The 503,497-nt window shown below is 41.6% G+C and overlaps 9 protein-coding genes across 13 annotated transcripts; 6 read left to right on the forward strand and 3 right to left on the reverse strand.

Moving 5' to 3' along the window:
- The first annotated feature begins 3,425 nt into the window (after nt 1-3,425).
- On the forward strand, nt 3,426-10,645 carry LOC146611394 (leucine-rich repeat neuronal protein 1). Of its 2 annotated transcripts, XM_085344024.1 has the most exons (13): nt 3,441-3,529; nt 3,616-3,760; nt 4,684-4,785; nt 5,085-5,269; nt 5,783-6,025; nt 6,429-6,551; nt 6,681-6,803; nt 7,071-7,485; nt 8,662-8,791; nt 8,885-9,063; nt 9,673-9,831; nt 10,094-10,182; nt 10,267-10,645. In XM_085344024.1, exons 1-13 carry the CDS (start codon nt 3,441-3,443, stop codon nt 10,643-10,645), a joined length of 2,361 nt encoding a protein of 786 aa, XP_085200150.1. The 2 variants fall into 2 exon arrangements, with proteins under 2 accessions (XP_085200151.1, XP_085200150.1); XM_085344025.1 differs by having other exon boundaries at nt 3,426-3,522; nt 3,615-3,760; nt 10,094-10,645.
- A 10,712-nt stretch (nt 10,646-21,357) lies between these two features.
- otud5a (OTU deubiquitinase 5a) lies at nt 21,358-60,444 on the forward strand. Of its 2 annotated transcripts, none has more exons than XM_085344105.1 (9): nt 21,358-22,188; nt 28,918-29,011; nt 48,028-48,092; nt 48,180-48,336; nt 48,412-48,560; nt 50,079-50,264; nt 51,789-51,993; nt 52,135-52,206; nt 58,648-60,444. In XM_085344105.1, exons 1-9 carry the CDS (start codon nt 21,601-21,603, stop codon nt 58,779-58,781), a joined length of 1,650 nt encoding a protein of 549 aa, XP_085200231.1. In that variant the 5' UTR covers nt 21,358-21,600; the 3' UTR covers nt 58,782-60,444. The 2 variants fall into 2 exon arrangements, with proteins under 2 accessions (XP_085200231.1, XP_085200232.1); XM_085344106.1 differs by having other exon boundaries at nt 28,921-29,011.
- A 2,908-nt stretch (nt 60,445-63,352) lies between these two features.
- Nucleotides 63,353-66,507, forward strand: pim2 (Pim-2 proto-oncogene, serine/threonine kinase). Of its 2 annotated transcripts, XM_085344173.1 has the most exons (7): nt 63,353-63,643; nt 64,127-64,227; nt 64,340-64,390; nt 64,920-65,128; nt 65,228-65,397; nt 65,512-65,688; nt 65,809-66,507. In XM_085344173.1, the coding sequence occupies exons 1-7, from the start codon at nt 63,586-63,588 to the stop codon at nt 65,985-65,987; spliced, it is 945 nt and encodes a 314-aa protein (XP_085200299.1). In that variant the 5' UTR covers nt 63,353-63,585; the 3' UTR covers nt 65,988-66,507. The 2 variants fall into 2 exon arrangements, with proteins under 2 accessions (XP_085200299.1, XP_085200298.1); XM_085344172.1 differs by having other exon boundaries at nt 65,228-65,688.
- Nucleotides 66,508-69,666: 3,159 nt separating this feature from the next.
- Nucleotides 69,667-75,431, forward strand: slc35a2 (solute carrier family 35 member 2). Its single transcript, XM_085344289.1, has 6 exons — nt 69,667-70,008; nt 71,731-71,913; nt 72,590-72,741; nt 73,184-73,306; nt 73,641-74,224; nt 74,810-75,431. The coding sequence occupies exons 1-6, from the start codon at nt 69,945-69,947 to the stop codon at nt 74,856-74,858; spliced, it is 1,155 nt and encodes a 384-aa protein (XP_085200415.1). The 5' UTR covers nt 69,667-69,944; the 3' UTR covers nt 74,859-75,431.
- A 15,160-nt stretch (nt 75,432-90,591) lies between these two features.
- Nucleotides 90,592-135,167, forward strand: slc6a8 (solute carrier family 6 member 8). Its single transcript, XM_085343808.1, has 13 exons — nt 90,592-92,196; nt 107,288-107,419; nt 110,569-110,839; nt 111,541-111,673; nt 120,629-120,763; nt 121,244-121,347; nt 121,504-121,628; nt 124,824-124,936; nt 125,268-125,405; nt 125,622-125,724; nt 126,055-126,155; nt 126,519-126,689; nt 127,972-135,167. Exons 1-13 carry the CDS (start codon nt 91,839-91,841, stop codon nt 128,104-128,106), a joined length of 2,019 nt encoding a protein of 672 aa, XP_085199934.1. The 5' UTR covers nt 90,592-91,838; the 3' UTR covers nt 128,107-135,167.
- A 4,974-nt stretch (nt 135,168-140,141) lies between these two features.
- Nucleotides 140,142-166,674, reverse strand: bcap31 (B cell receptor associated protein 31). Its single transcript, XM_085344682.1, has 8 exons — nt 166,553-166,674; nt 162,967-163,066; nt 160,644-160,744; nt 159,597-159,741; nt 150,649-150,784; nt 141,738-141,864; nt 141,508-141,608; nt 140,142-141,027 (listed from the first exon to the last, which is right to left on the reverse strand). The coding sequence occupies exons 2-8, from the start codon at nt 163,056-163,058 to the stop codon at nt 141,001-141,003; spliced, it is 729 nt and encodes a 242-aa protein (XP_085200808.1). The 5' UTR covers nt 163,059-163,066; nt 166,553-166,674; the 3' UTR covers nt 140,142-141,000.
- Nucleotides 166,675-212,048: 45,374 nt separating this feature from the next.
- On the reverse strand, nt 212,049-347,809 carry plxna3 (plexin A3). Its single transcript, XM_085345340.1, has 38 exons — nt 347,578-347,809; nt 316,245-316,673; nt 315,951-316,141; nt 313,273-313,817; nt 312,935-313,099; nt 305,768-305,950; nt 268,357-268,497; nt 261,761-261,861; nt 256,652-256,775; nt 256,290-256,446; nt 255,762-255,861; nt 255,532-255,646; nt 243,253-243,453; nt 230,940-231,036; nt 229,018-229,208; nt 228,227-228,375; nt 228,031-228,151; nt 227,607-227,743; nt 227,340-227,510; nt 227,160-227,253; nt 226,801-226,920; nt 226,508-226,627; nt 226,283-226,426; nt 223,365-223,599; nt 223,144-223,286; nt 221,705-221,860; nt 221,460-221,560; nt 221,048-221,114; nt 220,615-220,761; nt 218,884-219,043; nt 217,493-217,596; nt 216,013-216,109; nt 214,489-214,566; nt 213,909-214,021; nt 213,451-213,620; nt 213,133-213,345; nt 212,475-212,625; nt 212,049-212,147 (listed from the first exon to the last, which is right to left on the reverse strand). Exons 2-38 carry the CDS (start codon nt 316,559-316,561, stop codon nt 212,052-212,054), a joined length of 5,715 nt encoding a protein of 1,904 aa, XP_085201466.1. The 5' UTR covers nt 316,562-316,673; nt 347,578-347,809; the 3' UTR covers nt 212,049-212,051.
- Nucleotides 347,810-372,701: 24,892 nt separating this feature from the next.
- ptpn18 (protein tyrosine phosphatase non-receptor type 18) lies at nt 372,702-409,009 on the reverse strand. Its single transcript, XM_085344581.1, has 17 exons — nt 408,902-409,009; nt 396,435-396,543; nt 395,928-396,004; nt 395,575-395,670; nt 394,211-394,249; nt 393,794-393,862; nt 393,564-393,626; nt 392,725-392,867; nt 392,280-392,346; nt 391,781-391,858; nt 389,811-389,900; nt 389,632-389,667; nt 386,866-386,903; nt 379,841-379,966; nt 379,078-379,262; nt 378,256-378,345; nt 372,702-372,975 (listed from the first exon to the last, which is right to left on the reverse strand). The coding sequence occupies exons 1-17, from the start codon at nt 408,971-408,973 to the stop codon at nt 372,902-372,904; spliced, it is 1,452 nt and encodes a 483-aa protein (XP_085200707.1). The 5' UTR covers nt 408,974-409,009; the 3' UTR covers nt 372,702-372,901.
- A 1,530-nt stretch (nt 409,010-410,539) lies between these two features.
- gripap1 (GRIP1 associated protein 1) lies at nt 410,540-453,258 on the forward strand. Of its 2 annotated transcripts, none has more exons than XM_085344274.1 (29): nt 410,540-410,630; nt 412,059-412,125; nt 413,481-413,542; nt 413,717-413,743; nt 414,456-414,563; nt 414,653-414,818; nt 416,011-416,177; nt 416,506-416,545; nt 418,298-418,464; nt 421,232-421,279; nt 421,415-421,446; nt 421,783-421,830; nt 421,981-422,080; nt 423,176-423,253; nt 424,008-424,100; nt 427,930-428,064; nt 428,188-428,283; nt 428,385-428,495; nt 428,757-428,858; nt 428,997-429,110; nt 429,350-429,427; nt 435,103-435,198; nt 437,530-437,586; nt 437,807-437,906; nt 441,680-441,810; nt 444,652-444,768; nt 445,198-445,291; nt 448,171-448,343; nt 452,032-453,258. In XM_085344274.1, exons 1-29 carry the CDS (start codon nt 410,583-410,585, stop codon nt 452,110-452,112), a joined length of 2,736 nt encoding a protein of 911 aa, XP_085200400.1. In that variant the 5' UTR covers nt 410,540-410,582; the 3' UTR covers nt 452,113-453,258. The 2 variants fall into 2 exon arrangements, with proteins under 2 accessions (XP_085200400.1, XP_085200401.1); XM_085344275.1 differs by having other exon boundaries at nt 418,394-418,464.
- Nucleotides 453,259-503,497: the final 50,239 nt, after the last annotated feature.

Below are 503,497 nucleotides of genomic sequence, written 5' to 3' on the forward strand. Positions count from 1 at the left end.
AAATTCATCAACAAACCTTTGAACTTAATGAGCGATATTTAATAATATGCTAACGAACTAGTGGCAAATCTGCCCCACCCCCCTGTGCACCTTTTGTCCCAGTAGCTCTGCTGTCTGACTCACTGCACATTATATCCTCACAAAAAGCTTATTAAAAGGCAGAAAGCCACAGACAATCATTACTGTTTGGAGTGTATTATTATGAACCAGCAGCGGACTGAAAACACGACTGACTTCCAAAGTCAGCATTTATTTGGGGTTTTATGAGAATTACTGCAAAAACAACCTGAAAGCTTAATACAGACATGAACTAACCACAGATGCTAGACTGCCCGGCTGTTATTAGAGAATCCTTTCCTTTTACTGATAATACTATTGCACATTAATTGGCTGGTATTCAGCCCAGGGCACATAGAGTGGCACAAAACTAAGATAAATTGCTAAATTAATTGTTTACACCAGCTTTTAGACTATGAAAGACAGTATCAAGAAAGAACATGGTATCAATAATATGACCAAAGAGAAATAAAATGGCATTTTCTTCTGTTTTCTCACAGGAAAGCTCATATTATCCATAAAATAATAGTGTCCTGCTAATTCATACTTATTGGTTAATCAAGAATTTTGAAAATGTTGGCACAATAACTTCAATTTATTCACAGAAGCACAATTAAATCAGTCCACAGCATGAAGGAAATTACCAGAAATAAATGTTTACCCTTCCCAAAATGTGTATTTTTGGTCTACAGCTCCATAGGACCCAAAGTTCTTTGATATAGTGAACTAACCAGAGCCCCTTGTAGTATTTCCCATGATGTTCAAGCTGATTTTCTGTGTTCATTCATCTCTCTGATGATTTTTTTTTTTTTTTTAAATGATGTGCATGCTGCCTCAGGGGAGGACAGCAGGTAGAGGCTTATTTTGTGTCCAACCTACCAGCCGTGCTTCATATCAGCCTGCCACAGAAACACACACACTGTTTGAAGCCACTGTTTTAAAGACTCGAGTTTTTCCTTTTTGTCCTGTTTGTTTTTAAGCAGACGCGACCACATTAGGAAAGGAGCGAAGAACTGGGGAGTATGAGCTGAACCTGAAAATAAGATGACTTCATAGAATGATTTCAGTACAACTGAATGATGGGCTGTATGTGAAAATTGAAGTAGCTTCCAGGTATGAAAACTGAGGCCTACATGGAAGTGTGATAATCGTGCGTTCTTTCTAAAAGCTAGCAGGCAGCTGAAAGTGTGTTCGGTATTATAGGACTCGATGGGAGGAAAAAATTGTAATTTTCAACTTTGTTTTATTTTAATGCCATTTTAACATCTTATTTTTAATTCAGTTTTGTTTTTGCTTTTTGAAAATGTTTTGTTTTAATTAGTTTCAGTATTAATTTTAGTCTTTTAATTATTATACGGTAGTATGGATGGCATATATAAGATGGAAGATTTAGGAAAATCAGGACAGCAATTACAGTAAAAACACAACTTCCTGATAGCCGTTGACTCAGTCTTGCAGTCTCAATAAACATGCCCATCATGGCCTCATCAGGCAAGTTGGAATACATTTTTTACCAAAGTAAGAAATGCTACAACTAAGGACATTTTCTCTGTATTTTTATTTTAGTGCAGTTTTCCAAGTTTACAAAATCATTCCAGTTGAGCAAATAAATAAATAACTAGAGAATTTAAGGTTTCATATATGATAAATACAAACATTAGTCTATGTTACACACATAAAGTGCATGTGATTATATTCAGTGTGGATTTGGGACACAGTGAGAACTAACTGGACCAATCAGGGGGCGGCACTGAGGTCAATCCCTCCCCTTTGTCCTGCTATGTCACTTCCTGGCTGGTTGCCATGGCACCAGAGGCAAGGTGTCCCCATTTCCTATCCCGCTGTGTGTGTGTGTGTGTGTGTGTGTGTGTGTGTGTGTGTGTGTGTGTGTGCAACATCAACAGCAGCACGGCTGTCTGGTTACATTAACAGAGGCTGTGTGTGTGTGTGTGTGTTCTTGTATAACTCATGTTGTGGGGACTCAACTTCTTCACATTGAGGACATTTTAATTTGAAGACCTGATTTTGGTTTCATTTTAAATTAGACCGATATATTGATGGCTCTTTTATCCTATTCTGTTCATCTCAGTGCAATGTCAGAGCTGCTACTTTGCATAAAAACACGCAAAAACAACCTCAGTGGTTTCTTTGCAAACAAATGTATAAAATATAATAGAGAAAAATAATGAAGACCAGAGCTGGAACTTGTGCAATAAAACTGTAGAGTAAAACAAAGAGTACTTTAAAGTTGTGGCCCCAGTGAATGAGCGTGAGAGAGTTTAATGTCCTCAGAAGTGTTGGAAACAGGAGCGAGTGTGTGTTTTGGGATTGGCTGGTCGGCTGCAGACACACTTTGATTTGATCCTGTGTGTCACCAGGCCGCTGCCCCCTCCTCTCCTCTGCGTTGTCAGATTAATTGCTGCTGTGTGTTGATGGATGCTGCAGCATGAGTTTGACACAGTTCCTGCTAATGAAATATTTATGTTTGTTTGCAAATGTGTGTCACAAGCTGTAAACAAAACACTGGCTTAGCCAACATGATGCCGCCGACTGGTTTATTCAAGCTTCAGTTTTAGCTGATGCTTGAATAAACCACGTTCCTATTTTTTAGGAACGTGGTAGGGTAGAGAGTTATCATCTGCCACTAGTAAGTTTGGTTTACTAGTGACAAATGTACCTGTGCATAAACTGTACAGATACATTTTAATAAATGCAACTACAAATCACTCAGAGACTGAGATTACCCATAATGCACCACTGAACGACACAGGAAATCATTCCTGTACAACTCCTCCATCTAAAGCGCAGTACACAGTGTAATAGCTTTACACCCTTTATATTTACACATCCTCTACAGAGAAAATAAGAAGGGCACCTCAGTTTCAACCATATATTTTTAATTTATTTATAATTTGTATATATTTGAGCTGTTTTGTTGTATTTTGTAACTTTGTAATATATTGTATTGTTTAATTTAGGTTACTCGGTTAATGTTCTCACTTTCTCTGTGACCACGTGCTTTCCTCAGGCATCAATAAAGGATTCAGATTTTCAAGTGGCCACTAAAGGAACTGCAGCGTTGTCACTTTAAAGTTTAGTTTTTCATGCTTGGTCTGTGACGGTTCCACATTTCTGCTGTTACAACATAATCAACCCAGGTGTTTTCACTTACTCAACTTCTTTAGAGACATTTAATTAAATTCTAAGCTAGGCTAACTAATGATTAACTGTATCTGCTAGCAGCAACTTCAACAGAGTAAATTCCTTTAAAAAAAAAAAAATTCTATCCTTTACTTTTTCAGTATTTGTGTAGATGAAACTCCGACCAGCCATCTGGAGGCACGTGTCATCGCTATTTATCCTGCGCCACAGCCCAGTGCATCATGGGATCTGAAGTTCTCTCCATTCTCCTCCTCTCCCTGGTTATAGCATCAGCGTGTGCTGAAATGAGCGGGACCAGCCAAGGTAAAGATTAGGATAAAGGATGCAAATGGACATTTAATGATCCGCAGATGTTGTTTAAAGAGAGCCCTGGTGCATGTGTGTGTTCCCTCCAGGTGGCGCTGTGCTGTGCCCTCTGCAGTGTGTATGTGAGACGCGACCGTGGTACACCCCACAGTCTGTGCATCACCAGGCCAGGACAGTCAACTGCAATGAACTCCATCTGCAGAGAGTACCAGCCAACATCTCTGCTGATACGCAGGTAACAGCCCTGCATGGATGGACCTCCATGCAGAGCCTAAAAATGAGCTTTTACAATACATTTCTTATTATGTATTATGTCTCTAGCTTGCCTTCAATTTAAAAGCCTGCTCATACAACAGTGTCATAAAAATGTAACAAAAAACAACTTTTAGGCTTAAGTGTGAAGCAGCTTGGTTCACTTATTGCTAAGAAATATTAATAACACACTCAGACTCCTTGAGTCATGGGCTAAACAATGTGAGAAGTGGCTGTCAGTCACGGGATGCAAACCCAAAGCAAACGTTGCTCTATCCTTTTTGTGCTCTATTCGGGACCATCATTTACCCAAAACAAAGCATGAGACTTTGAGCAAGTCAGACCATAAACTCATCAGGAACATTTTTACAGTGGTAATAGAGCAGGGGAGCAATAGGCTCATTTCCCAGACTTCTATCAATTTTTCAATGGCAACCAGAGGAACCCCACCCCCCACCCTCCTTGCTGGCTGTTAGCAGGTTTAATGCATTCATGCACTTGATTCACTTTTCTGGCCTACATACCTTTCAAATCCATCACTATATATAGTGTATGGTTGTGCTCTTTTGACCCTCAGGTGTGTCTGCAGGCACACAAGGATCAGACAACACCGAACTACTTACAAAGATGACAGAGATTTATTGTGAAATTTGATTGTTACATCTGCTCTAGTTCATGAACCCAAAGAACAAGGTAGCGTCTTTCTCAGTTCATGCCTGCAGAGAGCATCGCTTTGGGATTGAATCAAAAGGAGAGTATTTTCTGTTCTTGACTAATGAGACCCTGCATACATTAACATAAACTGGGGTTCTGACTCTGACCTGACTCTAATGAGCCAGTTGAAAGACTGACCAGTCATTATGTTGTTAATATATTCTGAATGTGATTTTTCATCATTCCTTTCAGGTGCTGCTGCTGCAGAGTAACAACATCTCCTCTATAACTACTGAACTGCAGAGTCTGACCAACCTGACAGAGCTCGACCTGTCTCAGAACCACTTCACACAGGTATGCGCTTCTCGATTCTCAATATTTATCCACAGTCTTGTTGAACAGCAGGATACAGATGTCAGTAACAGCTGGATGAAAGCTTTCAGCTGCTACATATTCACACGGGGTTCGGCGCAGTGGGTAGCTCTGCATGTTTGATTTGAGATCAAATCTTTACACCAGATGCCGGATTTTGCTTACAACTTGTAACTGAAGTGAAAAAAATGTGGTTTACATTTATCTCCATCCTGGTCCAACTTGATAATCCGCTCTAAGTCAGCTTCATACCGAAATACTGTCTCTTCTTGTCTGTTCAGGTGGGCTCCATGGGCCTGTCCTCTCTTGGCCGCCTGGTGACTCTGTACCTGGAGGAGAACCACATTGAGGAGCTGGAGGACTTCTGTCTGAGGAATCTCTCCAGTCTGGAAGAGCTCTACATCAACCATAACCACATCTCTTCCATCGGACCCAAAGCCTTTGCCGGCCTCACCAACTTGCTGCGGTAATCGCCACCACCACTTCTTCTATCAAACCTCATTCTGACTGTTAACTTATCCCAGAATCTTGCAGATGACCATCAGAACTGCATATGAGATGAATAGAACCTTAAAAAGACCACCAGAGCCAGCTAAAGCCAGTACACCTTTCTCAGTGAGGACTCAGGAGGTAGAACGTGGGGGTTTCTCTGAGAACAGAATCATAGCAGACAAAATCTGAAGGCTGGATCTAGGAGTCATCCATCTCTGATGTTAACTGTCGAAGATCTGGGCCCAGCAAATGTGAAGTTGGTCGTTGTTCATGTCAAATTCACTATACCGGTAGAAGTAAGATAAATAAGATTAAAGGCAATTTAAAAAAACACCAAAGACCAATATAATCAGATCTTGAAACTTCCTAAAGGTTCACTAGGTCACTCTCAGGGACTACATCCACCCCAAAACTTTCAAAAACCTGTCATGTTGCTACCATTCAGCTTCATCTGAATTAGTTCTCTATTCTCTGATGTTTCTCCTAGGCTCCACCTGAACTCCAACCATCTGGTGGCTATCGACAGTCGCTGGTTCGAGTCTCTGCCATCCCTGGAGATTCTGATGATTGGGGAAAACCCTATCCTGGGTCTTGAGGAGAAGAACTTCTTGCCTCTGTCTCGCCTCCACAGCCTGGTCCTGGCAGGAATGGGACTGGCCTCTGTTCCCTCTGCTGCTTTCTTGGGCCTTGACTACCTGGAGAGCCTCTCTTTCTACGACAACCGGCTCAGGTTCGTCAGCACAGGACCCCTAGTTTACTTTCTCTTAGCCTGTTAGACCTAGCTATAACCCTGTTATTAAGTAGACTTTCCTGTCTTAAATGCATAAAGGGCAAGAATAGAAGCAATGTGGTGACCAGAGAGCATCGAAAATGGCAACTTGTAGTTGTTGACAGATGAAATAGCCATTATCAAAGGAAAATGGTGATGTGATTGATACGAGTGGTAGTGAAGGATACTGTTGATGTAACAGGGTGGGGGGAAAGTTGTTTTAAAGGGTTCTCAGCAGTCAGAGCCTTGAATGTCCACTAATAACACACTTTTAGCTTCAAGGGGATGTACAATGATTAAATAAGGTCTCAGTTCCATAACCTTCTGCCACTGGAGCCATGGCTGAATTTCATTCTCATGGCAGGTCTGTTCCTCGCGATGCTCTGAGCGTGCTCCCAAACCTGAAGTTCCTAGACCTGAACAGGAACCCGATTGGTCGAGTCCAGCAGGGAGATTTCCAGAACCTTGAGCACCTGGAGGAACTCAGGTTGGCTGGAAAACACAAAGTAGAGATCACGTTGTTCCAAGCTGTTGGAGTTTTCTGGCTTTGTTTTTCACCTTAGGATGCTGCCACGGTTGCACGTTGTAGTAAATGCAGTGTTGTGTTTGGCTTCAGTCTGAACAACATGGAGGACCTGCTGATGGTGGAGCGAGCAGCTTTTCAAAACCTTCCAGAACTTGCCAAATTGGAGCTCTGCAACAACCCACGCCTCTCTTACATGGACCCACAGGCCTTCAGGTGAGTGTCTAACGGTCTCTGAGCCACCCCACACTGATGTTATGTTTTATTTTTACATACGTTATGTTTTTCATGAGTAAAAGTGATTTTTTTTTTGATTTTTTTTTTTTTAGATTTTGTACATTTGTAACTCCTTCAGCTGTTGTCTCCTCATCTTCTTCTTCACATTCTCCTAGTTCTTCATCTCTTCTTTCTTTTCTATCTGTCCATATTCTTCGTTTCTTTTTCCTCATTCAATGTCTTTTGTTTTCGGTCTTCTGCCCTCAGTAACCTGCCCTCCCTCCGGACTCTCCTCCTCCATAATAACCAGCTCAGCCTCCTCTCTGGAGACCTCCTCTCCTCCCTCCATTCTCTTGAGGAGGTTTCTCTTCACTCGAACCCTCTTCGGTGCGACTGCCTCTCCTCCTGGGGGCCTCACCTTGGCAACCAATCACACCTCAAGCTGCTGGATTCCTCCATCACCATCTGCTCCTCCCCGCCTCACCTGATCGGTCAGGAGCTGCAGGAGGTGGTGGCGGTTGGATGGGGCGGAGGAGGTACCAACAGCTGCCTGCCTCACATAACTCCTCACTCCTTCCCCCCGACCATAAATGTCAGCGCAGGGCAGCCAATTACGCTGGAGTGCTGGGCAGACGCCGACCCCGCCCCTCAGTTCTATTGGGTGACGCCAAATGGTGACAAGGTGGGCAGAAACTTTTGTGTGTGTCCAAGTCCCAGAGAGAAACACAAAGCTTTGAGCATTTTCACTTCATTGATTTCAGTTAATCAGTTATCACAACAGACAGTGATTATTACACGTTACTTCCTCTTCATGCTGGACGTGGTGAATAAACTCCCCAGTGTGTCGTTCCCTCTGCATCTCCACTGTTCTGTCTGTTCCACTGTATAATTAGCGATTAGCTAATAACAGAGCTACATTAATCAAGTGCAACATTAAATTGTACTAAATGACTCACTCCAGCAGACACAGCTTCAGCGTGAGAGCATGAGACACCCTGGAAATGGGTTTAAATCACCACAGCGACTCAATCTCCTGCCATGTACATTTACAGCTTTGACATCTGTGCCCTGATAGGTCGTGGGAGTCACTTACTGTCATCGTCCTGGGTCATTTGACCCGTTTTGAGTTTTCTTGTATGTTGATGTCATTTTTGTATTATGGTTTATTTTGTTAGTCTTGAGTTTATTCTTTATTGCCTAGGTTGTCCTGTTTAGCTCCTTGGTTATTAGGTTCCCCTGAGTCTTTGTCCTCTGTGTCCCTCTCTGTGTGTCTGGGTTTGTGTGTCTTTGTGTCTTGTTTCCCTTGTCTTCCATTTCACGTTCCCCCCTCTATCCTGTTTATCCCACATTTCCCCAGCCTGTCATGTCCCTCTTGTGCTCTCTTCATTCTCTTGGCTACTTGTTCCCCTCTCGCTCTCTGTGTTTTGCCCCCTTGACTGTTCCCGTGTTCCTCTACTCGTGTTTCATCCTGTCTCCCCGGTCCGTCATGTGTTCCATGTCCTATTGTCACAGTCTACGTCTGCTGTTGTGTGTACGTGTACCCCAGCTAAAATCTTTTCTTAACCCAAAACAAGTATCTTCACATGACATGAAGCAAAAATTTTGAGCAATGGCATCTGAAATAGAATTAAAGGTTTATTTAACCAAACAATTTATCATTAAGAAAAAAAAGCTCTGGCATAAACTGAACGTACATTTAATAAAAACTGAATGTGCCCATTCCTTAACTACCTGATGTATACCATATTTAACCTAAAAAAAACGAATTAGTCAAATAAATTCATGCAATGAGTGAGAACTAAAAAAGTGCATGATCCTGTGAAGAGACACCAAAGAGTGACATTATGAATCTGCTCAGGTGAGCTCAGAGGCAGTGGCTTCACCAATCATATCAGAGGAGGGGCGTGGCCTGAGCAGGAGGAAGAAGAAGCATCGGATGTCAGATCCTGGTGCGCTGGTGATCGAACACGCAGAGCCATCAGACGCAGGTCAGTCTGAGCTGCAGGCTCAAATCCAGTTCAGTTTAAAGTGGATTTTTAATTTGGACCTTCAGTGGCATAAAAGCTGCTCTTCTCTTACAGGTGTGTACACCTGTGTGGCTTGGAACATCGAAGGAGCAGACACCAAGAGTGTCTCGGTGTTCGTAGACTCTCAGGGATATGCCGGCTCTTGGTCTGGTGGGGGGAATGACCCCAGCAGAGAAAGGACCTGGTTGGGGAACTCATCCAGTGGTGCAGGGTCTCTGGTGGTGCTCGCTAAGGTACGTTTTGTCCTTCATGTGCTATACGAACAGGTGTAGGTGTTATTAGAAATATGCTGTGAGCTCTTAATATTTTTCCAGTTCTTGCACTAATTCATCTATATCTTCTGCATCTTCTCCTTCTTATTATTCTTGCCCTTTTCAAGTTCTTCATCTTCTTCTCTTTTGTTCTTCGTCTAGCGTGTGATTTTTATCCATATTTTCATGAAGTTCTTCTTCCTCTTCTTCATGTTTGCCATCGAGTAGTTACTCCTCTTTTGTTTCTTGTTATTCTTGTTCTTCTTCTAGCTATTTGTTCTTAAAGTTGTTCTTCTAGTTTAATTATTTGTCTAGTTTTACATCAAACTTACTACTTATTTTTTTTCTACTTCTGCCAGTTTGTTACGTTATTCTTCTTCAGGTCTTCTTCTGGTCCTTTCTTCTTCTATAATTTATTCTTTTTCTAGTTCTTCAGCTTCTACTTCATCTAGTTTTTCTTCTTTACTTCTTCTGGTTATATTTTATTCTTCTAGTGCCTCCTTCTATTCTTCTGCTATTAAACTATCTAATGCTCCAGACAGTTTGTCCTCCATGAATCTGGTGATTCACTGTTTCTTGTTTCATGTGCAGGTGGTTCACGCACAGTCTGTGGTGTTGGAGTGGAAGTTATATCCCAGCGGAGGAGCTTCAGCTGTGGGTTCAAACCATCATGACATCCCCGGCCCTCTTCCCCGGTGGACCAGTGCAACCGTGCACATTGACAACCCTCAGATCAGCTACACGGCCAAGGTGAACATATCACCCAATGACATTACTGCTGGAAGTCGTGAAGCCATCACAGGAGTTTGCATTTACAGATTATTTTGACTCAGCTTTAACTAAGTTTGACGCGTGGCGTGGGAAACACGAATAATATAAACTTGCTATCAATCGCTCAACCTGTTCGGGCTCTGTCATCAACACCCTATCTTATCACACTCGGTTTACACCCAGCAGGAGGCACTCGATGGGCTAATTACATTTTCCTCTCTGCCTCCCCCTCCCCCTCCAGGTTCCAGTCGACGTGCAGGAGTACAACCTGACTCATCTCCTTCCTGCCACAGAGTACCACGTCTGCCTCACTGTCTCCTCCTCTCCTCCTCACCCCACCTCTCCTTCTTCCTCTCCTAGAACCTCCCCTACCCCTCTGTCTCCATCCTCCTCCTCCTCCTCCCTCCCCTCTGGTCCTGTCCACACCTCCTGTCTGAACATCACCACTAAAGAGGCGGGTTTCTCAGTGGAGCTGGTGGCGTCGCGGCGCAGCAGCGTGGCACTGGCGGCCGTCATGGGCTCCATGTTCGCTTTGTCAATCATGGCGCTGCTGGTGGTGTACATGGGCCGGCGCGTGCAGCAGCACAAGTCCTGCGGCCACTCACTGAAGAAGTACATGCAGCACGCCACATCCATCCCTCTGAATGAGCTTTACCCGCCGCTCATCACGCTGTGGGAGAGCGAGACCGAGAAGGACAAAGACGACAAGGAGGAGGAAGACAGGGAGGGAGGAGCGAGGGGTGAGGAGGCAGGGGGGAGTCAGATCGACACCACAAAGACGTACATGTGGTAGCTGAAGGAGGGTGGAGGGGGAGGTTTGACAGACACTCGGGGGGGCAAGAGGACCACAGAAGTGAAGCTGTATGGATGAAAAGGGTCATGTGACTCAGCGAGGAGCCTGACAGTCAAAGAGATGACGGCGAGGTCAGGTGTGTGAACTGATTAAAGCAGCAGGACACCCATCTCAGCTTTCTTAAGGGACTTTTTTTCATGCTTCAGTCCATCTATTCCAAACCAGCTCACTCCCGCTAATCACCTCCCATCATCAGCCGTCAATCTGATCGATTTCCTTTCTTCCAGGTCACCACTTGCATTCCAGGTAGACTCAGCTGTGTAGGTGCCTTTAAAGTCAGTTCATTTATGCAGTTTAAATTGAGTTTTTCTCAAATCATCAAGCGACAAAAGCCAAGTTATGAAAAACTGCAGTTCCTCTAGTGGCCACTTGAGGCCGGCTCCACCGGTGAGTCCGTCCCCATAGACTCCCATGTTAAAATGTCTACTTTTAGAGCAGAAATAAACATGTTTTCTGCCTGCCACAAAAAACAGTTTTGACCTGTATGGATAGTTTCTCCCTTCAATGGAACCATACAGAGGTTCTTTTTTAAAAACTCCTTCATCTGGATGATTTCAAGGCCTTAAAATTAGGGTCATGACTGTTTTGTCAAGTGTCAGAAGCACAGAGCCTGGAGCCACTTGGTGTCTATTAATCTAAACACTTTCAAAACCAAAGGAAAAAAATGTGGAGTCCAATTTTAATCACAAATTTATTTTATGTGGGATAAAAAAATTTCTGTCTGCATTTTTTCTCTCAAATCTGCTTTTTAAATAATGATAAAAGTCATCCAGTGACGTTGACATGTGTAATGACCACTAGAACCAGTCAGGAGCCCAGCAACAGTTAACCGCAGTGGTTCAGCCCAGAGGTAATTAAATAAAGAGTTGACTTTTCGATTAAAGGAACGATCTGAATACCAGAACTAAAATAATATGAAATACTATCGAGTGCACTTCAGGCCGGCCGAATGATTAAATTTTTATATTTTATCGAGTTTGAAGAATCTTAGTATTACGCTGTTTTTAATATCAGCCAGGACTCGGAGAGAGCGGGGAGAAAAAACTCCTTTAAACAGGATCTGACAGGATTAGGGATGCACACTTCGACTGGCTGTGCGTGCTGGGATCTGTGCGAGGATGAAAGTGGACGTCTGGTTTGTGTTTCGTGGCTGAAGCATGAAAAGAGGATGAAAGTTTCAGTTTTGGGGGGTTTTCTTTTCTCAAAGCATCCTTCTTCTTCTGTCAAACCGGAGCAGCTGAACAGTCTGTGGGACAGATTTAACACAGACACATTAACAGGAAGTCGCTGGATTTGTTTCTCCTCAGATCGGCTTCTCAAACGGTGGGTCGGGGTCCTGTTGTTGGGCCGGCAGCTGGTTCAAACTGGGCATTTCTTCAGAGGAAAGCCCAGTGAGTCCGGATAGTTTCACCTCTGCCCCCTCCCTTCTTTCTCTCCCTGTCTCGTCTCTGTCAAGCACACTGACAGTAGCTCTACTGTTAAAAAAAACGGATTATTGTAATTTAGTTCATCTGATGAACACAAATGCAGCACTAACACTCAGCACAGTGTGCAAGATCTCACTTTAAATATCTTCAGAGACGGTTAAAGGTCCCGTATTCAGGTTCACACGTCAGCCTGATGAAAACGAGTCTGGTGCTGAACTTCACACAAACCTCTTTCACAGCAATGAAACAGATTTAGGGTTTTGTTAAAATTATCTCATTTGTAGCTTTCCGAGTGTGACAGCGATGCTCAGAAGTTCATCAGGGAGAAGAAAACGCTTTTAGAGACGCACTGATATATCCGTCTGTTATCGGCTCAGTTGACTGATGCTGGCAGATGAGATTTCTCAAAGACCAAAAACCTGTTGAGTCAGCTTATTTTAAACATTTCCTCAGAACTTCCCAACAGCAGCGTCCATGAAAGCTGTCAGAGCGTCGGTCACTGAACTCAGACACCTCGCACCCTGTTTCATGTTCTGTTTTGGTTTCATGCTAAAAAAGGTACAGGACGTAACTCTGTTGATGCTGGCTGCGTCTGCTGGTGTTGTGACCTCAGTGGGTGGCGATCTATCAGTGTTTGAATTAACAGCGGGTAATTAATGAACAGATTCTCTCGAATTCACTCCAAAAACACCTGAAAAGTCATACATTTTTAAAAACTTATTGAATAAACTAAATGAATAAAACCAAAAACAGGACAAAGAGATAAAGATGATAGGAAAACAACATTTGGAAGGTAAATACGCCAGCAAACCGAGTGCTGTGAACAACCTGCAATAGGTTTTCATACTAGAAATGACCCGACCTTAGATGACCTCTGACCGTGGTCCTGTGGAGGTTTTTGTACTCACTATTGTGGTTTGGACGAACAAACAAACCTTCAGACATGCCTTCGTGTGCTGTTTGCTCACCGCTCACAGCTTCACGTCGTGCAGCAGGTGAGAAATGGTTTGATTTGGGGCGGCTGGGGCTCAGGAGGTAGAGCGGGTCAGCTGCTAACTGGAAGGCTGGAGGTCCTTGAAGTATCCTTGGGCACAACAGTCGCCCTCAATACATCCATCAGAGTGTGAGTGTGTAACTGTTAGGTTATAGGCCTCTGGTGTGATTGAGGATAGTAGTAAGAAAGCACCATGAGCAATCAAATAGAGTATAAAATTCCAATAACCGGCTTTCCCGCCTCCTTTTAATTGAGTTCAGAGGCTTTTTTAAATGAATAAAACGAGGAAGTCAAGAGCAGGTTCACCTCCACACTCAACCTCTAAGATTACTCTAACGAAAGTAATCTACTTTAGTTACAGTATCTAAACTTGTTTCAGTGCATCAGCTTGTCTGCTATTTCTGTATTCAATGTTCAGCTAAAGGCACTCCCACTGAGTGTGGATCCTGAACCTGTGAGAGGAATTGTAACAGCAAAGATGGTGGAAGAAGTTTAAGTTATCTACTTTTCTAAAACCTTGTTTCCGTGTAAAGTCAGCCAACCTTTAAGTGTTATTCATCAGATTTTACTGGTGATTCTTTACATGCAGCTTTTATGCCACGGTGACCGTTAAAGATTGCGTTTCTTTAGATAATACTTCAGGAAAACTGCCCCAAAAGATGCCCGAGGTGTTTCTGGGTGGATGCTGAGTGGCAACATACTGCGTCTCAAACAGCTTCTTACATACTTCTAGTGCGATCTTGTCTGATATTGTTTATATAAATATAAACAATATTTATGTTTTCCAGCTGTACTTTTAGAACTTGATGTCCATCCTCTTTCAGGTCAGCTTCAAACCAAACACAAGACTCCACTTCCTGTCTGAATACAGGACCTTTAATCCTCCTGAAACCCGTCGCCGGACACACTCGTCTTCATCAGCAGCATGAATGCATAACCTTTATATATTTGACTGCATCGGGAGCAGCGCTCTGTGCACGAACACTAACGGTGACCGTGTTCTGCTGCTGTTTGTTCGCTAATGCAGAGCTGTAATCTCTTTTCTATCATGTGATGTCCTCTGGGTTTGTGGGTGACGCCGCACCGGGAGGCGGGTACTGCTGCATGCCTTTGCACTCGTGTTTAGGACTGTTTGTATAAAACCATGTCCGTGTGACAGCCTGCAAACTGCTGGAGGAGCGAGGATCCAGCGTTACGCTCCGACTCTGACCACAAACACTCTGCTTTCACCAAAAGTGACTGAAATGCAGACTTTGTGCTTAAATTCAAGAGCTTTCAGAACAAGATTACGTTCATTGTTTAGGAATTACAACCATTTTTTACACCATCCTCCAGAGGATCAAAAGTAATTTGACAAAGTAGCAATTTTTAATATAAGAATTCTTTTTCATATTTGAAAAATTAGGAAGTCTAGGAATAATGCTGTGTTTCCGTCCTTTGTTCCGTTCGTGAAGCCTTTGAATTAAAGCTGAAAGTTGCTCTTCAGTCACGTCCACTGTGGTGACGTCCAGAAACAGGAGAGGCAGATCTTGGGATTTTCTTCTCATAACTACAGGAGAGATTGTTTTGGGGGTTTTTAAGTCTCTGATCTCATAACTGTGAAGCAATAATGTAAAACTATCCAGAGGTAATTATGAGATCTTCTAATTCTAACATACAGAGCTTAATATTTCGTTTCAGTCATCTAGTTTGAGTAGCCAGACAAATAAATCAGGGGGCAGAAAATTGATCAATCGTTTTGATCGGCCAGTTTTTCTTTAATTTTTATTTCATTTTTTCCAACCTCGACGTTTCTTGTAAGAGTCAAAGTAGGATTAATATTTTTTAAGCGGTAACGAGAATTACAGAATTTCTTCAATCTGTCTCCAAGTTTGGTTTTCTTTGGTGAATGCAGAGTTTGCCTTCACTCAGATCAAATCAAATCACTTTTATTGTCACATCACATGTGCAGGCACACTGGCACAGCACATGCGAGTGAAATTCTTGTGTGCGAGCCCCACAAGCAACAGAGATGTGCAAACACAACAACACAAACGAGCAAAATACAAGAATGGCCAACCTGAAACTAATAAATATATGTACAAGATGTGAACACGATGGCTGTTTGTGCCATAAAAAATGAATTTAATAAATCCATAATCCCAAATAAACTTTGTAATAACTGATGGACCAAGACCAGACCTCAAAATTCAAGAAAGTTGAGCTGCTGTGATGGCCGCCATGTCACATGACCAGTGGATCACAGTTTGATTGGTTTGATTTCAGACAGAGCTGATTCCCTGATGTTCCCGATCTTTAAGATGACTTATGATGCTCAGATTTTGGGGTTTGATCTTCTCGAATACTCGAACAAATGTGATTTAAATTTGTAAACTTTTATTGAGAGTCAAAAAATCAATTCTCTCACTTTTACACCTGAAACAGCAGTGGGACAGGTTCACCTCGTGTGTTGATCCTCCTACAGATCCTCAGTTTGCAGGTTTTGTTGTTCAGACTTTCAGCCAAATATTCCCTCAGCTGTCTGTCAACCAAAACACTTCAGGAACAAACACCCAAAGGATGCTCTGGGCATTTCAAAGAGTATGAACTGTATATACAAACATCACATGCTGTTTTAAAGGTGTCTCTCTGGTTCTGCACTGTGATGATGTTCTGCTTTAAACTGAAGCCAGACTGAGATAAACTCTAAACTAAAATCTAAGATTTTAACCACAAACTCAACATTTCTGCACATTCCTGGTTTCAGATTTGTCTCCAACATGCAAAGTGATCGCTGAACATTTTTCTCTTTGACCTTCAAGCTTTTTTTCTTGGAAACTGCAAAATGCAAACCTCACTCAGTGAACCTCACTCTGAGTCTCTCAGACACAAATGTAATTTACTGCTGTTTTTTTTAACAATCTTTAAAACAGACGATTGAATCACCAAAATACCAACTGAAGCAAAAACGGCAGCCCAACACTGTGCACCACCGCCAAGGCTAAACATGCCCTCCTTTATCCATGATTTGAACCTCTGGATCCAGAAGGACATCTGGCTCTGGCTCTGGTTACTTTGTGAAATTTCCTTGAGAGCATCAAGCTGTTACCTCCCAAATTCTCCTTTGATGGATGATGTGAAATGTGCAGTTTTGTCCATTGTCCCAGTGGTAAAGAACGCCGAAAATTCCTGGCTCCGGATCTGGATCAACTCCAAAAGTTATCCAAAAGCTGAACTGTCAGTAAAGTTTAAATGCAGATCCATTGATTGTTTTTTTTAAGCAATCCAACAAACAAACAGACAAACCAGGCCAACTGTGTAACCTCCTTGATGTTTGAAACAGCAGAAACAAGAAGCAGCTCACAATAACCTTCTGTTCATATTTACAAAACCAAAATGTTTGTTTGTTTGTTTTGATTTTTGCATGCAGCTCAGGTCGCTCACCGCGAAGAAACAGGAGCTTGCTCCATTTGACGTCCCTGTTATGTTTTCCCATCAGAAGTAGGAATGTCAAAGATGTGTGTTTTCTTCATGAGCTAATCTCAGCTTCCTGACAAATGTTTTTCTATTTCTGTCAAACAACTCCTGGACTTTACTCTGTGATGGATTGGTCACCTGTCCAGGTGTACCCCACCTTCTGACCAGTGACAGCTGGGAAGGGCTCAACCCCCCTGTGACCCTGGATTAGATACATGGTTAAGTAAATGGATGGATTTGATGGGTCTTTCTACTTTTTTGTCTAAGCCCAGTTTAATGAAAATAAAATACACCTCGTGGCTGTTGCAGTTATTTTTTTAAATTCAGATGGTTAGTTATCTCCTAGTTTAACATCTCCTGGTCTCTGAATGCTTTCCTTTGTTAAACATGCGCATAAAATAAAGCCCAATAACTGTGGACATGTGGCTCCTGCTGGCTTTTGAAAATCAAAGAATCCGAATATGTTTTGGTTTTGTAAACGTGAACAGAAATCTGAACCTTTACACCTGATAGAGTTGTTGGGGGCGCCCTCTGGTGTCCATCACAGCAAACAACAAGCAGAACCAGCGACTCGTCACACAGCTGTTCTCATTAACCTCCACACTTATATCCAGGGTATTTTGTATAAAGTGCATCACTCTATATTTCAAGAATTGCTTATATTATTATTGTTATTGTTATTGTTATTATTTACTCAACACTGAGCACCAACTGTAACTAAAGATATGTGTGTGAGAGTGTGTGTGGGAGGGGAAATTATATAAATACACTTTGTCACCTCACAGCCTGCTGCCTCTTTATTGTTTATACACTTCATGATAACATTTAAGCATCTGTTTGATGAATGATCCTGGTTATGATACATACATAAACAGGAAGTGGTGTTAATTCTGCACAATTAAACAACTGAAGAAGAAGGATTCAAAGACCTCACATGTATTGTCATAGATTTTACATAGATTTTAAACATTTCCATTTGTCAAGTGTAAAATATTGATAGATGGAAATATTGACACCCAGAATGGCTAACCGAAGGCCGGACAGTCCTGATCATCAAGGACCCCCAGAAGGGACCGGTCTCCTCCAACTACCGACCAATAACCTGCCTCAGCACCACGTGGAAGCTCCTGTCAGGCATCATAGCGGCTAAGATGAACAGGCACATGGGTCAATACATGAGTGGGGCACAGAAAGGGATGGGCAAGAATACCCAAGGCGCAAAACACCAGCTACTGGTAGACCGAACAATCAGCCGAGACTGCAAGACCAGACTGACCAACCTGTGCACTGCCTGGATTGATTACAAGAAGGCCTATGACTCAATGCCCCACAGCTGGATACTGGAATGCCTAGAATTGTACAAGATCAATGGGACCCTAAGAGCCTTCATCAGGAACTCAATGGGGATGTCGCGTACAACACTAGAGGCCAACTCCAAGCCCATAACACAAGTCGCCATCAAGTGTGGGATCTACCAAGGAGATGCTCTGTCCCCACTGCTGTTCTGCATAGGCCTGAACCCCCTCAGTGAGATCATTGACAAGGCTGGCTACGGATACCGACTACGGAATGGAGCAGTTGTCAGCCACCTCCTGTACATGGATGACATCAAGCTGTATGCCAAGAGTGAACGAGACATCGATTCACTGATCCACACTACCAGGATATACAGCAATGACATTGGAATGTCGTTCGGGCTGGAGAAGTGTAGTCGGATGGTAACAAAGAGAGGGAAGGCACACTGAGGCTGTATGTAAGCGGAAAGAAGGACAGGCCCCTGCACGGTATGTACCACAGATAACAGAGGTGGCTGATATCCAGAAATCCTACCAGTGGCTGGACAAAGCTGGACTGAAAGAGCACAGAGGCACTAATCATGGCAGCACAAGAACAAGCTCTGAGCACAAGATCCATAGAGGCTGGGGTCTATCACACCAGGCAAGACCCCAGGTGCAGGCTGTGTAAAGATGCCCCTGAGACAATCCAGCACATAACAGCAGGGTGCAAGATGCTAGCAGGCAAGGCATACATGGAACGCCATAACCAAGTGGCCGGCATAGTGTACAGGAACATCTGTGCCGAGTATAACCTGGAAGTCCCGAGGTCAAAATGGGAGATGCCCCCAAGGGTGGTGGAGAATGACCGAGCTAAGATCCTGTGGGACTTCCAGATACAGACGGACAAAATGGTGGTGGCTAACCAACCGGACATAGTGGTGGTAGACAAACAGAAGAAGACGGCCGTAGTGATCGATGTAGCGGTTCCGAATGACAGCAACATCAGAAAGAAGGAACACGAGAAGCTGGAGAAATACCAAGGGCTCAGAGAAGAGCTCGAGAGGATGTGGAGGGTGAAGGTAACGGTGGTCCCCGTGGTAATCGGAGCACTAGGTGCGGTGACTCCCAAGCTAGGCGAGTGGCTCCAGCAGATCCCGGGAACAACATCGGGGATCTCTGTCCTAAGATACTGCGCATATATATATATATGTATATATGAGTGTGTGTGTGTGTGTGTGTGTGTGTGTGTGTGTGTGTATATATATATAACTTTTGAAATCATGAGCCAGCACCCCTCCTGGCCTTGAAAACAGCACAGGATAAATCCACTCAGTATCCACTAAAATAACCTGTGAGTTTTCACTCCTGACGTTTCTTTTGTTGCGTGAAATTTGTTTTGTTATTGCATATGTCTGTTTGGTTGCTTCCTGTCACTCTCAGCTCTTTGAGATAATGTCATCCTGAACTTGTTCTTAACTGGGTCACAGTCACAGCGGCAGCGCTGTTTCTCCTGACTGTAATAAGCACGTCGGCCACACGGTGGCGCCATCAGGGCTGCACATAAAGCTCTTTTTTAAATAAACAAAACAAAGCGATCAGGAGTAACTTCTGGTTCGTTTTGGTTTGTGAAGCTTCTCCCTCAGGATGCCGAGCTGAACGCAGCGGTCTATTTGTTCTCCATCACTAACTGATTCCTCTCCTCTGGTTGCTAGGCAACACCTACATGACCTGTTGTCAAACATCATTGTTCGGCTGTTTTCTTGCTTTTGTCTCAACCAGCAGTTGTTGCCGTGAATTATGTCGCTGTGTAAAGACAGATGGCCAGACTTTTCTATACATTTTATATAGAGAGAGATAGCTCTCTCTCGCTCTCTCTCTCTCTCTCTCTCTCTCTCTCTCTCTCTCTCTCTCTATATATATATATATATATATATATATATATATATATATATATATATATATATATATATATATATTTTTTTTTTTTTTTTTTTTTTTTTAGTCAGTCTGTTTTACTGCCTGACAGGAAGAAATTTGTGTTCTACTATTTTCAATAGGGTTAAGTTACGACAGCCAATGACGGCCTTTGAAAACAAAAATGCTGTAAAAGAAACAATCTAGGCAAACAACTCAGAAGGGTCGAAATTAAAGATTAAACTCATGAAATAAAAATGAGAAAAGCTGTATTTTATTGGATCAAGAACCAACTCACTTTACTTTTTTCATAAATGTACCAGTTTTCAGCAGTTTTCTTTTCTAAAGCTTAACTTCGTGCTCACATTCAAATTACATATGTCTTATCTAAACCTGGTAAAAGTCACATCATTTAATTCTGTTCTCTGAGGGAAAATATGCCTTTTTAAAGTACAAGGTATATGTATTAGTAAATATCTCTGCAACAGAATGGTGACCTCTACAGATGTACCCCACCTATCCCCCCACAACACTGGGATGAGCTCAGTGGATGGATGGTTAGATGAATAGGGTTTTCCTTGGTTCAGATATCAAATTGAAACATTTTAAGTCAGAGCCTGCCAGGCAGTTCATTGGGTTATCTCTGTGGAGTTTTAGATTATGATGTTATGCAATGTGAACTTGTGTTCCTATTTATCTGAAGACACTTCATATTTCTGCAATTGCATTTAGAGTAAAAATCAGGTGTCCATATAGAGAAAAGTTCAGAGAGAAAGTTCCTAATAATAAACTGCAGATCTGCAGGGCCCATCTTCTGTGTGAGAGCTTATGTAGCTCAGAAAGTCTCCAGCTAGCAAACTGACCTGAAATATTTGGTCGTGAATCCCATCCTAACCCTTTCAAAATTACACCTACACAGTTTTGTTCTGAGAAAAGTTCTCATATCACACAGCAAGAAAATGTCACATTTAGATGCGGAGAGTTCAGATTAAAGAGACACTGAGAAAAAAGGCAACTTATAACTGCAGGATGTTTTTTCTGCATTTACATTCAAAATATACTAATAATACATACTAAATAATAACACTGATTACATACTTTTTGCATACTTAACTGAAATGAATAAATTGTATAACGTAATGTAATTGTTACTTATAATATGTATGTAACTTTGTAATTTCAAAATGTTGTCACCTCTTGGCCAGGACTCCCTTGAAAAAGAGGTTTTTAATCTCAATGGGACTTTTCCTGGTTAAATAAAGGTTAATAATAATATTACTATAAATTGCAAAAAGTTATATGTAAAAGCAATTCTATATTTAATTTAATTTATTTTTTTAATTAAGCTCATTATTTTGTGTATGTATTTGTTTGTCATGTCAAATGTATTATTAGTAATAACTATATATTTCTGCTATTATTATTAGTAGTAGTAGTATACAAACAAAAGATTTTTTCTAATAAATAAAATATTTATTATAAAGTTTGGATTTTAAAATAAACACGGAATAAAAACAAAGGTCTGGTTGACGTCCTGCCGTAAACGTGCCGTGGCAGCCGTCCCGGACGTGACGTCATGTTGTGTTGATGTTGTGACCGGACGCGCTGTGGACGGAAGAGGGAGACGCGTTTTGTTTTTATTCAACTAAACCGTTGAAAAGGAGCAGAAACGTCGCTTTTGTGTCCATTTCGGGTCGATAAGAGCCTTAGCTCGGTGATTGGTGCCAAACGGCCGGGCCGGAGGGCGAGTAGACCGTCTTATTTGATCTAGAAAGGGAGGACTTGTCACCCTCTGACCCCCTCCCTGCTTCCTCCACACTCTCCACCATGACTATTCTCCCGAAGAAGAAGCCTAGCTCCGGGGTCGGCGTCTCGGACCACGCAGATGACAGCGATCGTCGGACCGGCTCCGACCCTCACCAACATCCTCACCCGCACTCAGGGCGAACTGGAACCCGACCGAGGGCTTCCCCTCCGCCTTGGTCCTACCAGCCCGCTCCACCCTCCGCCAGGGACGACAGGCGGAGCATTGAGGCGAGCTCCCGGCCGCAGCAGGCCTCTCCGCCGCCCGTCGGCTCCGTGTCCCCTGTGGGGCCGGGCGATGGTCGGGACAACAGCGGCGGAATGGTTGCCGGGTCCCGCGGAGAGCTCGTCGTGTCGTCCGGCGTCGTCGGATGCGGCGGAGGCATCGGCAGCTGCTGCTCCGGGCCCGGGCTGAGCAAGAGGCGGAGGCAGGCAGGCACCTGCTCCGGTGGGGTGGTGGGGGCGCTGGCCGGCGGAGGCCAGCCCGGGGTGACCGGACCGGGAGGTGTAGGGTCCAGCCAGGACACGGAGGAAGGAGCCGGAAACAACAGCGAGGACGAGTACGAGAACGCCGCCCGGCTTCAGTCCATGGACCCGGCTACTGTGGAGCAGGTAGGACGCTAACGCTAGCTAACATTAGCAACAAGGCTAACGGAGCTGCTAGTGCTCCTGCACAGGTGATTTCCGGCACTTTTACCAGAACTCAGGTACTTAAAGACCGAAAACAAAACGTATAAAATCAGCACAGGCCACTAGGAAGCAGAAAATAAGGATTTAAGTTAACTTTAAGAGGGAAGAAATTGCTGTTATTGTTCGGTTTTACGCTTAAGCCCAATGAGTCGTTTCCCTCCAGAGGCAGGCTGTGGGGACAATTGGTGGTGGTGGAGGGGGGAGGGGGCGTTCATTAAGTAACCTGCTAATCATGTCTGCTCACCTGAGGTCTTAAGAGAAACCCGTTTGGGGCAACCATAGCAACAGCACGGACGTTTGATCACCTGGCAGTTAAACATTTACCCCAAAACTAACCACAAACACACTCTAGGCACACATTTAAACACTGTTAAAGAGAGCTGCATTTGTCTCCACGGCCCATTCAGGTGAGGCTAAAATAAACAGCCAGATGTTCCCAGATTGGAAGGATAATAACTGCTACATACACGTTTTTGAATCGTAATATTACGCATATGAAATATAAACTAAGAATTAAAATATTTTCATGCCACTATTTCCAGGACACATTTTTGTCAGCTCTCTGTTGAATATAATAACACCAAACGCTTATTTTACCTATTGATTAATTTCAATTAAATGTTTTTCTTTGTTCAGAAGTCGCCCATGTTCAGGGTTTGTTTTTTTTCTTGGAGAATGTGATGAGGTTTTGTACAACTCTTTACCGAGATACTTGACTGCATGCTAGAAATTCTAAACACGTTTGTTGGACACTTGTACTATGAAACAAGTTCAGGGTACGGATATCCTCTCTGTATGTTCTGTAACCTTAACATGGATATTATCAATATACAAAAAAAACAACAAAAAGTCAGAAACACAGGCAGGTCTGCAGACAGCTGAACACCTGATTTTTACAAAGAATAGAAAACTGTGAACAATATGGTTAAACGGATAATACAGACTGGGAGTAACACAGCTGCTGCAGACAAAGCAGCAGATTGTTAGTATGAATGTGTGCGCACTTTGGCGTTTTTGTCAATAAGACTGGAAAAGACCTGCTATGGTAATAAAGTTAAAGTCTGTTTGAAGCCAGAGAAGAAAGCCGACTGTGTAACTAAACAGACTTCTCACAGCTCTGTCATTAAGACATGAGCGAATTTGACTGATTAGAATTTTTGTTCAGTTAAATCATTGTTTATATGTGTGTAAGAAAGTGTTATTCTTTCAGCTGCTGGTGGTGTTCAACAGTCTGAGAGTGAGTAAAGAATAAATGTAAAAATCCTGAGGTGGTTCATCCACTGACTCGGTCTCCATGTAGACTTGATAAAAGGTCTACAAGTACAAATAGGTTCTTTGTTTTAGGATTATACGTACAATCATAGAACAGTTAATTAAAAAAAAAAATGTAGTCAACCAGAGGCAAAAATCAAGTAATTATGTTGTGTCTTAAGAATCTGTATTTATTCCTGATGCTCATCAGGAAAACAAAGACTTTAAACACTCTTTCTGCAGTGCAGTGAGGTCAGCAGGATCTTCCAGGAATGGTGACGCTGTTTCCTGGAGAACTGATTCGTCACTAGGCGGTGATTTCATACCTCTTGCTCTCTTATCGTGAACATGGAGCAGGTTAGGTCTGCAGCCTAGTTGCCATGGCAATGGTAAACCTAAGCTTAAGATGTTAACTGCCTTTTTAACACTGAAAAGTCGGGATTAAACCAGAAGTTTTACTTGACTCAGTGTCGGGGATCCACAGAATGACAAACTGAGCCTGAACCGAAGCACTCTGCAGGGAGGCTTTTAATTTGAATCTCAAGCAGAATAGATGTTTGATATTTACGGATCAATAACGCGACTATATCAAGCAGAAATGAACTTTGAAGTGCTACTCAGTTTGATGTTGGAGGTGTTTTCTGATCCGGTCTTTAGTATTTTCTGGTGCAGGTTAAATAATTTTTTCTTTTGCTTTGATTTATATATGAAACTGTTGTTTTTTCCTTGTATTTTAAGTCGAGTTCATCTCTTTACAGCAGTTTGTTTTTTGCCCCTCATTAAATCCTCAAACTCGCTTCTTAGTTCAGATTGAGCCAGATAAAAAAATCTATTTGGAGGGAGTGATAAGGAACAGCCTATTATAAAATCATCCACATCTGATGGAAGTTCTCTATTTTGTGTGCTTGTTAGTTGTTTATGTGTTTGTTTTGGTGCAATAACTTTGTATATTTAAGGAAACCTTGCAAAATGTTACCTTCAAGATATGATAACAAGTTAGTGGCCTTCCAAGTACAGGGCACAAGTCAATTCACCTCATTTTGTTAGCGTTTTGTAGTCATTATACTTCATAACAGGAAATGCTGAAAAACACTTTAAAGTTTCATTTTAAAAAAACTGCAGCCAAATCAGTTTTGTTTCACAGTCTGCAGACAGAATGTCCTTTCATTTAGAAATTTAGATTGATTTTTCTGTAACCAGCTCTGAGCGTCAGCATCATGGGAAATGTCATAGTTTCAGTAGAAAAACGGCGCCAATTTCAAGTCAGTTTTTCACCAGAGAAAAACCTCAAGGGTCATATATCACAGTGGGACATGGATGGCTGCTTATAACAAATCATAGCACATGAAAGGTCTCTCTGTAACCTACATTTGCCAAACTCATTTTCCTAATATAGAAAAGTTACTGTACCAAAGAATTTGCTGATTACGAGGATGTCAGGTTGAATTAGGGATGGGAGTCGGTAACCAGTTGCGTAGAGAACCAGTTCCCAGTAGTCCAGTTCCTTGGGGCTGTTAGTCTGCTTGTCTGTCGATCACACTTATCGGTTCGTGCACTTGTGCTACGATCAGTTTGTGTGTCGGAGGAGGAAAATAGTGGTGCAGGATATGGTCATTAGTTTTATTTTTACTGCACAAAGAGTGAGTGCGGTGGTAAAGTGTAAACTGCAACGCTAACTAGCCAAGAACCCAGAGTGACTTAAAGCTGAGTGAACACTGACCCCAGCCCAGCAGACACACCCTGAACTTCAACAGGTAACAAACTGATGAGCAGTTTGCAGCCTCCGTTTGTACCTGTTCATGTCTCTACAGTAGATTCACCGTGGCGATCGCTTTAAAGTCTGTTTGTGCTGGTTTTCATCTTTGCTGTTGGCTTTGTTTTCTGCTATAAGAGGCTTTGTCTAATACTAAGAGACAGATTATACGTGTGTCCTCAATAGGATTTGTGTTGGTGTGTAGGTCTGCAGTTTCAACTGTTAAATGAGAAATTACCTCAGGCGGTGTGTTTTAGGTCATTTTACACAGTGACGTGAAAGTAATGTAAGAACTATATAATGAATTACTTTCTTCTGGGAGTAATTAAGTAATGTACTGCATTTTTACATGTTTAAGAAAAGTGTCCTGTGTAATGTGAGTAATAATTACTTTTTGAGTGATCATAACAAAGAGGGGAATTGCGTCCACACAGCATGCAAGTAATTTGTATGAATGTAATGTCTTTGATGTGCTGCTTGGTGATGGTGGTGACTCAAAGAGGAGCCAGTGAGAATCGACAAGTCATATCGATAATGATAAATAGAACAAATAATACTTTACAAAAAGTTAAAAATAGCCCAGACGAAAGAAGCTCGATCGAAGGAAACGTGTAAACAAAACCGGGCAGTTCAGCAAGTAAACCTCTGTGTAAAAATCTAAATAAAGTACATTAAAGTGCTGCAATGAAACACAGCAATAAAGTGGCGCTAGGGCTGTGCGATATGACCAAAATCTCATATCCCGATATAAGACATCTATCGTCCGATAACGATATAAATCCCAAAAATGTAACATTTTCTGTAAATTCTGTAAATCTCGGGCAGCTCGACTTGCGTGAAGTGTTTGCAGCTGCGTGTCATGTAGCTGGAGTCGAGTGTTTTAACCGATGCATGAAACTATACATTTTTAGACATAAGTTGTAACAGCCTCCGTTTTCTTTGTGGGTATTTATTACACGGCGTGCTGCGGGTAGGGCTGCACGATTTTGCATAAAATGAGAATCACGATTTTTTGGCTTAGAATTGAGATCACGATTCTCTCACCATTTTCTTTTCCAGTATAAATATTTATTGCACTTATTAACTGCACATCAACTTCGTAACAGTTGAGACTGAACATAAAAACAATAAATAAACATAAAAAAAAACAAATGTCTCACGTTTTGTTGTTGCTGCAAAATGTTGTACTGCTTGAAATTCCGTCTCCACCATTGCTCGACGCTGCGTGTATAGAGCAGGTAGTGCAACAATAGAAAAATAGTTGCGGGACGGCACTGTGTAGCGTTTGTCTAGGGTGTTGATCATTTTCCTAAATCCCTCGTTTTGCACAGTGTTGATGGAGCCATATCTTTGGTCAGGTGATAAGTGATAGCCTCCGTAATTTCTTTGTGCCTGCGGGAGGTCGACGGGTATAGGGAAGCGCTGTATAAGGTTCCCGTTATTGATGTTTGGGTGGTTGACCGGGACGGATTTTCTCCTGTCACTTTCTTGTCATCCCTGACGTGCTCTCTGTTGTTTTTTCCCTGCTAATTTTAGCATCACACGGCACAGCTTCTGTATCATGTGGTATAAGGCTCCGCCCTTGTCATTTGTTGAGCAGGAAGAGTGAGCGCTTGTTTTCATGCAGATTACGTCCCGGATCAAAATGCGGTACAATCGTCGTCGTCGTCTTTTTTTTTTTTTTGTTTTTTTAATCGTTGTCATTTGGAAATGAGATCGCACATAAGTATGAATCGAGATCGCGATTTTCTAACGATTAATCGTGCAGCCCTAGCTGCGGGGAAAAGCCTGTTCTAACGTTTGAGTCTAAGGTTTATTTTTTAGCATCTGGCGGCTCTTTTTGGCTTCTCATCCGTAAATAATGTGCATCTTTCACGTGATTCAGTTTATTTTGAAAAGTCTCAACAGGATCTTGAGCTTTATTGTGAAAGGTTTATGTGGGTGGTTTTACCGTCGTTATTGCTAAAGACAACACATAAAAACAGGCGCTTGTCCGTCCATAGTGTGGTTATATTAAATATAAGAGAAAGAGAGAACTTTAAGAAATTAATATAGCCACTACAGTGACCATCAAAACGTTTATTTTGCGTAAAATGAAACACAGACGTTTTTATATATATCGTTATATGGAACAGCCCTAAGTGGCCCTGTAGAGGCCAAAGCATAATAAAACAGAATTGTGCAATTTCTTTAATTCCTTGTGTCTCTTTCACATAACGTCTCTGGTTTGTTGTTGTTCTTCAGACGTGTTGTTGTATTAAAGTGAAAGCTGAGGCCGATGCCACGCCGCGGTCATGCTTTTTACATTCGTTCTGCTCCCAGCCTGCAGCTTTATTCTCAGAAATCGGAGCATTTTCTTTGCCTGAAGTGGTCCGACCGGCTCGCACAGCAGCGATCGAGCACTGACAGAAGGAATCCGTTCAGAACTCGTCTTGTGACATTTGTGTCCTGCTGTTAAACCCAGCCAGTTTTCAGTCCTGTTCACGAAGCCGTCGCTGACTCGCACTTTCGGTATCGGTGCTTTTTATAACCTGTTTGTGTTATGACAGATGTCCAGTGTTAAACATGTTATTGTTTTTTTTAGCCTTTCTTCATCTGACTTTAGTTCATGGTTTCACTTTTTGTTTGACTAATGAGCCAAGTGTGACTTTTTATTTAAAGAGGAGCCATTATGCTAATTTCCAGCTGTGTGTTTTTTATTCTTGGACTCTACTCTAGGGCCTGTGAGGGATGATTACACACACAGGTTGAGGCGAACAAACTTTCTTACCTCGGTTGACACAGATTTGTCTGTTTTCCTGCTTTTTTTGGACCTGTATTTAAGTTTGAGTTAATTAAACCCTGTTTAAATTAAAATTAGGATTATAAATTATATAAATGATCACAGTCATAGCGGAAGTCCAAAACATCTCTACATTTTAGAGTAGCTTTGCATGACTCACAGTTCAAAATAAGGCTTATGTGATTTATCCTGGTCCTCGGTGCAGCTCCTCAGCTCATCAACAAATACAGAATATAATGAACCTGTGAGACATTTTAGACACATAAACAATAAAAATGATAAATATGGTAAAACTGGGGTTAAAAGCACAGCTATGTTTGTGATTGTAAGTTTTATTTCTGTACTTTTAGACTGATCCTCAGAGAGGGAAATATCAGGGTATGTCGTGATTACAGAAGTGTAAAAGTGCACATGATAAGGAAATAAACTGTTTTTAGTTTTGATTATTTGCTGCTTCTTCTTTTTTTATAAATTAAAAAGCATCCTGTTCAGCAGTGTCTCAAAGAGGAGTAAGTAGGTATTTAGGGCTCCTGAGATCACCTGAACATCCGCAGTGTTAGAAACCAGTGTGTCTGCTCCACTGTTATTGATCAGCATTAGATAACTGATGATCAGGATGGGAGGAGCTGCTTTTCCCTGCAGAAGATCTCATTCATTTGTTATGTCCAGCCACTAACCCTGGAGGACTTGAGCACCATTTTCCTGCTTTAGCAACCAAACGGTGAATTTAATTATTCTAGAAAATAACACAGCAATGAATCAATAATGGAACTGAGCAAACTGTCCTCTAGGTCCTCACATATAATGCTGCTCAGGCCCAGTTCACTGACTCTGTCTGTGTGTGTGTGTGTGTGTGTGTGTTCAGCAGGAGCACTGGTTTGAAAAAGCTCTGAGGGAGAAGAAAGGATTTGTGATCAAGAAGATGAAGGAGGATGGCGCGTGTCTGTTCAGAGCTGTCGGTGAGTAATTAAAACACACACACACACACACACACACACACACACACACACACACACACACACACACACACACACACACACACACACACACACACACACAGCGTTCTGGTGTCTCCTGAGCTGGTTCCCTGCACTTCCTCTGGCTGACAGCAGATGGCAGTGTTGCAGTAGGTTTGCCCTGATGTGTTTACATTTTACATATAACACTATTTTCAGCTACGAAGCTGAAAAAGGTCTTTGCTGTGTGTTAATTCTCTTGTTTAAGCTAAATTAATTTCATATATTATGTTTTTTTATTTTACATTTTTACATTTTTTAAAAAGATTTCACCTCGATTAAAATGATTTAGCAGTGTGAGAAACAATCAGGACATAAGAAGCAGTCATTGGTGATTAGGTGCAGTAATCATAGTCTGATCTGATAAGTCAGGTAATTTCCCACAATCGTGTCACTTCCTCTCCATGAACAAAAGAGAATGCTGAGCAAGAAAAGAGGTCACACAGTGATCGTTATTTAATGAAAAGCTGTTTAGAAAACCCTGTGGTAATTACCAGGTAACTGTAGCGCTGTAGATAAGGTGGAGCCTTACCAACAGCTGCGAAGCATCAGGTTTTACACAGAGGTGTAGCCAGGGGTGAGAGTGTGATTTGAATAATAATTTCTATCGTAGGTATTACATGAGCCATCGTGGCTACTTCCCAGCCATTAGCCAGTGTTAAGGTGGAGTTTGGCAAGTGTTCCAAAAGAAAATCAATTTAAATTCAAGTTAATGACCCCAGCCAGTTTGTCCTGTTACTCAGCAGCCACATCGAAGCACATCTGGGCACTTTGCTTTGAAATGTCGTTTAAATTAACATTTGTTTCAATCAGCATGAAATAAAAAGTGCAGATACAGAATATCCAGTTAAGATCAGATTTTCAAAAATTATATTTTTGAAAGTGAGCTGACTCTGCCCAAAATAAAGGTTTTAAAAGCTTTTCTTACTGGCAGAGAACTGATTCACCTTCATGCTGTGATTTTTTTTTTTTCTTCCTCTCTGCTTGTGAAATGTAACCTGCTCCAGAGCAGGTTATGTCGGTAGCACACACTACCATCAAAACACACCAGCAGTCCTGCTCTGCAGTCCTGAGGTCATACTGACACAAGCCTGCTGCTGGGGCTGCTCTGTTCCAACAGGGGGTGCTCTGATGCTGACAGACTGTTCTTTTGTATGAGTGTGTGTGTGTTGGAAATGTGGGTCACACTGTGAAAGATGAAGGTTTCTGTGTGTGTGTTCCTGTAAGCCACACAGAGGTCCTTTCAGTCGAGTCCAGGTTGTCTTTCAGGTAGAGGCTATTGTGTAGCTGCAGTTATATCATCGCACTGACCCCGGCCCTGTGTGTGTGTATGTGTGCATGTGTGTGTGTTTGCGCTGCCTGTAAGTACCTGTAAACTCACACCTGTCTTCCTGCTGTTTGATAATAAACTCTGGTTGTTCCTGAGTTTCACCCTGTCAACCAGAATACACCGAGCCTTTATGCTAAAAACAAAACCCTCACATCAAAAATCACTCTTTTTCCTTTCGTTTTAAAATGATCATTTACATGCAGCACAGAGAAGCTGAAGTTGCTGTTTAGTTCATTAACTGTATATAAAGGATGGACGTAACCACAATGGGATCAGAGTGTTAGACGGAGTGTTGTTATGAAGCCTCGATGACTGATCTTTGTTGTCGCCGTCTTGGTGTTTTGTAACCAGAAGTGAAGAGACGCTCTGACTGTGATGAGTTGTTGGCTGGTGAGGACACTCAGGATAATCCTACCTGACTGTAATCGTCATCTTCTTTCAGCTGTTCCCTTTAGGGGTCGCCACAGTGGCTCGTCTCCCTATCTCACCCCGTCTCTACCATCCTCTGTCACACCAAGCCTCTGCGTGTTGTCCTTCACCACATCCACAAACCTGCTCTGAGGTCCTCCTCTTTCCCTCCTGCCTGGCATCATCACCACCCTTTGTCCAGTATATCCACCATCCCTCCCCCTAACTTACAAAATCAGCTTTGTTTTTTGAAATAAGATTTGAAACTAGCGATTGAGCCTGTGACATCAGCAGGAAAGTGTTTGCAGAGAGAAAAGGAGCCGGGGCCTGTGTTCAGAACTTCTGAACAACTGGTTTTTGCTTTGCAGCCCATAGGAGCCCTCTACTGGCCATTTAGAAGAAGGCGGGTTTAAGGCACGTGTTTTGAGCCATCTTTCTAACAACACAGAGGTTAGCACTGTTGCCTCACAGCAAGCAGGTCCTGGGTTTGAATCCACCATCCAGCCAAGGCCTTTCTGTGTGGTGGTAACATGTTCTCCTCTTCGGGTACTCTGGCTTTCTCTCAAAGTTCAAAGACATGCAGTTAGTGGGGTTGGGTTGTTTGGTGATTCTAAATTGGCTGTAGGTGTGAAAGTGTTCGTCTGTCTATGTTAGCCCTGCTGCCCTGGTGACCTGTGCATAGAGCTGGGCGATAGAACGATAACGATATGTATCGCGATATAACTTTTACTCGATAGAGAAATTAAGCTATCGCGATAGACCTCGCCGCTCTTGTCCTCTTAAAAAAAAAAAAAAAAAAGGTCAGCCAATCCAAATTAAGTAGCGCAGAGCCGAACCAATCACAGCCGCAGCGTCACGTCGCGTGACTTGTTACATACAGCACAAGTGCCAAGCCGCACGTGTGTTTGTTTGGGAAGCAGCCAGCAGGTAATGGAGCCAGCGCGTAATGGAGGAAATGAGTGTGCCGACTAGAAAAATCAACCGAGCGTGACCGAAGAGAAAACAGATGATGGTTCCAACGCCGGAGAGATTGTCGAACGGAAGAGCCATAGAAGTTCCGTAGTGTGAAGGTATTTCGGCTATTTCAAGTCTGACAAAAAACAGAGTAGCGTGCACTGTAAACTGTGCCGAAAGCAAGTCTGGAAATACAATAAACTGGTGCATGCGTCACACTGTGCGCCACGTTATTGTTTCGGTGAAATGAATTTCTACAATACTGTTAATTCTACTCTCTGCAGTGTTTAAATGCTTACATATACACACAGTTACTGTCCCTCCACACATACGACTCGGTTCTGCTTCTATGCCCCAGCTTTGTTTACTTTTTCCCACCGAGGCTTCTAGACTTCTGATTGGCCAACATTTCTGCATGGTTAGGAATCTAGCGCCACCTGCTGCTTTGGCATGTTCATAGCAGCGTTTTCCTTCATTTCTGCCTTTATGTGTGGACGGGATTATTTTTTAAAACGGAAACGGAAAATCTCCGTTTTCAAAAATACCCGTGTACGCGTGGACGTAGCCTCAGTCTCTGACTGGAAGCGCTAATTCGTCATTCGGCTTTTGTCAGACTAAAGTAACTGTTAAAACTGTTTGAAAAGCTCAGCTATACAACAAGGAGAGATTGAGAATTTCCTTTTAGTTCTCAGTTTATTTGATATTGACAAAAGTTAGTCAGTTTTGTCTGATCTTCTGTAAAACAAACTAAGATTTATTTTTAGAATTAATATTTTGTTTCTAAGTGGAATTGACAATTTAGTCTGTTTCATTTGTTCTATTTTGAAACTTAAACGCTTTAGCGGCTGCCTTTTGTGTAGTTTGCAATATTTGCCTTTATTTATCTGAAAAAGTCTCATGTTCCTTAAGTACATCTACCCTGTTGAACTTATTATGGGAAATAAATATTTAAATAAAAACAAGCTGCTGATTATTTCACATTTTACTTGTGAGCAACGGCACATTTAAATCTTACAAATATAGTTATTTGGCTTATATCGTGATAGATATCGTTATCGCCTGAAATGAAAAAAACATATCGTGATATGAAAAAATCTCATATCGCCCAGCTCTACCTGTGCAGGGTGTGCCCTACCTCGCACCCTGTGGCAGCTGGGATAGGCCCTGAATTAGACAAGCGCAGGAAAATAGATGGATCTTTCTAATAGCCAGCAGGGGTCGACTTTAGTAGTTTCTTGTCATTCTAGTAACTCCTTTAGAAAACAACATTTTTCTTGTAAAATAAAAAAATATTTCTTGGTTTCACACTCGGAGCCACCCTTCTCGTTTTGTGTCCACTTTCAAAACACCACAGTGGTGATAAGCTCAGCTCGAGGCTTGACTACCACTGATCTCACAGTGGCTCCGCCCATCTTTCAAACACGGTGGATGTTTTAGCTGCAGGTGCTGCAGTGGTTAATGGAGCCTGACCAAAGGGGGAATTTCAGAGCAGATTCTGATCATTTTTTTCTTTTATGGAACGTAACCAAATACAACCTGAATAGTTTTTACCGGACCCAGAAGGGTCGCAACCTCGGAACTGGAACTTGATTTCATATTCGTGTTACCTTCCTCTCCAAACTTATTCCCACATAGTGGGTCTACCTCCGAAAGGTGACTGACGACAGACATCAGCATCAGTGCTCAGACACACTGAAAACCTGCAACACATTCACAGAAAGTGAAGCTTATGTTGTTTCGTACTTCAGATAGGGGGGAAAAACCCCGATATAACCGATGTATGATGTCGGGCGAGCGCGACAGAGAGATGGTCGTGCGTATTTTTTTGTTTCTTTTTTTTAGGTTAACGATTGTGAGGCGATGGACGTGCACCTTAAAATGACACGTGCAATGAAAGAAAAAAAAAAGTGTCATGTTTCATTTTCTCTTAGTCCACTTGTGGCTCATCTCGCGTCTGGTTTCAGAGGCCGTTTCTTCTCTCTGATGCATTTCCCAGAAGTCACCTCCTCTGGTGCCTATACGTTTACTTGAATGTCTTCTTCGCTTGGTCTCTTGTTATTCTTACACTTACCCGAACCCCTCTGTCAGCGCGATCACAGCGTACAGAAAATCCAGTGATTAACAGACGAAGTATTTATTGTTATTTTTTGACCCATATTTGAGCCTAATATAATAAAGCAACTACAGATGGTCAAACATCTGGAAAACCAGATGTGCAAAGATTGCAATCTGTATCGCATTGGCTGTTATGTCAGGGAGGAGCCTCTGGAACAGCACACAGCTCATTGGTACGCTGCTGCTGGGTTTAGGATACCCGAGTTTATGGTCAGAATTGTGAGTGTTGGGATGTTTTCTGCGGTTAAGGTGAGCCAGCATCAAACAACAGAGGCCATTAAAAGACATATTTTACAGTCCACCCTTTGCCCTTAACATCCTCATTTCTTATTACTTGTTTATTTGTTTGTTTGTTTGTTTGTTTGTTTTATTGGGGGGGGGGGGGGTATTCCCCATGAAAACACGTTTTAAAATTTTTACTTTAATACTTGGAGCTGCAGTGATGGTCCAGCGTCAAACTCCTGCAGTTGGCCTGACCAGTCAAACGGTTATTTATTATCCTGTTTTTCTTTTAATGTAAAGAAATATAAGTAAACATTCACATTTAATCCATCTGCCAACAAAAGAGGTGATGAACACCCTGGGCAATATTTAAAAAATGATCCACATCCAGGGATTTTCCAGGCTCAAAGTTGCAACTACACATGAAAGCCATATAAATATGAGTTGCCCACATAATATAGGAAATGAGTCTTGGTGATTTTCCTTTGGTGGAAGGACAAAATCTTCCTTTAACATGCAGGAAAAACCCTGAAATCTGCTTATTAAATGTGTAATGGCACTACAAAAGCACAACACTGTCATATTTAGCGATATAATAATAACTACATATATTTATTTTACTCTTTGTGTTACATCCGTTTATATGCCTGTATAGTGATAATGGTCTTACCGCATACTTGACACCTCTGGAGTAAAACTCGCACTGTTCACGCACACACAAAAACAAAAACACACAGCTGATCTCACTTTGATGTGTTAAACCTGCTTTCACACCTTGAAGACCACTTTCTGTTTCGGGTGGGCAGGTGTGTTTTTGCGTGGGTGGGTGAGAGTTGTAGTTTCCCCCCTCGTTGCTGCAGGGGAAACGGCAGCATTTCGCATCAATGGCACCCAGCCCGAGGGGTTGTGACCGTGCCACGGGATGATTTACAGGAAAGACAATGTGGCAGAAAAAAAACAACAACGTTAATTTAGATCTTTCAGAGAGTTGTGATGCTTGAAGTGTTTGCATTTCAGGTGACTTTGCTTTCAAAATAAGATTTTAACATTTTAAAGATGGAGTTACCGCACACGGTTTCAGGTTAGATCAGTTTCCAATCTTTTATCATTGCAGGTTTGACTCCTCCTAATGTTCAAATGTCTCAGCGTTCCTACCAGATCCAGCAGGAAGAGACATTTTCTTCTTTGTCTCAGTAACTGCTTGTGATCCTTACATTAAAGTATTAAAAATACAGGAAAAGTAAAATGTTGATTTTAGTGCAACACTCATGTCAAAACTTTATGCAGTGATATAATTGTTTTGATATTTTCCCTGTATTTGAAGTCAGCGCTGAAATGAACCCGAGTGCTTAAAGTTACAGCACGATAAGATTAGATCAGTTTCTGACGTGTGCGACTCACTTGATAAAGTCGGCGTGTGATTTTGTCTCCCCGTCGCCTGTAAAGGTTTTTGAGTTCATTTTAGGTTCAGCGAACTCCTCGGTAACTTTTCATATCAAATACTCCACAAAAATCCTCGACTTTCACAGAAATGTCGAAAAAATGACATTTTTTTCATTCCTCTTTCTTTAATCATCTCATGACCCGTCACGTTTATGAGGTGACATTTAAAGTGTCCTGCCCCCCAGTAGTATTTCAGATGTGAATAAAATGAATAAAACCTTCAGTTGCAGCAGTCAAAGTGTCCCAGATATTTTCATTCACTTTATCTGCATGAAATTTCAAATATTTAATATTTTCTCCTCTTTTAAAACAAGCCCTGAAAAACAATCCCGATGGAAACAGATAGTTACAGGTGTTGCCATCCTGGTGAATGTCCTTCAGGGGAAAAGCCAAAACGTCTCTTGCGTTTCACCTCTGTGCATGCAGGAACGCCTGATGCTGATGAACGACCTGTAAACACAGTCGGGTGTGAGTTCACATTCCTGCTGGGTCATTAAAAATGGCAGACATGCAGGTATTTCTTTTATTGGCGGGATAGTTGCAAAGGAAAACTCCCACAGTTTGTTGTTACGGAGAAAAAGTTGCAAAGGTTTGGCACGTCTCTTGTCCCGACTCTGTTTGTTGTAGAAACAACGCTGAAGCTCTAACATTTCTCGCACGTGCGCGAATCGAATGCCAGCTCGGAAATTTGCCTTGACAGTTTGCTCTCTAACCTGCTGCTCAGCTCACAGTTTTCACTCCACAGGCTTTATTTTTCCACCAGATTGTTGGAAAATCTGTCTTCTTTCAAACAATCTTAGCGCCTCCTAACTGCCCACAGAGCTCCATTTTAGTAGATATTGGATTTAAGGTGGAAAGCAGAAACGATCGCTCTCTCAGTCCCGTGACCACGTTTAACACTCGGAGCACAAACAAAGCACAGATCTGTAGAGCAACGTCTTGTTTTCAAACCACATCGGTGCCAGATGCAGTTTTTCCCTAATTAATCGCCATGGAGACTGTAACTGACAGCACTCGTCAGTTGATGAGCTATGATTGATTTGGCTTCGATCGATCGCTTCTCTCACGCTTCTCTCATGATTGTGTGGAAATGCTAACAGTAGGTTCAGGAGTCGCACCAGTGATTTCTCCAGAAACCACATCAACAGCCAAACATCCCGAACAACACCGTGCACAAATGTTATGGATTTAACTTTCTTTGTCATGTGATAAAGAAAGAGTGCGTGTGCGTGTGTTCAGCCTGTTCAGGTGACTTTGTCTGGTTGTGTTTCTCAGTTGTTTGCTGCCTAACAACATCTGACACACACACACACAGAGGAACAGCTGATACCAACACACCTGACCTGACTGCATGCCAACAGCAGCTGCTGCTCAGCAACAAACAGCTGATCTCAAACAGTGTCACATTTATTTATTTATTATGTCGACTGAAAGTTAATGGCTTTAAAATCTGTACAGTACAGAAAAAAGCTGCCTCCAGCATGTGAGCTGGACCTGAACCATGCAGAGTAAAGTTCAGACGGCTGAGACACGGTGTGTGTTTCCACTGACGACACATTCCTGTGTGTGTGTGTGTGTGTGTGTGTGTGTGTGTGTGTGTGTGTGTGTGTGTGTGTGTGTGTGTGTGTTTGCTTTTTTTTTAAAATTTAGACCCACGTGTTTGTGGGGTTTTTTCTTTCTCCAAATATTAGGAAACGTCTCCCATGTCTGACGTTGTTGTGCAACGGCCGACTGGTCGCAGTCGTGCTCCCAGCATGCTCTGCAGCTGGTCGTGGTTAGTCACAGGAGTGGAAAGCAGAGTGTGACGAGCGTGTTTCATTGCTCAGCTCGCATGCGTCCAGTTTCACTTCATGTCGGTTCAGATCAGCCGACTGCGTTTAATAAAAAAAATAGTGAGTGTCATTGAATGCATCCACAGGTGGATTTCAGTTTTCAAAGCAGCAGCACCTCGTGACAGGCGGCTCATCCCAGCCTGTGCTGCAGCCGGGGCTGGTTTTACTGCATGTTTACTGCAGTTTCCTCGACGCTTTACTGTCAGCGATGAGATCAGGACAGAGTTAGGTTTATAACCCAGCAGGTTTGGCTTGTTAATCCAGGAGTCAGATCAGAATCACGAGGTGTTTGTTTGATTTTTAGCTTCAAAGTGTTGCTTTTCCACATCGACATGTCTGGCATAGATGTTAAACTCAAACAGAGCCATTTAAAAAATAAAAAAGCAAAGCTCAAGGTTGAATCCACTCTGTCATTTGAGTTACTTCAGGGTTAATGGTAATTAACAAGATTCCCAGCTCATCAGTAGCATTGACACGCAGACTGGGGGGACTGGGTGGTCTGATAGGATCCCAGCGTCTCCCAGCGATCAGAGACACTTTGGCTCCCAGGTCTCCGACAGTCTTTTCCAGCTGTGAGTCGCCACTCTCCTCCTTGACTCAGCACTTTGAGTCTCGACTCATTGTTTTGGCTCACACAGCTGTTTGTTGCTCACATGACGTGACAGTCATGTGTCCCAGCTGTCACAGCGTGTACCGTGAATGGAAAAAGTTCTGCTGCAGAAGTTGTCGACCTTTCAGCCAATCAGGTGACCGAGTCTGTGGGTTGAACTCAGAGACACTTTGGCACTTTTTAAAGTTTAGATGATTTGTACTGTGGTGAGCTCATCTGTTTATGTGGCTGTGTTTACGGTGAGCAGATCCCAACAAACAAATGCGGGACAAAACTGTTATCAGGGATTTTACACACAAACAAACACAGAAATGATGCAGGTTCACGTTATTTAGCACGTGAACAACAAATAGGCTGAATTTACATGTCCGAACGAGCTCTCGGGCACGTAAACGTCATTCAAAGTTTAAATCTTTTGTAAAGCTTTAAGACTTTTTTTTTTGTCTGAATTGGTGTTTTAAGTATCGTCTACACTTTTATTATAGTTCTGGTTTGATAACATTTTTGTTGAACTTTATTCTGGAAAAATCATTTTCCCCATGGTTTCATGCCTGCACCCTCTACATGCACGAGGTGTACTTCAAAGCGTGGCCATTTTTGTCCTCGTTCACTTGTTGTGATAGGACGTACATTTTTTTTTAATTCCCCAGAAGGGCAGCGTGTGCTCAGCATACGTCCCGTAAACAGATACATTAAAACACAGCTTATAAAGTTCTGTTGAAAATCGGGAGTGGTTCTCCTGCAGTTATTTGATTATAATAATAAACACCGTGCCCATTCTTCATTGTACAAACGTGACTCGTTACCTGCACACATCCCGTTAGCTCTTATTGATGCTGATCATTTAAATGGAATCATTGACACACTCGGAAATTTTCTGGTGGTGTTTACGGTTCTTTGTTCATTCCCTTGCAAAAGTTTACATGTGCTCTCTTTTTGAAGTGTCCTCTGTAGTTTCTCATAATGTTATAAAAGAGCGACGCATGAGTCACATCTTATGAGAATCACACGGTATTACTTCATGTCATTGTGCAAAATTAAACTGAATAATAACAGCGGGAAACATAAATGGAATTCTTTCACTGCAGCCAGCAGCAACTTCTGTTTTTTGGCCCTCTCCAAAGACGCAGATTCAGTCGCTGGTCGGTCCAGCTCGAGTCAGGATGCCTGAAAGTTGAACTTGAAGAGTTGAGATGTTTCTTTGCTGAAGCTGTGGAAGGATCGGGGCCCTAAACTCTCTCACCGTCTGAATGATGATGTTTGGGTTGTCGCAGCAGCTAGACTGGAAAGAGGTCAGAGGTCACCTCTTTCCAGAGGAAGTGTCTTCACGAAGAAACCTCACTGAGGGGCACAGGGAAACTCTGACGACCTCCTGCTGCCGATGAGTCACACAGTGTGTGTTAGAGAGAGAGAGGGACTTGTGTCAGAGTGACCTTTGACCTTGTGTTACTGTAAGAGCAATGTCTGAGTGTTTGTGTCCAGACAGTTTGTGTAAACATGGGAGTATGTGAGGTGGAATCTCCATAGTTTCTACATCTGTCTGTGTGTGTGTGTGTGTGTGTGCAGTCTTGAGTTCATACTGGACACCCGTCGTTTGTTCCAGTTTGTCTGGTAAACTCCAAACTTGAGTCCTGATTAGTTTTCACAGTCTGTGTCTTCATTGCCTGAATCTGGAGTTACCTGCAGCACTGACGGGAACCTGAGCTACAAATACAGAGATTGGCTGACTAAGTGATATATTTATTAATTTTAGTCAGTTTGTCTTAATAATAATAATGGAGTGGATTTATATAGCGCTTTTCAAGGCACCCAAAGCGCTTTACAATTGCACTATTCATTCACACACTGGTGGAGGCAGCTACGGTTGTAGCCACAGCTGCCCTGGGGCAGACTGACATAAGCGAGTCTGCCATATCGCGCCATCGGCCCCTCTGGCCATCACCAGTAGGCGGTAGGTGAAGTGTCTTGCCCAAGGACACAACGACCAGGACAGAGAGCCGGGGGATTGAACTGGCGACCTTCCGGTTACAGATGCGCTTCCCAACCCCCTGAGCCACGGTCTCAGGGGGTTCTGTGTTTCAGAAAATAAAGAAAATGTTAAAACATATTACAGTGTTTAAAAATTCAGATAAAATATGAAGAAAAAAATCTATATTCTGAGATATTAAAAAATACTAATAATTAAAAAGCTAATTTATAGTGTATATTCATATAAAATAATTTTATAGAATCATATTTAGTTGTTTAAAAGCAAATAATTAGCAAAAATACAATGTTTAAAAAAAAAAAAAAGTATCACAGCTGATGTTCATGGTTCAACTATGCTGTGATAATCCACATCTGTACTAGTACTCAGGTGCATTACCACAAAAAAGTTGCAACTACCCAACTCTTTCCTGCATACATGAATGTCCCAAAGAGCCAAACGAAAAACACTGGTGTTTAAAAAAAAAAAAGTTATTCGGAGTTTCATTAATTCAAAGTCTAACAGACATTTTTAATGGTCACATGGTCAAAATGTAACATTAACAGTGAACCAGGAAAAATTGCTGACTGCACCTAAAAATGTGGAAGAAGTCAGGTATCTTCAAAGTTTGCCCAGATGACCCCAACATAACGCTTAGCGACCAATATCAAAAATCTCAGTGAGTGTAGAAAATTACTTTCCCGTTGGTTTTCATCTGGAAATTTACCCTTCCAGCATCAGGCGACTCCATCTGGATTCGTTTCTCTGGGATTCTGACTGTTACGAGACTGAGAGTTATAAAAAGTTGTGGAAAGTTACAGAGATTGTATAACTGTGTGTGTGTGTTCAGGTGTGTCGGGCATCCTCAGGTGTTTACACCTGCCGTGGTTTCATGCGCACATTTTTTGTCATTGTGATTGAAATCATTGTTGTGTACCTGCAGTAGGGCGGAGCTGTTGTGTGTGGACAATGCGCCAGACGTCAAAACAATAAACATGGTTTGCATTTGTTCCTCAACAGCCATCTTATCTGTTTGACCGTGATGTTTGGCATCTTCCTGAAAGATCACTTACGGTTATCTTCTTCTTGGTCCTTGAAGAGTGTTGACAACAGACACAAGATGCAAATCTTTTTTTCTGCCCATCTATTGAAAAAAAAAAAGTGCAAAGTATTAACAAAAAACAAACTCTGAGCGGCTGTATCAGGAAAGAGAAGGAGGATACTTCCCCACCAAAGACTGTAGTTCCTACAATGGTCCAAAAGGAAGTTAACGTTACAGTATATCATTGACTGTTTCAAAAAGCTGTCTGTCTCCACCATTACATCCCCACTGCTCTCTGAACTTAGCATTTGGAAGCCTCTAGGATTTTTGGTCTCCATCGTGCTGAGATCAAGAAGTGACAAAAGGGTTATCCGCTAACCCGACACAAGTCGGTAAACGTCCAACGTTATACTTCATTGGAGAGGTTTTCACTCACGGTTGTCATAGTTTCACTTATTTATGTTTAGAGGCTCATCACTAGGGATGGGTATCGTTTAAGTTTTTTCCGATACCAGTGCCAAACCGGTACTTTTGAAACGGTGCCGGTGCTTAAAGAATGGAGCACAAAATTGGTCCAAAAACCTCTCATGTTCAGCTGTTTTTTTTTTTTGTAAAAAGATAACAATGTTAGCCTTTTCTGCAGCTATGGGGCATATATGGTATCACTCTTGGCTGGAAGCAGTGCTTAAACAATGGAAAAAACACAAACTTTATCCAAAACCTCTCATGTTTAGCTGTTTTCCACTTTTTCTTTGGTCATTTTAGCCTTTTTGGCCAGGGTGAAGGGAGTATCTGTCATTAAACAAGAAGACAGCCGCATGTAACTATGATGATGTTTGCTAGTTCACCTTACATGCATTAATGTAATAACGTGGTTAGCCTACTCAACGTAAATTACACACGAACAACATTAAGCTACTCACGCAGAGAAGAACGGCTGCTGCTGCATCATCATCCTCATCATTTCTGCTACACTGGCAGGGCTAGGGGCCAGGACTCTCCTCTTCGGGTTTTTGGGGGATGTTGCTAACTCCGGGTCCGATAACAGGCACCACACCCGCAGTAGATGTGCACGGTGTGAGGTCTCGCAGCAGGCTATCAAATACAGCGCATTTCTCAGCTTTTAAAAAAAACGCTATGCGTCGCCAGATGTTTCATTGGATTCGAGGTGTTACCTCCTTTGACAGTATCACAGTATCACCTTAAAGCACTTGTTGCTGCTGAGTTTGCATCTTTTGCTGTGAAGTACAGCCAGAGTTTTGACCGCTTCGCCTTGGACATTTTTAATCTGTAGCTCTGCTCTTAAAGAACGTACGTACCTGGCCCCGCCTACTATCCTCGGAAACGTAAAATGATTGGCTAGAATCTAAAGTGTATCACAGCTCAGGAAAAAAAAGCACCGAAATGTGTGCTGCTTTTCGGTCTGGTTACGACCGTTTATGTCAGAACCGGATACTGGTACCCATCCCTACTTATCACTGACTTAGGACCGGTCAGTGACCATCAGCCAGCCACTGCAGGATGGTTGCCAGGTGGTCAACTAACCATAGGAAAGACATTTTTCTGTAAAGGGAAAATGTGTTTTCTGTGGTTTCTGCAGGTTGAAATTGGTGCAAAGACATTGTTGCACCAATAACCTCCTTGCGATTGCTTTGGGGCTGCAGCAGGATGCTGTGATGCCCTGTGGTTTGTGTGGAAGAAGCTGACTTGTCCTCAAGCGCTTGCCAACTACTCGCTGAGTGGCAGTGAAACTGCAAAGAGTATGACACAAACCGAAAATGGAGAACGTTTCTCTCCAGAATAAAAGTTTAGCCTTACCACTGAAACCGCCGAGTTTCAAAAGACACAGCTTTTATTTTGAAATAGAGCATTCTTCATCTGTGCAGCATCCTGATAGAAAAGTGGAAAAGCTGCAGGAATGTTTCCTCAGTTTCACTCACAAAGTTCAGTCCGATTTTAAGGTTTCCATCTCAATTTCACTGACACAAGTCTAAAACCTGCTGCAGGATTTAAAAAGAACTCAAAGACCTGTACAGAGTGACTGTGTGCGTGTGCGTGTGTGTGTGTGTGCGTGTGTGTGTGCGTGTGTGTGTGCGTGTGTGTGTGCGTGTGTGTGTGTGTGTGTCATAAGTATAAAGCACCGCTGCTCAGGTCACGGTCACCTCAGCTCGACAAACAAGTCTTTTAAACTTGTCAAAGTGTCAGGTCGGCTGGAGCTGGTCACTCAAAACCGACCCAGAGTCAGTGCACAGACACACACAAATACAGACACACAAATACAGACACCTACACTGAGCTGTGAGGAAATTCCCTCTTAACTTTCCCCTTGAATTCTCTGCAATCTCCTTGTGAATCTCTGAGTTCATGTTGCATTATTTACGAGTAAATAAGTGACTCAGTGTCTAAAGAAACAACACAGTTAAACTTCTGCAGAATCAAAGAAAGGTCAGGCTGCAAGTGAAGAATGAAGGCGTTTTTGAAACATAGTAAGAAATACTTCAAAAATAGAAGAAAACTATAAAACAAATCGTATGAAGAATATGAAAACCAGTCAGACAATTATACCGGTAGATAAAAATGTGTCAGAATTTGACATTTTAATTGGATTCACAGCTCTGAGGGTTGAAACAGCTGGATAAACAGCTGCAGGGAGGCGGACGTTGTGGAGTGAGGTCGTGGAGCGCCAGCTCGCAAACACAAAAAAGTTTTTGGGGTCAGTTAACTGCAGCTGATCTGAACCACTCGTAAGTTTACCTTCAGGTTTTGAACATATTAAAGGACCTAACAAAGTCGCCGCACTTCTCTGTTTGAGGTCGCCTGATGTTATTAAAGCTGACCTCTGACTGGAAGTTGAGGTTCCTGCTTGACAGTGAGCTTAATTCTGCAGAAGGAGGAAGGACGTGAGGCCCAGCGGCCCACACGTCACGTCACTGTGGCGCCTCTGTGGTCCGCGGCCCGCTTTCGAATGTGTAAAACAGGGGCGGAGCTTCGGAGCTGATAAAGTTCTGCAGAAGAGATGGTGACGTCCCTCTGCTCTCTGATTGGTCAGCTGGAAGCTTGATTACCAAGATATGAATACTGCTACCAAGAATGTTGGTTCTGCTAATATTTTCAATGTCTGATATTTCTAATCAATAATAACTTGTTTTTATTGATCACTATGAACAAATACTAATAATAATGAGATCTAATCAGCAGCAAGAGGATCTACATTCCTTCTGTCCATGTTAGTGTCCAGCTGCTGGTAATTTAAAGCTTGCTTCTGAACTTCAGTACCCAGAAGCCTTTGCTGGTGTTGGCGGTCAGGGTGGAGTCAAACTGCGAGTTTCAGATAAAAACTTTATTGACAGCAGTGGTGTAACAAACAAGACGGACACGGTTCTGTGAGGGCCCACCTCTTTCTGAGAAAGCTGTCCAAGCTGACCAATCACAACGCTCGCTGTGGTTTATGTGTGCGTGTTTGTGTGTGGGTGTGAGTGTGTGTGCATGTGGTTTATTATTAATTCTGCAGAAGTCTATCTGTCGTGGTGTGTGTGGTATTTCTCAGCAACCAACTCAAATTCGCCCTTTTGTTTCCTTTTCCTCTGCATCTTGTCTCCGCTCATGTCTCCTACCTCATTTCCTTGTGTCCTGCCTCATCTCCTTGTCTCGCATCTCCTCTCCTAGCTTTGGTTTCCTCTTCTGTTTTGTTTTTCTGCCTTATTTCCTTGTGTCTTCTATCGTCTCCTGTTTGTCTCCTCCTATGTTTCCCTTCTCCTCTTGTTGCCTTCTCTTCTCCTTGTTGCATGTGTCCCTTCCTCTCCTGGTTTTCTGTCTTTTGTGCTTGTCTCCTGTCTGCTTTTCTTGCGTCATGCCTTTGTTCAACAAACTCTCAGATGCACCTGTTGCTGCTGAAAAACACTGAACCTGCACAAACCATCTCGCTGCCCAAGCCAAACTTGGCTTCCAAGGCTTCACGTAGGCAAAACGTGGTCCAAGGGTGGTTACTGACCCAGTGACCAACAGATCCTGGCGATCCTGCAGTGAAAGGGATGCAGTTTAATGCACCTTGATGCTTAGCAATAAAATAGTCTGAAGAAACGTGCAAAGATGGACGAAGACAACAGTGGTGTGAAAGTTCACGAGATCTTTTGCAAACTCTGCCAGTCAAAGTTGTGTCTTTTTGGATGAGCTGCAATGAAGAAAAGGTGTAATGATATCAAACATGTTTATTCTATCAAAAAAAGCCTGAAATTAGACAAACTGACGGAGTTTTTGGAGTTTGCACTGTCATTTGTACCAAACTGTCACAACTTTAGCAAAACTGAAGTTTTGCTAAATTTTATTGCAGCATTAAACACGTGTCTGCATCAATACAATCACATTAAAAGTCATTTAATCCCAGCATGAGTCAGTGTGGCTATCTGCAAAAAAAAAGAAGCTGCCCTTCTTTTACACCATTTTTCTGAGAACTTGTTGGTCAGTAAACTGTGGTTTTTGTGCATGTGTGACTAACCCGCGGGTTAACCTCGCTGTGCTCCAGATCCTGCACCGGGGTGCATGCCACTGCTCTGAGTGGGAGATTACTGGGAGATTCCCTCTTGAATGTTTCTGAGATCTATATATACAAACACACACACACACACCTGCTGCTGCTGCTCAGCCGTGTGTGTGTGTGTCAGATGTGTTATGAGTGTGTCACTTTGCAGTCATACCGCCATGTTTATGCACAAAAACACGAAGCAAACCGCTAGTGAGAAAAAGGAAGTCATCGGGGGGGTTCTGAGAATTACTGCGGTGACAGATCATGTGACTTTCTGTAAACTGAACCGAAATGGGGCTCATTTACATCCCACCGCCATCTCAGACAGGAAGTGTGTTTGTGTGACATTATTTTTGTTTGTTGACTTTTTTTCTGCTTCTCTATTTTTTTGACATGTAACACAAAAACTGGCTAATAAACAGTGAAAATAATCTACATGTGAAATCAAAGGGAAATGAGCGACAGATTGATCAATTAATATTGTTTTAATTTGTTTTTAGTGTTTTTAGGTTGTTGTTTTTTTAATCCAACACTTGGCTTTGAAGTCGGGCTTCACAGACTAACTATTATGCATCAGTTGTCAGCAGCATAAGTTTTGTCACATCCTTGCAGCACTGAAAGTGTTTTTTGCTTTTTTTTGACCAGTGCAGAAAGTGCATTGCTTCTGTGCTGCAAAGGGCCGTGCAGGCAGTGCAGGGGACACTAATGCTGCAATTATGGCTGCAACATTGGTCCTTTGCTTGCATGCACAGTTGTGCAACTATAATGGCGGGCGCTCAGGCCACCCTGGACTCGCCAGTCCTCCTTAGCTTTTTGTTCCCTTTCCACACAAAAGGTCAAATCAAAATTTTAAGGCACACATGTTGTCATATCTGCACAAAACAGTGTTTATGTCCTCCGATTACAAGCATTCCTGAATTATTATTATTATTATTATTATTTTGAATTGTCAGATGAAACCACTTTTGAGCGTGATGCCTGCAATTGTTCTACTTTGCAGTAATCCTCACTAGCTTATAAATTATAGATCAGTGCTCTTTTACAGCAGACAAGGGTTTTATCAGAAGGGATGTTTGGTTTCCAACTGTCTCTTAACTAACACCAAGATGGTGTCTTAAGTCTTTCCAGCCAATGACGCGCTCAGGCTCCTTACATCAATAGTATGAGGCTATAAAATGTAACTTTTACAGTAAATTGAAATGTCTTTTTCTGCAGCTAGAGTAGTAATGTTTGGTGAACACAAAAATCACAAAGCGCACCTGAACTTGGCTTCAAACGCACTATTTTGGAGCCACGTCCTACAGGATAGTTGTCATAATCTAGAGCGTGAGCTGAAAGAGGAGACAGAGTGATCATAGAGGCATTTTCAAAGTTTTCTGCTGCAGTCTCCGTCTCTGTGCAATTCAGGAATCTCTGACCTCCTGCAGTGATGTATTGACTAAATGCCGGTAACACTGACCTGCTCAAAGTTTAAAAAGAATCGAGAGCTGCACCACAAGCCAAAACCAAACCAGAACACAGCCGTTCTCATAGGTTGATATGACCTTTGTGCATCCACTGCCATTTGCAAAGTTGTCAACGTCAAGCAGAAACTTCCAGTAAAACTTTCCACACTGAAATATTAGGCGGCCCGAGAGGGATTCTTTAAAAACTTTGCGTACATGAATGCATGCAATCATGCATGCACATGAATTAAAACAGTTTTTTTTTTAAAAAGCTGCAGAGGCTGAGAATGAGGACTGAAAAGAAGAGACAAAGCTTTGCGTAGTCTTAAAAAGACAAAACAGGGTCCATACTCCAATTAACAGACTGCAACAGTGCATGATGCTCTCATTAAAACTAACCTCTCTCAGGATCGCCTAAACCAAGCTCACTGTTCTGAGTGAGTCCAGTGCTAACGAGTGACGTCAAAGGATCACAAAGTAACCTCACTAGCCTCAAGTGACTAGTGGAAAATTAAATCCGCTTCCTCGTGGAAATCACCTACAGTATTCCTGCACATCCTGAAAAAATCTTAAAAGTCTTTAGAATTCATCCAAATATCAGTTTTCTTAAATGCTGGAGCTGTCACAGCGACAGGTCTCTAGTGATTCACAGCAACAGGACAGTTAATTTTTTTTATTGGAGTAAAAATGTCTTCAGTCATTCAGAAGTCTTAAAAGTGCTGAATCCGTTGGTAGCCTGGATGCTCGTGTCGTTAGCATGTCTGCTGGCCGGCAGTGAGATGGAGAAAATCAGCCATCATTGTTAAACTGACCCTGCACATGTATGCAGGCATTTCAAACTGACTGAAATCAAGACAGAGAAATTAGTTTGCTGGTGGTGGATGCGAACAGCGACGCGCCCCTAATGTATTCGTATTTTTCAGTATTTTTGGTTGTTGTGAATTAGTTATTAGTTTAATTCTGAGTGGCATTGATAAAAACCTCTTAAATCTGTTTAATGTTCTGGCAAATTACCAGCATTTATACTGAATCCCAAATGAATTGACTCTTCCTGTGTGTCTGTGTCTCAGCTGATCAGGTGTATGGAGACCAGGACATGCATGAAGTGGTGCGGAAACACTGTATGGACTACCTGGTGAGTAGACGCGTCCTTTTTTCCTCCTCCTGTGTTACTCTTACAGTTCGAGTCTGTGTTTATAAAGTTTTTGCTTTTGGCGTTCAGATGAAGAACGCAGATTATTTCTCCAACTACGTGACAGAGGACTTCACCACATACATCAACAGGAAGAGGAAAAACAACTGCCATGGCAACCACATCGAGATGCAGGCCATGGCGGAGATGTACAACAGGCCAGTGGAGGTTTACCAGTACAGCACAGGTGAGTCGAGAAACAACCTTCATCGCCGTCAGCCAGTCACATCCATCTAACAACCTCCTCCTCCTCTTCCTCCAGAACCAATCAACACTTTCCACGGCATCCATCAGAACCACGACGAACCAATCAGAGTGAGCTACCACCGCAACATCCACTACAACTCCGTGGTTAATCCCAACAAGGCCACGATCGGGGTCGGACTGGGACTGCCCGCCTTCAAACCTGGGGTACAAAAACCAAACTCGCTTAGCACATCAGACTGACTTTAGTTATCCTAAAAGTTGGGAAATCCCAGTTCTGCAAAAACACAACAAGTAACACAATAAATAAGTAGTAAAGCTCAAGAAAGTAGAGCATGACAGATTGGTAAATCAAGCGAATCAAGCTTGATTTTATACACCTGTGGCCAATGACGTGTTTGAAACACCCGAGTTCAACGATTTGGATGGGAGAGCGAAGACTCCTGCCTAATCCACCTCCATACCATCAGAGATGCAGGCTTTGAACTGAGCTGCATGGTCTCTCGCCTCCATAGCAGGACAAAATTCAAGTTGTCTGACCACAGAACAGTTTTCCACTTTGTCTCAGTTCAATCTAAATGACCTTTGCCCCAGAAAAGATGGCGGCAGCATTTCTGGATCATGTTCACGTGTGGTTTCTTCTTTGCAGCTTTAACCTGCATTTGTTGTTTGAATGGCACAGAGAACAGGCTGTGTTCACAGACCGTGATTCCTGGAAGTGTTCCTGAGCCCATGCACGGATTTCCATGACAGAATCATGACTGTCTTAAATGCAGTGCCGCCTGACAGTCCAAAGATCACGGGCATCCAATATTGATTTTCAGCCTTGCTTTCTGCGCCAGAAATTTCTCAAGATGATGTACTTCAGCATGCAGAGTCCAGTTTTTTTGGAGACTGGTGAACCTCTGTCCATCTTTAGCTTTAAGAAACTCCGCCTCCCCAAGACGCGCCTTTTACACCCAATCGTGCTGCTTACCTGTTGCCAGTTAACTTAATTAGTTGCAAGCCTTTTCTCTCAGTTTAAACAGTTGACATGTTTTCTGTGTTGTATTGTGAATAATCGAAGGGTTTGCTGGTTCCAAATCATTGCATTCAGTTTTTGATTACACGGCGTCGGGGTTGTTGCGGTCTCACGCCGTCTGTTTAACGGGCCTGAGAACAACTTCTTGAAACATGCCGTTTATATGTACAGTAGAGGGGGCAGATCAAAGCCTACAAGTCTCAAACTTGGCAGGGTTTTTTGATGAAAACTTTCCTGTGAGTGCTGTTACGAAACATTCGTCTACAGCTCCAGCGCTTCAAGATTTGTGATGCAGAAACGTATTTTTATGTAGATGCATGCCTGTTTTCAGTTCAGCGACTCTTTGAAGGCGCCGTTTCCGTCTGTGACTCCATATCTCTGCTGCTGCGTGGTTTCAAAATGACAACAGAGATACGAGATGGTCTCAAATGGATGCTCAGCCCCCCTCTTTACACTTTATAAAGACGTACTGAGTTTTATCACCTTAGCTGAGATTGTCTGTGTTAACCATCCTGCAGGCAGAAGTAAAATTTATGAAGGACTTTAAGTTTGACACATTGTGCCTTGTTTTGTCTCCTTTTCCCAGTCACTAATAAAATCTGACCAAATCCAGGGTTAAAGAAAACCGCTGTTCTAGCTGATATTTAGCATTTTAGCTCAGGGAGTTGTGTGTGTATAATAAATATATTTCCTCCTCCTCGCAGTATGCGGACCAGTCTCTTATGAAGTCGGCCATCAAGACGTCAGAGGAGTCGTGGATCGAGCAGCAGATGCTGGAGGACAAAAAGAGGGCGACGGACTGGGAGGCCACCAACGAGGCCATTGAGGAGCAGGTGGCCCGGGAGTCTTACCTGCAGTGGCTGCGGGACCAGGAGAAACAGGCCAGACAGGTGGGACGGGGGAGCCGGGCCATGAATATTCACTGAAAATTATTTGACTCAGAACTGTGTGCTTTTATTTCACTTTCGAGAAAAACCTGTTGTTCTAGCAGCAGAATCCTTAAACCATCCGCCCTGTTTTCGTAACTGCTTATGTAATGTAGGAATGTGATGGATTTACTTTCATTTTTAATGCTTTCAGACAAACCATACAGACAGATATGAATCGTGCTTTCAGCTAAACACCAACTCAGTCGATGGTCATTTTAAACAGGACCCACAGTTGGACCTGGAACAAAAATCAGATTGCCATAGGTGACCCTAACCGTCACTCACTGTCGGGGTTAAAAGGTTTTGAACCTTTTCACTTTAATTTGTCGCCATCATTTAAAACCCCACAGAGCCAGCTGGCTAATTTGTGCTTTTCTTTGAAAGAAAATTATACAGCAGTTCATATCAGGCCACCAAAACCATTTATTTACCTCATTCAGCCGAACGACAGATGAGCTCGTGCCACAGCGAGGCGACAACACTTCGACCGTGCATCCGTAATTTACAAGAGTCGCTGTTCCTCCTGCAGTAGCAATCAGACCTGAATCAAACGTGCTCGTCCAAATGAACTATAAACTGTGACTTTTGATGGATTGTGAGCCACACAGTTGCTTTTGTCGACCATGTATGTCAGATACAAAGACAAGGATACCAACTACCCATACCCATCATTTCATTCACTCTCCCACACCCGGTGTTTAGTTTGCATGTTCTCCGTGTGCTTGTCCCGGTTTTCCAGCAGAGCATCGATTTCTCCCGTCATAAAAAAACATGCTTGTTAATGCTCCCTTTGTCGACCCACTCCTGCAGGAGCTTCCTGGTTAAACAAATATAACTGATGGTCAGGTGGAGGTGTTTTCCACAGAGTGAGACGCCTGTGAAGCAAATTGCCTCAAATCCCCTTAATAATGAGTAGGGTTTTTCCTTTTTTTTATAGTCGGTAGTTTCACTTTGGAATACCAATGAAGGTCCTTAAAAAAACCAAAAAACACCAATGTTCAGAGTTAAAATATGAAGAAGCTGCTCAGCACTGATTTGTTATATACAGCAACGACTGAATTAAGAAGATGTAAAATGAAAGATGCAAGCAGTATGCAGAAAAACTGCTGGATATTTAAATCTGGAAGATTTCTTGTAAACTGCAGGCTGACACAAACCTTCTTCCCTGTTTCTAACAGAGATATCTGCAGCATTCAGGGGAAGTTTAAAGAGGAGCCACAATATTCAATTAATATGCTATATTCTGATAGATTAACAGGATATACAGTAAATCAGCTGGTTATTTGTGGGCCTGTAAAACAGAAGAAATAGCCATTTATATTTGAACCTACTGACTCAGTGACTTAAAAAGCATCAGTTCTGTCTGCTTTAAACCGTCCTGTCAAATAAAGGCATGAAAAATAATGAAAAAAATGTCTTAAATTCAGTTTAAGTGGATGAAACTTTGCTGGTGTAACAAAAACCAAAACTTTTCTCTTTTTTCAGCCTCGTAAGGCCAGTGCCACCTGCAGCTCGGCAACAGCGGCTGCTTCCAGCGGGCTAGACGACTGGAGCGCTCGGTCACCACGGCAACGTGACTCAGACCCCTCCCACTCTGACCTCACAACTCCCCCATCAACCAACAACAAGCCCCCTTCCCCTGCAGGAGCTGCCCTCATCCTGAGCAAACCCCCCTCCCCCTGCGCCCCAGGTATAACACACACATATGTACCTTGGCTCTAAGTCTGCACACTAAAACGTACCAATCTGCTTTATGAGGACTTAATTGTGTCCACACAGTGTGAGCTAATGTTTTTTCCTGACGTACCTGTATGTATCTCGGCCTGTGCAGGTCCCAGTAATCAGAGTCGTCACCATTTGGAGTACAGAGCCATCATGCAGGAGATGTCACCTACAGCGTTTGGTAAGCGTCACACACACTCATTCACACCTTTGAGGACCTTATTTTTTATACTGTGTGTTCCTGTGACGTGAGTCTGTCACACGGCCCTTTACAGGTCCATTCCACAGAGAGGTTCAGACTCCACGTTCACACATGTAAAACTGTTTGTCATTTCTGAATGGCCCAATCAGACTGCAAAAGCTGCAGTTCCTCTAATGGCCACTTGAGGAAGTTCAATCAGTCCCCACAGACTTCCATATTAATATGTCTAACTTTACAGAAGAAATAAACATGTTTACAACCTCATACAAAACAAAGTTTTGGCTTCTATGTATAATTTCTTTCTCCATGGCAACAATAATTTTTATATAGAACTTCCTCCCACAATCATTTTGTTAAGGCTCGAAGGTTTGGGTCAACGCTGGTTGTGCTTTGCTAGCTGTCTGCTAGGCTTCACATCCACTAACTGAAGTTTGTGCTGTTGGCACCTCATGAAGCGTATTTACGGAAATTATCTGACAAATAATATTACTTTAGAAAGCTGTCTGATAAAGATGGACATGGCCACCGTGACATCACCCACTGATCTGCATTTTGAAGACTTAACATTAGCATGCTGGTGTTTTGGAGCCATAAGTTGGATTTGGATTGTAGGGTGGAATACTAATTTATCAGCAACTGTAGTCATCAAGTTGTCAGCCATCAGCACAGACCTCCTTACAGTAAGTCATAATATTTGTTTGATAACTTAATTTAAAACTGCTCCAAAAGTACAAACAGTAAAAAAAAAACAAAAAAAAAAAACACGTCCAGTTCAGATAGCCACTGGCTACAGTTCCCTGTGCCTGACAGTCATGTGTGGCCATGTATCTGTGACTCAGCATTTAAAGCAGGTCATCCACTAATAAGAAAGTCAGGGGTTCATTCCTCAGATCCTCCACTCTGCATGTCAAGTGTCTTTGAGCAAGATACCTTGATGCATGCATCGTAATGTTTAAATAAATCCGCTTCCTCATTTATGAGGCATAGAAAAGTGCTTGTATGAATGTGTGTATGACTGGGTGAATGATGCTTTGTGGTAGAGTAGAAAAGTGCTACTCAAGTAGCCGTCCATTTACCATTTACTCTTAACCATAGCTTCCATTCAAAGGAAGCATGTGCATTTTCTTTGCACATGTGTAGAACAAATCTGGGTCAAATGCTGACACCCAGTTAGCTTAGTAGCATTAGCGTGCTAAGTTCCACCCTCCAGTCTAAATATGGTCACTTCTGGTTAAAAAAACCCCATCAATGTCGAGGCTTCAGAATGCAGATTGTAGACACCAGTCGGGGGCACATTACAAATGGTGTGGTCCTAGTTTTGCAGAGATGTCCCTCCAAGGTGTAAGTTTCCTCCTGGTCCTCAGAAAGACGGCTATAACCGTACACTCGTGTAGCTGACAGTCACTTTGTTTACAGTCAGTCCTCAACAGGAAGCAGCTGAGCCGTGTGTGTGTGTGTGTGTGTGTGTGTGTGTGTGTGTGTGTGTGTGTGAGAGGTTATCTGAGGACGTACATGCTGTTGTTGCTATGAAAAAACACACAGTTTTGTTGTTGTTGCTGTATGTGTAACAGTGTTATCACGTTTAACGCACAAAGCTGAATTCTGGAGTGTTTATCAAAGTACAAGATGATATTTAACTCATCAGGATGTCTCTCTGTGTGTCTCATATCAAATTGGCAATTACATGCAGAAACACACTGCATGTAATTGCCAATTTGACCCCATTCAATTACAGATCGTCTCATTTATGGCAAGTTTTTAATGACGGCTTTGGTTATGCTTCAGTCTTATTTTACAGTATAATAATAGCTTAAGCAGGATAAAACGGATATGAACAAAACTGAACTTTGAGGGCGTTGTTTGAAAAAGGGTGGGAAATTGCAGCATTGTTATTTAAAAAGTCACCGTGTTGCAAAATGTTAAAAATTGCAATAATATCGTATCATGAGTGAGGTATTGTTATAATAACTGTGTCATGAGTATCTGAGTCTCCCCTGATCCTGCTTTGACTGTTAGTTAAACTAAAAAGACAACGACACGTTTCTGTCATCGCGGTGAAGTGGCGTCCACTCAGCGCTGCGAAATCTGTACGCCAGCAGTTTAAAACAAGAAGACCGTAAAGTAATATCAGGACCGCTTTGCTGAGTCATTCACTCCATCTACCTAACACACAGTTCAGCTGTTGGTGAGCCGTGATTTCAGATGTTAGTCACCGAGCCTTTGTAAAGTGGAACATACTGCATTCATGGTGCACACTACTTACAAGTGCAACACATTAACCTCATCTCCTGTCATATATGTACGGGCCACTGGTTCCTGTTTCTTTTAGTCGGGTCCCGATAGTTCCCAAAACCATGTTTGTGTCAACATGTATGTAGACACTGTTATTACTTATTTGAAGCGCTTTGGTTAGTGTCATGATGGTTTTTGGAGCCATGAGTGAAACATTTAGATGAGAGGGTGAAGTGTTATCAGCTAACTTGAACTTGCAAGCTGCAATTAAAGGACATAGATTCCTGCTAATTAATGTTATGTAACTGACTAATAACATAATAAAACTCCATTCGCCTAAAGTGAAGCACAGATGTCTTTGATGTTATGTTAGCACAGTTAACCACACCGCAGATGCGATTTTTTTTTTTTTATCAGTTAGTTTCATTAAAAATGCTCTCAAAGACACCAGCAACACAAATATGGTGACAGTTCAGTTATTTCAATTGGTGAAAGCAAACTTTAGCATTTAGGAAGGAGCATCTACTTCGCACCTAAAGTGGCCTCGCCCCTAATTCTAAAAGATGCATGAGTTTGGGGCAGAAGAGTTGTCAGACCTGGTGGCTGTGGCTGAGAGGGGGGTCACAGAGTTATCCACCTCCTGTAAGGCTCAGACACACAGGTGAGACAGAGTCCTCAGGCAGATCGTTCAATGAACGATGTCTTTTCAAAAACAAATCTCAGAGAAAGTCACCCTCTCACCTTGTATTGAACTTATGGTAATGTAATCAGTTAGCTTCAACTGGTGCCAATAAGTGCTGTCAAAAGCCAAAGAGGAAGAAAAGTTACAATTTCCTTCCAGAAGCAGTCAAAGTGGCAGAAACTTGAGTGGTTTTGTCTCTGGTTCTTGAATAAAACAAACTCCACCTGATAGCAGAGCAGCTATCAATGGGGAAAGATACACACTGTGCTAATATAAATTAAGTACATAAGAAATCCTGATATCGGGCTTGATTAAACTCGACCTATTCGCCTTTTACTAGAGTTGATCATTAGCTTATTTGTAAGTTCATCACAAGCTTCCAAACATGTGTTAATGAGTTTAAACTAAAGATGGGCAGACCGTGACCCTCCCAGAAGCAGCTCAACTGACAGAAACTTGAGTGGTGTCTTTGTTTGACCATTTTCTCCTCAGCTTTACATGATGAACAATGTAACTGAGAGCAGGGGAGATAAATGAATGCAAGTATTTCCCTGAGTAGTTCAGCTTTAAATATGCTTATTAGCATGTTCTGTTTATCAAAAGCTTCCTAACACATGTTAATGAGTTTAAACTAGATGGCCAGGCAGCGAGGGACCACTCCTAAAATTAGTTAATCAACACTTGAGAGTCATTGTCATCGTTTGATCAGTTTCTCCTTGAGAGTGTAACCAAGAGCAGAGGAGAGAAAGTTCGGACTCACTGCGCTGAAATAAAACTGCTGCATGTAAATTGGTGAAATTACATGAACAAATTTTGGTGTCTTGTGTTCATTTGAGACTCCGATCAACAGCAGGTTTCACTGACCACATGTTTACTGCCGCATGCTCATCTTTAATTGGCCAGATAAAATTCCCAAGCGATTAGTCATAAAAATAAAGTAAATCTTTGTTTTTGTGTAAAATCTCACTGCCCTCTGCTGTGCTTCTGTGTCACCTCCTCCAGGTTTCCTGACACGCTCACAGCTTTAGGAGCTTCGTTTTCAGTGGTTCAGAACTTGTTTGTTTTTTAAAGTTTAAAGTTTTGACACATCCCGGTGGAGCTAGATGGATAGCGGTGTGCATTATCGTTTGAAAGATATTTGTTTGTGTTTATGGCAAATGCCAGATTAATGCAACCGCAGCAAAAGAAGTCACAACTGCAAAGATAGAAATAACAAAGTGCTCTGTAACAGCAGCACTCAAATCGCCGCAAAGTACAAGCAACACATGCCTGGATTTGTCCAGCAGAGATGGACCAGATGGTCGTTCTGCAGGCGCGAGACGTCCCGATCGTAGTTGGTCGTATTCGCTTTTCCATCACCTCTCGGGACTTGCTGACTCTCGTTACTGTTGTTGGCTGTTGTTCCTGCAAACTCAGGGAGATATTTAAAACCTCATTACATTTGCTCTGATTATCAGAAAAGAAAAAGACAAAGTTGAAACCCTCTCTGCAGGAGTAGTTTTTCTACCAGCATCAAACTACTCAAAGTATAAGCATTATAATCATTTCCTGTAAATCTGTTTAACAACTATCACTCTCCCTGAATTTTCACAATAGACTGCAATACGTTCACCGTTCACAGCTGATAGACAGCCAGACCCCGGCTTGATTAACTGGGAACTATTCAGCTTTTGTCAGAGCTGATAACAAACTGTTTGTGCATCAAAAGCTTCCTGACACGTGATAATTAGCTTAACACCAAAAGATGGATAGACAGAGACTGAGCCCCACTCCCCAAAAATAAAGCAGAAACTCTGACTGGACGAGCTTTGTCTCCATCTGACCAGAAGCTACAGACACACTGTGAGACTAACACAACTTTAAATGAGGGCGAATGACACTTTCACTGTGTTGAGCTCAGTCATTTAGGTAAATAGCATTAAGTTGTTTTTAGTGTCCATATGTAGTCTTCAAACTGATTTCCTCATAAAAAACCACTGCAGGACGTCACATCTGAGGCCAGTGCTCAGTGCCCAGCTTATCCTTATAGTAACCGATACCATTCAGGGAATCGTGCTTCATTATTTTAGGCATTTTTGTTAATGTCACTGTTTGTTGCTCTGCATCACCTCCTCCTTTCTGACACTTTCACACCAAACCTGAGGGGATTTTTCATTTCTTTTGTGGCTCAGCAGCCACAGGTCTGTCACTTTAGGCGTTGATTAATTCAGCTGTTTGTTAATTGAGCTTTAATTCAATTTTGACAAACTTATGACGACCCGAGCTTCTTTGACCGTAACCTCATCTGCTTTTTTATTTTTTTATTTTTGAAAGAGCCTCTTGTCTTTTTTGACACGGTGCCCTGCTTTGTCCCTTTGGTTTTGAGGCTTGAACAGACCCGAGCACCCGAAACCTATTCAGGTGTCGTTGTCAATGTCTCTGGCTTTTTATTAACACCGTTCACGCTCAGCGGGTGTTTAAGATATGATTTTTCAAACTTATGATGTAGAGCAGCAGTCCCCAACCTCTTTTGCGCCACGGACCGGCCATTAAGGTGTCACGGATAAATACAACAAAATAAAATGATACGACCAAGACAAAAACGGTGGTATTCTGTAAATATATAATAAACGCGAATTCACTGTGTAAGTGTGTTTATTATTAGCAGCGTCCTCCTGAAATGCACCAACAACATTGAGAGTAACATCCTCCTCTCTGCCCCTTAATGCTCTCTGGTTGCTATGGTAACGCCTAAAAATGTCTTTCAAAATAAGACACAACTACAACACGGGAAAAGACCCAGAGAAACAGAGTTAACAACAAAAACACTGAAAACCATAAATTTCACACCCGAGCCACAACTCTCGTGGCCCGGTACCAAACAACGCATGGACTGGTACCGGTCTGTGGCCCGGGGTTTGGGGACCGCTGATGTAGAGGACAGCCCATGGGCTCACACTGCAGAGACGTTTGGTCAGTTTTCATCGCGTTCCTCCTGCCATGTCACCAAATGACACGATGAGCATTTCAACTTTTACTGAGAACATTTTGACCCCATACCAAGTCTAACATCGTGTATGGCTAAACATGAAAGCTTATTATAACACCTGGGAGAACAGCCACACTGTTAATTTTGCTGGAAATAATTTGGACTGTCTTTAACTCTCAACACTCCCTCTGTCTTTGTTTGCATTGGGACCTGAAGGAGCATCTGCACATGAAAAAGGCAAATGATGTCAGACTTAACGAGCAGATCATGTTGCAGATAATATCTGGGGTGTTCATATTAACTGTCACCATCATAAATTAAACCTTGCGCGCTAAAAGAACCCCAAAGTGCTTCAGAGTGCTGTGAGTACTGTCACAAACAAAAAAGTACTGTCCCTCAGCTGGCTTCCTGAAGCTAGCAAATGAAGTAAGGTTTGTTTCAGAGTGTGAGAGTTTTGATCTGAACTGCAGAGGTGGATGTGAGCAGAGCAGGTCTGTGTATTAAAAGTTCTCATATGTTTTGTGTGTTTGTGTTTCAGGCCTGACAGACTGGGAGGACGACGAGATCCTGGCGTCGGTGCTGGCGGTGTCTCAGCAGGAGTACCTGGACAAAATCAAGCACCAGAGCGCCGCCATGCATCGAGAGAGAGAGCCATCACCCGACAGCAGCTGATAACTGGCCCGATACGCACAAAACAAAACAAAAAAACGCGCACACACAACAACAATGACCCTTCAACCCCAGCATCCCAACCCCACCATTACTCTCCTGCCCCTCCCCCACTTCACCTCTGACCCACTGAAGGAGCTCCACCAGGGAAAAAATAAAACATCCAACAATGATGCACTTTTTTTTTTTTTTTGGTTCCTCATCGGCTCATATCTCTCTGTTTCCACTCCGTCGACTCTCTTCCCTGCTTCCCATCTCACTTCCTCTTCCTTGCCTCTTTTTTTTTTTTCTGTCTTTTCGTTTCCTGGTTACCACTCGGACGGAGCTCGGTCTTAACGCTGACTCGGCGTCAGCTGTAATTTGTACTTTTTGACATTTAAACATCGTTCTGGGCAGCTTTGAATTTTAATCCTCGTGTTTAGGGATGTACTGAAATATTGGCGGGAGATCTGCATCGCCTGCTGCCGACCTTACTGACTGCTGTTTGACGGCATTCAGCGACGACAGCGGCAGACGTTTGCGCATTTGTTTCACTTCAGTTTCGTCCAGGCTAAATGTATAAAAAGTAGTGATATGAAGAGCTGAAAGACTTTAAGTTTTGATTCAGTGAGTTTTTTGTTGTTTTTATACAATGAAGGTTCCTTTGCATAAATAAAATAAAATAATTAATAAAAAACTTAAATAAACAAACATTGGTATCAGTATCAGCTGTAGGACAAATTGTACTTGTAAACATTGGCCCAGAATTTTGCAATCGGTACATTTCTACTCTTTGAAATCAGGCCGTTAGCTCTGCAGCTAACATCATCATTGGTTTGAATGAAGAACGCTAATCAGAAGTGGGGGGAAAAAATGGCGGCCAGTTGGTTGTTTGTGCGTCAGGGTCCTGGAGGCTAACGCAATTACCTGAAGTCTTACACCACTAACAAGCTATATTTACAGTTAGCTTAATTAAAGAAGGTGTGTTTGTTAGCTTTTTTTCCCCTCCCCACTTATCGTAGCACACGTTATGCTAGTTAGAATTGTTTCTTTGGCCCTTTTGTTACTCATGCTGGTAGCCATTCTGCGTCAGGGAATGACTGCATTTTAAAACTTGATCATGCTAATCAGGATTGGAAATATTTAACAATGTTAAGGTTAAGTTAGCATGCTCGTCCGTGAGCAGGCTATCACTTGAAGTCTTACTGTTTTAAGGCTAGGTCATTAGCAGCGCTGCTAATAAACGGAGTCGCTGTTAGCTTAGCAATCAGTAGCAAAGTAGTAATTTTTCCTTCTGGCAGTTGTTTTGCGTGAAGATTGCTAGTCCCATAATCATTGTGTTTAGGCTAAGTTACCCAAAGTCTTTAGCGAGCAAGCTATCACACAAAAAAGTCTTATTATGTTTTAATGCTAGCTAAGCTTAGCTTGGCTGTAAAAAGCCAAACCAACCCTCCACCGCTACTGGCGGCCATTTTATGTCGACACATTTACTTTCTAAAACAGAAAAAGCGCCCCCAGCTTCACGGCCTGTAACATCCCCCCACAACCCATTCCTCTTTTTGTCTTTCTCCTCTTCCTCCTCTACCTTCATCATCATCATCGGACTTATTTAGCTGCATGTTTAATTGACCACGACCAATATCATCATAGAGAAAAGCGTAAAAAAACCAACAAAAAAAACAGAGAAAAATAGAGAGAATTGTCATACTTATCCTCTTAATGATTGATTACTGTTGTTATTATTAATAATATAAGTTTGTTTTATTTTATTTTCTCGTTTGGGATGAAAAAACTTTTTCTTGGAATAAAAAGAGGAAAATGTTTCTGAAAAAATGTGGTTTCTTTTTTCTTTTCCTTCTCCTTTTCACTAAAGTGTAGCCAAAGGCTACGTTCACACTGCAGGCGAAAGCGCATCAAATCTGACTTTTTTGACCCTATGCGACCCATATCCGATCATGGTGTGACAGTGTGAACGGCACAAATCCGATATTTTCAAATCCGATCTGGGTCACTTTCGTATGTGGTACTGAATCCGATACATATCTGATGTTTTAGAAAGCGACCGCTGTTTGAATAGTCATGTCGCATTAAATCCGTCTTTTACGTCACCGACACAAGACAGACACCAATTATCAGCGCCAGAGAAGCGCCCGAGAAGACATCGCGAACACTTCCTGGCCATCCAGTGAAAGTGTTGGGAAGACAACGTTGGAGAAATGCAAACATTTTCTTTGTACTGTATAATCTGCAGATTCTGACAGAAATTGCAACTATCCTTTGAAGCACCGCTCCTCTAAAACAGCAATAAGGATAACTATTAGGCCATATGTAAATAACGAAATAACTTTATAACTTAAAGCAAAAACGTAACGTCCGAAACAAGTCTTTATATTAAGGGCCATCAGTCACACAATGCTGTTTGGTCTGGGTCTAAACAGAGCGCGTTGTGTGTGACGTCTTCTTTTGCGCATGCGGGCCGGTTTGAGGGTTCACACTAGAGCGCGTTTGCTGTCACATTGTATTTGTAGTGTGAAGAAGCAGACAAAAAAATCAGTTTTGATCAAAAAATCGGAATAGAGCACTAAGACCTGCAGAGTGAACGTAGCCAAAGTGATGGAGGTCATTCTATTATACGTATAAAAACACCAGAACGAGAGACAGGGTAATATACCGAAAGAGTGGAAAGATATCACAAGTTTGAATCCAGATGAGAAGTTGTGGTTTAATGATTCTGCGATGGACCTAAATTTACTCTTTACCCTGTAAAGAAGACACTTTTTGACACAGGACTTGTATATCAACAAAGACGTGGTTTGATGAAGTTCTGGGTTTTTCCAATTGTAGCTGTATTAAGTCGTGTAGGTAGAGGTCACCCTCACTAACTTCTGACACAAACCCGGTCCTTTTGTTCTGGACTGAAATATGACAAGAAGCAGTCAGTTCAGAAAAGAGAAACAACAGTTAACCTTGTCTCACAAACACAAAGTTAAACCAACAAAAAGCCAACACTATATTAGTGTGATTAACTAATGCAGCTTTCTCTCTGACCTCTGTGTTCCTCTCTGATTTACAAATGAAACAATGAGTTCCAGTAAGAATATGAATCATTGATGTTTAAGAGCAGTTGCTTCTGTTTGCTTTTTAGCACTTCAGAAACATGAGAAAGTTTGGGGGGGGGGGTCAGTCAGCATTTTGAGAAATTAACTCGAAATTTTAAGTTATAGATGGCAAAAAATAAAAATCAGTGGCGGAAGCAAGCTGCCATGGACTGGTGTTAGAGCTCGGCCATCATGTAACTACAGTGCTGAGTACTCATCCTCTGATGAGGGCCACAAAGTATTACTAGTGAAACTGAGGTTTGTGAACAAATTCATCAGATCACGACTTGGATGAAATCTTTTTCTGCATTAGCAGTGGAGTAAAATCTGCTTTGTCCTTCTTACAGTCCTGTGATCCATTATGATCCATTTTCACCAGTTAGCCAGAGAATGAGACGGTACTCAAAGAAAGGTCAGATATGGAAGAACAGCAAAACTTTTTATTTGAGGCAAAGCTTTCAGTAGCTTTTATTAAATTTGACTGGTGGTTGTAAACATGCATGCTACTGCTTTAAAATTACTAACTTCTCAAAGCTTTCTGTGTTTACTTTTACCCCCCCCCCCCCCCCCCCCTTTACAGGTAATTGAACCAATAAAAAAAGTTGTTCTCTTTTAGTCCAAAGAAAACGGATTAAAACAATAAATCAGCTGTATTTACAGCACTTAGACAAACACACAGCACTTATAATAATAATAATAATAATAATAATAATAATAATGATAATAATGATAATAAACTTAAGCATAAGAGCATGAGCACTATCAGCAGCAAAGGTGTTTTAAGCTTTTAAAAGAGGCGCAGGCAGCGTTTTTTATTTAAATGTGACAGTTTGTATGTTCCTGTAAACGCCAAATTAATTTGTAAAAAGCCCTGCAGGATGGTTTAAAGTCTAAGAAAGGTTTTAGCTTCGTGCTGGGGGAAAGTTTAAAACTTTTTAAAAATCTGACGTCAGTTAAATGATGGGATTACTTGATTCTGTGGTAAGAAGCTCAGACTGAGCAGCTTCAATAGGTTCAGGGGCAGTCTGCGGTCCTCTCGGACGGATTCTTGGCACTCACTTGTCTTATTTTGACCTTCTCGTAATTATCGCTTTCACCGTTTAAAAATACCGCATTTATAATGAGGCGCGACCCCAGTCAGCAGGTAACAAAACTTCGTCACTTTGACAGAAGCTCAACAAAACGACTCTTTGAGGAACCGCTGGTTTCGGTGTGTGCGCGCGTGCGTGTCCCTGAGGGGAAACCGCCCCGCTCTTTCCCGTCAAGATATCAGCGCGCGCTTCCTCCGATAGTTCGTTGAAACAAATTCTACGAATTCTTCTCGCGGGATTTGAATATTCATGAAGGCGCGACTTGAATGTAGCCGGTTCAAAACATTGAGCACACGGCTCCGCTGATTGACACGGCTGATTGGACAGTGAGGGCGTAGTGGGCGGGGCTGCGTTAGATAGCTTTAAATAAGGAACAAAACACTGTAGTAGAGCAGCGAAGGCGGTCAACAGAGACGGAGCTGGTTACCAGGGTTTTGACTCTTCTGCGAACGCGTTTCCACCGCATTAACCAGGAGTAAATATATTTAAAGGACTTTTTCTTTGACTTTTCTGGGATTTTAAAAGCATAACGCTTTAATCGGTTAAAGACGGAAAATCATCATTAAAAATCTGAAGAGCTATTCCGCCCACAGAAGAATGGACTTTTATTAACTTCAACTAGACGGAACACTTTATAAAATGCTGGATAAGAGAGCCATGGAGTTCGACTTGGAGGAAGAAGTCCAAGGAAAGAACGGTGAGAACTACAAGAAAGGTTATATGTGTGATTAAACATGTCAAATAAGGACGTGTAAACTGGTTTAATTTGCCTCCAAAACGCAGTAGCTGCTTTTGCACGCTGCAGCCAGACTGCATGCAAAAAAACAGCGATTTTAACAGCCCGCTCAGGGGCTGTGAAACGTTTAAAAAACGCTGAAATTTAAAAAGGGAAACCGTTAAAGGTGGCGCCTTTAAAATATTATATATTAAGTCCCGCTGGATTTGTTGGAGTGCATTGGTCCGACATTATAAACGATTATTTCGGTTATTTTAGTTTAAGAAACTGGAATATCAGACAGATATCCGAGTTGTAAATTAAAAATAATTGTGCGCAGTGACGTTTTTTGTGTACAACGGTAGAAATCTTAAGGTATTTTGAGTTTCTGTTGTCTTGTTGGGGGATGTACGGTCTGTAAGTGTGAGCCATGCACTGATGTGACCCTTGTGTTTTGGCCCTCAGTGAAGGAGCCCTTCCTCAGTCAGTATCGCTGCGGTCCTCTCCTCGGCAGCGGAGGTTTCGGCTCCGTGTTTTCAGGCCAGAGGCTCTCCGATGGACTACAGGTAAATAATACCCGCCTGTGTTTGTTCATTATAAGAGATGCGCCTTTTCTCCGTTATTATTGCTCGAGAATTCGATTTTATTTAATATTTTACTCCTTTTTTGTCCATCCAGGTTGCCATTAAGCAAATTGCCGTTGACAGAGTTCAAAAGTGGACCAGACTGGTGAGTGATAATTTATTTTTAAACTAAATGTGTACCAAAACGCACGAGGTGTTTTGAGTGACGCCTGTAAACAAAGCTCAGATTGTTTAGCTCCGCCCTCTGCCGGTGGCTCAGGTGAACTGCAGCTGTGGGCGGTGGTTGGGAAATGTGTAACGTCACGGTTTGGTAAATGACACCTCAGGATTTCCCCACTATCACCACCACCTCTTTATTCATTATTATTCATTGCGAATTCATTTGGGTTTCCCCACCAAGGCAAAAAACACCTGAAGCCACCTGCAGGCGAGGATTCAGGGCACAAAAACACCAGGCTGGAGTTTCTGATTTTAAAACCCAAACGTGTGACTCAGAAAGTCCTGAAAACAGAGTCAGTTAATTTGCATACTAGTATCAGTCACTGTGATTTCCGCTATGACTCATTTAAAAACTAGAAATTAAAAAACAAAAACAAAAATTAGGACATGATCTACTTCTACTACTACAGATTATTTCTTTATAATTTATCAATCTTCCTCTTTCCTCCCCCCAGCCAGATGAGGTCAATCCTGTTCCGATGGAGATTGCTCTGCTGCAGCAGCTGTCAGAGGACGGGGGCCACCCTGGGGTCATCCGCATGCTGGACTGGTTCGAGGTGGAGGGGCGGGGCTTCCTGCTGGTGATGGAGAGGCCGCCGCACTGCCAGGATTTGTTCGACTTCATCACGGAGAGAGGAGCGCTGTCAGAAAGCCTCGCACTCAGGTTTGCGCTCCCGTCCGCCACCTTTGAATGATGCTACTGCGTTCTGCTGAGGTCACTGACATTTTCGCTAACGTCCTGGTTCTTTGTTTTTCCCGATAGGATTTTCCATCAGGTGGTCGAAGCGCTTCGATTCATTCACTCCCGCGGCGTCGTGCACCTGGACATCAAAGACGAGAACATAGTGATAGACACGAGAACGATGGATATCAAGATCATAGACTTCGGGTCGGGGGCGGTGCTTAAGGACACGCCGTACAGAGAGTTTCAAGGTACCCAGTCACTCTACACCCATAGCTTCTTCTCAACCTCCCCCTACAAAACCCCTCTCAGTGCCTCCAAGTTTCACGTTGTAACCCTCCTCGTCTCACTTCCTGCGTCCTTAGGAACTCGGGTCTACAGCCCCCCTGAGTGGATCGCATCGCAGTGCTACGAGGCCGTCCCCCTCACCGTCTGGTCTCTGGGGGTTCTGCTCTTTGACATGGTCTGCGGCGACATTCCCTTTGAGCACGACATGGAGATTTACAGAGCCTGCCCCAGTTTCACCAGGCGGGTGTCAAAAGGTGAGCATCAGGTTCTTCTCAACAGGAGTTTCCTCCTGACTGGGGTTCAGGGTCACATGACCCCCTCCTAAATATGTGGTCCAGTTTTTCACATCCTTTCTCTTTTGTTTTTTCCACCAGGATGCCAGTCTCTGATTCGCTGGTGTCTATCCTTCCAGCCGGAGGATCGTCCCACTCTGGAGGAGATTCTGTCGCATCCCTGGATGAAGGCAGGAAATGACAAAGAGGAAGAGGAGGAGGAAGAGGAGAGGGGAGGCCTGCGTGAGGAGCACGGCTCCCTTCCCTGTCAATCCCTTTGAAGTGTCAGGACTCTGGACTGTTAATGACTTTAGGATCGTCGATTGGGCGCGTTCCTGATCCGTTTCCTGTTTGTCACATTAAACCTGGCGGCACCTTCGTCTGGAAGTCATTTATCTCAGCTGGTTTGCCTATTTATTGATTATTTATTTTGGCCCAGGGTTTGTTCCAGCTGTTCCGGGACTGAAATTTAAAAGTTCGGACGGACAACCGGCTCCCCCTACAGGACGGAGGTCACATAAGTAATCACAACGGAGCTGCTGCTGTGATGGAAGTTGCTGATCTGCAGCTCTTCTGATAATCTTTCGGGTTGTTTGAATCGACTCTGAGGACGACAAACACTGACTTTATTTATTTTATTATTTTTATTTTATTTTTATGTGCCACAGAAGAAATTCGACACAAACACCTGCTGTTACTTTACACCGTGAAGCTGAGTTTTTTGAGGTGATACTGCTTCACTTTAATCTTAACACTGTTTTCAAAGGAAATTCAGCCTCTTTATTTTAATTTTTTAATTTTTTTTTTTAAGCTGAAACCTGCAAGCTGTGACTTTTTTTCAATCACGCTTCAGGTCACTGAGTCACTCTCAGTTTCAGCTTCGATTTATCAGTAAAATGAAAATTCTGTGTTTTTAATATGGAAAAAAGACTTTTTCATTTTCTGATGTGAAGGTGGGGATTTTTTTTTTTTTTCCCACGTCCTGTTTTTGTTGCGGATGTGCTGCCTCTGTAGATACTTATGTATTCGGTTTTTCTATGGTGAAAAGAAGAGAAAGTGAGTCATCGGGGTCACTTGGTTCAGTTTATTTACATTAAATAGAGAGTTTGGATCAAAAGCAAAACAAAACCGATCCAACGTTTGAATAAAAGATTCATTCATTTCATCATGTTGTTCTATTTTTTTGTCTTTATTTAATAATAATAATGGATTGCATTTATATAGCACTTTTCGAGACCCTCAAAGCGCTTTACAATTCCACTATTCAGTCACTCTCACATTCACACACTGGTGGAGGCAGCTACAGTTGTAGCCACAGCTGCCCTGGGGCAGACTGACAGAAGCGAGGCTGCCATATTGCGCCATCGGCCCCTCTGACCATGTGCTCAGAGCGAACCTGCTCTCACCTGTGAAGACAACGCAGTCCTAGAACTGGACCTCGTAGCTCTTATGTCAACTCCAAACAAGCTGCACGACGCTGGGCTGTGAGCACAGAGTCTGTGTCTGAGCAGTGCTTTTAATTTGCTTTTTCATGTAATAAGCTGCTGCACCAAAACTAAGCAGTTAAATGTCGTTGTTTATATTAAACACTCCTATTAGCTCAGGAGGACTGTGAGGTTATGTCACCTTAGTCTTGTGTCTAAGAGCAGAGATCAGTGTCTGTGAGTGCTGTGGGAGGTGAAGTGGTTTTCCTCGACCTGCCAAAGAAGCCCCGAGGTGAAGCTTCAGAAGAAACTGGTTTGAAACTTGAAGCGCTTGATTGGTGACTTGTTAAAACTGGAAATGCTGCCTCGCTGCACAACATGCAATCAAGAAGAGTTACTGAAATGCACATGAGGTGCTTTACTGCATTACTTTAAGTATGTACTGTACAACAATCCAGCAGGAAAAACTACTTTTACAAAGAGAAACATGAAATATAAAACAATGAATATAGGTATACGTCACAAATATGACATAAAAATGATAACAAGTATTTTTTTAGTCACTTAGTAACTGTAGTGACAGAAATGTCAACAAACTCAAGTGCAACTGTAAGAACCTTTGAGACAAAGTTGTTAATGATATAATTGTTGAATACAAATTTAAATTAATAAGAGGAAAATTCAAAATTTGGGATTTACTGAATTAAAACTGTGAGAGGGAAATTTTTAAATTATCAAATCAAAAACGTCCAAAATAAAATGAAATGATTAACATTAAAGATAAAACTTTACATTTTAATGTAGAAAATCAAATCCATGTAAATAAAAACAGTGCGTGATTACAATGAAATCAATTAAAATTGATTGATTGTAATTAAAAATCGAATAATTATGAGAAGCAATCATGGATATGTCAGCTGCACAATCTCCTGTTTCACCACAACCCAAAGATGCTGTGTTGGACTGAGATCTGCTGCCGGTGGAGGCTGTTTCGTTACAGTGAACTCATCGTCATGTTCAGATGATTTGAGCTTCATGACACAGTGTGTTATCCTGCCTGACGGACCAATCAGAGGACAGATACAGTGTGGTCACTACTCAGGCAGGCAAACAATGGTCAGCTGGGCCTACGTGACCAAAGAGTGCCAAGAAAATATCTCCCACACCATTACATCACCAGCAGCCTGATGCACTGATACAAAGCAAGATAGATGCTTTCATGCAGTTTAGGCCAAATTCTGACTCTTAACATCTAAACAATACAGCAACAATAGAGCTGCTGTAGCTCGTGCACTTCAAGGTTCACCGTGCTCTACCCTCACAGATGCTCTTCTGCATACCATGCTTGTAACAAGTAGTTATTTGAGCTACTTTTGCCTTCACCTCAAAGCAGTCTGGCCTTTCCCCTCTGACCTCTGACATCAACGAGTCGTTTCACCTGGATATTTTCTTTTCTATAAACCCTGGAGATGGGTGTGCGGTAAAATCTCAGCAGTAGCCCATCTGGCAACTATGCCACATTCAAAGTCAGTTGAATCACCAGTGTTACTCATTCTGATGCTCAGTTTGAAGGTACAGGAAGCAGATACAAAGAAAACATGAAGAATTAATCAAACATGATGTTTTTGTTGGAGTACCAGCAGAATAAAGAAGCAGAGAGGAAATTATTTGATTAACAAAATTTTCTCCCAAAGTCAAAAACCAACAGACTTAAAAATTCCTTTGTCCCACACGCCATCAGACTGTTTAACTCCTCACTGGAGGGGAGAGGGAGGAGAAACGGGACAAGGGAGGGCGGGAACAACTGAGTTGTAGGTGCTTTTCTACACTGTGCAATATTTGCAATATTTGTTTTTTGTTTTGTCTGTTTTTCTTATATTTGACTGTGCAATAATCACTGTGCAATATACTCACTCAAATGAGCAATCCTATTTATCCATATTGTATATTCTGTATCTATATATGTGTATATATGGTGTATTTATGCTTATATCCTTACTCTCATTCCCCTTAATGTATCTGTAACATGCAACTTCTTTCGGTGCTTTGCTACTGGAAACTGAATTTCCAGGAGGAACCCACCCGAATCGAATCGAATCGAATCGAATCTAACAGTTTAACTGTTTTTTGATTGATCAGGTTTCTTATTAAATAAATAAAGTCATTTTAGTTTTTATTTTAAAAATCATACAGTAAATTAAAATCCAAAACAGCAGACTGCAGTTCATAAAGGTAATCTTTACCCGTATGTGTGTTCGTTCATTGGATAAACGTCTCCTCCATGTTTGACCAGGAGGTGGCGCTGAACACTCAAACCATCTGACAGGCGAGGTCCCACCAGCAGCCAATAGGAATGCTCCCTGCTAAACCTGGAGGATTGTTCGTCTGTTGGTAGAGGAGGAGAGAAGGATGTCTCACTCTGACAGTTTCTCTGGAGCTCCTGGTGTCGGGCAGTTTGTGGTCCTCCCTTCCTGCGCCCCGTTTTCTCCCACAGCGTGAGACCTCCTGCTCGCCGCTCCTGTCTCTGCAGCTGTAGTCTCTTCAGTTCCTGGACACCTCACATATTACACGAAGTATTTTTCTCCTCCTGATGATCCCGGTGGGTCCTCCGGTTGTTCCTCCGCAGCCTCCTCTCTCCTCCAGCCCAGTATTTGTCGGACGGCCCCGGCGCTTTAGGCCGCGCAGTACGTCGCGGAACGGGAGCTCCGGTGGGGTCTAAACTGAGAGCGGGGCTAGCTGGTGGGCTAACGGAGTGTTAGCCGAGCAGGCAGCGGTGTAAGGGCTCGGTTCGCAGGGCAGCACAGGGAGCGCAGCATGGCCGTGGGGGACCTCAGCAAGACGGGAGAGGAGAAGACAGCGACCCGCGGTCAGAGTGAAGGTGAGCAGTCCTCGGAGGGAGAGCCGAGAGCTGGGATAACTTCACACGGCCCTCACGGCTCCGAGCCTGGGTCAGTGGGTGAATAAGACTCGGAGGGATGGAGAGTTTAAAACAATGAAATTGAACTTAACATAAATTAAATATAATAAAGTTTCTCGGTCTGTTTTAGCAGAGTGGTGGAAGCAAGCTAACTACCTGCTAAGCCAACCAGAGTAAACAGACTTAACGACGACTTGAAACTAGTTAACCAGAAAGATTAAACTGTGTGCTAGCTAGCTAATGCCGATAGTCAGGTGTTTATTAAATAAAACTTTAGGTGATTTTAAACGAGTGAAAAACAGCAGCCTCAGCAGGTAGCGGCTAACTCAGCAGCTAACTAGTCCGTGTCTGTTAATGGGCTCTTGCCTGGCTGCTAACGCTAACACACTGCCATGATCAAGGTGCAGTGTGAAGGTGTGTTAGTGAGCGACGGCTGGTGACGTGGACTTTGAGTCCAGCGGAGTTTGTGGTTTACACACACACACACACACACACACACGGCACACCTCTGCAGAGAACACACACTCCATTGTGCTCACCCCCCTCCCCCTTAGTGTGTGCGTGTGCGCGCGTGTGTGTGCGTGCATGGCCTCGCAGGCCGGGCCAGCCACGGAGACCTCAGAGCCAGGTGCACTCAGGTAGAAACTTCCAGACACACCCTTGGAATAGCAGAGAACCCGTTCTAGCTGATAAACGGCTCCGAATTGTTTAAAAATGTTGACAAACGTCACACCTTTGGCACACCTGAGTGGCTTCACATACATTAGGACAAGAAATAGACACAGCATGCAAACAGCCACCAGAAGAAGTTCCAAGGAGGAAAAACTGGTCTACTGTTCCATACTTCCACAACAGATGTATGTTCCCACTGGGCCCCTGTGGTTTTACCGGTCTGCATGAAGCTGACATATTCATTACTGCATACACAGAAAAGCAAACAGCTGTGTGATGCTCTTGTTGAGTCTATGCCATGAAGAATTAAGTCAGGTATGAATGTAAACAGGGGTATTAGCAACATGTGCTTAATAAAAAAAAACAAAACCTGTGCTCTTGGTAACGAAGCCTGCTGGGCGTGCAGACATGAGTGAAAGCTCACACTGTCGAGTCCTGCACCACCAACACCACCACTTTCCTTCAGTGTCCCTCAACAAGGTGAAGGTGATGCTGCCTTCCTCCTCGGCTGTTTCCCATGGCCATCTAACGGACCGCATTGGACCATTTGATGGGCCGGTTTTGGCCCCCATGCTGCATGTTTGACACCCCTACAGTACAGTGTTAAAGTTGCTTTCAGATGGAAGTAAAAGATAAGAAAGCTGCTCCTGAGAATCAAGTGAGTGTATTACTGATGGATTAAAAACTTTGCACTGAGGTTTAATTTTCCATTAATGGTAAGCCAATCAGTCAGCCGCATCGTGGCCTGTGGATGCTAAACATGCATCGTGTTAGGCCTGCAGCATATGTTGCCATGGTGATATACCACGCTTATTTTATTTAATGGTTTATTAGTTCATTTCATTTGTTCGGTCCACTCAAGTTCTGTTTGGTTTCTTTGTGGCCCACAAAATACCCCTGATGCAGTCACGTCATCCTAAAGCGGAGCACCTAGACTTTGCTGCTCTTTTGTAAAATCTCTTCCTCGTATGAAAACTGTGGTGAGCCTTATGGTGAGCTCTTGTCCTGTAGTTAACAGACGGTTGAAGTACATCAGCCTGGCTGTCCTCGTGGTCCAGAATGCATCGCTCATCCTCAGCATCCGGTACGTCCGCACGTTGCCAGGCGACCGCTTCTTCACCACGTCGGCCGTGGTGATGGCGGAGGTCCTGAAGGTCCTGACGTGTCTGGTCATCATCCTACTGCAGAAGAGACGTGAGTAAATCCTACTGAGCTGCTTTCTTGGCTGTGGAGTTAGAAGAGTTAGTTGTAGCCTCGCAGGCTTTTGTAGCTGTTCTTGTTTGAAAAAACTGCATCAATTGATTAACTGATCAAAAATACTTAAAAAGATATAATTGATTAATCATCTTAAGGAACTTAAGACATTTTATTCCTGAACTGTACATGCCGAGCTTCTCTTTGCAGTGTTTGATAGACAAAAGAATTAATTTATTTTAGGAGATGATATGAAAATGAGTTACTTGGTTAATTACAGGAATATTCTTTGCTTGTAGCAGTGAGGGACGGCTTTAAATTCAAATAGTGATTTGATTTGGGTGGAGTTAAAACAGCCCTGACCAACAAAGCAGCAGCTTCCTCCTGTTCTAATTATTCATGCTAAATAAATACTCCAAAAAACTAGTATTTCTATTTAAAAACTAACAAGGGCAATTATTTACATTTCATTATGTTTAACCCCAGTTTGGGTATAAGATGCAAAGCAGCCTCCTAACACTAGGGGGCAGCACCCCATCCCTCAATTTTGGGCTACTTACTCGAGCATGGCTTACTTTTTATTGCTGTGATCATAGACCTGAGCTGCTTTGGAGGCTACGATCAAAGATCAGCAGGCACAAAACCAGCCTTTAGCTCCGCCCCTTTCTCTCTGCAGTAAACGTGAAGGAGACGGTGTACTTCCTGATCGACGTCATCGTGGTTCAGTACAAAGACACTCTGAAGCTCGCCGTTCCTTCTCTCATCTACACTCTGCAGAACAACCTGCAGTACGTGGCCATCTCCAACCTGCCGGCCGCCACCTTCCAGGTCAGACCGCGTTCACAGAGAAGGCGCTCGAACCCGCCTCGTCTCTGCATGTCTGTTCTTATCGAAACAGCCGGGTGATTAACGGGTTTGTCGATTGACCGAAACATTTGGCATCTTTTTATAAACTGAAAGGTTTAATCAAACCAATAACGGTGTTCTGGATCTGTTCTGTCATTTGATTCTAGTAGGACATAATCAATATTTCAACAGGAATGAAACTTCTAATACTAATTTTATTTTATACTGTTCATATTTTTGGCATTTTTCAGATATTTTAGGAGCAATTTTCTTTACACGTTATTATCTTGAGCTGCCAAGTTCTTTAATAACTTGTAAAACTTTTAATGCACAGACTTACAGACACTGAGATTTAATAAATGCTTCAGATCTGTGTACATTCGATTAAACACAGTTAAATGGTGACTTCCTTTCCGTCCCTCAGGTGACCTACCAGCTGAAGATCCTCACCACGGCTCTGTTCAGCGTGCTCATGCTCAGGAAGTCTCTGTCCAGAGTTCAGTGGATTTCTCTGCTGCTGCTGTTTGCCGGCGTCGCCATCGTGCAGGTGAGCTACCGCCACCTGCCGTTCCCCAGAAGCCCTGAAATTTAAGTTAACAAATCAGGCGGCTGCTTTGTGTAGCCACAGTTCACAGAGAGGTTTAAGAGTAAGCGTCTCTGCGGTTTCTGTGGCTCCAACTTTTAATGCTGAAATGAGCTGCTGCGTTTGTGGCGTAGGTGAGGTGGCAGAGGGGGCAGAAAAATGCGGTGGGAGGTGAATAAACAGGGATGGGCGTAGTTAAGCTCTTCAGTCGTAATTGTGTGGGAACCTTTCAGGGACGATGTTCCCCGTAAACATGAAGCCCGGCTCGAACGCTGACGCATTGATCATCTCTCTGCAGGTGCAGCAGGAGGGCAACAAAGAGGCGTCGGTGAAGGACACCTCCACTCAGAACTACACCGTGGGCTTGGTTGCCGTGGTGATCAGCTGCTTGTCGTCGGGATTTGCCGGCGTATACTTTGAGAAGATCCTGAAGGGCAGCTCCGCCTCCGTGTGGGTGAGGAATGTGCAGCTGGGAATCTTCGGCATGGTGCTCGGCCTGCTGGGACTGTGGTGGAATGATGGCGCCGCCGTTGCCGAGCGTGGCTTCCTGTTTGGGTACACCAGCATGGTATGGTGCGTCATCTTCAACCAGGCGTTCGGTGGGCTGCTGGTGGCCCTGGTGGTGAAGTACGCCGACAACATCCTCAAGGGCTTCGCCACCTCCTTCTCCATCATCGTCTCCACGGTGACGTCCATCTACCTGTTCGGCTTCCATGTGGACGTACTCTTCACTGCAGGGGCGGGGCTTGTCATCGGTGCAGTCTACATGTACAGCCTCCCCAAAGCGCCTGCCGGCTCGGCGTCCGCAAGCTCCTCCTCCTCCTCATCTTCCACGTCCGAGAAGACGGACATAGACGCAGAGATGGAGGCGTTTCTGCCAAAGTCAGTGCTGGTGAAGTGATTCCTGTTTCTCTCTGCTCTCTCTCTTTCGGGCATCTCACTTCCTGTGTGCTCTTGGCGGGGTCAAAGGTCAAACTGGGCATCTATCAGAAAGAAAGAGGTTCATCTGCTGCTCACTCACCTGCTTCCTCACCCCTCTGATGGCCTCCCGAGTCATCCTCCTCCTGACGTCCTGCTCGCCTTTTCCACACCTCCTCCTGAGCTCAGCCTTCCCTCCTGGCCTCCTTCTTTCCTTCACCTCCTAACCTCCTCGCCTCATCTGGACTATAGGATACTGCGCTTTCTTCTCCCCCTTCCTTCTCCTTTCTCTGCACCCCTGAACAAAAAACACAGACCTCCTTGCTTCCTTTCTCCTCCTCCAGTAATTTAAAGGAGGAGAAGATGGCCTCCTCAGACCTAAAAACTAAACCACATGCATTGTGATGCAGAGGAGAGCTGCTCCCTCCTGTATCGTCCTCCTTTTTGGAGGATGAGAGGGTGAGGAAGGTTTGGGTTTTTACCCCTCTCTCCCTCTCTTCTATCCTGCTTTTTCCTCCTAATCACTAATCTCTCCTCTCTCCTCCTCAGAGCTCAGGGAGGCGTGTCTCCTCCCTCTGCTGTCCACATCACAACCTAACTGCTCAAAGCACAACGGCAGCAAGAGGAAGATGAGGAGGAGGATGAGGAAGGAGCCGCAGAGTGTCAGAAACCCTCACCACCCTCAGTCTGTTTTCTCCTCCGCGGCGTCTCGCCAGCTCTGCCTTAAAACTCTTTAGTAAATGAAAAGAGAATCGCCTTACGCTGAATATCGATCATATGTTGATTATTGTTGTTGCTGGTGGAGGACAACGGCAACCGTAGTCTGATGGAAAGTTTTCACTGTGCAGCCCCCGTACATTTAAAGTGTCCTGTTTAAATTCCACCTTAAAACAGGAAAAAGGGACGGTTTCTATGGGAGCCCGAAGTGTAACTTTGAATAAGTAATTTACATGTTTGTATACAAAATGTACAAAGTAGCTTGAAGTGATGTAAGAACTTTTAAAATTCAATACACATTTTTAACCTAAAGGAAGTTCAGTGAAAATCACAACAATTTAAAATAAAAACGCAGCATTTGTAAATAAAAGTCACAGAAATGGAAGCAGAATCGGAAAGTTAAAATTGAGAAAGATAAAGTGATAAAAGTGTCATTATGAAATGCAAGGAAGACAAAACTACAACATTTAATTAAATTCAATCAAAAGGTACATTAAAAATTCAACATTTTGAAAGTTGAAAGTTATTTAGTCTTATTTTATTTTTCTGCAATAATCAGAAATGAACTAAAGTCATTTATCTGGGCTGTAATGAGCTTTTGGCTCATTTGTAATCGTGTGTTGACTAAAAAAGCTAAATATGTGGAGAAATCATAGTAATGAAGACTAAAACCCTAAATAACTCTCTGCTTTTGTTAAAACCTGCTTCCTTTTTTGTCTTTAATTCCCAAATTGCACAAATTACCGCCCTTTCCTTTTCTCGGCTGCACAGTGAAAACCTCCGGGGTAAATCGTTGCTCCTCCGGGTGCGTCTCCGCTGAGGGACTGTTTGTGTTGGTGCCTTTTCTCCTCATCTGTACAGAAGCCATACGACTGTGTTGGTGTAAAGTTTGCGGTGTACAGTTACGGGACTGTCCGGGAGGCTTTGCTTTATCTGCAGCTCCCGTGTCGGCGGGGAATGTGCTCGTTGATTGGAGCACCTTTAAACTACGATCATAACGTGATGTTTGTTTGTTTTCGCCAAAATGTCCTGCCGCAGGCGTCTTGTTGAAGTAGGCGTCCTGCGGTGGCGTCCTGAATGTTTTTTCTGCTCCTGTTTGTCTCGATCATGTCGAGGCGGTTGTGGGTTTTTATCTTTGTGTGTGTGTCTGAGCTGCTTCTCGGTGTTTACGTCGTTCAGCTTTGGGAGGAGAGGTTGAGTCGTTTTGGTCTCCTGATCTCTGCAGCAGGTTAAGATTCTGTGATTACAGCAAGTTTTGTTTTTCCTCACATCCACCACCGTTGCCGTGTAGCAGTTTGCCTCTGTTGTTGTTCATTTAAATCCTGCCAGCACTTGACGTAACCCCGTCTCTTCACGCTGGCCTGTTTGAGCCCCCGATTGGACTGATCGGTCCGTTAACACTCTCCGTTATCAGCCAATTACATTAGCCATCAAAACATCTGTGTGGAGAAAAGAAAAAGCTCTAAATTAAGGAGCTGGAAGGAAAGCTAGCTGCTCCATCTTTAAAGTCTTTATACAGGCACAGCATTTACTGAACTACATTTCATTTAAAGCAGTTTACAGGTTATTATTGAAAATATAAATCTACTAATAAATTCTACTAAAATCTTGTTGATTAAGCAGCTTAGCATAAGTTTCCGTGTGAAGTGAGATGGTCTGCACTTCAGGTTCTTGTAACTGCAGCTCGTGACAAACTGCAAGAACTGTTACTGATGCTTATATGAAGCGCTATTCACTATAACTGTTTCAGGCTCCACAACACACTATACATGTATGCAGTGGGATGTGGTTATGGATGGAGATGATTGAAAGTTGCTGCTCTCATGAGTCGGCAGCGGAGTCATGTTAACACCACCCACCACCAGTTTGGGCTGCAGCAGCGCCCCATTGCTCTCTCTGTGCAGCAGGAAGTGGATACAAAGGGGAAAGAGAGACGGATGCTAGCATGCGTGGTTCTGTCACGCTCGGTTGTGTCAGAGTAAACACGTATAACCAAATGAGACGTTTGGCAGGCCTGTGGATGCTAACCTGCCTGAGGGGAAGGTGCACTCTGCACATTAATCTGGCTTCGTGTGTGTGGTGTTAAAGTGCCACACATTAACGTCTTGGATTTGTTGTGCGTTCCTCGCAGCAGATCTGTAAAAGCTTCTTACTTAAAAAGGTTTTTTTCCCCAGTGGAATATTTTTCTTGAAAATGTTGCCAGTTTACACTAAAGAAGTTACAGTTCTCCTCACATACAGTTAAACATAAACCACTGATGTGTAAAGATGACAAACTCGCAAATACAAGTTCACTAACTGAACCTCTGATGTTTTTATTGTGTCAGAAAAAAACCCTCAATTAAACCTAAAGTGGGATAAATGTAGCTCACAGTCTGTGAATATTAGGAGCTCGATCATTTCACGGGAAACTGACCTGAGGACGGAGAAACGCGGAGACACAAACACGAAGCCACATCTCCCAAAGCATAAAAATGAACTTTAATTATTTTTCCGATTTCTTCTCATGATGATTGAAGGCTCTTTTTCTGTTTCCAGTGTGAGATTATCAAAATCAAACTGTGAAGGGACAAAAAAACGTTTATTTTCAGTTTTTGTAAAACAAGCAAACAAAAAACCTCCAGCTGACACTTTCTCTCTGGAAGTCTGAAATTAATATCTATCATACATAATAATATATAAGCTGTTTTTATTTAATGTGGGAATCTTTGGGGTGGTGGTGAATGAAAGGAAGAGGAAACCCAGCAGGAAGCTTCAGATTTCAGCCAGAAGAAGCTTTTTGTTCTAAGCTCTTCTTAATGACATAAATTTCTAGTGAAAATGAGTCCTTTGAGTTCTGTGCGTCTAATAAAGGATCATTTCTGCACTTATTAAATGTTATGAATTGATCGTTGTAGATGATCATTTTAATCTCAAACTGACATTAAAATGTCTTTATGTAGATATCAGCTGATTTATATCAGAGGAATTATGATGGGATGTTTATTTTTCATTAAACATCACATCATAAACTTTACATCTTTTTTTTTTTTTCAATGTTTTCTTGTGAAAATATAAACTTGAATCCCAATTTTCTCTCTTGCAGTGGCTTTTTCCACCTTTTTAGAATAACAAGACAACATTGATTCTTCTTTATTCACTCGAGGTAGAAACAGTGATAAACATCTACTTCTGCTCTGTAAAATAATCCTGTCACATCTTACAGATTCACAGAAAAATAACTTGTTTGTTCCTCTTTACGTTTACTTTACCTTATTTTTTATCTACATTAAAAACTAAAATATTGCAAATTATATAAAATAAATTTTATATAGAAAATGATATTGACACAGGCTGATATCACTTTAATTACATGAAAATCCATATTCATTTTATTTGATTTTTTTCAGCACAGGCTGAAACGCAGATACTCCAAAGTCAGTTTCCAGGTTTTCTCTCCGCTGACGCTCTGCAGCGCCTCCTGCTGGCGGTTTTAAACCACATCCTCGGATCAGATCCTGCTGCGGTTGTTTCCCGAGGTTGGTTTGTCCTCGGTGGAGATCTGCCTGCAGGATCGGGTTTAGTTTCCTCTTCCTGTTGGTTTGAGTTTGTGTGAAATCTGTGTGAGCTGGTTTCATCTCTGATCTGTTTGCACTTGATTGTTGATTTGTATCAATGCCTCTGAATTTGTAAATACTTCCTTTGGTAAAAGTTTTATATAAATGAAGACATGGACTAAAAACTGTGCGGTTTGTCTTAATTTAAAGATCAGTGATAGTGAACGACACACAGTGTCTGCTCTCAGGTTCGAGAGAGACGATTTCTGACAGTATTCGGAAAACTTCGGGAAAAATCTGGGAAATTAGAAGATACAATCATGGAGGAAAAAAGTCTGGACTTCACAAGTCTTTGACCCTCTGTGGGAGTCGGCAGGTAAGGTGTGATATTCCAGCCTTTTATTCCAAATATGGAGACTTTAGTCTTCTTTCTCCCAGTTTTCTCCCAACAGTGCTCCCGATACTCCAGTTAGGAGAACGATTAGTGTTCGGTCTTCTGGAAATCCTCCTCTGTATAAAGTAACCCAGCTCTGTCAGAGAGAGAGAACAGAGCGCAGGGAAAATATGAGAGGCTGGTTTAAACCAACAACACTGTATTTAAACATAAATATTAATATAGAAATATTTGTGATAAGTTTTGAGTTGTTTTTTTAATTTATGAAAACCTGGTAAAATTGTGAAAAGAACATTTTAAATCTGTCTAATTTATTACTTTTGGATATTTTGAGGGTTTTTACAGCTTACATTTTTTTAAAAAACTGTTTATTTTTTATACATAATATAACGTTATAAAAGTTCTCAGAAGTGATCACTGTCTTTATGTGGACATGTGGGGGAATCGGTCCTCAGGTTTAGTTAGATCCACGAAACTTTAACAGGCTAAAGAATTTTGTTCGTCCTTCAGTAAAATGATTTTTTCCGGTAGCGCTAAAAACACCGACTGTAGGCAGATAAGTGACGGTTTTTTAAACGCTTATGGTTAAAGCCACCTGTAACAGTACTGTTGTGTAACTGTAACTTATTTTACCTGTAATTAGTTTTACGTACACTGACCCAGAGACTAAGTTACATGTAAAGAAAACTAACTCATTTGTAGTTGAAACGACTTTGAGATGGTCTGATCTTTCTGACATGGTGTGCGATCCCGCTGGAAGCAGCCATCTAAAGATGGAGCACTGTGGCCGTAAAGGGATGGAGATGGTCAGCAGCAGTGCTCGGGCAGACTGGGGGATGTTTGTGCGGGAAAATCCAGCAGATCATCAGATTCTTAGAAATACTCAGATCAGCTGGTCTGGCACAGAGTCACGTACTTCCCCTTTCTTCTTCACTCTGATGCTCAGTTTGAACTTGAGCGGGTCGTGTTGATCATGTTGATGTTCGACAGTTTGAAGCCCGAGTTCTTGGCTCATAGAGATTTCTTTTATATACTTTTATGTAATTACTAGAAACTTTGACCATATTTCATATGAATCTCCAAAAGTTGATTCTGTTCATCTGGACGTAGCGTCTGTGAGCTACGTCCAGATGAACAGAATCAACTTTTGGAGATTTACTTACCTGGATGATTGAGCATCCAGGCATCCAGGGATTTAATGTGAGCATTCAACAGAAAACAAGGTCAAACACGAGTCCTCATTGAGTAAAGCTTAAATACTGCAGTGCCCCTGTGATGTAATGAAAAGAAGATTTGAAACATTCAGCGTGTGTTGTAGCAGCCAGGGTGATGTCTTTATCTAACCACCACCTCCTCCTCCTCCTCCTCCTCCTCCTCCTCCTCCTCCTCTTCTTCTATCTGTTCTGTAGGTGTCCAGGTAAAGAGAAAGGATCCTGAGATGGACCCCTGCCACCACCTGCCTGCTGAGATCCACACATTTCCGAGTACCCCCACTTTCACTCAGAACCACAGCACTCCTCCTGCATCTGCTGCACTAAAGCTAAAGTACTGTAGTCACAAATATTCCTCTCATAGTTTTCAGCTGCTTCTCATAAAGAAAACACTCCAGTGTGCACCATTAGGTGATTATTTGCCTTTAACACAACAAGCACACTCCAACAGCCGATAATGAACAACACACCTGTGGGTTGTTACGCTGTGACACTCATCCATATTTTTTATTCAGCCTTTTAAAGATGTCAGGAGCCAAAGAATAAAACTGAGTTGATGGACTGAATCAAAATGAATTCATTTCAAAAGTAAAGGCAAAAAACAAACAAACCCAAAAACATTTCCTCCAGGAAAGAAAAATATAGAAAAACCTATTTAAAAAAAAATCTAAAGGGAACATTATGACACTAAATCAAAAATATTAAATACTAATACTAAATAAACACTAACACAATTTTTTTTTTTGTAAAGAAAAACCTTTATTTTTTAAATAAAGCGGTCTATGTCATTTCAAAATAAAATCATTTGTCATTAAATCTGACAAATTTTTATTTTTTGTATTTTATTAAGTCAATTTTTTTGTAGTATATAAATTTAATAAAGAATAAGTTTAATATTGGTGATTTCAAAACTGATGACTGAATATTTAGTTTATTTTAACTTGAAAAATCATCAAAGTTCTTTTAGAATAAAATATTATATAAAAAAACACAAAGATACAGGATATGAAGGAACAACATAAAACAAAATGTTATACTTGAATGACTGATTAGGGATTAATTCAGGCTTCGGGTACTGAGGGGAGCTGAATGGTTTGTAATGACCACGTTTGTTTGATCGTGACCAAAGGAATCGTTTTTTGGATGCGTTGGAAAGTTTCAGCTGATCGAAGCATAAGAACTAAAAACGTTTCCTGTACGCTCGGTTTGCACCGACTCGCAGTGATCGTCTGATAAAACAGGAAAGATGAGTTAAAAAAGCAGCTCATAGATGGAAGAGAAAACCATTTCTCTTAAATCAGATGCCAACATGAAACACTAAACACTCCTGGTAACCGCGAGAACGTCATCAACACGTCAAACGTCTTTTTGAAGTCGCTGATGTTCATGCACAGAGCGCCTCTCTGACTCCTTTTCATTGAATGTTGCTGAGGATTTCTACGAAAAGTGCCTTTAAGTGACCGTTTACAGCGTTTCCTCCTCAGCGTGCGACAGTATTTTATGCTTAACAACTGAAAGTTCGACATGTTGTAATCGTATTCGACTCTGTGCCTTAAAGATTTCTCTTTTTTCTGAGATGTTAAAGGAGACCTGTTCTGCTTTTTTCCTTATTTCATGTCATTTTAAATCCAAATGCCACATGCCGAAGTCCTCTACGCCGCAACACTTCGTTTTTTAACAGGAAGTGCACCTCACACATTCTTAGTCCTTCCTCTCAATAGGCTCCCTGACGTTGACCAATCAGGAGAAACCAAGCTTCTTGGGTTTTTCAAACACAAAATGAGCTGAGTGGGCAGTGTAATGCAAAGATGAATTATTTTATGTGAATCATGCAAAGCTACTCTGATAGAGTTCCAGAATAAAAGCTGGAAATAAGCTGAACAGGTCCTCTTAGAGAGAGATCTGAAACTCTTGAGGCCATTAGTTTGAATTCTGTGAAGTGTTTTCATACTAACTGATGTTTCCATTTTTTAAGATATGACAGAGAAATGTTTAAAAAAAAATCTTTGTGAAATTAAACTGATGAAAACGTTCAGTGCCTTTTCATTTCTTATTCAAGAAAAAATCGATGATGTGTTTTTAAAGGTCACAGTTTTATAGACAGGCCCAGTGTTTTTTTTAGAGGCTCAGAAATATTTGGGAAAGTCTCGAAGCCTCCACCCTGGAGATGCAGTGGTTTGATCAGATCGTGAGCCATGTCTCTTATTCTCCGTACTTTCCTTGTTTTCATTCATTTCATTCATCCACAGATTTTTTTCCAGAGCTGTGCCGACTCGTTAAAATGTTTTTCTGGGATGTTTGTTCTTGAGTGTAACGGTGGTTTGCACCGTTTCACAAACCCTCTGTATTTCCTGTATTCATGAAGGCATCTCAAAGATGCTCATCTTGATTGATTGATTTAAAGATCTGAGGCTGTGCACATTTACAGATTTACCAGCTAGTATATTTCTCTGTTTATGAGAAACAGAAACTTGAGCTTAACAAAACTTAATCAGCCCAGATTTGCTCATTATAGTGTAAATTTAGACTTCTTACTGCTGAAATGTAATAGCTGGAGTTTGACATGTAATTTGTCTCAGAGCCACCGAGGGGCGACAGAGGACGTTTTTTGAAAGGGAAGGAGGATGATGACCTTTGGAGATTCAGCTCCTCACTGCAACATGAATCCAGATTTTTATCACAAATGGAAACTTAAACAAATCGAACAGAGCCGCCTTCTCATCCGGACTGTGGCTGAATCTGTGGGAAGCGTTATAAAATCTGGGTATTAGGACAAGCCACAGTTTGTGTCCTGTGGTAGCCAAGACCTCCTGGGGGATCATATAAAGCAGTTAATTTAAATGTTTTACATAAAAACAGTTCCTGGTAAAAAGGGTATTTTTTAAGATCACAGCAAGTTGACTGACTTGATTGACAAAATATCCTGTGTCATTTTTATTCAAATATAACAAGAAAAAAATGTTGAAGCGATGCATATTTATCTTCAGACATCTTATGCTGTTCATCATCTGTTTTCAAATGAGGTCGTCGTTGTCAGAATGCTCTTCTCTTCGCTGGAACGAAGGAGCAGAACATCTCTAAGCCCAGATCTTGTCAAACATGAAGCAGATGCGCTGCAGCAGCAGAAGACCACACTGGGAGCTAAAAACTGGAAAAACATTTTCTGCTCCGAGGAGCCGATTTCTGCTCCAACATTTGGATGTTTGGACGAAAATTTGGTGTAAACAACATGAAACCATCGATCCTGCTTTGTAGCAACAGTTCAGACTCGTGGGGGTACTGTCTTGGCACACTTTGGGTCCCTAGTAACAGCTAAGCATCATTTAAACACCACAGCATGCCTGAGTCCTGTTCCTCACCATGTCCATCCCTTTATGACGGCAGGGTACTGTCCTCTGATGGCTGCAGGATGACGCTCACAAAAAAACTCACAAAACTCAGATTATCTCAAACCGTTTTCTTGAACGTGACGATGACTTCGCTCTACTCAAACGGTCACTAGATCTCAAATTTATATAATAATATTTACCTCAAAAGTTGATTCTGTTCATCTGGACGTAGCGTTTTCAAAACGCTACGTCCAGATGAACAGAATCAACTTTTGGGAATTTACTTACTTGGCTGTATCAAGACATCATAATATTTAATTATTAATGTTGTCAAATGCTTTTGTTACGTCCCTCTGCCGCCCCTAATCTCCTCAATGTTTTCAGCTGGTGCTAATTGGCCACACCTAGTCAGGCACACCTGAGGCAAGCTTCCAGAGAGCTCACTTGTCTTTGCCTTGGTGGCTCCAGTCATTTTAGCCAACCTGCTATTCCATTTTAAGAAAAAACCTCTTCCTACTAACACTCTGGTATTCATCTTTTTTTTTATTTATTTTTTTTATGTTGTGGCTTTTGAGCCGGGTTGTAACACTTTTAATGCAATTCAATTTTAATTATACAGCGCCAAATCACAATGACAGTGGCCTCAAGGCGCTTTATTTTGTAAGGTGGACACTACAATAATACATACAGAGAAAAACCCAACAATCATATGACCCCCTATGAGCAGCACTTTGGCAACAGTGGGAAGGAAAAACTCACTTTTAACAGGAAGAAACCTCCAGCAGAACCAGGCTCAGGGAGGGGCGGGGCCATCTGCTGCAACAGTTGGGGTGAGAGAAGGAAGACAGGATAAAGACATGCTGTGGAAGAGAGACAGAGATTAACAACAGATATGATTCAATGCAGAGAGGTCTGTTAATACATGTTGAGTGAGAAAGATGACTGAAGAAGAAAAACTCAATGCATCATGGGAATCCCCCGGCAGCCTACGTCTATTGTAGCATAACTAAGGGAGGATTCAGGGTCACCTGGTCCAGCCCTAACTATATGCTTTAGCAAAAAGGAAAGTTTGAAGCCTAATCTTGAAAGTAGAGATAGTGTCTGTCTCCCGAATCCAAACTGGAAGCTGGTTCCACAGAAGAGGGGCCTGAAAACTGAAGGCTCTCCCTCCCATTCTACTTTTAAATACTCTAGGAACAACAAGTAGGCCTGCAGAGCGAGAGCGAAGTGCTCTAATAGGGTGATATGGTACTACAAGGTCATTAAGATAAGATGGGGCCTGATTATTTAAGACCTTGTATGTGAGGAGCAGGATTTTGAATTCTGGATTTAACAGGAAGCCAATACAGGAGAAATCTGCTCTCTCTTTCTAGTCCCTGTCAGGACTCTTGCTGCAGCATTTTGGATTAGCTGAAGGCTTTTCAGGGAGTTTTTAGGACTTCCTGATAATAATGAATTACAGTCGTCCAGCCTGGAAGTAATAAATGCATGAACTAGTTTTTCAGCGTCACTCTGAGACAGGATATTTCTAACTTTAGAGATGTTGCACAAATGGAAGAAAGCAGTCTTACATATTTGTTTAATATGTGCATTGAAGGACATGTCCTGGTCAAAAATGACTCCAAGGTTCCTCACAGTGTTACTGGAGGCCAAGGTAATGCCATCCAGAGTAAGAATCTGGTTAGATACCATATTTCTAAGATTTTGATTACAAGTTGCAACACCTTCCCAGGAAAGCCTCTCCCACCTCCTTTGTTCTTTGAAACCACAGAAAAGTTACAGTTTATGTTTATCAGGATTGGTGATGAGCTGGGCCTCTTCCACGTGTGGAGGCGTATAGTTCCTGGCAAAGTTTAGTCAAATTCCCTTACATAATGCCAGAGTTACTAATGAGAAAATGTCACCCATCAGGGTTTCATTCAAGCATTGGGCTGTGTTGAAAATAAGAAGTGAGACAAAGAGAATGAGACAGCACTGAACTTAAACTACAAAGTCCTGACTACAAAAAGCTAATCTGAGGTCCTGGAAGAGACGACCAGTGGAAAAAGAATCCAAGGTGGTAATTTTTTATTTCAAAAAAGGAAGAAATCATGAATCAACCTGCTTTGGTGACATCAGATACACTGAAGAAGAGATGACAGTCTTGTAGGATGGACACAAACCGCTGCTCTTTGCTGCCCTCCTGGCTGATTGTTCTCTAGTTTTGCTTTTTATCAGCGTCCTTGTCACGACTGCAGGTGAAAAAGTGAAGATTATGGCACGAACAGGGTGATAATCTCATCTCTTCTCCTTTCATAGAGGATACTCCAGTCTGTCCTCCGCTAAAGGAGGAAATAAAAGATAATAAAAGAAATTTAATTTGTAGTTCTAAATAAACTCTAAATGCATTTAGGACGTTTTTTACTCACTTTAAGTCTCTTCCACGATGTTATTTCTCTCTCCAACAACGTAGGTTACAATTATATTAGCATGACCAATTATGCAAATTAGGCGATGACGTCATTTAGCGACTTTTATGACAGCCAATAGCAATTTTCCTTACTGAGGAGTTGGCAACACTGGTCGTTTCTATGGTATATCGTTTATATCGCTCTCCCCTACTTCAGGGTCGTGCCAGTTTGTTAGAATCCTTCCTCAGAAAAACTGACTGCTCGTGTCCAGTCTGTCACTTGCTGACGGTTCCTTTCTCCTCGGGTTTCAGAGTTCTTTCACAACACTGAATTTTTGTCACAGCTACTTCACAGAGTTTAAGTATTAGTCAGGGCCTTTCAGAGGCCAACAGGCTGAGGCTGTTTCTCTGAAACGCAAGTGTCCACAGAAAAACATCCTGGGTCAGAAGCTCCAACCTGCCTCTGGCAGTGATAGATGTTGTTACTGTTTTCATGACCACGGTGTACCCATCTTCTGATGGCTGCTTCCAGCAGGATATTTGCTCACCTTTGGCCTCCTGACAAGTGGTCACCACATGTTTTACCCTGAACGGCTTTACTCACTCTGGAGATTTGTTTCTCCGGCTGGAATTAAACCAGCAACCTTTCGCTTGCCAAGTGAATATGTAACCAGCTACACTGTGGCGCCTGCTTCAAGCAGGATCAGCTCAGATCAAACTGCTTTCTGGGTGTTCATTGCAGTCTTGTGAAAAGCTGTTAAAACCTTTTTTTTTTTCGTGGTTAAAATGGATTTTTAACTGTTTCTTTTATTGTCTTTTTATTTATTAGGCACCTGATTCTCTTACCTTTGGTACGTGCAGGAGCAGGAGATTCACACCAGAAATGTGCAGCTGATAAATCTGCAGCATCTGTGTGACGCTATCATGTCAATGTGGATCACAATCAATGTTTCCAGCACCTTGGAAAAAGTGGCTGGTGAGTGCATGTTACATTATACCCAGCTAGAAGTACACAACGTGTTAAAAAATAAAATAAAGTGTAACGCAGGCCCGCAGTGATCTTCTAGAAAAAGTTTTTATACGATTCCTACAGAAACTTTTCCTCTAAACAGAGCCGTTAGAGGTTCCTCAGAGAACCCTCTCTTAAGTTCAGAGCAGATATTTGATTAAACTCAGCTTCAAGTTGTTTCCTATAGCGTCTCCTCAGTATTTTAACCTCATCAATCAGTAAGTTACAGATGTCACAGTCATGCTCACGTAGCCTGAGGATAAACGGTGCTTTGAAATAAAAATTGCATCACGTTCAAGTTGAGGCCTCTCGCACCTCGTTTTTACCTGAAACTACAGCACAGTTGCGGTTAAAGGGACTTAATAAGAAGTTAGAAGCTTAGTGCTGAAGAACGAGACTGGGGTGACGATGGATCCTGTTAACTTGGATCTGCTGCAGAAACTGGATGGACTACAAATACTAATCGTAGGTCCTTCACCTCCTGTTCTTCTCGTGAACCACCAGTGGAAAATACGAGTCCATTTCACGTGTTTGTGAGAGGTGAAATGGACAGAGAAGCAACACCTTGTGGAATCTGTGCGAATGATTGTAGATGTGAAGAGAAAAGGGGGTCAAGCCGGTACCAGCAAGGTGTGCCTAATTAAGTGTCCAAGTATATCACATAGAACAGCCTGCCACTGAAGTTTCAAGTCAGAAGGTCGTGTCCTGAACAGCGTGATGGTCTCCTCTCATTTCCTCTCATGAAGGATGCTTCAGGGTCTTTCTCAGAAAACCCAGCTGTTGGTCTCCAGTCTGTCACTTTCTGACAGCTATGACGTCGTTCATTTCTCCTCAGGGTTTCACCAAGTTCTTTTACAACATCAGGTGTTTTTCACAGCAACCTCACACGGTTTCAAGTGTTAGTCAGAGCTGTTCAGACCACTAACAGGCGGCGCCGTTTCTCTGAATCACAAGCATCCACAGGAAAACATGCTGGAGCTGCTCAGAAGCTCCAAGTTCAGCTTCAGAGCTTCTCACTCTGAAGTAAAATGAGAAAGCACTTATTTATCACCTGTTCGTGGTGGAGCTAATATTTTCCATCCAGCGTTTTTTTTTCTTTTACATAAAACAAACGAATGAACAAACAATCCGCTCCTCTCGATCCGCACGCAGCAGTGCACATCCCAGTTCCCGTTTATTTCCTGAGATTTTCATCTCAGCTTGTACAGTTTTAATGAATGAAAAGTTGGTTGGGACCAAAGCTGTTACATTTTTAACTTTGAGTTGGGTTTAGTTGCAGTTACATTCCAGAGTGTTTCTTTTCTTTTCAGTTTACTTTTAGCGTTTTAGTATTTTTATTATTAGTGGCAGGGGCAGATGCAAGACGTTCAGGACAGATAAAGTACAAATATAACATTTGCAGCCTGGCAGTGTTGGAATGAAACATAATGTCCCGGAGGTGTTCTGTTAGATTTATGTCACGCAAGCGTGGGGGTGAGTCGGTGGTGTCAGTTCCTTCAAACTCCAGGAACTGCCTGCGCACTCCTGCCACATGATGAAATTTCTGAAGTGTTTCTTACAAGTTTACCCTTCCCTCTCCTCAGATGTATTTATTCACCTTCTGTGCCTCTAAACTTTTATTGGGGCTCTGCAGCCCCCTGGTGGTCTGTTGAGTTACTGCAGGAACACTACCTTTGAGACCCCTTCCAAAGGATCTACTGCCAGCATTACAATGCCAGATGCCACAGGACACCCCCAGAGGTCCTATGTCTGTGCCACACCATACCTGGAAAATGCCCCACACCTCCCCCACAGTGTAACTGAGCCACCAGATACCCTCACTGTAAAAGTCAGATCTGTCAAAGGGGCCCAGAGGCCAGTACATAGGAGTGGACCCAAGCAAAGACACCAAACAGAAACAGTGATTTACAAGTTTATAATAAACACAAAGATAGCAATGAAGGCACTCAAACAGAGGGCGAGTGTAGTTAGACTTGAGAGGAAGGAGTGAATACCAGGAGGTGAGAGGAATATTGATCTCGGGGGCTCACTGGTGGAGGTAGAGGTCATGAAGCCTTGGGGAGGAGAACTAAATGAGTGTCTGAAAGGTGAGTGGGTGAATGAGGTGCCAGCCTTATCTTCCTGATGATCCACAGGCGGGGGAAAATGGTATGTAGTTTTGAATCCGAGGATTAGACTGCAGAGACGTGAGGAGAATCTTGCCAATATGACCAGCGTCCAGGTAATTAAGCTGCAGGTGAGCAAAGCGGTGGTGCAAAGCATAAGCGAGAGCACAAGAAGCGCTGAGGCCTAGTTATCACCATGAGGGAGCTGACTGACTGGTGGAGAAATGATGGCAGTGCTGGTCTCCTAAAGTGCCTCAGTGATGTCAGGTGAGTAAGGTAAGGTGAGGAACTGAGAAGGCTGACACAGGTAAACACCGGCAGGCAGCGGAGAAACACCAGAAGCTCACTCGGATCCTAACAGGCTGAGGGTTTTCCGTTAAATTGTCACCTGTCCACATGTGAAAACGTGTGCTAAAAACAAGCCGACGCTCAAGCGTCAGGCTGTAAATCTGACACTGTCAAAGCTAAAATGCTAATGTTGAGGCTTCAAAATGCAGAGACAGCAATAGTGGCTACATCGATATTTAAGGTCGAGTCTGCAGATACAGATACTGTCCTGTGTGTCTCCACTCTCCCCCTCTGCACATGTCTGAACCATCTCAGCCTCAAGAACTTTGACTACAGATGCCACCACCTTACAGTCTCCTATCACTTTCAGACTGCACACTCTGCATAAGATATACTACACCTGGGTGCACCTTCTTCCTCTCTTATACCACTCATAGTCCTTAGATTTAGATCTCCTCCACCACCCTTTCTTCTCTCTCACTGCCTTCTAACATGACTTCCCCCTTTCCTCTTCCTTTGTTTTGGGCTAACAGTAGCACAGTTTTCCAATGAAAATGAATGCCTAATTCTAACCCTCCTAAACTTAACCTAATTGTAACCCTGACATTAAACCACTTTTTGAGCCTCAAAATGCATTTTATCCCCATAAATGACTGTTGGTCATCTACTAAAGGTTGGTCATCATGTCCTAACCAGTGAGAAACATTTGCTCAAAATAATTATTTTCTAAAAGCAGTTATCTTTTTAATATTAAAAACGTAGGTCACTAATTCAGTTTTCCATACTTGTGTTTATAGTGAGTGAATTATATTGATGGGGTGTGGTTCGGTCATGCAGGAGAACTTCAAGCCTTTGCACTAGTTTCTCCTCCCTGAAGCTTTTTCCAGCTGCAGGTTTGGTGCTGACAGCTTCAGGTTAAGCCACAGATCACTCAATCTTCACGAGAAATGTGGCGTCTGGGATGTGAATTAATCTGAGAGACTCCTCCAGGAACACGGTTACATGGTTAAAATGATGCGAGACACAGAGGGTAAATAGAAGAGGGAGAAAAAGCGACGGGGAAGGAAGAGAAGAGGTGAGAAAGATATGAAGGGAAGAAAGGAGTTAAAAAGAAGGAGAAGTGAAAGAGAGGGGGAGGATAAGAGGAAAGGAGGGAAGGAGGAAAGGAGAGAGGGCACAGGGGGAGAAGAGCGAGGGGACAAGGAGGAAAGTCAGAGAGAGAGGGAGGTAGAGATGGAGAGGGGAGGAATGGCAATCGGGGGGCGTGGTATTTGTCGTGACGTCACACAGAGCGGCAGCTTCTCCTTTTAAAGCCGCTGGTCCCTGACAGACTGACAGACTTTAAATACCGACTCCGCCGGGATCTCTGACAGCTCTGCGCAGCGGGACGCACTCTCCTCGGTCCGGACGCGCTCTTCCTCCTCGGATGGAGCTGCTGCTGCAATTCCTCCACAGTCTGCGTCGCCGCCGGGACTGAAGTCGTGAGCAGCTCCGGTTCTTTTTTCTTTTTTGATTATTTTTTAGGGGAATAATAGGACTGTTCTCGGTTCCGCCGTCCTCTCTGTCTTCCAGCAGGCCGCCGTCTCCTCCGTGACTCTCTGTTCCCATGCGATTCTTCAGACTCACATTCAAGTGTTTCGTGGATTGTTTTTGAGGTCGCTGTCCGATCGTCGGTGTAATTCCCTTTCTTTTATTTCTATTCTTATTTTATTTTTCAAATTAAACCCCTGTAATTCGAGAACCCCCCCCCCCCCCCCATTTTTTTAAACAATAGACTTTCTGGATTTGTGACCTCCTTTTTAAAAAAAATTAAAATAAAATAAAAACATTATTAAATCATCTGAAAAAGAGTTGGCGTCATAAATAAAAGACCACAGTCTGGATCCTCGGCGGCACAGAGGAAGAATCACGTTTCTTCTGGTTGTGAGTGAGGAAGAGTGAGAGGGGCCGAGGATAAAGGTCCTGACCCGCTGTCTCTGAGTGACTGTTGGTCTGTAACTGGCAGCTGGCTGGTTTAGTGGGAGTCTGAGAGGAGGTGAACACGAGGTGTGGAAAACTGAGACTGTGAGACTAAAAGGAGAAGAATAACTCAGTCTTTAAAGAGACAAAACCTTCAAAATAACAGCACGCTGAGGGGGACTGGTGTTTTACTGGTTTATGTGGTACCTGACTGGTTGCTTGGACTTGAGTTTTGGGGACTTCTAAAAATACAAAAAGCCAAATTAAAGGGAAAACACCACCCAGCCTTTGCTGACTGGTATCTGAGTGCTTTTTGGACTGAGAAACTGACTTTAAGGATTATAATCTGCAGGAATTAAAACACTCTAAAGTGGGAATCACAGCTGATTATTCCTTCTGGTATCTAACTGGTGTCTGGGTTTAGGAGTGATTTAAAAAGACTGAAATCTGAAGAAAATAAAGGGATTCTAAGTGGGAACCATTGCTGACTATTCCTACTGGTCTGACTGCTAGCCTGAGTGGGAACTGTGGGGAAACACCTGAACAGAAATAAGAGATATTGCAGACAAAACCTGCAGGAATTAAAGGGGATACAGAGGCTGAATATTTGGAGCACTTCCTGACTGGTTCCCATTCTGTGAATGATGGAGAAGCAGGCTCTTCCAGCCTCCTCCTGCTCTCTGGTTCTCCTGGAGGAGACCAAAAAGAGCCCCATAACTCTCTCTAATGGGGGCGGTGGCAGTGGTTATGCCCCTGCGGCCGCTAATGGCAGCCTCGTCCCGCTGACAGTGGCGGGGACAGGCGTCGCTGGTGGAGTGGTGGGCACTGCTTGTGTTGGACAGGACAAAAAAGGTGGTGTGGTCAACGGAGCGGGGCCTGGTTACCAGGAGCGGGAAACCTGGACGCGACAGATGGACTTCATCATGTCCTGCGTGGGCTTTGCTGTAGGACTCGGAAACGTGTGGCGGTTCCCCTACCTGTGCTACAAGAACGGAGGAGGTGAGATGCACCACACACACACACCTGTACGGGGCATGTGCACATCCTCACTTTACCTAATGGTTTCTGCAAGATTGCTGTGAGACAACCAGTGAGACAGACACTTTTTTACTGGTATCCACAAGCACAGATTCTTAGATTTGTGCTTGTGGATACAAACTGTCCAGTTTTCGTGCTCTTGGATGTGAACGGGAATGCTTATTTTAATTTTATAAGCAGATCTTTTCCACAGCTTCACGTTTGTGTACATGGGTGTGAAGATTTTCCACTTTTAAAAGTTCACATTCGAAGGCTGGACACCACCAGACATTTTTTAGGGATTAAAACACACATGCTGCATGTTTGAAGCTGTACAAAGAAGATAAATAATAGCTTAAGAGAAAAATGAAAGCTTTAAAGTCTTTTCACTTTAGAAATGAGGTGGGCCAGCATTATCCCACTCCCCAAAATGACTCCTCCTCTGTGTTTGTGCTGATGTCAGAGAACATCCAGAATTTTATCCTCCTCACAGGTCAGTGTAGGTTTCAGTTCACCTTCAGGTGAGTCCAGGACAGAACAGGAAGTTCAGTCTAACTGTGGCGTGGCGCTGGAGCTGAAAAACATCAAAAATAAACTTTTCCTTTCCGAACTTTTCCTTATGTCAGTCAAACCAGCTGTTTGAATCTCAGATTATTTTACTGAATAATTAAATTTGTAGCTGATGGGGGAGGAGCTAAAATACCAGGGGGCGTGGTTTGCTGTAGAGAGGCTTGGACTCAGTTTCTCAGTGACATAATTGGCTGCATGTGTTTGGATGGTGGCAGCGACATGTGTGTTATTGATCAGAGTGACAGCAGCAGGTTCAGCCGATCAGCTTCCAGCACAGTAACGTGTGTGTGTGTGTGTGTGTGTGTGTGTGTGTGTGTGTGTGTGTGTGTGTGTGTGTGTGTGTGTGTGTGTGTGTGTGTGTGTGTGTGTGTGTGTGTGTGTGTGTGTGTGTGAAAAGAACCACAGCAGGCATAGAGGGAGATACTGTTACTGCACGTGATGCCTTTTACCATATATAATACAACTGTGTGTGTGTGTGTGTGTGTGAGTGTCTCGAGTTAACTGACTTTTATTGAGCCTGATGCTCCTGCACGCTGCTGCAGGGTACATTGTAAACGTGAGGCTGGGCATGGACGCCTGCGTGCACGTTGTCACCTTCTCTCCAGTTTGAAGAGACTCAGTGAAATGTAGGAAAGCAAGACTTATATTCAAAGGAACTTTATTTCAAAAGAAAGGAATTAGCATCACAGGAGAAATGATTCAAAAACATGGATAAACCCAGGAATCTCCAAGCCTCACATCCAGTGGTGGTTACAGTTACACATCTGCACTGGTATTTAAATACCAGGACTGTCTGTCGATAATCTTAAAAGAAATCTAGTTGCTTTGAGCTCAGGCGCTTTAAAATTCAGCAAATCCTCAAATTTTAGACGCATTAATCAATAATCTAAACGTATATCAATAAAGTCACAAAAACGTTTGTAAAGCTTCGTTTTCTGTTTTGTTTGATCATAGATTTATAAATTGATTACAATTGATTACTTTATTTTTAAGTCACTCCAAACTGAATTCTTTTGGGCTCGTTGGACACTTACAGATGTGGTTTTAGGCGTTTTTCTCCCAGTTTAATTAAAAACTATTTAATTCAAATGAAGGTTTTTTGGGAGTAGAGGAGGTGTCAGCAGGTGGATTCATCACCTCTGTTTGTTCTGTCAAAGCTGAACTTTAGCAGCAGAGAAAGAAAGGAGAAAAAAGTTGGATCCTTTCACCTGCAAAGGTCTCGTTCACACAGTCGACCAGTCTGAGCTGGACGGAGAGGAGGAGAGACGGGAAAGGTCTGAATGTTCGCAGAGAGGAGGAGGAAGAGGAGGAGGTCAGGCTTAAATCACAGAGAGCGAAGAGAAGAAGTTCAGCTCTCACATTGCAGACCGTCGTCATGTGACTCTGTAAAGGTCACCTGCTTCACATCTGAAACCAAAGTTAAAGGATCATTCTGGCGCTTTTTCAGCCTTGTCAGCAGCCTCAGTTATTGCCTTCGTCTTTGAGAGACGACTGTGTGTTAACAACTGTTTAATGGAAACCACAGGGTTCAACAGAAGACTGTAAAAGCTGTGTAATGATTAAAAACACCAGGTAGAACATCTCAGAGCTGATTAGGTTAATTAGTAACATGATTGTTAATGAAAAAAAGCATTCCAGAGACACTCTAAGCAGGACCTGTTAGGTTTTTATTTCCAGCTCATTTTAACATTTTAACTGCTAGAGTAGCTTTGTGTGACTCACTGCTCAAAATCATCCTTCTTTGCCTTATACTGGTCCTTGTCACACTCCCTGGTTTAGCTCCTCTCCCTTTTAGGCTAACTTTCTTTCTTCTGACTTTTGCAATCAGGAAACGAGAGAAAATGGCAAACAATAGCTTAAAAAGGGAATGTGCGAGTCTAAGAAGACTGTCAAAAAGGCCACGAAACCAAATATTGTTCAGCAAGTCAGCAGAGAAAGATAAATTACATTCATTTGTCCTAAGAAAACACAAAAAGCCAAACCTGTCACCTCCATAGATGGTTTATTTTGTAGGATGCATTAAAATTTCAGATGACGTCTCCACATTTAGTTTGTTTGACTCTGTGTGTAAACCTGGTGACTTTGTGCACCTTCAGCTGATTATTGTAACTTGCATGCAAATCACAGTGTAGCATTTCATATCAGAACACGAGGTAAACGCACTGCACACACGCTCCATCGCGTTTGGTCTGAACGCATCATTCCTGTGTTTAGTCGCTGACTCTGATTTAAGATGTGCAATCAGCACTTTATGCACACGTTGCACCTCTGAGACGTCCCCATCAGGCGGACATGTGATCAGTGTTGAAGCCGAATCTTGAAAACTGTAAAGACCTGATTTTCCTAAAGGTTGTTTTCTCCACAAGAAGGGAGGGGCCATGCAATCACTTCTGTCTGCTCGTTTGTTCGTTCACAGTCTAACATCCACAGTTTTCAAGATATCACGGTTAAATTTTCTATGAGCTATCAATAACAGCTCGAGCAGATTTAATTTGGGTGTAAATAATGTTTTATGGATCATCTTCAAACTTCACAACAAGACCTCGGGAGGCGATTTTGCAAACATCCCACACTGCATGAACAGACAATAAAATGTCAAGTTTTTACAGTTTATAGAAGGATTTTAGCCAATTCTGCTTCAATCAAATAGGTAATAATAATAAAATAAAGTTTCATGGTTCACATGAATTAGGAAACAGCTTTAGTTTCTATTGGATCATCTCGACACTTTAAATCAATACATCAGCCATTGATCGGCATAAACGCTTTCTTTGATCGGATTATTTTGTTAATCCTTGTAGTGTCCTCGGGATTCCCATACACTTGTTTGCCATACACCTGGGGTCATTTTTGACCCGAGGACACACAAGGGTATACACCATTATAAGACACAAAAAGATTAACGTGCTACACTAGATTTCCATTTTACCGATGCCGACATCGGCCCTCGCCATTCACGCTCTCTTAGTGCTCTTGTGTCGTTTCTGTAAACCGGACGGTCTTGTAATGTTACTGCATATTCACGATCAATCAGCCGAATCGCTCATTGTTGTAACTTGTCTATGGGAAAATGCACACATGCAGTATTTTGTGTTAGTGCGTGACACTCCCTGCAAACATGTGCAGCTCTCCTTTTTTTGTTTAAAATATTTGTTGCTGTTTATTCCTCCTGTTAATCTTTAACAGTATCTGGTTAAATTATTCATTCAGCTTTACAGTCTGGTCTGTAGCTGTTTTATCAATTTTTCCGCTTTATTCTTTTAAAGCTGTTCTGAGGAAGAAGGTTAAATATTCATAACTGATCTCATCTCGATTTGCTGTTGCGTAGACTAAGCTGTAGACTAAGGCCAGGTTTTTGTAGCTACAGTATCCGGACGACCCATAAACGTGTCACATGCAGACAAACGCAAAGTTCCTGTTTCAAAAAGAGGTCGGCTAAAAAGACACTCGCTGATGTGCAGAACCTGCAGAATCGCTCATCCAGGAAGCTAACACACACGTTATGAATTAAATATTCCCAAATATCTTTGTGAGATACGTGTTTGAGTTTTACATCAGACAGACAAAATTTTATAAAACAATTGTTCGGCCAGCCTTTGGTTTTTTTTTTAAAAACACTGCTTCAAGATCTTGTTGTTGAGGGTTGAGGTTAGCTAGAGTTAGGTCAGTTTAAGATGACTGAAGGTGAAATGAGGTGAATCTTGGATGTTAAGAGGCTTGGCAAAGCATTAAATAGAATTTCTAGTACAGATAACGGTCACATGAGAAACTTTTAGCAAAAATGAGAAAACTCCTCATCCGAACGACCTCAAATATGGTAGTGAGCTCACCCTCGTCCCCAGAGAGAAACCTGCCTAGTTTAAAGTGGATCAGATGAACGGTCATCGAGTTAGACAAAAAGGGACAAATGGCAGTTTCCTCCATTATCAGTAAGGGAAAGTTTCTATATGTTAAATAAAAATGTTTTACAGGCTACTTTCTACTTTTATCTGAGTAAATGTTGTGTTTTACATCCTTCCTTTCACTCCTTTGTGTCCTTCCCTCATTCCCTCTGTCCTCTATCCTTTTCTGTCCTTTCTGTCTTCGTTGTCCAATAAATCCAAGTCACTTAGATTTATTATCCTGCAGAGCGTGTTCATGCTGCAGTCACCCTACCAAGGAGACAGACACACACACACACACACACACACACACACACACACACACACACACACACACACACTATCATTCTCTGCTTCAGTGATTATAAAATGACCTGCAGCTCAGTTTCATCTTCACAGATCAGTTCTGTCCTTCAGATCGCTCGTCCGTCTGTGTGCGCCTCTTCTGTCTTTGAGAGGACCGGCTGTAGTTTAAAATATTCTCAGCGAGGACATTTTGTCCAAGCTGTTGTTTGTGAACGTTTGTGTGCATGAGAAGTGGATCATTTCAAGGTTCAGTTTGGTGATGAATATTATGAATTCCCTTTCTCTAATTCTTTCTGTAGAATTGAAAGGGTTAAGAAGAGGGTACCGGGATCCTTGAGGGCATTCTCCGAGTGCCTAAAGACTTACCAAAGGTCAGTGAAAATGTGCCAAGGGTCCTTGAAGGTGTTCCAGGGTACCATTGGGATCTTTCAAAGAATGACTTCTAGCTTCCACAGATCATTGAGGAGGATGCTGCGGATGTTATACGAGACATTTCAGTGTTTTAATTTTAGAAGGACATTGAGTTGAAGGCAGAAGACCTGGAAAGGTCAGTGAAAATGTTGCAGGAGTTCTTGATGGTTTTCTAAGGGTGCTGTTGATTTGAGACTCCATAAGTCCTAGAAATTCTCCCAGGGTTCAACCAAAGGCCTCCAATGGTGCTGCTGTGGTTTTTGGTGGTCCTGGGAGCATTTGCAAGGTTGGTTGAGATTATACTAGAACCTAAGAAAGATTTTTCTGGAACATTTAGGTTTTCCAAGGGTCCTGCAAAATGCAATTATTTGCTAATCATTTAAACTCTGTATATCTGATAAATAAACAACATATCAAATGCTGGAAAAGACCCTGGAATAATAAACAAACTGCATAATTAAGCTTGTTCGGAAACAGGGAGGTCAGCTGTTTATTTGACCATTCTCCAGTTACTGCAGTATTGATCTGCTCTGTAGTCAAGCAGTCTGATTGATCTGATCAGAAGTGATTGTTCCTGCTCTGCTTCATGTCTCCATGGGAACGTTTTTTTTGGTGAGGTGTCAGGGTCGGAAGTCAACGTTGGATACAGATTTTGTGTGCGGGTGTGTTTCCCTGCCAAATGTGACATCATCATCCCTCTCACCACGTGGACCTGAGATTAACAGGAGTGGCCTGTAATCTTTTAATCCTGTTGACAGAGCTTGCTCCTCCTCCTCTCCTCTCCTCTCCTCTCCTGGATTCAGGAGACAGACACTATCTCTACTTTTAAGATTAGACTTCAAACTTTCCTTTTTGCTAAAGCATATAGTTAGGGCTGGACCAGGTGACCCTGAGTCCTCCCTTAGTTATGCTGCTATAGGTGTAGGCTGCTGGGGGATTCCCATGATGCACTGGGTGTTTCTTCTTCAGTCTCTGTGTGTTTATACATTTATACACCTCTCTGTATTTAATCAATAGTTATTATGAATAATCTCTGGCTCTCTTCCACAATGTGTCCTTTGTCTCACCCCCACGGCAGATGACCGCCCCTCCCTCGTTCTGCCGGAGGTTTCTTCCTGTTAAAAGGGAGTTCTTCCTTCCTACTGTCACTAAGTGCTTGCTCATAGGGTGTCATATGATTGTTGATGATTTCTCCGTGCTATTGTAGAGTCTTTACAACTAAGCTTGATTAAGCTTTATAAACAAAACTGTATTGAATAGAATAGTTAAAATGTTCATGTTCACTTTTGAAGTGGTTGCAGATGGAGGGACTTTTAGGATGATCTTCTTTGAAGTCCTGAAACGTGCAAGTCAGAGTTTCCTGAAAGAAGTAGTAATCCTGAACATCCTGAACATTTCTTCAGGATGTTCCAAAGGCTCAACGTGGTCTTGATGGTCCAGTACAGAAATTACTTCCATCAGTGATGAGGACTTTTTATAATTTTTTTTATGAAACTCATATAAACCTCGATTTAGACACAGAATTGTTTGGTGTTTGATTTCTACAATATTTTTCTTATTTTTTTACGGCCTTCAGCTGTTCGTTGAGTCATGTTATGGATCTTTCTCTCTGCTCAGTTAATGTGGGCGAGTCTAATTTCAGCCGAGCTGAGGTTAGAATTTGGCAGCTAGTGTTTGTGTGATGTCACTGAGGCTCCTGGCAAGTAGACAGGAACCTGTTATCTCACTGTGTGTGTAGTTTTATGCAATCAAAGTGACTGATGAGTCAATTAGCTGGAGGTTTGTATGTTTGATATCAGCTATAGAGAATTTTGAGCTAATTAATGATACTTGGACCAGGTACTACAAGGATAAAATCTATATTCCTATTTTAATGAACTGTTTCCATGTGAGCATGTATACTATATACTTTCACTAAGTCATGTGCAATTATTTAATAATAATCTATATCTTTCCCTCTTTTTGTATTAACTAGTTTAACCTCCAAACAAAATCTATAATAATAAGAAATGTCACAGTTGTGAAAGAAACCCAAAACATTTTTACCAGACGTGTTCAGGATGTTTCTATTGACAAACCAAACGTCGGCACTGATGTTTCACTGAAATGTTTCATGTATGTCAGAAATAAAAATATTTGATCAGTTGGTGTTTGCAGTTTGGAAAATCAGTTGAATTTAGGCTTATCTCTATTTGATTTTAGCCTGCTATAGTCACTCCCACTTCTCGTGTTACTGAGCCTTATTTAAGTAGCAAACATAATATCTGCACTCACACAATAATTGACCTTTTATCGGTGAGTTGGCAGATTGAATAACAGTTCATAAACCTGTAATGAGGCCGATTTGGATGATACTTAAGCTGCTTTCACACAGTTGCCCTTTCTCATACATGGCAGATAAGAGGAGATGGTCCACATCACTAATGGAAATGTTACAGTGAGCTGCTTGAGCAGACCAAGCTGAAGACGAGGCTGCCTCCTGGGCGCCTCCTGGGTGAGGTTTTCCGGGCATATCCCACCGAGAGGAGGCCCCCAGGCAGACCCAGGACACACCGGAGCGATTATATCTCTCGGCTGGCCTGGGAAACCCTGGACAAGCTGGATGGATGGAAGTTTAAATGTTTGTCTAAAAGGTCAACATAGCAGCAGACAACCACAGATTAAGAGTGTTGGAGTGTTTTTTCTCAGGTGTGTTAGTGAACAGTAGAGACACATAGACCTGCACAATTCATTCAGATACGAATTGGAAGTTATCAGGGCAATGACGAATCTCCTGCTCTGTCATTAGCCCTGTTATCAGTCTGTCAGTCCCTCAGCACGTCAGTGCTTAGCCCACTGATTTACCTCGGATTAACCAGCTTAGCTAGCTAACTGTAGCGCTGCAGCTTAGCGAGGTAACTGCAGCTGTGGCTCTATTTGTTTCTGACTTACTTTCAACTCTGAACTGACCACGTGTGGGACACGTTAGGTGACGCTACCACAGCACAGGGTGATATTATGCCCTTTTTCACGTTGGACCTTTTAACTGTCAGTCCTGTGGTTACTCATGTAATCATCCTGAAATCTTGGTAATTGATTGAACTGCAAACAACTGCACAAAAGCTAATATGTATTTTTTTAACACAACATGTGACTTTCATGCAACGAGCAATAAGCATTTATACAAACTTTACACATTTCTTTGATGTTTTCCCAACGACATAACATAATGTCTGCCTCTAACATTTTGGTAATGTGTTTCCATGTGTAGCTACAGTTTTGTGCATGTGTGTGTCTGCTGTGGGTTATCATCAGTTTGGCTAAATGTCAAGGTAAAATAAGATTCTAGAATTATATTCTAGATACAGAGAGGTCAAAGGCAAGATTGTACAATCTAATCAGTAGTCAAAAGCTGGACTCTTGAATCTTGTCATTAGCCAAAGATTAGACGACAGAATCTCATCAGTGGTAGAAGGCTGGACTGAAGAATCTCGTCAGTAGGACTCTTGAATCTTGTCAGATTGGTTAGTTTATGCACTGCTGGCGACTTCCACCATCTCTGATGCTATCAGTCTGAAAAATCGATTCTCACTGACCGGCGGTTCATTGTCAGCTAACTAAATGACCTGACAGACAAACTCGGCCCAGCTTACTTTGATCGGGATTTATCTGCGGCAGCTCTAACTCAATTTGAAAATCAGAATCTCCATAGAAGATGATTTAAAATCGAACTGTTGTTTTAGAATAACTTTACTTTCGCTAGCTGGATCTACTAAACCGACCGAGCTGCTCAATGCTGATAATTGTTCAAATAATACATTTAATTTTCTTCTAATGGTATTTTCTCAAAAAGCTTTTTCGCTTTGATCTGACTGCACATCTCCTGCAAACTGTATTCAGTCTTCCTTCAAAATAATTTTTTTTAATGCGTAATCTGAGTTTTGGCCAATAGAGTACAAACAATCTGTAAAAATGTTTTGGAGCCGTCAAACGCCTGGAACTTTAAAATTGAAATGAAGCATCTTATTATCACATTGCTTAATGCAAAGTTAAGTTGGTGTGTTTCAGTGCAGCTGACTGTGATGAGGCTATAGTACTCTGTAATCCCATTAACACTGAGTTACTGATGAGCTAACAGCATTACACCACTTAGCTCTGACCGTGTGTGTGGGGGGGAATTTTTAGCGAGCTGCTGGCATAGCCGACCCTCCCCCTTCCTCCATCCTCTCTCTCTCTGCAGTCATGACTCACTAGCAGCTTGTGTGTTTTCATGCTAAGCTAACCTTGGCTAACACAACAGAACAGTGTTTGACTATGAGCGGCAGCAGGCCTTCGCTAACCCACGTTGATTCACTCGGGCTTGCGTCATTCATCAGGTTGGCGTCATTCAACCTGTCGTGCGTCTCATACGTCATCAGCGGTGATGTGAGCTGCATGTGAAGCAGCCTCACTCTGAGAGCTGGTGGTGTGCACCTGTTTGTGTGTCATTGTGAGGACCAGTGGAGGTTTTAGATATTATGAGGACATTTGTGAAAAATGTGGACGGTTTTGGATAATGAAGATATTTGTCAGCACAGTGGACAGTTTTAGAAAGTGAGGGCATCTTTGGAAAAGGCCTTACATCAAAGGCCTTGTTGGATAGTGATAGATATTTTTTAATAGTGGGGATCAAGTTTAAGCTATTGTGAGCATTTTTTTTCCAATTATTGTGAGGACATTGGTGAAAATTGGACAAATCTTGTAGACATGTAGATTTAGATACTGCGAGGACATTTGTCAACATTGTGAACAGCTTTTAAAAGTACAGACATTTTTAGGGAATGATGGATACTGTGACTTTGTTTTCCGGAGGACATTTGTGTGGACATCTGTGGATATACAGTTTTAAATATGTAAGCTCAACATTTAGTTGAGCTGTTTGAGGGTTCAAACCTATTTTTAGGCTATAGATTAGAATACTAGCTATGGGTCCTCACAGTGATAGAATAACACATACAGTGGGGCAAAAAAGTATTTAGTCAGCCACCGATTGTGCAAGTTCCCCCACCTAAAATGATGACAGAGGTCAGTAATTTGCACCAGAGGTACACGTCAACTGTGAGAGACAGAATGTGAAAAAAAAAATCCATGAATTCACATGGTAGGATTTGTAAAGAATTTATTCGTAAATCAGGGTGGAAAATAAGTATTTGGTCAATAACAAAAATACAACTCAATACTTTGTAACATAACCTTTGTTGGCAATAACAGAGGTCAAACGTTTACTATAGGTCTTTACCAGGTTTGCACACACAGTAGCTGGTATTTTGGCCCATTCCTCCATGCAGATCTTCTCGAGAGCAGTGATGTTTTGGGGCTGTCGCCGAGCAACACGGACTTTCAACTCCCGCCACAGATTTTCTATGGGGTTGAGGTCTGGAGACTGGCTAGGCCACTCCAGGACTTTCAAATGCTTCTTACGGAGCCACTCCTTTGTTGCCCGGGCGGTGTGTTTTGGATCATTGTCATGTTGGAAGACCCAGCCTCGTTTCATCTTCAAAGTTCTCACTGATGGAAGGAGGTTTTGGCTCAAAATCTCACGATACATGGCCCCATTCATTCTGTCCTTAACACGGATCAGTCGTCCTGTCCCCTTGGCAGAAAAACAGCCCCATAGCATGATGTTTCCACCCCCATGCTTCACAGTAGGTATGGTGTTCTTGGGATGCAACTCAGTATTCTCCTTCCTCCAAACACGACGAGTTGAGTTTATACCAAAAAGTTCTACTTTGGTTTCATCTGACCACATGACATTCTCCCAATCCTCTGCTGTATCATCCATGTGCTCTCTGGCAAACTTCAGACGGGCCTGGACATGCACTGGCTTCAGCAGCGGAACACGTCTGGCACTGCGGGATTTGATTCCCTGCCGTTGTAGTGTGTTACTGATGGTGACCTTTGTTACTTTGGTCCCAGCTCTCTGCAGGTCATTCACCAGGTCCCCCCGTGTGGTTCTGGGATCTTTGCTCACCGTTCTCATGATCATTGTGACCCCACGGGATGAGATCTTGCGTGGAGCCCCAGATCGAGGGAGATTATCAGTGGTCTTGTATGTCTTCCATTTTCTGATGATTGCTCCCACAGTTGATTTTTTCACACCAAGCTGCTTGCCTATTGTAGATTCACTCTTCCCAGTCTGGTGCAGGTCTACAATACTTTTCCTGGTGTCCTTCGAAAGCTCTTTGGTCTTGGCCATGGCGGAGTTTGGAGTCTGACTGTTTGAGGCTGTGGACAGGTGTCTTTTATACAGATGATGAGTTCAAACAGGTGCCATTCATACAGGTAACGAGTGGGGGACAGAAAAGCTTCTTACAGAAGACGTTACAGGTCTGTGAGAGCCAGAGATTTTCCTTGTTTGAGGTGACCAAATACTTATTTTCCACCCTGATTTACGAATAAATTCTTTACAAATCCTACCATGTGGATTCATGGATTTTTTTTTTCACATTCTGTCTCTCACAGTTGAAGTGTACCTCTGGTGCAAATTACTGACCTCTGTCATCATTTTAAGTGGGGAACTTGCACAATCGGTGGCTGACTAAATACTTTTTTGCCCCACTGTATGTGTGTGTACGAAGCATACGGGCATTATTCTCTGAATGGACACAATGATTACAGCTTTTTAACGATCTAGAGCATTATTATTATTATTATTATTTAAAGATGACCTCAACTCAAATATTTGTTGTTTTAATGAGCAGGTATTCAATCAGGCTAAATCCACAATTGCATTTTTATGATTTTTCTTTTATAATGAAGGTTTTAATGTTGAAATATAATGACCTGAGGTGTGTTTATTCAGGCAGGGTTTTCTCATGTTTGTCTCACAGCTGTACAGGCAGGTTACATTTTAAGTGACATAACCTGGAATGATGTAACTGTAGCAGCTGAGCACGGTGCAGTCAGCCCAGGTTAATTCCTCACTACCTCACATTACCTGCTCCTGTTCTGGCTTATAGCAAGCTCTACCGTAAAAACCGAATCAGTGGCCGTGCTTTGCTTTAAAAGATGGCTGGTCTGGTTAAAAGACTTGCACACCCTGGACAGAACAGTTGATCAAGGTCGTACAGTTAGGTGGCACTTCAGATCTCTTCATAGAGAGACGGCAAACTGAAAGAGTTTACTATGAACTTGAATGTTCAATATTTACTAATATTTTTTGTTTTATGAAGACGATTGAAGGATTGATGGGTGGAGAATCTGAAATCAATATGTTTTTGTGCAAAACAGCTAGACAACGCGACTTGTTTATTTAACTTAAACAACAAAACTGTTAAAATCCAAGATTAAGGATTAAGATTTAATCTTCATGAAATTTAAAGAAGTCCAGTCATTTTCTTTCAAGCTCCTTAGACAACCATGACCCGGATGACTGAGAACCTTCACACACGTCTTTTTTTGTTTTTTCTTTTCCAGAATTCTAAAATTAAAGTCAGAATTCTGGGGAGAAAAAAAAAAAGACATGTCCACCTTTCCATTTCCAATGAGGATCAATGAGCTGAGGAAAATCTCGTGGACAGTCAGTGGTGCTGACAGTTTAAATGTCATTAAGTCAAATATTTGCAAAGGTTTGAGGGACAACATAAAACCTCATTATGTCTTGAAAAGAACCAGAGGCCAAAAACTGAAGGGTAGCATTAAGTTTTGGTCCCGTTGCTCTTGCACGACCTCTTTCTAGTTGGAAGTTTTGTGTTTTCTTTATTTTATTAAACAAATTAAGAACAACATTCAATCTGCTCTGATAAGGCTTCCCTCTAACGTTCCTGTAAATGAACACAACCCAGTGTTTTCTCCACACACTCTGTTCTCAGTCGCTGCTCTTCTTATCAGAAACTACTGCAGGCACATCAAGCCCAAACTTTGTTTTCATCTTAAATAATGGTCCAATTAGCAGTAAACAGACTACTGAAAGATGTAGTAAATCACATTAGGCTTATTCATTCAACGACTTTCACCAAGTGATTTCTCTGAAGGGAAAACTGCTATAAATAAATAATCAATAACCATAGCTTTCCCTCACTGCTCTTTACTGTGCATCTTTATTATTTCACTCTGCAAGTAAAGTCAAAGGAAGATCAATATTGAAATCTCCCACACTTCCATGCACGTTGATTACATCAGATGCAACATAACAGGTGTAGCTGGGGTGAAAGTGGGTTGCAAAGAAGCTTGCAGCTGTGCCTGATCTAGCTAAATCAGCTCAAGGTGCACGTGCTACTCGAGCTACCTTTGCACAGTACTAAAACCTCCACATAAAACTGATCTTGTGACTCGCAGGGAGTTTATTTTACCCTCCTCTTTGTTTAAAACTTTAACCACATGTATATTGAACACTGTTATGACAGGAAAAACATCTGAATAATGTTTAATGTTGTGGGTTCAATTTCATGTGAAAAATAATGGAAAAACTTAATGTTGTGGCTGCCATCAGAGTGCTGCTGTGGGAGAAAGCATCTACACTGGTTGTAAACATAATAAAGTACCACTGAGCTGTTCCCTTAACATTGCAGTTATGATATGATGATAGTGGCCACCCTTCTTTCTCCTTGTGTAAGAGCTGAGAGCGTAATGGCAGCCGCTGTTATGTAACTGCTGGCACACAGCACCCCCCTCTCTGCCCCCTGCTCTCTCTCTCACCCCGCCAGTGTCATGCCAGTTTGATTCCATTCATACCAGTTCCTGGTGGCAGTGTGACCCAGTTACCCCTTGCTGTTTGTGTATGTATATATATTTTTGTGTGTGTGTGTGTGTGGGTGTGTGTGTGTGTGTGTGTGGGTGTGTGGATCCACCATCACGCCAATTAAAATACCAAAGTCGGAGCGAGAGAGTGAAGAGGAAGCATAATTGTTCATTCATGTCTCTCGCTGCAGTTCAGAGTGAAGGAGAGGAAACTCATTCATTCACTGTTTCTTTAGATCCATCAATAATTCATCACTGCCAAAGCATTAAAATGTGATTCTAACATGTACGGTTCATGTTACACTTCATTCAGTCACATTAAAACATCATACAGGAGCCGATTTCTGCTCAAAAGAAAACAAATGAAAGATTTAGTCGTTAAAATGTTTGAGAAGCAAAATAATTTTGTTTGATTTTATGATTATAGACATGCAGCTGAGCCTAACATGCAGAAATGAAGATTTATTGATTGATTCAAAATAACTTTAAAGAAGATTATTGCCTTTTTTGTTAAAACATTAACATTTGGAGAATCTCAAGTAGAAACAAATTATTTATGACTGAATAGTCATAGTCTTTATTTTAGGTCAGAAACTTGTGAAATAATCAAACAAGATAGTTTATCTATCTCAACAGCTCTAAACACAAGTTACTCTAATTCGCTTTAGTTTTTTTATATCTCAGTTAAATAAAATCCAGTGCGACAAAATCAAAAGGTTAAATATGTTTAAAATTCCATAAAAGAAAGTCCAATTAAGCAGAAAGCAATAATTTAATAAAGCAACTCCAGAAATAAAAATATAGAAGGGAAAAGGTGATTATGACAAAACCGAACGGCTCTATGGAATAAAATGGCTCAATAAGGCAAACATCACAAAAGTCTTTGAGTTATTAAAAAAAATCATCCACTGTGCAGATGTAACGCAGGCTGAAACTGTGTGTGAGGCTGTAAACATGCTTCCACTGTGAGGGTTTCAAGAAGACTCGTACTGACCCATTCAGGTGGCTGTTAGAAGAACTGCAGGTTTTTGCTGAAATTTCATGAACAGGAAAACTGAAACTATATAATAAGCAGCGCATCTACATGCTGTGAGAAAACTCTTGATTTTGAAGAAGATTTTCTTGTGCAACAGTAACAGAACGGTTAGAGTTTTCAGATGTCTGAACGTCCCTGAACACGTCATCACCGATGACTCTGTCTCCCACAGGTGTTTTTCTGATCCCCTACCTGCTGATTGTGTTCGTTGGAGGAATCCCCATCTTCTTCCTAGAGATCTCTCTCGGTCAGTTCATGAAAGCGGGAAGCATCAACGTCTGGAACATCGCGCCGCTGTTTAAAGGTGCAGTACGCCACAAAGTGGGACTTTACATTTACCAAAACAAAACACTTTAGTAGGACTTTAACTACTTTTACATTTTTTTTTTTTTTTAAGTGAAATTTTATAATTCCACCTCTGCAGCGTAGCCTTTGGAATATTTGGCCCATTAATCTGATCATGGGAAGTTTTCTTGCTGTGTATCAATGTGTGTGTGTGTGTGTGTGTTTTTTGTTTTTTTTTATTACCATTATAAGATTTGATCAGATTATAAATTCCACTGCTAATCACTGCATTGTCATGCTTTTCAGTGAATAATAATGAGATATGCAGCTGCAGAAGCCTTAAAATCCAAACGAAGGAGATGAGTTGGACCTAAATTTACAGAAATGTTTGAAAACCAGAATGTCTGTCATAGATCAAAGGACAGAGCATAAATACAGTCATGGTTCGATTGTTCACAATCACAAGCATCTCATAAGTTTTCCTTCCCTGTTTTTAATTTCTGAAGATTTCGTTATTCCTAAAATCCCCCACTAGGGAAAAAAAAGTCCTGGGTGTGCCGCTGCAGACTCTGTTGGCTTCAAGTGCAAACCTGTCGTCAGGCTTTACAAACAGACCAAAGATATTTAAGAATTTTACATTCAAAGACTGAATAAAGGCACCGTGTCGTCAGATTTAGGTCAGTAGAAATGTTGTTGGCCGATCCTTATGAGCGGGTGAGTCTGACACGTCAGTCTGTGAGCGCACATTCAGCTTTCTGTGGAGGTTTATCTGCAGGTGGTAATCTGAGATCTGCTGTACGTGACTCCACATCCGTCTGGAAAACTGCACACACACACACACACACACACACACACACACAGACTGTGCATTTGTGAATGTGCTCGTTTCCTTTAACTAAACTTGACCTTCAACTTATCCTTAACCATAAACATCTCTTTACCATAAAATTTTATCATTTATCATGATGTCCTCATAATGTGACTATTTAACTATATTTATGGCCCCACAACACGAGTATTACACACACACACACACACACACACACACTCAGTAATAATGCACGTCTTGTACCACTTAATAACGCTTGCACACTGCATTTTTCAGAGGGCTGATCTTTACAGGGGACCACATGACTCTTCGGCTCTATCAGTAGCTAACTTTACTACACCGGCCTCCCTTTGACCTTTAGTGCAGTATTGACAGAGCTCCGCCTTCACATTCATTCAGTCTGATACAGTTACAGGGAGCAACACCAACAGTCAACACCAACAGCTCATTCATCTGTTCTGAGAGTCTCAGCAGGAATGGAGCTAAATATGGAGCAGCAGGAGGAGCATGAGGATGCATGTAGCAGAGCAAAGAACGAGCCAATCACAGGCAGATTTAGTTTTATATATTAGAAAATACAAGGATGGACCTTAAATAAAATAAAATAAATACATTCAAATAGTAGCAGACAGATGTCCAAACATGCATGGAAACACATGAAAAGTCAATATTTGATATAAACACGTTTATTCTGCAGCTCTGCCTGAAGCCCTTTTCTTCTAATTTCTTTATGTAGTCTTTATGAAGCGCCTTGAGGCGACTTATGTTGTGATTTGGCGCTATATAAATAAAATTGAATTGGATTAAATGAAAAGATGAGCAGTGTCTGATCTGCCTAAAGGTTGAGTACTTCAGCCTTTTATGTCTTTGTGAGTTCAAGAAGATTTGGAAACATTTCTCTCTACTTTCAAACCTGTCATTTTTTACATTAGCATTTGTTTTTCAATGTCCTCTATAATTTTCTGTAGATTAAATTTCTTTACTGTTAACCCAGGGGCGAGGGAACTCCAGGCCTCAAGTTCTGATGTCCTGCAGGGTTTAGATGTGTCCTTGATCCAACACAGCTGATTTAAATGGCTAAATGACCTCCTCAACATGTCTTGAAGTTCTCCAGAAGCCTGTAATGAACTAATCATTTGAATGAGGTGTGTTGACCCAGGGTGTTAGACCTGCAGGACACCAGCCCTTGAGGCCTGGAGTTCCCCACCTCTGGGTTAAGAGGCTATCATGGGATTAATTTTTGTATTTTTCCTCATATTTTCCTAAAAAACTGACTAATATCATGCTGTAAATTCGATTTCCCAAAATCATTCAGCACAGTTTGGCAGTAATTTTAGCAAAAATGGCAAAAACGTTGCTGTTGTTTGTATGTAGTCACTGAAAAATCCCGTGTGATCAGATTTTGTCCTCACACAGAAACTGTGGGTTTTTCAGGTTAGACCGTTACATGTGTGTTGGATGTGGTTCAGTTTATTGTTGGTCGTCAGAAAGAAAACACGTGGTGCTGGGATGTGGGCCACCTTCAGCTTGTGTTCAGTTTAATAGATAGAGTTCATTTAATTCACAGTGCAGTCTGGATTTTACTGACACGCATAAACTCAGAAATGTTTGTACAAACAGAAGCTTGAGTCTCTATGAAATAATTATTTATTGTGCAATGAAAGTCATCAAATGTACAAGAATAGAAACAAAAATGTTCTGTTGTGTGCTTCAGTCTTTGTATACTTTATGTATAGCAGCAGTCGGATGGTTTATACAGGCTGAAGACCAACAGTGTTTAACAGTGTGTCAGAATAGTCACACAAAAACTACAAAGTATAAAAGATAAGAGAATTTAATAAGCCAGTCCTGCGTCAGATTGGCGACTTGTCCAGTAGCCTGCCCCTCAGTCTGTGGTAGCTGGGCTAGCCTCCCACACGACCCTGATGAGGATAAGCAAAAGAGGATGGATGGATAGTTCAACATCATAACACATGTTTCAGTGAAGTGCATGCATGCAGTTGCAGGCTAGCTCTCAGTGCCCTGCAGTGTCAGAGAAGATTAGGAAAATATCTTTGTTGCATTTACAGAAGAAACAACCAAAACAGTTTTGTGAGGATCTGTTGCAAAATGACACATTTTCTTTGATTAACCAGGAGAAAGTATGAGTGAGCATCTTTATGCATCATACACCAGCAAGAAAAAAAGAAGAAGCTGTAAATGGTGACTAGACTTTAATGACCCCAGTCAGCACAAATAGAAACAAAGAGCTTTAATGAGCTTATGCTTTCATCTCTTTCTGTTAATAAACGTGTTGTTTTCCACCTGCTAAACTCTCCCTGTGCTCTCGTCCTCTGCAGGTCTGGGTTATGCCTCCATGGTGATTGTGTTTTTCTGTAACACCTACTACATCATGGTGCTGGCCTGGGGCTTCTACTACCTGATCAAGTCCTTCACCGCCACGCTCCCGTGGTCCTCCTGCAACAACGAGTGGAACACGCCCAGCTGTATCGAGATCTTCCATCACCAAGACTGCAAAAACGCCAGCTTTGCCAACATCACCATCGGCAGCAGCAACATGACCTGCGCCGACCTGGCCGACGCGCGATCGCCCATCATCGAGTTCTGGGAGTGAGTTTTAAATCTGAATGTTTCCAACTATTTCCTATTACTGAGGTTTGTTTTATATAAAATTCACAGAAGTATTTGTGACGTGTTATAATGGCTGAATGCAGCTGAGAGCCACAGACTAAGCAGGGAGGTAAGAATTAGAGATGGACTAACACATTGTTGGTGTGAATGTGATGACAGAAAATAACAGCAGACGTGTCCTGTAGTTATAGGTGAGAATGAGACGCTCACAGATGTGATGTGCAGCTTGTGAAGCTTGCAGCTCCTTTAATGGCCACTGGAGCTATTTTCAGCTCTTCGATCATGATGAAGGCTCACATGTGCTCCTGTTCGTGGTGAGGCTGTGTCGTCCTGGCACCTTATTAACACAACAGAGCAGCTAATGAGGTGAAGAGATGTTTGTCAGATGACTGAGCTCGTTAGATTTTCAGTTTCGAGTCAGTCAGCAGCGCGCCGGCTCTGAGGAACGAGGTGGCGATGATGTTAAAAGACTGTGAATGTTGTAGGAAGCGCTGCTGCTCTCAGCCAAATATAGAGTGCAGTGTGTGTGTGTGTGTGTGTGTGAGAAAATAGGCCCCCTTTAGTCTTTTTTTTTTTAACATCTGCACAGTGTTTTCCGCCAGCTGTCTTTTGCTCCCGTGGAAAGCACAGATCTGCTCTGTGACTCTGACGCTGGGCTCTTTGTGATCTTCTCTGCGCAGAAACAAAGTGTTGAACATCTCGTCTGGTCTGGACGAACCGGGGAAGATGAACTGGGAGCTCATTTTGTGTCTGATGGCTGTCTGGGTTCTGGTTTACTTCTGCGTCTGGAAGGGAGTCAAATCCACCGGGAAGGTAAAACGTTGTTTTTTAAATGGAGTCCCAACCTGTGTCTAGCACTTTGTCACCTTCCCTGTTATATAACATATTAATATCATTATTATTAACTGAGGATCAGATCAGAACATCTGCATGTGAATGAGTCTGTGTCCAGATTATTATAACGAACCAAAACCAATTAAAAATCATAACTAGATGTGAAAAAACCCCACATCCAGCCTAAAGAGGCTTTGGTGCATCTTCGATGTCTCACATCGATTGTTGTCTTGTCTGAATTGTTTAAATTCTGCACCCATCAAACACACCCTACAATACTTTTATATACCACCCAAAGAGACTAACACTAAACATGTTTGCTCAGCACAAAAGTGAACTGAAATGAGCAAACCCACTCTGGAAACTAACACAACTGACAATGAATCAAAGTCAAGACGTCAGAATAAAATCACAATAACAAATTTAAAAAACCCACAAAACTTAAACAACTCCGGTCGGTGTCCCAGGAAAAGTTTACACAGTTAAGAATAAACAGAAAAGTCCCACGAAGGACACACAAACTGAAACGTGTCGAACAAGTAAACGTTAAAAATGTGTTCCAGTTTAACCTTCGAGTGACCGAGTCAGCTTGTTGTGACATTTTTAATCATCAGAACGTTTCCTGCCGCCAAGCTGGTAAGTTGGACGATGAAATGAAACGGCTATGATAAACATAAAGTAGAAAGTGCTGCAGGAAGAAAGGGAACATGTTTAATGTCCTTTATGAACCCTTGCAGTCATTTTAGTCGCTATGGTGATTTGTTTGCTTCACGATCAGGAAATAGACTCGATCTTGAGTGCTTGAAGAGAAAGTAGCTGGACTCCTCTTTGGCTCGTGATGTTTGACTAACAGCTGATAGAGACTCCCAGTATTTATCCCTGTCACCGGGGAAAAGTGCTCAGACTCGCTGTAGATGGCTCATGGTTTGTTTAATAAGCCGCCATCTTTGCTCATCACTTGTCCTTCACAGTGGACATAGATGCCCCTCTTTACTCCTCAAACCATCTTCCCAGTTTTAAATTAAAACAATTTAGCATCTTCAAAAGAGTGTCCTCTCTCCTTAAAGGTCAGATTGAGTCATTCTCATAGATTATTTTTTTTTAAATTTGCAATAAAACTGAAGATACGGAGATCTTGTCTGAATTTAAAAAGCCACTGTTTGAATAATTCTTTACAAAAAGAAGTCGAACAGAGAAGACTTAGTGCTTCCTGTTGCCATCCATGTCCCCTAACTAAGACAATATGTGTGAAACTTTGTTCCCTGAAACTAACTGACCATCCTGAGTTAAAATGTCATTACCACATCACACTGTGACGAAGGTGGAAAAAAATACGGGACTGTTCCTTTAAAACTACAACCTTCAAACGACGTGTGTGTGTCATCGGATTGTGATGACGAGACTGTACACGGTGCCGTCAGATGGCAGGCTAAGAGTTGCTATGACTACCCTAGAGGTAGTGGTGGTGGGGAGGAGAGTGTGGGGGTGTGTGAGGTGGCGGCATGTGATTGGTTGTCTGGTAGGAGGGCAGCTGACTGCAGTGGGACGTGACTGAGAGCCACTCGGAGAGCGAATGACCCCCTTTCCTGTACTGTAGGAAAACTCCACTCGGGGACAAACGGGGACATAAAAAATCTGTCCTGGAATTCGACCCAGATCAGCAGCGCAGGAGCACCAAGCTCTCTCTGCATCACTGATAACCATACAGATGATTTAGCTATGAAATCACACAAACTTCATTTAAAAATTTTAAATGGTTCAAAAAACCCATTCTCACTAAAGTTCAACACACAGAACTCTGTAGTTATTCAGATAGTCAAAATGATCTAAACAATTAAAGATTTCATTTTCTTGTTTTATTTTCGCTTGGAAAAAAACAGAGTGTACTTTATGTAAACAAGGTCTGGTGGCCCTAAAATGTATAATGTAGGCTAGATTTTGTGTTAATGTGTTGGTCTTAAGTAAAACTAAGGTGTAACACTGAATTGATTGACAATTTATACTTTATATTTTAAAAAACACTCAAATGAAGTGGGGACATTTTTGACCCCTGAGGACCACAGGTGCAAGGAAATCGGGAGCACATTATGAGGGTTAAACAGCACCTTTAAAAAGAGAGTAAGGTGGGGCCTTTGCCTTTAAGGTCTGGACAAAAATAAAGACGAGACAGGAACAGAAAGAGAGAAGGACAAAGAAACTGTGCTGGAGTTGGTGAAGCCCCCAACCACGTAGAAAGTTTTCTACATGAGGGAAAACTACTAAACGTGCATAAACACCTAACAGTAACACAGCTCACTGTTACCAGTTAGAGGCCCAGAGGATCTTATTAGCCACGGCTGCGGGGGAACACCCTTCAGAGTGGCCACGCCCCTAATCCAATTATCCAGGTTAAGTTATTACAAATAAATGAACCTTTGAAAGAGTAGGCTGTAAACATGTTTATTTTTACTGTAAGGTTAGATATTTCAGCACTGCTGGAGTCTGCCTCAAGTGGCCATGAGAGGAACTGCATTTTTGGTGGCTTTGATTTTCTTTTGACCCTGGATCTGGTTGTTTGGTCAGCAGTAGGATGATGTGTCGTCTCTTTTGGTCGAGTGTACCAAATGATGAAGATGCCAGAAAGGAGGAAATCCAATATTAGGGCAAAGAGAAGAAAGAGTAGCTAGTTTGCTAGTGTCTCCTGAGGGAAATGTTACCCAGCCTTCTGGTTTGCACTGAGATTCATGACTGTGGTTTCCTAAAGATTACAGAGGACCTGTTATTCTATGACTGTGCACAATGTTTTGAACATGGGCAGAAATCCTTCTGAAAGACCTCTGGTGTATAAAAGTGCACTTCTCATAAAATAAAACTAAATGTAACATTGAGGCAAACAGCTGCCAAACAGAAGCAGCCTGACATCAGAGCCTCTGACGCTGGAAGCAGACAAACACAAATGAGCACAGAGGAGTGAGTCACGCCTGTTCGTGTGCCGACTTGGCAGGAATAATATTAAATGAGAATAGATGAGAATAAATATTTGAAAGCCTGAGTGCATGACTGCCATTTATCCCAAAACACCACCGCTGATGCACAGACAGAACTTTATGATACATACTCATAAAGTTTAGAAACAGAGCAGCCCTTTGAATGGCTGTTATCATTCCTGCATCACCAGCAGGCTGTCTCTTTCATAAACAAGGAGGCTAATGAGTTTTAATGACTTTAATTCATGGTGGACCTGATGGTAAACTAAACGGGAATAATGGGAATGAGAAATGAGTGTTTCTACTTTGAAAGATGAACAAATGTCTCTCCAGATAAGCAGGAAAGGTGACATAGATTCAGTGACTTTTACCCAGGTGGCATCTCAGCAATGACAACGTATTCCCAAGCACCAGCTTCAAGGTCATGATAGTGACGACTTCAAGTAGATTTTATATGCACTTGAGTACATAACCTCTTCAGATTCTCACCATTATCTGGACTGCTCTCCATTTATCATTAATTGGAAAGGATGATAGGACACTTTTTGAAGTACAAGCACAGGTACACAAAGTGTCTTCTCTCCATGGGACGGCAGATAAGAGGTATTCAAGGAGCTGATAACTTAGAGTACATAACAAATTCAATTCAATTCAATTTTATTTATATAGCGCCAAATCACAACATAAGTCGCCTCAAGGCGCTTCATAGATACAGAGAAAAACCCAACAATCATATGACCCCCTATGAGCAGCACTTTGGCGACAGTGGGAAGGAAAAACTCCCTTTTAACAGGAAGAAACCTCCGGCAGAACCAGGCTCAGGGAGGGGCGGGGCCATCTGCTGCGACCGGTTGGGGTGAGAGAAGGAAGACAGGATAAAGACACGCTGTGGAAGAGAGACAGAGATTAACAACAGATATGATTCAATGCAGAGAGGTCTGTTAACACATAGTGAGTGAGAAAGATGACTGGAAAGGAAAAACTCAATGCATCATGGGAATCCCCCAGCAGCCTACGTCTATTGCAGCATAACTAAGGGAGGATTCAGGGTCACCTGGTCCAGCCCTAACTATATGCTTTAGCAAAAAGGAAAGTTTGAAGCCTAATCTTAAAAGTAGAGATAGTGTCTGTCTCCTGAATCCAAACTGGAAGCTGGTTCCACAGAAGAGGGGCCTGAAAACTGAAGGCTCTGCCTCCCATTCTACTTTTAAATACTCTAGGAACAACAAGTAGGCCTGCAGAGCGAGAGCGAAGTGCTCTAATAGGGTGATATGGTACTACAAGGTCATTGAGATAAGATGGGGCCTGATTATTTAAGACCTTGTATGTGAGGAGCAGGATTTTGAATTCTGGATTTAACAGGGAGCCAATGAAGGGAATCTGCTCTCTCTTTCTAGTCCCTGTCAGGACTCTTGCTGCAGCATTTTGGATTAGCTGAAGGCTTTTCAGGGAGTTTTTTGGACATCCTGATAATAATGAATTACAGTCGTCCAGCCTGGAAGTAATAAATGCATGAACTAGTTTTTCAGCGTCACTCTGAGACAGGATATTTCTAACTTTAGAGATGTTGCGCAAATGGAAGAACGCAGTCTTACATATTTGTTTAATATGTGCGTTGAAGGACATGTCCTGGTCAAAAATGACTCCAAGGTTCCTCACAGTGTTACTGGAGGCCAAGGTAATGCCATCCAGAGTAAGAATCTGCTTAGATACCATATTTCTAGGCTTTTCAGGGCCGAGTACAATAACCTCAGTTTTATCTGAATTAAGAAGCAGAAAGTTAGCGGCCATCCAGGTCTTTATGTCTTTAAGACATTCCTGCAGTTTAACTCATTGGTGTGTGTTATCTGGCTTCATGGACAGACAGAGCTGGGTGTCATCTGCATAGCAGTGAAAATGTATGCTATGTCTTCTAATGATGCTGCCTAAGGGAAGCATGTATAATGTAAACAGAATTGGTCCTAGCAAACCATCCAAAATTTATTTTGAGCACCAAGGATCTGATTTTTAATGCACATAAGTTAAAGGAAGAACTTAAAGTCTTACAGAAGATATGCAAATGCTGTTTTTTGTTAATCTCTTACAGTAAAATTGTGAATCTCTTGATGTCTGATGTTAACAGGACAAATAACAGAAAAACCATCAGGATACAGGATGGGTTTAACTGGAACCCACAAATAGAACTTTTTCACCTTAAAAGGTTTTTAATATTTTCTTTGTATGTTTTAAAATAAAACTTCATGGTGTTAAAAAGTCTGAGATCAACACTGAAAACTCTGCTGTTTTCTATTTGTTTCGCTTTAATCCCAAAATATTTACTTCCTGCTGAAAACGCCAGCTGACCGTTAAGTCTTTGACAGATCTGGAAGAATTTCAGGATATCCCGCTGTTTGCTCCACCCCCTTTTTCCTTTAATGTCAGCAGTATTAGAGCTGCACGAACAGTACCAGCTCTAATCATGTTGTCCTTGCACGATCTGACAACAAAATAAAACTACTTCTGCAAGCGCAGGAAACCGCAGGCGATATTCTACAGCTGATTCACTTGGACTGTGTTGTGATTTAGAGGTAAAGTGTGTCTGATGTGCTAAAAACAGGAAGCTGGCATCTGATATGATCCATCTCCACCTCCTGGCTTCTCCGCTGTGTTTGTGCTGTTGGAGCCTTTTGAAGCATTTTTAATGGAATCATCTCTTGGCTGGCTGTGCAGCAAAAACATCTGTGCTTGCCGTTCAAATGCAGAATCCAGAACCAATGGGTGGTGTCACAGTGGCTATGCCCCCCCTTATACACAGTATCTGGCTCCAAGGAGCTTCTTGTGATGTCAGGAGTTTTTTAGAGTTCAGGTGTGCAGGAAAGCCCAAACGAGCCAGCAAGCTTTGGTTTTTACGCAGTTCTCCGAAGCTTTTAGTTGTGTTACAGCTCTGCTTTGGATCCAGGGTTTGAGAACTTTGTGCACCACCCTTTTACTAACTTTCAGTCCAACAACAAAAGTTCCTCTTTTCTCTGAATAACAGTCAGACTTGTGACACTTTCTCTTAGTTCTGCTTTAAACGCAGGGCACGGGTGTTATCTGAGCGCTGCTTCAGTGGAAGGGCTCAGACTTATTTCGTTGATTACCTGGAAACAGAGATCAGGACTTCTTTTGTTTCTGGATATTTTCATTTATTTCCGTGTTTACATAAAAATGTGACAGACCTTTTATGTGCTCGCAGACTTTTTGACCCAGAGAACAAAGGGAAGTGAATCATGCTCTTTGAAAACTAACCAGCTGCTGTTAGGTGGTGTTAAAAGCATGATTAATGGGAAGAACATCTAACAGTGTAGGAGTGTTTCTGAAAAGCTGGAACACAGTGTTGCTGTCGAGTTAAAGGTCGTCATAACAAGCAAACACACATCAGTTTTGTTATTACTCCATTTTGAAAAGGAAATCGCACTAAGCTGCTGCAAAACTAGAGCACGTAAACCGCATTAACCTCTGACACACATCTGTAAACACACACTCGCACACCCTCGACACACACGTTCCCAGGATCAGATAAATGGCTTTTTCTTCTCTTTTTTTTTCTTGTTTTCACTGCTTCAGTTTAGGGTGTTGCCAAAATGACCCAATCAAAAACAGCTTCACTTATCAGACTGAGCATGTGCAGTAGAAACCTCTGTGCTCACCTGAATAGAGACGAATCCAGCAGCTTGTTTCTGTGTTGCATTCATGAACCCCGTGTCCTCATATTATCTGGGTCAGCTGTGTCTTCACAGCAGTTTGATGAAGTGAATGTAGAAGATGTTCAGTGAAAGGGCTTTTAAGTCTGCAGGCTGGACTCTGCAGGAACTTCCTGTTGGTTTTTATTTAATTATAGATAGAAATGTTGTGCCGTGATCCGGGTCAGGTTGCAGAGATACCCAGACCTCCTCCAACTCTTTAGGGTGGGGTTCCCAAACTAGCAGCGGCTCTACTTTGAGCACCTCATGAATGAAAGATCATCCACACAGGATGAGAGTAGTAGTGACGTAGCAACCGTAGACCATGTGATGTGAGTAAAAATCTGAGGAAAGAAGAGCAGGCGGGTCCAAAGTTAACGTTTTCTCTATGTTGAGGTAGGCAGCTGCCAGCGAGACATGGTGATAGTGCTGATTCAGTTATGATGGGGGGTAAATACACTAAAGAGCTGCCTGCAGAACTAGAGCCTGGGATGTCTGCTAGCAAGGAGATACATGAAGAAGTAAGAGCGCTGATGCTTTCCAGAGGAAGCTGTTTTCACGCTTGTACTCTGAGTCTTATTGTTTGGTCACGCTGCAACCAGGCTGTGACAGTTCATTTCTTACACGGTGAAGAGAGGAAAGTTTGTTTTGGTCCCTTAAATGTGAAAAACACTCAAAACCAAATCCTAACATGTTAGTTTTGGGACACAGGTTCACACGGTGTGACCTAAACGTCGAGCTCCATTCATGGGGTAGTTTACACACATACGGTATCTCTTATGTAAGAGTCTGTGTGTGTTTGTGTTTTTAGTCTCATGGCAAGTCAAGCCGCGTTCGCAGGGCTCTCAGTACCACCAGAAACATTATCTGCTGTTTGTCTTCAGCAGGAGGCTGAAAGCTGAGCATCAGGTCAGAGCAGGGCGAGACAGCCTGAGACACACAGAGAGAAAAGAGAGAGAGACAGACAGCCAATCCAGTCACAAAGGCAAGATGTCTGCTCTTAAAGGAAACATTCGTTTGAATTAATTTTAAAAACCCACATTTAATTGGGCGTAATGTTCGACTTTTTCATTGTAGATATTAATCTTGTTTACAGTAAAGTAAACAGGCAGAGCAGACAGTAGAGACGAGTTCTGACATGATTACGTGCTTGACTGAAGTGTGACCTCGGAGTATTTGATAGTGAGAAATGCCCACAGTCACCTTCGGCCCCAGAAAATAAGATCGCAGTGGGATTAAAGCTGAAGTGGAGTCTTGGATGTGTGGAGCCACAAACAGACCCCTGGGTGATGGCGCGGTGGCTACATGCATGTTTTGTCTTTGTTACTATGAACATGTTTCTGTTACACCCTTGTCCTTACATCCAGAGATTTCTCTCTTTAGTGTCACGTGACTGTCGGATGAACAGGCTTCTTTAAAAGACCCAAAGTGAGACGACTCGTTAGCAAACCGGCCTACAGATCCTGGCATTAATCATGCTGCATATACAGAGATCTGTTGATTTATCAGTGCGATCAAATTTATATCAGTTTACATAAAAGTATCAGGATTAAAAGAACTCCCCGTGATGAACGAATGCAATGAAAATGAGAATAATATGCCAGAAATGGCTGAATAAGCAGAAGATCAAAAGGTCATGTGCGAGCTTTAAAAATATGAATCGCTTTGAGAAACGTTTCAAACAGACGACTGAAATGTTTTTTCTTATTCCTTAACACACTGAACCGAACGACCTGAGCTTCACACTGTGAGTGTGCGTCAACCTGAGAAGGTGCTCCGCTGTGATTGCACTGACACTCGACCCTAACTGGGACCCGGCGCTCTCCGTGGTGCTGAAATGCCACATTCCTCCGCGTGTGTGTTCTGTCTCAGCAGGTCTCAGATCAGGTTCATTTTGCTTTCCTCTCATTTGTTTTCGTTACCTGATTCTCATGGATTTTTTTTTTAATGGCAGAAACCCCCTGGAGATTTTTAGGTCAGGAAACAAAACCCCTTCTTCTTCATTCCCCCTATGTAACACAAATTCACTTACCTGATTTTGATTAGGTAAATGAATTTGTGTTACTCCAATTCTGCAAACATAAAACCGTCAAACGCACGAAAGTTCACTGTGCATTTATCTGCAGGTGAACAATGAGACAGTCTAACCTGCTTGTTTCACAGGCAGGTGATTAAAAACAGACAAAGAGTTTCTAGTTGAAGCTTTGACAGACTGATGGATTCAGTGAAAGAAGTGTGTGTTTTATGATAGTATGGTTGTGTTTCAGATTGTGTACTTCACGGCCACCTTTCCCTACGTGGTCCTCGTCATCCTGCTGGTCAGAGGGGTGACCCTGCCCGGAGCCTACGATGGCATCATGTACTACATCAAACCCAACTGGTCCAAACTGGAGGAGGCTCAGGTCAGTTCATCATCCTGAAATCTCACTTACAGGCAGACTTTGTCATTGCATGGGGCAGTTTGAATCACTGGGCCTCTCCTTCTGACATTAAAGGGTCTTCATTATAAAATTATGAATTTTAGTTTTTGTCATGTGCGTTCATGGTGAATACACCAGCAGGATTGTCTTTAGGTTGTTTAGGTAGAAGTTTTAAACCTAATGTAGGGAGTAGAAAACCGAGATATTTGTGTTAAAACATAAAAGTAACAAAGTGGCGTAAAAAAGAAATACTCAAAGTACAGATACCTGCAGTATTTGTACTTCGTTACTTCGCTCCTCTGTTGGGGTGGGTGAAGCACCTGAAAGTGCACGAGTGGGAGGTTTAAATCCAGTTTTAGGCTGTCGGGCTGGCTGTTGTTTTTTATGGCTTGAGCATCCAAGATGCTGCAGCGTTTGTCATTAAATGTTTGCATCAAACATCAAACCCATGTGACTCCACAGGTGTGGATAGATGCTGGCACTCAGATCTTCTTCTCCTACGCCATCGGCCTTGGTGCTCTGACCGCTTTAGGCAGCTACAACCGCTTTAACAATGACTGCTACAAGTACGACACACACACACACACACACACACACACACACACTTCACCAACTCCTTCAACCTCAGTCATCATATCTAAACCCTGTGAATCTTTAAATTTACTCCACCTTAAACCTGATCGTGACCTTAAACGCCTTGTTTCCTCTCCTCTTCCTCACAGAGATGCCTTCATCTTGGCGCTCATAAACAGCGGGACAAGTTTCTTCGCTGGCTTTGTGGTGTTTTCTATTCTTGGCTTCATGGCTGCGGAGCAGGGAGTCGACATATCGCAGGTTGCTGAATCAGGTATTTACTCACACCGGACCTGTTCTAATAATTTCCTCCAATGCACTTTTTTATTCTTGGGCTCTATTTTACACGATTCACAGTGTAAATGATTATTTTAATACGCTGCCCTTCAGTAGACCTTCAGTTCATCTGCTGTTTTAGCTCCTCCCTATAAACGCTCTCAAAAAGCTAACATCCATCTGATTGGCAAACTTCCAGAAGCCTACAGAGGGGCAGCACTGAGTACTGGTGTCCATGCTGCGCAGAAAGAAATAAGAGCAGGCTGAAACCTGAGCTTTGAGCTCATGGGGATTACTTTTACATAAGTGCACAGTGCTATTTGAACCATGTTCAATATAAACATAGAACATAGTGCATCAGAGAGCAACATGGGGTTAGTATCTTGCCCAAGGATATTTGGCACGTAGACTGGAGGAGCCGGGGATCGAACCACCAACCTTCCAGTGAGTAGGTGACCAGCTCTACCACCTGAGCTGCTGCCACCCCACTGTGCTTTGGTTTTCCAGCATAACGAGGGTAACTGTTATGCTGGAAGTCAGATTGTTAGTTGTAAAGACGGAGGATGAGCAGCATCTCTGTATCACTTCTCGGGAGGAGAAACGAGACCAAGAGAGTTTCACTGTAACGATGCATTAAAATACAAAAAAAATATCCAAATCTTTACTCTCTGTCTCACACTTTTGGATGTGCTATACATTCATATAGAAGCAGCGCTTGCATCCACTGTGGTGCATGTTCCAGCTTTGATAATCCTTGTTTTAAGAGCCAATCACAATCCAGATTCTAGGAAAAACAGGAAGGGGAAAAAGCGTCAGGTCACATGAGGTCAGCTGATAATTGTGTTGCCTCGACGATTTCAAATGGTGGTTATAAAAATAATGATTACAGAAGGATTCACTGCACTGTAATGAAGACCTGAATGAACCTGTGTGTGTGTGCGCGTGTGTGTGTGCGCGCGTGTCAGACTCCAGCCAGCAGTGTGTGTATTAATAGCTAAGCATCACGTGACGTGGCATCACAAACACACCGTTATATTTAGCTTGTCCACAGAAGGCTGCAGCTCTGAGCGGCTGTTCGGATCAAAGCTTTTCATTCAAACTTAATGAAGACTTTATGTAACCACAGAGCTAATGTTTACAGCCAGGTGAGAATAGTCACATGACAGTTCTTTGGCTATTTACACCTGGCCTCTTCAGCCCCCAGATAAAGAGCAACAGTCCTGGTGGAGGCGTGGTTGTGATAAATATACAGTTTATGATAAAGGGCCAAGAATTCTGAAAACTGCAATAACTCAAGAACAAAGCGACGAGGATTTTCAGTTTGATGCTGTTGATGTGTTCAAGAGGCTGAGCTGTAACACTGTTAAACTAAAACTGATCATTTTTCCGTCCATCCATCTGATGCCCAGATCTCCAGCTCTTCTGGAGGGATACTGAAGTGTTCCCGAGCCGTCTGATAGACACGGTGTCAGCCTATTTCAACTCTCCCACTTGGAGCAGTAACTCCACCCTTTTCTGACAATCATACTCTGAGACTTGGAGGTGCTCAATCTTTCAGTCCGCTTCATTTCTGTTGTTCAGATTTATGAGCAGTTGAGAATATTTAGGTTCATTTAAGGTTCAATAACATCAGCGTTGCTGACTCACTGATTTATGGTTGTTATCGACCCTCTTATTTATGACTTTGGTCAGGTGAAAGCAGCGTGATCGATATTATTATGGAGATTTTTAAAAATCTGGGCTGGTAATAATCAAAATGAGTTTTATTGTATTTCAATTTCTCATTCATAAATTTTCAAGCCTCAGAGGTTAAACCAACAACACTACAACAAAGCCTCGTCCAAGGTGTGGCATTAAAAGCATCTTATTTTATCTAGTTGCTCTAATGGTAAAGTACAAGTTAAGATTATATATACACTTTATCCCAAATTATCATGCACTGTTTATCAGAAAAACTGGGATGCCAAATCAGTCAACACACCCTGTAAGAAACTAGCTTCAATAAGCTATAATAGCTCAATAAAAGTAATATAATAACGTTTAATAAAAAGGCTCAATAAGGTGAAGCTTGTACAACAGAAAGGAGCTCGGTCATACAGAAATAAAACTGCTTTATAAGTAAAAGATTAAATAACATTCAGAAGAACAACATTCAAACCAATCAATCGAATAAAGTTATTCTTTAATGTAAAACAAACAAATAAACTAAAACAAAACAGAAGATGGATCGCTGTGTTCCTCTCATGTGTGACTATAATGAGATGTGCATTAATGAGTCACTAAAGTCTTCATCATGTTCTCATTTCATCTGCCTGAAAATATTTTCGTGTACCTCTCAGGAATGGTGTGTGTGCGCGTGTGTGTGTGTGTGTGTGTCTGTGTGTGAGGACAGGAATCTTTTTATTTAATCTTGCTGTAAAAAGAACAAAAGTAAATCCAATTTACTGAATCCAATCTGACACGTCTATACTGGTTTAAAGTATTAGCATCTGTGTGTGTGTGTGTGTGTGTGTGTGTGTGTGTGTGTGTGTGTGTGTGTGCAGTATTAACTGTCGGATTATTTAAGCGAGGCCTTTCACCTCGCATGCGACAGCTCTCCAGTGCATATTTCTGTGCTGCCTGATGAAACACGCCGTGATTTGTCCTGCTGTAAATATTTGTCCTGCACCTTTAATCTTTCTGCATATCAGCAAATTTATTTTGTGGTATTTGAAGCTGACCATAGCTGAGCAGATGAGACTTTTTCATAATCAGGACAAACAAGCATTTAAAGTAGAACAACCTACTTTCAAAGCTGGATGTTTTATGATGTTTCTGTTACAGCATGATGACGTCAGCCTGTTATTGCTTCATTGTGACATCGCAGAGTGTTGTGTTGAAAAAATAAAATGGGTGTTGTACAGGTCTCTCCGCGCCCTTTCATGTGATACATGGTCAAGTCAACCTTGATCGTGGATACTAACAATGACATCATGGTCAAACGCTTAGCCAACCAATTTCATATTTATGACTCTTTTCTTTTAATATTTATACTGTAGAGCCAGAAAATGAGCTGGTGGCGCTGCAGCTTTAAATTCTGCACACATTACATCTTCTGTGCACATGTTGGAAAAACATGCTGTATGAGCCAAACCTTGAGCCGCATGTTAAAATCCTGTGAAGTCTCTAATGCCTGTGCTTGTGTGTGTTTCAGGTCCAGGTCTGGCCTTCATTGCATATCCAAAGGCAGTCAGTCTGATGCCGGTGGCCCCGCTGTGGGCGGCGCTCTTCTTCTTCATGCTGCTGCTGCTCGGACTGGACAGTCAGGTGACCAACACACTCTGTATCATACCTTTAATCAGCTGCGCATTTTCTCAATAAGTTTGCAGGAGTAACATGGAAATATAAATATCTATAAATATGGGTGTCATGTGGTTATAAACTGAATTTATGATATTTCCCGCAGGATTTTGGTAAATGTTTAATAGATCAGTGGTCCTAATGCAGAGCCTTGGGGGACACCACAGAAGCAAATGATTGGAGAGAAATTTTAACTGGTTTTCAATATTTTACTTGTATTCAGCTTTATTCCTCCACTTCTGTTCAGCAAAGAGACACTGAAGACACTGTATGTCTTTCTCCATGTCTGTCCCTGCAGTTTGTCGGGGTGGAGGGTTTTGTTACCGGGATTCTGGATCTGTTTCCTGGAAAGCATTATCATCGCTACAAAAGGGAGATTGCTGTGGCGATATGCTGTTTACTCTGCTTCATTATTGACCTCTCCATGGTGACACAGGTTGGATGAACAAAGACTTTTCCCTCAAAAATTTAAATTTTTGATGATTTATACCATTTTTAAATAAACTGTCTTTTCTTACTAGCTCGTAGTAACAAAAATGAAAACGCATAACGTGTGAAGGAGCTTATGAGAGAACAAGAAACACTTCAGCTGATGAACTGGTTTACTAAATCGACACTGTTCACTGAGCCGTCTGTTCCTCTGTCTCTGCAGGGAGGGATGTACGTCTTCCAATTGTTTGACTACTATTCGGCCAGTGGGATGACTCTGTTGTGGCAAGCATTCTGGGAATGCATAGTAGTTGCCTGGGTCTACGGTATGTAATAAACACAAACACACAGTGTAGTGCTTCATAGCAACGTGATTGTAAATAGAGCCTTTGTGAAGTTTGTCAGTGAGGTAACCCATCTCAAAATAGGTCTGAAAATCATCTCAGATGATGTGATATTAGAGGTCACGGGTCAACGTGTTTTTTGTCACAAGCTAATATAAAATACAATATCACAGAATAATATGGCAACAAAAGACTATTAAGCTTTGTCATAGTGTGAATACAATCATGGAGAATTTCTAGTGTTTTATGACGTGAGTGGGGAAGAATCCTCAGCATCTTCCTGTCTTTGACTTGCTGATTAATGAACTGCAGGTGCTGACCGCTTCATGGATGATGTGGCTCGTATGATCGGCTACCGGCCTTTCCCCTGGATGAAGTGGTGCTGGTCTTTTATAACTCCATGTGTCTGCATAGTAAGACTGAACAACACTATCCCATCCAGAAATAGAAACCCACAACCACACACACCAGTTTTCCTCCAGGCTATCAGGCACTAATACCAGTTTATTAAGAGCTGAGCGCATACGTACATTTTTGATTATTGTAGAGGAACAAATTCAGAAAAGATTTATATTGATTATACACTTATATTTACCTTTTGCTGTCTCTTGAGCATACAGCAGAATCATATTAAAACTAACAGGCATAGACCAACATTATTCATCAGTTCTGCTGTGACAACATAATGAAATCTCACAGTATCAACACCACAAATCATGTAAATGATGCCAAATATGTGCCAATCTTCCTCTTTAATCTCCCCTTTCTTCCCGTAGGGTATCTTTCTGTTCCACCTGGTGAACTATAAGCCCCTGACCTACAACAATGTGTACGTGTACCCATGGTGGGGCGAGGTGATCGGCTGGTGTCTGGCTCTGTCCTCCATGCTGTGCATTCCTGTCAGCCTTCTCTACAAACTCTTTAGAGCCAAGGGAACCTTCAAAGAGGTAAGCGCCAGCTCACCCTGGACGTGCACGCTGAAACAAAGGGTTATGAATGTATTTAAAAAGCATAGGTACAGACTTACCTCACATGCAGACTTTAAATTGACCTAAAACTGATGTAGTTACTATCAGATAACAAAATTAGCCGAGACCACAAAAAGTTTTACATTTAGATTTTATAAGGTAAAAATGTAAAAGGCAAACCTCAGTCTACCTGAAATTTGGTTTAAAATAAGGTTTTATGTAACTGTAATGTATGTCCCAGCGCTCGTAGCTCGGTATGAAGAGCAGAACATGTGACTTAAACTAATGCAAACACTCCTATTGAGTGACAGCAGAGGTCATTTCTAAGATATCACATCACGCTGCCCAACTTTATATAGAGTCGTTGTTGTAACATAAGCACACGTGGTGACACATGTTACCCTTCAAATTCTGGGAAATATACCTTAAATGAATAATAAAACACATGCAACATTACAGATGAATTAATTAAACTTTTCTTCTCTGAACGTTCTGGTTTCTAAGCTTGTTGAACCAACTTTGGCTAAGAATTTTTATTTTACAGTTAATCACCTGCTACAGTTTTGCAGAACAATTAACTTTAACGCAGCTGTATTAAATACAAATAAGTCAATAAACATGCATCATGCATCATGATAAGCTCAAGGATCTGGAAGTGACAGGTTAAGTTCGATGGAGAGGGGAGAGCGAGTACAGTTGGACTGGTGCTGTTGTAGAAAGTCTGGAAACATCGAGCTTTCTAGCTAGCACCTACACCTCTGCTGAAATGGGTTAACTTGACTTATGAGTGTAACAGAGGGGCACATAGAAGGTTAGGTGGTGGATTGGTTGGAGAAAATCACCAAACTACCGGTTGCTCCCCTGAGGTGCTGGCTGCCACTAGTTCTCCTTGACAGATAAGTTGTCATCTTCCATGCTAATTTTAGGTGACCATGGCCATCAGCTAGTGATCAAAGCAATCACAAGGATGTTTTAGGAACAGTATTGTCTTTGAGACCTAGTGACAGACTGCAACCTCTTGCAACCAGTTGGAGGATAGCAAGACATATTTTTGTGACCGAGGCCTCACTAAGGAAATTTTGTTGGGTATACGTCTAGAAACACAAAAAGTATTTGCTTTGAAATGGAGATAATTTAGTTTGCACAGTCCAGGTCAGCATGTCTAACTTCTAAACAGGAAAAGCTTTAATCAAACCAAGCGATTCCTCCAGATCACATGACTTGCAATCTGTGTGACCACGTGTTTGTTGATGTCTTGCAGCGTTGGGCCCACCTGACCACTCCGGTGTGGGGAGCCCATCACTTGGAGTACATGGCCCCGGATATCAAGTCCTTGAGCTCCATGTCGCCTGGCATCGATGACAACAAAGTCATCATCTTCGAGAGTGTCATGTAGGCAGGACTCCATCCCCGTCCATCCATCCACCTCCGACCAGACAACCGACAGCACCACACTCGACCTTCAGCTTTACCTCCAACCCATACAGAGGCCTCAGAAAGGACTCGAAGTGATTGATTAGATTTGTGGACTGATTGATTGCCTTTGCCCTTCGATTAATTGATTGATGGGTCTCCTTGGACCTATTGATCAGTTGGTCTCTTCATGTCACCAAAATAACCAACGCTAAAGATTTTTTTTTTAATACCTAGAAAAGAACAAAACAGAAGAGGAGTGACACAGCTCCTTCAGAAAGCTTCATAATTCCAACAACCACGAACAACCGGGAAAAAGAAATACTCTGCATGAATGTGGATAAAATGCTAAATAAGGGTAATCTAAAGTTTTCACTAAAGGCAGAATCATTTTGTGTTCTCTAAAAATACAAAACAAAAGAGTGTCTGCTGTCGAGGTCGAAGTCAGAGGTCAGTTTTCCTCCATCACCGATGATCGGTAGTATCAATGCTCTTCTCTCTGGGTGGGTGGGATGAAACGTTAACTAATAAACTGCCATTACATACAATCATCTCATTAAATGTTAAAGGGACTTGTGCTCACTGATTTTTATTTTAAAAAATGGCGGTTTATTCACACAGACAGAGTTGTAGACAGACAGACTGACTGACCCCCAGAAAATTAACAGAGGTCATTTGCTTTGCAACAGGATTTAATAAATGACAGGAAATAGTCTGAGACGCAGTCCCGTCATCAAACATAAAAATGGAAGAAAAGATCAACCGAGAACCAGAACTATCGGGTTGAACGATCTCCGGGACTGGAGAGTAAAAAGTTCAACCTCCTGTTATCAAGCAAACCAGCGGTCCAGGAAGCCAGACTGTGCTCGGAGTCCTGAAAACACCCTCAGACACCCTTTGAGCACTTTGATTGTTGAGGCCCAAATCCTAAAACTCAAACTGATGCCCTGATTCCTTTTGAACGTTTCAATATATCGGTGCAGCTCTGCTGAAGCTAAATACTACAAATCACCAGCTTTTTACTACTGATCCCAGAACAGTCCTGGCTCCTGAGCAGTGTCGTGCTTCTCTGACCGCTGACCTCTGATCTGCAACAACAGATCTGATCTCAGAGGGAAATGTCCAGAGAGACTTCAGTCAGAGTTATAACAAGGGCTTTAAATTGAATCCAATCAAAAACAATTAATAAGATCAGTAAAATCTCCTCAGAGCTTTTAACCCCAACCAGATGCAAACACACAGATGCCGTCAGCTGTTGAAACTGATTTGAAACTAGACTGAAATCTCACTGGATCTGACCTTTAACCCTTCCCTGTCATGTGTCTGACCTCCCTGTGAGGAGGTTCAGGCCTGTGTGCGAATCAGGTCAGAGGTCGGGCTTCGTTCAGTGTCCCCCAGGTTGACTGAAGTGCCAAATGGGGCGCTTCCCGCCCTGCAGGGCTGATCCTAGACCAGGACTCCAGGCTGCCAAAATCAACCTGTTAGCTCTTCTCTCTGCCTCGTCTCTGTCTCATCGATGCTGCAGTCCTCCATCCAAACCTCACTTCTTCCTACTGAACCACTGATGGTGGCACCTTCCATCTCACATTCTCAGTTTCATACGCCTAAACTTTTCCTGTGTGATCAGAGTTCATATCATTCTAGCCATTTGTTTTAAGGGCCTCCCTTTGGGTGTAGCTCCTCACAAAAAGCAACGCTGCCTCTGTATGTGGTTAACCTCGTCTCCGCACAGTAATGGAAATTAGACATTCACACTCTAGTGACTGCTCTGTACGTAAAACCACCAAGAGGTCCAATATTAGAATCTATCACAAAACATTTAACAGGTTTCTAAGATTCCTCAAGAAAAAGAAATATCGATGTGAGATTGGTTTGAATAAAATACTTTCTGAATTGAAATAAGAAAACTAGCATCAATAAAATGGTAATATAAGTACATCGGTGCTCTTCCTTACACAATGCATCGACTGAGTAACACTAACTCACATTCATGAAGTTAGACTGCAAAATAAACTAAAACAAGAAATCACTCACACACTGTCAGTCGTAGACAAATTTATGTAACTGTACACAATTAAATATTATTTGTGTAAAATTAACAGCAGAAAATGACAGTAAGGGGTCATTTGTATTGCTTAAACTGATAAATATGATTTAGCTGGGTGCTACACCTTTTTTTTTTTTTTTTTAACTGAAAAATAGCACGGGGCTAATTTCTAGTGTTAATGATTTTATAACGTTGGAAATGTGTGAACCCTGTGCAAATCGTCTGCACAAAAAAGCCCCACACAGATGAGCAGACACTAAAGTACTGACACACTTCAAACAGTGTTTAAATTTAAGAAAAATTGCTGAAGTGAAATATGAACCTCAAAATTAGCTACAAAAACTATCAACAGGACTTCCACTGATTTGCTTAGTGGACCCAAAATGCACCTTTAGTCTGGAGACCAGAAAAAGACCTGATTTGACTTTAAAACCGAGTCCGTGTTCACCTGCCGTCCGGTCAGCTGGTGGAGAGATGAGAGCCGGAGGACTCAGTGTGGTGCCAAGCATTGCCTTACATTGTTGTCTTAACTCTAGAGCCTGAACGGTTGACTAGCCAAACCCAGAGCCCTACAGGACGTCCTGTGTATGGCTCTGGTTTATATCAAACCAATCAGCAGTCTGCGGGGGCGTGTCTATAACTCTGTCTCCTAGTAACCCCTCACCATCCACCCATCATGGGGAACTATAACAATTAGAATGTCAAATATGCGAAAATTACCTACATTTGCACATTACTGTAAAAAAAATAAATAAAAAAAATAAAGAAATAATGTTGCTAGCACTTTAAAAAAAAGAATCGTGTTAGAAATCGCGTTTTGTTTTACATATTGTAAGATGAATCAGAGATTTATTTTATGGAGGCTTTTATTTTGCTGATACATACAATATGACAAATATATATATATTGAATATCTTTGTGTGTTATCTATATTTGATGCAGTATATAATTGCGATGATGATGATGATGATTTCTGGCTGATTGTTCACGTTTAGCTGGCAAGCACAAGCAAAGCGGTACCTCGAGCTTCAGGCTACCTCACTCCTCATTCAGAGACTTTCAAAGCAAATTTCTTTTGGCTTTTTATGCAAAGTTTTGTCAGCAGTACCGGCTGGTAGCAGGAGGGGATTGTGGGAACCTTTACAGTTCTCCGACACCAATGAAAACAAAAAGTCATGCTTTAAAACAACTTAAACTGGGGATTTTTATGTTGAATTTTTTTTTAAATTTAATGTTGCTGATACACACTGATACTGCGAGGCCTTTGACCAGGTGTATGACTAGCTGACGTGAACAACCAGCGTAGGGCGGGGCTATTATTCCGGCGGGCTTGCTGCGATGCAGTGATATGAAGACTGTCGAGGTTTCATGTGGATCTGAGCAAACTTCAAAAGGGAATTGTTGGGTTCTCTCTTTTACTGACTTCTAATGTTCAAAGTGCTCAAGTGTTTGAAGAGTTTTAGGTTTAGATGATTTTTATTCTTTGGGTTTTAAATCAATATCAGTGTTCTCCCAACGACCCCCCCACGGCTCTCACGTCATTACTTGAGTTTGATAGAAAAGTATGACAAACAATCCTTTAAAGTAAATTTGCTGATAATTGCTGTAACTGCCATTTGAAGTAATTAGGAAGCTCCTGCCACTCACTGTCTCAGTATAGTGAGGTGGTCAGGCCTGGAGTGACAATGCCAACATGCGTGCAGCTGAAAAGATAAACAAAACAAACACTAAGATACTCCACCGGTTAGTTTAAGACCTTAATTACAGCCAGATACCCAAGAACGTGAAGAACAGCATTAGCAGAATCAGCAAAACAGACACAAATCTGGTTTCTGTATTTAATCTCTGGCTTAAAGCCCTGTTCAGTCAGAACGGATGGAGGTTTTTAATCCAGTCAAATAAACGAGTCGGATGAAATGGTTGAGTTCAAAAACCTGCATCCTTTACAACAATGATAACAGTCGCCCTCTATCATGTTTGGTTTATGCAAAGTAAGAAGTCAACATAGCATAATGGACACAAACAAGACAAACTCAGTCATTTTCAGACCAAATGGAAACCTAATTATGAAGACCAACCAAAGGGACTTAAAAACAGTATTTGGGCTGTAAAGTCAAACATCATCTGCATAAAAAAAATGCTTCAAAAACACAATTCTTTGGATTTGGTATGACTTCTACTATTCAATTATATCAATACCTCTGATGTAAATCTATATTAAAAGTTTGATGTTTTAAGAAAAAGCCCATAGTTAGCCTGAGAATCTTCCCGTTTTCTTCAGAGTCAGTGACCTGAAAATAATTGTGCTTCTCGCTGAGAAAAACGTGAACAAATCAAAAATAAGGGAACAAAAAATAATGTATAAGAGAAAAATAAAGAAGGGTTTTAAATTAGAGAAAGAAGAGGAATCCTGCTCATGAGGAGCTTGTTGTGGTTGGAACTTTTACAGTTACTACCCAAATACACAAAAGACTCTCTTACAATTCTCAAAGAGAAAACCACCTTAAATGGGGTTTAAGGGAAAGAGTGCAGAGCTCAGATGAGCCAGTTCCCAGAATGTTTAGGATTCATCTGTCGATCAAACTTTTCATATTTAAATGAGAATCTAAAGCGAGGATGCCTTTTGTGCAGCGTTCTGCTGCAGTGTGCTGGGACGTCTTCTAGGAGCCAAAACAAAAGTCATCAGCTCAAAAATACTTCAATACAAACCCTTCTTTCAGTTATTGTACACAACTAATTCAAGAATGGATCAAAGACAAAAAGTTTCTAATTTTTTAAAATGTACAGATGACTCACTAAGTTATCAGTGACTAATGTCACTGATAACTATTTCATTAGTAAAACTAAGCTTGCAGCAATAACCAATCAAACTCACAGTTTAATGTTCAATGTTTGATTTTTTTAAAAGTTGTATTGTAGTGTTCTCGTCTTGTTTCCGGACTGGAGCCTGGGTGGGTCAGAGTGTGAAAAAACAAAAAGAATCTACAGCCATTTAAGAAAATGAACATGTATGTTACAAAATCAATGTTGTTTCATGTCAGTTTGTGTGCTCTTCTGCCAAAACACATGTTGTGACAGAGTCATTAATCCAAAACTGTGACTGGAAACGGCCAGGCTGGATGCTGTAAAAAACACCTGCACAGGTGCAGGGAGGTGGCTCTTTTTAGTTTTCCTCACTCAGGCTGAAGTGAGTGATGTCACAGGTGATGGTGTGAACTGAACATGCTATGCAAACGGTTGTGCTTCAGCCTGCGTGTTTCTGGACGAACAATCAGACATTCAGACAACAAAAATGACCCAATCTGGATTCTCACAGTGAGAAATGTTCTGGTCTCATCTGGACTGAAGCCACACTTTACTATTTTTTTAAATAAACAGTAACTGATGTAACTGACCTTTTACATATCAAACTTTTTAATGCCTGCCTGTTATTTTCATTTTCAGACAAGTATTTAAAAATAAAAAACAAACAAACAAAAACTGATTTTTAAAGAGTAAGAACTAAAATAAAGTAAAAATAAGTCAAACATCGATGTGTTGTACTCAGAATGTGAAAATCTTTAGCAAATTACTTTTATGCAGCATTTTGAAATGCACATCCAGAATGTATCCATAGTTAAATTTTTTGAGATCTTTTTTTGTGCCGAAATTTTTAATGCTAATTTGCAGTTGTAAAAATTAAATCAGAAACGTAGCATTAAGGACGACAGAAATCACACCTGAAACTTGGTGATGGAACAACTAGCAGAGCAGAAAAGGCTCTTATGTTCAGTTTTTAAGTTTTATATTTTAATTCAATAAAGTTAAAACTTTTAAAATCTTATGAAAGAGAACAGAACGGATGCTTTTTTTACATTTAAATTTTATCCCTGAACTTGTCCATGTTGCTCTGACTGTCCGATTGTTCACTTCAGGTTTTTGATAAATGATACTTCGCTCAGCTGGTTTCCTTCAGTGGAGAGCGTTTATTTCCCAGAATCCTCCTGCTGTTCTCAGACCCATATAAAGTAGATAACACTCACAGCAGAGATGTTAGCAGAATGTTTAGCGGTTATTTTACAGCCGATAAGTTGCCAAAATATTTAACATCCAAATAAACCAGAACTACGGAAGCCTAAAAGGGAACACGCAAAGAAACGAGATGATGCATTAAGGTTTCGTTTCTTGACGGAACAGGAAGGTTTTCTGGGAAAAGCAAATAACTGGTGCTGTGGAAAAACAACCAAAAATATCACCGTGTGAAATATTTTTTTGGGAAGCTAACCTCAGGTGGGATTTTTGCAGCAGTGGAACCAGCAGGAGGCGCTCTCCTCCCCTGGGAAATGTCATCAAGTTTGGGCTGGAAACAGAGACAGAGACCCCTGACAATTAAAACCTGCTGAAATCAATTAAGGGTTCAATAAAAACACTGACGTGTACACAAGATCAAGCTAAAATTGGAAGTCAAGTGAGTGAAATGACTGTCACAGTAGCTTCCACTGAAGGCAAAGTACAAAACCAAACAACCATCCAATCACAGTCAGGCAAAAGTACCGTAGCTAAACATCATCTCATTAACTGAACCCATTCACTGTAACATAACAGATTCTGAGTGAACGTGTACACGCAACAGACAGGAAAGACTTCAGCCAGCAGGTCCTGCCTCTGTCCCAGCTCAGACACAGCTACATGGTGCCCTCAGTGTTGTAACTGTGTCTTTGTGATTTGTGTAAACCACAGTCCTCCATACATAACTGTAGAGCAGACTCTTGATTAAGTAGCTTAACGAAGTAACTAGTAGTCGTGCTAATGATAATAACGTAACTCGGGGGCTTCATGTTAACGAGTCACCAGCCAAAAATTTTGCAGAGTCAATGTTAAAGAGTTAACTTTGAGCCCTGTCGGTGTCACCTGTGTTTCATCGACCTTTGACCCCTGCGAGGGTCTCCATGCTGCCAGCTGCTGTGATCACTGTGCTCATTCACCACCCAGTAAACTAACAGCAATAAAACTAATGTCACAACAAACAGCTGATCTATCTGTGTGGTTATTGGAGTATATAAGGTCCACTGAAGGAGAGTTATTAACTGGTTACATCCCACTGGTTTAACGTTCACATTAATAAAACTTCACTTCTTTTATTCACACTTTATTATTTTGTCAATCACAGAGTCAGATTTTCAGGAACCTAAAGCAAAAAACAGACTGATTCAGTCAATGGACGTCTCTCTGTGACCAAGAGGAGAACATTTCATTTGTTTACATAAAGACAAACAAAAGTTAATGATAGAGTTCCACAAGGTTCTTTGCTGGGGCCAATACTTTTTCACCATCACACTTCCCTCACACAACACTGCTCTACAGCCAGAATGCTTCTGCCCCTTATGTAGTCAAACATTGGTGACTGTGGCACTGAAACTGATGCTTTAATCTATTAGTTGGCTCCAGTTTTAATGGGATGCTGCTATTTCAGTGCTGAAAGTGAAAGTTTTTAACTTAAAGTGGGAAAATGTCTTCATATACATCATAACGCCTGAATTTTAGAAAAGATTAGATGCTAATTTTAGATGGCCAGTGTTGAAAACACGCAGTTCTTTGAATCTTTGGGCTGAAGGAGGGACAATACTCGGTGTATAAATGCTCAATCAACAATCATTTATTTCCATACAATTCAACAGTCAGAGCATTACAACGTCCGGACGGGAGAGATGCTACCAGAGGGTCAGGCACATGTCTCAAAATGGTGACGGGTTGCTCAGCTTTTTATAGTCTCTAGTGGCCCCCAGCTAGTCGTAAAAGCCAAAACATCACATTTTTTCTCTGTTACAGCGCCTAAGTTATGACCTCGGCAGTTGTTTCTCTGCTTTCTGTAAGGTGGGGGTGTGGAATGTGGTCTATCTATCTCCCCTGTCTTTAGACACAGAGTCTCCTGCTTACAACCTTCTCTTCATGATTCAACAATTAAGCATGTCAAGAAAACAGTGTAACACATTCCCAGCAGATCAAGGATGCACCTTTATCTAATGAACTAATATGTGAATATGTTCTGTTAACTCAAAAGTATAATGAGAACTAAACTACATACAGATCACACACTCTATTTTAAAGGGTATAATATGATCTACAACAATATCATAATTCAACTATTTTGATTACATCTATAAGGTAACATATAATAACAGAATAATATCACAATGTAAACATGTTATTTTCATCTCTAAATTTATATATTTTAAAATAAGAGTCTGTCTCTATTAACTCCAATGGAGGCAGCTTCAAGTGGTAACTAGAGGAACTTCAGCTTTGAGTACTTGTATGCTAGCTTAATCTTTCAGCCCTGCAGGTTGTTGCTTATACACTGAAGCCACTCTCGTGCACTGAAATGTCCTTGGCTTTATCCATGAGCACACAATTTAAAAAACAGTTAATAACTAGACAGTATTTCAGTGCGTCACATTTGGTTTACACTAAACTTCATTACCTGTGTGCTGCTCCAGGTGAACAAAACAGGAGGCAGAGGGCGGAGCTGGACCAAACCATCTGCTGTCACCACATGGAGGAGGGGAGATATGGTTTTATGTCAGGGGTGAGGGAACTCCAGGCCTCAAGGGCCGGTGCCCTGCAGGTTTTAGATGTGTCCTTGATCCAACACAGCTGATTTAAAGGCTAAATTACCTCCTCGACAGGTCTTGAAGGTCTTGGGTGTACGTACGCTTGCCTCAATGATCCATTAAAATCAATCATGGTCTACTTCTAATGACTTCACTGATTTGGAGATGTTTTTTTGTGTGTAATTATTTTATTTAAGCTTATTGAAGCTGATTGCTTCAGTAAATTGCAGCCAAACTGTGTCATCCATTTACTCTCACAAGGGACACGGCGTTAAACTGGTTCGACTTGGGGGTGAAAAACACCACTCAGACAAATTTTGATCTATTTTCCTTTTGTTATCCAAATTTATTCCAGATCATCACAGAGCTCTTCTTACTCAGATATTGTGCGCCACATCTGTAATTCAATCTGCCAACAGAGTGCAACTGGTGACCTGTGTGAATATAAAATGACACTTTGCATCTGTTGAGCTTCAAGTGTCAAATCAAATATCTGAAAACGCTTTTAGAAGCTCAGCCTGGCTGTAACTGATCTCTCTCACTCACACACACACTCACACACACACACACACACACACACACACGTGTCGAGCAGCTGCTAAATATACCTTTAAGTCGGTGTGCCCTCCACTCAATAATGTGTTGATCCTGGAGACCAGCATAGAAAAAAAGGACTAAATGTTTTATTCAGTTCAGTTAGTGTCTGAGGTCATAAACTGCGCTTCATTCAAAGTTTTAAGAATTTTCCTGGACCGACTGAACTTCAGTTCTTGAATTCTAACAGTTGTCAAACAGGGCTGTCAGCTGTCTGCCAACCGGACTTTTGCACTGCTGATGGTCTCAACCTCATTAAGAAGGCAAGAAATACCACAAATGAGGCACAAAGCACAGATGTGAAGTGAAACCATCTCAGGTGACTTCATCATGAAGCTGACTGAGAGACGTTCAAGGGTTTGCAGCGCTGGTAACAAAACAAAGGGCGGCTACTTTCAGGAATCTATAATATAAAACATATTAAGACTTATTTAGGATTTATTTTGTTTGCTCCGTACTTTTGCATGTGTTCGTTCAGTTTTGATGCCTTCAGGAAGAATGTACAATTTAAATATTCATGAAAATAAAAGTTTGTGTCCAAACTTTTGGTAGTATATTTGTTTGTATTAGGGTCCTGGTACTCAGGTTTCACCTCTCAGTCCAAAATACACACTTATTAGGTTCATTTAGGTTCTCGAACTTTTTCACAGAGACCCCACAACGTTTCTCAGTCCATTACAAAAAAAAAGGTTTCAAGTAGACACCGAGCGGTTAAGAAGACGGATGGATGGTCAGAGGCTCGGCCCAAAAAGTCCAGTATTCCACTCGTATTTAACAGATCACCGTATGGCCATCTGTCAGTTATTGTGTCAGTGTTATGAGGCAAAATCCTGTGTGTCTGAGGAGAAGCCCAAATCTTTGAGGACATTTGTTCACATTAAGTTTCTTAACTCTACTTTCAACCACAACTGCGTGCCAAGTCCTGTACGCTGAACCTAATTCTATCCCATCAAACCTAAACCCTGAAACAGACACAAACTTTTAAGAAAATGTTTTTACTCCGATCAGTTTTTCACTTAGTCTTTGGTTTAGACTTATGGCAGAATATCCTTATAGCTGTCCTCGTTTCCAAACTGTAACTTTATGACTGTGATCAGTCTTGTTGTCCTCCTGTGGTCATGTGATGTGTTTAAGAAACATCTAAGAAAAGTAAAGCAGGCTACAGTCCATGTTAAAGGAGATTCAATCAGATGATATTTAACGAAACACACCAGATCTTCAACCAGCAGGACATCAGATTTTCTTTCAAATCCTCTGCTGTACTGCATGCACTGTGGCCATGAAAGCAGCAGGTCTGTTGATCATTATAAATATTCACTGAGGCCTGAACGGCTCAAACACAGTCTGAACTTCCAGGAAGCAGCTGACAAGAAATACTGGATAATCTATGGAGAAAGATGAGCCAGCGGGACGGTGGGAAGGCTCGGCCGTGCGGCTCAAACCAGTTTCTAATGCCAAACGCCCATTTAGACCAACAGCTGCCTTTTTAAGTGTGAAGAGGAGGTGAAGATGCGACACCAAGTTTAGCCACGAGAAAGAAAAAGAATCGACACAAAGTTTGATCTGAATATAATCGTCCTGATGAAGGGCTGTCGGAGTTTCTGTCAGTTTATTGAAGGTTGTGACTGAAACAGAACAAACACATGCAGCAGATCTTAAACCACTGATTGAGGTGGTAACGCTTCAACTTACAGGGTCTGCTTCCAGATCACTTCCAGGAAACATTCCTCAAATTTTATTTGCTTCTGAAAAACCTCCGACTCCTTTAGAATCAGAATGAGAAAGTTTTGACGTTTTCCATTTTACTAAGATCCTGAATTTGATTTTTTCCATTGGGAGAAACAATTTATTCTATTTTTTACAGGAAAGATAGAGTGAAACGTTTCACTGCATCAAAAAACCCACGAGTGATTCTATGTTAATGATATTAAAGTATACGGCCATAAAGTTCAAATTCTTCTTCAAATGGAGGAAAAAAAAAAAAAAAAAAGTTAGCCTCACTCATAAAATAGACGACAGAAGCTTTCATAAGAAATTAAAGAACATTTTGTTCATTGTGGGTTTAACAGAAGAAAAAAAAAATTACTGTAAAAAGAAAAACTCCAGATAAATTGTAGGTGATTAAATAAAACACTTTCATCCATCACCACGAACAGTTTGTTTTACATATTAATATTTAGGGGATCGCTCCTTAACCCATGTCAACAGAGCGGTCACAATATGGTTGAATTCAAACAGCAGCCTTTGAGATTTGGAGACTAAACGCACTTTAATTGCGGTTAAAGGAGAAAAGGCTTCAAAATAGTCCAAGTGGAAATGTGGCAAAATGAGATGAAAGAACAAAATAATGCATTAAAATATCAAAAATGTGATTTTAAAAAGTGCCATTAATTGCAGAATAAACCTCATGAGAATTAAAACGCAAAAACAAAACCCGAGTAAAGTCGTGAAGTGACGCTCGTACATGAGAACGATCAGAAATCGACCCACAGCCAAACGGTAAACTGAGGTGAAAGCTGCGTCCACTTTCCCCCAACAAAAGCCAAGAAACCAGAAGTTCCACATAAACAAGAAAAATGATGATTAAACCTTTTCAGAAAAAAACCTGCTCGTGTTTTTAAAGAGGGATAAGGTGGCGACTCTGATCCATCCTCAAAGATAAACGCACTTTTTCCTTCAAGCAAAGAAAAAAAAAATGGTTTCATGATCAGCTGATCATCAGCCCTCCTATCACTAATTTCCTTTTTTTAAGCCTATAAAAACCTGACATATCAAACCCTTTTGCACCACACGGGGTCTTACTGTTGTTGAAATCATCCATGTTTATTGTGACACGTCATTAAAGACACAACAAAAATCTGATCACACCACACAAGCAGAACAGACACGGGTGCCTTTTCTTTTCTTAACATTTTGTAATGAATAACCGAAAGTGGAGCATCAAACAGCTCCAAAATTTAAAGTGTGTGTTCAGCACACGGCTAACAGTGACGAAGAGTTCAGGCAGAGTTCAGGCAAACCAGAAGAAGAAACCAGGGGAGACGCCGGAGTCTTGTTTTGCTCGTAATAAGTGATCTTTGCTGCAGTTCCAAACATTCATATTCACAAGAGTCTCGATGGAAATTACAGTTTAAGAAAGAAGGAAATCTGACGGCACAGACATCCTTTGGACTTTTTTAAGCATGTTTTAAACCAGAATGTGCAGAGAGGACTAAATGCTTTTATTTTGGAATGAAGATGATCTTTTCCTGCAGGGAACAGGATTCATTGTTTGGATTTACTTTGCTCCAAAAATGTTAATCAGGGAATGTCCTCAGAAGAAAACAGTTTATGGAAAGTGAAGGAAAAGGTCAGCTGTTTAAAGGACAACAGAACCCCAAAGCTGGCCTTTAAACAGCAAAGTGGACAGAAGAGAGAAAAACAGAAACACTTCAGAGGTGTAAACAGTGACACAGGAAGTCTGACAGTAAACCGACATTCTTATGTTGGAGCTCAGACAGTCTGATTAACCAATCGCAGCCATCGGTGATGTCAGCTGGCCCAAAAGTCGGTGACATCACATCGCGGAGGTGGAAGCAGAGGCAGCAGACAGTTTACTGAGGACGGTGATGAAGATGAAAGAAGCCGGGAACCGTCGATGTCCTCCTCAGTCTGATTTCTTGTCGCTCTTCGCCTGCGGATAAAATACATAAAAACAGCTGATCGCCATGACAACATGCAGCCAAACCATGTCATGAGCTGCTGTAACTGTAACTGATCTCACACACACGCTAAATATCGCTGTGCCCTCCGCTCAGTGTATCCTGGATAATCCTCGTTTTCAGACCAACGTTAAAGAAAAGAGGACTAAGTATTTTATTTATGGCCTCCAGTGAGTGACTGAGCTCATCAACTCATCAGTAAATGTTTACAGAGGTCAGCGCGAAGGGCCATCTCTCCCATTAACCTCTACAGGACCAGAAACCTCTCTTTTGCAACCTCAGGTATCGCCCCCTGGTGGATAATAGAAGTGAATGCATGTTTAAGCAATGACTCTAAACGAGGGCCGTCAGGGGGCTCTGTGCCTTGGTTCCTGCGTGCTTTTGCCTCTTTTTTAAATTCTTGTTTTGGAGATTTTAGTGTGTGTGTGTGTGTGTGTGTGTGTGTGTGTTACCAGGAGTTTGCTGTGCTCTTCCAGCAGTCTGTCGTACTCCACCGTCAGGTTCGCGGACTGTTTCTTCATGGCACGAACGTCGTTGTCCGACTTCTGCAGAGCTGTGAAACAAACAGATTTCTCATTTTCACTCAGATCTCATCTTCTCTGTCTCAGTCTTCCTCCTTTAACTTCTTCTCCTCCTCATCTCTTGTGGATTTTACCTACTGACTGCGTTTCCTCCACCTTACCTTTCTTGGTGGCTTCCAGCTCCTCCTTCAGGCTCTTCACCTCCTCCTTCAGAGTCTTGTTCTCCTCCTGTGGTCCTGGTCCTTTCTTCCCAGCCTCCGGCAGCTCAAGACCAGCCTCACGCAGTTTCTAGAAAAACAAACAATATTTTTTAAAAAAGGAGCCCTTTAACATCTGCCAGATGTTTGCCATTTAAATTCTGGTGCAGATCTGAAAGTCTCCAGAGAGCTGAAAGAAGCCTAATGCATATTTGAAATCTTTCCGTTTGACACAGATAACTCCAAACTTTTGACCCAGTTTGAGTCCAGAGAACCGTTACAGCAACACACCGGCTGTGCACCACTGCTTTATACCACAACTGTGCTCATTGGTCCATACCTGACCTTTTCATTCATCAGGAGCTCGGTCATGGCTGAAGGTTTTGGCAGTGACACATATTTTGTGTTTCCTACTTCGCAGCCTGCATTTAAGGGCTGACCACAGATTCTTGACCACTTTAAAAACTTCTGAAATGCTGACTAACGGAGATTTTGGGAGAACAAGTGAATTTGGAGTTCGTTAGAAAGTGGCGCTTGACTCTTATGAGCCAGACGTTGACTTAATTTAACACTGCCAACAAAAAACAAAACAAATAACAGCAGCTGAAATCTTAACGACCCGTCTGCAGCAAACTGCATTTCCTCCAAACTAGGGGTGGGCGGTATAAACCATATATGGTAGAAACGATATAAATTTGGCCAACGGTAGAGATTTTGACTATACCGCTCTACCATGAGTTGATGGTGTCATCAAGCTGCGGCGGATAAAAACAACATCATCTGCAAATCATGCCGGCGACAGTAATAGCAAAGAGGCAAAGCAGTTCTGGAATACGGGGAAAGCAAAAACTGCGCTTCCTCCACATCCGTACCATTGATTCATTAATGCTGAATTTTCTCGCAGCTGCTCTATTCCCATGTTGTTGCAGTATATGAATGACTAACCTCGTATTGTGGATGAATAATCTCAGTTGTTCTCCTGACTGAAGTTTGGTCCGTGTACAGCATCCTGCTATGCGATTGCATTTGTCCTTGACCACCAGAGACCCTCACGTTAACTTTTATCGCGTGGGAAAAAGTTAGCGTTCATCCTTCAGCTTCACTGTGCTAATGTTATGCTAACGTAGCTGTGTTGCTAGCAATCACGTAGCACATCATTATATACCAGCTAGTACAACTTCAGTAACCCTGCAAACGTCACTGCCGTTTAGTTTTCTGTCTTCATTTATGTTGGAAGTGACAGCAGAGCTGTACGTTTTAATTTTTTTCAGAAATCTCTCAGTCAGAACATGCTATGTCATGTTTAGGTGGAAACTAGCGAGCTAACTTCCTGCTAACTTCTAACTCTGTTAAATTTAATAAATTCTGTTTTCACGGATGCCTGGGTGTTAAACTTCATAGTTACACCTGGTAAAACAGCAACACTGATCATTTTATTAAAGATGAAAGAATTTAGACCGTTTTTAACTCTCAGTGATGCCGCAGAGTTCGTTTGACTTTGGGACCTGAAGCGGACGGAGTTTTGGATTACTCCACAAGCCTCCTGACTATGGTAGCCGTAACGCTCCGGCAATCCATCAAGCGGTGCGCCTTCATAGCTTACCAAAGTTGTACTAAATATTTTTTGATAGATTTCTGTGCACCGTGTACTACATAAAATCGGTTCGAGGTCAGTAAGCACAACCAGATTCCTACATAAGGCACACTGTCGATTTTTGAGAAAATTAAAGGATTTTAAGTGTGCCTTGTAGTGTGGAAAATACGTTATACAGAAGAAAAGAATATATTGCGATATATATCGTTACTGCACATGCTTCAAATTATACCGTGATATGGATTTTAGGCCATATCGCCCAGCCCTACTCCAAACTACTCAAGAACAATAATTCATGCAGGGTGACGTGAGGAAAATCAGCGTTCGTGCTCGTTTAAACATTTTCAAATTTGATTCACGCTGCATTATGAAACCATCACTGTGTGTGTGTGTGACCAAAGTGGTGGTGACATCTTCAGTTTCCATTTCTGCTGAGGAAGGAACTGGAGTCATGAGGATTACTGGATTTATTTCATTTCATAATTCATTCGATCAGTTTTGTAATTTCTTTTTTTTTTTTTTTTTTAAAAGCAGACTGTGGAAAATCTTCCTGTGACTCGCTGTAAGCTGGAAACAGACAGAACCTAATTGAGAAATATTCAGAGCATCAATAAGTTTGTCAGACCGACGCATTGGCGTGTTCGCTCAGTGTGACGGAGTTAAACAGCTGCTGAGCTTTAGTCCTTTAACTGACGAGGCCATAAACCCTGGTTTCACTGCTCTGAACTGAACCCGATGGCACGATGTCATCAGACCGACCCACCAAAGATCACAGAGCAGCGAGCGGTCGAGTCACAAACCATAAATTTACAGTAAAAGTGAAACACGAGCAGCTTTTTTAAAATGTAGAAACAGATGTAAAAATAAAAAGGCAAGCATTATAGGAGGTTAACAAGGTTATTACAGTGAACTAAACTAGCTGTGACAAAACATTTTAGTTTTAAAAATACACTTTTGAAAAAATTCCAACTGTATCATTATTATTGTTATTATTATAATTATTGTAGGGTCTTGACCTTACAGTATAAAGCGCTTTGAGACAACTGATTTGATGCTATTATAAATCTAATTGAACTGATTTATTTTGTGCCCTTCAATTAAATTAATTTCCTCTCTTGTAATTTTGCTAGTAAGTATTTTTGAGTCATTGACATGACACAGCTTGAGTAAGTTTAGGGTCAAACAGTGCTGTATCTGTCCAGCAGAGCTTTATGTCACAACACCACTGTAAGGAAATACAGTGTTTTCCAGAAGTCTTGAGCCACCTCCCCATTTCTTTATAATCTGCTTCAAAGGAGACAGACGATCTTGTAATATTTTAAAGTGCTATTAGGCAAAGCTCTCCTGGCTTTCTCAAGACCTTTCACATTATGGTCTCAGGAAATTGGCTTTTTTCATTCATTTGTGTCCTTACAATGAATAAATAAATATCAATGTGAAAACCGTAAAAAAGTAGAGGACAAAATAAGAAGCGACAAACCTAAAAGACACTGAACTATACAGAGCAGATGGAGAGGAGCTGGAAGTCTTAAAGAAACAGAAAAAAACCTCCTCATCTGAAACTGTCTCAGTAGATGGACGCTTTCAGGAAGCTGTTCTTAGGAAAGGGGAAACCAGGAGAGAAGGGAGAGGTACTCCAAATTACACAAGCACTGAACTGAGAGTCAGCAAAAACACATCTTATGGAGTAAGGAGTCACATTTTACATTTTTGCTCATCAATATGTACAGAGGAGAGGGGTGCAACAGTGAGCGTCTGCAAGTCTCTGAATGGCAAATCTTCATTTTTCAGCCTCACAACGATCCCAAACAAAGCACAGGGATATTAAAAAAAACACACAACACCATCAGGCAGGGACTGGCCTCCCCAGAGCCTGAACTTCAACATTATTGAAGCAGTGTGGGATCACTCTGACAGCGAACACAGCAGCAGGCACCAGCGCCCAAAGAAGCGCTTTGAATGTTTTTCGGGGCGGCTGTGACACGTCGACAGCTACATGTATTGGCAGCTAATCAGCTTGTTGCTTATTCTTTCACTCACTGCCTGTGGGAACAGCCCTTTCTCTCCTGTATTCGGGTACAGCACATTAACATTGAGGCTGCTGGCAGGAGTGTGCTACAGCCCTCCTCTGTGTCTCTGTGCCAGGCTTTGCCCTCATAGATTATCTCTACAAGAATGTGACCTCCTGCAGCTCCTCTCAGCTCAGGACTCCCTCTAAAAAATTCTGTCAGTGGGAAAGGATAAAAGCTTTTAATCTGCTGCTACAAACAAAAGCAGGAATGCAACGCTCTGAGGACTTTTGGCAATTTCTTCCTCTCGTGTTTGATAAACACCGACCTTGAACTCTTTGCTGAGTTAATTCTTTGTCTACACCAAACCAAAGACAAAATAACTCAAAATAGGTTTCTTTTTTTAAAGAAAATCCTGCCTGCTTCGTGGACCCACAGGGAAAAAAAAGATCTTACAGAGCAAATAAATGATCTCAGATCTGCAATTTCGACATTAGTTAGTAGTTAGAAGTCCCTCTGCGTAATTACATGGAGCAGAGCAGGTGCCCAGGATCATCTTACTGGCCTTTACAGTAACACACACACACACACACACACACACACACACACACACACACACACACACACACACACACTCTTGTTTTGATATCTTAGTGAGGACATCTCATTGATTCTTTCCTTAGTCGCTTACCCTAACCACCAACCTAAACCTAACCCTTAGCCTGACCTACCTAACCATAACCTAATTGTAACCCTGTCACTAAAGCCACATTGAGTTTCAAAAATGCCGGGCACTTTTGTCCTCATAAGTGAACGTTGGTCCCCACAAGTAACGCAACATTACAGTTTTCAGTCCTCACAAAGACATCTAAACAGGCACACACACACACCTCCCTCAGTGTAAACTGTGACCTGTGTAACTGTGTTTGCAGTAAAGTGACTCCACCCTGACAAATCAGTGAGTGCTGCACGACCACTTGCGTCTTCCTGTAACTCCACGTGTACGTTTGACCTTTGGGGCTGCGCGCACACACACACACACACACACACACACACGCGCGCGCTGGGTCTTAATAGAAGACTCCTTGGAGCAAAACATCCTAACAAAAAAAAGAAAAAAAAGAAGAAAAAAAAGACGACCACAGCTCGTTATGAAATCTGAGAATCTCCTGTGGCCTACTCAAACCTGTGAACACATGAGCATAACATCAAGTTTTTACTTATTAGTGTTGTCACCGATTCATTTAAACTTTTTTGTATTACTGACTCTTAGATGAGTTTAAGATTTTAAAAAAAAGGCCAGAATCAAAGTATAACATATCATTTTTAAATATCACTGCTGTCTTATTGTTTTTAACATTATAAATGACTTCCCTAAGCCCATTACAACAGTACACTTTGGAAATGAAAATGAGATGAATTAGTTTTCACTCCGACGAGCATCTGACACTTTCTGATCACAGTCACTGAGAAAGAAGGCATAAAAGACAAAAGACGGGACCACTTCCACATCAACACTCTGACTGCAATTAGCAGAAGGGAGGCTTACAGCTGCTTGTGTCAATCACAGCAGTTTCACCACTTCCAACATGACGGTTTATTTAAAACAAACAAACAAACAGACAGAGTTATGAAAGAAGAAACCTGTCCCCTTTGGCCAAAACTGCGTCTGCAGCACTTCTCTGTTTCTGCTGTAAAGCTGGACACTTTAATATAGGGCTGTATGGGGAGGACTGACTTACTTCTACAGCCTGCCTCGAGTGGTTATTTACGGAACTGCAGTCATTGCCATAAAGAACATTTATGCTCAATGAGGGCAATTCTCAGCCCACGTCATATATTTAAAAACTCAATAATTTACATTGGAATACTTTTTAAAAAAAATCTTAAAATATGCATTTTCTCTTATTTTACTATTACCTATTGCACAGCTGCCAGAAAGCTGAACTTTGCCTCTCTGGTTGATGAGATCAATCAGCGTGTTGTTGGGAAACATTCAAGGGAGTTTATAAAATCCTTGTTGAGTCACTGAGAAAAATCCCCGCTGCCGCCAAATATTCCTGAAATGTCGAACGTGTAAACACATTCATGGAAACCAAACCCAGAGATGAAGTGGAGTTTGATGAAATAACGTCAGGACCCTTTACCACAGTTTACACACTGCCAAAGTTTCAACCTCGGGAACGTTGCTTTGGATGGACAGTTTGTCCGTTCCTCACCTTGGGACACGGTCAATGAAACAATGTCAAACATGGATTGTGTGTGTGTGTGTGTGTGTGCGCGCGCGGGGGGGAATACGAAGCACAACACAGTATAAGCGCGAACAGCACCTGATAAACTCTTATTATCAATCATTGAGGTTTCTGCCAGAAAACCTATTAGAACCGGCTACTGTGATAGCGAACCAGGATGGGATTCAATTTAATAATGCACAAAGTGAGCTAGCACCCCTATCTGTCCAGAACTAACAAACTCCTGTCTAAACCTAACCCTGCACCACTCCACTATTTCAAAACTCAGATTTAGTCTTTCAAAGACTTTTCAAGAATTAAAACGATGTGAATATACCACTTTAACCAGACAGCTGGTTTACCCTTTGCTTTAAATGCTTAACAGCTACAACTTTAACTTGGTTACATCTTATTAAACTAACACGAGTCAAATTCAATGTTAGTGATTAACATTTTTTGTTATTAGTCAGCTCTACTGTGTATCATCATGACTCAAGCAGGACACTCAGTGAGCGGCACATTTCTCTTTAACAAACAACATCTACAGCGTCTGTGCTGCAGACCTACTACATGCTAGTTAATCTGCAAGTGAAGCTGCAGTGAGCAGCTAACTCAGGGGTGGGGGAAGTCCAGGCCTCAAGGTTTTAGATCTCACCCCAGGTCAACACACCAGAATCAAATGATTAGTTCATTACCAGGCTTCTGGAGAACTTCAAGACATGTTGAGGAGGTCATTTAGCCATTTAAATCAGCTGTGTTGGATCAAGGACACATCTAAAACCTGCAGGACATCAGAACTTGAGGCCTGGAGTCCCCGCACCCCTGCACTAACTGAACAGTAGAAGGGACCACAGTTACTGTTAGCTGAGCACCCTCTAGTGTTCCTGTCTTGTAACTACATCTCAAACTAAACGTGTGATCAAAAATAAACATCTGATAGAAAAGAGACACTGCAAAAATGCTAAAAACATTTTCAGAGTCAACATTTCTGTCTTAGCAGCAGTTTTAGCAAAGACTTCGATAACCTCAGCTGTTCTGGGGTCGGGGCACAGAGCCTTCCAGCTTGTCCTGGGCCACCTCCGGCTGAACACGCCTAAAATGCCTCACTTAGTAGGCATCCTTGTCAGGTGACCAAGGAGCAGCAGATCTACTCTGAGCTCTTTACACTTTCTCTAGAGAGGAAACTGAAAGCCAGCAGCTGATGTTTTACTGAGAGAACCTGTATCCCGGGGCGATCGTGGCTCAAGAGTTGGGAGTTCGCCTTGTAATGTTACATCCACTGAGGTTGTGGCCCGAGAGGCCTAAGGACACACTAGCAGGAAATAAATCCCATAATGCCTGCAGGGATACGTGTTGCCTTATTGTGAAGCAGGAAGGAGAAAACAAAAAATTCAGGGCTCATTTCTGAGATTTACAGCACAAAATCTGCCATGTTGGTGCAGAAAAGCAAAGAGATTTGGTGCCTTGTACAAATCGGCGTGGTGACTCAAACTGAACTCTGAATGTGCTGAATCAATTTCCAGATGAAGGATGACGCTTCCAGTCATGAGCATGTGGTGTTTGCATCAAACAGGAGTGCAACTAGAGAAATCAGCACAAAGAGGATGCACTAGAGCAAGAACACATTGAAACTAACATGCAGGATAAAATTTAACTGTCAGGGCTGGGATGGAAAATGGAAAAGCAGCTGAGATAAGCCAAACTGCAGCTTCTCAGCCGTATAAAACAATAACTGGCTCACAAGACAAAGTTTAAACTCCAAAGAAGAGAAGCAAACAGTCTCCTGCACAAAAATGCTCCACCGCAACCACTTCAAGAAACCCAGGAGTCATTTTTATTAAGTTATGGCTCCTGTGGGGTCTGCCTCTCAATCACACAGACCTAAAAATACTGCCTTTTCCCGTCTCTGAGCGGCACCCAAAATTTTTTAATTGTTGTAGTTGCTTTTAGAGTATCTTGCTCTATAAAATGTGCCTGGCATGCTGTGTCTGTTCTTCCAAAACTCAGGACTGAAACTTGGGAATCCGCTTCTTCCAGTCTGGAGTTTCTGCAGAACAGTGAAGCTGGATGGAGTTTTATTATGAAAGACATCTCTTCCAGAAACAGCCAATCCTCAACCACAGAACAGAACCATTTTTACCAAATATCACCATGACGGCAGTGTAGGGATGGGTACCGGTATCCGGTGCCATGATGGCACCGGGTCTGACATAAACGGTAGTAACCAGACCGAAAAGCAGCGCACATTTCGGTGCTTTTTTTCCCTGAGCTGTGATACACTTTAGATTCTAGCCAATCATTTTACGTTTCCGAGGATAGTAGGCGGGCCCAGGTACGTACGTTCTTTTAGAGCAGAGCTACAGATTAAAAACGCCCAAGGCGAAGCAGTCAAAATTCTGGCTGTACTTTATAGCAAAAGATGCAAACTCAGCAGCAACAAGTGCTTTAAGCTGATACTGTGATACTGTCAAAGGAGGTAACACCTCGAATCTGATGAAACACCTGGCGACGGTGTAATTTACGTTGAGTAGGCTAACCACGTTATTACATTAATGCATGTAAGGTGAACTAGCAAACATCATCATAGCTACATGCGGCTGTCTTCTTGTTTGATGGCAGATGCTCCCTTCACCCTGGCCAAAAAGGCTAAAATGACCAAAGAAAAAGTGGAAAACAGTTAAACATGAGAGGTTTTGGACAAAGTTTGTGTTTTTTCCATTGTTTAAGCACTGCTTCCAGCCAAGAGTGATACCATATATGCCCCATAGCTGCAGAAAAGGCTAACATTGTTATCTTTTTACAAAAAAACCAGCTGAACATGAGAGGTTTTTGGACCAATTTTGTGTTCTCCATTCTTTAAGTACCGGTTTGAGCACAGTTTAAGCACCGGCACCGTTTCAAAAGTACCGGTTTGGCACCGGTATCGGATAAAACCTAAACGATACCCATCCCTACGGCAGTGTGACCCATGACCTCTGACGACTGGTTTTCTACCAGCAGAACTTGAAAAGCTCAAAACTCTGTGTGCGTGTTTTTTTCACCTCTTGCAACATCTCGTTGTCCTCCATGTATTTCTTGGCGGCATTGCTGGCGCCCTCCGCCTGCTTCTTGAAGGCTTCGTTGGAGGCCATGAGTGAAGCCTGCTGGGAGAGCAGAGTGGCCAGGCGACGCAGCAACCTGCAACAGACAAAACATCAGTATGTGATCACACTAAACAGACTGCTTATCAGCCTCCTTTAATTTGATAAACGTTTCAGCATCACCTGAAACTCATCAGTAAACATCCTGGAGAGTGGGCAGTACCCACAGGAGAACCATTAAATATCTTCCAAATGAACGAGCTTTGAATTTTGTGAATTCCAGCCATCGAGTATCCAAAACTAGTGATCTGTTTTACAAAACATCTACCACAAGATATTCCTGGTAAAGAGGGGCAGCAGATTCCAGGGGTTCATTTATATTTTCCACAGAAAAATTACATAAATGCTGAATTACTTAAAAACAGAGTTGCCTAGTATATCTGCAGGTATCTTTTAAAGAGGAATAGTAAACCATGCATGAGATCATCTGACCGCAGCTTCTGAACAGAAGCAACAACGCAGTAAAGAGATTTTGAAATCATCAGATCAGGATCACCATGTTCCCAGTAAAGAGGTCCGGGATTATGACATCACAAAGTCAGGAATCGCTTCACGCATGGATACATGTATAGTAACACACTGTGACCCCTGACATTTCCCCGCGTGCTGTGTGAGGCGTTCGTGCTGTGTGTGGCGTCGACAGGCGGTGATGTAATTGTAGCTCACTGTGGGTGGAGGGCGGGCGGGTACACTGAATATCTGCCCCCATTCATGTAAGTTGTGGGAGAGAATCACTGAGCTGCAGCTTTGGATTAAAGGAGTAGTCCAGAGTTTATTCTGAGCGGGCTGGAAAGTTTCAGAGCACTTCTGCCAACATAGTTATCAGACAGAAAAATAAAATGAAAGTATGAACCGTGCGTTTCCTCTCAGCTCACATCAGACTCCAGACTCTGAGACTTTTGATGTGAAAAGATCCCCACCTGCTCCATCTTTGGTTGTGGACAAAATGACACGTATTGAGATGCTTTTAGTGCACATACAGTAGGTTAACAAGCAGACAGTTTAGCATTTGATTTTAATTGAAATAGTATTTTCTACTTTTGCTTTTAATTCATTTTTTTTTAAGTCTTCACAACAGTTTGCCTAGTTTCAGTGTTTTTGTTATGAATAACCTATTTGAATGAAACATTAAACACAGGAATGTAAAATCAGGCTTCTCCTGCAGAGATGAGTAACAGGACGCTGAAATTTGAAGCTGACTTCACTCTGTAAAAAACCTGCAGATGTGAAGCTTGCTGGGGGTAAATTTACCACCTCGGTGAGCAGTTACCTCGTGGCTGCTGGTTCCCCATCATGTGAGGCTGAAGCCATGTGCCAGTTGTAAATATCTCATTGGTGATGCATTCAGGAACATTCTGACAAACAGCAGAAACCAGCAGGTTCTGTCTGTGCAGTTTGACTCACACTCAACCTGCAGCTATTTTCAGGGTGTAAAACTTCCCCAGCAACACACAGCGCTGACAAAATGTCAAATACACACTGACCAGTTTCTGTGAGCTGCAAAAGTGACCCAATACACATTCACTCTGATCGATTATGCCCAAAAAACAGTCTCACTATTATTTAGGGCTGCCACAAACGATTATTTTGATAGTCGACTAGTCACTGATTATTTTTGCGATTAGTTGACTAATCAGATCATCATCCATTGTACGTAAAACTACAGCTTATTGCACCAGCAGCATCTGCTCTTATATAACTATCATTAGCTTACAGCTTTAAGCTTTTAAGGTGCTAACTAAAAATAAAGACAAGATGATAGTTTATTAAATTTTAATGAAATTTGCAGATTGTTTCGGTGAAGTTTAATAAACTCCTTGCTATCTAAAATATAACAGGACAACGGAGTATATTCTCCAGCATCTCACACTTCTGATAATCAGCTGTCTGCTTGAGGTTTATTCAGCTGTGTAAAAACTATAACTTTAATCTCAGCCAAACCGATTTACTCAGGAACAAATAAAATACTAAAAAAAAAAAAAAAAAGCCAAACAACAACATTTTTAATTTATCTAAGTGACTCATATATTTAACCTGAGTAGCGAAAGACAGCGGTGGGTTTGAAAACAATTTGCCGGGAGTCCGGTGTTCTCACCGCGCTAGTGACCTAGCCCCCGGCTCGCTATCGAGCTAGTGGGTAACAGACGTCTCCGAAAACGTCGGAGCGCTTTTGAAAATATGTGGTGTCCTGATAAACTGAGCCGATATTTGAGGTTTACACAGCTACATTCTCGGCTGAAAATATGTTGAACGTTTATTTTGTGACCCAGAAAGAATAATAAGAGTAATATTAAAACTAACTAGCTGCCGCCATTGTTGGAAACTAAGCTGGGCCGCGCTATGAATTCTGGGACACAGCTGCTTCTTCTTCTTCGGGGTTTAACGGCAGCTGGCATCCTTGTACATGCAGTGCTGCCATCTTCTGTTTCAGTCCGTTATTACACTCTTAAATCCTGCTACTTATTCCTGCGTCTTTTGTGATCTTACAAAGCTTCAAACGACGCGTCGACTATTAAATCAGTCGTCGACGATTTTGATAGTCGATGTAATCGTGACTAGTCGACAAATCGTGGCAGCCCTAGTGCTAACTAAAAATAAAGACAAGATGGTAGTAGGGCTGGGCCATATTATACCGTTCACGGTAATACCGGTATAATGTTAGGCAACGATAGGAAAATGAAATATCGCGATAGAATATGAGTAAAACGCGCATGCGCAGTGCCTTTGTTTTCATACGCACATGGCTGATTGTTGAGTGAAACAGATGAACCAGAATTGGTTTGTAAAAATGGTGCAACTTCAGTGATGTGGAACTGGTTTGGTGTTTGTCCTTCAGATACACGTCGTTATTGTCGGACTAAGATGCTCTTAAATCTGGGAGTAATCTGGGTCCTAAACTCCGTATCGTTCAGGTCAAACAACACTGCAGCATCACTGAGAGTTAAAAACTGTCTAAATTCTTTCATCTTTAATAAAACGATCAGCATTGCTGCTTTACCAGGTGTAACTATGAAGTTTAACTTCCAGGCATCCATGAAAACAAAATTTATTACATTTAACGGAGTTAGAAGTTAGCAGGAAGCTAGCGGAAGTTAGCTCGCTAGTTTCGCTAGTTACCTTAGCATGATATAGCATGTTCTGACTGAGAGATTTCTGAAAAAAATCAAACGTACAGCTCTGCTATCACTTCCAACATAAATGAAGACAGGAAACTAAACAGCAATGACGTTTGTAAGGTTACTGAAGTTGGGCTAGCTGGTATATAATGATGTGCTATGTGATCGCTAGCGACACAGCTATGTTAGCATAACATAAACAGTGAAGCTGGAGGACGAACACTAACACTTTTCCACTTATAAAAGTTAACGTTAAGGTTCCTGATAGTTGGAGACAAATTCAGTCGCATGGCAGGATGCTGTAAACGGACCAAACTTCAGTCAGGAGAACAACTGAGATAATCCATCCACAATACAAGGTTAGTCATTAATATACTGCAACAACATGGGAATAGAGCAGCTGCCAGAAAATTCAACATTAATGAATCAATGGTACAGAAGTGGAGGAAGCAAGAAGAATGAGTTGAATAAAGTTTGATTTATCTGACTGCTTTGTTTCGCTTAATGTGCCTTATAATCCCGTGCACCTTATGGTCCGAAAAATGCGTACTGCACACTGCAGTTTAATGTTGCAAAGCACCTCTTTTTAACTTCAGTGGATATTATACATGGTTATGCTCAGGATATGTCAGCCCATTTCTACTGGAAATGCCTTTTGGTTAAACTTTCAGCAAGGAATTTGCATTTGCACTGTTACATTTTTATAAAGCTTTAATGTACATAAAAACCAGCTTCTTGTTTAAGTGAAAATAAATGAAAGGTTGTCTTTTTGCGCTAGTAATGTTGTGGAGTTGTATTTTGTCTCGCATCAATTATATCGTCAGTTATATGTCAGTGCGCCCCAGGGTGGCTGTGGCTACAATGTAGCTTGCCATCACCAGTGTGTGAATGTGTGTGAGAATGGGTGGATGACTGGATATGTAAAGCGCTTTGGGGTCCTTAGGGACTAGTAAAGCGCTATATAAATACAGGCCATTTACCATTTATATCGTTATCGCAAATTTTCAAATATATATCGTGATAAATATTTTTGGCCATATCGCCCTGCTCTAGATGGTAGTTTATTAAATTTTAATTAAATGTGCAGATTGTTTCGGTGGAGTTTAATAAACTCAGCCGATTTACTCAGGAACAAATAAAATACTGAAAAAAACCAAACAATAACACTTTTAAGTTATCTAAGTGACTTATATATATTTAACCTGAGTAGCGAAAGACGGCGGTGGGTTTGAAAATGATTTGCCGGGAGTCCGGTGTTCTCACGGCTCTAGTGAGCCTAGCCCCCGGCTAGCTATCGAGCTAGTGGGTAACAGACGTCTCCGAAAACGTCGGAGCGCTTTTGAAAATATGTGTTGTCTTGATAAACTGAGCAGATATTTGAGGTTTACACAGCTACATTCTCGCCTGAAAACACGTTAAACGTTTATTTTGTGACCCAGAAAGAATAATAAGAGTAACATTAAAACTAACTGGCTGCCGCCATTGTTGGAAACTGAGCTGGGCTGCGCTATGAATTCTGGGACAGAGCTACTTCTTCTTCTTCGGGGTTTAACGGCAGCTGGCATCCTTGTACATGCAGTGCTGCCATCTTCTGTTTCAGTCCGTTATTACACTCTTAAATCCTGCTACTTATTCCTGGGTCTTTTGGGATCTTACCAAACTTCAAACGACACATCAACTATTAAATCAGTCAGACGATTTTGATAATCACGACTAGTCGACTAATCGTGGCAGCCCTACTATTATTATTATTGTGCTAACTTTTGTAATTTCAGTTATTAATCTAACACACTGGGGCTTAATGATCTTTTAAATCCGCAGTATTTACAACAAGAATTTTCTTGACTTTTCAACAGAATTCAAATGAAATACAATTAACTGGGGACAGAACAGCTGAAGAGGAGCTGGAGAGGTCATCTGGTAGAGAATTACACTCAAAACTAGCAGGTGATTTAAACCACAAAGGCTGTCTCTGCAAGGGCAACAGTTGGTTTCTGACAGATTCATAGAGGAGATCTGAAAAGTAGCCAAATGGAGACCAACAGCCTGATCACATGGTGCTGAAAGGGGACCAAGGTGAGAGACTCAGCGGGACACATTCACTTAGACCAAAGAGTCTTTGTTTTGCTCAAGATTAATCACACTGGGTGACTCTGGGCATTTATGGTGAGGCAAATATGCACTACTGTAACAACGAGAGAAAACAAAATTTGCCTGAAAAGCCACACCTAGAAGTATGTTCTCCTTATTGATCTGTGCTGCTGTGTTAGCATAAGTAAGGCTGAAAAATATGTTAACTGTTAATAACACCACAGCTCAGCGGATGGTGCAGAGTATTGTAAAGGTATTCGAACACGCAGGATGATACATTACTTCTTAAGTAGTTAATAAGCAATGTTTTACTTCTGCAAAGGCACCAAGTGATTGTTTTAGCAACATCACTGTTCATGGTTTAAAATTCCCTCACTGCTTTTTCCCCAGCCTTGAATGTTTACTATAACAACACGGAAAATGTCGAAAAAACAGTGCATTAGTCAGGAACAGCGGTGGATTATTCCACACATGTCGCTGGATGCCATATTTGTTGCAGCAGGAGGGTGTGTGTGTATAGCTAGGTTTAAGTTTGGTGTCTTTAGCGGTTTAATAGATACATCAGGTTGTAAGTCTGATTTATCTTCTGCAACACCACAGCAGCCTGTTTGGATCGGTGTGTAAACTGCTTCAAGGTGACCAAAAGTGGAGTAGTTTACACGAGGAATAAAAGAGATTTCTCCATCTCAAGTGTCTCTAGGAGGAGCGACTGTCTGTTCCAAATACGGCTGTCAGTTACTTCACAGGCCTGAAATAATCTGACCAGGCAGCTGCCAGAGCTTCAGCCTTTCCACAGTCTTCTTCTTGGCTCAGGCTGGAAATTCTTGAGCTGGAGTTCCCAATCACAGCGGCCTGGCAGCGGAGGGCACGGTCTAATCTTCCTCCTGGCATCTGCTTTACAGCAGCTGTCGCATCACATGCTACGCTGCCACAGTGAGTCACAGAGCAGCAGCTGCTGCACACCAAAAAGTACCCCAGAAGAGCAGCAACAAGAAAGACGTGCTGCTGCCCCCTGCAGGCGACCAGGGGGCACAGAACAACTCTGCAATCAAAACTTCACCAAACTGATCTGTCCTGATTTATTGTCACTTAGACCCACCAGCTGTAGGTCAACCAAGATCCGTCAGGGTCACATGACCACTGACTGCTCAACTAAATATTTAGAAAGATTCAAAATAAAATCTCACACAACACTCACGAGAAGCCAGCTGACTGTAGCAGCAGCAACTCAAACTGAACCGTCAGCAAATAATTGTTATCAATAAAATACGCATGCAAATGTCATAAATTTCACCAACTGCTGCGTCGTAAGTAAGACCCTCTAAGGTTCAAGTAAAGCTGCAAAACTAATATAAATCTCTCAAATTATCTACAGGGTGTTGATTTGAGAGCTTGCTGTATTTTACCCTCCCGTAAAAAGACGTAGTCTTAGTGTAAGATCAGTGCATTCAGATCAGGCTTTTTATGCATTCAAATACTGTGAAAACTCAGGATTCAGACAGGCTGGTCTCCAAGTCACACTTTGTTTTGCAACTTTCTGATGAACACAGGAGACAAATTTCAGGTATTGACAATAACTGTGATACATACAAAAAGTAAATACTACTTCCAGCTGTTCCTTTTAGGGGTCACAGCAGATCATACACCTCCCTCCTCACCCTGTCCCAAATAAGACACGATATCAGAAATGATCTAAGACAATGGATCTGAGGATTTCACCTCAGGAATGAAGGAATGGGTAATTTCAGTTTTTCCTGCTGTAAAAAGGGAAATCTATTTATAGATTTCGCCATCCTCACATACTGACTTCTTAAGTCAGTATGTGAGGATGGCGAATGAAACAAGCCTTCTTCTTTGATGGACTTCACTGGTAACTTTATGGATTTTCAACCCAACAACAAGCCGTCAGACCAGTAACAACATGCCATGTTGCTGAAGTCTGAGGTTAGTTGTACTCAGTCACGTCTGACTCTGAGTGGGTCAGCCAATCAGGCTGCTTCGCACCTGTGAGGTCTCTGTCCAATCTGGATGGGGATTTACACTGTACAGTGGAAACACACACTGACAGACACACACACGGTCAGCTGCTCATTCTTTCCGCCCGACTTTAAATTCCTCTGAGTTTAGATCAGTCGGCCTGTTGGGTCTATTCTGGTGCGACTGAGTATCCCACTGCAAGCTCGCTTTAGGACAGAAGTTCAGAGAGAAGTTCAGCTGCACGCTGGTCCTAACTCCCATATGTGGTCGTCTCCTCACTCCTCAGTGCACCGACGACCCTTTCGCTCTGTTTGCATGCTCCTGTGGAGGCTTCGACTGATTCAGCACTCCCAAGCAATCAGCCTTAATTAAGGGAAAGTCGGCTATAAAGTCGTCCCAACAATGATGAAGGCTTACTAATAACACTCTTACAGTGCAGCATCCACTCTGTGTCAAAAATGGAGGAAACTCAACAAGAGTCTGAGGAATCTTCATGGCATTAAATCTCTTAATTTGCAGTTCTTTTCGGAGTTTGTGGTGAATGATTTCACCGCTCACATAGCTGGAAACAATTTTACACTTCAGCTCCTGATTTTAATTGTGTTGAAACTGTTAGATTTAGGCATTAAAAACCACTAGTTTCACCCCCATGCGACACTTAATTGGATAAATGGTTAACAGGATGGCGAAGGGGTGTAGAAAAAGTTACTGGTTTCACTGCTCTGGTTTCTTTTACAGCAGGATGACAGACTTTGGTGGAGAATGTGGACAACATACGTGCTACAGACACCAAAACTATTACTGCTGAATTACAACAGAGTCAAAGTCTGTAACACAAAAAGTGGACACGTGTCCAACAACACAAACAGACTTCTGTATTGTGACAATTTTAGCACAGGATCAGGCAGCTCTTTGCCTCTTTTAAAACTTAGTACGCTTATTTGCATTGTTTGTTTTATTTTGGATCTATTTTTGAAATATGTTTTAATTTAATTAATACTTTTTTAATGATCTAACAAAAAACAAGGAATAAGAAGACCGTGTCTTTAATTTTAAAAATTGCCGCAGTTCAGAAATGTTGCACCTTCTTTAACCCTGAGCACAGCTGATCTTTTGTGATCTCTGAGTCTAAGCAGAGCTCGGCCTGGTTACTACCTGGATGGGACACTGCCTAGGAACTAGTTTACAGCACCTTATCTTACCCTTCCCTTTATAAAGAGACTCTTAAGTGGAAGTGGGAGGGCAAAGAAGATGAAACCACCTTTTTTGTGATTGAAATGGAAAAAAACTAAACAAAAAACCCACCGGAAAACCCACAGAGCTCAGATCTGTAACGACAGCCCATGGAGGAGAGTCGGTCTGGCTATAATGACACACAAACAGAATTTAGACTCCATGAGGTCGAGTAGTCCAGATGCACGAGGCAGCATCATGTATCGTTCCCATCCTGATCCAGAAAGTTCGATCAGATATTAGTGGCGATGTGCCGATCTATGAAGCCGATCTAGTTCGACCGTTTAGGTCGTTCTCTGAGCAACTATCCGATTGCTAGCACAAAAGCTAACAGCTGTATCCTTGGTTTAAAGTCTTTCCAGTGAAGTGAGGCTACTGTGGCTGATCCTAAAACTTAAACAGCTTGAGGTGAGGGGTGTGTGTGTGTCTTACAGGCAGAGCAGCAGGGCGAAGCCAGCAATGTACTCGTTCCTCTGTGCTCTGAACAGCTTCATGTGGATGTGCTCGATGGCTGTCGGGTGGTTTGCCAGATCCACCTTCTCCGTCACACTGTACTTCCTCACCTCACGGAAAGCATCTGTACAGGAAACACACGGAAACGTCACCTTTCTGCATCTTTAATTCACAGTAAACTTATTTTGTAGCTGCACTGTAGCTCTGCTGCTTCCCTGCTGGCTGAGGTACAAAGTCGGTGCTTACTGGGAGCAAACACTGTCCTACCACACACGCACACAACAGAACTGATTTCTGGCACAGGTACTGAACTGTTAATGGTTGATGTTTTTAAAATCCGAACTTAAACAACTGCTTAAAATAATTATTATTAGTAGAAAACCTCTTGCTCTAAGTAAACTCTCTGTGAGGCCGTTGGCAGGAAAAACCTGGTTTATGTTAGAAGCTAGTTCAAATCACGATGTGTGGTAAACCTGGGCGGATAAATGTGGCTACTGAGCAGAGAAGTACTGGATATACTGTCACAATACAACATGTAATTACAGTTGTACTTCCTAAACAACATTTAAGCATATGAAAAAATAAAGCTGTCTTTCTGCACAACCAAATGAGTAGCTTCTATGTTTAGATGGAAACATCTCGAATCCCTGTGATCTGCGATCCCTGTGATCCAACTACGACAGATGTTATGTATCTGGGAAAATTTTGCAGTTACTTTGATGCTTTACAAAATCACAGACTGATGCCGAACTTTAATTTAGTTTTAAATGTTATAAAAGCCACACATTATTTCTGCCTAACACTCCTTTGATAAAGAGTTTGGCAACATTTCATCAGCTGGACTCTGAACACGCTGTTATTACAAAGTAAGGAACTGATGGTGCCGTTGTTTACCCGTGCTTCATCAAACTTGATTGAAATGGAGCTACAGCAGCGTCCTCCACAGACTGGAAGAATGCAGAATATCGACTACACTTTGGCTAAAGGCCACCTCCCAACCAATCAACAAAAGCACTGCAGACGTACCGATGAGCAGAAAGACGAGGATGGCGATGGCCACCATGAAGGCGGTGTTTCCATAGAGAGTGATGGCCTTTATGATGCGAGATTTGAAAATGCTGTTCCACCTAAAAAAACAACAACCAGGAGAATAAAACACAAATCAGTCGGCAACTTCAAGAAGTTCACTTTTACACATTTTTACATTATAGAGACATTAGAGTCACTTTTCTTTTCTTTGTTTATTTTTTAACTCTTTGTTTGGAGTAATCTGAATGAGTTTTTTGTTATTTTATGAAGCCATTATTTAATTTTTAAATGTTCTGTTGGACACTACTGGTTCTGCAGGACAGGAACTGAACTTCTGGGATAATTAAAATCCATCTTATCGCATCTTTTGGGAGCCAAAAGTGATCCTAGCACGCTTGAAGTGATGGAAAAAAAAAGGAAGAGAGCAGAAGAGAAAGGATGGACGAATGAATGGTGATCTTAATGTTTTACAACACAGCAACTAAGCCTGGAGCTCTAGCCCCCTCTAGGGGCCAAACAAAAACAGACATGAGCTCAACTGTGCAGTGACCTCTGCAGGAAGCTGGTTATTAAGAATATAGTTAGTACAGTTTTATATTTATTTTTATTTAGTTTATATTATATAGAATTTTTTTTTAAATTTGCTTTAGTTTGAGCCATTTTCTAGAGTCAGTTCTTAGTACTTTTAGAACTTTTAACAGTTTCAGTTTTGGGGTTTTTTTTCCATATGAGGGAGTGGGATACACCAAAGTTTCAGTCTGAATAACCACGTTGCTATTATATAAAATTGCACATTTTCATTTTACACAGTTTAAGTACAATTTCATTTTGTTTTATTTTTATTTTTGTTGTCTAAAAAACAAACAAAAAACATGTCGACACCTTGTTTTATTAAATTGTAATTATGGTTAGCAACAAAACTGTAAAGTAAGTTGAGTTGTTGTTTTCCTGCTTCCATCTGTGGAGTCATGAATCAAGAACAATGATATTGCGGTGTGAAACTGACTAAAAGGGACAACAATATTACTTATCCTTGTTGTTTCTGGGTTAATGTACCATCCAACAAACGCAACTGTTGCTCAAAGCCTACATAGGCAGAGGTCATGTTATTGCATTTATCCATGTTAGGTTACACCATTGCTACAAACAGTCAATCAGATAAAAATGATAAACTTTCTTTCACATATGAAAATAACAAAACAAAGGCTATTTTTAATTCTTGATATCTAGTCAGATAAAATAATTTAAAAACTCCTCTATGAGGTCTAGCACTAAAACTTCTCTACTTTTATTGACTTTTTTCTTTGTTGGATTTCAGCTCGTATCAGCGCTGTGCCGTGTGTGCAGAGTTAATCAGAGCTCATCATTCGGCAGTCAGGAGGTCTTTTAATGTGATCACAGTCACACAGAGCTGCTCTGTTTGAGGACAAACTGAACTCTGCTGCTTCCATCAGCGAGCTTCACGCTTCTCCAGCTAAAAATTAACGGCCAAAGCTTCCTCTCATGGAGCCAACAGCACACGGACACAATGTTGTAAATGCTTTGCATTGGCTGCTTTAAACCCAGATGGGCCAAGATTTATCTCGCCGTCTGTTTGTCGTGTGACAGTATCGAAAATCCATGATTGGGGAAGTTTTCAGCAAGGCAGAGAAAACATTCAATATCCAGAATTGTCTAATTGTCTGTAATTTTTCCCATGAAAGACACATCCATCAGCAGGGTTGTTAAAATGTCTGATTTCTATAGAGGTACTTTCTTGTGATTGTGATACTTTGTTTTGTTTTCAAGGTGTACTAAACTACAAAAGGATCGGTGTAGGGATGCATGCATCAAAACTGGTCCCCTACCAGCCCAAAAGCTCGGCAACAATGAGCCGACATTACTGGTTGTGTCATGTGCATCTGTGAAATCACCACAGCCTTATCACCTTTCCCTCTCTGTAAAGTGGCACTCTGAGCTCCAGCTGATACATCAACTCAAACGACGGCAAGCATAAACTCGGTGGAACAAAAAAGTGTCAACAGTTTGGAGATATTCCACACTGGTGCGCCAACACCTTGTTTGTATGTTTGCAAATGTTTTTATTGACTAAACTGCGGTCAAACCCAGCTGACTGACAGCTTAGACGATAATCTCTCTCATTTAAAAGTGAAATGGATTGAAAGTCATTTCTTTCCAGCTGCTAGTTTACTACAAACTACTGACCTTTCCAGGCAGTAGTTTGTACTGGCAGATATCTTAAGCCAAGGTAACGCTATCAGATTTGAGCTGGAAAAAGCCTGATGCCAAGACAGGTGTGTGTGAGTCAGGTGTTACCCACCTCTTGGGTGAGATGAAGGGAATGCAGAGCAGCAGAACTAAGAAGACCTCAGCGTAGAGGAAGGTGGCCACCGCAGTCCACTGCAGACTCATCCTGACTTCTGAACAGGAAACACAGCAGGTTCACATGTCAAAAACACCATCACATGGCACTTGATCATGACATCTACAGTTAATCGTTCTCAATAAGCAGAAGAACAGAATAACTACTTTATTGCCATTCACAACGTACAGCAGTTAGTGCACATTAGAACAAACTGTATGACTTTAATCCACCCAGTTATCAGACACTTTCATCCATCAGTGCTCTGGCTGCCTCTGGCTGATGTGCTGCTCTGATGTTTAACATATTCATTTCATCAGATTGAGAATTAACGTGATAACATACCAGTCACACAAACTACCCAACTGACCGAGGCAGGAACAGTGTGCTCTGTCACGTAAAACTCAGACCCTAACAAAACTTTAAATCCAACAGTTAAACTGAAAGTGGCAGTTTCACAGCACCTCTGCTTAGCACCTATTGCATTTTAGCTCCTCCTGGTTTGCAGCAGTACCGGCGAAAAGTGTGAAGCCAACCGTCTTTCTTTATAATTTACTAGGAAAATTGGAAATACTATAGATACAAAACACATGCAAACATAAGTATATTAAGGCAAAAAAAACATTTGTATTAGCTTGAAAGTCAATATTTGCTGTAACTGCCTTTATTATTGAACACAGCCTAAACTCTAGTCAGCTTTCTTGTCATTCAGGTCTTCAGGAATGACTCAAGGAAATTCAAAGCTCTGTTCTGGATGTTAGCTGGTTTCTGGGAACAAACTTCCAGAAAGCCTCAGATCAGCTGAAACACTCAGTTTATTTAAATCCCGGTTGAAGACTCACCTGTTCTCAGCTGCATTTGAATAAAGCACCAAATCCACAGTGTTTTACTTTTAAGCTTAAATTTCAAAACTTACATTTAACTACTGATTTTATCTACTGTTCCTTCCTTTTTTTTTCTCCATTTTAAATCATGCTTTTTATTTGTTTCTGTTTTTTAATGTCTCTGTAAAGCACTTTGAATCACCTTGCTGTTGAATTGCGCTATATAAATAAACTTGCCTTGCCGTTTGTTCCACGCTCTATAAAGATGATCTCAGACTTCAATAATGTTAAAGTTTGCTTTCCAGGGAGGCCAATCAGAATCCAAATCCCTTTATTGTCATTAAACATCAGACATTCAACAAATACAGAAGCAACTTCCTGTGAGCAGCATTTAGAATAGATCCATCCATCGCAAACACACAGAGACAGACAACCACTCGCACTCACATTCACACCTGTGAGTCAATCATTAAATTCAGAACAAATAACAATAGAAACAAATATAAAAATACAAACAACATAAATGCAAAACGTTTATACAGATGTGCAAGGGTGCTAATATGCATGTTGTTGTGTGTATGCGTTGTATGCATGAGAGAGGTGTGTGTTTTGAGGTGGGGCATGTGTGTATCTGTGCTCAGTATGAGTCTGGATAGACCTGTAGCCTCACCCTGAGGGCGGCAGGCCAAACAGGTGAGACCCAGGAATGGGTGGAGTCTCTTGTGATTGCCTGTGTAGATGTCAGTAACTGACATCTATTTTATTTTTACTTTTAGATGCATTTTATTGTATTGATGGTGTGTTTGAGATCTTTGTCTTACTGAAAAATGAATCCAGTGGTGAACCACACACTGCTGGCTGAAACGCTCCAAACTATGACAGTCTCCACTGTGTCTAACGGCTGGCTGTAGACACTCACTGTTGTACTGCTCTCCCAACCTCCAGACAAAAAAAAAAATTCATATCTGGATCCATTGCTCCATAGGAGTTCTTGTGTAATCTGCCTCTGACCTTTCTCCCAGTTTCCCTTCCTGAAGAATGGCTTCTTGACAACCAGCCTTTCATTGAGACCATTTCTGAATTCACCTGGTAGACATACCGGTAGCTTTTTAGGCACGACACTTTGCCCAGTTTCCTCACATTTTTTTAAGGACACACTGCACCTTGTCATTTGATTTTTGGGGTTTCCTCTGTTTTCTTGTATTATTGTAGGGTCTGTATTTTACAATATAAAGCACCTTAAGGCAACAGTTTTTGTTATTTGGCACTATATAAATAAAATAAAACTGAACTGTCAGCCACGTGTAGCCACAACACTGGCTCATCCCTTGAATTAGGTGCCTTTTTATAATGAATAGTTCACAGGTTAGAAAGCCAAAATAAAATTATTTGAAAATGGAGCATGGACTGGACTGAAAATGAGTGAAAAGGCAGAACAAACATCCAAAGAAAAACATTTGAAAGATTGGAAAACTATTACTTTAACACCACTTTGAAAAAGTCTGACTCTTTGGAAACTAAAGAAAAAGAAGCGAGGAGTGGCTCAAGACTTTCACATAGTTCGGCATGAAATTTAAAAAAAGAAAAAATGTAAATGGGTAACTGTCATGTTGCTGATGTTGTGGAAGCCAGATTTTCACAGATCATACTTTATAAAAAAATGTTACAACCCCATGAAAGTGGATTTTCAGTGTATGGCTTCTTTCAGCTAAGCTTAATGACATTTTTCTAAAAATGCACTCCTAATCCTGTTTTAAGATTAAATCTAATAAACTCATTTACTTCTTCCACAAAACTGAAAAGCAACACAGCCCACTTTAGAGCAACCCGATGGGTGGAGGCCGGAGGCTTCTCCTTATTCTGAGATTGACGTCTTTGTAGACGATCCCTGACAACAATAAGTGAAAAAGACAAAAGCTAAAACAAAATCTGAATAAAGCATTTGAGTGTTTTCTTTGGCTGTGTGCAGTGTGAGCACTCGTGAGGGGTTTGCTTTGCTTCAGATATGGCAGCTCAGAACAGCTGTGTCATTGCGGCTCCGCAAAAACTGCAGAAACACAGCGCAGCATCACGCCTCCTTACACATTAAAACACTGATAACGCCCCTCATCGATCCCACAACACTGTGCTCCCTGTTACAGCTCACTTCAGCCAACAAACCAACCCACAAAGATTCACTGGCAGTACATTTTACCAGCTGCGACACTCTCAGCTGTCTGACCTAAAAACTTTACTCTCCTACCAGCACTCATTTCACATCTTCCCAATTTGCAGACTCTCCAGTGAGCAGATAAATTTGCAGGTCTGTGTATCTGCTGGAACTAAAGTCCATAAAATGAACTATGTGCTGGGAAGTAATTAAATTTGTTTTGTTTTTTTACATTAGCGAACTAGCATGCTAGCTAGTTTCCCCTTACTAGTTGGGTAATTCTAAAAGAAAACGTAACTAGTAAGGGGAAACTAGCTAGCATGCTAGCTAGTTTCCCCTTACTAGTTACTTTTAGAATTACCCAGGTTATTACTGAAGGTTCAGTCTATTTTCTGGAAAACCGAGCATTCTGTTTCAAATTCACATCTATTCCAAGCGCTTGTTTCCAAAAACAAGTCACTTATTTCGCGCCACTCGCTGAAGCTAACTGTTGGTTGCTGCTAGGAGCAGTTAGCCTCGGTAAGCTGGAAAGAATCGGGGTGCTGATTGTTAGTGAACAGGTGGGACTCACCTTAACAAGCACCGCACACAGGCTAGGAGATGCGTCCGCACTGCACTTCCAGGAGCTTCAATTCTCCACTGACTCTGCTGTTAGCTGCTAGTTTAGCCTCCTGCTGTAAACACTTCCGGGTATTTTAGTGCCAGCTCATCTTGAAATATGATTGGACACGGAGCCGGAAGAGCGGAGGCACGTGACCTATCGTTGCGTCACTTTATTGTTCTATAGTAATCATTGAATGAATTTATAATTATTATCTTTTTGTACCTCACGTGATATTACATCTTTTGTTGAATGAAAAATACCATGCGATAATTCCAGTTAATTCCTTTAGTAGCTTACATTGCTTTTTAACGTGATAATTAATTGCATTTCAATTAATTTGAATGTTTTTTAAATTCACCAATTATTGTGTAAATTGTTATTTTATTGTTTGGTACACATGACCCTCATAACAACATATTGTTGGAGGTGTATGCACATAAGCCACGAATTAATGAAATACTACGATCTGCGTGTAGTCTCTGCACATGAGATTTTAATCTCTGAAAAAAAATTAACTTAAATTTAGACCACCATGTTTTGTAGCATGTTACATTTTATTTGTATCAGATACGATATACATATAAAATATGTAGTATACAGATTAAACGCTCATTTAATTAGTAGTTCCTTAGTCTATCCAACAGAGGGAGACACTGTCCATTAAAATCAGGCCTGTTTCAAAACAAGGACAAGAGCCTGCTCTGTTGTTCTATTTCCACAGGTAATTATTTACATGTGGAACTTGTATTTAAAAAAACATTTATTTAAATAATATAAATGCAAACAACTATGTCTGAAGTATATCAGATTCACATTAGTTGTTTTTTTTTTTTTTCATTGGCCTGTGACTGGATAAAGACCTGCATGAACCGAGGGTCCCATGGCAAAAATGTTTTCTCATAATCCTTACTGATCTTTAGTCAGCTGACTTAAAAAAAATTACAGCTGACTTAAATTACAGCTAAAAAAAACTAAAAATAGGATGGAATAATTTGGAAATCATTAAAAGACAATATTACACCTTTGAAAATACTGGACTTTATTGTTTTGTTTTGGGGTTTTTGTTTTTATTCTAACATGATCTTTAGGTCATCACAATGGTTTAAATGGTTGGGATATTACAGCTGCTTAACATTTTGTCATATTTCATAATGCAAAGAAAAGCATCTGGACTTCTTTAAGTTACTTGAAGACGTTTCACCTCTCATCCGAGAAGCTTCTTCAGTTCTAAGGTCAAATGGTGGAGAGTCCCAGATATAAACCTAGTGGGAAGAAGCTTCTCGGATGAGAGGTGAAACGTCTTCAAGTAACTTAAAGAAGTCCAGACGCTTTTCTTTGCAAGCTCCTTTGACCACGATGACCTGGATGACTGAGAACCTTCACAGACATATTTCATAATGTAATAAATGTCTTCATTGTGTCTGGAGGACAGTTGGGCCAGTTTGGAACACGCATTTTGGTTTTTTGTTATTTTACTAACATTCAGCATTAATGGTGCCTTTACAGAGGTGCATATTACCCATACCAAAGGAAAAAATGGACTCTAATAACCTATGTGGTCCCTCTCCTCTTTAACCTGGAGGACGCTGTATCCGTGATTATCAAAAGGATTTTAAAATATTGATTAGTCAGACCACAGGCCATGTTTTTAACTTCAGTCAATTAAAAGATCAGTCCCAGAAAAGGAAGGAATTTTTCTTAATTTTGTTTATATATTCGATTTTTTTCACCTTTGCACTTCAGAGGGTCATTAATATGGCCCAAAAAATCACCGGACATCCTCTTCCATCTTTGAAGGACCTGTAGAACACTCGCTGTCTCAAGAGGGCACGCAGCTTTGTATGGGACTGTACACACCCAGGACACTAAGTTAAGTTACGGTGTCATGTTGTGTTGTATGTATTGCCGACGTGGGACAGTTTTCCAATTTCATTGTACCATTGTACTATGTATGACTGTGCAATGACAATAAAGAGTTATCTTATCTTGTCTTAACAAATAATAAATAAAATAAAAAAACAACAGCATATAAACCTTGCTAGACATTTTTTGTACATGTTTCTGCATATGCTGCACTAAGATTTGACGTAATTATGTAGTTTTTGTAATTTTTTCTAGTGGATGTGTGACTTGTTTGAGCAGCTTTGTCTTTGCCAGGTCCACATTATAAATGAAGATGTGCTCAATTCACTAATTAAATAATGATTACATTGACTTGCTGCGCCCTCTTGTGGTACACATTGGTATTGCATAAAAGCTAGCATGGGCCTGTTTTTAATTCATATTCAGATCTTTTGGGACATGAAATGATATTAACTGGTTGTTACATTCTGTTGATGTTTGAAATTATTATTTATTTTTAAACAGGAATTTACAAAAAGTACCTCTGCTGCTGTACCAGCCAGTAGCTGTTGAGGGCAGCAGAGTGCGTGCGCGCGCACACACACACACACACACACACACACACACACACACACACACACACACACATACACGATCTCAGACTCCATAAAAACAGAAAAACAAGACCACATGCACACACACTCACTCTGCTTCATAAAAATGTCAGCGCTCATAAAGACTGTTTATCTCCCTCTCTGTCTGTTTTTAGAATTTTCCACCACTCTCTCTTCTTCTTCTTCTCGCTCTGGTTTTCTTCCCCCTCCCTACTTCTACTCCTCACCCCAGCTCAGACATCCTAAATCACACATTAAACTCTTTAAAAGGTTTCCTCCAGTTGTCGGGTGGAGTAGAAACACACAGAGGCAGCAGCATGCTTCATTGGATGATGGCTTTTTCTAAACAGCCAATTGAAACCCGACTGAAAGTGCAGTATCGTAAAAGTGGCTAAAGCGAGCGGATGAGCGATGGACAGATTTATAAGTCATTATAGTGAACACACACACAAAGGTTTGTGCTTATATCTTTGTGAGGACCTTTGCTGAACTCATGCACCATAGGAGTGGGGGGTATTGATCATTCAGCCATCCATATCAGCCCCCTTTTACCCCTTTATAGTGAATTTTAGCAGTTTATGTTGTAACTGTGGTGTTAATCAATGAATATTATTAAAATATGGGATCTAATGGTTGTATTGATGTAAAGCAATTTGAAATGCTCCAAAATGGCACCATATTATGTAAAAATGTAAAGGGCATAACTTTTAGATAGAGGTAAGAGTCTTGTCCTGTTTTGAACACGAAATGGAAAAATGAAAGATGGCTTCTTCTTCTTCTTCTTCTTCTTCTTCTTCTTCTTCTTCTTCTTCTTTAATTTAAAGGTTATTAGCCTGTTTAGCATGTTGCTAAAGCAAAAGCAAAGCCTAACCTTAAACCCTGTTAGGGTTGTTACCAGGTGAACTGCACAAACTATAAATTGCAATAAAGTCTCCGGCCTGATGATGGAGATCGCTGAGAGGGCCAGTCTCCGCATGGTGCTGTGCAATTCATTGATACACATCTGCCGATCATCTGCAGCACTAGTCGTCTCCAGCTTTACCTGATCATACAGCCGTCTCAGCGGTTACATCAGGCTCACTTAGTTCTTCCTCTTGGTCTAGTTTCTTGGTATTCAGCTTGTCTCCTTTTCCAAGAAGCTATTGGTGTGCTCTCTCACAGCTCAGTTGGACTGTCTCAGCACCTGTTTGGAATTAATTGGACTTTCATTCAAAACCAGATCACTTACCTGCTTCCTGCTCACTCACCTGTTAAATTTGCAGCCCTCCCTTCTCCACTTCTGAGAGGAGCCCTGAAATGATCTTTACAGCAAAATCTCTATGTTGTTAATAAACCTTTTAGCTCTTCCTGTGGTCTGTGTCTGCACTCGGGTCCAACCGTGGCTGCAGGAGCTGAACAGGTACTTTGGTATTTAAGTCCTGTCATCTCAGTCACACTATAGCAACAACCTATCCAAACTGTTAACCCTGCATCACCGCTGACATGATTTACTGTTTCAGATACTAATGTTGTCTAAACTTTAACAGATTTAGGACCTTGCTACTTATATATTTTACAGAACAACACAAACACTTGTGAAAAGCTATGTTTTTTGCAGACTGTAGGGGAGCTTACACCATTTTTTCTCTTTGTGACTCTCAGCATGATGCATGAAATGGAAACAATATTAAGAAAGCAGTTGAAGATAATCTGGAACAATGCTTATATGAAAAAAAGCAGAGTGAGGTTCAGCTGAAGGGACCGAGATGTGTCCAGTTTCAGATGAGCTGAAGCCTTCAGCCTGCAGGGGGCGCTGGCAGCACTTCCCACGATGCTGGATCGTGTTTGATAAACTGACACCAGCAGACGTGAAGCAGACTCTGATCCTCTGAGGTCTTTCAGGCTTCGGCCTCCGTCTCGACACACATCACGTCTAACTGCTGTGCATGCTTCATCGTATTCGCCATCTCATTGTTGGTTCTGTCTTTAAGTCTTCGTGCGTTCTGACAGAAATATTCTTCAGACTCATCGATCGGCCGCAACATGAAACCAGAGACGGCTGAAGTCTCCAGAGAGAGAGAGTGTTATCAGCACTGTGCAGCCCCCCTGATCCTGGCAGAGCTGAGTCGGTTCATACAGGGGGTAATGTGTCCTTCTGCTGTGTGCATGTGTGTGTGCATGAGAGAGAGAGAGAGAGAGAGTGAGAGTCATGCTGCATGGATAAAACGATTAGTGAAATATAGGCAAGAGGAGGAAGAAAAAATGGACTCTGGACAGGAGAGAAGGATGAAGGAAAAGGAAAGTAGCAAATAAGACGAGAGGGCGTGAAAGGATGAAAGGAGGAGAAGATATTCTAGAAAATGATCAGAAAGATAAAGATGGAGATAATGATGTAACCACACATGATGGCCCCACTGGTTTCTGGGCTCCACATTTTGAAGCCTCAACATTCGCCTTCTGGCCTCAGCCATGTTGGTCTGTTGGAGCCAGAGCAAAGTCCTGCTGGAAGCAAGTCTCACAGCTAGGCAGCCATCTTGGAACAAATCCAGGCATTTATTTGGAAGCCCATAGTGAAATGAGAGGGACAAAGAAATAACTTTATTTTCAGAGGCCAGTGCTTCAAAAAATATAAAAGTTTCGCCCCAAATTATGATTTAAACACAACTTTACAACTCCAATAACGGCTCGGTCCACAGTGCTGACACGACCGGTACCTCTGCTCATCTTTGCTATCAGAGCACTGAACAGACTCCATGATCATTCATGTTACGGACACAGTGAGCCAAGTTTCAGATGCTCTTTAGGCGTTTTTAGATTCTCAGAAATCCCCCTCAGATTTCTCTGTAATGGTTTATATTGTGTTTGGTTGGACTGACAGGTAAAACATACAAACATCCTGATTGTCATGATTGCCCTTTTTTAAATAATCCCAGGAAGCAGACTCAGACAGTGAAAAGCAGGTTTACAGTGTTTACATGAGTGAAGTAAATAACAGGGACTGGAGCAGGCAGGAACAAAAGACAGCACCGCAGGTCTGAGAGGGTCTGTGGAGGGAGAGGAAGGGAGTCAGTACAGGTAAGTGGAGAAGTATGAATGGCTGCTTTGATTAGTGTGTTTGTTAGCCTTACTTTGCAGAGATACGATAATAGGGGTATTTGCAAAAAGGCTGACAGAGTCTTCTGGTGCGGGTGGTGGACAGTGGGTGGACAGGTGAGTCTCCAGTGACAGGAAAGTTTTCCACAGGGATACAACGAAACTGCTGACAGAATCTGCGACTGAGATAGAACAGGTAAGAGTGAGTCTTTGGGTACGAAGCTCTGCAGAGGAGGCGACAAGCAACTTTGGGGAAACGAGGATGAAGAACGGAGCCAAATTGCCCATGGTGGAAATAATGATCAGGTGGAGATCCATCACCAGAGCTGGCTCCTAAATACACAGCCACACAATTGGAAACAACTTGCAGGTGTGTGGGGGGTGAACGCAGAGCTGACCCACTCAAAGCTGGTGCCAGACATGAAAGTGCCCAGAGCTACACAGAGAGAGAAACAACAGCCTACCTCCCCAAGACCATGGCTCAATGTGTGGCACAGCAGCTACCACACATTTTTATTTCTTTATTTTGCAGAAGCATTTTTACACATGGGCACAACAGCCTGCTCAGACTGCAACTAGCTTTCAGCAAAAAGATTCCAGATTTTTGTTTAATCAGATAATATATCATACAACCTCATATATGTCCTCTGCTTATAGAATTCAGCCCTGCTTTGCACATAGGAGCAAGAAAAAACACCAAGAATATTTGGCCTACAGCCATATGCAAATCAAATACATAAATAAGTAAATAGTTTGGCTCTGCTACGGAGAGCAGCTTCCATAAACTAAACTGTATAGATATCTGCCAATCAGGGCTGAGCAACAGACTAATAAAATACAAGACTTTTATCACCAAAACTGAAGCACAGACTTCTCGAACCCTACATCAAGTCACATAATTTGTCAGATAATTTGATAAAAAAAATTCTCCAAAAGGGAGAAACAGCACAAAGAGGAAAGGTTCAGTGACTGAAGTCAGTGGAGGTGAAGCAGTGTAGGTACACCCGTCAACGACGCCAGAAACATTAAGCCTTAAAAAAACTCAGATACTTATTAAAGGAAATCCCTGCAAATCTGTTAGTAGTAAGAGACCAAAAGTGATTTCTACAGCAGGTAGTTTCATGGCTGATTCACTTTCCAGAGAGCCTCTAGTGGCCATTAGAGGAGCTGCAGGTTTTTGGCATTGAGGCTTTGGCTTCATTTTTCAGTCGTTTGCTTACCACAAACTCGCAAAACAAAATATAATTCAACATGCCACAAAAGCACGAAACAACCACAAACAGCACGTCAGGAACGGTTAGCTCTCCCTGTGTGAATCCTGCTGCTCTGCAGAAGGATTACGGGGAAATAAGCCATCGCTATTAGAAAGAGTTACTGTACATGTGGAGATGCAGACCAACTGCTGACAGGAAGACAAGAGAAGCAGGTGGGTTTCATCAGGGAAAACATGTCAGTCCAAACCAGCATCTCCCAAATAATTTTGTGATCATTTTCTGAAAGCCTGATGGTTTGTTACTTTCAGTACTCTGAGATGAGATAAAGGAAATGGAGACGCACAGAAATGAGGGGTATAAAAATACAGAAGACGAAAGAAGCCAACGCAGAGCGAGGAGAGAGAGAGAGAATATGGCGATGTGAACGGAGCGAGAAGCAGATTAAGGATCCCGCAGAAAAGGAATAAATGATGAAAACTGGAAATAAAGGAAGATGGAGAAGAGCGGAGAAGACAGGGATTAGTAACAGCGAGGGATTACAGGATGAAGAAAAGTCTTTGATGGTCTCGGTTATGAATGAGATGCTGTGAGTCACAGATTAACTCCTTATGTTCCAGATTAACAGGAGAAGACGGATGATTATACTGCTGTGACAGGTGAAGGAACAGCACTGACTGGCTGAGTATGACCTTTGACCCTTACGTGTAATATATTCCTTTATATGCAAAATGTTTTACAATTCTCATTCCTGGTTTTCGTGTACAGGACTTTGGCTTATGGATAATGGATCATGGATCTTATAACCAGACTGGAGACCTCACGGAGAATCCTGCCGTTGTCCTGCTGGCTTCATAAAAAAGCAAAATTACCGTATTTTCACGACCATAAGGCGCACTGTGCTAAAAGGCGCAGTCTCAGTTATGTGTGCCATTACTGTATTTAACACACACATAAGGCGCACTGGATCATAGGGCGCATATAAGTACCGTATGCGTATTTAAAAATAAAGCGGGAGCAAACCTGAGTTCGGTACCTTACTCACATTTCTATTACCGGTAATCGTCATCATCAACAACACACAAGCATACAAGTGTGCATATTTAAAAATAAAGCAGGAGCAAAACTGAGTTTGGTACTCACATTTGTATCATCAATCAAACCCATGGAAGTCCTCATCCTCTGTGTCTGAATTGAACAGCTGCGCTAAATCTCCATCAAACATGCCAGGTTCACTTTCTTCACTGTCAGAGTCACTTTCCGTGCCGTGCGGCTCCTCGGAAATGATGCCGGCTTTTGCGAAAGCTCGAACAACAGTGCCAGCAGACATGTTAGCCCAAGCATCTACAATCCATTGGCAAATTGTGGCGTAACTCGCCCGGCGCTGCCTTCCACTCTTGGTGAAACTGTGGTCTCCATCGGTCATCCATCGCTCCCAGGCCGCTCGCAGCCTTACTTTGAACGGGCGGTTCACACCGATGTCCAGCGGTTGGAGTTCCTTCGTCAGGCCTCCCGGAATGACAGCAAGCTCACAGTTCATTTGTTTCACTAGTTTTTTCACATCGGCTGTGAGATGGGCACGCATAGAGTCACAGATTAAGAGTGATGGTGATGCGTGGAAAAAACCACCTGGTCTCCTTACATACACCTCCCTCAGCCACTCTTTCATCATTTCCTCATCCATCCAGCCCTTTTCATTTGCCTTAATGATGATTCCTGCTGGAAACTTCTCTTTAGGCAAAGTCTTTCGCTTAAAAATCACCATAGGCGGCAGTTTCTGTCCATTAGCATGGCAGCCAAGCACAACAGTAAAAGAAGACTTTTCATACCCCGTTGTGCGTATCGCTACCGTGCTGGTCCCCTTCTTCTCCACAGTGTGACTCACCGGGATGTCAAAAGTGAGCGGGACCTCGTCCATGTTAGTGATGTGGCTGGGCTGGATGTTTTTGTCGCCGATGTGTTTGCTGCAGTAGGAGCGGAAGATGGCCAGCTTTTCCTTATAATCTGCTGGAAGTTGCTGCGCTACCGTAGTCCCGGTCCTGATGGAAAAATGGCACAGTTTCATAAAAAGTGAAAGTGAAACTGCTTTTAGCCGAATGGTGACCGTCGAAACGCTTCTCCCGCTCGTTCTTTGCTCGATGATCCACCGCTCGAGTCTTTCCTCCAACTCCGCCACACTTCACCCTTTAGCGTTCTCACGTTGTTCTCTACTACGTCCTCATTACAACACACAGGGCGCACTGCGCTATAGGGCGCGCCGTACTTTTTGAAGAAAATCTAAGACTTTTAAGTGCGCCTTATGGTCGTGAAAATACGGTAGGTAAAATTCTAATGTCCAAATGTTACACTTTTATTTATAAATTAAAAGAGCTCTTTGTGATAAAAGTAACTTATACGGTGTACTACATACATGAATGCGATTAGGTGGAAGGGCGAAGCCCGTTACAGCCACTGTATTCAAGATGGCGGCTCAGCATGGCGACTTCCACAAACTGGTGCCAAGGCCTAAGTTTATAAGAACATATCAGTTTTTTTGGAAGATGTAACTACACTCTAATCAATGTACATTAATGAGAGCAACATTTTTTTTCTATATAATAACTGACGGTACCTTTGAGGGTTTTAAAGACTTTTCTTGGTACATTTTGTTTAATCTTCCCGACATTGTTAGAAATCATTTTGTGAACTTTTCATCAAATGCCAGATAATCTTTGTTTTCAAGCTATAAGAAGGAAAAAGGCAAACCCGAGCATCCTTCTGGTGCTCAGGTGTTAATGCCTTTCATTTATATTTCAAAAGAAGAAGCGGTCACGAGACAGCTGGCCATATAAGAACACTTTAGACTGAGTTCCTTCTGCTGTAAATGTGAAGATTTAATATGATGGCCAGACTTCATTCATTAAATATGACACGTAGCATCATGTGACCAGCTCAGAACCTATCATAAATGATGCAAAAGCTTCCCGGCTGTTGCCAGGTGGTTTAACCTCTGCGGCTCATTAGGACTATTTGCAGCCTCTCTGGGATTTCACAATAAAAGTCACAATACGTCAGACACAGAGAAGGGTGTTCACTTATAACACAGCAAAATAAAATAAATAAAAAATATTAAAAAAAACAAAACAATAAATGACCTCAACATCACTAGAGACATCTGAGAAATATCACTCCCGGCTGTTATGGATGACTTCACTCACATTATTAGCTTCCATAACGGAATTAAATTGGGTCTGTGGTTAACTGACGCTCTGTTCAGCCATTCGCTGTAAACCCGATTAGACTCAAGTCTGTTTTTGATTTACAGGAGCAAAATCTGACAGGAAAGATTCTTTGTAAGCTGACAGGTGGCTCCGGGGCAACACAAAGAGCCAAATGATCTTGTTTTCCTGTGAACTAGCTGCTCCTGTCCGGAGCCTCAACAAGCCCCGAGTGACCAGGCCCCATCGTATCTTAAAGACCTCACAGTATAATCACAACACAGCACTTCCCACTCAGGCTGCAGGCTCACTTGTGCTTCCTAGAGTTTCTAAAAGTACAGTGTGGGCCATTTATATGGATACACCGTAATAACATGGGAATGGTTGGTGATATTAAAGTCCTGTTTGTGGCACATTAGTATATGTGAGGGGGCAAACTCCTCAAGATGGGTGGTGACCATGGTGGCCATTTAGAAGTCGGCCATCTTGGATATAACTTTTGTTTTTTCAATAGGAAGAGGGCCATGTGACACATCACACTTATTGATAATGTCACAAGAAAAACAATGGTGTGCTTGGTTTCAACGTAACTTTATTCTTTCATGAGTTATTTACAAGTTTCTGACCACTTATAAAATGTGTTCAATGTGCTGCCCATTGTGTTGGATTGTCAATGCAACCCTCTTCTCCCACTCTTCACACACTGATAGCAACACCGCAGGAGAAATGCCAGCACAGGCATCCAGTATCCGTAGTTTCAGGTGCTGCACATCTCGGATCTTCACACCATAGACAATTGCCTTCAGATGACCCTTAAGATAAAAGTCTAAGGGGGTCAGATCGGGAGACCTTGGGGGCCATTCAACTGGCCCACGACGACCAATCCACTTTCCAGGAAACTGTTCATCTAGGAATGCTCGGACCTGGCACCCATAATGTGGTGGTGCACCATCTTGCTGGAAAAACTCAGGGAACGTGCCAGCTTCAGTGCACAAAGACGGAAACACATCATCATGTAGCAATTTCAAATATCCAGTGGCCTTGAGGTTTCCATTGATGAAGAATGGACCCACTATCGTTGTGCCCCATATACCACACCAAACCATCACTTTTGTTGTTCCAACAGCCTTGGAGGGATCCATCCAATGTGGGTTAGTTTCAGACCAATAGCGGTGGTTTTGTTTGTTAACTTCACCATTCACATAAAAGTTTGCCTCATCACTGAACAAAATCTTCTGCATGAACTGAGGGTCCTGTTCCAACTTTTGTTTTGCCCATTCTGCAAATTCTGTGCGCCGATCTGGGTCATCCTCGTTGAGATGCTGCAGTAGCTGGAGTTTGTAAGGGTGCCATTTGTGATTAGCTAATATCCGCCAAAGGGATGTTCGACTAATGCCACTCTCCAGTGACATGCGGCGAGTGCTACGCTGTGGGCTCTTGCTGAATGAAGCTAGGACAGCCACTGATGTTTCTTCATTAGTGACAGTTTTCTTGCGTCCACATTTTGGCAAATCCAACACTGAACCAGTTTCACGAAACTTAGCAAGCAGTTTGCTGACTGTAGCATGGGAGGTGGGTGGTCTCGTAGGGTGTCTTGCATTGAAATCTGCTGCAATGACCCGGTTACTGCGTTCACCAGATATCAACACAATTTCGATCCGCTCCTCACGTGTTAACCTCTTCGACATGTCAATGGCTGTGAACAAAGAGAAACTTGTAAATAACTCATTAAAGAATAAAGTTACGTTGAAACCAAACACACCATTGTTTTTCTTGTGACATTACCAATAAGTTTGATGTGTCACATGGCCCTCTTCCTATTGAAAAAACAAAAGTTGTATCCAAGATGGCCGACTTCTAAATGGCCACCATGGTCACCACCCATCTTGAGGAGTTTGCCCCCTCACATATACTAATGTGCCACAAACAGGACTTTAATATCACCAACCATTCCCATGTTATTACGGTGTATCCATATAAATGGTCCACCCTGTAGAATGGGAGGCAGAGCCTTCAGCTATTGGGCCCCTCTTCTCTGGAACCAGCCCCCAGTTTGATTGATTTCAGTCTCTTTATGCCCCATCTTTTCATCTCGTCTCTTTCCCCTCACCCCCCAGCTGGATGAGTTCAGAGCCCGGGTCTCCCAAAACGCCTCTTCCTCTTCAAAGAGCGTTCTTTCTCCTCAGCTCTCCCAAGCACTGCTCATATGGGAACATTTGATCATTGGAGTTCTCTCTGTAATAATTTCGGATCTTTACCTCACAATAAAACTGGCTCGAGAGTGTATTCTCTTTAGTTGGCGTGATATAAATAAATTCTGAGACGTCCATTGACTGTGTATCATCACTGGTCACGTTAAGCAGTCAGAAAAGGGCAAAATGACGTTCAGGCTATTGGGAGATTTTCCCCGATGGGACCAAACCATTGGGATATGGCCACAAACCAGTCACAACATGTGACTGCAAATACTCACTTAGCAGTCGAGAAACTGTGAGGAGTGTGATACAAAGTGAAAAGGAAGACTGTTCTCCTTCAAAATAAAAGTTTTAGCTTTTGAAACACGTTGGTTTTGGCAAAAAAAAAACGACAGGCAACAACCTCCAGCAATCAACTGGAATCTACGTTTTACCTTAGCAACCGGAGGTTGTCAGAGGGTTGCCGACTAGTCTCTAGGTCTGTGTGACTAAGCGTCATAAATAGAAACAGAGAGTTGTACCCACAGGAATATATCCGGTGCACTTGTGACGTGTTCCAGAGTTGACTGCACCCACTCAATATGCACGCCTGCATTTCCAGCACATGCTTCACAGCACGTTTCAGAAGCAGCTCTGCACTCCTTGTTCCTTAAAATAGTGGTGGGATTATGTTTTGCATAAGCTGTGCAGAAGCAGCCGAGGAACCCAGAAAGTCAGACACAGGAACAAAACACAGACTCCAGCAAATCTTCAAAATAAAAGCCCACATACAGTTAATGCTTTGAGAATTATGCTACCATGTCTTTGATGAAGCTTTTAGGGGAACCCTACGCAGACACACAGAGAACGTGAAGGTAACGATATCGAACCCTCGAACCTCTTACTGTACGGCAACAGTGCTGAGGAAGAAGCTCGTGTTTGAATGACTCATATTCAGTTAACTAAAACCGAATGAGAAATGGCATCAACATTCCCTGTGAAAGCTTCAGGATCACAGAACTGAACAACAAACACAATAATCCTCAGAGATGTTTTTAAATTTCACGAAAGCAGCGTTTCAGGTTAGAGTCCTCAGATGTGTCTGATGGAGGCGAGACGGCAGGAACTCTTCGAGTGGAAGAGATGGCATCTATTAAAGATGAGAGAGCTGAGTGGACACGCACACACCCTGTAATAGAATATTCTATGTTGGCACAGTGACTGCCGCCATCAGTAATATCTACTGTATGACCTCACCACCACCATGATGTCACCTCTCAAGCTCAGACACAACATGAGCTCAGTCATACGTGTCCAGATTTGACTGAAGCATCAGAGGGTTCAGTGTTGGTGACACCTGCTGGTACACACAGATTTAGAAAGATTCTTCTTTTTTAAAACAAGGACGGCTGAATATATTTCAGGTTGTGGCCACATCCATTGGCAGGTATCCCGTCACAGGCAGCTGTAGCTGGTAAAGCTGTCCAACATGTTTATGGTGCCTTTTGGAGCATTTTTAATGGAATTATCTCATTAATATTAAAGCTCGTTAGGTACAGGAAGGTTGTGCTTCAGTTTTGGTGAGTGGAAGAATGTGCAAGTAGAACAATTTTTGAATAATCTGGAATCTTCTTCCCCACCAGTAAGACATTGCTAATACGTTGGCTTTTAACTGAGAGGTTTTGGACAGAATGGAGTCATACACTGGAGGAGCTCAAACCAACCAATCAAATCAGCTTCATATTTCTTACTACAGAGATGACCACCGACCTGAAAACATCCTGGTTTAATTTGTATAGCATACTTACAAAAAGTACCTTCATAACATGTTTGTGGCGTTTTTTTCATTGTTGTTTTTATGGTGGGTGATTTTTTTTAAAGTCACGCATCTGGAGATATCTGGACATGCAGACACAGGCAGCTGGTGTTTTTTGCACAATTAAATTAAATTAATTGACAAATAAAATGATTTACTGTGTGGTTTGATTGCCTAAGACGTCCATGTTTCAGTTTTGGTGAGTGAAATTAATGTTTTTATTAGTCTGCTATTAGCATCGTATATTAGCAGGTCTGCCCTTTTTACCCCTGCATTTTAAGGCTTGCTACGATTTTGTGGCTAGTGTCACATTACTTAGTCCTTGGTGCAGTCATGGCTCAGTGATAACTCTGAAGTCTGAATTATGACGTAAAATGAAACACACAGTTGAAGACCCTGGAGTAACCAACTCTACAAAATACTCGGATTCGCTTTTTTCTCCTTATATTCTCATTGGATTTCCATTAGAGTAGCTTTTCATGATTTGCAGATGTTGGGCCTTGGTGCAGCGCCTCAGTCTGAAAAAACAATTTTAGTTCCTCCCCTTTTAAGCCAGTTTTCTTTTGATTGGCTGCTGCTTGCAAACAAAGACGTCTGCGCTCACAGCTACAGCTGTGTGCCTGAGATGATCTTATTATTGCCACTGCAACTTTGTTCATGTTTCATATTAATATCCAGCACTGCAACAGTTTATATTTGACAGAAAATAAAGCAAAAACAAACAACGATACCAATTTTGCAGCAGCATATAAACAGCTGTGACTGTGCACTTTTTTGACAGGTCTGGTTTCACTTTGAGAACATTTTAGACATGTTCTTGAATCACTTCTGTGTGCTCCTAAAAATATATATCTATTGTGACGTTCTTTGGTTGGTGCCCAGTTTGGCTCTGAACACGGGATTTGTGTATAGAAAAAAGAAAAAAAAAGCGGACTTAAAAAAAATGATGGCTGGGGAAAAACCTGGTGTAAAACGGGTCCTTACAAAAACCAACAAACACCGTGGAAGCAGCCAGCACCAGAGAAGCACAGTGGAACAGTTTTGTCTGCTGGTGTTTGAACACAGCTTCATCAGCAGAATGTTTAGCTCTCTGTCTGTAGTCCAGTGGGCCTGTTGCCATGAAATTAATGAGACTTCATGGGCAGCAGTCCCAGAGTCAAAGCACATGTACACACAAACCCATCCTCCACATGTGGTTGCTCTCATTGTGTGGCTGTGTTGTATTGTTGTATTGTTGCTGTCTGTGCTGATAAAACTACAGCTCACTGATGCTGAAAACAGCATACTGCCACTGTGAAGATATCTGGGGTCCAGGCTTCAGTGTGACGGGGCAGAATGCTAAAGTAAAGCGCTATCCAAACTTAGCCATGTTGTCCTGTCCAGACCCTGTAGACACTGTCTGTTTTATATCTGTTTACACTAATGTTCTCTCACTTTGTAGAAACTTTAAAAACAACTAACTTTTCCTACTAATTTGCTGTCTCTTTGTGGAAGGTTTGTGTATTTGTAGTAATTTTTCTCTCTTTATGGCACATTTTTTAAACCTTTTTATTCTAATTTTGTGTCCCTTTCTTTTCAGGAACTTAAAAAAAAACATTTTCTGAGTAATTTTGTGTCTGTTTTTGACTTGTTGGAGTAATTTTGGCCATCCATTTTCTTCCACTTATCCTTGTCAGGGTCACAGGGACTGGAGCCCATCCCTGCTACCGCAGAGAGGCCCGGTGCACCCTGGACAGGTCACCAATCTGACGCAGGGCTTATCAGTTAACCTAACCCCACTAACACTAATGTGTTTGGACTGTGGGAGGAAGCCAGAGTACCCGGAGAGAACCCAGGAAACAGGGGAGAACATGCAAACTGTGTTTTTGGAGGAATTTTGAATCTCTTTATAGAAACCTTTTTCCATTTTGCAGTAATTTTATGTCTCCTTGTAGCATCTTTTAGTCTTTTTTGGAGTAATTTTATGTATTTTCATAGAAACTTTTTGTTCTTTTTGTATTTCTCTGTGGCAAACATTTATCTTTCAAATTAATATAATCTTTGTAGTATTTTTGTGTCTCTTGGGAGTAAGTTTCCCTTTTCAATTTGCATATTAATGATCAAGAACCTGACCTCCCAGCCCATTGTTCATTCAGTGGTGCTAGTGTCAGTTATTGTGCAAATGTACTGTTTATAAGGTTGGGAAACCTGCAGTCAGCTGAGACTGAAGAAGTCACTTGGACGAGTGATGAAATGTTCCTCCCACTGAAAACGTCCAGATGAACAGAATCAACCTTCTGGGATTTCCTGGATGATTGAGCATGCATCAAGACTTTCCCTCTTCAAAGCAACATTTTCACTTGTTTCCATTTTAGTAATTTTGCATTTTGAACTAACTGTTTATAATTTTGTGGTATTTGTGCAGCTATTTTTCCAGTGATTTCTCTGTTTCATGGGTATTTATGGTCACATTTAGCATTAGTGTTTGTTTTTGCAGCATAGCTCATAAATTCCTATCCAGTGTTAAACTAAAACTAGAAACAGATACCGAATGCCCCCAGACTCCTGGACCAGTGTCTACTAAAGCCTTTTAGCAGTCCTTTCATGTCTCCATTAAACAAAGTGAACCTCTCCTGGAAAAGAGACATTAACCTGTCCTCAACAGTTAATATCTACACATAATTTATATAACAAAGCGTGTGTTATATGCACACACACACAGTCGTGCTGACTCAGCCTCATTATCATTTTTGTCCCATGTGGTTGCCGTGGCGACTGCATCATGTGGTCAGGAAAGTTGAAGCAGATCAATTAAATCCTCATCTGCTCTGCTTAACTGATTGATTAGTAGCTCTAATGGACGCCATCTTTAACGAGCCATTAGCTAATTGGCTGGAGCTTTAAAGACCGGACTCTGTGTGTGTGTGTGTGTGTGTGTGTGTGTGTGTGTGTGTGTGTGTGTGTGTGTGTTTCTTTTACTCCCTTTATTACAGATATCAATAATAATAAGTCAATTGATTAGTAGAAAGTGGAAAATGAAAGGAGATAGAGAGGGTGAAGAGTTGAGCAGATAGAAGGTACTTCATTTCCCATCATACACCTGTCAGACATAATGAATAGGACCTTTTTAAAACTTGTTTAGATATTTATGCTGTTTATTAGGTATGGATTTGTGAAAGGTCATTAATACTAAAAGAATCCAGGATTATAATAGCTAGGTTCTGGATTAATCCTGCTTTGACATCCTGGGTTTGGGTATTAAGAGTATTCAGACTTTGAGTGATTTATCTTTCAAGTAGTTCAAGACTAGAGAACTATTAGAGTCCTGGGGACGAAGATAATCCTGGATCAGAGCGATTATGCTGTAAGTTTGTTCTATGTTTCAGCATTTTAATTCAGCAGGCGTTCTGGATTAGAGCAAATCCTTTATTAGAGAATTTAGTTCTTGGATTTAGCACTTAGGCTGTGAATTAGTCCTGGATTACAGTATTCAGGCAGTAAGTAAGATGGCAGTTTAAACACACTGAACATAAGCTGATTTACAGTACTACAAAAATATATATGAGTATATATTTAAAATAGATTATTACTGGATCAGAGTATTTATATTATATAATAATCATGTATTGTAACATTTCAGATAAAAATGACTCCTGAGTTAAGGCCTTTACACATCAGATGTGCAAATATTTCATGCATTAAAAATATTTTTCGGACCAAGCTATTCTTAATACACCTGTCCTCACAACCGTGTAATTTCATTGGATGAATTTGTGGTATTTACTTTTTTAAAAACCAAGCTCAATTTTTCTGAACCAAAAAATCAGATCTGACCAATCAGATCACTGCATTTGGCAACAGGCACACTCGTTACACAAATCGCGTACAGGTACCAAATACTTAATGATATGCAAATAGTAAAATAATACTATTTTACCTCAGACACTCAGCTAGAGGCTGCCGTGGGTCAGTCAGCAGTCTGAAATGGTTTCTCTGCCTTCTCACGTGTGGGCCCTACTCTGCCAACAAGAGCCCAAACTGCCCCACTGACATCCTGAAAGATCTACAAAAGCAGCTGTTTAAACTCGTGGATCAAACCATGAAATTCTCCCTGCTGCTGCCGTCTCCTGGGAATTGTTTGGAAACATCCGGACCAGCTCGCTATGGCCTGATGGCAACTTTTTTTTTGAGTATTTTTGAAGATTGATTTTCCACAAAAATGCGTTGGATGTGCATGCCAGTAACATGGCAAGCTTGACTTTGAATTCTATTATTGCAGAAATATTTAAGTAGTTCTGGATTTAGCTGTAAAACTAACCATTTAAACCCTGATTAAATCCTGGTTAGTCTATCCTTAAATGAAATCTAGATCAGAGAATGCACCCCTGTTTTAGCTCTAGAGCACAGATTAAGACGGATTTATTATTTCTTAAACAACATGTTAGCGCTGACATCATGAAGCTAAGTGATCAAACTCTGTCTGCCCAGGGATTAGTCTGTAACTAAACAATATTCACTGGTGGACTCAGGCTTCCTCAGGGAGGTGTGCATATTTTGGTCTGGCTTTGTCTCTGGAGAGCAGACACTTTTGATTCGCTGCTCCATGGCAACTGTTGCCAGTTCCTATTAGAGACATCAACTGTAAATAAACTGGGCCAGTGGGACATGCCTATCACCTGGAAACAGGCTAAATTAAATATGCACTCCAAAGGCGTTTCAGAGGAATTGATAATTCTGGTTAGTGTCTAATGTCTGGATGACTATGACTATGACTTATTCATTATTTGAGTTCTTTAGGGATGTGTGGATTCCGACCTAAAAAAATCAGTGATGAACAACACATCTCGATTTGGTCTATTCTCTGGAGAGGGCATATTATTAGTTTTTGAGAAGCTCAGAGAGTAGTCCAGTCCACGTGGGATTCGTCTGCGTCTGTTACATTCAAACAAAAATCAAAAACTGTAAATAAGAAAGTAATAAAGTCATTAAATGATGAGGATAATAATTAAAAATTACATTCTTCTGCAGTGAACGGCTTCCCACAGTTTTTTTTGGTTGAATCTCTGAAGGGAGGTGGTTAATTTTCTCCTGAGGGATTGTGGGTATTTTCATCTCAACAACAAACACTCAGAGCCTCATTAACGTCAGCTCAGGGGGAGAGAAGGTTCAGTGCAGTATAATCCCTGGCCAACTCTCTTTCCTGTTGTATGGACGTCAGATCAGCTCATCCAAAGTGAGTAAACATCAACAGTTACCTTTAAAACGTGCAGACGATGCAAAGAGTGTAACCATGCATCCAAATTCAGATATGAGTCACAACGTGACTGGAAGAAGGTATAAGTGGGAGCAAACTTTTCATGTGTGATCTAAATTTGAACTGTGCACAGGTGTGTACAATTGCACCTCTTTAATGTGTTGATGCCAAATTTTGTGCGGTGGTCATGGGTACTCTCAGTTCATCGACGTGTGAACTAATGTCAGGGATGTGTTTCAGTTTGACCTACAAAGATTGAGGTGTCTTTCCCAACATGTAAATGTTCAGTACCAAGTATTACGGTGCTTCAAGACAGGAAATAGCAACGTGGCAACCAGAGACCATAAAGGGTTGATGACCCTTTGTGACTTCAAGCAGCTGTCATTGAAATAACTTGAACGGAGTGACTCCCAAGTTAAACTTCTCTTAACTTTAAGCCAAGTCATTGAAGCAACTACCAATGAGAGTGAGTTGACTGACATATGGTATGCATGGTAAAACTAATGTGGCAACCTGGTTGCAATTAGGAAAAATTGGATAAAATACAAAGATCACATTTTTAAAGCTTTATTTTCTGCAGAAGCCTCCCTGCTTTCTCTGGATGAAATATGCACTTCTGGTTAATACTTCTGGTTAATACTTCTCAATTCCTAATGAAATCACAAATTCATGCTTGACATGGAATAAATGTCACAACTCCTGTTCATGGACTTGAATAAATAGATTTTTTGTTACTATTTTATAAGAACGGTTTGAATTCATAGTAATTTTCATTTTTTCCTGATCCTGTGTTTTGGTTCTATTTAGGTTTTTATCATTTAAGTTCCTGCACTTTATATTTTGGATTCCTGTTTTGTTTTCTTCTATTTCTGCACAAGTTGTTCGAGGTGTTTCTTCCATAGCGGCCTCAGTTAGATTTGTTTGGTAGGACATAGCGTGCTCTGAAACCTGCTTTAGCAGTATCTTTAGCGTTACCTTAACTTGGCTGACTAATCAGACTGATGGTAGGACAGTTTTCCAGAGGTGTAAGTTACGTTTCTTGGGTAGAATAATGATTAGGGATTGTGTCCATGGTGTTAGTTATTCTCTAATCTCCTCCTTTATTTATTAATCCTGCGGGTATATTTTCCACTCCTACTGATTTCCCCAAGCGATTTAACTGCTTCCTCTACGTCCTCACCAAGGATGGAGAGATTATTCTAGTCTGTTACTGGGGGGGCAATCAGTACCTCTGATAATACCCTGATTGGTAACAGTAAATTCAATACCAAGAGTACTGTTACTAACACAGTATTATTATACAACACTTACACTGATGTCATATCATATCATATCTTGAGATGACTCAACGGGCCTGTCACTATTGTTATAAAATTGGTTTCTAAGCCAAATGTTAGGTAGTTATCGGTCTGGGAACCTGTTGGCAAGTTGCTTATCTTCTTGGACTGATATTTCGGGGCATGTGGGGTAGCCAGGGCAGACCTCCTGTTCCCCGTACCAGTCATTGTCCACAGCATTTCTTTTATTCTGTCTTCCTTCTCTCACCCCAACTGGTTGCAGCAGATGGCCCCGCCCCTCCCTGAGCCTGGTTCTGACGAAGGTTTCTTCCCGTTAAAAGGGAGTTTTCCTTCCCACTGTCGCCAAAGTGCTTGTTCATAGGGGGTCATATGATTGTTGGGTTTTTCTTTGTATGTATTATTGTAGGGTCTAATTTACAATATAAAGCGCCTTGAGACGACTGTTGTTGTGATTTGGCGCTGTGTAAATACATTTGAATTGAAATGCAAATGTAGATATATTTTAAAAAGCTTATCAGACATCTATCAATAATTGATTCGTAATAATCAGCGCCTTTAACATTACATTATGCCTAAGAATATTACTCTGAGACTCTTCACAAGGACTGTTTACCTGCATTTAAACAAGGAGTGCTCAGATGTGATTGGTCAATAGAATTCACACTAGACACCAGAAACTTTCTGCTACCGAAAATCTTGTCGTGCAGATTCTGAATATTTATGTGCAGATGTCTGTTTATAGTGATAAGGAAGGGACTGACAGAAAAACAGAGAGATTTATTTAAATCTTGTACTGCCTATACATTCTCCTCCAAATCCAAGGAACAATAGAAGTAACCGAGAAAGAAGAGTCTTAAGAAGTTTCCTAATCAGACACAAAGTTTGAAACCAGAAGTTTTATCAGCAGGAAAACACACAGACCCAAAACACACAGCAAAGAAACGTAGATATCAGAATTCAATAGAGACAGAGAGAGAGAGCGTTATCTGTCTGAAGACTCTGTGTGTGTTTTTCTTCCGTCCCTCTAAAATGTGTTGTTAATGGGCCATCATTTATTAATAATTCACACAGACCACTCCCTTCACTCTGACTGGGCCCGTCGCTTTCAGAGGTTCTCATGGGTCCAAACATTGCAGATGGACTCACTTTGCAAACCGACTTATTTTGCAGTTTTGGTCCAGAAGTATTTGAATATTTTGACTGATATCGATCATAATGAACTCAGACCCACTCAGATTGAATGTGCAGGAATACACACAAACACACACACACACACAAAAGTCAGAGCCGGTCAGAAAGTGCATCAGTTTTGGTCAGCACATTTTGCACCTCAACATAAAGCAATGGCTTTTAGATCAATTTACTGTTAGCACTAAACACTGACTTTATATATTATAAGGGAAGTTTCTTAAACCTGAATTTATTATTATTATTACAACAAGGCGGCTCTTCTGACTGCAAGAAGAAATCAATCAGATAGACATAAAGGTTGTCCAAATACTGAAGAACTTCATGATTCGTGGGAGGTTTTTGTGCGATGGCTCAGATTGAATAGGACTCTAAAGCGCTCTAGCTTAAACAGTATAGTTCTATTTTTAGATTTTTAAATGTCTCGATAGCGTCTGTGCAGTGTTGTTAAGGATTAAAAACTTCTTTATGTGTTTGTTACCTCTGGCTGGACTGGACTTTGAGTCCTTATTATCATTATTGTTCTTAAAGGTTTCCCTAAAGACTTCAGCTGATCATATTTCTCCCATATCACCTTCTCTAACTGGCATCCTGTTAAATTAAGAACTGAATTTTAAAAATCCTCTTTTTTACATACAAGGTTTTTAATTAAACTGTCCCCATTATACTTTAAAGACCTCACAGTGTTAACCCATATCTATTTCATATGAAACCCTTGGCTCTCAGACTGCAGGTTTACTTGTTGTCTCTAGAGTATTTAAAAGTAGAATGGGAGGCAGAGCCTTCAGCTTTCAAACTGGGAACCAGCTCCCAGTTTGAATTCAGGATACAGACACTATCTCTACTTTTAAGGTTAGGCTTAAAACTTACTTTTTGATAAAGTGTATAGTTAATGCTGGATCAGGTGATGGTGACTCATCCTATAATATGATGCTATTGGCTCAGACTGCTGGGAGTCTGCTGTCTGTATCGTCCTGTTCTGTCTAGTGTTGCGCTGTCTTGTCTTGTTTTGTGCAATGTTTACAAATTGCACTTCACGTAGTCGTGTGTTCGTCTGTTATATGTGATACGTAGCACCAGGGCCTCGGAGGAACGTTGTCTCCTGTTCCACTGCAGATGGCTGAAATGATGATAAATGCCACCTGACCTGACTTGAGGTTTTTCATTCCTTCAGCTCTTTTCACTCTCGATCTCTTTACATGGTGCTCCTGCAAATCATCAGCATTTACTGCATTTTCTGCTGTTTGTTGATCATGGTCTCTTCAAGCTCCCCCTTTTTTCTCTCTTCCGTCTCCTCCTCCAACTGGTCGCAGCAGATGGCTACCCCTCCCGAGCCACGTTCTGTTGGAGATCTCCCCACGGGTGCCAAGTGCTGCTCATCTGATTGTTAGGGTCTATGGTTTTATACTACAATGTCATGTGCCTTGACAACATAAGACAGCCTGAACAGAAATAAATTAAATTACACTGCATGTTCTCAAATATCGTATTGAGCTATAAAAAAAGGAAGGTGATGTTTTTTGATTATAAAAAATGAGCAAACTAATGCCTCGTCAGTCGATTAGCAATAAAGTGAATGTTTATTCCAACAAGATGTGGTCAAAAGGTTTAACCCCCTCGGTGTACATACTTGGAATTTCTGAGATTAGCCTAAATAAATCCATATTGACGTGACCTGACTTTAATCTCTGTTCGCTGTCAGTTTGCAGCAGCTGTTCAATGTTTTTATGCTTTGAGTCATTGATTATATTGATGTCTGGTAGTGAAGGGACCCTGCTCCAGTGAAAGGCCTGAATGACTCCTGTGACCTGGATCGGCCATTAGAGATACCATGTGCGCATGAGTGTGGGAAACAAACATCTTAGATGTGAGAAATCAATGTATTGATTTGGTGATGACCGTGTGATTCTTGTATTTAAGTTGTGAGTTGGCCAAATGAGAATCAGCTGAGGTAATACTGTTGCACCATTGTGTCGAGGATGCCCCGCAGCACGTCAAATAAAGCTGTAAACACGACACATGACCCTAATGTTAGTCTGTATCAGACTTGTACAAAGGTCAGCAGATTATGTTTACTTTTATAAGGAAAAGCTTGTAAAAGTCCTTCAGAGAATAACCAGCAAAGGTCCCTCTCTCCACGCTGCATGAATATTAACTGGATCTGAATCATCACACAAGGGCTTAAATGCTTGAGAGAATACGCAGCCCTCAAACATAAGAGGAGAGCTTAGTTTACATCATTTTAAAAAGGCTGTTTTCTTTCTTTTGTCATTTTTACACAATCTACAAACTAATGCCAGTTTTTGAAAAAAAAAAACATGAACACAACTGGGTGACAATAAAATGCTAAAACTTTAGGCTATGAACAAATAAAAGTACTTCACAGTACTCCGGTGTCACTATCAATAACCCACTGTGTGCTGTGATGAGAAAGACTATAGTCTTCCAGGAAACAAGTTTTCTGGGACACATAAAAAAATATATATTTGGCATTTAACTGCATTTTTCATATTGTTACATTAAAGCTTGTTTTAACCACATGTCTTGTTCCAGGCATCAAACCAAAGCCCCATTTAAAAAACTAAACCCTGCTGAATTCAAGCTCAAAAATTCTAATTTTAGGACTTGATCCTGCATATTTTTTTTTTAAGTTTTACGGTGACGGTTAAATTGTCTTTGCTAAAGTGACACAAAACATGCCAACAGGCTGCGAACACTACTCAGGGTCTCTTGACTGTTAACCCTGAGACGTATGCTGCCATCTCTCCCTGCACTTCATGGACAACCATTGAACCTGTCAGTGGTCAATATACTGGTGGCCTGAGTCTCAGAACACCGACACTAAAGCACACCTCACGTGCAATGAAGAGCTGCAGCAGACAAAGCAGTATTATATGTATTTGGATACGAACGCACTGCCCTTTCAAAATATGAGGCTGGTAATGCTGTGTCCTTTGAATTATTTTGCCAACCAGATCAACAGAGCGTAATCTCCCCCTGGACCATCTTCAGGCCAACAGCGATTCATCTAAATATTGATGTTCAGGAAACCATTAAGAAAAACCCCTAAAAAGCTCGGCTTAGCAGTGAGCTATCCAGAAATAGAGCTAATGAAAATCTGTGGAGTGTGACAGAGACAATTGTGATTAGTGTTTTGGCCGTTTTTGGAGAGTAATCACAACAAACAGATAAAGCGGATGTCAGGCAGTCAGATCAGGTTGAAAAGGGTTCTCACTTCTACATAAACTTACTGAAATATGCACAATTTTAGTGATTTCAATTGCTAAAATCTTCTTTGAGCCCTTTTTCAAACACAAACTAGTTACACTCATATATTATACAGCTTCTTAAGTCAGTTTTGACCTTACATACAGTTACTTTTGCATGCTTATGAAAAGTTGACCTGCTTGCTGCTGGAAGAAGAAAGTAGAGGAGGAGGAGGAGGAGGTGCAAACAGGAGGAGAAAAAACAGCCCGAAGAGTTTCAGCTCAGCTCATAAAGTTCATCATCAGGTTGGAAAATAAGAATCGAGCCACAAGCAACAATTCCTGCTGATACCGTTAAATCCGTTTCTAAATGTTGGACCTAATTAAAGCTGCTGGGGGAGAAAATCTTCAGTGTAATTAACAGAAACAGATCTGACCTGCTGACATCAGACACACTCATGATGAAACAATTATGTTATGAAGATTCTCAGCAGAGGACGGCGCTGTGACTTCAGTCGTTAAGAGTTAATGAGCCACTGTGATTGTTAACTTTAACATGATCTGTGAGATCAAACAGAGCACATGAACCAGGAATTTCCCTCAACTGTGAGAGACAGACGAACCAATGACGCTCGTTAGGTTCTGACAAAGATGCAGACAATACAGCCTGGATGGGAAATTATCAGGTTTATGAAAACTCTCGCATTTATTAGAGTTATCCAATCATAGAAATATTCATTCATTCATTCAAGATCTTCCCACAACAATTACTTTGTCTTGAGATATTTCATGGGTGCCCTGGAGTGTGTCTGCTGCCAGTGTTGGGTAAGTTACTTTAAAATAGTAACTTAGTTACATTACTAGTTACTTCTATCAAAAGTAACTCAGTTACTTCAAGTTACTCATTACTTTCAAAGTAACTAGTTACTAGGCAAAGTAACTTTGGTTTTACTCAGAATTCTCTTGTTAATGTGTTGCTCTGTAACTGGATACTCAGCCAGACTGCCAGTCTTCTTGCTTACTTGCCACAACTGCACTGTGCCACCTACCAATAGAAAGGAAAAGATAATTTGCATATTTCCACGAGAGAAATCCCACGCCTGGACCGTCGTTGACCGCCGCCATGATTCTAGCCTACGTCACAGCGTCATGTGCGCTTTTACATCCAACACAAAAACTGCAGTCGTGGTGCTTTCATTGTACTCAGAACTCAGAAATTCTGCCTTCTGAATAGGAAGATGTGGGTAACACCAGACTGCAGATGAGCTGCATACAGGGCTGGACTGGGACAAAAAATCATCCCGGGCATTTTGACTGACCGGCCACCATTATAGGAAAAATCATAAAGCCTTTGAATGAAAACAAACACTGTTGTGACAGTGATGTTCACTGTTCTGATGGTATATATGCATCAATCTATCTATCTATCGTTTGTTGTAAGATTCAGATAATTATTTATTAAAAGCGAGACATTTTAAATGAGAATAAGAAAGAAAAGTATGTCTTTGTGCCCCCCTTTCCCTGTTAATGCCCCACCTGCCCCCCTGGCAACACTTTGCTAGAGCCGCCCCTGCACAGTTACCAGCTGTCAGCTACTTAGAAAAGGATCCTGGTGTTATTTGTCTCTCAGAAACAGTTCAGAACTTCCCTTCAACTCATTCATGTCACCTAAAAGGTAAACCTGTTTCTCCATCACAGCTCTGATGATTCAGTAAGGACATCTCCTGGTTTCATCTTCATGTTTCCCTCTCACCACATATCCAAACCAACATCATGACCAGCAGCTTTACAGCTGTGGCTCCAGCAAACATCAGCTGATACTAGAAATTAATATTAAATAAATTCTAACAACAGCTGATCAAGCTTAAACGTGCTGCTGCTGTTTAGCGCGACATCCACTGGTTTCCTCTTTCTGGCACAAAGTGGGCGATAAACAAACAAGAGAGAAAAGCCGATCAGCTGATCATTGATCAGTTTCATGATTGAAGTAGAAACAGGAGAGAGAGGGGAGACAATGAGAGGAGAAGAGGCAGCTGCAGCGTAAAGACGCAGAATAAATCCAGCTTTGTGTCTTTTTCATTCTAGCTGAAGTCACAAACTGTGTTCCTTTTCACCTCAATACGAAACGAAAATATTACGAAACGAGACTGCAGGTCATAACTTCTTACCTGAAGTTCAGTTCACCTGACACTCGGACCGGCGGCCGCTTCGGGTCTCTCCTCCTCCTGCCTCCCCTTTCCCTCATCCACCTGCTGGCCTCCACCACTTGCTAATGTTACTGAATCTGTAGAAGCTCAGCGATAGCCACCACACGAAGTAACGAATAACGAGCCTATCTAAATCCCAGTAACGACTAACGCGTTCCTGATTTTGGCATAATAACTAGTTACCGTGCTCGTTACCACAATAATAACGTAGTTACTGTAACGCGTTACTTAATGACACATTAGTCCCAACAATGTCTGCTGCACATGACACACTGTAAAGAATAATATAGCCTGCTGGCTTTGCTAGCTGGTGGTACTACTGCAGCTAATGCTAAACTGAGTTCATATGAAGACTTGGGTGGAGATTATGTAAGACCAACTCAGTTGCTGGTCTCCTGCCCTGCCTTGTTGCTACTAGTGTACTGTCCGTCTTTCAAAGGGGTCCTGTCGCCTTGGTCGCTTCTCGATTCCCAAGCCTCCTAAGGCAGCGGTCCCCAACCTCTTTTGCACCATGGACCGGTTTAATGTCAGACAATATTTTCACGGACCGGCCTTTAAGGTGTTGCAGATAAGTATAACAAAATAAAATGACACGTAAATATAATAATAAATGCAAAATCACTGTTTAATTGTCTAACTTTATTAGCAGCATCCTCCTGAAATGCGCGAACAACATTGAGAGTAACATCCTCCTCTCTGCTCCTTAATGCTCTCTGGTTGCTATGGTAACGTGTAAACATTTCTTTCAAAATAAGACACAAAACTACAACACCGGAAAAGAGTTAACGATAAAACCCCTGAAAACCATAAACTTCACACCCAAGCCTCAACTCTCGAGGCCCGGTACCAAACGACTCACGGACCAGTACCAGTCCGTGGCCCGGGGGTTGGGGACCGCTGCCCTAAGGTGTCACCAGCCACCAGGCAGGGTTCCAACTAGTGGCAGCTGCCAGTCTGTTTTGGGGACTGGAGCCTAAACCATCTACAATAAGGCGAAAGGCGGGGTACACCCTGGGCAGGTCGCCAGCCTGGCACAGGTCTAACACAGAGAGACAATAATTTATGCTAACATTCACACTTACGAAGATTTTATAATTGTACAGTGGGAGGAAGCCAGAGTACCTGGAGTGAACCGAAGCAGGCACAGGGGAAAACACAGAAAGTTCCCAGACAAATGGTGGATATGAACCCAGCTAACCAACGAAGCTAGCCACTGCTCCACTGTGCTGTATACAGCACCTGGTATTCCCAGATGGTCTCCATTCAAGTAATAACCAGGCGAGATCAGGCGTGGAGATGGTATGGTCATAAGCTCCAATTCAATTTCATTTAATTATCTGTTATTTATATAGCACTAAATCATAACAACTGTCACCTCAAGGTGATTATTTCTTGTTGAGCCTGACACTGTTAACAGTTTTGCTTCCAATTAGGAATGTGTGCAACTGTTTGACGAGATACGTAGATGCAGATATGTGTGTTTTGTCTTCCTCTCTTCACCCCAAACGGTCATGGCAGATGTCTGCTGGTCCCTGAGCCTCATTCTGCCAGGGGGTTCTTTCTGTTAAAAGGGCGTTTTTCCTTCCCACTGTCGCCAAGTGCTTGCTAATAGGGGGTTGTTTGATTGTTGGGGTTTTCTCTATATTATTGTAGGGTCTTTACCTTAAAAAATAAAGTGCTTTGAGGCAACTGTTGTTGGGATTTGGTGCAATATAAAAATTAATTGGAATTCAACTGAATTAAAAATACACACAACATAGTTTTTGGCTAATACTTAACTTATATGTGATTGTTTTCTGTTTTGTCGAATAGTCAGCTGGTAAATTAGTTCTAAGAAACATCTCTCCTTCCAGTACGTGACATTCACTGCTCCAGTTTAGTTTCCTTTCTTTTCAGGCACTTTAAAAAAATCTTTTGGAAGTAATTTTATGTCTGTTTTTGACTTATTTGAGTAATTTTGGCCATCTAGCCACCCATTCTCTTCTGTTTATCCTTGTCGGGGGAGCGGGGGGCTACAGCCTATCACAGCTATCATCACCAAGTGGTGAAATCAAACACAGGACCTTCTGGCTTTGAGGCAACAGCTAATCACCACACCACCGTGCTACCCTAGTAATAAGCAATTACACGAGATTGAGATTACACATGCATCAGATAAAAAAAAACCCCCAAAAAACATTTTAAAAACCATGCTGTTATTTCATTAGGTTTTTCAGTTTTTTGCAGCTAATAATTTAAGAAAATTTTCAACACAATTATGAATGATGTCTCTCAATCCCACCTGGAGCACCTTCACCTCCCAGTCTGTAAACAGTTTGGTCATTCTAAGTATCAGAAAGGAGGAATATCAACGCTGAGTGTGGGTGCAGTTTCACACTCAGACCCGCCCCTTTCTTATTGTGCCCATTTTCAAAACACATTGATGGCGATGGCGAAAACATGCATCTTAAGGCTTCAAAAAAGGATTTCACAAACCAATATGTAATGTGATGATAGCTATGTTCGTCTTTAGTTAGGTGAACACCAATGATCAGATGGTACTGTAATGTCCGAGTAAGCGCTTCACTTTAAATGGAAGAACTTCCTTTCAAACATTTGGCAGAATGAGTCCACTTTCTTACTGTTAAATGGTTTGTGGATTGTGCATTATGAATGTAAGCTTGGTGATTTTAGCCTGTTTGAAATAAACTTTGAGCTGCTTCACGTTAAACATGAACATCCGCAGTAGTGGATCAGACATCTTACCCAGCACTGCATACAACAAGCACAATCCGTGTGGTCCTTCTGTGGAAAGAAACGAATATTGGAATGTTACACAGACGGGAAGAAATAAAAAATAAATACAACAATTTAATCACACGATATATCAGGGAAAAAAGCTGCACAATACAACTTTTTGATCTAAACGTCTGCGGACTCCCACAAACATCAGCAGAAAAAGAAAACACACTGACGGAAGAAATGATTACTTAGACCACCAATGGGGTGTGTGTGTGTGTGTGTGTGTGTGTGTGTGTGTGTGTGTGTGTGTGTGTGTGTGTGTGTGTGCAAGGCTTGGAGCAGCAGAAGAAGAGGGGAAACTCATGACTCAGCACGTTTTTTTACCATTTATGATTAACGGTTAATTTGGGAGAGTGGCTCCCTGTGGGTGTGTGTGTGCTTGTGCAACTATCTTTCTGAGGACCAATGGGAGTTTACGACATTGTGGGGACATATGTGGTTACAGGAGACGTCTGTAAACGAGAGGACATTTTTAAAAAGGGGAACATTTGTTTAAAAAAAGAAAAAGTAAGGACAGTTTTCAAAGTTAACAGACTTGAACGTGAGTTGTTTTGTGTGTGTGTGTGTTTAAGATGTGGTTAGGAAAAAGTTGACATGCATGGATATTGTCAGACAACAGTTTTTAATGTAAAGACACTTTTATTTTGGAATACCAGGGGACCCAAGAATGCATTATGTCAACAAGGGTTCTCACAAAGACATATGCACCAACGTGTGTGTGTGTGTGTGTGTGTGTGTGTGTGTGTGTGTGTGTGTGTGTGTGTGTGTGTGAGACACCTGTAGATGCTGACTGAGCAGCTGCTTAACTGGCAGCACAATCTGACTCAGGGCTTTACAAACACACACACACACACACACACTGAGCTTTAATCAAATCAAAGCTTTATTGAAGCTCATTTGTTTCTCCACTGCAGCTTGTCATGATAACAAGCCTGAAGTCTTGACAGAGGCTGACATTTGGCCCCGCCTACCTGGTATGAAAACACTGGAGCGATCAGTCTCACAGTCACTGGCAGAGGCAAGTGATTGATGTAAGTTTGCAGTTTACAAAAAGACTTAATTGTAAAAATCAGGGTCAAAGGAGGGGCTATGTGCTTACCTGCTGCTCTCTGGCAGGTAGCTCCATGCCCTCCTGGGTTTTAAATGCACCTTAGAACACACATGCATCAACACTACAATGAGCGGGTGGAGGGAGGTTTGGAGTCTTCACACCCCCCCGTTCTCTGTTGCCTGGTGGGGCAGAGAGGCTGGGAGGAGGAGTTGGCTGTCCAATTGGGGTCTGGAATGTGGGGCCTCCCTGCTGCTGCGGAGTCGGGGCAGTCTGCTTCACTCCACCCCAGGGAAGAGGGTAACACTACCTGGGTCTGGGTGCAGTTTCCCCCTCCAGGAGCAAGGGTACCTAGACCTGGGGTTTAGAGTACACTTGGGGAGTGTGATCGTGTGTACAGCGTCTCTTTATGTCTGTCTCCACGTTGGTTGAGTGTTGAATAATTGCATATGAGAGCATGAGGGTGGGAATGGATGTTTGTATCTGTGTGTGCCTGTATGTCTGTGTCTATATGTCAGGTCGGGTATCAGACGCCACCTCTCTGGGGACATCTCAGGCCCTCCAAGGTATGGAGGCCTATCTCCCCCTACCACCACTTCCCTTGCCAGTGGCGAACTCCCTCAGACATCGGTGCGTTGGTGGTTCTTTGTGTCCGGGGATGGGCGTCCAGGTACACACCGGCTCACTCCTTGGTGACTGCTTATCGGGGCCTGGAGCCTGGGGCTCGCTCGGGCCCCTTCGGAGGTGGGGTGCCCTCGGCCTCTCGGCCTGGGGCTCGGTCACTCTGGCACAGCTGGCTGCCGGCGGAGCTCACGGGCACTGCAACCCCCCTGGCTTCTGCTCCGCGGCTGCTGAGTGAGCCCTCATCTGGGACTCTCCTCAGCTCTTCCTGGGATAGTGGAGCGGCTGCCCCTCTGTTGGTCTTCCTTGGTCTCTTGTGTTCTGGGGGCCTCTGGATGTCTGGAGTCTTGATCTCCTCCATACCTGCTTCATGCCCAGGAGGACGGGGCTGTGGCCCCCCCACACCCTCTAGCAGATCATTACATGAAGGAACCTTTTAAATACAAGCGCGTCCATGCTCACAGGTGTACACACGGGTGATCACACCCTCAAACTACACCTCAAAGCACATGTCGATCCTACATGATGCACAATAATATTCAGTATTTAGTATTTACTGTTATATTCCCATAGATCATCGCGATCTATGGGAAGCAGGTTTACAAAGTTAAATTTAATCCTCTCAGGCTCAAATTAAAGTTTTTGTTGCTAATGCACAACCAAGTCCTGCAGTGGTACTTCTGAGTAAAAAAAAAACCTCATAAAATATGTATGTGGGGTAATCAGGTTGTTAGTTTTTAACTGTTGCAAATCGGCAACGCCTGCCTTGAGAGGGTTAAGAGATTTAAGACTTTTTTGACCCCATATACTGTCATGGCCTAAGATTTTGGCAGTGGCACAATTGTATGGCCTTCTGCTTGTCCACCCACTACAAAAAAACCCTTAAAAAAAGCAACTAAAACAAATATTAGAAATAATAATAATAATCTTGTTACTGAGTGTAGATTTATGGGGACAAAAGTAGTGAGTTTTATTTATCTGTCAACAAGTACAGAGTATTTCTTTTAAAGCAAGTATTTCCTGTTTTCATATAAAAAAAACCTGTCCACATGACAGTGGAAAAGCAAATGAGATTATCAGGGATTAACAGATGGGATTATGACCCTAACCCTCACCGTGTACAACGTCTATAAAGGTCAAAACACAGAAAAAGTTACGTTTCCAAAATTAGAAGTGCATGTATCAGCAGGACCTAAAATGAACTCCAAGAATAAATAAAATAAATATGAATAAAGTGTTGAACTGGAATCACTGCATGCACAGTTTGTCCAGACTTGAAATAATCAGGATACATTTCTGAAAATTAAAACCCGGTATGGGATGAAATGTCTTTCATTCATGAAAATAATCCATATCTATGCAAAGTTTATAGAGTAATTTCAAATACATTAAGTCTGGAACTTAACACTGCATTTACAGAACTTTATCTCTCTCTGTCTATATCTATATATCTATATATAACATTAAATATATATTCTCAGTCTGATGTTTCCTTTGCATGTACACAGGGGATGCAGTCATGCATAATGCAAAAGGTTAAAAGCTATTTCATCATTGCAGAATTGAATCCATCTTTCACTTAGTGTCATTTGGTCATGCGAGCCATCTTCAATATTTAATCTAAAGTAAGTTCAAGATGCAGCAGCACAACATGCTTTCACCCAAATAGATGAGGAAAGAAATTGTGTAGGACATTAGTGATAGTCCAGATCTGTGAATAGTTCTTCATCTTTACTTGTCAAAATAAAAGGACCGTTTACTTTTATGACTGCCTTTTTTTCTGCGTTCCTACCATTGCTTTCGGCGATCAGTTGAAGTGTGTTACTTCTCTCTACAAATCTGCAGACAGCAAAGAAGGCCACCCTCGGTCCATTTACAGAGATAGACAGCAGGCTTTTGGTCAAAAGACCATAATTGATGTTGCTTTTCTTCATAGTTTACACTGCAGTCTGTTTAAGGTTTCAGCACTAAAAGTCACTTGGTGAAAGGGATACTGTAGGGGGCAAAATTAAGGGATAAAAATAACCAGAGGCAGAGGCAAGGCTATGTAGACCACAGGGAAATCCCCTTATTGCCTCCAGCAAATCTGACCCTGGACATAATGGAGACTTTAAAGGAATATAATAGCTGGCCACGAAAACATAAGCGTTACCAATTCAGTTCCTAACAAAGTGTAAAATGTACTTGCTATCACAGCCCTCCAACCCCCAGTTGTATTTTGTTGAACAAATTCATGAAATCATAACAGAGTTGGATCTTTAAATGAGTGGTTATTTTATCCTCTTAGACTGAGTCCAAATGTACTTTTGTGTCAGTGTGAAGTAGTCACACTCGAACATCAAGGAAGGTGGTAGGGAAGCAGACTATGCAGACATTTTGGGTTTCCAAGGTGAGCAATTTATTTGCAGTGAACTTAATTTAATGTATAACTTAACAAAACTTTCCCCAAATCAATTCATTTAACAAAACTCAACATAACATGGCTCTGGTGACACAGCTCACCTCTCCTCTCTCCTGCATCTGGTAGAGACTGGCTTTAAATAGGGCCATCAATTTCCCTCCAATTGCCCAGCCAGTACCACTCACTCAACTGAGGGATCTAAAACTCTACTCAGGTTATCTAAAAACACAAAACCTCTACACACTTCTAATATGCACATTTACACAACTAAATGGCAGTATTAACAAAAGGAAAAACATTCAACAAATCCCTTTAAACATTAACACAAACAAAAGGAAGCATCTCTCTGGAAAAAGAAACCCCTCCACATGGTTTGACCTGATGATGTCATGTGTGACATGATCAGGACTTTAAAATGAGGAAATGCCAAGCGGGCGTTTCCCCACACTCATGATGACTGAAAAGACAAACAGAGTAAGTATGAACAAATGACTTAATCTGTAACATAATAAAGTATAAAGAAACATAACTTAGTATTTGTCTTAATTTGCAGAATGTTTGATTTGCCGGCAACAAAACGCTTACACAAACAAACCCGGGATAGTGAGTGAAGCAATGTTACTTGACAAATAGCAAATCATAGCAAATACATAGAAACAGAATAATGTGTACAATGTGCAAAAAAAAGGTAAACACATATGGGACAAATGGAGAGAATTACAACTGCTTCTCCACTTTGTCACAGTCAGAAGTTAAACATTTTCTCATTCCTGGAGAGGGAATGGGTATTCATGAGAACGTGAGGGGCAGCAACCCTGAGAGATAAAGTCCTCGGGCCACGTTCATGAGACGAAGCATCAAAAGTTAATGGCCCTCAGTGCTTTCTCAAGGAACTTCTGTGATAACTTCAAAGTCCCTTAACAAACAGAATTCAGGGCTTTTTAAGATTTTTCAGGTACATTCTGACTCCCTGATTTGCTTGTTCACGTCACTTCTTAAATGGAGACTACTTAATGTTTAAATACCTTTGTCCTCTTATAACAAATACTTTTATATACCAAGGAAATGAGAGTTTAGACTCTGTTTTATGGTGCAGGAAAGAATCCAGTTAGGAACATCCATCCAAAGCTTACCCAAAGTTGGTTCTGGCAAAGCAGGGCATCCTTTTCTCCAGCATTGTTTTCCAGTTCCTCCTGTTGGAATCCAGATGCCACAAGTCAAATTATATCAGTCAATCAACTAAGCTTTTGTATATACTACTAAGTGTTTCTGCAACTTTAATTTCTTCTGAGGTGCTCCCTCAGAGATAAGATATATATTCTTGGCAGGGACTCCTGCATCTACCAAAGGGTTTCCTCTGAGTTGGGAAAACCTCCAAGGGGAAGTGCTCAGGAGGCATCCTGATTAGATGCCTGAACCACCTCATCTGGCTTCTTTCGACACCAAGGAGCAGCAACCGCACTCCGAATTCCCCCTGGATGTCTGAGCTCCTCAGCCTATCTGTTTGACCCAAGCCACCCTATGGAGGAAACTAATTTTGGGTACTTGTATCTGCGAGCTTTGTCGGTCACTTCCCAGAGCTCCTGGGCACAACTAAATGAAATTAAAAGCTTGCTTTCTGGCTCAGCTCTCTCTTCACTACTGCTGGGGAATATGTTTGATCAACGAGGGCTCTCGTAAAGATAAATCTCTTTTTGCTCTTCAACAAACAACAATAATCAATAACCAAGCTGTAATTTCTTCTCCTTGATTCTGTTTGTTTCTCAAAGCTGACCTTTTCAAATCTCATGAAATCACTGGACAAAGCTGTCAGCTCTCTTTCCGTCCCTCCATCTCTCTCATTCCCTCTCTCGGCCTCGGGCGGATTTTAATCAAGAGTGTTTCCTGATAATGAAAACCTGCGATAACGACTCTTTTCTTGCTGCTGCTGATAAGCACCGCAAAGCCTGGATCATTGTTCTCCATTAATTAGCCTGTACCCTTGCCAGTATTTGATGGGTTGACGCCGACACAGCGGGAGAGTGACCCTGGAGTCATCTCACAAATGAGCAGAAAATTGTCTGATGTGTGAGGAACTGGCACCGACACAAATGTGACTGTACCTTCACAGAAACTGAACGCCGTTTCTGTCACTACTTTATGGATTTGGACGTTGTTTTTGATGTTTCCACACTATATACACTCCGTCCCCCCGAGCAGAACCAGAAGAAACACCAAACTTCAGTTCAACTTTTCCATTACACTTTAGTGAAATCACACAAATATACAAACTCAGCAGAAGGCAATGGCAATGATATAAAAACTGACACAGGCTATTACATGAAGATTCATCATCATCGTCATCATTACATTTTAATTCAGCAAAAATGACAAATAAAAACAAGGCAATGGCAAATGGTCTCAAAAAATGGGCCCTGAATACATCCTGGAAAGCGCTGCATCAAGGCAACATGTATTTCTGCGTTTTTAGTTTTCAAACAGAACAAAAACTGTTTTTCCAGGCAGAGAGATGAACGGCAGCGCTGCAGAGCTGCTGGCGGCAGATCAGGAGGCTTCGATGGTGGGTTTCGTAGTTTCACACATTCTTTGTGTTGCATATGAAAAGAAGGTCAGCTGGTTATGAGAAAATGTAAAGACCTGCTGAAGAGATATGTTTATAGTATTTTGTGTGTTTTGTTACATTTGGTTTCATATCTTCTATTTTTCTGTTTTTATTCATTTATTCTGAAAATTGCATTGCAGGATTTTATCCCTGCATTTGAAATAATTCATCTCCTCACTTCAGTCAAGCTACAACCGAGACTGTGTGTGGATACTTTCAATACCATTTTCTTTGTGTTTGATGGGAAAACATTTCTAAAGGAAACTGGTCTGGAATGATTGTACAGAAGGTTTGTTGAGGCTGGAAATAATATAAACAGGTGATAAATGCTGATAAGGCAACATGATAAATCCTTTTGTTTGTTCTTTTAATTTTCACAACAAAGACGACATCAAACTATCCTTCTTACTACATTTTTTAGATTTCTCGCACTACAACTTGGATTTTGCTTTAAGCCACCTCCAAGCAGAAGCCCTCACTGGGTTTCATGAGCTCTACAGTTACTGACTGGGCAGTTATTTGGGTAATTTAGAAATGGAGACATTTTTAATGCGCTTAACATCGTGACAGGATTAAACCCAAACCATGATCCTATTCTAAACCTAACCACACAGTGGACCAAAACAGGAACTTCAAGCTATAAAAAACAGCAAACTAAGTGAGAAGATATTGCAATCGCAATTTCATTGGACAAATACGTTTCCCTCAGCACACGACTGACACGGCGTTTAGTTGTACAGTAAAGTTTTAGGTGCCTCAATTAGCAGTTAATCTGAATGTTGTAAACATGTAAGAAATTAGCAGAAAAGTTCAGGATTGCTTGAAAGTTGTGACAGTTTGTGAAAATCTAAAAACATAACACATAAATACTGAAAGAAGCCTATCATTGGTTTTTGTGACAGGTTATTTCCAGCCAAAACTGAAAAAAATGAGTATAATGGTGGAGGACAAAAAGTATTAATTTGTTTGTGGCAGATGGTTAAAAGGGAATGTTTTTATTTTGTAAAAGTAAAATGTTTAAATCTTACATTTATGTGTAATTACTAATGAAATAATGTGATTTTTGGACTGTCGCGCATGGTCACCTGTTTTTTTAGGTTATATATTTATTATATATCTAAAAAAGAGCTATACATGACATCTACAGTCATGCTGACAGCCATGCCCTGTACAATAAACATCTTGCATTTTTGATTATATCTTTTTATAATTATCATGAGACAGCTGCTATTGAACTTCAAAAATTGCAGCTCTACCAAATTTTAGTCATAATAATATGTGGCATCCGGCCGTGATTCATAAACTAGATTCACCGTCAGCTTCCTAATAAATAATGACAGGGATTTATCAAAGTTTGCTTGGTGAAGCCTCATGATCCAACGCTCGCAGCACCCCAAACACCGCCTGAATGAACAATCAGATCCTGAACTAAGACACAAGATCCAGTGTGAGCGGCGCTTCTCGACTGGTGGTTCAGGGACCCAGACGAGGACTTTTGGACTGTGTGTTTAAAATCCAGGACTATATTCTGAAAGTGCTTATAGATAAAATTTATTTGAATGCTGTGGATCCTGATGGCACAGCAACCAAGAAGCCTCCGCTCAGAATATTAATAATAATTATAACTGTAGTAATAATAATCATATTATGGTACAATAAAGACATCTGACCCCCCCGTTTGAGCTCAGAGGGGAGTCCAGTGATTCGCTGTTGCTATGGTACAATGAAGCCCGCTGGGATCCGCTGTTGGCTCAACTCGTCTGTCAGTCACCCAACTGTCTGTCTGGAGTCTGCAGGGGTGGGAGGGGCCTAATGAGGTGGGGTCAGCCAGCTCCCATTGATTTCCAATGGGAGGTCAGTGCAAGTTTTCTGTAGGGAAACTCTCTGACCTACTTCTGCTGCTGATTACTGAACCTCCCGCAGATTATTAATGGCAGTTATACCATTGAGTTTAATCTACCATTAGTATAAAATGGATTTTTTTCCCACAGGAATTCAATGAAAGCTTTACAATGTGACTTGCATCTTAAGATACCATTAATGATAAATTGTTGGTTAAGAGATTTCCCAGAAAGTTAAGAATTATGGTCAGATTCATCTAAATGATAAACAATACATAATATGAAAGTGGATTTGTTCTCCGTGGTCACCTGATTGTTTCCAAAGAATCTGATAAATATGTCGAACTCTTCATTGGGTATTGATTCCATTACAGATGGACGATAAACTCTTCATTAGGTTTGAAGGGGACATTTTTGTAGTTTCTAGCACTGATTTCAAATCCAATTCTTCGAAATAACACAATGGATGGAAATATAACAGAAAAATAGAAAAATCCATTTTTTAACCAATGGGGGATTAGTGTACAGTAAGAATACGATGAATGGAGCAACTAGTTTCAAATAAGAGATTCCTAAGAAAAAATACAAAATGATAAACATTAAATCAACTTGTTTATTTTCTGTCAAAAATAAGAACAACGCCATTATACTAAATGTATTTTTGTCAATTGATCTTCAGTGGGAGAGCTCCATTTCCCTGCTGATGTCTTTCCCCAACCCCTTCTTTGCTTTTAAAACTCCTTAAGAACATCGTCTGGTAAGGAGTCGAACGATTCAACAACTCGTCAGACGGTTCGCCATGTGAGTGAAGTGAGTCTGATGGGCGATTCTGATCAATAAAATTGATCAGTCTCTCTGCCTCCTTCTTGGTTAATAACTCCAGGCTGAGAGGAAACAGACAGACGGATGGATTTGATGAATTGACTATGTGCACGATGGGAAATGACCGACTGAACCAGAACGATTTGTCACATTTCTCAATGTTTTTCGACACGTCCTGTTTCTGACTGCTCTTAAACTGGACATAAATGCAGGAAACAAGTAATGAGTTAAAAAATTAAAATGGCAAGAATGAATATGAAGTGTGACCAACAGTTCTGGCTGTTTCCCAGGCTGCACATGGACTGTTTTATGACCTGTTAAAGTGTGTGTGTGTGTGTGTATATATGTGTGTGTGTGTGCGCAATTAACGTCTGATGCTGTTGGGCTCTTCCTTCTGCTTTAACGCTGTACAAACTAATAAAACTGTCTACATCCTCCAACAATAAATATAACCCATTGTAAAAAATAAATTAAAACAAAAATAATAAATATCTCACCACTGGAGAATGTTAAAAACGCTGAGTTGTGTGTGTGTGTGTGTGTGGATGGATGCACGTAAAACAGGGTGTAAATCAATCTGTTTTTTGTTTTGTTGTCACAGGAATTTAACTTCGCTCTCCTTCAGTCTCTGTTGCCTCCTCCCAGGTGCACGTGTGTGTTCAGAGGATGGACATGATGTTAAAATGTACACACACACATTCTTGCTACCACAGTGGAAACCCACCCAAGCATCGTTTTATCCCAGCTGAATTTAAACTTGATTGTAAAGGTTTTCTTTTCCTATTCACTTTATTTGCTAGTATTCGTTGTATCGAAGTCTGTTGGCGGCTGACATCAGATGGAACCTCTCAGGAGTTTGTGAGATGCGTTCAGTGCTGCACCAGGAAAGAGTGTCACTACATCTGACGAGCCCGAGCTTCATGGACGAAATGCTTCCATTACCATTCGTTGGTTTGCCCAACTAAAAGCAGGATTCAGGTATCAAAGAAAAGTGGAATATTGGCCTTGGTGCAAATGGAACATCTGGAAATAAAATCATGAGCTCAGTCTCATGGCAATTCATGAATGCATGATGTAAAATAAATCTGTTATTTTCGTTGCCACAATTTAAGGCTACCAATAGGAATTTTTAATCATAGCAACTCAGCTTAATATCTGCAATTAGCATGAGGATTGTTTTTTCTGGACAAACAACAAAGAAATACAAATTGGCGAACTACTCAACCACAAGAAAACTCCTTCTAGAAGCAAGTTGTGACAGCCATCTTGGAAACTCCTATAGGCAATTATGTTGAAGCCCCTAAATTAAACGTGGAGACAGTCCCACCATTAATTCCTATGACAGCATAAAAACTACATGCAGGGAACCACAACTTAAATCTGTAAAAACTGCTTTAAGTAGATCCAGCCTTTCTGCTACAGTAAGTAGTTATCATAGTTATCATAGTGTGGCTGTTGATAGGCTCATTGATCCGAAAGTGCCAATCAACAGCTGATCTTTTCAGGACTTTTTGCAGGAGATTTCTTGTAATGTCTCTGCCACAAACCAGTCCTTGCCCAGACGAAAATGCAACATGTAATTAGCGTGCTACAAACTGCCAGCTCTTGACATGCTAGCTAGCCAATCGCTCATTTGTTTATCCACGTGTAAGTATGATCAGCAGAGGGGGGCTGAGCTGCTGAGATGATGGTCTGGTCAGTTCTGGTAATTTGAGGGTATCTCATTAAACAGCATAAAACTAAAAAGCTATAATTTTAAAGTCACATCTTGTGCTGTTTAATGTTCATGCTAACATAAAAAAGCTACATTGGCACCAATGCTAAAAACAGATTCATGTTATGCAACTATTGCCATGACACTAGGAGTGCAGGTATAACAGAAACAGTCTTTAGTATTTGCCCCTGCACACCTTTAGTCATTCCTGCCCCTAAAACTTTTACCTTCCATCCTCTGATTTCTCTCTATAATGAACTTTACGTTCGCACGAGTAACTGAAATGAGCATGGAGCGTTTTTGCCTCCTCTTCTTCTCAGAGACCTTTCCTTCCCCAGTCGGTTTGATGGATGACGTTGCCTCCATCTTTTTTCGGCCTGATCAGTATTCTCCCTCTCTCCTCCCTCTCAGTATTCCGGCAGCATCTCCCTCCATCCTTCCTCCTCACACTTTAGCATGCAAAAAGAGAATCTGACCTCCCGCTTTCATCCTCAACCTCCCGTGTTACTCTAACATTTATTTCTCATATTTACATTTGAAGGAATTCAGGTTTTCTTTTTCACCTTTTGGCACAAAAATACCCCTTCTCTCTGCAGTTCAACAGTAATTTCTCCTCTTCCTCACTTTTCAGCATGCAGAGGGAGTTTACTCCTGCCCTACAGTTTATATGCATCGCCCAGCACCTTTTTTTTTCAGTATTCGCTGGTTTTCTTCTCTCCTCCACCTCATCGCATCAACAGAAAGGTGAAGCCTGATCAAAAACGATGCGCTGAATTATATCCGATTTATCTATTCTTGATGACTTTGAGTTTAAAGGGCGAGCTGAGATTTTCATTATTTTTTTTACAAAAAGACTGGAGATCTGATTTGAGATTTCAAATGCATCAAAGATACAGATCAGGTGATTTAAACGGTGCAACTACAAAGAAAAAGATTTTTAATTGAGCTGCAGATACGATCAGTGATTTAATGGCTGAGTTTCCACTGCAGCAGCAGCAGGAAAACACACACACACACACACACACATACAGGTTGGTGAACAGTGGTATTGGTATGGTAGTGGCTTCCCTCCCTGTTCTACAATTAATCATCTTAAAGGCAGTCTTTTATCAGGACCCTTTCCTCCTTTTCCTCAATCCTCCCTCCCTCACTCAGGTCCTTTTGGCCCCAAAGATTCAAACGACAGTGAAACATCAGCAAGAAAGAAAAAACAAAAGGTGCTTGGTTGCTCTATGGCATTGCAGAGAGCCAAAAGACAGATGCTTCATGGTGGAAGAACATTTTCACGCAAAAAAACTGGCTTTAAGTTTTAACAACCCCGTTGAGTTTTTTTCACAGCTTGGTAAAACCATTGATGTTTCGGGTTTTCTGTGGTTTGCATATAGGACTAACCTGCAGGTTACTAACCTGGACACCATCTTACGCTAAAGATATGCTTTCTGGGTTATTTCTCATTCTCAATTTAAATCTACAAACACCATGTGTGTGTACAACTTTTTTTTACCTATTAGTTTTCCTCTTGTGTATAAAAATGGTCTACACTTTACGGTCTACATTCAGTCAAACCTCTCATCAAACATTTTTTTTATACATTAACATTAATGACATTTTCTGGCAATCAGCTGTAAGTTGGCAGAAATATGCAAGAACTTTTCTGGTTTTTGAACTATATTTAAACACACCAAAAAAGTTGAGGACCTAAAATCTTGTTCCTGTTAGAAGCTTAAACGTGAAAGGCCCTGAAGCAGTTTGCATCTTATTTAAAAGGGGAAAGCAAAAAAATACATACCAGTCTTCCACTGGCACACATTTACACAACATTAGTTTTGACTGACCAGTTCTGGTGCAAGTTGTTTGCTGGATGTCATATAGTTCGACAGAACTAGAAGATTAAAATCTGCCTCAAATCATTGTTGAGTAGAGGTTAGTTTGTGTTTTTAGTTTTCAAAAGGCCAAATACCTATGCAATCAAACTACATCCCAAACTGACCTTTGGGCAATATTTACAAGCCAGTTTCATGATGTGAAAATGTTCTACCACACAGGTGGGACTGGGAGGTTGAAGGGTGCATTGTTGCCATGTTGGAAAGGCCGACGTTCACACAGAGAATAAGAGCTTTTCACACAGAGCTTTTCTGAGTTGCAGTAGTTCCAAACTTCTTCATGAGCATAATTTTTACTTGTAAGGTTTTAGAACTTAGGTGTGTGAAAGCCCTGGATGAGGCAACAAAAGCTCAGACTCCATCTGAAGCGCTGCCTATAACGCTACCCAAACCTTCAGGACAAACCTCCATCCAATGCCGCTCTGGAAATCTGTTCAAACAAACAACCAGTTTGGCAAATAAAAGCACCAAAAAGTTCAGTTTGTTTCCTCATCTTCCACATACAGAGCTTCTAACACAACAGACTCCAGTTGAATCCAGTTTGGTTGGGTCTGGGCCTGATCCGATGGTGAGGGGACGGTCTTGGTTTGGCTTGAACCGTCGCTCTGCCTCCTGGCTCTTGCTCTTCCTCCAGATTCTGATGTAGCATAACGTTCAGTATACAAGTTCAGCTCTTTAAAATCCATACCGTCAAATCCACAAAGTTCTTATTACATGTTAACATTTCAATATTTTTTTCCTTTCTTTTGTATTCTTTTTTTATACTTTGTCATCATTATTATCTTTCTTTTTTTTGTTGTTTACAATTATGGCCACAAGTCTTAAGAGTTCTTGAGTCCGGTCCGGCTAAAATTCTATTCCGGGTTGTTTTCAGTCCGGATTTGGTCCAAGTCCGGTCCAGTTCTGATGTGATCCGGTCCGGTCTTTACATGGCACTGGGCTTGTAGCTCTGCACAGTATTTCCCCCTGGGCATGTTTAGCATGGTGCTGTAAAGCATGGCTGTATATGTATGTGCAAGGTCTGTCGATAAAGCGCTGCACCAATAAACGTCAAAGTTTGTATCCAGGACCCCAGCGTCTAGGTTCTTGTGGGCCTGAAAAATGCCTGTTACTCCACTTTTGGAGATTTTTTCTGTTGAAAAATTCTACAGTCAACCTACTTATTTACAGACCTTGCCTGTGTGCCTGTGCTGGAATGTATTCAAAACGTAATGCTATATTCGTTTATATTCACTTCTAGTAAATTATTCACAATTCTGGCGAATTCCACAGTCTTGATTGGTCGGGCAGTACATTACTAAAGAGTCTTCTTGGCCAGTAGGATGGCCAGAGGCCAGCATGACTGACCAATGATGGAGGGTAGAGGGTCGAGGACGAGCAGGAATCAAAGGTGGGGAGAAAGAGCGAAGAAGGAAAGAAAAGGAAGGTAGAGAAGGAGTAGGACGAGGAAAATTAGGAGGTAAACTTCTGATGGACTGTGAAGAAAAGAGGGAGGACGGGAAACGGTTATGGACACAGGTACTGGTCTGTCAGTAGGCATCGGGCTCAGTGTGCTGTGGTATAGAGTGATTGTCCAGAGAATCGAGTGGTTATTTAAACAGCAACTTAGAAACATTTAGATCCTGACGAGGCTTGGCCGAACAAGTCCAAGGTCAAGTTATATCATCTCCCTTCAGAGTCCTTATTACTCTATGTCCAAATCCTCTTAGCATCCAGTGATTTCAAGTTAAGGTCAAGCCATCGGTTTATTGGACATTTAGTTTATTTGCTTTCGTCTTCTTCATTAAAGCTTAAAACAACCAACTGAATCCAAAAAAGTCCACGGTAGGGTCAGATATTCCAAATCGGTGACTTGACTTTGTCGCTTCCAGCCTCAAGTTCTGACCTGACTTCCTTACAGTGGATTCTTCCAGACAATGCTAAGGGTATGGTTGAGGATAAGTGGTCCAAAGTTACGACATCAGTAAAGAGGCTTTGAACCTCTGTGGTAGGCCTTGACTTAGCCCTGGACTTGTTCAGATTATGATGAGGCTCTTAAAGTTCAATCCAGCCTGTTGTGTTTTTCCTGTGACTGTCTGACCATAGGCGTAGTTTCTTGATCCTTCAGACAGAACAAGCTTTTCAAAGTGTAGTCTGTAGCTTTCATGGAAACTTGATCCGACCTTTCAACCAAGCACCTGTTAAGTTCCGAAGCAAGCTGAAGTCAGGTCACTTTGTTCTCACGTCACATCCACTGTTCGGAGAAACGTGACACAGTCTTTAGCCCACAGCTACATCCCCTTTGTTTGATCCCTGCTTGCAGTAAAATCAAATCCAAACCGACAGATGCATCTAGAAGGGTTATTTTTTGCCCCCAAATGACTCAAAGTTCCATAGTAAATGTATCCGCATCGGTTTGGAAATCAATTTTCCACCCCAAAAATCCACCAAATGGAGGTAGTTGGGGTCCCACCCAGCCAGTCGATCTTCAAGTCAATCAATCCATCAACTGACAAATAAATTACTGATAGATTGATTGCTAATGCAACTGGAGCTGCGGCTGTCAGTTCGGTCCAACATGGAGCAGTTCGGCTGACTGTTTAAACAGTTCAGAAAAACCAAATGCCCTCATTTCCCCCTCCCCCATTCATCTTCCCACGCCCCCCCCCCCCCCCCAATCCATCAATCCATCAGTCCATTCATCCTTCCCCTTCTCTCAGCTGCTTCCAGACATCAGATTGATGGCTTGCTCCAGTTTGTGCCTCAGTTTGTGTTTGCGACAGTACCCATCCCGGTCCAGTGCTGTTAGGATCTGCACATGCGGGAAAAACAGAAGAAATGATATCAGCTAAGGGTATTGCTTCATGTCCCTGATATAAACAAACTTGTTCGTGCATCAGTGAAAATGTTATTTTGATAGAGGTGCTACGAGTGGTTCAGAGGATGTGGGAAAGGATCGTCTTGCTCAAGGTCAGGGTTGGATGACTAGCTGATTTATTATTTTACTGCCATGTAAGGTAAGTTGATGAGGCAAGTCTTAAGGGGAACCAAAGAACTGGAAGGTCGTGTTAGTTGCTTTTACAACATCAGTCATGTAGCGAATGCCAATGTCAAACCTCAAAGTTACTAACTCACTCACCTCTTCCTTGTACTTGTTGATGTAGAAGTAGAGCTCGCTGAGTGCACTCAGTGTGTTGAACTCATTTCCGTGGAGTCGGGACTGCTCCACCAGGTATGCGTCCATGTCCTGATCGCTGATGCTAGGCATCTTGGCTATATCCCTGTAATACCTGAAGGACACAGACAAAGTTAGCTGTGGTGACTAACTTCAGACTTTAACTGCATCAGCAAGTTAATGTGTAGCTTTTGGGTTAATTTACCAGGATAATTACCCAAGTCGCCAGCTCTAATGGTGTAATATTTTTACATTTTGCATGAGCAGGCCTTATTAATCATCAGCACTAATTAATGTGATTATGACCCCATACTATTATTCTAATAAGGCAAGAGTCTCAGTCTCTGCAAGCCTTTCTTCTTTCTTTCTTTCTACAGTTCTGCTCTTCAGAATGTAAATTAAGCTGTAGTAGCTACTTTAAACATATTAATTCTGACAGGTTATATTGATCAGTCACTTTCTTGTCATAGGGCATCAGCTAATATTAGCAGGTTAGTTAACTGGTTATTTACACCTAAACCCAGCTCACTCATTTATTTTTCTTAAATATATAAATTAATTAACATGTTAGATACTTGCTTTACACAGGATGTATTAGTTAATAAGTTAGCGTGCTATCTACCTTTCCACCCAGCTCTTGTAGTTGGGGATGTCCTTCGCGTAGAGCAGTTTGTTGGATGGAGAGTCTTTGCCGAGCCGATGTTCAGACGTCGAGCAGGAATCCATGAAGGTCTGAGCGACGACTGACAAGCAAGCGTCGGTGATGCTGCTCTTGTGGATGTCGAACACAAACTGAGGATTCTTAATAACATTCACCCAGAACCTGAGAGGAAGGCTGCAAGAACAGAGAAAAGAGATGTTTTTAAAAAAACATTTAAACAGCTGTGACTTTACCTTATAATTTTTTTAAAATCCACATTCTTGAGCAACTTTCTCTCACCAGTTGCTCTTCCAGGTGTGTCGGACGTCTGGGTCAGTTATCTGTCGTTTGTCGGCCTGCTCGTCTAAGAAGTCGAACATGTATTTTATGGCCAATGGGAGTGCAGAGCCACGATGGGCGGTGCTAAACACAGTCTCAAACAGGTCATCCACAAACTTCTGCAGCGTCCCCTGTTGGTGCGAGGACCAAAACAAAGGTTTAAATATTTAAAAATTAGATAATAGAAAAAAAAAGATCATTAACCAGAAACATTGGACAAATTCAGAAGGTTAAAATTAACATTTTACCTATTTTAATTAAACTAGATTATAATATACAAAATGTACATCTTCTGAAACTACAGTCTCTGCGTACAATGAAGATGATTATTACAGCCATACTTTAAGGCATTACTGTAACTTTAATCTTAAGCCCCACACTGACATCTGTGAAGGCTTGTGCTGTTTTGTTTGAGGTACCTTGGTTGCTAGAAGTCTGGTCAGGTAGATTTCAGAAACCATCTTGCTGCCACGGTCTCCTTCTCTCTGGTCGCTGTGCTCATGATTTTTCACCAGGTGCCACAGTTTAGTTCCTGGAAAGACACAAAGGCTCGATTACCAATCCCAGTTTTCCAGAAGCCACAGAAGTCTCAGTTTTACTCCTTTCTTTGGTTTATTATCAATTTATTTGAAGCAATTACCTGCAAATTTGCCAAAAACTGGCATCACTCTGTAGGTACCCTGTGTCAAACTTTATTTCAGGTGTTATTCATTAACTATAGAACTCCAATATTATCATTTTTGGTATCTAGATAATATAATTTCCTTTTTCTTGGCAGAGTTTTTGTCTGAGATAGACAAAACGTCCAAGTATATCAAAGATCATGACTGTGCTGTCACAGAAGTTAAATGTAATGCTGTCTCAACACAAGCAATGAATCCTGTTCATCTTTCACAGCATCTTTGAAACAAACTTAAAGGTCTAACACATGAAAACACCACAGATGTATCCTAATGTAAAGAAAGTTACTATATCTGAGTATATCTGCTGCCATATTACCAGTTTCCTGGTCTGGGGTGATCATTGGAGCTCTGGATCTCAGGCTGTCGGGACTGCTGGATGTTCTCAGTAAAGACTCTGATGGCACAAACAGAGAGAAAGATGTTCCTGATTAGTCATCTGGTTAGAAAAGAAGAGGCTGAACACTGATTTTGTGAGTCAATACTGTGCTTTAATGGTGAGAACTGAACAACAACATCTGGCCTGGATATAAACTAAACTTTCACTGTTTTCCACACAGCTGCTATAGCTATAAAGGTAAACAGTCATTGTGCATAACTTCCAACAAACCACATCTGTATAACTTGTAACGCCCTCAAAAATACATCTGTGTAAAATTTATTTTCACCAACGGAATGTAAACGCTGTAATCTCGCAAGTGTTATGGATTAAATCAATCTCAGATTATTATTATTTCTGACTGCTGTGTTCCCCATTAATTCGTCTGTAGCGTCTCAGTGAGTTGTGCTAACTTTTACTTTCCACCTCCAAAGTTATTGTGACTCTCAGACGTGTTAAATACATTTATTTCCTCTTCACGTTAACTAGCTGTGGGCAGACACTGAAGGTAGCAAGCTGAGAAGACATGAGAACAAAAAATTCTTTTTGATGAGTGAATATCGTGTTAGATTTTCTCTGTCACTTCACTGTCGGTCCAATCCTCTGTGTTTGCTTCCAGTTTTGGAGCCAACTGTTTCCTAAAAACATGTTTGAAGATGGTGATTGATGGTGTTGCCACACTGTCTAAATCAATCACCGTATACTCATATCAAAAGACTAAAGACTAAAAACGCCGTTCTTCTAACTTTAATAGTTGCTAGTTCCTGCTGTGCTCAAACACAAAAGAGAGAGACTTCCTGTAGAGGTTGGGTTGTCCGTACAGGTTACCAGTAATCCAGATCATGGTACGAGTTTAAAAACCAGAAGAAGGAGGAACCATAAAGCATTCTTTAAGTTTGTGAAGACGTTTCAAACCCTCATTACTTTGATTTATAAGCAAATTGAATGGATGCACTGAGCTGCTTTTAGAGCCAGCAGTCCACCACAGTGTTAATACTGTGGCGGATTCAGTCCAAGCGGGCGATGCCATTGGCAGTCATGATAACCTTGAAACTTGAAGGACTCCAGGCTACCTCAGGTTTGTTAAAAACAGATATGCTGGCATTTCTGCAGCGTGTACAGGCAGTACAGCAAATGTTAAATTGCAGTTAAAAAAATGTTTGGACTGTTGCTAAATTAAACTTTCCTCCATTTCTTGAAATATGTGCAATGTGGTAGAGAATGAAAAGTTTGCATGACCTATGAGGAGGTAATAGAAACGGGAAATACAGTCAGGTGAAATAAACCAGAATGATGCATTTGATATATGAAAAGTCTGGAAACCATTAACCCTGCCAATAAAACACGATGCAGAACTGGCCAGCAAGAAAACCTAATAACTGTGTGTGTGTGTGTGTGTGTGTGTGTGTGTGTGTGTGTGTGTGTGTGTGTGTGTGTGTGTGTGTGAGCGAGCGCGCTCAGTACCGTATCTGCTCAGCGATCTGGTGAAGGTGAAGGAGTTGGCGATGTTGTAGGCAGAAACCTGCTTCTGGACGAGCGCCACCACGGAGCCGTCTGTTACCTAGCAATGCACAGTGAAACATCAGTTAGTCAGCCAATCGCTCCATCAATCAGCTGACTAATTATCCGTTCAGCCAGTCGATTCTTATCCCGTCCACAATCTTGACAAAATCCACACGTGCCGCTGCAGGAGCTGATGAAGAACACGAACTTGCTCGGAGCTCAAACAGAGAGCGAGGGTGCACAGGCCGCTGAGATTTTAATAAATCGGCAAGAGGAAATGTTTTCAATCTGCAGCTGCACAGTCATTTTACGAGTGCCATTTAAGTATTATGAAGTGGACTGACTGTATACTTACATTAGACCATTCTTTCATTCTATTACATCTTCAACAGTCTTCTTAATCCTCAAAATGATCTTATACTGTATGTATATTAGATTACATTATGTTACACTATATCACAATACTTCATGCAATAGAATTTTATGTTTCCTTATACTATATAGTATGTTCCATTACATTATGTTAAATATAAGAGTTTTCCTGGATAATGTTACGTAAATCAAAGCTTTGGTGCTGTCTGGGTTCAAAGGTTTGGCTTGTGGTTGTCAGTAGTTTCAAACTGTCTAATTTTCAATTCTTTCTTGTATTTGTGAAAGAAAACTGAGAAGATTTATTGACTTCTTCAAGTAAAACATCTGTTCTTTTCACCAAACAACATGTTCGGCTGGTTTCTGTAACAAAGCAATGTTTCCCATTAGTGTGCAAAAGTCAGGAATTCCACTAAGCTATTAATGAAAGACTTATATGTAATCTTACATAAGGTCTTCAGTTATTAACACAATGGTGCTAAAATCAGGGGTGGAAATATGAACACTACCTTCCTTTTTACTGTATAGTGGAGACATAACCCGACCTGCTGCTGGTAGAAATGTAACTGCACTTTTAAAGCTCTCGACAATTGTGATTGGTCTGTTAAGCACCATTGATTCCAGCTGTGATGTTCAGGATACTTTTTGCTGGAGTGTTTGGGAAAAACGTGTGAATACCACTCTCCTAACATTTTATTTGTCTCCATCGTGCACACAAGTGACTGGCGTCAGCAGCATCACCCACTTGTGCAGGTTACGGTGTAGGCTGTACAGAAATCCAAATCAGCCGACAGACCGAGGACAGAAACACAGACTAAATACATACAAGGAGTGAAGGGAAGAGGGGAATTAAAGCACTGTGGGACAAGAACAAAGAAAGGAATAAAAAATAGGGAAAATAATAATAAATGGTATTTATGTTAACTAGACAAGATAAACAGTTAAAAGTTTCTTTACTGAAAATGTTTCAAATGTGGAGAAAATATTATATTCTTACTAAAAGGTTTCATGTGGATGAAACTGCTAACAAACAAACTTTCAGGTGATCTCTGCAGTAAATGCACGTCTGTACCTGGTAGTGCGCCAGCGTGTTGAGTCTCTTCCAGTCGCTCTCTATCTTAGTTGTCACGTCTTCGTCCTGCAGGATGATCCTTGTGAGCCGACCCTGACGCCACTCTGACATCACGAGCACAGACAAAGGATCAGAGAACTGTCCACCCAACCCCGAACTGCAGTCATGTTTTAAATGAACTGGGCTTAAGTTTGACGACTCTCTGCTGGAGTATGTAACTGATTTATTTTTACTGACATTTTATTATTTACTGAAATTCTGATGAATGGGGACCTATTCTCCTCATTTTGTCATTCATACATGTATTCACCTAATTTAATACAATTATTAGATACACAAGTATATTTTGCAGGTGTCGTGTGTCTCAGAAGATGCATTTACCAAGAACTCACATGCGTAGTGACTGTTTACTCGGTGGTACAGGGTTTTTTATTTTTCCCCCACTAGGGATAAATTAGCATCCCCCGACTGGTTTGTAAGCAGTGCTGTCTCTAGGTAAAACCAGCCACAGTGGTTGTGGTTTCTAGCAACTGCTGCAGGCAACTTGTATAAAATTATCGCTCAACTACTTGCTGAGATGCAGAAAAACTGTGAAAGGTGCAATACAAACTGGAACTGAAGTAAAAGTAGTGCTGTGTAACTGTAACAGTCCATTTTAAAAGATGGAACTTTTACTTTGAAGGCTAACGCTTCCTCTTTCTGGTTTGCATTGCGGTTGCCACCAGTTTTGCCTGTTTAGTACCAGCAACTCCAACCGCTTGCCAACCAGTTAAGGAAACATTTTTATCTAGCCACAGTGGTTGCCAGGGAGTTGCCAACTGGTCTTTAGTCCTGGGGACTAACTAGCAGCTGGCGGGTTGTTGGGGACATTAAACCCCATCATGCTGAAGACGGGACCTGAGTGGTGATGGTGACGTTAAACTCACTGAGTAACAGTAGCGTCTTACATATAGCAATTGCAATTATGTCTCAAAAACTAGAAAAACAACATTGACTTGTAGATGTTATGCTGTTAAACAAGAAAATATTTTCTGAGCTAATCCAAAGTTTATGTAAAAATCACATCACAGCCACAGAGATGTCATCCATTGGTTAGCAAAGTCCTGTCATAAGTTATAAACCAGTGAACGTACCCGACTGTAGCCACCTTTGTGACTCCGGTAACGACCATTATTACCAAAATAATCTCATGTTCTATTTAATTAGGCTTTGAAACAGCACGGAGGCCATACACTGAGTGACAACTTTGAAACAGCAATACTTCTATCTGCATCCAGTGGAGTCGCCCCCTGCAGGCTATTAGAAAGAATGCACTTTGCAGATGAAAAGCTGCATCCATGTTTTATACTGTCTGCGCCTTTTCTTGAAGTAGGATATCTGTCAGTAGTTACCCAAGTCCATGTCGTCGGCCTGAGGTCTCTGCGAGTATGGGATTCCTTTGTAAACAGCGTCCAGCAGTTTGTCTTTGACCTGAGTGACTGTGTCGCAGTTCAGCACCTTCACTGGCACCTCAGTCCCAACTTCACCCTCAGGGGGGATGCACATCAGCGTCTGAGACGGCGAGAGAGAAAGCAGAGACTCATCTGTCTGCACCAAACTTTATTAAGCTGCTGCTTGTGTGTTTACCACAGTGTTGTCACAGCGAGGAAAACGTCACTGGCTGCTAAATTGGATATTTTTAACCACACACACACACACACACACACACACACACACACACACACACACACAGTCTTTTCGAGGACCCTCACTGACTTAACATGCCCCCCCCCCCCCCCCCCCACACACACACACACGCCCTTTACATAATTTATAATAATCCCCAGCTGGTGTGTCAAACACTGAACTTTCATTCGCCGCAGACCCCCGACAGAAAACAACGCCGAGTGGTCGTAAACATCCTGCTTCTGTGCTTCAATGATGCTTGTTGCTATGGATACAGTGAACGCAACAAAATCCACTTTGTGGTGAGTTAAAGGACTCATCTGTAACACGTTATAAGGGAGCCTGCAATTTACAGGGTGAGTTTATTGTATGAATCAGGTACCAATAAAACACTGCTGGTTCCTGCTGCAAAATTATGGGGAACAAGTCAGTAGCCAGCTGTGTATTTCAAATAAAATAAGAAACATATTGTACTCATACACTCACACACTACTCAGCTATATCGTATAGCACGCAATTAAAGAGTAACACAGACTGTTCTGGAAAGCACTGCCTCATTTAGTGATATAAATGTTTGTTTTGAGGTTATCAATTACAAAAATTGCATTTGTTTTCTATGAAATTGATTTTTATTAACAGATTAAGTCTAAATTAGTTAAATTAACACAAATGATTGACCTTGGGTAAACGTGGAGGGAACAAACAAGCAAGACAGCCGACAGACTGAGAGCTCTGGCTTAAACGTGCTGCTATAGCATAAACTTATACTGCATATTTCAACACTGCTATTCACTGAAAAACCCCCGACATGGCGTGCTGTCATTTAAAACCTTTCTGTTGGGCAATGATACAGAAGGTGCCTGTCAATAAAACAAAGATTTAATGGAGGTAACATCACATTAGAGCTTCACTTCATTATTCAAGGCATCTAAATTAATGAATTCATTTAAAAAAATCATAAATATCTACAGAAGATTTTTTAACAAATTTAATTATTTCCATTTGTCATTGCATATTTTTAATAGATGGCTTTTTTGGGAAGTTAGTTTAGGTCAAGTCAAAAATCAATTACCCAGTTTGTTTCCAGTATAATGTGTTATTATGGACACGCTGTTATGTTTAGCATTTAGCCGTCAATGGGCCACGAGGACTTGGGTTACTGCAGTGAAGATGATGTATGATTGAAGCTTACATGTCCTTAGCCGCAAATCTTTAAACTGGAAAGTGAATAAATATGTAGCGTTTTTTGTCTTTTTTAAACGGCCGTGTGCTTTATTTCATCAAATTTCTCTAGGAATGACTTGACAAAGCTAAGGCTGGAAATGTGGTTTATAACTAATAAACAAAACTACCAAAATATGGTGAAACCAGCAGTCTATTCTCACCGCAGCTGCACTCAGTCACAGCTCAAACTGCTGTATTTAATTTTGGTTGGTGTGGGTGCGCGTGTGCGTTACCAGCTGTTTGTAGTCGATCTGCTGTCGGATGAGTTTGTCTTCACTGAGAGAATAACGAGCTTCTCCGGTGATGGCGTCAATCGGTCCCTTCTCCATCTGCTGCTTTATGGCACAATACAGCATGAAGAGAGGCTCGCCCGCACACTCCTGAAGGACAGGAAGAGGGGAGGGAATGAAGGGAAGGAGGGGAGATTTTTTTTAAAAGGAGGAAAGAAGAGAAGGAGGAAAGCCAGGTTTATTACTACAGTTTAATCCTCAAAACTCATCAGGGGGATTTAAGCCAATCCCCTTCATTCCCTATGAATAAATTAGCTGCAGCTCTGATCTGATTGGTCACGCTCAGAGTTGAGAGGCAGACTTTAATGAGGTCAATTAGGGGGAGCAGGAGGAAAGGTAGGAAGGAAGGAAGGAAAAAGCAGAGAGGATGGTGTACCTTGAGGAATCGATGGAGGAGGAAAGTGAACCAGTTCGTCAGCATCTTCTCAGCAACAGACTCGGTCCTAAACACATATATACAGGTCAGAGGTCATTAGTGAAAACATTAACTCCTGCTCTTTCCTGATTGGTCACATCAAATTGGACAGGAAGAGCCTAATGAGATCAGTTAGAGAGCAGGAGGCAGGGATTTGGGGGTTGAAGGAGGAAAGACAGGGCTGCTACACCGGCTTCATAAACAAGGACTTTTATTCTGAAGTAGCTCTTAGACATGGGATGCGACACATTCAGTGCAGGCTGTTAATCAGCCAGACGTGGATTCATTCAGCAGATCAGCTTTAATATTCCAGGTGTGACCACCCACTCACACTGAAAACAGTCAAACTTAAAGTGAACAGCAGGGAACGCACCTCCTCAGCAGCAGTTTGGGATGGTTTCTGTTCTCCAGGTTTTTCTCAATCAGGTCGGCCAGCAGCTGTTTTAACACCACTGTAGCATATTCCATCCGACCCTGAAGAGGCAAAGACAAAGACTTAAACCGCTCAGCAATTATTTACATTTTTTTTAACTCATAATAGGTTTACAAGCCTCTACTGCTATCACTACAGGTGTAGTAACCAGCATAATTAGCAGGCTGTAGCACTGTGACAGATACCTGCAGAGCAGCCATGAGCAGGGAGGCCACGTTCCCCCTGTCTCTCATGGAGAACGACCTCTGAGCCTCCAGCGTGTGGATGAAGGTCAGCAGGAACATCTTGTTGTTCAGCAGCTGGCTGAAGAGACGCAGAGCTTTCTCCACATTGGCTGGAGACTAAACAGATGCATGTGCACTTAGTTATTTAAACACAAACAGAGAGTCGCTCACCAAGAGGTCAGGTCAGAGGTTAAAGATAACATCAGTAAACCAAATAAACATCAACAAATCCACAGTGATATAAATATAAATTCATTATTTAGTTGATAAATCTAAATAAACTAGAAAAATCCTAAACAACCCCCCAAAACCTAAGACCTAAACATGTGGAAATAAATCAGAACAAGGCAAGTTAACCAAGCTAGGACTGAAAAAAGACTAAATTTGTACAAGTGGTTATTAATCTGAAAAACCATCAGAAATTTAAATGGATTTAATAAATAAGCCCGGAGGATGAAAGAAGGAAAGAGCAATAAACTCAACCAGATGACAAAAGCAGAATAAACCTGAATAAACATGAACAAACCTGACAGATGTGGAATAAATCTAAGTAACCCTGAACAAATATAATAAATGTAAGTAACCCTGAACAAATATAATAAATGTAAGTAACCCTGAACAAATATAATAAATGTAAGTAACCCTGAACAAATATAATAAATCTAAGTAACCCTGAACAAATATAATAAATGTAAGTAACCCTGAACAAATATAATAAATGTAAGTAACCCTGAACAAATATAATAAATGTAAGTAACCCTGAACAAATATAATAAATGTAAGTAACCCTGAACAAATATAATAAATCTAAGTAACCCTGAACAAATATAATAAATGTAAGTAACCCTGAACAAAGAACCAAACTGAAATAGGAAAAAATGTGAAAAAATAAAAAATAAAAGATGAACAAATCTGTACAACAGACAATAAACCTAAAGATATGAATGAGAATAACCTTCAATAAAACTGACAAAGTTCAAAAACAAAACCTGAAAACAGAACTAAACAAATTTCAATAAACCTAAAGGGGAAATAAATATGAATAAACATAAAATGTTTGAATAAACCTGGTTAAACTAAATAAAATTAGAATAAATATAAATAAAAGATCACAAATATAAATTTTTAAGCCTGAAAGAAGGAGATTGTCTTTTTTAAAAATAGAAATAAATAGGAATAAACCTAAAAAAACCCAAAACAGTAATAATCTACAGAACTAATTTAAATATAAATCCATAATCAGGGAAGAAAAACTAATCTCTGGAAATTATAGTTCACCAAGTTTAGGAAATTCTTTCCACCTGTGGGCTGATTTGCTGCCACACCCTGTTATTATGATCAGGGAAAAATTGTGGATCCAGAGACTCAAAGATCCGAACATCCTGCCGTATTGTACATACGTCAAGCTCTTTGAGGACGGGGTGTTCTTCTATCCCAGGGAACATGACCCTCATGGTGTATGTCCGATATTCCAAGAAGGGAATCTTCACTCCATCCATGTCATTGGTAAGTTCTTGGATGTCTGTCTGCAGCTCCGCAAAGGCTGCGAGAGGAAGAAGAACATTAAAACAAATCACCACAGAAGGAAGGACTGGAGGTAAGGAAGGAAGGCAGAACACACCCTCTTTGCACTCTAGCGCCACCCGGCTCTCCAGGTTGTCCATCTGCAGCTGGAGGCGTTTGAGCGTGCGGTCGGCATCACGGGTCTTCCTCTTGTAAGCGATCAACACTGCGATGATCGCGATGAGCAGCACGCCTCCGCCTGCTCCGATCCCAATGATGGCAGGCAGCGTCAAGGCACTGTCGGAGTAGATATGGAGCATGCCCGGGGAGTACTCCAGACCACCCACCAAGATCTACAGAAGACAGAACAAAAACGTGTTTATGACACGGTTACCTCCCAACATCAAAGTTTTTTTCCCTTTTGATCAATTTCACAACTTTTTTATCTACTTTTGATTATCTCACAGTTGTCATACCTTATTTCAAAGTGCCATAAAGACACATATTGTCATGAAAGCTTCATGAAATGGACTCTGTGATCAAAAAGTCACATATTTTTCTTATATTAGCCTATTTTAACTGTTAAATCCAGAGTTACATTTAAAACCCTTTAGCTGTCAAAGTCCTGGATGATCATCATGTCTTAAAGACCTCATGATATCATACTATTATACTAGAGCACTTCTCTCTCAAACTGTAGGATTGCTCGAGATATTTAGAGTTTCCAAAAGTCGAATGGGAGACACAGTCGTCTGCTATCAGGCCTCTCTCCTGTGAAACAGCTCCCAATTTGGGTCCAGGAGACAGGCACATCTTATATCTTATATTTTATTCCAGTTATGATCCCATAACTGTGACGCTAATGTGCTTGTTTATACCCGTCCGATAGTTGTGATTCACTAATATTCAGTTTATAATATAAAGCTGTTGTGAACTGGCACAATATGAATAAAACTGTATGGAATTATCTGAATTGAGGCATTTTGCTGCTTTAAGTACAATTCCTCCCTTAAATTACTCTGTTAAATCCTTCATAACTAACACAGTTTAGCTTTGGTTAAAGAAAAACTGTAAAGTTTTAAATGCTGCCATCCACTGTGCAGATGTTACACAGTAACTTTGGTAATGATACTTTGTTGCAGGAGAATACAGATTTTCAGTCTTTTAAAGAGACAAAATTGTAACAAATTATACAGTTAATGTATAAACACACACACACAGATAGATCTTCATGTTATACGTGTTTCATTATCTTTGTTGTCTCTTGTATTAATGTTTCATTAAAGTGTTTCCTCTTTACAGCCTTTTAATATCGATTCTACAACAGATGAAGGTACTATGAACAAACTGATAAATAAATGATAAAGAAGATATGAACAGACGCCGGAGGGGAGGGAGGCATTCTGAAATGATAATCGATACTTTTAATAATATATCAATAGTTTGTCTCGTAGGAGGTTCTGTTCATTGATACCAACTTCACTTTGAAGAGCTCTGTGTGTGTGTGTGTGTGTTTGTATACATGGTGTTGTGAGGACATGAATGTATGTACAAAACCACTACGTGGGGACAAAAAAGTCCCCATAAGGTAAATCATATAAGTGATAAGAGTTTATTCATTTCTTCCACAGGCTGAGCTGTGTGTATCTCATTCATGTGTAAAGAAATGATTATTTCTTATTATTAATTCAATTTTTTTTCTTATATATCTGAAAATGTTCTTGCTTTTGTTTGTTTCGTATTTGTCGGTTATGTATGGTTAAGCTTGGGCTAAATTTAGTCTTCAGGAAATGAGTGTAAGGCAGTGCAATGTCCTCTGAAGTCCAGGAAACATTACTCTGTGTGCGTGTGTGTGTCACTCTATGATATGTGATATTGAACCAATTACCCATGACTCCCTGCGGCTGCACTTAATGACTTTCACCTTTATAAAGACCCCCTCCTTTTCCTCCTTATCCTCCTACTCCTCCTCTTCCTGTCTCTGTTCTCCCTTCAAAAAGTAGTTCACGGCCAGGATACTCAAGTCCATGTAAACACAGTCAGTGTCTATGACTTAGACAAAGTCACATCAAAGCTATTTTAGGCTTGTTTTTCATGTGATACTTTAGTGAATCCTGGTAGATGGAGGAGAAAAGCCAAATCCACTTACAGGTATTCAAAAAACCTTAAAAATATGAGTGAGACCTATTATTCTCATATCCAGCTTTATAATTCCACTGTACTAAAGTAGCTTTCTATTATTCACAGTTCAAAATAATCCTTATTTTTCACATACTGAGTTCACCTACTAGCTAAAACAAGCCATTTTAGGTGTCTTTCATTTCTCCCTGTAAGCCAGCTTTCTTCTCATTGGCTGCCCCTCGTAAACAAAGACATAAACAATAAATAGGTGGCGTTTCTGTGGAGAAATAAGCACATTAGACATGAACTCTTAAAAGGTCTGGAAAAAGCTGACAGAAAGCTTTTCGGAAGCTCAGTCAGGAAATAAATTCAGCATAAAAAAAACCTTACATACACCAACACAAAATATTTATTTGTAATAAGTTGATCTATTGATTTCCTGCTTCATGGTTGGTTCATTTTCTGTTATATAAAGTTGATGTTTGCAGAGGTTTTTACCTGTTTTTGTCCCTTTTATTGGCTCTATGGTCATTTTTTGAATCCTTTTTGGTGTCTTTGATTTGCTCTTTGTGGTCATTGTGGTTGTTTTTTGTTTTGGCCATTTTTTAAATCTCTGTGTAGTCTGAAGCATCCTTATAATGTTTTTTTCCTTTTTCAGGTCTTTTTTGTATCTTTGTTGTCTGTTTTTTCTGGTTTCAGCGACTGTTTTGTCTCATTTTTGTATGTTATGGTCTCTTGTCTCTCTTTTCTTGCTTTGTAGTTGTGTGTTTCCTCTTTGTATTTTACAGTTTTGTTCACTTTAAAAACAAAATGTAACAAACTTCCCTTTCCTGTGTCCTGTAACCTTTCTTGATTATTTCTTGCTGTTTTCTATGAATCACTGGTTAAGGTAAGAATGAAGAGGAGATTACTCACCACGACTCTCTTTTCTCCGGTGATATCCGGTGAATCACAAAGCAGCTGGTTCTCTGACACGGTTAGGAGGCAGGGTGACTCTCCAATCAGGACTGTGTAGTTCAGGCGGTTGTTACCAGGGGCAGGAGGGATCAAATTTTTACCCTGAAACACACAGACAAGTTTAGCTGGATCATTCACACATATACGTTGAATATGGATTGCATCAAGTTTGAGAACTCAAACCTTGAGGATGATGGGTGACCCTGGTTTCACCTCGAGGATCCCAGAGTTCCCCAAGGAGTCAAAGGTTGGGTTCGGGTAGTGTGTAAAGGGGGTGGAGTTAAGCACCAGCAAAGAGGACACCTGCACAGGATGAAAATATTAATGTAATGTCAACATGTCATTTAGAGTAAAAATGCTCCACGTGTGTTTTTATCTCTGATCTGTGTGATTCAGGTTATTTTTTTCTTTTGTGCGTGTCATAAGCTTGTACTATGATAAAGTAGAAGGTGCTGCTTGCTGTGGGTGAGCGATACCTGATCGAAGATGAAGCCAAACTCATCGGGCCGTAGCGCCCCCTCTGGCGGGTCGGGTTTAGTGTAGACCAGACCAGGAGCCAAGCATGTCATTGTGCTGTCATTGACTACAGTGCAGTACTGGAGAGAAAACCATGAAGTCCGGTTAGGACGAAGAATGCAGGGTGACTGCAGAGTGCTGACGGCTAAGGTCGCAGCTGAAACTGGTTTAAAACAACATCTCACAAACAAACTTCATCTCCTCAAAACTCCAATAACCTTTATTGTATTTCAGAGCATAAAACCAATAAGTGCTGCGGTACAGTTTAAGGTCCCGATCCTGAACTTGGGAATAACTGAGGTCAGAGTTTTGTTCTTACATTGTTAGTTTCCACTCCTCCATATTTGGCTCTGACTTTGGGCTCCTGGATGGTGTGCAGGTTGGTTCCCGTCACAGTTATCAGCGTACTGCCACTGCGCAAATAACAGACGCACAGGTTACAGATCCATTATCGTGATTGATTATTTGATTAGTGATGAGGAGAATGTGGAGGATTTACTTGAGGATGGTCCAGTTTGGTTCAATGCTGGTGATGGTTGGGTCATCCGTGTATGTGTACTTGGTATCTGTGCTTGTAACCTCGGCCCTATCAATCTTCAGACGGATGGGGGCTTCGCCCGTGCCTGACGTGGAGCTGGGAGTTATGCAAACTATCTCCCGATCAGTTCGTCTGGTGGAGAAAGAGAGATATATCATTGCATCTGGTTATTATTTACCAACAGATATATTACTGGGTGCATGTCAGAGTCAAGAGATCCCAACTAACTTGACAAACAGACACTCCTCCTTGTTTATGTAGACAGTGACAGAGCTGCCGGCATTCAAGTGTCGACCCATCACCGTCAGTCTGGTTCCCCCAGAAACAGGTCCCTTCTCTGGATGGACACGGCTGAAAGTCGGGCTCTGGAGAATAAAACACAAAAGACAGCGGTGGTACATTAAAGAATAAAAAACATCAAGTATCATACAGGAGTTTTTCCACTGTATGATAATTTATAGTCCATTATAATTAACTCGGCTTCCTCCATGCACTGTTAAGACAAGGCAGACCTGAAGATTTAAATTTAAGAAAGTCTAAAATTCCACGAAATCTAATCCTGATAACTCAACCTTTCAGTTTCCATCACAAATAGTGCGAAATGGTGACTTTAGTGCACGTAAACACACCAACAGGATGCTGAAGCACTCACCACGAAGGCGTACGTGTCACTGGAGAAAGCTCGATATTCTTCGTTGCACAAGCCGATGCAGACCTCTACCCGACCGCCTGGAGAGTGAGGCAGAAGAGCCTCGGCCATGTCACAGACGATCCTGCAGACAGAGAGACGGTCAGACGCACTCACACACTCCAACGTGTCCTCATACCAACATGCTGACACCACTGACCTCTCTGCGCTGATGTATTGCGAGGGGATGGGGTTACAGCGGACTCCCGCCACCTGAACATGGGCGATCTCCTTCACCTGAAGACCCAGGTTCTCCCCCTCGATTGTCACCCGAGTCCCTCCTTCCCGGGGTCCTGTCACTGGACTGATCTGTGGGGGAGGGGCGCAGCTTAGAGATCACATGACATCTGTTTCTTGATTTACTGCAGCTGCCACTTACTGTCTGTCCATGTTTTCTTGTTGTCTCAATAAGTTATATTTAAATAGATTTCAAAACAGAGAAAGACACAAATGATAAAAATGTCTGTGCAGTGATTATCCTTTAATAAACAGCATAAACTTAAACAACACATCTACAGGTTTCTATGGGATGGTAGCGCACACCCTCAGGGTCTTTTTAAGGTCATTTTAGGGAGTTGTTTTAATTTTATGATCATTTGTGTTGCATTGTGTTACTTTCCTTGACATAAACAAGGAAGACAAAATATTGTGAACACATGACTTAATATCTTCTAAAACATGTTCGACTCAAAACATGCAAAAAGCCAACATTACTAGACTGTTTATGTATTAGTGTTCTGGTACTCGTTGGGACAAACAGCATTGTGTAGTATTGAGCAAAGGCCTTGTTCTACCACACAACTGTACGTAATGGCAGAAATGTAAAATCAGGCCAAAATGGGTAAATTAGTTTATTGTTGGTTGTTTGCGATCATTCGAAGAGGGCTTCCAGTACTGATTACAGTGAACTGACAACCCTGCAGCATGCAAGTCGCAGGTTTGATTCCCTACCTTGGTAATGCGTGGGTGGCTGCAGCGCAGGTTGTGTCGGGTGTAGTGCATCCAGTTCTGTTCGGGGGACGGGCAGTGCTGTCGGAGGAGGCACTTCCTGCTTTCGGTGCACCACCCGCACTCGAAGGCAGTTGGAGCTTTGAGGCACTGACCACAGCTGGAGCGCTGAGCCTCACACTTGTACAGCAACGCTGACAAACAGCACACGTTTGATCAGACAGCAGCCAAACACGGCGTATCACAGGTGGAAGAGTCGTATGTGCATTTTTGCTACTGTCAGCATGAAGATATCATGAGGTGATTTTTCACAAAGCAGAAAGTTTAAGAAAAATCTGTTGATTATTTTTGCCTTTTGCCATTTAGTCCCATAACTTTATCCAAGTCTCACAGTTTAATCAGTTCGTTGGGGATGTGGTGTGATCACAGTCACTGTGGTGGGCCCACCAAGGGGTTAACCCGTCCCACTGGAGGAATTTTCAAAGAAACTTGCAGATAAATAAAGCAGGCTTTTTGGGATTTTGTCACAATCATTAAGAAAAGACGGATTGATCCGAATGGTTTTCCAAACGTTTAACTTCATCCAAGCCAGAGGTCTAAATCATCTGCAGGTTTATGGGCTTTTAATGATTCAGGCAATAATCTATTCCAAACTGAAAGATGTTAGGCTGAGAAATAATGACAGGTTTTTTCCACAAAGTTACCAAACTAAGTGCACATACTCTCATAATACATTGTTTAAATGATACTTATTTTTCTTCCTCAGGCTGTTTATCATGTTTGGTAAAACTTTGCTTCATTAAATGTGAGAGTTGAGTGTGAAGTTTAAAAATAGCTTATAGCAACATTGTTTTACTGATTTGGTCCCCTTGAGATCAATTTGTTATATACGTAGCCCATGATATAAAATGAGTTTGACACCTGTGCTATAAATACTCAAACTCTGTCCCGACAATCAGCAGCAATCAGCTGCTCGACGCTGCTAAAATTACACGATGGCCCCAAAGCAAGAGAACACTGGAAGAAAATGAATGTTTGCAGGAACGGGCGAGTGGAAGTTCAGGTCTGCAAGTTCAGAGGAAACAACTTGTAGAAGTTTGACTGATGACCTTCAGGAAGCAAACTCTGGAGCGGTGTCGCTCTGTTCTGCTAAGCAGCTAACCCACATCGCTGCAAGCTTCATGGAAGAACAAATCTCTGTTCGACACAAATTTCAGTGCCAGATGTTTGCAATCAAACATCTAAAGGGCTTAAATGCGTGTTTGGAACAACTCCTAGAAGGCAAATAGAAATTTTTTGCTTCACAGAAGTATGAGCATCTCTCTAAGTGTTCAGCATGGCAGTGGATCGATCATGCTTTAGGCCTGTGCTGCAGACACTGTGAATGTTTCACTGGCAAAAGGAAGCATGGATTCAACCATGGAAGGACCAAATTCCAGAAGCAAATATTACAAAAAGCTATGAAGAAAAAAAATAATGAGATTTATAGGATGGAAATATTTCCAAATCAATGGGATACCTCAAGAGAGCCACAAAGCCCCTGCAAAGCCCCCGCTCACACCCAGCGTTAAATATCTCTAAGAGCATAGCAAATAGGAAGAATAACCCAAAATCCTGAGCTACAAAACACCTTGAAAACCTTTCATTTGTGTCAATATGGGCTTTAAATATTGAGCATTTAAACATTTTTTGTCCTTTCTGTTTTCATTTACGACAAACAGAAACGCACACTTTTGTAGCTCTGTATGTTTCATTTAAATAAACTTGATGTTTATATTTACTGATGGTGTCTCATTTGTTTCATATTCACCATACAAACTAAAACTTAAATTAGACTGATTATAAAGCAATCAAAGTTGATAAAAGCTAAGTCCTAATCGACTCACAGATTTCTGAAGACGAGCAGTTTGATTAGCAGGTTTTACCTTTCATAGACGCGGGCTTGTCGATGAAGAAATCTCCATCCCAGACAATGGAGAAATCCACCGGGAGATCACCAGCCTCGTCCCCTTCATACCAATACTGCAGAGACACAGAGGGGGAGTAATTTAAGTATGGCACGTTTTAATTGGGAAACGGAAAATTTGATTCTGTGTTAATTAACGGGAAGCAGCAGGAACAAATTTTAATTAAAGGAGGAGAAGAACAAATCAATGTAGAGAAGAGAGAAGAACAAAAAACAATGCAAATGATTGTATATGCAGATAAAATATACTGAAGCCAGCGTTCAATAACCACACTGGCAACTGTAATAATATGAGTACAGCTGATATTCACACAAGTGTCAGTGCAGTCAGTATTCCTGTCTTACTCCACCAGTCAGACAAACATCAAAACTACCCTCCTGCTCCAAATACAACTCTGAACCATCAAACCCTGAACTCCACAGACCTCCGGAGGCACCAAGGTTTTAGAGACTTTGCAGTAAGTCCTGGATGTTATCATGTGAGGCCACCATGGACTGGATGACTTTTCTTTTCCTCACCACATTTCACAGGAGTTCAGTCAGACTGAAAGGCTGAGGCAGCACCTTTAACTCCTTGTCATGTTCGCTGAGAGCCCCATCCTGCTGAAAGAGACCACTGCCATCAGGGAGTGCCAATGGAGGGTTGGCACATGTTAAACTGTCTGCAGACTTTTCAGGGTCTAAAAAAACCGTCCGGTGTGCCGGATTGAACCCTGGGTATACTAGTGACCAAAGCAATGCACAACAGGAAAATTGCTTTGCATGTAGACTTTAAAGAATTAAGTAATACAGTAATGGCAAATACCATACAGCAGACAGATATCAATCTTCAGGGATCTGAGCAGACATGTGCCTGAGACAGGATAGCCATTAGAGAAGATGAATGCAGGCCCTAAGTATTGCTTAACTGCAGTCATTGTTTAGGTAAGTGGTGCGCATCATAGCGACATCCATTTAAATAGCAGGAAGCCTTTTAAAAAAAAATCTTAAATGTGCTCTTAATTATGTCCGTGGTGCTGAGGTTGTGGCAGATTGCAAGTATGTAACAATATTACTGAAAATAACACATTTTGTAGGCGCTACAGCAGCATATGGTGAAAGTCCCACAGCTAATGTTTCTACAGCCGGCGTTACTTCAGGTAAGATCTGTACAGTTTCTCTTCAGAGAAATTGAGGACAGATGGTGCTGCTTTAAAGAAAAAGATGGAAAATGGACACACACACAGACACACACATACTGGATCGGTGTTGTCATGGCGGCTGCAGGTCTCTATGGTAACCAACAAAACACTGTCAAAGAAACAACATTATGGACTTAGAGCTGATAGGAACCTGATCTACCTGCCGGTCTCATCAGAGATAAACAGTGGGGTGTTAATGGAACAAAAATCTAAAAAATATAACCTCTGTGAGCGTGAGTGTGTGTGTGTGTGTGTTGAACAATACACTTCATCTCCCATGCTGCTGAGAAGACAGAGAGGCTGTGTCCTGAATATGTCAGCTCGACTCCAAAGGCACCAGATAATCTGACGTCACACAGCCACACACACAGCCGGTGAAACCGAAGTCGGGTTTTCAGAAAGATTGAAAATCAATGTGTCTTAATGACTCTGGTCTGCTGCTCATTTCATTAACTTACATCACACACACACACACACACACACACACACACACACACACACACACACACACACACACACAGATTAATTAAGATGTGGCAGCTCTATAATCTTACTTCAGCAAAAACATCTACTGTAAAAAATAACCTCCTGTATGACACTACAGGACAGAGTCTGCTGCACACACACACACACACACACAATTAACAAATTTCATTAAGTGAAAACGGGTTCAGGTCAATATTCCATCCTCAGCAAAAATACTTCACCATCCAACCACAGTTTTACGGCTTTTTACCTCTCTCTCTCACACACACACACACACACACACACACACACACACACACACACACACACACACACGCGCGCGCGCGGAAGCAGAGACAGGGCTGTAATTAATAAAGCACTGATATTAAAATGATCTTTTCTGCAGAGCTGCAAGAACGGCCTCATTGTTCATAAGTGCGAGCACTTTTGTGTCTTTGTGAGGCCTGAATTGAATTTCAGAGCTCGTGAGGACATTTTGTGGAAAGTAAAGTTCCATTTGGAAAGAGAAAATTATCAAAAGAAATTACCAAAAATTGAGGACATTTAGTTCACAATGAGGCCATTACAAGCGTCCCCTCAAAAAACTGGGGTTGTGGAGCATTTTCTGTAAAAAAAGAAGAATTTTGCTTTGTAAAACAGAAAATGGACATTTATTGAATGTTAGAAGCGCTTTTAAAACAAGTGCATTTCAGGAAATTGAAGATATTTGGACTAATACAGGAATTTTTTTAAAAAGAAAACCTTATTTTTGGAAAAGATACATTTTCAAAAAATGTTGGTATTTTCCTAAAATATCCTCATATCTAGTAGTTAGTGGGGTTAAGTTCATTGATGACTCTAAATTGCCCACAGGTGTGAATGTGGGTGTGATTGGTGGTACCCCGCCTCTCACCCTGTGAAAGCTGGGATAGGCTCCAGCCCCCCCGTGACCCTGAAAAGGATAAGTGGAAGAGATTGGATGGATGGATCCTCATATTTAGTGGGACATTAGAGAAAAGTGATAGTTTTCTGAAGGTGACGGCATTTTGGAATTGATCCTTTGTGTAAGACAATTTGGTTACACATTTTGCAAAAATTTAGAAAAGTGGGGATGTTTTTGAATGTATTTAGCTTTTAAAATGTGTCCTTTTTAGAGAAGTAGTAGATTTTTCTATCACATGGGCACGTTTTGGAAGTGGAGATATTTTGGGAAAGTGAATCAATGCTGAGCAAAGATTTTTTGGGGAAAATTTTGTTGGACATTTTATGCAAATGTAGAAATTTTGGAAAAGTGGCAGCTTTTAGTAAAGTTAGCATATTTTTCAAGAGTACATTTTTAGAAAATTAGCATTTCAGAATGTGTTGTTTTTACGAAAGTAGGACATTTTTGTTAAAATGTGGAAATTTAGGGGAAATATTTTGGAAAATTGAGTCTAAAAATACTTCAAAGGCACCAAAAGGAGGTTGTAAACATGTTTACTTCTGCTGTAAAAATGGGAATTTCAACCCAAGAGTCTGTGGGCACAGACTTGTGGAGCGAGTGGCCGTCAGAGGAACTGCAGTTTTTGTCTCATTGGCTTCATTTTTCAGCCTGGGAGGCTAGATTAGATTCAGCTTTAGATTGCAATGGTTAAGATAAGAAGCCCTTGAATACAGTGAGAGTCCTCGCAAAGACATAAGTACATTGAGTGTGTGTGTTAAAGTGATGACCACACAGCTGAAATATGTGAAATACCAAGACCAATTGAGAGACAGAGAGAGAGATGTGTGTGTCTAATGTGCTGATTTTCCATTAAAAGCAGCCAGCTGAGCCCAAGAGAGCAGCATCATAAGTCATTGTAACGCACACACACTCTCTCTCTCACACACAGAGGCAGGCAGGATAAGAAATGAAAGGAGAAAGTGCTGTTGAACACACACTGGCGCCACAGATGACAATCACAGGCGATGCTGGTGAACGCAGCTCTTATCTGCAGCTCGTACAGTGGCAGAGCTCCAACCTGTCACATCTGAAGCTCACAAACACTCCTGATCGCACACTCACGCCACAACTGAGCCTCCAAGATGAGGCACAAACACGACTACTCAAGCATCAATACCCAAGCACCAAAGTCACTACATTTTAAGCATAAAACATGAAAACCGTGTGCATTTAAGCCATTTGTTGCATCACTTTTTTAGCTGGGCATTCAACTGTAATGTGTTTGTGCACGTATGTGAGCCCCTGGGTATGAACATTTTTAAATAGCGTTATATTCACCAAGTATAGGCATAGAAAGAACAATGACCTGCCCTTTCAGGGCACACCTGTATTCATATCCATCCAAAAAAGCCTCTATGCCAATTTTATTTGGAGTCTGAAGTCAGATGAAGGCCCTTTCACTGCACATTTGTAACATCTGGACCTATAATTTGTTTTGCAAATGTGCCACCACTCCACTAACAAATATGCGTTTTGTAAGACACACACAGGCTAGTAGCTGCTCGTGTGTGTAGTTTAGCTTTCTTGGCACAATGCTAGCATAAGCTAACTTCTACCAAAAGATGAGGCTGAGGACTGGTGGCATATCCGGTCCAGCAGAAACCATAAGAGTGGTCGTCTTTTCTCTTCTCTTTAGGTGGTGGGGCGTCTGTACTTGTGGTTTCCTCCACACATGAAAGTGATCTGTTTCCCCCTCTCATTAGCTTCCTCACTGTTAAGCACAGTCTTTGATGTGTCACACTCCCATAATTTGAACCATCCAGCAGCTGGTTCGAGGCTCCCTTTGGCAAAAGGAATTTTCCAACCTTAATTTTTTAATTTACCTGGTGCGCTTCTGCAGGGCTGTTCTTTGTCACCAAAGACCAAGTAATTCTGCTCATAACTTTTATGGATATAGTTTCCAAGTGCAGCCAATGGGTAAAGGGTGTAAGCTTCATTGGCCACAGGATCACGTTTCTGCTCGTGTCTGATGGTGCGGTCGTGCTGGTTTCAACAAACAATGATCTGTGACTCACACTCGCTGTTTGGGATTAGAATTAGCAAGTCTGAGGTCATGGTTCTCAGTCAGACGAGGGCGGAGGGCGCACTCTGGGTTCGGAGTGAGTTGTTGCCCCAAGTGGAGAAGTTCTAAGTATTTCGGGAACTTTTTCGGGAACTTCACAAGTGAAGGAAGGAGAGAGCTGAAGATTGAAGGATGGACTGGTTCAGAGTATCGAGTGGAAACTTTCTGCTGTGGTAAAGGGAGGGCTGAGTGCAAAAGCAACGCTCAATTGATGAGTCTACCCTCAGCTATGGTCGTGAGTTGTGGGTAGTAACTAAAAGAAGGGAGACTGCGGCAGAAATGAGCTTCCTCTAAAGGGTGGCCAGACTCTCCTCCAGACATCCTCGTGCACTTCCTAGTTGAGGTCTTTCAGGCATTTCGTACCAGGAGAAGGCCCAGACACCCCAGCGGATGCTGGAGAGATTACATGTCTTGGTTGGGTTGGGAATGCCTCACTGACACTCCAGAAGAGCTCGAGAAGGCGGCCGGGGAGACGCAGGTCTGGGTGTCTCTGCTGAGATTGCTGCCCCACAACTGAAGTTACTGACTTGGCTTGAACAATATTCAAAACAAAGGCGTAATTGCAAAAAGCACCTTTACAGGTTAATGACTAGGCAAACACATAAGCGAAAACGATCCCCCCGGACTTCTGAGGAGTTTATTTGTAGAAAAATCTATAAATTTTTAAAAAGAAATGTAAAGTGTAGATATTGCAAGCAAAGCCTTTTCTATAGAGTTTTATTTCTTCAAATTCAAATGTTTAGGTTTAAATTTAATTTAGTGCTTGAACTTCCACAACCCTGAAACTGTAACAACTTCAGAGACTTTTAACCGTCATTCTCTTCTTTCCTATTCACTGTGCTGTCTGTACAGTTTATATAGCTGTTTGCAAAGAGGTATTATTTGTTGCTTGCTTGATAGTTTGTTTTCCCTGCTCTTTAAAAATATATAGTGATAGTACAGTAAGTCTGTACAGTACTGCAGGGCCTGAGCGTAACAATAAAGCCGACCCATGGCTGTGCTCTGTGTAACCTGCCTTCCCTCTTTGTCTTTTTAAAGCTTCTTACGTGTGTCTATTGGCTTTCTGGGAGCTGCTGAGCGCTCAGATGTGATTGTGTGATCTATGTTTTGTGTCACTTGGCTTGTTATTCAGAGTAATTCACTGGGAAACATTTCTCCCACCGGGACAATAAACTCGGGTCGATCTTAATTCTTGTTTCTTTTTACTTGTCAGTATTTCTCTTCCTGCTCCTGTCTGCTTTCTTAGTGTCTCTCCTCTGTCTCTCTCTCTCTCCTGCTGGGTCTTAATGTCACAGAGCTGGTGGACACACACAGAGTATGTGTGGCTCTGTTGTCCCCATGGTAACCCTTGTGGTCGCTAGGGATGCCACTATGGGGTCAGAGGTGCTTGGCAACAGCGGCATGAACGTGTGTGTGTGTGTGTTTCTCTTTAAGAGCTGCTCATGCAGTACGTTGAACTGCAGTTCCACTGGTGTCCACTGGGTTGTGTGATTAAATTTAGTGGACTTAAAGTGGACGGGAAACCTTATGATTCACAGTTTTTATACCTGTACAGGTAATCTTTATCACCACAGATTTGAATGGGAAATTTAAAACGAGGCTATTTGGTTTTTAAGTGAGACAAAGCTGGCAGTTTGGGCCTTAAATGAAACAGTCAGATTTCATTTAATCTGACTGTTACAAACTGAGTTTGTAGCTTCTGTATCAAAGGCTTTTCCAGAGGCCCTACACACTTTGATAAAGTGAACATTCACACTTTGGATAACTGAGCTGAAACGTAGTTAAAGGCTGTACAGAAAACATCAATCAATCTAAATGTTATATAAATCAGCCTATATCTTCCAAGTCGTCTGATATGCACCATTGAACAGCAGATAGCCTCTTTGCTTCTGGCCTTGCAGTGGCAGTGCAATAGTAATCTAGGGGCTAAAATTGTCCACACTGTGGATAAAGGCGTGCCTTTGCTGCAATGACTCAATTTATCTTTAAATTTTAACTTAAATGTAAACCATCTTTCTAAATCTCTGGTGCCAGTCTTGATTTCACACTGGTGTTAACAAGCTGAGTTGTATGGGCCAGGTGAAACTGCTCACAGAGATGTATGGTCTTGGTAGAAAATCTCCTTGCTGTTGCTTTGGTCAGCAGCAGACTGCCACAGTCCCCTATAGTTTGCAAACGCCAACTACTTGCTAAGCTTTCACTACAGCCTGGTGGTGAGTTAGCAGGGCAGCTGGGTGCCACAGTAATCCATGTAAATTATGGACAACTGCAGGAATCTGCTAATGTCCAAGGAGGTTGTGACACAGCACTCTGCTGGTGACCAATTTTACCCAGTCACAGCCATCAGCCTATAGCAACGATTTTCAAACCGCTTTGTGAATACAGTGGTCCCTTGTTTATCGCGGAAGTTACGTTCTATAAATAACCCACGATAGGTGAAATCTGCGAAGTAGCCTACTTTTACAATTATTATAGATGTTTTCAGGCTGTAAAACCCCTCACTACACACTTTATATACTTTTCTTAGACAGCCATCAACATTTTCACACTTTTCACTCTTGTTTAAACACTCAAAGTTCAAACCTTCGAAGAAAAATAAGTCCAGTATTATAGAATGAAACTAAAGGCACCCACAGTTACCTTTGACAGTGCAAAAAGTTTCGTCGACATTGTTGTGTTGGTTGGGGAGAAGACTTACAAACATACAGTACAGTGTACAGAAGACATGGCACCAGATTGATTGACAATGGTCTACAGCCAGGAGGTTTCTGACTGGCGAGTAGTAGTGATGTGTCGGTCGCGAACGAAAAGGCTCTTAGAGCCGCCTCTTTGAAGTAAACGACGCAAGCCGGCTCCTTATTGGGAGCCGTGGTTTTGTTTTGTTTTTCTCTCACCCTCTCTCTTGCACTTTTTTCCCACTTCACTCTGCATGCAAGTCTTGTGCTTTGCGCTGGGAAGAGGGGCGGTAGTTACACTTTGTTTTCATATTTTAATTTATATTTAATTGTGTTGTGGTTTGCAGTGTTTTGTGTTGTTTCACTTTAAATTTGTTTAAAAGGAAAAGGCTGAAAATTTAAATAGCTAAAAGTTGAAATGTAAATAGTTGGTTTTTGTATTATATGATTTATTTATTACATTTTATGTGGCGTGAATAAATAAAAGTATATTTATGGTGGCCTCTAGAGACAAAGCCCTTACAAACTCCGAAGCGCGTACAAACGCCGAAGCGCATACAAACGCCGAAGCACTTACAAACTCCGAAGCACTTACAAAACACAACAGAAGTGCTCCAGGATGCTGGGCGCAGTGTTGAGCTTTTGTCACCTCGTGGCTACACAAGCCAGCAAGTACCAACGACCGGATTTGGTGTGTGGTACTAACAGGTAAATTATTATTTTTTTAATTATTTGAATATATATATGAGTGCTTGTGTATAAATACACAAACAATACACATATGCTTTCAATTGTGCAATTTAAGTGATCTAGGTAGCGAGTAGTGACTGTTGCCGAATGTAGCTGGGTTTCATTGTATAACTTGAATAACTACGAAATAATTGTTCATCAAGTACTGACAGAAATATTCAGACGTTTTACTTTTTTAAAGTGATTTATTGTAATAACAACACAAAAATATCGGCAATCAAAACAGTCAAAGAACTCGTGCTGCAGAATCATATATACATTAATTTATCAGACCGTAATTGATTAATTAACATGGATTTTGCTTTAATGATGCAGTTAGAGATTGTTTTACTTTAATTCTACACTGATAGCGGAGTTTGATTTAACACAGTGATACAGCCAAAAATACCATGAGCTTTAAAATAAATGGTATGCTGTATAAAACAAAATATTTGTACTTAGTGGCCTGAGGTTGCAATCAAATTTCAGTGGGTTGGTGCCACCTCATGCCCACAGCATGGGCACACCCTTGGCCACATTATAACCCAGCATAAGGAAATCATTTTAGTTCTTAAGTAAAAGCGCTTCCTCCACCACATTCTGCTTTAATAATATTGGGGGTGAAAGGAATAGGACAGAGGAAGGAAAAGAAAAATGATAAAGGAAGGGAATGGGAAGAGAGATTGGAAAATTAATGGAAAGGTGCATGTAGAGTAGGAGGAACATAGCAGGAAGGAACGGGGGGAAAATGAGAAGAATTCCCTTTGGAATAACTGCGGGCGAAGATGGAGAGACAGATGAGGAGGTATGCTCTTAAAAAAATGAGATCATTTACCATCCACTGTCACTTCTCATCAAGCTTTCATCTATCAGACGTGCTTCCACATGTAAACTTTATCACATGATCGTACATCAAACCCAGACCGGCCGGGCTGAAGACAACCCGCCATCATTAAAACAAAAAATCCTGCGATAACACACGATGATTAAAGCTGAGGTTAGCCTGTTACCTTCAGTATATACAAAAATAAAGCAAAATGACTGACAAGGGAGTGTAATTATAGACTTCTATTAATTTATTTGAAGTGTTTTCTTTGCCTACTATCATTTATATGTCGACTATAAACTATTTTTGAAAATTACGACAGTATTTCCCCGGAGAAATTATAAAAAGGGAGAGAGATGGTAGTTCGATAATCTAGTACAGAAATATGTAAAGAAAATCTGAAATAAATATATCTAAACGGCAGCTACTCCACCGGCCACTGAAGAGCTAACGAACAGCCAAGATGGGAAAAGACTCGTTGACTCGTTTTTATAGTAAAGATCTGCGCAAGTCAGTGTTTTTACTGAGACAAGGTCTCCGTTTTACTTTTTAATTACTATTTGGTAAAACAGATTGGGCAGTCTTGTAAGAAAAGCCAGTAATATCTCAGAGAGGAGACAGCCTGTGCTTTGGGTCATTTATAACAGGCATGTCCTTAGGAAGGCTAATGACATACTGGACTGTCTGAATCATCCACTCCATGGGGAGTTTGAGCTATTGCCCGCAGGCCATCATGTAAAACACCACATGTCTCTTTTTTATTCTGAGGACTACTGATACACTTAACGGCAAGTTACACTCTGACCATATTTCTGCTGCTACTGTGGCGTGTGTGCACTTTCTTCGTGTTTATGCTAAATTTTAACAGTTTACATGAAACCCCTGGTGTTATATTACAAATAACCTTGAACATTAAAATGGAATTTATTTAGTGCTCTGGTGAGATGAGCAGAGAAAGCGATCATGTTGCCTGTGTGGAGGCTGAGTGTGTGTTACAAGGCTGGATGTGGAGCTTCATAAATCTTATTTTGGAGCGAATTCACCAAACCTTCTAACTGCCTTGTAATGGCTTTAACAGTTGACACTATATATCATATGAATGTTCCTTTGTTGATCAAAAGGAAAGTTTCATGTATGTAAGGGCCTGAAAATAACTGCCCTTGCTTCTAGGAGGACTTTTGTTTCCCCAAGATTGACCGCTGCAAGGGGCTGGGGGGCAAATGATCTTTGATGGCAGGATCAAAACCACACCCACCAAAAATCAAACAAACAAACAAAGAGGATGTACAAGTTAGAGTAACAATGTCACTGCATCTCTACTGCAATAGTAATCCTGTCTGAAAGCAGTCTTAGACCGTGCTTTTATTTTGAAGATTCAATAGTCTGCATGAAGAATGTTAGAATAGCAGGAATGTGTGTGTGTGTGTGTGTGTGTGTGTGTGTGTGTGTGTGTGTGTGTGTGTGTGTGTTTCTCTTGTTGTACTAAATGGCCAATTTCCACTGGGAATAGTAACTTAATTAAATACAGACAGAGAGATACACACACATACTGACCATCTGTATGTAAGTGTTGTGCTGTTGTCTGCCATAGTAGCGGTATGTTACTGCATAATAAGTGTGTGTGTGTGTGTGTGTGTGTGTGCGCGCGCGCGCGCGAGGTGTCTTTAGGGCGGCCTCACCGACAGGAAGACAGATGAAGGACAGGAAATGAGCGCGAGCAGACGGACAACAGTTGGTTTGTGTGTGTGTGTGTGTGTGTGTGTGAGTGTGTGTGAGAGAGAGAGAAAATGCAGGACATCGAAAGGCGAGTGTCATCTCACTAAAGGACAATAATCAATCTGTGGAGTCCGTGTGTTCTTGTATGTCTAGTTTTGTGAGGACAGATTAGATTTTATGTTGGGTCCGGGATATGGGAATAACTTCAGTGAGGGACCTCACAAAGATAGCCCTGCAAACGTATGTGAGTACATGTTTGTGTGCATGAACTAGAGTTAATGAACATTCCAGTGAGCGTTTTTAAGGTCCTTGAAATACTTGGCAAATGTAGAGTTTTTTGAAAGGTATTTCAGGGAAGCAGACATTTGTGAACGCTCCTTTTAAAAAAAAAAAAAAAAAAATGTGGGCATTTTAGAAAAATAGCAATACCTTGGAAAAGTGTAGAGCTATTGGGAAGTGTGGATGGTACTGGAAAAAATGGAAAAATGATAAAAAATGAACACTTTTAGGAAAATTGTTCAAATATTTTCAGAAAGTGGAGATTTGGGGAAACTTTGGACGTTTTGGTAACTTGGTGACTTTTTTGCGAACTGTGGATATTTCAGAAATGTCTGGATACTTCTTGGGAAAGAATCGGTATCTTTGAGGAAAATGTGGACATTTCAGGAAAGATTTAGAACATTCTCAGTTCTCTTAGATAAACTTTTGAAAAGCAAATAACAAAGCCAGAAAACTGTTGGAGGCACGTGTAGGCAATTATAGAAAATAAGGACATTTTTGGGGGCAGTCTGGAGCTTTATGGTAACATGGGGATATTGTAAAGTTTGGGGACTGTACGATTGTGTAGATATTATGGTAAACTTGGAACATATTTTGGGGTTTTTTCTGGGAAAAGGTGGACACTTATGAGAAGTGAAAACCTTTCAAGAAAATATGGGCATTGAAGGAAGTGTGTCACAAAGTGTGGATATGATTTTGGGGAATTTCAGGAAATTAGGAGCACTGTTAGGTTTACATAAAGTTTGTAAAAGAAAGGACTTTTTTTGGACAAAGTTGAAAGATTTCAGAAATAAATTTGTTTTGCTTTGGAAATTGAAAGGAGGAACATTTTGTGAGAAAATGTCCACTTTTTTAGCAAATGTGGATATTTTGGGAAAGTGAGGACATTTTCAAGAGGAAAGCATATTTTGGAGAAGCGGTGATTTTCTGGGAATGTGTTTTAGAAAGTCTGACTATCTGTGAAATGTGATTTTATCTATCTTCACAAATTTCGGGAGGTATTTACTGTTCAAGTCTTGGGATCTTATAACCAGATTAGGGTCAAGAGCTGGGGAAATATCATGACACTGATGGTCCTCACGCTGACAGAAAGACCAACCTGTGTGTGTGTGTGTGTTAATTCAATCCCGGTCAGACACATCAGACACACACACACACACAGACACACTAGACTGTGTGTGTGTGTGTGTGTGTGTGTGTGTGTGTGTGTGTGTGTGTGTTTGTGTTTGCTGATGCTGCAGATGTGTCAGAGTCACCTTCAGCTGAACACATGTTAGCTTGTTTTATATTCTCGTCTCTCTATCACTTGGCTGCATAATGAGGAGCAGTGCATGTTGGGTCATGTAGTGTATCTTACCGAGGTGTTCTGACACTGAATGCAGGAGGAGTTGAAGCGGACGGCGGGGATGCGCTGGACTTTTCCCTGGATGTTAAACACACACTCGTAGTTTTTCTGACCGGACTGAGGTTGGGGAAGGTTACGAGCTCTCAGCGTGATTGGACGAACCATCCCGGCTGGAACCAGGATGTCAGAGGTAGGGATTATCTGAGGACAACCCTGCAGAGAGGGGGAAAGGGGGAGGTGGGTTAGTACACAATCATTTATCATTTATGACAGGCGAATGGAAATCAGCCCAGTGTATGATGATATATGTCATTATTAGAGAGAACGGTTTCTATTTTATTCACCGTAAACTATTGATCAGAGTCAGCATATGTCACTGTTTACAGGTACAATAACATGTTGCATAGCTCACTTTAAATACACCTGTTTTTAAAGTTTCCTCACCTACTTTTTCACAAATGCTCATTTCTTTTCCAAAATGCCCTCACTTTTCACAAAAGTACACTTTCTAAAAATGTCCCGACTTTTGAAAAGTGCAAAATGTGTTCAAAATATTAATATAAAAAAAAAACATTTTCCAAAATGTCCCTGTTCTCATTTTACACACATGTTAACAAAATATCACTTTCTCTCTCTCTTTCAGAAAAAGCTTTTTTTTTTTTTTTTTGCAAAAGTCTCTAATGTCCATGAATGTCCCCATAATCCAAAAATGTCCATATTTATTCTTGCAGTTGTCTTGAAATTTGGACTCCCAAACACAGAAATACATCATCTTACACACACACACACACACACACACACACACACACACACACACACACACACACACACACACACAGCCGACAAAGGCAGATAGCTTATCTAACAATCTGTCATCACTGAGTGGGGACAGAGACACTGTAACAGTGAGTTTGTGTGTGAGGTCAGTAATGGACAGCTGGTGACAGATCCAAACTTCCTGTGGCTGCTTGAAACACACCCCCACACAGTGTACACACAAACACACCCACACACACACACACAGAGTCTCTCAGTGGGGTGAAAGCTTTATTAACGGCCGTCACTACGGTAATTAATTGTCTTGTGAATGACAGGAAGACCATTAGCTCCACAGGAAGTGGACCAAAGCGCAGCGGTCGCCAGCAGCTACCGTGGAGACCGTGTGTGTGTGTGTGTGTGTGTGTGTGTGTGTGTGTTTGGGATAAAGGCCAAGTGTGACTGTGAGTCTCTCAGCAAACCCTCGACATTTAACCAAGCACATCAGCCATCGGCTGCACTAGAAATACCCAAACGAGCACAACGGCCCAGACACACCATCACACCGACACATCAAACAAACTTTATTTATTAAGCAGATTTCATGTGGAAGACTTGATGTTTCCACAGATGTGATTATATGATCCATTCTGATGCTTAGATCAGTGATTTGTAGGTTTGGAATTAAACATTTCTAACCAGGAAACAACAGGAAACTCTAATCAAAGATTCCTCTTCCAGGAACACCTGTCCCTCTGATACACAGGATCTGTACCAGCAGAAGCAGAAAGGCTGCAACTTATGAGTGCTTGTGCTTTTCATCATGGTGAAATGTGGCCCTGGAGTCCACTGCTGTAGCACGAATTACAGCCGAGGCTATTCTGAATGCTCTGCCATATGTTTATATGTCTGTATGCAGATTTTCAATCATAAAACTTTAAAAGTGTGCAGCTGAGATTAAAATTAAGGCTCATGTTAAGGAAGCGTGTAGTCCAGCTTGTGAGTACTGAGTACTACTGAGTCCCAGATATACATGTAATGTTTTTGCAACCCGATATATGGGGTATTTATCGGGTGTATTACATTTGTTTTGGGGTTTTTTCCAGTGACGGTGTTTCTGTTATCAGTTTGTAAATTGGTCTCCAGTTTTTCTTATGATATTGCATTGACCAAATTCAGCTTGGATCCTTTTTACTGTCAGTGATTGATGAAAACTGTGAGGTGTAGAGTTTGACTGAAGTGGAGCGTGCTGCATAAGTCTGAGAGAAAGTTTGTTACTCTTACCTGGGCTTAGGTTACAATTCATCATAGTTACAGCTATACGATTTAAATGTTTCGAACGTTTTACTTTCATGGGATTAAAAATTGCCAAACACGCCATTTTGGAAAGAAAATGCTGGCACAGCTTTTCAACATTTCTATGACATTGTACAGACTGTTCCAGAGGAGGAACATATTAACATATTAAACATAAAAAAGGTATGTCCCAATTCGAAGGCCGCTCCAAATGCGTCCTCCTTTTCCCCAGATTTGAAGGATGGGTCGGGTGTATCCTTCGTGGCCCAACCTATCCCAGAATTCATAGCGCAGCCCAGCCAATTCCAGTTTCCAACAATGGCGGCAGCTACTTAGTTTTAATATTACTCTTATTACTCTGTCTGGGTCACAAATAAACGTTTAACATATTTTCAGGCTAGAATGTAGCTGTGTAAACTTCAAATATCTGCTCGGTTTATCAAGACATCACATATTTGTAAAAGTCCCATTTCTGTCTCGGTCTTCGAAGGACCCGGCCCACGTAGACGGCGAAGGCCGGGTCCTCCGAAGCATGCGGCCTATGAGTTGGGACATAGCTAATGTTTCAGTTAAGGTCACTGTGAATGATCCCAAAGCTCAAGTTGCAGAATGTTTTGCGTACTCTTGAGTCTATATGATGCCACAAAAAGGGGACATCCCCAATGTCGTCATCACATCTCTAACTGTGAGCGCTGAACCTCCACCTGCTGTTCCAACCTCCTGTTTGTGAGGAGCAGCCAGTTTAGAGAAAGTTGGCTTAAAGGGGGAGGAGCCAAAATGGCTCGTTACAGAAAGAGGACGAACTGAGGAGCCAGTATAAGAGCCGTAATGATAATTATGAATATTAATCATGCAAAGCGTCTCTAGCTATAGCCTTAGCAGACTGTATTTTTCCTCTTCAGAGGCTCATATGGATGCAGCGAAGGCTTCGAGGCAGAGCCGTCTTCTTGCATCTGTATTGCCTCAGCTGCAACAGCGCCAGCGTTGGGCCTGTCAGAGGCTGAGCTCATGAGCACCATGGTCCTTGATTAAACTAATGTCCACTTCACAGGACTCAGAGAATTTTGCTGCTTTCTATATTTCTCTGCACTGGAGATCAACAGGTGAGTCCCGTCTCACACATTCAAACCTCTTATCTTATTCTCCTTTTAGCATGTTTACACAGTGGGTGGGGTTTAGCTCAGGGTGAGGTTACACTTTGGGGGTAAAAGAAAACACAAAATCGCACAACTGAATCAATGGAACTAAATCCACACAGATCTCCTTCATTCATTCCAGTGCACGTTTTTGTTCCCCGTCTATGCACCGACTGTGACAACTCCAGAAACCGGCTCCTTGTTTCCTGCACAGCTTCGCCTTATCTCTACTCGTTTAGTATTGCAGTTATCGCACAAATACTCTCTTATTCTGCACTGAGTCTACAAAGGCGGCTCTTTTATTGCACTGAAGTGTGATTTGTAAGCTTACATGCTATATAAACACTGAGCTTATCATTAGCAGAGTCTGGAAAACAGAAAGGATTGGCTTTTGTGGCCTAGTGTTTTCAGCTATTATCATCAACATATCATCAGCTTTTAAATTATCTTAGCAAACTGTGTTTTCACTTATGTTCTGCAAACACACAGTGATCATTAGCAAAATGATTATTGGGTGTTTCAGTGGCTTTTAGAGCTTTTACTCTGAGAACAGCTGCCTGCTGCAGTTATAAAAACAGCCAGAGTCAAAACACTAACATTGTGGGGAGACAGAAAAACATGACCCGAGACTGAATCCAAGATCTGTGAAGTCCAAATCAGCTGCAGAACAAGCTGAGGATTCTCTGTGGGTTAATCGTTACTAGCGACACCTGAACACTGCCAAGACATACATCATTTAATCAAAACACTGACTTTAAGCACTTTAAGAGGAGACAGGTAGGAAAGCCCCTCTGATGAAAACGTGGACCACTAAATTCCACATGCAGAGATTAGCAGTTTTCACACGCGCACCTTAACATCTGTACACATTACTCAGTGGTGCTGCATTCAAGGTCCAAAGACAGCGCACTAAAATGTTCTTGTGGTTTAATAAAATGAATTTTAATGCAGAAAAGGTTCAAAATTTATCAGAATTAAAGGATGTTCACAGATTTTACTGGGCGTCACATCTGCTACCTCCTCCTTCTCTATTCAGTTAGCTCATGTAAACCCCACAGAGCGTTTCCAATAATGCAAATGAGCTGAAAGTGGACTACATCCCCCACGAGTCAAGGGTGGAAATCTGAAGTCTGTTTGAATTTCTAATAAAATTAAACCCTGCATCATCCACAAGGATTCAACAAAATATGAAAGGAGAAAATAATCTATGTATTTGTTCCCAGGTTTTTGTGTTATTGTGGAGTTCTAGTTTACATTTAGATTTTATTGTTATTCCCCTTCTGGTTTTAGTGTCATCAGTGTTTCCCTGACTTCGCCTCTGTCCTGTCTTAATCCGGTCTTTAAGTCTGACGTCATTCGCCGTTTCCAGGTCCAAACTGCGCTTCAGGTCCCAAAGTCAAACTAACACTGCAGCATCACTGAGAGTCACAAACTATCTAAATTCTGCATCCATCCATCCATCCATCTTCATCCGCTTTATCCGGGACCGGGTCGCGGGGGCAGCAGCCTAAGCAAAGAGGCCCAGACCTCCCTCTCCCCAGCCACCTCCTCCAGCTTATCCGGGGGAATACCAAGGCGTTCCCAGGCCAGCCGAGAGATATAATCTCTCCAGCGTGTCCTGGGTCTGCCCCGGGGCCTCCTCCCGGTGGGACATGCCTGGAACACCTCACCCAGGAGGCGCCCAGGGAGCATCCTTGTCAGATGCCCGAACCACCTCAACCGGCTCCTTTCGATGTGGAGCAGCAGCTGCTCTACTCTGAGCCCCTCCCGGATGGCCGAACTTCTCACCCTATCTCTAAGGGAGAGGCCAGCCACCCTTCGGAGGAAGCTCATTTCTGCCGCTTGTATCCGCGATCTCGTTCTTTCGGTCACTACCCACAGCTCGTGGCCATAGGTGAGGGTAGGGACGTAGATCGACCGGTAAATTGAGAACTTCGCTTTTACACTCAGCTCCCTCTTCACCACGACGGACCGGTGCAGCGTCCGCATTACTGGAGCTGCAGCCCCAATCCGTCTGTCGATCTCCGGCTCCCTTCTCCCATCACTCGCGAACAAGACCCCGAGATACTTGAACTCCTCCACTTGGGGCAGGAATCTAAATCCTATCTAAATTCTTTCATCATTAATAAAATGATCAGTGTTGCTGCTTTACCAGGTGTAACAATCAAGTAGCTTGCTAACCTAAATATGATATAGCATGTTCTGACTTAAAAATTCAAACGCACAGCTTTGCTATCACTTCCAACATAACTAAAGACAGAAAACTAAACATTAAAGCATTAAAACATGTTAAAAACACAACAGCTTTAACCTCCTAAGACCTGAACTCTTCCACGGCATGCATTTTTAATTTCTCTTTGATATTTGGGCTGATTGGGACCTGATTAATGTAAAAACAAAGAATTACCAGATTTTTTTTTTTTTAACCTAATTTTTGTTTCTAAGAAAAATGAGAGCCATAAATGAGGACATTCTTTTAAAATTTCGATAAAACAGTAGCAATATAATGTCCTCGTAAGTGGATATCAGGCCCTTGTAGAGCAAAATTGAGTATTTTGGTCTAAATAACCCAAAATGTGATGTCCACATATGTGGACGCCAGGTCCTAGGAGGTTAATAAACGCAGAGTCGTTTGCATCTGGAAGCAGAGTTCATACGTCATCACTTAACAACAGGATAATTTAATCATTTCTCGTCACCTTCTGTCTTTGTTCTCTGATCCTACAAATATTTATTTTATCTTCTCGTGTCTGAATTTCCTCATTTCTGATCGTCTGCCCCACCTTAGTCATCTCCACCTGTGTCTCATTGTGTTACAAGTTCTCTGGTTAACAGTATTGTTCTTCTCCTTTCATCACTCTTCTCTTCACCATCCACAGAACAATCCATTACAGTTCTATAATTCATATTTTAGTAATTAGCCAGAAAACGTTTTGCCCCGGAGAAACATGCATAGCAAAAAGGTGTTTTTCACTTAAAGCTGATAACTAAGCTGCTGTAACATTTACATGAGAAGCTGTTCCTCATTTAATAAGAGGAATAAAGTAAAATCAGGAAGAAACAGCAACAGAATGCAAAAACAATTTACTTACAGTCTGAAATATGAAATTGTTAATTAAAAGTCGTGTTGTTAGGTGAGTTCTGTGAAAAACAGATAAGTAGTTGTGTGGTTCAGCTGTGCACTTTCTTTATTCTCCTCTTTCTGCTGACAATCCTAAATTCTCAGCTGCGGATGAAGAACATCAGAGCTGCTTCTCTTCGTCCTTTTCCCTCCCTCGCTCCGTCTTCCTCTCACACAGATGAAAAAGAGACCTTTACTCTGCGAGACACTTTAACCTGCTTGAATAAAGGTTAAATAAAGAATAATGAAATTTCAGCCTCCTCCTTCTCCTTTTTCCTCTATTGCTCTTTTCTCCTCACGACTCCCTCATTTCCCCCCTCCCTCTCTCTCTTAGTTTGCCTAATTGCCTGGTAATTAACATTAATTGCCAGGATTGGACGTTTTCATGTCAATTAAGTGGCTATTCATCTTCTATTAACCAATTAGCCAATCAGAGGTTGTTTCTGTCACCCGGTAATGACACCGAGCACCAATCACGTCAACGAGACGCCCAAACAACTCGATCCCGGCTCGCTATCCTCTCCACTAACGAGATAACAAGCAGACTGAGAGCAGCTCGGCTCGTTAGCGACACGAGTGATCTGTTACTCAGTGGCAGGTGGAAACTGACTGCTGGATCCACATTACACAGCAAACTAACTGCTCTGTCTGCTGAAACACTCCACTCTTTACTTCCCTCTTTGTTTATTTAGCGCTTACTTGTGTGCAGCTTGAAACAATCATACCTTTTGATGTGACGGGTTTTTAACGGCGACATATTCTGCTCTCTTCCAGCTCCAGATTTTTATTCTGGGACACTGAAGTAGCTTTGTTCAAAAACAATCTTTCTTTTCTTCTTCTGGCTCTTTGCACAGCCTTAAACAGGCCATCCATCCATCGCCTCTTATCTAGGCCTGCGTCTTGGTGGCAGCAGTCTAAGCAGAAACAGTCACATATCCCCTTTTCTGGCCACCTTCACCAGCTCTTCCGAGGATACTCCGAGCTGTTCCCGAGCCAGCTGAGAACAATAATCACTCCAGCATGTTCTGGGTCTGCCCTCCTCCCAGTTTGACATGCACTAAGCACCTTACCTACGAGATGTGGCATCACATGCCAGAAACACCTTTGCCAGAGGATAAAGGACTTGCCCAGTGTCCCACAACTACTCCTGTATCCAATCGTCAGTTTGATCTCTTTCTTAAAAAAAGGACCACCACAGTCTGCTAATCCAACGGCATTGTCTCTGACTTTTAAGGAGGTCACTGTCATTACTGAAGCCATGACAGAGTGTGTGCCCTTCTCCTATGTGCTTATTTTCTTACTACTGCCTACTACTGATTAGACAACTTCTGGTCCCAGTACTTGCTCAGCGCTGCCTTTTCTTACTCTGTCTCACAGAAAAATCCCACCTTCTACCACTGGCAGCACTAATCTCAGAAAACACACATTCATTTCCTCATCTTTAGCTGTTAACATCTGGTCATCTCATAAAAATAAACCAGTGGTCCTTCACATCTTCTGTGTCCAAACTATTATCAACGATGAGATCTCCCTGAAGCAGTGTTTCCTAACCTTTTGGAGCTACGGCACATTAGAAAAATCACACGGCACACCACCAAACAAAAATCCCACAAAAAGCATATTGATAATCAGATATAGCAGAATTGCTCACTTTGTCCACAGTTTACCATGTTTGCTTTCTTCTGACCAGTACTCATGCCAGGGCTTTCATCTGGGTCGGGATTTTCTCCAGGACCAGGTCAGACTGACTATTTTTTCTTTTCAAATATTTATCTATTGCCATTATGCGCTGTGTTGTCAGATGACTATGTAATTTGTTCGTTTTCTGATTTACTGGAGGTTAGCAACCAATTTAACTGGAGCAGGAAGTTGTACTGCCCTCTAGTGGAAGAGAATGTAACTCTGCAAGTTACTCACGCAGTCGCTCAGACCAGCGGTTGATGATAAAAAACGATAAAAACCATAAATTTCGCACCCGAGCGTCAACTCTTGCGGCCTGGTACCAAACGACTTCGGTCCGTGGCCCGGGGGTGGGGACCGCTGCTTAGATTACCAATCAGGTGAAAGCAGATAATCTTCCACGGCACACCTGAACAGCGTGCCGTGGCACAGTGGTTGGGAAACCTAAAGCATATCCCTGCTTTATGTTGCTTCTGCACACGTATAATGTGTAAAATAAACTTCCTGTTATATTTAACAAGACCTTAAACTATGGAGTTGTTGATGTTACGACTAAGTTGTGTTTCTTTGAAGCAGGTGTCTGACTCATGCAGATGACACTGTGACTGTAGAGAAAATCCAAATATGTTGTTGGTTTTTGTTTTTAAATCAAAAACATTCTCCGTTTAATTTCACGCGTTGACTAATTGGGTCAAATCCCTTTAACTGATATCTGCAGCAGTTTTTGTTTTCTGAGATACTTTTTCTTTGAACTGTTTTGTCCAGTTTCTGCAAGTTCATTATTTTGTGAACACGTCTTGTGTTTCTTCTGGCTCAATAAAAATGTGTTCTTAAAAAAAGCTGAGAAAACAAGACGATAGAGAAAGCATGCAGTATGAACGTTGTGCTGCTTCCTGGTTTTGTTGACTTTTCCACATGCCTCACATGCTTGAAAAACTTCAGCACTTAGATCAGAAAATGGAGAAACATCCGAGTTTAAACAACATTCGGGCTTAGCTCGTCTGACTGAAAACACCTCTCAGGAGCTGACTCTTAAATCCCATCAGTCACAGAGTCCTTGAATGCATCAGCAAGGACAGACTTAAACATGGTGTGTGTGTATGTGTGTGTGTGCGCTTCCACCCTTCACTGTTGACCTGAAGCTTTACTGTTGTTTACTGAACCATGTAATGACAGAGGGAGCAGCTCTGACCTCCATCACTGCTCCATCCTGTAGAAGAAACTGTCTGATTTAGACACACTGTCAGCTAACAGGTCTCTATAAATACCCAGTACACCGAACTATAAATTAATGAAGAAATGGCTGAAGACTAATAGATACTAGAGGAATATATCTATTAACATTTGAAGATGACTAGGTGTGAGAAAACCTCTTTTTTGGTTCACTGAAAGAACAGATGGGAAATTCAGAGGTGCTGTGTTATTTGTTTAAGCAATGAAGCTCAACAAAAATGCACCAGCTCGTGTGAGTTTGAGCTATAACTCATTTTGAAGGTTATGGAGTCATCCGTCCTACAGCGGCAGGTTTACAAGCGTCAGTCAACTATAACCGACCAAATGATCTAATATTAGACCGACTTCATGAATCGATCATCTGTCCTTCAAGCCTGTCTGACCAGCTTCATCAGCCGCTACATGCCCCTCCCATCCCGCTACTCTCCATCAGTGCATGTTTCTCTGATTCTCCTTTCTTCGTAGCTCAAAAGATTAAAACAACTCAAGTCTAATTAACTGTTACTGTTTCAGCTGATCAAAAAAGGCCTTTCATCTTTAGCCTACTTAACCAATAAGTAGCTTACTTTAGTTTTTTTTAAATTATTTTAATGTGCAGACTAAACGAGGAAAAGGACTAACAGCACCTTTTAAACTCTTGGCAACTTTGCGAGATCAAATTGTTATCAAGATTTTCTTGCCTGACACAAAATATAAAGGTGGATTGTGTTTTTCCTGCTATTTAGTGATAATTTGTTCAGCTAAATGGACACACTTTTTTTTAAAGAAAAGGCACCCAGTCTAATTAACCAATTTTCTATGAAAAAATGAGGCAGATCCTCGTTCCAGTGAACTCTGGCAGCACTGCACCTCTGGCAAAATCCGTCAGAGAGCCAAGAATTAGAGCCGTCACAGACGACGAGCTCTGAAAGACAGAGTGGGAAAGTGTCAGAGAAAATGAGTCAGAGAGAAGAGTCTGACAGCAGCGAGCGAGAGTCCGCGACTCAGACAAGAAACACTATTGTGGGTTTCATGTGTTTCGTGTTTCACGTCTAGCAGAGAGAAGACTTCAGTGAGGATAACGTTCTTCCTCTAAAAGAAAAAAAGACACCTGCCGTGAGGGTGGCCAGCATGAAACAACGACTTCCACTGGGATGGTTTTATTTTTACTGTTAATTAAGGTCACAAAATGGTCACAATTAATCATTGCTGTTGTGCTATTAACCTCCTCACATCCACCCGGTCACCGGTGCCCACCTGAGAGCTAGGCAAGTGGAAATATCTCACTAATTACCTTTATTTAGGTCCAGTGTCTTCAAATGCAATGATGGAGCCAGAGGCTAACGAGAAAACAGGAACCCGAGATTTGAGGTCCAGTTGAAGAAGAACAGATCCTGTTATGAAGGATGTGTTTTTTTTGGTTATCTTGGTTGTGATACATTTGTTTGCAGTTTGGCCTTGGCTCACCATGGGCGGCAGGTTCAAATCCTGCTTTTTTCCCCATCTCTTGATCAATGAAACGTATATTAACTTTGACAAGTGGTTCTTGTGGTTCCTTGGGACTTGGGGGAGATGGACGTCTTCCATGTTGTGTCTTGGCCTCGTGAATTAAAGGCAAATGGGTCAATCAAAAAAACAAAAACCAACACATGGCCTGAAACTCTACACAGTGAGAGTTAGGCACAGAAATTGAGTGGTTAGAGTTCGAGTTAACCATTAGGATCACCATAAGATAAAGGGAACGTCCATTTGAAGCAGCAGAGGTTATGCTTATAGAGGACTTATAGCTCTGCAATAGTCCACACTGTAAGTATGTCGTAACTGGAAACCCATCTGAAACCTTACACCGCACATTATTCCATACTCTAAACCTCAAGTGCACCTACTACTGTATATATATTGTACTGACCCAGCCCACTTCTATGTGCACTTCTAATCGAACAGTAAAGTCATCCTGAAGAGCAAAAACTGCCACTGCCAACATGTTTTTGAAAAATCTCAGAACAGTCCTGCACTGGAGTAACTGGTGGCAATCGTGTCGGCTACTAGCATAAACATGAAGTCTTACATAAGGTTAACACAAAAGTATAAATAAAGTTTTAGAGGTTTGGGATGGAAAATTCTAGAAATTTGCCTATTACTCAAACTCCAGGCCTCGAGGGCCGGTGTCCTGCAGGTTTTAGATCTCACCCTGGGTCAGCACAGCTGAATCAAATGATTAGTTCATCACCAGCTTCTGGAGAACTTCAAGACATGTTGAGGAGGTCATTCAGCCATTTAAATCAGCTGTGTTGGATCAAGGACACATCTAAAACCTGCAGGACACCGGCCCTCGAGGCCTGGAGTCCGACGCCTGTATGATGTGTTCAATTATGAACAGGTTGGAAAAGAGGTCTCGTCTTACACATCGATAAGCATCTTTGATGACTTTTGAGACGACGGCCTCACTTCCTCCTACAGAGAAGCCATACTGACAGCAGAACTGAAGTTTGAGTTTGTTGTGACTTGCTCATAGTTATATGTTGTTTTGTGTCTTCTTACAGTTGTTTTATGTCTCTTTGTATTCATGCCAGATTGTTTGTAGGGCTTTCGCGCTTCATTGTATTTAATTTGGGTCTCTTTATGACAGCTTTCCATCTGTTCATAGCCATTCAGAAGCAGGTTTTTATTTATTTGCTGTTGCTTGTCTTTGTACATTGTTGTAGATTATTTATGTTCATTTTATTTAATTTTCAACATGTAAACGACTCAGGCCAACCATCCAATCTCCTTGTGATTGTTCAGATCTGGGCACAGTAGGCTTGTGTCATTGATCCTTGTCTTGGTATTTAGCACACAAAAAGGTCTTTAGAAACCTGGACCTTTTCTGTTCTAATAATCACAGTAATATTACGTCTACTTATCATCCTCTCTGCCTTATGTTAGTGTCGAAACATGCCAGGCAGCTATGTGAAGCATTGTGGGGACCCAAAGATGTTCCTTCACCTTCCTTCGAGGGACATAAAGTCCCATATGATGAATCACATTTTTGTGTGAGCGCTTGGTTATAAGTCCAGTTAAGTGATGAAAACAGGTCTGTGTGTGTGTTACCTCCATGTTGCTGACTCGTCCCTCCTGGAAGGAGCAGTCCTGCAGGTTGTTGGTGCAGATGTGACGATATTTACACCAATGACACGGAAACTCACTGCTGACACAGGAAGTGCACCTGAGAGAGGAAAGAGAGAAAAGTTCTGAGTGGTCGAGCACAACCAGCAAGAATTTATGAGTTCATTACCGAAGAGACACATGAGATAATTAGGTTAGAGGTGTTTAAGGCTTACGAGTTGAGCACAGAGCAGTTGTAGTAGATGAGGTTTGTGGTGATGAACTGGTGTCCAGTCTCTGTGGAGCGAAGGCTGAGCTGCACCACTCGTTTCGCTCCTGAAATTAACAGCATAATAACATCCTTCTTAATACTTAGTTCATAGTGATCAATATAATGGCGCGTTACACTGAAGCTGACATGATTACAAAACATTAGAATCGCACATTAAATGTGATAACCGAGAAAAACGAGAAGGCAAAAGAAACAAGTTCAGAATAAGCGGGTGTGTGTATACTTGTTTTTCTGCTGTTTGGGGACTTGCATTAGCACAATCTCAGAATGGGGACCTTTTGGGTCCCCAAAAGGCAAACTACTGAATTTTAGGGTTAGGCTGATGTTAGATTAAGGTAAGGTTAAGAGAAAAGTAGGGTTAGGTTAAAGTGAGGGTCAAGTTAAAGGTCAAATTTCCAGAACACGACAGGACAGTAAGGAAAGGTGATGTCCTCTGAATTCACTGAAGCATGAATTTGTGTGTGTTTCTTACCAAAGGAGTGTGTCTGTGCTGGAAGGTCCCTCAGTGATGGTGACATACACATCACCTGACCTTTGGCCCGCACCTCTCCGGGGGCATTACTCAGGTCCTCAAACACACAGGTAACCCCACCAGACAGCGCAGGGACGTTCTGCACCTGAATGGTTAACTGGACACCAACAGACACTCGATCACTAAAAGTAAAGTTCTTATTTACACTTCAGAAAGGTTTCTATTCACAGCTGTTGCATGAACAGGAGTTCAAACAGCTGGACTAAAGAATAAATCCACTGACTTTCAGGGAAAATCAGCAGATTGTAATGGGAATTCTGACAGAGAGTATTTTATGTAATTAAGAAAATAATGGTTCATACCTGCATTGCCGGGGAGGTGACTGACATGCTGCTCGGGGAAACAGAGATGTTGACGCACTGGTCCAGTTGTGTATTAAAGTGCTGAGGCTCCTCCCACTTGTCACATGCTTCCTGTCTGGAACACCTGCAGGAGAGTGAAAAGTAACCAAGGGATTAACATTGACGGAAGAAGCCACTTGGACGAGTGATGAAACGCAAATCAGCTTTTTGAGGTTAACATCTACTAAACATGTACATTATTTAGTGCTGTTGACTGACACAAGCGTATCTCTGAACCTCAGACTGGACCTTACAGCGGTTCGCTTTTTTGCAGCTTTCCATCAGCAATCATCTTCAGATCTTAATTCTTTAAATATACTTTCTTCTCATTCGCCCTTTCAGATCAAGTCCAGTTTGCAAATGTGTGTTTTTGAGGATCATGTAAATCATTTTGATTGTGCTAACTTATTGTCTGTCAGTTACTTTATAAAATTCACATTAGTAGCTCATAACTTCCTTTATTAAATTATCCATCCATCCATTTTCTTCCGCTTTATCTGGGGTCGGGTCGTCGCGGGGGCAGCAGCCGAAGCAGAGAAGCCCAGACCTCCCTCTCCCCAGCGACCTCCTCCAGCTTATCCGGGGGAACCCTAAGGCGTTCCCAGGCCAGCCGAGAGATATAATCTCTCCAGCGTGTCCTGGGTCTGCCCCGGGGCCTCCTCCCGGAGGGACATGACCAGAAAACAGCGCCCAGGAAGCATCCTTGTCAGATGCCCGAACCACCTCAGCTGGCTCCTTTCGATGTGGCGCAGCAGCGGCTCTACTCTGAGCCCCTCCCAGATGGCTGAACTTCTCACCCTATCTCTAAGGGAGAGGCCAGCCACCCTTCGGAGGAAACCCATTTCCGCCGCTTGTATCCGCGATCTCGTTCTTTCGGTCACTACCCACAGCTCGTGACCATAGTTGAAGGTAGGGACGTAGATCAACCGGTAAATTGAGAGCTTCGCTTTTACACTCAGCTCTCTCTTCACCACAACAGACAGCGTCCGCATCACTGCAGCAGCTGCACCAATCCGTCTGTCGATCTCCGGCTCCCTTCTCCCATCACTCGTGAACAAGACCCCGAGATACTTAAACTCCTCCACTTGGGGCAGGGTCTCGTCCCTGACCCGGAGTGGGCACTCCACCCTTTTCCGGCTGAGAACCATGGCCACAGATTTGGAGGTGCTGATTCTCATTCCCGCTGCTTCACACTCGGCTGCCAACCATTCCAAGGCAAGCTGGAGGCCCTCACCTGATGAAGGCAACAGGACCACAGAACCACAACAGAACGAGTCCGACTTATTGCCGGCTATGCGGACCAAGCTCTTGCAACGGTTGTATAAGGACCGAATGGCCCGTAGCAATGGGCCAAACACCCCGTACTCCCGGAGCACTCCCCACAGGACCCCTGAGGGACACGGTCGAATGCCTTCTCCAAGTCCACAAAACACATGTAGACTGGTTGGGCAAACTCCCATGCACCCTCGAGTATCCTCGAGAGGATAAAGAGCTGGTCCAGTGTTCCACGACCAGGATGAAAACCGCATTGTTCCTCCTGTATCAGAGGTTCGACTAGCGGACGAACTCTCTTCTCCAGCACCCTGGCATAGACTTTCCCAGGGAGGCTGAGGAGTGTGATCCCCCTGTAGTTGGAACACACCCTCCGGCCCCTTTCTTAAAGATGGGGACCACCACCCCGGTCTGCCAGTCCAGGGGTACTTTATTAAATTGACTACTTAAATTAAATTAAATTAAATTAAATACTTTATTAAATTAATTAATCTTTAATCTTTTAGCACTTTAACATCTTTTGTGTGTAAATGTGATGTAATTTATAAATAAAACTTCATGATTCTAAAAACATTTTACTTTGTCTTTAAACGCACAATTTTAAAACTTATTTAAATTTCATACAATGATTATTTACTTTAACTCTTCTAATTTTTTTATATCACATTTTTAGATATAAACTTCTTTATGACATTTATTTTTATTTTTATTTCTCTTTGTTGTTAATTTATTATTATTACATTTAGTTCACTCTCTATATTTTTAAAAGGGTTGTGACTATTAACCTAAAATCAGGTGACAGAGGAATACACTGGTGGACAACAGGATCTGTCAAACTAAAAAACATCTTTTCTATTTGTTGAATTTCACTAATAAAATTAAAGTGAGTGGTGAGTGACACTGGTGTCGTGGGATTTCAGGTGGAGTTGGAGCAGGAAACAGTCGGAGGTGAAGCTTGGTGTCTGCAGAGAGCAGCAGCTCCAACATATGCAGCGCCACACAGCATAGACAGCAGCCTGCAGTAATGATCTGTTTACTTCTAATTAACAACAGATGGACAGAATGAGTGAGGGAGCGTGAGGAGGAGAGGAGATGAAAAGCAGAGAGGACCACAAAGATTGTACATTTACAGTTAAAATCATCCGTTTGATGAACTGAATAAGTCACAGTTTGCTTTTCTGCTCTTTTCCTTTCACACTGCGAACCAGACACCAGACATCACTCTTTAAAGTAGTGGAGCCTGTACCTGGCCTTGGAGGCAAAACTCGGGGTAAAAAAGGTTCAAAAAGGAGACTTCCCATTGAGCTAGCTTATTAAAGTTGCTCAGATATTTTTTTTATCCACTCAGACCTTCTCTTGTCTGAACAGTCAGAGATTTTAGAAAGAAACTTAAAACTATAAAAGTGAGGGCGACATGTCTTCATGTCACACTGGGAGATGGGTTTACGCACAAAGATGTCCTGCTGCAACATATCTAGAAGCTTCAGCATAAAAACAAGCTGTGTTTTGTTCTCTGTAGTTCACTGCCAGTCAGAGGCTTTTACTTTGAAGGGGGAGCTAACTGATGACAATCCAATGAGGAACTTCCTCCACCTGCTTGGATGCTGAACATCAAACATCGTGATGAGGGAGACTGTGTGAACCATTTATAGAAGTATTAATGACGCCTCATGGGAGCGTGCGCACACACACACACACACACACACACACACACACACACACACACACACACACACACACTTTCTCTGTATTCTTATGTATTGCAGAGGAAGTGGTTACTGTAGTTGATTCACTGCCATTTGCTTTAACTTAATCAGTTACCAAAAAAAATCAATTAATAGTTTCAATTCTTTTAGAGCAAATAGAACAAAACAGCATAAAATGTTTGCGGACGCTGGCGTCACAAAAGAAAAAAACTGCTGCTTTTGAGTTTGGATGCAAAATTAATGTTTGAAGGTTTTTGGACCCAAAGAAATTGAGATATTCCAAGGATTTTGTAGAGCAAATAATTTTAAAAATAGCATTTTTTTTTCTTTTGCTTGCTTTAATAAAATAACTTAAAATGTCTAAAGAGTCAAGATCTTCATTTGACCTCATCAGCCACAACATTAAAACCTGTGCTGGTCTCATTAATGGCACTGAAAATAATTTCCTACCATTCAAAAGACTGACTTCACAGACATCTGAAGGTGTCCTGTGGTATCAGACACTAAGATCTTACATGCTTTGAGTCCTGGAAGTAGCAAAAGCATCTCTGTGGATTGTTTTTACACCACATCTCATAGATGTTTTGGCTAAGACCACCTAAAACTCTGCCATGTTCACCAAATAATTTCTGAGATATCTGTAGAGTGGTGGGTGCATCATGTCACTTAGATACTACTAAATATATTACTAAATACAGCTGCTGAAGATTGGGAGATCACACCATAAGATAAAAGGAAAAACAGTTATTGACTTGAAAAGTGAAAAGTACAATGCAAACGTTTTTCAGACCAAAACCCAGTTTGCACCGGTTTGGTGTGTTAGTAAATCTGACCCTTAGTGCTAAACAAGAGATTAAAACAATTACTTAAAGTTCATTCACAAAAACTAAAGCACCAACGTCTTTGATTGTCTGTACCATCGTATCAGCCACTTAGGCCTTTAAAAATGATCTAACATACAGTGAAGAGCTCTATTTTTGTGACTTACAGTCGTGGATGAGGTCTAGCACTGGCCTTCAGCTGTTTGTGTTGGTCACCTGTCTGTCAGTTATCCAGGTGAATGAGTGGAAAAAACATAAACTCTACACAAAGTCCTAAACTGTATTTTGTACCAGGCTCTAAATGTGCTTGTTAATGCTGTTGCAGCGGGACTAAACGCAGATTGACTCACTTTTGGAGACAGCCTCATGCAGCCACTTCAAGTTTTCGACACTTTGGCATTAGCTTAATTTCTCAGTTGGCCCTTGGGTCATACATGTCGAAAACACATCTATATGGATGCCAGGAAGCAATGTTTCATAGCATAACATTAAACTGAGCATCACATTCCTCTGCTGTCTTCACTTTTCACAACAATGAACATCTCATAGTTTGCCAACTTTAGTTGGCAAACGTTGGGAGGAAAAAAATTAAAACAGAAAGATCTCCAACATCTGCTGCAACCAGATGCTGGGGTGGGTGTAAAAGAGGAAAGCAGGAGACGGAGCACACACCTGGCTGTGCACAGAATCTCAAAGAAACTGTGATTCATGAGACCGGACAATCGGCTGTAGCCGCTTTAGGCCGTAGGCACGGGGTCATGACGGCTACTCAAGAGACCGTTCTGCAGGTATGCAACTCCAGATGCAGCAAGCTGTGAAGCATTGTATGTTCCGACACCTTTCATCAGACCAAGCACTAAACGGTTCACATTACAGTAACGTAATGAGCTTTCAGCCACCGTGACCTTGTCAATGGTTCACTGGTTCTCTTTCTTTGGACCTCTTTTGTAGGTACTAACTACTGCACCCCACGGACTGCGTTAAAGGCCTGCCATCTAAGCATCACAATTTAACCCTCGGCAAAGTAGCTCTGATCCTCACACAGCCATTTTTTCTGCATCCAACACACCAATTTCAAGAACTGATTGTTCACTTCCTGCATTATTTAAGTCTCACCCCTTCATAGGTGCTTGGAAGGAGACAATCAATGCTATTTACTTCTCTCAGTGCTTTTACCAGTGCACAGACTGTTACTGGGTGCATTTTAAAATGAGAGACGAAGCTGTTATTTTGTTTTAGCAGAAGAAGAGCAGGAGCAGTTCGTTCCTTACTTGTTGAAGAGGACACACCATCCACAGTGAGGGTCTCCTGATCCCAGACAGTCTGAGCAGCTGCTGTACTGCTCACAGCTCTCCACCGGCAGTCTGCTCACCTGAAACAAACATTCACACCAGACATGTGACCAAGTCCACCAGCAGTCGTGTTTAAAGCAGAAACATGGGCAGGTACCTGAGAATGAAAACTGGGTTGGTATTTGATATGAATTTGCTAAACTGTTCGATTAAGGCAGGTTTGCACTCAAGTATTTTTGATTTCAGCGTCAGAAAATGTTTCTGAACCTTCTGCTGACTGTTTGTTACTGACGTCAATGTGTAAAAACCGATTTGATATTGATTTAGGTGATTGTATGACTGCAACATGAGACATTACTGAAACTGTTCCTACATCACACATTTGTGTGTGTGAGTGTGTGAGTGAGTGTGACGGGTATTATCTCATTGTGGTTTAGTGGGTTTCTGCTAATATTAACAGCCAGAGAAAGCAGCACACTCTCTTGACTTTGTGAACTCTCTGTGTGTGAGCGTGTATTTATATCTATGTGGGGACCAAAAATTGGACTTTACTGTACTTTACTGGACATTTTGAGGCAAGCCAAGTGTGGACTCATTGTTGGCAAATGTGGGACATTATTATGAATCTGGGGAAAAATTTGTGGCAGTTTTTTGAGAGAAGGAAGCTTTTTGAAAAATGGGCATACATGGATGTAAATTTATTATATCTGAAGACTATAAGGACATTTTTGCAGAATGGGGACACTACTACAAAAAGTGTGAACAATTCAAAAAGTGAAGAGACTTTCTTTTAAAGTGGGGACCTTTTTCAAGTTCTTATCTTAAATGTGTAACGAGGGACAATTACGTCATCACGCTGTTCTTAGAAGTTGCTTCCTTGTCTTTAGATTAGATTTCTGTTAAGTGGGGACGTTTTCTGAAGGTGGGTTTTTTTTTGTTCATGTGTTTTTGAGGCTTGAATGTTCAACAATTTTATTTCCTGTGTGATTTGGTCTCAAACTGTATATCAGGTTTTTAGGCAGCTGAAAAAAAATTGGCTAAATTTTCTTTTTCCTAGAAAAACTTTTTTTTCCCCAAAAAAACATTTGGTTAGATCACCAGTGATGCCTTGAATCACTTAATGCCTCTGAAAGCACATGAAACACAAGTGAACATAACTGAGCTGCTCGCCATCTCAGTTTAAGATGGAAAACAATGGATGTTTGAGAAAGTGAAGACAGAGACGGTCAGTTCGGGTCCTCACAAAGACGTAAATACAAGCATGTGTGTGTCGTATCTTTTACCCAGAAGCCATTGCAGCAGGGAGACAGTAAACACAGTGATAACTCTGTTGGTCTCATTCAGACGTTCACACATGAATACATTCATTGTCTCGCACAGACGGTCCTGTCTCCTCTCTGACCCCATTATCAGGTTGCTCTTAAAGAGACGCTGCTGTTTCCGTCGGACTTCATCTAAAAGCTGCTGACGCCGTGGTTCCCATTCTCATACAGCCCCGTGCACATTGTTTATTCACTGATATGTGGAGTTCAAATCATGCTGACGCAAATGAAATCCAACTGATGAGAAGAAACTCCCGGAACACTTATTTTTATCCTTATTTTACGTGTTCACAAGCAGCATATGAACCTGTAATAAACTAGTTATATGCTATAATGCAACGTTGAACTTGGTAAATGGTAAAGTAAACAAGTTGTGGGTCACAAGACATCGGTTTTCCAACAGGTCAGCCAAAGTCAAATCCATTTAAGGTTTCAGTGGTAGAGAGTTCTTTGTTTCCTTTGTCTGTTGAAGGACCCGGCGCTAAACCTCCACTGGAAATCTGCTGATTTAAAAGTTAAGCAAGTCTTCCAGACTGACAGTCGCAAGAATGTCAGATTATTAAATTCAGAACTGTGAACACTTTGTTTGGTATCATCACAGGAATCTGAACAAACAGCACTCAGTGGTCACAAACAGTGACGCTAGAAGTACTGGATATGCTGACCCAGAGTACCTCATGTGTAACTTTCAAGCTCCTGTGGGGTCATTTATTATCACCGCCCCATATTTATATGTATAGTTATAGTAAGTGTCTCACAGTATGAATACATCTACTTCTTAAAAAGAAGAAAAACCAAACAGCAATGGGTCGATTGGTGAGGCAAGAGCAACAGACAAATGTGAGGAGGACATTTATGTCATTCTCATGTTCTACTTCTAACTGTTGTTGTTTCTGTTTTTACTGGGACTTTTTTTGGGCATCTTGAGTGTCTTGCCCAAAGGCACTTGGACCGGAACACCACCCACCTAACTGGTGGAGAACCCCAGTAATGTGTTGCAGTAAACAAAGAAAAACAGCTTTAAGGCAGACACTCAGTGCCTAAAGTGACAATTAAAGCACAGCACAGTTGTCAGAGATGAGTTGGGTTTGAATGAAAATGATAAAAAATGACATTAAGCCCACCACCAGCCTACCTGCTCAGGAGTGGCAGTTGGACTGTGAAAATGCAAACTTCAAACAGAGTAAAAGGTTTTACTTTGAAATGTGTTGATTAAAAACAAGAAGATTTTGTGAGGTTATGGCAAGCCAAGGCACGAGATCATGGATTATCATGAATCATGCAAAGCTACTCTAGGAGACATCAAGAATAAAAATGTGCTGGAAATGAGCAGACTAGGTCCTGTTCAAGTAAACCTCATTTTCATGATATGATCAAAACAGGAAAAAGCTCATGAAAGATACTCATGTCCATGGAAACACAGTCGCTGAGAGTGTGTGCGCGTGTGTGTGTGTGTTTTCTTATTTTATTTAATCAAAAAGAATAAAGTCAGGAGTTTTGCTGGGAATCTGCTGATTTAACTCTTACAAAGATCTTTAATTCAGAGATGAATTTCTTTCCAAAAAAACATCCTCTGGAAAACTGCATTTCTCCGTATCACTGAACATAAGGTGGGATGTATGCAGGATGGTTGCTGTAAGAATGCTAATAACACCAGCAATTCATCTTCCTCTAGATGTGTTTACTCGTGTTTATGTTTATTTAATTCTCGGCACAGCGGCTAAACTGAATCGTGATTAAAACACAGAGCTGAAAACACTGCAGGATCTCAGTCAACACTTTTTTTTTGCTAATGAAATAAGGATTGAAGTGTTTTTAGGTCATGCGAGTGTCTGTTTGGGAATCCTGTCTGCTGTCTGTGAATGCAGCAGCTGCTGCAGGTGTGGCACTGACAGAAACAATCAGTTTGATCGCAAACTGGTCGAGTCTGTCTGCTCGTATGGCAGCCAGCCTGCAGTTCTGATTGGCTGCTGAAAGCTCATGTAAATGTGTGCGAGTGTTTATGTAACACTGCAGTGAAACAGTGTCAGGCAGAGAACGAGCCGAGGACTGCGCCTGTGTCTCTGAATACTAATCAAATACAACTGCACATCTGACCTGTTTGTACTTCAAGTGTTTACACTTCAGGACACTTGGAATGTATACAGGACCTTAAATTATTCTATTCACATACAAAGTCCAGAATAATCACTCTCCATCATCTCTTAAAGACCCCGTAGTATCAAATTATTCCAGTAGGGCATTTTGCTCTCAGGCTGCGGGCGTACTTGTGGTTCCCAGGATATCTAAAAGTAGAATGGGAGGCAGAGCCTTCGGCCTTCAGGTCTCTCCTCTGTGGAACCAGCTTGGATTCAGCAGTCAGACTGCCTCTCTACTGATTCTAGATCAGTCTTTTAACTTTCTATCTTGATAAAGCATTTAGTTATGATTGGATCAGGTGAGTCTGATCTCATACTCCTATAGGCCGAGGCTGCTGAGGGACCTCACATGATGAACTTTTCCAGACAATCCGCATTTTAAGTCTGACGTCATTAGCTGCTTCCAGGTCCAAACTCCGCTTGAGTAGTTTGGGCCCGGAAGCAGGGTTCATACGTCATCACTTAACAACCAGATAACACAGCAGACTGTAGCCAATCTGGTGTGTTTCAAGCACCAGTATAAATGGAAACAGGACTGTGGTGATGTCACACGTTTTTCTTTTCACTGATTCTTTTTAAAGTTCTGATGATTTGTATGTTGAGGTTCATTCTTTACTCCTTTATTCTTTCCTGATCCAAAGCGGTCTGCACGTTTTTCCCGTGTGCGCTCTCGCTGACTTCCTCCCACAGACCAAAGACGCACATGTCAGATTGCCCGGAGTCTAAACTCAGTCGTCTGTCTCTCTGTTGAACCATGCAACAAACTGGGGTTGTATCCCGCCACTGACTTATGACCCTGAATCCGGTAAGTGGAAGAGGATGGATGGGCATTTCATGGTCCATGCTTTGGGAATCATGGACTAGATAAATAATCAATTTGTTGTTTGGCTGTTTATCACCAGATTATTCTTTCATCAAAAAACATCATGTCAGAAATCCCTTTTAAGAACCAGCTTATTTAACAGTGATGTTTGTCTTTGATATCTTTATTTATTGAAAACTGCTCATTTACAGTATCGACTGCTCTGTCACAGAAATTATTCATCTTTGCATTTAAAAATGTACTGATTCTGAACATATCAGCAACTTAACAAATGTGTCTCTGTAAAAAACAAATTTTTAATGGAAATCAGCTTATTGAATTGTTTCCTATAACTTTTCTGTTTCTCTTAATCAAAATATATTAAATCAGACCCTGATTGAATTTTTTTAAAATAAATTTTTACTTCACTGATGTAGAACTTCCAGAGTTTTTTTCCAGAGTTTTTTAGATGTACGTCTTTAAATGCCTTGACTGAAGTGATTATTTCATATTGTATTAGGTATTGTGTGAAAAACGTCTCTTTGACTCCAGAGCTACATCATTTAATATTTGTCTGTGTTCATCATGATGGAGAGGAGCTCAGGTCTTGCAGGAGCTGGGACGTTCTGACAGTCGTTTACTGACATCACAGCTCGAAAATGGACAAAGATGAACATTTGTGTGTGTGTGTGTGTGTGTGTGTGTGTGTGTGTGTGTGTGTGTGTGTGTGTGTGTGTGTGTGTGTCTCCCCTCAGCTGCACAGGAACTAACAGTTGTTGAACTCGTCTCTGCTTCCTCTCAGTGGTACAATGAGAGTTTTAACATGGGACACACACACACACACCCTCAGAAACACAGTGTGTGTGGTGGCGCCAGCTGAGCGATATTCATATTCTCAGCTTCCTGTCTGCAGATGTTAAAACAACACAATTCATATTTCTCTTTCTGGCAACCCCACAAACACACACACACACAGACACACACAGACACACACACACAGACACACACACACGTAACCTCCCCTGTAAATGACTGCAGCTCCTCTGATAAACTGACCTGCTGTGTATTTTTTGGGCTCATTTTCTTATCAAAAAGACAGAAATGTGCAGAATCTTTCCTTTTTTACATCAGCTGCTGGAAGCCCTAATGAGGAACTTCCATTGGGAATGTGCTGATATAATGCTCATAAGGCTTTCTTCTCTGCAGGACTTTGTTCTCTGCAACTTTTGAAAAACCTACGCTAGAAGTTGCATTACAAGAAATTTAAGCCAAATAGTCCGTTGGAAATCTGCCCACTTAATCCTCATGAGTTCTGTGCAGAACTTTCCCTGCTTTTCATTAGCTGCTGGAAAGCTTCCATTAGGAATCTGCTGATTTTACACTCAGAAGCTTTCTTCTATATAGAACATGTTTTCCCCCCCAATTAATGACTGGAACCCTTATTGACGAACTAAAAACCAACTCATGGGTCTTTATTGTGTACAGACCTTTTCTTTCTTTTCATTGGCTACTGAAAACCTCGATGCAGAACTTCCATTGAAAATCTGATGATTGAACATGAAACAAAACGGCTTCTTCTGTAGAGCATTTTATTTTTTATATTTATCAGAACTTCCTCTGGAAATCTGCTGATTTAGTTCCATTTACACAGATTTGCTTTTCCTCATCTCATCTATATCAAGCTTTTCTTTGTTTTCATGACTGATTAGAAGACAACTAAATGATTAAAAGTCTTAATGCAGTTGGAAATGTTCTGATCTAGCTTGTTATTTTCATTTTCTTTAGGTTATTCAGTAATTCTATTATACAAGGATACATTTCTCTGGGTGAGTAAAAGTTCACTAAAATCATTTACTGGAAATCTTCACAGTTCTGTCCAGCAGAACTTCCATTACAGATCTGTTAATTTAACCCTCAGACGTCGTTCTTCTGTGCAGGATTTTATTTTTCTGAATCAGGGAGAATCTAAGTCAGGACTTTTTGATTTCCTTATCTGTTAAAATGCAGGTCAGTTATAAATCTGCTGATCAAATTCTTTCGAGCACAAATATTCTTAGATTAACCCATAAAAATGTGATGCAGGGCGAAAACATTAATCATGTCAGAGCGTCACAACGAAATCTCTGTATAAACATTTAATATGAAATGTTCACGGTGACCCAAACAAGCCGATCTGGTGCGTCACCATCACGCCAGCTTTGTGTTTTTTGGGCTGTAAAATTCAAAGAAGAAATAAAAGGGACAAACGAACGGAGAAGAGTCTCGTGACCGTTTCTCTGACTGATCGTGTAAGGGCTCAGCAGGTGTATTTACCTGTCTGTCACTGAGCAGGTAGATGTACTGATGGTCAGGACTGAACACCATGTCTCTCAGGATCGGCTTGCCCTCCACCACAGTCACTGTCTCATACAGCAAAGCGTTCTCGGCCGGCGGCGGGATCCCATCCACGCGGATCTGAAACGAACACAAAAGGAATGACGATCATTAAAAAAACCTACCTGTAAAAACAATAAGAAACGCTAACAAACTGGAAAATCACTCAGAAACAGAAACTTTTATTTTCAATTTTCAAAGAAAATTATGTCAAAACCTCCGTTGGAATCTCCTCCAATAACACAGAGATTTTTATTATGCAGAAAATTTATTTTTCTTTATCTAGTGAAAAACCAGAGCCTCCATTTGAAATACGCTAATTTAACTTTTAATTAGGTCTTCCATACAAAGATGATTTTCTTCATTTAAAAAAGTCAGACTCGCTTTGAAAATCCGCCAGTTTAACACCCACAAGTCTTTCTATTGAAAATCCAACAATGAATCTAATGATTTACCTTCTTTGCTATTTTGTAGCAGAGATACAGTTTTTTAACAAGAACAATGAAGTCAGAACTTCCACTGAAAATCTGAGTTAACTCTTACTTACAGAATTAAAGTGGAGATGCTTTTAAATCCAAAACAACATCAATTACAAACCAAATTTAATCATTTTTTCCTTTAAAGAAATATTATTTCTATAATTTATTGGAAAATCTATAATCTAAAGCTAAACTTCAACTAGAAATTTGCAGTTTCATCAGTTCCAAATATTTTCCATATACCGAACGCGTGAAATAAAAATCTGTCTTTTTATTTTTTTATATTTTTCCTTTTGTTTAGAACTTCAACTGGAAATTCACAGATTCAAATGCAACAAGAATTTTTTCATTGGGCTTCATGCTCTGGTGACTTTGAATATCCACAGAAATCTGCCCGGCAACTGTGAGGGTGGCTCACACTTAATGCAAAGTGTTGAACTGTTTCATAGCACCATGTAAAAAAAAAAAAGCTGCCATTTCACAGATATAAAAGCGAATAATGGGATTAGATTTCACTGAATAGAGATGATGATGATGATGATGATGAAGATGAAGATGATGGTGATGATGATGGTGAGCATGTAAAGTTAAATACAGCAGAGGGCTGATGAGGAGACAAACACACTGCTCGAAAATGTGGAGCGACTAAAATAAGATTCCCCAAATCTCCCCAAACCTTCCCGCCTCCCTCCCTCTGTCTGACCCAGAAAAACACCACAGAGGAAGAGGAGGAAGAGGGGGGTAAAAGTGGGAGAGGGGAAAGAGAGAGGGGGAGGAAACGGGGATAAAAAAAAAAGGAGAAAATGAGAAGGGGGAAAAAATTATATGAGAGAAAAAGAGAAGGAAAGAAAATGGAAAATTACAAAAGCGACAATTAAAATCACAGAACAGACGAGAAATAAGATCTGAGGGGAGTTCAAGGTAAGGAAAGGAAGTGAGGAGAAAGAAAGGGAAATAAAACAGGAACGAACGAAGGAAGGGAACAAGTGAAGAAAAACACAAAAATATAGAGAAAAGAAAAGGAATGAAAACAGGAGGGAAGTAAGTGGAAAGATTCAAGGAAATGAATGAGGAGGCAGGGACAAAAGTTAAATAAAGAGTAAACCACACAAAAAAGGAAGACATAAGGATTTAAGGGTGCAAAGGTAGGGAATAAAGAAGGAAAGAAGAAAGATAGCAACAAAAACGATGAAGAAACCAGAGCGTGTGATGAAGGACAAATGTGTGTGTGCTTCTCTTAGTGTGTTAATTAGCTGTCTGCTCGTTAAGAGGCCGAGCTTAATTAGAGCTGACGAGCTGCACACACACACACAGGCAGCAGGTCTGACTCACAACCAAATACACACTTGCACAATCCTGTTTTACAGAAACACACCGATTTTCTCTCTCACACACACACACACACACACACACACACACACACACACACACACACACACACACACACTCATAGCAGAGTGAGGGAGGAGACGTTAAAGTAGGACACTGCAGCAGACAGAGACCTAACACAAATTTCTCTCTCACGCACGCACGCACACGCACACGCACGCACACACACACACACACACACACACACACACACACACACACACACACACGTGCTGTAAAATAGAATTTAAAGGTGTAATCTGTAGAAAAATGAATTGACACATTCCACACAAACACCGACCTGTTTCAGAAAAATCTTTGAATTTCATTTTCTCAGGTGAGTTTTTACCAGAAAACAAGAAAGTAACAAAAAACAGCAAATTCCAAAATGGGACTTTTGTGGCTGTGCTCGCCGTAGGAATCAGAGGTGGTGGTGGAGCTGGTCTCTGGGGATGTGGCCACCAGTTTGGTTTCCACCAGTTTCCAGTCTCGTGCCAAGAAAGGCGAACATGATCCTGAATCTTTCAGCCTTTTCCACAAAACACATCAAAAGTCAAATTTTTGCCTTATTTTCCGAAACAGCCTTTTTCTTAGCTGGAGCAAACATGACATCGACCAATGAAAAACGTCAACGAGCAGCAATCGTAAATCTGAGAGACTGAAAATTAAGATGAGGAAGAAAAGAAGTAAACAGGAGAAGATGAAAGAGAAACAGAGAAAGAGGAGAAGAAGACGTGACGGGGGAGTGACAGAGCGACAGAGGAAGTGACCTTTGACTCGTGACTCCCGGCTGGATTCAAACCGTCAACACCTGCTTTGTTCTGAGCACAGCCCGAGGTCGCGATCTCACCCACACAGCCTCGCTCTGACCTTTGACCTCTCGCCCAGAGACACAATCCGTCTGTCGTATTGTGTTGCCCCGGGGTGTGCTTCGGCGATGAGCATTACTCACGTTGTGGGGACTCGACAGAAAAAGTGCCATTAAGATAAATCGTTAACTTTCACTGTGAAGTTTGTGGATTGAGCAAGTCTCGGGAAACGAATGTGTGTGTTTGTGTGTGTGTGTGTGTGCGCGCTGACAGACGCACTCCTTCCGAGTTTCATTAACCGACAGGATCATGTGATGAGAACAAACTCGAATGTCCAGCTGAGCTCTGAATCACATATCCAATTAGATTCGGCTTTAACGCCCAGCAGCAGCTGTTTCCACCTGATTTCAGATGCAAGTCACAACTTCCATTAGAAAAGATACTAATTTAACCGTCGCCGAGTCGATCTTCAGTGCAAAATGTATACGATTCAAAACTCTGAATCAGGAAACCGTGATATAACAAGTCTGTTTGTTTCTTTAATGAACCAAGCTCTTGGTTTGTTTCATCCTTGAACGTCTTTTGGAAAACTGCTGATTTAAAACTTCAGCTGTAAATCTCTGTATCAAGTGTAATTTCTTTATTAAAATCCATCAGTCCAAGTCAGAACTGTCGTCGAGTGCTTTTATTCCTGTGGAACGCGCACACTGTTTAGTAACATAATCACTATCAGGACTCCCACTGGAAATTTGCTCGTGTCATTTTTTTTCCAGGACGAGCCGTTTTCTCTTTTTTTTTTAAACGTTCCCAAAGTCAGAACTTCTAACAGGCAGATGCAGATTTCACCATCATCAAAGCTTTCTGCTGCGCAAAGCTTATCCAGTTCAAAACTTCTATTAAACATTGCTTATGTAACGCTCATCAACTCTTTTTTTTAATGATCCAAACTGTTGTTTTTGTGGGAATTTAGGTCAGAAAACTGCAGATTTCAAACTCCAGCTGTGAATCTTTGCAATGAAAACTTTCGTATTAACCTCCTAAGACCTGAACTCTTTCATGTGACGCATTTTTATTTTCTCTTTGCTATTTGGGCTGATTGGGTCCTGATGAATGTAAAAACAAAGAATTAACAGATTTTTTACCTGATTTTTGTTTCTGAGAAAAATGAGAGCCACATATGAGGACGTGTTGTAAATTTCGGAGTATAACATCCTCGTAAGTGGATATCAGGCCCTTGTAGAGCAAAATGTTGTATTTTGGTCTAGACAACCCAAAATGTGATGATGTCCACATATGTGGACGCCAGGTCCTAGGAGGTTAAAGCTCAATCCAACTCACGTTTGTCTTCAAGCCCTTTTGACTCGATGAATGTCTAAACTTTCCACTTTAGTCAGAACTTAAACTGCCATCAAGGCTTTCTTCAGCACAAAGCTTCTCCAATTCAAAACTCGCTGATTTAAAGCAATCGAACAGAAAGATGTCTGATTTTTTCCCCCCAGAACGTAAATCAGAACTTCCATTAGAAATGTAGTAATTAATCCATCAGGTGCTATCAAATGGAGAACTCTCGAGGGAAACTGGCAGAACTAACAGACACTACAGTGTTCGACTGTCTTTGTGTTTCACTCTTTCATAAAAAACAACATCAGGCAGAAACGGGAAAATTGACTTTTAGGGATTTCTTTCTGTTTCTCTAAAGGACCGTTAAATGTTGCATTTCCTTAAATGTTTAATTTAAGGAAATGCAAACAGGACTGTCCTCTAAACAACTCACAGTCAGAATTTCCACGAGAAATCATTTTCTTCCGTCTTTCTTCTCTGCTTTTCTTTCCCTCCAAAGGATCTAATTCACAACTCCCACTGGAAACTTTCTTATTTAACAGACGCTGATCACCATTTAATCACTGCAGTGTGATTGGGTTCTGTTTGTCTTTGTGGCTGAAACGCAGTTCGAGCCATCCTGATTTTTGGAAACTACGACACTGAAACTCCAGCCTGTACGGAAAAGAAGGAAAAACATCCAAGTCAGAACTGCCACAGAAAACCTGCTGATTTCACATCCTTCTGCAAGCCTGTCTGCAGCCAGTGAATTATTAACCAACACAATCCGAGTCAGGACGTCCATTTCTCACTCTGCATTTTGTTTCTTCCATTGGAAAATATGCTGATTAAACTCTCGTGTGCTCTTCCTCCTGGTGTCTCTGATGCCGCTCGCTGCCGTTTCAGTTTGTTAAACGCACACAATTTTTCATTTTCACTGTTTATTCTGCTTAGTTGGTCAGCGAATGGTGGAAACCAGATACCAAACACACACACACACACACACACACACACACACACACACACACACACACACACACGGCCTGCAGCCAGCTGCCTGAAATTCCGTTGTAATGCAATACCTCCGTGTGTGTGTATCAGTGTGTGTGTGTGAAATAAGTATTAAACGTGTGGTCCAGCCCGATGGTGAGGCAGGGAGACAGAGTAAAGCTGCCGGTTCATTTGCGATAAACCGACTCTATTACTGATAATACCGACTCTGAGCGTGTGCATTTACAGCTGCACACACAAACACACAGGACCACATAAAGCTTTTATAAATTCATGACAGAACTTCATTTTAAAATCATACGATTAATTTTTTTCCCCTGTTTATTTAGATATTGCAAAAGTTCCTCTTGGAAGTCTGTTGACTTCATGTTAACTCTGTTTCCACAGATCCATTCATTTGCTTTAAAATCATCATTTAAAAACAATTATTGTTACTGCATCCAATACGCTGTGTGTGTGTACAGTGTGTATTTATGTTTCTGGAGGTTTATAGTTCAACTCTATTGCTATATGTGACATAGAGCTTCCAGTGAAAGCTGACAGTATGATGGCAGCTTTATTCCTATGTGCACATTTTTCTTTAGTTCATTTTTAAAACAGTGTTATCAGCAGCAGATCCAATTTTGACTGCATCCTCCCACCAACATCATGGCTCTAATTTAAAGGCTGATAGCATTGACTATACGTCAGAATCAGTTTCCATCCAGCGGTCCCCAACAATACATTCAGGGACCGGCCTTTAAGGTTTTGCGGATAAATACAACAAAATAAAACCAGTTCTTAGGATGGCCACTTGAGGCTGCCTCCAAAAGTGAGTCAGTCCCAATAGGTTCCCATGTTAAAATGTCGAACTTTTGTGTTTGTTGTTTTGTGTCCTTTGGATTATTTATCTTTCACGAGTCACATGAGTCGGGGCGTGGCAGCTGGTATCCTGGTATCATTAAACTGTAACTTTTTAACCGTGTTTGTGGCTCCGGAGACACGTTTTCATGTATTATCTAACTAAGATTATGATCTGCTTTATGAAGCAGGCCATCCAAGAAGCTCCGCTTTTAGTGAGTGAAATTCTAGTATTTTATGAGTGTGTAACTCAGCATAATTAGTCAGGATGTGTGTGTGTGGGTTTCAGCCATGCTGTTTATAGATGCAGCTTGTTTTTGCACAAGGCAGCAGAGTGACATCGTGGTGGCTACGTTCATCTTTTTATATCATCTCGGTCATTACGGCAACATTTCTAGAGTTTAATGACCACAATGGGAATTGTGTGTCTCTCTGTGCGTAACTAAGCACATAAGTAGTAAAAAATAACTGTCAACTATTTTTTAAACTCTCAGAAACAGTTTAGATCGCACTGAGAGTCAGTAAAAGTTCGTGCTGTTTATGGATTTAAAGCTTTAAACATGGAGCCACATCGACTGGCAGTCCTGAGGGCTCCTGTAGAAACATTTAGATGTGTTATTCCTGTGATTGTGTGTCTGCAGCTCAGTCTGATGCTGTTTCTGAGTCAGATGAGAGAGGTTGTTGTGGTGTTGTATTGTTTGTGTTAGTGCAGCTTTAACCCTGACGTTGTTTCTTTCTTATTTTTTTTTTTAAATTGTCGATCATTTGATCATCCTTTGACCCAGTTTTACACAAACTTGTGTGAGACTTTCATTGAAATTTTTTGATGTAAGATTTAAAATCATGCAAAAAACCACTAAATTAACTCGTGTTGATAATATGAAATCTCACTGGAGTCGTGATGAATAAAGTATTTATCTGTCTTGTATTAAAAAGAAAAAGAAAACAGTTAAACCTGCACAGACTAGCGTTGAGTTTTCCTCTTCACAGACACTCGTGGCATTTCTTTCGCTTCATTAAAAACACAAACATTTTTCCTTCTCTTGATGTGTCACCTTTCTGGCATGTGTGTTTTATTTTGGTAGAGACCTTGAATTCAGCGTCTTTCTAAAGGCAGCCTCGTTCTGTCAGACTCATTAGTGTCTGTTAACAGACTCATTCAGCTCTCATTCAATCTGTCTGCCTCTCTCTTTCATTCACAAACACATTATAGCACCCTGAAACTCAACACCTGCACTACTTTCCCTACAGCACGCACACACAGACACACAAAAACATGCAGCAGGTCTGTTAGCATGCTACGCTCAAGTTTCATTCAGCTGCTGCTGCTTCTCCGCTGCAGACTCTCCTTTCAGCCTGTGTTCTCACTAATGTGGACAAATTTGAAAATCATGTTTTGCTCAAGCTCTGCTTTGAAACTGAAGCACCCGATAACAGAGCGCTTCAGCGTTGAGTTTGCTCGCTTAGACCGGACTGCTGCATCGGAAACAGTTTCTGCCGTTCGGTCCGTCACACAAAGTGTGTGTGTCTGGGATTCTCCGCAACGTTGGAAAATTAGACATCATTTTCTATATTATTGGTACAAATTCTGCAAATTAAATTCCTCTTAGAAATAGTCTGAGTTTAGGTTCTAGTTTAATGTCTGTGGCTTGATTCAGGCTAGGTTTACTTTGTGAAGTAAAAGACATCCAAGACCGATCTCCTGATTTACCTCAGACTGATTTGCATGTAGGGCAGCACAGTGGTTAGTACTGTTGCTCCACAGCAAAAGGGTCCTGAGTTCAAATCCACCATCTGTGTGAAGTTTGCATGTACTCCCGGTGTTTACACGGGTTCTCTACGGGTACTCCTGCATGCACTTAGTGGGGTTAGGTTAATTAGTAACTCTAAACTGCCCATGGGTGTGAATGGCTGTCTGCTTCTATGTTAACCCTGCTACAGTCTGGCGTCCTGTCCAGGGTGTACCCCGTCTCCACAGACAGCTGGGATAGGCTCCAGCCCCCCGCGGCCCTGAAGAGGATGGATGATCTGCATGTGGAGCTGCTTTTTTAATTCTTCTAATTTCTTTTAAAAATCAGCTAATTTAAGCCCTTCTAATCATTTGACCTCATCTATAGTATGAATACTCTGTTCAGTGATTTTCCTAAAAACTAATCTGGGAATAATATGACATCCTCAACAGGAACATAAATTATACATATTACATTTGAAAAATCTTGTAATATAACACTCAGAAAGGCCTTTCTGTTCTATGGAGGCTATTTACTAAACCAGTCAGAACTTCTATTGGAAATCTGTTGATTTAAGCCTGACTGGAGTTACTGCCCGTTACAGCGTGGAAAGACACCAGCACTAAAATGAGAAAAAATGGTGGCATCTTTTATTATTCCGTCAGAAAACAATTAAGCTGCTCATTAGCACCTCCAACAAGATAGCAGAGCGTTAGGACCATCAAAGTGTCTCTTTAGACCGAGTGGGGCCGATCACGCCTTCCAGCCGGTGTACGAATGACCACGAAAAGTATTGAAACTCAATTTCAGATGGAAAATAATCATGTTGTCGCCTCATTCTTCTGACCTGAGATCAGACAAGAGGAGGAGACAGCGTGAGTGTGTGAAGGAGGGCCATCGTATCCATGTAGCTCCTTCAGACGGACACTAAACATTGTTCAGTCAGCCATCGCGCCCTGAGGGAGGAAGAGGAGGAGGAAGAGCAGCGAAGGGTGAAACAGGCAGAGGGGAGGCACTTAAGCTCATTAGTTCCTCCCCCATCCCCCAACACACACACACACACAGCAAATAATAGTAAGACCTCCAACTGATGGTTTTAAGCCCTCAGGCACACACACACACACACACACACACACACACACACACACACACACACACACACACACACACACACACACACTGGATTATTTTTTTCCGTGAGTCTTAAAATCATATTTCCTCAGTAAGCAACAAAATTAGCTGCAACTAATGCACAGAAAACTTAAATTAGCACATTTCTGATGGAAGTTATTTATAAGATCCTTTGGAAGTTCAGTGGATTTTTAAGTTTCCATCAGTTTTACATGCACCACATGCTAGTCCAAAGCCCAAACTCTGTTTATCTGTTCACAGCAGATCCTATTGTTATGCTTTGTAACAGTTTGGTATCACCACTGCATGACGAGCTTTCCTCACTGAGCTCTCAAAGCTACACCACATATGAGAAGGTGACTGGAAGGTGGTTCCCAACTGCAAACCCGGATCAACGAAGCAACGGAAAGGTGTGGGTTGACAAAAGCCAGAAGGAAAAGAGCTGAAAGGCCGAACCAAAGACGAGAAGATTTCAGATCCAAGTAATGACGAGTGTAGGGTCCAGTCACTCGTGCATCAAAGCGTTAATCAACCTTAGCGGCTGTTAAAAATGTACTTCCAAAGAGAACAAATCCCAGAGTGTCCGGGGGGAACAGTCCTAATAGGTGTAGTAGTTTTTAATTTGCCTGAGATTATACGTGATTAATGGTGCATGCAGAGGGAACGTTAGGTTAACGTTCAAGTACAAAGTTTAAGGTTTGGACTCGGCTCAGTTTGTCATCTTATTAGAAAAAGTCAAGTCAAAGCTTCCACTGCAGGTTAAACTCAGCTCTGTCTGCCTCTCACACAAATCACAGTTTGTATTTCAACCAACATCATCTTTAAACATCATCTGATTTATCGCTCCTATATCTTTACTTTTCTGCAGAGCTTGAAAACAACAACTAGTCACCGACTGTTAGTTTTAATCAACTCATTGTTCAAGAAATGATGGAAACTAGCACAGCAACAAACCCGTGAGGGCCCAAAAGCGCTCTCCCCTTTAAGCCTGCATTATCTTTGCCATGGTAACAATTACACATGCTATAACAGATAATATACCCGCGTATATCCCCTCCCCCACCCGCAAGTCTCCTGGATTGAGTGGAAGAATGAAATAAACAGAGAGAGAGAGGATGAAGTGTGAAGAGTCTTCAGTCTCTTTGGGGAGCTGACAGATTTGCTCATTCTTCCATCATCTCCCTGGCAACCGAATAATAATTAATCCACCTCTGTGCGCGCGTGCATGGTACGACGGCATGTGTGTGCGCACCGTGTTTTTCTGCAGTGTGTGTGATATTTTTTCTGTTGCCTGTGGTGATGCAACGATATCTATCCTTCAATATGTAGGGCAGCTGGTAGCAAGGAGAGAAAGAGATGATGCAAAAGCAAAAAAAAGAAAAGGGGGTGGGAGTGAGAAGCAGCAGCGGGGGGAAGGATCCAAGTCAGAACTGCCACTGGATATCTGGCAATTTAAAGTCCAACTGTTTGTTGTATATGCAGCTCATTTGGTCTGTTACTACCAAGTAACGTTAACTCAGGAAAAGTATATATATGAACATTTGCTTTTGAGATATCTCTACACCTAAAATGAAGTTTGATCATTTCTGACTAAATGTTTATGTAACAGCTGATTGATGACCTAAAGGACTGTAGGCCACTGGAGAGGCAGTGACTGCTTTAAGTCAAACGTACGCTGCACTACATGGAACAAGTGAAAAGTCTCCAAGATGCAAGATGCACTGTCTAAAAACAAGCTCCTATATCTCACTGAAATGTTATAATGTTTTAAGTGTAATTTTTTTTTGACTAGAAATAAGACAAATATACTTGGTAAGATTTTGAGTTTCTGCAGTGTGCATTTTCCATTTTATCCTAAAAACCTGCTAAAACGTACTGAATATTTAACAGCAGGTTGGTAAACACACAGGTGCAAAATGTCCAAATCCAAACCAGAAGTGGCATCGGACATGTGACAACATCTAACCCTGAGAGTACAAAAATCCATACACAATACAAAAACCTCAGAACAAAATCTCTTGATGTAATCACCTCAGACCCCTACAGAGAAAGAATAACTAAAAACAAATCTGCTAATTTACCTCGGTTGTGTGTCCACAACTAAAATGGAACTAAGCTAATCATCTCCATTAAGTCTTTCTTCTGCATGCAACTTACTTTATCTATCATACTGAACAATTCAAGTCAAAGCCTCCAGTTAACATTGATCATCAAGTCATCCAAGTCTGAACGTCTATGTTGAAGTTTTCTTTGTCATCTGAATTTCAGTTAACTTCCCAAAAGGTTGATTCTGTTCATCTGGACGTAGCGGAAAATGTTTCGTCATTCATCCAAGTGACTTCTTCAGTCTCAGCTGACTGCAGGTTTCCCCAAACGTATAAACAGTACATTTGCACAAGTGGGCTTCAGTGGTGCTGGTTTCAGTCATGATGCAAATGTACTGTTTATAAGTTGGAAACCTGCGGTCAGCTGAGACTGAAGAAGTCACTTGGATGAATGACGAAACATTTTCCGCTACGTCCAGATGAACAGAATCAACCTTTTGGGATTGACTTACCTGGATGACTGAGCATGCATCAAGACATTCTGTTAACTTCATCGAGGACAAATCTGAACCGGATTTGGAAATCTTCCAATGTATCAGGTATGTTTTACAGATAAAGACACAGGACAGACGACAGAGCTGCAGTGTGTTTAGAGTTTAGCGAGTTTGCGTCTCTGTGTGACACAGAGCAGATCGCACAGGAATGTAAACAACACATCAAAGAACCTGATGGCATACATCTTTGTGAGGACCGCTATTAACATCAGACATTCTCTGGTCCCCGACCTGGAGTCCAAGTCAAACCCTTAAAACAAACATAAATACTAAATATGCTCCAAAAATTTAAAAAAAGCCTCCCCAAAGCCAAAAGTAGTCAGTTTGTAGATATGAAAATAAAAACTCTTCAGTTTTTAGCTTGTTTTTACTTTATGCTGGGAAAAAAAAAATCCAAACCAAAAGTCTCTTAGTATTTGTACAGCTCTGGTTTCTTATTTATTGATGAAAAATAAAAAGTAATAGGATCCTCCACTGGGATTGATCTCTTTTTGGTCTTGCAACAAAACTCGACAAGACATTTTCTGATAATATTTACTTCTTTAGACGCTGCTGTAAATATTTATCCATTTAAAACAAGCAATCAAAAGAAAATCCTGATTGTATATGTACTGATTTAGCTCTCATTGCTCTCTCATGTCCACAAATAAATTAATCCAGGTCAGAATTTCTTTTACGTACTCTGCACCAGAGTTTCACATTTACCCTCTAAACAACACTGGATGTCAAATGAGGCCCAAGGTCCCAGACGAAGGACAACATGTCCTCACAATGTCTAAAACTCACAGCGGTCCTCACAAAGACAAATGTTCAGCTTGTGCCATCCACCTGCTGCTGTGCATCTGTCCATCATCCAGCTCCGAGGCCCGGTCCAGCTGAGCGTCTGTGTTTGCTCAGCAGTAATCGTCTGCTTGTTCACATGGACGCAGTATTTGCTGCTGTCCATTCTGACTGCGTGTGTTATCAGCTCAGTTTGCTTTATCAGAGACTGATAAAAGTGTCACTTTCACTCTCTGGTTCTTTTAAAACTTTGACAACATTTCTACCAAAAACCAACAATTAGATGTTTACATCAAACACTTATTAATATAAATGATGAATAATAGCTGAATCTGAAAGCAACGAAAAGAAATGTGTTTTAAACAACGTGGAATACTGTCCAACATTTTATTCTGCATGCAGCTTCATTTATCTTTTATCTGAGAGGCAGTGTAAGTTATAATTTAATAAGCTGTATTCATGGGCTGTAGTCTCTTAATATTAATGACGAATAAACATAAAGACCATCCCAGTCAAAATTTACTTTGAAAATCACACGATTTAAATTAAAACTGCAACCGTAAAGGAGTTTAGCTTTGTTTTTGTTTTTAAGTCTCTGGTCTTTTAGACATTGTGAGGACATGTTGTCTGCACAAAGACCACTGTCAGTATTCAGTAACAAGTTATCCAAATATATCCGCAATTGTTGTTTGTTGGACTGATGGTAGCCGGCTGGATTCTACTACTACTATGATGCATGTTGAGGTTCAGCATTAGTGTTTTGGCTACTGCAATGCTGGTTTATTCAAACCAAAAGCATTATTTCATGAACGAGTGGAGTGTTCATTTTTCACTAATAAACTTGGTTAGCTAGCAGCATACACAAACTATACATGCACATTGCACAGGATTATATGACGGGGAATTAGATGATTAGCAGACTTGTTACGAGAATTTAACTCAGCAAAAGGGAATGACGATGTTTTTTGGATGGTGTGTTCACCATCAAGCTGTAATATATTCAGATAAAATGCTCTAAAAGACTCCAACGGCACTCTCACAGTGAAGCCGTCGTCCTAGTTTCATGATTCAGAGTAATGGCTGAGGCCATTGAAGCTAATTGGGATATGTCGGTCAAAGATCCAACACTCCTAATGCAATTATCCAGGTGGATGAGTTATTTAAAAAAAAAATCTCAGAGTGATTATGAAAGGAAAAACTGTTGATTAGGCCAATGGTTTATTTTGTGTGGAGCTGTAAATATTTTTTATGATGTAAAGCTGAATATTTAACATGGGAATCTGCAGTGGCCGACTCTTTTTGGAGTCAGCCACCACATACCAGGCTAAAATGCCTATATAGATCAATTACTATCCCTAGATTACACTGGGAGGACACTAGTTCGGTTCATGGATGTCTCTGTGGTAATGAAAGATGTTAGCTGTTCACTCTGACGAGACACAAGACCCAGAGCTTGTTAGTATGGATTCAGGTAAGACTGAGCTAAATATGTCTGTCCATGGATTCAGGGTGATGAAACATAAGGAAACTGTTTCAGTGGAAACATCAAACCAAGACATTAATATTACTTATTCATTTTCCTCCAATTAGGAAAGACGTTAATTAATGACTTGCTTTGCTAGCTGCAACATCAAAGGTCACACAAACACAGATAGAGAGAGCTGCGTTTCCATCACTACAGAGACCTTCCCAACATGAAACCAAGGCTTCCAACTCAAAGCTTTCCTTTTCAGGACTTTTTGTCCCCAAAAGAAACCCGGGTCCCCAAACTGCGAGATAATGAGATTCAAACTAAGTGACTGATACTGTACAGCGTGTAAAAATATGTGTTATTCAGGAGTCTAACCGTGCTCAGATTTAGCCTGGGTGGGGCAGCGCACACACACACACACACACACACACACACACAAAGAATAACTCACAGGCTTTTTTCACTCAGACCACACACACACTGGTTTACTGTGTCTGTTCGTGACGTCACACTAAAACGTGCCCTTTGGGACAAACTTTATGGATTTTGCTCTAAAACACAGTCAATAACGTGAGAGAGAGAGAGAGGGGGGGGGGGGGCACAAAATTGAGAGAGAGAGAGAGAGAGAGAGAGAGAGAGAGAGAGAGGAGGGGTGAGGAGGACAGTCATGAAGGCAGAGAGATAAAAAGAAAAGCGAGGTAGAGATGAAGTCATTCCCCAAGGTGAGGCACACACACACAGCTGTGATAAACTGTGTGGGGTTTTTTTTTCATGAAATTTATTTATCAGTGATTCATTTATCAACCTGCGAGGACACAAAGTCACAAAATTAATCCACAATTTATGGGTCTGTTTAGCAAAAAATGTCCTCACTTTTCACAAATGTCCTCACAAGGTCTATAAATAAATGCAGTCCTCACAAAGACACATGTGTAAGAACATGCACACACACCCAAAGCGGTCCCAGGTGTTTAGAGGTGCCTCCTAAACACCTGCATTTATTACTATGGCAGCTACAACAGGGGAAAAAGAGAGAGTGTTGCAAGTCACTGCATTAAATAATTACAAGAAACACACATGGCGCAGGAAAAAGGCCTGGATACTGCCTTAAACATACGCACACACACCCACCCACCCACACACACACTCACACTCGGGAGGGGGGGGGGGGTCAAACAGTTAGGTAAACAAAGTAAATCATTACTGTGCTCTGTGTCAGGTTCAAACCCGTTAGCGCCGCGACACACCGACACTAACAGCCGACACACTTACAAGGACGGATTACGAGACAAAGACCCTCCACCTCCGCCCTGTCGCCTACAGAAATGTCTCACGCACTGGGTTTTGTGTCCCTTTCAGGCGAGATTAAGCTGCTGTAAATGCAAGTAAATTGACCGAAAAACTCAGCAACATACATGACATTCAGGGGAGGCTCTGTTCTGTCTGTGGAGCTTACAAATCAAAGCAGAGACCTGCTCAAAGCAGATCTGAGTCAGAAATCCTCCCCCCTCTCAGAGTCGCAGCTCAATCTCACACACGAAACATATATTTTTAGATTCAGCGTGGCAAACGGCTTCCGGGGCTATAATTATCTCTGACATCTCTCCAGAACACACCTCCATAAATCTACATAGAAATAAGAGGAAAAAAACTTGAAGTTTTCTTTGGTATCACAGTGATCTCATGTAGTATCTGAAGTATCAGTACGTCCACGAGTCCGTTAAAAATAGGCCCAGCTAACTGATGCTTCTACAACTTTTAATGGAACTAATTTAACTAAACAAACAAATATCTCTAATGTCTGTCGTGAGTAAATGGACATAAATCCACTTTAAAACCTTAAAAGGGACCAATTTTGATACTTTTAATGGCTGGTCTTGCTCCTACCATGGCTTTCATTTTTTCTGCTATAATATGGGCTCCCAAACAGGCCCACGTGTTTTCACATTATAGCAAAAAACAGTCAAAAACAGGTCAAATTTCACACTGACATGTGGTGATTTATTCCTACAAATGGACTCCATATGTGTAAAAATATAGCATCTAATTAGCATGTGGGCACATGCCATCAACAGGTTTTTTTCCCTCCTCAGAAAGCAGAAACAAACACCAGCTGCTTTTAGTGGACCGCTGTCTCCTCCAACTTGCACAACTACAAAATAGCTTAAACTAATTACAGTAAGCTAACAACACTAGTTTTGCAGTTATTTCCTATAAAAAAAATTATAGCTACATCTCTACACCGAAGGAAAGGAAAAGTGAAAAACTAATAACACTAAATTTCCAGCATAGCGCTGATGTGTATATATTTTATGGGTCTTTTCACTCTGTGACTTCAGAAAGGATAAAGCAGCCTAACATGTTGTGCTAACAATCCTAAAAGCCAATCTCTATGAAAGCTAGCATGCTAAAGGGTCTCAAAGACTGTAATTCTGTGATCTGTATGACATAAAATTACTGTTAGCATCATAAAAGTGATACAGAGTGAAACTAATCTCAGTTTGGAGGGGTACAACTCAAACGATAACCAACAGGAGTGAAGAAGATCATTGATTGACACATGACAACGTAGTAAATCCAAACCATTAAAGGTTTACATTTTAGCATAGAAACTGCGCCTATTCTCTGTACTCCTTACAGCACCATAATAAATTACATTATTATTACTTTAAACGTCTTGGTCTATATAAAAAGTCACCTTAACTATCACAAAGATCCCAACAGCAATTTAAACATTTAAATGTTAGTTTAATAACATCAACTATATGATATATATGATATAAAACATTTTTCCCTGATATAAAATAAGCAGTGTTGGTAAAGGTTTCATTGTAGCCGACTGAACAGCTTTCAGAGATAACAGCACTACTCCTCTGTAAAGTATAAAGAAATTATTTCTACATCTTGACAAAGTCTTTGAATCACAGCATATAATCACTGTACAGGTGATGATTTTGTGCGTTTGTATACTCACACTGTGATCTGTAGATCAGGTGTATAACAATATAACGTATTATTGAAACAAAACTCATTTTTATGAGCCTCTTTGTTCATGTTGTAAATTATTTAAATGTGGATGTTTAAATCTTTGTTTACAGTGAATGTTTGTCATTATCTACATTAAATCATTGAGATTATATTTCATATCTATCTATGTACTGTCGACAAGTCATATAAAACACTGTCATTAGAGCCCAGGGTTTGGACTACTCTGACTCTTTCTGATGTTTCTGTTTTATTTCTCTCTGCTTGTTTCAAACATTATATATTTATCTATTACAGACACAGCATCCCCACCAAATATAAGCAGAGCAGCTCACAAACACTGGTGCAGCCCTTTGGTAGGCTTCCCGCTGTCTGCCAAGCAGAAGACAGTAGCCTTTTAGGGAGGATGCCCTTAAAGTTAAATGGCTGGGGAACTGGGGGGCTTAAACTTTTTCTTGTAAGCTGTGAATCATGCAGGGCTACTCTAGTGGAGTTCCAGGACATAAATATAGAGCCTGAAATGAGCAGACTATGAGCGGTATATGCCAGTTGCATTTCTAAAGTTAATGTTCCAGCTGCCCACTGATTTATATAATAATCAGTTACCATGAGGAAAGTGGATCTTTCTCTGTGGAAACGTCTGAAACTACAGCTACTTTCAGATATTAAAAGAAAAAAATTACATTTTCCAACAGTGGAAAGATTTAAACTTGCAATTACCGTGACAGAAGTTATATAACTAATTATATAAGTGTATAAAACAGCCGAAAGCCAAAGACTTAACAAGTGACAGCAGGTTTAAACTTCATCACAGAAGTGGATCGTACATCTGCTTTTAACTTGAACATCTGGAAGCACTCTGAGATGGTTCATACTGTAAGTTGATGTTTTAACACATCGTTGATTCGTGCTCGCCAAACTCCACCCTCCTCTATCGCAGAACTCGCACATGACGGTTGAGCTACACCTCTATGAAAACCAAAGCACATCGGATTCTGGATAAAGTCCCCCCCCCCCACACACACACACACACAAATATGGGGTACATAAACAGACAAACAACTGCACATTAGCACAAAAACACAACCTGAGGCGAAGGAGGCGATTTATGAGTGTCTGGCCGGCCTCTGACAGCTGCAGCTCGTCCAGGCGGAGACATAAATCTGAGCCCAGGCTTCAGACTTGGCCTGTTTTCCTTGATCCATTTAGAGCCTATTAGAGAGAGGGTGGGCAGGTGGTGGTGGTCATGCAGTAGCTCTGTGACTACAAACCAGAATAAAAGGGTCGACTTGCCCGAGAAAAATCACGTTTCCTAGTATCCTAGTAATCCAGGGATAGTTATCTGCACGGTAATAGGCTCATTGGAAAACGGAGCTGGTTTCGACAGGCTTTTCTTGGCCTGTTTTTCTCTGGTAATGTTGTCTTTAAAGGTCTCTGTGAATAATGGAGGAGATGCTGTGTTATTTATAATTTTAAATAGTTTTTAGGTGTTTTGAGACACGATGGCAGCACAGCTACACATGAAAGGAGAGATGGATAAAAAAAATGTAATTTCACCGCAGCTAAACATCCTCCTGCTCCAAAATATGTGTCTGTTTATTTGGACTTTTCTTGTTTATTTGCAGAAGGAAAGCAGCATGAGTGAAGAGTGGCTGTTGTCCAGAGGAGGCTCAAGTTCAAACTGAAACTCAAAGTGAGGACGATTATTTGCATTTGCATTAAAAACGGCACTCATCCTGACACCAGCAGCTTTAACATGACCACAGCTGACTGCACTGCAACCAGGCATCCTGTTGCAACATCTTAAGTTAACTTGAATTTGTTAGTTCTTTAGATTTCATGTTTTCAGTTTAGAGTTTAGATATTGTATTTCTTCCCAAACTTTGTGTTTTATATGTATAAAAACTCTGATCTCATCTGAAAGAAGCTGAACATTGTACCTCAAGCTAAATAAAGTTATTTCATGTATTATTTTAGATTCATATTATGATCTTTTGTAATCTTGATCTCTGGGGAACACGCTGTTTGGACCAGACCCACGTCCAGTGCATTCCTGGGGTTAGTGAAGGGCAACGCTGCATTCGGCTCTATTAATACACAGAAAACAGTCTGACATAGCAGAGCTTTCTTTGTCTTTACTATCTTGACAAAACCTAAAAAACCTGCTTTGGTGCCTTTACAGGTTCATCCCAAGTTATCAAATGTATCTAGGGTGCCTACTGACTGGATGTCTGCTACCAAAGAAAAGAGGCAGAGGGAGAAGTTTAGGGATGATTTCTTGGTTGCCACAGCAACTGCCAATTGTCTCTAATCTAATTTATGGCCAATAAAAACAAAAACACCAGCTGGTCCTTAAATCAGTAAGAACAGGGCCGAGATTTTCTTCCGAGCCTGTCTGAGGGAGTTTCTTTCTATGCTCATATGCGGGTGATATGCAGTCCTCTGAACTCCAAATGCTGCATCGTGGCATCCAAAGAGTTCAATGTTCGTCTCATCTGACCAGACTATTGTCTCCTAGTGTTCTACGGGTGATCGGCAACATTTAAACTTCACCGTGCTTGTTCTTCAGCAATGTCTTGAGTGGTGAGCGTGGATACAGGCTGTGGCTAACCAATGACCCAAGTGTGTCTTGAAGCAATAAAGCTGCAAAGGTCTTGAGACACCCTTTTATAGGCCATCCGTGGGGACTGAACCAGCTGATTTAATTTGCACTAAGATCCAGGATTTTTTCTAATTACTGATAGGTTTCAGCTGTTGTCAAGACTTTTTGCTCCCTTCCTTCATGTGTTCAATACTTTTTCCCCTGTGTCATTCCTCGTTATCACACAGAAGTTAATTTATTTACGAACATCTATGGTTTGATTTCTTTGCGTGTGTGGATTGGATGGATCGTTACAGACATCTGGAGATAATTTCATGTCAACTGGACCTTTAGAAATATATTCACTTTGAGAATTTGTGACGTGTTCAGTATTCGTTTCACCCGCTGTATATGGAGAGAGGGGTGTGTGTTTGTGTGTGTGCGGAGCTCAGGTGTGAAGCTCCCTCCTGCAATCACACACCAATCAACCTCAGTTAATATCCAACCATGAAGTTTCACTTATTGGCAAATTTGTGTGTTTGTGCACTTGTGCATGCATCTGTCTGGGTACAGGCTCAAGTTCTAGACGTAGCGATGACACCGTTTGAGGTTTCAGACTCGAATTTGGGGTTCAGGTTACAATCAGACTGTCAGGCTTGTTATAATCCTGCTTACACATTATTATTGTTACGGCAGCCAGATCCCCACTAAGATAGAAGAACAATTGTGTGTGGCTTTACATACACTCGAACTTGTGTGTCTCCAGCACTGTAGCAATATAAACTGTTTATGTTGGCAAATGCACACTTTAATTCCTTCTTACAACACCTAACCAATCAATGGCCTCAGTCTGCTGAGAGAGTGATGCGATTGGCCAGGAGCCCAAAGTGATAATTAACCACAGAGTTCAGTTCAATTTCCAAGAAACATCCAGAAGAAGAAAACCCTCAAACAGTCCAGATGATATCCAACAAGGTCAGACGCGACTGGAGGCAGAATCGACATGAGAGCTGAGTGTTTTTCCAAATCATCCTATCACCTCCTGGATTGATTCTCCTGCAGGCTAGCCATTGGCTAAGTTAATTTCTATGGAAATCAGCCTGTATAGACTCATTTGGAAAGCTAGCCTAAATGATAAAGGAAATTTCTACCTGGTATATGAGTGGCCAATGTTACTCAAATATTCGTCCATTTTTTAGTTAAATAAGACGGCTGCACTGCAATTTCCATCATTTTACAGCTGAATCTACTTCGTCTTGGATACATTTTTGCAGATGAAGGTGAAAAAACGCAGGTGAGATGCACAGGTGCACCAGCCTTGCAGAACCAAAGATAATCAATAATCAGGTCTCGGTTGGGGAAGGAGCTCTGATCTCTTCAACAGTGAAACCAAACAGCACTTCACTTGCACTAAAACTGACTGAGGGTTGGTTCGACTCCAGATTTCTGCTCTGCAGTAAAAGAGAGAAACAGGTGCAGTCATCTCCTAATAATAATCATCTATATGAATCTAAATCAACAGATTATTTTCCCTCTCTGGCAGTGAGGATCTATTCCCCGGTCGCTGCTGCGAGAAGGAGAAAAAAAAGAAAAGAAAAGCAGAAAATGATGCTTGGAAGAAGAGAGAAGCAGGTGCAGGCGGCTCAGTTACAAACAGACATTACTGTTATTAGAATAAAAGCTTTAATTCCCCGTCGTCTCATTAGCCAATAATGGCTCCGTTCCCTCTGAATGCCACAGCTGATTGGCTGACTCATCTCGGCTAATTCACTTTGTGCTAATGGAAAAGAGGAAGAGGAGGAGGACGAGGGTGTGTTCTTTTTAAGAGAGAAAAGGCTTTCAGTCTGTCAGTTTGAATCTGCAGGGAGAAGAAGACTTAAAAAAAACCACACACAATATTTTATAATTTGTATTGTTTGACACAAGGGTGCAGACCAGCAGGAGGCGTAAAAGCAGGCTTATTTAAAACATTTAATAGGTTTTGTAGAGTATCAGTAATTATATTTCTGACAAAAACTGCAATTTGAATGGTCAAAATTATAATATGACCAGCTATAATTACAGTTCCAGATAATTTCATTTAATTTTCCGCAGATTCTCTTTTTCTTCTTGTTGGCCCGGGGCATTTCGCCTTTATTAGGTAGGTGCAGCAGGGACAGACAGGAAGTGCAGATAAATACAACTGGGGAATGACAGGCAGCAAGAGGTCCAGCCGGCTGGGAATTGAGCTGGAAACTCAATGCTCATGGCATTTGCTCCCATGTGGTATGCGCCCTAAGCACTCAGCTAGTGGGTCCCCCATATTACTGGAGCGTTTGACTGGTGCTGAAGAGCTTGTGAGGCTCGTGACATTACAGGAATAAAAACTGAAGAATCCAATGTCTCAACTCATGCATACAGTTTTTACTGAATGCCAGAAATAGAATTAGATGATTTTTTTCATCACATATACATTCAACAACTATTAGTACCATGGTGACTTCCTTTAGATTTGTTTCTTCGTAGTTCTTTTTGTTTTAGGGTTTTTGTTGCAGTAACTATTTGGACATGTAAAGTCTTTTCTTTACTATGGATTAGTAAAAATTGGGCAGATAAGTATTGGAAGTGTTAAAAATTATTCAAGTAAACTAAATTCAAATGTTTTTGACAGGTTATATCTCCCATGTCAGATCTCTATGATTACATTTTTACAAACTTCTACTATTAAATATAATATATAATGTATTATAATAGTTATAGTACATTAAATATACCTATATTTTAAATTTTTGACCCGTTCTGGACATCTGGAAAATTCTAATTTTGAGTTAAATGAGTGTCCTTACACACTAGAACAGACCAAGACTTCCTGGTTGGAACTTAATTACAGATATTTGGAGAAATAGTTTTGGCTAGTGAGAAATGCCTTGTGGATGTCTTTAATATAAAAACCATTTTACATAAAAGGCCACAGTAAAAGCAGAATAACAGTTATTGATCTCACACCTAAACAATATTAATCTGCCATTCAAATTTGCAATGCATTTGATTTCATGTTAAATGTACACAGTCTGTAGTGTCCACATGTTTTAGGTGAAGCCCCCTTGCTATTAGTAAAGGTGTTCCACAGGGATCAATCACCGGACCTCTTATATTCTCCACACCCTATATACACATAACCACACCTTAAGATACGATTCTTATATAAAAACATGCAAAACACCTAAAAGTATCCAGTATCCAGCCTTCATGGCTATGGAGTGTTTGAATGTGGACAAACATTCAAACACTCCATAGCCATAAAATGAAAACTGTTTATTGTTACAGACAGTTGGGACTTTAACACTGGACTCTTCAAACCGAAGACAGAAACAAATCGTGCTTCTCTTACCAATCATAGCATCGCAGCACAGTCTACAATTTCATGTGTGCTTGATTACGGTGATATTGTTTATATGCATGCTCACAATTGCATCTTTTATGAAAACAGACCCGACCAGTTTATTTATGAGAGTATTCTTCAAAAGTTGCCCCTGCTCCTTTGTTACACTTAAATACAGTACTTATAATGTCTGGTCACATGATATTCAAACACCAACTCTCAGTGAACTCTGAAAAGCTGTGTAAACACTTTTCTGCCTCCGAATGGACCGAGCCTCAAATACTAAGAAACCGTGCATTATCTTTCTGTATTGCTGTATATGTTCCTGCACACCAGTCTCTCCTGATCTCAGTCTACCTTTACATTAAGGATCTTATAATAGTAAATATAATAACAGTCTTGAGCCCGAGCCTTTCTACTCTGCACTTACTCTGGCCGATTGAGGCAGACGGCCGTCCTCTCGAGTCTCGTTCAGTCAGAAGTTTTTTTTTTCCTCTCTACTGTCGCCAAGTGCTGCTTAGAGTGGAACCGATGGGTTTTTCTATCAAGTGCCTTGAGATGACTTATGTTATGATTTGGCTCCATCTAAATGAAATTGGATTGAATTGAGACATGTCCAGTCATCCACCTCCTCTGTCTGACTTCTAACTGCATTATACGGCGCATCAGCCTGATGATCAGACTGAACTGAACACTGAAGTCCCCCATCAGTGAGTTTAAAATCCCAGAAATGCATGAATCATTGGGTTTCTCTACAGCGGCAATCAAAACTGGGAAAAAGAAAAATTATTCTTCTATTTATTCATGAAAAATACTGTAAGGAAAAAACTTTTAATGATGTTCACAACTCATATTCATTACATTAAATCTGGCAGTGACAGCGCCCCAATGTATTTACTGCAAGCTCATCAAGATTAGAACACAAACGAGTCTTACTTCCTGCTCACATAAATCAGAGAGATTAAAGATCTAAATTGAATTTGGTCCATTCGCTCATTTTGTTGATTCAGTATGAAACAGACAGATGACAGACAGATTCCAAGAAACTGCTCAACTGTTTTTACTGGAGAGCAGAGCTCTAAAATCAACCTTACATGTAAATCTGAAGAAAAAATAAGCAGACGCGTGTACAAAAAGAGTGACAAATTAAAGGAGTCTCAGTAAAGTGTCAGGCCATTATGTGAAGCCCAACAGCTTCTCTAAATATCTGTACTTAAATGACGAACACTCTTCTCGTGCTGGTGGTTCAATTTTTGTTGAGTGACATAAAAATATTTTAAGTATCCAAAACATCAAGAAGCCAGTGTGTGACATCACAGTAGTTATATCAGTTTTTATACGCTGCCTATGCTCACGGCAACCTTTTAAGTTGCTCTGGAATAAAAACGGAGCCGTTTTTTTTTTCAGAACTGAGAAAATCGATCATAAAATAATGATCACATGACGAGATCCTTCAAACGTGATCGAAAACTGAGAGTTTGTCCGGTTTGCAGCCTTTTACATCCGTGCGTTTGTTTTGTGTTGGAATAAATGAAGCAAAGCTAATTAGCCCCACTTTACAGAGTCATTGACTGAAATAGTTAGAAATGTAAATGATTGTTATTTTGTTCTAAGTCGCGAACAGTGTGTGTCTTTGTCAAAACAGATCCTGGCCTTACGTCACAGACCCGCTTTAAAGCTCGTCCTTCAGCAGCAACAACAGCCTCTTTATGACAACTTCAATCTCCGGAAATAAATACTCCTCATATTCTGATTAAATTCCACCGAAGTTCAAGAAGTTTGCGTGTGTGTGTGTGCGCGCGTGTGCATGTGTGTGCGCGCGTGTGTATGTGTGTGTGTGTGTGTGTGTGTGTGTGTGTGCGCGCGTGTGTATGTGTGTGTGTGTGTGTGCGCGCGCGTGTGCGCGCGTGTGTATGTATGTGTGTGTGTGTGTATGTGTGTGTGCGCGTTGGGAGGTGCGGTCAGTGCAGCGTGTCTCCTCTCTCCCCTCAGGCCTGTTTGTTTTGGAACCAGAACAAAGAGGGCTGCTGACAACACACACACACACACACAAACTTGTGCTTCTATATATTTGAGGTCCCTCGTTGCTACAGTGCATTCTCAGGTCCTAAACCTCGAGCCTCGTCTTCAGGTTAGATCGGGTGTAAACACCAAATATGATCATCACACTGGTTCTCCAAAAGGTAGACGTATGCACGCACATACACACACACACCCTTTCTCCCGGGACAACCCTTTAGCTTCCTGTCGCCTCACTCTTTGATGACATCACTCTCTCTGAGCCAATTGTCTGTCAGATTAGCTGATACGCCGATAGGTTGCCAGCCACTACTACAACTCCCCCCTCCTGCTTGCACTGAGGGGGTGTTATTATGTTTTGTAAGTCTTGCTGGTACTGCGCCCACTGCACTCGTCTTTGCTGTAACGTTGAACACGGTTTGCCCAACTGGTGCCACTCACTCACCTTTTGGTATTTTATATTTAGTTCATTCATGATTTGCTTTTTGAAAGTCTAACTTTTTTTCTTTTACTGAGAGAACTTTGTAGATTTGCTGATTCTGGCAGGAGAGTTAATAAACTTAAATAACTTTAAAGAAATAAAGAAAAATGATGCAAACCAAATTAAATTGCATAAACATATGGTTACAAAAAGGCTTCCAATATTTTAATTTTGCTCAAACAAAGGTGAAGAAGAAGCTGTGTCTGTTCACAGTGCAACAACAAATACCCACTGAGGTACATCAACCTGTAACTACAAATAAATCCATAAAATAAACAAGAAAGACAAACCAATACGAGGACAACGTGTGTTTGCATCAGCATCAATCTAAACTTACTGATATACCCTCACAGCACTAAACTGCCCCGTTGTGGGTTTAACTTTCATCCGTCACTCAGTTTATGTAGTGACTCTGGCTTTACTTTGAATTGTTTTCCTCTCTTTGGAGGTGCACTGGTGAAACCTCTCCCCTGGAAATGAAACTGAAGATCCACTTTGGCATTGCCCGTCACTCCTGTTACCTGTGCAGCCATCTGAGGTTTAACTCAATAATACAAATTGCTGAATTTTATTGAGAATCAATGGTCTCTGGTCACCACATCACTGCCGGTCTCTTCCTGTGTAGATGTCCCTTCAGAGGGAATTATGGCTAATCTAAAGATAGATGCAGTGGAGGCCTGCAGCAGCGGATTAAAAGGTCAACCATAGGAGTAAAATATGATTACGGTCCAGCCATTTCTGCCCGATGTCTTCATATACACACCAAGCAGAGAGCACCTTTGTCTAAAGCAAACTTGTTTACAGCGTTTCCAGGAGTGAACATGAATGGACCATCACCCGACACCGTCAGCATTGACTCAGACTGTGCAAGGTTTAGACTGAATGGTTAATCAACTTTTTAAGCAATACTGAATTATTTTCAAATACGTCAAAGACCTTTGTCCTTATTCTCAAGAGGTATGTCGTTGGCATTTAGGTCAAAAAAATATTTTTCCATCAGACGGAAAAAAATTAATATTTTGTTACATTTTTACTTTGTTATATTCCACCGAGTAATAACATGTCAGGCTAAATGAATTTCCATTTTCACTTTAATGGTTCATATATTTTGTTCAGCCAACACCCAGCGTTTAATGCAGTCTCTAAAACACTGCATTAGAAAGGGGTTAAAACCAGTTCCGACTGTGGTGGTCTGAATCCAGACGTGGACCTGACAGGAAGTGGACGTTGACCTGAAACCTGAAGCCCCAGTGTGTGTTCATATGGAGCTAAATCGAGATAAAAACCACTGCTGCACAAACCTTTTTCTTACCCTGCAGCTCCACCCTGCTTCAGATTCTTAGAGAGAGGTTTAAAAAAAGAAAAAACAGGGACATAAGCGGTGCAGCCACAGTGCTGCTGCCCAGTGAGCAGCTGGGCAGGATGACAGCGGACTCTGCAGAACCAAGAGGATTTCAGTGGATAATCCAGAAACTTAATTCAGTGGGTTTCCACTCTGAGCACCTGATGAAATTCACATAAATCTTCCTGTGCATCAGGGTAAAAAGCTTCCCAGGTTGGAAATGCATAAGTTTACACAAGTCCATCAAAATGCTTTCATGTGCAGCAGCTTGTTTGGGGAGAGGAAGAGCTTTAAAAAACAAAGACTGAGTCCTCACAGGCAACTTTGCATTAAAGCCGAAATGCTCTTATAAGGGTAACCAAATGAGCCAAGTGAGTTTCTCTGAACAGAGACTCACACTGGGTCCATTATTTATGCTGCATTTTGTTTTGCATGAGAACATAAAGAGGTTCTGAATAGGAAATGGGGTAAAACAATGTCAGTAAGCTTACAAGAGGCCATTTATAAAAAAAAATGACTTTGCTAGGAAGTCTAAAAAGCCTCCCTGACACAGGTGTGCACAGACTGACAGCTTAAACAGAGGCACCTTTAACCTGTGCAATTAAGACCCAGCTGGTAGCCAAACTCCCTGCAGTGACAATGAAGTCTTAGCCGAATGCAGCTAACAGGACTAATCAGCAGGACTTTAAAAGCGTACACTGTGGTGTATTTTTAAACCCAGGCCCTATTTTCACGTCAAAAATAAGGACAAAAGTGTTTGAAACCAGTCCAATAATGTGTTTAAAACAAAAAAAAAACACTGTGAAAAATAAACACTGCTCAAATCCCACAGGGCATTAAAGCGGTGTTTAACGGTCTGTGAGGGAAATGAGGGCTGGTACAGGTAACGAGTGCATATTTGTATCTTTGACATGCTGATGATTTCAAGAGGAGGGCATCTACAAAGTGGGAGCAATGGGAAAACAAGAAGTTTTTCCAAATAGTCCAGTTTTCTGGAATCATATCTGGATGCATCAGAAATGTTTTTCTAGCATTGTGTATTTCAAAATAAAAGCATCACTCTCGGCAGTGAAGCTTTCACACATCAAAGCCTCTTTTTCTACTCTGATTGTCCGATGACGCATCAATCACAAGTTTGATAAAGAATCACAGCAGATATCTGACTCAGTAATTAAATTGTAATTAATAATAAATGATAAATATCTTATTCCTAAACACCAGGGGGAAGCGCTGCTCAGAGGGGTTAAACACAGGAAAACTGTTAACCTGTACATCTGAAATTCTGAGAAATGAAAGATGATTTGCTTAAAAAAAAAACAAAAATAATCCAGTCCCACCGAGTACTTCAGATTAAGGTGGTATTTCCTGGGACTGGTTAAGGTGGTATCTTTTTTGCTTCAGTGTTTTTCCATCGAGGCCGGCAGCAGGCTGATTGTGTTGCTGGGACTCGGGCCCAGTCGGCCTTCTCTAACAACATAATCACATCAGTTCTGACTGTCGCTGGCAGCCTGACACCTCATTGGAAGCTTCACAGTAAAACCTGCCGGAATCGGATGAGTTCAGCTTTTAAATACCAGCTCTGAATCCAACATTTACAGCCTCATACTCTGATTTCGCTTCCTCCAGGCAGCCACTGGTTTCTATGGGGAAAAAAGGAAAAAAAATCAACCTGCACAACAGTCAGGGTTAAAGTTATGGTTCTATCTGATGATTATCATTGATTGCAGCGATTGTTTTACAGACTACACATCATCTCCTCTGCCAAAAATGTTCAAAAGCTCATAAAACAAATCATCAGCTCACAGCGATGAACAAAGAAAGCAGCAAACCGGTTTTTCAGAGACAAAGAAATCTTCAAATATGGGCGTTTTCTCGTATTTGTTAAAAGAAAAGCTGCAGTTGATTATCAATTATGTTTTGTGACAATCAGACAGGTGCTTATAGTCAAGACTAAACGGAAAAACCAGCACAAACGCAGAGCAAAAGAAATGTTTAATAAATCCACTGAAAACCTCATTAACGACCCCACATTTGGTCAAAACAGCTGATTTGGATGTAACCGATAACCAGCGGTTTTAAGGATAAGCCCAAGCAATTTTAAATCTGATGGCAACAACATGCTTCGAAAGTTTAGACAGAATCAAAAAGGCGCCTGGTGGAACATTTTGTAATTAATTAGGCTAATTAGTAACATAAATATCCCAGAGAGGCTTTCAGGAGTAAAGACGGTGTGGACACTTCAGCAGGTTTGGAGAAAATGAACATTCTCGGCTATTTTAGGATTTTATTATCTACAGTTTTAACACAGGCCAAAGCTGTACAGGACAGACGAGGCTGAAAAGCATTTTGTGTGGCTGTGATGTTCAGGCTCTCAAAAACTCTCAGGTACTGCATCAAAAACAGACATGAAATCACCGCATGGGCTCAGGAGCACATCTGCCTTCTCTGGGCTCAAGCTCATTTATGATGGACTGAGGCAAAGCAGAGAACTGCACTCTGACCAAACAAGATATGAAATTCCTCGTGGAAATCACGGATTCTGTGTTCACCGAGCTTTGGAACAGAGGAACCATCCCAGCTTCTCATCAGCACACAATTCATGAGCCGGCACCAGCGATAGTGTTGGGGTACATTAGTGCATGTGGCACGGCAGGCGCACATAAAGCACCATTAATGTTGGATGTTATTTACAGCTTAATGACACAGCAAAATATTTAAGAAACATTTTGCTGCTTTAGAAATGAAATTAAAGCACCAGCAGTCTGATGACAACAGCCAGGAACGTAATCTTTAGAAAGATGGAAGAAAATGTGGCAAACAAAGGATTTAGAGACTGAAACGATGACAAACTGCTGGACAGCAGAGAGTAGGACAAAAAGAAGAAGGAGGAGGATAAAAGAGTCTGACAGGCAGAGATAAAGTCAACAGAGTTTGAGTTACAACTTGTTTTCCCTTCTGTCATAGCGCAGAGTCTCAGTGGAAAAGCATCAGGAGGGCTGACAGACGCTCTGTGGTCAGCACTGCACAAACTAACAATTATTACTCCCTGCTAATTTAATCTTAAAGCAATAGTTTGACATTTTAGGAAAAACCATCCCTTCACCATAACTGTCTGGTATACTGCTAGATGCATTCTTTTCTTCCATGAATGCAACACTTTCATGGTTTGAATGCTTTTCTTTGCCTGTGTGAGGCTCTTTTAGTTCCCTCTCTGGGACAATGCACAACCTGGCCCTCGGATCTGTTTTTCTTCTTCTTCTGGTGGTACATATTATTATTTCTTAAATGTGGCCAATATCAGATTTCAGTGTGAACTCATCACAGTTTAAGCAGGGACTGAATGCCCAAAAGGGACAATGCAATATCGCACACAGCACGCTGTCATACCGAGTCAACCACGGAGGCTATTGAAGGCATCGCTTCCAGTTTCAGTTTCATTTGAAAGCAGATAATAACAAGAGTGAGGAAAATAGATCCTTTTAATTATGAATTTTGTGGCATAATAGCAGCGATTTCTTTAGGGAGAGATATGAAGTGGCTACAGCGACCGACCCGGAGACTTAAACCAGAGTTTTTAGTGAAAGAGCAGACTGGCAGACTGAAGAGAGCAGGCTGCAGTTTGGCCATTTCAAAATACTTTAGGGACGAGTGCTCGCCTTTGTATTCGCCTCTTGTCAATGCACGAAACTGGTGAACACTCGATTTGCAGCTATGGGCAGTCCAAGATCTGTATTCCTGAGTGAAAACGGCTGAAGAATGAGTTCATTATTATCATTCTAATCAGGCAGAGACTGGAAAAACCCACGTGGAAGGTCAAAACACTGTTAAGCAGGAGACTTAGGTTTGTTCTTAGTGTGTGAACCACATAATGGACATAAAAGATGGATCTTGCAACCGTGACATCCATCTTTTGCAACCAGACAAGTCGACCCCTACTGGCCATTAGGAAAAAAAAGGCAGGTTTAAGGTGCTATCTCGATTTACATTATTAGCTTTTTGCTTAAGTTCAGTCACCAAAACATGCTTAGTTTATGGAAAACGTGACGTTAAACCCTTTTGGACAAACTGCTCCTCTTTCTATCTCAGTTACCCCACTGAGGACAGGACTTTTTGTCTAAGAAGGTCAAACATGAACATGAACAGTGTCCAGTTTAACCCCCAGTTAAATTTAAACTGACAAAAATGCATACAGTTTCCAGGTAATGGCAGCTGTTTACAAGGACTAATAAATCCTCTTATACTGACATTCAGAAATGTGCTCAGAAAGTCTATACAATTACCAGTAAATACAGCAAAATATAGAAATTAGTGCTTGTGTGAATCAATATTTCTGTCCACTAGCAGAGCCACCAAACAGAAAACACAAGTCTCTGCGACTCAGACCAAACGACTTGAAGACATGAGTAGAAAAGCAACTTTTAATCAACGCTAATCAGCTTTAAAGCTTGCGTTTCACTGTCTGTCCGTCCATCTGGTGAGTATGATGAGTGAAAGGTCATGTTTGCCTCTGGGATCTGCTCCAAAGATCTGTTTCAGTCCAAGATGATTAGATTTTAAGTGCAGAGTTGTGATAAAAGATGAACAAAGAGTTCTGGAGGCTGCTGCTCTGACATTTAAAATCACACTGACCTCGACTTTTCTAACATCCACAGAGTTGTAGGTTTGTGGTCTTTGTTTATCTCTTTTAAGTCTCTTGCCAAATTACCAATTCACCCTTAATTCAACTGATCAAGCATCTGAGCTCCCGTCCCAGCAACAGCCAATCAGATCAGCCCAGTTGGGAAGCTCTGGAAGGCTTTGTGGAGACGAAGACACGGACAAGTCCTGGCATGAAACCAGTTGGTCAGAAGGAATCCAGCAGCAGATTAGTGAACTGTATGATGGTGAGTTAGTGTGGGGTTGGTTCGGATGCTGTAAATAAAAAAACAAAAAGGACCCGAACAATGGAGCTTGGCGCAGTATGTCCTTTGGTTCAAACGGCTCTTTCAGAAGTCTTTATATTATTATACTCTGTAATTACAAAACCAGGCATCAGAAAATGCTGATAGGACACCTCCAGCTGCAAATAAGGCAATTTATACTGTAATTTTGCAGATTGTCACACATCAAAAGCTCAATTAAGATTCAAAGTTTCTTCTGAAAGTGAGCCAACACTATCGCTTCTTCAGCAGGGCCACGTTTGGCATTTTTACTGCTGCTTTCAGCCTTTCGGTGGGAGAAGTGAACCGTTTCGGCTCGACGTGCCAATTCAGCAGCAAGCAGTCAATCGCAAAAATAGTGGTTTGTTTAACTTTTGAATCTTTATGCTCTGACTTCAGAAAAATGGCTCCACGAGTCTAGAGATGTGCTCAAAAGCCTGAAGTCTTTTGTCCTATTTTTAAACTGCGTATATTTGAAAAAGCAAAGGTCTGAAATTCATATGATGTTAGCGCAACAGATTTTAACCACATATGTGGACATCACATTTTGCATTGTCTAGACCAAAATACAGCATTTTGCTCTACAAGGGCCTGATATCCACGTACGAGGACGTTATACTGCCTCTGTTCTATTGAAATGTAAAACAAATGTCCTCATATGTGGATCTAATTTTTCTCAGAAACAAAAATCTGGTTTTAAAAAAAAGACAATTCTTCAATTTTACCATCATCAGGTCCCAATCAGCCCAAATAGCAAAGAGAAATAAAAAATGCATGCTATGGAAGAGTTCGGGTCTTAGGAGGTTAAAACTCAGTGGATAGTCGACCACAGTGCTTCACAGAGTCGCACCAGGCTAAGATTTAACCCAAATGTACCAAATGATTTTAAAATGATGCAGATGCTGATGGAAGCATTTCCGTGTAAAACAAGTTTCTCATTAAGGATAACAATGACCTATATGGTACAATGGTAAACATGTGATAACAGATGTGTGCTCATGGCAACATGCTAAAAATGCTACATGCTTTAAATATCCCACATTACAGTGCAAAAAAGAAAAAGAAAAAAAGTAATTCATGTTTACGGAAGTGCCGTCCTCATTTGAAACGATTGGCCGCTTCAAATGAGGAAGCGGCGATTGAGCGTTAAATGAAAGATTTGAAATGAGGGAAACTGCTGATTAACTGACTAATAAGACCATTACTTATCTTAATAGAAATTGTCAAACCCAATGACTGGCATAAAATGAAAATCAGTCCATAAACTTATAGATTTTTTGGGAAAAATAATCACTTTGAATTTAACAGGCTTAAAGGGAAAGCGAGGGAAAAGCCTCCCAGCCAGACTGGATTTGGGTCTATTGCTTATCGTCTTGTTGGGCGTTGAAGCAGTGGAGAGCTTTTGTTGGATGCCAGCAGCTCAGAGAGTTGAGGAGGAGGAGGAGGAGGAGGAAGTTCCACTAAACATAGAAACAAGAGTTCTCCGCCAACTCCCAGCCACACAGAGCCCAACATCTAAAACCAAACCCAGTGATTTTCACCAAGCTGTTCACTGTACAGACTACACCCCCGGCCATTCCTCCCTCTCTGCCTCGGTTCCTCCCTCTATCCGTCGCTCTCAGAGGTCAGCTTTCAGAGAAATATCTCCCTATGTGAATGAATATTAAAGTGGCAGCTGTGTGGGAGGAGAGGTGAGCGGGGTGAATGCCAAGAGGATTCATTCACCACCCATCCTCCGTTTTTAGTGTTCAGGCAATTAAAATTCATCGTTGGCAGGCTGGAAAATGGAGATGATTGTGTGGTCAAATGTGGGAGCAGAAGAGGGTTTTTAATGCATCTTTTAATTTTAATGACTGCTGATGATGTGGATTAATGTGCCCATCGTGCAGAGGACGATGTATAGAGAAGCTTTGCATTTATTCAACCAAAAAGTCAAAAGGGCAAAATTACTGATGAATTCATTTATTATTTTTAACTTTAAAATGCATGAAAAGGATGAATCCAGATCCCTCCAATTTAAATTGAAAGCCCTTTAAATATTTGTGATTGCACTGCACAAAGTATTTTTCTTTTTGAAGAGATGGTTGGGTCCCCTAACGTGTAAAGTCTTTTTGCTTGATTTAAATTTGGTGTCCATCTGTACTATCAGGAATCCAGTGGAGATCCTTCAAAGCTCCTTTAGGTGCATCTAGTTGCCATTAAGGGCGTTGCAGAGCTCCCTCTGGAGGGTTTAGTGGTCCATGAAGACAAAGACCAGCTCCTTTCGGTGCTCATCGTTGTTGCTAAGGACATGTTAAGCGTCTTTGTAGTGGTTTAAATGGTCCTTCTGATTCTGGAGAAGATGCTTTAGGAGATTTACGGTAATCATACGGATAACTAAAGACTTAGCACTTTAGCAAAACACTAAATGGGGGCTGTAACAAGGTTCTCAAGCAACTACTATACACCTTAATTACTGTACCAGCTCATCTAATGACCCACAGGTGTTCAACCACACAAACTAGCCCATAAATCGCTTAAAGGGAACTATCTTTAAGACCTTAATAGACCTTACAAAAAGGTGCCAAACGCCCAGTACTACCCAGTTCTGCCTTTGTGCCTTTGAGAGCCAGCCCACGTTTGGAGAGGTTTGAGAAGTGTTTGTTATATAGCATTACTAGCAGAAGTCGGATAATTTCTCTTCTGGGAAGAAAATCAGAAAATGCGTGGGCTGAATCTGTCCATCATTGGTTAATTTCTTGAGTTAACCACTACCAAGCCACTGACAGTGGTTCCAACGGTGGGCGGAACAATTTTATGGTGTTGTACTGATGCCAGCTCTTCATCGCTGGTACAAGTCCTGTTTCTTTGTGGAAATGTGTAAAATGAGTTCTAGCGTCAGCACCAGCACAGCATCCAGGGAAGAGAAGCACAGAGGGCTTTGCTGAGGTAGACGTCAAGCCAAACTGAAATAAAACTAATTGTGTTTAAGAGACTTAAGGACCTTTTATAAAATCCCAGACCTTTGAAAGACCTTAATACGATTTCATCAGGTGGTTGAACGCATGGGTTATCAAATGAGCTCTGAAGAGATGTCAAACTATCTAAATGTCCTAAAGTTCCTCTAAAACATCTTCAATGATGACTCTAAGCATCTGAAAGACCTTTAACAGCGTATCAACAATAGGAACCTAAAGAACTTAAGTTTGCTGCTCTTCCCAGGTCCCCTAAACAATGTCTAGAAGTTTCAGACTGATTACCAGGATTACCAGGGTATCCTTAGAGGTCCTGGCTCCCAAGAACTTAAGGAGGACCTCTAAAAAAACCCTCTAAAATAAATTTCCCTGTAACCAACGAAAGCTTTTAGAGACCATATTGTGGTGGCTTTAACCGGTCGAACGCACACAGGTTGTTAAACATCTAGTAAGATATTTCTTTGTAGGACGGATCATTTCACAGATGATTTGACATGTTTAACCATTTCAAAGTCCTAAAAGAATAAAGGTCCTAAAGGCAAAGCTATCTTAAAAGAGCCTAGAAATATTTTAACTCCCTAAAAAGAACCTGGAGAACTTGTGCTCTCGTTCTTGCTCATAACAAACCTCTAGAACATCAACATCTTTAACATCTCCAAAGAACTTTGTGTTTTTGAACATCTATTCCTTTTTCCCTTTTCTAAGATAATCATTTATTTGTTTTTGTGAAGGTGCTCAGCGATGCTGCTTGCCAGACGCACTCGTTTGACTCTCAGACAGTCTGAGACTTGTAAATTCTACTTGTGCTTTACTGGACGAAATTTTGCACTGGAGTCAACAATGTCAGAGCGCAGTCAGGCCTACGGTCCACTTTACACGTCTGTCCTGTCCTTTTTACTTGATTTAGGTTTTTAGTTTCACCCACAGAGTGTAGGAAAGCTTTCTGCCGCTCAGCAAAGTCTTAAATCCTCCAGAGAGGACGGAGTTTGTGCTGTGGGAAACGGCGAGTCTTTAACCGACTGCCGAGCCCTGAAGGAGACAGAAAACAGACATCTTGTGCAGCTAAGTGGGGCATTTTTCTGACAGCAGCAGACAGTCTGAGCGTCTCTGCAGCTTTCTGTGAGGTTGTCCGACACCACTGAGACAACTTTACAACTTCAACAAGGCTGAGAGCATCTGTGCAGAGACACCGGCCCCATCCTGAACTGTCACTGCTCACATTTGCTTTAATCCTGCACCAGTCCTGCTTCCTGTCTCCGTGCTGTTTATCTCTCCTGCCTGAGAATAAAAACCCTGGAAATGAACAGATTGTGTTTGCTGCGTTATGAAATCAAAACAGCGTTCAGCTTATTTTCAGCTCCAGATAACAATAATAACAGCGGCGCCACAGGCTGCAGAGAGCAGGCTGGCACATATGGAGGTGTGACCGAGGATGAGTTTCATAAGTAGCAGAGAATATGTAAAAGAAATGAAATATTTATCAGATACCTGTTGCCTATGGGTATTAATATGGTTATTTATTTTAGTATGGAGTCCCCGTTAAAGGCTGAATAACCAATCTGTCTGGATACATGTGAATATTGTTTACAGAGGTGTGAAAAATCAGACTCTTGATTTTGATATTCCAACACCTGAACTCAGATCTGAGATACAGTAAAGACGTGACATCAAAGCTTTCTCAGACTCACAATGAGTTTTCATTCATACGTGATCGATATTTGAACATTCAAAGCCACCTGAGTCTGCAGCGTGCCAACAGGTTTCTACAGCGTTGCAAATCTCTGCTTAAAACTTAGTCTCTTCTGTAGCCACCGACTATCAAATATGATTATAAAACTCATTTTATTTTGTTGATTCTGGTTCCAAAATTACTTTTGCTCAAAAACACAAAAGCTTTCAGACCATTAAAAATGTTTTGCTGGTGGATTTTTAATTATTTCTAAATTTTTAACTGATCCTTTCGTGGAGCTACTAACTAACTTATTATTAATGAGTAATAGAGCAAATATCAAACTGCAATAGATAATGGAAGACCGTATGTGATGTTTCCAAATGAGTCTTTAAAATGCATCCAAATTATTTTTGGGAGACAGAAAAGAGGAACAACAAAGACGACACATGGTGAGTGTAGCTGCACTGAGCAGGGGTCTTCTTCTTCTTTTTTTGACATTATTTGGAGACGTATTTGAAGACAGAAGACAACAAACATAAATATATTGTTGGTTTTTGTCTTTTTAATCATTACTGTATTAAGTTTGTTTATCAGGTGTGAGGTTTTCAGGAGTAAGAGTGCAAATGAGAAGAGAAACACAGCATTTCTGAAAGCAGTCGACTCAACAGTCACGCACACATCTCAATAAACATTTGCACTAAAGCCTCATCAGGCAGCTTCGGAAAAGACATTTGATGAAATGAACAGAATAAAACTGAAGACATTCCTGTATAAATGCACTCTCACACCGTTTTCAGTTCTTTGCAATAACTGTTATGCCAGAGCTGAAATTACTTTCAGCGCTGATGAACTGAAGCTCGGTAATAACGCAGCGTGAAGACTCACTTCTTCTAAACGCTGCCTTGCGACCGTTCCCAGTCCTACAGCTTCACAGCTAAACACCTCCGACACAGCCGAGTTTAACATTCGACAACGAACAAACAAATGATTCACAGGTGAGAGTCACACTGACGACTGATAACATCACATGGCTCCATCCGAGTGACAAAGAAAGCTGAGTACTTTATCAAAACCCCTTATAAATGGAGAACAAACACCTTGATTGTTTCAAGATGGACTGCAATCAAACAGGTGAACTTCAATCTCTTCCTTTCATCCGAACCAAAGAACTAAAAGAGCCTCAAGTGATTTAAAACATGAATAAGACAATTGTCTCTCTATCTTTCCTTCTAACCTCCTTAAATAGAAACTCTAGAAAGCAATCAAAGCCCCAAAAGCAATTTTAAAACATTAATGCAGCCCTTTCCTCTCAGCAGGGGAAACAAAAGCCCTCAAACAGTCCACCGGTATTCCTTTCCTGTCATTCTGTCCTGTCTCTCTTAATTCCCTTCCCTGACTTCCTTCCTTTCCCACAGAGTACCCAACTCAAACAGGAGCGCAAACATATTCACAACAGCTTTTCCTCCTCGGTAGACTAATCATCCGTTCTTTCCTCCTACCTTCTTCAGCTGTCCACTCCGGGTTCCCACGAACACCACCGTGTGCTCCCCGTAGGTGTATGCGGCCACGGCGCCCATGCCCTCGGTCCGGTCCTCGTACAGCGGCTGTCCCTCGATCACCCTCAGGCCTCCGAGCGGCTGGTTCAGTACCAAACCGCAGAAATCATCTCCGATCTGCTTCGGCTGTGGACCAGAGGGAAAAGGTGGCATTATTAGAAAATATCACAAGAAGCGAGGTCTCTCAGCTTCAGATGAAAAATAAGAGGAAGCTGCCGCTTTCCAAAGCCACCTAATACCAGCGTTATTGATCTGGTGCCCGCCTTCAATCCATTAGGCGGGGGATCAGTATCGGCTCTCGACAATAGCACGAGATGTGGCCCCTTAACTAAAGTTAAAGCAGCTTGAGAGCAAGATGTACAGAACGAGTCGTCCAGAAGACAAAAGCACAGACACGCACTTTGGTGGTATGGTATTTAAATAGACAATTTAATGCAGATTTTTCTTTGGTCAGATGTTCAAAAGTCATTTAAAAGATCAATATAAATGATTATAAACAAAACCCTATGTGATCGCTTTGTTTACTTCTTATATTCCCATCGTGATTCTTAATGCGCTGCAGACACCAGTGTTTTAATAGGAGACTGCAGGACCACATGGACGTCACAGTCTACACAAATCATGACTGCTCAGGCCTAACGGTGACTTTAGACCAGCGGTCCTCAACCTTTTTGCGCTACGGACCGGTTTAATGTTAGACAATACTTTAAGGTGTCGCGGATAAATACAGCAAAATAAAATGATGCGACCAAGAAAAATCTGCAGTATTCTGTAAATATAATAATAAACACAAATTCACTGAGTAATTGTGTAACTTTATTAGCAGCGTCCTCCTGAAATGCACCAATAACATTGAGCGTAACATCCTCCTCTCTGCCCCTTAATGCTCTCTGGTCGCTATGGTAACCTGTAAATATTTCTTTCAAAATAACACAAAACTACAACACGGGAAAAACCCTGAAAACCATAAATTTCACGCCCGAGCCTCAACTCTCGCGGCCCGGTACCAAACGACTCGTGGCCCGGGGGTTGGGGACCGCTGCTTTAGAAAGCACAGCTTCTTTTTAATTCACAGTTTGACTGCTTGATCAAAACAAAAAACCATTGTCGCCGTTAAACCGCTCAATGTTATCAACCATTAACTTCACCTCTGAACACCGCGGGAGAAACACAGTGCATTTATGCTTCTGCGTTAAATCTATGTCATAGTTATGTCACATGACCCCTTTGAGACCCTGTGCTGTAATCTATGTTCAGGTATCTGTGCACCTGCGCAGAAATGGAACTGTGCATCACTTCAACGCGGCCTGTTCAGCACTGCATTTCCATCTACTTCGTCTGCCACCAGGTTTTGCATTGACTGGAAGAGAAAAGATCAACTTGCGGAGAGAAATTCCACCTGCCTGTTGGTGCTTTGATGGTGAAACTGCAGAGCAACATAGACAAACTGTACACAAGTACACGCTGCCTACGGCCACTCTCACAGACTGCATCGTAGAATTCGAAATCAAGCTTTAGATGTAGGGTTAAGAGCCAATTACACGGCCAAGTAATCATTCCTGTTATACTTCTTGGACATGCGTCTAAAAAGGTTCATGTGTACTTGCTGCAGAGTGTGCATGGTCACAAACATCTGTAGGCATGCAAACATCCTTTCAGAACTCTCTCTCTTGTGCTCTCTGATGGATGACGACATTTAACGATAATGCAAAATAACTGCTTGTCATGCAGAGTGGACAGGTCTCAAGCTACCGATGAGTGCACTGATTGACATATGACAGGGTAGTACAGACAGAGTGCTCTAAAACCAATCAGTGACAGAGAGATCCATGATGAGTGAATCACCTACTTAGGGTTAGGTTGCATTTTAGCCTCATACTTAGCAAGCACAGCTCCAGAAAATAGATGTTAGCTTTCAAATAAAGTCTCTAACACTCGGTTATAAGATTTCCATTAGATTGTACCAGGCACCTCAAACGTCTACATAAAAGGGATGAAACCAAACCCAGTCGCTGTCCTCCAGGTGGATATTTCAGGTTAACAAACAAACATCATGTTTTTATTAAACTTTAACACACTGATAGATTACATGAAACTTTAAATACAAATGTAAGGAAAAGCAAGTAAAAAATGAGCAAATGTGGGGTGCATGGTGGAGGACAAAGGGCTGTAGAGCCAAAGCGCTTCATGCTTCTGTATGTTGCCCACAGGGCAGAGTGTATGGAACAGGGAGGAGACGAGTTATTACAGAGTCCACATACACTCAGAGGGTAGCTAACACCCTGTCATTAGCGGGTTAAGGCCTTGATGCATCACAGCGACCGTACAGGGTGGAAAGTCTGAAACCCAAATGTTCGAGCCAACACTCCACTGGCAAGTTTATCTCCATTTTTGCACATCAAAAAATAGAGATAAATACCTTTTACATCTTAAAGGTTCACTCCTGGGAATAGCAGTCAGAATGGTTTCAGGTTGTTTGGATTAGATAAAAAGTTTCCCTCGCCATCATAAATCCCTCGTGACACCTTCAGCTCTCAGTTGGTCCAAATCATCCTTCTTCAAAGATGACTTTCGGCTCAAATTCACTTTCACACAGCAACATCTGACTATCAAACATCTTCTGTCGTGTGACCTGTCAGCTAAGTGTTGATTCACTTAAAAGATTTCTGGCTTCTATTCAACGTTTAATGTTTTCAGCTGAAACCTGTGTGATGCCGACACAGGACAAATCAGAAGTCTAAAGTCTTAAAAAGGCTCAAATGCTCAAAGCAGAGATACTCAGCTGGTTAATAAAGAAACAACATTTATTTTCAAATCAACTCACTTATTAATTAGCCAGGACGGACCACACGCCATGTAAACGGTATATTTAACTGTCCAAATACTTCAGCCAACTCTTTGTGTAACATAGAAGACAGTTTGAGTCTCTTCAGTTTTATTAAGTGAGATATTAAATGGTCCCTGGACAAGTTCACGCCCTAGTGCAGTGGTTCCCAAACTTTTTTCGCCTGGCCCCCTCTGTTTTGCAAGAAAAATGTTCACGCCCTTCGCGCATGCACACACACACACACACGCACTAACATCCTCCAACCACACACGCCCATATTTTGCTCCACTGCGGTTTATTTCACACCTCAAATATTTAGTAAACAATTAAGCAAATACAAGTAATCTGCAGGTAGTAAGAAAATAAACTACAAACTCTTTTACGTTGCGTCCGCACCTACACGGGTATTTTTGAAAACGCAGCTGTTTCGTCCACGTAAACGGCGTTTCGAATCACCGAAAACGGAGATTTTTTTAAAACTCCTTTTTTGCGTTTATGTGTGGACGAGGAATACAGAGTTCATCACGCAACGTCAAAGGTGTGTGTCTTTTTTTCACGTCACGCTGTGGCCACGTTATTGTTTACATGAGATGAATTGCAGAATGGCAGATAGAGACAAAATACTGTTAATCTGACTATCATCAGTTTTTACAGCTTACATATACACACGCCTTGAGGCGACTTTTGTTGTGATTTGGCGCTATATAAATAAAATTGAATTGAATTGAATACACACACAGTTACTGTCCCTCCATTTAGAAAGGCAGAGGCGTCACGGTGTGATTATTTTACGTGTAGTTGTTTTTTTCCTGTGTAATAATATTCAACATTGCTATCAATACATTTTTCAAAAATGCCTCTCTGTGCAAAATGGGTTTAAAAACATAAACAGCTGTGGGATCCTGTTTGTCCGTGATTTGGACAGGGGGAACAAATCGTGGCAGGATCAGCCTGATTTGTATCCCGCTGTAACTTTACTGTATAAAGAGCTAACATCTCCAAAATGTCAGGAGCAGTTAGTCATTACAAGAAGTGTTTGTGAACTAAAAGTCAAGAATGTGGGATCCTGTTTGTCCGTGATTTGGAGAGCCCAGCGCTGCTCCCGATGAAGGGAAAACCAATTCTGCAGGGAGACCTACCTCGGCACTTGTGCAGGTGAAGCCAAAGGGAAGATGCTTCACCATATTTTCTAGTCTTTGGCTTAGAATGAAGTTTGTTTGGAAACATATTCAGCGATGCTTCATCTCCTGCTTTGCGTTTGTGAGGAGCCCCGTTGCTAGCAGTGTCCAAGCGTTGTTTTTGTTTTTCCCTTTTCATGCCACGCCCCCCCTTGCAATGGCTCTGCGCCCCCCCTAGGGTGGGGCCCCACACTTTGGGAAGGTCTGCCCTAGTGTATGCCTGGTTGCTCACCTTAAAGCCTGCAGGCCTTGAAAGCTGAGCAGTACTACCTCTGAGGTCTCGGGTCTGTTTCCTGCACATTCACTTTGCTTGCGAGGAATGCATAAGCATACTTCAAGATTTATTTACCTTCTAAGATAACAAGTGATCGACTGTAGAGGCAGGGGGGTGGTTCAGCAATTAGCAATGTTGCCTCACAACAACAGAGTCCTGGGTTAAAACCCGGGCATGGCTCTTCTGGCGGGAGTTTGCATGTTTATCTGCCAATGAAACTTTAACTCCACAGTGATCAGCTGCAGCTGGTACCGAACTAACGCTGGCAGCTGCAGACTGAAATAGTGGAACTGGAGTTCATGCACAGGATGAGGAAGTCACGTGAGTCATCAAGTTCACACACTAGTATCTATTCATTTATTCGAAGAGGCGCGCCTGTCCCACTACTGCCACGAGTACTTTAAAATGAACTGAGAGACAACTTAAGTCTTTTAAATTCTTTGTTAGCTCAGGGGTTATCATTTACTCCTCACACTATGAGAGTCCGAGGTTTAAACCCAAACAGCAGGTGATCTGGTGCTTGGATAGTACATTTCCATTCAATCTGAGCACTCAAAGCATTTTTACTACCCATGTACACACATCCATGTGTTCTTTTGTTTTTGTCTTTCTGATGGAAGCATCAGGGCAACTTGGGGTTCAGCATCTTGCCCGAGGTTTCTTCAATATGCAAGCTGAAAGAGCCAGGAATCGAACCACTGATGGTCCAATTAGCAGACGAGCTTCTCCAGCTCCTGAGCCACAGTCGTCCAATTTACCCAATGGCCCCTTATCAAATCTTCTGATCTCTTTGCCATCAGGCATGAGATTTTTTTTTTTTATGTGAAGAGCTTTTAGAGCTCACTGGTTTTGCTTCCTGGGTGCATAAAGCTATGCAACTATAGTGTTTAAACAAAGTTTATGATGCTTTCTGTTTCCTCAGCTCTCTGTGAGGGTCCTCAAAAGTTTAAAAGCTCAAATGAGACAGTGTGGGAAGAAAAAGTGCCGATGGTACGACACACACCTTGGTCTGTCTGCATCTGACGCACCCCACATTGTCATTACGCATACTGTTGACTGAGTGAGCCATCAAAGAGTCATTTGGAGCTCTGCATCTGTGTGAGGTCTTGATAAGATTTCCTCAGAATGAGGGCTTCAAACTAAAAACCATAAAAACAAAACAAGACCATCTACTCAAAGCTACAAACACACAGATGCACACACAGAGCAGAGATTGTAACGTGATGTGCAAACAGGAAACCTGCTGCTGACACTTAATGAAGAACGAGATTAAAGCACTCACACAAAAATATAAAAACACACACACACACACACACAAACTGAGACCATCCCAATGTCACATCCCATTGAAACACACACACACACTTCCTGCTGTTTTTGACAAAAGAAGGAGGTCAGAGCAGGGACAAAGGCCCTGCTCTGACCTCCTTCTCCTTTCACTTTACCCTGAAAACACAAACACACACACACACACACACACACACACACACACACACACACACACACACACACACACAGTAGCATGGGTCATTAACTTATATTTCATCACTTTCATCAGCATGTGGCTGATTGGCTGTGATTGGTTGCTTGGTTGGTTGGTTGCTTGGTTGGTTGCTGTGGGCAACTCCAACCCCACTCCACCCCTCCTTTTCCAAAACCCAGGCCCGGCTCAGAACTCGTCTCCTGGCGGGTTTCCCTGCCTGGTTGCCATGGTTACCACTGCAGGCCATTACCGCCATGAATAAGAACATCATCTACCCCCGACCTGAAATAACCCCACTGCAGACACTGAGAGGGAGGGAGAGCTCTTCCTTCTGTTCGCTCTGGCTTGTTTTTCCTGTATTTTTTCCAAGTTCACACTATTTCTCATCTTTTATCCATTTGAGCAAATGAAGTATATTCAAACTCATCTTTAGTGTGGGGACGAATCTGTCACAGTTTGTGAACCTTGGTGCCTTGTGGGGACAAAAACATTCAATTTAATAATGAAATGTAAGTGTGAAGACTTAAGGTTGGGGTAAGTCTCCAGGAAACCAGCGTAAGTCAACGTAATGTCCTCTGAAGTGACAGAAACATGACTGCGTGTGTTGCAGCCTCAGGGCAGCCTCTGGCCAGATGATGTAGTTTGCACAAAGAGACCGAAACAAAGGAAGAAGTAAAAGACGGCAAAGAGATTTCTCTCCTTTTCTTTATTTTCCTGCTAAACATGCAGGAGGAAATGGTCAGGACTATCTTTTTTAACAATCTAATTAAAAATGTCAGTCTTTCCTCTTACACTTGGCTTTTTTGGCTTCAACAGAAATTGGGAAAATGTGGCAGGAAAACACCCGATCCTGATATTGGACTAGCCTATACTACAGAGCTGTTTAAGAAGTCCAAGACATGTCTGACCTTTAGCAGCAAAATCAAGGTCATCTCTCAAGCCTGTAGAAAGAAAGTCCAAACCACAACCTTTAGGACTAGTCTCCTGCCTGCAGCGGGTCAATCTGGGGCCCATCAGCTTATGTGTTTACTTAGAGCTTGGATAAGATCGCCAATATTTTACGATGTAGCCAGTGGTGTCATTAATTAATGCAGACATATATTAACTCATTCACTGCCAGCCATTGGCAGTGAATGAGTTAAACCCATTGACTCATTCACTGCAATTGACGGCTATAGACGTCAATGGCAGTGAATGAGTTAAAAGTGTTTTCAAACGCTAACCCGAAAGCATCTGTTCCTGACATTTCTTTTCTCCTTTCAACAGGTAGCACATGTTCTTATCCAAATATCGTCAGACCTTAGAGGCCCAGTCCAAGTCAAGTTTCAGGGCTGAAGGTGCAACTTACAGTGTGGATGCAGGGCAGCTCTTTGTTCAGTAACCACGGTAACGAGAGCCGTCCCTCTCCACGGTAACAGGAGCGGATCCTTTCTCTCATGGCCAGGTTGATGTCATGGAGGGTGAACAGACAGAGGACCGTCTCTCTTGGTGGGTTGGAGCGGTTCTTCTGACCCTGAAAATCCACAAAAGAAATTAATTCATTTAGAAATAAATTAGATATTTGCAGGTTTAAGTCCTGGACTGGCCTCTGAGCAAGGCACCCTTCAACAAAAAAAAAAAACTCAGAAAGTTCAAGCTCAGATCGAAAACATCCAGTCAGAAGAGAGGGCATCAACAGTTACCTACCTGTGAGAAGACGACAAACAGGATGTCGTCGTTTTCAGAAAGGCCGAGCGCTTGTGCCAGCCGCCGCCCTGGTTTTTGCTTGTAGGCGGCCTGGACCAATCGGTACTCTATGCCATCTTTTGTGCAGCCCAGAGGAAACTCTACATATGAGTAGAACTCGGTGTCATCAGAGCACATCCTCACAATCTTAGATGTGAAGAAGTTCTCTCCTCCGGCATCCATCTGAGTCAGCTGTGTGTCCAGCTGCAGCGTCAGGAAGTACACGTACGTGCGACTGGAGAAGCCGTAGACGTAGTAGATGTCGAAGGCAGGGTAGAGTGACAGGGTGTCGGATGGGATCTTGATCTGCGAGGAGACGAACTCATCCTGGTAAACCAGAGAGAACATATCGACGCTCTCCTCATCAACCACCAGCTTCCTGCTGGACAGCGTGGGGAAATATTCCGACTTTCCATCGATGGCGGCTCCGATGAACAAGTGGCTCTTGGTCTTCTCCAGCATCTTTCTCTTTGGGTCATCCAACCAGTGGTCTTCAACAATCACACCTGCAGAAGAAGGACAAATAGGCAGGATGCGATTAACACTGTGCCTTCCAGAATGTTCAGGACAAAGTCCTAAATTTTGTAGTTTTACAAACACTTTGCATGAACTGTTTGCAGATATTTTTTTTTTTACATAGGCCTCATTTTCACAGCTTTACAATCTACTGTGATGCTGTACAGAGGTCAGTTCTATCAGCGGATAGCCAAAATAAACACATCTTCCTTTAAAACTAATCAGATACTTTTAGCTTTTTCATAATAGTAATGTAACAGAAAAATATATTGACTTTTATTCTGAAGAACATTTACTGGAACTCCTTCGTTCTCCGGCAACAAAGCTATCAACAATGCAACGCACAAACAACCTCTGGATCAGATGCTAAAGAAAGGACAAGTGTTAGCAGGCAGTGTGAGACCCATTTCCACCAGAAAAGCTCCGGCGGGTCCGATTAGCTCTTTCTTTTCAAGCAGTGTCCCACAGTGGCTGTTCCAGTACTTTAATCAAAGGTCTAACTAATTTCACTCACACCTTTTTTCCCCACTGATACCCGAGCAGAGAAAATATTCCAGCATTTGTGAATGAACCAAAAATCTGCTTTACAAAGAAATATGTGGGCAAAGTCTAGCTGTCAGTCATCTGTTGTTATGTCCTGACAGTCTTCATTCAGGTTTTTGTTCATGCCAAAAACTGCACATTATAAAAACCTGCAAAATATTTTGACACTTGATTGACGTCTGCAAGTCGAAATGCTTCTCCAGCCTGCACAGAAGTCCAGAGGGAACATTGGAGCGTATTGTTTTTATTTTAGGCATTAAAATGATTACATTGGGACAATGCATCAGTACAAAATCTGCCGAATGTTTATAATTGAGTATTTACAACAAGACAACATGAAAATAAAACTGCTATTCTATAAAATATTGTTTACAAAGAGCATGCATTAGATTCCCTCTGTTGCATTAGCTGCTGATATCACTGTAATCCAATAAAACAAACCTTCAGGGAAAAAGCAGAGACACAGTTTCACAGTGAGAGTAACTGCTGTCAAAGCCATCAGCTACTAGCTAACTTAACTGTAAAAAAACCAAAACAAAAACGTGATTCCTTGAGAAAACCTTTCGAAACAGCAATTAGTTGCTCTAACCACTAGTGGAGAAATATTGTTAACGTGAAGCTAAATGTTGACCAGATCAGCTAGTAGTATTAAATGTAGGACCAAATTAGAAACGATTCTGCAGTTAGCTGAATTCATGCTAGCCTTGGTTAGCGGCTAGCTTTTGTGATTTATCTAAAAACTATTATAAGAGACTTGGGTAGAAGTTTCCATGTTTTTTTTTTTCTTGTGCAAATTGATGGATCAGTGAAGCATCATTTATGGAGCTGTGAGTGTTAGCTAGTTGTAATCACAGACTGGCTAAAAGACGCAGCTTTAGGGTCTAAAAACTGTTCGATTTCAATTCAATTTTATTTACACAGCGCCAAATCACAACAGTCGCCTCAAGGCGCTTTATATTGTAAGGTAGACCCTACAATAACACATACAGAGAAAAACCCAACAATCATATGAGCCCCTATGAGCAAGCTCTTTGGCGACAGTGGGAAGGAAAAACTCCCTTTTTACAGGAAGAAACCTCGGGTAGAACCAGGCTCATGGAGGGGCGGGGCCATGTCGCAACAAGTTGGGGTGAGAGAAAACTGAAGAAAAAGCAGACCTGCCTTAAACCTGTGTTATAGTGGGAGTCTGTGGCCATCTGTAACCCTAGTGAACCCTTTCCAGATGACCTTATTGAACCAATCACTAGATTAGGTTGCATCAATTAAAACGTGGACTTCTATTTATAAATTACAGGCTAATTCAGAAAAGATTATCATCCAAGGTTTGCTCACTAGACAACAGCTGATTAACCAGAAGTGGTTATCAAATGAGCAAATGGAGTTTTAAAGTCAGCTTCACCCCTCGGTGACAAAAACGCTCAGCTTACGTCTTCATAGCATGACTTCACTAATCAATGGGTGACATCATGGTGGCTACATCCTTCTTTTCCACTGTCCAGAAGCTAATTCCTTCCAAATGTCTTAAATTGTATTACCTGTCGAGGACTCTCTAACTCCACCCCCTCTTCAGCCTTGCTTACCTGCCATCCCATCAGCCTCTCGGGCTCCAGACAGGTAGTGCTCCTTGCGGTGATGCGGTTCCCCCAGTTTGAAGAGATCCTCCAGCCTGAGGAACTGACAGACGCCCTGCCAGATGGAGCCGCATGCCACCAGTCTGTTTCCAATATAATCCACTAGTAAGAGCTTATTCACGTTATCTGACATCTCCAGTCTGAGGACAGAGGCAGACAGGTAACGCAGACAGGTGAGACAGGTGTAGACATACAGATGTAATTATATATAGAAATAAATAAGTGAGACAAGAGGGGACAAACCGATGAGCGCAGGACCTGACGCTGGGTGGAGGGTAACAGCTAGCATTGTCCTCCACAGGTCCGGTCATGTGACTCCGCAGCTCCGTCAGATTAGCTGACAGCTTCAGCACTCGGTTCACTGCTCCGACATACACCTCACCTGTACTCTGGTGGACGGTCAGGTGGGTGAGGGAGGTGTCAAAGGCCCGGTACACCACTCTGCCCGATGGCACGGAGGGAGGCGGAGGAGCAGCAGGGGCAGAGAGGATAGGGGAGGAAAAGAGGACAAGGGAGAGGAGAGGGAGGAGGAGCAGAGGAGAGGAACAGGAGAAGACCATGGTGGACACGAAGAGGAAAGGATGAAGGGGCAGAGGAGGAGAGGGGGGAGGAGGAAAAGGAGAGAAGAGCTGGCGGCAGGTCTGGTGAAGAGTCGGCTTCAGTGGGGCATGGCTGCAGGGAGAGAAAGAGGAAAACGCATTCAGAACCAGCTTCAGAATATTCATGTTTTTAAACTTTCTTTAGCGTTGTAGCAATTCACTGATGGACCTCTGAGCATTAATGGCTCCATTACAAACAGGTCCTCCTCACAGACAATTCAGCTGCTTTTAAAGGCACCAATGTGACTGAATGCATGAAAAACAATGTGTATATGGTCTGTGTAAAAGATAGATAGCAGGAACTTGGATACATGGCAGAGACGAGCACTCAGCATAATGAAACTAACGCAGAAGCGACTCAATCCTTTGAGGTAAACATGCAGGAGGTCCTTTTTCTCTTCCCCCTCAGCTGGGTACATGTTTCTTTCACACTGTCACAAAGTGATAGTTTATAGACCTCATATGATTTTGGGGGCTTTCTCTCCAATATTGGAGAGTCTTTAAATTAAATATAAAGTACTTTGAGGCGACTGATTTGCCACTGAATTGAACGGCTGCAGTTCCTGTGGTGATCACTTAAGGCTGGCTCAAAAACGTAGAGTCCCGTATCAAAAAAAGCCAACTCTGCAGCAGAAATAAACACGTTTGTAAGGTCATTTTAATTTTTATTAACTTAACCATCTGGGCAATGGAGTTAGCTGAGCAGTGTCTTGATTAAAATAAAAGTTTATATAGTATTTAATTTTTTAATTTTGACCATGTAATCTTCTAAATTCCTTGAAAGGACGTCACATCCCTGATCTGCATCTCATCCCTGGTCTGATCAGCCTCAGGTGGATCACCTGCAGGAGGATAAATGCTAAAATATGAGAGTCACGCAATGACCGCAGGAACATCTATTCTTCACAAGGCCACCTCAAACGCCAAGCAAGGTGTTTCACCAACAATAAACAGAATTATCTTCAAAATTATCCCGGCCTTAGCCTGACAGGGAGCTTTAGAAACCAACAGGCAGTATTATTTACCAGAAACACACACACAGATAGCGAGTGCAGAGATTAGCAGAGTGTGGGAGTGTAATCAAAGCAGATAGAATTATTGATCTGTTTCTGTCTGTCTTCTCACTGAATCTCTCTCATAAGCCTCAGCAGCTCCAGTAACACTAAGCTGGATGGAAACTTCACTCTTATCCTTGCAGCCAGTTCAACTCCGACTGACTGACAGTTCTAATCAACACACACACACACACACACACACACACACACGCGTAAATGCCTCGACAGTTTAATCCTAATCTACAGCGATATTAACACCAAACGCAGGACAAGTTTGGGCTGCAAGTATTGTGTTGAAAAGCCTGCAGCATTTGCGCTCAGCGTGGGTGTCCCAGTGGGAATTGAACCCTCAACTGCAGCACTGCTTTATATCAGCCTCCTGGTTTTCAGCTCAGACGCATTAATCAATACGAGAATACGAGAAACGGCGTGTGGAAACAAAGAGCTGGATTTATTTTATCTGGCTTTCAGGGGTTTCTTCTTCTGCTTTCTCAGTTACATCTGGAGTGTCTTTTTATTCATCTGAATAAGGTTTAACAGTGGAAACGCTCACTGCAGTCTCAACGGGTCAGATTTGGTAATATCTCTTTTTTAAAAGTCGCTTTTAACTCGAGTCAGGATTAGTGAGCAGGCCTACAGAGAACACATCTGTTCTGTTCAAAAATGTCTTTGAAGTGATTTAAATAGGAGCTCTTCGGCTCATTTTCAGCTCTGTACTTTCACTCCGGTGACTGCAGCGGAGCAGCTTTGCATGACTCACAGTTCAAAGAAAAAAAACAACTGTATTTATCTTATTCTGGGCTTTTATGCAACACTCTTTTCCATCCTTTGTCTAAAGAAATCCATTTAACTATACAGGGTGGGCCATTTATATGGATACACCGTAACAAAATGGGAATGTTTGGTGATATTAAAGTCCGAAGACAATTGAAAGTCTGAAGGCAATTGTCTATGGTGTGAAGATACGAGATGTGCAGCACCTGAAACTACGGATACTGGACGCCTGTGCTGGCATTTTTCCTGCGGTGTTGCTATCAGTGTGTGAAGAGTGGGAGAAGAGGGTGGCATTGACAATCCAACACAATGGGCAGCACATTGAACACATTTTATAAGTGGTCAGAAACTTGTAAATAACTCATGAAAGAATAAAGTTACGTTGAAACCAAGCACACCATTGTTTTTCTTGTGACATTATCAATACGTTTGATGTGTCACATGGCCCTCTTCCTATTGAAAAAACAAAAGTTGTATCCAAGATGGCCGACTTCTAAATGGCCACCATGGTCACCACCCATCTTGAGGAGTTTGCCCCCTCACATATACTAATGTGCCACAAACAGGACTTTAATATCATCAAACATTCCCATTTTATTACGGTGTATCCATATAAATGGCCCACCGTGTACATTAAAACATTAGCTGTTGTGGAAGAGCGTTAAAGCTGCATTCTTCCTAATAGCCAGCAGGGGGCGCGCCTCTGGTTGCAGAAAGACTTGAGGTTCTATAGACGTTTACAGGGACGCAGCGTTGCTCTGCAACCTCAGTAAACATATTCTTGATATGTCACGGATTCAGTCACTAGTTTGAAATCTGAATATGCAATATTTTCGATTGTTGACATTATCAGGGTCAGAAAGAAGAACAGAGCAGGATATGCTTATTGGTCAAAACCTGACACGTCATTAGCCAATAAACAGACAGCTTCAAAATGTCACAACAGAACTTCTTGAACCAGGCAGTGACATCAGATGGCTACAGTCATTCTTTAAATACAGTCTATGATTTTTTTCTCTGAAGGCCTGCCTCTCTGAACGCTCTCTTTCTTCTGATTGGCCGAGTGCAGGAAGTCCCCAGAAGTGAGAAAACAGTTCAAATCGAGCACAGATTAATAAATATGGTTAAACAGTCTGTGTGTGTATTTAAACCATTTGACTCTTTCATTGTATTTTAAAAGTGACTAATGTGTGCTGCACTTTGCCCAATTTTGTACATCAATAAAATATGAACTAGTTTAACCAACTAATATTTCTGGTGCTGACAATGTTTACTCATCGTGGTCAACTGATCACTAATAATACATATTCTAATCCCAGAAATCCCACAGAAGAAGCGGAAACGAATTATTTTACAACTGGGTGGAAATCTGTCTTATTTCAGGTCAGAGAGGTGCTCTGCCTTCACATGAGTGAAATTTTGAAAAACACAGAAACAAAAACGAATTAAAAAACAAACAAACACACTATATACACTGTACAATGGAATATTTAAATAAAAAAACGTGTGAAATAAGACTGCCCTGTGGGACCAAATCTCTACAAAACAAATATTTTACACAGTGCGTCCTCGCTGTAATTAACGTATTTCAAATAAATAATAAATCGCTGTTTTCAGACAAAAATGGGGAAAATGTAGCTTTGAGCCTCTCAGGTGTAAAGAGCTTCTCGTTGTCATCCCTGCTAACGATGTGAGTATTTGTGACTAATTGTCGATTCGAGGAGTTTACAAGACTCCAGGATATGCATGAGGGCTCAACGGTCAATTGAGAGCGTAATGATCAGATTAACAGCAGGTGGTAAATGTAGATTTCTGACATGCAGCATGATGGTGGATCCACTGAGGCTTAAATTTCACTGCAAAATTTGGGAGAAATGAAACGAGTCCCGTGAACAGAAACAATGTGAAGTAAACCTGGAGCTCTTTCTGAGCAGCAAACAAATCACGAGCCGCCCTGTCCTGTTAATTTTACTGTCAACGTGTGAATTAGTTTCAGCAAACGGGGGAGACATGTTGGACTGAGGAGGTCCAGGCGTCTCTCTGCAGCTTCATTAATAAATGAGAAGAAGAAGAAAGAGTCTTTTTTTTTAGTGTCATTTAAGAGAGGTCCTCCTGACTGAGCTAAAACAGATCCTCCACACAGCGACTGCACAGCGCCGTGAACGACGGCTTCTAATGAGACAGAAACTGAAGGGAGGGATAATAAAGTTTTCAGCCGGGCAGCGGAGACGTACAGGAAGCCGAGTCCAACAATTAACCCCGTGACACACACACAGAAACACAAAGAGGCAGTGAAAGATCAGCACATTAGTTAATTAGCCCGCTGAGCTGAGGGGGAGACCAGAGAGAGGAGAGGTCGACAGATGGACCAGTGTGTGTGTGCGTGTGTGTGTGCGCGTGTGTCTCAGAGTGTGTGACGGACAGCTGGGCAGACAGAGGACACAGATAGAGTTTCTCTAACTGGACTACGATTTCACTGGATCATCCATCACCCTGGAGAACCGGAGGCTGTGACTGAGGATGAGTGATGGGACGACCCCATCAGAGCGAGGACATTTCTGCACCTTAATGGCTTGTTTGACATTTTAGACTTGGGTTTTAAAATCACATTCAGGGTAGAGCTGGCTAAATATGAAGTCCTTTTATCTGGTTGGCCTGAAATCTCACAGAAAAGCCTTCAGCTGATCCAAAACACCACCGTGACAACAGTAACAGGCACATAGGAGATTATATATTTCCCATATTAGCCAGGCAAGAGTTCAAAATTCATCTAAATACATACAAAGTCTTAATGATCAGGACCGGTCACATGTTAAAGATCTCATAGTGCCATGTGATGCTGACAAAGCTCTCAGGATGCTGAGCTGTGATTTCTACAGTTTCTAAAAGTAGAACAGGAGGCAGAACCTTCAGCCTGAAATGATGCTATAAAAATAAAATGGAACTGAACACAAACAAATATGTCACGTTATCAGTCAAGCTGAGAATAAAGTTATAGGTCTTTTAATAACAAAAGGGAAGTGGTGTGAACAAACTTGTTCCCCTTCAGCTGTGGTTGGCCTGTAAAAAAGAGCTGCATTCACTGCTTTTTGTGTTTCTTCTTTAAAAATGCCAAACAAATTTAACTTTGCTTCACAACCAAAAAGCATTTCTGGGTGGCGTCCAACCTGAAACCGGAGAGGTGAACGAACTTTCCGAAGCAAAATGGAGAAGGCGGAGAGTCTGCTGTGCCTTCGCCTGAATTGGCTCAACATAAATAAAACTGAATAAAATGGAATAAATCGATGCGTTTCTTTTCCTTTACGGTGATGCACTTTCACCCTCCCTAAAAGCACAAATACACTCACTGTTTGGCTTAGCTTGAGATAAGATCACAGAAAGAGCGCCTTAGGCCAGCGGGGTCCAGGAGACGTAAAACTGGCCCATGGTGTCACAAAACCCAGGTGTTGGTTGTTTGTTGGCTAAGGCGTCGGTTGCTCTCCCTGCAGCTTCCCTGCAGGTCTCCCTAAATGCAGGAGTCTTAAATAAAGTTAAATTATTCTTCAATAAATCAATGAATATTTGTGTCGAATCGCTGAGATTTTAGCATTTACCAAATTTCTGATGACGATTTCTGCGATCGAGCGGCCTGGTTTAGGTCCGGTGCGTTGGCGGCGAAACACCAGCTGTAACAGTCAGTTTGTTTCAGCAACGATCAATATCAAACGTTTCAGATGTTCTGCTGCCGCTCGGCTCGTCGTCAGGTTGGAGCTGCAAGTCGTCAACATTCATCAGGCTTCATTAATGTTCTGTTGTCAGATCTGAACCGACTACGTGACCTTTGGTTACTCGCAAATTATGAAAGCTAAACTTAATTATCAAAGGGGGGGGGGCTTCAGAGGATTCATATTTGATAAGTGGATTTGATATTCAGAAGCAGCTCCATTAGGAAACATTTGTATGCAATTACCCACAAAAGGTTAGATTGCTGAGAGAGCAGGAAAGAGACAGAAACCACGAGTTATTGATGATCAAATAAAGTAATCAATCCAAAGCACTATGCTTCAGACAGATCTAGCACAGTCTCCTGAAATTGCCTTTGCGTAGTTTTGCAACACTGTGGCACAGAGAAGTAAGAAACCCCAAACACCACCACACACATCAGAGCGTAACAGCTGTGTATTTTGCCACATTAACACTCATGCTTCATGGATGGATTTCAATACAGATGCTGCAACTACTTCAGTGTCTCTCTACTCAGTTAATGACTTTAAATGGCCGCTAAAACAGCTTTTAATGTGGTTAAAGCACAAATGTAAATCAATTAGTTTAAATTCATCAAACAGCAAATATCTTATTCGCCAAGTGACTAATGACATGTAGCCAATGAGCATGCAGCATCTCTGAGCTCTGCCCCAAGGCAATGACCCGAGTTTTCAAAACAAAAGATGGCAAATGGATGATCAAATTATTTTTCCATTTTATGAACTTAATGTTAGGTTAGCAGCAAGTAACCTTTCAAAATAAAAGCACAGGGACTATCTAGTCCTTGTGGAGGCGAGTCTTGCCACTTGGCGACCCTCTTAGAGCATTACTGGGGAAATCATACACGGAGAAGATGTGGCACTCAAAAATCCTGAATCTATGGGAGAATTCTCACATGTTAAATATGGATAAAGACTCAACAAGACAGCAAAGCAAGGGGAACATTTTAGCCTGTCGTGCACATGCACAGTAGAGGTTCACAACCTTTCAGGCCCTCTCTGAAAATCATTTAGACTTCAGGGTGAGCTTCTTCTGAATTCTTTTTTTGACTTTGCCCCAAAATAAGATTTTAAAAAGTCCCCCCCCCCCGGACGTTGTGTTTCTACATCTCTCAATCTGGTTCACCGATACCGCGCATTGATCTCAGCCTTTCAGGCATCATTCCTGAAATGCATTTCCATACTCCTATTATGAAATTATGCGACCATCTACAGCATCCAAACTGCCGTGTTCGAGTGCTGAATTTAAACGTGTAAACATTGCACTCGGCCCCGCCTCCACCGAACGGGGATAAAACGCTGCCGAGTGCCAGTGCCAGCTGTATCTCAGCGCAGTCGCCCTATCAGGCCTGAAAGTGTCTCAATCTCCCATCTGTTGGCCCGAGTCGCCTCTAAACCATCCAGCTCTCAGCTCTTATCTCTGACCATCTCTGACCACCCTGCATCTCTTGCCACCCAAACGGCCCCTGAAGCCTTTCACACCAGGAAACTGCAGCACAATGCTGCTTTGTTGTGTGTTTATCGGAGCCCACAATTCACACACAGAGCCTCAGTCACAGAGATGAGGGGGTCACACAGGGGGGACGCAGATGGAGGTGATGGATGTGGGCGACAGAAGGGGTGTGTTGGTTTTATAGCTTCTGGTTGGGCCGTGATGAAGCATTTGGGTGGAGTTTGCACTGGATGTCATATAAACTATAAAGATGTCGTTTCAAACTATTAAGTGTTGGTGCGGATAAAGATCACCGGGCTGATTGGGCCTGAGGTTTCACATCCGGGCCGGTTTCTAAGAAGATAAAATCATGCGAGAAGTTTGTGTTCATTAAATCTGTTGGATTTAAATATAGAACAAACGGAGCTACAGTAAAGAAATTAAATAAAAAGACATTTGGAATAAAAAATGGACGAGATATTTATTGATTTGATTATTTACATGACAAATAAATAACAGAAGCATCCAGTGGATGGATGAAGTCCTTATCATGTTGCCCTAACATTTACATTTTATGGTAACATCTTTTAACCTCATTGATTTTATTTTAGACCTTCCCATATAAATCATTTTGCACCTTTAATTTTAAAAGATCCCAGATACATGCTATTGATTATTTAGTATTTCTATCATATTTTTATTGCACATTTTCACAATTTGAAAAAATATGATTTTTAAATTTTCTGATATTTTAATATTGTTACAGATTATCAGTTTTTTTTTATCCTTTTTTAAATAAAACACAAGTTAAACATTACAATAATTATTCCTTGTGATGCTTTCGTGTAGTTTAGGGTTTTTCCCTGTCTCTTTGGGCATTAATGGGCATAATAAAATATTTATAAATGTATCCTAATATAATGACAAACTTATGATAACAGTAGAATAAACTGGTGTCCAGAAGAACAATGTCATGGTGGGACCCCACATGCTGCTTAATCTAGTTTATACAGGAGTCGGCGGCAGAGATCATCGCATCCATTTTCTCTTTTTCCCCCCCGTTATCCGATTAGGGTAGCATGGGCTTTGGAGCCAATCCCATCTAACATTAGGCCAGAGTCAGGGCGCACCCTGGACTCGGCCCATCACAGAGTAACACAGCCAGCCTTTCACACTTACATCCACACCTCCAGCCAGTTTTACAATAACTAATTAACCAAAACATTCACATGTTTGGACTGTTGGAAACCTGACATGCAGAGAAGCAGAAGTCAGAGATCCAGACAGAGCGGGTGAAATGTTCCTAAACAGATAACATATTGGACTTGTTGTTTTAATATCTATCATGTAAAGAAATAAAGTGGGAGATGAAATCTGTTGATAAGTGCGAGTTAAAATAAATCTCCAGTTAAACAGACGGGAAAGTGAATGGGAGGTCACGTGAAAGTCTGTGTTGTGCTGATGGCTGCTTGTGTGAAGGTCACATCTGTCTAACAGGGAGCCCAATGTTTCTGAATCAGCGAATTCAAGAGCTGCTTTATTACAACTCGACTGAAGCTGTCAGATATGGAGCTGCTATATTAATAACAAGAAGACAAAAACAGATCATATCACACAACTTATTGAGATTAAGCTGAACGTCGGCGTCTATTGTCTAATGAGGACTAAAACTTTCCTAAACACAGGCTGTGAGAAAACATTGAAAACTCTAAAAATCTAAACGGGGTGTTACATAAGAGCTGACTATGAAAAAGGCTTTTACTCCAGTCTGCCCTACTTTCTTACCTGTCTGGACCCTAATAAGAACCAAAATCTCCAAAACTTTTTTCATACTGTATTAATTAAGACTTAAAATCAATGACTGAACCCATAAACACATCAGGAGAGCGTTGACTGAGGTCACAGATCAAGTAAACAGCAGGGCCGTTTTCCCATAGACCTCTATACAATCTGACCTTATTGCAGCCAGATGAATCGCCCCCTGCTGGCCGTTAGAAGGAATGCATGCTTAAGGCACTTTTACATTGTCTCCTCTTTTCAGACCTGGAATCTCTTATGTACAGTGTATGGATAAAACTGGTCGGGTCAGAAGATGAACTGAGGGGATGCAGAGAGGGCCACACTAACATAGACAAGCTTTTTATGTTTTTAACACTATGAGTCATGCAAAGATGATCCCCGGAGTAATAACAGAGAGCTGAAAATGAGCCCAAGAGGACTCCTGTCCATTTGAGGGTGGTTTACAGTCTAAACATTGCTTCATGAAAACCAAATATTCCTTATAAATCTGCAGGAGATAAACAGAAGCCGCAGTGATGCTGGGAGGATACCGTATCATCGAGGCTGAGATCACAGTAGGCAGGTGGAAGCAACGGCAACATCGGAGACGATTTAAAGGTGATGCCAAAAAATAACTGCACCCCACCCCAACGCACCACGACATTCAACTGTTGAAGCTGGTAAAAGCGGCTGCTTTCAGTTTGCTTCTCGTACACAGATTTATGCAATGAGTGTTTTTATTGAAGTCGATTCAAATGTGTTTTACAACCTATAAGCTGCTGCTAAGTATGATTTTCCCTGTAAACAGACAGTTAATCTTTTATGTTGGTATAACAACAGCTGATCTAATTTAGTCTGATTGTTGTGTCACTTCCTGTAATTACATAAACACAGTGAGCCGCAAACCACCGAGTACGCTAATACGTCCGCTTTAATTTCACTGCATCTTCCTCTCAGCCGGCCCCTATAATTACAAACCACTGTAAACCGTCTGACTGTGCTAATAACAGCTAACACGCTAACACGCCGTCCTGAGAGTCCCACGGCGTGATCGCTTCACTGTCCGTCTGGAAATCAGAGCTTCTTCCTGCTGCTGGCTGGAGGTAAATAAGAAAGAGCCTCTGTGGGGAGGGAGAGGAAGGCTCTGCTTCACCAGACCGAGCTGCTAATTACACACTGGAGCTCCCGCCACAATAGACACTGTTCGTTAAACATACGAGAGAGAAGCGGGGGAATTTACCGGGAAAGAGGAGACGGCAGAAGGGGCTTTTGAATCTCTTTTGTAGCACTAGTTTTGGCTTATTTCTATCTGATCTTATATTTAATGCTAAAGAGTTTCACCTGAAGCATCACAGGTCCATGAATATCTTTGTCTTAAAGTCTAAAATACAACTAATTAACAAATCCATGAATCTCTTAATTTTCTTCAGTTGATATTGTTGGTTTATTTGGGTCTCCTCCTGGCTAGATACCAGCATGTCCAGGGCTCACACAGTGTATGAAAACTTGACTATGAGCAGCAGTGGAGTTTACAATGATAAGGGGAAAAAAACCTACACAGAAAAATCCAAGATTTAAAAGGAAATTAAAAACTAAAAACATAAATCAGTGCACACATCATGCAACGCTCTGCAGCTCTGGGTGCTGAAGCCTGAGGCCTGACCCTCCAGAGGAAGCTCATTCCAGCAGCTCATATCCTCAATCTACTTCGGGTGGTCACTGCGTACAGCTTGTGAGGAACGTCGACCAGTCAGTAAATTAAAACTGTTGTTTATTACCCGTAAACGAGCCTGCTGTAGGTCAGAAGGTCAAACAGGTCATTCGCCAACCTGAATTTTGGTGGTTTGAACTCCAAAGTGTCCTTCACAACGATACTGGATCATAAAATGGTTCCAGTGTATTCTTAACATGACAGTTAAAACTTAAGACTAATAAAACAAAATTAAAATTGTTTAATCAATAATGGTAAATTATGTTGATGTATATCATAATCGTTTGACAGAAGGTAAAATCTCTCTATTCGGTTTACCGCTGCAATCATTTAGCCGGCGTTAGCCAATCAGCTGCCAGCATTTTCATGATAAATGAGTTTTTTTAATAGCAGAAAATACTCAATATCAGAAAATGACACTACAAGGAACGTCTCTGTCTTGAAACAAAACACAGACAGCACAAGGTGTTTTTTTGTTCAATGAGTCCAGGACCTCCCGAAATCATCACTTTTCTGTCATGTAAACAAATAAAAGCCTGAAATGCTGACATTTAAAAGAAAGAAGCAGAATGTTTTGGGCATTTTTGCACATTCTGGGAAACATTTTGTTTATGTAGATGTCCAAAAAGCAAGTTTCCATTATGTGGAGCAAAGAAAAGTAAAAAAAATCCTTTACATTTAAATGTCTCTGATCAGTAATTGTTCTCAGCAGTCCTGGGTGCAGCCCCACCAACAGGTCGCTGTAAAATCTCCCAATCAGGACAAGGAGCAATTTTAAGGAGGGACACCTTAAATAGACGGCAGTTAAAACTGCTTGTTCGAGACAGGATGAACTAGAGGTCACAGATACGTGAGGGTTATTTTAATCTGTGAATCATGTAACGCTGCTCTAATGGAATAGAAATATGAAGCAAGAAATGAGAGAAGATCCACTTTAAGCACTGGAAAAATACAAATCAAGGAAAACCTCTTCAGCTGGCATGTGGTTGGTCTGTGGGACCGTTCATTGATGTTTATCTCTGCAGATCAGATCCTTTTAGCCTCTGAGAGATGTTTGTTTAAGTTTGCTGTAACCGCTCAGGGTCAGACGTGTTTAGATGTTCGGCCTCTCTGGTTTCCATCAGCTGATCCATTAAATAAATAACATAAAAAAAGAAACCAACCACCAACATCACACAGCACATGGAACTCTAATGAAATAACAGTGTTAGACACTGATGTGTGTGTGCGGCCTCAGACTTTGTGGTAATGACACTATAGACTATAATACACACACACACACGCACGCACACACAGCTAATGGAGTTGGTGGCTAAAGCAGAGCTACTCCAGATAATTACTCTTCAAAAACATTACTATATCCTCACACACACACACACACACACACACACACACACACACACACACACTAATTACATACACACCTGCATTTTGGAATATATTCAATCTTTTGGAATAAAATCAAGATATAACTCAATGTGTGCTGCAGAAAGCACACTGTTATTAAAATTAGCATAGGACGTTTTTGGGACTAATTTAAATGTCAAATAAGCCAGAAAAAAAAACAGGCCAATCAGCTAGCCTTAAACTAATAAAACATACAAAACAGAAAACTGTAATAGAAAAGGTCTAATATTGTCCTGAATAATACAGCATGTGTGTTTAAAAATTCATTCCTCAATACCCAAAACGTATTTTAAAACGTCATCACCATACAGGCACAATAAACACACTGGGTTTGTGGACGGCTCTTATGAGTGCTGCTCTGGCACGGTGGTTATAAGCCAGATTATTCTGGTTCAACCACATGAAGCTGTACTTTTATTTTCTTCCAAACTGCTGTTGGAGGATTACACCTGTGGCACGTTCAAGCTCGGTGGTTTACTGTACCTGTGCAGGTAACATGCAACATTTAACTCTTGCACATAATACTTTATAGAGCCTATATAACTGGTATATTTCCTGCGCTAACTAGCGCTAGTTGGATAATCACACACAGATAAATTATAGAACAAAGCTAACCTATAGATAACTAGGTTAGCTAGTTATCTGTAGGTTAGCTCCAAAGCGCCAGATGCTAACAACACTGGCAAAGACTATAAACTATAAAGCTAAAGTCACCAACCTGTCAAGTGTAAGCTAGCTGCTTAGATACCCATCTCCTAGTCATTGTCTTCAAATGTTACATTTTTATAACCTGATCTTTACTATGTGTTTAACGTTTGAGGGAGCAGCTAAATCGGTTCGTGATGGAGATTTAAAGAAATAAACTTTGATTAAAGTCGCTAGTTTAGCCTCATGCAGGCTTAGAGATTGATCAGTGACCCTCTAGCAACCACCGGTTGCTAAGGAAAATGTCCATTCCTCAACAAAAGTAAAGTAAGAATGTAAAAGTTTATTTGTGTAGCACATTTCACAGACAGACATCACAAAGTGCTTCACAAGAGAGGTAACAAAAATACAATCCAATCATAAATGCATCATAAAAGCCCTGGGCTTTAAAACGTGCTAGTGTCAGTGGTGAGGCACAACTTTGTAAGTTCTTAGTTTCCAGTTTGTCAGGCATGTTTTTCAAGTGTTTGCAGAGAAGTTTGCGTCTCCCTTGCATATTACAGGAGATCATGGCAATCTACAATTCATTTTAGACAGCAAGCTCCAAGCTACAGCGCGCCAACCGCTGGGGGAAAACACATTTTCTCTTGAGTATCTGGCAGTTCAATGTAGTCTCCAGCCGGCCTCTATGCTTGTGCGACTGCAGCCGTAACATTTTTTATTTTTTCCAGAGATTTGATTGTTAAGCTGCCTAAAAATATACAAACTCAGAGCATCAAATTATAATTTAATGTGTTGCTGATTTCAGTGTATTTATTGGTAGCACTTGGCCTGAAGCACTTGAATCCCCAAAGCTATGACTTCAACCTACAACCCTGATAAATGGATCAGAAAATCATCATTTTGTAAGTAATGAACCATAAAAAAAAATAGTTTTTCAGTTTGTTTCAGCCTGAAAACATAAAAGGTGTTTTTAATTGAACTTAAGGCTACTGCTTCTTCCTGCCCTCTGCCTTTCTCCCGTTGTCTCTCTCTCCCGTTGTCACCTCTTATTCCTTTTGTTTTATGGGTCTGGCATGAAATCTGTTGTCTAAGCAGAAAATAAGCATCCATTCTTATATAAAAGCCAGTATGCACCATGAAATAACAGCCAGGGGGCAACAAGCAAAGGCTGGCCATTAAAAAAAGACAGGTAGAAAAAAATAGCTTGCAGCAGCTTACACAGTAAATTTATTATAATGTCCCATTTTCCCAGCACTAATCCCATCACAGCTGAGTCCTGAGTAGGAATTCTTACGGATATCGCCTTTAAATGTGCAGTAGCTTCAGTGTAACTTAGATCCCTTCTAAGAAATGATTGCATAGTTTCACATTTTCTTTATCAGTAGCTGCAACACATCGTTAAACTCCCACTGCAGTGTATAGCTTGTTCTACAGTAAATGGTACTCAAACTAATATGTTAAATAATAAAGTCATGATTGGTATTGTTGCACTTTTATGGCTTGCTGTGAGGCTACAATTAATTTATTTTTATAATCGATTAATTTGCAGTGATTATGTTAATAGCTTTCATGCTTGAACAGCAGCGATGCCAAACAAAAGGTGGAAATACTTTATTTTCTATCAGCCTGAAGCAGAAAATCTTTTGCGACTTCTCGCTGCCATTTCAAACAAAACCAGGACTGCGAATGTAAACGGGCCAACGGGGAACTCGTTCATTCATCACACAGTCCTGGTGACCTTTAACCTCGCTATATATTAAGGCCGCACTGACAGAAAATCCAAACAAAGTGTACTCCCATGACTGACAGCCAAGTCACGCTGCATTTAACCGCACTGAAAGCTATATTTATCCTCCACTAAGGTCATAAAGAGCTCACAAACTAAACACCGATTGGATACATTAACTCAGACGGTGCTGGACTTCATCCATTAGAAATAAAGACGAGCTGAGGGAAACGTGAGGGGATGACAGCGGCATGATGGATGGTAACCAGATTAATTCTGTGGTTTTACACACAGAGTTTAAAGTGGACCAATTACACTCATATTAAAACAGTAACACACGTAAGTCCTCTGTGATATTTAGGGATTATGTCAAGGAGGAAAGGTAAAACCTCACTTACCAGACAAATCCTGAAGATAAAAGTGATGCGGAAGAGCCGGCTTCACTGAATCAACATTAGACAGCACTCAGTCCACGGAAGTAGGAAAAGAACAACTGATCATTTTAAGGTAACTTCAAGCAGACAAAAAGTCAGAGAGGCAGTGGATGGATTCCCCACCGACCCGAGACACGAAACAGATGAAACAGAAAGCAGTGTCACAAAGATGAGAGAAGCGGACGTTGATGCTAGGATCTTCACAGGAGGGGAAAAAAGTCCCCGAAGCCCAGCTACAACAGGAAAAGGCCAAAAGCATCCTGCTCCAGAATCAAACAGACGATCATCCGCAGCCGTGCACCAGAAACGGAGAACGGGGGTTAAACAGAGTAAAAAGCTAAATGTAAATATGTTAAATGCAAAAATAAACAGTATGAAATGTGTCTGTTCAATAGTAATAAAGTTACCATTGCATGAACACACATACCTGCAACTTCACCCAATCTTTTCCTCAACATACTTGAATCTTTAAAACAGTCGTTTTATAAAATGTAACAGTATGAGTCCACTTTATCATTGGGTGACAGGCCACTTCATTAGGCACACTTAACACAAATACCTGATCAGCCATCAAAGTTTTGGAGACAAAAGGCCAGAGGTCATGGGGGAATAGGCAGACCGCTTCGATATGATAGGAACATAACAAGAGCTCAAAGTTACAACCAAAGTGGGCAGAAGATCATCTTTACATGGCAGGTCTGGATTTCTGAATGAGTTTTGTCTTTATTTTTACATATTTGGTGATTTGCCTCCTTGAAAATTCAACTACATGCACTTACTCCCTTTTTGCTGTGCTGAACACTGATATTACGGATGCCGAGGATCCCTGGAAATGTATGGTCGATGTTTAATACTATAGAACAGGGGTAGGCAACTCCACACCTCGAGGGCCGGTGTCCTGGAGGGTTTAGATGTGTCCTTGATCCAACACAGCTGATTCAAATGGCTAAATGACCTCCTCCTGAAGTTCTCCAGAGGCCTGGTAATGAACTAATCATTTGATTCAGGTGTGTTGGCCCAGGGCGAGATCTAAAACCTGCAGGACACCAGCCCTCGAGGCCTGGAGTTGCTTACCCCTGCTATAGAACAAAGAATCAGCTGCGTGTTAAAAGGAGGCTTTAAAAAAAAACCACAAAGTGAGCCTTTGTGATTTCAGAATATTTCCCCGTTAACCACTGCTGTTTACATCACAGCCTCCAAACAAAAGCATATCAGAAATGTGTTAAAGAACCGGCAGTAATTTAAAAAGTTTGAGAAACAGTGTGAACAATCGATATCGGCATGGTACAGGACACCCCACCCCCCACCCGGCTATAAACAAGGTGACTCCAACACCTGAAGACCTTTTCTGTCCTAAACTCCGGGATCATTAGCATCTGATGAACCCCATTTACCTGATGCTGCGAATGCTAAAGCAGCTACTTTCAAACCTGTGAAGTCTGTCCAGAGCAGGGGGGAACACTGAAGTCTGCTGCTGTTTCAGTCATTAACAGCTCAACGACAACGTCTGACTTGTACTCCAAGGTCAGAACGATGGAAAACAAGAACAGACAAAGATTTACCAACTCTGATGTTGGTTCATTAGAGAAAAACAAGCCTTCCTATATTTAATAATCACAAAGAACCAGAGAGAGTTTATTATTTTTTTAGCACCTTATGTTCCAAAAACCGAAAAATGTGACTGCAGTTAATTATTACTGATTTCACTGTAATAACAGCTAGGATAGGCTCCAGCCTCCCGTGACCCTGAGCTGGATGAGCAGGCGATGGATGGATTCTATCTTTTTAAATCTACGAACCAAAGCTTTCAGATTTCAGTAGCAGGACATGTGCAGAGGATGGATAGTTGCTATATTGGGCAAAGGATGAGAAACTTGGAGCTCCGAGGCAGGAGGGAACGAGGAAGACCTCAGAGATGGTTCATGGATGCAGTGAAGATCTCCCTTTTAACAGGAAGAGTCCTCCAGCAGAACCAAGTTCAGGGACGGGCAGCCATGTGCTGCGAACAGCCGAAGGTGGGGTGGGGGTGGGTGGGTGAGTGGAAGGAAGAGGAGAGCACAGAGACACAAGGACAAAACACAAACTACAGACAGAAGTTCATGACATGCAGCAGTGAAAGGAGGGGGGAGAAGTGCTCAGAGGATGATGGGAAATTCCCAGCAGCCTGAACCTATAGCAGCAATTAAGGGAAGGTTCGGGGTCACCTGATACAGCCCTGCATACAGGAACCGTTTGACACAGCTTGAGATTAAAAAACAAAATCCACAATTATGTCCCACAATAAGCGGCTAATGAGCGTAATAATTAGCCAACAAAGACGTCCTGCTGTAATCTTTGTTGCTGCAAATGTTCGTGCCATCCGCTCTCACAGTCCGGATCAGATACGAGCTGAAACATGCACGGATGGATTTGACAAAAATACCGTTTTTAACCAAGAAGGAGAAATCTACTTTTCCCAATTACTATTTTTTAATGTAACTGGAAAAAAATGTTGAAAAATATTGTTCGAATTACAGAATCCAGTGAAGGTTTTCTAGCCACGGTTGATTATTATAGTTGTTTTTTCCCCTTTAAAAGCAGGATGCACTTGGTTCTGTCTGCTGAAGCCAGGAGAGCGACAGGTAATCTGGGAAAATTGTGGGCTTCAAGGAAGGTCACCTTAAAGAGGAGATTTAAAAAGAAAAAAAAGAAGAGCTGATTTCAAAACATCCTCATTTAAAGGTGCTGTAACTTAGCAACTAATGCATTTTCAAAAGTGGGCAGTTTATGCGTTTAAGTGTCTCGTTTTGCAGCGAGAGGAGGAAGAAGAATGCTTTTACGCGTTCCAGCCCTTCTCTGCAGAGCGCACGGGGAGCGAGGTTTAAAATAGGACTGCAACTTAAACCCGACTGCCAGCTGCTCCAACGGCGAGCTCGGTAACCAGGTGCAGATTAGAAAATCAGCCCAACAGATAAATATGAGTACAGTTGTGATGTTATCGCAGCTTTCTTGCTGATAAAACCTGTTCTTCATGTCTCATATACCCAAGAATAACCCTTTCACTCGTGCACAGAGGAGCCATCGTGTCTGCCGCTTTCACGAGTGTAACACACCTAAACACGAACCTTTGTTCACATCCGACTTTACAGGAATTACAATTTGTCACAAGAAGATCTGCGGATCACAACACGCGGCGAATCTGAACATCAGAGGCCCACTCAGCCCTCCGCAGCTTATCGCGACGTGTTGCGAACACCGGACCTAAATATTTGTCAGGATAACATCAGTGTTGGAGCTCAGGGACACTTTAGCTCACTTTTAATGGCTTAAAAGAACTAAAACAGAGACGACAAGCGCCAAGGAGTTCGTGTTCAAGTCTAAACAGACGATAAGAGAAGAAACTGATGAAATAAAAGCCTTTACTTTACAGTCCTATGAAGCATTTGTATCTGGGTTTATACGTTTCCGAGAAATCGATCTGAAAAGTCCTGGAAAAACATCACAGGAGTGGAAACTCTGTGATTTGTGCTCAATCAGGAGGCAAAACAGTGTTATGCTCCTTTAATGGCCTGAAAGAGCTGTAATGTTGACTGTTGGACACCACCCTGAATGCACACACACACACACACACACACACAGTGTCCCTGTTGGTTCATAAAACATTTCTAAGACTCGGCAGCTGCAGAGCGATGCCCCCCCCTCCACACACGGGATGTGAAATCACTCGTGCGCACACACACTTGTATTTAACCTTGGACTCCAATGATTCAAAGATTCACAGGAATGCACAGAAACATGCAGGATGTTGCAGCAGTTCAGTGAAAGTTCGAACACAATGCAGGAATTTGACTCTCACTTCTAATTCACACCATCCTTCACAGACAGGTGTAGCGATGACAACAACTGCAGAACCGTTAATTTGATAAGCAGCAACACGTCTGACGGAGGGAAGAATCTAAATGTGAACATTTTTAGTTGATTTTGAACCACCACGTGCAAAACATCTGACTGGGAGCAGCTTCGTTTTTCAGAAATGTAACGATCCAAACGCACTGCTGGTGCAGTAAAAAGCACGGTGTGGACTGGCCTCCCCAGAGCCCTGACCTCAAAACTATCGAAGCAGCGCGGGATCCTTCGAGAAACCTGAAGAACTGAACACTGAAACAGTTACAAGAAAGACTGGCTTTAGAGAGTTCAGGGTGACAACAAGAGGAACGGCAGCTGTCTTCTTCTGGGTTTTGTTTTTGTTCCTTTAAAATTTTTGTACATTTTTTTAACCTGAATCAGCTTCCAAGAGTTCAAAGAGCCTCTTTCACAACTGTGTGAAACTTATCAAAACTGGAAATGAACACATGAGATGTTGAAATCATAATGTGGAACATTTTTACACGAGAACTGCTCAAAACACTTTAATTTCTCACTTTCACTTCTGCTTGTTTTGAGTGTTTCACTCTGTTTTAAATGCATCAGTGTGAGATGGTTTGGAGAGTAGAAGCAGTCGGACAAATGCAGCTGAAGCTAAATGTGAAAGAGAAACACGAAAAGGTCATTAGGACTTAAGTAAAGAACATGAGTAAATGTACATACGGCTACAAACACACACACACACACGGACAGAAAGTCACATGTATGTCTTTGACCCTGGCCTCTCTAAGGCCAAATCACACATGACCGCACACATCCAGCTGCTAGAGGTCAGGAGGCATCGAGGGAGGAAACCAATAGCCTCAGCTGATTGTTTCCTGCCTGTTCCTCAGCTCATCCTGAGAGTGTGCGTTTGTACTTGTGTGCCTAGCTTTGTGAGGACCCTTGTCCATTTTAGTCCTGTCATCAGGGCACGAGTGGAAAGTGGGCACTATTTAAATGGTTTCAGAGTTTAGGGAAGGATCGGGTTCAGGTTGAATGTTTGCGGGTCTGGGAACACGGGGTTCTAACAAGGACACCAGTATGTGTTTTAGACCGGTGAAGCCATCACATCGGATAAGAGGCTGCCTATGAATCGTGCCTTGTTGTGTCAGATCTGATAGCAGTGAAATGAAGTGAAGTGAAACCCTCCTGATGGTGAAAGACCAGATGTGACAAACACAAATACTCCAAATATTCCAATGTTTGGCAATCGGATTTAGCCCGGTGTGGACAACGGCTCCTTTATTCAAACACAGTTTAGATTTACAATTCATTGATTAGAACAGGGTGTGTACTTCTTATATAAACTAAATTCCTCGCGAGCAGATTAGAGACCGACACGTATTTTAACACCGTTCAGCTGCAGGTTCGCTTCTTTTTATCAAGACAAATAAATGTTCTTCTCAGCTGTTGAAAAGCTGACACGACACAAAGAGGCCGAGCACAAGTTTATACTACAAGCCTTCAAAACGGAGCATGAGATCATGAATAGCTCATGAAGTTATTGTACAAACCATCAAACTTGTGCAGAGCTCACTGACAGGGTCACTTTGCACTATTTGCAGACTAATTAGAGAAAATCTATCCCTGTTGTTCCAGTTAGGCTGTGGAATTGAGCGACTTTGGTCAATAAAAACTATGATAAAAATGTTTATGAACATTTTCAAACAGCAACAACTATAAAACTAAATGATGACTAACAATTCAAGTAATTTGTGTTTAATGCGTCTGCAGCGTTTGTGAAATCACAGCCTGCAGCTTCCTCCTCGTCCTCAGCACATTTGTCTGAACTGCTGCACAAAAAGAAGCTCTTAGCATCCGTCTCTAATGAAGCTGGTGGCTCTAGGAGGAAACTGATGAACTAACTACACTCATCTACACATTACCACAAAATATTAGACAATCAGCATTAAAAACAGGCGCAGGCAGCAGCGTGGATGGCCGGTGGCTCGTCGTCAGGTGACGTTAACGTTTCTGTCGTAAATCTTTCACGTTGCCATCCGAAGGAGTGAGACGGTTCCAGAAACAAGTGAACTGCTCTGTTTAAATCGTGGCTGCGTTCACGTCCGTGTTCAAACAGACAGGAAAGAGGATTTCAGTGAGCAAGCTGCTGCTCTTCAGCGGAGAGGTGCTAAACACTATGTGAGGAAAAGTGAATCGACTCCAGGAGCCAAAGTCAACACTGAGCCGGCCCTGAGGCTGTAAAACCTTGGACTAAACTAACTAACTGATTATAAAGCAGTTAAAATACACCTGCTGCATGAAAAGCTGCCAGTGTATCAGGACTGATAATCTAACAAATTCATGAGTAATGCATCAGACTTTTACAACTTCATAAGTATTTTTTTTCCTTCGACACTTTAAAAAGGCTCCGTGTGTTTTATTCTTCGACTCTGCTGCAGCAGTTCTAAGCAGCCTTTCTTCATCCTACACCGCTCTGCTGCTCCTGAATCCATCCTCTGTCTGCAACAAGCCATTTCAGCTTCTCTACCTTTCAGTCGCCCTCCCCAAACAACACCGCTACTTCAAGAACTGCCATTCTGTGGACTTCCTGTTCCACAGGAGGCACTCCAGCATGAATGGGACCCTATACAGCATTTATTTTGGTTTAAGGCATGAAGCAAGCCACAAAGAAATCCTATAGGCACTTCAACGAGTTCCCTATTTACACACACGGAAGCTTCTGTTGTGCGTTTGCTTCTGACTTCTTGTTATCCTTTGTGGGAGTGAGTTTAAAATCCATCCACCTCTTTTCCACTTCAGAGTTATGACTGTGCCGTCACAAGGCGAGAGGCAGGGCACATCCTGATAGGCTGCCAGTCTGCCACAAGGCTGAGACAGAATAAAAGACAACCATTCACTCTCAGTTTCACACCTACAACCAATTTAGAATCACCAAATAACCTGATGCGTACGTCTTTGGACTGTGGGAGGAAGCTGGAGTTCATGCATACACGGGGGGAACGTACCCACTGCACACAGAAAGGCCCCAGCAGGCCACTGGATTCAAACCCACGGTATTGTAGCTGTGAGGGGGCGGGACTAAAAGTCCACCGTCATGCCCTCACTGTTAAAAATCCTTGATGGACTTAATTATATGTGTTAACATACATATTTGTGAAAACTAAAAATTTTTATTTAGTTTTCGTCAAGAAAAAGGTGTAAAAATACATTTTAGCAATTTAACACCAGCTTCAGTACGATGAGATTAGCAGCTCTGCCGTCCCTTTAAGCCAACCTTCACCTAAACAGAAGGTTTGAACAGCAGGTGGGCGGGGCCACTGTGCTGAGATGACAATGATAAGGAAATCCTCTATCTATGACATCATATATTCCCAAGAATAGAAAAAAGCTCTTGGTAACAGCAGTAAGAACATTCTGGGATTAGGCGTACGTACACTGATCTCATTTATTTGAGACTCTGGTCATGCTTAGTATGAGCATCCACGACTGGAACATAAGAGGCCGACTAACTTTGATATGTTTATCTCATTAGGACGGGTACTGGGGAGGATCTGAAACTGAGGTTTCAGATAGAATCAGTTTGAAGTACACGCTGGTGCACAGAAAGATGACGTCATCGCAGCAGCAGGACCGGCTGGTCTGGCTGTAAAACGTCTTCACAGACAGAGTCAGAGGTGAAACGCTGCCGGCAGAAATATCATATCAGGGTCCGTCTCGCTCTGCTGACTCAGCGTTCTCTCAGCGCTGACTCTGCCAATGACTCAATGTGACAGAGTGCGAGTTTTTAGACTCAAATTGTACATTAACAAACAATGGCGTGTGTTACAGGGAGACAAAGCGCTCTGGATTAATTTGCACACGTCTGCCCGCTCTGATGTCTAACACACACAAAAACACGCCGCTGCAGGTGACACTGTGACCTGATTTCGACAAAAGGATAATTAAGAACGCACAAGAGGTCAAATACACACACACAGACACACTCATATCAAATCAATGCTCCATAATAAGACACACTGATGGATTTCCAATAGCAGGATAACAACAGCCCTTCACCTGAAGGACTACAGCTGCGCGTCAAGTAACGATCCAAATATTTACGCTTTTTTAATGAAGTGCCGACTCGGCGTCCGTCTTCATTCCACTCCACGGCTATGGCAGCACTCAAACACTGGACAACAAATCACTGCAGATTGCAGCCAGTAACTGGGAGCTCAACCAAACAGACAGACGCAAATGTTTCCACAAAGAACGTGAGACGACCGATGCAAAACACGACTCGCCGCAAACGCGTTCAAAGGCAGCCGTGCGGATGTTCACTCTGTCTGTGACGTCCTTTCAAACAGATTTAATCATGACTAAATACTGCGTGAACGAGCCAGACCGAAAGCAGTCCTCCTGCGGAGGCAGACAGCTGTGACCTCTGACCTCTTCACTTGAACAGTGATTTTAGGCCAGCAGCCAGAATCAACATCACTAAGATGGCAAGTTATTTCTTCAGTTAATCAATTAAATGTTTTGCCTTAAAAATGTTAGAATAACAGAAATTATGCAGTTTATCCACGAAACGAGTCAAACCAGCCCCTCAGACTGAGACTTTTACCAGTTTACTATGTTTGCAGCGAATCGCCACCTCTGATTAATTTATCAGTAGATGACTTGGTCACTGCTTAGTTCACTGTTGTAGCAATCCTCCATGGACTCCAGCTCCACCCTTTCTACTGCAGCTGATGGGAGAAGTCCTCCTTCCGCTCCTTCCGCTGTGAGCTGGAGCTCCACTCCAAGGAGAACCCTCAGCAGGTGGAGAACTGTGCAAGCAGGACAAAGACCATGATCAGTGGCTGCAGTCCAAAAGGGTGGAGTTGGAGTCCTTCGAACCACGGGATAAGAGTCTCTGTGAAGACCCAGCTTTATGCTTTATGACTTTGTAAATAAAATATTTGCAGAAGATAAAGTCATGAGTAGTTTACTTAAATAATCCCTTTAGGAAGTAACTGCATTTGCTTTTTAGGAATGATTTTCAGATGTTCAAGTTGTCATTCAATCATAAATTTTGTAACTGTTTCTGTTTTTGAAGGATGCATCTTTCCAGGTAAGATGCAAAACCATAACTCTGCCAATAACACACCTAGAAGCTGTTTGACAGTCATAAAACATTAAAAACTGAAAACATCTGTCCAGTAAAGCATGACTGGCATGATGAGATTAGATGCCAGTCAAGAGTGGTAGCGCCGTGTTTGAAAATAGTGTAAAACCTTCCAAATGTAACTAACGGTGTAATCACTATGTGAAGAAACGATGACATCTGTGTGTGGTGATGAAGCGCTATCAGCTAAAGCTGAACTTGGGCCTGGCTGTACTTTTGTGTAATACCGGTTTCTACCATAAGGTGGCACAGGTCAGCCCAGCAAGTCATTAACAGCACTTTCTTACTTATAACTGGAGCTAGGTGTGGGCAATATAAACGATATACGATAGAAACTATATAAATTTGGCCAGCGATAGAGATTTTGACTATACCACTCTATCGCGACAGTGCATGTTGATGATGTCATTAAGCTGCACCTGTTTCGCAGCGGCTAAAACCATTATCATCTGCAAATTATTCCGGGCGACAGTCATAGCAAAGAGATGAAGCACTTTTGAAATATGGGGAAAGCCAAAAACTGTGCTTCCTCCACTTCCGTAACATTGATTCATTAATGTTGAATTCTCTCGCAGCTGTTCTAGTCCCATGTTGTTGCAGTATATTAATAACTAACCTCGTATTGTGGATGAATGCTCTCAGTTGTTCTCCTGACTGAAGTTTGGCCCGTGTACAGCATCCTGCTATGTGATTGCATTTGTCCCTGACCACCAGAATCCCTCATGTTAACTTTTATTGAGTGGAAAAAAGTTAGCTTCATCCTCCAGCTTCACTGTGCTAATGTTATGCTAACATAGCTGTGTCGCTAGCAATCACGTAGCACAACATTATATACCAGGTAGTCCAACTTCAGTAACCCTACAAATGCCACTGCTGTTTAGTTTTTGGTCTTCATTTATATTGGAAGTGGTAGCAGAGCTGTACGTTTGAATTAGTTTCAAAAATCTCTCAGTCAGAACATGGTATGTCATGTTTAGGTGGAAACTAGCGAGCTAACTTCCTGTTAACTTCTAACTCCGTTAAATTTAATAACTTCTGTTTTCATGGATGCCTGGATGTTAAACTTAATTGTTACACCTGATAAAGCAGCAATGCTGATGATTTAATTAAAGATTAAAGAATTTAGACCGTTTTAACTCTCAGTGTTCGTTTGACTTTGGGACCTGAAGCGGACGGAGTTTTGGACCCAGATTACTCCGCGAAGCTCCTCACTACGGCAGCCGTAATGCTCTGACAATCCATCGAGCAGTGCGGCTTACCAAAGTTGTACTAAAACATTTTTTAACAGATTTCTGCCCAAATCAGTTCGCGGTCAGTAAGCACAACCAGAATTCATACATAAGGGCACACTCTCGATTTTTCAGAAAATTAAAGGATTTTAAGTGTGCTTATAGTGTGGGAAATACGTTATACAGAAGAAAAGAATATATCGCGATATATATCGTTACCGCACATGCTTCAAATTATATCGCGATATGACTTTTAGGCCATATCGCCCAGCCCTAACTGGAGCCCCCAAAAGACAAACCTGATGAGGAAATTAGAGTAAAAAAATAATAAAGAAACGTTAAAAAGATCAGCGTACGTCTGAAAACACCGCCCCCTGGTGTTGGACGTTTTTGTCTAAACCTGACTGAGAGGAATTACAAAAACAAACCTTTAAATAAATGAACAAAAATTATCTCCAGTGCAAACTGATCCGGGTACAGCTGGCATGTTACAGCATGGAACAACATGTAATCATTTCAGAGCAGTTAGGGCAGCAGACCTCCTCGTGAGTGAACATCGAAACCTTATTTTTTGCATTAAAATATTATCTCAGTGGAAAAAAATGAACATGATGTTAACTAAACAGATAAAAATTGCAACAAGTCCAACATATCATCTCCTATTGCATTCCTGAGACGCCAACTTGAAAATGAAACCTGCTATGGACTTTCAAAAGCGCACACACATTTGTACTGCACTCTGTGCATGTCTTATAGGCTCCAGGGTTGGTAGTTCAACTCCCTCTGGAGCTGAACTGTATCCCAAAGCGAAGGTAGATTAGCTCCAGAGGTGCCTGCTGACTGGACACACACACACACAAATGGAAAAAGTGATGCCGAGATAAAGCAGCAGGCAGGAAAGTGAAGCTCGGTCTGGAAACATGTTGCAGCTTCACAGCAGGAAAACTGCAACTTTACGAGATGTATTACAATCACAAAGAGGACGTTACAGTAACAGAGAGGCCGAGCGAAATGTGAAAAGCACGTTTCCTCCAGAGGATCTGGAGTCGTTTGGCATTCGTGCAGCTGCATCCAGCTGTGCTCCATCTACACGCACCTGTAAGGAACATTAAAGTTTTACTTCCAATGTTTCTGCTTCCGCATTTTGTGTGAATGATTCAGGAAAAACAAACATTTGGTGCCTTTCGGACATTTTATACCATTACCATCCCAAAACTATGACTCAGCTCACAGTACTGGGCTGTATTATTAAGAGCAGAGTGGCATTTAGAGTGATTTTTACTAAATGAATACACAATTAAGTCTTTTTGCACAAAACATGCCACAACAATTAGTTGTTGGCTTGTTTTTTGTTAAGCTTCATGTTGATACTGGACCATCACCTTAAACACCAGGATGTTGTCCCATGTTTTCTCATTTTACACCAAATAACTCAGCTAAAAAAAAGTTTTATTTGTTACACAGAACCTGCTTTAAGCACAATAAAAGCTGATTTTAGTGACGAGCTAAAGAATCTAATCAAATAATTCGAGCTGTTCCAGCCCAGTGTTTATTTTAAAAAGTGTTTCATCTCAAAAAGGCTGAGAACAAGAATTAATGAGCTGCAATAGCGAGTTATAACAGTCTGATTTACTCCGTGGTGTCTTTGCCTCGTTTTAAAGTCATTTGTTTTGCTCCAAAGAGGCATGTTTCCCGCCCCTCTGTGAGTGAAAGCAGCTGCAGGAATCATTAAAATCCCCACCTGCCTCGACATGAACGTCTTTCACAAGTAGACGTAGACGTTTGTCCAGCGCTGCAGTGAGTCACCGTTTGATAGAGAGCAAGAGTTTGGAGTTATTTGGATGGCGAGTAAAACTACAGGCTGCATATAGATTAAAAAAAATGGAGGACATCTGTAAAATGGCGCTAAACATAAAGTGGAGCTGAGGCTGATGGGAATGTCATTAGTTCTGCTGAACTAAGTGAAGTGCGATAGGCACATGGATCTGATCCACGTTTATGTTTTAGAACTTCTTTGCGTGTTCCTGCGGTTTGCACGGTCATATCTACTCTCTGAGCTAAGCTGTGCGTTCTTCTTTTACCTTTGCAGCTTCCTCCTCGCTTCTAGATTCATCATTGCTGCTTCTGGCCACAGTAACATGCTAACAAGTGCTTTAACTTAGTGATTACTCCAGTACTTAAAATTCATCATCAGTTCTTATTGAGGTCCTTCGTTGGGTTGGGCAGCTGTGAGCATTTGCTGAATAGAGCGTGATGATGGAGATCAGCTGAGTGATGTTTCTCAGAGGACCATTTTTGAAAACAACTGAAAAATACTTTACAGAAACTACTCAGACAGTGAGATTGAGATCGGAGCAGCAGCAAGATAGCCAGCCAGTTTAATTCCTGTCTTTTTAACCTCCCCTCCATTCTAAAAGCCCAGTTTCTTCTGATTGGTCAACTTCCAAAAGCCAGCTGAGGGGCTGCACCCGTTCTTCATGAGCATGTAACGAAAAATCAACGAGTACGATGTTCAGAGCAGTCGGGAATCCGCTTTTCTGTCACTGCTAGTCTATAGACTATATGCACGTTAGCATATGCTACTTCCGGCGCGGAAACTCCTGTGGGGAGCTTTGTTTCCGGTGTCCTATTCGCGCCTTGTTTATGGCCCAAAACAAGTTAAGCAAATGAATGAATCAAGCGGTGATTTACATTTCTATAGATGTCTTGGGCATTTGCCCAATATATCTGTAAATGATGTTCATCGACTTGTCGATATTTTTTCCCCGCGCCTCAGAGCAAAAGAGAAACTGGATTCAAATGTTATATTTCTCAGCGGTCCCTCGTTTATCACGGGTGTTAGGTTCTAAAAATAACCAGCGAGAGGTGAAATCAAGTAGCCAATTTTATTTTTTGATGGTGCAAAACGTTTCATGGACATCGTGGACATACAGTACTGCACTTCAGAGTCACACTGCGAGCGATCGATGCAGCGATTCTGTGCTGTACAGAAGAGACGTCATGGAGGAGATCGTCTGCAACGATCAGGGCGCAGGACACAATGTGACGTAAAAATAAGCATGCAAACTTGAGCTAAAAAATCTGTGAAACAGCGAGGTGAAAGGTGAACCGCGTTATAGTGAGGGATGACTATAATTTTGAAGGTAAGTCACAACATACCTTCGTAAATACTAAGGTATAGAAACCCTTACCAGCAGTCATTCATTTTTTTGTGTGGCTTTTTTCACGGTTTGTTAACATGCTGTGTGTGTGTGTACTGGACTAGCTGATCTCGACATAACGGGGAAACATCTGGTTTGACTATTCTTCACCTGTAGTTTGAATGCTGAACATTGGCCTGTTTAGATCATAAGACCAGTCACTATACAGAGATGTGCTTCTGAATGTGGACGATGTGTCTTCTGCTGCAGTGATGCAGTTCTGCTTGTGTTGAGTGATGTAAACAACCGATCGATCTAAACGCTTTAAACGTCAAAATTGATCATTAGATTTTTTTATGACACAGCAGCGGTGAGTGTTCCCACCTTCTGCTCTTTGTAACTTAACGCGATCTTTCCGTTTTTGAGTATATCTTCGCAGTAGCGATTGACCGCAAAGTAAAGCTACGGGAAATGTACAACCCCACATCCGGTCTCAAACCAGGAAGTTAGCATTTTCTCGTGCACAGGGTCTATTTTCCAGCATTGGCTCAATGAGCTCATCTGCAAAAAGCAATCCAATCCTGATTACTGCCACCTGCTGGACTGGAGGGGAACATGTTGCTGCAAAGCCACTGGCAACACAGCTGTTTCACACAATGTAGACAAACAGTGTGAAGTGAAACAGTTCCATTCCTTAAAATTCCAAATAGTGTGAATGGAAAAGCAGATAAATGTGACCCGTGTACACAATCAGATGAAATATTGAAATCAAATATATTTTTTTAACTCACAAAAATTGGTTCTGATACCAAACATCTCATCTTGGTCAGGTTCTAGACCAAAGTGCCAGATTCCAAATCATAGAAAAAGTCAATGCAGATCTCCATTGGAAAACATATTAAGTCTAGAGTAATGAAGGAATAATGAGGGACCAGCAGACTGAAGCCCTGGCAGGACTAATACACTAATTTGAGTCAAACTGCAAATGGAACCGTGACTTTTGTTAAACTTAAAATGTCAAATCTGTTACCAAAACAACCGGAGATTCATTTCTTTTCCAATCACCTTAAAAATTTATGGACTAGTCGTTACAGCTCTGACCAGATTTATGGAAAATCTTCAACTCTGGGACACGCTGCGGTCATCATCACCTTCTTGGCTTTTATTCATCTGCTGTTTGGACTTTAAAGCTGTTTTTTTTCTCGTTACTTTTTATATTTGATTCAAACTTAACTTTTTTATACGATTCATTTGAGATCTCCATTTGATTTTCTGTGCGCTGCCGTTATCTGATCCATGTCTCTCTGGAAAAGTTTCTGAAGCTCACTCTTTGCAGATAATGCGTTTATCTGGGATATTGGTTAATCAACTGGTTGTTGTCCTGGTGAAATGGGGAACATGTTAGAAAAAACTCTTTGTGTTTGTTTGCTTAAAATGATCAATCGATGCGATTAACTGATGATCAAAGCGCTCAATCCACCGTCATCTCTGATCAGCTTTTGCACTTTTCTTCACGTAGGTTTGGAGTCATTATTTAATCTCAAATTTGTCTCCTTTATTATTGATCTGAATCTGACCCGTGCCATCGATCAGATTATTGATCACAGGATCAGTGTTTAGCTGAACATCTGTTTGGTAAGGACACATGTGGGGGAGACTTGCTGCTACTCCTGGCACCATTTACATTCAATCAGTCATTATCATACAGCCCATCACATCACTTATTGATCGTGTGATTATTGATGTGCAGGTTGATTTCTCTTCTTCTTCTTCTGCAGCAAATTTATGTTTTAATCCGTTTTTAATAACTCGTTCTTTTTGTTATCGACTCATTTTTTCGCTATTTGGGGCCGTTTGGTCCTGAAAACCTGATTTGGACTGTTTGTTGTTAAACTGATCACATCATTGATCGACTTGTAAACACATCAGCAATCCTTTACCGGGACTGTGATCCAAACGTTACTTGAGGATCAGCGCGGTCTGTTCGGTCGGGATTCTGATTGATAACCTTCAGCCTGGTGGGACTTGAGTGTGTCAGGAAGAACATCGATCACAATGAGATCATCACGATCGCGGCTCTGAAATAAATCCCGACCCTGAACTCGCCGAACCGGGATCAGAAATGTGCCGGTCTCGGTTCCGTGAGCAGAGCTGGGGGCTGATCCAGAAGATCGAGGCTGCTCTTCGGCACATGGGCAGTCGGATGAAGGCGGATTCAGAAAAACACAAATCCGAATTTGGTGCGTGGATCTCGGCAGCAGCCGGCGGTTCGTCCGCAGAGTTCGGGGCGACCATCGGACGCGTTTCCGGGGTTTCGGCTGCGGTTTTGAACGTTTTTCTGCCGCCTTCCCCCCCTTTGTTCTTCCTTAATGGATCGGCGTCTGGAGCTGTGCTACCTCCCAGACCCCCTCCTCCTCCTCCTCAGCCTCCCCCACCACTCTCCCCTTCACCACACACAGAAAAACACACACTTGCAGCTCAAAATCGCCTCTTTTACGCACCGAACTCCGCACTTTAAAATGGAGGAAAAACGCAGGGGGAAGCGGTCCGCTTGGTGCCGTAACACAGGCCGAACCCCGAGGGCGAAAGCAGCCCCTACCTGTGGTATCAACCAACCCCCAAGTCCCACTCCTTCATCCCCACTCGCAGCATTGAGAAGGAGGAAATTTCCACGCGTAAAAAATAAAGAAAGGGGGGAAAAGCAGGCAGCAGGAGCAGCTGATGAGCGGTGATGCGGAGGGCAAGCGAGGCGTTTTCCCCCTGAAACATCCACACACTCATACACCCCTCTCCACAACCGCCACCACCCCGATACCCCCATATCTGCCGCCCGGACCCGGAGAACATCACCGGCCTCTCCACCTCCAAACACCACCTACTCCCTCCGGAACCCCTCAGACCTACCTGCACAGGGACGCGCAGAAAAGTCCGATCAGTTATTTAAATCCACACAGTCCCACGCGCTTCTGCTGCCTTTCTTCTTCTTCTCCTCACATAAAACCTGAGTGAGGTAAGCTCAGCTGGAGGCAGCAAGAGGAGCCCGCACAGGTCACCACAAAATCCTGCGGGTTTTTAAAAAGTGAGGAATAATCCAGAGAGCAGAGATCACAGAGCGCAGGAGCGCGGCGAGGTCTCCCATTCACACACAGCCTGCCTCGGCTTGGCTCGGCTCGGTCTGCCCCTACTCCACCACAGACAGCCCCCCAGCTGGAGCGTACCACTCTGCGCTGAGCTGGGAGGGGATACGGCCAGTTAGAAGCGGTCATTTAAACCAACTATCAATAGATTAATCGGCTTATCGAAGGCTCGGTGCTCCTCTGAGGACGTTAGCTAACGCGGAGAGGAAACGAGCATCGTTGAGAGGAATGGGACAGTGAGCGCGCTGTCTTTTTAATTGAAAACCAGCTGTTGTACCCCCTCCGAAAAGCCTCTCATGGTTCAGTCCAACTCCTTAATCTGCTGTTTTTCTCCTCCCAAAACCAGATGTGGAGAGAGAAACTGAGAGAGAGACATATAAGTGCTGTGTGTGAGAGAGAGCCCTATAGAGAGGTGCGGTGGAAATGTATAGTCTGCAAATGTATAAGAGAGAGAAAGAGGGGGTGAGGAGATGCATATCAAAATAAAAGGGGGGATGGGGGAGTGAAGAGAGATGGTGTAAAGACACATGGAGACGAGAGGGATAAAGAAACACAAATGAGAAACTGAGACGTGTGAATGAGGGAGGGAAGAAGCAGAGCAGTGAGAAGAAACCGAAGCAGAGCGATCTGATGGAGAGAGAGACGCACAAACTGAGCAACACATTCAGGAGATTTCATTGTGCCTGATGATAAAATTGCTGCTGCGTCTCCCAACAGGTGTTGAGTCATCGAGAGATACTGAAAAATAACAATAAAAAAGTTTAACCCTGTAAAGCCCGGCACAGCAGATCACCTGCCTCCAGCTCACGTCTGCCACACCAACCTCTGCCTGTCCTCCTTCACCACCAGGAATCGTCTCTGTGGTCTTCCTTTTCCTTCCTGCCTTCAACGAACTTTGTCCAGCACATCGGTCTTCCCTCCTCACACATGTCCAACCTGTCTTTGTCTGACCTGTCCCTCAGATTCTTTCTTTTCTAATTCTGTTCTCCCAACCAGGTCTCACTACGCTTTCACTCTTGTGTCAAAATCACCCCTGACACTCATCTCCACCCTGCCTGCTTTCTCACCCCCCCAGCTTTGGATGGGCACTCCCGGATATGTAAACACATGTATCTGTGTTGCTTCTGCTCTTCTCTTCAGTTCATGCCTCCACATCTCCAGCCTCTCCTCCACCTGCTCCATATTCTCACCACAGATCACAGAGTCATCTGCAAACACGATCGTCCACAGAGACTCCTTCCTGATATCATCTGTCATCCTGTCCATCACCACCCCAAACAAGAAGGGGCTCAAAGCCCATCCCTGATGTAATCCCACCCCCACCTTGAGCCCATGTGCCACTCCTACCTCTCACAGCTCACCACAGTCTCCCTGTCCTCATACACGTCCTGATTTCCTCACGCAACACCACACTTCCTCTCTTGGTACCAATATCATATCTTTCTCTCAATCCACAAAGACACAGTAAAGCTCCTTCTGACCAGCTCTACACTCCATCAACACACCCTCAAAGCAAACATCACATCTGTAGAGCTTTTTCTCAGCATGAAGTCACACTGCTGCTCGTGGATCGTCACCCACAAGCCAGTTTCCTCCCGAGGCCGGATAAATAAGGAAGGTAGAGTCAGGAAGGGTGTAAAATCTTTGGCAAATCAAAAAAAACACTCGCGAGAAAAGAAATAAGATGGTATTTTATAGGGGTGCAACGATATTCGTATCGATATTGAACCGTTCGATACAGTGCTTTCGGTTCGGTACGCATATGTATCGAACAATACAACATTTGTAATTTATTTTATCAACTTTCCTTCTGACGATGCTGTCTGTGTTGAGCGCTCAGTGAATCTGCGTTCGACTACTCCGCCTAGGCTGCACTGTCGAGCGAGAATCCACTGAGCGCTCCACACAGACAGCATAGTCAGGAGGAAGAGCACAGGGCAAGCTAGCGAGACAGAAGTTAAGCTCTCAGCAACATGGACCTCCCCCACCCTCATTCAGATCTGGCGTTTGGAATTATTTTGGTTTTCATGTGACGTATGACCCTGAAGGTAAGCGAGTCATGGACTAAAGTAAAACAGTATGTTGGATGTGCCACTCAATGTTCAATTACATGGGTGTGAACTAGTGTGTTAGCGCAGTTAGCTCGTTAACGTGTTAGCCGTCTAGCCCCATGCACGGAGCGATCGGCGGTAGCTCGTTAACGGAGATTTGCCGTGTTGTGGCGTTAAGGTCATTTCAACGAGATTAACCTGAAAGCACTAGTGGGAACACAACGAATATGACTGCACATTTACGCCGACATCATCCTAGTGCAAAGACCAAAACAACAAGCATGCTACTAACTTTAGCCGAGTCATTTAGACAGCTGTTAGCACATGATTCTCCTTATGCTGCTGAGAATATAGCCCAGAAGAAGCGGATAGTATAGCTTTTATTTTGGAAAGAGACATTTCTCTGTAATAAACTCTCTTTTCCAAAGATGAGTGATTCCTCAATCAGATACAGGGCTTGCAATATCGCTAGCCCGACGTCCCGGAGCTAGCGATTTTTTCAGTCGGGCTACCAAAATCTATCTCTTCCCTGCCCGTCGGGCTATTGTAGGAAAAATATATGTCAATGCTTTTGCATTCTTTCAGAAATGTAGCTGGGTAATTATGTCATTGGCATCGGTGAGCCACTGTCAATATGTGACATATTGAAGTCGCGTTTGAATTTGCGCTTGTTTTTTTGCTTTCACTTTGCAATCGTGCGAACTGTGTATAGAGAGCGACAGCACTGATCTGTGAGTGATGATAATTTGTGCACCAATTCCTCTGACATCGTCTTATTAATCGTTAGCTTACTATGCAAACATGACAAGTGAAATCTCCCGCAGCTTAAACATGTGAGAGGTTGATCGCGCAGAGAATCGCTGAGCTTATGTGAGTCCGTGTGTAAAAGCAGCAGGAGAAGTTATGACAAATCAGACTATAAGGCAAAAAGAAAGTGCAGCTTTATGGTTTCATGGACAAAAGAATTTCTGTGGCTGCAATATGACGAGCTAAATAACCAGGGCTGCACATAAGTGGTCCGCAGGTGCGCATTCGCTGTCAAAATAAAAAACACGCACAAGGGTTAGGGTTAAATTTAAAAACTGTACTTTTGAGTTAAAATATATATTTATAATTTTAATAAATGACAAATTAAAAAGGCATGAACATTTTTTTTGTATCGAAAAAGTATCGAACCGAACCGAACCGTGAATTTTGTGTATCGTTGCACCCCTAGTATTTTAAGCTCTTAGTGTGATTTCTTTTTCTCTATCACACATGATCATGAAGCCTCTGAGCACAGGTGTGAAAAGGACCCCCCAGAGTCTCACAGAGGAGACAGAATTAAATCAAGAGCGTTAATTAAAGTCTCTGTTTAGCTGTTTTAAGTTGCTTCTGCTGATTTCTGTCTCTTTATAGATATTTTAAGTCTTTTAAAGTAAGCTACTTTCAGCTGCTGCCTTACCACAGGCGTCGCCACAGCTGGCAGCGCCTGAGCGTTACGCTGCATGGCCTTCATGCATGCAACAGGAATCAAACCAGCAGCTTTTCTTATAAACGTGCTTTTAGTTGTTTTAAGTCTCTCTGTCGTAATTTCAGGGGTCTTTCTAATTTGTGTCTCCCATTTCTTGATGCTTTCGTGTCTTTTGTAGTTAAGTCTCTTTTTAGTTGCTTTATGTCTTTATGATGTCATCTTAAGACTCTGTCATCATTTAAAGGCTCTTTGTAATGTTTTCAATCATTTTGTGGTTCTAAATCTACTGTTTTGTAACCGTTTTCATTAGGGGTGCAACGATACACAAAATTCACGGTTCGGTTCGGTTCGATACAAAAAAAATGTTCATGCCTTTTTAATTTGTCATTTATTAAAATTATAAATATATATTTTAACTCAAAAGTACAGTTTTTAAATTTAACCCTAACCCTTGTGCGTGTTTTTTATTTTGACAGTGAATGCGCACCTGCGGACCACTTATGTGCAGCCCTGGTTATTTAGCTCGTCATATTGCAGCCACAGAAATTCTTTTGTCCATGAAACCATAAAGCTGCACTTTCTTTTTGCCTTATAGTCTGATTTGTCATAACTTCTCCGTTTTGTGGTAAGCTTTTCTTTGGCTGTCACTTCTTCACCCTGACCTGTCTTATTTGGCTCAGCAGAACTAAAATATATATCTGTCTGTGAAGGTTCTCAGTCATCCAGGTCATCGTAGTCAAATATAAATCCTGCTGCTTTTACACACGGACTCACATAAGCTCAGCGATTCTCTGCGCGATCAACCTCTCACATGTTTAAGCTTGCTGCGGGAGATTTCATTTGTCATGTTTGCATAGTAAGCTAACGATTAATAAGACGATGTCAGAGGAATTGGTGCACAAATTATCATCACTCACAGATCAGTGCTGTCGCTCTCTATACACAGTTCGCACGATTGCAAAGTGAAAGCAAAAAAACAAGCGCAAATTCAAACGTGACTTCAATATGTCACATATTGACAGTGGCTCACCGATGCCAATGACATAATTACCCAGCTACATTTCTGAAAGAATGCAAAAGCATTGACATATATTTTTCCTACAATAGCCCGACGGGCAGGGAAGAGATAGATTTTGGTAGCCCGACTGAAAAAATCGCTAGCCCCGGGACGTCGGGCTAGCGATATTGCAAACCCTGTATCTGATTGAGGAATCACTCATCTTTGGAAAAGAGAGTTTATTACAGAGAAATGTCTCTTTCCAAAATAAAAGCTATACTATCCGCTTCTTCTGGGCTATATTCTCAGCAGCATAAGGAGAATCATGTGCTAACAGCTGTCTAAATGACTCGGCTAAAGTTAGTAGCATGCTTGTTGTTTTTGTCTTTGCACTAGGATGATGTCGGCGTAAATGTGCAGTCATATTCGTTGTGTTCCACTAGTGCTTTCAGGTTAATCTCGTTGAAATGACCTTAACGCCACAACACGGCAAATCTCCGTTAACGAGCTACCGCCGATCGCTCCGTGCATGGGGCTAGACGGCCAACACGTTAACGAGCTAACTGCGCTAACACACTAGTTCACACCAATGTAATTGAGCATTGCATGGCACATCCAACATACTGTTTTACTTTAGTCCATGACTCGCTTACCTTCAGGGTCATACGTCACATGAAAACCAAAATAATTCCAAACGCCAGATCTGAATGAGGGTGGGGGAGGTGCCCTGCGCTCTTCCTCCTGACTATGCTGTCTGTGTGGAGCGCTCAGTGGATCTGCGCTCGACAGTGCAGCCTAGGCGGAGTAGTCGAACACAGATTCACTGAGCGCTCAACACAGACAGCATCGTCAGAAGGAAAATTGATAAAATAACTTACAAATGTTGTATTGTTCGATACATATGCGTACCGAACCGAAAGCACTGTATCGAACGGTTCAATATCGATACGAATATCGTTGCACCCCTAGTTTTCATGTCTGTTAATTTTTTAACTGTCATCATTTTTTAATCTTTTACATGTTTTTTTATTTTGTCTGTTTATTTTTAATTTGCTTTATAGTTGTTTTCTGTCTCTTTGCTGTCATTTTAAGACATTTTGTAATCTTTTACATCATTGTGTAGTTTTAGATGTCCGTTTATATATTTCATAGCTTTGTCGGTTTTTTATGTCTCTTCTCATCATTTTAAAATTGTTTTTCTGGTCTTTTAGAGTTTTAAAACTATTCATATATATTTTAAGTTGCTTTGTAACGTTTTATTCCTCCTGGTAAGTGTTGGTAAGACTCGTCTGTCTTTTGGAGGCTTTTTGTGATGTTTAAATCCTTTTTGCAGTTGTGTGTCATTTTTACTTGTTTCAAGTTGCCTTGAGTTGTTTTCTGTGTCTTTGCTCTTATCTTTTATAATTTTTTAATGTGTCTCTGTAATCTTTTACATCATTTTGTGTCTTAAAATCCTTTTTAAATATTCTAAATTGCTTTGTAATTCTTTTATATTCCTTTATGTATTTTTTTAACGCTTTCTTTTTCATTTATTTGTGGTCACTTTATGTCTAATGTATATCCATATGTACTTGTATAGAGTTATACTGACTTTGTCTTGCACATCCGTGTACAATAACACAGACGTGTCTACTTTTGTAACGAGTAAAAGTCTTTTTATTTGACATAAATGTGCAAAGATATTTAAAATACAGTTGTGGTAAAAACGTTGCTCAGTTTAGAATAATATGGATTATTACTGAATGTACGTACAGACCCACTCATATGTTTATCACCATTAGTAAAGGGTAACTAAAGCAGTCAGACACACTTTTTCGCACACACTTGGACGTCACAGGTATAATTAAGACAAAATGTAGATGCTTGTGTAAAATTTTAAGCACATTTCATCGCTGCCTCTTGAAATGCAGCTGAAGGAGAATCTAACAACAACAGAAAAACACACTCCCTGTAATAAAGCAGAAGTGCGTGATTACAGATTAGTCACATCCTGACTGACTGATGAGTCAGTCGACAACCAGACAATAGGTGTGTTTCCACTGCGGGACTTTTCCTCGAGAAACAGAAACCTTTTGAGGAACTTGGTTCCACCATAAGACAAAAAGAAGAAGGTCCGTACATATTTGGACATTAATGCTTTTCTTTTTTTTAAACTTTTAATTTAGTCACAGTTATCTGATGTATGTGGGGTTTAAGTGCAGGCTTGCAGCTTTAACTTCAGGGCTTGAACAAAACTATCGGACACCCACTGAGGATTATAGTAGCTTCCAGTAGCTTCCAGTAGCTAACAGGATCTTCTGATATGAAATTTTCATTGTGTTGAGATTTCTTTGTCTGATGTCTGGACGGCACCGACATCCCCACAGATGGTGTTTCCTCCTTTGTGGTGCTTTTATTGCAGCTCTCTCCTGTTTTTGTTGTTGTTTTCTACTTTTAGTTTTGTCTTCACTGAATGAAAAACAGTTTGATTGGCTGGAGATCCGGTAAATCTCTTTGTCATTGGTCAATATTTTAATTTTACCTTTTCCTTTACCTACAAAAACTCGACAGTACTTTGGGGTCATTAGTGTGGAGTGCAGTCAGCTTGGCTGCATTTGGCTGAATGTGAGCAGAACATAACTCTGAGCACTTCTGAATTCATTCTGGACACATTAAAAAACAGAATCAGTAATCAACAGTAAAGCGAGGCCGAGTAGACGCCGCATGTTCTCACGCATCGCCCTGCCTCATGTATGTTTCAGGTTATCAGCTGTTGTTGGTTCAGAGAAGCCTGAGCGGCTGATCTGGGCATCTTAGCTTTTTAAAGGTGAGATGTAAGCACCACAGATTTATTTAATTATTTGTGTCATGACGCTTTTCTTTTTCTTTTTCTTTTTTAACTGAACCTAGGAAGTAAACCCAGACGGCTTTAGGCAGATTTATGGAGTTTATTTACTACAAGCGATGTAAATATGAGTGAGCCGGGTGGCCAGGAACAAAAGAGAGCGCCGGACGTCCGAGCAGGTTTGATGTCCAAAGACAGACGATGATCATGGTACTTGCAAGAGGGCGGGCAGAGTCTACAGGTGAAAGGAAAGTTTGTGGTGCTGGATGAAGGGCTGGACTTGACCGGTGACTGGAAACTCCTCCACAGGTAAGAGTTTTCTGGCTACAAAGCTCCCCAGAGTGGAGGTAACGATCAAGCAGAGATCCATCACCATAGCGGGATCATAGCAGCCTCTGAATGAGACCTGCCCAAAGGCAGAGCCTGAAATGATCCCTCCCAGAGCCACCCAGAGGGAGAGGAGGGAAAGAACCGGCCAGCCTGGCCCAAACATGAAAATGTAGTTATTTAACTTTTTGTTTTATTTTGTCAGTAGTTTTCACCTTTGTACTTTATTAGGTGGAGACTTTCCTTCATAAAAGACATGGACAAAGATCTGTCTACTTCCTGGAGAGGGCTCTTCACATAATTCTGAAGAAAAGACCTTGTGATTGTCTTCAGGGTCATTCTTCCAGGACTCCTTTATCGTGCCGAGCACACCACAGTGTTCTTTTCTCTGATTAGTCATCTCTCTGATGGTTTCTGTTCACTTCACAGTCTAAGGATGACCTCGCCGCTGCTCTGCGCTCTTCTGTGGACGTTCTGGGTTTGACACAACTGGACGACTGTCTATGAAAAATGATGAATGGACTGTTACTTATATAGCATCTTCCTACTCAGCTGAGCACCCAAAGCGCTTCTCATTCACCCAATCTCACACACACACACACACACGCACACACACAGACTGGATGCTTCAGGGGTTCAATATCTCGCCCAAAGATACAAACTTCGGGGATCAACCCCCTGACTTTCCACTTGGTAGACGACTCGCTCCACTTGAGCCACAGCTGCCCTCCTAAAAGCAGACACACATTTAAACCCCTCATTGATTACAGTTTTTTACAGACGCTAGGACACATTTCTCAATACTTAGGTCACTTTTGCAAAACTCTTCACACATTTCTCCTAACTGACCGTCAGCTTGGCAAAGCAGTTCATTTCACATTCAAAATGCACTACAACTACCAAAACACTTCATTCAGGTCTCAAATAATCCCTGTACCCAAATCCTCCACCATCTCCTCATTGAACGACTGGCGACCTGTAGCCCTGACCCCCATCGTAAGCAAATGCTTCGAGAAGCTGGTCAGGGACTTCATCTGCTCTGCACTACCCGACTCACTGGACCCTCTACAGTTTGCATACCGCCACAACAGGTCCACTGATGATGCCATAGCCCTGACACTACACACTGCCCTGTCACACCTGGAGAAGAGAGACACGTATGTGAGGATGCTGTTTGTAGATTACAGCTCAGCATTCAATACCATCGTTCCCTCGAAGCTGGACAGGAAACTGCAGGATCTAGGACTGAGCAGCTCCCTCTGCAGCTGGATCCTTAGCTTCCTGTCTGACAGACGCCAGGTGGTCAGACTGGGCAGCATCACCTCATCCCCCGTCACACTGAACACTGGTGCTCCACAGGGGTGTGCACTGAGCCCTCTCCTGTACTCACTCTACACCTACGACTGCACAGCCACTAACAGCTCCAACATCATTGTGAAGTTTGCGGACGACACTACAGTGGTGGGTCTTATCACCAACGGTGATGAGACGGCTTACAGGGAGGAGGTCAGCGCCCTGACCCACTGGTGTCAAGACAACCATCTCACCCTCAACGTCGCAAAGACAAAGGAGTTGATAGTGGACTTCCGGAGGTGCAGAGAAGTACACACCCCCATCACCATCAACGGCGCTGCTGTGGAGAGAGTGAGCAGCTTCCGGTTCCTTGGAGTACATCTGGCTGAGGATCTTACGTGGTCAGTACACACAAACAAAACAGTGAAGAAGGCGCAGCAGCGCCTCTTCTTTCTCAGGAGACTGAAAAGATTCGGCATGAGCCCCCGCATCCTCAGGACCTTCTATCACTGTGCCATTGAGAGCATCCTCACTGGATGCATCACCACCTGGTATGGCAACAGCACCGCCTACAACTGCAAAGCTCTCCAGCGAGTAGTGCGGTGCTCTGAACGGATAATTGGAGGTGAGCTTCCCTCCCTCCAAGACATCTACAGGAAGCGGTGCCTGAGGAAAGCGGGGAGGATCATCAAGGACTCCAGTCACCCCAGCCATAAACTGTTCAGACTGCTTCCATCAGGAAGGAGGTTCTGCAGCATCCGGTCCCGTACCAGCAGACTGAGAGACAGCTTTTTCCATCAGGCCATCAGACTGCTGAACACGTCATAGACACCTCAGCTTCACTACTGGAACTTCAACATTATGCACTCCACACTGTATATAAATGCCACTTGTTTTGCACATATTCAACTCTGTATATTTTATATATTTTATTATTATTATTATTATTTTATTTTATTTTTTTACTATTTAATTTGTAAAAATGTGTATACACACACACACACACACACACACACACACACACACACACACACACACACACACACACACGTAGGAAAATATTTAGTATACACATCCAGAAATGCATACACTATTATATATTGTACATATATTTATTAGTTTCAGGTTGGCCATTCTTGTATTTTGCTCGTTTGTGTTGTTGTGTTTGCACATCTCTGTTGCTTGTGGGGCTCGCACACAAGAATTTCACTCGCATGTGCTGTGCCAGTGTGCCTGCACATGTGATGTGACAATAAAAAAGTGATTTGATTTGATTTGAAATAAACTCATTCTTCCAGAACACTAGCAAAGGTTGACAGCCGACAAACACACTTTGTCACCCACAAAACAATGACCTAAAAAACACTAACAACATGTAGCATTACACAGCGTTTTCTTGTGTAAAACAAGGACACATCTCTGTTTATAATTTCAATATATGTTACTGGAATGAATCAGACATCATGTATTTATGTTTATGTATTTTTATTTTTTTGCACTAAGTAATCCCAAAATACAAGAATTTGTATACACACCATCTACTGATACACATACAATAGTAATGCTAATCTACTCGGTCTTCCCTATTTGGCCACAGGTTCTCATCCACATCACATCTTATGTCATCTAGGGCAACACACCTAGGAAAGAATCTTCTGGCTGCCAGAATTGAAGGAGTTGAAAAATTGAAGGAGTAACACCTGTGTAGATGTTCATCCACAATGAGAATCAGCTGTGGCTGGTTAAACTGCATTTTTAGATTTAAAATATGTTTCACTAAAATATTGCTGTTGCATTTTGCTGTCTTTTCAAGTTTTGCATTGTGTTATTGTTTTGACCATGAGTTTAACAGTTTTGAAAACAGTATGTAAGCACATGCAAAATGTCCTGTCCGTACAAAGATTTTTGGCAGTTGTTGTGTCTGAGTGAGAAGATGATTCATGAAATTTGAGAGATGTAGTCATTGAATGCATTTTGTGCCAAAACAATGATAACTGGTCCTCAGTTTAGCCCACATAGACTTCTGTTGTGCTCACTGTGTGAGGAGTTTTGCAAACGTGACCTAAGTATTGAGAAATGTGTCCTAGCATCTGTAAAAAACTGTAATGGTTATTATAATGACATATAATCAAGTTAAGCATCAAAACAGTAAAAACAATAATTTTTCTATCAGACACTAAAATCAACCATCTAAAGTCAGCTATCAGAAGCTAATAGAAGCTAACTCCAGCTGAGGCTACGCGATCCGTGTCATTCAGGGCGTCGTGAGGATGATTTAGGGCAAATAAAACTGAAATAAAAGCAGCTGAAATGAGTGAAGTCGGAGAGAGTTGGATGTGGTCTGTTAGCAGCAGACTCAGTGTTTCCACACCGAGCATGCTGAGCCTAAAATAACGAGAGGGGGGACTCGGGCTGGTCCGGGTTCAGGTTTAGGCTGGGGTTACTTCTGGGTCTGCAGCACAGGGTTGGCCCTGTAATCAGCTGACAGCTCTGGTTTCGCCTTCGATCTCTCTGTAATTTTCTTAATTGAAGCCACTTGAGGGGTCGAGCGCTCAGTTCATCCTCCTTTTTTTCCCTTCTATGTTGCCTGCATCCTGCTTCCTCTGTCCTTTCCTTTATTTGGTCTCCTATTTGGTTTCCTTTCAATATTTCTTTGTCTTTATTTTTCTTCTCTCCCCTGACTTGGTTTCATTTTCTTTCTTTTCCTATTATTTTGATTCTTAAGTGCATTCCTTTCCTATCATTCACTTTCTCCTTTCTATGTTTCTTCAGTCTTGCTTTGTTTACTTTTCTGCTCTTCCTTTCCTTTCCTTTCCTTCCCTTTTCTTTCCTTTCCTTTCCTTTCCTTTCCTTTCCTTTCCTTTCAATAGTAACTCGGGGTGAGAAAGAGGAGGAGAGTATAAGGGTCAAAATAAAGTGATGATAAATGTTTTTGTTTTGTCGTTTTTGTTTGTTTTCTAATTTAAAAATGAAAATAAAGCTTGGGAAAAAAAGTGACGATAAATGTTTAAATTAATGCTCATTTCCTTTTTTTATGTCAGTTGAACCAAAACTTTGTGAATTAAAAAAAAAGAAGATAAACTCTCGTCTCCTGCATTTGTCTTTTTATTTCTCCACCAGGCTTGTTTTCGTTCTCTCGATCATTTTCTTCTCCCCCTCCCCCGTCCGACCCCCATCTCCCCCAAAACTCCCATTCTTCAGTGTAAATTGATGCTGATCACCCGTTAATCTTTTTAAGTTGCCGTGAAACAGCCAGCAGCATGCATGACAATGGTCCTCTCTGTGAGTCTATGTGCGTAAATGACAATGGCTCTGTGTGTGTGTGTGTGTGTGTGTGTGTGTGTGCGCGCGCACATTGTGGTTTCAGGGCCTACTGTATGCTTCCTTTTTTACATCGCTGCTACTATTACTGCACATCTGGACCCTGCATGTGTGCGTGTACTCAAATTACTTGTGTTGTGGGAACTCTCCTCCATTACAGGGACTCAGCCCCGCTGTGTAAATTAGATTTATGCATGTAAACACAGTTTTTGGTTAGAATAAATCTTTGGAAAAAGAATCAAAGTTAACATAATGTCCTCTCAAGTCTATCAGCCATGTTGTGAGGGCAAAATCCAGATTACACATCGCATTGTGGGGACTTGATTTCCTTTAAGAAAATAAACAAAGTTATTTATTCATTTTTGGTGTGAAGACTGAAGGAGTAAGTCGTCAGGAAATGAATGGAAAACGGCGTAAAGTCCTCTGAAGTGATGGAAAACACGTGTTTGTGTGTGTGTGTGTGTGTGTGTGTGTGTGTGTGTGTGTGTGTAGCTGTTAGTTTAATCCTGAGTGGAGTTTACGAGGTTGAAGCCGCAGAGCAGAACAAATTCTCTGTGTCTCTGTCTTTATTTATTTTTACTTCTCTTGAGGTTTGCCTGATATCCAACACATCTGCTTGTTTGTTTGTGCGTGTGTGTGTTTGTGTGTGTGTGTAATCCAGAACCCAAACACACTTAGAACAGGGAGCACAGTTTGCAGCTCTAAGCTTGACGTGCGCCCTGCCCTCGTAGATTTGTTTCTGGCGGCGTCTGTTTTCAGTTTAGGAGCTGTAAAAACCTCTGACTCTGACCTGCCCATGAGCAAACAGCAGAATGACACAGTTAGAGATGAGCTCGTGAGCAACCAGTGAATCATTCACCAGCTACTTTCCCTCAGGCACTGGTGGAGGCCAAAAACTGAGCTAAAACATCAGGACTCCTTTACTAGGACTCATCAGCCTAACCAGATCATCCATTGCCCATAAGCACTGCAGTAGCATTACATGTTTGTTAAATCAATCAATCAATACACGAGTAGGGATGGATATTGATACGATTTTTACGATTCTGATTCCATTTTCGATTCTGTTTTCGATTCTTATTTTTAAAAAAGGAGAACACTAAGGTCGATTAGCTCAGAACTTTGTTTTATATCTTCTCTTTGAACAAGATAGAAATTTAGGAGTAACATGGCCTTACAAACCCAACAGTGAGATCTTAACAGAGCCACAGCCTACGGCTCTTCAATGGGGCGTCACAGGGTCCCCAGGAAAAAAAATTGTAAATGTAAAATAATAAAATAAAATATTCTTCTGTAGCAATAACAAAGTATAACATAAATTATTCTGTAGCAATTACACAAGAATATCCAGTAATGTCCCTGCCTACAATTAAACACATTCACTTACTGAAAATCGGGGCATCTGCTGCGGCAAATGGGTGCAAGCCTTTGACCACAAACTGAGTCACTGCTCGGTGACATTCGTCTATCCTGGCCTGAAAGGAGACACTACTGGTAGATACTGGTAGAGCGTCTGAGCCGCCATGTTTCCTGCCAGGTAAATGACGCGCCGCAACGTGGTGACGTCATTCGGGGCGACTGGAATCGATAAATCAGAATCAGAATCAGAATCAGAATACTTTATTAATCCCGAAAGAAATTAGGGTTACAGCAGGCAGCATGCTAATGGCGAATGCACACTTACAAAGGAACCTTCTGACCAACTTTACACAAACATCACATTGGGCAGACATGTCAGAAAGGTAGGCTGATAGGAAAAAAACAACGAAAATACATAACATTAGGTAAGAGAAGGAGAAAAAAAACTCCACTCAGACTGAGCTCCTAATGGGAGAACAGTTTGATAACAGAAAAAACACCTCAGCACAAAAGCACATGACTATCAATACAGCATAGAAACACAAGACAAGCAACAGGGGCGGGTAAAGGGTAAGAGAGAGCCGGTGTAGACAGCGCATCCGGTCCTGCAGCGTGTCTGCGCTGGTCCAGTCGACTGCCATCTTCCCCGGTAGGGCACAAGCATCGAAGGCGTTTGGAAAGGGAGGGGGGATCAGTGTGTGCATATCAGTGTATGTGTGTGTGTGTGTGTCCAGAGTTCAGCTGAGACAGTGTCCTTCGCCCCGCCAGGCTAAGTAAACAGTCTTCCAGCCAACCCAGGTGGCTTTGCATGGAATGGGAAGAAACAGACTAAACACAGTCGTTATCAGGGTGTTTTGTTCAGCTCCAGCCTTGAGGCCGCAGCTGGCGCCGAAGGGGTCTCCGCATGAAGTGATGATAGTTTTTACTTTAGTGCGAACAACTCATATGAATTTCAAAGCTGTTCTAACAGTCCAACACTGGTCTCTCAATCTCCCGTTGGAGAGCCGTGAGCTTTCTATGATGTTATCCAAACTTACGTTCCGTGATGTTGTCGTTCTTTTTGCTCAAAGAGCAGGTTCTGAGAACTCACGACCGCAGTGCACTTCCCCAAGATGTGATCGAATTTGCGCTCAAAGGTGTTGTTCGAGCTAGCCCCTCCAGATGCAATCCAGTTTTTCACTCAGAGGTCTTATTCTGAGTATTCACGGCAGCCATCAGCCTCTCCAAGATCTTCTCCGTGCTGCACTCAATGAGCCCATTTTTAGAAACTCACGCCTCATCCCATGATTTCAATCCCAGCGGGCAGCCTTGTGGGGTTTGAACAGCCGGTTCCGCTTCCTTAATTCTTCGATAAGTCAGGGCCGAGCCAGCTCCGATCAGCAAGATCCCTGTTATCATGGTTCCGAATAGGTAGATATCTTCAGCAGTCAGGCTCACCCGAGCCCAGACTTCTCGTTGAGAAGGGGTGTCAATTGCATTCAGAGACCAGTTGATCAAATCCAAATCCATAATTCCTCCTTTAGGTTTTAGAGAACAGACTGTGAGAGAGTGTTCCAGGGAAACGTAATACAAAAAAACCCACGAGACTAGACAAGGACATAAGAGGCTAAGCAGGGAAGCTAAGGGAGAGGAGGAGAGGAGAAAAAGTGCGACGGCTGAGAGCCAACTACTCGTTGGGAATAAGGGAATCGTTTGCAAAAATGTCAAACAATTCCAAGGAATTGAAACAGTGGGAACCGGTTCTCAACAAGAACCGGGTTTTGATACTCATCCCTGTACACGAGTTGTGAAATTAGCTGCTTATTGGACTAAATAAGACACATTACTAAAGACACCTTTTTGTCTTTGGCCCTGCACTTATTGTTTGTGGCACAGTTCTACAAGGAAACAGAGATTGTGGTCCATAATAACATGTTAGCATCACACAGATTTGCCTGTCAGCTGAGATTCTCCCACAGAGGGATTTCCTGAATAGAAACAAAGGACAGACTCATTGACCCTGTTTTACAGCACCTGGAACTGAATGGTCCAGCTTTGCTTTGATATCACAGGAAGTGATTTACAGTTTTTACCGAATGCCTAAACACTAACTGTGAATCCTGTAGCACAATTTCTAAAACTAGTCAGACTTATAGCAAAACCACTCACTGAGTGTGCAAAACTAAAAGCACAAAAACTGCTTTGCACTCAGTTTGCAATTTTGTAACACACACTTTGCACAACTGTAGGCACAATTCACTGCACAACACTCAATTACCAAATTTCCAACACACTCCTAGCAAAAGTATACACATGTATGGCTATCATTAACACTAACTTGCCAACTGTCTGGCACACTTTCACATGTGAAAACTTTTTTAGATAATTAGTTCACTTTGCAATCAGCCTAAGCACTATAATACAGGTAAGCTGTGTGTGCGGAGTACAATGGAGGGAGCAGAAAGAGTGAGAAGTAGAGGAGGCCGAGGAAGAGGACGTGGAGGTGAAGAAGTAGGATGAAGAGGACGACAAGGACAAGGAGGAGCAAGAGGAAGATGAGGAGGGGGGAGAGGAAAATGAGGAGGGGGGAGAGGAAGGGTAGGAAGAGTAAGAAATAGAATTGCTGATGACATCAGAGCTACAATAGTGGACCATGTAATCAACCGTGGAATGACCCTGAGGGTAGCTGGCCAACGGGTCCAGCCTAACTCGAGCCGCTACACTGTAGCAAGCACCATAAGGACATCTTGAAATGAGAATCGGTGAGTACAGTCACTCCGCACAAAGATTTGTAGCACTGCCATATGCCAATGAGAAACACACCAATACCATTGATGTAAAAATACTGAAATTGTTACTTTACAGAATTGCTAGATGACCAGATGCTGGGGCAGAGGAAGCATGTTCACTGCAGACCAAGTAACCCATATAGTCATTATGGCGACTGCAAATAATCCTATACTTGGAAATAAACACTTGTGTTTGTTTTGATGTGTTTGAATAAACACCAGTACTTGAAGTTTGGATCCCTCTATGCTTATGGATCTATGACAGAAGTATGAGCTCAAACTGACATAGCCTACCTTGTGCGCAGAGAAAGCAAAAGCCAGATGTGTTTTGTATTCATACCATCAGTGTGCAGTTGGCGCATTGTGTGCTTAGTAGATGATGGCTTGTGTGTACTGTTTGATACGGAAACACCATTTTTACGAAGGTGTGAAGAGTTAATCCAGCTGTGTTTGCTTTTGCAAGAGAACTACAATGTTTTGATGATTGGGTGACAGGTTTTCTTATTTGTGTGAAGAGTTTTGCAAAATTAGCCAATAGTTACAAAAAATGTGCTTAAGCAATCAGAAAAAACTGTAAATGTCTCAACTTCAAAGCAAATAATTGAGACATCAGTCAATGAAAGTGCAGCATATCTTTTATTGACATGTCAGAGGGTGGGGAGGGTTACCAAGGCAACCAGAGCCTGGAATGCCTGCTAGCGGTCGACCATCATCAACAAACTGATGTGCGATGAGTAAATCGTTTCTTGTCTGGACCCCCTTAAGTTCTGGAAATGTGTTACTGTAACTTTGGTCCATCCAACATTCCTCCTCGTCCTGTGGGTCGTTACAGGTGAACATTTGCGGCTTCCTACCTTTAGCGTGGTCCAGGATCAACATTGCAACTAACCAATCCTGTTGTCTGGCAGTTCAGTTAGCGTTAGTGAAAAAGTTAGTTAATGCAATTAAAAACAACCATGAACAAGTTAAATTTGGCTAGCAGCAAAACTACTTTAATAATATATATTTTTATATTGCATAAATTAATAAAGGAAACACTTTAAATGCTTAGAGAGTTTTATATAAACAAAGACATGTTTCTTTCTTTTCCCTCCATATTCCAAAGCTTTGACATCACCACATGATCAGTCAGTAGCAATGCTGATCCTGGGCCGACATTATAATGATGATGCAAGGACAACAGCAAAACTGGGATATCAGATACAACTTTAGTTTATGTATGTAGCTGTCATACTGCGGTGTGTTATTAATGTTGCTGACTCAAATGCAGGAGGTGAGAATCAGGAGCTTAAACACAGAGCAGAGCTTTTAATGTCAAACAATCGTTACAAAGTCCAGAAAACAGGAGAATAAACTAAAGCAAGTCTGGGAATCCAAGGTTTCCAAAAGTTAAACATATAAATACTGAACTAAGAGACACACGCAGAGGAGGACTTGACAAAGGACAAAGGGAGACTAGGCAATATATACAAAAGACAAAGACTGAAATGGAAGCAGGACAACTAACCAAATCAGACGAGAAGCAAAATTCAACACAAGACAGAGAGCAACTAAACTATAAACGGGAAGAGGAAAGGGAAAACATGGTCAACTAAAAAGGGGAAGAAGAAGGACAAAAAGGTTAACACAAAGATGAGCTCAGAACAGAAAGGGAACCCTCAAGTGGTTTCTGCTAAACCACCATCTGTCTTTTATAACAAAACAATAAAGAATAAATAGTCATCAGAAGATAATAAAGCTCACTATAGTGCAAGGAAACACAAAACCACACTAATAAGCAGAAAACTGTAGAATGTGAACATAAATCACTTCTCAAAACCCAAAAGGAATAATGAACTAACCGCAAAACCAATGGCCCCAAACCAAAGACACCATAACAGTAACAGGACGAAAGCCTACATTTCATATTTGGTGTGAACGCACCGTAACAGAAAGCACCTACGAAGATTAAAAATAGTTATCCACTTAAGGGAAGGAAGGAAGGAACCACAAACTGACCCGGATAAGAGTAGAGGTCATGATTTCCTCATGTTGCAACAGCCAAGTGAAACCACCTTTGCATGGCTGCTGCAACATTAGGCAACTACAGCTGAAACACTTGGTTCTTCAAATATTTGGATGCAATCTATTCTTCTTGGCTTTGTGACAGTGATTTCTGACAAGTTGTTCAGGGAAAACCAAGCAGCGATTTAAGGTAAGTGCTAACTTAGCTAGCAGCGTTGTCATTAGCCAAAGCTAATGACAACAAAGAAGAACTCGTAGACTGCGGCTCGCAAAGGTGAAGAAATCGTGACAACGAACGCCATGAACTCATGCCGTGAGGTTTTCTTTAAACCTTAGAAGTATGCAGCACATACGAGGAATAAGATGAAATACTGTGCTGAACAGGTGTCAGAGCTGAGCTATGATTAGCTCTGACTAAAGAGGATGTTATACTGAATAGATGTGTCTTCCAGAAAAAGAATAAAGCTTCGAGATAAACTTCTAATTCTAAGACAAAATCGTAAGTGAACAGCCCGAGGTTATTAAAAGAGGTGCTGAAGGATCAGATTCATGTTCTTTGTCTACTTTTGGTTTGGTTTTTTTGTAAAAAAGTGGGTGCTTGCATTATTTGAGGTTAACGCGTCACCGAGCTGATCATCAAGCTTCTTAGTGACAGAGTCAGCCTGAAGGAAGTCTAAGCTGCCAGGGTGAAGACAGACACTCTGTTGTTAACAACAGAGACAGAGTCATTGTTATTTACCGATGCATAGGATGGATTATGAATTAAGTTGTTTGAGGAGGTCTCCGCAGAAGTTGCTTGTCAGAAGTTTACACACATCATGGGCATGGTGGTCACAGTAATTTTGGACTTTTAATAATATTTTTGGACTGTTCTTTTCCCCGGGCTGGAATGATTGTACAGCACGAGTTTAAAAAAACATAAACTGGTTGCCCAAATTTGAAGACATACACAGAAATACATACATGCACTCACTTATTTTAATGAGTGGTGCTGAAGGTTCTGCAGAGTCTTTTAATTTGACAAGGCCAAAACCTATTAGCTTCCCATTAGTGACCATGATTGACTACAACTGGTAGTTTCACTCTGCCAGCATACAAAGGTTTTGTTTAACACTCTTCATCGGAGTGGCCAATGTTCCAAACAATGAGAAACTCCAAGAGACTCAGTAAAGATAATAGAAGGAAAACTGAAACAGTTGTACGCACGTTATTTGAATGTGTAACCACTTTGTCAGCCTCTAGTTTCACTGCCAGGAACTAAGAGGACCAACGAAGGAAGGTCTTTCTCCAAATTCAAAACATTCAAAACCAGCTGAAATTTAAAAGCACTCACATGGAGAAGGCAAATATCTTTTCCAGAAAAGTTTTATGGTCAGACCTAATTGACCAAAACAATAAAAGGTATGTTAGGAGGAGTAAAGGTGAGGTTTTTAAACCCAAGACCACGATACCAACTGTCAGGCATGGTGGGGGTAGCATCATCCTCTGGAAGAAGGAAGGAGAGGAACTATTCAGTTCAATTCAGTTTTATTTATATAGCACCAAATCACAACAACAGTAGCCTCGAGGACCTTTATTATTAAAGGTAAAGATCCTACAATAATAGGGTCTACTTCCAACTTCTTCATCTTCACCTCAGATCAACAGTTAGATGGTTGAAACTTGGATCAGGAGTTTGGTGATGGCTACCAAAAGGATATGGTCAAGGTACAGCTCGCTATGACCAAATATTAGTGGGGGGTTCTGTAAGCGTTTGACCCTGAATGGATTACAGAAAATCCAAAAATAAATTCAAACTTGTTCACCTAATTCTTGAGTTTTTAAAAGTCATTGAAAATGTAGGAAAAAGAAAAGCTCAAAGAAATAATTAAAAGAAGAAAATTGCCCTGACACTATGCCCATGATGAGTGTGTGTTCAAAAGTTTGCCCTGTGACTATGATAACTTATGGATAAGATTTCCACCACACAGTTAAAACTAGTAAAACTCTACTGCGCATGTGCCAGCACAACAATACGATTGGTACATTTGCTTCCTGGGTCAGCTGTGGATTGGCTCTCTTTGACAGGAGGCGGAGGCCAACTGCCATCTTTGCCATCACACAGATTTATATTTAGTGTCCTCTGAGTACCCGATGTTTCCGTTGTAATGTGTCTGCCCCCAGCTCTCCTACACAGGATCACCACCTCTAACTGAAGGAGACACAATATGTTGTTTTCAAGGTTTTTAAGATCGTTTTCAACTCCAAACATTTGGTGAATGTCTTGTTTGTGTCTACAGACACTGGTAAAGTCGTCTCTGCTGACACCGTGCCATCTGATTGTGGTTTAACTTCAACCTCAGAGTTTCCCCCGGCCCAGAGTTTCTCTTTCTCTTCAGGGATGGGATGGCCACCAGGCGTGGTGCTGAGGTGGTTGCTATGGTTGCCACTAAGCCTCGCTCTGACCTGATTGTTCAAAAAGAAAAAGAAAAAAAAAACAAAAAAAAAACAAAACAATGAGGGAAAACTTCAAAGAGGAGCTGCTCAGTTGCCTAGCAACAAGGCTCAGTGGCAGGACTGCGCTCTCTCTCTCTCTCCCTATCTATCCCTCTGTTTCATCACTCTCTCTTTCTGCTAAACCACTATCTGTCTTTTTCATCACTCTGTAGGTCTGCTTCCATCTGTCTCCGTCTCTCCTTCAGCCCTCACAGGCTTTATCTCTTCTCTCACTATTTTATCACTCCATTGCTAGGCTTCTGTTTCCCTCTCTCTCTCAGTCTCTCTCTTTGAGTTTCAGCCCCTCGTCTCCTCATTCATCTAAAGTTGCTCTTTCCCTCGGCCCCCCCATTTTTCCCTCTCTCACTCTCTGTCAGCATCATGTAATGGAAAATATGTGATGAACATTTATTTTTTTATAATTTAATTATGGATAAAAAAAATAAAAACAGGGATAGATTTAAGGCACGAATGTGGGATCTGGAAAGGGAAGCTAATGCAGAAGAGACTGCATGTCCAGCAGGGGGCGCCTCCTGTGGCTGTAAAAAGAAGTCCCTGGGTAAACGGCTCAACTTTTCCCTTGATCTGTGAGCTCAGCACGCACTTTCATTATCAGTGTGTGGTGTCTAGTTTCAAGTCCTAATGAATAAAACATGATTTTAAAAAAATTACTGCTCCCAAGGTTATGCTTGATCATGTGACTGACAAATTCGTTACACCAACTGCACAGCACACGATCAGTACTGTGACTGTCACGGTTTGCGGGGGCAAGCCGTGTGGAATATATATATAGGACCAAAAGGCGGCAGCTCTGGTGCAGGTGAGTGTTTATTAACAACAAAAATGCAAACAACAAAGGCGCTAGGAACATGAAACTGAAACCTAAACTGGGTAAACTAACAACACAAACCAAGAATGACGGTGCAGGGAGGTCCGGGGAAATACATACAGGGAGACCGAGGGGAAACAACACAGACGAACCAGCAACTACTATGACAGAAGACACAACTTAAATACACTCAGAGAACACAGGGAGATTACATACAGGTGGGAACACAGCTGGGAGTAATTAACATGACGAGACTAGGGAGGCAAACTGAAAACACTCACATAAGACACAGACCTTCACAATAAAACAGGAACTTACACATGAAAGGACACAAACTAAGAAACGCGGACTAGATACAGGAACACACGGGCAGAACAGAGTAAACACTAACCAGAGGAAGAACAGAACCAAAATCGCGAAGAGAAAACACAAAACGCTGGGTCAAAAGGACCCAGGATCATGACAGTGACACAAGTTCAGTCAGAAGCTGATTAACCAAACGATTAGAGTTGGAACTATTCCACCATTTTCTTTTCATCACACTACACTAATAAAAAACTACACACACACAAACACACAAACTTCTGTTAATTAAGGTAACAATAACTCACTATGCAAAGACAAACTGTGTTTCCAACTGTAGAGTGAGCCCTCCACAGTCCACCAAAACCCCCTACCTCTTTCCTGAAATTACCAGGAAGAACTGGAAATGTATAAAACTTTGTGGAGGAAGAATTTATAGCAGTGCTGTTGGATTGGATTGCATTATACTGCACAGGTGTTCCTAATAAAGTGCCCGGGAAGTGTACAGCTCACACATACACACAGGCGTAGATATGTGGACATGTGAGTGATGGGTTTAAAAAAAAATCCTCCTTTAATTTCCAATATCGCAGTCTATCACTCGATTTCATCGCTCTCCTTTTCCCTTTCTCCCTCCCTCTTTCTCCATCTATGGATGCCTGTGGTCTCTCCTCCACTGAAGAAGCCAACACCCATGACCTGTGTGTGTGTGTGTGTGTGTGTGTGTGTGTGCGCACGTGTAAAATGCCTGTAATAAATGGAGTGTGCTTTGCGGCAAACTGGCAGCGCAGCTGGCAGCACGAGAGTTGCATTTAGTGGTTTTTTAGACTCAAACCGAGGGACAGACAAGTGTGTGTGTGTGCATGTGTGTGTGTGCATATGCATGTGCATGGATGCGTGCGTGTGTTGGTAGACTTCTTTGATTACAGCAAGGCATGATAGAGAGCTCAGCCCTGTGGTTGCAAAAGACAAAAGACACAAAAATGCACACTGACACACACTTTGTTGTACAGTGTGTGTGTGTGTGTGTGTGTGTGTGTGTGTGCTGAATCATCTCCTCTTTTTTTGAACCTGATTCAGATCTGATGATGTCAGTCTCTCTCTCACACACACACTTTTGTGTTTCCATCACTTCAGAGGACATCACTTTGACTCATTTCCAGCATCACACTAAAAGTTGATGATTTGCTTTATGGGGACTTCTTTTTATCCAATTACAAGAGTTGCGTTCCCACAATGTGGTTGTGTGAACACATTTATGTTCCCACAACACGAGTAATACAAGTGTGTCCACATGTCGCTGTGGCAAATAACCCAAACCTGAACCCTGAAACCAGGTCTGAACCCTCACATGGCTCTTTGAAGCTCTGTGCCAAAGTCAGCAAATGTCCTCACAAGGTCTTAAACTGACAGTGGTTCTCACAAAGACAGCCCCACACACGTGTGCACACACACACACACACAGTGACCACAGTCCAGTGAAGCCAAAAGTTTAATTGAAACCACCTTTTTCCCTCCCTCAGTGTGTTCTTTCTGTTCATTCACACTGCTTCGGGAGCCTCTGTTCTTCTTCTTCCCTTTATTGCTTTCACACACCAACAGGCTCCAGGCCTTCCTGCTGTTGGTTGGTGTTGCTCTGCTGCCTCCTGGTGGTCATCTGGGACACTGTGTTTTAGACACCAGGTTCAACAAACATACACAACAAGTGAGTTTCATAGGGAACATGTGTAATGTCATCAAGGTTGCTTTGGAACGGGTTACTTGAAAGTCTGCATTACAAAGTGAAGAGGCTGCCTCTGCATCCCATGTGTTCTTTGCCCCCGTGTATTAAAGAGGGGCGGTACTCCTCAGGAGGAAGGACTCCTCTACAAACAGCCAGGCCTTTGTATTCAGCAGCTGTTTCAGCTTCATGCTCAGACTTTGTTCTTCACCATGTGTTTGTGTTTTAAAAACAAATGTGTTCATGTTGTTGTGAATTTAACCCTAAATATATTTTAAAAAGTCAGGAGCACTAAAATGAGATGATAAAATACAGCTGCAGGGCTCGAACAAAACTATTTATGATGCAGTTGGCTCAAATATATTTAATTGATTTCATTTAATTGCTTTAAAATGAGGCTGCAAAGCAAGGTGGTTTTATTTTGTTAAATCCCAGTTTCCTTGGCTCATCCTTAGAGTGACAAGAGTCAGGGATGTGCAATCTAGCACATGAGGAAGGCCAATATGAGGTGTGGCGTTTGGACAACCTGGCTGCAGGCAGGAGCTAATGAAAAATCCCATCAGGTGTATGATGGGAAATGTAGGCAACCAACCAGGAATATTATTCCATAGTGACTGACTGTACTGAGATTAGCTCTGAGGACTTCGAGGACTTCTGCTTTGGTGTGTTTGAGAGTACTTCACTTGTTGATATAATTTCCTTTTTTTAGGTACTTCACAGACCAAAGAACCAGGTTTTATCTTTTACTTTTCACCATTTTGTGAAAAGCAATCCTGCGTGGATCAGCTTCTTGTAGCATTTGTTTAAAATGTACAAAGCACAAAACCTTCAAATATAAAAACTTAAGGTGTGTTGAGCCAAATTAATCCTTTTCCCCCATGAAACCTTATAGTTAACAGAAATCCTTTATTAGTAAAAAAATTAATTACGCTCAGCAGATGTGATGTTCCATTTTTATTTTTACAATTTGTCATTAACACTCACGTTACAAAATCAAATGTTAGTGATACTGAGCTTTTGTGTCTTCAAATGATAGTGACAGTGAAGATTCAACATCTAAAATAAGATAAAGCCCCTGGTCAGGAGGTCAAATATGATTTAAGATTGTGGTCAAAGTCTGTAAACGTCTATTCGAAATATTTAACATATTAAATTATTCCCACCAAAAAGGTAAATTGAACCTTTAAATACATAAAATACAGACACGTCAAGCATGATTTCGATAAATATTTACAGGCAGCTTTCTGAACCCGGTCAGATGATCACAGTGACACCAGTTTAGCAAATCAAATCACACAAACAGTCAGATTCAAGTCTAATTCAGTCCAGTCCAGTCCAACAGTCTCTGATAAACCAGTTAAACCAGTTCATCTCTCCACCCGAGTCCACTCAGCTGGAGGATCTCTGGGTCCTCTGGGCTTCTGAATCCGACAGTTAAACCCTGAAAAATAACAAAATAAAGAAAATCAGAGAAAGTATAACTTCACTATGTGACACACAAATGCAGCAATAAGAGAGCAGTCCAACTGTGAGTAAACCGTCTTCTCTTCTGTCATCACCACTGCCAACTAGCACATTTTTTTATCACCATCACCTCCCCCATACCACCTACACCATGTTCAGTATTCATAAGCAAAATTTAAAATAGTTAGTAGCACACCACAGTGTAGCTATCAGATAATAGTAATAAACATAAAACAATCCTTATTTCTGAGCAGCTAGAAAAGCTCCAATGGAACACCCAAAAGGTTTCCAAGAGCACCTATTTGACATCTTTACTCATTTTTGGAGCAAAATCTTCCTTCAGTTCTGAAAAACAGAGACCAGAGAGTTAAACAGTCCAAACTCTTTCTCTCTTCGCAGGACTACTGACCAGATCGCGACCCCCTGATAATCCTCAGTCACTTGGGAAAATGCGTTTTCCCCAGCTGGTCAGCAAGTGGTTCCCAGTCAGCAAATAAGTCAAGTCAAGTCAACTTTATTGTCACTTCAACCACAGTTAATACACAGTGAAGCGAAACAACGTTCCTCCAGGACCAAGGTGCTACATGCAACATAAATAAACAGAAAACACTAAACTAGCTAACTAAGAGGCGTAGTTAGCTGGCTAGCAGAGACAAGACAGACTGACCTAACATGAATTACAACATAAATTAACAAAAACTAACTAACTATCTAAGGATGACTTTTTTTTTCTTTTTTTTTTGTTAACAGACAGCAGACAACAAAATGCACGTGCAAATGTGCAAACAAGAGCAGCAAAGTGACAGTGTGACAAAAAAAACAAACAAACAAACAAATAAACATTTTTAACTAGACTGACAGGTCTCCGGGGTTGGGCAACAGAGTTTAAATGATCAGTGTAACTAGTCACAGGTTTTATAATATTGCTTAATCCTCTTTCATCCATGAAAGAGAGGATTTACAAAGTTTAGCTAGATGTTTAGCTAGACGTTTAGCAGTTTAGCTAGAAGCTAGCAGTTTAGCTAGTTTGTTTCCATCTAAAGATTAAATACATCAGTAAGAACATGTTTTAAACTTTGGACACAAACTAAGATGGAAACTAAATAACAGTTTGGAGAGTTAGTATAGTTTGAATGGCTGACAAACAAAGATGTGATACCTGGTGACTAGCTATGGTTAGACTGGTTAAAAACACATTAGCACAGCTGTGTCTATGCTGAACGAGGGTTAAATTGTTCTTAAAGAAAGTTCATTTTTAAGGTCCCTGATGGGCAGAGTGTAACACATTAATCAGGCGGGAAGAAGAAACTGAAAACCGACCAAACTTGAGCCCAGACAACGTCTGAGACGATCCATCTACACAGAGGTCAGACATGGTTCACATTACTCTCTATAAAAAAGTCCTGACCCAAAGCTTAATGTCCACACCGAAATCTCAGTCTGAGTATTTCTTGTCGTTCTTGTCACTCTTATGCTTAGCTTAAAGACTTTCTGCCTATGAGCAGCAGCCAGTCAGAAGTATGTTAGCTTAAAAGTGGCTTGAGTTTGATTGAGGATGAACAGCACCAGTAAAAGACATAATTATTTTGAACTGCAAGTCCTGCCAACTACCCATTGAGTCCTTGGATAAAAAAAAATAATATATGAAGCTAGAATGAGCACAATACATGCCCTTAAAACACTAACATGCAACCACTATATCATTACATACACATTAAAATGACATTTCTTAGTTGCTATTACTCAACCTATATTTACACACATGCTTTTTAGACACACCGACTCTCTAATTGGCCTAATGTGACACAGTGAGCACTACAACACACATATTGTGTAGTCCGAGCCCGGCACCGAGAGTGTGGAATCTCCCATTCAGGATCTTGTGTTTGTTTTCTTTTTTTGCTCTATTTTTTCTTGTGTGTTAGCTGGTTAGTTACAGAATCCACAGAGTATTTGATTAGGTTAGGAATGAGTTGGACTGGGTTAAACGATGCCCCTTCTCCGTGTAGAAAGATGATGCTTACTGAGTGTGTTCAAATGTGTCAAGCGCAGTGTTGGGTAAGTTACTTTAAAATAGTAATTTAGTTACATTACTAGTTACTTCTATCAAAAGTAACTCAGTTACTTCAAGTTACTCGTTACTTTCAAAGTAACTAGTTACTAGGCAAAGTAACTTTGACCGCTGCCATGATTCTAGCCTACGTCACAGCGTCATGTTCCCTTTTACATCCAACACAAAAACTGCAGTCGTGGTGCTTTGATTGTACTCAGAACTCAGAAATTCTGCCGTCTGAATAGGAAGATGTAGGCAACACCAGACTGCAGATGAGCTGCATACAGGGCTGGACTGGGACAAAAAAATAAATAAATCGGCCCGGGCATTTTGACTAGAGACCGTCCCGCCATTATAGGAAAAATCATAAAGCCTTTGAATGAAAACAAACGCTGTTGTGACAGTGATGTACACTGTTCTGATGGTATATATGTATCAATCTATCAATCATTTGTTGTAAGATTCAGATAATTATTTATTAAAAGCGAAACATTTTAAATGAGAATAAGTAAGAAAAGTATTTCTTTGTGCCCCCCTTTCCCTGTTAATGTCCTACCTGCCCCCTGGCAACACTTTGCTAGAGCCGCCCCTGCACAGTTACCAGCTGTCAGCTGCTTAGAAAAGGATCCTGGTGTTATTTGTCTCTCAGAAACAGTTCATAACTTCCCTTCAACTCATTCATGTCACCTAAAAGGTAAACCTGTTTCTCCATCACCTGTTCAGCTCTGATGATTCAGTAAGGACATCTCCTGGTTTCATCTTCATGTTTCCCTCTCACCACATATCCAAACCAACATCATGACCAGCAGCTTTACAGCTGTGGCTCCAGCAAACATCAGCTGATCCTAGAAATTAATATTAAATAAATTCTAACAACAGCTGATCAAGCTTAAACGTGCTGCTGTTGTTTAACGCGACATCCACTGGTTTCCTCTTTCTGGCCCAAAGTGGGCGATAAACAAACAAGAGAGAAAAGCCGATCAGCTGATCATTGATCAGTTTCATGATTGAAGTAGAAACGGGAGAGGGAGGGGAGAGGATGAGAGAAGAAGAGGCAGCTGTGCAGCGTAAACACAGAATAACTCCAGCTTTGTGTCTTTTTCATTCTAGCTGAAGTCCGGGACAAACTGTGTTCCTTTTCACCTCAATACGAAACGCGTAATATTTTCTCTGAATACGGAACGATTCCGTTTTTTTATGGGACGGTTGGCAACTCTAATAATTAACCTTATGAACAAAATAAAGTTTAACATCAGTAACATAGCACCCACCCAGCTGTATAGAAACTCCGTCATGCTAGCTAGTAAAGAAAAGTCAGCATAACGAAAATAAACTCCACCTAAACTTGGTTTATATCTGACCCAGATAGACTGCAGGTCATAACTTCTTACCTGAAGTTCAGTTCACCTGACACTCGGACCGGCGGCCGCTTCGGGTCTCTCCTCCTCCTGCCTCCCCTTTCCCTCATCCACCTGCTGGCCTCCACCACTTGCTAATGTTACTGAATCTGTGGAAGCTCCGCGATAGCCACCACACGAAGTAACGAATAACGAGCCTATCTAAATCCCAGTAACGACTAACGCGTTCCTGGTTTTGGCATAATAACTAGTTACTGTGCTCGTTACCACAATAATAACGTAGTTACTGTAACGCGTTACTTAATAACGCGTTAGTCCCAACTAGAGATGGACCGATCCGATATTACGTATCGGTATCGGTCTGATACTGACCTAAATTACTGGATCGGATATCGGAGAAAAATAAAAAATGTAATCCGATCCATTAAATATCACGAAAGCACCTCACAAAACTTGCAACACGCTGTAACTCACCTCAGAACATTAGCACGTCGGAGCAGTATGCATCACGTGATAGAGCGGCTGTGGCATGCGGGACCTGTCGGTGGTCTGGATAGCATGTGGAGCTTCGCTTAGCAACCCGGCATTTCATCTCCGACAAAGTTATCCCCGAGAGAAGTAAAGCAAGTGTGTAAGTCCATCTCTGAATGTTTGTAAAGCATTCCTGCGTTAAGCTTAACGAGCGACTGCCTCTCGCTCTCCGGCTGCTACTTCAATCATGAAACTGCTTAATGATCAGCTGATCGGCTTTTCTGTCGCGAGTCCGTGTCTCTTGTTTGCTTTTGGCCCACTTTGCACCAGACAGAGGAAACCAGCGGCTGAACAACAGCAGCACGTTTAAGCTTGATCAGCTGTTGTTAGAATTTATTTAATATTACTTTCTACTCGAGGATCTTTTTCTACGTAGCTGTGCAGGGGCGGATCTAGCAAAGTTTAGCCAGGGGGGCCGATAGGGCATGAACAGGGAAAAGGGGGCACAAAGACATACTTTTCTTTCTTATTCTCATTTAAAATGTCGAGCTTTTAATTATTTAATATTTATCTGAATCTTACACCCAAAGTTTTAATCTGATGTAAAATGTATAGAAGTCCATTATTGTATATAGTAACTGTTAAGTCTAATATACCCTAGTAAGCTATAGTACTTTTTACTTTGGGAAGGTACCATCTGTGCAGTCTGCAATTTTGTTGAAGAAAGATGTTGAATCTATTTAATATTTCTTGAAAAATAATTGATTTCTGTGCATTTTTTTTCCACACTGCATCAAATTAAGGTTGATTACGTCGATTAAGCATCATGAGGTGGAGCGTGAGGGGTGGTTCCCTATTTTTTATTTATTTATTTTTGTTGTTGCTGGGAGTTGGAACCCTATTAGTTAGGTTGCTTAATATTTATGCTAAGTACTCTTTAAAATACCAGAATAGGGAGGATGGTGTAGGTTTAAGTTTATTAGATTGATCAGTATTGCTGAACTATGAAATATTTTTTTTTGCATACAGGTATAACAGAATAGCTTTAGTGTAGTTGTTGTTTTAAACTTGAGTATGAACTTATACAAAATGCAGCAAGATATTTAAAAAACAGTTTTGTTGATTAAAAAACACTATATCGGATTCATATCGGTATCGGCAGATATCCAAATTTATGATATCGGTATCGGTATCGGACATAAAAAAGTGGTATCGTGCCATCTCTAGTCCCAACACTGGCCAAGCATAACTTTACAAGTGTCTATATACAAAAAGTTGAGAGGGAAAGACCTGAAATTATGAGTCTGTGAGGTGTGACAACATGAACAACAAAATGAGGTACTATTACATTAACTGTGAGAACAGGTGTACTGACCGATGCTACCAGGCGAACAGAAGCTGGTCACATCTGAGACTGAAGAGGAAAAATCTTCATAATCGTTACAGTCCATTGAAGATTTCTCAGCTGCAGGAAGAAAAGAGTGAATTTACTTCTTTAGTAGGCTTGATTACTGTAACAGCATCTTTACAGGTCTACCTAAAAAAAAATCAGTCAGACAACTACAGCTCATTCAGAGCTCTGCTGCTCGAGTCCTCACTAAGACCAAAAAAGTGGACCACATCAGTCCAGCTCTGAGGTCTTTACACTGGCTGCCTGTCCGTCAGAGGATAGACTTTAAAGTCCTGATGCTGGCCTATAAAGCTCTGAATGGTTTAGGACCAAAATACATCAGTGACCTCCTGACCCAGTATGAACCTTCCCGATCCCTCAGGTCATCTGGATCCGGTCTTTTATCAGTTCCCAGAGTCAGAACCAGACACGGAGAAGCTGCATTCAGCTTTTATGCTCCTTATATCTGGAACAAACTCCCAGAAAGCCTCAGATCAGCTGAAACACTCAGTTTATTTAAATCCAGGTTGAAGACTCACCTGTTCTCAGCTGCACCAAATCCACACTTTTAAGCTTAAATTTCAAAACTTATATTTTAACTACTGATTTTATCTACTGATTTTTTTAATCAATTTTAAATCATGCTTTTTATTGTTGTTTTTAATGTCTCTGTAAAGCACTTTGAATCACCTTGTTGTTGAATTGTGCTATACAAATAAACTTGCCTTGCCTTACATTTCGAGTCTTCACGTCCCCTTAAATCCCAAACAGCACTCGCCCGCCCCTCCTTCACCACCCTCTTCTTACCTGCAACCAGCTGATAGTCTGAGCCCTCCCCAGGCTTTTGACCGGTCGGTGATGCTATGTCATAGATGGGTGTCACTGAGGGTGGCAGGCTCTGCTGTTTAGCTCGGGGTTTGACGGTGCTGTAGATGGGAGCAGCTGACACACTCTTGGGGTCGTTGTCATAGTGATGGGAGGTGGGCATTGTCCTGAAAGGACAAAACAGCCATGATCAGTGAGTGGAGGTCTTGTGGCTCTATAGTGTAACAAGTGAAAGATCCTGGGACAAATCCCTTTGCGGTTGTGTCAGGAAGGGCGTCCAGCAAGCATGCCACGCCTTTAGGGTGGAGGTGTAAAGAGGCAAGAGGGAGTGAAGGGGTCAATCAGCCAAAGCAACAAAGAAAGGTCGGGAATAGACTGCAGGCAGAATGGTGAGGATAAGACAAAGTTAGAGAGGCAAGGCTGCGATTGGTTGGACATGTCCAGAGGAAGGAGAGCGGATACACTGGACAAAGGAGCTGAAGATTGAGCAGCCACGACCACGGAGAAGGATCATGTAGTGAAGGAGGACCAGCACAGGGTTAGTGTGACAGAAGATCTGTCCACACAGGATGCAAGCGATATGCTGAGACGACAGCAGACGAACTGCTGTGGTGAAGTAGAAGACGGCGAGGATTTAGGGTGTGGAATGAGACTTTTCATAAACAATAACCATTTATTCTTTTTACATGTTTGTGCATCACAAAATCCTAAAATGTCTGCATAAAGCACACTTTAGTTTCTTTACCTGCTTCCAGGATTGGATCTGGACAGGGGTACAGCTGAGTAGGTGGGAGCCGATGGGGGTGGATGGGCGTGTTTGGGCTTGTTGACCACAGCGTACGTATCATTCATGACAACCTGCTGTGATAATCTGCATGCAGACAGAGAAGGACAAGTACATCTGAGCTGCTGTATGAGGCCACATTTTCAATCGTGTGCAGCTCAGTGATGATCAGGACCAAGCGGTGGTAAAAATTACAGTAAAACGTCCAAGTTTACAGCAGCAACAACTCCACAGCCTGTGACTAAAAACAGCTTTGGTTTCTGCAGCTAGTTTCCCCCTTTGCAACACTTCTTTTTAGGGGAATGACACGTAACCGACGAACGCTAACACAGGAAGCTGTAGCTGCTGCTCACCCCAGCCAAGTCGCTAAACTGGACCATGTTTGTGCTGTTGTTGCCTTTTGGACTGATTTTAACAACGCACCAAATAACATGTCAGAAAATTCCACAGCTTGTCCACAAAGTTTATTTTCCAGTTTTGGGGTATTAAATCCCAGCATTTCAATATGTTAATTAGTAAGTGCGTGTTTATTTGTGTACATTGCACCTGTACGGCGCACCAGAATTAGCTCCTGAGAGCACCTGTCAAATGTGGCCACATTTAGTTTCAGAAGACCAGATATAGAATCCACAAAACCCCTGCATCACATCTTCCTATTTACGTCAGCTTGTTTCCAGTTTGGATTCTTTGTATCCAGTTTGGTTTTCACAGAAACATCTTTATATTCTGACTTCAGAACAAAGATGCACCACGTTGTTTATTAATAGTAGGTATGTTTCTAGTTTTGGACAGAGATAGGTGACCACTTCCTGACAGTAGCAAACACAAAAGCATGACGTTAGCTTCCTAAACTAACCTGAAAATGACTGTTTAAGGCGTGACATGCTTTCACTCTTCTCCCACCAACAATATGACTGTTGATTAACAGAAGAAATAAAAATGTTGAAGTAGACACAATTTGAAAAGTGCCAGAGGCACACCAGAAGTGCGAAGAAACTGTTAGACTGGTGCGATCAGAGGAGAGGAAGCTTGAGTTTCACAGGCAAAACTAAAAAAAAAAAAAAGAGAGAACTCCCCTGCCCCCAACTCAAAAAAAAAAAAGAATTAAATATCGCAATTAAAAGTAAGAACTCAACAGCAGCAGTGTGGTTTCATATGTGATGAGCTGCAAAACTGAGCAGATGGGGAGTGCTGCCAATGTGCTACTCAACACCACATGCAACAGCATACCATCCCACTCGTCAACAGCTTTTCATTTTTATTTTGAGAAATGTAAGTAATATACAGTACTGTGCAAAAGTCTTGTGTCAGTCTTTGTCCGGGCTTTCCGAAGGTTTTGTGGCTGCTGTCTCACCCAACGTCAATGCAAACTTATTACTGAGCATTTTCACATGAGTGGTTCATTTTTGGGGTTTGTTTTTTTTAAACGCCATTTAACACTGACCGATGAACCATTTGCTAAAAATGAACTCAAAGTAGCGTCAGTCAGATTTTGCTCCACCATAACATCTAACTACAAAATGACAAGAAAGCCGTCTAAGAGCTGGGATGAAGAAACAATGTGGTCAAACTCAGTACAGCAGCTAAATGCTAACACGTATGTTTGCATTTATGAAAGCTGATGAGTGTGTCTTGGATATGAACACAGTTTCTAATACTTAAATGAGTTCAAAGCAGTGGGTGTATCATTTGATCCTCTACTGTTAACTGAAAGGTTTAAGGATGGCGTGACCTTTTAACTCCTATTATTAAAACTTTAAAATAAGCTTCGACTCAAATGTGACAAACGAGTCATGTACATGAACAGTTTCTTCCGGCTCTAAAACCTACAGACTAGAAGCTTTTTTGAAAACCCATCAGATTGTGGAAAAGGTTACGCATGGTTACATTTACTCAGGTTAGTCAGTTTCACTTCCTCATTTGCAGTCAGCCCAGATTAATCACTTGGACTCAGATTACTCAATGTTAGCACCTTTGCATGGGATCCCTGTGGTGCTGCTTTAATTAAAGCCTTAACACTCCCTCCAGACGTCCGTCATCCTGTGCTCAAAGTTCACCTCAAAAGGGCCTTTTGGACTGTGGGAATGATCCATGTGACCTCAGACAAGCATCAGCTGTGACCCACTTTAAATCAAAGATAATTAAACACTTCCTTCTTGGTCGAGCTTTTGGAAAGTGCTGATATCCGAGTTGTCATTTTATGTAACTAGCAGAGCATCTCTTCACCATCTACACTGCAGACTTCTCCCACAATTCCACCCAGTGCTTCCTGCAGAAGTTCTCTGATGACTCTGCAATAGTCGGCCTCATCACTGATGGGGACGACAAGGAGTACAGAGGTCTGACCCAAGACTTTGTGGACTGGTGCCAGCTGAACTACCTCCAGATCAACGCCAGTAAAACCAAGGAACTGGTGGTAGACTTCCGCAGGCACAAGCATTCTCCACTGCAACCACTGAACATCCAAGGTATGGACATTGAGGCTGTGGACAGCTACAGGTACCTTGGTGTTCATCTGAACAACAGACTGGACTGGACTCATAACTCAGACGCCCTCTACAGGAAAGGGCAGAGCAGGCTGTACCTGCTGCGGAGACTCAGGTCGTTTGGAGTGGAGGGCCCACTCCTGAAGACCTTCTATGACTCTGTGGTGGCTTCTGCTATCTTTTATGGCGTGGTCTGCTGGGGCGGCAGCATCTCTGCTGGGGACAGGAAGAGACTGAACAGGGTGATCCGAAGGGCCAGCTCTGTTCTAGGATGCCCTCTGGACCCAGTGGAGGTGGTGAGTGACAGGAGAACGGCGGCTAAGCTGTCATCCCTGTTGGACAACATCTCCCACCCCATGCAGCAGACTGTGACAGCACTGAGCAGCTCCTTCAGTGGGAGACTGCGGCACCCACGGTGTGGGATGGAGAGATTTCGCAGGTCTTTCCTCCCCACTGCTGTCAGACTCCATAATAAAGACTTTAACTGATCAAGCACACACATCCATACATGTGCAATAATACTAAGTGCAATAATCCTTTCTGGCATCGTTGTATTTTTACTCAGTTGTATATAGTATTTGTATTTGTATTCTATTTTTATCTTATTGTATATTTATTTTATTTTATTCTACTGTATATAGTATTTTATTCTATTCTGTACAGTTGTGTACTGTATTTATTCTTATTGTATTCTAATTTTTGCCTCATAACTTTTGCACTGTCCACTTCCTGCTGTGACAAAACAAATTTCCCACGTGTGGGACTAATAAAGGTTATCTTATCTTATCTTATCTTATCTCACTGGTGATGTCCACAGGTTCTAGACTTCAGCCACTCGCTGAACTTCACACAGTGGACAAAACATGAAGTGAGTTTTTACAGCACAGCACTGTGGAACTATAAAAATGTATCGTTGTAAACTACAAGCCCCATGATGCATTGCAGAACCGAGCGTTCACATTAACACCGTCGATCTGATATCTTTATATTGTGGCTCATGCTGTCACTGTAGCACTGCTGCCGTCGGTTAAAATTTGCATCTCTGCAGGAAATCACAACTCTACTTCCTGCTGCAGCCTCGTGATCACGGTCGTCGTGGTTACAATGATTGCAAACACTGTGCACCAACTGTGGTCCCGGAAGGAAGTAAAGACTGTTTAATTGATTGAGCTTTGATCTGAGTTTCATCATTTGCTCCTACTCTAACCTCCTTGCTCAGCTGCTTCCTTACTTCCTCATGTTTCCTCTGCGCTTTCATCATTTTCTCCCTCTCACATTTCCCTTCAGTTCTCCTTTTTTTCTTTCCCCTCTTCTTTTTATGTCATTCCTTCAGCATCCCTGTCCTCCAATTCTCACCTCCTACATCTACTTCCTCACCCCGTTTCCTCCCCTTCTTTACCCGCTCACTCTGTCTCCACGGAAACATGATAGCATATGGGAATGGAGGGTGGGAAGGTGCTAATTTAACACCTCGGGGTGAAGCATGCTGTCTATATCGGTCTCTCTGCCTACACAGATGGGTGTCAAATTAAAGAAAGGGGCTGAACTCTCGACCCCCTAAAACGAGGACATTTTCCTGTGTGGTGAATTTTTATGCACCAATTTACAATCTTGTGCATGAATTTATGGTGAAAATGTCTTTGCAAAAAGAAAACACACAAAAAGACTCTTAGAAAGCCTAATTCTCCTCGACGTTCTCATTTATTATTGCCCCTCACACACATGCAGGCGTGATTTACTCTTCTGGTTTTTTGCCCGTTGTCTCATATGAAGCTGCGTGTGCGTCTTTTGTTTGGGAAAGAAACCTGCTTTAATGCGCGTGTGGCACCTGTCTCCCTCTGTGATATCTTAAATCTGTGTAATTGATTTTTGATCCCTGGATTCTAATAGCTCAGGTAGGTTTTAATTAAAACGTGCTGCACAGTCACAGATCTCTTATCGCTGCGCTTTAGATCGCAGCTTTGTCACCGAAGCTGACTGAAAACAAAGATGACAGGATTATCTAAAGACTTGGTTTAAAGCCTGACTGATATTAGGCCTCCTGATTTTCCTTCTGGCTTCTCCACGTTTGTGATCGCAGCTCTGAATGTGTGCAATGCAGCTGGGATGACCACTTATCACAAACACACTGGGAGTTTCCATGAGACTCAAAAATACCGACTGATACCAGCCGAAAGAACATTGTGAATAATCTTGTAACTATTCTGCCTTCTTAATGCTTTTACTGCAGCAGGATGAATGCATGCATTATAAACGTGTATGCGGGACTAAAATCTTTGCCCCTGAGTGAGGGGATGAGGTGACTCTGCTGCCGCGGGGGTCGTTTTGCTGACATGGTTTGGGTGCTCTTGTCTCCTCAGGGCAAAAGGTCAATACAAATCAATGAAAAGCTGTTTTAGTGAAACATTTCCAATCTGATGGATGTGCCCTTCTCTGCAATGACAACGTCTCCATTCATAGGACATGAGTGCTCACTGAAAACGATGTCAATCTAATGCCATAACTCGATCTCAGACCAATTCTACTCCTCTGGGAAATACAAATCACATGAGGGCCCGTCACGCAGTTTATCGACAAGCTTTAATTTAGTCAATAGCGCACGTGCCATAAATCATTTCCTTGTACATTTTGGTGCATATAAAACCCTCAGTTCTGCTTCCAGAACAACTGATTACATTTCTATTCAGCTCATAGAGCTGAATCTGACAGCTGCTGGTTCTATGGAGCACTCGCTAACACCAAATATATCCTGACGCTAAATCAAAATAATGGACCCTTACATTTGTTCTTGCAAATGTGCATGCAAGTGTCTCTCAGCCTGATTCGCAGGCCTGAACATGAAAGCTCCCTGATGGCATAGATCACTGGTAACAAACAGTCCAGCATTATACCATGAAGCTGGCTGCACATAAAACTTAAACCAGCCTTTGGCGCTTCGTCCCTTTGAGATTTGCCTTGAAGTAACATTCTGCTGTAGCTGCATGCCTCTTTTCAGCTCAGTGACTCTCCGGAGCGCCTGTTCTCTCCCTGTGACTCCGTCTCTCTGCTGGTGTGTGGATTCGAAAATCAAAACAAGAACGCAAATTATGCTCTTTGAAGACAAGGCGGCTACACGGGCCTCCGTTTACACCCAGTAAAGTTTTCAGTCTCCCACCTCAGTGAAAACCTTTCAGACCACAGCTATGCTGGTTGGGCCAAAACAAAGAGAGCAGGTCAGCTACTATTCTGCAAAATATCCTTGTTCTAGAAACGAATCCCAAGTTTCTCTCTGATGCCTTCACTGGAGTATTAATGTGTGAATGTTAGAAGCACTTAAGCATAGAAAAAAGTGGTTGTAAGAATAGATGAACGGGGCATGTTGTATAAATAGCTTTGAGTGCTCAGAGTAGAAAAGTGCTATAAGAACCATTCATTCACCTACTTAACCTGACACATGTGCCTAAGATGGTACAGGCCACAGTCTGCTGTTCTGAGACCATCATGGTAAATATAACTGACTCTTTTCTGGTAGCACCTGATGGCTCTACAGCTTCCTCTACAACTTTTCCACACGTTACCTGCAGGGCACGCAACAAAGCAAATGACTCAAATTCAGCATTAAATGGCCTTTAATCTACTGGCTCCCCATTACGATGTGTGTGTGAGTGAAACTGGTGTGTGCCTGCGTTGTGTCTGACAATGAAAGGTTAAAAGAAAGACCTCCGAGTAAACAACTTGCCTGCTCCAACTCCTATAACCAAAAATAAACAGTTGGGTCGAGAGTTAGCTCACCTCACTACAACTTCCAAGCTAGCAAGACGTACTAACAGTGCCTACACACACACGCATCACATATTCACAGCATCTAGTAAAGACAGGTGTAATGACGACAATAACAAACTAAAACACACAATCAGAAACATCAGGGTGGATAAAGATATAATTAGTTTTTGGAAAATAAATGACTGGGGAGAGGCCAAAGGGGTACCCCAAACCTATAGGGCTGCACCAAAGAAGAAGAAAAGGATGAGGAGGGGCTCTAGCTTAATAGTCTGGAGCATTCACAGCTAGTGAGTGTTTGTCACGCTCACTGGCTCCATGTTCTATCCGAGCAGCACCCTCACTAAACCCAACGGAGCATTTCCTAAACATTGTAGAGACCAAAGAGGTCCACGTGAGGAGGTCGGAGGGTTGGCAGGGGCACGTGCAGGAAACCTTTTGTGTTTTGGGACTTTTCCAATTACACTTTACTTTCAGCTTTACTCACTGGAAAGGTTTTGACACCATGAACTACGTGGTTAAAGTGCTTTGGGTTCACATTACTGACAGACACCTCTCACCAATGACAGCATTAGGCACGGATACCGAAAGACACATTTTGTAGAAATCAAACACACCAGCAGCTTTGGCAAAACCGCATTACCAAAATTGCCGGGAATGAGACAGATTCATGTGTAAAAGCAGATTGTGTGTTTTTTTTAATATATGTATGGTGCCTCTCTGTAGATAACATGCACGCACCTGTTGCTGGAAGATGCAGCTGTTGTGGTTTTCTTTGTCTGAAAATAGAAAAGAACAGTTCAGTTCATCTTGAAGAAGAAATGAAGGATTTCTGTACAGCAGATGGAAAAGGGCTTCTGGGCAGAGTGAGACAAAGATGACTGAGTAAACGTATGTAGCACACAGGCCTCCAACTGTGGAGCCAATCATCACTTTCATATTTATGGGGTGTGTCCCAACGTTACCCCTCACAGAGTAAATGCAGCAGCAGAAATTCAATTCAGTTTTTTCAGATCACCCGTGTTGACAATATGCACATCGATACGTCTCATTTCTGAACTTAAGCGCTTTCCTTTTATTTATTTCGGACCTAAATCCACAGAAATGAGGTCACGGGAGATGAAGATCACCTCCGAGTCTGACTTGAAAACGTGTCGGCTTCGCAGGCTGGGATTTGCATGTTGCAGCTTTAGCAGAGACTGCTGCAAGTGAGAGAAGATGCTCGTCAGCTTTGTTTGCGTCGAGCACTGTAAGTGGTTCATGTGTAGATCAGAATAATTCAAACCACAACACTGGAGAGGCTGCTTTTAAAACTCTGATGTCTGTTGTGTGTGTTTAGATCTAGAATAGCCATTGTGTGTCTGCAGACAGCAGCTCAAACTGGGGAAGGAACACTGATTTAAGAGGTTGTTTATGGGCTTTTTTGTGCGTTTTTTCCCCCCCATTTGCCGTCTTTGTAAGGAAACAGGACGTGCCGCTTCATGTGCTTTGATGCAATGGTTAAAAGGTGCATGAAGTTGTCATTTATCTGATGATCATGATGTTATGTTGTCCAGTATAATTCAGCAAGTCCTTCATCAGATCCTTAATCCAGTCACAGGTACAACATAATAAGGACGGCCCAACAAACCTCTGACTGTGTTTATCGTGCTGTTCGGCTATTTTAATACACGGATCACAAACCTGCAGCTTCCCCCGTCTCAAGAGGTTTGATAAAACATAAATAGAAATAACACAACATGACTGAGCTATATTACTAAAGCTAACAACACGTTAGCCTTCAATCAGTTGGACTTGGAGGGTAACTACACACCTAAACAGCACACTGCAGAGCACTCGTATGTGATAAAATAGGATTTATTTGCATCTAATAGTGATGTTGAGAAGCTAATTTATATGTAACAGTCTAAAATATGTTTTGTTACTCTATTCGTGTGGTTTTAAATTTAAAACTCAATATAGGTTTTTCGATTGTAAACGTCCACAAACCCACTGATGGGCGAAGCTTCTTTGTCCTGAAAAAGACCCAATTGTTTAGAAGTCGATGGGAAACAGCCCGGCGTGGCTCTGTGACCTGTGTGGCCTGTTTGTGCTGTTGCAACAGTGAAAACACAACCTTCACAACTGAGTGCTCTAACCCCTGCATCTGTCCATCATTTATCTACAGTCTTTGCGCAGAAATAAAAAAATATTTTAACCTAAAATTCAGAAAATGGTTCAGAAACGCTCATTCTGGTCTGTTTAAAAACTTACTGCTGTATTCAAAAATTTACATCACTCAGAGTTTTTAAGAGGTTATATAAAATGAACTAAAAACAACAAACGTGTTAGTCATTTAAATATACTACATAAACTCTTAAATTTATTTACTTACACTAACACAATACACAGTTTTAATGTGGCAAATTTTCTGTAAGAAAAAGTAACATGAGGCAAAAGCTGGTTGTACGTTTGGTTTGCATACGTTACAAGTTAGAACTGCACTGAATTTCTTTACACGCTCACGCAGCACTAATACTGGGTCCTGTCCCCGGACAGGCTTCCAGAAAGCGAGCTTTTGGAAGAGAAGCCAGTTAAATTTCTTTAATGCAAATACTGTGTACATATATTACTTTACTTATCACAGTAAAGACACAGATAAGTGTACAGCTGTCATTTTTCCTCGGGGTCCTGTGTCCTTAAAGTGAACTCTCACAGTATTTATGAGAGCTGCTGTTCGTGTCGGCGCTCTGGATCGAAGGTTAATGAATCTGTAACGTCACAAAACGGCGCACATTTGTAGCTGAAGGTGGTGAAATAAAAGGATAAAGATCATGAATGCTATTTTGTGGCAATGTCGATAAAAGTTTGATGCCCAGAAGAGCTTCGAGAATGAAGCTGTAGTACCAGGTAAAGAAAAATATTTACTTTAATAATGCCAATATGATCCACTGGAAATCACCCCATCAGCCTTAAACGTAGAAATAAATAAATAAATAAATAAATAAATAAATAAAGACATTTGAGAAAATTTGGAACTACATTTACATTTAATAAAATTAAATGTCAATTATTAATAATTGTATTTATGCTACTATAAACAGAACCATCTGTGTGCTACTTCCTATCAGAGTTTCTCTCTATTGTGTGACCCACTGCTGGATTTTTGTTCCATTTGTACTCATTTTTATTATGTCAGCTTAAACACAAATACATTAAAAACCATTCTTGCACAAATAAAGTACAATTCTAACTTAAAAGGCGGCTCTCAGTTTAAATTCAAGTCCAAGATAAAAATAAAAGAAGGAACGTGCCAGTGTTTCTAAATATCACCAATTCCCTTTTTTGTTCAGCAATAGAAAAGCGAGCCATGGCTCTCAGCTCGCGAGGTGAAAGCAGAGATACCACTGAAGCAGTGACATAAACAACAAGGTTAAACTCAGATCACCTCAGAAAACTCTACAAAACTGATGTAGCACAGAAGAAAAGCACAACAAAAATAAGCCATGTTTGTTGGAGTGGACCTACCTTCCGCCTCTGTGCTCCGAGCACTCTGCTGTCAAACTGCGTGCAGCAGAGGATTTGCAAAGAGGAACTCGGAGTTAAAGAACATTTCCTCTTTCTGCAGCTGCTCTCAGTCTACTTCCTCTGACTCCAGCATACTCATTTTGTTGTTACTGTAACACAAATAGATATTCGTGTTTTACCTGTAGGGTGCTGTAGACCTGCTCCTTAGATGTCTGCAGGAATTGTTCAAACATAGAGATGGCAGCTGTGTAGATGAACTGGAACTGATCCTGCGAAGAACAAAGGAAGAAAAGTTTCCTCTCAGCGTGGAAGACTGATGGAAGCTGACCGCGCTGGGGTCGGAAAACAAGACGAGTCATAAATGCAGAAATAAAGCCACTAACAAAAAAAAAAGAAAAAGAAAGAAAGAAAGCCACTGTTATTCTGACGCTGTGCAACACAATACATTTTAATCTAAAAGTCACAAAGTAGGGAATGAAATGTTTCCATTACAGAAATCTAAAGTACGAGGAAAAGAGACAAACTTTCTCCATAAATATACACCAACCAGACGTAACATTCTGACCACTGACAGGTGAAGGGAATAACACTGATTATCTCTTCATCATGGCACCTGTTACTGGGCGGACTCAACCTAACATTTTATCCTCAAAGTTGACATGTTAGGAGGAGGAAAGATGGGCCAGTGTAAGACGGTGTGATGGTTAGACGACTGGGTCAGAACATCTCCAAAAATGCAGCTCTCGTGGGGTGTTCCCGGGCTGCAGTGGTCAATCCAAAGTGGTCCAAGGAAGGAACAGTGTTGAACCGGTGACAGGGTCGTGGACGGCCAAGGCTCACTGATGCATATGGGTAACGAAGGCTGGCCCGTGTGGTTTGATCTGACAGATGAGCTACTGTAGCTCAGACTGCTAAAGAAGCTAATGCTGGTTCTGTATAGCAAGAGACCCGTCAGGGTGCCCGCGCTGACCCGTGTTCAAGAATGGGAACATGAACATCAGAAGTAGACCATGGAGCAATGGAAGAAGGCGGCCCGGTCTGATGAACATGCTTTCACATCCTGGTGGATGGCTGGCTGCCTACATCGCTTATCTGGGAGGCAGCCAGCTGGTGGAAGCAGTGTGTTGGTTTGGACGGTGTTCTGCTGGGAAACCTTGGGTCCTGCCATCCACGTGGATGTTACTTTGACATGTACCAACTACCCAAGCATTGTTGCAGAAACCGTGCTCGCTGATGGCTGTGGCCTCTTTCAGCAGGACAGTGTGCCCTGTCGCAGTGCTGCCCCTCAGCCTGTCAGCAGATACAATTATGGTATCAATTTCAAAAACCATTGCTTTGTTTTCAAGTTGTTGCATTCACGAGGTTTTCAGAGAACCTGAAGCCGACCTTGAGGTTCACAAACTAAGATGACCATGCTGCATGCCGCTGACAATACCCCATCAGCCTTTTACGGGTGAAGGGTAAAAATGGTTGAGGAATGGTTTGAGGAGCACAGCTACAAGATTGTGATGGTGACTTGTCTCCAAATTCCACAGACCAAATCCAATCAAGCATCTGTATGATGTGCTGGACAAAGATCCACATCCCAGCGTACAGGACTTAAAGGCTGTGTTGCTAACATTTTTGTGTGGACACCACAGCAAACCTTCAGGAGTCTATGCTTCAGGGGGGCATTATGGCATGATGCTATGCCTGATCAATGTACATCCATCCATGCATTCCTATCCCAGCTACCATTGGGCGGAAGGCGAGGTAAAGCCTGGACAGGTCGCCACACAGGGCTAACACAAGGACACCAGAAACATTCACACCTATCCACAATTTAGAATCCCCAATTAACCCAACCCCACTAAGCACCTGTCTTTGGACTGTGGGGGGAAGCTGGAGCACCCGGAGAGAACGAATTCATGAACTGAAAAAGAATAAAAATTTTAAACTTTAACTTTTTAAGCTAAAGAGTTACAAAGAGAAAGATGTTGTGTGTCATGGCTGCTGTTGCGTTATGAGATAAAGTGATTTCACAACATTTTAACCATTATAATGTGAAATTGACTCCCTTGCTGTTAAAAAGCAGCTGATGTTCTTTAAGTGCTGTTCCTGGGGATTAAATAACTCCTAAACTCTCACACTTGCTCGATGAAGCACTTACTTTAGTTTGCACTGTTGAGGGTCTCTGCCTCCTGAGCTCCAGGACGATGTTCAGGATGCTGAACTCTGGTGTGATCTTCTGCAGAGCGAGCAAACAAACACTGAAGAGCCGCCCCAAAACACAGAGAGGCTGCAACATTCACACGTTACATCTGACATGCCTGATCTCCTGGAAAACAGACTACGTGCTTTTATCCGGCCTCATCTTCTGGTTTCATTAAAAGGTTTACTCGTCACATTAGGAAGCTTTTAAACACACTGATATTAGCTCAACTCAGGCTTCTCAATCTGAGACGTTTGTATCTTCTGATCAAACTCCATTTATTACTCTTAGGTCACTAAAAGAAAACCATTTAAAATCTTTAAAAAGGGTGAAATGTGTATTTAAAAAAGTGAAAACATGAAAAGAGAACAAAGATTCAGGACACGTCAGATTCAGACATTCAGCAGCCACACGGCGGACCAGCACTGAGGCCATGTGATGTGTTATCATGTGTTACCTTGGTAACCAGCAGGTCATGGATGTAGTCTAGTGCACAGATGACTCCTGTCCTCCCACAGCCTGCGCTGTAACACACACACACACACACACACACACACACACACACACACACAGAGCAACAGATGCAGCATGCATGTTAACTGTGCCATCGTTAGCAGGTGTTACCTGCTGCATATTCACAGCCTCCTGCTTTCGATGTGTGGGCATGTGTTTGCATGTGTGTGTGTGAGTGCGTGTCTGTTTGTGCACGTGTGTGTGTGTGAGATAAGCTGCCATATGTGTGATCTATCCTGCTGAATGTTAATGACCATCTGACCTGCGATCTGCACCAATTTCACAAACAAGCTGCAGTAATGATGAGGCATTACCAGCCGTGTGTGTGTGTGTGTGTGTGTGTGTGTGTGTGTGTGTGTGTGTGTGTGTGTGTGTGTGTGTGTGTGTACCTGCAATGTATCACCAGAGGTGAGACGTTGGCTCCACGGCTGCTCCTGGCTCTCTCCAGCATGTCCAGGACTCCAGCAGTTTCGTAGGGAACGTCATGATCCGGCCATGAAAGGAACTGATAATGAATCACTGACCGGCTGGCCTGGAGGAGGAGGAGAAAACAAATTATTTTAAAACTGAAAAGGTCAAGTCATTAATATTAGCATTCATAATGATGCTTTAAGTTATTCAAAAGGTCCGTTTCCAAAGAAACTTCGGAATTAAAAACAAAATGCAACGAAAATGAAATCATTCTCCGTTTAACTGAAAATGGTACAAACTGAAAAAAAAAAACTGAAATTGAGATCATTGTTGGATGTGATGCCAGCAGTTCTTTCAAAAAAGGTTTTGATGGCCCAGAAAATCCTGTAAAATGTTTGTAAAACTAAAAGGAGAAGAAAGTTTTGAGTGCATTAACCCATAAACTCGAAACACTGCTGCCTCCTAATTAAGACTAAAGCAGAAACATCTCGTCAAAAGGAAAACGTCTCCTAGAAATCGCTGCCACTGTGTCCTCTGGAGGCTGTGCGTCTAAACTGGTTTATTCCAACAGGATGGCTCTGTATTGAAAAATTTGGGAGCTTAAGTGGCCTTTCCAGATATCCCGCCCATTGAAAGCACAGATTATGAAACAGAAAGGAGAAGTTTGGATTTTAAAGAACAGTTTCCAAACACACAAAAGAAGGCGTGATGAAAAACGTTGTCTTTGAACTATAGCCAATGAAAGCATTCTGCTTTGTAAGGTCCAAACTTCTTGTTAAGCTTTTTGAAACCACTCACTCATGTGAAAACTTCCTACCTGCTGGAATGTGACGGTCAGATTTCTCACCACTATATCTTCATTGGGATGTGTCTCCTCCTGCTGGAGACACACAGGAACAACACGTCAGAATCACTCCAGATTATTCTGGATTTGTATTAAATAAAAGGACTCAATACAGTCTGAACAGTTAACATCGTTAATGAGGAGGTGAACTGTGCTGTATGTTCTGTGTTAATCAGATTTATTAGCAGCCTGTTTGTTCTTACGTTGCTGACAGTAAACGGTCCAAATGAAGCCGACTGCTGAGCTGCAGCCCAGTAACACTCACACTTTCTCTGCAAAGGAAAATACAGACTTGTTAGTTAAGAACACGAACCTTTAATTCTGTTTTTATTATTTCTGGTTGCACGCAGCTGTTCCACATGTACAATCAGTGATGAAATACATGCATATGAAGTGTGAGATTCCCTTTCATTATTCAGGTAAGACTATGCCATACTTCACTCACTAATGCAATGATATTTTGGTAGTTATAGATTTGCATATTTGCTCTATTTGAGTAAACTTGAAAAAGCTTTGAGGTTCGAGAGGTTAAAGAAAATAAAGTAAAAGAGAAGAGTTTTTAAAATCTGAAGTCAAAGGTCTGAGCCAAGAAAGAGATCAAAGGGCAAAAAGGAGTTTACCTTTCCCATCTCTATCTCTCTGCAGGCCATGACTATCACCTGAAACACAGAGTCAGATGTTAGTCAGAGCCTCCTGAGGAGAAGCTGCTGATCTGATGAAGAAAACGTCCCTGTGCCTCAGCGATCACCGACTTCAGCTTAACAGTGCGTCTGAGTCTGACATGAACAACCTCAGAAGCTGAAAAGAGCACAGCTGTGTGTGTGTGTGTGTGTGTGTGTGTGTGTGTGTACGCTTTGTTCCCCTGCTACACATTTTGGGACACATTTCTAAAATCTGGCTTTTATTCAGCGCCTGTGAAAAACAGGGAAGGCTGTAATTGTGGGCTGAGTTCAGGTGGCAAATTTCAGGACACTGCAAATCTCAAGTTCTCCAGATTTCAGCAAATATGATGAACAGGACAACAAAGAAAAAGAAATGCAGCTACAATAATTATTTACTTAGAAATGTAGAGGCATGCAAACAAAAAGGTGTAAATTTATGCTTTGTGTGCTAAACCTGGAAATCCAGGCTACCTTCAGGGTATGAACAACAAAGACAGCTTCTGAGTTCCCATTTTCAAGTCTAGACTTCTACACACAGCTCACATGGTCCAGACAATCCTTAGTTTAAACTAGCAGACCCTACTTTCAGTCACTGTATTTGTTATCATCAGAAATACATTTCTTTGGGCCTTTCTGGATCCATATTTTGGATGCTTGCAGTCACATATTCAGCCACCATCAGCCACCATCAGAAGAACATTAAATAAGACGGAGAGAGTTTAACTGGTTACTAGTCGTCCATTCGTGTGTAGGCAGCATTTTATTGCACCGTCTGGTTGGATTAGAAGCAGCCAATCACATCGCGACACATTTGGGATGCTGGATCTGAAAGAACTGGCAGACTGTTACAGCGCTGCTTACTAATGTGAAGTTTAGCGTGAGCCAAAACATCATGCTTCATCTGTTTGGAATCCAAAAATCTGAGCACAGAAAACACTTAAAAATTTTCCCTTTAAATGCAACAGAGTGGAAGCCCTAAAAAAATAAGATAAAATAAAAATCTAGTGTTTCTGCCAGAGTGGCTTTGGTTGATTTACATTTCAGTACAAGCCTTGTTTGTCTCATCATGCATCTTGGAGCAGCTTCCTTTTAAGCCAGCTTTTGCTCTGATTGGCTGCCCCCCGTAAGCAGCAGGGCTGAACAGTATAAGACCTGCTCTTTGTGACGTCATACCAAAACCTGAAGCCTAAGTTTCAGGAAGAATAACAAGAAAAAGAAGAGTCCGCTTTAATGATTAAACTAAAGTTTATAAACACCATTTGTAGCTCAGACTAATTCGTGGATATTAACTGAATGCTAATGGTTTGCGTTGTGCGTTTGACCTTGACGTTGTACTGCCAGATCATCCTCCAGAAATCAGTCACAGTGGAGCTGAGGGGCCCCTGACAGCCAATGTATTTGCAGTCTCCTGTCGCCCCCTGCAGGACAGACGGCAGCATTACAACCCCATCAGAAACAGCCAAGCACGAATCGTTAAACACAGCAAACTGAACGCAGTGTGACATAAATCTGATTGTTTGACAGGTGTGGAGTTAAAATGATCTAAAGAGCATGCCTAATAGAATACAGAAACATGTAAGGGGCCTCAAACCGTGCTGCACGTGTGAACCAGGTGATGTTTTCACATTTAGAGGAACAGCTTTGAATGATTTGTGTGAAGGCAGACAGCGTTTACCTTGATGAAGCTGGCGTTGATGTAATCAGAGTTGGAGTCTGTGGTCGGCAGAGAGAGCTCCACCCGAGACTGGTCATCTACAGACAGACAGACAGACAGACAGACAGACACACACACACACACACACACACTTAAAGGACACGTATTTGAGACCATTAAAGCAGGTTTCACTATAACTGTTCTTCATAAATATTCGATCAGTCTCCGCTGAGCCCAAACTGATTTCGTAAAGCTTTGTTAGGATCCGTGTTCACTACAAGCAGTCGAGCTACAGAACAGCCACAGGGACCCACAACAACCAGAAAAAAATGCACGGCAATTGAAAGATTTCATGAAAGTTTCCAGAGATGCAAAACAAAGCTTTGTGTCTCTTGATAAAATGTTTTCCTCCTTCGCTGTTCAGCTTGTTTGCAACTTGAAAATAAGCTAATCCTTACAGGAGAGGGAAACAAAGGAAAGAGGATGGAGGTATGAATGAGAGAAAGGCTGAGAAGAGTGAGGACATACATGGCAGGATGTCTTTATATCTGTTCTTCTTGATGTTTTCCTTCAGAGCTCCAGCCTCAGAGGTCAAGCCCAGCTCTTTCTTATACCCCAAAGACCGTGAACGCACCATCTGTCACAAGACACAACAACAACAACACACAGGTTAGTGTGTGTGCAGGTCTAATGCACACCAAGTCCAAGTCACAAAGAAATGAACTTTTTCAATTATTTCATGTTTATTTCAGGGACAAAGTTGATCCTTTTTGCTCCAGAGTATGTAGTTAGAGGTCTATTCGCACGTGCATGTTGTAATTGTGTAAATGTGATGTGAGAATTTACTCCTTATATATGAATGCAGTGCAGCACATTCATGTATAAGAGACAGGTGTCAGCAGTGAGTCAGGACTGTGTTCACATCATGAACTGAACATTTTGTAAACTTATTACACGGTGCTGTTAAAAAAATAACATAAAATAAATTATGTGCGCGCACGCACACACACACACACACACACACACACACACACACACACACACACATTATAGCATTTGAAAAAAAATGTTGAAAACTATTCTCAGTGTTTGAAATGGTTACAAAAAAGGTTTGTAAATTGAGTCCAGTCTAATAGTCCACAAAGTTCCCTCCTCTTATTCCCATAATTTTTCTTTGACCTGGAAAATATCACGAGGTGAACGAAAGGAGTGAAGCAGACTTAAAGTGTTAAATTGCTCAGTATCAGTTTTCTGTTGCATGTTTGATGAGACCAAAGACTCATACATCAGGGTACTTTTTTGTTGATTACAGCTCCGCCTTCAGTACCGTCATCCCACACAAGCTGGCAACACTCGGCCTGCACCCCCACCCTCTGTGACTGCAGGACTTTTTGACTGGCAGGCCTCAGTCCGTCAGGATCAGCAACAGGACCTCAGCCAGCATTATCACTAACACTGGCGTTCCACAGGGTTGCGTCCTCAGTCCCATCTACACCCTGTACACCCACGACTGTGTCGCCTCCAACAGTGATAACAGCATACTGAAGTTCGCGGACGAAGGTTCAGGAGTGTGAAACCCAGAACATCTCGACTCAACAACTCCTTCTTCCCCACTGCTATCAGACTCTTGAACAGCTGACCTATTTTAACAGTAATAATAATTTTTGCACATCAGGTAATCTCACATATCAAACCAGCATATTAAGCTCATTGATCTTTTGCACATAAATCTATTTAATACTTCAATTTTTTTGTCTCCATTTATTTATTCATGCTATTTGTATTGTATTTTTTATTGTACATATTAACTGGCATCTGTGTGTGGACAGCAGAGAAAGAATTTCATTATACAGAGAAATACTTTTTCTTTGCACACATGACAATAAACACTTTGAATCTTAAATGTTTGGAAAAGCAGCCTCAGATTGAATCATTGGAATTTTATTTACCATTTAAATAAAGTCCTTCTTGGGGTACATGTCAGTTTCACAGTCAATCTAAATTGTAAACATGTTTTAATTAGTTTCATTAGTATAACCTACACCGGTGGGACAAACAAGCATTCATTTAAATCCATTTAAATTCTGAAGCAGACATGGACCAATCTGACTGCAGGCGTTTTACCTCAAGTGACCACATCTTTAACTGTCCTGTGAGAAATCAAGCCTCACTGCCTCAATGGAAAATAAGAGGCTCAGTAGCAGCAAGGTTCAGCATGTCAGCACCTCTGCAAAAGCAGACGCTTTGGCAGTTTGCTGGTCCGGAGCGTTCAGCTGTGTTAATGACACGATGACGCTAATCAGAAAAAGACTGAACAAAGGAGGGTTGCTAGCACGATGCCTCTTATCTCTAAAAAGAACATGGCAGTAAAGTTTAAGCTTGATTTAGACTTCTGCAGGAAATCTAGTTCCAAACTTACAGTTCACCTAGAAACCTCTCAACCCTAGACCGCAACTTTCCCCTCCGTCTTTGCGGGCTGCGTCCACCTGACGCACAATGACATCAGATTATGTGAAAGGTTGTGGCGTAAGATGAAAAAGGGGTTTCTGATTATGTTGTAAGTTACTCATTTGCTACAGAAATCTACGTGATGGATTAGGTTTGCAAAGTAACATCTCAACAAACCACAAGTCTTCTGGTAGAATGTCCTGTGGACAGACGAGACCAAAGTGGAGTTTTCTGGCTGTCATGCAAAATGCCACAAGTGGAGAAAACCAAACACAGCGTATCGGCACAAACACCTCGGACCAGCTGTTAACCACAGCAGTAGATGGGTGATTTGGTTTAGTTTGGCAGCCACAGGATTCTCGGCACCCTGCAGTCATCGACCTTGAACTCTGTTTCGGATAATTTCATTGATAAAAGTGAGGACGTTTGTCTAATTGCTAAAACTTTGGGTTACTTAGCTGTGCTCGGACAATGATCCTGAGGTCAGCTGCAAATCTCTACGTCCAGACCTTCAGACACCTGTGCATAAACAGGTCTCAGGTTCCCCACAGCGATATGAAAGACTAACGATAACTTATGTATTGTGAAAATTATTTTTCACATGTCATTTTGCACAGTTTATATAATGTATTGCTTTATTGTAGGTGTTTCTGCATGTTTATCGTTTATGGCTTCCTATCTTTAAATAATAAGGACATCAAACAGTGATGTCACAGTTGCTTCAGCCTTTTATATACAGGTCACGGACCCGGTGTCTGTGAGCAGTGTGGATTATTATTATTAATTATTATTATTATTATTATTATTATTATTATTATTAGTAGTAGTAGTAGTAGTAGTAACTGTCCCTGAGACAGTTAAAATAAAGTTGTTTATTTCATGTTGCTGTAATAGATTCATGCTTAATTTAGTTCATTTATTTATAAGATACGATGATAAAAGTGTAACACTGATTAAAAAACATGTCTAAAATATGTGATTACAAAATATGGGTTTGTTAAATATGTAAAGTGCTGTAATGTTTGTAATGGTCACATGACCAGGTTTGGTTGAGAGCACAACCATGGCACGGTGGAGCTAGCATGGATACATGGCTACAGATGCATCTACAGCCTCAACGTTAATGTCATTCTGCATGCGGTCCAAGAGGCGCACACGGTATGCTTTCATGTATATTGTTTGCATAATGTTGCATACGTGTTCTACACTGGTAATAAGAGGACATTTATGTTGTAAACATAAATGTAAACTTTGTGTTTCTTCAGTTTTCACGGTGTCTGAAGACAAGAGTGAGAGAGAGAAAAATAAATTTGATGCGTGGCCATTGTTTGTTGGACCCCTGTAGTTACATTATTATTATTATTATTTTTGTGATGTGTGCGTCTTCTGCACGATGCTGTCATGTCTGTGTTGCACTTATTGTATGTATGCATGTATGCATGCATGCAGGGGCGGAGCGTGGGGGTGGCTTACTGGGCTTAAGCCCGGGTTGTTTTGTCAGAAGCCCGGGGTCTTTTGGAGTGTAATTTTTTCATAGTTAGATGTCTGGCTGACAACAAAAGTACACACAATATTCGAAGCACATAGTGCACACTGTGGGAATTTACGACTGTGCGTGAATCCCCCCTGATATTGGTATGATCCGAGCTCAGGCACTGAGGACTGAGCAGAGGGCGGGGCAGCTGCTACCTGTGAGTGCGCTGTTGGAGAAACGGAGCCAGCCATACTAAGGAGAGCTTAAGTTTGACCAGGTAACAAAGCAAATCATTCGTACCGTACAAATAATGTAAATATGACGGTGAATCACGAAAGATTGATATCAAACTGATCACTTGACCCATATTACGTTACTTGCTCTTCAAGTGAATCAACAAATGGCGAAATGAAAAGCCGAACAACAACAATGCTGTTTTTTTAGAGTCTTAGCTTACATGTGTTTATTTCATATTTTCAGTTGTTTCCCTCCATGGCTAAATAAATCGGTTTCAGTTATGTACTGATATACAAGAATGGACATAAGGGGCTTCTTTCAAAGAAAAAACTCTGGTAGTATTTGATATATTATGCTTTGTATATATTTTGTATATATATTTCTATGCAAAACAAGAGGAACTTCAATACACAGCAGGATATTCACAGTTGAAACCAGATATTTACTTACACTTTATGGAAAACACAAGAACATTTTTTTACTGTACAACATCAATTTAGAGTAAACTTGTTTGTTTTGGTTAAATAAATATTGAAATATATTTTGAATTAGTTAAATGTCAGAATAAAGAGAGACAGCTGTCTATTTTTATCACTTTCATCAAATTTAGGAGTACATATACACTAAGTTTATTGTTAATTAATAAGAAACTCCAGACGATTCCATTCTGAGCTGAAGAAGCTTCTGATAGGTTAGTAGAGTCCATGTGAGTAAACTGGTGGCACAGCTGTGGATGCATATAAGGCAAAACACAGAGGCTGTTTCTGTGACATGGGAACATCAGGAGATGTCAACCAAAACACCAGGAACAGAACTGTGGAGCTCCATAAGTGTGGCTCAGTTTTGAATACAATTTGGTGCCATTTACAATTAAGAAATACAGATAGTTTCTCTCTTTACTCTTAAAGTTAACAAATATGTTATTGATAAATAATATATTTATCAATCTAAAAAAAAACAACATTTAGTCTGATTTGATGTTACAATTAAAAAAGTGTTTTGATCTGAAGAGTTTGTAAATATCTGTATATTTGATGATTGTCAGCACAAAGAGGGAGAGAGAGGGAGATGGAGAATGAGGACAGAACAGAGATGAACAAGAGCAGGTGAGACACACATGTTAGTCAAATGGTTGTTTACCAAAAGTATCATAGGTACTCATGTATCTCGTACCTAGTGTTTCTTTTTAGGTTTGTTATTTTTCAAATTCTACATTTATTAAGTTATGCAGCTTGTTTGCACAACAAGGATAAATAATTATATAAACTTTTCTCAATCTAAATAGTGGACTTTGGTAGAATTAAAAAATAAGTGTAGTGCAGGTCTATGATGATTTTTAGTGCTGCTATCATCTAGTTCTGATTCTGGTTCTGTCTTGGTTAAGTCCTCAGTAGTCCTGATTTTGAACTCTTGTAGTCCTGTTTTAATTCCGGATCAGTTCTGGGTCTGGTTGAATTGGGGTTTAGTCCTCGTGTCTTGATACAGCCCCGACTTTGCATATGTGATATATATTTTTCCCTATATGAAGTCATTCTTTTTTGAACAAAACTCAAAACAGAGCCAATTAATCTTTCAGTCATTTCAGCCGTACCAAGGTCGAGGCTGGTTCATAGAGGCGATCGAGCATTTGCAGTCGTAGCGCCTAAGCTGTGGAATAATTTGCCCCTATATGTCAGACAGGCTCCTACTGTCGGTCTCTTCAAATCTTATCTTAAAGTCAAGTCAAGTCAAGTCAAGTTTATTTATAGAGCACATTTAAAAACAACCAAGGCTGACCAAAGTGCTGTACAGTAAATACAGATAAAAATACAATAGAACACAATTTCGTAATAACACCTCGCTGATAAAAATAAAATAAAAATATATAAAACAAATAAATTAAACCTTTCTAAAAGCCAATGAAAAGAGGTGAGTTTTAAGAGCGGTTTTAAAAGTTTCTAGGCTTTTGGAGAGTCTGACGTGAGGAGGTAAACTGTTCCACAGTCTGGGTGCAGCCACAGCAAACGCCCTCTCTCCCTTTGTCTTTAATTTATACCTGGGAACATCTAAAAGCATCAGGTCGGCTGACCTCAAAGATCTCCTGGGGCGATAAGTACTAAGGAGTTCTGACAGGTAAGAAGGTGCAGTGCCATTTAAAACCTTAAAAGCCAGCAATAAGATTTTAAAATCAATCCTAAAGGCAACTGGGAGCCAGTGGAGAGAGCAGAGAACCGGAGTGATGTGGTCTCTTTTTTTTGAACCGGTCAACAGGCGAGCGGCAGCGTTCTGCACCAGTTGAAGGCGATGTAGACAGGAACGATCTAGGCCAGCATAGAGGGAATTGCAGTAGTCTAGCCGTGAAGTAATAAAAGCATGGACCACTCTTTCTAGATCGTTCCTGCAAAGGTAAGACTTGACTTTGGCTAAAATCCGCAAATGATAAAAAGATCCCTTAACTACAGAGCTGATTTGTTTATCAAGTTTAAAAGCATTGTCAAAAATAACACCAAGACTCTTAATGGAAGAAGTACAATCGGAGGTTAGGGGTCCCAAAAAGTCAAGAGAGAAGTTGGGATCTTTAGGAAGCCCAAACACAATGACTTCAGTTTTGCTTTCATTAAGGTGTAAGAAGTTAAGAGTCATCCAAGTCTTAATGTCAGACAAGCAGGAGAGTAGCGGCTGCAAAGAAACATTGCAGTTCAACCTCAGAGGGAGGTAGATCTGAATATCATCGGCAAAGATGTGGAAGGACACATTATGTTTACGGAGCACATCGCCCAGAGGGAGCAAGTACAGAATAAACAACAGGGGGCCTAGTATGGACCCCTGAGGTACGCCACAGGTTAAAGGAGCTCTGGGAGATGACAGTTCACCAAGGTGAACAGAAAAACTCCTATTATTCAAATAGGACTGGAAAAAACAGTGCCCTTTAAACCGACACAATGTTGAAGGCGGGATAGCAGTATGTTGTGATCAACAGTGTCGAAGGCTGCTGTCAGGTCCAGGGTTACTAAGACAGCAGCACAACCAGAGTCAACAGTTAAAAGCAAATCATTAAAAACTCTCAGAAGGGCGGTTTCTGTGCTATGCCGAGCTCTAAAACCAGACTGGAAAACATTTTTATTTACTGGCTTTTAATACAGAGTTATTTGTTATTTTATTAGGTATGTTGTATTCTTGTACAGCACTTTGGTCAACGCTCCTGTTGTAATTAAATGTGCTATATAAATAATTAAACCATAATAATCATGTAGTTATGTTGAACTGCAGTGAAACAGAAGTGCAAAGGCACCACAAACAGGTCCCTGTTCCCCTCGTTCCAAATCTCACTTGTTGCCTTATTAAACCTTGCATCGACATGTCCTGCACCAGTAAGCAAACACCACACACTTACTGCAATCTAAAGCTGAGACCAGTGTGAGGAACAGTGGTGTGTCCCTCAGCACTTTCACTGGATGAGTCATTTCAGGAACAACAACAAGGAAGCTGCTGTGGTGGGTTAATCATAAACCAACCTGAGGGACAGAATGAGGAAGCAGGATTATTGACTAACCAACTTCTGCTGCCACACAGGAACAAAAAACCAACCTAGCAGCTCACCTTAAAACAGACAGCCAGAAAAAAGCTCAAGAAATGCAAAGCAGCCTCTGTGTGCACGGCTAAAACAAGGGTGTGTCTCTGTCGAATTAGAAAGTCCCTCAGGGTTTCATATGCTCCGACAGGTTTTTAGAGCAGGAAATTAAAATCTTGTAATGCGTGAAAAATAGTAGGCTACTCAGCATTTCAAATGAGCTCGAGGCTTTTTGTCACGTGAAGGTGGTTTTATTTTAGAAGCAGGTTGTTTTCAGTTAGATGCTGAAACCAAAAAAGGCTGCTGCCGTAGCCAAACTGAAACTCAGGACATTTCCTCTCCGTTTCGATCTCATTAGCTCCCTTCAAATAAACAACAAGTTCTCTCCTTTTTCCAGAGAAATCTTGGCGATGTTTTCAATCATAGTGTTTGGGAGTCGCTCCAAATCACAGGAAGTTTGGGAAAACCAGGTCTTATTAACGTGATGTTTCCTGAACAGCTCAAGGAGACATAATAATAAAAAGATATTGAAGTGATGATGTTTTAAAGCCACATGGTTATGCACATAGACTGTATATAAAAGATGGACAGTGTCACCATGGCAACCACGATGAGACTGTACCTTTCTTAGTGTTTTGAAACCAGATGTCACAAGTCTGGAAACATGTCTCAAATGAGCAGTTTGAACTCCTGTGAGTCAGCCTTCTTCTGGTTGGTTGCCCCTCTCAACAGAAGTTGTGAACTACAGGTGGGTGGAGCTTCTGTGTCTGAAGTGGAATTTATAGGCCAGCATATATCCATCTGCATACATGTTTCGGTTCCGAGAGGGGGTTTCACACACCAGAGTTGCACTCCTGTGCAGTCCTTCAAGATCTTGACTGCGTGTTGCTAGAAACAGATGATGTATGCGTCTGCCGAATGCTGATTGGTTAACACGTAGTCCAGAATAGGGCGTAGAGCAACAGAAGTTCACCGAGAACGTGCAAAAAGCACAGACAGTAGCTTCAGTGGACACTTTTCATTGTTTTTAAAACACCAGTTTTCACTTCAGCTTCTTTGTTTGCAGCACAAGCAAGAGTGAGCGGTTGTACAGACTTTGTACAGCGCCTCCATCTGGCAGCGGAGCCTTCTGCAGACAGACAGGCCTGATCCCAGACTGGAGTAGACGTGTTGATGATGATGTTTGCACTGCTCTGTTCTGATTAAAGAACCAACACATTTGTCTAGTTGAATGTGTCGTCATGCTCGCTGGAGCACTCGGTGCATCCCACTTCCTTCTCTTTGGGGTAAAGATTATTTCTGGTGTTCTGTGGGTGAGTATTACACACTGTTCTATGAAAAGTTTTTTTTTTTTAGGTGAAAGAAAAATCAGAAGAAATGAATCAACATTTCTTAGAATCAAAATAGTTTTTCCAACATGTTAAGATTATAACGAGGCACGGAGGATGCTGCTTTGGAGACTCAGCTGCGGTACTGCTCTTATATTCACCCTTTGAGCCTTGCTCACATACTTGGAAAATGGCTTTGTAAGAATCACTCAGCCTTGATCATTTAACGTGTCACTCAAACACAGCAGTCTTGGTTACTAGAGGGAAGCAGATTTAATCTTAAATGATTTTAATTGTCATTGAGAGCATGCTCACCTCATTTAATGCTATATTACATGAAGAACACTTTTTTTTCATAAAAAGATTGTAGTCTGTATAGACGTGTGTAAATTGTAGCTTCATGTTTTCTGCTGCTGTCATTTAATTACACGAAAGACAAAAATAGCATCATTAAATGTCATTATCCAAAATAAAACCACACAAATTTGAGACAAATAACAGCTTTACCTACAAAAGCTACAAAAACAGAAACCTAGGCCTGTGGGTTAAGCTAAATTTATGTCACAAAGTAAGTCTCAGCTCATGTTGGATATTTTAAGAATATTGACCTAAAATGAAACCAAGTTCTAAAATAGAAGGAAGACAAAATAAATTTGAACCAGTGTTTAGATTTAATTACTGGCACTTCATCGCTAATATAGAGCTACAAAGGCAGAAACAACAGAAAACGCCTAAACTTAATTTAAGTTTTCATTTTCACATGTTTGGTTTGAATAAAATGTGATTGATTTTTATTGTAGTCCATGAGTACATGAGTTAGCGTCATGGCCCCTGAAGAAAAAACAGCAGCTTGCGTGCGTATGTTTTGTGGTGAATGGTTTCAGTGTAATGTTGACACTAAACTCTGCTTTTAGTAACTCCGCAGGTTGTTTCTGCTCATTTCTAACCTCACCGTGAGTTTAAATTCATCTTCTCTCAGAAATATGTGAGCAGAGCAGCAGCGGCAAAGTGACAGGCCTGAACACAAATACGTTTTGTGCCCCAAAATAATTAATTTAGCAGCGCCATGCGAGTTCACATCACTATTCACTCGATCCAATTACATAGGATGTAATGCCCGATCAGGCCATGTGACTCAGCCACACACCGATTAAAAAGTAGCAGAAAAAAGGCCCTAAAAGGTGTGAACTGTACTCTGATATAAAGAGACAGGAAAACAATAGCAGGGTGACCATTTTAAATATTGGATTATGAAATATGCCGCACACAGATTAACCTAACATCAATAAAATTAAAGAAAATTTGCAGAAAGCTGCAGTTTCCTTGCAGCTCAGCAGCAACAGCTGCACAATGTCACCATGCTTCATCGTTTCGACTAAGAGTTGTAATGTGTACTTAAATGTATGAAGATAAATAACACATTTAGAGGACAACACCGTCCTGAAAGGATTGTTTGGATGTTCCTCTGACCAGTGAGCCTGAGAGCAGAGGACAGCATCAGTTTGATGTCAGGAACATTTCATCTTAATTAGCGAGTACCGCGCTGCACTGCAGACAAAGCAAAGGTGGAAATCTCTCAGCATTGATATTTCAGACACTCGTCTGCTGTTCCTCCACAGAGGGACGTTGGGTTTGACATGTTAAATAATGGAAAACAGTTTGAGCAGTTTAAGGTCAGCGCTCACGCGACATACATGACTTTCAGACTGACCACAGCATTAAAGCATTTATAGTCCGAGTTATTGTACGTCCTGCTGCTGTAAAATAAATTAGCCAGTCCTCTCAAATAAAATGCATTTCCTTCTTGTTTTATGTTATAAAATACGGATGTAGTTTTAGTTTCACAGAGAAATAAGATGATAGTTGGACAATGTCAACAGTTTGTTTTAGCAAAAACAGGCTTCCTTGTTTGATTCAACAGTAAAATGGAAAATTAGTTACCTGATATTTAAATTTATAATTACACTGGATTTGTTTCTGGACATAAATTGTATGTGACTTTGAAGCTTCATTACACAACGTTTTTAAAGAGTCTCTTATCCAAGCAGCCATTTTGGAAAGACAACAGGATAAAGGACACTGTGCAGTGGGGTCGGGTTCATTCATGAACAGAGCACAAAGTGGACCCAGAAGATACAGATGGAGGACAAGTTAAAATTTCTGAAAGCCACAAACGAGGGAATTTACTACAACCCCCCCCCCCCCCAAAAAACAACGCCTTGATCCCCGAGTCTGACAAAAAGCCAAAGACTCACCAGCACGTATATCGACACCTTGACATCCACCTTTGTTGTAGCGTTCGTGTTGCATACCATCACATTACTGTAACAATGACCACGAGCATTAGGTGGCACTTGATTGCAATGGAAAACTGGTCAGTCCAGCTCGCCCTGGCGAGTTGATCCAAGTAGGTAGTGATGGAAAAGAGGCTATACAAAGTTGATGGAACAAACAGGGAAAACAGACAATGATGGAGACACAACTCTGGGAGACCAGACAGACATGGGGACGTGACCGGGGAGAGAGAAAGGGTAACGACACAGAAACAGGAGTGACTTCCACAGGAGACGCTGATGATTGAATTTTTATGCAAACTGGCCACCTGCATATAAATCTAGTTCCTGCAGCTTTTTCAGGAGCACGAGTGGATATTCTGTCAGTGTCTATCTGGCACATGATGATTTGGACCATCTACAGCTTTGCTGGTAAATTACCATAAGTGTGTCTGTTTGTATGATCATGGTAAAACATCAACCTGGAAACGCCTACAGAAGTGAGTCTCGTCTCTTTGTCATGTTCCGATAGCTCACAGTTGCTGTGGCTTTTGTGATCCAGTGGAAATTATTTTTAGTATTTTCTTGGCCTGAGTTTGACCTCTGAGGCCGAACATACACTTAATAACATACTAAAATTAAAAAGAGACATTATTTTTGTTTTCACTCACTGTTCGGGTAAGGTACCAGTGTGACTCGGTTCAGATTAGAAAAAGGCCTTATTTTGGGTTCAGATAAGCATGTTCACAGTCTTAACCCTTTGCATTTTAAATGGCATGCCGAAGAGTATCGTGTAATTGAAAGTGACACAGAGGAGTTTGATGTATGATGGACCGAGTCATAACCTTTCTGACAATGAAGAGGACTATTGGACCTGTGTGAGGTTTGTAAAGAATTGGTCTGGACCGCAGGTGTTTATTCTAAAAATAAACTTTGAAGAGAAATGGACCGAGATTGGACCCCTGAGGAACACCCGTGCAACCTGTCAAAATCTGGTTTGAGGTCATTGAGACTTAACTGAAGTGAAAGCAGGAATCTTTGTGTTGAATGAAGACAGGTAGGATTAACAGAGCAGGTTTTTGAATAGGTGGAGGAAAAGCTGGAGCTCTTAGAGAATTCAGGACCCTCTTAATGTCTTAATGTTAATGCTTAATACTAAAAACAGGGTATAGTGCTGATGGGGGTTCATGAAAATAAGAATATCTCCAGTCTGAAAACAACCTAACATGGTGTGCATGTTAGACTCGACCTATTTAGCTTTGCATGTTTTACACACACCAGCCTCACGTGACTGAGTTTATCTGATTATTGGCTGCAGCTCATTTAATTAGATGGGTCAGAGTTGAAACTAGGGGCAGGTTTTTCCAGGAAAGCACATAAAAGAAGTCATTGACAGAGATGAAAAGCAGCGAAAGGTCCACAACATACAGAAGTTTGTGCCAACATACAGAAGTTTGTGCATTGCGTATAAATGTGGCGTATAGGAGAAAACCTAACCTCAAGCACGACCTCAGAGTTACTCAAGCTGTTCTCAATCGTTATCTGAACTTCACAGTGCGTTATTACTGCACTTTTATTTCTATAAATACTTTTCTGACAAATAAGACGTTGGACTAGATTGTCGAGGATGTGAAAGCTCTCAAGCCAGCTTTCCCATAAACTGAGGAATGAAAACAAACACTCACACTGTACTCCTGATCCACAGTCCTGGAATCGACTGTCTTCAGTCTGGACAGCAGCGAGGGCAGCAGCTCCATGTCGAGTCAAGTAACATCCAACACCTGAGCCGAGCTCGTGCGCCTCACTGACTCTCCTCTCCTGGCTGCAGGCTGATCAGCCAAAACTGAAATTGAAATAAGCCTCTCTCTCTCTCTCTCTCTACCTCTTAGTTGTCTCTTTCCCTCTCTGTGTCTCAGTTCTGCCTCTGTCTGTCAGTTAATAATTTAACACCAGCTAATTGAGCCTCTCTCTCTCTTGCTCTCTCTCTCTCCCTGTCTGAAGAACAAGGAAGTATGTGGACAGTTTGAAGGAAATACAAAAACTTTATGACTGGTTACTTCACTGAATTTTAAAGCGTGTGTTACAGAAATATATTTCCTTCCTGAAGCACACAGCTAGTGAGTAATCTGGTACAGGCTGCATACCCATGTATGCAATCAGGCAACCTGTTTCACCTGTGTGTTCACCAGACAGCGTGCAGAGATAGATAATCTTGATAGAGAAGTGTTGACAGACGTGGAATTTAAAACAACTGCCTTGTCTGAAGCTGAAAGATATAGGCACGTGTTTAAAAACACTGAACTGTGATGGACACGTGATTAATTCTGCTTTTTGCCGACCAGGCGTGGAAAGGTTACTAGATAGAGATCTTATGTAGTTCAAAAGTTGAATAACCACTCTCACATAAATTGGAGGCAATCTTATCTAGCTCTTTTCTGTTCTACCTGAACACACCTCATTCACACACACTCATATAAGCATTTTTCTTTTCCTGTCCTTAAGTGCTTTCTATCTAACAAGGATATTTGGCATGCCAGGGCTCAAACCACCAACCTTATGGCCTGCGCTACCTCCTGAGCTACAGCCCCTAAAAACACTAGAGGCAAAAACCATCAAATACACTCAGACACCTTGCAAGAAACAGGTTTGACTCCCTTTTACCTTCTTCAGTGAGTGCTGGAAACACTCCTCAACAATTTTTGTCCATATTAACATAATTAAATATGGATACATTAAAAGCCACATACACAACTAATTCCCATTACTCTGGATGTGATATTTTCTTTATTCATTTATTAATTCAGTAATGAAATGACCCTGGCTCACCATTGCACATCTATTACAGCTGTCCAGAACCTAAAATGACACCTCAACAGTGCTTGTTTTGCTCAGTATTCAAACAACAGCCTTAAGGAAACCCAGAGTTAATCTATAATGAAGAACCTCAGAAAGAAAAGGACAGCACGTCCTCACATGTGAGAAGCTGGGAGCGAAAGGTTTTTAAATTTATTTACTGGAATTATTTTGTAAAAGCATCACTCATTTGGCCTTTGAATGTTAAACAAAAGTTCGTATTTCGTTATCTTTCATGACATTTATATGGACATATCGCCATATATTTAAATCTGACCTCTTAATATTCGCAGGTCTTGAGTAAATGTGATTTGAGTGATCGAGGTTTCTCTTAGGTTCTCGGAAACAGCATCAGAGTGAGCGCTCTGTCATGGCGGCTACTCTGTCAGCTGCTCGGTTCTCAGAAACTGCGTCAGAGTGAAACCTCCATCCTGTCTCTTCCTCTGTGTCAGCTGCTGCGTCTCCTCCTCCGCTAGCTTAGCCTGCTAGCTCGCAGCAGCAGGGAAGGTAAACATGGCTATGTCGCAGGCTCTGTCCGAGGAGGAGTTCCATCGGATGCAGGTGAGAAAAACTACGGCGATTGTTCTTTTGGTGTGTAGGTGTCAGTGTGGTGAAAAACACCTGTGCGGTGCAGCATCACTGCCAGGGGCGTTTGCCCAGTCTGTTAATCGTGAGCCGTTGCTAGGTGGGAGCGGTTAGAACGGCTAGCTCGGCTGACATTATTCATTTAACGTTGGCAGGAAGGTAACGGGCAGCCAGAGCTTTGACATGCCTCCGGGCGATATACTTAAGAAGGGGAGGAAGCAGACACAATGAGAGAGAGCTCAGTTCAACACTTAGCCTAGCTTACACCCCCCCCTGTAAAGAAAAGCACAGCGTAGCTAACCGTTATTTCTATCTGACAGCGGGCTAACATGTTAGCATTCACGGGACTCTCGCCCTGCTGAGAGTCACGGGGTCCTAGGCAAGCTGCCGTGGGCTCCTCTGTATCGGAGACAGGGCCGGGAAGCGCAAACACCTGTTAACATACTAACCACTGACCTCCCCGACTACTTTAATAGGACTGTTGTTCTCTGTTGTTGCACGAAGTGTAAGAACAGGAATCTTGACTGTCTTCACACATGGTAAACAGCAGTAGGGAAGAGTTCAAATATATTTACCACAAAAAAGCCGTTAATACAGCTGTTATACTGTAGTAAACGCATTTTTTAATTTCTTTAAATGCAGCTGTAAGGCCCCTCTGGGGCAGTAAGGTGGGTCCCCTCAGAACGTCATGCTGTTTATGAAATATTTAGGAAGAAAGATCTTTCTAAAAGATGGAGGTAGCCACTGGTGTCAGCAGCTGGTTTTGGACTTTTATAACTGTCATTGTTGTGTTTTTTGGTGTCAGCAGTGAGTGTATTTAGGCAAGTGAATAGAGTGCTCTATAATGAGCATAAACAGCATTTTGGGTGGGTGTAGCTGCCATGATGTCACCCGTTGGTTTGCGAAGTCCTGCTACAAAGCTTCAAGATCAGGGTGTTTAATGTCGCCCTCTTGAAACTGGATATCTGGGATGGATCCGACTATGAATCCACTTGTGTTAAGTGCTTCAGTTGAAGGCAGCTGGACTTCTTGGTTCATGAAGACATTTCATCTCTCATCTCAGGGGCATCTTCAGCTCTGAAACCTGATAGGGGGTCCCAGGTATTTAACTCTTTGGGGAGGGGTGGGACCACCTGTGCATCACCAGCGGTTATTTTGCCTCTTGCTGACATTCATTGATCTCTGGTCACCATGCTGCTGCTTGTTACAGTAATCAGTTTATTTACATGTTAGATTTGTTTTTAAAAAGATGAATAAGCTCATCTTCAGTTGACCTACTGGCCAATCAAAAACACAACATGATTCATGCAGTTTCTAAGTAAAGCCGGTCATAAATTAATACTGGTGTGTGTGTGTGTGTGTGTGTGTGTGTGTGTGTGTGTGTGTGTGTGTATCCTTGTGCAGGCCCAGCTGTTGGAGCTGCGGACGCAGAACTACCAGCTGTCTGATGATCTCAGGAAGAACACGGCAGGTAAAACCTTTCACTCTTTGTCCTTCTTGTTCCTGCTGTTTCATCTCATCAACACTTGAAATGACCACAAGCACACGAGAGGCTCTTTAAAGCAACAGATTTTTTAAAAACACTGATTAGAAGACCCACAGCATAAAACCAGTTTTCCTGCTCCACCTGAGCAGTTTTTGTCCAGGTGAAAGTTTTATTAAATTTCTTTTTCGAGAGCGACCTTGCCAACGGGGCAGCAGACATTATAAGAGACATTAGAGGACAAGTGCAAATGTCACACAGTGCATGAGAGAGAACACAACATTGAGATTATATGAAATACAAAATAAAAGGTCAAGGTCAAAATGACTTCAAACTCATTTTGTTGCAAGTTTCAGAGAAACCACACTGACCGAGAAGCTTTTGTCTCAGGGTTTACAAGTGACTGATGCAAACCGTTAACTGTGGGGTTGTTTACGACCGTTTCAGGTCCGTCTGCATATTATTCCAGGAAAACAGGACCGGATAGATGAATCTTTGTTTGTGTAGAAAGGGCTGGGATTAGCTGGATTTTAAAAAGTCATAAAATAAACATGTGTAGTTGGAAACACTGTAAGGCCAGAGGAGGATTTTGGTGTAGTTAACTTGGAGCCGTCCTGTGTAAAATGAATCCATGCCTTGAGTAACAGGCCCTCAAGAGTGCACAGATCTGGGTCAAAAACTTTTAAGCCCTCATAGGTCCATGAGTACAAGGATATCCACAAATTTCAGAGTTAAAAGACACATTTACATGGCTGGACAAAAAAAGAAGACAGCATAAATAGATAAACAGAAAGGTCTTCTTTCTACCTACATTTTGATATCAGGCTCATCTCTAGCCACAATTCCTTCTAGGTCGTAATCATTCTGTAATATAGTCATGGTATGAAGGTAAAATTTCCATGGCTTTGTTAAATACACGGAGGGGCTCAGGTGGGAAGCATTTTAAGTGGAATGGTCCAATAGTCATAGTGATGGTATTTTTATTTCTGTCCCACTTTTTAAAATGTACATATTCACACAAAATAAATTGCACACAGATAAGTGTGTACATATCACAGCATAGCCTGCATGAAAGCAAGCAGGGTCCTTCACTAGAATAAAATAACACAACATGAGACGGTCTACGAAAACGCAAGCCTACAGGAGGGAATCTGCCCCCAGCCCCCTGACATTCACCGATACAAGCAGGCTTTAAATGCAGTCGATGTACAGACTCCAGTTCAGCTAACGAACATGAAATCATTCATCGGATAAATATTTGATTGGCCCATGTTAGCAGTAAAACTTTAATGAAGAGGAAACGTGTGTTTTCTATAATTAAATGTCGTCCTGGTGCATTTCAGAGCTGAATGCCGTCCGTCAGAAGAATGTGGTTTTGGAAAGAGATTTTGTCAAAACACAGAAGGTAACGAACACTTTATTACTATGTAGTTGTTTTTGTAGATGAGTAATTGGAAAAAAATAACCTGCTGACCTGAATTTGGGGGTTTATTTTCTAACAAAGCTGAGCGAAGAGTTTTCCTCATCTCTTCATGTTGTTGATTTACATTAAATGTTTTTCCGCTTTTCTTCTTTTCAGGCCTTGACTAAGAGTAAGAAAGCTCAGGTAAGCTGTTGTTTGATGATAATTGTTACCTCAGTGAATTTCTAGAGTAAACATTTTTCAATTATGTCCTTTTAATTGTTCCTTATTTTGTCATTGTTAATGCTTTATGGCTTCCTTATTATGCTAACACAATCACCAATAATCTGCTTATTGGAGGTTATTTCTGTAACTGAGACAAACCGCAGTGCAAACATCGCGTCTTCTTGTACCGTCACATCCCAGGAGCTGTTTAAGCTCTGCTTCTCTGGTGAAAGCTGTAATGTTTAAAGGTCATTCAGGCAATAGGTGAACTGGAAGTGCATCAGAAAAATAAGAGTTTAGTTTTTGGCCGTGTGTCATTTCTCTGTTCTGAAGAAAACCTGAAGTACGACTGAACTGTGGTTTTAAAGTTTGTGTTTATTCTCACCTGGTGCTGACGTCTTCTCTATTTTTGGCACTGTAGTGTTTTCACCGAAAATGTTAATTCACTCTGACTGCAACATGTTCCACTAGCTTTCTGTCGCATTGTTTGGCACAGACACCCAATCACCCGCCACTGTTTGGATGGTTTAGTTGCAAAGAAATGACAGAGATATAACAATATGTCAAAATACTACATCATGAAAGTTTGGTCAGTCTGTCTGTGTGAGTGATCTCAGTTGGAGTTTCTGTAACCTGCAGTCAGCTTTTTATTCTGAATGTATTATTTTGTGTGTTATTTCTCTGTGTGTAGGAGGTGGATGCTTTGCTGAGTGAGAATGAGATGCTTCAGGGGAAACTCCACAGTCAGGAGGAAGATTTCAGACTACAGAACAGCACACTGATGGCTGAACTCTCCAAGGTGAGTCTGAGTGTTTGTGTGTAGTTCAGGCACTGTAGAAGCTTCATATCATTATTGTGATCTTAACATTATAACATTTATTTTTCCAGCTGTGTACACAGATCGAGCAGCTGGAGCAGGAGAATCAGTGCCTGAAGAAGGAAGGAGGAGCAGCCTCTGCATCCAGCCCCCCACCTAACCCTGCATCCAGCCCCGTGGATGGAGAACTGCTCCGCCTCCAAGCAGAAAACTCCACCCTCCAGAAGAAAATGAAGGGTGAGGTGACATTTAAAAGGTGTAGATCTATCATCTCTGCAGTTTTAGAGGCTCATATTTTAATATTTTTTTCACATAAAAATCGTCCTGAAGGTGTGTAGAGCCAAAGACAAGTAAAGGAAAAATATCACGATCTGATAGTTTATCTTCAGGTGTCGAGCTGATATTCGCCCACCTGTGTTCTCTCTCTCTCTTCCTGCATCAGCAGCAGTGTATTTAAAGACTTTGACACGCAGTAAGCAGTGTTGGGGGTGGATAGAGCTCCTTTAACTCCCCACAGCGTCGTATTCTGTGCAGTTCAGGAGACAGACAGAGGCTACTGTTGTTTTTCGGCATATAAGTATTAATTTTCACAGGTTTAGAATTCATCATTTAAAAAAATGTAATCATAAACCTTCCTGACACATTACAATATAAACTCAACTCTTCGTCCACAGAAGGCCTTTATCATTAAACATTTGCTGACATATGCAAACATTAGTCATTTTCGTCTGCTGCCCTCAGTTTTAACTGACCAGTAATTTTTGAGGAAATTAGGTAATTTTGAAAGGAGAAGTGTTGTATGAAACAAAACCCCAAACAGGACTCAGAGAAGGATGCTAGAAACTAGACTGATGAGACGAGCTTGTATAAATCTGTACGGATGGAGAAACGGCACATGTGTTAGCAGTGTGTAATTAGCTGGGTGTATTGTGTACTGATGACTGAAGGTATGGACAAAAACATTGTCATCATACTCATGAATTCTTAATGTTCTCACTGTGAGAGTTAACTTGTGTGTGTTGGGGAACGTTGTCGGTACGTGGGTGTGATTTTTAGATGCTCTTTAGATTGAAGTTTAGGTAGAAGCTCCTATTGGCCAGACAGACATCATTTACTGATCTGGTTGATCACAGCATGTTTGCAACATCAGGCATTCACGGTTGACCTCGTTCACATACAGTGACAAATAATTTGTGACAAGTGGACAGATGAACAAGTAAAGTTGGTTTAGAGTTATAACTTGTGCCTGGTTATTTATTTCCCTTTTTGAAGGTTTTAATACATTTTCATGTAAAAAGTTATGAAGCTAACCTGGGTGCAGTGACCGCTGGGCTTGTAGTACAGCTGTGGAAACCTTGTGATTCCTGTTAGTCCTTCATGAAATGAATGACTGAATGAATGAATGATGTGAGCTGCAATTCTCCTCCAGCCCTGCAGGAGCGCTTCGACAAGGAGCTGCAGAGACAGGCGTCCGTTCAGGGCACCCAGAGTGCGACCACAGAGACTGACGGATCAGCAGGTACCAATGGAGTCTCTGATGTCACAGGGACAGGGGAGGAGTCATTGCCAGGAGGATCCAATGAGAGACTGGAACAGGTGATTGGAAGTCAAAGACACAGCCGATGCAGCATGTTTGTGATATTTTCAGCCATCGAAGATGATGCGTTCAGATTAAATATATTCTTTGACCAAAAATCCAAAATCCTCAAATATTAAGTTTACAGTTTAGATATGATGAAGAAGGTGCTTTAATCTTTTTAAGTTGAAATCTTGTTTCAACTTTAGTGCGAGTCACCTGATGTAGTGCTGCTGGACTAGAGTTTACTGAGTGCTTCTAATATTTTGTCCCGTCACGTGTGCTCATGTTATAGCACACTATACTGTAATAAGTATGTTTTTTTTTTTTCCCTTGTCTGTTTTTCAGGCGGAGCCTGAGCTGCGGCAGACGGAGAAACAGCTACACGGTGAGTTTACAGTTCGCTCTTTTGCTCACACGGTGTTTCCACTCAGAGGAATAACTCCTGTTCTTTCATGTGGTAATTAGTAACTTCCTGAAGAATAGCATTTAAAATATATGCTGTTTATTACATAATTAAAGACTAAAGTATTGAAATGGTGTCTGTCTCACTGTAAGTACTTTTATTGCCCTGAAAAAATGACCATGACGTACTTATAGAAGACAGGAAGCTCAATGAACCGTATGAGCTTCACATGCAGAGACAGGATTTATCCTCCACAGTGGGTTACACTGAGCTTTGCTTTCTGCCTCCACTTAACATAAACCTCGAAACATAAACACTGGATTTTGATGTCAAATGGAGTTTTGAGTTACAGAGAGAATTTTCTGATGGTATTCAGGGTTTTTCTTGCAGTTGGCAGCCCCTGTGCAACAGGACCTTAATCTGTTTTACTGAACGTTCTAATTGTTGGAGCCTCTCAGCTTTGAGCACACTGGCTCTAAAAACACTTGAGTGTTTTTTCCCTGTCTTGGTAGTAATGAAGGTGCCTGAACAGCAGTGTGATTCACTGATGTGTCTTTGAAGCAGCAGTGAGCTCTGAGTTGATAGATTTATTTTCTATCTGCACAGGGGGTTTGTTGACAAGAAGAATAATGCTGAATATCACAAGATTTTAGGTGTAACATGTGGGCTTTAGCATTTGAGCTATTTTTATTTATGTGCTCATTACCACATTACATGCAAACTAACTGTATCAACATGCTGCACGAAGATGATCAAAATGGTTTTATTTTGTGTGTGAATGGATCTGACAGCTCAGACTTCAATAAGGTCATCTTCGTGCAGCGAGCTTTATAAACCGATTTACACCTGAAGCCAGCAGCTGAAAGGAAAACAGTCTAAAACCTGATCGCCACGCTGGTCTGAAGAAAAGCTTTAATCTGTCAAGCTTACAAACGCACGCTGTGTTTTAACAGCCGTCTTTTAGTTTGAATTTTTGGCTTCTGTAAGGTGAACCCACAGCTGGCTTTATAGGTGCAGAGCAGCTAGCTGGCTCAGGGCAGACACACACTACAAGCTGAAGCAGGGAAAAACAACGAAATCTGTTAGGAAGCCGCAGATTAATTAGGCTTTAATGTGGATATAACAGCTGAGGCTGCTTGAGCAGGTATTCCCTGTTAGAGCTGCAGAGCCAAACTCATTTCCACCTGTTATAAATAAAATCTTTGTTTTTGGCAGTCACTCCTGCAGTCTCTGCACTTTATGGAGACGCTCAGAGAATTTCTTGTAATATGAACAAGTGATTATTAATTTCAATACATAATTAGTGTGAGACAATCATACTGAAAATGGTAAAAAATAGCTGTATTTTGCAGCAGCCTGTGAGTCAAAGTTACCACTGGTTATTTTTCTGGTAACATATAAGTGAAGTGAAGAAATGTTGCGCTGCTGTTCTCTGTTTTGATCAATGTTGGATGACACCGCCTCTCTACAAACAAATGGACCTGAAAGTGAAAACCTGCAGAGTTCATATAAGCATGCTGTCAGTGAACGCAAACTCACAAGATGCAGCAGTTGATGTTTGACTTTGCAGCTCACCCGGAAAATCCTGGGCTCCGACTCTGTCTGCCTCCTCCAGAGATTAAAAACAAAACAAAAGAAAAGCCCAACCTCTCAGACGGCGTGTAAAGTGAGGAGCTGGTGTAGTGTGTGTCTGGCCTAACGGACTGCCCCTGCTGTGTGCGGCGCCCCCTTTAGGCCTGTCAGAGAAGAGCGTAGAGAAGATTGTAGCTAAGCAGGCAGCGCTAGGCTGGTCGGCTGCTCTCTGTCCAATAACTCACTGCTTTGGACCAGAGCTGGAGATGGCCCTGAACACCGAGCAGGAGGAGAAGAGGCTGCTGAAGGAGCAGATCCACACCCTGGAGGTACACATGCACACAACAAACACAAAAAACACATTTGCACTCACATATATCAGAGTAAGTTCTACTCGAGTACTTCCTTTATATATTTACTTCACTAAAAGTCTAAAGCGATAAAAAACTTTCCCCAGAGTAATGCTTTCAAATTCCCAAGAAAAAAAATTCCAACTAAAACTACTTAAAATGAACTGTTTTACTCTGTAAAATCTAAATGAGCAAACCAAAGTCAGGTCATAATTTCCTGTTTTATTGTCCAATGTTTGTGTAGGACATGTGCAGAAGTGTAACTCAGCGTTAGTTCACCTTCACTTGTGTTTCTTCTGAGAAGTACATGGATGCTTACACAAGGAGGCTGCTCCAACACTGCGGGCTCGATTAGTACACTGGATCATGTTTACCAGAAATAACTTTGAAGTAACAATCAATAATTATTGTTCGATAATACCTTAGCAAGCTAATTTTAGGTAGCATCCCACACTGAGCCAAACAAACATGTTTTTGATGGATTTAGCTGAGAGTGAACTCCTAAAATTTCTCCTCCTGAGTTTTTGGCTTTGAAACAACACAAAAATATGACGTCTCAGTCTGTGGACGTCTGCTGCTGGACTCCATAAGCTCCACGTGTGGACTGGTTCAGTATTTTCTCTGGTTCTGCAATCTCAAATGAGAATATTCACAGATGAACGTATTGACGTATTGTATGGAACATATCGTATTTCCAGGCCGATCACAGCAGATCATCGGATCAAATTTTAAAATTGATTCCATTCTGCAGTAAACGGCATATGAACAGGAATAACGTTTAAATATTAGACAACATTATAGAATATTACAGTAACATCTACTTCTTCTTTTTCATACTGCTTCTTTGTGGTGTAATGTTGCTCGATCTGTTGTGTAATTAACTTCCACTTATCCAAAAAGCCCAAAGAATAAAAAAAGTCTAAATGTTGGCAGATGAAACAGTTGTATGTCGTGAGTGAGAGAGGAAACTAATTAATTCATGACAGGAACATAAACGGCAGATGGAGAGCAGCGGTGAAATGTCAGCGTGACTAACTGACGACTGTGTCCTTTCCTCAGCGTTCACCCGCTGATGGAAACACTGAGGCTTTTTATGGGAAACATGCCTGAAGATGATTGTGATTTCTTGACCTTTAAATTGGTTGAACATTACAGGTTTGACAAATGAGTACTAAGGAGGAGGGGACAAAACATCTCGAGTGGTAAATGGTCTGTATTTGTAAAGCGCTTTTACTTGGTCCTAAGGACCCAAAGCGCTTTACACAATCATCCACACATTCACACACTGGTGATGTGTAGCCACGGCCACCCTGGGGCGCACTGACAGAGGCGAGGCTGCCGGACACTGGCGCCACCGGGCCCTCTGACCACCACCAGTAGGCAACAGGTGAAGTGTCTCGCCCAAGGACACAACGACCGAGACTGTTGGAGCCGGGGCTCGAACCGGCAACCTTCCGATTACAAGACGAACGCCCAACTCTTGAGCCACGATCAAGAGTGTTCGTGCTGTAAACCAAAACAGCTAAAACGCTGTGTGCTGCCCCTGTTTGAGTCCAGCTTTGAATTTGAATGCTTGAAAGTATTTAAACAGAAGAGCTACAGTGTGCATTTCAAATGAGCCAGCAGGCACAGCTGACAATTTGAGCCAAAGTCACAAGTCTGCTGTTAACGTGTCATTAAATTAGGTTTCTGTTTTTACTTTTTGATTTTGAAAACTGCTGCTAGCTCTGTCAGGGTCACCCACACTAGAAATGATTTTTGTTTGGTGGATGATGACTGTGTGATTGATACGTGAACCCTGAGCTTGGACAGAAGGCTGCACTTCTCATAGCCTTTGTTTCCACATCATATAAACACGTTTCTGCTGCCACAGCTCAGCTAGATTTTCTTTTTTGTTGGATTTCCAAACATGTAGCTTTGTTTGGACTGTTTGACTTGTTTTGCTCTTTTTTTTTTTTTTCCTTTTTCCAAAAGTGTTGGTGTCGAGCTCATCAGCATGTCATCGTCATGCTGCTTTCCTATTGGTTGTTCAGTCGTAGCGCATCGTGGTAGAAGTGCGTTATGAGATGCTCTGATTTAATCTCTGACACACTCCTGATTTTTCACACATTATATCACCACAGATCTTTCATGATTCCAGATTCTCACGGTTTATATTCAGCTTAAAGGTTTTGATAACAGAAGGATCTGTTGGTCACATGACACCTGTCAAAATCCACTTTCATCACCCAAATGCGATTTAAGATTACTTTAATATGTGAACTGTATTTCTTTTGGAAAGTCATTTGTGAATATTTGCTGCAGGATTATCTGTTTAACCAGAGTTATTAAAGTTTTAAACCTGGGCCTTATTTTCATATCACCTTGATGGTAAAATTGTTAATGGGAGCAAATGAATCTGAAAGAGCTGCACGTAATCCTAAAAGGCTCAAAGATTTTTGGAAAAACTTATCGTGATGCTGCAAACTGAGTTTCTTTGTGTTCGGACTTCCAAGAACCAAAACTCTGACTGCAGTTACCGTCGTTGGTCTAGGAACAGACGAGACATCCATTCAGAGGAGCAATAAGTTCACTTTGATTAATAAAAGTTAAGGAAATGTAATACTTTTTAGACTCTTTGGACATTAGCCTGCATCGGTGTACTTAATAAAGTGGGGAGGATCTATAAAGTGAGCACTGAGCATGCTGTAAGTGTAAGTGTCTCTCTCCTCAGTTGACTGAACGTTTGCTTTCTGTCTGCCTCCAGGCGTCCAAACAGGCTGAAATCACCAAACTGCAGGAAGAAATAACAAAGGTAAATCTTCTCAGGGCTGACAACACACAACCACTGTGTAATAGAGATTTATTTTGCAGTAACTATGCCAGTGAACTGATATTGGCTATTAAAGGTGCAGCTTTTTAATGCTGTTTCCGTCTCTTTGTCCTGCAGCTGTCTGACAAGCTAAAGAAGAAGCAGGAGAGGTGAGATGACCTAACCGCAGTCACATTCACAGCTTTTTGACACAGTTATCGGCCAGTAATGTAGCAGCAGTGCTGTATAAACTGCTTCAGGCGTGGCTCAGTTCACTTAACCTTCACAGCAGCTGGATATTGTAGGTAGAACACCCTGCAGTACTAGAGAGAGAGAACCCCAGCCAAGTAAGAAATGAATAAGGATCGTCTTAAACTGTGAATCAAAGCTACTTGAGTAGAGGTGAAGATTTAAAGAATATATATCCCGGTCTGGAAACAGATTCACCATCATGTTAATCTGTTCTGGGCAACTAAACGAAAGCTTATGTTTTTGTTCTCCTGCAGTTTCCAGCGTCTGCAGACAGAAAAGGAGGCTCTGTACAACGACAGCAGGTCAGGACTGCCGGCACCCCGCTGCTCTTACTCCCACTAGTGTATTGACGGCTCTAATGTCCACGGTTCAGGGTGTCTGCTTTTTTTTCCCCTTTAAATGTGCTGCTTGTTGTGGAAATGTTGACCTTTTGTGGTTTTGATTCTCTGCAGGACAAAGATCGATGAGATCAACCAAAGAAAAGAAGAAGAGCTGAAGGCCATGAATATCCGTGTCCAGAAACTACAGACGGACCTCATGGCAGCCAATCAGGTTCGATCTCGCTAAGAAATCGCACCAGTCCATTACTATGTACATTCCCCCAGCTCCTCTATGATTCTTTCCCCAGTCAGGGTAATGTCCTACAAGGAAAAGTAACCATGTTGGAATTATTTATGTACGATAAAAGTTTACAAAAAACTAAACACAGGAAGTCTTGCTCGATGTTGTGTGGTGTAAGTTTAACCACTGAAAACAAACAAAGCACTTTCTATCTGAAATGAATTTTTTATGTGCAGATTGTTCATAACGAGTAATCCAAACCACGCAGCAGCATATTATTGACTAACCTGGTGTTGTGGATGGATCATCACAGATGTTCTCTTGACTGAAGTTGGGTCCTCTTTTAGTGCTTTTTTCCTGTCTTATGATTTCATTTGTCTCTGTCCATCTGGGACCACCACAATAGCTTTTATTGAGGGGGAAACTTTAATGTTCATCCTCCATCTTGGCTGTGTTAATGTGTTTATATTGTCCTAGCTATAGCTCTGTAGCTAGATACCAACTAGCCCAGCGTTAATGACACCACAGATATTGCTGCTGTTTAGTTTTCTTCAGTTATGTCTGAAGTGAAAGCAGAACAATACTTTTGGGTCTTATCTAACAAAGAAAAGAATCAGTGAGCTGCTGAGATAATTACACAGTGATGAAAGTTTGGACTTGTTTAAGAACACACTCATTGTTTGGACTTTATGTTTTTTTTAATTGACAGAAACTCTTAAAAATCAGACTTTGTATCATGAAAAGTAGTTCATGTCTGTGGCTGACGTCTGTTGAACACCTTTGGGTGTTATTGGAGAATCTGAATCAGACTGAATCCATTGGACACACTGAATAATTAAAACATGCATTAATAAAACATTCATGCTGTTTTTCATTTAAACGTGACGTCACATTTTCTGTACGAGTCCAAAAACAAAAAAACTTTGAATTCCAAAGTTTGCACACTTCACATGTCATTGTGAACATAGTGAAAGAGTCACTTTCTGTTCGGTTTTCTCCTCTGTAACGATCATTTCACCCTCGTTATGAACTTTGACTTTTTACTTTATAAACTAATCATTTGTGTTTGTGCGTTTTCTTGTTCAGACGGTGTCAGAGCTGAGAGAGCAGCTACAGAGCAAAGAGAAGGAACATGAGGTGGCTCTGCACACACTGAAGGACGAGGTAATGCATGCGTGCACGCACACACACACTCTGAGTCAGAGATCGTGAATCCTGCCACAGACAGGCAGACTTCTGAACATATTTCCATGTCTCAGGCGCAGCAGGAGTGCAGTAAAACACACACATATAAAGACGTGACGGCACTCTTATTTAGATATTTGTCCACATCCAAATTCTGCACACACATATTAGAATAGTTTTCTTTTTCTTTTTTTTAAATTGAAGAGGATAAGGTTGAGGGAAAAGGGGACAAGGGAGGAAACAGTGTGAAGGTTGTAGGAGTTTGATTAAAGCTGACTGTTTTCGGTTCTTTCACTTCTCTGTGAAGCTGCTTCTCTGCCAAAGTGATATAAATGTTTAAAAAGAATCCGTTTTCACCAAAAACAGGTTTTTAAAATGAAGGAAATGAAATGAGAGATGGTGGGATGGAGAAAGCTCCTTAATACAGATGATTTTTTCTTAATAAAGTACAAATATGTTTTGGAATATCACTCTGGTAGTGGAACTGGTACTTCTGTGTGTTTCTGAACTGCTTTATCCTTCTCTAATCCTCGACTCTGTTCTTTCTGTCATCTTTGTCATTTAAAATTTCTTTACCTGTACACTCTTACGTTTGTGTGTGTTCTTTTTGTTTTGTTTACCTCCTATATTGCCTTTGTTTTTCTCGCTTTCTTTATTTGCTCTTTACTGGTTTCTTTCCCATCTTATCTTTTCCCCTCTGACGCCCCCTGCTGGTGGTTTGGTGCAACTGCAGGTAGCCAGTCAGAGTGCAGTCAGTCAGGAACAGGTGGACAACATCCTGCAGGAGAACGATGCTCTGAGGACAAACCTAGCTGCTCTAGAACAGGTAATAAACGTTACACAGCATGGAGAGAGTTAACGGCACTAACTTAGTGGCCATGAAACCCGGAGAACCCCTCATAAGCATGACGTCATCTCTGAGCACTAACCCAGCTACTTTTAACATGTAATAAAACTGATGAACAGTACCATAACCCTGACAGTACATCATCTCTGTGTACTAGAGAAACTGACAAGAACGTTACACTGACCAATGAGGAAAAAGTCATTAATACCTCAAAGACCATCACGCTGCTACTAATCACACAACAGTTACCTGATCCCAGTTGTTGCTTTAGAAAGAAATGACAAAAATGTGTCAAGTGGAAAAATAAATTCACATTACTGTGATTGTCTGCAGCACCTGGACTTGGACCATGCTAACACAAAGCAAGTAGTTAAAGATCAGAGCCGTGCGAACCAAGCAGCTGAAGCTTTTTAAAGGTTAAGAAAAATCTACAAAATATTAGCATCTTACAAAAAAGAGGAAATTTTGCTTATTAGAATGAACTGCTGTTACAAGAATTACTTGTAATCGACTTGTTCCATATATACACTCAACAAAAATATAAACGCAACACCTTTGTTACTGCTCCCATTCCCCATGGGATGGACGTAGAGACCTAAAATTCATTCCAGATACACAATATAACCATCCCTCCCAAACAGTGGTCACAAATCAGTCCAAATGTGTGGTAGTGGGCACATCTGCTATATTGAGATAATCCATCCCACCTCACAGGTGTGCCACATCAGGATGCTGATCTGACATCATGAGTAGTGCACAGGTGTACCTCAGACGGCCCACAACAAAAGGCCACCCTGGAATGTGCAGTTTTTTGCGCTATTGGGGGTCTGGGGACCCAGAACCGGTCAGTATCTGGTGTGACCACCATTTGCCTCATGCAGTGCAACACATCGTCGCATGGAGTCTATCAGATTGTCAGTTGTGGCCTGTGGAATGTTGGTCCACTCCACTTCAATGGCTGTGCGAGGTTGTTGGATATTCGTGGGAACTGGTACACGCTGTCGTATACGCCGGTCAAGCACATCCCGAACATGCTCAATGGGTGACATGTCCGGTGAGTATGCTGGCCATGCAAGAACTGGGACATTCTCAGCTGCCATCTGCCCTGAACAATGTGAACCATGATTCATCCGTGAAGCGCACACCTCTCCAACGTGCCAGACGCCATCGAATGTGAGCATTTGCCCACACAAGTCTGTTACGGCGACGAGCTGGAGTCAGGTCAAGACCCCGATGAGGACGACGGGCATGCAGTTGAGCGTCCCTGAGACGGTTTCTGACAGTTTGTGCAGAAATTGTTTGGTTGTGCAAACCAATTGTTCCAGCAGCTGTCTGGGTGGCTGGTCTCAGACGATCTTGGAGGTGAACCTGCTGGATGTGGAGGTCCTGGGCTGGTGTGGTTACACGAGGTCTGCGGTTGTGAGGCCGGTTGGATGTGCTGCCATATTCTCTGAAACGCCTGTGGAGACGGCTTATGGTTGAGAAATGAACATTCAATGCACGGGCGACAGATCTGGTTGACATTCCTGCTGTCAGCATGCCAATTGCACGCTCCCTCATTGCTTGTGGCATCTGTGGCATTTTGCTGTGAGACAAAACTGCACATTCCAGGGTGGCCTTTTGTTGTGGGCAGTCTGAGGTACACCTGTGCACTACTCATGATGTCAGATCAGCATCCTGATGTGGCACACCTGTGAGGTGGGATGGATTATCTCAATATAGCAGATGTGCCCACTACCACACATTTGGACTGATTTGTGACCACTGTTTGGGAGGGATGGTTATATTGTGTATCTGGAATGAATTTTAGGTCTCTACGTCCATCCCATGGGGAATGGGAGCAGTAACAAAGGTGTTGCGTTTATATTTTTGTTCAGTGTATATGTGTATATGTATAATATGGAACACTGGATCAGGCTGTGTTAATGCAAAGAAAAGCGTGTCATGCTCCGCGCATTCAGCTTCAGCTGTTTAATAGCTTCATTTACTGGTTACAGGTTAAAGACAGACAGCCCAATCAGAAAGAAGTTTAATGTTTTATATAATTCTGACCTCAAAACGCTGGTTTGAACCACTTACTGTTTTTTGTAATTGATGTCATTTCACGTGAGGTTTTGTAAATCTGACCCTGAACAGGATCATCCAGAACACTTTACTCACACACTATCAAACTGTAACTCACCTTGTAGGAGAACAGTGCTCTGGGGACTGATCTGTGCACGCTTGACCCTAGAGTAGAGCCCTCATCTAGGACCCTAACCGTAGCTTGTTTTTCTGGACTAATGTGACTCTTGAAAACTAAACTACATACTGCTGCACCGAGTGCTAACAACAGAACACTTTAGAGAGGCTTACATTAAATCTTTTGTGCAAGTGTAAAATTCAAAGCGCTTGCAGGAAACTAGATGATAGATCTGTGAGGGCTGCCCAACTAATGATGGTAGGTGGAGTTAATCTAGAATAGCTTTTTTAGAGAGAGTATCTAGAACCTGTTTGTTTATTGTAGCAGCTGTCTTTAATGTCAGTGTGGAACACGTGTTGCAGGAGAACAGTGCTCTGAGGACTAATCTGTGCGCTCTTGAACAGGTAATTATTTCCTGACTCCTCATGTAGAGTTTAGCATTAGATTGAGGTCCTGAAATGAACTTTGATTCCTAGAATCTTTTCTAGAGGCTTTTTTAAAAGATTGATCCCCTTAAAAATAAAATAACATGACTGTGTATGCTGAGTAGAATGTGTTGATGTCCTGAACCAGAAGCCTAAGTAGAGTGACTGGTTACAGTGACTGAGATTAGTTGGTTGGAGCTCCTCAAAGTAATCACGATGATCAGTTTTTCCTGCTTTCCAGCAGGTTCCTGCTTTAATTCTGATTTATGTAATGAAAATGTTGATGCTGGAGGAGGTCAGTAACCTCAGCTGTAGCTCATTAGGGTTCACATCCATGGTCCATGTTGCTTTCTTTGTTTGTGTCTAGCAAGATATATATTTGATGAAATGTACGACCTTTGGCCTGATTAGATCTGTTCGTGTTGTTCTTTGTCGTCATTCTGAAACACTTTATTTTGGAGAAGAACAGAGGATGAAGCATTTGGAGCGTCTCGCTCCAAATGCTTCATCCTCTGTTCTCAGACGAAACAATCCATGTGCTGACTTACACAAATCTTTGTGTGGTTTGTAAAGCCAAAGTATACATTTACACTCTTCTCACTTAAAGTCACTGTGCTGTACACGTGAATATTCTGACTAGAAATCAAAATAACACAAAAACATTTTTCTCCCAGGAACTTTGTGATGGTAGTAAAATGTTTTTTGTGTTTCCTCTGAGACCTACACACACACACACACACACACACACACACTGATGTTCACACCAAACCTGGCCGTGTGGAGCTGTGCTGCTTTAGAACATGAGAGCATGACTGCTGTCAAAGAAACTGGAAATTAAAATGTATTTATCAGATTCACTGCTTTGGGTCTTACTAATGCCGGCTAGTTCGCTCTCTGAACTGGACAATGTTATGTTTAAAAAACTGAAATGAATGTTTTGAAATTGTTATACCTAAAAGGCCAAATGATTTAATGCTACAACTTACATCTTATTTAACCTGTGGTCATTTACTGTTCTCTGCTTCATCTTAATCATCTGTCGTCATCATTCTTTTCTATCTAATATTTTCTGGCAGTTGTTATCTGTCCAGGACATTCTTGTACATGTACGTGTTTAAGTTGGACAGGTACTGCAAAGAGTCGTTCAGGAATTAAAGTGAACACTGTAAAGAGAAATAAAGTGTTTGAAATGTGTTTGTAGATCCAAACGGTGAAGACGCAGGAAATGAACCTGTTGCGAGAGCAGCAGGAGGCGCTGACGGGCGAACTGCAGCAGAGACGAACTGAACAGGAGAATCTGCTGGCTCAGAGGGATGACCTCAACTCCCAGCTGCAGGTAGATTAAACAGTGGTTTGTTTAACCTTTGGGTTTTATCTCAGCTCGTTCTGCCAATATAAACGACTCTCCAGCTGTTTGTTTACACGTGGCTTTCTGCTTCTCTCACTTTACGTCCTTCAGGAGTCGAGTTTTGCCAACAGGAAGTTGTTGGAGCAGTTAACCGAAGAAGGACAAGAGAAGGATAGACTGCTGAGAGAGCTGGACGAGGCTAAGAAGGTACACACATAAACAACAACAACACACAGAGTGCCACATGGTGTCTGTACACAAACCAGCTGAACCAGTAAACACACTTACACCTGTTTGTGTGTGAGCAGACAGCAGAGAAGAGGAAGGCCATGCTGGATGAGATGGCCATGCAGCTGAACCAGGAAAAGTCTGACCACAAGGAGGCGCTGTCAGACCTCAAACTGCAGCACGAGAAAGAGGCGAGTGGCCATGGATCTGCTGCTTTTAATGGCTTTTATCCATCACAGTTTTCATGTCTTCTTTGTTTGGTTTCTCTATATAGTTTCTTTGCTTTGAATTATCGCTGATCTGTTTTTGTTTGTGTGGTTTTTAGTTTTTAAAATGTGCAAAAATAAAGAAAAGCCACAAATTTTCATCAGATTTAGTGAATTCTTTTTGCTTTTGTCTCTTCTCTGTATTCCCTGACTCATTTTCTTCTTCTGTCTCCTCCTCTCTTTCAGGTTCTTGCAGTGAGGGCTCGATACGAGAAGGAGCTCAGAGGACTTCATGAAGACAAGAATCGCTCTGAGGAAGAAATCCGACAGCAGCTTAGAGATGAAAAGGTAAAGAGGCACGCAGGAGGTGAAAGTGGGTAAGGAGACAAAAGAAAACTCCTGATGTGTGTCTTCCAGATGTCTCGTATAACACGAGCAGCAGAGTCGTTATCGCACAAGTTCACGATACGCTTTGTGAGTTTTCAGGCTCGGACGAAGGAGCTGGAGGGTTTACAGCCCCGAGTGGAGGAGCTGCTGAGTCAGGTCCAGTCCATGGAGGGAGCCAAAGGATGGTTCGAGAGACGGCTCAAAGAGGCTGAGGTCAGTATCTGCTGAGTGCTGGCTGGTCACCCTATAAACCAGCGGTACTTTTCCGCCAATTCGTCCTCCAAATCCTCCGTAGTTTAAAGGTCGAGTTTGCACATTTGCATCATTATTTTAAAGTGAAAATGCCAACATTTACAGTTTTTAGCTTCTCGGCTGAGCAGATTCTGAGTTCCTTTGATTCCAAGTGTTCCTCTGTGACTGACTGTACTTTATCTGTCTGCTGATGCGAGCAGGAGAATATAGAGAAGAACAATCTGCAACATCAGGAGGAAATCAAGCAGCTGTGGAAAGAACACAAACTTCAGCTGGAGGTATACACACACACACACACACACACACACACACACACACACACACACACACACACTTTCATTTTGTTTTATTTAATCAGGTAAAGGTGTCACTGAGAAGAGTAATGTGTTTTCTGTGAGCACAGAATGAAAGCCGGTGTTATAAGAACAAAAGCAGACAACAGACGATGACTGTCACACTTGATGAGATTACACACATTAAAGCGAGCACAGAAACATTGATTAACAGATCCTGTAGAAGTGACTTAAACTCAGCAGCAGTAATCAGCTCTGACAGTTTCACCTCCGTCTCTACTTCGCCTCAGGAAAAAGATGCTGAAAAGATGCCGAGACTGTCTTCACTCAACATTTTATAGATGTCGCTTCTTTATGTTCAGCACAGTTGAGGAAGATCATCTTGGGGTGGAGTTACAAACATGTATAAAAGTCACTCGATTGAAATGACGGACAAGAAAAGCTCCTTATATCCAACCGTCACACCTTTGACAGGCGTTAGGTCAATTTTCAGGCACTGTGTCAGTTTTTCTGTTTATCATCAGTAAACTGTGTTTTATCATAACCCACTGCATAACCGTTCCTTTGCATAACATTACGTTTCCTCCTGTAGCCTGTCTGGTAGAATAATCATGTCTCTCTAAACTCCAAATGGAGGATTTGTAACAAGAAAAGTAATGAATACAGTGAGCTGTGTTTAACATTTTGCTCCATTTGCATTTATTTTATCTAATCAGTTGAACTCCTCGACTAAACTGCTGAGCAGTAATGTGGATGAGATGATATCAAACCCAAACTGCCTGCTGCACACCTGTGAACTATAAAAATACAATTTCCCATCTTAGTAGTTATTATGGATATTTTCTTCTAGGAGATATTGTGCTATTTATCCCAGCGTGTTGGTCTCATGGACCCAGAATACACACACCATGTATGCAACGGTTTTAAACTGGATTCCTGTGTGCATTAGTGCACAGCCTGTGCAATGATTTGTGTGATTGCTTCCCAGCATGCACTGGGACAGAGGATTTATCATAATTTTTCATGTGTTAGTGTGCTCTGTAGTGTTTCCACAAGTGATGCTTTCCTCTGTGATTTTTTTTTTTTTTTTTTGGTCCCCATGACTGCATGAAACATTGATAATCTGGTGAGACATATGCAGTTTAATTAATGACTCGTGCTAATCAGCACACATTTAATTTGTCAGAGAATCAGTTACATTTCTGTGCAGAATGAGATGAAATGATACAGAATCTGTAGCTGGTTTAATAGTAATTCACTTTAGTTCAGTCTTATTTATATAGTAAAGCTCCAATTCACAACAGCAGTCATGTCAAGGTGCTTTAGTTAGATTAAGAAGCCTGAACTCCAATATAGGAGAGAAGACCCCATCAGTCAGACCAACCTCTATGAGCAACCCCCAGCAGAACCAGGCTCAGGGCTGGGCAGCCATGTACTATGATCAGTCAAGCGGTGAGGGGGAAAACAGGAACAAAAGGGATAGAAAGCTGAGAACAAAATATAAACTACAGGAGAGAAAAGGCACAAGATGAGGGCTTGCAGTAGTGGGATATAATATCCATGGAGAGTGGATGTGGAGAAAAGTGCTAAGTGTTTCTTGGGCCATGAGCAGGACTAAGGGATGGTTGAGGGTCAGCTGATCCAGCCCTACCTAAAAGTTTTATCAAAAAGGAAAGTTTGACGCCTGTTTCTGAAAAGTTGAGAGAATCTCGTCTCCCAAATGTACAGGAACAACTGAAGGCTCTGCCTCCATCCACAGAGCACAGGCAAGGCTGCAGTCTGAGAGCGATGTGATGTGAGATGGTGGCGCTTGATCATTCATGCCTTTGTATGTGAGAAGAAGTATTGTAAATTAAATTCTGGATCTAACAGGAAGCCAATAAAGATGAGCTAATGCAGGAGAAATATGATCTCTCTTTCTGGTTCCTGTCAGTACTCAGACTGTGGCCTTTCTGATCAACTGAAATCTTTCAGGGAGCTTTAGAACGGCCTGCTGATAAGAATTGTAGTATTTCAGCCTAGAAAAATCAAATGCATAGACAATTTTTTCAGTAATTGTGACCTCTTAACAGTTGCACTTTTGAAGCTTCTACGGAGGCTTGAAATCATTTCTGAATGTTAAACTGCAGCTCAGGTGAAGACGGAGCATCCGCGTCCAGAACAAGACGTTTCAGAAGGCGCCTCTATAAATATCAACACTTGTGTGCGTGTGTGTAGACAGGCACACAGTGCGTGTAGGCATGTACGTTTGTGTGTGCGCTCTAATTGAAAACGTTTCTAATTAAAGCGTAGTTGTCTCCATGGTAACTTGGACAGGTTAAGCTGTGTTAACAGCCGATCAGAGTGGAGGCGGCTCATGTGAACGCTGACAGTCTGCTGCAGACACCCTGAACGCTTCACGCCATCTGTCAGCAGGACGGAGTTCAGCTTGTTGTTCAGCGCCGTGATTCTCGTTTCCACACTGACCCGTCGTCGTCGTGCACTCACAGCACAAAGACGAGGCTTTGTTTACAGCGTGCGACGAGTGGATACCGCTCGACGCGGTGGTGTTTGTTTCCAGTCTTGAAGCTGATTGATTTTGTTTGCAGTGTTTACAGACATCTCTGTTGTGAAACGAGGATGGATGGAGGGCGCTTTTTGGACCGCGCTGCTGTAATTGGTCACTGTGACACACTGTCAGTATTAAGAAGCACTGGATTAGCTCTGTCAACACTGTTTCTAGAAGAGTTTTGTAAATGAAATGGCTCCACTAAACAGACAAAAGATGCTGAGATTTTTAAACGTTGCAGATGTTTGTTGTTATTGATGTAAGGTGATGTGATGGGCCGCCAGGCTGCGTACAAGTTCAAATAATCCAAACATAAACACTAAATGTAATTTGCAGCTAAAACAAAGACTGAAAGGAGAGCGCTTGCCACCTGCTCTGATTCCTGCAGTGGATATAAACACACTTAGTGTACAGAACTCCACAAAGACTAACTGAAAGGAGTAAAGACCCAAATATTAACACAGTCTGATTGTGGCTACAGCTTGTGGAGATACAGAAATGCTGCCATATAACCTGCATCATTATAATTTCATTAATAACATTCTTTACAGCATTATTTCATCTAATAATATTTCTCACAGTATTGATACTGCATTACAGTTGTTTATTGAAGATGTTCATTTGAGGATCCTTCCATTATGTTAACTTTTATTACAAGTACGGTTAGAAGTATTTTATACACATTGCATATCTGTGCTTATTTCGAGTTGATGTTCGGTTCATTAAGGGTCTTAAGCTTCACTGGCGTGACTGTCCAGGTGATCCATGCTGAGGGAAACCAGAACATAGAAGGATAACTGCAATGCATGCTCACAATACATATAACACATATAATCTAGGAATGTGTCCAGCCTGAGGCCTTAACTCATTTGGTGTCTTAATATATTTTATTCTACTTGGTAACAGACGATCAGAGTCAATAATTAGCCCCAGAGACCCTGAGGGCTTGAAGTTTATTACCTTGTATGGAAGGTGTTATAGAAAAGAGAAGTTCTATGTCTGTTTATAGGCATTAAAGATGTACCATTAACTGTGACTAATGTCTGGAACCTATTTTAATCTGTAATTGACGCCATGGGGGGGCGTGTACCCCACTGCTTTATAAGTGTCCACAACATGTATTTTGGTCAGAAGACATATGCTGATGTTTTCTCCGGGCTGTTAATAAACTCATCGTTTGATTGCACTTCTCTGGGGCTTCCGTGGTTTGTCTCACTGCTCTACATTGATTGATTTCGCGACAAGCTCCATATGTGGTTACCATTCGAGTCTCATAACCAATAATAATTCTCATTACTGATGAGTGTAATTATTGGTTATCAGTAACGAGCCCTTTCAGCAGATTAGATGACCACGGTGATCGTGTATACGTCTGTGAGAAAGTCTCTCCTCAGAGACCTGCTGCACTGATTAGTTTGTCTGCGTGTGCGTGTGTGTTTTATCTGCTGGATAACAGCCTGGTACTGAAACCAGAGTGAGGAAACTTAATAGGAAAAGTTAATTAATGATGGAAGAAGTCTAATTAGAGGGCAGGTCAGGTCCCGGGCAGGTGCTCCACGTGTCGGGGGTTTGAGTTTCAGCCGTCACATGTCGTTTCCTGTCTTCGTTCCTGAACATCAATGCTAAGGTTTGTTAAACCGAACGTTAAATGGCAAATTAAAAATAATCAGTTCACCCTGTTCTCTCCAGTTACATCAGAACATGCTGAAAAAAATAGCTGATTGTTCATAAACCTTAAAGCACACGAGTCCTGCAGCCTGATTTTACAAATTTAAATCACTCAAACTGCTCGAAGCATTCTGTTTGTAAACGCTGTTCACCATATCTAATCATCTGCATGAAAATACATTTTTTCCGATGTTATAAATTATATCTTGTAATATGTTCACCTGATGCACACAGTTATAATAAAAAAAATGATAGTTTGGAAGAAATTAAGTCAAAATTATAGAGGCTGGAGAAGCAGGTATTTAAATGCAAGTCTTATCTCTTATTCCACAAGGCTTAATCCTGGAATTCAGGTGTTTTAATTCCCATTGCTACAGATGTGTAAAATCAAACACTTAGCCATGAAGTCTGCTTTCTTTTGTAAAAGAATGGGTCACTCTTAAGATCCTGCTGAAGTTAGGAGTGGTACCGTAACAGGATGCCACTGTTGCAAAACAGTTTGTGAAGTTTCTTCAGTCCCAGATGTTCCACGATCAGCTGTCAGTGGTGTTATTTCAAAAGTGGCCGACCACAGAAAGCTACCAAGGGGAGCCATCAACCAAAATGATGAAGAGTCTCCAGCGCTCTGCTGACTCAGTAGCTGCAGAGCTCCAAGCCTCCTCTGGCTTTAACATCAGCACAAAAGCTTTGCACCGGGAGCTTCATGCCAAGGGTCTCTGTGGTCGAGCAGCTCCTGCAGGTGTAATGTGTAGGTGGCTCAGGGTTTTTGTCCACATGCTGTACTTCTTGTAAATTTCTGTATTTGAGAAACTGTTTCCAATCTTCCAAAATAACTAATGCAATTAAATCGAGTATGAAAAACTGTGTCAGTGCCCTTATGTCTAAAACATCTGTGTGCTGCAATGAAGAGGGAACAGCTGGCAGGTCATCAATGGCATATTTTTATTTACAGTAGCATCCTGTAAGAAAGCAAAGAATAAACAAGTTTTCTTACAAAATGAGTTTAAAACCTGCAGTTTAGAGTTTTTATTATTATTTGTGATTTTTTTTTTTAAATAAATAATGTCATACATCTCAGTAAAGTCTCAGAGCTTCTCTCCCACCACGTGGTGAGCTGTTGATAGAGGTGTAAGACGTTACAGGGAATTAACAGACTCTTGTTTTCCTCCAGAATGACATTTCCCCCTCCCTCTGTCAGGTGAGCGGCTACAGCCTGCAGATGTTTTTAATGTAGATTTTAGTCTAATTAATTAGCGGCAGAAGATTAGAAGGGAATTAAAAGCAGTTTCCTTTTTCAAATTAATCTCTGTGTCAGATGGATTAAGAGCATGGGGGCATCGCTGGAGGTGCAAATGTAGCTTGTTTAAATGTTTTTCGCTGCATTTCTCCTCCAGATGTTTGAGCTGCTGAACGAAATCCTGATGTGTCGCTTTGTGTCCTGCAGGAGAAGCAGTCAGAGATGGAGAAACTGAAGCAGCAGCTGGTGGAGGTGGAGAAGCAGAGGGAGGAGCACGGGGACACCATCGGGAAACTCAAACAGGTAATAGCTTTGTATCAGAGCTGATATATCTCGTTCCTCCAGTGTCCAAAGACTGCAAACTTTAATTCAGACCCACTCACACGGTTCTGTCTACGAGACCAAATGTGGTTTAATACGCCGCTGTAAATAGTCCCTTATAGTCCTTTTCCTACTGTTTATAATGATAGAACAGAGAGCAGCTTTTAGGAGCTTTATAAAAATGGAACTACATTTGTGATTTTTCGTTTTTTTTGTAAATAAAGGTTGATGTTTACAGTATGAACCAGCGGGCTGAGACCATACACTGTATGTACAAGATGGACATAAACAGACACAAATACCTGCTGTTTCATATGCAAGTAAAATGCTATGAGAAACAAACATAACAGAAATTAATACTCGTAAATTTAAATTGATTAATTTGTTTTTTAATTTGTCAGAAGCAGGTAGCACGGTGGGATGGTGATTAGCACTGGTCCCTTTGGGTTCTCCAGCTTCCTCTCACAGTCCAAAGACATGCAGTTAGTGGGGTTAGATGAAGTGGTGGTTCTAAACGGCCCATTCAATTAGATTTGAATCGGGGAAATTTTGCCTCAGACAGTCAGAAATATTATAATTCTGATCATGCATCAGTACATTTCCATATTTTTATATTTATAAAAAGAAAGCTGAGACTTGTGAGACTTTATCAAAGGTGTGAGCATCACAGCAGAGGCCTTTGTGTCAAAGTAGCTGAGGATGAAACAGAAAAACATGAAGGAGATTTTCCTGGCCTGAGATTTTATACAAATATTCTGCAGTCGATCAAAAACGAAGGAAAACCATTAATCAACACATGAACATGACCTGATGCTGCTGAAGTGAAGCAGAGCAAAGTTACAGAGGTATATTTAAAAATCGAGTCAGGATTTTAATGAATCGATATCACGTTATCCAAGCTAGAATCGATTTTAATCAATAAATTGATTATCAACACCCACCCCTACACAGAAGCTGTCAATCATGAGTCTCTGCCCCGCCCCTCCCCCTTCTTACATACACTTCTTAATAAATGACAAAGAATTTTACAATAAGAAATTAATAATACACAAATACATTTACTTATTTATTTCTAGCCTTTCGAATGCTCTTTAAATCATTGTAACTCCGGTAACCTTTGTGCTACAGACAAAATTCCAAGGTGAGCTTTTCAGGGATCACAAAGCATTCACAACGCACTGCTGTCTGAACACGGGCAGGAAAATCCGTTCTGCCGAGACTTGAGTAGGTACGCTTAACGTTAGCGCTGCTGCTCATCTTTTTTGAGCTAGAGAGAAAATTCAGAATTCTAAAACAAGTCTATCACTGTATGATACTTGGATGATAAAGGGTGAAACACTTCTACAAGAACAAAGCAAAGAACATGATAAAAAGAAACAATAATGAGGAGACACAACGGGATCGAAAACATGGCCACACCAAAGATTCACAAAAGCCTTTTAAAAGAGAAAATTTAAAGAAGAGATTTGAAAAGAGTATTTTGGTGTGAAGGGGCAGACGGTTCCACAGTTTAGGAGTCCTAATGGAAAAAGCCGATCACCTTTACTAGGATTTCTCCCAGCAGAGCTGAAGTGGTCTGCAGCACTGCAGCAAAGCTTTGAGCAGGTCCTCTGAAAGGTCTTTACATGGTTGATGCAGCGGCCCACGCTAGAGATAAAAGGAGACGGTCCCTTTGAGGCCGAGGTTTTTAACCTTTACAAATGTGTCACTTTGAACCCAGGAACTGTGGACCTGTTTAAAAAGCACCAAAATCTGTTTACTCTTCTCTTTGTTTATTCACCCAGCTTATGTGTTTTAGTGTCTGCCTTTAGCGTCACCCTCCCTTTATGCTGTGTGGAGGTGCGAGCGTCTGTTTAGCTTGGTGTTTGCACGATGCTCTGCAGATCACAGCACAGAATTTGTGGGCCAAAATGTTAAGGAACCAAAATAATTTGCTGAGCAGATTTAAAATCAGCTACAGGCTCAGTATGGCTTGCTTTCATTTTGACATGGTTCTGGCTGGTGTCTGTGTTTTTGCTGGTTTGGGTTTTTTTTCGTGTTTAATAATTTCATCAATCGTGACTGCAGATGAAAATGTCCATTTTAAGCTAGATCTGGCACGTTTACAGTATGGACCCAGGTGTTCATGTTTGGTATTGTGCATTTTTTTTAATAGTATAAAATGCCCTGAAAAAGTCAGAAAATATAATGTCTGACAAACAGAAGCAGTAAATTCTCAGTTCAGGAAATGTTTCTGGCGTTTTTACTTTGGAAATGAACTAGAACGATCAGAGTAACTGACAGTGATGTCTCTGACCTGCTTTCTTTGTTTAGGAGATAAAGGACACTGTGGACGGTCAGAGGATTCTTGAGAAGAAGGGAAGCGCAGCGGTAAGTTTACTGTTTATCTGACTGATGCTGCCAGAGACAAAGAGACGGATGGACTGTGTGAGTGACAGACGCAGACTGATGAACCGATACTGCAAGACGAGAATCTGAATAGCAATGAGAAAGGAAAAATATTTAGCAGAGTAATTTGAGAGCAGTGGTGCATGGAAAATAATAATTAGAAAATAAACCTGTGTGTGTGTGTGTGTGTGTGTGTGTGTAGCTGAAGGATTTGAAGCGGCAGCTGCAGCTGGAGAGGAAGCGAGCAGACAAACTGCAGGAGAGGCTCCAGGAGATTCTGACCAACAGCAAAACCAGGACAGGTACTGTACGCACCCCGAACTGTGATGCTGTCCTCACGTCTGCATGCCCCTACGTTTAGTTAAATGCTGGTATTGTCTGTTCATTCTTCAGTCCCACTGACGCAACATCAGCTTCAGAGTCTGAAAACCTTTAATCTGTTTCCTCTCATTCGGTGAAATGGTCAATTTTCCCATCAGGATTTACAAAACCAGAAAGAAGCCCCACCTATTTGCTCTGGTAGTTGCTGTTAGCAGGGCAACCAATTAGAGGCTTAAACAGTGTGACGGGGAGGCTGTGGCTCAGGAAGTAGAACAGGTCATCTGTTAATCGTAAGGTTGGTGGTTCTCTCCATGGCTGCTCTGATCTGCGTGCCAAAGATACTGTAGTTGCTGAGTTGCTCCTGATGCATTTGTTGGAGTGTGGAAGTTAAATAGAAAGGCCTTGGATATAGAAAAATGATATGTGAATGTGTGTGTGAATGGGTGAATGAGACATGTTGTATAAAGCTTTGTGCCTAGTATAAATGTGCTGTACAAGAGCCAGTCCACTTGCAACCACGCAAGGGAGAGAGTGCAAGCTCCACACAGAAAGACCGAAGGTGGCTGTGGATTTGAGTCCAGGAGCATCTCGCTGACAGGGAGGTGACCGTGCTAACCACTGTGCTCCTGTGCTGCCTTGTAGTACACTTTAAAAGGAAACTATGGAGCTTGATATGTGCGTACATTTTTTTTTGTTCATAGCACTGCTGTCTATCGTTACCGATTCTCTTTCATGTGCACATTATGCTCAGAATCGCCCTTTTTCACAGAACAGATGTTAAGTAAGCAGCCCGTAGTTTTAAAAGGTGAGTCTTCTGTGGAGTAACACATGTACATTACATGGAGACTTCAACATTATTGTATGCCTCCAGGCTCAGGATGTTTTGAAAGGAAAAAACTGCCCCCTTGGTGTAAATAAGGTTTTTGATGACGATTTGATAAATTCTAATAATAGCTTTTTAAAAATGAGTCTACGTAGGTTTGTCCTGATTTATGCCTGTAATTGTTAAAAACGTTCCAGTAAAAAAACTAAAAGTCATCACAGAGATGCCTCAGGACACAATGTACAAGATTATGCTGACGTCTGCTGCTGACGAAACATTCACAAACACAGGGTATATGAGAAGCATGAAACATGTTGACACCATACCTGAAGTCATGTCACAGTTATTAGGTGTCGTTTCAGTAACAGTGGTCCAAGCTTTTGCTCGATGATACACTTGTCACAATCATGCCTCCAACCAATGAGCCAAGAGCCTTGTGCTCAGGCAGCACAAGTTCATCCATGATCATCAGCATCTGTGCTGGAGGCTGGAGCCCTGGATGGCAATCAGTCGGTGTCTAAAGCAGGCGACCCACTTATCCTGGAAGAGCTGGGCATTTTAAAACCAGTTTCATGTCCTGTAAAACACCTGGTGTGATGTGCTCTGGATGGGAAACTCTGTTCCTCTCTCGAGTAATCTGTAGACATTAGGGGGTGTAGCTCAGGTGGCAGAGCAGGTCAGCCACTAATCAGAAGGTCGGTGGTTCGATCCCAGGCTGCCTCCTGGCTGCATGCCAAATATCCTTGGGCAAGATACTAACCCCATGTTTGCCTACTGGTGGTGGTCAGAGGGCCCGGTGGCGCCTGTGTCCGGCAGCCTCGCCTCTGTCAGTGCGCCCCAGGGCAGCTGTGGCTACAATGTAGCTTGCTATCGCCAGTGTGTGAATGGGTGTGTGTGAATGGGTGGATGACTGAATGTAGTGTAAAGCGCTTTGGGGTCCTATGGACTAGAAAAGCGTTATATAAATGCAGGCCATTTACCATTTTACCATTAGCACTGCATGTTTCTGCAGGTTATCGATTGCTGCACACTTAGAGCTCCATAAAGCTGAACCTGACGGGACTCTGAAACTTAGAGGTAGAGGACGTAAATCCCCGAACAGGATGGTGCTCCCATTTAAATACTCCAGGAAGGAGAGACAGCAGTTTTGTGTGTGTGTGTGTGTGTGTGTGTGTGTGTGTGTGTGTGTGTGTGTGTGTGTGTGTGTGGCCAAGATGTGATTGTAACGTGACCAGTCCGATAATAAGCGGCATGCTAGCCCTGCGTCAGGAGGTTCTGGCTCAGTCCGGAACCTCCTGCTTAATATTTAATGGAGCGCTCTGGTTCCCAGAGCTGAGCTGGACACACTGGCGTCTGCTGGCAAAACACAAGCAAATACACACACAACCAAAACACTTCTTGCCCACACCTGCATCAAATGGAATTTTGAAAGTTTTAACTTTTTCCACTTAATATTATTTAAATGTTATTCTTTTATTGCATATTTTCTTATTCTCTGGTGCTTATTTAGCAGACTCTCTGTTGTCACACACAAACACACACACACTCTCAGTTGGAGCGGTGCAGGGTAGTTCTGAGCTTCATGTATAATCTATGAGCAGTGCTGAATGTTTAAAAGCCTCTTCTGCACAAACCTGAGGGACGTCCCAGTGCCTTAAAGGGGCAGTTTGTCGTTTTAACAGGACAGCGTGCTGCTTTAAAAGTGACAGTCCACGGTCTTAATGGTAAAGTGGGATGTCTTATAGAGACAGTTCATTGCCTTGGACAATAAAGGGACAGCCTGAAGGGTCGGCCAGTTGCCTTAAAAAAGGACATCCTTAAAGGAGTGACTTTGTCCTTTAAAGGGACAGTTCTCTCACTGCTGTCTTACTTGGACAACTTGCTGCTTTAAAAACACAGTTTCACTGCCGTAAACAGACAGCTTACTACCTCAAAGCAACAATCACACTCTTACAGGAACAGCCCACATTTAAATGGGCAGCTTACTGCCTTAAAGGGCTGTTTGCATTCCTACAGAAACGGCTTGCTGCTTTAAAAGGATGTCCACATTTTTTTAAAAAGATTGTTTGACAGTCCAGCAGCTTAACAGAGCAGTTTGCTTTCTGAAAGCAATAACAGCCTTTATTGCCATAAATAGGTCTTATATGAACAGGAGGCTTTAAAATGATGTTCATATACTAAAAGGAATAGTCTTGGTCTTTAAATGGACTGTCCACATGCTTAACATGGTGGTCCAGTATCTTACAGAAACACTGTGGTGTTTTTAAAGACAGTTTTCTGCCATAAACGGCAACTTGCCACTTTCAAACAACAGTCTTAAAGGGGCAGTGTACGTTTTAATAGACAACTTACTGCCTTTAAGGGATGTTTGCAATTCTAAAGAGACGGCTTTCTGCTTTCAAAGAACGTATGCTCTCTTAAAAGGTATATTCACCAATCCACTGCTTAAAGGGATCATTTATTGCCATAAATAGACCTTATGTTACTGCTGTGCTTTGAACAGTGTCCTGCTTTAAGCACACTGAAGAAGAAAAGAATCAAGATGTTGCAATGCTCCAGTCCATGTCCAGACCTCAGCCGGATTATAATGCTCTGTCAGGACCTTAAGACAGTTGTGCGAACATGAACGCCCACAAACCTCAATGAACTGAAGCAAGGTTGAGTGGGCCAAAATTCTTCCCTAGTGATGTGAGAGACTGATGAAGTCATATAGATGCTGCTAAAAGTGTTTCTACGAGCTACTGAAACATGGAGTGTTCTTAATTTCTCACAGGACTGAACAGACTCAAAGTAAAAGGCTACGTATTAAAGGCAGTTGAAGTAAAAGTCTTTGTCAAACAGCTGGGGGATTTAGAGTTTGTCTGGGGTGGACTGCAGCTTTAAAGAGGTGAATATGTCCTGATGCTTAGAGTGAAATTGTTGTTCTTTCAGGTTTGGAGGAGCTAGTTCTGTCAGAGATCAACAGTCCCAGTCGAACTCAGCAGACCGGAGACTCGTCCTCCGTGTCCTCCTTCTCCTACAAAGACATGATGAAGGAGTCTCAGTCGACCAATCAGAATAAGGTGGGTGGAGCTCCTCGCCACCTTAAACACAGAGCTTGATGTCTGTGACACTTCAGGCTTTGGTGTGGACATTATCCCAGCCAGCACACTCAGCTCCAACTTACAGAGCAGGCAGTGTTTTTCAGTTTGCCTGATCATGGTGCGTTTGAATGGCTGCCATGCACTCATCTGTTCTCTCTGTTGACTGGTGTTTGGACCTCGTCTGGTTCAATATCTCACGTTATTATTTATTTATTTTTCATTGTACTGATGGTGGTTTATGGCTGAAATGTGATCAACATCATGAATCTCAAAATCCAAACACAAACATGAACATCTGAGAATATGTCCTGTCAGCCTGGAGTCAGCAGCTGCTTAAGCCAGAATGGCGTTCTGGCTGAACGCCTGAAAATGCTGAAAACGTTCCATCAGTACTTCATACATGACCAGCAACAGCAGCTGGATCGTCTTCAGGATGTGGAGATTCCGGCCGGCTCTGGATTCAGCCGTGAGCGAGATCACAGATCGACTGATTGAGGAAACAGTGAAAGGAAAATTTTCTGATGGGCCTTTTAATGCTCCAGCTGCAGTTTGCTGATGTTACTTTGTGACAGATTTACGCATCATTAAAGGCTTTACTGGATACGACTTCTCTGCTGTTCAGCTACTGGAGCACACATTGAGTGCTTAGACAAAACCTCAGGCAAGTTGAAGAAATCTCAATTTCAGATGAAGGTTTAATTGAAGTGCTACTTTGTGTCTGCAGCTACAAACTAATGCTGTTGGAAGGACACATTGTTTTCATAGCAACAGCTATAAAAGGTTAACATCTGAGGGTTTTTTTTTTAACCTTCTACAATAATAAACTGAGTAAAATGTGTGATTAAAATATGTTCACATTCAAGGCCATCTTCTTGTTCACCTCTGGACCATTTCCTGCAAAGACCCAGGTTCAACTCAAAGTTCAGTTAATGTGATGTAAAATTTCAGCCATGCTGGAAGCTGTGTGAATATGCCCAAGAGTAGGATTTTAAACAGGTTTTTATGGAGCTGCTCTCAGAACCTTCTGATAACTTTTGCCTTTTTGTTTGAATACTTCAGGCTTTAGGAAAGTGAAGCAGAAAATTAATTTGGCAGAATAATGGAGAATAGCTCTGACCGGCTGTGCGCTTTCATCACATTAAAATGTAAACAGTGGTATTTATTAAAGCTGTGTTAAAACTAAATGTAAGAAAAAGTCACAGTTTGAAACCTCGACAGATAAAAACTGTCATGTTAAAAGTGGATTAATTAGTGTTTTTAGTGTATTCAGTGAAAGCTAAACAAGCTTCTGCTCCTGACCTCTTAGCTCTGTGTCAGGTCAAATCACGACCTCTGACCTCCAGGTTGTATTGAAAGACAGATTTAACTGTAACATCCCGTCATCCTCTCTTTTGTTCTTTTATTACGTTTTACAACTGATTTATCTTTAAAGTTCCTGGTGCCATATTTATCTCTGTCAGTGGTGTGTGTGTGTGTGTGTGTGTGTGTGTGTGTTTCTATTGATAGAAACACTGTAAATAGAGCTGACAGACTCTCTGTATGTCGATGAGTGTTTCTGTCAAAACATGACACTGCAGAGTCCTCCATCACTTCAGTTTACTGTGGTGATGCGGTTGTTATTAGCAACAGCATCACATGAGAGAAAAGAGGGTTTGATGATGTCCTGCTGCTGCAACGTTTCCCATCAGACACCTCTGTGATGATTAAAGCCTCAGCGTGCTTCAAAGGTCCCGTTTTGGTCCACACTTTAAATTTTAATGAGAAACTACAAACTGAATGCTTTTGTGTGCATTCAGACATATAGATCTCAGTGGGCTGATGATGATGACTTTTTTCGCTTGTTTCCATCCGACTTTAAAGTTCGGCTCAGCAGAGTTTAACACGCGAGACTACAAAGTCTGCTTATTATCTTGAACCCAAACTGTGATAGCAGCTGCTGTACCGAAGTGTAAAAGCAGAACAGACTGTGGCAGCAGTTTGATCCTCTCGCACACAACTGAGGTAATGTTCATGTTAGCAAGCCTGTGAAAGGCAGCAAAAGCTTCTGGCACAACTTCACCTGCTTCCAAGATGCATAGAGAGGATGAAACGATTCACAATGCAGGAACTCCAGGAACACTTAAGAGAAGAGGAACAACTTTATTGATTGACCAACGTGTAAATCTGCTAATAAGCTCTCTTATCAAATAGCTCACATGCCTCCATAATGGAAGAGGAGAAGTTCTGTCTTAGAAACCTTTTCTCAGGTGGAAATACGACACTCTCACAGTTGCATTTGAGAGTCTCCTCATGTGGCACCATAAGTTTTTTTTTTTTTTAAGACGTCTGTAGTTTGGCTTCACTGTCCTGCCATTAGCACCTGACTGTACCAGCAGGAAGCTGCACATCAGACACTGTAACCTCTGAGATACAGCGAATGATCAGCTTTTGAGTTTGATTAAACACAGAAAAAGCAGTTACAGCGACGAGTCTATTACCAAACATTATTGTGTCTGTTTTCCTGATGATTCTGGCCAGTGTGTTTAACCCAACTTAAAAGAGTGGTTATAAAAGTGTTGTTATTTCAGTCCTGGCGTTCCACACATGTGCAGTACATCAGACACAGCTTCAGTACTTTTTCTTTACAAATAAACTGTTAACGATAAGGCAGCCTCAACCTCATCCGATTCTTTAGGACTCTTCCCTGTGACGTGTCCAATAATGTGACGAATTCCCTCTTGGTTGCATAATGAGCTTCTGGGTTTGAATGAGCTCTGAAGTGCTATAAAGCAAGGCAGCAGAGCTTTCACATTAACTGAAGCCTCTGTGTGTGTCTGTCAGTCCGGAGGAGGCAGCCCTCAGTCTCAGCGCCCCGCCGAATTATCCGATGATGAGGTCGGAGAGCTGTTCCAGCGGCTCGCTGAGGTTCAGCAGGAGAAATGGATGCTGGAGGAGAAGGTGAGGAGTCTTTGGCTAAACCAGAAAGCAAACTATATGTCCTGTTCCTGAAGTCCTAAGCACATGACACAGGAGTGGAAAACTAACAGAGAAAGTAGAACATTCTCCACGTCCTGATTTAACGCCTCACTTGTGCCTTTTAGAGGCTTTAATGCTTCTCTTTGTTATTCGAGTCAACAGTAAAACGTCTGTCCTGTTTTTAGATGCAGGTTTGTATTTTTAGATGCATTATTAATGTCTGTTTAATATTTAGGTAGTTTGTATAGTAGCACTGTGAGGCCAGTGGATAATTCAGCAGAACTTTATTAATCACTTAAATATTAATAAGTTGTTTCAGGTTTAATGATGCTAAAGAAAGGACTTAGTTTGTTGTTACATAAACACATTGTGACATCAGTGAATACTAATTGTGTTTTTTGTCTGTTTCAGGTGAAACATCTGGAGGTGAGCTGTTCATCGATGGCTGAAGACATCTGCAGAAAGAGCGCCATCATAGAGACGTACGTGATGGACAGCCGCAGAGGTGAGAAATCGTTTCATCTCCTCACAGAAACATCTGGAACTTAACTGTAGTTAGTTATGGAGCATCTGTGATTCAGTTTTTGTTTCAACCACAAACCAGGAACATTTCTTTTAGCAAAAAAGGCAAAGACATGTCAAAGACGGCTGTTGGCGTCATGAACGTGTGTGCAGGCAGGAGTGGTCAGAAAGTGGAGATGTGGTGTCGAGTCCCAATTCATGGGAAACAGCCATGAATGTCATGTCAGGACTGCTGTGGACATCCACTCTGTGACTCAGCATTATTAATAATAGTTAGCTCCTGACCTAGCTAGCTACATTTCAGCTTTTTTCTTCTGTGGAGCCGTGCTCGATGCTCACAGGTGTGAGGTGTGGTGATTTTGGGTCTGTATATTGTCACTGAGAGCTGAGCGTTAACATGGTCATCTCATCTTTAACTGTGAGTCACGAAAAGCTACTTTAGTTGAGCCTAAGACTAAAAACATGGAGCTGGAAATGGATATGATATCTATCGATACTCTGTTTGCTGCTACAGTTTTGTAAACACCGGAGCTGGAAATGCTGTCCTCACAAACTTTATGACATCACCATTGCTAAACGACTCCGGGCTCTTTTTCTGCTTTATGATCTGTAAAGTAAGCACCAGGTAGGAGTGTGATGTAGTTCAAAGAAAAAAAGAAAAAGATTTTCTTTAAAATGCTGATTATCTTCATTTTTAGTGTTTTGGAACATTTAACAGACCGAGGTACAAAACGGTTATTTAATATGTCTTTGAAATAATCCTCGTCTCAGTGGTAAAACTGAGAGAAGAGTCGCTGGTGCAAAGTGCTAATCCAAACTCTGAGGTACTTAAAGTGCGTCAGTCAGCAGAAAGTTAGCCAGCTCAGCACGTCGTTTATCTGACAGTGACACTTAATTAGAACCACTTTAATCTGCCGCTTCACTTACCTGCGCTCAGGTTTACATGGACTCTTTGTGTTTGGAGAAAACAGGAACAAGCGGTGGAAAAAACAGGCGTGCTTAACACTTTCATGTGCCGCTCGTGCCGAGCCGTTTCCACTGCAACACGACGGAGAGAAGTTCGTGCTGGACGGATGTCAGGACGGAGAAACTCGTTGGTCTGAGTGATTTTCACTTTCCCACGTCTCTGTAAATACATTTGTACGTCTCTGATGTTTCACCGCTGCTATATTTATCCGCTCGTCCGTCTTCAAAAGGTGACGCTGCCGTGTGTGAAGTGTTTTTAATAACTTGTTCAGCTATCAGCAGACTTATTTTTCAATTAAGTATCGTCCTCCTCGTCTGGCTGAAGTTATGTTCAAGGTCATCATTCCTGGCCTCACATACACTTTGTTTGGTCACACCTGGACCATTTGCCAGATTTTGACTCACCTGAGGAGCACCAGTGTTCACCGCACAGGTGTAAGAGGTGCAGAGGTCCACTTCAAGCGACTGATTTCAGCTTGTGTTGTAATAAATGTGGCTCTTTAGAATGAATTAGAAAGTTGGTCGCTGCTGCAGAAGGATATGATAGATATTGTGTGCCTTATTTTTGTGGCTTTGATTTCTGTGGTAAAAAAATCAAATTAAAGCCGTAAAATAGAACAATCTGAACAATCGTGCAGTCTGAGTGTGAACTGCAGATGGACTGAAACGTGGCAGGTTTGGATTTTAAACAGAAGTAAACAAAAAGCAGCTTCTCATGTTAATCCTCTCGCTCCCCTCAGTGTAAAACTCTTTGAACGACTCTGTGGGAAATGTGCTGTATAAATAGTTACCTTTCCTCCATCCCTCCCCCCCTCGTCCCGCTGCCTCACGCTGTCCTTTCTCTCCTGCTGTTTTCAATTTCATGTTTGACTGCTTCAGCCCTCCTCTGTCTCTCCATTCCACTCCCATTAACGCAGTAATGATGGTAAATCTAATGGGCAGTAAAACTGAGAGCGGAGCTGCTTCTCTAAAGGCTGGACTGTCTGTGTGTGTGTGAATATTTCAAACTGCACTCGTTAGAAAAGCACTCGCACACACAGTTACATGCTTTACATTCAGTGTTCATTTACATTTGTTTAAAACTTGTCTTGAAAAGCTGACTGAGCGCGCTGCAGTCCGTTTAACCAGCTGCAGAGTTTCCAGCATGATACGAGGAGCAGTTGAGTGGGCGGTGCCTTGCTTGAGGGCTTCTCGGCAGCTCCTGGCGAGATGATGACTCACTGATATTGTGATCGCCAGAATCTGGGTGAAACAGCTTTGGAGGGATGACAGAGTCACCCCAGTAAACCGTATAAACGATTTATTGTGATGATAGGAAACACATCGAATAGATGAGCTGCCGATGATTGATGACGGGGTTAGCTGACTCGGCTACCAAAAACGAAATGTTCAAAGCCACCTGTAACTACCCAGAGTGTCCTGCACCACAGACCTCGTAGATAATGTCCATGATCTGTGTTGCAAACTAGCAGCGTGGGAAGATTTTTGATGTAGAACATAAATGGCTGTGTGTCTGCTGTGCTCGAGTAAATACAGACGTAACTATTCAAGCGGTGTGTAACCAAGCAGGTGAGCCTGCTGGTACTATTAGCACTGCTAATGTTAGCCACGCTGTGTTTTCTTACCGTTAGAGTCAGTTTTTAATGTCTGTTTCCATGATTGGTGGCGAGCTTCACCTCTGTGTTTTTGTGTGCAACGTTTGGTTAGAAATAAAGGAAAACACCAAAACAAACAAACCTCCTGTTTCCACTCCTCACCCTCCTCTTCATCTCCTTGTTCTTATCTCCTTATTTCCCTGTTGTGACTGCTTCTGGTGTTTTCTTCGGGCCGTTTGACCAGCATGTTTCTTTTAAAACGAATCTCTGTTGAATCTCGCGTCTTTGCTTTTCTGCTCAGATGTGTCGGGGAGCACGGTCGGAGGTCACGGAGGCTCTCAGGGAGACCGGGGAGGTCTGGGTTCGGTCCTAAGAGAGCTGGTGAAACCAGGAGACGAGAATCTGAGGGAGATGAACAAGAAGCTGCAGCACATGTTGGAGGAGCAGCTCACCAAGAACATGCACCTGCAGAAGGTAACGGTCCACACCAACATGCTACATGGACAGTTTCCACGGGGTGAGGGTTTAGTTCTATAAAATATCCTTTAAATTACCGATTCAAACACACACAGGGTGGATGATTTTCATCTTCACCGACTTGACTGTTTAGACCAATAACAGCAGAAAGAACAGCCTGGAAGTTTCACAGGTGGCTAAACAATGTTTTTTCAGATTGGCTGAGACTGATTGAAGTGTTTCCACAGGTCTTATTATTAATTTTTAATCTGCTAATCCATCAGTTTGCTGCATTCATCTTTGTCCAGGAAATCTTCATTGATCTCATTACTGAGAATGATTAATTAATACAGCTGAAAGAAATCTGATAGAAACATCAATAAACACTTAATAAAAGACTGAAGATGAAACACGTAAACAATGTATGTACAGTTTCATTAAGGTAATGTACACACACGGAGACCATCAGCCTTGTGGGTTTCTTTATGTGGTCACTCCACCCTTTTCCAGCTAAGAACCATCAGCTCAGACTTGGAGTTGATGGTTCTCATCCAAACCACTTTGCCCCAGTGCGAGGTCATCGCCAAAACAGCAAATGTCCATGGTCTACCACTCGCTTTTATCTCACACAAACAATTACACACACGCAGTAACAGCAAGTGTAGCAATCTGTGCTGTGCATACGGGCGCTTTGATGAAAATCTAACAGCACGCCACGTCAACGCAACTGCTGTGATTGGCCTGTTCCGTAACATTGATTCCTCCTATGCTTTTTCCTCATATAGCATTTCACCGCAGGTTTGAATGAATCACTGAGAGAATATCAATCATTGTCTCAGCATAAGGAATAATCATCGCTCTTTCAAGTGTCAGATCTTCCTAGAGGGAGATCGTTGAAAGCATCAGGCGTGAGGTAAAGTCCAAAGATGTGGAAACACTTCAGGGACAAACACGTTTGACTTTGAAAAAGAAACAAAAAACACACTACAAGAAAAAATGGGGGGAAAAGTCCTGACATATTATTTTTTTCTATCGTGGCTGGAACACACACACACACACACACACACACACACACACACACACACACACACACACACACACACACGGCGAAGGTGAAGTTGTACAAAGATTCGCTCAGAAGTCTAAATCAGCCATAAATGGGGATGTTCATGGTTTTTGAATAAAAATAAAATAGCTTACAAAGCTTAACCTTACGCAAAAACAAATTTGTCATAAAATATAAAAAAAATTTACGTTTTTACGGACATCTGTCCGATCTGTCTTGTGCATGTAGTGTACCACTACCACCACAAGGTGGCTGTAATCTATCTGCCAGCTGTTTGCCAGCTTACAGTTCCGACAAAAACGGAGGAAGCAGATGTTGTGTGTTGGATTAGAAACGAGAGCACAAACAGGAGAAAGATGCACAGCCAAGGACGACTTCAAAAAGTAATCGAAAAATTCGGCCAGGTGAAGCCCAACCCCCCACAAGTCTGCTGCATCTAAGATCAGTTTTTAGAGAGCGAGTTGGTTTAGGGCAGAGCTTCCCAAAGTGTGGGGCCCGCCCCCTAGGGGGGGCGCAGAGCCATTGCAAGGGGGGCGTGGCATGAAAAGGGGAAAAAAAACAAAAACGCTTGGACACTGCTAGCGTAATGGACAGGTTTTTGACGGGGCTCCACACGAACGCAAAGCAGGAGATGAAGCATCGCTGAATATGTTTCCAAACCAGCTTCCTTCCAAGACAAAGACTAGAAAATATGGTGAAGCATCTTCCCTTTGGTTTCACCTGCACAAGTGCCAAAGTAGGTCTCCCTGCAGAATTGGTTTTCCCTTCATCGGGAGCAGCGCTGGGCTCTTCAAATCACGGACAAACAGGATCCCACATTCTTGGCTTTTAGTTCACAAACACTTGTTGTAATGACTAACTGCTCCGGACTAGGGATGGGTATCGTTTAGGTTTTATCCGATACCGGTGCCAAACCGGTACTTTTGAAACGGTGCCGGTGCTCAAACGGTGCTCAAACCGGTGCTTAAAGAATGGAGAACACAAAATTGGTCCAAAACCTCTCATGTTTAGCTGTTTTCCACTTTTTCTTTGGTCATTTTAGCCTTTTTGGCCAGGGTGAAGGGAGTATCTGCCATCAAACAAGAAGACAGCCGCATGTAGCTATGATGATGTTTGCTAGTTCACCTTACATGCATTAATGTAATAACGTGGTTAGCCTACTCAACGTAAATTACACGAACAACATTAAGCTACTCACGCAGAGAAGAACAGCTGCTGCTGCATCATCATCCTCATCATTTCTGCTATACTGGCAGGGCTAGGGGCCAGGACTCTCCTCTTCGGGCACCGGTACCCATCCCTACTCCTGACAGTTTAGAGATGTTTGCTCTTTATACAGTAAAGTTACAGCGGGATACAAATAACATCAGGCTGATCCTGCCGTAATTTGTTCCCCCGGTTCAAATCACAGACAAACAGGATCCCACAGCTGTTTGTTTTTGAACCCATTTTGCACAGAGAGGCATTTTTTGATTTGATAGTAATGCTGAATATTATTACACAGGAAAAAAACAACTACACGCAAAATAATCACACCGTGACACCTCTGCCTTTGTAAATGGAGGGACAGTAACTGTGTGTGTATGTAAGCCTGTAAAACCTGCAGACAGTCAGATTAACAGTATTTTGTCTCTATCTGCTATTCATCTCATGTAAACAATAACGTGGCCACAGCATGACGTGAAAAAAGGGTCATACCTTTGACGCTGCGTGACGAACTCTGTATTCCTCGTCCACACATAAACGGAAAAAAGGAGTTTTAAAAAAATCTCCGTTTTCGGTGATTCGAAACGCCGTTTACGTGGACGAAACGGCTGCGTTTTCAAAAATACCCGTGTAGGTGCGGACGCAGCGTAAAAGAGTCAGTAGATTATTTTCGTACTACCTGCAGATTACTTGTATTTGCTTAATTGTTTAGTAAATGTTTGAGGTGTGAAATAAACCGCAATGGAGCAAAATATGGGCGTGTGTGGTTGGAGGACGTGTTTTGTTTTTTTCTTGGGGGGGGGGGGGCATTTTTCTTGTAAAACAAAGAGGGGCCTAGCGAAAGAAAAGTTTGGGAACCACTGGTTTAGGGGGAGAAATTCAAAGAATTGACTTTAAATGTCCCATTTGTCAACATTTTATTTTGAAAAATCGTTTTCTGCTGACCAGTGCAGCCACATCCCATTCAAAATAAAATGGCTACATATCTGATCAATCAGCTGAGAGAAAATTCAGTTTTCAGAGCCTTCAAGCACAGATCAGTGGCTTTAATCATGGAACAACCTTTTTCCATGAAATGTGTCTTATTAAGTACTTGTGTTTTTCACACTGAGCGTACTGCAGCTGTTAGTAACAGATGTTGTAAATTACAAAATGATGTTTTACTTGAGGCACTTGCTTGAAATCATTTCAATTACTGAGTTTACAAATTTATAGCTTATAGGTTTGTAATAATTCACTTTTGTGATACAGACTATAGTCTGGGCTCTGCTGTTATTTTGTTTTAGCTGCAGATGAATTAAATGATAAAAGATTACATCGTATCTCCTGGTCTTCATGTTCAGAGTAAGATTTTATCCAAAAACGGGTGCTGCTGTTTCAGAGATGGGCTGTAAAGCTGTTGATATATAAACATTTTCTTTCTGTTTTCTGCAGGACCTGGAGCTGTTGTCCCAGGAATTAGTTCGTCTCAGTAAAGAGAGCAGTCCCGGTAGCAGTGCTGCTGGGTCAGGATGAGGCTATCACCTGGATTAATCCATGCAGTCACTTCCATCTCACCACTACCATTCACCTCAGCTGGAAGGTGTCAGCCAGACTCAGGCTAACACCTGGAACCAAGTTTTCTTCCTTACCCCATCTCTGCGCTAAGACCTGCTGTAGGCTCTGACTACTGCCTGAAGCTGTTATGTTTTCACCATTTCAGCCTGGGTTGTGACTAAATGCTGAAATAATGTCCATGTCATGCTTTTCAGCCTGGAGGAAGCAGTACTTTTTAAAGGCGTAGAAGAAGACACTGAATGGAAACACTGAGGATATTAAAAGCTGGCCTCAACTCATGTACGTCTATGTTGAATGTACTGTCATTAGAGCGCACTGCTCAGTTTGCTCTGAGTCCTGGCTACGACCTGCAGTGGTCACATTATAACAGACTCGTGCTTTCTGTTGTCTGTAAATCTTTGCTTTCACTGGTTTCTACTTTATGTCTTAACACTCTGTCTGTCTGTCAGGGCCTGGCTATATCCTGAAGGACGCTTATCCTAAATGACTGACATTGGTTCCTGTATGCAGTAACTCTGTTGTGATCTGATTATGTCCCGTCTGCTAACGAATCGCACATTACTGAGTATGTGGGCTATGTCTATGCTGTCAGCTGACCTTTTTGATCTTCTTAGGGAACCAAATGTAAGATTTTTATGAGGTCATCATGACACCTGAGTACCCCCCCCCCCACCCCCCCAAATTAAAAGATGCAGTATTTGCATATTTTATTCTGAAAGTTCAGTTCGCCACTGCCTTGTCTTTCCTGCCTGCATGGTGGTCAGGTCTCTGTTGTGGTGTCCTCTATGTCGTTCAAACTCTCGTCCAGATGTGTTCACTTCTGACTTTTATATCAGTGGCTACGACCATCTAACCACCAACAGACCTCCAGAGCAGACCGTAGACTCTGAGGTGAATGACGTCAAAGACACCACAGAAACTAGGCCAGGAAAGTAGTACGAGGCTAGCTGTTTGTCAGCAACTGAGCTTTCAAAATAAAATACTTACTTTGGACTTTTTAAGCAGTTTCAACCAGAGAATGAGCGATAATCCACCAGCTGTTGCAGCTTTAATCACCTTTTCTTTGGTGAAACTCAAGTTTTACACGTTATAGTGAAACTGTGATGACACTAAAAAAAAAAAAAACACTTATTAAGTGTTTTTCTAAAAGAACTTCATTCCATAGGAAAGCTTGTTTGCTTTAACAGATTTAACATAACCACCAGAAAAAATAAATGCCTGTACCTTAAAGACTACCTACAAATGTTCACGTTAAACTTCCTGTTAATCTGTCAGCTGGTGTCACACGTTAACTGATTGTGTCCTTAGATTAATTAAGAGTTGCTTTATCTGTCTGTGTTGGGCTGTGGCTACGTCCAGGAGTTCACAGTGTGAAATGTCTTAGGCGTCACAGGTTCTCTGTGCAGCTATTTTGCGTCCCGGCCTTTATTTATTGCTTTTTATACACTTTAGGATGCAAAATGGTCTCCCGTGTGTTTCAGCGCCTGCCACCAGAACAGTCATTAAAATTCATCAGGGATGGCAAAGGGATCCAGGCTTAGACTATTAGCTGGATTTTCAGACAGTTTCTTTTGTCGAACCTAGTGTGACCGTGTTTCTGTGTTTCGATGGCTTTTATTCAAAATAACATCTCCGAGAAATAAAAACTGAAACGCTAAAATATTAAAACACCAGATTTTGTGATTATGTTTCCCTTTGTTTTAGTCGGGTTACTCTGGATAAAACCTGGTTTAAAAACATCATTGATGACAAACAGCAATCAGTAATAGCTGGACAAGGAAAAATCTGCACAGCTTTAATTAGCGTGACGCAGCCTGGGATCCACAATGGTTCAACAAAAGCTAAATGACTGCCTTGGTGTGGTCTGTGTCTATATCCTGGATGAAAAGAGCTCTAACATTTCTTGCACTATTATCAGTTTGTGAATACTTCCCTCTTTACCGGAGTCACCAAATGGCACACAACAAAGACAGTTTTCAGGGGTTTTTTTTGCTTTTCTGCAGGGTGGGTCTATTTCCTGCTCTATAATGTTCACTGACTTTGACTGTATCGTTGCATTTATTTCTGTTTCGTGAAATCTGACAGGAAGTGACAGACACTTCCCTTTTGCTTTGCCTTTGTTTCTTCTGGACTCTGGCCCTGGGCCCTGACTATGCCCTGGATTATACTCTGCCCCAGGCTAGCTCCATCTAACTGGGCTGTGATTATATCCTGGACATTATGCTTGTAACAGATTTTGTGTTTTATGTTATAACTGCCTGTATATCACTGCTTTTTTTTTTGTTTGTTTGTTTGTTTTTTGGGTACACTGCAGCACATATCCAGCACCGTCTGATGTAAGGAGTTTAAAATGTCAACATGTGGGAGGAAAACTTGAGCTGTTTCTGGTGCAGCTTTAAGGATTTTCAAATCTTAAGCTCAAGGGTGTTTAAACCAAACGTTAAGCAACTGAAAATTCCCCCAAAATGATCACTTAGCAGTTGAGCTGCACCACAATCAGATCTTTTTTTTTTTTTCCACTTTTGCTTCAAAGATGGCACTAACCTGATCCACTGGGATTGGTCTATGTGCTGGACAGGGACTCGGCTGGAGCTTTTTGTTTGCAATGTTTAAATCTGTACATAAACGCTGCGATATGACTTCTAACTGTATGAAAAATCAACTGATCTATTTATGAAGCTGATAATGATCATGACGCTAATTATTGTAACTATGACGAAATGTGATTTTAAAAAAAAAATACTGTCTGAACATGATGATCACGTGTTCGGGTTTTTTTCGGCTCAATTTTTCCAACATTTTACTGCCTTTAAATCAAAGCTTGATTTTGGGGATCTGAACGCAGAATTCTCCTTCATGCCGTCAAATATGCAGGACGAATGGTGGTGCTGATTAGGCCTGGACATTTTATCAGATTTTAGTTTCAGTTACGACTTTGCCTGCCAATGAATATGAAAGCGGATCTTATCAGGCGCGCCCCATTTCTAACAGGGCTCAGTGGTGGCATTTGATAAAGCAGCTCAAAAAGAAACCAAAGGCTTATTTCTCTTTAGTTTCAGCTCTTTGTGTCAGTCCAGACTAAACCTTTCTAATATTATTAAATTCATCCAGTGTTGAGAAGTCCTACCAGACTGAAGTTTAAAGACTGTACAACAGCACAAAAACTCTCTGTGGGGTCATCGAGGGGTCACCAGCTGTTACCACCTAAAAGTGAGATGTTGCAAACAGTAAACATTGTAAAATATTGTAGGTTAATCTGTGGAGGATGATCTGGTTGCCTGCAGCCGTCTGTTTCTCAGTTGTTTTTGCCCGTCTGCGAGACAAAGGTTGGTTGTTGGCTGCAGCTCGCTGTGCTGGATTGGTATCTGTCTCACAGACATCGGGCGGCTCAGGTGGTCGACCAGGTCGTTTACCAAACTTCAATCAGAAGGGAGTGGACGGATCCCGTCCTCCTGTGCATGTGTCAAAGTATCCTTGTGCAAGATGCTGAATCTCAATTTGCCCCTGATATACATCGGAGTGTGTGTGTGTGTGTGTGTGTGTGACGAAAGACTGGTTCGTTTACCATGATCATCACCCCCAGTACAACCCTGTCTCCCCTGTTACCCCAGACTTTATATTTTATCTGTTTGCCTTTTGAAATAATTTTTAAATTCAATGAAATCCATATATTTTTAAAGTTTAAAGTGCCCGACGCTTGTTATGAATAATATGAATCATCATGTTGAATAAAATCCTAATTTTGGAGTCTCCCATAATTTAGCAGCAGTGTCTGACCAGTTTGGGAGGCCCTGAAATTAAGATAAATGGACAGAAAAATAAGAAACAGAGGAGTGAAGAGGAGAAAGGGAGCAGTCGGGCTTTGAAGGACGCTGTAGGAAATCACACACAGGTGTTTTTCAGAGTTTTAGTTCTTAAACATTTCTGCTACTTTAATCAGTGGCATGGCATGAAGTTGAAGTGTTAGTTTTTTTTCTTTAGCTGGACAGTCCTGATCAAAATAACTGAAGAATTATTATTTTGAAATGATTTAGGGCTCTGTCTAAGTCCTGGATTGGGAAGGAGTCTGAGTTCTGGCACCACGTGTTTGAGGATCAGCTCCTAAAAATCTTCTAAAAGTTGAATGAAGTTCGGTTTCTTCTGAAGTTTCACTCTTCAGACAAACGTACAGGAGGGCAGACTCCGCCCTCTGCCATCCCACAATCCTCGCTGTTTCCTTTTTTTCAGAATCCAACTCTTTGTGTTCCCAGTAAAGTTTGGAGATGGAGGTCGAGCTTCGCGGCTCTCTGCAGGGAGATGCCGCCTGGCTCAGCACTAATTAGCTCTCGGGCGCTTCCTGTCCCACAGAGAGAGGCGGATTAAAGAGGTGACCGCTCACCGCAGACGGGGTCCACCTTAACGAGATAGCGCCTGATTGGCCAGGCTGTGGGTTAATTGAAGGGGAGAAAGTGATGAGTTTTAATTAAAAGGAAACCTCAGAGGGAGGCCGACAGCCCGAGAGCTGTATTTCTCTGATTCGTCACCAGCTTTACTCTCAAACTTTTTAACTATTCGTTTTTTGATGACACTGATCTGAACCTGCAGTTTTTCAATAAGAAACACTTGTTTTCTACTAACTTTGTGACTTTAATCTTCAAATTTTCATGAATTTCTAACTTTATAGAGGCAGCATGGTGACGCTGTGGTTTTGTTGCCTCACAGCAAGAAGGTTCTGAGTTTTCACGGGTTCTCTCCGATATTCTGGCTTCCTTCTTTTCTCACATATTAATCATATTCTGATTTTGTTCAGTTGTCAAATTTAGGCCTATATTTGGATCCAACAGTGTTACTGATGCTTTGCTCCCTAATCTTGTGAATCACTGCCTCATTATTAGTAACGTTTCCTAAACTCTTCCTTGCAGTAATTATCACTGTAACTAAATGTTTTTCAAAAGAAGGACAAACTGCAAAAAAGGCAGGAGACACTGGGAAATGAAAGAAGAGAGGACGGAATAAAAAATAGAAATGACAGGAGGAGATGAGTGGAGGAGAGAAAAAGGATGAAAGGACCTGAGGCCTAGAGGGCAGGAAGTGAAAGAAGAGATGAGATGAAGATGACAGTGATGAGGGGAGGAGATAAGATGAGGAGGTGAAACAGTAGCAGAGAGATGAGGAGAGGAAGGTTATCTTCTGGTGATCGTTTGCATTAAAATCTCAAATTCACTCATTTCTGTTCATAAAGATGCTCAAAGAACCTTAAAAGGGTCCTATAAACTGTCTGTTTTGTTGCTATGGGTTACATGAACTTTACACTCTCCGTCTCCATTGTAGAGATTTGAGGACTTGAGTATGTGGGTAAAAAGTGCAAACTCACTCTTCTTATTTTCTTTCTTTGAGGTTCACTTTAGAAATACACGTCAACGTTACGGTCTCAATCTCATCAGATGCGTCACAGCACCAAGCGCCAACGGTGCCCAGCTACTCACTGAAAAAATAATATAGTGCTGGGTTTATTTTTTATTGAAGGGCTGCACAGAGCGGATGACAAGGGCATGAAGTCCGACAGAGGAACAGAATAAAGAATGTGCTCAGATTTCAAAATAAAAGACCCCATGCAGAGTAAAAGTGCGAGTGGGAGTCATGCAGACTGCTTCACAGACATGAACCAGGTGCACTGCCAGGGTTAATCTACCGTTTAACCTCGACATGCTCATGCGTTACACAAAAGTTGGATGTAGCCACTGTGACATCATAAAGTTTGAAGCCTCAATTTGAGTGTTTGGAGTTGGAGACAGAAGAGACCATATTTAAGAGTGTAATATGGAGGGTTTCATCTTGGTTAGCAAGGTGGAAGTCTCACAGACTCAGATACAGATACCTGCTGATTAGTGGTAATATTTTAGTACTAAAACACTAGAACTTCATTCACCAAGTGTGGAAGAGACATTTGTCGAACTGACCACACACAAAGCTGAATAGCAGAGATGAGACCTAATGGAAAGTGGCCACGCCTCTAATAATGCACTTAATTATTACTCACACAGACGTCTTACTTAGATGCTTACTTAATTCAAACCATTTTCCCCAACGGGTCACCAGGAGATGGATTTACTTTAATTCTGGATTTGGTGGAGATTTCACAACAAACCGGCCTCCTTACTCAAGCTTCCCGTTTATCCAGGCTGCTTGTCTTTACTCCCAGCTGTGACACAAAGACCTTTTTCTTTCCGGACACACGGGTGAGTTATGACTGCACTTTTATTATGAAAAGTAATATTAATTATGAAGACCAAAAGCTATTCTTGTAGCAGACTGCAAACCTTTTAATTCTGCTCTAAAGTTGAACATTTCAACTAGTGATGCCAGCCTCAAGTGGCCATTTGGGGAACTTCAGTTTTTCGAGCACTGGCTTCATTTTTTCAGATCACTGCTGTTTCCTGAGTAAAACGTCGTCCACACCGGCATTTCCAAAGTCAGACTTTCATTCATAACAATGCCACAGAACAAAGATTTGCAGACTGTGGGATCAACTTATTAGTGGATGTTTGATAAGTAGTCAGACTGAAGACTTGATGAGATGGAAGCAGACAGGCTGAAGCTCCTCAGGTGAAAAGACAAGCTGTCGTGTTTCCTTTTGGTTTGAGGGTGTCGGGGAACGTCCTCACAAATCCAGATGCAGAGACGTGTGTGAGGTCGGGGTGATTATGTAACTGGACTCTCTTTTTGCCCCGGGAAACCAGGGGCTTGCCGTGGAGATCCCCTCATATCTGAATGAGGGTGCGACAGTTACACGGAGAGGGAGGAGGAAGTTGGTTTACAGAGTTTAAAAAATTCACGAGTTTTCTCCTGCAGCAGACTGCTAAATATAGACTCTGTGTGTGTGTGTGTGTGTGTGTGTGTGTGTGTGTGTGTGTGTGTGTGTGTGTGTGTGTGTGTGTGTGTGTGTGAGATACAGAATCCGTCTCCACAACAGAGAGGTCTTAAATGCATCACAGGATGTTGGTAAATGATGCACCATAAATAGTCAGTGGACATCATGAGGATGAACAGTAAACGCATCACCACAGCACACAGCCAAGAGACCAACAAGTCTGTGAACACATCACCATATGATCATGAGAGGAAACACAGACACAACCAACAGACTGCAAACATGACGTAAGAAGGAACTGCGTGCTGATGAATGCATCAGCAGAAAATCGGCATCACGAGGGAGAGCAATAAAGTCAAATATGAGAGAAAGGAAAAGAAAATGAAACTAAGGTCATCATCAGAGATAAGGAGGAAAGAAGTAAATGCATCAGCTGCACACACACGCAGTAGTCCTCCACAGTAGACGCTAGCTGCATCACAGTGGAGGACATTGAAGGCATCATTGGCAAATTCAAACAAATAAACCATGAATGAACTGAACCATAATCTGCTAATCTGCTGATTTCAGATTCAAAGTCATCTTCTCAGAGATGTTCAGCTTCCAGCTGCATCTTTACACCTGTGTGTTCTGTGATTCACCTCAGAGGTGTGCAGAAGCATCGGAGCGGAAAGTTACTGAAAAAGTGGACAGTGGGAGAGTCCATGTCAAGTCTGAAGGCACTGTGGTCTTCCGCTACACCACCCTGACGGGAAAACTCAGACGCGGAGCAACACAAATACACCGATCAGGCGTAAATAAAGACCACCGACAGTGAATGACGCGTATTATTTCTTCATCATGGCACCTGTTAGTGGGCGGGACTAAACTATGACGTCTTGTTTAACACATGATTCTTCTTCATTCTTTCTTATGGCCAGCAGGGGGCGATTTCTGTGGTTGTATAGAAATCCGATTGAACTCAACAGGAAAACGACCTTACTGCTCGCTTGATGTTTGATTTCACTAAAGACTTTTCTGATGAGTTCATGGTCTCTGTAACAAGCTTTACATTCTGCTGTAAGCAACACGATGTTTGTTTTGTGAATAAACGTCCACATTAGTCTCCGGAAGGATGACAAACACAGCTTTAAGGCGGGGCTACCTTGTGATTGGCAAGTTGCTAAGACATCGGCGTGCACCCCTCAGTCATCACGTCTGAGGCCTCACTGCCATGGCCACATCCATCTTTAATAAGCAGTGCAGGACAAACAACAACAACCTGAACTCACATCAGCTTCAGACTTGCTGCGTTAAACGGACTTAACTACACACACACACACACACACACACACACACACACACACACACTCAGAGTGCACTGTGGCCTCAGAGGCCTCTGAGTATTGATTGGACTCTTAGCGTGTGTAATGAAAGCCGCTGCGTTTGTTTTTAGCTTCAGAGTGGGAGGAGAGAGATGTGGCACTGCGGCAAGACACACACACACACACACACACACACACACACACACGCAGTATCAGAGATGTACATGTCTTTATATAGACTCACTGTGAGCTGTGTGGGAGGCTGTAATTGAGAGGAAACAGCCTGAGGTCTGATTACACCACCGCTCTCCACTTTCCTCACTTCTTTCTTTCTTCATGTAATTTATCTTCTATTCACTTTGTTTCTCTTTGATTTGTTGTCCGGTCTCCTTTAAGCCTCCAAACCAATACCTGGATAAACTCTAAGTGGATTTCCATGAAATTTCATCCATTCTACCCCTGAGCATGAAGTTCAGATACGTTTGGGATTCTCTGACATTTCCTTTATTTTGACTTTTTAACCGAGATGAACCTTTGTGAGTGTGTTTGGTTACCTTCAAAGGGAAAAGTTGAATGTGTTGGAAAATTCTTTGTAGTAACTTTTAGCTCAGGTTTTGGTCTCTGCCAAGCGGCACCTTCAGAGGGCTGAATAGGAAGCAACCTCAGACGTGCTCAAAACTGCAGTTTTGGTTTCACTTTACGGTTTTAACGACACATGCATTGCTTAACAATATCAAAGCTATGCTTCATTAAGGGTGTGGCCTCATTGAGTGACAGGCAGGTGTGCTTGGTTTTACTGAAAGTCTTTCTAAGGAGTTAGCTGTTTGATCTTTACTAGCCAAAATTAGCCTCCTGTGTAATATCACAGCTGCTGTGTCTCAAGTTGCATTTGTCAATACAGTAGCTATTTTTGAATGACTACACAGATGGTGCACCCTGGTCACTTCTCATCCTCACTGGAGATCGTTACGTAACAGAAAAGCCCCATTTCCATTAGTACCCAGACTGACTCGGCACAGTTGCTTGGAAGCATTGCTGTGACAATGACCACCAGTGTTGGTCAAGTTACTTGAAAAAAGTAATCAGTAACTAATTACTGATTACTTCCCCCAAAAAGTAATCCCGTTACTTTACTGATTACTTATTTTTAAAAGTAATTAATTACTTAGTTACTTAGTTACTTTTTAAAAACCCGATTTACAACCTGAATAGGTGATAAAGTGATAGATCTTTCAGCCCAATTCTACTTTTTCTGCATAATCCATCATACAAAATGTAATCAAATGGAAAAGTCTCTTTTTAAAACTTGTTTTATCAGTTTTAATCTTTTAACTTTATGCATCAAGCAAAAATGTAATTATCTGCAACATTCTCTGACTGGAAGAAATTTGTTTAACATTTAAACCTATTTTCTGCAAATTCCAGCACATAAAATATTTTTTGTGTTTACACTCAGTCTTTCAAATAGATGCAAGTAAAACACAGCAGAAAATAAATAAAACCAAAGACTCAGCGGTCCTTTTGCTCTATTTTCACCTGTAAAGCAGGAGTGGGGCAGGCGGAGGTTTACCCTGGTGCAGGTGTGCCGCGGTCAGTTGAAGAATCCGCGAGTTTCTCTGTGAGTTTCCCATTACGTTGTTGCGCACTCGGTGCTTGCTTGGAGGTTTAGGGGTTTTTTTCGCTGTAAAACGAAGTTTTCTTCCCACGCACAGCGGACACTAATGTAAAATGAGGGGTACACTGTGCACAGGTTGGCAATCTGTTGTAGGGCTGTAGTGAAAAAACTTCATTTTTTAAATTCAGAAAGGATGATGATCAAGCTACTATTTTCACCTCATTATGATCCTCATTTAAAGTAAGAACAATATAAGTGTGCAGAGACAGATATGTAAATAAATGATAACCCAGAGAGCTGCATCGACCCCGAAAGTGACCCGAGCTGCACATAATTCATGAAGTCTTAAACATCAGTGAATAATTCCATACATCAGATCTGAGCACAGGATCATGAACCCAGCTGCATGTATGAATCAGACGTGATGAATAATAAAATCTGAGGTTCATCTCTGGGTCACACACATAGAATGTATGTCCTGCTATAGATCGAAATCTGATTTCATTCATTTATTCTCTGCATGCTTAGTTACAGTATTTTAAACCTCTGACTGTTTTAACCCCCGAGCCTTCGGGACTGTCATACTCTGTATTTTCCCAGTGACTTGGCTGCAGGTTAAATAATTATTCTGTTTCTATAATTATTATGTATCAGCTAGTTCATTTGAAAGATTAACGAGTGAAGCCTGCTGCGTGCTCACTCAGTATTTGTTGTTGGTGCAGGTGTGTGTTGTGTGTGTGTAGTTCAGACATCAAACCAGACTGACCTAACTACCAGGTCACATGACCCTACTGTCTGTCTGCCTCACCCCCCGCCCCCTCTTGTCTTTGCTATGTGACCTGATTGGACTTAATGAGGTTTCATTGGTGCAGCAGGATCAGGTTCCCCAGAGCTGCTGCAGGACGACTCCTGACAACTTTACAGTGAAGCTGCTTAGTTTGCTTTTTTTCCCCAGCATAACATTTTTTTGCACTTAACAACAACAACAAAAAAATATATATATAACCAGACTATTTACAGTCATGTGGAAAAAAGTAGTAGCCAGGTGCTGCCAGTCAAATGCACTCGATCAAATCGTCATCAGCACCTGTAAAAGCAAAAGTCCTGGCGTGTCCTTAGCACAATGCTAAGGAGGAAAGGCTTCAGCAGCAGGTTTAGAAAAGAAACTGTTGCTGCAAGTTAGTTTGAAAAGGGTCATACATACGACCATGATTCTAGATTATTCACAAGGCAGTTTCCAATCTTCCCAGGAGTCGACATCCCAGCAAATTCACCCCAAGGTCAGACCGGCAATGCCCAGAGAAACTGCAAAAAATGAAGTGAATCATATCTACCACAGGCTGTGACAGGCTCGCTGAAGCTAAAACCGACCTGTGTGGTTTGATTCCACAGAAGAGGTGGACTCTGTGCACCACACCTGCAGTCTCATAAATGCCCACACCTGAGTTTGACCCAAGGAGCACATCCTTACGGTCAAGCACGGAGGTGGAAGCATGCTTGGGAGATCTTTCCCCCACTGGATGCTTCCTGTTCATTGGGAAAGTTATTTTAAATGTTTCCTCAGCGAATTAATGAACATTTATTTCAATTTGTACGTTCTTGTTTTAGTTTGTCCTGCTTACTGATCATTTCTACTACAGGCAATATTATTAGCATCTCTTTTTGTCTCCACTGCACATAGAAGTTTATCCTGCCTCCACCCTACACCAGCCCAGCCCTGATGCCAAGTGAGTGTTTAGTAAAACAAAACACTACGATTGTCCCAGCTGGCAGACAGGACGACCCGTCGCCACCTCTGACAGCCGAACACAAACTGAATCTGGGGTCGAAGCCAAAGCTTTGCAGCGCACAGACAGAGTGTCAACTCAGCGCGTCACTGACTGATCCACAGGTAGATAAGGACGACAGGTAGGCTGATGGACACACGCTGAACATAATGAAGCCGTCAGGCTGAGAGAAATCCTGACCCTGAACACCTGAACGCCTCGCAGACTGATCTGCTGCAGAAAAGTGAAAAAAGACATCAGAGCAGATGAGCATAGGACACAGGGCCGGACATTTTTATAATAAAATTATAGTAAAAAATATCATTTTTTCATGGGTTCATGGGTTAATTCAGTAATCTCTCATTCAGATGCTGTGGGACTCAACATTTTCTCGTGTGAGTTTGTACTTTGTGAACAACTGTAATAAAATGATAACGTTGGTTTTGGTCATTATGTATTCACGCTCATAGAATTAAATATTGACCGAACAGGTGCAGCCTGAAGTGCCAGCCCTATTTTTATAACCTGTTCTCAGCCCTTTCACCAGCAACCCCACCCACATGTGATCATACCTCAGGTGTAACCGCTTAGCTCGTTCACTGTGGCAGCTTTGCTGGATCCATCTCTCAGACTTTCAGGATTTTAGACGCTTCTCATCTTAGGCTGACAGACCAGGTGATTTTTTTCTCTTTACTTTTTTCCTTTATCGTTTTCTCCATGATCCACTTCACAGTAAGTGGTGGCATGGCAGCAAGCAGATGGTGAACACAGGCTGACTATGAGCACCGAACAGTGCGCATCATGAACGTACTTTCTACTCATGTATTAATGAAGGGTGAGCACAGTTTTGGGACATCGCGTCCAACAGCTGTTTGTGAAAACTGAATAACCTAAATAATGTTATTCAGACTTAACTACTCTGCCACCTATGGTCACGAGCTGTGCGTAGTGACCGAAAGAACGAGATCGCGGCTAGAAGCAGCGGAAAAGGGTGGCTGGCCTCTCCCTTAGAGACAGGGTGAGAAGTGGGAGGGGCTCAGAGTAGAGCCGCTGCTCCTCCACATCGAAAGGAGCCAGCTGAGGTGGTTCAGGCATCTGACAAGGAGGACACGCCTCCTGGGTGAGGTGTTCCAGGCATGTCCCACAGAGAGGAGGCCCCTGCGCAGACTCAGGACACGCTGGAGAGATTATATCTCTCGGCTGGTCTGGGAAACCCTGGAAAAATGTGGCCAAAGATTGTTTTTGAAAATTAGTTTATTAGTTAGTTAATTAGTTAATAGTTAATTTCACAAGTTTAAGTAATTTGTAGTATACAGTTTCTCTTTGCATCTGTTTAAGAGATGATTAAACATGTGTAGGAATTAATGTTCATGTCTAAGTCAATGAGACGTAAGTCTACGATGGATGATGTGTACATGTTACATTAACAGGATTTCCAACCCACATACACAAAACTGCACAAAACACAGAAGTCAGATTTAAAGTTTTTGTGAAGCTTTTTATTAAGAATCAATATGAAACCTTTAAAAATGCTTTAGGGACATTTTCTGTGTCATTTAACTCTATTGTGAAGTCTTAGTGTTGAGCTATGTGATAAACGGGATGTAGGATATTTTGTTCCATTCGGCTGAATCACTGGACAATACTGCATTTCTTTAAATTCCATGTATCTAAACATGAGCATGAATGCACAGATGCAATTATTTAGATTCCACATGGAACAAGTTTGTGCTTCACTTCTTTTGTACCAACACATCACATATTATGTAATTGTTCTATGCATTTATGATCACAGCAGAACAATGAGTCCCGTGACAGTCATGGTTCTGCTGTGAGTGCAGGAAGGATGCACAAACAGATAAACGAAACCATTTTATTTAATGGAAAGTTGAAGTCCAAATTCTTCCACAACTACAAACACTGAAAACAAACTAATATGTTTCATGAAATGGAAAAAATAGATTTTACTGTTTTGCGCGAACCAAACCTGATGAACACTTGATGGATTTATAACCTTTTTTTCCCACCTCATAGTTACACGTCCACCCTCATGCCTGCTGCAGATTTCAGTCCAGGGTTCATGTTTCATAACATACGTGGTTACTTTTAGATTGTTTTTATTTTTTCTTTCCCCCCATGTAAATACAGTAGTTACATTGTTACACAACTTGCATGTATTTTAAAGAGGTTTTCTGTTAGACAGACAGATTGAGAGGGACGGCTGCAGACAGAAAGCATCGTGTTACATATGAGAGACAAACGGGTCTGAACAGGTAAGACTGTGCAGGGAGGATGGATGGACAGGTGAAATGACAGGTAAGAGTCACAACTGATCCTGTTCCTGTGGTGTGTGACACTACAGCTGGACACAAAGACCAGGATCTGGGGACCAGACAGGCAGAACCACACAGAGCATCGGGTTTCCTTCGTCCCTCAAAGTTTCCACAAACACTCAACTGCAGACTGACAGACACCTCCCACAGCAGGAGTTTCAAATATGTGGTGGGCGGTGCCTGAATCAGCTGACTGGATGTTGTTGCAAAGTGTGAAAAATCAGTGAGGTCACTAATTAAAATGTTTTCAATAAAATGCTGCTGTTCAGTCTTGACAGGCTGAATCATAAATACTTCATAAAATACTCCATGAAGCTGCAGGTTTTGGGCCTTTCTGTCACTCTGATCTGGTTCACAGATCACAGAGTGGAAGACACTAGAAATACATAGGTGCTGGTCAGTGGGGTTTTAAACCCAACAGGAAATAGAAATATTGATTTTTCACAGCTGAGCTTTAAGTTCCCCAATCAAATTTATTGGCACACCCACTCCAAATTAAAGACAAAACCTTGTTTGTTTAGGTGAGTCTGAGTAATATTTTCTGAGTATTGTTAGTTTCAAAAGAGAATCTGCAATATTTTAATGCCTAAGAGTTAGACTAGAGAGAAAAAAAGAATACTTTAATAATCCCTAAGGACATGATGGGGGTTACAGCTGCTCCAAGACCGTAACAGTAACAGTAACAGACTAAACTAATTAAATAATACGATATATTACAATAGATCAATTATAAATACCAGGAATATTACAGAGGTGAAATATTGACCACTGACATGTGACTGTAAAACTTTGTCATTTGTTATTTTACTGTAGAGCGTTGCAATGAGTACAGTGTATATTTTGGAATCTAGGACTTATTATGGAGCTCTTGTACTCTGGAGGCTATGAGCGCTCAGAAATGCTGTAAAATATGGCAAAATAACTTAAAACGAAAATAAATGGTCCCCAATTTGATCCCCACCTACACTTGATTCGATAGACCAAGTTATTTGTTTGGTAAAACAAATATGAAATCAGGCAGCTCAGTGCATTTGGGTGTGTAGACATGATCTATTGAATCTCAGACTCAGCATCAGAACATCCTTTTAACACAGCATGTTAGTTTGTGCCTGACAGGCTGGTGTTAGTATTTAAAAACTGATGAACTGTCTGGATTTTCTCACACAATCATCTTTAAGGTTTATAGAGAACGGTCTGAAGAAGAGAAAATATCCAGTGAGTGGAAGTTTTGTGGGTGACAATGCCTTGTTGATGTCAGAGGTCAGAGGATAATGGCCAGACTTCTCTGAGCTGATGGGAAGGCAACATCTCTGGATACACAACACGTCAAACCTGGAAGCAGAAGACCACACTGGGTGTCACTCCTGTTAGAGAAACTGGCTACAATTAACACAGGCTCACCAGATTTGGAGAAGATTGGAAAAACGTTGCCTGGTCTGATGAGTCTGTTTGTGCTGTAACATTGGATGGTAGGGCCAGAAATCGCCATAAACAACATCCATCCCAGCTTGTGTTAATGGTTTAGGTTTCATGGCACACTTTGGGCCCTTTAGTGAGCCTCAGTGAGCATTGTTTAAAAATCGCAGCCTGCCAGGATGTCCTTGCTGACATTATTTTATGATCACAGTGCTGCTTCCAGCAGGATACCACATCCTGTCACAAAAGAACATCTCAAACTGGTTTCCTGAACATCACAATGAATCCCTGTGCTTAAACAGCCTCCACAGTCACCAGATCTCAGTCCAATAAAGCACCTTTGGGTTATTGTGGAACACCACAGTCGCATCATGGATGTGCAGCTGACAAATCTGCAGCGACTGTGTGATGATGTCATGTTAACATGGACGAAGATCTGCGAGGGACGTTTCCAGCATTCAAATCTTTAATCTGTGCAGTTCAGAGGCAAACCTGGCCGATCCCAGCACAAGCAAGGTGTAATGAAACGAGTGCATGCATTTGACAGTAAGTTTGCATCACTCCTTGAAATACAGCCCAGTGAGTGGGTCAGGTGGACTGCTCTCAGAAGGTTTCTTTTGCTTTTTACAGTGTCTATTTTTTAACGATGGCAGATTATTAAATATACACATCAAAATAAAGGAAAAATACATTGTCACATATTCAGGCGATAGACAAACTTATGAAAAATAAGTTTCATGTACAGATGGAACCTCATTAACACTGAGAGTCAGATCGTCTCTGCAGTCGTCACTGCAAGATAAAAATACGTCTCAGTCTCATTGCAGCTGCTGTTTGTGCGACAGCTGAGGGAGAAGATGGATTTATGTGGCACAAAAACGGCACCATTTGTTTCCATTAGTGGGAATCAACAGTTTCTGAAATTGAAGCTTCCAGCTGAGTGATATTATTCATGTGACATTAAAATATAGTTTTTTGCAATATTTCATAAACATGGTGTAGATCGTGTCGTGGCAGCAAACTGCCGTCTTTTTTCTCACATTGAGTACGGTGGACACACTCGCAGTTTAAACCAAGGACAGCCGCTTCTGTCAAACTGCACTTGAGCTCTTTTGACTCTAAAAATAAAAACGCCACAGTTTTCCTGGTAAAGTTCACTGACCTGATTTGATTGATTTCTCTGTATTAACATTAAAGCAGCACAGACTTGGTAAAATCTTGTCATGTCCCATTATCTAATTGGATTTCCCGAAGATAATGTCATCGCCTGGGGCAGCAACGGCGCTTGTGATTGGTCAGAGCTGTCAGCCTGCAGCAAAACGCATTTTAAATTAATGTATTTTTTTGATATATTGATTTGAGCTAGTTTATGTTTTGAATGCAAATTTCTCTTTTCATCTTCTTCTCCGTCTTTGGTTTCCTGCCTGCTGTGTGTAAAGCTGCCTTTGTGCGGCTACATAATGTCACGGACCCGGTTCCGGGGACTCGGGGTTCGTGAACAGTGTGGACCTTTATTGTTATTAGTGTATTGGATGTATGTTTGCTGCACTGTGTTCTTGTGTTCAATGCTGGTGTGTGTATGTGTGTGAGGCTGGAGGATGAAGGACAGCCACCTGCAGGCCTGATGGGTGTGGCCCTGCCAGCTGCTGGTCACGCCTAGCTTACCACACACCTGCTTCTGATCAGGATCGTCGGGGGAGCTACTTAACAGAGCGATGGAGCTTCCTCCGGCGCAGGATCGTTGAGTTAGACTCCATGTCAGTGTTTGTAGTGCTGGTCAGTGTATGCCTGCTGGAGTTGGTGCCATAACGGCTGTGTCTGTGTTTTTTCCTCAGGAGAGTGGAACACAGGACTGCAAGACACACGGGGTGTGTGAAGGCACAGGGGCAGAGAGCACGGGATACCAGCACTTGGGAGAAGACACGTCACGGGAGTCGAGGGAGCACTTTTGGAGATTCAATGTGTGGTGTACATTTACCTCACTGTAAATAAACCCACTGTTCATTTCATTAAGTCCAGCGTTTGGGTCCTTTCTCCAACATCCCCCACGGTCTGCCCCCCAGACCGTGACACATAAGCCAGAGAGAGAAACCATTAGAAGCTTTCTTGCGCTCCTCCTCCAACCGTCACTTCCTTATTTCTCATGTATCTACTCCATCCTCTCACTCTTGACCTGCTCCTCCTCCTTGTATCAGTGGGTAGATCATTAAACACCAATAATTACTTCTTCATGTTCTTTTTCTTCTACAGTCCAATTCTGTGAAACACCCCATTATCCTGCACTCTCTCCCAGCTTCTCTGAACTCTCATTAATTTTGGCTCAGCTGAGACCACCATGCAGCTCTCTCTTTACTCCTCTCATTTCAGTCCACTTCAAACAAATGTGACTGAAATCAGCTTTTAACTGTTACTGATCAATCACAGCCTCATTACAGTAAATGGCTAATCTGATGTAGGGTTAGGATGTTGTTTATGGCATTTAATGGTACATTAAAAAGCGTTATCTTGTGTTGTGATACAATATGAAATCATTTGGTGTCTTGTCGTTGTTACTTCCTGGTGCCAGGCTGTGATAAAGGCTGCTTCACACGGTTTTTCATGATCTCAGGTCTTCACCTGCTTTCCTTTCAGTAGCTCTGCTTGTTAGGCTGCAGCTGAATAATTAAATGAATACAGATCACTTTCCTAGAGTACGATAAGGTATCGGTGTCTTGTCTTTAGCAGAGGATGTATTCTCTGCATGCCTTTGGCGGTTTTAACCTTTAAATGCATATTTTTGCATCAGGCAGTGAAACTTGCCTTTTTTTCTTTGACGTATGCTTGAATCCCTGCAGGACACATAAACACACATGAAGACATTTATTGTAATTTCTCAGCTGCACCACAGCTCTGAGATTCTCAGACACACAATACAGGTCGCACATGTTTTTGTTACTTTGTGTCTTTTTAAATGTTTTATATCATGTGTTGCGCTGACATGTGTGGTGTTTGTTCTGCACCGCTCTGAAATCTTTTTTATTGAGTTTCCAGCAAGAAGTCTGAACATTTCACTGCAGATGCTCGGGCCCAATGAGCCCTTGGCGTTTTGGAGGGCTCGGGCCCGGTGAACATGTTGAGTAATCCATCCACGTGTGTATTTTTGTGAAACTGTGGCAGGAAGGATGGTATTGTGTATCTCGTGCAGCTGGAGTCTGATGTTGAGGACAACAGTTTAATTATAGAACAAGCATGTCAAGAAGATGATACCAGCCTCAGAGTGAGGGCTGGCTCAGAGCGCGTGTGGGTGTTAACTATAGATTTGATTTGATATTGAATTTCTTTCTAAACAAATGACAGTTTTGTCACCGTGGACCAGACAGTGCAGAGTGACGTGGGTCGCAGCTGTCTGCTCGGCTTTCCAAAACGACCTTCAAGGCACGAGTACAGTAGCCTAGAGTGCTAAAAATAAATGTCTGGGTCTTCCTGCACCGTGAATTATTTACTCTCATCTGAGTTTTTAGGAGAATCTGATTTTGTCCTGACACAGTGCCTAAAATGCAGCTCTGTGGCCTCAGATCACTATCGGCTAATAAACCAAAACATTTAGACACTGATCTTCTGAATTTCCTTCATTAAATCAGAATTTAAACAATCAAATTAATTAATTAATTTTCAATTAAAAGCATCACAATAGGCTTTGCTTTTAACCCTCGTTACCCTGACCCTAACTCAAAATGGTCAGTGAGACCCTGATTTTTACAAAAGAAGAAAGAAAGACAGATAAATAAACTAGAGGGAAAAAAAATGTCCAAAGACAGAAGCAAGATAATGACAATCAGAACTCCAAATAGACACTGAATGACACAGCACATCTGTAGGACACACAGCTGGAGGTACAAAGGGATATAAAGATGAACGACACTTCTTTGGTTTGAGGTCGTCTTCTTATCTCGTTCAGAGTGGAGGTCTTGGGGGGTTGGTTGTTACGTGGGGGGGTTGACACATTGTTTGTGCCAGGAGCCCTGGGATTGCCTCCCAGTCCATCCATAATGAAAAGAGTCCATGATGCAAAACAGGATGGGAATTAAGTCTCCCAGTTTGTTTCAGTGCATGAATGAGTTAATATGAATGAATATGAATGAGATTTAGAGACAGTGTGTGAATGACTCTGTGTGTGTGAGAGACAGAGACAGAGAGAGGTAGAGAGGATTGCGTGAGAAGGAAGTGCTTCTTTGCTTTCTCTGTAAATGTAAATCGACCACTCACTGACCTTCCAGTGTGTGTGTGTGTGTGTGTGTGTGTGTTCAAGCATATAGTTTGCGTGTCAGGATCTGCATCTGTTGGCCTCTGGTTGCCTGTTCGTGTGCAAAAACACTGTCGTGCAGTGTAACATCTGCAGTTTTCGACCTCCACACTGAGACATTTAGTCTTTAGATTGTTGCGTGTTGAGGATTCTGACTTGGTTGCAAGGTCAAGGTTATAATAAAGTTTGTGTTTATAGTTGTGTGTGCACCATAAAGACTTTTTTGTCTTTAAAGGGAAATGGTCTGTATTTCTATAGCGCTTTACTCGTCCATAAGGACCCCAAAGCGCTTTACATATCCAGTTATCCACTCATTCACACACTGGTGATGGCAGCTACATTGTAGCCACAGCCACCCTGGGGCGCACTGACAGAGGCGAGGCTGCCGGACACTGGCGCCACCAGGCCCTCTGACCACCACCAGTAGGCAACGGGTGAAGTGTTTTGCCCAAGGACACAACGACCAAGACTGTCCAAGCCGGGGCTCGAACCGGCAACCTTCCGATTACAAGGCGAACTCCCAACTCTTGAGCCACGATCGCCCCAAAGACTAAGAAAAGAAGCATGTCTTAGAAAAAGAGTAGCAAAGTCAGATGTTTTGACATTCTTGGTGTCACCGCTCGGGGCAGCGGCTGTGTGAAGAGTGGAAGGAGGACTCAAATGCAGCACTTATTCAGACGTGAGGGTAATTTATTAACAATACCAAACATAAAGTGGAGATGGCAAAACAGAACTAAGGACGAACTAAACTGGGAGAAACTACACAAAGGAGTAGCAAACCTGAACATGAAGGGAGAACAGCAGGGAGAGCACGCAGGGGATTTCACAGGGTATGAACACAGACGACGCGACGAGGAACAGAGGCAAACACACACCATAAGTACACAGAGACACTGGGAAATCACACGCAGGTGGGAGACACAGCTGGACCTGGTTAACCCGACGAGACAGGGGAACACTGACACCAGGGACCAATAGAGGGAGCACAAACCCAGAACCCAGTATCTAAAATCCCAAAACACAAACCATCCCAAAACAGCCATGAATAATAAAGAACACAAACACAAAGTCACTGAGTCATGGCCGCAGGACCATGACACTTGGTGCTTTGTACTGTGAATTATTCCTTCAGGGATGGATGTCTGCAAATGTCTGCCCTGAGGGAACACCACCACAAACGACCAAGACTGGGATTCTCTACAATGACAACAGATGCTCACAGTGTGTTGAAAGTGCATGAATTTTGGCTGCATGAGTGTAATCATCCCCAGGGTCAGACTATTAACACAGAGTTATTCTGTAATGCCTGCTGTGGAAGGGGTCACACAGTAGACAAGCACACCTTGGAGTAAAATATACTGTCTGATTGTATTATTATCATGGGAAATTTTGTTTCAAGAAACATGAATTAACATTAATTTTGCCCACTGCCATGAGACTGTTAGATGGTGGCAGTAGAAACACGTCTAAAAAGCCTGTGATGCTTACATGAGCATATGTAAGCATCACATAGGCAAGCTCTGACTCTAAAATCTGCAGTACCTCTTGTAGCCACTTGAGGCTGACTTGAGCAAGAAAGTCAGTCCCATAGACTCCTATTTTAAAACGGCCGAGCTCATAGCAGAAATTAATTATGTTCACAGCTTAATACAAAAACTAAAACAAAACAGTTTTGACCCCATGAATATTTCTCCCTTGTAATTACTCTGCAGTGGGTGAACTTAAATAACTCACCTTTTTAATTCTATCTCCATTATGTGGGGTAGACCAACATGTGCTTCAGTTCTAGCATTTTATTACTCTGGTACTTCATAATATCTATATGGATGTTAATTTTGTTCTTTATCGCTCATCTATCCAGTCATAGAACAGGACCTGATGACTGCAGAAGCAGCCCACCCAAAATCATATACTCCAGTAATGGCATTAGTATGACTGGTACTGATTAGCATGTCTTTATATCTGTTCCAATGTAGTTTATAGAGATGGCTTGCTAACCAAGCTTGCTAACATTAGCTGATCTCATACAAAGATGGTCTCTACTGTACAAAAAACACTCAACACGGTGATTTCAGAGACGCTGACTCTTTCCTCCAGCATAACCTACCTGTTCCTGCTGAGCTGGTCCTTCTTTATCGGCGATCTCACCACATCAGCTCACCTGCCCGTCCAACTACGACTCTGTTCACTGGACTCAATCAAACCATTGGTCCCCATCTAAGAATCCTTCTGTGCTTCTCACAAATGAGAAATCGTACTCGACTCATACACAATACTCTGAAACATTCCTCTGGACTCCTTACCTGGATCAACCCACCTCTCCGCTCTCTCATTGACACCGGTCCCCATAAACCAAACTGTCCTCTGGAAACCTGCATGCTGACACCTCTTTCTTTAATTGCTTGTTGTCTATTTTATACACAGCCTATGCATATGTCACTCCCACGGTATGTTTGCTGAGACTTTGCACAGCTTAATTTTAGTAGATTTGCTTCCTCATGCAGTGTGACCCTCAGAAGAGTATCTTCTATCATTCTGTCATTCTCCTTGTTTTACTCTTTGCTTTCCTGTTGTTTTCTGCTCATTTTTCTCACCTCTTTTTAATTGATCTCTTTAATCTTTAGTCCCCCCTTTTGATCTTTCTATCAAACCAGATCATTTATCCATCTTTTCCTCTTCTTGTTGAGGTCACTTTGTCTCATCTTTCTCTGTTCATCCTCCTAACAGTCTTCTTTTCTCTCTCTCTATTGTTTAAACCCACAAATATAGTTGCACACATAGTGTGCAACTATATTTGTGCCTGCATTTCTTCTCTTATTCTCCTTTGCTGTAGATATTCTCTCTCTCTCTGTCCAAATCTTTTTACCCCCTCCCTCTGCTCTTCCGTCTTTCAGCCTTTAAATGCAGGACTTTGTGTCTGAATTTGGCTCGTTCTGTGTGAGTGGCTCATCTATCTTTCATGAGTGTTAAATTATAAACTGTGGGTCACTGCTCCGCCCTCTGCTGACATCCCCTTGACTCTGAGAGAGACATAAACTAGCAGAGAGAGAGAGTAAACAGTAGATGGATATCAGGCCTCGATGTTATCGGGGTACTTGCTGGTGTTGTCCATTCTCCATCTACCTTGCACTCAAACATTATACTGGGCTCTTGCTCCTCGTCTGTAATGGAATGGGATTCTGTATCATTTTAGGGGATCTGAATCATCCTAAAAAAGACCTTGCTGCTCTCCCTTGGCACATAAAAAATAGTTTCTGCACCAAGTCTCTAAGATGTTATCAGAGCGTTAAAAGACTCTTTGACCTCTTTGAACACACCAGGTCACTGTGATCCGGTGTGTTCCCCAGCCAGTGATTGCTGAAGTTTCTTGGGTTTCAGGTGAAATCAGTCACAAAAGAGCTACACCAGAAACCTCTTTGCATTTGTTTTGGTCACCAACAGACTTCTGTTGCTGCCTGGAAGACCCCTAGGTACCCTGCTTGTCTGCAAACACTCACCAACTACTTTCCAAGTGATACTTGGAGATGTTTGTCCTCAAGATAAAAGTTTCAATCAATACATTTCAAAAGCCGCGGCTCATACTAGCAAAGAGATTTGCTGAAAGGATTGCTTGTGAATGCTTTGTCACCAGGTGAAATTTGCATCTAACTTCTCTTTGTGACTATCAACAGCAGCCTACAGCAACCACTTAACAAGTCGTTGGGAAATGCACACGTTCTCTAGCGACCAGTGGCTACTAGTCTTTAGGCCCCTATGACTGGTAACCTTGCAACCAGTTCCACAGCAACAGCTAGCAACCTCCAGCAACCAGTCACCAACCAGTCAGGGTATGCATAGTTTTCCCTAGCAACCTGTGGTTGCTCGGGGGCCACTAACTAGTCTCTAAGCCTCTTTGGGCCTTGGATAAAATCAGAGCAATCAACAGAAATCTATGGGAGGATCTGTTAGACAACACAGTGCAGGAGAGATTTAAACCGTAGAGATTTTAAACACTAGATATTTGACTTTGTCTTGGCTTTCTGTATCCGTAACTCAAAATGCAGCGATTTTTTTCAACTGGGTGGAACCAGACAATCTGTGTTACTTTGTGCACATACAGTAGAAGTATAACTTGTTTAAGAAAAATGTTTTTTAACTTCATCTTGGGCAAAGTCAACAAACTTTTTTTAAAAGCTTTTTTAACTAGATTTGATTTGTCTGCTGACCAGAGAAATCTTCACCGTTGATTTACATAGAAACTTTAGAATAGGTGTCTACATCACTGCCAGTAGACGATATCAAGATATTGGCCAAGTGTCAAGACTGTCACAGGTTCCACAGAAGCACAGAAGGCATACAGTGCAAAAGTATTCGACCCCCTTGAACTTTTCCACATTTTGTCACATTACAGCCACAAACATGAATCAATTTTATTGGAATTCCACGTAAAAGACCAACACAAAGTGGTGCACATGTGAGAAGTGGAACAAAAATCATACATGATTCCAAACATTTTTTACAAATAAATAACTGAAAAGTGGGGGTGTGCGTCGATCCTGCTTGCTAGATTTAGCTCATAATTAACAACATGAGCAGAATTATTAAAACAAGACATAACGTATTGCTTACCTTCTCATATTGAAGTCTTATAGCTATCCACCGGTCAGCCACTGAACTGCATGCATATGTTTAGTTTTGAAGTTTGTTCCAAGCTAGCTGTTTTGCTATATTTCCAGTCTTTATGGAAAACAAGGCTTAGCACAAGAAATACAGCACTGTGCAGATAGATTGACTATTTTTAAAAAAAACTTTGATATATTTTTTCATGGATTGAAAATGTAATTTTTAGACAATGTAAACTTGCAGAATGACGATATCCACTAGTTGATCACAAGAAATTGTAATCAGGGGAACTCCTGTTGATTAAAATAGAACTAAAATTAAATTAACAATATTAAAGTATCATTCAGTTAAATGTAAATCACACAGGAGATGTGTAAAAAAGCTGTGAAACACATGGAGGAAGTAAAAGCTTTATTCGCCCTGGTGTAGTGAGCTGTAGTTTATTGGACAGAGATCATGAACTCATGGTGAAATGTTGGAAAGTTTTTAAAACTGAGAATAAAATTAGTTTCAGAGAACTTGTGTTATATTTCAGAATTCAGAACTTTTGGCTTCAAAATACAGGTTCATGCATTAATAATACAGCAATATAGACAGTATTCCTAATTCAACAGTTGAATTATTGTTGTTGTCAGAAGTGTCCTACTTTCTGAAAAAGTAATCTGGTTTCCCTGAATGGAAAACGCTGAGACACCTGGCGCGCAGGTGTAGCAGGGCACCGCTCAGCTAATAACCTCCACAGAACTATTTACACCTCTGCATGAATGATTCATCGAGAAGGAACTCTTATAAATTACACATGAAACAAACTCTTAGCTGCTGGGTACATACTACATTAGCACAATCTCTCAGCTCAGCATTTACAACCTCAGGCCCTCTGCAAGAAACACAAAGCCACTTCAGGTTTTATTGCTGGACTCTAAAAAAACATCATCTGATTGGCTGAAAGACGTTAGAGTGAAGCTTTTTTGTAGGAGAGTGGCGTGTTTCCAAAGTAAACTCCTGCACCGAGGGTAGGGAATACTTCACAGTCACTGCCGCTTTTTTAATGTCCAGAGTGAAATAAGCTTGACTTCATAGATCATCAGTACATTATACATATCAACACAGTCAGTGAGTTTATTAGTTTTTCTCTCTGGAGGCTTCAGACCAGACTATTAAACAAGGAGGACGAGCGCGATATTGGAGATGATTCAACAGGGATGACAGAGCGGCGTGGCGAAGTGTTTGTTGATGAGATGAGTTATAAACTTATGACCGATGACGGCGAGTGACTCTTTTGCTTCGGAGTGAAATGAAAAGTGGGTGTTTTGATGACGGAGCTGCTGTTAGGAGGGACTCCAGATGTCTTTAAAGGCTTCTGCAGATACCAGTGTAACATACTGGCTGTGAGTCAGTCTGGAGCTTAACGTGAGTTTTTCATAGGTCAATATGAACACAGCTGCTGTTTTCTGTATTGCACATGAAATTAATAATGAATGGCCGCTTAATGGTGAATAAATAACGATTCATGCTTTCAATTTCTGTTGCTGGCTTCCTGCTTAGACTCAATCTCTGGCCACCAGTCAACCTTCAGAAGGTTTCTGTCTTTGCTGATGGGCTCCTGAGGGGATCATTGTTCCCCCAGGTTTCCAAAATGATTCCACCTTTGGCATCAGTTTCCTGCTCGGGTTCTGAAGGACTGTGCCTGCAGGTTCGGTGTCTCCAGTGTGCTCAGCCAATCACATGTTTGCTCTGCCTCTTAGTCGCCCTCCAGAGTCATGCTGATTGCATTCCCCACCTCCAAGCCTCCAGACAGTATGCCTCCTGGCCATTCTCCTGAGTATTCTCACCTGTTTGCCCTGGTCCTCTGGCATTTTTGCTTCAATATGTCAATAAACAGAAAAAGATGAAAAGTCCTGGACATCATGGGCAAGATTGTTTAATAACCTCGGCTTGGATGGACTCAGTCAGGACTGAGAATGATGGTGTGAGCAGCAGTTTGATGGCTTTTTACACTGAAGGTAGGAAGTGACTCTGAAGTCTAACATCAGAGGGGAGGAACATGATCAATATTAGTATGTTTTGAATTTGATGGCAGCAACACAGTTGCTGTGCAGCATCCTCTCGTCTTTTAACAACAGCCCGTAAACATCTGGGAACTGAGGACACCAGCTGCTGGACTTTCTAACTGCTCAGCAGCCCTGGTTTTTTCTCATATTTCATTCATTTCATGATGTGTTTTCAGCTGGTGAAGCTGGTGTAGGCTGCAGACAGGCCCGTTCAGCAGCTGGACTCTTCTACTGTGAAGCCATGCTGTTGGAATAGAAGCAGTTAAGCATCTATTCCTTTTTTCTATGTCCTATTGTGAATAAAATATGAGTTTATGAGCACTGCAAATCAATACATGCACTTTATTCTGTTTTTATTTACGTTTTACACAATATTCCAACTTTTTTGGAATCGGGATTTTGGCTTTTTAACAAGGTCCAATGATAAACTTCCTGTGCTGGCAAACGTGTCGGTCAAGCAGCCACCGTTACCTCTAAGCTTTGATAAGATTGAAATGCTTGAATTATACAAAAGTTCACCAGTGTGGAGTTGTAAAGAACAGGAAACAAGCTCCAGAGACCAAAATCATTTCTTGTAACCAGCTGAAAACTTGTTTATGAAAGCTGACTTGCTTTGTGGCCATCAGATAAACTGCACTTTCTGGCACATTCAGATTAGCTTCATTTATCAGCCTCAGAGGACGCTGTCCGGCCAGGTGGGAAAACTGAAGAGTAAAATAAAAAAATAAAAGTGTTTTTTTTGTTTTGGTTTATAAAGTTCAGCCTTTGATATTTGTATTAACTTTCAGTTTGTCTTTCGTTTTATCTTCATTGATATTGTTCAGTTATTATATGACCAGTACTTCCTCGGTAACACATGATCCTGATTTCTCAAAGAAAGATTTGTCCAGAGAAGAAGTCTGACTCTAATCTCCCCTCATTGAACCTTGAGGACTTCTGGGAGTTCCCGGTTTGTCTGGGAAATGTCAGTCCACTCAGTACTGATGTCTATATATAGGCATCACACACACACACACACACACACACACACACACACACACACACACACACACTGTTCATGTGTTCTTCTCTCCTCCTTTCTTTAGATTCCTCCTTTTTTATATTCTGTTCTTTCCTCATTACTCCCTCCATCCCTCTGCCAAGACTGCACTGGGCCGCTCTGAATTATTAATGAGGCCACACACACACACACACACACACACACACACACACACACTATATCTTCCTCTGTGATCAATACAGCCACAAAAAGCTTTTCCTCTGACCCTCCCTCCACTTCATCTTTCCTTTTACTTCTCCGCTTTACTCCTGGCTCATTCTATTCTATTCTATTCTATTCTATTCTATTCTATTCCATGTTGTGCATAACTGGGACCCATGGTAATATATCACAAACTGTTCTGTAGGAGGATTTAATGTTACGAGTCCTGGTCAGTTTAATCTGTGCATATTTCAATCACATCCAAGTAGTAGTTTTAGCTGCAATTACTTTTTTTAAAAAAAATCTCCCATGAATTGAAATCTACTCCAGATCCATGCTGTTGTATTTTAGAGTGAATTTTCCTTTTAACTTGTTCTGTGAAATTTGACTTTTGTGTTATAACTGTGAAAGCCAGAAATGTTAGCAGCCTCGTAGATAGAAACACCCACATATGAACCCTTTTAGAAACCAAAACGATGACAGTGATGAGCTTTGAGATTCTGCTGTTGCCTTGTTTGCTTGTTTTCTTTGTTCAGTGTTTACTTAGATGAAAGTGTGATGATAATGTGATGAAAACATTCAGCATCATGAAGAAAGTAAGAGGTGAATAAATCAGATGAACTGATTATGTGGAAATGTGAACATAAATTATGAAAACAAAAAGACTAATTTCCACTTTGTACTTTGAAATCCTTTTTAACAACTTTCACCTTTACCCTCAAAGGGGGGAAGATGACCCTCAGCCCATTCTCATTCACCAGGTGTCACTTAATGCCGTTTGTCAAATCTGCTGGCTCGGCTCATTTACATACAAAATGTACTTAGTGTTGGCTGTAGATCGTCTGTCACTCCCAACTTGCCATCTACCAACTTGCAGGGCAATGAAAGGTGCATGTTTGAACCCAAACCTGCCCAGGTAGCTTTAGTCTCCAAACATGACTAGAAAGGAAAAATTAAGTGACAGATGAAACAAAGTGTCATGGTGTGGGTGAGTCACAGTAATTTTCCACAGTCCCTGCTCTCTCGGAGTCTTCATCACTCCTCCCAGGATGACCACCTGAGACTAATCAAGCCAGCTGTATTTAAGACCAGCGTTCACAACCAGCCTTCGTCAGATTGTCTGCTAACCTACGTTAGTGTGCGGCTTCATGACTTCCATGTTTCTCATAGTTCATGTACTTACCTTTGCTCTCTCAGTGGTTCTTTGGAAAACTCCATCATCATCACAATAATCTCACTAACATGGACGCTGGTCTCTACTCAGGTCTCCACTGCCTCTCAGTTTGTCTTCTCCAGTCTCACCTGCCGTCTCTGTTTGGAATCTCGGATCGTTACTCTACTGGACTTACCCAGGCCTCGTCTCCACGCTCCCCCTCTTGTTAAACTCTACCTGCGAACGAGTAAGGCTGTTCCATTCTTCGGATCTGCCGAACCAATTTCCCAAACCAACTCTGACTCAGCTTCTGTTTCAGTGCCTCTCCACCATCGGCTCTCGCACCACAGTTCCCTTTGCTGGTCTTTGTCTATCACAGCTTATGTTCACAGTATCTCATAGCTCCTGTTCATAGTATTCCCCATTCATGTTCATTTACCCTAGCCTCACTCCTAGCTTTAGCACTTGTAAATATTGCTGTCACAACATCACTTAAAGTTCTTGTTCACTTCATTGTGAGCCTCTGAGTCTGCGTTTGGGTCCACTTCACGTTCTGGCTTCGGCCCTGACACAAAGAGAAACAAAATGCTTGCAGGTGTAAAAGTTTGGTGGACAAACTTGCAACTTCTGACACCGTCATCCCTCCAACCTCCTAGTGCAGAACTTTCAGCTCCCTAAAGCTTGACTGTTATCACTTGACAGTCAATACAGCTGCAGCCAGCACAGCAACATTACAGGACACCTTGTTCATAAAAGGATCAAGTCGAAGCACCACAACTTCTTAAAACTGCATTCAATGATTTCAGCAGTTTTTTGTGTTTTGACCATGAACTTGAACAAAACTGTAACACTGGTTAGGTGGAGGTAGTGTGAAATTGTAGAAAATACTGGCTTTTTGTTGGAGACTGGTTTCCAGCCTAATATTCATGTATATAAGTCTATATGACCATCCATGCCGAGGACTGAGCAGCTTCACTGTATGTAATGTGTAGATCCTTTGTTGTAGTTTAGTTATTTCATAGTTGCTGATTTCTTCTTGGCCTTCTTATGTCTCCTTGAGTTCATTTCCTGTGGTTAATATGTGTCTATTTCCAGGACTTGCTGTCTTTGTTGAAACCCAAAACCAAATTGGAGGTACTGGGAACATGAATCAGGCCTCTGGGCCATTGTGGAGGTGTGCAATGGAAACCTTTCCTGTACTATTTATTACACACATCTTCATGAAATCACTCAAATGATACATTTTTAGAAATAATATTTCATCAAAAATGAGTGTAATTGCATGGTGTGTGTGTGCGTGTGTGCGTGGTATTTCCTGTGTCTCCTACAGCAAGTCAGTCAACACAATTAGAGCCCAACCTTTGCTTTGACGAAACCAGACGAGACAAATAAAAATGGAAAATGCAAAAATAAATTCAGACCAAATCCAAAACTCATTAAACTCCTTACATTGTGTAACGGGGGGAGTGACACATTGTTATCTGATGAACATTTCACTTCTATTAAACCCAGTAGATGCTGGCGGTTTGCACACCCTCGGATAGATCTTTGGAGACAAATATGCAGGTAATAAGATTATAGAAGACTTTGATTAGTAGCTGTATATCGACAACAGTGACTGACAGTCAGCTGGTTAATTTTATATATGGACAGACACTAAACAAATGCTGGAGTCTGCAGGCTGTGATCTTTACCAGCATGAGTATAAAAGCTGGATGTAACTTCAGTCTCCAGAATGAAACCATTAAGCCAAGTGTTACTGGAAAAAACACTCATTTGAAAGGTTCAAATAGAAACTTTGCAAATCACGTCACAGGGGACCAGCCAAACGTAGCTTCTATGAAATTACAAAATACCCATAAGAGATGTAAAATATCCAAAAGGAGACACATAAGTGCATCAGCAAAATGGAAAAACAGTCAAAAAACGACAAAAATGAAACACAGGAGGCTTCAAAGACACAGTAAAGTAAATGAGTGCAATATTAATACACCTGCAGAGTAATGTAAGAAGATCCAAACTGGCTATGAAAAATGACCAGATGGTGTCATAAAGAATCATAATTTCACAAAAGTCATGGCAGCTGTGAGAGCAGACAAGACTTACACTCCATATCCATCACTCTGATTTCCACACTTGGAAGGGATTTTTTTCAAGTCTATTTGCCTGAATGAATCTATCTATCTATCTATCTATCTATCTATTTTCGTTGGTATGTTGCAGTTGTGCCCTGACTCACTGCTCTACATCTGACGCTGGCCCTAAAATTTCGAAGCACTCAGCCTACCTTCCAGAAAGCCATTGTTGTTAATGACAGTCATTGTCGTAAATGAACTGCAGTTACCATTTAGCTGTTTGCATTTGTGTGCAGCTCATGCTTATTCCAAACCAGCACTGGCCAAAATACTGGCAGACTTACAGAGGACTGTCATATATGCTGCACTCTATATAATTATCTTGTACCGTAACTGAGAAACCAACTCACATGTACATCTGAGTGTCAGCATGAAGACGTCAGCCACCAGCTGATGGACAGTGTGTAGCTGAGATACAGTTTGGTGGCAGCTCCTGCTCGATACCTTATGAAGCAAATGTTAATTATTGTCCTTTTTGCTTTTGTAATTTAGTGCTGGCCAGTATCAAATACAGAGCATCATGGCTTATGTTAGAAGGTGAAATTATCCACAGTAGCTAACCGGTCAACTGACATTTGGTGATATTTAATTTTTAGCTTTAGTTGATGAAGAAGCCAGAAAATCTGGAGCTAAGTGTCATGGTTGGCTGTGTGGCAGGCAGGCAAGCAGGAGTGGTGGATCCAAAATGCAGGACTCAGACACAGAAGTTCAACTTAAAGCGCAGCTTTATTGCTGGGAAAACCTCTTACTAAACTAAACTCACCAAAGGACAACAAAAACGCTGGTGGACTAAAACACTGAAGCAGAAATACTGAACTGGAGCTAGAGCTGGAAACAAAACACTGGTAACACAGAGGCAAAACACACACAGCTTGTTGAGGGTACGACACAACACTGACTCAGAGAAACACAGGGACTAAATACACTGGGAAGTAACGAGGAGAATGAGACACAGAAGGAGAGCACAGCTGGGGGAAATTAGAACTGATGAGACAAGCAAAGCAGGACACATTCACATAAGACACGGACCTACAAAGTAAAACAGGAAGGATCACACAGAGACGCAAACTTGACACAGTGGAGACAGCAACTAGGAAACACAGAGACATAAACCATAAGGCAGAGGACTCTAAGAACCGAGAGGCACAGAGGGGAACTCAAACATGCAGACACAGACTTACACAGAACAGAGGGGACATAGAGAAACATGAAGGGCAAGGGATCGAAACTAGAAACCATAGAAACTCACACAAGTACAATAATACAAAAATCACAAAGAACTAAAACGCTGGGTCAGGAGACCCAGGACCCTGACACTAAGTTACCAGCAAGATTAGACCTAGAAATTTGGATTAATGCTCTGACCTTGCCCAGCATATTTCCTTCTGGGGAAGATGACATGCAGTTTATGTGTGTTAGCTAAATGAGCTCATCAGCTAATATTAGCCCAAACCAAGACCTGTCCATGAATGAAATTCCCTGCTTATCCGGACCCTCATTTCCCCCGGCATCTGTCAAATTTCAGATTTTATGGGTAAATCTTTCTTCCAGCAATGTTCGCTAACACTGACTTACCTGCTAAATACTGATTTATACCCGATGTAACAACATGATGGCTAACCTTAGCTTTTTCTTTCACCAGCGTAATATATGAAACCATATGAGTTTAATTGTTCTTTTGATTCTTTATGATGTTTTTCTGACTATCAGTGTTGTGCTGGGGGCCGGTTGTTTGCTTTGTGCACTTGGGGGTCTCATATAGAGCTCAGAGTTGTTCATTTTGGTCTTGACATTATGGTGCTGTTACTGATTGATTTCAGGGATATTTTTCAGGCTGACATTAAAGAAAATTGCCCAGGGCTTGAGGGCTCAATCAATGGAAAACTCGTTTAAAGGGCCATGCATGTACTTCTGTTCTTTCAGCCCATTAACTATAAATGGTGTACATGTAACAATCCTGCTATCTCATCACCTCTTAGATCACTTTTCATTCTTTCCATTCAGCTTTATTCAGGTTTCAGTATTATGTCACCAGAAAACAAAATCAGATCTTTACATGCAGGAGTCGGGTTAAACAAAGACACATGGGTAATCAACACTGTTGCACAGTCACAGTGAAACAAAAGCATGTGTGGCAAGAGCTTGAATTCTGTACAAAACCCCTAAAAAACACAAAGGTCTTTGTTGGTCTTCTCAGTGCAAAGTAAAAGCAAAGATATCACAAAATGAGTATCGCAGAAAAACCCTGAAGGGCAGCAGAGCGAGTTACAGTGTTAACACTAAGGAGTTGCTGTGTCTCAGGGTCGTGTAGATGTGAAAAACATCCAAGAAGCCTCTCGGTCAAAGATGCAATGATTTGTGTGATCTGACCCTGTGAAGCTTCACTCAGTCAGGCTTTACAATAAAAATGTTTTGTGTATGTCACACAACATTTTATTTTATTTTAGACATCCAGCTGGTCTGAAGATGTGTCTTTAGGTTTGTGTGTCTGTGATGACACCGTGAGTGGCAGCTGACCAAGAGGTTTTTTTGCTTCACATTCATTATTTAGTTGTAATTGAAGTGTGTATATGTGCGGGTGTGCATGTTGTCTCTTTAATCGTGATGGAGTGAGTTGTCAGTGTGGGGGTGTAAACCTGCTGCACTCACACTTTCAAACATGTTGCTGCCTCATGTTTGAATTAACTTTAGTTTTTTATTTATTTCTCACTTTAAATTTGTCATTTTATGATATTTGTAGTGTACTGCTCACTCAAATGTATTCTGGGACAGTAGACTTTGTATGGTCTCCCAAAGCAAACTGATGCCAGCTAACGGGACAGACTTAGAGGTATCCCCAGAACCTTGAAAACGTTCCCTGGATAGGAAACAGGGACCCTGGGAGCCTCATGAGCAGGCCTTGAGTGCATAGCGCTCCCCAAGAAACAACAGACTGGGCGACTGACAAAAGTGTGTAGCTGGACCCACATCTGAACTATTGGCGAAGAGCATTCTGATTGTAACCAAAGGGATCTCACAGGGTGTTGGGTACACTGTTGTAAGCTAGGAGTGCGGGAACTCCAGGCCTCAAGGGCCAGTGTCCTGCAGATGTGTCCTTGATCCAACACAGCTGATTTACAGTTTTTCTCAGTTGCTTTGGTGCATTTCTCACAACAGAATTAAACTTTGCACAATAGTCAGTTCAACCTTCACAACATGTAGTCGTTTTGGCACAACCTTGTGGCGGTTTCATGTTCATTTCGGCAAATGCCTTTGGACATGAAGCAGTTGAGTAAGTACAAATATCTAAAGAATGGTCACTTTTGACTTGCTATTCATCACTATCTCCTTGCTTTTATCATGAATGTCACAATTATTTATACTTGTACCGGCTGAATAGTCATTGTCCTTACAACTAATAGTCTTCATTTCATTGCTTGTGTCAGTGCACTCAAAATTGTTGAACATCTTGTCAAACAATTTGTACACCCATTTTGAAAACCCTACTTTTAAGGAGTTTCCATGAAAATCTCCATAAATTACTTTTCTCAGGTGAACCTTATCTCACACTAATGAAAATTGGTGTGTGTTACTCTTACTTGCAACCAATGAAAAGCCTCTTCTACCCAGTCACGGGTGAATCGCGTTACAGTATCCCCTACTCTACAAGTATATATATAATGTAAACCAACAGACAGGATTGGCATGAGGTGCATACTGAATCTACAAAACTGCAGAACATGGAACGTCAGCCTTGTGGAAGAGGGGTGAGGATCGGTGGAGGACGAGGACAAAACCGGGTAAGAAGAGGCCAACCACATAGACACGTCCCTGACGAAATCAGGGCAACACTTGTGGATCATGTGATAAACCATGGCCTCACAATGGCCGAGGCTGGTCGAAGGGTGCAGCCAAATGTTGGGAGAACTACTGTAAGTTCCATTATTCAGACATTTCATCGGGAAAACAGGCGAGCATACTGTAATGTAGTTATTCAGCACAAACTAATTTGCTCTGCACTTTCATAGTCATACAGGAGACTTGCATTAGGACATGACCTTATAGATCTTTACATACAGTATAGACGTACTGTAACTGAAGCGCAGACTTGGCCCAGGTGTGGCATAGTGTGCTGTGGTACAATACAGTAATGCTGTAAAGAAAGGAGTTTTGAATGATAGTCCTGTAACAATTACTGTAAGCGTGTTTGCGCTTAAAGGACTGCCAGACAACCTAGAAGAGGTGGACGAGGTCCACTTTTGACTCCGCAGCAAGAGGAAAGAATTTGTGCAATGGTGGCTGCAAACAACACTTTGAGACTGAGAGAAATACAAAGAACTGTCGTAGAAGATGACACCATCTTCGGAAATATTCAGTCAATATCACTTTCCACCATAGACAGAGTCCTCAGACGGAATGAAATGTCCATGAAGCAATTGTACAAAGTACCATTTGAACGGAACAGTGATCGAGTGAAGGAGCGCCGTCACCAGTATGTACAGGTAAAACATGTTTGCATATGTACCTCTGTTTACTGTAAAAGTTTAGGCCATGTACTGCACTTACATTTATGCATGTTACTGTAATCCTATTCACAGTTCAAACTGTACAATCTGTTGTGCCAAATGGACCATTACAGACTTTTTTAGTCTCATCCTTTGTATAGCGTATCCTGGAATTGGAGGCCAGGGAACCCCTGCACACATTTGTATATCTTGACGAAGCGGGATTCAATCTCGCAAAAGGCAGACGGCGTGGACGAAAGAGCCACCATTGATGTCCCAGGCCAACGAGGAGGAAATATTACGATGTGTGCAGCAATCTCAGAAAATGGCGTTCACACCCATATTCCTCGTATTGGTGCATACAATACACAACCCCTGTTGGCTTTTCTGGACGCTCTTTATAGGGACCTAATCCCACAAAATGAAAGGGATGATCCTGGTGACAATCGGACAATGTATGTAGTGGTTTGGGATAATGTTAGCTTCCATCACTCTGCTGTAGTCAGGCAGTGGTTTGCAGCACACGACAGGATGCTTATGGAGTTTCTTCCTCCTTACACTCCATTCCTAAATCCAATTGAGGAGTTTTTCTCTTCCTGGAGGTGGAAGGTATACGACAGGCATCCACATACCCAAATGACCCTGCTAGCAGCTATGGATGCAGCTTGTGATGACATCACAGCAGAGTCCTGCAGAGGGTGGATTCGACACTCCAGAAGATACTTTCCCCGATGCATCGATAGAGCTGACATTCGCTGTGATGTTGATGCAAATATGTGGGCAGACAGATGGGAGCATCTAGATATCAATGATTGATATGCAGCAGTGTCTGTTTTTCAGTTTGTTTGTTTTTTGTTTCATAACTACTGCAGTAAGGTTTACTGTCTAAGTGAGTTTATGTTTGCTGTAAAATGTTTGATTTACTGTATTTCCCCAGTTGCACAATGCTGTGAACAGTTTCAATTAAATATTATCAAGAGTGCATATGAAGTGTCTTGATTTTCCTTTACAATTAATGGTTTTCAACATGCCGTGCATGCTGTCCAGACTTGACATGTCATTGGGAAGCACCTACAAAGAAATCCGTCACAATGAGAACATGTTCAAACCATTTGATTTTGTGACCAAAGGTGCTGGTGTAGTGACTTGTAATTGTGACGCCCTGACACTTTGATTGATATAAGTACTTGCTTTTGATGAATATATGATCTGTTTTGATTAAGGGACTTGCTTTTGAACAACTGACTTTTCTTTTTGATGAAGTGACTCAGTTTTGCAAGTTATCCACCATGTTTTGCAGTTTGCACTAACTGTTTTGAGAAGAGCCTTAGTAGTGGTGCAGAGATCAATTCTGTTGTGAGAAATGCACCAAAGCAACTGAGAAAAACTGTAAATGTCTAAATGACCTCCTCAACATGTCTCGAAGTTCTCCAGAGGCCTGGTAATGAACTAATCATTTGATTCAGGTGTGTTGACCCAGGGTGAGATCTAAAACCTGCAGGACACTGGCCCTTGAGGCCTGGACTTCCCCCACCCCTGTTGTAACCCATCAAATCATTGTATATTCAAGATAAGATTTATACCTACAGTGATGCGAAAAAGAAAGTTTAAACACAGGATTTTGTTCAGTCCTGGAAAACTTAGTAAACTCTTCCTGCTTCCGTAGAAATTAAGAGGGTAAGTAGCAGCCATGTGCTACTAATCAAATAGCCTCTATTAAGTAATCATCAGCAAGTGTGACCCCCGGTAAAAGCAGAAGCTTTGCTAAGTTGGATCATTTATTTGTGTTAACACAATGCTCTTCCCGTGAGTCGGTGTCCCAGCAGATTCATCCCAAGATCAGACCATCTCAGTCTTTAAAGGTCTCAGTTTTGTTAATTTTAAAGTTCATGATCGCATAATTAGAAGAACACTGAACAAATATGGCTCGTGTTGAAGGGTTGCCAGTAAAAAACCTCATCTTGGTCATTGCATATTTCTCCTTAGTCCTCAACAAAAATGTGACAGACTGATAAAGTCATACAGAAAACAATTACTTTAACTCAAATGCTGATATAAGTGGATCTACAAACTCTCATGTGACACATTTAGTTTTTCACACAACTGCATGCAGTCTTTTGAACTTCACAAACAGAGAGACTTCAGAGGTAAAGCTTGTTGATTTATCAGTTGCTGTAACTCTTACCTTTGGTCATCAGCTCTTGGTAATGATCTCAAGGATGAGGTGAAGTAGCTGAAAGGAGTTTCCTTCTCAGGATGATTGGACTGAGCCTTAGAGATTAACAGTGAGGGGGATCTTGGACATCCAGAGCAAGTTCAGACTACACTTTGAGTTTAAGATGTTTGGGGCATCTGATCCAAATGCCTCCTCCCCTGTGAGGCTTTCCAGGCACCCCAACTAGGAGGGCATCCTGAGGCAGACTTGCAGGAATGGTTGTATCTCATTTTGCCTGGGAGTGCCCTGAGGTCCTCCAGGAAGAACTGAACATTGATATTAGAGAAAAATTCTTATGGGGAAGCAAATGGATTGATCAATATCTGTGATGCAAAGATGATTAACAGGTAGTAGGAGAAATACTTTGAAGGGGACCAACTCTTCTAATTCTCAGCTCCACATTTAATCTAAAAAGCAAAATACAGAAAAACACATGGTTTGCTTTGTCATCAGGACAGCTCACTGGCTCTTTAAATGTTTTAGTGCACAGCTCCAGTGTCCGGCTGTGTGGGTGTTTGCGCGTATGGACAGTGTTTTGTCTGATTAAGTGTTTAAGCTGATTGTGTTACCTTCAAGTGTCTAAGGGAACAAACGAAACCCGACCCTTAAGATGATTCAAGGAAACCTGCTACATTCAAACTTGAATTAAAAACTTCTGTACTTTGTGTCAATAGATTACACATGACTGCAACTTAAAGTCGTATTGAGTATTGTCAGATGCTCTACTTATATGGATCCTCATGTAGTCGTGATGTTTGAATGGGCTGCAGATGGTCATTGTAGGATATGTAGGAAAAAAAAGATATTTTGAGAATTAATATGGAAATAAAATTTTAAATATGTGAAAAAAATCTTACCTGGGTTAAAACTGTAATTTCACCAAAGCATTAGTCAGGGTAAAATATCAGATCTATGTAAAGTCAATGTCATCATGTCACTGTGCATGAAAAGTCACAACAGTGTGTTGTGTAATGGAACATTATTGGAATATTGTCCGTTTCAATATTGCCTAAAAATAATGCTGTGTAAGGTTTCACAATGTAAAGTTTTAACTTTTGTAAGTAAATTACTTTTGAATAAATCAATAGAGATTATATTGCATCAGTTGCCAGTTAAATACAATTATGTTAATTTATAATATTTAGATTGAAGTTCTCAGAATCAGGTGGTGTGAAAGTATCTCAAGAGGTAAAGTTACAGAAAATAGTCATTATAAAAACAAACAAAGACTCCATTCATGACACATCCCTAAAATCTGCCCCATTACAACCCCAACGAACATGTAACACCTCTCTGTTTTTTTAAAATAAAATTGTCACAAGTAATTTAAATTGACACCATAAAGAATAAAGGTCATAGCTACGTTTATGTTTTTAAAGTGAAAATAAAGTTAGTAATTTAACAAAGAAATAAGTTTGCATGCAGAGCACGTGCTAGAATTTGGAGTATAGAATAGTCTCTATTACACAAACGCTGTAATTTTAAGTGTCGTTCTAATAACAAATATACATTTTTTCCTTATAAATAGTGTTTTTAAATTGCAACTTTATTGCACTGTATGTTCGATGAGGGTTTTTCTTTGATAATGATATGAAATATTTTGTAATGTAATCTGAACACTTTACATCAGAAGTTGTAATTTTCCTCCCCCCCCCTCTCTCTGTCCATTTTTCTCTCTCTCTCTCCTTCCAACATGAAACTCCCATCAGTCTGTTTAATGTAGAGCAGTGTGTGTGTGTGTGTGTGTGTGTGTGTGTGTGTGTGTGTGTGTGTGTGTGTGTGTGTGTGATGAGAAAAGGGAGGGACACGAGGAAGAGAGAATGAAATGACAACGAACAGAGAGAGAGAGAGAGGAGAGTGAGAAAACAAAAAGGAGACAGGGGGAGGGTCGAGCAGGAAACAGGAGGTGGAGCCACAGAGAGAGAGAGAGAGAGAGAGAGTGAAAGAGAGAGGGAGAGAGAGAGAGAGAGAGAGAGAGAGAAAGAGAGAGGGAGAGAGAGAGAGAGAAAGAGAGAGGGAGAGAGAGAGAGAGAAAGAGAGAGTGAGACAGAGAGGGATGACAGGAGATGTGGTTGTTGCCGCGGCAGCAGAGCAGGACAGATCTGAGACAGTAAAACAACACTCCTCCTCTTCTTCCTCCTACTTCTTCTTCTTTTTTATTCTTCTTCTTCTGTCCTCCTGCATCCGTCCACAGTGGTTTCACCTGGAAAACCTGCCTCCTCTTCCTCCTCGCCTTACTCTTCACCTTCATCATCAGCAGCCGCACCAGCACCAGCAGCTGTGGTAAGTAGGATGGAAACTGCTCCAGATACACCGCTACCACTGCTGAGAATAGAATAAGAAGGGAGTGGAAAAGTCGAGTGGAGGAAGAGGAGCGGGACGGGATGGCGTGGTGGAGAGGGGTGGGGGTGGAGAGGGGTGGGGGGTGGGAGGGGGTGAGTAAGAGTTTGGAGCGAGGAGGTGAAGAGAATAAAATCAGAGTAGAAAACTTGGAATAAAGAGGAGCAAAGAAGAAAAAAGTGGCGTTTGTGACTAAAAACTGTAGATGGAAAAGAGCAGAACAGGACGAGGGAGGAAGAATAGAACTGAATAAAACAGAATAGAAAAGAATAGAAAAGAAAGGTTTGAGGTGTTTGGGATAAACAGGAGACAGCAAGTTCACCAATTTATGACAAATAATTAAGACAAAGCCTCAAGATTAAGATTTAGATAGAAGATAGAAGCAGATAAATGTGGATAATTTTCCTTTGTGTGTGTGTGTGTGTGTGTGTGTGTGTGTGTGTGTGTGTGTGTGTGTGTGTGTGTGTGTGTGTGTGTGTGTGTGCGCGCCTGCGTGTTGAGGTTGACGTAATCCAGCTGTATGAATTAGTGATGAAGTTCTGTGTGTTTGCTATTAACAGTGGTTAGCAGTCTCGCATACACACACAGACACACACCTGCCGCTTGAACACTTGTCATATGCATGCGTGCACACACATACATGTGCACACACTGTGCTCATTAATATTCACACACCTCCTGCTTCTGCAGTCCTGAAACTCTTTAAACCTCCAAAAGGGAGTTGGAGGCTTCCTAACTCACTTATTGTCTTTTTTTACCTTTTAAAGTTTCATTGAGAGTCGATAGGAAAGATTCAAATCGTGCAAGTCAAGAATTTTTGATGCCATTGCACGCTCGAACGTCTTTTGTAGTCTTGATACTTTGTGGCCTCACGTCTGGCTTCAATCCATTACGAGAGGTGTACATCTTTAAAAACACCTCACTCATGTAAAAGTTGATGTTTTTATTCTGAAACAGCCGCTCAAGTAAACAGTGCATTCTTGGGGACTAATTTCATCTGCAGATTAATGACTATTTTGTACTCCGCAGAGCATTTGTGGCATTTTCTGTTTCGCCCAATAAGGGAAAGTGAAAAATATCCTTTTCCCCTGTAAGGCTCTGTGGTTTCCTAAATGTGGACACTGTCGTTTCTAGCACAACGTTCTTTAAGAAAATAAACATTTTAGGCTAAATAAATGTTTTTTTTGTTCTTATCAAAGATGAAGATTGTTGTGAAGTCACTGTGTTATCAGACTGTTTCATGGTAGCTGGTCCTGATTTGTGTCAGTGACGCAGTCGGTCTGTTTCTCAGCAGTCAGCTGAGAAGCAGACGGTAAATAATCGAATGTGAAACGTCTTCAAATTCAATCTATGCCAGTTCATAGCTAATGTGATGCTGCACAGGCCTTTAACTGGTTTTAAGGTTGCTTTTTAATGCGCGGGCACACTTTGGTAGCTAAACAAATTTCACTCGAGGTTTTACAGTGAAAGAGGAACACAGGCTGTGATGTGCTTTTACTTTAACAGTTTTTTGGTGAAACTCTGCAGGATATCCTGATATGACACATATGCAATACTTAATCAATGCGAGTTTGGTCAACTCCTCCTTGGCAGCACATTTAATCCACTGGATAAGAGCCTTTGCTGTACTGGGCGATGTTGCTCTGGTGTGTTTGTGTTGCTCTGCCATCGTGAGTGGAAGTGAGCGGACTGTGTTGGAACGCACGCAGGAACGGCTGAAGACTTCCGAGCCGATGATCAGAGCTGTGAAAATGAGAAAAATGGCATATGTCTTCATTTCAGGAATACTGGCAATGCATTAGCAAGCTTGATGCAATTACAGAGCATTACATTAGCATGATGGACTAAAGCAAAGAATTAATGCAGTTCTATAAAGCAAGGATTTGTGTATTTTCTAGCATGCAGGAAGCTGGTTCTTATACAGCGCGTTTCTACTTTACCTGAGCACTCGTCTCATTCAGCCGTTCATACAAAAAGCTTTTCTATAGTTTTTCTACATAAGTGCTTTCTATTGAACATTCACACTGCAGCAGGTGCATCGGAGATGGGGTTAGTGTCTTGCCAGATGATGTTTGGTATGCAGACTGGGGCAGCCAGGAATTGAACCACAAACCTTCCAATTAGTAGATGAAAAGTTCACGACTATGGAGCTTTGCCTCCATAGTCGTGAATATCAGAGTGGCGGGTCACACCGCATCTTTTTCAGATGGTGGAGGGCATCTTTTGACATTTATATTGCATAAATAAAATTTGACAGCTTGGCATTAACCTCCTATCATCCCTAAGGTCAATATTTAGAGGCAGGGAGTAATGTTAGGTCTAGTTTGAAGAAGGAATCATACTTTCCACGTCTGCAAGGCAGTAAGGGTCCACTCGGATCAGGCAGCAGACTTCAAGCAGATGTCAAACAATGTAACAGGAGTGACTCGGCCGTGGGGTCTCCAGCTGTCCAGCATCCACAATAGAGTATAATCTAGCCTTTAGCTACATGCTAAAAAAGTTTCATATCAGAACCCAGAATAGTTTTCAAATCCAGTCTCTAACATGCAACATGTTTCTGTTAGAAGAGTTTCCTTTCCAGATGTTTTATGTGCAACTCGCTGATGAAAAGTCAGTGTTCAGTGCTATTTGCACACGGAGTAAACATGCTGTTAAAGATCTGAATTGTCAGAGAAACGTGTTCATACCATATGGTTTGGATTGTTCAGTGAGTCAAGTACGCACTAAAAACCCAACAGTGGCTGCTTTAGTAACAAAAAGCTCGCGGGTACATTGATGTGTGAAAGCAGTGCCACGCTGGCTGCAGCCAGAGCGCAAACCAAGAAGCAAATCTGTCAATTTTAAGGACAAACACATATCTGGCTCTTCACCTCAGTGAGTCGATGTAACTGTGTGTCAGCTAAAAGTTTAGAGCAGCCACTAGATATAAATGAACGGCACAGAAAATAACATAAAATAGCACATGCGTACGATTTAAATGGTCTGAGCCGGCTATAGATCAGTCCTTGTGCAAAAAATGGACACAGCTCTCAGCAGTGAGCGTGGAGCTGCATGTTATCTGAAAGCGCAGTCGCGCTCTGCATGTTCCGATAACATGCATCCTGGTGCATTTATGCAAAATTTACGCTGCCTTTTCCCACCACTTTTCTCCTGTCCTCCCCGTGTTTCTTTTGTTAATTTAAATGATCTTCTCCTGCACAGAGTAGGAGAACAATCTGGAGCATAAAATAACCTCACAGTAAGTGCTAATCAGCATGAAGGTGCTAAGACCAGTGAGTCAACAGCTGCCAGCCTTGTTACATGTCTTTGAATGTATGGGCGTCATTTTGGTTTTCCACATAGATGCAACAGTTTGCTGCAGTCATTTGGAAAAAATAGGAAGAAAATATCTTTTTATATGTTTTCCACAAAGTTTCAAGTGTCATCTTTTTGTACCTGCTGATTGTCTTTATTAGCCAACAACATTATTCCACACAACAGTGAATGGAAACATTGATAAAATAATTTACATTTTAAATTGTTCATGAGATGATGTAAAAATGTCTTCATAGACTGGGTTAACCTGTAGGAGCTTTAATACCGGATGATCCCTGATGTTGTTCACTTTAAAAATAAAAAAGGAAAAGCCAGCAAAGGTCGAAAATAAAATATTAAATGTCTAATACATTTAACTCCAGGTCTATAATAAAAGAATCAAAGCTTCGGTAGCTCTGTGTGCAACTGAACGAGCAGTGTTCATCAAACTTTGCAACAACCTTGTCAAACATCGGTGAATAAAAATGTGCTGAACTTTTCTAAGACTGGAGGTCCAGCAAAGGCTAGAAGTGCAATCTTCCATGTGTCCGGTTTATCGTCCGGCTCCAGGCTCTCAGGCACAACATGAAAGGCCAAACCTCTGCCAGCTTTATATTTTACTTCTACTTTTTTATACTTCTACTTCCCGTACCATGTAATACTTCTAATACACGTAGAAACTTGAGTCGAAGACCTTCGAATGTGGCAAACTATTCCGCGTACAGAGCCATAATTACAAGCTGCTAATCATCAGGTACAGCAACAGGTATTAACAGGACATTGGCACCTTCTACTGGTCAGGAGGTATCATCAGCTCTTATTAAACTACTGTCGCTGCATTCGTGAGCAGCTCCGTGCTAATTTAAGTTACTGTTCTGGTGGGAAACGCCAGCATCTGTACAGATGGTGAGACTCAAGCAGACAAAACAAAACAAAGAGGAAATAAATCATAAATCATGATCAGAGTCACAGCAATCCAGTGATAGTAGTCGGTACATCAATACGTACATTGAAACAAGCGTTTTAATAAAGACTTGTGCTCCTCTCCATTTGAACTTACCAATATCTGACATCACGGTGGTGCATTTATAAGCTGGCGTGGAGGAGCTCACCTGATCCTTTCATTTCTTCCTGTCATTATACAGGTTCTCAAACAGGCTACATGTTGGGGTTGATGTGAATTTCACACTGAGGTACCTTTAGATCCTCTTTAAAAAATAAGGAAGATGATGGGATTTTAATGACAGGAGGAGCAGCCTGTTCAGGCCTTTTCAGCTGGATTTGTTGGCAGTTTATACTAATATAAAAGTTCATGTGTTCTCATCAGAAAAATGGTGAGATTATGATGATGATCATGTTTAAAAAGAGTCAGCTGTGAATGTGAAGCTTCTGAAGTATTAGACGCTGACATGTGCTCATGATCTTTGGGTGGTTGCATGTTGGTGCGTAAAGGAGTGGAGCATGGAGCCACATGATCAGGATGCATCCTGACCTCCTTACTTTCCAGGTTTTCTGGGCAATTACAGTTTTTGAAGGAGACCCAGGGGCAGACCTAGAACCCGCTGTTAGATTATATGTCTCATCCGGTCTGGGAAATCCTCAGGATCCTCCAGGTGGAGCTGAAAATGCTGCTGCCACCTGACTGTGATTCAGCAGCACTTAATGGTTGGATGGGTGGGTGGATGAACAGATGGGTTGATGGATGATGGATCATTTCGCTTTTGTTTGCTTTTGTCAGCTGACATATTTTCGGTTAATCATTATATCCAATGTGCAGATGCTGTATTTTTTTGCTTGTACTGAACTGTGTGTGTGTGTGTGTGTGTGTGTGTGTGTGTGTGTGTGTGTGTGTGTGTGTGTGTGTGTGTGTGTGTGTGTGTGTCTGCCGGCCGCAGTGAAGCGCTGCTCAGTGATGGCCGTCTAATGGTTTCACACAAACACTTAGAGTGGCCGGCCATGTGCTGCCCTCCATCACTCTGTGAGTGTCTGTGTGGGAACAGAAGTTTCCACTCCAGCAGAAACGCTGCTCCTACTGTTTCAGAAGCTTTCCTTTCATTTAAAACAAACTCATTTCATCTCTGAATTCTCAAAATTTATATTTAATCATTTTTGGTAAGCGTTTTCCAGCTGTCGTGTGAGGCAACACAACTGCTTTTAACAGCACCCTCTGAGAGCTGTAGTAACGACAGGTGGAGGTCAGGGTGGATGGATGGGTGGACTGCTGTTTATTGAGTTTACTGACCTCAGATTTGCGTGTGTCTGGTCTTTGGCAAGTTCTACAAACATTTGCAGTGAACGATGGAACAGCATGACAACACTACATCATAGCATGATAAAGTATATACATGAACAGGTAAAGGTGGAAAAATAAGGGAGTACTTAGCACTTAACAAAAATGATAACAAAAACAGTTTCTGAACCAAAAATATACCAAATACATGTCCGTAAAAATACCGTACAATGCAAAACATTGAAAGTGGAATAGTATCCTTCAAAGCAAAACTTCAGTTTTGAAGAACCGATGACCAAAAGTGTAATAAAAGTAGGCTTCATTTGTACAACGCAAATGTAACCTTAAGCAAAAACACTAAGTTTTATTTTAGGAGCAATAATCCTAATTTGAGAAAAGTAACATAAAAATAGATCAAAGAAGAGATTAAAATGATAAAAAATAAAATAACTCAGCTGTAGAAACAGGATGTAACCACGAGCTGAACAAAGAACAAACCCCAATCAATAAAACAAGAAGGAAAATTGTAAAATCAGAAAGACTGAAAAGTCCCCACCGCACTTCCCGAGGACATTTTATTGATCTGTGAGCAGACAGCCTGGTTTCTCTTTATTGATTAGTAATCAGAAGCATGTTTTCTGCTGATTAGTGATTGGAGACCTGTTGTTTTCCTGTTATTGACCAATTTATGTGAAGAAGAGCAGATGCAGGAGATTTATGTTTTACTGAAAGGTTTACACTTTATTTAGTTGTGGCAGTTTGTATGAGGGTGAAGCACAAGGTGATCTTCCTAAAGGGAAAAATATCCCTTGGAAAAAAGAAACTTGGAAAAATAGATATATTTTTTTCTGTTAAGAAACTGCTTTGCTTACTTTACAAGGTTGCCTGAAAGGGATGAAAATCCTGATGATTGTACCCAGAGTCACCGTATTATCAGAAGCATCAGGAACGTGGAGAGAAGTTGCTGGAGTTCAGAAGAAAATTGCATATTGATCTGAATGAAAGTCTCCTGCTTGTGGTGTTTCATGTTTCCTGATGCATCTGTCTATGAAGAAGTTTCTTTCCAAACAATTTTCCAACATTGTGCTTATTTTTTTGGTTAAATATTACACTGGAGCAGCTCGTTACCCAACTGGTGTACAAGTGTTTCCACACTAGGAGACCGGATATTACCGCGTTTCTCTGGTCGTCCTCTGGGGAAGCTTTTGAATTGTCGCGCTTGTTTGCACAGAGTACTTTGCATCTGTGCGATTGTAGTGAGAGCCTGAACTACATTGCAAGTCAGCCTCATACTCTGCGGGTGCTGGACTCCAGCAGGGCTGCCCTTTGGCACCACTTCTGTCACAAGTTTTATGTACAGTTTCTAAACACAACCATGGAGTGGAGGGTGCGCTGCTTGATCACTTTGGGATGATGTGGTCGGGCAGATGGATGTCTGGGCCTGCCATATCAGACCTGTGTGGGAGGAAGGGGATGGATGATGGATGGATGGGATTGGACATTTGAATGCAGGTTTTATTATAAAGTGTTATTGAACATTTAAAAGGAAGCCCACTGAATGATGGAAGCTCTTTACCTGATCTAAACACACCTCTGGTCCCACTATTGAATAATGTATCTGTTTACTTCAGCTGATTCATTTCATAATCACAAACAGATGAATGTAGAAGAGCAATCAGGCAGATCCCATTAAAGGAGAACTCCTTTCAGGTTTGCTCAAAGCTTTTAAGCTGTACAGACAACACAGTGACTGATGGGGAAATGGATTACATGTGAACACAGTTCACTGTATAGATAAATGCAGGACTATAACATGTTGACTTTTATTCTGAAACTTCAGTTGTTTATGTTCTTTGAATTGTAGAAACTCTTTCAAACTTTTGGGAATCAGCTCTTGGGTGGTAATGACCATAAAACCATAAAACCAGCAGCCAACACATTACCAGAAGGGTCGAGGTGCAGCACCAGCTGCTTGATGGGAGCTAAACGCCAATCCCAGAGCAGTGGCTGTAGATAAAAGGCATTATGCGGGTGCTGTAAATATCTAATGTTCACTCAGAAACCATGATGTCAGCAGGGATTCCCACAGAGAGGATGGGCAGATGGGTTTACTACAGGCCTGCAGACTGAGGAAAGAACTGCAGGTGGAAAAAGACTGTCCAACACGTGCCAGAAACAGAAAGCCTTTCAGCTTTTTAAGCTGTTTACTACAGACATTACTCACCTTGTGTGGTACTTGAAGGACATTCTTCTGGAAGTGAAACTGCTGAACTAACCTGAAATACCCATTTCAGAACCTAACCTCTATTTTCTTGGCCATTTAATTCAAATTACAAAATGAATCACAGGGAAGACATTCAGTTTGCACATAAAACAACACCAACCTGTTATCATTCCCAGGAAGTCAGACGCTGCCATTTCATCAAAGCGCTCTTCGGCTTTAGTACATAATGCAGTGGGCGATGGCAACATGGAGGAAGGTTTTACTTCCAGTTCATCACATGTTGATGCTTGTGAAGGACACTTGGCATCTCATTTAAAAGCACTTGATAAAAAGAGACATTTGAACCCACAGCAGTATTTTCCTCATTCTAATCAAAGCTGTATTCACTCATGGACTCAAGATCAATAATGCCCTAATGCAAATGTATATGGTATATATATCACCTCCTTGTTCATCAACATTTTGGCGAAACGCATTTGTAACATTTAAGCCTTGATAAAAATTACCAGTGAAAATATAGAGAAAAGAAATAAGCGTCATGCCAGAGTGACTGAATGTTGCTGTTCAGTTAAAGCTTTCCTGCTGAGATGATGGAAAGCTCCACTTGGAGCACGTTCACCACTGAGCGCAGGGAAGCTGTGTGTGTGCGCGTGTGTGTGTGTGTGTGTGTGTGTGTCTGTCTGTCTCTGTGGTGGATTGTATGTGCTTAGTGGTAACTGAGGCAGTGCAGCTAAACTAAACTAGTCAGGCTGAAAGCGTATTCATAATTCATCACAGACACACACTGGAGACTTTACCGCAGCAGGACAGATAACAGCCACAGGCAGGTGACTGTGTGTGCGCTCAATATGTTTTACTAAAATACTAACAGCAACAATACTACAGTATGGAAGTATTCTACTAATTAGAAGTAAAGGTAGTACAAAGAAAACTGCATACAATAATGTAACTTTGTAACTTTGATTTTTAGTTTTAGTTTAGTCTGATTTCTAAGTCATATTTGAGGAGACGTTTTTGCATGCAGGCAAAAATTCCATATGAAGAGCACAGACAGATAAAAACTAAAAAACATATTCACTATTGCTTTTAGTATCATTGGGATATCATTTCAATGACAATGAGCAGAAGTAGTTAATGTTTGTTGATCATCACAAAGGTTTTGGGGGTTTAAGAGGTTAAATTTCCTGAAGACGGCAGATTCAGTGTGATTCGACTCAAACCTGAGGAAGCAGCGGTTTTATTGCTCCCACTGTGGACTTAATGCAATAACTGCATGACAATAACTTTTCATCTGATGGTGAGGAGTTTCACAGGAAACTTTATTGTGTCTTTATTGAGTGAAGAACGCAGTGGGAAAATTAAAGAGAGAGAAGGAGGAAGATGGCCAGCGATGTTTTTGCTCTGCAGACTGAGGATACGCTGCTTGTCTCATCATAAAAAACATCTTTAATAACCTGAAGCCTTATATCTTCATCTTAAACACATGAATGGAGCTTCAGCTGTACAGCCCTCAGGGGAAGTTTGAGAAGGACGAAGAGGATCAATAAACAGACATGAGATGTACATACTGTCCACTATTCAATCAAAATGATTCGTTTAGATTTAATGATAAAACGAGTGTTTGTCTAAACCAGCATTATATGTGTTATTATTTAAAATGTGTTTAACTTAGTTCGGAAATTCTTTAAAAAAAACCTTTTCTGCTTTTCCGTTTTTTCTGTCATAGTTTAGCTTGTTTTTGTAACACATTTTAAAACGGCTCTAATAGGTACTTTCTGAGGTGGTTTTCATTCTTCCATTCACAAGTTAATGATGATAGACCTGCCGAGCACAGTGCTCATGAGAAATAGAACTTCCAAGTCCCGGGGTTCAGAGGACACTTTCACATATCGACTGGCCAACCACATCACTGGCTCACCCACTCATTTGGGAGGGGGTTTAGAGAGCTAAAGAAGGAGTTGAGGTGATTTGGGCATGTCAGCAGGATGCCTCATACATGCTTCCTATGTGAAGTATTTCACAAGAGGAGGTCATCTTTGCAGAACCGCTCTGTAGATGTCTCTGCGTGGTGTCTGGGGAGAGCGAGGTCAAAGCATCTCTGCTTAAATTGCTGCCACTACAACTTGGACACAGATGGATGGACGGATGGATGAATGGATGGATGGACAGACGGACGGACGGATGGATGGATGGATGGATGGATGGATGGACCAATGTTGAGTGGATGTAATGAGGCCAGAACCAGGTTGAAAAATATCAGTTACAGTTACCCTTTGTGTTCCTGTTGCTTTGAGCTTATTGTTGGGTGTTTGCTTTTATTTCTCCTGCCTCATTGACATTGATTGTCTTCACCTGTGTGGTTACTCTCACCTGTGCTTCATTTCCACCAGCTGTTTCCCATTCCCTGATTAGCTAATGTGTATAAACGGTCCAGCCCTTCTCCTCAGTCGCTGTCTTAGTGTCTGTTGTCTTGTTTACCTACCCATGTGGGCACCTTTTTGACTCCTGAAGGTTTTGATTCCTAAACCAGTGATAGATCATGAACAAAACTGCTCATTTAGTGTCGGGAGGATCTCAGTTCAGGGATATAGACATGTAGAACATGCTACCCTGCTGGGACTGTTTCACAGACTTCTCCACACAACCACTGGAAATTTATGTATAGTTTGGTTGCTCTGTGTTTACCGCTGATTGCAGTGATTAACATCAGCCTACTGAGCTGTCTGTTAGGTAGATGAGGGACCTCCTTCATCCAAATGGGACTAATAACAACTGACAGTGGTCATTAAACAGGTTGATTAAATCAGATTTGGACGCTTTGATGTGGTCTGGGTCAGGTTGTGTGTTCCGGTACGTCTGTTGCATTCCCGGACACTTGGTTACCCAAGTCCACACAAATCAGCTCCAGAAGTAGGAACAAAGACTCTTGGCTGTAGTACAATACGCCAAAAAAAAAACAAAGTCTTTCTTCCCTGTAAGGACCCTTGCAGTTCCTACCTCTCTTCAGCTTTTTCCCACCCATACCTCCTCTTTTCTCTCTAAATTCAGTCTCTTCCCTCCTTCTCCTTCTCCTCCTGGTTTGTCTCTCACTCTCTGCTTCTTTTTCTGTTTGTGTGTTTTCTGACAGGACAACCATACATGGACATGGAGAAAGGAGCGCCTGACGTCTCTTCTACACTCAGAAACAAAGCTGGTGTCTCTCTTTCTCCACCACTAATGCCCCGGCAACTTCAATAAGAGGGAGAGACTAAAACACAGAGATAGATAAAGGGGAAAACAGCAAGCAAGAGCAGAAAGAGAACAAGAGGAAGAGTGAGGCTGCACAACCATAATCTCCACAGCTGAGAAACACTTAGAGGGAGGGAGGCAACACAGGCGATTCTGTCTATCTTGCAACTTCAGGGACCATCATCACAATTTAATAAGAATTTGAAAGGCTGCGGTGCTGCAACAAATCAGTCTTCACAGGGAAAGAGGGTGGGTGAGAGAGCTAGAGTCAGACAGAGAGAGAGAGCGAGAGAAAGGGAGGAGGCCAGACACAAATGTTTTAACGCTTCCCTACCTGGATTCATATCTTTCTGCCTTTTCTTGTAAATCCCCGCAGCAATAAACCTGTGACGGCAATATCAAAGAACCACTTTATTATTATTTTACACATAATCTATTGTGCTAAGACTGCTGAGATTTCAAGAAATTATGTTTTCCTATCAAGAGAGTTCATATTTTCAAGAAGTGCATCCTATTTAGAGCAACAGGACTGAGAGGAACTTGTAGAGAAACAGAGAAATATTTTAAAAAAGCAGCGTTTACCCTGAGAAGTGTCTCGCAGGCCAGACGGAGAGGAACAG

This window comes from Diplotaxodon limnothrissa, linkage group LG20 (assembly GCF_057381915.1).
Source record: "Diplotaxodon limnothrissa isolate DT_005_m linkage group LG20, D_limnothrissa_male_GT1.1, whole genome shotgun sequence".
In the NCBI taxonomy this organism is placed as follows: domain Eukaryota; kingdom Metazoa; phylum Chordata; class Actinopteri; order Cichliformes; family Cichlidae; genus Diplotaxodon; species Diplotaxodon limnothrissa.

Excerpts from the sequence above, each read along its gene's own strand:
- LOC146611394 (XM_085344025.1), top strand. The coding sequence starts at position 3,441 with ATGGGATCTGAAGTTCTCTCCATTCTCCTCCTCTCCCTGGTTATAGCA. Across the intron at positions 6,026-6,428 it reads TTCTACGACAACCGGCTCAG|GTCTGTTCCTCGCGATGCTC; the intron begins GTTCGTCAGCAC and ends TTCTCATGGCAG. Across the intron at positions 8,792-8,884 it reads CGCAGAGCCATCAGACGCAG|GTGTGTACACCTGTGTGGCT; the intron begins GTCAGTCTGAGC and ends CTTCTCTTACAG.
- otud5a (XM_085344105.1), top strand. The coding sequence starts at position 21,601 with ATGACTATTCTCCCGAAGAAGAAGCCTAGCTCCGGGGTCGGCGTCTCG. Across the intron at positions 22,189-28,917 it reads ACCCGGCTACTGTGGAGCAG|CAGGAGCACTGGTTTGAAAA; the intron begins GTAGGACGCTAA and ends GTGTGTGTTCAG. Across the intron at positions 48,337-48,411 it reads GGTTTACCAGTACAGCACAG|AACCAATCAACACTTTCCAC; the intron begins GTGAGTCGAGAA and ends CTCTTCCTCCAG.
- pim2 (XM_085344172.1), top strand. The coding sequence starts at position 63,586 with ATGCTGGATAAGAGAGCCATGGAGTTCGACTTGGAGGAAGAAGTCCAA. Across the intron at positions 63,644-64,126 it reads AGAAGTCCAAGGAAAGAACG|TGAAGGAGCCCTTCCTCAGT; the intron begins GTGAGAACTACA and ends TTTGGCCCTCAG. Across the intron at positions 64,391-64,919 it reads TTCAAAAGTGGACCAGACTG|CCAGATGAGGTCAATCCTGT; the intron begins GTGAGTGATAAT and ends TCCTCCCCCCAG.
- slc35a2 (XM_085344289.1), top strand. The coding sequence starts at position 69,945 with ATGGCCGTGGGGGACCTCAGCAAGACGGGAGAGGAGAAGACAGCGACC. Across the intron at positions 71,914-72,589 it reads CATCCTACTGCAGAAGAGAC|TAAACGTGAAGGAGACGGTG; the intron begins GTGAGTAAATCC and ends TTCTCTCTGCAG. Across the intron at positions 73,307-73,640 it reads CCGGCGTCGCCATCGTGCAG|GTGCAGCAGGAGGGCAACAA; the intron begins GTGAGCTACCGC and ends ATCTCTCTGCAG.
- slc6a8 (XM_085343808.1), top strand. The coding sequence starts at position 91,839 with ATGATGGAGAAGCAGGCTCTTCCAGCCTCCTCCTGCTCTCTGGTTCTC. Across the intron at positions 110,840-111,540 it reads CCCATCATCGAGTTCTGGGA|AAACAAAGTGTTGAACATCT; the intron begins GTGAGTTTTAAA and ends TTCTCTGCGCAG. Across the intron at positions 120,764-121,243 it reads CCAAACTGGAGGAGGCTCAG|GTGTGGATAGATGCTGGCAC; the intron begins GTCAGTTCATCA and ends GTGACTCCACAG.
- bcap31 (XM_085344682.1), bottom strand. The coding sequence starts at position 163,058 with ATGAGTCTGCAGTGGACTGCGGTGGCCACCTTCCTCTACGCTGAGGTC. Across the intron at positions 141,865-150,648 it reads ACAACGAGATGTTGCAAGAG|AAACTGCGTGAGGCTGGTCT; the intron begins GTGAAAAAAACA and ends TTGTTTTTCTAG. Across the intron at positions 141,609-141,737 it reads GCTGGAAGCCACCAAGAAAG|CTCTGCAGAAGTCGGACAAC; the intron begins GTAAGGTGGAGG and ends TTTGTTTCACAG.
- plxna3 (XM_085345340.1), bottom strand. The coding sequence starts at position 316,561 with ATGGTCTTCTCCTGTTCCTCTCCTCTGCTCCTCCTCCCTCTCCTCTCC. Across the intron at positions 256,776-261,760 it reads TGGTGTGTCCTCTTCAACAA|GTGTTCCAGACAGGAAGCAT; the intron begins GTAAGGAACGAA and ends ACTCTCCTGCAG. Across the intron at positions 220,762-221,047 it reads TCCTCCATCGATTCCTCAAG|GAGTGTGCGGGCGAGCCTCT; the intron begins GTACACCATCCT and ends CCTGTCCTTCAG.
- ptpn18 (XM_085344581.1), bottom strand. The coding sequence starts at position 408,973 with ATGGAGCTGCTGCCCTCGCTGCTGTCCAGACTGAAGACAGTCGATTCC. Across the intron at positions 394,250-395,574 it reads TCTGGCAGTACAACGTCAAG|GTGATAGTCATGGCCTGCAG; the intron begins GTCAAACGCACA and ends TCTGTGTTTCAG. Across the intron at positions 392,868-393,563 it reads TGACCGTCACATTCCAGCAG|GCCAGCCGGTCAGTGATTCA; the intron begins GTAGGAAGTTTT and ends CTCCTCCTCCAG.
- gripap1 (XM_085344274.1), top strand. The coding sequence starts at position 410,583 with ATGGCTATGTCGCAGGCTCTGTCCGAGGAGGAGTTCCATCGGATGCAG. Across the intron at positions 410,631-412,058 it reads AGGAGTTCCATCGGATGCAG|GCCCAGCTGTTGGAGCTGCG; the intron begins GTGAGAAAAACT and ends ATCCTTGTGCAG. Across the intron at positions 412,126-413,480 it reads TCTCAGGAAGAACACGGCAG|AGCTGAATGCCGTCCGTCAG; the intron begins GTAAAACCTTTC and ends GGTGCATTTCAG.